The sequence below is a fragment of the Lygodium microphyllum genome, chromosome 7 (genome assembly GCF_053477565.2).
Source record: "Lygodium microphyllum isolate KBCC chromosome 7, Lygodium_microphyllum_v1.1.10, whole genome shotgun sequence".
Taxonomy (NCBI): Eukaryota; Viridiplantae; Streptophyta; class Polypodiopsida; order Schizaeales; family Lygodiaceae; genus Lygodium; species Lygodium microphyllum.
The window spans coordinates 30,360,566-30,937,281 of record NC_141141.1 but is presented as its reverse complement, the minus strand read 5'-3'; the positions used below and the strand labels follow the sequence as shown (position 1 = coordinate 30,937,281).

General features: G+C 42.7%; 3 protein-coding genes, 1 long non-coding RNA gene and 1 pseudogene across 9 annotated transcripts; 1 reads left to right on the top strand and 4 right to left on the bottom strand.

The window, feature by feature from the left end:
* Positions 1-18,907: 18,907 nt before the first annotated feature.
* On the top strand, positions 18,908-22,807 carry LOC148033319 (polyamine oxidase 2-like). 4 transcript variants are annotated; one of them, XM_087681225.1, is made up of 10 exons: positions 18,910-19,278; positions 20,244-20,312; positions 20,509-20,597; positions 20,685-20,798; positions 20,996-21,083; positions 21,205-21,290; positions 21,372-21,474; positions 21,556-21,653; positions 21,743-22,172; positions 22,270-22,807. In XM_087681225.1, the coding sequence occupies exons 3-10, from the start codon at positions 20,584-20,586 to the stop codon at positions 22,579-22,581; spliced, it is 1,245 nt and encodes a 414-aa protein (XP_087537351.1). In that variant the 5' UTR covers positions 18,910-19,278; positions 20,244-20,312; positions 20,509-20,583; the 3' UTR covers positions 22,582-22,807. The 4 variants fall into 4 exon arrangements, with proteins under 4 accessions (XP_087537348.1, XP_087537351.1, XP_087537350.1 ...); XM_087681224.1 differs by having other exon boundaries at positions 18,911-19,278; positions 20,244-20,353; XM_087681223.1 differs by lacking the exon at positions 18,910-19,278 and adding an exon at positions 19,298-20,125 and having other exon boundaries at positions 20,244-20,353.
* Positions 22,808-87,232: 64,425 nt separating this feature from the next.
* Positions 87,233-88,147, bottom strand: LOC148033318 (uncharacterized). The gene is made up of 2 exons (XR_015691458.1): positions 87,867-88,147; positions 87,233-87,711 (listed from the first exon to the last, which is right to left on the bottom strand). It is a non-coding gene; the product is annotated as an uncharacterized LOC148033318 (long non-coding RNA).
* Positions 88,148-228,037: 139,890 nt separating this feature from the next.
* LOC148033315 (phosphatidylinositol-3-phosphatase myotubularin-1-like) lies at positions 228,038-472,084 on the bottom strand. Of its 3 annotated transcripts, none has more exons than XM_087681219.1 (20): positions 471,850-472,084; positions 471,597-471,681; positions 471,441-471,512; positions 471,111-471,158; positions 470,871-470,945; positions 438,274-438,343; positions 438,116-438,165; positions 418,271-418,566; positions 418,056-418,129; positions 417,901-417,964; positions 388,159-388,221; positions 375,709-375,808; positions 375,525-375,638; positions 375,250-375,419; positions 331,914-331,998; positions 310,856-311,083; positions 263,682-263,741; positions 263,537-263,601; positions 230,846-231,158; positions 229,138-230,649 (listed from the first exon to the last, which is right to left on the bottom strand). In XM_087681219.1, the coding sequence occupies exons 2-20, from the start codon at positions 471,645-471,647 to the stop codon at positions 230,062-230,064; spliced, it is 2,586 nt and encodes an 861-aa protein (XP_087537345.1). In that variant the 5' UTR covers positions 471,648-471,681; positions 471,850-472,084; the 3' UTR covers positions 229,138-230,061. The 3 variants fall into 3 exon arrangements, with proteins under 3 accessions (XP_087537347.1, XP_087537345.1, XP_087537344.1); XM_087681218.1 differs by having other exon boundaries at positions 229,139-230,649; positions 471,084-471,158; XM_087681221.1 differs by lacking the exons at positions 229,138-230,649; positions 230,846-231,158 and adding an exon at positions 228,038-228,307 and having other exon boundaries at positions 471,084-471,158.
* On the bottom strand, positions 257,769-261,670 carry LOC148033317 (uncharacterized). The gene is made up of 2 exons (XM_087682257.1): positions 259,362-261,670; positions 257,769-259,255 (listed from the first exon to the last, which is right to left on the bottom strand). Exons 1-2 carry the CDS (start codon positions 259,448-259,450, stop codon positions 258,889-258,891), a joined length of 456 nt encoding a protein of 151 aa, XP_087538383.1. The 5' UTR covers positions 259,451-261,670; the 3' UTR covers positions 257,769-258,888.
* On the bottom strand, positions 278,943-288,930 carry LOC148033316 (uncharacterized; annotated as a pseudogene).
* Positions 472,085-576,716: the final 104,632 nt, after the last annotated feature.

Genomic DNA, 576,716 nt, shown 5'->3' with positions numbered 1-576,716 from the left:
GAATGAAACACATAGACACATTTTTTTCTTCTTACTTATTATATTTTCTATGCTTTGTGTGTGTATGTGTGTGTTTTTAATAATTTTGTATCCATTCTCTCTTCTTTGCTCTCTCTATCTCCATTTTTCTCTCTCATTCATGTTGACGTGTGTATGAGCATGTATGCATGTGTACATACATGTATGCATATTGCACATATGTATACATGTGTACATGCGTATGTATACATGTGTACATGCGTATGTGTGCATGTATTGTTCATGTGTTTTTATAGTCTATGTATGCATGTATACGTGTATGTGTGCATGTTTGTTCATGTGTTTTTATAGTCTGTGTATTTGCATGTGGCTTTAGAGTATGTATACATTGCATGAACATGTTCAATCATTAACATTATTGTCTCTACCCACATGTTCAATTTTTTAAGAAAATCAACTCTTGTTTTATAATATATGTGCATTTTTGGATGTTTAGTTGCATACACTTTCAACTAAAACATCATATCATTTCATATGTCTAATTAAAAAAGAAGTTTGTATATATATCTCTCTAGGAAAGAGAGAGAGAGAGAGAGAGAGAGAGAGAGAGAGAGAGAGAGAGAGACTCCCATATATGATTTTTTTTAAACTCAAATTTTTCCTTTCCATGGTTATGTCATATATTCAATTTAGAGAGAGAGAGAGAGAGAGAGAGAGAGGTGTGTGTGTGTGTGTGTGTGTGTGTGTGAAGAAGTGATCACGGGTGCTCTCTCTGTGCTTCTCTCTCTCTCTCTCTCTCTCTCTCTCTCTCTCTCTCTCTCTCTCTCTCTCTCTCTCTCTCTCTCTCTCTCTCTCTCTCTCTCTCTCTCTCTCTCTCTCTCTCTCTCTCTCTCTCTCTCTCTCTCTCTCTCTCTCTCTCTCTCTCTCATTGACACCAAGCTCACATGTTAACTTTATCAATAATGTAGTGAAAGGAAAATCTCTACCATGTTTATTTAGTTGTGCTCATATATTTACTATGTTTTGGTAGAGCATTTAGTTTTTTAAGTGGACTACTAAAAAAGGTGGTTGATTCATTGTGCAGTTAGCACATATATATCTTTGACCTACATCTCATCACCTCAAGTGTGCTTCTCAACTTGCAAATTTTTTATTTTGTTTATGTGTTTGTAACAACATAATAATATAACTTGATAATTCTTTTGCTTTTGTTTATGGATAAGTTTGCATAGATTTGTTAATGCAAATCCTTATATGAGGATGTTTATATCATCCACAAATGATGTGCATGTCCAGACCATGTTGTCTTCTTAATCATCGTTCTTGCAAAAGTTTTTTTTTAATAAGTGATAATGCTAGAAGTAATCTTTAGAAATAAAATATTTATAAAATGTCATGTTCATGGTTATGCAAATGGTCCATCTTCGCAAAAGTACACTTGAAAGTAAGTGTATTTTTATATGGAAATGCATCAATGAATGGATAAGTGTATGCTCAAGAGACATAACAAATGATGTCAAATAATTCTATCAATCCACATCTAGAAGGTGGAAACGTACATTGATTTTTTGAGGCAACAACCATGAAGGCTTCCATACACATCATATGTTAATAGTGTGAATCACGTTATAGATTCTTGTAGCGTTTATTTTAGTGTTGCATATGTGGATCTCAAAATATCCATCCATAGTTTTTTTTAATCTTCTACACCAAAGGCTAAACCTTACAAAGGATTGTTTAAAAAGTGTATGTGATAAATGTATATCATTTTTTGATTTTATTTTAGTCTTATTTTTTAGAAAATGGTTTAGAAGGCACTTCTCTTTAAGTGTAAAATTAACAAGTTTAGAAGGCTCTTCCCTTGATCATTCCAAGGCCTTCATTCCAATTAGTACCTAAAGTGTGTAGACACGTGTTCAAATTCTCTCTCTCTCTCTCTCTCTCTCTCTGTCAATGTATCCTTTTCTAAGTTATGTATTTAGAAATGTAACTGAAAGTATCATGGTTCCAAATATATGTTTAACACTATTTATCTTGCTTCTTTACTATTGTTCAAATTATGTTTATTCTTTTAAGTAGTTAAATACGCTTAAGTTGTAAAGACTACATGCTCGGCCTCACTTACCCCCAATTCCCAATGTAAGCACAATGTTAATCATTGCAACACATGTTTTTTAAATTTTAGCTATAGCTTTTCATTATTGTGTTTCATTGTCATTAGATTTATTTATATGTTGTGACATTTATTTATCTGGCCATTACATAGAACTCTTTTAGTATATTCCAATCGGCTCTCTCTCTCTCTCTCTCTCTCTCTCTCTCTCTCTCTCTCTCTCTCTCTCTCTCTCTCTCTGTCTCTCTCTCTACATATTTGTTTTAAAGTTATGTTTTGAAAATTTCAATTAAAAGTATCATGGTTATAAATATATGTTTTAACACTACTTATCATGCATCTTTATTATCATAGATGTGTCAACAAAGTCTATTGATACACATCTAAAAAGTGGAAGTATGCATTGATTTGCCAATTTTTAAGGTTTGCAAACTACCATAAATTAGTAGTGTAAAATCATGTCATTGACTATTATGACTCTTTTATTAATATTTACCACATCTATTAGTTTGTTGTGCTCTTCTCCAAAGGCTAAGCCTAACAATGCTTATAGGAGATAATGATTATTTGGATAGTGCATGTGATAAATTGTGTATCCATTTTTTGAACTAAATTAAGTTGACATGTACCTTATTACTTATAGTATATGTTTTGTGTAGCATGGAGCATGGTGAGTTATCTTACGTGTGGGATAATCTAGTATAACTAAAAGAGCCATATTCTTAGGTAAACCCAAATCCTTAATCCCCACACATCCACAAACCTTAGGAACTTCACAAATCCTAAGGCTATACTTTAGTAGGACTAAATTTCTTAAGGTATATAAGCACGTGCATCTATAGCCTTGGGTTAGGTTCTAATCCACCTATATGATACTCTCATGTGTACATTACATCCTTTGACCTAGGCACTCATCTTTGGGCAATGCCTAGGTTGTTTTTTTAACACCCCACTTAGGCCAACACACTTACATCCACTAGGGCACTCAACTCCTAAGATTTCATTGAAAGGACTAGGATTAGGTTTTTTGGGATACAATACACCTTAGGTTTCTAGGCATAGTCATTTACATTCACAAAATAGATATTGATTGAGATTGCTGAGAATGCGGTGCTAAATTGCTCCATCATTCTTGATGAGTGCTTCAAGATTATGGGATAAAGTATTGCCAATTGAGCCAACACTTCCAATAGATATTGGGTATAACCACAAACTAGAACTACCACTTAACTTGACTTGGTACTACCCAAGTCTACTTGCATAAGATTTAGTCAATCCTCTTGCCTGTTCAATCCAACCTGCAATTACCTCATCCCGCAACAATGTAATGCTAGGCTAACTTATCAAGTCCAATTGGCTAAATAAATGTGAAAAATAGTGACCTAAATTATTGCCACAAAGGCATCTTGACCTTAATGATTGTTTCTATATCGCACTTGCATGCAACCCTAGGCACAACAAAAAACCACCATTAATTCATCACTCCTAGAGTTCCAAATGACTGACTTTACATAAAAACACATTCAAAATTTTCCAATTGCACTCATGAGACACATAGAATGTAAAAAGGTCCCCATCATCACACATGTTGCTAACATCTGTAAATGAGTTTTCAGGTCTAGCAAGAGACACAAGAAGATCACCTCACCCAAGCAAACTTTGTCTTGTGTGGAGCACATGGAAACTTTTGCATTGTCATTGTCATCTCATTGATCATCAAGCCACATAGTACATTAAGAGCTCAAGACCATTCAGCCTTGCTCAATAGCACAAGCCTCACAATAGAAGTATTCACTCCGCATTCATCTCTAGTTGTGTTTAATTAGCTCAAGCTATTGTTGACTTGCCATTCATGTGAATACTTGAGCTAAGCAACACATAGAAACCTCCTCTCACTAACTTGCTAGAAAGTGCGCACAACCCTCACAAGGGCCTCTAATTACCAGCCCTACTCTTAATGGACATTCAAAGCTACCTAGAGTTGGGATAAATAGTGACTTTGGCAATAAGAACACATAGAACCTTAGTAGGAACCCTTGGACACAAAGTTGAGTATTCCTCATGCACAACCTAGAAAACTACTCTTGCCACACCCCATAAGGAAGTGGCCACTTAACCCATTGGAGTTATGGTATCCCTTACCTGGAGTTGCAACAAAGGTATCACTCATGTATCTCTAAGGTTGATAAGATAAAATAAACATCTAACTACCAAGGAATGATAGAACTCATGAGAGAACCACCTCCTAAGGAAAAAATTTGACTCGCCTAGCCACCAAGGACCAATAGAACTTCTGTGAGAACCAACTCTCGAGAAAAAATTTGCATTAAGCTTGAAAACTAATGGTGAGGAAGATAATTCTTGAACTTGAGAATCTAGATAAGAAAGCCCTCTTCATAAAAAGAACCTCAATTGACAAGTGAAAACCTTGGACTCAGTTTGAACCTTTATCAACCAATGGGGAACACATCTAACACTCTCATTGGGTAAAAATCCTAGAGAAATGGGAAAACACACACATCATTACATCAATGCATAGTAGGCTCTAACTTAACATCATAGGGATTATGTGTCACAAACCAACAAGACCTTAAGCTATAATTCCAACCTTGTAGGAAAGGCCGGTCACAAAGGCAATCTCATCAAGAGTCTCAAAGATATTGGAGCCCCCTCTTGGAGCAAGCTACTTGCAAGCCATCCTTAGACTCTTTCCATGTTTGAGGAGCTTGATATTTGTGAATTGTGCTAGCAAGAAAACATCCCTTGAATCTTGATTCATAAGTAGAATTTCTAGGCTACTCTTGAGGACCAAAACCATAATGCATCCTGAGAAGTGAAACTATGATGAGGTTTTGAGACCACTCATCCTTGTCTCAAAGAAGTGAGAGCCCCTTCTCTACCTTGAATACCTATTGTTGCTAGAGTCAAACCTTGTGAACACCTTCAACTATTATGAGAATTGGCACTAACCACTATATTGTTGGGATCTTGCGCAAAATAGATCTCAATGGAAACATGTCAAGAGTCTTTTCTAGCTTCATTGGTTAAATAAGCTACCTTAAGGATCCAACAAGCTCTAAAAGGTTATAATCTTAACCCAGTCATGAAAGATGAAGTAAGAGTGGAAGTGCAAGCGAAAGTAAGAGAGAAGCATGAGCTATGGAGGTTCAATCACGAGAGAGCAAGACAGTGTGGGGGAACTCCAACACTCACAATGTGTGACCTGTCTTCCCTTATTCTATTGTCATAAAAGAGTAAAGAATAAAGTGATAGTGATAAGCATCCACCACCTATGTGATATACAAGTGTGCAGGTACATACAAGTAAACGTAAGCACCTATGCGCAAGCAACTTTAATCCTATAAATAACCTCCCACTTAAAGGAAAATGTGCTTGATATGGAGAAAACAAGAAAAAACTGACAAAGTACAATGTGTACATACAAGTACAACAAGATGAGGAATATACATCATCACATCCTATGTCCATCATCTTCCTAAGGAAGGCATAACATTCCATTGGGAGACTTTTAGTGAGCATATCTGCAAGATTCTCATCTATAGAGATCTTGGCAAGCTCTATCTACTTGTCCTCAATCACCTCTCTAATGAAGTGATAATGGACCTCAATGTGGTTGGTCTTTGCATGAAAGATCAAATTATGTGCCAACTAAATAGCACTCATAGAGTTTGAATGCAAAGTAGGATTCATAGTCGTATCAAGATTTGTAACCATACATCCTAACCATAGGGTCTTCTTGCAAGCCTCAATGGCTACAATGTACTGATCCTTAGTACTAGACAAGGCTGTGCATTTCTACACCTTGGACATCTAAGAAACAACACCTCTAGCAAAAGTGAAGACACAATCAAAGGCAGACTTCCTACTATCTGCATATCCTACATAATCAAATTTTGTGTCGCTCACAACTCCAATATCCTAGCCACCATAAATAAATGCACATATCGGCAATATCCTTAAGGCATCTCATGGTACCATTCATGACATCACAATGTCGCTTGCCAAGTGTCACTATATAGCGAGCCACAACTCCCAATGCAAATGTGATGTTGCATCTAGTGGCTATCATGGCTAAGATCAAGCTATCCACTACGAATGCATAGGGGAACTTGGCCATCTCTGCCTTCTCATTATTTGAATGGGAACAATTTGCTTGACTAACCTTCACATGAGAAAGTAGCATGCAACCAATGAGCTTACTACCCTAGATATGAACCACTTAAGGATTTCACAAATGTACTCCTTTTCTGACAAGTAGAGAAGTCACTTAGAGTGATTGTGCATAATGCATATGCCAAGTATGTGAGAGGCATAGCCCATGTCCAACGTAGCACCAAAAATGATAAGGCTACCATCACGGGCCTTCTTCATATAAAGACACAAATCCATATCATTGGCCTTGTGGATGCATAAAAACATCAAACTTATGATACTATTCCCTAGGTTTTTGCTTGAGTCCATAAAGGCTCTTGCTCAAATTGCATACTAGGTGCTTCCTACCCTTTGTCTCAAAGCCCTTGGGCTTGTGATATAGCTATCCTCATGCAAGTTTCCATGTAAGAAGCCATTTTTAACATCCATTTGGTACAAGTCCAAATCCATTTGCGCAACCAAGGACAATACCAGGCGAAGGGTAGTTATCTTGGCCATAGGGGAGAATATATAATCAAAGTCAAATCCCTTTTCCTCTTTCAAACCCTTAGCAACCACATATGCCTTGTATACTAGCTTAGGGCAACTAGGTTGCTCTTCAACTTATACATCCACTTGCATGGTAGTACATGTTTATCATCTTGCAAGGAAACCAAATCGCATATATGATTTTTCTACAATGAGTCAAACTTAGACTGCATGGTCCTCTCCCAAGAGTGACTATCACCTATGTGCATAGCCTCCTCGTAAGTGCGGGGCTCACCAAAATTTGTTACCATGACATAATGCATAGAAGGCTCAAAACAATTAGGAGGACATAAAGCTCTATTAGAGAATCTCAAAATTGACTATGGGGTCTATACTTCATGTCCTCTCTATCTTGTATCATGACCTTGCACAACAAATAGATATCGGGGCCACTACATCATCAATTGTAGGCTAGTTGCACTGTAATAGGAGGTTCTTGAAAGACCACCCTGCATATGTCAGCTACCTACTCTGGTCTGTATCTTTTCCTCATGGAACCCAACATCATGGCTACAAGATTACGGATCCCAAAGGCAATAGGCCATCTCATCTACATCATCATATCCAAGAAAGATACATTTGATAGACTTTGGATCTAACTTATTACTTCGTCCTTGGGAATACAATAGAAAGCCTCACATCCAAAGACTTGTAAGTGTGTATATGATGGAGGTTTACTAGACCATACCATCTCTACAAAGACTTGCAAGCATGCATATGAGAGAGGTTTACCAGACCGTATCTCCTCTCCAAAGACTTGTAAGTGTGCATACGAGGGAGGTTTACTAGACCATACTTCCTCTACAATTCTATTACTAAGAGTAGTGCATGGGGATCTATTGATTGAATGAACTACATAGCCCAAAGGTATTGTGGTAATCTTGCCTAACTAAGCATACTGCAAACCCTTTTCTAAATAATCCTATTCATACAATTTGTAACACCACTAAGGGATGGGGTGTACACGATAGTCAAATGACACATAATACCTTTCTCATCACAAAATTTCTCAAATGCCTTAGAGACATATTCACTCCCATTATTAGATTGTGAGCATTTCAAGCTATGGCCAAACTGGTTCTCAACTATAGCAAGAAAGCATTTGAAACATAAGTAAAACTTTTGACTTCTACTTTATGGGATAGGCCCAAACCTTATGCAAATAATCATCTATGAATATAACAAAATACATTATACTACCTAATGACTAATAAGGGATGGGACCCATAAACATATGAATGCAAAAGAACCAACAACTCACCCACATACATAGAACCAAACTTTTTATGCAAGTTACAAGTTAGCTTGACATCATACATTATCATCATCCAATCTAATTGAACTTGTAACAATACAGTAGGTATAAAACCAATGATGATGTGGGGTAACATAAAAGGAAGCCCCTGAATCAAGAAGGCGACATTAAGAGTAAGCAAATTGAATATCAAGCAACTATGTAGCATCAAGTGAAGAAGCTGCAATGACGTAATTGTCTGAATTGTACTCCAATGTATTTGTCCCTTCTACCTTAACACTGGACTTAGGAGCAATACCGTGATCATAAGAAGACTTGGCATTATCCTACACTTTCCCTTTGCCTTTTTTATGGCTATCATTGCACATCTTATGGCATTGTTGCCTTATGTGACCCTATTTCTTGCAATAATGACAGGTGAGATAGGACTCAGGACCACGGGACTTAGTGTATAATTGCCCATGAGACTTGAACTTGGCCTTGTTGGGCTGTGAGTCTCTACCATGATTATTATTTCCTCTATTATCATGTCTACCTCCAACTCTAAGTGCATGAAAAGTATGGGTTGCATCAATATTCTTCCCATTCACTTCTTCTATAAGCAAAGCACTCTCTACATCGAAGCATGTAAAGCCATCTTTAATAGGATTATTATTTATAGCAGTACATAATGTATCCAAGACTCAGGTAGTATGACAAACAAGAACAAAGACTTTATGTTATGCTCAAACTAAATGCCCTACAAGATAAGCTGGCTAAAAATGGAGTGGAACTCATTCAAATGAGTGGACATGGGAGTGCCCTCCTTCATGTGAAGGTCCACAAGCTTCTTCAACCAAAAAAACTATGAGGCAAGACTCTAGTTGTCATAAAGGTCACATATCTTTTTCCATAAATCATGAGCAACACCTTCAATCACAATGATATTGAAGTACACCTGCATTGACAAAGACAATATAGTGGCGGACCTACATAGCTCATCCCAATACTCTCTATCTCACTTTTATAGATTTAAACCCTTGGTTTTCAATGGCCAATGAACCTATTTCTTTTGCACCAATACCTACAAATTTTGAGTCTTCCAATACTCGAAGTTATTGCTATCCAACTCCTCTATGTTAAATATAGCACTATGATTGGATGCATTTGAAACACTAGCCATTATGTTTGCCAACATTCCCTAAAATGAGCTCAACTTTATGATAAACATAAAAACAAATATGTATGCATGTATGCATATGTGTGTGTGTGTGTGTACATTTATATAATATATAATAGAATCCAATGTTATATTACTAATGGATAATAATATTGAAAGAAATGCCTAATAGAAATAGCCTGATGATGGCATGTTTAAAAATCCCCTTTTTTGGTATTAACCTCTCTCTCTCTCTCTCTGTCTCTCTCTGTCTCTCTCTCCCCAACCCATTGTTTCTAGTAGAATATTCTACTTTCTCTCCAACATAGCCCATTGTTCTTGCAACATAGTTTGTTGGCTTCAATCATCATAGCCACTCTCTCATGAAAGAGTCCATTTATTCATCATAGTCTTTCTCATCCTCATTCTCATCATCCTAGGCATTTTCTTCTTAGTTCTTAGTTCTTGTTTTAAAAATGTTTGTGTGTGCTCATTGATAAGCATTTGAATGAGATGATGGCAAATGTGGACATGGTGAAGAGAGCTTTGAGTGGAGGTTCAATAAGGAACCTCCCCCTTAGCATGATGGCTAATAAGGATGGTCCCTCTCCCTCCCTCTGTTCAGTGGAAAGCATCATTTACGTAGTCATGTTGGCATCCTAAAAATAAAGCTAATAACCAAGCCGTAGAAGGCTTAATGAATAGAGGCCTCCTCAAGATTGTTAGAAATCAAGCTCCACCCGTCAGTTTGTCTTGATGTGTAACCGACATCAGTGACAGCTAGGTGTGTGCTGTCTCCATGTGACTACAGTGAATAAGTCGGGTTTGTGTTAGTAGGTGACCTGACTAGAGTTAGTCAGTCTAGTCAACACTAAGACTAGGTTACTTTACATTGTATTGTGTGCTTTTTCAATTTAGAGTGTGGAATATGAAGAAATGACTTTGAGAGCGTGAAGGCTCATGGATATGGTGTTTTTCCATGTCTCTCTCTCCTCTTTGAACACGGTATCAGAGCATTGCCAGGTTGAGCTCTCTGGAGCAGGAGGGAGTCAAGAAGACTTGAAGAAGCTGAAGAACAAGGTTTTTTGAAAACAAAATAGGCTGCCATTACTTTGTCAAGGTATGCATTTGCTCATTTTGGACTCTATGCTTTATCACAGTGGTTGAGGCCTTTCTGGGAGCCTTGGTGGGCATCTTTGAGCATTTGTAAGTGCTCATTGAGCCTCATGATGAGGAGGACGAGCTGTCAGATCAGATCTGGAAATCAGCGTGAACTGCGCCTATTGAGCTGGATGGACTGCAACCTGTCAAACATCAATGGGGCACTTGGACAAGACTCATAGGGCATGTATGCTCACTCTTGAAGGTATCTGAAGAGTACAAGAGGTAAATGCTTGTGTGGGAGCTCTATTATGAGCTGGAGTAATAGAAAAAGATCTGTAATCAGTTTTGAACTGCTGTAAACATGAATGGACAGCATGCATTCAACCATTATTGACATACAGGAGCCTTGTACTACACTCAGAAGGCATCTTTGAAGCACAAGAATGTGTCAAAGCATGTATACATTGGATCAAATGTCTTGGAGCTGAGATTTCTTGCTCCGAATACTCAGATTTGAAAATCATTGACAGGCTGAAAATTGTCATACACAGTCAATGACAAGCATTGTGTATTACTGAAGCATTACAGGTCATCTTGGGGGCTCTATCATCTATATGAACTGACCTATACATGCTGAATGTATGGAGGATTGAAGCAAGCAATGAGCATCATTGAAAACTGAATTCTGAAGCTGAAGTAAATGCAGTCACATTGTCTTGGTTAATTACAAACAGTTCATGAAGTTTATGCCATTGGTCAATGAAGACAGGTTGTCTATGCCTACTCAGATGCTCATGTATTGAACTTGCCACTACAAAGTAAATGTATGACATGATTGGAAGACATTTTGGAGCTACTTGGAGCTTGTTATGCTGAATTTTGGTTGATTGCAACCTGCAACTAAAGTTGTTGACTTGTATGTGCTGGTTATGCACTGTTCTATGCCTCTATGCTCATGTCTTGACTGCCAAATGTACTAGCAGCTTTCTGGGAGGTTTTGGAACATGTATGACATGATTACCACTCAGTTTTGGACTTGAAATTGCTGATGGTTACTCACAGTTTACAATTTTCAGACTGCATGTATGTACCCTGGCAGTGAGGTTACAGAAGCTTAAGCTGAAGCAAACACATAGCTTATGTATTGACTGTTATACCTACATTTGAGACCACTTGTTTGTGGGTTGTTTTGGGGTGTCAGTGGGCTGAAATACCCTATTTTTTTTCTACAATTTAGTGTAGAAAACTGTCATAAACTGTTACAGACTGAACTTGGTCAGTCATACTTATTGGTCTGCAGGGAGTCAGGCACTTGATAGACAGTCTATTGCATCATGGCTAATGCACATGGAACTGACAATATCACTCAGATAGTTGGAGAGAAGTTGGACAACAAAAACTTTGCACTATGGAAATTCAGAATGAAAAACTTTCTGGTTGGCAGAGGTTATTGGGATCTATGTACAGGAGATGAGGCTGCTCCTGAGTTGCCTGCACAGAATCCAACTAATGAATAGAAAAGAGCTTACAGGCTATGGAATGAAAGAGCATGCAAGGTGGTGCATTGGTTTTCTCTATGTATATCTGATGCTATGGTCATTCAAATCACTGGATGTGAGACTCCGAAGGATGCTTCGGATATAGTGATGAAAAATTATGGAACCATGATACATGCACGGAAGATCCAATTGAAACAACAGTTCAACAACATGTCTAGGAATGGCAGGAGCATACAAGTGTATACCACGGAGATTAAGACCATAGCTGATCAACTTGCTACCATTGGCTCAAGTGTATCTGAAGATGATATGATTGATGTTGCCTTGAATGGCTTAGGCAGAGAGTACAAAGCTTTTGACACTTCCATTTCTGTCAGAGAAGAGCCCCCTAGCTAGGAAGAGCTAGTTGCTTTGTTGCTGCATGAGGAAGTCAAACTTGGTTTGAATACAGGTTCCAGTGCATCTCAGAGTAGAGACACTGTGTTATACTCTAGCCAGCATGGCAGAGGATCTAGAGGTCGTGGTTCATTTCGAGGTCATGGTGACACTCGTAATGTTTATGGACAGCAGCAGCAACAGAGTAATTGGCATGGTGCAAATACACAAGGCCAGCGTGGATCTGGCGGGTTTAGAGGCAGGGGGAGATCACCCCGAGGTAGAGGTGGTGGTTCTGGTTCATGGCAGTCATCTGATCAGTCCAACAGGGACAAGGATTGCCGTTATTGTGGCAAGTATGGGCACATTGCAAAGGAATGCTACAAGAAATAGGGAGATATGAAGGCAAAGGGTAGACAGCATGGGCACTATGCATCTTCCAGTGATGCTCATGATGAGCAAGTTGATAGACTCTTTGCCATGCAGCATGTATCCAGAAATGCATTGAAACATGATAGAGATGATAGATGGTACATTGACTCTGGAGCATCAAACCACATGACACCTCATGGAGAGTGGTTTGATGAGATGGTTGCAGGTACACATGGTCATGTATGTACTAGGGATGACACCCAACATGACATAAAGCATAAAGGGATTGTTCCTCTTATGATGTCTAATGGCAAGAAGAAAGGCCTGCATGATGTATTACATGTATCGACCATAACAAAGAATCTGTTGTATGTGGGTCAAATGGCAGAACAGAATTTGCAAGTGAGGTTTAACAAAGATGGGTGTTTCATTGAGGAGTATGGAAATGGCTGCAAGCTAATTGACAAGGGCAAAAGAGATGGCAGGATGTTTACATTGGATGCGACCATTCTGGGACTTAAGGCAGCCATGTTTGCTCATGATGAGAATGCCATTCAGGATGTAGAGATTTGGCACAAGCGGATTGGACATGTAAATGTACAAAAGCTGAAATCTATGCAGCAGAAGGAAGTAGTACTTAGATTACCTAAATTCAAGTATAATGATTTTGGTCATGTATGCCTTTGCATGTTAGTTTGGGAAGCAAGCACGGTTTCCTTTCATGAGACATGTAAAAAACAGCACTAGGCCTTTACAGTTGGTGCACTCTGATGTCTGGAGTCCTTCACATAATGCTTCTTTTGGCGGTGCACGGTATTATGTCTCATTCATTGATGATTTCAGCAGGTACACTTGGCTTTATATTTTGAAGCATAAGGATGATGTGTTTGATGCATTCAAAGACTTCAAAAAGCATGCTGAAAATGAATTGGGCTGTTACATATCATGCTTGAGATCAGATGGAGGAGGTGAATATGTCTCAAATTACTTTGACAAGTATCTTGCTAAATATGGGATTAGAAGACAGCTCACATGTAGTTATATACCGCAGCAAAACGGTGTTGTAGAGAGGAAAAACAGGGTTTTGATGGAGCCAGCTAGAGCTATGCTGAATGAAAAATGTTTGCCAAATGGTTATTGGGCTGAAGCAGTGATGACTGCTGTCTATGTGCTGAATCGAACCCCTACAGCAGGGATTCATGATGTCACTCCATATGAGTGGTTGTATGGTTAATAAACCTGATATTTCGCACTTGAAGGTATTTGGCAGCATTGCATATGTGCATATACCGGATGAGAAGAGGAAGAAATTGGATCCTAAGGTAGTGAAAAGTGTGTTTATAGGATATGCACAGGAATGGAAAGCTTATAAGTGTTATGTACCTTCTTCGCATGAGACACTCATAAGCAGAGATGTGGTATTTGATGAGTTAGCATCCTGGTATGGGAATCCTGTTGCAGTGCCTACTGATGGCTCACCCAGTATGAGTCATGCTGAAAATACTCCTGCAAAGAGTACTTCCATGAGTGGTCAGATAGGTGATGTATCATCTACAGTGAGTCCTTGGATAGGACGATTGCGAAGTCGCACTACTGCATCCACTGACACGGATATGTCAGTGAGGGGGAGAACAGATAAGGGAAAAGAAAAGGTTTTTGAAGATGTAACAGGTCCACTCACTGAAGGTTATGATTCATCTAGCAGTGACAGCTTAGACAGTGAATTGGGGATTCCATCTATTATGACGCCAGGTGCTAGGCAGAGCCGTTATGTGCTGCCTCATGAGAGGCAAGCTCACAGTGAGCCACAGCTCAGGAGATCAGAGAGAGTCAGACGACCTGTTGACAAGTATACTTATACTGGATATTCAGCCCGTCATTATGCTTATATGACAAAAGTAACAGGTTTTAGAGAACCAAGTAAGTTTAATGAGGCAGTTGCATATGAGAATTGGCGTGCTGTTATGGATGAGGAATATTCAGCTTTGGCTGAAAATGGTACATGGGATTTGGTATAGTTGCCTGAGGGCAAAATACCTATTGGATGCAAGTGGGTGTAAAAGGTGAAATGTAAATCAGATGGATCATTGGAAAGATACAAGGCCAGGCTGGTTGCAAAAGGGTATGCGTAGCAGTATGGTCTTGATTATGAGGAGACTTTCAGCCCTGTAGCAAAGATGGCTACAGTTAGAACTGTGATTGCTTTGGTAGCAGCTCGAGGCTGGAAACTATGGCAGATGGACGTAAAGAATGCCTTTCTGAATGGAGAGTTACAAGAAGAAGTTTACATGGAATAGCCTGAAGGCTATGTGCATCCAGAATTTCCAGCACATGTATGCTGGCTGAAAAAGGCATTATATGGGCTGAAACAGGCACCCAGAGCATGGAATGCTCGCATCAACAGTTATTTGCAGCAACATGGTTTCCGATTGGGAGATGCTGATCATAGTCTGTTTGTGAAGAAGACAGATAGTGGCTATGTTTTTCTAGTTGTCTATGTTGATGACTTCATCATTACAGGAGATGATGAAAATGGGATTGCTGAAATAAAGACATGTTTACAGGCTGAGTTTAAGGTCAAGGACCTTGGAGAGCTGAAATATTTTTTGGGGATTGAGGTTGTCTCTACACCTCAAGGCATATGGCTGCTACAGAAGCAGTATGCTCATGACATGTTGCAGAAATATGGTATGGCTGATTACAAGCCTATGGATATGCCTTTAGAGCAGAATGTCAAGCTGCAGATTGATGTTGGGACAGAGATTGAGAATGTTACTATGTACAGACACATGGTAGGCAGCTTGATCTATCTCACGATCACTAGACCTGACTTGAGTTATGCTGTGGGGCTGATCAGTCAGTTCATGCAGAAGCCTCGCAAACCACACTTGGATGCAGTCAGGAGAATTTTGAGATATGTAAAGAGTACCACAGATCATGGGCTGTTTTATGCATATGGGAAACCCCTTGACTTGATGGGGTACACTGATGTTGATTGGGCTGGTTGCACGTATGACAGGAGGTCAACCAGCGGCTATGCATTTGGATTGGGTAGTAGCAGGATCAGTTGTTGGCAGAGTAAGAAACAGCCTACAGTTGCATTGTCCAGTATGGAAGCAGAGTATCGTGGTGCCGCCTTAGCGGCCTGTGAAGCTAAGTGGTTACAGAAGTTGCTGAATGACTTGGGAGTACACTTGGACAGCAAAGTCAAGTTGTACTATGACAATTTGAGCAGTGTCATGTTAGCAAGCAATCCTATTTATCATGCAAGATCGAAACACATTGAGGTTCACTACCATTTCATTAGGGAAATGGTTTTAGCAGATCAGATTGACTTGGAGCATGTGATGACTAAAGACCAGGTAGCAGACATCTTTACCAAATCACTTGGTAAAGATAAGTTCATTCACTTTAGATAGCTACTTGGAGTGATGCAGATGGTTTGAGTTTTTGGTTTGAGCTTGAGGGGGAGTGTTAGAAATCAAGCTCCACCCGTCAGTTTGTCTTGGTGTGTAACCGACATCAGTGACAGCTAGGTGTGTGCTGTCTCCATGTGACTACAGTGAATAAGTCGGGTTTGTGTTAGTAGGTGACTTGACTAGAGTTAGTCAGTCTAGTCAACACTAAGACTAGGTTACTTTACATTGTATTGTGTGCTTTTTCAGTTTAGAGTGTGGAATATGAAGAAATGACTTTGAGAGCCTGAAGGCTCATGGATATGGTGTTTTTCCTTGTCTCTCTCTCCTCTTTGAACAAAGATGATGCAAGTGTCATGGCACTGTTGCAACCTAAAGGTGTACTTTTTTCTAACAATGCAAAAGCTAGTTAATGCTTTAAGCCTTATTAACAAGATGGGGCCTATCTCTAAGATCATGGATGATTACATGTAGGGAAATATATTAAAGGCTTTAAGTAGAGGGCCATAATAAACAAGCTCTTACCCCTTAGTGGTCAATTAGCATACCCAAAGCATGAAAAGGAGTAAAATTTTTTAAGCTATGCCCTTATAAGGCTTAAGTGGTCAACTCCTCCCATGGCATGCTACATGTAGCCTTATTCACATAGTTTGGAATTTATGTTAAATGACTACAAGCCATAATCCATATCAAGGAGGAAAGTTAGTTCAAATATAGCTCATCTAGAAAACCACGATTTGGACCATAGCCACGACTTTGATACCATTGTTAAGGAAATTGCTCCAAACTTGCCTTGTAAATTTTTGCAAATCCCAAGGCAAAAGAATCGTGAGTGTTCAAGATAATGAATCAAGTGCATAATTTGGAAGTTTACAAAAAAAACCACAAATCAGAATATAGAATTGACTTAAAACAATAATGTAAAATACTCACAAAATTGAGAAAACCATTGTGATGGATGTCAAGAATGATTGTGGGATTTCTCCCATGTATGACTATTATATCTCTACATGTATTTGTGTTGATATGTGCACATCTTTGTATTATGAGGAAGGGAATAAAAAATAGAGACAAATCACTCCCCCTGTGTGATCATGATAATATTGAAAACAAAAGGTAACATTTTCAAGGAATAGAGATGCATGGACAACTTTTGCTACAAATAAGGATTGCATGCACATACTTATAGGCTACAAATAGAGATGCATTGACAATTTTTGCTACAAATAAGGATTGCACATACTTAGAGGTTATTTACACTTGAGGATGCTTAACATTTTAAAAGCTAAAGATAAATACCTAAATTCTAGGCTACAATAGTATTCTAGATCATACCAATACTAACTAATGCAATTCTCTCTAGCAAAACATTCTAAAATAATGCAAGCTCACAATATGCTTGCTTTCACGGCAACTTGGTGTTGGGCTTGGTAGGAAAGATGGTTCCAATTAGACCTTTGTCATTTTAGCATGATTTTAGGTAACATAGAGATCTAATTAGTCTATTCATTGGAGCAAAACCCTCTAAAACCAATCATTTGAAGAACCAAATATTGCACGACAATCAAGAGCCCCATGGAAAGATGCTTGATTAACCATAGCTAATTCGTGATTACATAGCATGGCATTTTCAAATTGTGCAAGTAGTGCATGATATATTGTCATCAACTTTTATATATTTCTAACTCTATCCAAAGCAACACTTGAGCCTAAGTTGAGATTGTCCTAAGCCTATGAAGCTATGCAACACTAGCCTTGAGGCCTAGTTGATTAGCACTTGAACTTGTTAATGGTTAGTTTCTACCTTATGTCATAGATGGGTGCACAGTTCATGCAGGTACAACACTTCAAGCATTTATTGTAGTTGTTTGCTCACTGTTGTGTGTGTGTGTGTGTGTGAGAGAGAGAGAGAGAGAGAGAGAGAGAGAGAGAGAGAGAGAGAGAGAGAGAGAGAGAGAGAGAGAGAGAGAGAGAGAGAATGGATTTTGTGTTGGAGTAGCTTGCATTTCAACAAACCATGTGTGATGTTTTGCTTCCTTGATGTCCTTATGTCCTCCACCTCCTTTTGCAACATTTGGTTCTTAAATATCTCACAAGTTGGCTTGTCTTTGTCTTAGAGTTCCTTGAAAGAGAGAAAGCAAGAGGACTCTTCATGAGAGAGAGAGTTCCTTGAAAGAGAGAAAGCAAGAGGACTCGTCATATGAGAGAGAGAGAGAGAGAGAGAGAGAGAGAGAGAGAGAGAGAGAGAGAGAGAGAGAGAGAGAGAGAGAGAGAGAGAGAGAGAGAGAGAGAGAGAGAGAGAGAACCCATGGTTAAAAGCCACATATAGTAGTCCACCTTCGATAAATGTGCACTTAACTAGATTCATTCTATCACTTTGTTAGCATTGCTAGTAAGGGCATATGCTCTTAAAATATAGTATTGATAGCATGTCTTAATGTAAGTATTATAATTAGTTTTTAAAAGTTTAAATCCATGTGGGTCCAAAACTTAGGATGTAGGATATTCCTTAAGGGATTTTTGGAATCAATTGCACCATACAAAGACTCCCCTTCTTCTTCTTCTTCTTTAATCCATGTGGGGCCACAATGTAGAATGTAGGATACACCTCAAGCAAGTTTGGGAATCAATTGCACCATGCTAAAACTCCCCTTCTTCTTCTTCTTTTTCTAGCTAGCTCTCTATTCCTCTCTCTCTCTCAACTTTTCTCACAACACGTCATGTAGACAAGCCCTTCTGATTACGTCATATTGTTTTTGAGAATGTGCTGGAGTTTAGTTAACAATATATCACCTTGTTTGCTATGTTGTTTGTGCTGAGCCTAATTAACAACAGGTGATGTTGTTTTTGGGAATTAACACGTTTTTTGTTGCTCACTGCTCACTTGCTGAACTTAATTAATTAACGATAGAGGGGATCTTGTTTTAGGGAAAGGAACAAGCGACAAGCATTACCGGCAGGGGTCAAAACGGGCTACTTGTCGTCGTCCAAAGACATGGAGACAAAAGTCCAGTGTTGGGATCCAGAGAGGAGAGCAGAGAGGCAGGAGCAGAAGGCCGGCCATGCCCATCCGCGCGTGCGCGCGTACACACACACACACACACACACACACACACTCTCTCTCTCTCTCTCTCTCTCTCTCTCTCTCTCTCTCTCTCTCGTTGCCCTCTTCTTCTTCTTCTTCTTCTTCTTCGACCCGATCGCCTGCCTCGGTGTCTGCGCAAAATAGCTGCGGAGCGTCTATGGACTTCTTCTTAAGGCGCACATCAACCCAGAGACCCTTTACCCCCACCATTAAAAAAGAATTCGACCGGCCATCGCCTCAGGTACTCTCTGCATTTTCCTACATTTCAATTCCCCATTTTTAAATCTTTCAAAAGTTTGAACCCAATCGCTTCCTGCCTGTAACCCATCACCCATCACTACCTGCCAAGCTTTGCTCTGTTAGACCATGTTGTGCTGCATTCTCTCCTATTAAACCCTCCATTGGAATTAGAACTTTTCCTGAGAGATGCTTGTTATGATTTCACCATCATAGAATTGTTCCCGCATTGCATTACCCCATTGGCCTTACTCTGTTGGACCTATCCCCATTGGCATCAGCCTAAGCTTGTGCTTTGAGCACCCGCACCGCCAAATTTTCCATGCATCCCGAGGGCTGCATATATCAGCAGATTAAATTGATCTAGGGCCTTGCATTCCCCCGTTGAAGCATTTCATTCACTTGCATGCCTTATGATCTTACCTTGACAACCTATTAATCAATCAGTGTTTGTGGTCTTGATTTGTAGACTATATAATGCATTGTGCATTCCATCTTTTCCAGCATCCTCATGTTTTTGTGACACATAAGCAGATTTGGAAGACTGGATTCTCCCCTGTCTAAGGTCAAAATTCCTGGCTTTTGTGGCATTTTAGCACTTCTTTTAGGGCTTTGAGGACATTAACTCTCGTTAGGATTGTGAAACTATCCGTATGCCAAATACACAATTCCTCCCTGCACTTTCCTTAACTGTCCACCCCTGCACGAGCCATCTGACGTGGCAGAAACTTTCGTTCATTGCTTTTCTCAGTTTCAATTTGAAAATCTGCCCGAGAAATCTTTGTGAATACTGTCTGCCTCTCCAGTGATGGCAAAGTCAACAAAGAAGGCACCACTTCTTTTAGAGTCTGGTGAGGAAAAAATGATGTTCAGCAAAAACATTGCATAGCATCAATCCAAAGAAAATCAACAAGGAAACTGTCAATAGAGATGATGAATTTACTTCTAATCAGATGGTGTTTATGGCAGCCTTAGGAAGTATCAGGCAGGAGGAACGTTTCACACCATCTGTGATTATAATTGGCAGTGGGATAGCAGGTTTAGCAGCTGCCCATGCACTTAAAAATGCTTCGTTTGAGGTATATAACTTCAATGTTTTAGTGAAACATCCCTTATTGAAATTAGAAATTAGGATAAATATTAGTGACTGGTGCAAGAGATTCATTAAAGAGTACATCATTGGTGAATTGTTTTGAACTCTTAAAGAAGTTGAAATGGTGAAATTTGTATAAAGGTGGTGGTGCTTGAATCAAGGAACCGAATTGGTGGTCGCATACATACTGATTACACATTTGGGTGTCCTGTTGATATGGGAGCCTCATGGTAATCTCATTGTCTTTCATGTATTCCAGCTGTACTACTGCAAAAGGATCGTCTACTCATTGGTATCTATATCTATTCCTCAAGCAGGTTACATGGAGCAGGTGCTAAGAACCCATTGGCAGCCACCATAGGAAATTTGCAACTTCGTTTATACAAAACTAGTGGTGACAATTCAGTCCTTTTTGACCATGATTTGGAAAGGCAAGCACATTATAGGTTTCCATGAGCTTATCTGAAATGAACATCACATATTAATACTCTCATTTCCTGTTTACATTCTTTGCGTTTGTATGTATGAAGAAAAATGTTAACCGTTCAGGTTAATTTGCACTTACAAATGTCAATTACACTTGGATACTTGGAAATTGTTGGATTGAGGCCTTTGGATTCCTTTTCAGCTATGCATTATTTGATATGAATGGCCATCAAGTGCCATCGGGGCTGGTAGCTGATGTGGACAAAGTATTTGAGGCTCTTCTAGACGAGGTATGTCTGTTTCCAGCATGTGAAGCAGCTTGTTGGTTGAGGATTAGGTAGTAACATGTCAATACAAGAAGACATCTCCTCTTTCCTTTTGCATATCACTTACCTATTATATCATATGCAGACAAGAAAACTAAGGGCAGAACTTAAGGAGGACATATCTGTACGGAAAGCATTTTCGCTTGTCATAGAAAAACGTCCAGATTTGAGGTGAACAGTTGAAACATATAACAGTCGAGTGTCACTTTATTATTAATAGATATATAAATCTAAAGGTTTGCTCATGAGCAGGCTGAGTGGGCTTGCTCAAAAGGTCTTGCAGTGGTATCTCTGCAGGATGGAGGGCTGGTTTGCTGCAGATGCAGACAACATATCTGTGCGATGCTGGGATGAGGTAGAATTTTTTTTAGTAGCAGTTTTTCTCAGGAAACTACCACAATCCAGGAGTTTCAGCATATCTTTTTTCTTCTGGCAGGAAGATCTCCTTGAAGGTGGGCATGGATTGATGATTGAAGGGTATTTACCTGTGATACATGCTCTTTCACATGGAATTGATATTCGATTGAATCACAGGTTTTCCATTTCTTCTATGTGTCTCTTTTATAGAGTGGCATTGCCAGGTATCATACATCCTGACACCAGGTGTTATGTGTTTGCAACAGAGTAACAAAGGTTTCACACCATGCTCATGGAGTTCAGGTAGGAACAGAAGATGGGAGATTTTTCAAGGCTGATGCTGCAATTGTTACTGTGCCGTTGGGTGTCCTCAAGTCAAATTTGATTAGGTTTGAGCCAAAGTTGCCAGAGTGGAAGGTTGCAGCGATAGAGGACATGGGAGTTGGTAATGAAAACAAAATTGCTTTGCACTTTGAAAATGCCTGCTGGCCTAATGTAGAGTTTTTAGGGATTGTAGCCCCCACCTCATATGGCTGCAGTTATTTCCTCAATCTACACAAAGCTACAGGCCATCCAGTACTTGTATACATGCCCTCTGGACGGCTTGCTAACGACATTGAGAAGTTGTCTGATGATGCAGCTGTTGCATATGCAATGTCACAGCTGAGAAAAATGCTGCCAAACATATCCCAGCCTGTAAGTCTACCGTTCGAATTGTGATCACTGATTTTTTCTCAGCGTTCTTTAGCTTAGAACGGGCTTTTTGTACTCAATTCTGTCTGGATGTCTGCAGTTGCAGTGCCTCGTCTCTCGTTGGGGAAAGGATGTGAACTCATTAGGCTGCTACAGTTATGCTGCAGTTGGGAAGTCGCATGATTTGTATGAGCGTATGCAAACTCCAGTAGATAATCTTTTCTTTGCTGGTGAAGCTACGAGTGCAACCTTCCCAGGGATGGTTCATGGAGCCTTTTCAACTGGTTTAATGGCAGCTGAAGGGTGCAGGAAATTCTTCATGGAGCACTACACAGATCTGGCTCTTTTTCAGCCAGTAATGGGAGAAGAAATTCTTAGTGAGGCAGCTCCTCTTAGAATGTCAAGAATGTAGATAGCCTTCATAGCAATGGTTCAGTGCAATTCAATGTATCATAATGTGAAAATAGCTAAAAACATTTTTTGGTTATTACAAAGGTCCAGAGCACAAGCTTTGGACCTTGCTTTACTCGTGAGGTTTCCAGGCACAAGCTTTGTATTCCCTCCGTGTTGTAAATTCTTTTATTATTTATTTTTACACTGCCTCTGAATAAAAAGAAGTCTTAAAAATAGTGAAATTTGCAGTGAATTGCCTCATTCATGACTTTTCTCTTTAGGATGTGTTCAAAACTACAAAAACATAGGAGCAACATAAAGCTTGAACATAGCAGGGTAATAAGAAGAGAGATTTGGGATTTCATAGGGTCCAACTTTTGATGTGAACAACTGGTGACATACATTGAGGGCAAGTTGGAATTGTATTTCTGCTAACAATAAGTGCCTGATTACATTGGGATCCTCCTTGGTGATGCCACTGAAGTGAAGAGAGGACATAGGTCATGCCTAGCTAAGTGATGCACCCAGCAAGTTTTAAACTCAACCTCTTGGATTACAACCTACGTTGTTAACAGTAGGACATTATGGTCGGGAAAATTGCGCTTTCAGTACAATTTGTATGGAAAAGAGGTGTTTTGATAAACTTTCATGTCAACTTTCTTAGAGTTTAACTTTGGTAGTGTGTAGTCCATCAAGACATGCACCCAAAAAACAGTGTCTTCGCTTATGTCATGCAATGTTTAAAATGAATGGACTCCATGTACTTCTCACAATGAAATGCAAATATACTTATAGTGGAATTAGAGGTTTGTCTTTCAAACTGCCACAGGGCATGGTATAAAAGTTGGACTACTATTTTATGTAAACCATATTTTTTTAGGTAGACAACTTTGGATTGCAAGGTCACAACCCAAAGGAGATGATGCTATTGAAACTGAATAATTGGGACCTTTGGGTTTTTGTCTAAGTAATTGCCTTTTCTTACCTCCAAAAACAAGCCTTCATGGAGTAATTGTACAAGTCTAGAGAAGCTTGCAAATCAGTTATACCAAGCCATCTTTGTGAGGTTGGTTCTCAGGACAGAATATTTGAAGGCTTCCTAGCCAAGCACACCAAGGTTGACAATGGCTATGAATTGCTATCCTCCATGTTTTGATTTTAGCATCATATTTGGCTTTAATGGGAGGAGTAAATATAGAAGCCTTTGAGTTAGCTTTGAGATCGTGATTCAGCTATCACTATGCTTGTAGCTGTGGTGTATGACTAACTGGTTGTGAGGTTGAAGCTCTTGTTGTAGTTGGAGCTGCAAATGGTATAGGAAATCAGTGCAAAAGATCTAACATGTTTTCTTGGCATCCATTTGTATCCTAACAATAGTAAGGACAAAGGAAGGGAGAATCAAGAGATGGATCAACGTAAGAAGTAGAATCCAATTGATAAAAGACATGAAGTTAGGGATGATAGACATGATGCGAATACTTTTAGCATAAGCGATGATGCTAGAGATGAGAACTAGAAACATGCCATTGAAGTTGTAGCTTGCATGCCAAGTCACATATATTACTAATAACATGTGCTTTCATATATTATTTAATCCTTAGTTTGTGTCATAGTTTGTGCTACGCTATTGAAAGATCTATTTTCAAGGGAGACTACTTGTGTAGGATGCGCTTGGTTTTAAATTTGTATCTATCATGGTTGAGTTTATATTGGCTATAGTTATGGGACTTGAGTATCCTATTATTTTGGCATCTCTCTCGTTTTCACTATTTCTTGGTGAATATGTGTTGAAGGATTAATGTACTAGTAATTTTTGTTCAAAGCTATAGACCTCTCATATATTTTTGATTTCTCCTTTGAATAATGAGTCTTGGGTGTGTCTTTATAAGAATTTGGTAGTGTTTGAATCCCTTAGAGTCTCACTTTCACATTGTTCCCATTGTGGAAACATTGGGATGGCTTTTGACATTGAACTACCTCTTTGGTGAAGTCCAAACCCTCCACACAGCCTTCACATGTGTGCAAAGAAGTGTGGCTTTTGACATTGAACTACCTCTTTGGTGAAGTCCAAACCCTCCACACAGTCTTCATATGTGTGCAAAGAAGTGTGGTTGAGGGATGGCTTTTGACATTGAACTACCTCTTTGGTGAAGTCCAAACCCTCCACATAGTCTTCATATGTGTGCAAAGAAGTGTGGCTCAAATGATGCCACAAACTTGATTGGTAAGATCCCCACTCTATCCTCAATCTCAAAGGAAATTGTTGGGCTCCATAAACGCTAGAAGTGTCAAAGCATAGATATGGAAAGTCACGAGTCCCACTGTGAGGTGTATATCCATGTGTCTTCAAATATGTGCCAATTGGGCAATTTGTTGTGTTTGATATGAGTTGTGTGTTCATCCATTGATGTATTCTAAGACCCAATGAAAGTTTGAGTTCCATGTATCTTGTACTCAACTTTTCGATCAATATATGAGTTTGCTAGCCTCTACTTCTTTCTATTTTGTATTTCGTTCTCTGCTATTAAGACTTGGAATGGAATGAAGTATAAACGGTTTTGGACCTTGTATTAGGTATGGATGAGTGTGGGTTCTTCTTGATTATAGTTGACAATCATATGATCCACCTTTCCCAAGCGTAGATGAATGCACATGCATTCACAAGGCTTATCGTCCCCTCCAGTCTCTCCAATTCCAATTTATGAGGGTCAATGTAGTCATGATCAATGGTGATCGATTACTCTAAAAGCTTAGGGGTCTACTATCATTGGCCATAACATTGATGATTCCTTCACTAACGAGTCTTGGAGTGCACCTCCTCCTAGGTTTTGGTTCCATTCCACCATGCTTAGATGTTACTCAAGCCGGGTTTGACCAATTGTTGCTAATGGCCCTTTGATTCTCCTTTACTAGCTCTTCCAAGTGAGTGCTCCAACCCGTCCTTTTTTTTTTTGGTCCCGCTTGTTCCCAACGCCTAAGTGGAGGCGACGACAGTGGAGGTGGACGTAGAGGTACACAGGCAAACAATGGAGGAGAGAGATGTGGTCAAGCTAATGTACCATAAGTACCGCAATTGAAATCATGTGCATCTTAATTTTTCAAAAATTTCAAGAAAATCATTAAAAAAACCAGACATCCATGACACATTTAGGCCTATGAGATCAATTATCCTGGTGAAGTAGACTTGTCACACATAGGATGTAGTGTTTGAATCGACATTGCCGGAGGGCCAGGTGTGGTTGGCAGAGTATGAGGTTGCTCATTTTCCCACCTATGACATACTAAAGGCAGCTTTTCTCACCCAAGTTTATAAGATGCTGTGTGCGCCCACAAGCGTGCGAGGACGGAAGACACCTGGCACAACTAGTTGTAGTGTACACCATGGACACAGTAAGTACTTATCACCATTTAAACATGATGTAGTATAAAACTATGCTACTTGATGGTAATGTTTAGCACCATCTTTCCATGTTATGTTTTTAAGAAATTTGAAGCATGGTACAACTGCCATTTCAGGTTGAGAGATTTTTATGTATGATCCATATTTCCCATCACTATGACCCAACCTTGTATGTCTTCCATTTTGCTCTTGACCTAAAACTGACTACCAAATGAAATATTGTCAAAGTTGCACTTGAAACTTGAAAACAATATGTTAAGGTCAATCAAAATGTTTCCGATTTATGTTTAATAGATACAACTACTTCCCTACACACAATTGTAGCTTGAGTAACATCAAAACACGTATTTGCGTGCATAACCTCTCAGAAATAAGTCAAGACACAATAGTAGCTCTTATTTCCAAACACAAGCTTTTATTCACAGTCCAATGATGCTCTTCACCTTCTTATAACCATAGACTTGAAGCTCAGTTCATGCCCTAGAACATTGTATACCCATGTCGCCTTCATCTTCTTACTACCATAAGTCCCTTATCATTATCATCAATTACCAAACATTTTGAATAGGGTAGCTTGCCAAACACTGTGCATGCATTCTTGGCAAGTCAGCAATAGTCTTGTACACATCCACCAACATCTTGTATGATTCTATTACTATACCCCTTTTGAGCATTGTGGGTTGTGCCTTTTTTAAACATCTTAAGGTGCCACAAGCTTGCAAGAAGCAAGAAGATGCTAGAGATCAAAAGGCAGGCCTCAACCTACATTAGTTGGAACCACTTTAGTTTTCTCAATCACCCAATGCAGACCATGAGTTTAAAACATGAAATGTGACAGAATTCAATTATTCTGCCTAGCAATATTTGACTAAGGCAATTTACTGCTTCCATGCACATCCCATGGTCAGTATATGATGCAATCAAAACATTCCAATAGACATATTGCACAACAGCAGCTTACCAAACACATTGTGCCCGTGTAAAAGCAAAGCACGATACTCTGCACACATTACATATCGACCAATGCACGATAAGAACTCATGAACACCAATGCACAATAAGACCTCATGATCTAAAAGCCGAAAATGCATCATCCAAGCTTTCTGTCAGCACTCGTTCTCTGCATGCATCAGAATTAAACGATGCTTGCTCTCTCTTCCAGATAAAGCTACTATCTCGCACTTCATAAGCTATTGGTTGTCATGCTTTGGGATCCTCCAATGGGTGTAGGAGACGACGCTGCCTCTCTCTGTCCTACCATGATCAGGCTGCCAACTTCTTAGACCTTTAAAACTCAGAGCGACTTCACATGGGGTCCTTTTAGCGGACCTACCAGAGATTCAAACTAATCGCTCTCCATGGGAAAAATTGCACCACTGCTCCCTGCATTTCCCTATCCATGGAAGATGGCAGGGCCAGCGAGAGCCAACTGCGCATGACAGCTTCAGCTGCCACTAAGAATGGGCTATTTTAGCCCGCGGCAGGCGGGCATGGCTGGATCATTCCGTGTTGCACTCTTCAATCCCTGCCACACCCATCGCCAGTTTGTTGTGCCCTATATTCTGCCTCCCTGCTGCTCCCATCGCCAATCCCTGCTGCACCCATCGACAGGGAGGACAACGCGAATCCCTGCTACGCTCTTCCATCCCTGCTTATGCCTGCCACATTCGGAAATCAACGGCTGCCTGCAACCCTTCGGAAATCAACACCAACGCCTACCTGGATATCATCGCCTGCTTGGAAAGCAATGCACTGACTGCCTGGAACATTTACCTTCGGAAATCAATGCCAAGCGTGGTCTCCACCCTTCGTCTCTAGCATCGCCCAGAATTTATTTTGTCTACATCTACAATTCATGAAAGCACATTCTTTAAACTAATAACTAATAACTAGGTTGACAGGTGCAGCTCACTCAAAGAGCATGATTAAGTTTTATATGCAGTTCTTGCATGTTTGTTATGTAGCAATTTTATTGATAGTGATTAGACATGCGTTGTGTTTTGAAATGAAGTGTGTTTGTAGATTAGATTGAGCATTGTTTAAATATATAGAGAATGTCGAAAGGAGAATATGTATGCATATGTAGTTTGAGTCAATAATCGTGAGTATGAACGTTTACATTTTTATTTTTGCTATGTTAAATGAGGTTTCTTCTTTTCAAAAAATAATATTTTTTACATCTTGCTGGGTATCCGTATGGGTTATTGTACCTTGTCATGGTTGCATTTTTCTTATAAATGGTGGCTTGCAAAAAAATCCTAGCCTTGTTTATGCTATAAACTATTGCTTCTATGTTGACCTCAAAGTTATCCTCGAACGACTGGAATATTTCTATGTCTTTATTCATTTTCTTGATGGGATTTCTTCGGTGTTGTTGGATTCTTTTCTTGATGTCTGCGTCATTTATCCTACATACTCCTTGCAGTTTTTCTTACGTTTTATGTTGTAAATGAAGTACTTGCTTTTGTGTCTCTACGTTGGCGCTTCTGAACTGGCTCATGGGTCTTGGTTGTGCAAACGGTGTTGGATGATATGGAAGTACTTGAGCTAGTGGTAGGAATTGCACTGGTTGAGGTTGTAAGTTTGGAGCTGGTAGAAGTTTGGTTTCTTCTTGGTTTGCTTTTGTCTGCATTTCTACGAGAGAAGTTGATATTGTTATTTTTATTTTTTATAAAGTTTGAGAAGATGTCATGTTTGAGAACTTGCCTGCTATGTAGTTTATGCTGTTGAATGGATCGGGGTCGGAATAGTATTTCTGGGTATAGACCTCTCTACTCAGTAGGTATGTGACCTTCTTGATTGTTATTGCAGGATTATCACGACCATGATTATATTGGTTATTTCTCATGTAATCTTCTAGTGTGTCATTGCCCTCTTTTTTTGTGACTTCTACCAACTGGTAGACCAAGATGTTAAATCCGTAGCAGTATCTCAATTGGGTATGTTCCAATGTTGTTTTTATTATGTCCAGTAGTGCTTGGACCGTGCTTGTTCGTAGTGGATTGTCAACTATGTTTTCATACTCAAGTTTAAGTCTATTGAGCATGTATTTGAGGAATCCTGTATGTTAAGTGCATATGAGTTAGCATTGTTGTTTATAGTAGAAATTAATGATGTGAAGTTTTAGGAGGTTGTGTACCAATTGCGAGCTAGTCCTATGATGTGAGACACCGTTCGTTGTCGAGAATTTGAGTGCATGTGGTCATTAGTTTTTGGAGATCATTGTATGTTGCAAAGCTGTTGACGTATGTTGATGACTTTTGCCTAGCGACGTTTGTCATTCTCATTTGGTTTGTTGTTATGTACTTGTGATTCTACGTATTTGTAGGATGGTTGTCGATAGGGCGCTGGGTATGTGGTTTTGAATTTATAGCTGGAACATTTGCATGCATAGATGAATGTGGTTAGGTAAAGTAATCTATTAGTTTTAAATACATATTAGGTATCATTTGGTTTGTGTCTATCTCATCTAGAGTTATCTTTGCTAGGTGTTGTGTATTTATAAAGGAGAAAATGAGGAAAGTACATTAGTTTGTTAATAAATCTATTACTTGAAGAAGAGAATTTGGAGAAAACATTGGTCTATTAACAAACAATGTTTGAAAGAAGGTATAGAAGTTTGATTTGTTACTTGCTACAAGAAGTATTATATGAGATTGTTGTGTGATATAATGTGTTGTGTTTAATCTTTTTTTTTTTTTTTTGTTGAGTTGTGTTGTTTCTTTACTTGAGTCATGGTATCAAGAAAGGTGTCAAAGCAAAGACAAATGGATCTAGAAGGCCAACGATATGCAAATTTCTTTTTTCGGTTACATAGGAGAGCATTACACTAGTCTTGGCGCATACACACTTCTAATGTTTAGAAGTGCTTTTTGGTTCAGGGTGGCTCCTTGCAATTTGTGATTGGTGATCGCATATGCAAGGGTCAAAGAGAACATGGATTTATGGTACCACTTGCTATTTAGTGCCTTGCGTTGGTGCTTGCTGCGTTGCAGGGTGAGGTGTTGGTTTGTTGAAAGGATCGTGACCTGGATTCTTGACATCATTTTGTCATTTGTTGTATCGATATGGTTGATATTACACATCGCACCATTTGCTACACCTATGGTGAGGTCAATGTTCTCAATGATCATTGCAGTCTCCCCAACAATTGCTATCTCGTCTATCTCGTGGAAGTTCTGGTCATGTAGCCAGGTCTGCAATGCTGGTTCATCGTTTGCATTTTTCTAAACATTGATGGTTTGGATTTGTTTAGTTGTGTAATATTTGTGTAGAATCTACTTGTTGTACTTGTGAACATCTTCCTTGTGTATGTATATGATTTATTTATTTTTGTCAATGAAAACTAGGATGTCCTTCTCGTCGATCATGCATTGACGCAAGCATTCATGTATCTCTTGCTTTGTTGGACAACGATGCCTGATCACTTGTAGGAACTGTAGGAACGGCAAGTCGCATGCATGTCAAACATAGGTTTGGAGAGTGTGTTGCTTTCCATGTGCCCAGCACGAGGAGGACGTGATGTGACATTGTTCATAGAACTCAGTTTGATGGTTGCAAATAGGTGGTAACTGTGCAAGATTTCCCAATAATATCATGACCTTCTTGCTAAATGGATTGAGCACTAAGCCTTGGCAGTCGCTCACTATTTGACATGCTATTATATCGAACGTTGTCCTTGTTAACATGGATATCTCATCAATGATGATTGCATCAACTTCTCTCATTGCAATATGGCATTCGTCCATCTCTTACAATTGTATCGGATATTGCTATCCACGTATTGGTATCTTGAACTGGTAGTAGATCATGATGGATCGTCTACATAGTCTAGTTGCAGTTGCTCTTGTACTTGCTGTCAACATTACGCTCTTATTCCTCGCAATAAGGTTGTAACTGTAGTAACATATGAGGAAGCTTTTTCCACTGCCTGGTGTGCTGCTAATGATGTGTAGGTCATTTGTCACATCAATGAGGTGGTTGTAGACATCTCGTTGTTCTGTTGCTAGAGTACTTTCAAGAATTGTTCGGAACTCTTTCGTGAGCTATAACATCTTTATTCGTATTGATGCGATGGTACTTTTGCAACCAGAAGTTGTTGGGGGTGCTATGAATGTCGCTAGGTCGTCTTTGATGAAAGAGATATTTTGAATCCTCATATTCATTAGTTAGTGGATTCAATCTATCATGCAAGGATGAGAATAGTGCTTGACAAAGCCATTGTAACTTGTATTTCTTTTGTAGATGGATCATTCTTTTGCAAGTTGACATCATGATGTTGCATGCATTGTGACTATACCACATGATGCATACATTGTTAGTCTTCCAATGATGCTTTCACATTCTATTGCCTAAGATGATTCGAATTTTTCTATGTCATACTAAGTTGTAGCAAGCAGTTTTAATGATGTTTTTCTAGAAGCCATAGTTTTCCTTTTTCTAGAAGTCTTGAAGGATGCCTTGTGACTTTGTTTCTTCATAGCGTCCAGTGATGCTGATGAGAACAATATGTTTTTATCATAAAACTGTAGTGCACTTGTTCATGAAAAAACATGATATACTTCGTAATTTCATTAAAAAAATAGTTTTTGACGTGTAAGGATGATGATTTTTTTCTTATTAGTAGTAATTCAAATTAAAAAATAAATGAAATCCATAAGCAATAACAATACTTTAAAAACTAAAAAATAAATAAAATGAGAAAAAACATGCTATATAGCATGTGAAAGAGTTGCCACAAATCTCTTCGTAATGTTTGTTAAAGTTTTACATTTTCTCTTTTTTTTAGTACGTTCGAAAGTTCATTACGTTTTCATTTTTGTCAAATTTTCAAAAGATTATTTTCTTTCATTTTTGTTTCACTACTATTTAACTATTAACTAACATAAGTCTATCTACTAATACTATAACTATTAATGATATATTAACTATTACAAATACTATTGATATTACAAAAGTGTAACTAATTCACTAATTATGCTAGAGCTATTAAAATTACTAATAGGTCTAACTAATTAAGTACTACTAATATTCCTAATAAGTAATTACTAATAATGAAACTACTATTTAACTATTAACTAATACAAATAATACTAATACTACATAAGTCTATCTAATTAACTATTACTAATACTACATAACTCAAACTAATTAGCTATTAATAGTAGAGTCTCTCTCTCTCATTCTAGTAATTAGAGCAAGCCTTCTCAATTAACCCTAGTGAGTTCCCAGTGCTTTCTACTAGATGTATGGCAATTATCCATGAGATAGCTTAGGTACTTTGACTTGAAATGATACCACTAGTTGCAATTCAAGCAACCTTGTTACTTTGACAACATATCCTAAGGCTGTTCTCCTACTTAATACAAATAATATACTTCTTGCATCATGGGGCTGACCTTCAAGTGGCTTTGTACAGCCTCTTGTAAACTCAAGTGGCCTTATTACTCGGATAGCATATGCTAACGCTTTAAGGTGTCTCATGTTGACAATCATAGCACAAAGACTCAAAGCATTAGCACCTTGGATGAAAAAGTAAAGGCTCAAAGCCTTAGTATCTTTAAGGTGCCTCATATTGACAATCCTACCACAAAGGCTCAAAGCCTTAGTACGTTGGATGAAAAAGTAAAGGCTCAAAGGCTTGCATTGGATGAAAAAATAAAGGGTCAAAGCCTTGCCTTGAATGTAAAATGCAAGGCTCAAAGCATCAACTCGGGATGTCGGTTGTCAACAATCTTAAGGCTTAATGCCTTGGCAATTTAGATAACATGTGCCTTGGCAATTCAAACGGAATTAATCATAAGACATAATGTGTTTGTCAATGGTGAGTCAGATGGGTCATCAACATTATGCTTCATGGGACAACACCAAAGGCTTGATGCCTTAATCTACTCAAACGCAAAGAAGAAGAAGAAGAAGAAGAAGAAGAAGAAGAAGAAGAAGAAGAAGAAGAAGAAGAAAGCTCCTTTTGGCCACACACAAGAATGAGCTTCTCATTCACTTTTCAACTTTATATACAAAACCCTAAATCCCTTTTGGGCGGTCATCCCCTTATCCCCTTTTTTACATGGCCGGCTGTGGCCTAGGCCCTTTTTCCCCTTGTCCTCCTATCTTCCTAGCTTCCTTTCCACTGCCTGTCTACATTTACAAATTGCACAGGTGAGAGCCTGACACTCTTAAAATAAATCATGGTGTGCCTTGCACTTTTTTACAAAAGTATAGACTCGCACTTTTTCTCATGCATCTTTTTCCTTGATTTAGGACTTTTACCTAATACAAATACTACTAATACTACATAAGTCTATCTAATTAACTATTACTAATACTAGATAACTCAAACTAATTAGCTATTAATAGTCAAATCTCTCTCTCTCTCTCTCTCTCTCTCTCTTATTCTGGTAATTAGAGCAAGCCTTTTCAATTAACCCTAGTAAGTTCCCAATGATTTCAACGAGATGTATGGCAATTGAAAGGTGAGAATGATCGAAGCTTGCATGTGAGAGCTATGGCCGGAGAGCAAGAGCAAGAGAGAGAGAGAGAGACTCACAATGCGGGAACTCCAATGTTCACAATGTGTGACTAGGCCTTCCTTTATTCAAACTATCACTAAAAGAATAAAGAATAAAGTGACAGTGATGGGCACTCGTCACCTGCAGTGTGCAGTGACCGGTACTGTCAGTGTAGTAATACATGGGCGGCTAGGTAGAGATGCCTTTACCCCCAGCAACCTTCCACTTAAAGGGAATCTACCCTAGTGAGGAGTGAAAAGAAAAAGAAAAGACAGTACAATGTACACATGTACAACAGGATGAGAAAAAATGTCATCTCATCCAATGCCCATCAATCTCGTGAGGAAGGCAAAGTGCTCAGGTAGTAAGGCTTTTCGTGAGTAGATTTGCACGATTTTCATCAGTGGAGATATTGGCAAGATCAACAGACTTGTCCTCCACGACCCCACGTATGAAGTGATACCTCACCTCAATGTGTTTCATCTTCGCATGGAAGATCGGATTCTTGGCTAGCTAAATAGCACTTATAGAATCCGAATGCAATGTAGATATAGTATCAATCCCAAGGTCATAAACCAAACGGGGCCTCCTTGCAAGCCTTAGTGGCTGCAACATACTTAGCCTCATTGGTAGAGAGAGCCATACACTTCTGAACCCTAGACATCCAAGAGACAGCACCTCCAACATTGGTGAATACATAGCAAGAAGTGGACTTCCTACTATCTGCATGTCCTGCATAATCGGAGTTTGTGTATCCCACAACTCCTATATCTTGGTTGCCATAGAAAATACACATATCTACTGTGCCTTTCAGGTATCTCATGATAACCTTCACGGCATCCCAATGTTTCTTGCCAGGTGTAGCCATATAGTGTGCCACAATACCAACATTGCAAAGGCAATATCTGGTCGAGTGGCTATCATGGTATACATCAAACTGCCTACGACTGATGCATAAGGGATCTTGGCCATCTCAGCCCTCTGCTCATCCGTTTGCAAAAAATTGGCCTGTGAAGCCTTCACATAAGAAGGTAATGGACAGCCAATGGGCTTCACATCTTGCATGCGGAAACACTCAAGGACTTTATAAATGTACTCCCCCTGTGAGAGGTAGAGTAGTCTCTGATGCCTGTCGCGCTTAATGCACATACCAAGAATGTGAGAGGCCTATCCCAAATCCTTCATCTCAAAGCTCTTCTTCAGCTGAGATTTAAGAGCATCCAACTCATCATGAGCTTTCCCTGCTATTAGCATATCATCCACATAAAGTACCGAAATAAGCAATGAGCCATCAAGGGCTGTCTTAATGTAAAGACACGGATCCATAGCACTCTTGCTGTAGCCCTGTGACTGCATAAAGGTATCAAACGTATGATAGCACTCCCTAGGTGCGTGCTTCAAGCCATAAAGACTTTTCTTCAACTTGCACACTAGGTGCTTCCTGCCAGGTTTTGTAAAGCCCTTAGACTGCTCAATGTATATCTCATCATGCAAATCCCCATGCAAGAATGTAGTCTTGACATCCATCTAAGTCAAGCTGCATGATAAGGCTAAAACCAAGCATAGGGTGGTTATCCTGGCCAGAGGAGAAAAGACTTCATCAAAGTCAACTCCATGCTCCTACTTAAAACCCTTAGCAACAAGTCTTGCCTTATAAGCTAGCTTGGGGTGCCCAGGGGTACTTTTCAGCTTGTACACTCATTTGCATGGCAAATTCTTCTTGCCCTTAGGTAATGCAACCAAATCCCAAGTCATATTCTTATGCAAGGAGTCCATCTCAGATTACATAGCCCTCTCCCATGTAAACGCCCCGAACAACATAGTATGCTTAACAATTATGATATTCGCTTGTTTTCGAGATTTAATATAAAAGAGAATGAACACTTAAAGCTGAAAATGAAAATTACTCACAAAATTACAGCCATGAAAATGTAAAAGTAATGGAGACAAGATTGAGGGTTGAAGATGGGCAACCCCCCCCGAAGGAATGTATTTCTGCTCAACCCAAGTCCCTTAGGGAAGAGCTCAGTTACAATCAACCTGAGAGTGAGAAGAAGTAATTCTCACTCTCACAAGATCATGCAAAGATGTACAAACACACATGCATTATGTATTATGCAATGATAAGAATTGATTTCTTTACAGTATGAGAGAAGAAAAAGGGGAATTCAGCCTTTCTCCATCGTTGATCAGCAGTACATGGATAGGGCTTGCTTCTTGTAGGTAAAATGGAAGAAAGAGCTCAAGAAGGAGGTGCTGTAATGAATTTACAGGCTTGTTGTCTTGTAAAACAGCAATGATAGAAGAGGGAATATGGATGAATTTGATAATGGAGAAGTGGGGGATGATGATGGGGATGGATGGGGCCAGTTTTTGGCTATTTGTGGGTGCTGTACATGAGTTTACAGCAAAGAAAAATGATGTTGAATGAAGAAAAACGAGCTCTTATTTATAGGAGAGGGGAGAGCTAGTACAAAAGGGGAAAGTGGAGTAGCACAAGACAAGTGTCCAGCCACATGTCATGAGATGTGACAAGTGGTGGGACACTTGGAAACTTGTGTGACAAGTGTCTTGAATACTGTCAAGAATAGAAACAACCAAATTTAGTAAGCACAGTCAGAGTACAAAACTTACTAATTTTAGAATGACATCCCTATTTTTTAGGACTAGCATTTTTAGGCTAATTCGAGGCTCCTAAATTTTAGGAGGTTCCTAAAATTTAGGGATCTCCTAAAATTTAGGGACCCCCCAATATGGGTGTCATATGAAAGCTTTTTCCGTGTACATCTCAAAAATGGTATCCGAATCTTCATGTGACTTTCCTATGCAAAGAAATGTGCATTTCAAGCTTTCAGCCCACACATACACATTATACAAGCATTTCATGATCATGCCATCTTGTTGATTGTAACTGTTTGTTCTGGTGGATCTAGCTCACACTTCAAGGCATCAATCCTTTCTGTGTGCGAGTCTAACCCTGATATGCGTGAGTTCTAGTCATAGGCGCCCAATCGGGTCATATAGGTGGAAGTGTGAACTATCTTTTCTCTAACCCAAACCTGTGACCACTCATCCGTGGCCAGCTCCAATGCACTTTTCTTTATATCTAATTAGTGCAAAGGAAATAAATTTAATAAATCATTATATAGACAAATTAATGAAAAAGGATACAAATTCTGTTTCTATAGAGTTGTGACATCCCACTAAGAGTGACTATCACCCCTGTGCATAGCCTCATCATAGGTGAGCGGCTCTCTTGCATTTGTAACCAAGACATAATGCATCAAGGGCTTAAATCTATCAGGTGGACGTCTAGCTCTAGTAGACCATCTCATTGTAGGCTTTGTTGCATGTCTAACATCCTGTCCAACACCCTGGCCATGTGTACTAACTATTGTTGCAGGTTGTCCAACTGGCTATGCAGGAGCACATTGCTCCTTCTGGAATATAACCCTGCATATCTCTACCACTTGCTCAGGCTGCCTATGCATCTTGTCTTGATGGAAGACTGCATCATGGCTGCAGATGACTTTCCACACCTACCAATCCCAGAGGCAGTAACTTGTTTCACCTGCATCTCCATAGCCAAGGAAAATGCATTTGACACTCTTGGGATCCAGCTTACTATGCTTGTCCTTGGGTACATGGCAGAATGCCTCACATCCAAAGACATGTAGATGCGCATAAGACAGAGGTTTCCCAGTCCATACCTCCTCTATAACTTGGAAATCCAAACCATTAAAATGTGATCTATTTATGATATGCACAGCTGTACTGATTGCCTCAGGCCAAAAGCTCTATGATGGTAGGCCTACAAGGCTAAGCATACTACGTACACACTCCTGGATGGTTCTATTCATCTGCTCAGCCAAACCATTTTGGGGTGGGATATAAGGGGCGGTCAACTGATGCTCAATACCTCTCTCATCACATAGTTGCTCAAAGGCATGTGACACATATTCTCCCCCATTGTTAGTCCTAAGGCATTTCAACCTATACGATGTACCATCAATGCAACACTTGAAGCCCAATCCATCCGCAAAGAAACAAAGATAAGTAAAAGAAACTTCAAATTTCGTACTTTCAATGGATCATGTGATGAAAAGACTGTACTTGCTTTTATCAGTCAATTTGATGATTACTTCCATAAAGAAACATATGCTGAGAAAGACAAAATTAAATGTGTCACTAACCATTTAGTTGATCGAGTATCCTTATGGTGGACTGTGGTCCGCAAGAGCATTGATTGCCCCACTACTGAACGTTTCTGAAATGCCCTACTGCAACTGCGAATGCTCGAAGATGTACTTGAAGCAACTCATAAACGTAGGTTTATGTCTCGCCTACTTGGACATTTCTATGCTGAAGTCAAAATGTTCAAGCCAACAACCCTTGAAGATGCAATTTCTTTGGCTCATGACATTGAAGACAAGATTCGAGGACGAGACAAGTGACCACAACAATTTTCAACTAATGGTAACTTTGGTTCCAAAAAATTCAATTCAAATTTTCAAAGATTCAATCAAAGTCGTTTTCTTCCATCTTCATTCCGTAAATCTTGGACACGACCACCTACCTTGCCATCAAAAACCAATCTAAACCCTAAGCCATTCCCACAGTCAAATCCCAACATTCCTAAACTTCCTGCCATTACCAATAATGTATCCAAAGCCAAACCCATAGTTTGTTACAAATGCCATCAACTTGGACATCTAGCAGCCAATTGTCAATCCAAAAAGCCACATGTCCATATTAATTATCTGGGAGCAATAGAAGAAGAAGAACGTGAGGAAATATTAGACTTTACGGAAGATGATGACGACATTTGTACTAGTTTGGATACTTTGCCAGGTATGCCAACTCCCCATTCTTTGTTAACAATGAAATGTTTTGTGCATGGTAAAGAAAATACTATTTTATATGATGATGGGAGCACACATGACTTTATTTCTGCAAAATTAGTTAAAGAATTGAATTTACAAACTGTTTCTACACATTATCGCATCAAAGCTGCATTCCTAGATACGAGATATAATGGAATACAAGAGGTGTATAATTTAGAAATTAAAATTGGTGAATATACTGAACGAAGAAATTTCTTAGTTGTACCTTTGCAGTCTAGTGACATTATCTTAGGAATGCCTTGGCGTCATCATTATAATCCTGATATAGATTATTCTACGCATTTAATTAAAATTTATTTTCAAGGAAAATAAATTATATTGCATGGTATGCATGCTTCTAATAATTTTCCATTGCTTACTCATACTCAAGCTAAACGTGCATTACGTAAAAGTAGCAAATCTTATTTAATATGGGTGAATGAAATTCAAGCTATAGAAAAACAAATGCATCCTAGGCATACACAATTCCTTGCTCAATTTCAAGATTGTTTTGCTGCTGATTTACCACCTGGATTACCACCTTCAGGACCTGAAGATCATAAGATAGATTTAATTCCTAGAACACAACCACCATATAAAGCACCATATAGACATAACCAAATTGAACAGAAAGAAATTCAAAATCAAATAGAGAAATTACTTAACAGAGGATTAATTAGACCTAGTAGTTCTCCATTTGGTGCACCTGTCTTATTAGTGAAAAAGAAAAATAATACTTATCGCATGTGCATTGATTATCGTACCCTAAATAAAATTACTGTTAAGAATAGATATCCGATTCCTAGGGTAGATGATCTTATGGATAAGCTACAAGGATATGCCATATTCAGTAAGATAGATCTTAAATCTGGATATCATCAAGTAAGATTTAACAAATATGATATATTCAAAACTACATTTAGAACACAATTTGGACACTATGAATTTCTGGTCATGCCTTTCGGTCTAACTAATGCACCAGTCACATTTAGTCATATGATGAATCGCATATTTTTGAAACATCAGCATTCTGTCATAGTTTTCTTTGATGACATATTAGTATTCAGTAAAAATGAGAATGAGCACTATGAACATTTGTCTTTAGTTCTTAAGTTGTTAAAAGACAATCAATTATATGCTAATCCAGAAAAAAGTGAATTCTTCCAAACAGAAATTGAATATCTAGGACACATTATTTCATCAGAAGGTATTAAAGTCGACCCTAAAAATATAGAAGCAATTTTAAATTGGCCCATACCCAAAAATGTGCATGAATTACATTCTTTTTGAGGTCTTGCTAGCTTTTATAGAAATTTTGTGAGGAATTTCTCATTACTTGCATTACCTTTGACAAAACTTTTAAAGAAGGGTATTGTGTATAACTAATCTGACAATCAACAAAAATCCTTTGATTTATTGAAACATGCTTTAACTCATGCTTTTGTCTTACAACTACCTAACTTCAATAGACCATTCTTCTTAGTAGTTACTGACGCTAGTGGATCTGGAATAGGAGCAGTCCTTATGCAAGATAATCATCCCATAGCCTACTCTAGTTGCAAACTCAAACCATCTGAACTTAAATATTCTACCTACGATAAAGAATTGCTAGCTGTAGTACAAGCCTTACATCAATGGAAACATTATTTAATGGGATCTGAATTTATGATCAAAACTGACCAACAAAGCATTAGACATCTCCTTATTCAACCACAAATATCTGACCAACACATTAAATGGGTCGCTTTTATTCAAAGTTTTCATCCCCTTATACAATATCAACCTGGAAAAGAGAATGTTGTAGTTGATGCTTTGAGTAGAAGACTAACAATTCATAATATTTTTGTGATATCATTTGATTCCCTTATCCCTATGAAAGATACTTATCATCAAGATCCTACTTTTCAAGTTGATTGGAATAAACTAGTTGCAAATAATTGGATTCCTATTGATTCATTGTCTTACAATAATGGATTCATGTTTTATGAAAAAAGATTATGTGTGATTGTTCCATTTCGATCATTTGTTTTGCATGAAATTCATTGTCCTCCATATCAAGGTCATAGAGGAATTATATCTACTTTGCGTACATTGACTGAAGATTTTTATTGGTCACATATGGACACTGATGTATCTAACTTTGTATCTAAATGTTTAATTTGTCAACGAGTTAAAAGACACCATGGTAAACAATATGGTTTACTAATGCCATTATCTATTCCATCACGACCATGGGAACAGATTTCAATGGATTTTATCACTGGTTTACCTAACACTAAAGCTAACCATGATATGATTTGGACTGTTGTAGATAGGTTTAGCAAACAAGCATATTTTATTCCATACAAGAAAACTTTAACTGCATCTCAAGCTGCTCAATTGTTTTTGAAAACTGTGTTTACTAATCATGGTTTACCAAAGTTATTATTTCTGATCGTGATTCTAGATTTTGTGATAATTTTTGGATTACTTTGTTTGCTAACTTGAGAACAAAGATTGATTTTTCATCTGCATTTGATCCTGAAACAAACGGTCAAACAGAAGCTACTAACAGTACTATTTTAGAACTTTTGCGTGCTTACACCATTTCAAAACCATACACATGGGATACACATCTACATTTACTTCAGTTTGCATATAATAACACACCACATATAGCTACAAAGAAAGCACCATTTGAAGTTATTTATGGATATCGATTGCCTACACCTGTTGCATCATTATCAAATAAAATTCAAACTGCTGATGATATTGCTAACATGCATGCCACTGTTTTTGATGAAGTTAATAAAGATATGATTGCCAAAGCGCAACAATCGTATACAAAACAAGAAAACAAGAAAAGATAGGCTATGAATTTTAAAGTTGATGATTATGTTTAGCTACGAATAGAAAAACGAAGATTACAAAGTGTAGATAAACATCTAGTTGTGAAATTAGCACCTAGATTTTATGGACCATTCAAGATAATATATAAAATCAATGACAATGCATTTAAACTAGAATTACCACCACATTGGAAAATCCATAACACCTTTCATATCAGTTTATTACGACCTTTTAGAGGCCAATTACCTATACATCCTGTCTATGAAAACCCTCCTTTGTTAGATGATGAAACTGAAATTCTTGAGCCTAAAACTATTATAGATACTGACTTTATGACCACTAGAACTGGCCGTAGATATTCTAGATATTTGGTCAAGTTTAAAAATCATCCTGTTGAAGAGGCCCAATGGATGCACGCTAGAGACTTAAATGCTTTCCCCACTCTGTTAGCTCCACATTGAGCTAATAGCAATTGAGGACAATTGCTATCCCACCCCGGGGGTATGATGCCATGAGACATATTTCACGGTGGATTTCATGAGGTTTTGCGGTGGATTCCGTAAAATTTTATTGTTATTACCGGGGCTCATACACAAAGTGGATTCTTTGTGCGAGAAGTCGATAGGGACGCCTATCCTTTTCGGGCATTTTATTAATTTTATGTGTACATGGGTAATTCCATAGCGGGTGATTTCACAAAATAGATATTTAAATTAATAAACGTTTATGAGTTTAGAGTGCGCACTTGTAATAAATTAAGGCTAGGATTGATTTCTAACCAATTTATTTATGTAGTTGAAGACTGCTAGGTATTCACTTTTGTTGGTTTAATTGTATTATTTTTCTAACAATTGTGAATGCTTCAGTTGATGTGTAGAGCAAGTAGCGGTGGCATTGGGAAGCATTGGAGGATAGCGTATATTCAAATTATCATTAATTTTTTATGGGTGCGTATCTTAGGCATGGCGCCTATATTTTGTCATGCTTATTTATCAAAGAGTTTGATATTTATTTATTATTTTTGTATGCGCATGGGCGCACGATTTAAATACTTGTATTGGACATTGTATTTGGGTACCGCATGACTTCTTGGGCTCCCATTAGCTTTAATTCTTTAGTGGCACAAAAGCAAACTCAAAAGCTAAAGCATGCTATTTTGTAAATTGGGCTATTATTTGAGCTTGAAGATGAATAATATATTAAATACATGCTCTGTGGAGCGCTCACACAAGGCATGGGGGGAGATTGCACCCAATTGGTCTCTTGTTCATGTCGTGCAAGCTTTCTTCATTGGTTTTTTGTGTAAAAAGTAGAGTTCTTTTGTTCTTGGGGACCTTCTGATGCTCACTACGCACGCATACGGCGTTTGATTTGTGCATCACTTAATGGGGTAAGCCCTGACTTTATGCGAAAAATCGTCTATGAACATTACAAAATACTTTGCACCACCCATAGACTGATAAGGCATGGGCCCACAGACATCCGAATGTACCAATACCAGGGGCTCACTCATGTGTGTCCTACCAGACTTCTTATGCATAGTCCTAGTCTGTTTGCCATAAAGACAATGCTCACATGAATCAAAACATGCATAGTTAAGGGGCGATAAGTACTGCAGAAAACCAGAAAGCATTTTCATTCTCTTCAAGGACATATAGCCTAAACGGGCATGCCAAAGAGATACATGTGGGATGGAACTAACTAATAAAACATGGTCAAACAAAGGACCCATCAACTATGAGAGGATAGAGGTTGCCAGCCTTGGCACCTCTAGTAAGCATAAGTCTGCCACGGGTGATTTCCAGGTAGAATCCCCAAATGAAACATGAAATCCAACATCATCAACCTACCCTACAGACATAAGACTGCGTGTAAGCGCAAGTACATGACGTACATCCTCTAACAGAAAAGTATTGCTAGTATAGAACTGCAGCTGTACATCCCCAATGCCAACAATAGCAAGTGACGTGTCATCACCCAAGCGAACTGAAATAGAGACAGTGCGGTAGGAATGGAACCACTCACGGAAGGGTGTAACATGAAATGAAGCACCAGAATCCAAAAGCTAGCAATGTGCATACATAGAGTAATCCTCTATTAACGGCATAGTATCACAAGAACTAGCTACACAAGTATGTACTCCCCATTGGAGTCATCAGTCTGGATGACATTTATCTTCTCAATTTCACACTAGATTTTGCAAGCATAATGTTGCAATCATAGGACTTTTCTTGTACTTTGTCTTTTCCCTTCTCTTTGCGCTTATCATTGTGCAACTCATGACACTGTGGGCGTATGTGGCCCTTCTTGTTGCAATGATGACATGTTACATTAGCATTTCTTCCACAAGACTTGTTGTATGACTTACCACACGACTTAGACCTAGACTCTAGCGAGTCTCTGCGATGGCCATTCCCATGGTCATTCTTTCCATTACCATCTCTGCCTCTAACAATCAAAGCATGTGACACGTGAGAGACATCCAAGTTCTTACGGTTGATCTCTTCTTGCAAAAGATCCCTCTCTACATCAGGCAAGTTCAGAATAGTAGCATGAGCACATAAGGTAGTTCCGAATACATCCCATGACTCACACAAAGTCCCAAGTAAAAACAATGGAGTAACCTCATCATTGAAGGTAATGCCCTGCGAAGTCAAGTTCTTGAGAATAGCATGGAATTGGTTGAAATGAGCAAACATTGTCATATTCTCCTTCATGTGTAGGTTCATAAGGTGCTTCAGCCAAAACATCAGACTTGCTGGAATTTTCTTGTCATAGAGGTTCTTAATTTTATCCCAAAGCTGCCAAGCACTCTGTGCTTCCTCAACCACATTGTAATGCACTTGTTCAGTGAGAGACAAGATGAGGGTGGACTTGCATAACTTATCATGCTCATCCCATTTGTCATCAGTCATAGTTTCAAGCTGCTCGCCATGCATCCTTAGTGGCTTGATCTGAGATTTTTGCACCAATACCTGTCAAAATTGGCTCTTCCAATATGCATAATTTGTACAAGCTTAGTGATGTTTAAGATAGTACTATCAATGGAAGAAGATGTCATACTGTAGTCCAAAATGGTGTAGACAGTTCAAAACTGCTTGCTGTTTTCTGCTGTAAATAGCCAAAATACCACCAAAACCAAGGCAAAATGACCACGAACTAATAGCTAATGATGTTGCCCACCAAGTACCATCAAAAGTATATAAAATTAGGATGGTTCAGCATGAAAATTCCACGTCAATCCATGCATAATTGCTTGCTGTAATAAATTACAACAAGGTACAATAAGAGCAAATTGTAGGCAAAATAAATGCACCAAGTGTCAAAGCATAACCAGCATCAAGTGGGCATAAATCAGTATGTGGAAGTCATATGGATATCGAAAGCATGTCAAATGAATCCGTTAGTAAGCTGGCACATCCCTTGTGTAATAGGGCAAAGTGTACACAACACTGGCAAGACCTAACACAAAGAGGTGTATGCTCAAGGAGTGCAAATCCATAGACAAACCATAGGCATACTTTCCCATATCTACAGGCACCAACCAGGCATAATCGGGCATCAAATGACTATGTAGCATGAGCATAAAGTGTATTATAGGGGGTAGCCCTATTTTGGGCTGCATGTGGACTATGTAAAACAATCAATGACTAAGTAAATTCAGCCCCAAAAGCATCTCATATCATAGGCATACATTCCCCTAGCATTCGGGACCAACCGAGTAACCAATGTCAATGCCTACTAAGCATAAATATAAAGTGATGATGTAACATTGTTTGTGGCTATTTGTGGATTGTGGAAAACTATCTGCCTGGATTGAGGTAAATCAGTCCACAAATCAATGGCAATGATAACCACCAATGTCGAGTATCAAGGGGGTGTTCCCAAGTGCCAAATGAAGTGTTTTCAAGCTACCAATGAGTGCCAAGGAAGGGCTGAAGTAAAAAACGAATTTTTTGCAGGTCTTCAAATTGGCTCAAAATGATTTGGGGATTGTGGAAGGGTTGAGCAAGGTCAAGGCAAGGTTGGGGGAGTAGTCAAGGACCCCTAGGAGCTCCCTCTTGAAGGGAAAAGTCATCGGTAGAGAGTAGGCATCACAAGAAGCAAGAGGACATGGCTGCTCTGCTTCACAAAACCTGTGGATTGAAGTAAAATAACAAAAGAGAGCTCCAATACCTCTGAAAGAATGCCCTGAGGGTGCCCAAATGGGCTGGGTGGGTGCTCGAGAAGCCGAGGAGTGATCGGAGCTTGAAGGATTTGGATATGGTTGTTGGGAAGGAGACCCAATGAGTGTAGGTAATAAATAGGAAGCTGAAGATGCCATGAACCAAGCTCGAGTAGTCATGAATCCATGCTCTAATACTAGTTGAAAGGTGAGAAGGATCGAAGCTTGCGTGCGAGAGCTATGGCGGGAGAGCAAGAGCAAGAGAGAGAGAGACTCACAATGTGGGAACTCCAACAGTCACAATGTGTGACATGGCCTTCCCCTATTCAAACTATCACTAAAAGAATAACGAATAAAGTGATGGTGATAGGCATTTGCCACCTGTAGTGTGCAATGGCAGGTACTGTCAGTGTAGTAATACATGGGTGGCTAGGAAGAGGCACCTTTACCCCCAACAACAATTATCCATGAGATGGCTTAGGCGCTTTGACATGAAATGGTACCACTAGTTGCAACTCAAGTGGCCTCGTTACTCAGATAGCATATGCTAAGGTTGTTCTCCTACTTAATACAGATAATATACTTCTTGCATTATGGGGGTGATCTTCAAATGGCTTTGTACAGGCTCTTGTCAACTCAAGTGGCCTCATTACTAGGACATCATATGCTAATGCTTTAAGGTGCCTCATATTGACAATCATAGCACAAAGGCTCAAAGCCTTAGCACATTCGATGAAAAAATAAAGGCTCAAAGCCTTAGCACGTTGGATGAAAAAAGTAAAGGCTCAAAGCCTTAGCACCTTGGATGAAATAGTAAAGGCTCAAAGCCTTGCCTTGGATGTAAAATGCAAGGCTCAAAGCGTCAACTTAGGATGTTGCTGGTCAGCAATCTTAAGGCTTAATGCCTTCACACTTCATAAAACATGCACCTTGAAAATTCGAATAGAATTAATTGTAACACTTAGTGCATCTGCCAATGGTTAGTCAAATGGGTCATCAACATTATGCTTTATGGGACATCACCAAAGGCTTGATGCCTTAATCTACTCAAATGGAAACAATGACATAATACATGCCTTAGTTGATGGCTACTAATATTACTAATAAGTAAAATTACTAATAATAGAGCTACTAATTACCTATTAGCTAATACAAATACTACTAATACTGCATAAGTCTATCTAATTAACTATTACTAATACAACATAACTCAAACTAATTAGCTATCAATAGTAGAATCTCTCTCTCTCTCTCTCTCTCTCTCTCTCTCTCTCTCTCTCTCTCTCTCTCTCTCTCTCATTTTGGTAATTAGAGCAAGCCTTTTCAATTAACCCTAGTCAATTCCCAATGCTTTCAACTAGTTGTACGGCAATTATCCATGAGATGGCTTAGGTGCTTTGACTTGAAATCGTACCACTAGTTGCAACTCAACATATGCTAAATCTTTTCTCCTACTTAATATAGATAATGTACTTCTTGCATCATGGGGGTGACCTTGAAGTGGCTTCGTAAAACCTCTTGTCAACTCAAGTGGCATCATTACTCACACAACTTATGCTCATGCTTTAAGGAGCCTCATATTGACAATCATAGCACAAAGGCTCAAAGCATTAGAACCTTGGATGAAAAACTAAAGGCTCAAACGCTTAGCATGTTGGATGAAAAAGTAAAGGCTCAAGGCTTGCATTGGATGAAAAAGTAAAGAGTCAAAGCCTTGCCTTGAATGTAAAATGCAAGGCTCAAAGCATCAACTCAAGGCTTAATGCCTTGGCAATTCGACAACATGAGCGCATCGGCAATTCAAAAAAAATTAATCATAAGGCTTAATGCATTTGTCAATGGTTAGTTGGATGGGTCATCAACATTATGCTTCATGGGAGGAAAACAAGGGCTTCATGCCTTAATCTACTCAAATGGAATCAATGACATAATGCATGCCTTAGTTGATGGTCACTCGGACGCTTTCAATAACTATAACTATTACTAACACTACAAAAGTCAACCTAATTAACTAATATTAGTACAATCTCTCTCTCTCTCTCTCTCTCTCTCTCTCTCTCTCTCTCTCTCTCTCTCTCTCATTTTGGTAATTAGAGCAAGTGTTTTCAATTAACCCTAGTGAGTTCCCATTCCTTTCAGCTAGATGTATGGAAATTATCCACGATGTGTTCTTGACCTAAAATGGTAGCGCTAGTTGCTAAAGTTGATGTAAAACTCTTATTCCACTTGGTAAAGATAATATAATTATTGGATCATTGGGGTGACCTTCAAGTGGCTTTGTACAACCCCTTGTCAACTCAAGCTGCCTTGTTACTCGCACAACATATGCTAAGGCTTTCAGGTGCCTTATATTGACAATTATAGTATAAAGGCTCAAAGCCTTAGCACCTTGGATGAAATAGTAAAGGCTGAAAGCCTTGCCTTGGATGTAAAATTCAAGGCTCAAAGCATCAACTTGGGAAGTTGGTTGTCAGCAATCTTAAGGCTTAATGCCTTCACAATTCATACAATATGCGCATGGGAAATTCAAATGGAATTAATCGTAACTTTTAATGTGTTTGTCAATGGTCAGTTGGATGGGTCATCAACATTATGCTTCATGGGACATCACCCAAGGCTTGATGCCTTAATCTAGTCAAATGGAAACAATGACATAATTCATGCCTTAGTTGATGGCTACTAATATTACTAATAAGTAAAATTACTAAACTAGAACTACTAATTAACTCTATTAAGTAATACAAATACTACTAATACTGCATAAGTCGATCTAATTAACTATTACTAATATAACATAACTCAAACAAATTAGCTATTAATAGTAGAATCTGAATCTCACACACACACACACACACACACACACACACACACACACACACACACACACACACACACACACACACACACACACACACACACACACACACACACACACACACACACACACACACACACACACACACACACACACACACACACACACACACACACACACACACACACACACACACACACACACACACACACACACACACACACACACACACACACACACACACACACACACACACACACACACACACACACACACACACACATACATTCTGGTAATTAGAGCAAGCCTTTTCAGTTAACCCTAGTCAGTTCAATGCTTTCAACTAGATGTATGACAATTATCCATGAGATGGCTTAGGTGCTTTCACCTCAAATGGTACCACTAAATGCAACTCAAGTGGACTCGTTACATGGATAACATATGCTAAGGCTTTTCTCCTACTTAATATAGATAATGCACTTCTTGCATCATGGGGGTGACCTTGAAGTGGCTTCGTAAAACCTCTTGTCAACTCAAGCGGTGTCATTACTCGCACAACATATGCTAATGCTTTAAGGTGCCTCATATAATTTGACAATCGTAGCACAAAGGCTCAAAGCCTTAGCACCTTGGATGGAAAAGTAAAGGCTCAAAGCCTTAGCACCTTTAAGGTGCCTCATATTGACAGTCCTACCACAAAGCTCAAAGGCTTAGCATGTTGGATGAAAAAGTAAAGGCTCAAAGGCTTGCATTGGATGAAAAAGTAAAGAGTCAAAGCCTTGCCTTGAATGTAAAATGCAAGGCTCAAAGCATCAACTCAAGGCTTAATGCCTTGGCAATTCGACAACATGAGCGCATTGGCAATTCAAAAAAAATTAATCATAAGGCTTAATGCATTTGTCAATGGTTAGTTGGATGGGTCATCAACATTATGCTTCATGGGAGGACAACAAGGGCTTCATGCCTTAATCTACTCAAATGGAATCAATGACATAATGCATGCCTTAGTTGATGGTCACTCGGACGCTTTCAATAACTATTACTAACACTACATAAGTCAACCTAATTAACTAATATTAGTACAATCTCTCTCTCTCTCTCTCTCTCTCTCTCTCTCTCTCTCTCTCTCTCATTTTGGTAATTAGAGCAAGTGTTTTCAATTAACCCTAGTGAGTTCCCATTCCTTTTAGCTAGATGTATGGAAATTATCCACGACATGGCTTAGGTGCTTTTGACCTAAAATGGTAGCACTAGTTGCTAAAGTTGATGTAAAACTCTTATTCCACTTGGTAAAGATAATATAATTATTGGATCATTGGGGTGACCTTCAAGTGGCTTTGTACAACCCCTTGTCAACTCAAGCTGCCTCGTTACTCGCACAACATATGCTAAGGCTTTCAGGTGCCTTATATTGACAATTATAGTATAAAGGCTCAAAGCCTTAGCACCTTGGATGAAATAGTAAAGGCTGAAAGCCTTGCCTTGGATGTAAAATTCAAGGCTCAAAGCATCAACTTGGGATGTTGGTTGTCAGCAATCTTAAGGCTTAATGCCTTCACAATTCATACAACATGCGCATGGGAAATTCAAATGGAATTAATCGTAACTTTTAATGTGTTTGTCAATGGTCAGTTGGATGGATCATCAACATTATGCTTCATGGGACATCACCCAAGGCTTGATGCCTTAATCTAATCAAATGGAAACAATGACATAATTCATGCCTTAGTTGATGGCTACTAATATTACTAATAAGTAAAATTACTAAACTAGAACTACTAATTAACTCTATTAAGTAATACAAATACTACTAATACTACATAAGTCTATCTAATTAACTATTACTAATATAACATAACTCAAACAAATTAGCTATTAATAGTAGAATCTGAATCACACACACACACACACACACACACACACACACACACACACACACACACACACACACACACACACACACACACACACACACACACACACACACACACACACACACACACACACACACACACACACACACACACACACACACACACACACACACACACACACACACACACACACACACACACACACACACACACACACACACACACACACACATTTTGGTAATTAGAGCAAGCCTTTTCAGTTAACCCTAGTCAGTTCAATGCTTTCAACTAGATGTATGACAATTATCCATGAGATGGCTTAGGTGCTTTGACCTCAAATGGTACCACTAAATGCAACTTAAGTGGCCTCGTTACTTGGATAACATATGCTAAGGCTTTTCTCCTACTTAATATAGATAATGTACTTCTTGCATCGTGGGGGTGACCTTGAAGTGGCTTCGTACAACCTCTTGTCAACTCAAGCGTTGTCATTACTCGCACAACATATGCTAATGCTTTAACGTGCCTCATATAATTTGACAATCGTAGCACAAATGCTCAAAGCCTTAGCACCTTGGATGCAAAAGTAAAGGCTCAAAGCCTTAGCACCTTTAAGGTGCCTCATATTGATAATCCTACCACAAAGGTTCAAAGGCTTAGCATGTTGGATGAAAAAGTAAAGGCTCAAAGGCTTGCATTGGATGGAAATGTAAAGAGTCAAAGCCTTGCCTTGAATGTAAAATGCAAGGCTCAGAGGATCAACTCAAGGCTTAATGCCTTGGCAATTCGACAACATGAGCGCATTTGCAATTCAAAAAAAATTAATCATAAGGCTTAATGCATTTGTCAATGGTTAGTTGGATGGGTGATCAACATTACGCTTCATGGGAGGACAACAAGGGCTTCATGCCTTAATCTACTCAAATGGAATCAATGACATAATGCATGCCTTAGTTGATGGTCACTCGGACACTTTCAATAACTATTACTAACACTACATAAGTCAACCTAATTAACTAATATTAGTACAATCTCTCTCTCTCTCTCTCTCTCTCTCTCTCTCTCTCTCTCTCTCTCTCTCTCTCTCTCTCATTTTGGTAATTAGAGCAAGTGTTTTCAATTAACCCTAGTGAGTTCCCATTCCTTTTAGCTAGATGTATGGAAATTATCCACGAGATGGCTTAGGTGCTTTTGACATAAAATGGTAGCACTAGTTGCTAAAGTTGATGTAAAACTCTTATTCCACTTGGTAAAGATAATATAATTATTGGATCATGGGGGTGACCTTCAAGTGGCTTTGTACAACCCCTTGTCAACTCAAGCTGCCTCGTTACTCGCACAACATATGCTAAGGCTTTGAGGTGCCTTATATTGACAATTCTAGTATAAAGGCTCAAAGCCTTAGCACCTTGGATGAAATAGTAAAGGCTGAAAGCCTTGCCTTGGATGTAAAATTCAAGGCTCAAAGCATCAACTTGGGATGTTGGTTGTCAGCAATCTTAAGGCTTAATGCCTTCACAATTCATACAACATGCGCATGGGAAATTCAAATGGAATTAATCGTAACTTTTAATGTGTTTGTCAATGGTTAGTTGGATGGGTCATCAACATTATGCTTCATGGGACATCACCCAAGGCTTGATGCCTTAATCTAGTCAAATGGAAACAATGACATAATTCATGCCTTAGCTGATGGCTACGAATATTACTAATAAGTAAAATTACTAAACTAGAACTACTAATTAACTCTATTAAGTAATACAAATACTACTAATACTACATAAGTCTATCTAATTAACTATTGCTAATATAACATAACTCAAACGAATTAGCTATTAATAGTAGAATCTGAATCACGCACACACACACACACACACACACACACACACACACACACACACACACACACACACACACACACACACACACACACACACACACACACACACACACACACACACACACACACACACACACACACACACACACACACACACACACACACACACACACACACACACACACACACACACACACACACACACACACACACACACACACACACACACACACACACACACACACACACATTCTGGTAATTAGAGCAAGCCTTTTCAGTTAACCCTAGTCAGTTCAATGCTTTCAACTAGATGTATGACAATTCTCCATGAGATGGCTTAGGTGCTTTGACCTCAAATGGTACCACTAAATGCAACTCAAGTGGACTCGTTACTTGGATAATATATGCTAAGGCTTTTCTCCTACTTAATATAGATAATGTACTTCTTGCATCATTGGGGTGACCTTGAAGTGGCTTCGTAAAACCTCTTGTCAACTCAAGCGGTGTCATTACTCGCACAGCATATGCTAATGCTTTAAGGTGCCTCATATAATTTGACAATCGTAGCACAAAGGCTCAAAGCCTTAGCACCTTGGATGGAAAAGTAAAGGCTCAAAGCCTTAGCACCTTTAAGGTGCCTCATATTGACAATCCTACCACAAAGGCTCAAAGGCTTAGCATGTTGGATGAAAAAGTAAAGGCTCAAAGGCTTGCATTGGATGAAAAAGTAAAGAGTCAAAGCCTTGCCTTGAATGTAAAATGCAAGGCTCAAAGCATCAACTCAAGGCTTAATGCCTTGGCAATTCGACAACATGAGCGCATCGGCAATTCAGAAAAAATTAATCATAAGGTTTAATGCATTTGTCAATGGTTAGTTGAATGGGTCATCAACATTACGCTTCATGGGAGGACAACAAGGGCTTCATGCCTTAATCTACTCAAATGGAATCAATGACATAATGCATGCCTTAGTTGATGGTCACTCGGACGCTTTCAATAACTATTACTAACACTACATAAGTAAACCTAATTAACTAATGTTAGTACAATCTCTCTCTCTCTCTCTCTCTCTCTCTCTCTCTCTCTCTCTCTCTCTCTCTCTCTCTCTCTCTCTCTCTCTCTCTCTCTCTCTCTCTCTCTCTCTCTCTCTCTCTCATTTTGGTAATTAGAGCAAGTGTTTTCAATTAACCCTAGTGAGTTCCCATTCCTTTCAGCTAGATGTATGGAAATTATCCACGAGATGGCTTAGGTGCTTTTGACATAAAATGGTAGCACTAGTTGCTAAAGTTGATGTAAAACTCTTATTCCACTTGGTAAAGATAATATAATTATTGGATCATTGGGGTGACCTTCAAGTGGCTTTGTACAACCCCTTGTCAACTCAAGCTGCCTCGTTACTCGCACAACATATGCTAAGGCTTTGAGGTGCCTTATATTGACAATTATAGTATAAAGGCTCAAAACCTTAGCACCTTGGATGAAATAGTAAAGGCTGAAAGCCTTGCCTTGGATGTAAAATTCAAGGCTCAAAGCATCAACTTGGGATGTTGGTTGTCAGCAATCTTAAGGCGTAATGCCTTCACAATTCATACAACATGCGCATGGGAAATTCAAATGGAATTAATCGTAACTTTTAATGTGTTTGTCAATGGTCAGTTGGATGGGTCATCAACATTATGCTTCATGGGACATCACCCAAGGCTTGATGCCTGAATCTAATCAAATGGAAACAATGACATAATTCATGCCTTAGTTGATGGCTACTAATATTACTAATAAGTAAAATTACTAAACTAGAACAACTAATTAGTTCTATTAAGTAATACAAATACTACATAAGTCTATCTAATTAACTATTACTAATATAACATAACTCAAACAAATTAGCTATTAATAGTAGAAACACACACGCACACACACACACACACACACACACACACACACACACACACACACACACACACGCACGCACGCACGCACGCACGCACGCACGCACGCAAGCACGCACGCACGCACGCACGCACGTTTTGGTAATTAGAGCAAGCCTTTTCAGTTAACCCTAGTTAGTTCAATGCTCTCAACTAGATGTATGAAAATTATCCATGAGATGGCTTAGGTGCTTTGACCTCAAATGGTACCACTAAATGCAACTCAAGTGGTCTTTTTACTTGGATAACACATGCTAAGGCTTTTCTCCTACTTAATATAGATAATGTACTTCTTGCATCATGGGGGTGACCTTGAAGTGGCTTTGTAAAACCTCTTGTCAACTCAAGCGGTGTCATTACTCGCACAACATAGCACAAAGGCTCAAAGCCTTAGCACCTTGGATGGAAAAGCAAAGGCTCAAAGCCTTAGCACCTTTAAGGTGCCTCATATTGACAATCCTACCACAAAGGCTCAAAGGCTTAGCATCTTGGATGAAAAAGTAAAGGCTCAAAGGCTTGCATTGGATGAAAAAGTAAAGAGTCAAAGCCTTGCCTTGAATGTAAAATGCAAGGCTTAAAGCATCAACTCAAGGCTTAATGCCTTGGCAATGCGACAACATGAGCGCATCGGCAATTCAAAAAAAATTAATCATAAGGCTTAATGCATTTGTCAATGGTTAGTTGGATGGGTTATCAACATTACGCTTCATGGGAGGACAACAAGGGCTTCATGCCTTAATCTACTCAAATGGAATCAATGACATAATGCATGCCTTAGTTGATGGTCACTCGGACGCTTTCAATAACTATTACTAATACTACATAAGTCAACCTAATTAGCTAATATTAGTACGATCTCTCTCTCTCTCTCTCTCTCTCTCATTTTGGTAATTAGAGCAAGTGTTTTCAATTAACCCTAGTGAGTTCCCATTCCTTTCAGCTAGATGTATGGAAATTATCCACAAGATGGCCTTGACCTAAAATGGTAGCACTAGTTGCTAAAGTTGATGTAATACTCTTATTCCACTTGGTAAAGATAATATAATTATTGGATCATTGGGGTGACCTTCAAGTGGCTTTGTACAACCCCTTGTCAACTCAAGCTACGCACAGTCATCCCCTTATCCCCTTTTTTACATGGCCGGTCGTGGCCTATTCCCTTTTTCCCATTGTCCTCCTATCTTCCTAGCTTCCTTCCTACTGCCCATCTACCTTTACAAATTGCACGGGTGAGAGCCCGGCGCTCTTTAAATTAAATCATGATAGGTATTATTATTTTTGGGAATGATATGGTCTTTGTTAGTTGTTCCACATACTTATGTTGAGATTTTGTTCAGATTATGTAGGTGCTACAAAGAGATGTAGAACTATCGCATTCCCTAGTGGTGTGATTACCAATAGAAACTATGAATCAACCCATGCTAGAAACTATGAATCAACCCATGCTCTGCCTTCGCATGTTTTGCTCAAGGATGGTTGTTTTGCCAATGATTTCTTGAAGAAGAGGAAGCTTTGTTCCTCTTAGGCACCTCTAAAGCGACACCTTTTTTATTGGCATCGGCCATTTGTATGTAGTACTTGGAAACATTGGGGCATGTGTGGACAAAAGAAAGGATGACTTGAACTTGGCCTTTGTAGCTTGATAATGGGAAGTGGGATGTCTTATACCTTCCCTTCATGGCATGATCGATAGAAAGAGCCAATGATAATGGCATTGGACTTTGCTTCACCTGTGAATGCCCTGCTTGGAGATGAAAACGATTTGCGCTTAGAGAAAGTCCTTTTGCAGATCTTGGTCTTTATTTCAATTGTGATCCATTTTTCAGTATAACATTTCTATTTCTAAGTATCGTGCAAAGCAAGCAAGTGATTTCTTGCCTTTGTGTAAGGGTGAATGTTATAAGTACAATGCATAGAAGAGATTGTTTGTATTTCTAGCATTCTATGTTGCAAATTTTATTGGCTACTTTTAGTGTTAAGTTTGATGTGAGAGAGAGGGGGGGAGGGAGGGAGGAAGCCATTTCTAAATATTATGTGAAGCAAGCATGTGTTTTCTTATGGTCATGTATCACTACAAGATATAGACCTTATAGCGACGTTTAAAGCGACGAAAATACAAACAACAAAATTTCCCCCTGTCGTCGCAAAAAGCGTCGTTATTGACGACGCCATAGAATCGTCGCTATAACCGTCGCTATATGCGTCGCTATATGCGTCGCAAACGCGACGCATATCGCGACGCATATAGCGACGGTTACAGAGAATTTGCGACGCTGATAGCGACGGCAATAGCGACGCGTGCAGTAAATTTGCGACACAAATAGCGACGGTAACAGAGAAAAAAAAATTTGTGGCAGGGCAGCAAGCTGCCCTGCCACATATAGCACTGTGTGCTGTATGAGAGCCATACAAAATAGTTTCTGCACTGCTTCATACAAAGCGTTTGCAAACAAAAAGAATGTATACTGAAATCATAAAACTGATGGATGAAATAAATACATGATATCGCATAAAATGCGATTGGTACAATCATAAAACAATATCACTAATACATAGAAAATGTCTACATAGATCGGGTGACTAAAAACTAAAGGTATGTGAGCTCTAAGGATCCAAGGGCGAGCTACAAATCATTGTCCCCCAAAAGCTCTTCCCGCTGTAAAGGAGCATCAAATGGATTCTGCAGAAAAAGAAACAACATATCAATCCACCATACAATAATGCATTCAAATATCTCATGGTAACTACGGACAAGAAAGATGAGTGACTTACTGGGCCGCCGCGTCTATACAATCGGTCGATCAATGATCTGAGACCGTGCCTCTCCGCATATCGAGTCTCAAGGCCTTGCGGATAGCGATTTGTAATGGAGTGCTGCAAAGAAAACAAAATGCTAACTGTTAGAAACATGATTGTCAGTACAAAGAATATCTCAAAAAAACAAATAAGCAAAACAAAAGAGAATCTTACAAAGTTCTCCAAATATGTCCTGTGGCCGCCACTCCCAAGATGATGTACCGATCCGGCCTCGATTTGTGCCCTCGCCGCCTCCCGCTGCTGACTCCAACGTCCTGGCGAATTTGTAGCCTCCTCCCTCAGTCGGTGCCAGTCGTCTGCATCTAACCACTCGGGCTTTGGAGCCCCACTCTTGATTGCCTTGCGTGCGTCGGATCGTCTATGTGACATGTATACACGCATGCAATCCATCATCCAGCCCGTAGAGAATCTATCCACTGCGGCTGGCACCGGGAACTCCTCGTGCAAGGATGCTACTATGTACTCCTTGCTCCCCTCCGGTATGTTCCTCCAATGATCCAGGACGTTGTGCCGAAAAACTTGTTGCCACAACTCCCTCATGCGAGCCATCACCCTCCTCCCCTCATCATTCATGATGATGGCTCCTGACCTGCCATCCACTAGGTATCCATAATCCCTAGGAGTGTGCCTTGTATGGGCCCTCTCCCATCTCCGTCCACGCTCCTGGGCATATCCAGGAGACCCCTGAACATCCGGTGTACCGACGGGGGTACCCTCTCCCGGAGTGCCACACAAAGGGGTGCCACCAGAGGGTGTGCCACCAAAAGGAGTGCCACCAGAGGGGGTGCCACCAAAAGGCGTGACATCTACCGACGGCTGCGCAAAAGCCGGAGTAACTGGAGTGGACGTCCCCACAGGTGTGACAAATCCTAGAGGTGACCGAGCTCCAGCTGAACGACGAGACGGAGACACCGCGTCCGTGTCTCCACAGTAGCACCCCCCTGATCCTCCTGCAGTCGCAGTCCCTCCCTCTGGCCCAAGTCGCGAGCGTCGAGATCGTCTACTCGAAGCTGAAGCATCTGATCGCGCCGAAGCTGATCTAGCAGAGCGCCCTGACGAAGAACGAGACAGCTCCTGATCTGCTATCTCTCTGAATCTCGCGAGCTGATCTGGAGACATACGTGCCATCATCTCCTGAAACTCCTCATCGCTCATCCCTCGACTCATCCTGAAAATGTCGATACCTGCACAGATAAAAAATAATGTTAGAATAATCAATTTAAACTATACAAAGCACATTAATAAAATCATTTTTGAAAAATCCCTCTTAAAATGCATATCTTATCTACCTTTATGGAAGATCTAAACAACGAATTGAGTAATACAATTCTCCAAGAATGAAGTATTCTATGGTCCCATGTTAATCTCCTAACACAACTCTGCATACACTGGAAGGTCGATAGACATGTCACCACAAAACAACGAGTCTGTCTCGTTCTCAAAAAATTCTACGACTTCTGTATTTCCATTATTGTTAGCCGATGCAGGCTCCAAGCTTGCGGTGGCCTCCACCCCTTGTAATTTTGATCCCTCTATTTGCATATTTTCTTCATCTATGCGTGGAACATCGCTTTGATCGTATACTCTCGCACCTCGAGGAGTTGAAGGTATAACATACCACCATCGAGGTTGTCGGGGATTTGGATAGAAGATTACCTGTTCACAAACACTTACAAACTGTCTTCAAACCATTGTGACATAAACCATGTCGTATTACAATTAGCAAGAAAATGCCTAGTTGCACCTGTTCACAATGGGCCGGCAACACAAAGGTGTCGCGCAAATCCATCCATTTTTTTTCGGAATCTATTTCGAGAAATCCAGATGGACCTCGTCGAACTGTTGTGCCAGCTCCTCCAAGTACCACTTTGAACCACTGCACGTCGAATATTATCATGGAGAAGCTACGGTAATCCACCGTAATAATACTTTGCAAATTTCCAAAATACTCCATCTCATCCACAACCGTGTTCGGATCCGTTGCTCGTCGCCGGCTCTCTTGCTCAAACCTTGCCATGACACCACAGTCCATTGTGGAGCGCATTTTGTCAATACGCTCCACCCGAAAATGCCGTCCGCGCGACCACGCTGCACTATATATTTTGTACTGCACATTGAAACACTCAAATTAGATGTAGCAAGCAAATTTAGATACGACACATTCTAAACCCCTCATTACCTTTGGACTACATCCCCTCGAGAACTCCCACTCCTCCATTGAGACCTCTGTCCCTTCGCTGGATGCTGCGGTCAAGGCTCCATGCAACCATCATGTTGACATAAACCACGGCATCTCCTCCATGCCTTCGGGATATCGAATCGGTCGGTGACGCGTACTGCGTCGGAATTCAGCTCGTGCTTCCTCTCGATCTTGCCTTGCAATCTGGTACTTGGCGAGCCACGTCTCCATGGAGGCATGGTGCAACATACAAAAGCGATTCACCTTCTCTTCCATTGAGGCATCCATTCTTTTTTCTAACCCATTTCCAACCACCACATCTCCAGTCAGCCTGTCATCGTCCTTCAGCGTCCATAGCATTTCATTGTCTGGTTCCACCGTTGGTAGCCATTGTGAGATATGCACTAACGCCTCTGACACCAACCAACCTTCCGCCATGCTACCTTCCGGACGAGCTCGTTGTCGCACAAAGCCTTTCAGGGTTTTCATGAAGCGCTCCAGGAAGAACATCCATCGCGTATGGACAGGTCCAGCAATCTCCACTTCATCCACAAGATGCACAAGAAGGTGAACTTGTATCGTGAGCATGCTAGTGGGCAGGTATTTCTCAAAGAGACAGACCGTCTCAACTGCTCCCCGCCTTGCGGATTCAATAGAGGACGTCTTAATCTCTTTCTGTGAGATCCATTGCACCAAAGTCGACAGCTTGTAAATGGCCTCGCGAATTTCTGGAGTTAGGCATCCCGCGATCGCGATCGGTAGGACAAACTGCCACAAATGAGAAAGCATTAAGAATAATGGTCACTTTTCAAATTTCAAAATGTCCACGCTAATTAAAATCCATTCTGTTCACAAACCTGACATATCTTATGCCAATCATGGGATTTTAGCCCAGAAATCTGGTCATCTTTAGAAAATGCGGACCTGAGAGAACGCATCATACCCGTCGGAGTGCGGATAGACTTGATTACTTGCTTTAGAATGCGCTCTTCTTTGGTAGACAAAACCCAGGGAGCGCGAGGAAGCTGCACTCCCCCTTCAGCACTCGACTGCGGCCAAAGCGCCTCCATCTTACCTACCTCCTTTAAATCCATTCGTGACCCTATAGTGTCTCTCTTTCCTGTGATATGGTCCCATAGCAAGCTACCCACATTTTTGAAAATATGCATGGGATCCAACAAGTGGTTGACCTATAAGTGGGTCCAATATGGCAACTCGTAGAAAACTGAGAACCGCTGCATTCCATTTGGATGTGAATCTGGGTTTACCATTTTCAGCTCGTACCAGCTTGCAGCGTTCATACGTGCTGGAGGTCATCCAAGAAAACCTTCCTTGAGTTCATGATCCTCCGGCAAGAAAGCGGCATGTCCTTGATATACCATCTTCTTCATGGTTCGTGACCTTCGGGAGTCTAACTGTGGCCCACACAATGGACATGCATGATAACCTGAGGTAACGAGACCTGCAAGGCGATCCACTACCTAGTGAATACTTGATTGAATGAAATAAAATATAGATATTACCGGCGAGAACAAAGGTCTGCTCACCTAAGCACTCTCCCAATCCCGGAAAGTCATGCATCGTCCACATGAGAATGGCTCGAATGTTGGCTGACCGCCGACCATCGCGCCTGCTCATATCTTGCACCGTGACCCCCTCCTCCCACAAAATCTTAAGCTCATCGACTAATGGACGAAGATACACGTCCATATTTTTTACTTTGTAGCGGCCCGGGATGAGCAAGCTAAGGATGAGATGTCCTTTCTTCGTAGAAAGCCATGGAGGAATGTTGTAGTTGACAAGCACTATAGGCCACACACTGTAAGAAGTCGAGCACAGACCGAATGGGTTCACACCATCCATGGCGAGACCGAGCCGAAGATTCCTTGGCTCTCGCGCAAAGCCTGGGAAGGTAGAGTCAATGTGGCTCCATGCGCGCGAATCTGCTGATATTCGTTGCACTCCATCCGTGGACCTATTCTGCACATGCCACGTTGTCAAGCTTGCCATGGCAGACGTACGAAACATGTGGTTTATGCGGGGCATGAGCGGAAAGTGTCTGAGGACTTTTTGAGGGATGGTCTGCCCTTGCAAGTCCTGTCGATACCTATGAGCACCACACTTTGGGCATGTCTCCATAGTCTCGTATTCATCTCGAAACAATATGCAGTCGTTGATACATGCATGGATGTTATTGTAGTCCATGCCAAGCTTCCGTAAAACATGTCGCGCATCATCACGAGACTCAGGCATGGTGTTTGCAGGTGGCAATATATGATATTTCAATAACCTGAAAAAATCATAAAACACCTTGAAAAATCTATCCATGTTTGCAATAATACTGTTTAAAAAAAAAAACAATGAAGTCTGTGTGCAAGGTATCTGAATAACTCAGTCACACTCGTATCGCTCCAACCGTATTTTGCTTGCACACTTAAGAGTGCAAGCAATGTCTTCAACCGAGATACTCGGCACCCATCATATAATGGTATGGATGCTTCCTCTCTAAGCGGGTCAGATGTCTCAACATCCATGGGAATCAATGCATCGATCATTGCCTCCATCTCAGGCTCCAAGATTGTAGGCAAGTCGGGAAGGTTGTCTGTCTCCTCTGGCATTGACGGTATAGATGGGCCTTGCGAGTGGTCGATTGGCTCCTGGAATCCATCCATCGCACGTCCACGAACTCTTCTAATTGGCCGCAAAGGGTGCACTCCCCCTTGGGTCGAGACATCACCCCCCTGGATACAAAATTTACCAACAAGACCCAATCTTATTGTGTATGGTTTTCAATTAGCTTGAGAGTACAATGCATGAAAAATGCTAACTTCAAATTACCGTTTGCTGAAAGTCTGCAATCGCCTAATCAATGATCTCAGATTGAAACTCGCCAAATCGTCGTACGTGTTCTATAGACAATCGGCGTTTTCGTCTAATTGCCAACTTGCATTGAGAGCAAGGACATGGGACACGCTGATTAAGATACGACTCGCGGTCTTGAACAATAGGACCTTCTTCGTTTGCCATCTTATCTACATTACAGCAAACAAGGCTTAAATGGATAGCTTTATGGAGATGTACGTCAAGTTGCAAGTTGACCATAAACCTTGCATTGTATATAGTAGTCGAGAGATTTTCCGATGTTATATCTCGGCCTTGTATCATGCTCAACGATTTGTTTGTCCCGGTAGATAATTTTTTGTTATATCTCGGCTTTGAGTATAAGTAATCCATTTTAAAATTAATGCGCGCCATCTATGAAATTTTATAACTATAGTAATAAAATTTATTTCAATCAATTCTACTCATAGTCATAAGACCTGAGAGAAATTATCCTATACTCAATTTAAGGGTTTCTTCTTCTATAACAATAATTTTGGGTTCATTTTGATGAAGTACGTGGCCGTATGCAAAGCACATTGCATACCATTATCAATACGTATATTATCTTAAATTTCCTTCCCTTCCCTCTCCCTCTCTTTCTCTCCCTCTCCCTCTCTTCCTCTCTTTCTCTCACCCTCACCCTCTCCCTCTCGTTCTCTTTCTCTCCCTCTCTCATTTCCTCCCTCCCCCTCCCTCTCCCTCTCCCTCCCTCTTTCTCCCTCTCCCTCTCCCTCGCTCCCTCTCCCTCCCCCTCCCTCTTTCTCTCCCTCTCTCATTTCCTTCCCCTCCCCCTCCCTCTCCCTCTTCCTCTCCCTCTCCCTCTCCCTCTCTTTTTCTCCCTCTCCCTCTCTATCTCTCTTTCTCTCTCATTTCCTAAACAAGCAAAAAATAAAGTGATTTAAACATCCTCCAAGCAAAAGGGAGAGGGAGAGATACAATGCACTCTCCCTCTCTTTCTCTTTCTATTCCTCTCTCATTTCCTTCCCCTTCCTCTCCCTCTCACTCTCTTTCTCTCTCATTTCCTCTCCTAAACAAGCAAAAAATAAAGTGATTCAAACATTAAACAAGCAAAAGGGAGAGGAAGGGAGAGAGAGAATGCACTCTCCCTCCTTCTCCCTCTCTTTCTCTTTCTCTCCCTCTCCTATTTCCTCCCCCTCCCTCTCCCTCTCCCTCTATTTCTCTTTCTCTTTCTTTCCCTCTCCCTCTCCCTCTCCCTCTCCCTTACTCTCTCGTTTCCTCTCCTAAACAAGCAAAGAAGAAAGTAATTTAAACATTAAACAAGCAAAAGGGAGAGAGAGAGAGAATGCACTCTCCCTCTCTTTCTCTCCCTCTCCCTCTCTTTCTCTCCCTCTCTCTCCCTTTCCCTCTCCTTCTCTTTCATTTCCTCTCCTAAACAAACAAAAGAGAACGATTTAAACCTTCAACAAGTAAAAGAAAGAGAGAGGGAGACTCACCAATGAGATATGGCGAGCGTGGGCGGCTTCTCTTTGCAACGAGGGCTCCTCCTCTCCTTCATGAACAACGACGGTGGCGGTGGCGGCAGCGGCAAGTCTCTTCCTCCTCTTCTCTCACAAAGCCTTGGCTCTCTCCCTCGCTCTCGCTCTCAAAAGGCGAAGAAAACAAAATGAAAACGGCGCTCTGGTTTCGGCCGCGCTTTTTTTCCCTGCGGCGTCGCAATTGGCGTCGCTATATGCGTCGCTATTTGCGTCGCTATTTGCGTCGCAAATAGCGACGCAAATAGCGACGCAAATAGCGACGCATATAGCGACGCCAATTGCGACGCCTATAGCGACGCTGATATCCGCCGTCGCTAATCGGCGTCGCTATTGCCCCATTCCCTTGTAGTGTATAGGTGAGATTGTATGTATATCTGACGTCTTGTGCTGAATATTTTATAGATTTTTTTTTTGGGAGGAGGGGGGAGAGAGAGAGAGAGAGAGAGAGTGTGTGTGTGTGTGTGTGAGGTGTGTGTATGAGAGGGAATAAGGAGATGAGAGAGAATAGAGTAAAACAAAAACGTAGAGGGAGATAGAGAGAGAAAAATAAGATTTATAGAGAGAATTAGAAGGGGAAGAGAGATAGATGGGGAAAATATCTAAACATAGGAAATTTGGGGAGGAGGGGAGGGAGCAAGGACAAAGAGAGGGAGAAATGAAATAGCTTGGAAACAGAGAGGGAAAAAAGGGGAGAGAAAGAGGGGAAATGAATTATTGAGCGAAGCTAGTCTACACAATTGCATTACATTATGAGATAGTGCTCTTTAAAGGTGTAGCAATACACAATTTTTAATTATCTTTTTTGTTTTTGAAAGTTTTAAATTTCACCTGTTATTTTTTTTGCGTTTTAAATCACACCTATAAATAAATGCACCTTTATTTAGCTTTTTTTTTTTAAAATACACAGTGCAGCAACTTTTGTTGAATAGGCGAAGTATGCAACACAGCAACGCAAAGCTTTTGTTGAATAGTCCAAGTCCCGCTCCGATTGGCAACAACACAAAGCTTTTGTCTCCTTTGGTAAAGCGGAATAGAATCTTATAAATTGGCTTTCTGCATGCTTTGTAGCATAAACAGATACATAAGAGAATGAAGAATTGCACTCAAAGCCGCTTAAATGCAAAACATAATGGAGAATTGGATTCAAAGCCCTATATTTCTCTAATGAGAGTATGAGCTTGTACTTCTCCCATTGAAGCTCATCGAGATCACACGCAATGCAACAACAGAGAGCTTTTTTCGAACTGCCAGTCAAATTTTGTAGCAATGCAAATCTTTTGTCGAATTTCCAGAGTCGACGTCCCGCTCCAATTCGCATGCTCCTGCGTCACTCAGGTGGCAGTCAAAGTCCCACTACACGCTCTGATGTCCCATAAGCTTCTCTATCAGCCGTTGATCTCTCTTTATCTCTTTAAAGATTTTTAAACAACGCAAAATTTTTTAGCTTTCTAATCATACATTAAAAACATAACCTTGTTGTTTTGTTTACTGCATTCTCATTCTTTTTCAAAATTCTGCTTCTGCACTTCAGCAGATTCTCCGTTTGGCCCCGTTTGGTAGCTCCGTTCGGCTGTAAAATTACTTGCCGTCATATAAGACTGTCATCCCACCATCAAAGCTTCGATCATCAACACAATGTAATTTCCATACAGCTAGCTGAAAGGAATGGGAACTCACTAGGGTTAATTGAAAACACTTGCTCTAATTACCAAAATGAGAGAGAGAGAGAGAGAGAGAGAGAGAGAGAAAGATTGTACTAATATTAGCTAATTAGGTTGATTTATGTAGTATTAGTAATAGTTATTGAAAGCGTCTGAGTGACCATCAACTAAGGCATGCATTATGTCATTGATTCCATTTCAGTAGATTAAGGCATGAAGCCCTTGTTGTCCTCCCATGAAGCGTAATGTTGATAACCCATCCAACTAACCATTGACAAATGCATTAAACCTTATGATTAATTTTTTTTGAATTGCCGATGCGCTCATGTTGTCGAATTGCTAAGGCATTAAGCCTTGAGTTGATGCTTTGAGCCTTGCATTTTACATTCAAGGCAAGGCTTTGACTCTTTACTTTTTCATCCAATGCAAGCCTTTGAGCCTTTACTTTTTCATCCAACATGCTAAGCCTTTGAGCCTTTGTGGTAGGATTGTCAATATGAGGCACCTTAAAGGTGCTAAGGCTTTGAGCCTTTACTTTTCCATCCAAGGTACTAAGGCTTTGAGCCTTTGTGCTACGATTGTCAAGTTATATGAGGCACCTTAAAGCATTAGCATATGTTGTGCGAGTATTGACACCGTTTGAGTTGACAAGAGGTTGTACGAAGCCACTTCAAGGTCACCCCCATGATGCAAGAAGTACATTATCTATATTAAGTAGGAGAAAAGCCTTAGCATATGTTATCCAAGTAACGAGGCCACTTGAGTTGCATTTAGTGGTACCATTTGAGGTCAAAGCACCTAAGCCATCTCATGGATAATTGTCATACATCTAGTTGAAAGCATTGAGCTGACTAGGGTTAACTGAAAAGGCTTGCTCTAATTACCAAAATGTGTGTGTGTGTGTGTGTGTGTGTGTGTGTGATTGAGATTCTACTATAAATAGCTAATTTGTTTGAGTTATGTTATATTAGTAATAGTTAATTAGATAGACTTATGTAGTATTAGTAGTATTTGTATTACTTAATAGAGTTAATTAGTAGTTCTAGTTTAGTAATTTTACTTATTAGTAATATTAGTAGCCATCAACTAAGGCATGAATTATGTCATTGTTTCCATTTGATTAGATTAAGGCATCAAGCCTTGGGTGATGTCCCATGAAGCATAATGTTGATGATCCATCCAACTGACCATTGACAAACACATTAAAAGTTACGATTAATTCCATTTGAATTTCCCATGCGCATGTTGTATGAATTGTGAAGGCATTAAGCCTTAAGATTGCTGACAACCAACATCCCAAGTTGATGCTTTGAGCCTTCAATTTTACATCCAAGGCAAGGTTTTGAGCCTTTACTATTTCATCCGAGGTGCTAAGGCTTTGAGCATTTATACAAGAATTGTCAATATAAGGCACCTCAAAGCCTTAGCATATGTTGTGCGAGTAACAAGGCAGCTTGAGTTGACAAGGGGTTGTACAAAGCCACTTGAAGGTCACCCCAATGATCCAATAATTATATTATCTTTACCAAGTCGAATAAGAGTTTTACATCAACTTTAGAAACTAGCGCTACCATTTTAGGTCAAGAACACCTCGTGGATAATTTCCATACATCTAGCTGAAAGGAATGGGAACTCACTAGGGTTAATTGAAAACACTTGCTCTAATTACCAAAATGAGAGAGAGAGAGAGAGAGAGAGAGAGAGAGAGAGAGAGAGAGAGAGAGAGAGAGAGAGAGAGAGAGAGAGAGAGAGAGAGAGAGAGAGAGAGAGAGAGAGAGAGAGAGAGAGAGAGAGAGAGAGAGAGAGAGAGAGAGAGAGAGAGAGAAATATTGTACTAATATTAGCTAATTAGGTTGACTTATGTAGTATTAGTAATAGTTATTGAAAGCGTCCGAGTGACCATCAACTAAGGCATGCATTATGTCATTGATTCCATTTCAGTAGATTAAGGCGTGAAGCACTTGTTGTCCTCCCATGAAGCGTAATGTTGATCACCCATCCAACTAACCATTGACAAATGCATTAAACCTTATGATTAATTTTTTTTGAATTGCCGATGCGCTCATGTTGTCGAATTGCCAAGGCATTAAGCCTTGAGTTGATGCTTTGAGCCTTGCATTTTACATTCAAGGCAAGGCTTTGACTCTTTACTTTTTCATCCAATGCAAGCCTTTGAGCCTTTACTTTTTCATCCAACATGCTAAGCCTTTGAGCCTTTGTGGTAGGATTGTCAATATGAGGCACCTTAAAGGTGCTAAGGCTTTGAGCCTTTACTTTTCCATCCAAGGTGCTAAGGCTTTGAGCATTTGTGCTACGATTGTCAAATTATATGAGGCACCTTAAAGCATTAGCATATGCTGTGCGAGTAATGACAACGCTTGATTTGACAAGAGGTTGTACGAAGCCACTTCAAGGTCACCCCCATGATGCAAGAAGTACATTATCTATATTAAGTAGGAGAAAAGCCTTAGCATATGTTTTCCAAGTAACGAGGCCACTTGAGTTGCATTTAGTGGTACCATTTGAGGTCAAAGCACCTAAGCCATCTCATGGAGAATTGTCATACATCTAGTTGAAAGCATTGAACTGACTAGGGTTAACTGAAAAGGCTTGCTCTAATTACCAGAATGTGTGTGTGTGTGTGTGTGTGTGTGTGTGTGTGTGTGTGTGTGTGTGTGTGTGTGTGTGTGTGTGTGTGTGTGTGTGTGTGTGTGTGTGTGTGTGTGTGTGTGTGTGTGTGTGTGTGTGTGTGTGTGTGTGTGTGTGTGTGTGTGTGTGTGTGTGTGTGATTCTACTATTAATAGCTAATTTGTTTGAGTTATGTTATATTAGTAAAAGTAAGTTAGATAGACTTATGTAGTATTAGTAGTATTTGTATTACTTAATAGAGTTAATTAGTAGTTCTAGTTTAGTAATTTTACTTATTAGTAATATTAGTAGCCATCAACTAAGGCATGAATTATGTCATTGTTTCCATTTGATTAGATTAATGCATCAAGCCTTGGGTGAAGTCCCATGAAGCATAATGTTGATGACCCATCCAACTGACCATTGACAAACACATTAAAAGTTACGATTAATTCCATTTGAATTTCCCATGTGCATGTTGTATGAATTGTGAAGGCATTAAGCCTTAAGATTGCTGACAACCAACATCCCAAGTTGATGCTTTGAGCCTTCAATTTTACATCCAAGGCAAGGTTTTGAGCCTTTACTATTTCATCCAAGGTGCTAAGGCTTTGAGCGTTTATACAAGAATTGTCAATATAAGGCACCTCAAAGCCTTAGCATATGTTGTGCGAGTAACGAGGCAGCTTGAGTTGACAAGGGGTTGTACAAAGCCACTTGAAGGTCACCCCCATGATCCAATAATTATATTATCTTTACTAAGTGGAATAAGAGTTTTACATCAACTTTAGCAAGTAGTGCTACCATTTTAGGTCAACACCTCGTGGATAATTTCCATACATGTAACTAAAAGGAATGGGAACTCACTAGGGTTAATTGAAAACACTTGCTCTAATTACCAAAATGAGAGAGAGAGAGAGAGAGAGAGAGAGAGAAAGATTGTACTAATATTAGCTAATTAGGTTGACTTATGTAGTATTAGTAATAGTTATTGAAAGCGTCCGAGTGACCATCAACTAAGGCATGCATTATGTCATTGATTCCATTTGAGTAGATTAAGGCATGAAGCCCTTGTTGTCCTCCCATGAACCATAATGTTGATAACCCATCCAACTAACCATTGACAAATGCATTAAACCTTATGATTAATTTTTTTTGAATTGCCGATGCGCTCATGTTGTCGAATTGCCAAGGCAATAAGCCTTGAGTTGATGCTTTGAGCCTTGCATTTTACATTCAAGCCAAGGCTTTGACTCTTTACTCTTTCATCCAATGCAAGCCTTTGAGCCTTTACTTTTTCATCCAACATGCTAAGCCTTTGAGCCTTTGTGGTAGGATTGTCAATATGAGGCACCTTAAAGGTGCTAAGGCTTTGAGCCTTTACTTTTCCATCCAAGGTGCTAAGGCTTTGAGCCTTTGTGCTACGATTGTCAAGTTATATGAGGCACCTTAAAGCATTAGCATATGCTGTGCGAGTAATGACACCGCTTGAGTTGACAAGAGGTTGTACGAAGCCACTTCAAGGTCACCCCCATGATGCAAAAAGTACATTATCTATATTAAGTAGGAGAAAAGCCTTAGCATATGTTATCCAAGTAACGAGGCCACTTGAGTTGCATTTAGTGGTACCATTTGAGGTCAATACACCTAAGCCATCTCATGGATAATTGTCATACATCTAGTTGAAAGCATTGAACTGACTAGGGTTAACTGAAAAGGCTTGCTCTAATTACCAAAATGAGAGAGAGAGAGAGAGAGAGAGAGAGAGAGAGAGAGAGAGAGAGAGAGAGAGAGAGAGAGAGTGTGTGTGTGTGTGTGTGTGTGTGTGTGATTCTACTATTAATCACTAATTTGTTTGAGTTATGTTATATTAGTAATAGTTAATTAGATAGACTTATGCACTATTAGTAGTATTTGTATTACTTAATAGAGTTAATTAGTAGTTCTAGTTTAGTAATTTTACTTATTCGTAATATTAGTAGCCATCAACTAAGGCATGAATTATGTCATTGTTTCTATTTGATTAGATTAAGGCATCAAGCCTTGGGTGATGTCCCATGAAGCATAATGTTGCTGACCCATCCAACTGACCATTGACAAACACATTAAAAGTTACGATTAATTCCATTTGAATCTCCCATGCGCATGTTATATGAATTGTGAAGGCATTAAGTCTTAAGATTGCTCACAACCAACATCCCAAGTTGATGCTTTGAACCTTGAATTTTACATGCAAGGCAAGGTTTTGAGCCTTTACTATTTCATCCAAGGTGCTAAGGCTTTGTGCCTTTATACTAGAATTGTCAATATAAGGCACCTCAAAGCCTTAGCATATGTTGTGCGAGGAGCGTGGAGCTTGAGGATGGAGCTTGCTTGAAACTTGCACTTGAATCGTGGAGCTTACCTCCATCGCGCGAGAGAGGAGGTAACTCGATCGGGATGGAGGTAAGCTCACTAAACCCGTAGATATGGATGGCGTGTCGGCTATGTGAGAGGTAGCCATTAGTGCTCGACTATGTGAGAGGTAGCCATTAATGCTCGGCTTGGAATGCTTGAAACAATAAGGAGTCCGTGGGTCTTGGCGGTTGAGTGAAAGCTCCCACATTTTGGTTCCATTATCGGGACCAACGGATTCAAGCCTTGAGCGCTTGCGCGTTTCGAATCGAGCATTGAAGTAGGGTTTTCCCTGAACCGGTGCTTGAGGTAGATAGGTAGAAAGCGAGGGAGTTTGAAGAGGTATTCAATCTCCTTAGCAAGTAGGTTTTTGTTGTTTTGGACTTGAGAAAGCATGATGGAGTAGTGTAGGTATTTTCCTTGTAATTTTTTCTTGCATTTAGAAAGGATAGGAGAAAAACGCTAGAGCAAACAATAGGGTTTTCTATTGCTGTATAACAGGTTAAAACAGGGAAAAGAAGGGCAAGAAATGAAAATTTGGGTTAAATGTTACTAAGGGAAGCAAGATTGAGGTGAGTGCAGGCCTGAACAGGGTGATAAGGGGCCAAGAGTGGCAAGAAAGGCCACATTGTGCATTGTAGGGTTTCAAGAGAGCAGGAGAGAGGAAGAAAGCTTCGTTGAGTGGATCCGCTTTGATCTAGCCATTCGAGAATTATTTTCCTAGCCCAAGTAATTCTACACCTTCCCCTACGTAAGTAGGTTGAATCTGGAGCTGCTCGACCAGTGGGAAGGCCTTCAACGCTTGGCGCGGCGAATTTTGTGAAGTCCGACGAAAAACCGCGCCGCGCTCGGCGTGTCCGAGTGACGGAAAATCTGGGTTGAGTCCCAGAATCGGCCCTCGGACCGCTCGAAAATTCGGCCCTCGGTCCTGCTGACTCGGCCCACTACCACTTGGACCACTTGACTCGACCCACGCGACTCGGACACCCACCGCTCGGCCTGTCCGAATTGAGCATTCGAACCAACTTTGAAATACGGCCTCGGCCTACTTGACTTAGCCCTTGGCCCACTCAGCCCTTGGAAAACCAGACTCGGACTCGCCGGATTTGACATTCGGACCAATTACATTTAGCCCTTTCAACTCAGCCCTCGGACGGGCCGAATCGGGCACTCGGACTCTGTAATTTGGACTTGTTGGACCGAATTTAGATTTTTTTTAAAATTTTAACCTTTACACCCTGAAACTGACCGAGAGACCATATAGAACCGAAACCACATCATAGATCTATCACTGGGGTAAAATCTAGAGCAAGTAGTTCAAAACTTGACAAAAACGGTCCTTCAAATTGTACATGGCATTTACTGTAATGGCCCTACGGGCCGAGGGGGGATTGTCCCCCCCGAACCCCCACAGAGGGGGCTTCTTTGCCCCCTCTGCACCTCCCCCAAGTAGGTTGGAGAGAAAATGTGCGTTGCGACAGATCCTCCAAATTGGACCCTAAGCCTCAACATATTGCAATGATTATACTCAGGCAAGTCCAAAAAAAAAAGAAAAAGAGAAAATATAAGAGAAAGAAAGAAAGAAAAAAAAAAGCACAAGAAAAAGAAACAAAAAAGAAAACGAAAAAGGAAAAAAGAAAAGAAAAGAATGAAAAGATATGAAGCACCCACGATCACAGCACAACACCTAGGGGTCCTCAAATTAGGTACATCTAGTGATCTTGGTCGGCTGGCTTCGTCCCTAGTCCCCTAGCCCTTTAGCATCACCCACAATTATTCAGGGCACATCAAGGGCAGGACATAACTAGGTATCTTGTCTTGCCTCTGGTTAGACCTGTCACCCTGACCCATTTTCACGATTCCCTCTTGCACTATGCCTTAATACCATTGCAATCATTAGCATCGCACGGATGGCCATGAAAAGTATACCGTCCTCATCAAGCAAGTCCAATAGCTCCCAGCTACTGAAACTAGCCCACGATCTTCTAACTACGTAATATCTAAGTATGCACGAGCACTCATATAATATCTGCACCGAAATATACACACAGTTTGGGTCCTCAAGTGCAGGATAATAATCTCAGCTTGCTTAGAGTTCGACCCGTCTTCCAAACTAATTGAACTATGTCTTGTGCACGATAGAGAAGATTAGCACTACCCCTAGGGGGAGACCACCTTTGAAAGGTTTTCAATTGCAGGTATTGAAGACTCCAACGAAAGTGTCATTCGCTCTTCATCGACACCCAACTCTGAATTCTTATCCTTTATCATCCTGCAAGCCCGCCAAGAATCGTCATGTGCAGAATCCCCAACAAACCAACACTTGTGCTGGCCATCAATGCAATTCCCAACAAAGAACAACCCTACCACCAACTCCAACAATCCTACTACCAGCCACCTAGGCCACCAACGAGCCCCCAATGACCTTCCTCCACACCACCACCAACGCTTCTCCATGGCAACCACCGATGTCCCTTCCACCCACGTCTTCAGTGCATGCCAAAGCTTGCTACCTACGACGGTGAGCGCCATGGGACTGGCACTAGTCTAGGCGGGGGGTAATATTAACCGGTAGATGAACAAGGTGGAAATTTTGAAAAAGCTAAAGCAGAAGACAAAGGCCAAGGCAAAGTGAAACGAAAGACAAAGGCGCACAAGCAAAAGCGCAAGTCAATACTTTTGTAAAAGAGCGCAAGCGCATTATGATTTAATTTAAGGAGCATTGAGCTCTCACGTGTGCAATTTGTAAAGGTAGATGGGAAGTAGGAAGGAAGCTAAGAAGATAGGAGGACAATGGGAAAAAGGGCCTAAGCCATGGCTGGCCATGTAAAAAAGGGGATAAGGGGATGACCGCCCAAAAGGGATTTAGGGTTTTGTATATAAAGCTGAAAAGTGAATGAGAAGCTCATTCTTGTGTGTGGCCAAAAGTGGGTCTCCTCTTCTTCTTCTTCTTCTTCTTCTTCTTGCTTGCTTGAGCTTGTGCTTGAGAGAGGGAGTGTGAGAGTGTGAGGGAGTGAGTGTGCGAGGGTGAGGGACTGGGGAGGAGAAGCTCTCCATCTTCTCCTCTCTTCTTCTCTTCTCTTCTCTTCTCTTCTCTTGCTCGCGGCTATGGAGCTTGGAGTGTGGAGCTTGAGGATGGAGCTTGCTTGAAGCTTGCACTTGAATCGTGGAGCTACTAGAGTGCGCGGGAGAGGAGGTAACTCAATCAGCATGGAGGTAAGCTCACTACACCCGTAGATATGGATGGCATGTCAGCTATGCGAGAGGTAGCCATTAGTGCTCGGCTTGGAATGCTTGAAACAATAAGCGGTCCGTGGGTCTTGGCGGTTGAGTGAAAGCTCCCACAACATTATCATGTAAATGCCCAACAACTCATGTAAGCGTCCTTCATATGATATCATCTCTCATTACCGCATGCAACATGCATTGTAGCTGCTTTTGATAGTTAGAAGCTGGTAATAGTCCCACTCTAGGATAGACATATGCAAAAGACAAATAAATGTTGAAACATGAAAAATAATCCACTTTCAAAAAAGTACATAGTACCCAAATAGCATGAAGAGCAATTCACATATATGCCAAACTAGTGACCCTACACCGTCAACAATAGCAACAACACACATCACTACACCTTTCGAAGTACATCCTTGTACACAATATTTGTGGTCATGCCCCCATCCTTATCACCCAATAGAACTTTCACACTATGCGAAGATCTCACCCTTGAAAATGCAATGTACAACTAACCATGCATAAATACTAGGGCTTTTAGATAAAGCCCAACAATGGATAGAGTCTGCCCTTTGCGACTTGTTGATTGTCATAGCGAATGCCAATCAGATGGAAAGATGCCTTTGGTTCATAGCAAATAGTAGTTGCACAACATTGGAAACAAGAGTAATCCTAGGAATGAAAACTTGTTCACTCACATTTGCCCCTGTTATTATCTCAGCATCTATCACCTCTCTATTGAAGGCCTTATAGATGAATTGCCTATAATCACACAAACCCCTTCCTAGATTTAGGTTTCTAAGAAGAATAATATATGCATTTACCTTTAGCAACAATAAATGAGGAGGAAATCCACCCCCAAGATCCAACGTGTTTAAGTACTCAATATAATACAAAAATGAGTCCTTTGTCTCTGTAATCAAGTCTGCACTATAATACTGCATAACCTCCCATCGAATCAACTACAAAAATGAGTCATTTGTCTCTGTAATCAAGTCTGCACTATAATCATGCCTAGCCTCCCATAGAATCAACTACAATGCATATTCATTCAAAGTGGAGACCTTTGTATTTCGAGACACAAGTATAACTTGCTCACTGAAATACATTATATAATCATCCACACTAGACACATCACTATAGACACTACTAATCAAGGTCACGATAGAGTGTCCATTTGACACCATGCCATGTGGAATACACAACTTACCATAGTTGTTGGTAATGCCCACCCCATCTCCTATCCCTTGAATCCAACAAATGAACCCATTTTCCACCACATTACCAACTGCCGCCGCTGACACTTGCATATTCGCAAATAGTTGTAACACCCTCACATAATGCCAGAAAGAGTAAGACAGTGTAGCATTAAAAATATTCTTGTGTGTTCCCTTTGCCACAAAAAGCAAGACTTTCCTAAAATCCCCTTTAAAAAAAAAAACAGTCCACTAATGACGTATCACACCTCATAACATCTCTCAGACTTCTATCAAGTGCTTCAAAGGCATATTGATGGGCCATAGGAGCCTCATCCCACAAACTAAGGATCGATTGTCTCAACAATTGAGCAAGGTCACTTTGAACAAGAATGTTACAGGTGGATTAACTATTTAAGTTTTAAATTGTGAGTGAGCTATATGACCGCTGGCAAGAGCAAGGCAACAATGCCACACGACACTATTGCCAATGCTACATGACCATCACTGCGCACCTTGCAAGCAAGCACTTATATAGAAAAGTCTTTTCAAACCCATTGGGGCCATCCAAAAAGAATACATCCCTAGCATTTGTATCCACAACATCTATAATTGTACCAAAGGCAATTCTATAGTGCATCATTCAACATTGCCTCCATAGATTTAGAGACCCTATGCTGCTTAGATGTGTTGTATGCACACTCATCTTGCAAAAGGGGGTTAGCATGCAGCTAAGAGTTTGGCTGATGAGGTTCTGGAAACCCATCAAAATCAAATAGTCTTCACCATGTATGGAGTAAAAGGTCATGGAGATGTAACAAAGCCATGTTAGATGCCTCATACTACAAAACATAGGGAGAGGCATGCATGTGTTATAATTGTAATCTATGTAGGATATCCTCTACCATTGGCACCAAAAATCTTTACTGTAACTAGCCAGACTGAGTTGGCTCATAAAATTTATCAAAATTGCAACAAAAAAAGTATGAAGTTGAGCATTGGTTTGCACAGAGGTAGCTTCTTTCAACCACATAGCATACTCGTCATCACTCTCCAACAACATACCCCTTGTAATATGCAGGCATCCCTAAAAGTGTCATAGACCACATTGTCAATAGTATGTAGATTTTCAAAAGAAGTACACCCCCAACACCCCATTAAAAGCATCTACAAATAGTAAAGCTTACCACATGTAGGCACCACAAAATACATCCAACCACATACATTCTCACACTTCCTCTTTGTCCATATCTTATGCCATGCATTCCACACCCAGAACATTGGGAAGTCTTGATAGCGGATAGTTTTAGCCTTCAGATAAACGCGATTGCTACCATTCAATAAAAGTAGTCTTCTAGAGGTCTTCATTTGCACAATATCTAATATGCTATTTGCATCTTGAAACACCACATAGTTCTCACTAGGCAAGTGCACCTGCAACCACTATATGTTAGGCTTTTGATTGTGGAATAAGTAATCATAGATCTACCAATATGTCTCAAATGAAGAAACATATCGTGCATCCAAATAACTTTGGATCTTTTCCACCTCATGAATATTTCCACCATTTTGCACTGAATCAACACTTGTAGAAAATTTGATGGTTGCATAGTCATGTGCAAGGTAGTCATGTCCCTTGCACACATACTTATAAAAATATTTAACACTCGTGACCACACCTCCACATTGATGTGTGCATTATACTTCTTACTCAAGAAAGGATTATATGGAATAACCCACCGATTACTGATAACATTATCATTTATGATCACCGTGTTTTCATCATTTGGCCTTTGATAGATGGGATAGCCAAAACTATCAATCTTGTCATTCCCACTAACTTTTTAGGGTAGCCTTTAGTACATTTACCCTTGTCCATGCATGGACTCTTGGGGTTCAATTATTTGCAAGGGTCATGAATGTTGCATTTTGAAACTGTCTCAAATAAGGCTGGAAACTTAACTCTATCAACATGCAACTCATCACAAACCATTCTATCATAGTGAGTTGCTTCGGAAAGTTTAAAAGATTGCTCTAAAATTAGCAAAGTATGAGAATGTGGTAGTCCCCTCTTTTGAAATTCAATCACAATAACATAGGCTACAACCTTTCCAGAGAGGTCTCTTCACGACAACATGTGCATCAAATCAACATGTTTTTTGTGAAACACTCAAGCAGTCAAATCCAAACGGTCATAAGCACTCTATCTAGGCAACAAAGCACTAGTTATCTCTAACCACTTTGGATTACATGTCATTGTTATAGAAAGGTCAGGTTTTCCCTTACATCGCACTATAGCCATGGTGTCTTGATACAATTGGTACATGTGTCTTGGCCCACTGGTAAATGACGATGGCAAAACTATCCTCCTAACAATAGAGACACCAATAATTTGCATTGGCCCATTGTCATTTGCCCCCACCATTTTTGCCAAGACTTTATAGGCCTTGGATCACAACATTGACTAATTTTGATGACACCAAGATGGCCTGCACTACTCTATACTACAATAAGCATCAACAATAAATTGTTGCAATAGTCAACCACAACGCAATATGCACACCTCAATATCTTCATGCACTTGAAGTCAAAATACATAAAATTGCATATGGGTGACACAATTTGTATTGGACAATCCATGCATGTTAATAGGAACATCAACATCATTATAGTGAATATTTACATGCCAACCATCATCACCCATTGGGAAAATGAGAACATATAGCATTGGCATATATGCTCTATGCAAGTTTGAAATAGCAATGCATCAATCAACTCAAGTGCAAACATGAATATCACGACGATTAAGAGCATTCTTACTACCCTGCCCGACATGATAGCAACAACCTCAGTTGTTGCCAAAGGTCCTGAGTATTGTTTGTTGGTTCTTTGAACACAAAAAATACTCATCCTTAACCCTCCCACGAGATTATTTTGTAATTGCACACCCATAGACCTAAAAGATTGTGCATATACATAGTGTCGATGCATCATACATTGCAACTTCCCAAGCAAATCTGGTAACAGATCACGCATGACCCCCAATTGATTAAGCAACTTGTGCTCAATATAAAAAACATAGAGCTGTGAAAATCCTGGCCTTTCTCGATGATGCATATCAAGAAGAAGAGGAACTATATGGTGATAGATATAGGGCCATGACTATAGGGACTTGATGGGCATCGATTAGCACCGTAAGGTTGATTAGTGTAACCTCCTCAGTGGTAAGCTAGAAGGATGCCATGGGAGAGAGTAGAAAAGGGTGGAAGAGATAAAGAGGGAAAAAATAAGTGAAGAAGAGATGTGGACAAGTATTGGGCACAAAATGAGGGTGACGGGGAAGAGATTCTTTATTAAGTGATAGTGTGGTTAAGGTGAAAAGATGTTGGCCAATGCATGTGCACTACATCAACAAAACAGACCATAAGCAAACATGATAAGGATGGGTATCTCGAGGTACCAAGGTGTAGTCAGTTACATTTGTTAATGAGTGGGTTTCATAAATGAGCAACACATCAGCACAAGTGGGGACTTCTGAGAGCCATTTGATTTGGAGGCAAACAAACATGTTGAGATGGAAAGCTCAACACATGTGGACATCGATGATGGATTGCCTAGCTAAATGGGTCTTACGCGTCTACACTTACCACGTTGGTGGTCATTATGATACTACTCACATGGCCACTGACTTATCACTTATTATATTTAGTTTGTTACACCTACCTATAATTGGCAAAGATATAGCACCAGTCGATTAGTGCAATCAATTATGCATTTTTTGACTTAATAGGCAACTTTCCTTTATGTTGTGTCTTATCTATACTTTGTGTACATTGTATAGTGTGTAAAAGAAGAAGTAAAAGTTATCAAGAAAACGTTTTGGCCTCTATCTCTCTTCTTGTGTTCTTGAGTGTATTGGGAGTAAAGGCACCTTTGCCTAGCCACCTGTGTATTACTACACTGACAGTACATGCCACTACACACTGCAGGTGGCGGGTGCCTATCACAGTCACTTATTATTTATTCTTTTAGTCACAGTTTAAATAAATGAATGCTCGACCACACATTGTGGTTGTTGGAGTTCCCACTTTTGAGTCTCTCTCTCTCTCTCTCTCTCTCTCTCTCTCTCTCTCTCTCTCTCTCTCTCTCTCTCTCTCTCTCTCTCTCTCTCTCTCTCTCTCTCTCTCTCTCTCTCTCTCTCTCTCTCTTGCTCTTGCTCTTGCTCTCCATCTGCCACCATAACTCTCACCACCAAGCTTCTTCCTCCTGGGCTCTACTTCCCTTTTAACTAGTATCAGAGCAAAGGCATTGGAGCTTGCTCGGCATTCTCTTTAGCCCTGATTTGAAGAGCTTCAACTCGAGCTTCAATGGCAGTCGTGGAACCTTCATTTGCAGGTATGTTTTGATCTCTCGCCTCCTCCCTGATCTTCCGGTCTTCATTTGACACCTTGTAGGGCTGCATTGGAGCCCCCTAATCATTGCCAAGTGCTCAATAGCACTGCTGAAGACCCCCTAGTCCTCGGGAGTAGCCAGTGCAAAATGCAATGCATTTTTAGGGGGCTGGGTTGATCCCCTCCTGGCATTTCTAGTTCCTTCCTCGACTTCCCGGCATTGTTTGCAACCTTCCCGATCATCTTTGGACTCCCCGGCATTGGATCTTGGCTTCTAGCGATCGATACGAGTGCTTCCACCTTTAGCCATTGTTGTATACACAGTCCCATGACTGTCAAAAATAGGGCAACACTTGACATTTAATGTTTGATGCTTCTTGGCATTGCCCGTTTTTTATGCCTATTGATGCCCGGTGATGCTCGGATATTATGGGATGCTATGTCTATACTTTGGGACTGATTTGGAGCAGATTTGGGCATCAATTGAGCTTCATTTGACAATGAATATGCTGCTGTAATATAGTGGGCTGAAGCTCATTTACTTGGTGTATGCATTGGTTCTTGGATACAAGATGCTTACTGGAGATTTGAATGATCATACCGATGTATTTGGAGATTGTCAAATGCTTCTTTTTTGTTCCGGAATTCTTTTGAGCTTGGATTAGGCTTTGAATTGGTCGTCATTCACTAGCATTTGGCTTCAGTTGGCATGCTTTGGATCTGTTTATGTCTATTGTCACTGCTTGACATTTAGGCTTCTTGCATTTATGCTTTGGTAAAATATGGATGCCCCTTGGTTTGCCCATGCTTGATAGTCACTTAGAGCTTCGTCTTTGGATGTATTTGAGCATTTTGGACCTATTGGGCATTACATTTGGTTATCATTTACATGCTATTTGATTGCCTTCAGACTTATGCTTTACGGGTCTGAGATAGCTTGGGATTTATGCTCCAAATGCACCCTACTAGGATTTGGAATGTCTAATGCTATGTACCCGATGTATTTGTGCATTGCTTGCTCTATTTGCATCTGACTTTACTTCTAGTGGGAGCCTCTTGGCATATTCGGATGTACATAGAGTTTTACTTACACTTGAGCTTGAGCTTGTGGGACAGTTACATGCATTTGCTCTCTTGAGAGCTTTATGTCTGCAGTTAGTTTGTAGTGGGCTGATTTGATATGCCTATTGGGGAAGGCACCTATCTCTGTCTCACAGGTTTGTCCATTTTGTATGCATCTTGGATGGTTATGCATTGAGCTTCTTGCTCTATTAGTTATGCTTGTGCTTGGTCTCTTCTCTTACCTTGAGACCCATTACATGCATGACTTCTAGACCTATGAGATGCATCTTGCTTGATAGGTTATTGATTTGATAGTTCTTAGTACCATCTTGCCCCTTGACACTCATTGTTGGATGCATCTTGCTACCTGGCAATTGCAATGACATATGTATCAATGATTGCTTCACTTTGGGATAGTTTTACATACAGCTGTAATTTATTCCAACAAGCTGAAATTTGCAGATTTCGAGCACTTGTATGAGGATAATGCTTATTGTTGGATATTATCTTGGTCATGTTTGGTGGACAGGTGGTTCTCTTGGTGATATTCACTCTTTCAGCCAGTTTTAGCAGTGGTTTTAGTGCATTTTCTGCTAATTACAACAACCTACAATTTTGTATTTTTTGCTTTGATTTGGGACAGTATGGCTGGTCATCTGAAAGGCACAACTCTCTTTAACATTGTCAAGTTGGATGGTACCAACTATGGGTATTGGAAGTCCCAGATATGGCAAGTTTTGTGCAGAAGTTGTAGATTGAACCCTTGCATTTCAAGGATGTTAAACCCAAGGATATGGATGATGATGTTTGGATGGAAGTTGATGAGCTATGCAAGTCTACCATTATCTTGTCACTCTCAGAAGAGGTCCATCATAATGTTGTTGAAGATGAGAATCAGAGTGCATGGGACTTATGGGAGAAGATTCAAGAGCTTTATGCACAGCAGAGTCTTGCACCACATATGTATTGGCTGAAGCAATTAATGAACCTTTGCATGAAGGAGGGGACTTCCCTATCATCTCATTTTAGTTGGTTTCATGCTATCATGAAGAATTTTTGTCATAGGGTATTGAGTTCAAAGACAACTTGTACCTGTTGTTTCTACTTGGCACCTTGCTTGAATCATGGGATGTCTTCCGTACTGCCATATGCATGAACAAGCTTGATGGGCTGAAAATCAAAAGATGTTGAGAGTGCTTTATTGACTGAGGAAATCAATAGGAGAAACAATGATGCTTCTCGCTCTTCACATGCATTGACTCTTAGAGGTGGTAGACATGGCAGGCATGATAATGATCATAAGGGCAAGGACTCTCAAAAGTCCAAGTCCAAGTTACGTGGCCTTAGTAAGTCCTATGGACAGAAGTCTGATCTTACTTGTCATTATTGTGGAAAAGCAGGATATATTAGGCTGTAATGCCATAAGATGTGTGATGATAAGTGCAAGGAAAAGGGAAAAGAGAAAGTGCAAGAAAAGTCTTTTGAGCACAGTATTGTACCTGCAAAGTCTAGTGTGAAGATAGAAGACGTTAATGTCATGCAAGCCACCGATTCAGATGAGGATTACATAGTTGCAGCTTCTTCATGTGATGCCTTACAGGCTTCTGAGACACATTCTATGTATGTGCAGTGCTGGCTTTTGGATTCGGGTGCATTATTTCATGTGACACCCTATAGAGATTGGTTTCATACCTACCGTACTATCTCTAGTTCTGTACGTCTTGGTGATGACACGTTTCTTGACATTATGGGCATTAGAGATGTTAAGCTGCATTTTCCTTCTGGCAGTTCTTTTGTTTTGCATGATGTATGCCATATACCTACATTGACTCGCAACCTTATGTCAGCTATACAACTTGATGATGCATGGTATTTTGTGTCTTTTGGAGACTTTGCATGGAAGTTTACTCATGGCAGGCTTGTGCTTGCAAGAGGTGCCAAGTCTGGCAGCCTCTATCCCTTACTTGCATCTAGAGCTACCTTGAATCATATTTTGTCTATGGGCTCTATCCCCCATGTATCCTTTTGGCATGCTCATTTTGGGACGTAAGTCCCTTAAAGGAATGAAAATACTCAACGCTTTGCAGTATCTTCTGCCTTTTGACTCTTTGCATTTTGATTCTTGTGATTATTGTTTGTATGGCAGGCAAACCAGGAATACGCATAAAAGGTCTGGTAAGAAATGCATGGGTGAGCCCTTGTTTCTTGTGCACTTAGATATATGTGGGCCCATGCCCTGTCAGTCCACTAGGTGGGGCAAAGTATTTTGTTACTTTCATAGATGATTACTCACGTAAGGTTTGGGCTTATCCCATAAAAAGAAAATCCGATGTCTTAGACACATTTCAGCGTTGGCTTGCATTAGCAGAGAACTAGTCTAGGAATAGGTTGAAATGCCTACAGTCAGATAATGGGGGTGAGTATGTATCACGTGCTTTTGAGCAGTTTTGTGATGAGCAGGGTATTAAGCATCACAGCTGACCACTCCTTACACCCCTCCCTAGAATGGTATGGCTGAACGCATGAATTAGGACCTTTTAGGAAAGGGTCCATAGCATGCTTAGCCAAGCTGGCTTGCCGCAACACTTTTGGGTTGAGGCAGTTTCTACTACAGTGCATCTCATTAACAGGTCACCTAGTAGTGGCATTGACTTTCAGGTTGCAAAGGAGGTATGGACATGCAAGCCCCCCTCTTATGATCATTTGCGTGTCTTTGGATATGAGGCATTCTGCCATATGCCCAAGGACAAACACAATAAGCTGGATCCTAAAAGTGTCAAATGCATTTTCATTGGCTATGGAGATGTAGGAGAGATGGGTTACCATCTATGGGATCCGCAAGCGTGGAAACTGATCCACAGCCATGATATCATCTTTTACGAGGACAAAATGCATATGTAGCCTAAGAAAGTGATTGAGGTACGCAGAGTTATCTTTCAAGAGGAGCCACCTGCTCCCCTACAGCCCGCTCCACGGCCAGCTAGACAGCGTGCAGCATCACCTGATGCTCATGACCCAGATGTTAGACATGTTGATGTTTGACATGATGTTGGTCAGGTAGTAGAGCCTGGGTTGAGGTATTCTACTAGAGATAGATGACCTCCTGACCATTTTGCACCCTCTATGGATTATGTACTAGTTACAAATGTAGGAGAGCCTCTCACTTATGATGAGGCTATGCACAAGGGTGATTATCACTCTTGGGAGAGGGCTTTGCAGTCTAAGCTTGACTCATTGCATAAGAATCAGGCTTGGGATTTGGTTTCCTTGCCTTAGGGTAAGAAGGCTTTGCCATGCAAGTGGGTGTACAAGCTAAAAAGTACCCTTAGACACCCCAAGTTGGCATACAAGGCTTGATTGGTTGCTAAGGGCTTCAAGAAGGAGCATGGTGTTGACTTTGATGAAGTCTTTTCTCCTGTAGTCAAGATGACCACCCTACGCTTAGTCTTGGCTTTGGTTGCACAATTTGACCTAGACTTGTACCAGATGGATGTCAAGACAACATTTTTACATGGGGACTTGCATGATGAGATTTACATGGAGCAGCCTAAGGGCTTTGCAGACCCTAGCAGGGAACACCTAGTGTGTAAGCTAAAGAATAGTCTATATGGCTTGAAGCAGGCACCTAGGGAATGGTACCATAAGTTCGATGCATTCATGCAGTCACAGGGCTACAGCCGCAGTTCTATGGATTCGTGCTTGTACACGAAGAAATCCCGTGAGGGTTTTTTACTGATTTTGGTGCTCTATGTGGATGACATGCTTTTAGCAGGGATAGCTCATGAGGAGCTAGATGCTTGTAAGGCTCAGCTCAAGAATAACTTTGAGATGAAAGATCTAGGACATGCCTCTCATATACTTGGAATGTGCATTACGCACAACGGATCTTAGGGACTACTCTATTTATCACAAAGGGAGCATATTCATAAAGTCCTTGAGTGCTTCCGTATGCAGGATGTTAAGCCTATTGGCTGTCCATTACCTTCTCATGTGAAGGTTTCATAGGCCGATTTTCTGCAGACAGTTGAGCAGAGGGCCGAGATGGCTAAGATTCCCTATGCATCAACTGTGGGTAGTTTTATGTATGCCATGATAGCCACCCATCCAAATATTGCTTTTGCAGTTTTGGGGTTGTGGCATGTTATATGGCTACACCTGGCAAGAAACATTGGTATGCCGTGAAGGGTATCATGAGGTACCTGAAGGGCACATCAGATATTTTTATTTGCTATGGCAACCTGGATATAAGAGTTGTGGGGTACACTGACTCTGATTTTGCAGGACATGCAGATAGTAGAAAGCCTACTTCTAGCTATGTGTTCACTTATGCTGGAGGGGCTATCTCTTGGATGTCCAGGGCGCAGAAGTGTATGAATCTTTCTACTACATAGGCCGAGTATATTGCAGCCATAGAGGCTTGCAAGGAGGCTATTTGGTTAGGCCATTTGATTGCAGACCTTGATATGCCTACACTGCATTCAGATTCTATGAGTGCCATTCAGCTGGCCAAGAATCCGGTCTTCCATGCAAAGATGAAACATATTGAGGTGAGGTATCACTTCATTCATGAGGTCATTGAGGACAAGCCTGTTGATCTTGTCAAGATTTCAACTAAGCAGAATCCTGCAAACTTGCTCACGAAGAGCCTCACTATGGAGCGCTTTGCCTTCCTCAGGAGATTGATGGGCATTGGATGAGATGACGTCCTTTTCCTCATCCTACTATACATGTGTACATGTTGTATTGTCTTTTCTTTTCTTTTCTCTCTCACTGGGGAAAATTCGCCTTTAAGTGGGAGGTTGTTGGGGGTAAAGGCGCCTCCACCTAGCCGCCCGTGTATTACTACACTGACAGTACCTACCATTGCACATTGCAGGTGGCACGCGCCCGTCACAATCACTTATTCTTTATTCTTTTAGTGATAGTTTGAATAAAGGAAGGCCCGGCCACACATTGTGGTTGTTGGAGTTTCCACTTTTGAGTCTCTCTCTCTCTCTCTCTCTCTCTCTCTCGCTCTCACTGCCAAGCTTCTTCCTCTTGGGTTCTACTTCCCTTTCAGAGTGAGCTTCCTCTTGTGTATACAGTGTGTGTTTGGCGTACCAACTCAAGCAAGTACCCTCACCACACGATTCTTAACAAAGTAGTAAGCACAAAATTCTAGAATCTGATGGTAAAGAAAAAGCATGCAAATTTGGTGTGATTGGAAATGGGCACTGCAGACTGTCAACATGACAGTGGTGGAGTTGGAATTTGTTGATAGGCTTTGCTAGTAGCTTGCCATGTAAATCTGTCAAATAGAATGAATTAGTGTGCAAGAATCATGAAAGACCTAGAAAGGACCGCTCCATTGGAATTTGAGCTTGTCGGGAAGTTTTCCCATCCGACTCATAAAGACCAATACAAGTTGTCCCTTCTGGAATAATGGTTTCTTGGACAACCCATCTACTTGGTGTTTCTACCATGGACTTGGACCTCGAACAAATATAAATGTTGTGGATCTCGTCTTCTTCTAATTGGGATATAGCTTCCATTCAAAATGGAAGTGACTCTTTTTGAATGAGCCAATCTTTCATCTCAAGTAAAAAACTTGGGACTATAAATCCTAGGGGGATAATGGCTTCTAAGCCCAATGCTAGTTTGTACAAAGTCATGTTGATGGCGACTTTTGAAGGATGCCTCGGAAAGTGCATACTACTGTGGGAAGCTTACTGTCCCAATCTTTTCTATTTTGATCTACCAACTTGATTAAGATCTTACACAATATCTTATTGATGGATTCAACTAAGCCATTGGCTTGCAAGTATTAAGAACAAGATTTCTTATGTATAATAAAAAAGAATAATGTGAGCTCCTTGATGACTGATGAAGTCTAGTCTCCACTTCTAAAAAGGTTCCCACTCGATTGCTCACCTCCTTGCTTCCATTGTTATTCATGTTCTTGAGAGGATTTATCACTATGAATGAGAGGAGATGAAGAGGTGGAAAAGAGCTTCACTTCATGCCTCCTTCATACACTCTTGCTCAAGGACTCAACTCACCACGAATGGATGGATATTATGAGAATAGAATATATAAAGGTTCACTATATCCAAGTCCCTCACTCCACACACACTCTCTTACTCTCTTTCCTAGGACAAGTAAGAATAAGGAGGCCACAAGTTTGCACGCATATGAATAGCTTATTTCATGCATTTTGGGATTCAAGTGAGACTCAACTCCAAACTAAAATAATTACAATTTGTAGTAGGGAGTGATCCCAGACCTCGATTTCACATTGAACATATTAACGTCTTTGAAGAAACAATTATAATTAAGTCTTCTCGAATGAAATTGTAGCACTTATATTGGAAAAACTTATTTGACCCTTACAAGTGCTCCCTTTATTCTTTTGCTTGCTCCATTTGGTCCATAATGGGGTTAAGAATAGTTTTTCTAATAACGTAGTAGAGGTGATTCGTCCTTACACTTGGCAATAAAGATGTTTCCTCTTTTATAGAAAATAGAGTCAGTTATTGATCTAATGGCCTATAGAAGGCACCCTAATGATGAATAAAATTGGTTTTGTGTCCACATTCTCAATGAAGCCTTATTTGTTGTCTATTTGGACCCTCCCTTAGACTTAGATATATATTGCATGGCCTTTTTATTAAAATCACAAGCTTACTTTCTTCCTAGTGGTTACCATACAGACTAAGCAAATGTCCAAGATTTATTCCTAATAGTTACCATATGGAACAACCCAATGCCCAAGCATTCTTTGTTCTCCTTTGTTCTAAGCCTCCTATTTTCATATATATTAAGGAACTTCAATTGGTGTCTTCATTAAAGTGGCCTTTTATACCATACAAGGTTTACTCCCTAGTTATACCCTCCCATATGAGCATGTAGACACAAATTGTATAGTTCTTGTGTAGATCTAAGCATATAAATAATGCATTTATTTGAGAAAGCATTTACTTGGGGGAAAAGAGATGTGATAGGGGAGAGATATAGCTAAAGACCATGAACAACTTAAAATTTATCTAACTTACATGACATATGACTAAACCTATTGTGCAAGTTTGTACAAGATTTAAGATATTGATCAAGGGTATTGAACCATAGGAAGAGCCCCATAATACCCTTTACAACTACAAATTAAAGAAGCACAATGCAAAACATTTCAAAGAGTATTTAGAGAGACCTTATGTTGCCATAGTGCTTTCCTATTTGATCAAGTGCATGAAATTTAAGAGCACTCTTCTTGTCAATGTGATGCTTGCTACAAGACCTACTTCCTTATTATTCAAAGAAATCAATGCACTCTAAAACCATATAGGCTATGTTATGTATCACTAGTCATAAGTTAAAATGATTCTTATAGATCTTTTAAGTGATGGAAGATAATCAAATACCTTATGAGCCTTTTGTAGTTGACCATGTGGAGTATTTTTTAAATCCTTAGCAAGCACTCAACACATTAATGAATCCCAAATTTTATACTTAAAGACTTTTGAAAAGTGTGCCATGAACATGAGTTTATTACTAAAAGAAAAGTTGCATGTCACTTTATTGTGACAAGCAAGTGTCAATCTAACTTTTAACATTATTATTGTGCTTCATAATACTTAGAGGATGATACTCTATCTTGAGTGAATATCAAGTAACAAGAAAGTGGCTTTCATCCTTATTGTTGTCTTTCATGATACTTCTAGGTTGTAGATATTGTCATTAGTGTATACTAGAACTTTATTTTCTAGAATAGTTTGTGAGATGGCACTTCAACAAGCACGATAGCAATAACACTCAGATTTGAGGAAATGAAAATGGCAAGCCCCGGTAGAGACATGCTCTTGGACTTGGCAATGATAAGCACATTTGGTACTGCTTGTACAAGGCCCACTATAAGTCTTGCTTTGGTATCCACAGAGGTTTTCGGGGAGATTAAGATCTTCTCCTATGGCATCCTTAGAAGTTTGAGTTGAGCCACCTGGCAAACAAAGCAAGGAACATAGGTTAGCGAACAATGGCAAGCAATATAGTTGGATGATTATGGTTCATTAGAGGGTAAGGCAATGTGTGAGTGCGCTTGTTATGAAGAGATTAAGGTCTAAGTTGAGCTAGCGAGAGAAAGGGGGGGGGAACCTGCTGGTGTCGAGGAGGCTGATTGGAGGGAAGGAGCCACGAAGAGCAAAACGACACACATGACGAGAAGGAGGCGGGCAGCGGAGGACGCCATCGAAAGAGAGAGAGAGAGAGAGAGATGAGAGAGAGATGAGTGCAGCCTCTCTTGTTGGGGTTCACAGTCGTTATATACCCCCACATAGCCCAGCAGCGAGCTTCGAGAGGCCGCTCTCCTTTTTCACCACCACCTCACACCCCCTTTTTCCCCAGTCGGTGGCTACCACGAGTGGTAAACCACTTGTTTTGACAACCCACAGGTTCAAATCTTGCGATCTTTAATCCTATTGCTAAATGACTGTATGGGTGTACGAATTGAACTCAACAACTTCTAGTCACCATGCTTCCACCCTTCTAATTGTGAACTATAATACCCTCTACACACACGCACATTCTCTCTCTCTCTCTCCTTTCTACCACCTAAAACTTTGTGCATGTGTGTAAATTTGTCTGTCTGTCTCTCTCCACTTAGAAGTAAAATACTAACCCACTACCTCTTGACATTCCTTCCAGCTTGAGTAACATCTCAAGCACTCCTATGTCACATCAATGTGGATGCACATCCTATACATGTCATGCACAAAAACAATATTTTGATTGGATACATGCATAGATAAAGGGATGATCTTAGCATATATCATATATGTATGTAAGCTAGACATGTTATTAGATAACATTATAGGACTTGCTAAAAAGAGAATATAGAGGATTGTGAATCACATGTAGTCCCGGGACTTCCATTATGAGGTGTCTTTACTAGATTGCAACCCAATTTCAAGCTCCAATATGCAAGTTACATGTTTCATATAGCTTTTAGTGTTGCTTTTCAATTTTTAAAGGTTTTTTAAAGGTGTACAAATCAAGACATCTTGATAACATCATGGGAGGAATAATGCATGCAAATTCTAGATAGGACACTAGTGGCCTAATTAAATTAAAGAATTTTTGAAAGTTTCTTATATTCAAAAAAGTTAAAGATCTTTCTTTCTGGATTATGAATCTCAAATAAGGGGATACACTTTTATTAATGCCAAGGTACAAATAGAATAGTTATTAACGATAGATATGTATTACCAAGATTTTCCATATTACATTATGTCTTCATTAACATTTGATATGCATACATGGTCTATGTATGCCTTATGTTAACCACCATACACATCCCATGCAAATTTTAGAGGCAACCAAAAGAAGGAAAAAAACCTCAAAGGCACAAAAAAGAGAGAAAGCAACTATGAGTCAACAATTGCAAAAATAAGTGCCACATGAGTTTTTTTTAAGGCACTTATAATTTTGAAAAATAATATTTTGATGTAACTATGAGAATCTCTCTCACTCCTATGCAATTTGTAAGAATATTTTTATGTTTGAAATAGATCCCTAATAGTCAAAAGGTTAGGGCATGGCATATCCATTCACCATAGGATGAGACACTTTGATTAATCTAGGCCATATGCATAAAAGCAAGAAGCCGAACTTGAGCAAGAAATAGGCGGTGTGCCCAACTTTCAAAGGGAGCGCTCATTTTGAAAAACCCTATGTATAAAAGTGAAAAGTGAATGGATAAGCTCATTCTAGTATGCAAACTAGAGAGAGTGTCATCCTTGCTTCTTACTTCTTGCTTGCTTGTGTGGAGAGAGAGAGAGAGAGAGAGAGAGAGAGAGAGAGAGAGAGAGAGAGAGAGAGAGAGAGAGAGAGAGAGAGAGAGAGAGAGAGAGGGGGGGGGAGGGACGGAGAGAGAGAGAAATTGAGAGAGAGGGAGAGAGTGAGAGACTAGTTGGAGAAGCTCTTCTCCTCTTCTATCTTCTTCTTCTTCCTCCTCCTCCTCCTCTTCTTCTTCTTATTTTTCTTTCCTTTCAACACACAAAGCTTACATGGATCGAGTGAAAGCAATGGAGGAAAGAGAGAATTCTTGAGGATCTGCATTCAAATTTGGAGCCATAGATGTATCTTTAAGCCTTGATTACAAGGAGAAGGATGACTTAGTGAGCTCACTACACTCTTCTTTCATTTTTTTAAATGATTTTGAGTTTAGATATGGAGAAGTAGATTAGCAAGCAAGACCTTGTAATGGTTAGGTGAGAGATATCTATAGATGCATTGGTCAAAGTGCTTGAAAAAATACACAATCTGTGTAATCGAGTCCAAGTTTGGGTAATGGTCACCAAGTGCAATAGGATTGCACTGACTCTGTGAGACTGTAGAGTCCCAAATATACTCAGACTCAACACATAGATATGCTACCAGTGCAGATGCATCACTCACAGCATATCGAGAACCTATCTAAATAGGCAATCATGGACAAAAAAATGACAGTAAACAAAATACTTATATATTCTAGTAGTCCAATTTACATGTCTAGATGAAGCACCATGGTGTCCCTAGGAGACAATTAATAAGAAAACATACAAGGGTTGACTACTCCAAAATACAAGGCATAAGCTAAATCACCATGGTTGCAATAGCAACACAACAATGGAGCTAGCTATCTGTGTGGATGGAATTGTATATGTATGAAACTATTTATATAGGTGAATTGGAATCCTTATCACTTCCTCGTTACTAGCAAAGCAGAGAAAAGCATGACACCACATTGCATCATCCAATCTAGGGTATTCTAAATAGATGATGGGACGTGGTTCCACAAATACTTTGCTTTCACCTCTACATCTGCCAAAAGTTAGTGATAGTCAAAAGCACCTCAACTCACTCCAGGGCGGCACTCTATTGTTTCTCAAGAGCTTCACAATGTTCCTTGAGCAAAATCCACTTAGGGTCCTTAGAGGAACTACTGATTGAGAAGTTAAAGAACTCTTGGGCAAGGGGTCTTTGCAGTGCTTCATCGTCAAGAATGGGCTCCTGTTTCATCATTTCCATCCCTTTACTTGATGATGGTGGCACTGAGGTTGTGCCTTTCTCTACCTTAGCTATTCATTAGGTGTACTCCTCCTCTTGAGTTTGATCTCTGTGAATCAAGATAGGATTTAGGCCCACCCTACCATGAGCTACAACATCTTTGGTAACCCAAATGGGCATTGAGGTTGTTATTGCCTTGCCAAGCTCTACGAGCACATCTTGGGAAACATAGGTTGCGATGGGCTCCTTAGCCTCCCGTTGGAGTTTGATCACTGAGCTTGTTGCAGAAGGAGAGGTGGCAAGGGCTAAAGAAGAGGGAGCACTACCTTGGGAGTAGTGGCTAGCCCAGAACTACATCAGAGGTTGGGATTGTGCATCCACATTCAGATCATCATCATGAGGGGGCAGGCATGATAGTTGAGAACACAAATCTACGAGTGTAGCTCGGAATTTCTGCACCCCTTCACCCCAAGATTTGCGCATCTCTACATCGAAGGATTTTTATAAGATTTTGAGAGACATGGGCACGATCTGTCAGTATTAGTGGCCACTACCACCTATTTGTAGAGGAAGATGGACTTTGTTTGTACCCACCACAGGAGTTGGAATCTGCAAAGTCCAGTTGAGACTCTTGACAAGCCAGAAGGCGTTGCCATTGCTCCCAAAGTTCCACTTGTTGCTCTTGAACTTGGTCCCAAAGGTGCACATTCTCCTATCACACCTACTCCATTTTTGTCCAAAGCATATGCGCCTGTTGTTGAACTTGCTCGTGTGAACAAATTCTTGCTAACACATAGTCGAGGCAACATTGGGAAATTTTGGGGTAGAATTTTGTTGGCATGTGAACATCGAAGTAGGGGTTGTGGTTTGAATTAGAGTTGGGACAATTTGAATAGTAGTCCTAGTAACAATAGCAACAAATTGATTGGATATCTACTACGAAGCTTCCTCTCACTAGATTTTTGGCTACAGGAGGTTCTCATTAGCATCGCGCACAACATGACTTGAAGTCAAGCCTACTATGGTTAGAGTGGGAGGACTCTGCTATAAAGGTGTGCTAAGGGGTGGCTTGAGTTACTTCCAGGACCACATGCTTTTCCTCATTGCCATCATTTTTGAAACATCCAATATACAGAGTTGTATCTGCAAGCTCCTATATTGCGATGGGTTGTTCTTTTGGCTAGGCATGTGCACTATTATGTGGGGAAGAAGGAGTATGGTTGTCAACATCAAAGGTAGTAATAAAGTAGGTAGGATCCATAGTGGTAGCAGGGGAAAGAGGAAGGTGAAATGTTGACCATACATGATCCTCAAGGACTTCACATCTAAGGGATAGGTTGCCACTTGCTTGCACTCCACCCATAGTCTATTAAGAAAAACTCTTGTCCAAGGATTCCTGGGTAAGAAGAACGTAGAGGCAACCCTATGAGAGATGTTGAAGGCCTTCACCTACAAATATAATGCTTCCAAAAAAAAAACTTGAGTACCTCTTGCTTGGGATTGTGGTTACCGGCTATGCCACTAAGGTGATACTTGTTTTTTGTGGCAAGCCCAAAAATAACTTCCATGTCAAGACTAGGGAGTAGAGAAAGGGCCTCTAATGCATCATCCAAGGGATATGTAGCTGCTCCTACATGCGTTGAGGGGTGAGATTGTAGCAATGTCATGCCAATTCAACTTGTGGATTGTGATGTAGCTATTGGAGGATGGATTTAGCCTCAAGGTGGACATGGGTGCTCTCCCAAGGTAGAGCAAGGAAGGTGTCAAGGTGCAAGTGGTGCACCCAAGGCTTGATAGCCTCCTTGTTTGCAATCAAGGAGCATTAGTGTTATCCTATCGAGGTGAAGGTGGAAGGTAAGCATGGCTGTCAATGGGAAGAAGTTACCAATGAAAGAGAAGGGGAAACATACAAAGTGTATCAAGAGCACAAAATGGTGATGATAAAAAAAGAAGACACAACAAGGAGAAACATAATGAGCAAGTTTCTTTTGAAGGGGCCTTGATGCATGAAGGTTCAAGTGTTTGAATGTGGCCAATCAATGTGTGCCACATCAATAATTGTGACCACAAGAAATTATGAGTATTGCATAATTCTTGATACATCATACCATCACTTATAAGAGCGAATGGGCTAGAGTATGATGAAAAACATTTAAAAGGGGGCACATCACCATAAGTGTGGAATCAGGATTAAATTCAATCTACACTCCAAGAATTATCAAAATTTCAAGATAAGACTAGGAATAATCAAAATTCAATGTGGAAGGGGCCACTTTCGAGTCTCAAGGGCACTCCAAAGCAATTAAGAAAGGGCACACCAACCATTTGCTGAGTAATGCCACATTTGGACCATTGAACAAATGTAGAAGGAGATTTCTTTGTAAATCACTAAGGTAAAAAGAATTAGATGGGCTTGCATGAAAAATCCAAAACAAGTCGCTCCATCACATCTTGAGTTTGTTAAGAAGCCTTTCCATCCGCCGAGTCTTGAACACTATCACCACATGTCCTCACTTAAAGAGCCACTTCTTGGAGAGGTGATCCACCTAGTGTTTCTATCAGAACTGGACTCCAAACAATAGATAGGAATTCTGAGTCCAATCTTCATCTAGCTTTGCTAGTCTGTCAATCTAGAATGGGATGGACTCGTATGGAAGAAGGCAATCACAGTAATCCTGAGACTAGGAACAATGAACTCCATAGGCATGATTGCCTCAATGCCAAAAGCAATCTTGTAAAGGATAAGGCCTATTGCAACATTGAAAGATATGTTGTAATCCCATAACACTACTAGGAGCTTTGTATACCAATCTTTTGTGTGTTGCTCCACCTAGCTTGGTAAGGATTTTACATAGGGTCATGTTGGTTGATTTGGTTAGGCCATTTATTTGTAGCTAGTATATAGGATTTCTTATGAATGACCATGCAGAAGGTAGTCATATGCTTAATGAACTTATTGACAAAGTGAATACCATAGTCACTTACCAATTCCATGGGGCAACCATAGCAAGTGAAGATATCCTTGAATAAGCACTTAGACACTACTTGGGCTAAATTATTCGGGAGTGCCCAAGCTTATACCCACTTAATGGAGTAATCCGTTGTTGTAGTGAGGTTTTATTTATTCCTAGTTTAAGATCCCATGGGTTCGTTTATTGGGAGGATTGACAAAACCCAATCCCCATTTTTGAAAGGGTTCTAACAAAAATATCGAATGAAGTGGTAAAATTGATCCTGTTGACCAAGTAGCTAGCAAGAATCACATTGCCGAACAAACTTACGAACATCTCCATGCATGGTAGGCCACCAGAATCTACTTGCGGGGTTTTGTGATAGTGACGTCAACTTCAAATTAACCTCCTGCATTTCCTTGATGAGCTTCCTCCAACACATCTTTCTATGTGGGGAGAATCATGTGCTATAATTCTATAGATAAGGTCCAATGGTAAAGCTAATCGAGGATAGATTCAAAATGCTGATTATGAAGAGCTAGGCATTTGTGTTGGTCCATCAAAATGTGGTTTCCAAAATCTAGAAAGACCAGCATTCCCTTGTACCAAGTCCAAGGAGGGTTATGTGGATCAAGTTCTAGACTATCAGTTGCTATGGAAAAGAGTTGAGTGTCCAAGAAGTCATCATTGACTCCTAAAGAGGATTCTCTGAAATCTAGTCAAGAGACGAAATCCACAATGACATGCTCAGATCCCAGTCTATGCACCACTTTAAAATCAAACTCCTCAAGCAATAGCATCCATCTAGCCAAGCATCATGTGACATTCTATTTCTTGACCAAAACTAGAGCAAAATGATCCATATGAAAAACAAACGAACACTCAATTAGAATCTTGCTAGATGATCACACTACCAGTTGCAATATCCGATGCATCCACAAAGACATTGAATGATTTTATTCGATCCAAAGGGACCAAGACTAGGGCCTTTGAAAGTAACAGTTGCAAGAGATGTTGGAATGCTAGATCTACCACCCCATTCTAGGTGAATGATGATTTAGGAATATGGACCAATTGATTCAGAGGAATAGCCACATGTGCTAAGAGGTGTAGATGTCATCCATGCCAGTGAACCTACCCAAGAAATCACAAGACAGTGGATGGGAAATCTAGAACCAGAGCTTGCATAACAACAACCACCTTGTAGGAGTCCATAGTAATTCTATCTCCTAAAATGACATGGCCCAACAATATACAACCTTTTATGGATGGCAAAAACACACTTCATGGGGTTAAGATGAGGTAGAGATTTCTCCAAGCAAAACCATATCACAATATAGACAAATACTCCCCATGCCACAATGGAAGTAATCTTGGGTTGATCTTCATGAGCAAGTTGGACTTGATTTTATCCCCTAAATCTATCCAAAAAAGAATACATTTTGTAACTAGCTACCCCATCTAAGATGTTGTCGAGGTATGGAATGGAAAATGGGTCTAGGATAGTGGCAACATTCAATTTCTTGTAATCTAGGTAGGTATGTAATTTCTTATTTTTATTTGAGACAATGAAAATTGGGGGAATCCATTTTGGTCAATCTACGAGAGCAATAAATCTGAATCAGAGGAGTTGATCTAGCTCTTCCTTAACCAATTTGGCCATGTGCAAATTCATGCAATACCTTTGCATGTAGACTAGAACAGCATCCGATTAGAGTGGAATCTCATGCTGATAGAACCTAGGATCTAATCCTTTCTTTTTTGAATAATCCCATGCATATACATCCTTCAATTTTGTCAAGAGGGCAATGAGCTACTCTCAAACCTTATCTTCATTGGCTTAGTATCTTCTGGACTAAGATAAACTATGGAAATCACATCCTCCATGACCCTAGTCAACTTTTGCATTTGTGCTCCAAATTTCCTTTCTTGTCTCAATACTTTTGCTACATTCAATTCGCCTATAGTTGCAGATTGAGTCACTTCTGCTCTGAAATCGTGATTTCCATAACCTTACAAACTTGATTTTTTGTTAATACTCGCTCCATGGTAGGATAAGGTGGAGAATGTGGATTGCTAACCGATTTGCACGACATCCACAATACAAAAAGGTTCCAAACATGCATTTTCTTTGCTAGGAAACCAACTTCCTCATCATCATCCAAGCCATCCACCATGTTGACTATCTCAACTACCACTAGTCTAGAAGCTACTGATGGAGGTGGGATTCTATTTAAAAATATCCTAATTTTGTTACGACCTCAAAAATTTGTTCGTTAGACCACAATCCTAGTTATGATTTACCCAAGCTTACTGCAACTAGGGTTGTCTCAGAAAGAGGTGGTAATCCTCACCTGCTTGCTCCATGCTCAATACCACCAAAGAAATAAAAAATGGAATACTTGCTACTTCCATCAAGACTAAACGGTGTCATGCCACTACGCGGGCACATTGTGAAAAACTCTGGAGTGCATCATCATCCGACTTTCTTATTGATGTAGAGAGTCAATGTGATCTGAGTCATTAGTACTAGTGTGAGTGGCATGAATGGTCCAAAAATACTAGATTTTTGGACAATTTTAGCCAATTTTTTATATTGTCTATTGTAACACGTGGCAAATCTAGCAAATCAAACATCTCAACTATTAAATACAAACAACATTATAATACATAAGAGGATTTGAATAACTCAATAGATTGAGAAAGACAAGAGAAAAACGCAAGATTGGGCCCAACCTCCCCCATGGCAAAAGCCATGGTTTGCCATCCTTAATTATATATTATAGTTTTATGTGGATATTTGCATTCATATGTTATATATAATTACAAAGAAAGTACAAATATCAATTGAAATACACAATTCTAAGAGTCAAGAGGTATCCTGTAACATGCTATAGCTGCTGTAGAAAATTTTGTGCTCTGAATCTTGATGTTTTGACATCACTATAATTCCCAAAATGACTTTTGAAGCTCTAAATTCCGATTTTGGATGAGGGACCAACAAAAAAACTCAGTTTTCACCATGTTTTGTTGTTTTGCGTGCGATCCTGTTGCTTTTATAAAGAAAGCTAGAAAAGCCTTCGAAACTTAATCACATTAAGAAAATAGCAAGGTATTCCATAAAGAAAGCTTATTTCAATAAAAGTATATCTTAAATCTCATATTCTAAAATAATCTATATTAAAAACAAATAAATTAATAGTACTAAGAACAATGATCTAATTATTACTAAAGAAGTTTAAACTTATAACTTACAAATAGAGTAATAATTTTAATAATAAAATATCATATAAATACATAATATTAAATATTATACTTAAGATAACTAATTATAATTATGAAATTTATGCTTGGACTTACGCTAACACCCAGTGCTATCCAAAGCCACCGCTACCTGCTCTACACATCAATCGAAGCATTCACAATTATTAAAAAATAATTAAATAAAACCCAACAAAAGTGAATACCTAGTAGTCTTCAGCTACAAAATTAAATAGGTTAGAACTCTATACTGACCTTAATATAATTCGAATGTGCACTCTAAACTCATAAACGTCCATTAATTTGATATGTATTTTGCGGAATCACTTGCTGCTGTGGAATCACCTACATGCACATTAAATTGTCCACAATTGCTATTAGCTGCTCAATGTGCAGATTCAGAGGGGGTGGATGTCATGCCACTACACGGACACGGTGTAAAAAACTTTGGAGTGCATCATCATCCGACTTTATTATTGATCAAGAGAGTTAATGACATCAGAGTCATTAGTGCTAGTGTGAGTGGCATGGATGGTCCAAAAATACTAGATTTTCAGACAATTGTAGTCTATTTTAGATATGTTGGATATTATTTATTGTAAATATTTGTAAAAGCTAGGAAAACTTCTAGATTAGGATAGCATGCAAAAGGCAAGTTACTTTTTTAGCCAGTTATGGGATTTTTCATAAAAAAGAAAAGATGGGCGAAATCACACACGTCACGATTGCAGTTGACAAGCTGAAAACTACATTTTGAACTGGAAAGAAGAAGAAGTGATCTAGAAGATCCCTGACCAGGTGTTCTAGGGTTTACCCCCCCTTTCGGAGCCAACGGAGCCCTCAGATTTGGGTTCCGGGCAGCATAGAGGAAATTCTTGTATTGATGCACTTTTTTAGGTCTATGAGGGAGCTCTAGGAGATCTAATGCTTGGAGAGTGCTTCTGAGTAGTGCTAGACAAGGAATTCCAAGTTCTATCAATACATATTGATTTGATTCATTATGCTTTGTCTTTATCTTGTTTACCTCTTGTCTATTCTTTTTTTTCTCTTCCATCTCCTAACTCTACTTCCTTCTATCTCTGATTCCCGCTGGATACGACCTTTCAACAAAAACCCCTCCGACAACGGATAGTTCCAAGAGGCCGCATATTTGTTGATTTGAGATGTAGGATATTGGTTTCCGATTCATTAGATTGAAATCTTGACAAGTGGCTACTATAATAATGTTGACTCCTGAGACACTATTGAGCAAAACATTGTTAATTACTTGACCCTTGAATCGAAGAGAAATCACTAAAATACAAGGTCTAATAATGGTCCTATTGGAATTGGCTCCTATTTTAGCTTATGAACTTCATCTACCACTGTGGTTGTAGTTAGGGCTGCCACTTTTGGTTTTGGTAGTATATGCCTATTTGGTTGAATCATTTGTAACAAATGGTCCTTGAATGCAAATACCAAATTTAGCGAATCCCCCAAAGAAATAGTGATATAGACCAGTTCCCATGTGGTGTATGTTTCCAAATTAGTTGGAACTTCTTGTGAAGAAGTCTAGGCCTTAGGTTCTAGTGTTGGCCAGTTCCATTCCACCCTTTCGAGTATTGAATCTGGACTAGGAGTTGTGCATCACCACTGGTACTCCTATTTTCCCTTCCACTCTCATAGGTATTGATTTCACACTAGGAGTCAACTGTGGATTCTGCATCACTGCCAATTATCCTATGGTCTCAGGTAGCTCTTTGATTTCCACCATATTGAAAAAAGGAAAGGCATTCTGATCCTAACTTTGCCTTTTTTGGGCATCATAATTTCCTCCTTGATCTCCTCAATTCCTTCCTTGTTCTCTATGACCCATGTCAAGAGATGGATAATCTTGTTTGGTGTAAACAATTGTTAATGCCACTATTGTAGATGTCTTGGGGGTATTCCGACTGGTAGGCTACACTCCTCTTATGCCTTGTTGCCAATTTGCACGTTGCGCTCCTCTTGCACCTTTCCGTGCCCTGGCATTTCCCAATCTGACTCCTAACATTATATTGAAAAACCTTCATATTGTGAATAGCCATCTGGCAAATATTGCACCATCAGTGATTGAGACCAGAATCGGTCTCATTAGATGACCCAAATTGTTATGGCCATACAAAGGCACCATGGTCTCTTTGGGAGATAGCAATAAGAAAGGCCAAGGCTTATATCAATGTATACATACAAGGGTTGACTACTAGCATAAGATAAATAACCATGGCTGCAATAGCAGCATGATAATGGAGCTAACAATGTGAGTGGATGAAATTTTATGTGTGTGAAACTGTACATATGGGGTGTATTGGAACCCTTATTACATCTACTCTACTCGTATATAGCCTTTTTTTCCCACAATTCCTTGAGATCCTTCCGTCACTATCTTTGATAGACCACCACCTTTCATTACTATACTATTGTTGTCATCTTTAATTGTCACTTAATCCACCACCAATCTACGCTACCCTGCACTTGATAGTCTATCAAGTCTTGCATTGGCCACAAAGATTTAGAGATATTGAAAACATTTTGGTTTGGTTTGTCCACAACCAATAAAATCAACCAAGGAGGCATACACTCTCTTCTTTGTGTAGTGGAGTAGGAGCTTACACTCTAAAACAATGCTCAAATTAGTTTACAAAGAGGGGATCGAGAGGGTATCAATCTATTTATATATATATATTTATTTTTCATTATTAATTCAAATTATAATAGGTTTAGCGGGGAGAAACCTTGCAAAAGGTGCAATATTCAAATCTCAAAAAAATTCAACAAAAAAAGGTCTCTAGATGCCACATTGAGAAAATAGGGGAAGATAGAATCTTAATAGAGGGCTTTTGTAGAAGGGATCAAAAGCAAAAAAAGGGAGCATCTTGTTTATTCCTTTTAAGAAAGTAGAACCTTATCTCAACTCATTAGGCATTTGAGAAAAAGGGTAAAGAGGGCCACAATTATCTATCTTATAGGTTGTGGCTCCTCGGGTACCTATCGTCCCTCATCTACAAGTAGTTAGGAACGTTGGCCTTATTAGAGAGCTCAACCATCAATAGGGCCTCAACACACACCTCTTGGCTATTAGCCATGATGGTCACCATTGGCCCTTTAGAGTTGTGTGTGACCTTTCACTCAGACAATGCAACTCCTTCCTTGCACCCTCAACCATAATTCCAGGTTGTCAAAGATGCCCCTCAAACACACCCCTTACTCCCATTAAGCCTATGTCCCTATGCTCAAATGCCACCTCACATGGATCTTCAAACAACTTTCCATATAACTTGGATAGCACATTCTTTTGGCCATTCTTAACCATCTGTGCACTTAGACGGTAGTGCATTCTTGATCAGTTTCCATAATAGGCATGTGTTCACCATAGGTTTCACCAGTCCCTCAATTGCTACACCTCATGCCCACTCAAATGGGTCACCTTAGTTGGCCAACTGACCAACATCACTCTAATCCATCATCTACATGTCGTCATGGACTACCTACATGATAACATGGGCCTATCCACCCCATCATGATTACCCTCTATCATAATTCAACCTTTTGAATGGATGTGTCTCCACCACTTTTTCATGCTTGGACATTGGGCTTAACCAAGCACTCTAGGCTACACTTCGAAATTTTTGTCCATAAAGCAAGGTACCCATAGGCTTAGGCACTCCTAGCCGCCCTTGGCCACCATTGTGACATTGGTTTTGACACCACAAAAGTCTTTGATCCTCATGGTTGTGGCCCTTGGACCTTCATACTTTGACAATAGAAACTTTGCCACCCTTCAAGTATTAAGAAACTCCTTTTTTCGAACCACTAAAGACAACATGAACCCCCTTGATTTTGGCTTGGCCACCCATAGCCAAGCCAATCATACATGATAACAATTCCCACCTTGGTGACATTAGGCATTGATTGCTAGAAACATCGAGAATCTATCACAATTAGTTAGGATCCATATGCATTATTGCAATCACATGTCTCAACACTTACACATAAGTTGTGCCAGTGCTAGCGTACCTTGGAACTAAATGTCAATGCTAAATTGTCTCTCCTCAACTCATGTCTATAACATGTCTACATAACAAATATTGATAAAATGTCTATAACATGTCTACATAACAAATATTGATAGAATGTTTTTAGTGGGCCATCGAGAAGTAATCAAGACTACTACAGCTCAAAACTCATTCAATAATTGGACATTCACAATCTTGAGCTACTTGACTCTGAAAGGGAGCGATGGATCGAAGGTTGGACTCGAGAACTATGGCGAGAGAGCAAGAGCAAGAAAGGGAGAGACTAGAAATGGGAACTCCAACAATCACAATGTGTGATTGGGCCTTCCTTTATTCAAACTGTCACTAAAAGAATAAATAATAAAGTGATGGTGATGGGCGTCCGCCACCTGTAGTGTGCAATGGCGGTGACTGTCAATGTAGTACTACATGGGCGGCTAGGCAGAGGCGCCTTTACCCCCAACAACCTTCCACTTAAAGGTGAATCTGCCCCAATGAGGAGTGAAAAGAAAAATAAAAAAGATAGTACAACATGTACACATGTACAGCAGGATGAGGAAAGATGTCATCTCATCCCATGCCCATCAACCTCCTGAGGAAGGCAAAGTGCTCTCTAGAGAGGCTTTTCGTGAGCAGATCTACAAGATTCTGGTTAGTTGAGATCTTGACAAGATCAACAGACTTGTCCTCAACGACCCCACGTATGAAGTGATACCTCACCTCAATGTGTTTCGTCTTTGCATGGAAGACCGGATTCTTGGCTAACTGAATAGCACTCATAGAATCCGAATGCAGTGTAGGGATAGCATCAATACCAAGGTCAGCAACTAAACGACCTAACCAAATGGCCTCCTTGTAAGCCTCAGTGGTTGCAACATACTCGGCCTTTGTAGTAGAAAGGGCCGTGCATTTCTGCACCCTGAACATCCAAGAAACAACACCTCCAGCATAGATGAAAACATAGCCGGAAGTGGACTTCCCACTACCCTAAATCCATTTTGGGCGGTCATCCCTGCCAGTTGTAAATAGATGTAACAACCTTCCACACAAAGTATAGATAAGATACAACATAAAGGAAAGTGGCCTACTAAGTCAAACAATGCATAACCGACTACACTAGTCGACTGGCACTATAACTATGCCAGTTGTAAATAGGTGTAACAACCTTCCACACAAAGTATAGATAAGATACAACATAAAGGAAAGTAGCCTATTAAGTCAAACAATGCATAACCGACTACACTAGTCGACTGGCGCTATAACTATGCCAGTTGTAAATAGGTGTAACAACCTTCATCAATGTTCGCATGTGTTGAGCTTGTCATCTCAACATTGCCCAGAATCCACCCTTCCACAACAGAGACCTCGAAGTGCCATGGGACTGGCACCCGTCTCGGGGAGGGGGTAATGTTAACCTCTAACCTTAGTTCAAGATAGTAGAAAAATGAAGCAAAATATTGAAAAAGAATAGAAAAATAGCAAAGTTGCAAAGGCGGCCCTTAAAAGCTAAGCTGAGGCAAAAGTGCAATTTTAAATAGAAGGCGCCTCAAAAAACTCGCATAGTTATAGCGCCAGTCGACTAGTGTAGTCGGTTATGCATTGTTTGACTTAGTAGGCCACTTTCCTTTATGTTGTATCTTATCTATACTTTGTGTACATTGTAAAGTGTGTGGAAGAATAAGAAGAAACTAGCAAGAAAACGTTTTGGCCTCCATCTCTCTTCTTGTCTCTTAAGTGAGCTTCTCCTTGTTCATTTTGTGTGTGTTCAGCGCAGCATCTTAAGCAAGTCCTCCCACCACGCGATTCTTGACATGGTATCAGAGCCGCACCACTGAGAGAGGCTAATTTTGAAGGCTGAAGTGAAGGAGAAGAAGCAAGGTTTGAGAAAGCAAGCCACGGGTAAGAAACTCTCCCATCCTTCCACTCTTTCTCTTGGATAGTGCCTGTGGAGGTACCGAAAGCAGGGCAGAGCAAAAATCTCAGATTGCAGTGAGATTTGGTGTGTGCGAAGAGCATTGTGTATTCTACAAATAGGCCCTTTAGGGTTTTTCCCGCAGTTATTTTGGGCACCTGCGGCCGTTTCAAGCCCCGTTTTAGAGCCGCAAGGTTGCGGACAGTAGTTTTAGGGTACACTGTGATTTCTGCTATTTTGACTGAAAGTGGATGCGCAGGTTACAGATTGCAAATCTGTAATTCTTGAGGTGTTTACAGGAAGCAAACATAAGGTTTACCTGCAAACAGGTTGCAGATTGCATGTATTGTTGAGCAGACAGTGAAAAAGACTGTCTGGTGTATTGTTGTGCACTACAGGTCAAGGGTTATAGAAGATTTGCTTGCTGTTTGGTATTAGTTTTGTGATAATGGCAGAGAACAGTGGAAGCCCCATCATTGAGAAGCTCGACAAGAACAACTACCCTTCATGGAAGCTCCATGTCACGAACTTCCTTATTGGAAAAGGCCTCTACGAGTTTGTTTCAGGTGAAGAAAAGGAGTCGGAGGTGAGTGATCCTCCAACTGTAGAAGAGACAAAGGCACGGAAGGAATGGAATGCAAAAGACAAGAAGTTCATGTATTGGCTGTCTGCAGTAATTGACAATAATATGCTGGGACATATTAGAAATGCAGAGAATTCATATGCAGCTTGGACCATACTTGAAAGTATGTTTTCCGTAAATACAAAGGCAAGAAAGATTCAACTTAAGCAAGAGTTGAATACATTGAAGAAAGGGAAGATGTCTATCAATGAGTCTGCACTGAAGGTAAGGAGTATTGCAGATGCATTGGCAGCGATTGATGCAATGCCCGATGATGATGATTTGGTGTCGTCTACCTTGGGTGGACTTAACAATGAAAAGACTTGAAAATCTTTTATAACTTCCGTAATGTCAGAAAGCCATTTCTAGCTTTCGATGAGTTGGTCTCCCTTATGATCATTGAAGAGATCAACATGCAAAGTGAGACATCTGAAAGAAGTGGTGAACAAGTCCAAGCTTTCTACTCCATTTCAGGAAGGGGACGTGGCAGGTTCTCTTCAAGAGGCCATGGTACAGGACGTGGTAGTGGCAACCAACAAAACAGATTAAATCAGGAATTTGGCAATATGCAGGTTTCAGGAGGTTGTGGTAACTTTAGAGGTTTCTTTTTGCCATATTATTGGGAGGGGAAGATTTAGAGGAAGAGGTGGATGGCAAAATAGAGGTTCTAACAACTCTGGTATTGTGTGTCACTACTGTGGCAAAACAGGTCATATTGCAGCCCAATGTTACGCTAAGAATGATGATATTCGCAGTGGTAAGTTGCAGCAAGGAAACTATGCATCGTCTTCACGACAGAATGAAGATAAAAATGAACGTCTGTTTGTTATGCAGCATATGCTGAATGCTGTTATAGGAAAGGAAACACATGATGATGTTTGGTATGTTGATTCAGGTGCATCCAATCATATGACCAGCCATGCAGAATGGTTTGGAGAGATGTAAGATTTGCAAAATACAGGTTATGTGCAGATAGGTGATGGCTCATGCCACCCAATTTCACACATTGGAAAAGTTTCCTTGTCCTTGCATGATGGTAAGACAAAGAGTCTTTCAAATGTATTACATGTGCCATCTATTACAAAGAACTTGGTGTCAGTCAATCAAATGGTAGAGCAAGGGCTGCAAGTCAAATTTAATGCAAAGGGCTGCTTTGTAGAAGACTTCAATGACAAGTGCAGGTTGGTAGCAAAGGGAAGTAGAGTTGGACATATGTTTACTCTGGATGCTGGAACTCCTACTATGAATGCTGCTGTGTATGCTAAAGGAAAAGGTGTTGTTGCAGATATTGAAATTTGGCACAAACGCATTGGATATGCAAATGTACAAAGGTTGAAATTAATGCAGTCCAAAGGGTTGGTTACAGGTTTGCCTACATTTAGAGTTGCAGAATTTCATAAGGTATGCGAAGCATGTCAGTTTGGTAAGCAGGCAAGACAACCCTTTTCACATGAGATGTAAGCAGAAATATCCTTGATGTTGTGCATACAGACATTTGGGAGCCTACACAAAATGTATCTCTTGGAGGCAGTTCATACTTTGTCACATTCATTGATGATTGTTCTAGAAAGCTGTGGGTATATTTTATGAAGGAAAAGAGTGAAGCGTTTGAGCACTTTACAACTTTCAAGGCTGCAGTTGAAAGAGAAACATGCTTGAAAGTAAAGTGCTTGAGGTCAGATGGAGGGGGAGAGTACCTCTCGAATGAGTTCAGTGATTCTTTGAGGTCTCATGGGATAAAGAGACAGTTCACATGTAGATATACCCCACAGCAAAATGGGGTTGCAGAAAGGAAAAACATGCATATTGCAGAAGTTGCACGTGCCTTGATGGCTGAAAAGAATATGCCTAAGCATTTTTGGTCTGAGGCTGTTTATACTGCTGTTTATATTATGAACAAAACTCCCACAGCTACAGTTCATGGGATGACTCCTGAAGAATGCTTTACTGGCAAGAAGCCTGATGTATTGCACTTGAAGGTATTTGGCTATGTTGCATATGTTCATGTTCCAAATGAGCTACGGAAGAAGCTTGATCCAAAGGCAAAAGAATGTGTTTTTATTGGATACTCTTTAGAGCAAAAATGGTATCGTTGTTATAACCCTGTCACATGTAAGTTCAGAGTGAGCAGGAATGTCATCTTTGATGAAATGAGCAGTTGATATGCATCTAGTGGTGATGCATTGGATGATGATGATGATCATGACACTCATATGCAAACTGAAAAGCAAGAATCACGGACTCTTAGTGGACCAGAGACATCATCTGGTAGTCCTTGGTCTGGGAGACTGAGTACCTCTACATCTTCAGGTGCATCTAGTAGCACTACAGGTAAAGACAAAGGAAAGAATAAAGTGTCATATGGCATTGATGCAGTTCTTGATGGAGACTCCAGTGGCTCAGAGAGCTTGGATGATGAGCTTGGTATTCCTTCTGTGAGGACACCAGGTGTACAGAGAGCTCATAGTAATCTAAAAGCTCCATTGAGTGATCCGGTGATATACAGATCTAGTAGGGTCAGATACCCTATTAAAAGATTTGGTTTTGAAGGTTATGCAGCTCACCATTATGCTTATATGGTGAAACTAGTTGAGGATGTTGAGCCCACATGTTTTGAGGAGGCTGTTGGTCATGCTCATTGGGATGCATCAATGGATGAGGAGATGGCTGCATTAGAGGCCAATAAGACTTGGGATCTAGTATCATTGCCGAAGGGCAAGAAAGCTATTAGATGTAAGTGGGTTTATAAGATTAAGCACAATGTAGATGGTTCTATTAGTAGGTACAAAGCTAGGCTAGTTGCAAAAGGCTATGCCCAAACATATGGCATAGATTATGAAGAAACCTTCAGTCCAGTTGCTAGGATGGCAACTGTCAGATGTGTGATTGCTTTGGCAGCAGCCAAAGGTTGGAGGTTGTAGCAAATGGATGTGAAGAATGCCTTCTTGCATGGTGATTTGCAGGAAGAAGTGTATATGGATCAACCAGCAGGTTATGAAGATTTACAGCATCCCATGTATGTGTGCATGTTGAAGAAGGTGCTCTATGGGCTCAAGCAAGCACCTAGAGCATGGTCTGACAAGATCAAAGAGTATCTTGTCAATATTGGCTTTTATGTTTCTGATGCTGATCACTCACTTTATGTAAGAAGGGGAGATGAAGGTTTGGACATCATTGTCATCTATGTGGATGACTTGATTATTACAGGTGATAGTGATAGTGGGATTGCTAAAGTCAAGGATTTTTTAAGAATAAGTTTGAGATGAAGGATTTAGGTGAGCTAAGGTACTTCCTTGGCATTGAGGTGATCAGATGTGATGATGGTATATGGCTATCCCAAAGACAGTATGGCTTGGATATGTTGTCCAAGTATGGTATGACAACATGCAAACCACTTTCAGTCCCGTTGGAGTAGAATGTAAAGTTGAGTGCTGATGTTGGGGATGAGATAGAAGACCCTACTATGTTCAGGAGGATAGTGGGGAGTTTGATCTACATGACCATTATAAGGCCAGACTTGAGCTACGCTGTTGGTCTTGTGAGTCAGTTTATGCAAGTACCTAGAAAGCCACATTTGGATGTAGTCAAACGCATATTGAGATATGTGAAGTCCACATTGCATTATGGACTTTTCTATGAGGCAGGTACAGATGTATAGGTGTTTGGATACACAGATGCAGATTGGGCTGATAGTATGTCTGATAGAAGATCTACCAGTGAATACATGTTCTCTCTTGGTAGTGCAGCAGTTGCTTGGAGCAGCAAAAAGCAATCTACAGTTGCTTTGTCGAGTACAGAGGCTGAGTATAGAGGTGCTGCTGTTGCAGCATGTGAGGTAGTATGGCTACAAAAGTTAATGGATGATTTGGATGTGTAGATGGAAGATCCAGTTGTCATTTATTATGACAATATGAGCACTATACAGTTGGCTAGGAACTCTATGTTCCATGTCAGGAGAAAACATATTGAGGTACACTACCACTTTGTGAGAGAGAAGGTACTAGCAGGTGAGATTGACTTGGTGTATGTCAGCACACAGGATCAGATGGCTGACATCTTCACGAAGGCATTGGGTATAGAGAAGCTTCAAAAGTTTCGAAGCTTACTTGGAGTTGCAGAGATGCAGTTGAGCTTGAGGGGGAGTGTTGAGATGACAACCTCAACACATGCGGACATTGATGATGGACCGCCTGGTTAGATGGGTCCACACGTCTACACTTAGCATGTCAGTGGTCATTATGACTCTCACATAGCCACTGACTCATTACTTATTATATTTAGGTTGTTACACCTATTTACAACTAGCATAGTTATAGCGCCAGTCGACTAGTGTAGTCGGTTATGCATTGTTTGACTTAGTAGGCCACTTTCCTTTATGTTGTATCTTATCTATACTTTGTGTACATTGTAAAGTGTGTGGAAGAAGAAGAAGAAACTAGCAAGAAAACGTTTTGGCCTCCATCTCTCTTCTTGTTTCTTGAGTGAGCTTCTCCTTGTGCATTCTGTGTGTGTTCGGCGTAGCATCTTAAGCAAGTCTCCCCACCACACGATTCTTGACAGGCAAGAGCTAGGGGACTCATTTGATTGGGAAGCTTTGATAATGATTTGGATGGAGAATTAAAGGTGTGTGGAGTGGATGATGGGGGCCTCCAAAGTTGGTGGTTTGCAGCATCTTGTTGTACTTGAAAGGAGAAAGTGGTCGACCTAAGGGGAGTGTCTATCTTGCCATGCAGTGCTCGGTGCTCGTGTTGGTGGAACGGGGAGTTGGGTCTAACCCTAAGTAAGCCTGGGTGATGTCCCACACTTGAGGACCCTGTTCATATACAGGGAGGTGCAGTGTGTGTAGCTTAAGGTGGGAGGTCTAACCATAGGCAAGTGTTATCTCCTTAGGTGTGTCCTACCCTTGGGGTGTCCTAAGCGTGAAGTAGGGAGGCAAAAAGGACTAGGGGGTTAGAAATGGGACCGACTGATCGAGGCCACCGGATGTGCCTTACTTGAGGATCCCTAGGTGCAGTGACTGTGAGCTATGTGCCGCGACTTGCATGTGGATATGTCGCAGACTCCTTGTTTCTTTTTTTTTGGGCCTTGCTGAGGTACAGGGTTCAAGCAGTAGGTAATTGTTAGTCCTCGTCCTCAAAAGGTGCAGTGACTGTGAGCTATGTACCACGACTTGCATGTGGACATGTCGCAGACTCCTTGCTTCTTTTTTTTTGGGCCTTGCTGAGGTACAGGGTTCAGGCAGTAGGTAATTGTTAGTCCTCGTCCTCAAAAGGTGGTGATGAAGGGGATTTAATGGAGTGACTCAAAATTTTTCTTCTCTGCATGAAAGTCTTAAGGTTCAATTGGACTTGGAGAGGAGTGGTGAAGAGGAATGGATGGCTATAGTGGGTGAACTGGCTATCACTCATATCTTCAAGAACAACAAGACAGAAGGAAGGTAGGAGGCTAGCTCGCATCATTAGGTGGGTCATCGCGCAACTATCAATGGCGTTAGGGTCAAAAAAGAGTGGGGGAAGGCCGCGTTTTGCCAGGGTGGGGCCCTGCATAAGTAGGATTTTTAATAGCCTAAGATAGTTGCAAGTGGTAATGAAGGCGCGATCTGGACAAGAGGAGAAGTCAGCAACAAAGCGGGTCATGGTGGCATCTAGGCTGTTAGAGGTGAAGGTGAGGGCTGAAAGGTGAGAAGGATCGAAGCTTGCACTCAAGAGCTATGGCGGGAGAGCAAGAGCAAGAAAGAGAGAGACAAGAAATGGAAACTCCAACAGTCACAATGTGTGACCGGGCCTTCCTTTATTCAAACTGTCACTAAAAGAATTAAGAATAAAGTGACGATGACGGGCGCTCGCCACCTACAGTGTGTAGTGGTTGGCGATGACTGTCAGTGTAGTAATACACGGGTAGCTAGGCGGAGGCGCCTTTACCCCCAAAAACCTCCCACTTAAAGGCAAATCTGCCCTAGTGAGGAGTGAAAAAAAAAAAGAAAAAGACATTGCAACATGTACATATGTACAACAGGATGAGGAAAGATGTCATCTCATCCCATGCCCATCAACCTCCTGAGGAAGGTAAAGCTCTATGTAGAGAGGCTTTTCGTGAGCAGATCTGTAGGTGTTAACCCTCAAATGAACAAAGGTGGAAAATACAGAAAAGCTGAAGCAGAAGACAAGGCCAAGGCAAAAGTGAAACGGAAGACAAAGGCGCGCCAAGAAAAATCTAGAAACACAAGAAGCGCAGAAAAGTCCTAAATAAGGGAAAAAGGTGCACAAGAAAAAGCGCAAGTCAATGATTTTGTAAAAGAGTGCAAGCGCATCATGATTTAATTTAAGGAGCATTGGACTCTCACCCGTGCAATTTGTAAATGTAGATAGGCGGTGGAAAGGAAGCTAGGAAGATAGAAGGACAATTGGGAAAAGGGCCTAGGCTACGGACGGCCATGTAAAAAAGGGGATAAGGGGATGACTGCCCAATAGGGATTTAGGGTTTTGTATATAAAGTTGAAAAGTGAATGAGAAGCTCATTCTTGTGTGTGGCCAAAAGTGACTCTCCTCTTCTTTTTCTCCTTCTTCTTGCTTGCTTGAGCTTGTGCCTAAGAGAGGGAGTGAGTGTGTGAGGATGAGGGACCGGGGAGGAGAAGCTCTCAATCTTCTCCTCTCCTCTTCTCTTCTATTCTCTTCACTTGTCTTGCTCGCAGCTATGGAGCTTGGAGCGTGGAGCTTGAGGATGGAGCTTGCTTGAAGCTTACACTTGGATTGTGGAGCTACCGGAGTGTGCAGGAGAGGAGGTAACTCGATCGGCATTGAGGTAAGCTCACTACACCCATAAGGTAGGCATTGCGCGTCCGCTATGTGAGAGGTAGCCATGGCCGCTCGGCTTGAAACGCTTGATCAATAAGTGGTCCGTAGGTCTCGGGGTAGAGCTCCGTAGCTCCCCTCCATTTTGGTTCCATTGTCGGGACCAACGGATTCAATCCTTGAGCACTGGCGCACTTCGAATCGAGCATTGAAGTAGGGTTTTCCCCGAATCGGTGCTTGAGGCAGATAGGTAGGAAGTGAGGGAGTTTAAAGAGGTATTTGATCTCCATAGCAAGTAGGTTTTTGTTGTTTTGTACTTGGGAAAGTATGATGGAGTAGTATAGGTATTTTTCTTATAATTTTTTCTTGCATTTAGGAAGGATAGGAGCAAAACATTGGAGCAAATAGTAGGATTTTTTGTTGCTATATAACAAGCTGAAACAGGGAAATAGGGGCACAGATTCAGATTTCTGGCTGGAAGAGTATGAGGGATTAATTTATGAGGTTAAAGAAGGCTGGGATGGGGCAACAAGAGGCCCAGGGAACCAAGAAAGACCACATTTGACATTCTGCCTTCTGAGAAGAGAGTGAGCTTGAGAGCCAGGGAGAGGGGGAGAGAGAGAGAGCAATGGGGAGACCCTTGAAGTACCGATCGATTCGAGTGCCACAGTGATTCCATCTGGCATTTCCTTGTATTGCTTTACATCTATTTGGAAGGCATGACACGATTCCGTGGAGTAGGCATTGACCTTGAGGCATCGCGTGCAACCCGCGGGCCGTCATCTGCACCGTCAGACCAGTTCATTCGAGTCCCACGTCCGACTCCAAAAAATAGACCACTTTTTTGATCCGATTCTCGGAATTGGACCAGTCCCAAAATCGGACCACCTTTGCCTGTCTGATCAGACATTCGACCATCCAATTTTGAAAATCAGACACTCAAACCCCGAAAATCGAACACACTGAAAATCGGACACACGAAAATCGGACACAAGGAATTGGACGAGTTCAAAATCGGACGCTTGTCAAAATTGGATGTCGGATTCTAGAAATCGGACATGACCAAAATCGGACCATTAGATCGATTGGACCAACCCGAAATCAGACGTCTGATTCTGATAATCAGACTCTTGAAAATTAGACATCTGAGAATCGGACATGTATCTAGAATACAAATTTTGATGCATCTAAACCCCGAAATTGACCTCAAAGGCTACGTAGAGCTAAAGGCACATCACAAATCCATCACTAGGCAGAAACTTAGAGCAAGTAGTTCAAAATTTGGCTATAAATGGTCCTCCAAATTGTGCATGGTGTTTACCGTAACGGCCCTGCAGGCCGGGGGGGACTGCCCCCCTCCCCCCCCCCCCCCCCCCCCTCGACCCCTACAAATGGGGCTCTGCCCCCTCTGCACCTCCCCCAAGTAGGTTGGAGAGAAAATGTGTGCCGTGACAGGTCCTCTAAATTGGACCCTAGTGTAGTAATGGCTCTACACAAGCATGGATTCTCACTTGCAAAAGAGCAACCAAAAGCCCATACCTGAACAGAGAGAAACTGAGACCCTAGAACATCAATGGGCCAATCTAGCCAACAAGGGCAAAAAGGCCACACTGCAAAAATGCATACGTGTGGCATTTGTAAGGTCACAAAGGACCATTCACAACAAAGCAGTTAAGTCCTAAGCACAGACTTATTTAATGTCTGCATAGTGTGCTACAGCTGGACAACTTAAGTGTCGGGTATGGTCATACCAAAGATAGTAGATTGAGCTTGAAGTCTTAATAGAAAATATCACGATCAATGGGGACAAACTCGCCATAATGCAAGCTGGAAGATTGTAGACAGTTCAAAACTGCTTGTTGTTTATTGCAGAAAATGACAAAAAAATCACCAAAAATCGAGAGAAGATAGCGAGAAAAGTGTAACCAAAGTTGTTGTCCACCAAGTACTAGTGAAAGTACATCATTTTAGAATATTTCAACATGAAAATTCCATATCAGTCCGAAGTTATATACTTACTGTAATAAATGACAGCAGGGTAATGTGAGAGGCAATTGTTGACCAAATCATTGCACCAAGTCAAAAAATGACAGCCAAGATATGACCAGCCATAAACGGGCATAAATCAACACCAAACAGTCATCAAGACCCTGAGCAAACACCCAAATATGTCACCAAAGTATCTGTCAGTAGGTATACCCCCTGGACAATAGGGCAAAGTATACATAACACTGGCAAGACCTGACACCAGTAGGTGTATGCTCACAAGAGTGCAAAGCCCAAGCTCACGTCAAAAGCAACTCTAAGATATCACTGCATGAACCATGCAACATTTGTGTAAGAGATCCCAAAGTCTCAAGTATCTCCAAAATGCTCAAAATAGCATAAACCTCCTACTCAATATCGGTCAAGCATACAAGATGCTCCCACTAGCTCAAAAGGCGGATAAACGAGCTCAATAGCTTAAGCAAACAGAGTCAAAGTACCAAAGACAATGCCTCAACAGTATTCAAGGTCGTAATGGAAAAAGCCAAGTCGTAATAGAAAAATCCAAGTCAATGTCCAACTGCTCAAGGGAATACTCAAATGAATGTCAAGACGAGCTCAAACAACTGCCATCTATAGCCAAAGCATAAAGCATTCAGCAAGACATCATAACCCGTACTGGTTAGCCTAGGCATAAACCATGTCATAGATGAAATGCCAGTTGCAAAGAAGTGACAATCAAAGCCAAATCGAGCTCTAATCTTAGCTCAAAAGCATTTCGGAGCATAAACAAGACATGTGGCATAGTCCAAATACATCATGACATCATACCGAGTAGCCGAGAGCACCCCATGACCAATAGGCATAACCCAACTGTAGCATAAATAGCTTCAGCCATGAAGTTTCTAGCAGCGTATAACCTCTATAAATTGAGAAAATTAGTACTCAATCCAAGCTCAAATCCATAGGCAAACCATAGGCATACATTCTTGTATGTATAGGCACCAATCGGGCATAATCGGGCATCAAATGCCAAGACCTGTAAGCATAAAATTGAAGTAACAGGTGGTCGCCATATTTTGGAAAAATCTAGGATTGTTAAAAACATTCAATGGCTGAGCTAAATCAGCTCCAAATGCATCTCACATAAGAGGCATAACATCCACAAGTGATCTGGTATCAATAGACATCAATAGAAGCATCACATAAGCTATAGGCATACAAATACATGTTATCTCAGACCTGAAATCTGTTGCATAATATTTTGTCTTCAGAATTTGGCAAATCCGACATCACCATCACGTTCGGAGCGTGCCAAAACTCCAACTTAGACTCTTACCTTGCCTGAATCGGGTTCCGAATGCCCGAGATATGACAAAAAGAGTGATTTTTTCGGGCCAGATTTTGATACAAGCGCAAAAAAAAAGTGAGCTGGCTGGGGGGTCTATTGTCCCATGTGTCAACAATGGGGCCCAAATGGGGGCCAAAGAAGTCCTACACCAAGCCTCAGCAAGCCTTGATAGGTTGGAAGCAAGATCCAGATAAAGGAAGCTCCAAGAGATGTGAGCTATGGTTGCCCACAACCTGTGAAAACCCTATTTACCTAGACTTGTGGACTGAGATAAATCTTTGAAATAATGAAGCAATACCTCAATGTCAATGACTTGATGGCACCTCAATAGGCCGGGAAGAAGCTCGGGAAGCCGGGGAGTGACCGGAGCTCAAGAGAATGAGCTATGGCTGCCGGGAAGGAGACCCAATGTGAGTGGAGAGTCAATGGGAAGTTGAGAATACCACGAGCCAAGCTCAAGAGTCGGGAAGCCATGCTCTGATACCAGTTGAAAGGTGAGAAGGATTGAAGCTTGTACTCAAGAGCTATGGTAGGAGAGCAAGAGCAAGAAATGTTGAGATTCAACAATCACACTCACTAAACAGCCTCTTTGTATGGAGCTTCAGGGCTGAGGACATGCCGGCTAACCTATCCCATATGCACAGTGGTGCCTACTGCAGTTTCCTACTTTCCTATAAAGCATTGTACTTGCTTCCTTTTCTTAATGCAATGATAGTACTCTTTTCTTTTCAGTGAAGTGTCAATGTCATTGTCCACATACACAAGATTGTGTTTATGAGTCCAAGTCTCAATCTTGGAACCTAATTCACTTGTGTAACAAACAGTGTCTTTGTCTTCTCCATCATGAGTCCACACTTCTCCTTCCATCCACCATAACTCACTGCCATGCTCTAGATCCCGCATGTTTCTCAACATGGTATCAGAGCCCAGTCGGGCATGGCTCAGCTTGGCTTAGCTCTTTTTTTCCCTCTCTCAGCTCATGTTAATCTCTGGTCAGCTTAGTTCCATCCCATGACTTCATCTCCCAACTCTACCCTCACTTAAGCTTCCATGGCAGCCATAGCCAGCAGCACCTTGTCAGATTGAGTTGCTTATATCTCATTCCACAGGTCAAATCTCTTGGAGCTTCCTTCTGGAAAAGTATTCCCCAACTTACAAAGCTTCCCTGTATCACATCAATCCATGACATTTGGCTATCTGAAGCTCAGCATTGTGAAAATTCCCAGTCATTGCCATAGTCTTCAATTGTGACCTGCAGGACATACCCTCCATGGAGCCTTCATATCTCTCTTTGTAGAGAATATCTCCATGAACTTTCTTCTAGACATAACTTTCTCTACTTAGGGCGCTCCCTCCTGGCACAAGAATCGACCACATTGGTGATCTACAGCCCTGGCATTGTAGACATTCAACATCGCTGCCCAAAACTACGTCGTGCCTATTCGTCCACTCTGCGCGTGCCATACATGCCGCGATCTTGACGAGGAGGATAGGGATTTTGAAGAGCTTGAAGTAAGCTTCATTTCCATAAAAAAAGTTTTGGAAATGATAAACCATAGCTCCTGCAATCTGCAAAAAACCAGGCCCCTATCTAAAACCCTAAACTCTCAACCATAGCGAAAATCTCTCAAGCTTTTTTTTCCTCATTTTTCTCACTCTTGACACTAAACCAAGCTAAAGCCCACTCTAATCCATTGACCCAGCATCAAATCAAGGAGGGGAAGGACCTGAGAAGATTGAAGAACGATCGAACGATCCCGAACAAGAAGAATCAAGCTCAACATCAACACTGACATAGTGTGTTTTCACACTATCATTAACTTTGTCTCTTGACACATTGCAATCTGCTCTTCTACTGATAAAATCTCAGAATTTTGGTGTTGATTTGCTACTGATCTTGCAACCTCAACATGGGAAAAGACTCTCCAAATGCTTGATTCAAAGGAGTCGGGTTCCACACTTGGCAAACCCACATCAAGCTCATTCTGATGAAGAAGGGTCTTTGGGCCATCACAAATGGCAAAGAGAAGAAACCTCGAGATGCGGACCTTGCAGTTACTTGGCAGAAGAATGATGACAAAGCACAAGCCATCATCAAACTGAAATTGGACGACAGCTACATCCATCATGTGGATGCGTGTGACACGTCCCATGACACTTGGGATAAATTGGATACCCTATTTGGTGCACAGTCAAAGTCGTCTAAGTATGGTCTATTAATTGAATTTTTTCGACTTGATATGAAGCCTCATACATCCCTAGCATCCCATCTGAACTACATGGAAAGCTTGCTTACTCAACTTGCAGGAATAAAGCTAAAAATGGATGAAGATGTCTGTATTGGTGTCTTGTTAAAAAGTTTGCCTCCTGCCTATGATAATGTATCAATCACTCTAACCAATATGCCTGATCCTCAACTTGTTGATATTAAAGCCTCTCTGTTAGAAGAAGAAAAGAAACTTAAAAGCAAAGAAGAGCCCAGCACTTCAAAGGATGAACAAATGTTATATGTAAACAATAGATACAAAGGTAAAAAGGAACTGCTCTTCTGTGACTTCTGCAAAAGGACCGGACATACTGAGAAGTTCTGTCATGCTAGGAAGAGGTCCCAAAAGGCCTATCTTGCAACTGTGAAAGAAGAAGAAGACCATGGACCAAAAGATGAAGAAGAAGATGATGATGAAGACCACCAAGATCGAAAGGACAAGACTCATCAGTCCTTCTACTCTCATTACTCTGATAGACTGTTTTAAAAGCCTTGTACTTCCTTGTCCTAATGCTTCCTGCCATAAGCTTTGTAAACTCCTTATGTAACTTGGCATTACAGTCCCTGTACACTTTGTGAGGCCCCTGTTACAGCCTTTGGATGTCCATCATGTTTTGGTGCCCACACTTAGCCTTTTCTGCGACAGCCTCTGGTGTCTACCATGTTTGTGGTGTGCCCACACTTTGCAGGTGGTTCTCATTACAGCCTCTACACACTTTGCGCCTTTCTAGTTGTGATTGAGGAGGGGTGTTGAGATTCAACAATCACACTCACTAAACAGCCTCTTTGTATGGAGCTTCAGGGCTGAGGACATGCAGGCTAACCTATCCCATATGCACAGTGGTGCCTACTGCAGTTTCCTACTTTCCTATAAAGCATTGTACTTGCTTCCTTTTCTTAATGCAATGATAGTACTCTTTTCTTTTCAATGAAGTGTCAATGTCATTGTCCACATACACAAGATTGTGTTTATAAGTCCAAGTCTCAATCTTGGAACCTAATTCACTTGTGTAACAAACAGTGTCTTTGTCTTCTCCATCATGAGTCCACACTTCTCCTTCCATCCACCATAACTCACTACCATGCTCTAGATCCCGCATGTTTCTCAACAAGAAAGAGACGAATAAGAAATGGAAACTCCAATAGTCACAATGTGTGACCGGGCCTTCCTTTATTCAAACTGCCACTAAAAGAATAAAGAATAAAGTGATGGTGTGCAATGGCGGTGACTATCAGTGTAGTAATACACGGGTGGCTAGGCGGAGGCGCCTTTACCCCCAACAAGGGCTTGGGCTAAGGCGGTAGTGCAGGGATTATATATGACGGGGAAGTCATAACGGCCATGGGTGTTTCATAAAAGTCTACTCTTGCTCTACGAGGGTACACCATGTAGGTGGGGTTGTTTCTCTCAGAAGGGAGGATATTACAAAAATCTATCCATGCAAACACGTTGCCGTCACAGATGCATCTCTGCCACAATGGCTGGCACTCATATCTAGGCACGGACCGAGGCACTTCAAAAACTTTATTTTGCTAGTATTCCGCATCCTTGGTGCCCCAAAGGGTGGGATTCTTCTCCCTTTCTTTCAACCATTGTTGGCTTAGCCAGCTTCTGATGTTGATCACCCCGTCCACTATTTTAGGGGAAAGGACTTTATGCAGGGCATTGGGGATGAGGAAGCTAAAGTTGAAGGCCTGCTTCTCTTTTTCTTGTCTCTCCCAGATTATGAGCTCCGCATGGAAACTAGATGGCAGGTCATTTGGGCATGGTGGGAGAGGTACAGACGACTGTGCCATAGGGTTAGCCCTCAATCTTTGTCTGGCTTCTTCTACCATTTTCCTTCTCTTCTTCCTCACAGTGGTTTTTCTTTCCACGGGCTCATTTGCTAGCTGTCCCCTTCAAAATGGGGTGAAGGGGGTTGTGGGATCACTTCTTCTTCAAATCCACCTAGGTCGATTCAGCTTTACTTCTCGGGCACTCTTGTTGTTTTACCTCCTCTACGAAACCCAGAGCATCAATCTCCTGGGGAGTTAGGCCAGCTGATAACAGGTACCTACGTTTTTCATCAAGGCTCAGCCCAACTGCAACGGCTTGGGGGGGCATGTGTAGCCCTGCTCGTAGTGCTCTGCGCACTATGCTCATCTTCTTCTTTACCACCTCCAAGGACTCCCCTTCCTTTGTGTGAGTGGCATCCATCAGGGTATTCAGGAAGATTTGTTGTTGAGTATTGAAAGCCACGTGGGCTGCCTTTGCTCTACCTTTTGCTAGGACTTTCTCTTTTTCGACAAGAGCCACGCAGCACGCCAAGGTCTTCACTCTTCATTCATTTTGGCATGTCCACTCTTCGGCTCTCTTTTTCATTTCCTCCATACCTAGAGCCCCAAGAGGAACACCAAGGAAAAGGGAATTCTCTTGCAAGAAAATCTATCTTGTAACATCAACAAGATTTTTTATTAGGTTTTATATGATCACAATGAAGAAAAGAACACCAAGCACAACAAATCTTCATGCAGCATCATGTAGATCTCCCACGGATTTGATAGAATCAAACATATTCTTCAAGATCTTCACAAAATCCATCAATAGAACAAAGAAAGCAAAGGAATACACCATCTTTGAATGGAAATACATCACATAGTATTCATCTTCAATGTCTTCATAGTCTTCTCTCTCAATCTCTCATATACAATCACTCTGTTTTAGTAGAATTGGCTATCTCTCACTCTCACTCACTCTCTCTCTCTCTCTCTCCATCAATAATACATCATATCCTCACTACAATCTCTCATAATCACTCACAATAATCCTTCTTAGGTCGTGGAAACCCCTCCCAAGAGGTATGTCCGATATGAAGAGTCACCAGAGCCACTATAGTGTCCTTTCATAGCTCACCACTGTCACTTCACTCCAGTCTTTACTTGAGTCTTCAGCAGCTACTTCTTTCACTTCTTTTAACTCTTTTGCACTTGTATTCACCTCTTTCTAAGGCTAGAAAACTTTCCCAAGCTACACTCTCATCCAACAGAACACATACAGAAGCATACAGAAGCTCTACAGAAGCTCATCAGAGAGTTACAGAAGGTCAACAGAAAGCATCAGAACCACATAACTCATACCAAAACCATTCCAAACTATCAAAAAACACTCAATAAGCTTTCAAACAATCTCAAACCCTATCAATCAATACTCCATCCCTCCTTTTAGAGAGAAAACAGAACAAAATAGAACAAAACAGAAGCTCAACAGAACCAATCAGGACCAATCAGAACATTATCAGAACTTCACATCTCTACTAATAAACATCATGAGCTTAATAAAACCATTCCAACCTATGCAAAACACTCTCAAACCACTTCCAAACCAATCAATCATCTCATAAAATCAACCATTCAGCTCCCAAAAACAACAAAAATCAGCCAAAAAATAGGTCATTTCAACACTCAACATATTCCCACACTTAATAAGGAAGCGTCCTCGCAACCCAGGAAAAAGGGAATACAAGTTCATTCAAGAGCTCAACTTTGATCTTCAATAAATCTTCAAAAACAATCCATCCAACCACGACCCCAACTTATAACCTGTATCTGATATAAAAATACAACGAAAGGAAAACCCTTTATACATTAACACTTCTTATCAAACTGGAAATCACTACAAACTTGTAAAGGATATAAGAGGTTTCTTCTTCTTTTGCATCAGCATCTTCAACTATCCAACCAACAATACCATCACCACAATTCTCCAAAATGTAGCTCGTACGAAAGCCAATCGAATAGGCAACCACCACGATCTTATCACATAAATTTACCCACAACACAAACACTACACACAACACAACCATCTGAATGACTCCTCCAAAAAGAGAGTTTTATCATTAAAAATCATCCATCATACATTGGAAAAGGTATCAGTGAAGATGATCCCTCTTGAAAGATTGGTGATTTCGGAAACGATCCATGGATAAGGATTCATCTACAAATGTCTTGGCAGGATTCTGAAAAACTGAAGGCAGCATATCCTTTCCAACAAGACAAGGTATCTGCGAGGCAAACAAAGGGCATGAAAGTACAATACATCCAGTTGCTGGGAATCAATGCTCACATTGACATTCATGCACAACTTTGGAATAGGCTTTAAATCATTATGAGAATGCCTATGCATATATGCCAGGTACCAAGTAGAATGAGCAGTTAAGCGCATAGAAGGATCTGCAGACTGAGAATACTGCTAAGCAAAATGCAGATAATTTTGATAAGCCTGACTAGCACTTATCCATTCTCCTGGGATCAATGGCCAATTGATTTGAGGTCCAGTAAGGGAATCATTTGAACTCTAGCCTCTTCATCGAAGAATCTTCTGATCAAATCCTGGATACCCACTAACCAACTGAGGAGGATTAGGAATAGAAGTAGTAGGAGACGGAAGGGGAACTAATGAAAGAGGATGAAGTGATGGATAGGCAAAATCATAAAAGGAAGAATGGATTAAAAATGGATTGGCTGAAAATTGAGGGGATTCTGTTAAGAAAGGTGTTAAAAGATAAGGAGGAAAAGTTGATAGAATATCAGGGGATGGGGAAGGACAAGGATCAGGAGGTAGAAAGACTCTATGTTCAATAAAAGAACAATGGGTAAAGATAGGAATTTGAGGAGATCCTTGAGGTTGGAAAAGAAGGGGTAAAATGACTTTTGGGTTAGATTGAAAAAGGGAAATATAAGCATCATACCTATGAGCCATTAGACATGGTAAGGATGGACCTAAAGCTGATCTATGATGATAGGCTTCAAAGAAAGAAGTATCAAATGGAGGTTGGTTGGAAAGATAAGCTAAAAGATCCACCCTCAGCTGGTTAGTGTTCTGAGCATGAGCTGAAGCTTTGACCTGACGGTGATTCAAAATGATAGAATCAACCATAGGGTGCCATGAAAACTCAGGACACTCAGCCACCTTTGAGAAATACCCCTAGAACATCTCATCAATCCTCAACTCCAAATGTTGGACATACAAAGAAGCTTGCAACACCACATCTCCAACATACCAAGCCAGATCTTCCTCATTTGGAATCAGTAAATCACCCCTCAAATACATGTAGGACAAAAGCATCGTATCTGGAGTGACAGAGTCTTCAAAAACCATCCTTACAACTTCTATCAGCAAATCTGATGACCAGGCTCCACTCCATCCATCCTCTAGAATAGATAAATCCATTGTGAAAAGCTTGATATAGAAGGCCAACTTCTGTTGTTGATAATGGACAAAAAAGGAATGATCTGGTGGAACATATTCTTGATACTGCTCAAAAGAAGACCATAACAAATCCATACGAGATTGCAATCTTTCCACCTTGGCCTGGAATAAGGGACATAAGGTAGCCTGTCTTTGAAGAGCTGCCAAGTCTGCAGGGGATAAAAGAGAAAGTGGCTGCACAGGGCTCTGTGTATTAGACCGAGACTAAGCCAACTGATCTTTGAGTTGCTGGATTTGAGCATTGCTCTGGTCTAAAATAACTGTGGTGGATTTCAACTTCTCTGCTTAGGCAGCTATCTCCTCCTTCATCTCTTGACCCTCCTTCTGTAACTTATCCCTCTCCTCTGTTACAGCAACCACTTGAGACCTAGCTTCTGCCAATTCAGCTTTCAACTTGGAAATTTCACCTTTCTGAGTATCTACTAGCTTAGTCTGCTGCTCCATTTGCATACAAAGGTCATAGAATTTCTCCTGAGCAGAGGCTAACTCAATAGTGGTCTTATTCAATTCCTCCTTAGACTATTGAACTTCATCATAAAATGAAGAATATAATTGCTGGATACAAGCAGTCATCGAAAGTTCAATAGAACTCTATATATCCTTGCACAGGAACGGAATAGCATCTCCTGTTACCAGGCGATGAACAGAAGGAATATTAAGGTCGAGCATCCCATCTCTATGGGCTCTGAAAAGGTTTGGCGTCTGAAGGAATACAAGCAAGCTGCTGCAAGACTGGGAAGGAATTGTCACTGGAACTGGAGGAACAGGCACTGAATCAGCCACCCGCTTGAGGCGTTTTCTCTGAATGACCAGGGGAGGAGGAGAATCATCATCCTCAATTATCACTTCATCTTCTTCATTATGAGGTAGAGGAGGAACTTATTGAGGATCAACTGGAGGTAAAGGAATTTCCTTTGCAGGGGCAACATGTAGCAAGAAGACATAGAGGAAGGACCCAAATGTAACATTAGTCACATTTCCTCGAGTAGCTCGGATACAATGGTGATCCATCTTGGAGAGGAGGTAGGTACTCCAATCAATGGTTATGCCTTTCAAAATCATTCGGGAAGTTGTAAACAACTCCTTGGAAAGATAATGAGATGGGGATTTTGCAGGCATGAACCTGTCCTGAAGGAATTGGCATATCTATTTCCATAAGGGATTGGAAATCATGGAAACACCCACTCCTGACGTGGTAATGACCTTCTTCGGATCAAGAACATCTTGAGTCTGCTTCTACAACAGCTTCAAAATATCATCATTGGTAAACAACTGTCTGGCAGTAGGGACAGATTCCCCACGATATGGCAGACCAAGAGCCTTGCCTAGACTCTTCGGTGTCAAAAGAACAGAAGTGCCACGGACTGGACCAGACCTCTTGCTGTAAGAGGTTAGAAACTCATCACAAAGGGAAGGATCATTTGGAACCAGGGGGAAAGACAGGCTGACGAACTTGGACAAGCTCGCTTTAGCAACAATGTCTGAATCCAGTAACAAAGAATAATCATGGACAACCAAAGGAACATATTGAATCGGGGGAGGAGTACGAGAGAGCGCCATTCAGATGGTTACACACACACCATAAACACAGACAAACCAAGAGAATGCCTGCAAAGCAACAAACAAAAACCAAGGATAAGATATCAACCAAAGTGGTAAAACGTGACTCGACCAACTATCCCCAAGCAAACCACGGCCTAGAAAAAATTCGACATGACCTCTAGACATATGCGATCGAAAGCTTCATGCTATGCAATATGTAAACACCCAAATTCCCGTATCAGGCAATAAAGAGAAAAAACTACATACCGTACCCTTAACCGTAACAAAGAAACTGAACCAAAATATAACAACAAACCACACATATCAGAACCACAACTTTGATAGTCAGGTTTGACTATGGAGACAACTCCAAAGACTTCGCGTACCCATCCCACGAAACGAGTTCATTAAAAAAGGGAAATAAGTGCGGTGAGGGGGAAATTAATTTAATGAAAGGTTCATTTTAATAAATTATTAAGAAATGGGTGAATTTTTATTAAGTGATAAACCTTATCAAGAAAACGGTGGTTCCTTCTTAAAATTTTAATTACCAATTATTAGGTTGAAGCGGTGCTTTAATCCGAATCCCGGACTTCGATACCCAGACTAGGTCTCTAAATGCAAGTTTATTTATTAAAAATAAAGGTGATGTGGAGCGCTTTTTTGCTAGCGCGTGCTCCTGTGACGGTTGGTTCATTTTAATTAAAAATATTAAAGTACTTCTTAAGCGCACTTAACACATGCTAAGTGAACGGTGGGTTAATTTTTATTATAAAATGGTGTGTTTAGCGCGAACGTGCGTGCCATGGTGGTGTTTAGGGTTCATTTTAAAAATTAACTGTGGATTTTGGGGTAGCGGAAAAAAATAAAAATATAAAAGAAAAAAATACATGGTAGTGGGTGTATGTGAATGCAATGAATGCGCACTTCTCAATCCAAAATATACGTCAGCAATCCAAAAAGAACCAAGGTATCTGGATTTTTTTCGAGATTTTTTAGTGTGTGGTTTGAATGAAAGAGATTTTTGTATGAATTTAGCATTAAATGAAGTATTTTTACAGCTTAGAAAATATGCCAAAAATAAGTAAAAATGTTAATGAAATTTGTAGGAATTTTTTGGCAATTAAATTGGAAATTTTTACCATTTTTAATGATTTTTTTCATTTTGTGGGTATTTTTAAAAGAATTTTTAATTTTAAATGGTCTAATTTTTTTTTTACTGAAATGTTCAGTTCAAAAAAATATGGCAATTTACTGCAGAAATATTGAAATTTTTTTAAGATTTTTATGTAAGTTTTTGTGAATTTTAAGTGTTTTTTAATGATTTTTTTGGGGTAATTTTTCAATGTATTTTGAAGGTTTTCGGGTTTTAGAATTAAAAATCCGGGAATATACCCAGGAATAGATTGCGTGTCAACTGCGTGTGAACAGCCGGTTGCACACCACCTCACGGACCAGCTAACGCGCGTCCCCGCGCGTGAACATTCGTGAACAGTCTCCCGCACACGCACACGAACAACCACAACTAGCCATGTGCGCGTACTCACACCTTTGCGGGTGATCGTGGACTAAAAATGGTAGCTGCGGGTTTCTGCGTGTGTCGGCGGGTAACAAGGGGGCTTATGGGGGGTTTTCTGCGGTTGTCGCGGGTGTCTGCGTTTGTCTCAGGTGTCTGTGGTTGTCTACGGGGGGGAATAGGGGCTTGGAAAGGGGTGGTTTGCTGCTGGTGGGTTTCTACGGGTCTGCGGGTGTGACAGGGGCTTATGGAGGGGGTGAGGTTCTGCTGGTGTGCCTGTGGGGGGGAAGGGGGGCCTGTGTGGGGGTAGGGGGTGTTTGGTGTGTGTTTGGGCCTTGGGGGGGGAAGGGGGGCTTGTGTGGGGGTAGGGTGGATTGTGTGATTGTGGGGGGGAAGGGGGGCTTGGAGGGAGGTTAGGTGTGGGTGGTGTGACTGTGGGGGGGAAGGGGGGCTTGGGTGGAGGTTAGGTGTGTGTGGTGTGCAGGGCACGTGGAGGAGGCCACGACGGGCAGGGCAGATAACGGCAGAGGGCCACGGATGGCGGGCGTTCGGCGGCTACAGCGGGGCCATAGGGCGGCCGGCAGGCTACAACGGGGCCACAGGGCGAAGGACTCGGCGGCGTCGGAGGCACACAGCACACGAGGCGGCGTGGCAGTGGGCATCACGGCGTGAAGAGGGCGGGCGCGGGTGGCATCAGAGCCACGAAGGAGGGGGCGTCGCGGCAGGGAGGCAGAGCGCGGGCGGCCACAAGGCGGGGAGGAGCACCCGGCAGGCGTAGGCAGGGTGCCTGTGGGCACACGGCGTCACGACGGCGTGGGGCGGGCGTCCAGGCAATCGGCGGCCACGGGCGTGAGCGACGAGGGGTCCACGGCGGGAAGAGGGAGGGAGGAGAGAAGGAGGAGGGAAATGAGGAGGAGGAAGAGGGAGGTGGAGATGGAGAGGAGGAGCAGGCAGGACAGGGAGGTGGAGATGAAGAGGGGGAGAGAGCATGCAGGGAGAGGGAGGGAGGTGGTTGGGGGGGAAGGGTCGGGGAGAGAGAAGGGTGGGGGTGGGGGGGATAGGGAAGGGTGCCCGAGGGGGGGGGGGGGGGAGGGGGTTGGGTAGGGGAGCCCATGGGATGGGGGGTGGTAAAAGGCGCCCGGGGTGGGTTGGGGAAAGGGTGGGGGGTGCCCAGGGGTGGGAATGGGCGGGGTGCCCAGGGGTACCCATCATAAGAGAAAGGCATGCCCTCGTCCCGCGCGCGTGCGCGGGGCGAGGTAAAAAATTTTGCCATGACGGGATCGAAATAGCGCCGGGATGGCGGTATGGGGCATGCGGACGCGACCAGGGCACGTGGAGATGTGGGAAATTAAAAACGGGCGCGTTCAGGCGCGGGACGAGTCGTACGAAAACACGAAAAAATAAAGAAAAATTAATATCTCCCAATCCGGTCATCAAAACGAAATGCTATAAAAACAAAAAGTGGGCAAGATGGCAGGGGGAAGACAGAGAAAATGTGCAACGGAGGTTCCGAGGGGAAGACAGGGCATTCACATGCAAAAAATATAAAAAACGGAGTAAAAAACGTAATTAAAAATTAATATAGGAAGTTCCGTGCATCGGAATGAGGGGTAGGAAAAAGGAAAAATGTGCAGAAAGACGTGCCTGACAATCCTATCATGTCAAAACATAGTTCCGACTGAGATAAGACACGGTCACGTGGGAAAAACCCAAAAAACAAACCTGAAAATGAAATCGGAAATTAATATTGGACGAACCGCTTGCCAGAATGACATGTAGTAAAAAGGAAAAATGTCTATAGGAAGGGGGAATACAGGATGGTCATGTCAAAATGCAATTCTAGCGGAAGTAGAAGGGGGTCACATGCAAAAAACACCAAAAATACGATTGAAAACACATTTAAAAATTAATAATTAAAAATACAAAAGGCGAAAGAGAGTGGAGAAAAAAGGAAAAAGGTAGGAGAAGGTGCAGTGGACACGGCTGTCAAATCAAATTGGAATTTTGATGCAAAAAGGATAGGTTCACATGGAAAAATGTCAAAAAGACGCGCTAAAAAGTCTTAAAAAACCGCAAAATTAATATTGGACAAACCGTGCATCGGAATGACACGGATTAAAAAGGAAAAATATCAGGGTTGAAAGTGGGTGTCAGAGCTATGATGTCAGATCACGGTTCTAAAGCAGGAAAAGTGAGTTCACATGGAAAACCGGCTAATGTGCGCAAAATGCTTCAAAAATTAATAACTCGAAAACCGTGCATCGGAACAAGGGTGGATAAAAAGGAAAAATGGTCAGTTCAAAGGGAGGAACAAGGCTATAGTGTTGGATGTGGACTTCGGTGAATGTAGGGTGCGTGCATAAGGCAGAACCGCAAAATCAGGGCATGAAGAAAAACTGCAAGGGAACAGCCCAGAGGGTGGGTGGAAAATGAACGAGTGGGTGGGAAGGGACCCCAGCAGGTAAAAGCAAGGCATGGCATAGAGGCATTAGCAGGTTGAGGCATATGTAGAAGGGTATGCAATGTAGACGCGCAGGGACGCGTCCCCACACTTAAAACCTTAACGGATAGGGTAAACCGAGCAACAGGGACCTAGGACTACACAACAGACCATCCACTAACGTCCCCACACTTAAAACATGAACATCACTGAGAAACAAAAGGTGTAGGGTTAGAAAAACTTGGCCCATATTGTCGAGAATCAAGGTTGATTGTAGATGACACGTCCTGTGTTGTTATCGGCTGCAGTAGGAGGTACCAAGGCATCTTCTCAGTACACATCCGTCATGGCAGGGACCACACGGCAGCACCCAGGGAGGTAGCTGGTTGAAGGAATCGCAGGAAATTTGTCGATGATGAGGAATGTTGCACTCAACTCACAGTCACTCATATGGAATGAAAGAACAATCACTCGCCCCATGACTAATATCACTCGAGGAATAATGATTGAAACCCATATCTCATATCCGGTTTAGAAATCGATAGGGGAATGGTGCAGAGGGAGTATGCCAGGGTGCACAGTTGATGGTGCATTAGTGCGTCCAACCCGGCTGGCATAAGTGCAAGGAGGAAGGCAAGGGAGCCTTACAGTGCAGTGTACAGAACAGGGTGACGTGTCCTGTGTTGATGACAAAGACCCACCCCGTGGGTCCATAGGGAAACGGGAACATACGTAACTCCAAGTGTCGTAACGTCCCTCAATCTCACCTCTTGGTAATTGATTGAAGAAACTCCAGTCACACTCAGCCTACCCTCTATCTCATGCTCTGATGATAGATACAGGAGGGCAGCCCTTTCCTGAAACCCATTAATGTAATCCTCACGATCACTTGTGCAAAGGTTGTATGCCTTGTGCGCATTGGATGGTGCAACTGTACATCCCACCCTGTGCCGGCATACGGTGCGAGAAGGAAGGCCAGGGAGCCTTATAGTGCAGTGCACAAAAACAAATTGTGATTTGTGCATTGAGAGGCCCATCCCATGCGTGCAGCACTTCATTCATACTTCTCACCTCTCATTTGATTTGAAGGGAAAAGACTGGTCACTCGCCCCACCCTCTGTATCACGCTCTGTTGATAGTTACAGAGGGCAACCCATACTCACTTCCCCATCCGGTTAGAATGAAAGCTCACATCACTCGATTGTTTGTCGATGAAGATTGCGTTGTCAGTTGTTGAAGAGGCATACCTAGGGAGGTAGCCATCAAATCGAACGTGGGATTAGATAGGAACATGGCATCTACTTGGAGGACAATTAGACGCTCTACAGAGAGACCTAGGATACAGTGTACCAAGGGAGGCAGCTTCAGAATTGGATCCTGGGGATATCAATTGATGAATCCACTTTCTGGACTACTGGGTGTTGCCACCTTTTCCATAGCCAGCTTCTCGCCCAAGGGTGTTAAACACCTTTTTGTTGGGAACGAGGCCTGCTATGACAGGGAATTGCTTCCTTTTCTCCCATAATAGTTTTTTTTTTTGTTTTCTTGTTCTCTTTGTTTTTTTTCTCTCTCTTGTTTTCTTTTTTCTTTTTTAAAAAAAATTATTTTTTCTCCTACTCCCGAGGGTGTTTCCACCTTTTCTCGAAGAATAGGTCGGCATGACAGGGACCTAAGTCCTTTTCTCCCATGACCGATATATATTTTTTCTTTTTTTTCTCTTTTTTTTTTCATTAGGAAACGAATGGTAGAAAGACCATATATCAGAACCAACCTCGCCACTGTTCCGCTGGTGGAAAATAGAGGATAAGATATCAGGGCTGGAAGGTAGGGTTGAGGGGACAGAGGGTTGTGTCCACTGCATCAGAATTGGCTGGAGAACGGCTATCAGAAGTAGCATCATAAGAGTGACAGTGCCATGTCAACAAGGGAAAGGATCAGGTGATCGTGATTGTCAAGATCCATAAGGAGGGAAGTACTTCTTCAGATGATATCCATTGATCAGAAAGAGATCATCAGAGGCATCAATAGTCTGCACTTGGATAGAGCCATTAGGGTTGACAGCAAGTACCTTATATGGGCCCATCCATCACTGTTGAAGCTTACCAGGAAACTTGCCAAATCGTGAATCATAGGCTAGGACCAAATCACCTTCTTTGAACTCCTTGTGCTTGATGAAGCTGTCATGGTAAGCCTTGCGTCGAGCTTGCGTGGCTTCCATGCATCGTAAAGCCATCCTGTGAGTTTCATCCAAACATTCCAGGTGTAGGAGACGGCGTTGTAGTGAATCATCGTCCCCCAAACACTCTTTAATAGCCACCCTCAAAGAGGGAAATTCCAGTTCAACAAGGAAAACAGTTTCTGCACCATACACCAGCTGGAAGGGTGTCTGTTCTATTGCTGCTTTATGGGAGGTTCTGTACGCCCAGAGGGCCTCTGTAAGTCGATAATCCCAATCATGACGATGTGCGGCAATTGTTCTTGTCAAGAGCGAGTAGAGGATGCGATTGGTGACTTCGACTTGGCCGTTGGCTTTGGGGTAGTAAGGAGTGGACTTGTGATGGCGGATCTTATACAGCTCTATCAACTCTTCCATGACTTTATTAATGAAATGAGTGCCTCTGTCACTTACCAGCTCTAGGAGATTGCCAAAATGGGTGATGATATTCTCGTACATGAATAGGGCCACGTTGTTACCATCGTCCCGCTTGAGGGCTTTAGCTTCACACCACTTTGTGACATAATCCGTACATATGAGGATGTATCGGTTCTTCTTCCTTCTGGTAGGAGGATCGATTGGGCCTGCGAAGTCGATGCCCCACTTCTCGAAAGGCTTTAAAGGAAGGATAGGTTGCAGCGGCATAGCGCTTGTTTTGGTGGGTTTCCCCATTCTCTGACATGTATCACATCTTTTACAGTAATCATAGGCATCCTTATGAATGGTAGGTCACTAGTATCCTGCTAGCAGAGCCTTCCTGGCTATGGCTTCTCCTGCAAAGTGGCCTCCACATGGCTCGTCATGGCAAGCCTTCAGAACAATCCCAATCTCATCTCCTGTAACACATCTTCTGAGCACTTCATCTTTGCCTTTCCTGTACAGTGTGCCGCCTAGCAAGGTGTAGGGGGCTGATTCCAACATAAGCTTCTTCCTTTCCCGACTAGAAATACTAGGAGGGTATTGTTGGGTTGCCAGCAGATTGGCAATGTCTGCATACCAGGGGGTTACAGTTTCTACCAGGAATAGGGAAGCATCAGGGAGGTCTGGATCATCCTGCTCCTCGTTTGTAGTTTGTGGGATATGCAACAGATGATCAGCCAGAACATGGGAACGACCAGGTTTGGTAATTACCTCAAAGTCAAACTCCTGGAATAGAAGGAGCCATCTCATCATTCATCCTTTCACATCCGCTTTGTTCATCAGGAAGGACAGGGCCTCATGATCCACATAAAATTTAAAGTGGGTAGACAGTAGATAGTGGTGGAGCTTCTCAAGGGCAAACACCATTGCCAAGCACTCCAGCTCTGTCACTGTGTAGTTCCATTCCCTATCAGTGACTTTTCGGCTTGCATAATAAATGGGTTGATCCAGCTTCGAGGAGCCCTTCTGGCATAGAACTGCGCCTAAGCCTTCAATGGATGCATCAGTGTGTACATGGAACTCTTTCATCCAATCAGGAGGTTGCAGAATGGGTGCCTCAATCAGACACTGCTTCAGAGTGTTGAAGGCTTTGTCACATTCTTCTGTCCAAACAAACTCTGCATCTTTCCTCAGAAGCTTGTGCAAGGAGGTTGCCTTTGTTGCAAAATGGGCTATGAACCTTCTGTAGTAACCCACATGGCCTAGGAATCCCCTCAACTATTTGAGGTTGGTGGGTGCTGTCAGAGCTGCGATATTTTCGATCTTTGCAGGGTTTGTTGATATCCCTTGTGTAGAGACAACGTGGCCTAACAGAACTTTAGAAGAGACCCCAAAGATGCATTTGTCGGGGTTGAGGGAAATCCCATACTCCCGGCATTGATCAAAACATTGTTCCAGGTGTTCCCAGTGTTCCCGGATCAAACTATAGACACAAGAGTCATCCAAATATACCTCAATGAAGTCGTGTAGATGATTTTGGAATGCGGCCATCATGACTCGCTGGAAGGTAGCAGGGGCATTGCAGAGACCAAATGGCATCACTCGGTAAGCGTAGGTCCCCCATTCTATGGTGAAGGTTGTTTTGGACTGGTCCTCTTCTGTGATTTGGACTTGGTTATACCCGCTAAATCCATCCAGAAGGGAATAAAGCTCATGTCCTACCACTGTGTCCAATAGTTGGTTTGTGAAAGGGATAGGGAAGTGATCCTTCTTCATCTTGGAATTCAACTTGCGGAAATCCACACATATACGAAGCTTGCCATTCTTCTTGGGTACAACCACAATGGGTGAGACCCATTCACTATTTGCCATTGGATAGATGAACTCAGCTTCCAGAAGCTTCAACAGCTTTGCTTTCACCAATGTGGAATCATTCGGGTTCATTCGCCTCTGTCGTTGCCGTACTGGCTTGGCATCACGCTCCAAGTCAATATGATGCTGACATATTGTGGGATCAATCCCCTTTAGGTCTTTGTAGGACCAAGCAAACATGTCCAAATTCTCTTTCAACAAGTTGTACAAGGTTGACAACTCCTCTTCTGGTAGGCTGCTACCCACCTTCAAGTGGCGTTCAGTGCCATCTGCATCCACAAAAGTTAACTGCCTTTCACCTTCTACTTCACGGATGAAGGTCCCATGGACTGCTTCTGGATACAGATCCGACTCCTTCAAGGGAGTGGTGTCCTCATACGATGTCCCACTAGACCCAACTTCTTCTCTTGGTGGAGACTTAGTTTGCTCCTTGAGATGTTGAAATGGGATTAGAGCCATTTTGGGTTTGGTTTCACGATTAGTTACCTCTTGGCTTGAAGACTCATCTTCTGATGACACATCCAGGAACGTCACATAATAGGGGCCCTCTGATGCCTGTTGGAATCGTGAGACTGGTGCTTGTTGGTATGGTGCATCATCATCATCTTTCTTTGGCAAGGATGGGTTAGGATGGCAAGAGCCACTGCTGAAAGACGGCTTGGTCTTCTTTAACCATTTCTTATAAAGATTTTGCATATGAGAAGATCCATTTACCGGACCAAATGGTACCATCGCCATCCTATCCCACAGCATGAGCTCGTCTGCTTTTGATGCTTCTGGCACTTCTTCTTCATATGTATCCTCTTCGGGTGGGATAGATTCTTCTGTCTCGCTTTCATAACCTTCTTCTTCAATATCATCTCCATCCTCTTCTGTCTCTGTCTCTGTCTTTGTCTCTATCTCTGTCTCTGTCTCTGTCTCTGTCTCTGTCTCTGTCTCTGTCTCTAGCTCTGTCTCTGTAGGAGCTCTATAAGAGAAGAACATGTTCTCTGTTTCATCTTCTGCCTCTGCCTCTGCCTCTGTCATGGCCATGTAATAGGGAGAGCAATACATACATGCTTCTATCTCACTGTCAGAAGTGATTTCGGAAATCGTTCTTGGTTCAGGCAGGAAGTATTCACCCATTGATAATGGCTTTGCATCTTTTGGGAGTCGGCTTACAGTATCCACTTTAAGGAACGTGCCACTGTTTTCTTGGGAAGGATTTGTTTGACAGCATCTTCGTCTGCTAATGTTCCATCTGTAGCCTCATTGGGGGAGTCAAAAGATAATTCCAAGGAGGTGGATCCATGTCCTTTTTGAGCACCATATAGCTTCAGCACCACTTTATTAGGTCCTCTACCCAAGGTCAAGGTTCCTTTGAACCAATCTGTCCTTGCTCTGGCTTCAAAAAGCCATGGTCTACCCAGTTAACAGAGGGTAGGATGTACCATAAGAGTTTGTCTTCACCACCAGATAGGTTAGCCAATACTCTTTTCCAGCCACCACTGTAGTCTTCACATATGGGAGAATGCCCAAAGGCTTGATTCTACTCTAATCTTCCAGTCTGATGAGCCATTGGGTTGGTTGCATACCTTGCAGGCCTAGATCCTTCATTGTCACATCCGTCATAATGTTCATTGATGAACCACCATCAATCAATGCATTTGCAATGAAGCAGCCTTCTATCCACACACCAGTCTCTAGGGTATCCGGATCTAGGAAGGCGTTAGCCATGTCCACTTATTTGACAGGCTCTCGAGCTTTGTTGGACTTTGTTGCTGTTGAGGGAGCAATCCTTAAGCCACGTCTTCTTGTCAGTATACTTTTGAACCTTTTTTGGCAACTGGGAGACAACATCAATAATTGTCGGAATGTGAGGTTTGGTTTAAAGGTATCTAGATCTCTGACCAGATCGTATTCCTTAATAGGATCCACTAGCTTCTCTAACCAGTTAGGGAATGGGGCAACACCCATTTTCATTTTCCGTCGTTCTTCCTACAGGGGAATCATGGGGACTTCTTCTGCCACTTGTGGCACTTTCTCCTCTTCTATCTCCTGGACATGTGATCCTGTCTCTAGAACTGTCTCTGTGACTCTCTGTGGCACTGTGGTGCTCTGTACGGCACTGTCAGGCTCTGTTCTGTTCTGTTCTTCTAGTGGAATATTAAACTTCACTATTCTGGCAGGAGGATTATTTTCTTTCTGGATAGGTGGTTCCTTTTTCTTTGCACGCGTGATGGCAGCAACTTCCAATTCCACTTTGGGCCTTGGCCGGACTATCAGTAGCACTATTTTTCACTGGGGCTGGACTTGGACAGTCTTTTGCAGTATGGCCTTCTCCTTTGCATCGACTGCATAAGGGCTTGTAATACACTGACCTTCTGGGATTTGGACAATTTGGTGAAATGTGTCCCTTTTCTCCGCATCTGTAACACTCCACTTCTGATCTTTGACCACCGCCTGTTTTTCTCTGTAGCTTTGGGATGGAAATCTTCTGGGTCCAAAATTAGGACCAAACTCTCTAGGCTTGGGTCCAATATCATATGTTGTCATTTTGGATTCCAGCAAGTTGAATCTTACGTCCTCTTCCTTTCTTCTCCTATCATGCATCTCCTTCAGAGAGCAAATATCCTCTGTATGGTTCTTCCACAAACAGTAGGAATAGAAGGCTCCAGGAATGGTTGGTTTTTGTGTACATTTAGTGGCTAAATGGCCTGCTTGATGACACTTACCACACCAAGTATTTGACCACATCGCATCTCTTCCTGCTCCTGCCACATTAGATATGCTGGCGGTATTCACTTTCAGCGTCTGTAACTGCTCTGTAATCACATCCATCAACTCCTTTTTGATATTTGCAACTGAGTTGGATAAATAATCCTTCAAGCTTTCTCCTCCTGAGGTACTAGTAGTAGGGTTTTGAGGAGTCTCTGTAATCACTGCATAAACAAGTTGGGCTGGCGCAGAGGAGTCTCTGTTCTGATTCTGATTCAGAGCTCATGTTTGAACTGTTGGGGCTGTTGGCTCCAGTTGGTAGGGTTCCACTGTTGCTGCTGATTTGGCATTGGGGAAATTGGTTGGGACCATTGTTGTTGTGGTTGAACCATCATTTGAGGCATGGCTTGTGGCCACTATGGATTTGGTGCACTGTATTGTGATATTGGGGGCATCTGTTGGTAGGGGTAAGGGACTGTCCCTGGGACTACATTTGGTGGGTACATCATTCCTGGCATCAGAGGAGGTAGGACTCCTCTTCCTGGATTCATCGCCAATCTAGATTCCACTTCATCGTACAGTCTTGCACCTTCTGTTGCAGCTTGCAGTGTGGTTGGTCTTTGCAGCTCCACAAACTTACGGACTTCTGGTTGTAATCCTCTGAGAAACACCCCCTTCTGAATGCCATCATCTAGATTATGGTTAGTCCATCTCTTCAGGATGGATTCCATTCGTGAGACATAAGCTTCTACTCTTTCTCCAGAGGATTGACTTAGGTTCATAAATTCCTCTCGCATCCGCTCCTCAAAACCTTCACCCCTGAATTTAGTGAGGAATGCCAACTTCAGGTCGTCCCATGTGCCAAAAGTTCCTGCTGCTTGTCTCTCATACCACTAAAACGTGGCACCCTTGAAAGTGGCGGGAAATATTGCTAACCAATGCTCAGGGGTTCTAGCATTGTTAGCCATGCATGCTACCATAAACTCTGCTACATGAAGATCGGGGTCTTCATTGTACTCTCCCTTAAAAACTGGCAATGGGACTACATTCGCTGGCCTGTCACATCAATATTTCCAGGACGAATGTGGCTTGGAAGTGGACCTCCAGCAGGAGGAGGAAGGGCTTGATGTGCCATTGGGACTTCTATAAAGAGTTCCGCAAGGGTGTCAAAGGCGGCTTCTGCTGCGAGCTCGTTCTCAGCTTTGATTTTTGCTTTCTCTCTTCTCACGTACCTCTGGACTCGTTCTAACGCTTGCCTCTTTATTACGTCATTCATCAGGGGGTTGGCTCCACTCTGTTGTTAGTGCTCCACAGAGGGATAACAGAAGGCTTTAGTCTCTGGAGGACTCTCTTGCCAACATTTCTTCTACTTCTTCCTTTTCAACATCTCTGAATTCTGCTTTCATGCCATTGCACAGAGGAAGGTATTCGGTTCTGAAGGTGTCAAAATGCATACGTCTGAGCATTGTGGTGGTGCCATCATCATAGTAATGCCTGCTTCTGATGGTTTCAACACTGTATGTTGTGAAAAACACTCTGTCTACCAACTTCCAGTGGGTTGCTAATTGAACAAACAGAATATTATCAGAACACCAAGCATCCCACGTATCTTGCTGTTGAGCATCTACGAACAAATTCCAACTCTTTTCCTTCTTGTCTTTGTGAACCTCTACAAACTAAGACTCCTGAAGCTTCTTCACAATCTCCCACTTGATGATGTCTAGAAACTTCTCAATGAATGCCAAATCTTCCATGGATGGTCATTCTCTCTGTTTCTGCTCTTCAGTTTGTTCCCAAATAGTTTGCCACCAAGATGCATGATGGTGATGTGTTTCCGCCATTGTGAGATGAAATTCTTGTGGAAAGTGGCTTTGATTATGAGAAATTCCGACTCTTCAGTGGAAGAAGGAACTTTACAAACATCCATTGAATTCTTCTCTTCTTGGCAATGCCATTTCTTTCATTTTCAACCTCTTCTGGTGCTTGTTGATGGCAAGTTTCCACGGCTGCGCACCAAAAACATGGAGCCCCAAGAGGAACACCAAGGAAAAGGGAATTCTCTTGCAAGAAAATCTATCTTGTAACATCAACAAGCTTTTTTATTAGGTTTTATATGATCACAATGAAGAAAAGAACACCAGGCACAGCAAATCTTCATGCAACATCATGTAGATCTCCCACGGATTTGATAGAATCAACCATATTCTTCAAGATCTTCACAAAATCCATCAATAGAACAAAGAAAGCAAAGGAATAAACCATCTTTGAATGGAAATACATCACATAGTATTCATCTTCAATGTCTTCTCTCTCAATCTCTCATATACAATCACTTTGTTTTAGTAGAATTGGCTATCTCTGACTCTCTCTCTCTCTCTCCATCAATAATACATCATATCCTCACTACAATCTCTCATAATCACTCACAATAATCCTTCTTAGGTCGTGGACACCCCTCCCAAGAGGTATGTCTGATATGAAGAGTCACCAGAGCCACTACAATGTCCTTTCATAGCTCACTACTGTCACTTCACTCCAGTCTTTACTTGAGTCTTCAGCAGCTACTTCTTTCACTTCTTTTAACTCTTTTGCACTTGTATTCACCTCTTTCTAAGGCTAGAAAACTTTCCCAAGCTACACTCTCATCCAACAGAACACATACAGAATCATACAGAAGCTCTACAGAAGCTCATCAGAGAGTTACAGAAGGTCAACAGAAAGCATCAGAACCACATAACTCATACCAAAACCATTCCAAACCATCAAAAATCACTCAATAAGCTTTCAAACAATCTCAAAACCTATCAATCAATACTCAATCCCTCCTTTCAGAGAGAAAACAGAACAAAACAGAAGCTCAACAGAACCAATTAGGACCAATCAGAACGTATCAGAACATCATTAGAACTTCACATCTCTACTAATAAACATCATGAGCTTAATAAAACCATTCCAACCTATCCAAAACACTCTCAAACCACTTCCAAACCAATCAATCATCTCATAAAATCAACCATTCAACTCCCAAAAATAACAAAAATCAGCCAAAAAATAGGTCATTTCAACACTCAACAATACCCTCTCCTTGTCTTTGCACCACAACCATGAGCCTCTGCTCCTAGTCTTCCAATTCCCTGATCATTCTCTCCTGCTCCTCTCTTTCAAGGCTCAGCCTTTCGGTCATGGTTTCCATTTCTCTGTGGTGTTGTTCATCTTCTCGCTTCCTTCCTTCTTCCCATGCGGCAAACTCTTTCATGCCCTATTTGATCTGACCTATTTTTGCTGCAGATCCTCATGTTGCATGATTAGAATCTTATACTCTCTCTGCATTTTCTCTAGCTCTTGATTTTCATCTACGAGCTGTTGCTGCCAGCTTTGCTCCTTTTCTTCTTTAGCTTTTAGTTCTCGTTTCAGGTCAAGGATTTCCTTTTGTTGCATAGCCCATTTTTCTTGCCTCTTTGAGCTGGAAGACTACCACTGCCTCATTTTCGAGCTAGAAGACTACCACCGCCTCCTTTTCCACTTCCAACTCGGCCACCGCTACCTTTCTTTCCTCCCTTTCCTTCTCTAACTAAGAGAGCAATTCATCAACATATTCGTCATGGTTTGCTGATGGCGTCATAGTAGTAGGGATCGGGGTGGTCAAAGCTTCCATCTTTTGGCATTTCGGATCTTGCCTAGACTTGGCATTTGTGGCCAGCCTTTTCTGCCTGATGGCCATAGTCTCCTTGCTCTTTCCTTGTGCTAGCTCCTTATTGATAAAGTATTGTATCCAGGCCACAAAACTGTTCACATCAGTGTTGGCTAGGATACTTGGGGTGACAGTGGTTGCTTCGCTGGCGGGCACCAAGAGGGATGGGATGGGATGGATGGGAGCCTTACCCTTGCCTTCGATGACCATGGACGGCATGATTTTGAGTATACGAGCGCTTGAGCCGAGTGTGTTTTCCCTAGGTGGACTTAAAGCCCCTAGGCCATTGAGTCAGCTTTGTTGCTCTATGGACCATCGGGAGTTGCTTTAGCCATGTCTTTCTCCTGTCTCCTCAAATCCACCTCCTTTTCCATAGCTCTTCTTTCTCTCTCTTCCTCTGTTTTCCTTGATTCTTTTGCCAACTTTTCAGCTTCTTCCTTCTCCTTCTTTTTCCTCTCCGGTGCCTCTCTTAGGGATTCCCTTTTGGCTCTCTCTAGATCTTCTTTTTCCTTTTTCCTGCCCGTATTCTGTTTCTTCTTCTGAGTTGTCTTTCCGGTGGGTTTTTTTTCTTACGGATTGAGCCATTGAGCCTCCTGCTCCTCCTTCTCTGTCTCAGTTTCTGTCCTTTCACTCGATGGCTCTTTCCCTTGGTGTGTCAGTGACCTATCTAGGGTCTCATCCGCTCCTTCATTTCCTTGTTGGGATTCTTTTACAGCCTCCTGGATGATGACCATCAGCACACTTCCATAGCCGATGAAGGAGGCTTTCGAGGAAGGTTTCTTCATCTCCATATTTTTAGAGGCTGGGGATTCTCCGCCTACCTATCTACTGCCCAGGGCTAGTGCTTTGGCTGCTTGGTCTATCGTCTTGCGCACGTAGTCATTCCAGTCCACCTCATCTAGGGTGTGGGCTTAGAAGAGTGAGTGCACCAACTTTGCCTACATATTTTTAGAGGTTGGGGATTCTCCATCTACCTATCTACTACCCAAGGCTAGTGCTTTGGCTGCTTGGTCTATCGTCTTGCACACGTAGTCGTTCCAGTCCACCTCATCCAGGGTGTGGGCTGCCACATTCTCTAGCAGAGGCACACTGTGAGAAAACCGAAGTGGAGGGAGTCTGTGAGGCTAATCAGATGGGAAGTCAAGAGCTCAATGTCTTCTTCTCCTCCATTATTCTCCTCCATTTCTCCAACAGTCCACACACTAAAATGGTATCCTCAAAAGATAGATACCCCAAACTTAAAGACACTTTACATACGGTTGTACTTTAGATACATACAACCATAGGATATGACATATTTATCAACACTCCCCCTCAAGCTCAGAATGAGCTTGCACACATAAGACTCCAAGTGCACTCCTGAAGTACTCAAACTTATCTTTACCTAATGCTTTGGTAAAGATATCAGCAACTTGGTCATTTGTTTTCACATGGACCAAGTCAATCTCTCCATCAATGACTTTTTCTCTAATGAAGTGATAGTGCACTTCTATGTGTTTTGCTCTTGCATGGTAGACTGGGTTCTTTGCCAACATAATGCTACTAACATTGTCACAATACATAATGACTCCACCATCAATCTCTATGCCCATGTCATATAAGATCAATATCAGCCATGTCTGCTCACATGCTGCCAATGCAATGCCTCTATACTCTGCTTTAGTGCTTGATAAAGCAACTGTAGGTTGCTTCTTACTGCTCCAACTTACCATGGCTGATCCAAATGAGAATGCATAGCCACTAGTAGATCTTCTATCCATAGAGCTACCTGCCCAGTCTGCATCTGAGTATCCAAATAATGTAGGCTTGATTCCTTTTTCATAAAACAACCCGAATCCAGCTTCACATATCTAAGAACTCTTCTCACTACATCCAAATGTGATTTGCATGGTTTCTACATAAACGAACTTATCAATCCAACAATGTAACTCAAGTCTAGTCTTGTAATGGTCAAGTAGATAAGACTACCAACCATCTTTCTGAACATAGTAACATCCTCAACATAAAATCCATCATCCATCAACTTAGCATTTTGATCCAATGGTGTATCAACCGGTTTGCATCCTGTCATGCCATATTTTTTCAACATCTCCGATGCATATTTCCTTTGTATCAGCCATATACCATGAGGTGTGTCAATAACCTCAATACCCAAGAAGTATCTCAACAAACCAAGGTCCTTTATATCAAACTCTTTATGTAACCCATGCTTGATTTCAGTAATCTCCTTCTCGAGTGTACTTGTAATAATGAGATCATCAACATAGATGACCACAACAACCATACCATCTTCTGTATGCCTCACATAAAGTGAATAGTTAGCTTTGCTCTACTGAAATCCCATATTGCATAAGAATTTGTTGATTCTATCACACCATGATCTTGGTGCTTGCTTCAGTCCATATAAAGCCTTTTTCAACCTGCATATATAATGTGGGTATTTTGAATCCACATAGCCCTTTGGTTGATCCATGTACACTTCCTCTTCTAAGTTGCCATTCAAAAATGCATTTTTCACATCCATTTGATAAAGCCTCCAACCATAGATAGAAGCCAAACCAATTACCGATCTCACTGTCATCATTTTAGCTATTGGAGTGAATGTTTCTTCATAGTCCAAACCATAAGTTTGTGCATATCCTTTTGCAACTAGCCTTGCTTTATACCTTTCAAGAGAACCATCCGACTTACATTTGACCTTATAAACCCATTTACATCCAATGGACTTCTTGCCATAAGGTAGTTTCACCAAATCCCAAGTCTTGTTTTTCCTTAGTGCATCCATCTCTTCATCCATTTCTTGTCTCCACTCTTTGCTCTCTACTGGTTCTTCAAAGCAAGTAGGCTCCACATGTTGTACATAAGAAACCATGTATGCATAATGCATATTCATGAACCCATTATAAGTCAATCTATCAACTGGATACCTTACCCTTTTTGACCTTCTCAATTGAGGTGCACTACCGTGTGTCTCATTTGATCTAGCATGTGGTGGCACATACTTTCCTGCACTTCTAGTGCTAGGTGTTTTAACATGCGGAATGCCATACTCGTCATCTATAGATTCATCTTCTGAAATTTCAATCATTGGTCTCTTACCTTTTGCAACTTCTGCACTCCTTTGTGCATTTCTCAATCTACCACTCCATGGACTGTAGCTGCCACTGCTTTCCACATTCTCTTGAGGTCTTGAAGGATCTTCCACATGCTGATTTTCAGCCTTGTTGTTTGCTGAATTTTTTCTTCCATAGCCATCATCATCATTGCTTTCATAGGAATCAACATCCACTGCAATTTTGGGTTTGTACCATGATTCATATTCACTGAATCTGACATCCCTACTTATGTATACTTCCTTACTCATCACTGGATCATAGCATTTGTATCCCTTCTTCTCATCAGGATATCCAAGGAAAATGCATTTTACAGCCTTAGGTTCCATCTTCTTTCTCAAACATGCACATAACAGACACATCCAAAGACTCTAAGTTATGCAACATTCTCTCATATGGTGACATATTATGAATCAAGGCTGTAGGTGTTCTATTCATAATGTGAACTGCAGTATGTACTGATTCTGCCCAATATGACAATGGCATGTTCATTTGGTTCATCATTGCCCTTGCAACCTCTGCAATAATCCGATTCTTCCTTTTAGCCACACCATTTTGCTGAGGTGTATACCTGCATGTCAATTGCCTTTTGATACCATGATCTCTCAAGAAGTAACAAAACTCATATGGCATGTACTCTCCACCATTATCTGACCTCAAACATTTTATGTAGCATCCAAACTGCTTTTCAGCCATAGATTTAAATTCCAAGAACTTTTCAAATGCTTCACTTTTATGCTGCATAAAGTACACCCAAGTCATTCTGCTAAAATCATCAATGAAAGTGATATAGAATCTACATTTTCCGCTCATGGAAACATTTTGACATGGGCCCCAAATATCTGCGTGTATTATTTCCAAAGGATAGCTGCTTATTCTCCCCCTCTTTGGAAATGGCAATCTGGACTGCTTGCCAAACTGACAAGGCTCACATACATGATCAAAATTCACATATCCTAAATGCGGTAGACCACGAACTATTTGTTTTGATTGCATTTGCTTCAATCTTTGCAAATTAACATGACCAATCCGTCTATGCCATAATTCCACATCCTTATCTTGCCCATGTCCTCTCTCAACATACATAGAGTTTTGAATTAGTGGAGTAGCTGCATCCAAAGCAAACAATCTCCCTTTCTTTCTACCATGAGCAATCACCCTGCTAGTTCTCCCATTATGGAACTCTTCAATGAAACATCCAAACTTATTGAATCTCACATGCAATCCTTGATCTGTCATTTGACTAATCAATGCTAGGTTCTTAGTTATTGTGGGCACATAAAGTACATCACCAAGCTTGTTCTTAATCCCATCTTTAGTAACAAGTGGCATAGTACCAATATGAGTAATTTTGTGTAAAGTATCAGCACCAGTGGCAACATATTCATCATTTTGCATTTGCTCCTTGCTATCAAACCACTCAGCATGATGAGTCATGTGGTTTGTAGCTCTTGAATCCAAAAACCAGTCATTCTCACGAAGAGGATGAGTCATGCTCCCAAGCACATGCTCCATAGCAAATAGGTGACCTCTAGGTGATCCACCTCTAGGTCCATAACCTGTACCACCATAAGTGCATGCATAGTGGCCATATTGGGTCCTTCACCGACCCCTAGACATGGCATTCTATTTCTGATAACAATCCCTCTCAAAGTGACCAAACTGCCCACAATAATGACAAGTGCCATCACTTTGTGAAGGACTAGACCATCCTCTACCTCTAGGGAAAGATCTCCCCTTGCCTCTATGCATGAAGTCACCACAACCAAAGTTACCTCTTCCACGAGCAAAACTATAATTACTACGACCAAGTGAAGAGCCTCTAGCTCTGAATGAGCTGCCACGACCTCTCTGGTGATAGAAAACACTATCTCCACCTGCATTTTTGCCACTGCTAGATGCATTCAATCCCAACTTGATTTCTTCTGTAAGTAGCAATCCAATCAGCTCCTCAAAGTCAGGCATAGAGCCTCCCCTAATGGAAATAGAGGTATCCAAAGATTTGAAAGCTGGTCCAAGCCCATTTAGTGTCACTGACACTAAATCATCATCATCAATAGGTGCATTAATGGATGCAAGGTCTTTTGAAATTTGCTTGATTTCTACCACATAGTCACTGATACTGCGATTGCCTCTCCATGCACCATATAATCTTTGCTTAAGTTGTATCTTATGAGCCTCTGTACATGTTCCATACATTTTTTCTATGATTTCCCATGCCTCCTTACAAGTACTTGCCTTTTTGATATGAGGAATCAATGTTTCTAAAATACATATGGAGATCCAATGCAAAACCTTCCTGTTCTTCCCAGTCCAATCCTTGTACGCTTTCTTTTGCTCTTCAGTTGGATGTTCGGGAACTTCTGGACATTCATCATCACTTGTTATGATGTCCCATAGACCTCTACCCATCAAAAGATTCTCCATCCTGTAAGACCAAACACTATAGTTGTCTTTGATCAATTTGTCTCCCATGATCTGAGTGATTTGTGCCGTGTCAGACATTATGACTGCTGCAAATTCAGAAGAAAACAACAATACAACCTGTCCAAAAATGGTATTCTACAATATGATTGTCATACATGTGTCCAAAAAATATCATATACATCCATCCATGATGCCAACATGTCATACATTTAGTTCCCAACAAGAAACATCCAAATCGGATCCCACACGATGTCTGTATGACCCAAAATGCATCAAAACATGGGTCTAAAGTTGACCACTTTTCTTGCAATTTTTATGCAATTTTTTTGTGCCAACTTGAAAGTACTTGTCAAGTTGAAGTTGCAGACGATTTCCCAGATTTTTTTGAGCAAAAAACCAGCTTCCAAATAGTCTTCCATAAGTTGCATAGGACCTGACACCATAGCTTAATCATATCTATAAATCATAACACACATGTTCCCACAATCTCTAAAACTAAGAGAATATGACTCTATCCTTGCCTTCATGTCATCTGTCCATCCTCAGACATCTCCTCCTTCTCCCTCACATATCAAAATGCCTTTACAAGTTTACCCCATATCAATTTTTGCCTCAATAATCTTCTACAGCTTCCATGAATGGTGTCCACCTCAACAACCTTGCTCGTCTCTTCCAACCCAATTGCTTCAATGCTTTCAATCCGATCCTGAACACCCTATAGAATTTGCAATATTGACTCTTCTCCAAGTAGATTCTGTGCAATCTCTCTCGTGACCCTGTTGATCATTTCATGTTGTTGCCTGTTTGTCGAGCCCCCACAGTCCACACTTACGCGCACAACTTCACTTGTTGCAGGATAGTCTACAGGCAACGAAAACTCCACTTTCACTAAATACCCACCCAGTTTGAGGTCAAGCTAGCTTCGTCCTGCATCAATGATGGTAGTATGGCTTCCTCCTCTGGATGCATTTGAAACTCTCCTTCTCTTGAATAAATGGAGCGTAGTGCTTCTATCTCTCTCAGTTGACGTTCCAGATTCGATTGTTGTAATGTGTTGTGTTCTATTTTGTCTGCCATTAAAAGCTACAGCTTAAGCAATGATAAGTGCCAACAGAGCTATGGCTGGGTGGATTCGCTCTTTGCAGAAGTCCCTTGCAAGCAGTGACGAGTACATGAAAAACCGAGACTTATGCTAAAATTATCTAGCCTTCACTCGTGTATCTTCACTCACCACATGATGCGGACAAAGAATTGTGGAGTTACTATGGCAATTGTCTGCACACGCATTGCGGGAAGTCCATAAACACAATTTTCCAGCTGATATGGCTGCAAATCCTCTCCTCTGTAGCAGTGCAGTCCCACGTGTACTCCCACACAGTCGCCCCTTTTGAGCTCCTTCTCAATACACAAGCCTTCCAAATCGCCAGCTGAGCATTCGTCTTGCTTCAAATTGGCTAGCTCAGTATTTGTTCCTACGGTTGGTCTGCTTTGGTTTCCTGTGGATTTTGGTTCTTGAGACGTAAAGAGTAGACCTGCTCTTCAGCTTGCCTCTTTGCAGGTTTCTGTGTGGGTATGGCTCTGATACCAAATGAGAAAACCGAAGTGGAGGGAGTCCGTGAGGCTAATCGGATGGGAAGTCAAGAGCTCAATGTCTTCTTCTCCTCCATTATTCTCCTCCATTTCTCCAACAGTCCACACACACTAAAATGGTATCCTCAAAAGATAGATACCCCAAACTTAAAGACACTTTACATACGGTTGTACTTTAGATACATACAACCATAGGATATGACATATTTATCAACACACTGATCTGGTGCATGAGGGAGTTATAGCATTGGCTAGAGAGAGGGAGTTATAGCATTGGTTGGAGAAGAGTGAGTGCACCAACTTTGCCTGCATGCAGATCTCAGCATTGGGGATATCTTATATGATGCTGATGCCGTTGTTTGTCAAAACATCTTCCCTCTTCATCTTTAGCATAGCATACACATCTCTCTTATGTTTTTTCTCCACCTTAGGTTCCAGTCCTAGTGCCTTCTCCACCAAGGCTTGGTTTAATGGCATGCACACCTGTCGAGAATTGTCCCCTCTTCCCATAGTCATTATTTTGCATTCTTGGTCGGGGTTGTATGTTCTCAAAAATTCCACACATGTGGTTAGGTTCTTGCACAAACTTCACTAGGTACTTGGAGAGGTTACACTGTTCCACTACTCTCCTTCTAGCCTGCTCCTTGGCTACCACGTTCTCAAGGTTGTGAATGCTGTGGAATTTCAGCTAACTATAAGCACGGTTTTCAAAGCTAATGCTGTACTGCATTCTCTCCTCCCCCACGAAAGGGAGTCAGTGAGCGCGATCTTGATGCGACATCTTTCGTTCATGTCATGAACCATCATTTCCATTAGTGCTTGCGAAAGAGTTATTTGCTGAAAAGAAAGATTTCGTGTTTGCTGAATGAAAACATTTAAGCTCCAATATAAACTTTCCTTTCAGACTTTTCCACCCTTTAATTCAACATTTTCATGACATTTTTCCTCACTCAGCAAATTAATGCGTTTCTTTTTTTCTTGTGTTTAAATGTCGCCCAAGGTTTTCAGAGCGGTGTGTTTTTCCTTACGTGTTTATGTGGTTGCTTAATTTTGATTGGTTCTGATTTGACTCACCCACCTTACCTTATCCCCTCCCCTTCTAGATTTGGAGAGAATCCTTCTTAGGATTGAAAGTTAGCAGGCCTAAGGCTGTCAGCTTTCGACCGAGTGTTTACTTTCTCATGAGCCAAGCATAGAAGTCTAGATTATACTCCAACTGAGCGTCGCGGTCCAGATCGAAGGGTCAGCTACCTATGCATGTGATGTAAGTAAGGACATCTATCAGGACGTCACCAGAGTCGATGCGACTAGCAATATGTAACTCTTCCTCTGTCAGGTGGGCGGTCAAGGTAAGGGTGTCCTTTGATGTGCTCTTCTAGGGGTCGGTCACGAATAGTTGTTAACACCCTATACGAAGTTGGAGTGACATAAGTTGGGTCATATTCCGATGTCTTAATGGCACATTGCTGCTTAGCGTTGGTCATTATTTGGCATCCCTTGAGTTACCATTGCAATCGAAGAGTGTACCAGCTCCATAAGAATGGGGATTTGTTTTCAACAAGCTTTTTTGACTCTTCAATTCTCGATCAGTGATAGTAGAAGAGGCTCGCTTATTGTATGACATGATGAGCCGTTGTTTGATGGCTTGCTCTATAGATATCTCAGTGCGGAGCAACTCTACAGAGCTGAGTTGGGTGCTTTGACAAATACAAATTCCAATGTGTCCCATGAATAAGGCATTGTACAAATTTCTGTTACAAAGGGTTCTTGCAATAGGTTTAAGTCCAAGCGGTCGTAGCTAAGAGCCAACGACATGAATGTGGCATCTAAGCATCTGAGGCAAGCAATGATGTCATCCCCCATGTCTTTGGCTAGATCCGTGGCTAGTGAAAAGAATGATTTCTGCTCATAGGAGGGTCTAAGACCTACGGGGTGGTTGAGGTTTGACAGAACTAGAGAGTTTGGCAGCAAATCGTTGCGGGCTCTGTTGTTCTTGAGATTGCAGTTGGGTCGCTTGTCCAGTAGGCTCGGATAGCTAGATTGCAAATGGGGCATCAATACTTGTGGATGTGGCCTCCTTAGTCTTGATTGAGTTGCGTGGGACTGGTTTGGGAACAATAGGCTGAGGTTTGGGCCGATTGACTTGGTCAATCTTCATGTGCATAATCAGTTGCAAGTCAACATGCTTGGTGTCTTGAGTTTTCTATGGCGTTAGGCCTTGACACATTATATGGTGGGGTATGGTTATGTGTGAGGGTGGCACTTGCTCAGGGCTCTTGGCTGCTTTAGAATTAGGGATCCATATCCAGGCATTACCCTCATAATAACCTTATGCTTCCAATAGGGTCTTAGGAACCCATTGCGGCTTGACCACCCGTCACTGTTTGTAGCTTAGTTTGGTCTCCTAGGTTTTGAGGTTGTGTTGTTAGCCTTGCGAAGGTGTGGCTGATTGCTTTTCAGCGGTAGGTTCTAACATTTAGGCACCCATCTTAACTGGTGTTTATGGGCATTGACCTTGGTTTTAGCAAGTTGCTGGCATAGAGGCTTGGGAGGGTGTAACAAATCACAAACCTCCTCCTTGGACTTGGTTGAATGCGTGTTTATCGGTGGTGTTGTGGGTCTGGTGGGAGTTGCGTAGCCCTTGTTGAAAGCTACCACTATGCGGACATTGCTAATGGCTAAGTGGATATGCCGTGACTCATAATCGACATTGCAGCGAGCTTGCTTTTTAAAGGTTCGACCTAGTAGCGATTTGATGCCTGCATTTTCATTGTTCGGCAACACATAAAATGTCATTGGTATGCTCGCAAACTCGATAGAAACTGCGGCCCTACATTTCCCTAGGAGTGCATATGATCGACCCCCATATAGGCTGAGTTTGGTGGTAGTGGGTTGTAGTTGTGGTTTGCTAATATGGGTCCAATGATCGTGGGTTAAGACATTGAAGTCTACTCCCTCATCGACTAAGGCATTGACAATGCATGTTTTCTTGGCAGTGATTGTGATGTAGAGGTAGGCAGGTTCTATGATTTCCTCATTTTCATCATCAATCTCAGTGATTGTGGCTACCCATACTTTGACAGGCGGTTTTAACATTGGTGGTTCGTGCAAGGGGTGCATGGGGGGATAATACTTCTTGATGCGATTGCCATTGAAGAAGCCTACGCCCTCGTCTTCCAAAGTCTCAAGTTTGACATTATCGATTCCGATTGACGACACGAACCTTGAAAATCCCTAGGCCTTTAAACTTCATTTTCTGTTTATGCCCCTTGATGGAGTATAGGACCATTAAGTTGCCTTGTTCAAAGTCGTGCTGCTTGACATGCTTGTCAAACTAGCTTTAGTGTCGTACTTTCTCACATATGAGCACATGGGTAGCTAGGAGGCGAGTTTTTGAGAGGCGTTCGAGTTCAACTAGACGTTTCTTCCATGCTTCCTTCCCTTCCTATCTTTTGTGAAGTGTGATCCTCAAGCTAGGAACAAAGAACTCTACAGGTAGAATTGCTTTAGTTCCATAGGTCAACCTAAAAGGTGTCTGGCCTACAGCCATTTTGTAAGCTATGCGGTAAGCCCACAAGGCTGCCATCAGCTTGTTATCCCAGTCACTGCGTGAAGCACAAACCACCTTGGTCAGGACGTTTATTAGAATTTTATTGGTGGAATCCGCCTAGCTGTTTGCCTGAGGATAGTATGGCGAGGATTTTCGACGGATAATTAGAAAGGTGGATAGAATATGCATGATCACTTCATTAATGAAGTGTGTGCCTTGGTCGCTAACTAGTTCGATGGGACAGCCGAATCGTGAGATTACATGCTCCCATAGGAACTTGGCAGTCGTTCTCGTGTCATTCTTTCTCGTAGCCCGTGCTTTTGCCCATTTCATTAGATAGTCTGTGGCTACAATGATATACTTGGCTTGAGAGTATTGTGCCATAGGACTAACAGGTCCTATGAAGTCAATTCTCCACTTCTTGAAGGGTTGTCATGCAATTACTGGGGTTAGCTCCATTTGATCCTTGCAAATCGGGACCTTTGTCCATTGACACTCATCACATTGCTTAACGAACTGTGTCGCATCACGAAAAAGCGTGGGCCACCACAGTTGAGAGGGCAACACCTTGCGGGCTGTTGTTTCTCTACTAAAGTGTCCTCTAGCAATTTTGATGTGTGCTTCTGAGAGCAATTCATGCATCTCATACTCGCATACGTATCTGCACAACAATCCATCTTTCCCTAGCCTATATAGGTGACCTACTATCAACGAATAGGGTTGGATCTTGAGGATGAACTGTCTAAGTCTGGCTTTCTCTATTGGTCATTTAGGCAGTCCATGTTCAAGCACTTGGACTATGTCGTCTACCCAATATGGTGTCAAGTTGGCTCAAAATAATTCTCTCTCGCTAGACAAGCTAAACAAGTGCGCGTCTGGCAAATCATCTACGATGCCTTGCCCAGCGGCCTCTCTTGTGGGGATGTGTGACATGTGGTTAGCCATGTAGTGACATTTCCCTTTTTGTACAACCACGAAGAAGTCGAATTCTAAAAGTAGAAGGAGCCATCGAGCTATGCGGCCTATAGCACAAGGTTTGTTTACTAAATATAGCAAGGCTTGATGATCCACAAAGAAGGTGAAAGGAATGCTAACAAATAATGCTAAGATTTATTCATTGCAAATACCATGGCCAGACCTTCTCTTTCTGTTGTTGAGTAGTTAATCTCGGTCTCAATGAGTTGTCTGCTACCAAAAGCTCACTGGATAGTCAAGATTCTGTTCACCAGGTTGGCACAAAACTGCCCCTATAGCGAATTTTGAAGCATCAATATGCATGTGGAAGGTAATGGCCCAATCTAGGGCTGTAGAATTGGTATTGTGGTCAGAGCTTTTTTTGGTTCCTCATGTGTGTTGGCACTCTTTAGTCCATTCGAATATAATCAATAGCTTGTACAAAGGTTTAGAAATCAATGCATAATTCAGCACAAACCGTCAATAATACCCTGTATAGCCTAAGAAGCATTGCACTCCCTTATAGTTGGTTGGGGATGGAAGATCAACAATGACCCTGACTTTTGAAAAGTCCATGGAAATGCCATTTTTCGACACCACGTGCCCTAGGATACATCTGTGCTTTACCCAAAATCGGCACTTTAAGGGATTCAAAGAGAGGTGATATAGGCGACACCATTCAAAGACCGCTCGGATTTTGTCTAAATGTTCTCTCCAAGTTGAGTGAATACACAAGTCATCTACGAGGACCTCCAACTCTTTCCTAAGCATGCCTTTAAATATAGTGCACATAAGGCATTGAAAGGTGGCTGGAGCGTTCGTCAACCCGAAGGGCATGACTATGTAGGCGAAGACACCCCACTCAGGAGTGAATGCAGTCTTATGCATATCGTCAAGATGCACCTACGCCTAATTGTATCCAGAGAAGCCATCTAAAAAACTGTAGGCCTCTTTGCCTGCCACTCTCATGAACATGTGCTCAGTGTATGGCAATGGGTAATTGTCCCTCTTAGTTGCAGCATTCACCTTCTTGTAATTGACGCACACCCTAATCTTATCATTCTTCTTCATTATAATGACTATGGGTGATACCCAGTCTGTGTGCTCAATTTCATAGATAAATCCTGCTCTCGTCAGCTTATCGATCTCTTCCTTGATCGCATGAGCCTGTTTTTTGGATTCATGGGGTACAATCGCTGCTTGGCCAGCATTGCACCTGGCATCATGGGTATGTTATGAGTCACTGGATCTACCCCCTTTAATTCTTCCAAGGACCAGGCAAATACATCTATATGCTCTCATAAGAGGACAACAAGACATGTCTCCTCCTCCTCCGTCAGGTTATTGGCAATAAAGATAGGTCAGGGTGTCTCCCCTTCATGGGCTAGGTTCACCTCCTTGACCTTGGTGGGTCCCTCAATGGGTTCACTTGTTTGACCTTGATGTTTGGCATCCAGCAGGATCACTACCCTATTGCTCTTTTTGAACCTCGTAAATCTCTTGGGGAGGTCATGTGGTTTTTGTTGTTTGTCCGCTCTTGCGTCCTTAGACTATTCTACCCTTTCTTCTGTCAAGATTGTGGGAGAGAAGGAAGGAGTCTCGCTTGAAGCTTTCTTAATTGCACAATGGGGGAAGACACACAAGGGTGGAGGCTGAAAACAGTTTTCCTCTTCTTAGCTGTGTAAGCCAAAAGAACTCAAGTACAAAGAAATAGAAGAACCCTATATATGGGTCTCAAACCAAACTCAAATAACTAAGGTGGCATACTAACTGAGCCACGAACTAGAGTAGATAAGGATAGCTATCATGTAGCTATTATTCATGGGCGGTGTACCAACCGCGTCTGCAACTGACAAGTCGGTGACATAAATACACAAGGTCACCTTGGCGTATCACGAGTGGAGCTCGATATCTCAACACTCCCCCTCGAGCTCAATCCCAATTCCTGCACACCAAGCAGGTCTCTGAACTTGCACAGCTTCTCTGTGCCCAATGCCTTCGTGAATATGTTAGCTACCTGATCCTCTGTGCTGACATAAACTAGATCAATAAGACCTAGTAAAACCCTCTCTCGCACATAGTGATAATGCACCTCAATGTGCTTTGTTCTAGCATGATAGACTGGGTTATTTGCCAAGTGTATACTACTCATGTTGTCACAATAAATGACAACTGGCCCATCTGTAGACTGATGCATATCATAAAGTAGCTTATGCAACCAAGCTACCTCACATGCAGCCATTGCTGCGCCCCTGTACTCAGTCTCTGTGCTGGATAAGGCAACTGTAGGCTGTTTCTTGCTGCTCCAAGTGACTGCAGCACTCCCAAAAGAGAACACATATCCACTGGTAGATCGTCTATCAGAAATACTACCAGCCCAATCAGCATTAGTGTATCCATGCAACTGTATCTGAACCCCAGTCTCACAAAATAATCCATACTGCAATGTGGACTTCACATACCTGAGTATGCGTCTAGCCGCATCCAAATGTGGTTTCCTTGGAGCCTGCATAAACTGACTTACCAATCCAACAGCATAGCTCAAATCTGGCCTGGTAATAGTCATATAAATCAAACTTCCTACTATGCGTCTGTACATAGTAGGGTCTTCTAGAAGCTCACCTGCATCTGTGCTCAGCTTCACATTCTGCTCCAAAGGAACTGAAATAGGCTTACAGCCTGTCATTCCATATTTGGACAGCATGTCCAATCCATACTGCCTCTGCAAGAGCTGTATCCCACTTGGTGATCTAATCACCTCAATGCCCAAGAAATAACGCAGCTCTCCCAAATCCTTCATCTCAAACTTCTGCTTCAATAGCATCTTCACATGAAGGATATCTTCATCACTGTCACCTGTCATAATCAAATCATCAACATAAATGACAAGTAGCATAATACCTTTCTCTGTTTTTCTCACATAAAGTGAGAAATCTGCCTTGGAAATCTGAAAGCCAATAGTGACAAGATACTGTCCTATCTTGTCAGACCATGCTCTAGGTGCTTGCTTCAAGCCATACAAGGCTTTCTTTAACCTGCAAACAAACTCAGGATGAACAGCATGCACATAACCTGGTGGCTACTCCATATAGACCTCTTCTTGCAAATCACCATGCAAGAAGGCATTCTTTACATCCATCTGATGTAAATACCATCCCTTTGATGCGGCCATAGCAATGACTGCTCTTACAGTTGCCATCCTTGCAACCGGACTGAATGTTTCTTCATAGTCAATGCCATATGTTTGTGCATACCCCTTGACTACTAATCTTGCCTTGTATCTATTCACAGAACCATCTGCATTGTGCTTCACCTTATAAACCCACTTACAGCCAATTGCATTTTTACCTTTAGGCAAAGGTACCAATTCCCATGTAGCATTTGCTTCCAAGGCATCCATTTCTTCATCCATGGCTTTCTCCCATTTTTCTTTTCCCATGGCTTCCTCAAAAGAAGTGGGTTCTGGTTCCTGTATCACTTTAACCATATATGCATAGTGAATGGCTGTAAATCCATCATATTTCAGCCTATCCACAGGATACCTAGCTCTCGTAGACCTGCGCAAAGTGTTAGATATGATCAATGCCCCACCCTCATTAGGTACTACCAATGATCCATGGTGCTCAAAGTTGTAAGGCCCCCATTATGAGGAGAAGCCAAGTGTGAGCCCGGACATTGGTGGAGTCCTGACTTGTATATCAGATGAGGTCTATGTGACCGGATGGCAAAAAGGTGACCATTGTGGGTCTAATCTTTGGGTTAGACGGAGTGGTTAAGCTGGTAGCAACTCGAGGCACATTGCATTGAGTTGCGTGGTAAGGGAGTTAAAAGGGGCCCCTATTGTGGGGTCCGGGGGCCGCGGAAGCGGCCCCTGGCTGGGGGGTCCCAGGGGGGCCAGCGGCCCCCCCTGGCGGGGGTCCGGGGGCAGCGCCCCCGGCCCGATGGTAAAGGGAATATTCCCTGGAATATTCCCTGGCCGACTAGTGGAGGCTCATATGGTAGGTCGGTCAGCAGGCCGACCTAACGACCTTCGCGAGCTATAAAAGCTAAACCCCTTCGCAGCCATCTCACACTCATCTTTCACCCAGTCAGAGTTGTTGTTCCAGCTAGCCTTAAGCTCTTCACCTATCTTCTGTCTAGATCGCCATCTAAGCTTCACACAGTGGAAGCGCACGGGTGGACAGAGCCATCTTTGTATCAGTTGTTTGGAGTTAAAGAATTTTACTGATTCTCCTCTTATCTGTTGTGTACTCTCTATCTCTTTCTCAGATTCTGTTCGCTGCGCCGTGTAATATTTTACATGGTATCAGAGCCCAGGGGGCTCTAGAGATCGGAGAGAGTGCAAGAGGCAAAGGCTTCAACAGCAAAGAGAAACGATGTCGACTCCGGGAAGCAGTTCTGGCGCATCAGGAAGCGGTGCAGGAGGTGGTGCTGCTGTACCGGCTATTCAAACACTGAGGATTCGTCCACCAACCTTCAGCGAAGGCAAGTTAGATGGTACAAACTACACCTTGTGGAAGTTCAAAATTACTACTATCCTTGATTCTTATGAGCTTCTGGAGACTGTGCTGGGGACTGACGCAGAACCACAGCCTACCCCCGACCCATCAAATCCTAGTGTGATGATTCCTCCGAATGCAGATCTCCTACGAGCTTGGAAACGAAGGAATGCAGATGCATTGTGTGCCTTAGTTACAAGCTGTTCTGACAGTGTTTTGACTCTGATTCAGCATACAACCAAAGCGTCAGAGGCTTGGAATGTACTAAGGAGTCAGTATGAAACACGAAACCAAACAAGGATTCAAAACTTGGAGAATCAACTAGCAGCGGAGAAGTTTGCTGAAGGAGAGACGGTTGAAGCATTCATCACTCGGATTAAGAATCTGCGCGACCAGATGGCTGGCGCTGGGATACAAAAGACTAGCGAAGAGCTAGCTCGGAGGTGTCTTCGGATTTGTCCACAAAAGTTTGATGGACTAGTAACTGCCCTTAATACTCAGGTGAGACCTCAAGCTTTGACTTTTGAGGAGTTTTGTGCATTATTAATGGAGGAGGAGTTGAGGCTGAAAGCCCGAGAAGGAAGCAACAATGGAGATGCTGCATTCTCTGCCAATGCAAAAGGCAAAGGTGTTTCCTCCACCAAAAATGATGGTGACAAAAAGAAAAAGGGCGGCAAGAAGAAGTTTCAAGGAGAGTGCTTCTACTGTAAGAAGAAAGGACATGCAATTGCAGATTGTCGTGTCAAGAAGGCAGATGAAAAGAATGGTACCCTTAAAACTAAAGGGAAAGAGACAGCCAATACGGCTGAAGCAGAGTTGGAATTATTCATGGCGACCATTGAGGAAGTGTGCTCCTCGGCGCAAGAAGAATCTACCACTGACTCTTGGGTGTTGGATAGTGGGGCCTCCCGTCACATGACCAACAAGAAAGGTCTATACAGTTCTATGCAGCCTCTACAAGAATCCATCACTGTGACGGTTGGAAATGATGCTAAATGCCCTGCTGCGGGCACAGGTACTATTTCTTTTGTTGCTGCAAATGGTGAAGTCAAAAAGCTTTCAAATGTGTTGTATGTTCCCGAAATCAGAAGAAATCTCTTATCAGTTGCTGCCATAACTGATCTTGGTCATGAAGTAAGGTTCAAGAAGACAGGTGCAGAAATTATTGATAGTGCTGGCACAATTGTTGGCAAAGGAGAAAGGAGGAACAACCTGTATGAGCTAAGTGCTCTTACAGCCACCGCTGGAGTGGGCACAAGTAAGCTTTGGCATGAAAGGTTTGGACACATCGGATTTGCAGTATTGAAGGAGATGCAAAAGCAAGGTATGGTTGCTCACCTACCTACAATAACTGAATTGAAGGAACCATGTGAAGCTTGTATGATGGGCAAGCAACAGAGAAAGGCATTTCCACAAGAAAGCAAGAATAGAGCACATGCTCCTCTAGAGTTGGTGCATGCTGACTTGTGTGGTAAGATGCCTACACAGGCCTTGGGGGGATCTTCTTATTTTATGTTGATTGTCGACGACTACAGTAGGAAGATGTGGGTGTACTTCCTTCGTGATAAGGCTCAAGCTTTTGGTAAGTTTAAAGAATGGCTAATACTTGTTGAGAATGAAACAGGGAAAAGTGTGAAGAAATTTAGAACAGATGGTGGTGGTGAGTTCAACTCAAAGGAGTTTGAAGGCTTTTGCAAGAGCAAAGGGATCAAGCGTCAATTGACGACGCCTCACACACCTCAGCAGAATGGTGTTGTGGAACGCAGGAATCGTACCATTGTGGAGATGGCAAGATGCATGCTAAAGGGCAAGGGATTGCCTAACCATTTTTGGGCTGAAGCTGTTAATACTGCAGTCTACATTCTAAATCGGAGCTACACAAAGGCTCTCAAGGGAAAAACACCTCATGAGGCTTACACTGGTAAGAAACCATCTGTTTCACATTTCAGAATTTTTGGATGTGAATGTTATGCACATGTTCCAGATGAGAAGAGAAACAAGTTACAACCAAAAAGCAGAAAATGTATCTTCTTGGGTTATAGTGATGAGCAAAAGGCTTACAAGTTATATGACCAAGAGGCAAAGAAGATCATCGCGAGCCGTGATGTGGTGTTCAAGGAGGAGCCGCATACAGTGGAGGAGGAGAAGGCAAGGTCTTCCACTTTATCATCAAGCGAAGAAGTAGTCCACTATGAACCTGTCCCGAGAGCTATCCCTATCCTTAAGGAGGAGGAAGCATCATCTTCAGATGATGAGGAAAAAGTTCACCAACCTGACATCACCCCACCGGAAAAGCCATTGCCGCGCTGGGTGAAGCAGCTCTATGACCACAATAATCCTATGCCTGCATCTGTTGAGGAGAAGGCAGACGGACCAAGGAGGTCTCAGAGAATAGAGGAGCAAAGGAGGGCTTCTGCTCACATAGTCAACATGGCCTTGATGGTTGAGATTATGAGAGAAGTAAAGGAGCCAACTGACTTAGAAGAAGCACTTGCAGATCCATCATGGAAGGCTGCTATGCAGGCGGAGTATGACAGCATAATGAAGAATGACACTTGGGAGCTAGTGGATCGGCCAGCAAAGCGGAAGATTATTGGCACCAAGTGGATCTGGAAGGTAAAGTACAAGGCTGATGGTACCTTAGAAAAGTACAAAGCTAGACTGGTTGCCCAAGGATTTTCACAAGTTGAAGGGTTTGATTTTCAAGAGTCATTTGCCCCAACTGCCAGAATGACCACTATTCGCACGGTACTTGCAGTGGCTGCCCACAAGAAGTGGCCAGTGTACCAAATGGATGTTAAGTCAGCGTTCTTAAATGGTGACCTCAAGGAGGAGGTGTACGTGGCTCAGCCACCAGGGTTTGAGGCCCCCCATTCTGAGAACAAAGTGTGTAAACTGAAGAAGGCATTGTATGGGCTGAAACAAGCCCCCAGAGCATGGTACCAGCGGATAGATAGGTTCTTTTTAAACCTAAACTTCAAAAGATGTGCCTCAGATGCTAACTTGTATGTTTACAGGGATGGTAAAAAGTCTGTAGTGATTGTCCTATATGTGGACGACCTTCTTATTACAGGTGACTATGAAGATATGATCAACCAAACTCGAAAGGCTTTGAGTTTTGAGTTTGAAATGACAGACTTGGGCTTGCTGCACTATTGTTTGGGGATTGAAGTCTGGCAAGAGCCAGGAAAGATCTTCATCTCTCAGAAGAAGTATGCATGGGAGATCTTGAAGGCATTTGGTATGACCGAGTGCAAGGAGATAGCTACACCTATGGAGGTGAATGTAAAGTTATCCGTTGAGGATACATCAGCACTAGCAGACATTGGGAGGTATAGGAGGTTGGTCGGCAGTCTAATCTACTTGTGTAACACCAGACCAGATATCAGTTTTGCTGTTGGTGTTTTGAGCAGGTTCTCAAACAAACCTCATGAGAGTCATTGGAAGGCTGGGATGCGGGTGCTCAGATACTTGAAGAAAACTCTTGACTATGGTATCACATACAGTTTCGGAACTTCTCTTGTGGGGAACTGTGACTCAGATTGGGCAGGAGACATTGATTCCAGGAAGTCAGTTTCTGGTTATTGTTTCTCTTTGGGTTCAGGAATTTTCTCTTGGATTAGTAAGAAGCAACCAACAGTGGCATTGTCTTCTACCGAAGCAGAGTACAAGGCAGCTTGTTTTGCTGCATGTGAGGCCGTATGGTTGAGAAGGATTCTTTGGCATATGGGAGTGCAGGATGAAGAACCAACTGTGCTGAGATGTGACAATCAGAGTTGCATCGCCATTGCCAAAAATCCAGTGTTTCATGCACGCACCAAACATATAGAGATCCAGTATCACTATGTGCGTGATTTGATGGAGGATGGGATAGTGGAATTGGTCTACTGTCCAACAGAGGAGAATGGAGCAGATATCTTCACCAAAGCACTTACGAAGGATCTGCTTCAAGTTCATCTTCAGAGACTCGGCATTGGGCCGAGGAGATAGTTCACCTATGGGTGGACATTGAGGGGGGGTGTTAGATATGATCAATGCCCCACCCTCATTAGGTACTACCAATGATCCATGGTGCTCAAAGTTGTAAGGCCCCCATTATGAGGAGAAGCCAAGTGTGAGCCCGGACATTGGTGGAGTCCTGACTTGTATATCAGATGAGGTCTATGTGACCGGATGGCAAAAAGGTGACCATTGTGGGTCTAATCTTTGGGTTAGACGGAGTGGTTAAGCTGGTAGCAACTCGAGGCACATTGCATTGAGTTGCGTGGTAAGGGAGTTAAAAGGGGCCCCTATTGTGGGGTCCGGGGGCCGCGGAAGCGGCCCCTGGCTGGGGGGTCCCAGGGTCGGTCAGCAGGCCGACCTAACGACCTTCGCGAGCTATAAAAGCTAAACCCCTTCGCAGCCATCTCACACTCATCTTTCACCCAGTCAGAGTTGTTGTTCCAGCTAGCCTTAAGCTCTTCACCTATCTTCTGTCTAGATCGCCATCTAAGCTTCACACAGTGGAAGCGCACGGGTGGACAGAGCCATCTTTGTATCAGTTGTTTGGAGTTAAAGAATTTTACTGATTCTCCTCTTATCTGTTGTGTACTCTCTATCTCTTTCTCAGATTCTGTTCGCTGCGCCGTGTAATATTTTACACAAAGTAGGTTCACTCCCAGGTGCTCTCAAAACATCCCTGGTCTTCCTTACTCCAGGTGTAACAATAGAAGGAATACCCAACTCATCATCAATGCTCTGTTCTGAGCCACTGGATTCACCATCCACATAAGAGTGACCTGCATTCACATCAAACATGGGCTGATCAACCTTCTCTTTTCCTTTTCGTGATACCTGCATACCACTATCTGCATTACTTTGAGAAGATTCTCCTGATCTCAATCTGCCTGTCCATGGCGAAGAATGTGAACCACTACTAGAGGACGCTCCAGGTCCACTAATATTTTGTGACTGCTGCTGTGAATTTTGTGCAGCATTACCATTTTGTGCATCTACATCATCAATCACATTTACTGGTTTATACCAGCTACTCATCTCATCAAAAACAACATCTCTGCTCACTGTAAACTTACGAGTAGAAGGGTTATAGCATCTATACCCTTTTTGCTGCAGAGAATAACCAATAAAGATGCACTTCTCAGTTTTTGGATCCAACTTGGATCTCAACTCATCTGGCACATGTACATAGGCAATGCAACCAAAAATTTTCAAATGAGAAATATCTGGTTTCCTACCAGTATACCTCTCCTCTGGAGTCATTCCATGTATTGCTGCAGTGGGAGTCCTGTTCATTATGTAGACTGCTGTAGCAATTGCTTCAGCCCAATAAAAATCTGGCAAGTCTTTTTCATTGAGCATGGCACGAGATACCTCTCCAATATGCCTGTTTTTTCTTTCTGCAATTCCATTTTGTTGTGGGGTATGACTGCATGAATATTGCTGCTTTATGCCATGCTCCTGCAGGAACCTTGCAAACTCGTTTGAGAGGTACTCTCCCCCTCCATCTGACCTTAGGCATTTTATCTGCAGGCCTGTTTCTTTTTCAACCATAGCTTTAAGAGTTTTGAAATGCCCAAAAACTTCACTTTTCTTTTTCATAAAGTACACCCAAACTTTTCTGCTATAGTCATCAATAAAACTGACAAAATAATGACAGCCTCCAAGAGATGCAGCTTTAGTAGTCCACACATCAGAGTGGATTAATTCCAATGGCTTCTCACTCTCTTGAACATGTCTAGGAAATGGTTTCCTTGCCTGTTTTCCAAACTGACAGGCTTCACATACCTTATGCATTTCTGCAACCTTGAATTTCGGCAAACCTGCAACAATATTTTGGGCCTGCATTGATTTAAGTCGCTGTATATTAACATGACCAATGCGTTTATGCCAGATATCAATATCTGCAACTACACCAGTCCCATGTGCAAACATTGCTGCACTCAATTCAGACATGTCTGCATCCAATGTAAACATTCTACCCTTCTTCTTTCCTTTTACTATCAAGCGATCTTTATTTTTCATATCCTCAACAAAGCATCCATGAGGATTAAATCTGACCTGCAAGCCCTGTTCAACCATTTTACCAACAGAAACCAGATTCTTGGTGATATTCGGGACATGAAATACATCGGACAGGTATTTCTTTTTCCCATCTTGCATAGACAAGGGAATTTTTCCAATCTGCACAATAGGATGTGCAGTATCATCACCAGTCTCCACAAATCCTGGTTTTTCCATTTTCCTTGCATCCTCCATCCATTCTGCATGACCTGTCATGTGGTTTGATGCACCTGAGTCAACATACCATACATCATTGCTTTCTTCTACACTTGTCACAGAATTGTTCATGTGCTGCACCATAAACAAGTGCTCATTTCTGTCATCACCCTGTCTACTAGAAAATGCATAATTCCCTTGTTGCAGTTTTCCATTCATGATGTCATTCTGCTTTTTATAGCAGTCTTTAGCCATATGACCCATTTTACCACAGTAGTAGCATTCAACATTACTATTTGCATTTTGGCCTCTTTGCCATCCACCACGACCTCTTTGGCTCCCCCTGCCTCTAGAGTTACCACGTCCTCCTCCATAGGACTGATTTTCTTGAGTTTGCTGCATATTCTGATTTCTACCACGGCCTCCTCTACCTCTGCCTCTACCTCTTCCAGCATTTGAGTAGAAGACAGCTTCTTTTGAAGTTCCTCCTGAAGAAGATGCACCACCATTTCTCTGCTCCTCAGAAATTAGAAGAGCAATCAACTCCTCAAAATCAGGAAATCTTTCACGAACTGAAATGGATGTCCGAAACTGTGCATAATCCTTTCCTAGACCATTCAAGGTCACAGAAACTAAATCATCATCTTCCACTGGCGACCCAATGGAAGCAAGTGCATCTGCAATCTTCTTCACCTTCATGCGGTAGTCATTGATGCTCATATTTTCTCTTTGCACATTATGCAACTCTTGCTTGAGCTGCATTTTCCTGGCTTGTGTATTTGTGCTATACATTTTTGACAGAGTATCCCATACCTCCTTTGGCGTACTTGCATCCTGAATATGCACAATCATAGAGTCTGAAATGCTGATAGACAGCCAATACATAACTTTCCTGGCTCTCTCATGCCATGCTTTGAATGCCTGCATTTGCTGTTGATTGGGAACATCAGGAAGAACTGGTTCTTCTTCATTTCCTGCAACAAATTCCCAATATCCTTTTCCCATAAGGAAATTCGTCATTCTAAACTTCCATGCCTGGAAGTTGTTCTTGTCAAGCTTTTCAGTGACAATCTGTGAAAGAGAATCAGAGGCCATTACAGAATACTGCAAGAAATTCTGTCACTGCAAAAAACACAACTTCACCCTCACAAGGGCAAATCTGCAAAACTGGCGAAAGTGGTATTTGACCACACAGTCACTTCCTAGTGACGATTTTGCATAAACAGGAACCAAGGATGATTCTGAAACTCCCAATGTCTCTGCGCACAAGCATACGATGCAATTTCTACAGTAACTTTTCACCGACCTGTAGAACAGTGGCTGCACAGCATAAAACTGAGCCTTTTCCTGAGTGCGTGCAGAAAACTTCCGTAAAAACAGGCCCCGAAATGGCCTCAAATAAAAAAAACAAGGTCGCCAAGGGCTAAAGCCCTATCCCGCAGCATATACTGCCCTCTTGCTTCACCGCGAAGGGCGTCTCAACCTGAGACAATGCACTCCTGCAATTTCCGGCTGTGCTACGTGTAGAGATCTGCTCCCAAAACAGAAAATGAAAGCAACACTGCTCCTCTTACCAGACCACCGCGAGCTTGGCTTGCTTTCTTGAGCTCCTTACCACGAACAAGGCTCTGATACCATGTCAAGATTGTGGGAGAGAAGGAAGGAGTCTCGCTTGAAGCTTTCTTGCTTGCACAATGGGGGAAGACACACAAGGGTGGAGGCTGAAAACAGTTTTCCTCTTCTTAGTTGTGTAAGCCAAAAGAACTCAAGTACAAAGAAATAGAAGAACCCTATATATGGGTCTCAAACCAAACTCAAATAACTAAGGTGGCATACTAACTGAGCCACGAACTAGAGCAGATAAGGATAGCTATCATGTAGCTATTATTCATGGGCGGTGTACCAACCGCGTCTGCAACTGACAAGTCGGTGACATAAATACACAGCGGTCACCCTGGCGTATCACGAGTGGAGCTCAATATCTCAACATCTTCTTTTAAGCGTATGTGCCTCAGGTGGACGGGTAGGTCCCCCTTGGTACGTCTAGTCTTGGGATGCCTTGGTATTTTCGGGTCACTTTTTGAGCTCACTTCTGACTCAGAATCCAACATTCCGTCTTCCCTAGATGAGGTAGTCTCCCCCGGTGGTCATAGCTCAGAGGGTGACTATGTTCTAAGCAGTGGTGTGTTACCTGGTTAGGTTAGGCCTGCTTGACCCAGATCTATGGCTCTTACACGTTCCAACCAAGCACGGTCACAATCCATGCACATGACTTCTTGCTCTATCCTGAAGGTGTTCTTTCTCTTCGATCTAGAGTTTGCCCATATATGTTCTATCACTCATCCTTCACTGTTGTATTCTATGGTATCTATCTCGTTCTCACTCTCATCACACTGAAGCAGCGGCGGCAGTCCTTGTATTTGTCATTGGAAGCATCTTCGTCTGACCACTCGTCATCTCCTAGGTCTTGGTATGCCATGTGTTTGATCGGGAACCAGGGCCCAATTGTACCTAAGATTTAGGTCATGCATTCTAGCCCATTGCCATCTCAGTTCATTTAAGAGATCTTGGAGTGGCTTGAAGTTTACTGCTAGATTTCCTGCTAGCTTGCCAGTCAAATACTCTAAAACCCCCTGGAGCTCCCTCCAGTTTGTTGGCACTTGGAAGGTGATAGGCTTGGGTCTTCTGCGGAGGTTTCCTGCCATCATGCAGATTGGTACTAAGGGTGCACCGTTGGGATTGCTGATCATCTTAATGGTCTGTTCATACTCCTCCTCATCCGAGAATGGCAAGTCGATAGTAGCAAGGACATGCATCCAGTCTTGCTCATCTTCAGGACATGGGATATGCTTAGTTAGGGGCCCATAGGATTTCTTGATCTAGGTATCACCCTTGAGCATCGCGGAGATGGTGTCGAGGTCAACTAGTGCACTTTTCCAAGAGTCCATTTCCACCCTCACAGCTTTTGTTCTATTGCCTAGAAAGCTGAGCCCATTCCCCCAATCTTTGATCACTCTGGCATTGCGCATCCAAGGTCGCCCAATAGGACATCATAGTCCACTCCCTTCATGACTATAAAGTCAACTAAGAATTGGACTCCAACAATTTTCACCGGCCAATTTTTAGCACCCCAAATGGATTCACTTTCATTCCATTAGCTAATGTGACGTTGAACCTAGCACTCTCGATAGGAGGGTTGCCCCAAGTCAGGAGCACTACATGGCTCAGTACACTGACTCCCACCCCTATGTCTACAATCCCTTTCCTTGTTGTATCGCCTAGGGCTAAGACCAGTAAGACCGCGTGCTTCTCAGTGCCTTCCCAAAAAGCATTGATGTGTAAGGATTTGGACATGGAGTGCAACGTCAAACTCGATATCTGTGTCTCTACATCATGTTCTTGTAGGCCTGTAGTAGCTTGCTCTTGTGACCATTCAACCCACTGCTTCAAGTCATGCCATAGGATTGGATGCTGCCTAAGCAAATCTCCCAGGCTTACCATCACTGCGGTGGTCACTAGAGTGGTGAGGAGGTTGATGGCTACTCGTCTTTCTCCTATTTTGGATAGTCCTGGCTAGCAATCCTGATTGGGTTGCTGGCCCATAGAGTTAAGGCCTTGCCTAAGCGATACTACTTGTGGCACAGCCGCATCTCTCAGTTTTGGTGGAGGGGGTGAGAGTGGCATGCTAATGCTGGAGAGATCCTTGATCTTGTCCTCCAAGATGGGCTCTACATCTTTCAGGTGTTCCTGAGCCTCCTTTACCCACTCCTTCACCTTCTCAATGGCCTCTAGTTGGCGCTTCGGGTCGAGGTACTCCCCCACCTTAGCATTTCCCTTTTCAACAGTCTTTGGGGCTAATGTCTCTGCCTTAGTGCCTTTCTTTCCAGTCGGTAGCATTGTGGCACTCTCAGTTTTCAGCATGATTTTAGCTCCATGTCTCTTCTTCCTTCACCTATGGCTCTTCTTCCCTATCAAGGCTGCGTAAAGATTGCTAGGACTTGGCTATGATATGCCGGCCTGCTTCATTTGTGCACGGGTCATGACATGCAATGGTATAGGTGTAGCCTCTCCATCCAAATTCTCGACACCAAATAGTCTTAATGGGATGAATGGCATGTTAGCTAAGCTCAAGGATGGTTTTCACTTCGGACAGTCAACGAAGAGATGAATGATTCCACATTCATGACACCTTAGGTCAACCTTGTCTCTATTTTTTTGCTCCCTTTCAGGACAACATGATGTGATATGTCCTGGGTGACCGCAAGTCCAACAAATGATTGGCTCTTGGGTTTGCCCTCCTAGGACTCTACCTCATCCCCTACCTAACGCCATCACTGGTACTGGTCGATAGTCCATAAGGATTGCATTGCCCTCATCATCATGCGAGATGTAAGGGTATACGTAAGGTTCTTCCTCATTTGGGTCTTCCACATAGTGGATTGGTGTGTTGCTCAGTGGATGTGTCACATAGGGACCAGGTGGTCTAGGTATTCCAGTAGGATTTATATCCATGCTAGTAACAGTCAACTTAGCATCGTTTGGTGAGGGAAGGGCTAATGTTGCTCCCCTTCCTAAGAATTTTTGCGGCCTATTCGCTAGGTAAGGTTGACCATACGGTTGTGAGTATGGAAATCTTCTAGGCAATCTACAATGTGCACTATCATGACCAAACTTATCGTAATTAGCACAAGGTCATGACTTAAGGTCTTGACACTAAGTCGGAAGTGGTTCCTGCCACAGTACACGCATTGGACATGTGTTTGCATTGGTCATCTTAGCATTTCCTGCATCTTGGCTATTTTCATTTTCATATCAGTCAATTCTTGGTTGGTGTCTGCAGCCTTTTCCTTATCTTGGATACTTGTGCTTGATCGCTCGCCGCTGGATGCTGACGCTCTCTCCAAACTTCTTGAGTTGGTCTCATCTTGGTTTGAGTTCCTAGAGCTCCTCTCCCTCAATTGGTCATCGACTCAAATGGCCTCTTCAAACACCCTTGCTAGTGTGTCTCGTTGCAAGCTCGAGTTGCCCGCCAAGGCTTTATAAAGCTTCTCATTTCGTATTCCACTGATGAATACCATCGACACTACTCTTTCGGTCGGCGTTAGGATTCTCTTGAAGATACTCCTTACATGGGTCACATAGTCACGGATGTCCTCTTTTTCCTTCTGCTTGATGTTCATATGTCGTACTAGCAATTTGTCAGAGTATCCTGGCTCAGAAAACCTCTTAATGAAGAGATTTTTCAGTCCATTGAAGCTCACTTTCTCTGCGGTGTGTCTAGACTTGTGTGCCAAGTCCGACCCTTGTCTCCTAAGCAAAGCCAAATGCTTGAGAGCGTCGATGAGACCGTTGGCCTCACAGACCTACTCAAACTGCTCTATAAAGCTGTATGGATCATCTTGGGGCTGGTACTTATCGAGTTGCTTAGCGACAATTGGTATCTTAGGCTGGCTCTTGGAGCCTTGGTTTACCCCTAACCCCGCTAGTAGTGACGTGACCAATGATGTAGCGCTCTGGTCTACTGTTGTGTTGTCTAGCAATCGCTTCATGAGAAGCTCACTTAGTGTCAAGTCTCCTTCTAGCGCTCTCTCATGGTCAGTTTGATTTCTGCCTGCTAGGTTCAGCACTCGCTATATCTCTCGCATCTCTGTGTTCTACCTCAGGCTCCTTGTCTGTTGGTCTTGGTTGTATTCCACTATGCCTTTCAGTGCTTTGTGGGCTAGTTTCCTTTCCTCCTCTAGGTCAGCTATGATGGCTTCTGTAGCTCTACCGCGGTGCTCATATCGAATGTCAGAGTCGTAGCTACTCACCAACTGCTGGATCACTTCTGGAAAAACTCCTAAGTCAAATTCCTTCTTCTTCCTGCGGCCTGAGCTTTCCTCCGACATGGTTGTGTTCTCTTGCTCCACCAAGCTATCGATAAGGTTAAGGAGGTCGAGTAGATCCACGTCTCTATTGCTATTCGCCTAGTCCTACGATGGGCTCCAATTGTCCGTCTATGTCTTGGGATCTCCTCTTGTTGGTGGGTTCCTTGAAGTTCCTTTATCTGAGTGAGTTCCTTAATTATTGCATACAATCCTCAAGTTACATCCACTCAACGAGTGTGTTCTTTTCCGTGCGCTTGTGCTCAATCAAGCTTTTGGTTGTTCTTAGGTGTACTTCAAGTGCTTGAAGTCAAGGTGAGTGCGAAGAGCGTGTGTCTAAGTGGCTTGTTCACTCTCGTCTTGTCTTAGGCCTGATAGGCTTGTTCGATCAATTTCTCACCATCTTGGTAGGTTTTAGGGTTTCTTGTTGTGCCATCTTACTTGATTTAGGTTTGTTTGGTCTATGTCTACACTAGCTGTTGTTAAGGCATAGACTCTCTCAACAGCCTACTCAAGCTGCTAAATAGCCACGTCTTGCAAATTTTCCTATTCCTTGCACCAAAATTGAGTTATGGGCATCGGGATGGCTCACAAAGGTTGGTGCCGTTGAGATCTAGCTGGGTCTGGTGCAAACTTTCAAAAAATTTACAAAATTCTGACTCGGCCCAACTCATCCAAATTGCAAGGGCTGAGTGATAGACTCGGACGGGCCGAATGGTTGAATAGGGACACCGGCCAAACTTGTAGCTCAGATGGCTGGACAGATGTGACTGAGGGCCAAATGGGCCGAGAGTCGAGTGTTCCGAGGGCCGAGGGCCGAGGGCCGAGGGCCGAGGGACGAGTGCCAAGTTGGGCCAAATATTAAGTTCGTCCGAGTGGTCAATTCAGACGGCCCAAGCAATGGGTGTCCGAGTCAAGTGGTCTGAGTTATCTGAGGGCTGAATGGATTGGGTGATCCAAGGGCTGAATGGCTCGATTTAGGTATATCAAAGCCTTCTTGCTATGTATTTGTTGTGATCTGGAAGTTGGCGTGCCTGGTGATTGCATGGATCGTTGGATTCAACGAGATCATTCTCGGTACGGCCGTCATCGCACGCGACTCGGCCCACCATCTGAGTGGCTTGGTTTATATACAAAACCCTAAATCCCTTTTGGGAGTTCATCCCCTTTTTTACATGGCTGGCTAGGCCCTTTTTCCCATTGTCCTCCTATCTTCCTAGCTTCCTTCCTACCACCCATCTACCTTTACAAATTGCACGGGTGAGATCCCGACACTCTTAAAATAAATCATGGTGTGCCCTGTGCCTTTTTTACAAAAGTATTGACTTGCGCCTTTTCTTGTTGTGCCTTTCTTCTTGATTTAGGAATTTTCTACACTTCTTATGTTTCCAAATTCTTCTTGGTGTGCCTTTGTCTTTTGTTTCACTTTTGCCTTGGCCTCGTCTTCTGCTTTAGATTTTCTGGCTTTTCCACCTTGTTCATTTGAGGGTTAACATTACAATTTTCCTATTTTCCTTTTTTTTCCTCATGCCTTAAGCCTACACTCGTCTATTCCTTTAAAATGGCACAGGAGGGAGCCTAGCGCTCTTTTACAAGAGTTTTTAGAGTTTTTTGAGGCACCTTCTATTTAAATTTGCGCTTTCGCCTCAGTTTAGATTTTAGGGGCCACCTTTGTGCCTTTGGTCTTTTTCTATTCTTTTTTTGCTTTTTTCTTCATGTTTTTGCCATCTTGAACTGAGGTTAGAGGTTAACAAATGGAATCCTCAAAGGGTTTGAGGTGTAATTCCATAGATAGGAGATATGATAAGAGCAAGGTGTTGATGACATGAAATAGAAAGAAGTGCTAGAGGTAGATGAGTAATACTTAAAAATAGGTAAACGCAATGAATGGAATGGCAAGTAGTTTGTGGGATGTGGGAAAGATTCTCTACACTACGAACATGAGCGTGGATCTGTGCACAACCCTAGAGGAAAATGATACCATGTCCCTAATTATCTCTATCTCTAACTCCCTTCACTTTGTTTTAGTTCTCTCTATATATATATATATATATATATATATATATATATATATATATATATATATATATATATATGTATGTATGTATGTATGTATGTATGTATGTATGTATGTGTGTGTGTGTGTGTGTGTGTGTGTGTGTGTGTGTGTGTGTGGATGTACATGTTTGTGTGTATGTATGTATATATGTATGTTCTCTCTCTCTCTCTCTCTCTCTCTCTCTCTACACGTTCTCATAGTTGTGGTTTTTCCCTTTATATAAGTGAGGTTCCCTTTGCATCCTCTTCTCTTAGTTGCTTTTGGTGATTTGTTCTTAAGCTTGAAGGCAATTCTTCTCTAAGTCTAAGGGTTGGAAGCTCAAATCCAATTTCTCTCTAGGTTCAAACTACCACTCGAAGAAGAAGACACATGCTCCTTTCCTAAAGTACATGGATGCCAAGCTCTTTCTCTTTTTGTGACTATGCATATCTCTGACTTCAAGGTGCCTAGATGTTGTTTTTGGATCTTGAGTTATAAAGAGTTTACACGCTTTGTCAATAATTCCATACTCATAGGCATGCAGAAGCACAATTGTTTTAATCAGTGTGTGCATAGGTAGAACACTCTCCTTCTACTATTAGTGTACAGATTTAAAGGTTTGATCACAACATGTGGGTGCCTTTACATTCAAAGTTCTACTTTCCTTCTCCTAGGGTAGCCTCAAGAGGTCAACTAGGAGTTTTATTTCCACTTGAAGTTGGTTGGAGAACTCTATATTACCCTTAGTTGAACTCTATACTATGGTATGGGTTGACTCTATGGATTGCAAAGTTAGATGTTCACTTACTAAAGGAGTATTTATTGCCTTGGTTGAGAAAATTGAGGTATGTCTTTATGATTGGCTCAAAGTGGTGTATGAGTGTCCTTCATATAGGAACTAGGCTACATTATTGGGTCTTAAGGCTTGAAATGTGAGGGTTCTAGGTTCACTAAGAGCTGCCTCAATTCAAGTAATCCACATTGTTATGGATTAACACTTCTTAATGTTGACCAAGTACTCAATTGATCAAAATGGTACGGTGAGTCTCTCTCTCTTGCAACTATAGTAGGGAGTTCTTTACGTTTGTTGCATTTGATTCTAAGGTTTAGTGTTAGTCACTATCAAAATGGTACTATGAGATCATCTATCTTACAACTATGGTGTCTTAGGAAGTTTTTAAGGCCTAGTGTTTGATTCCAAGATTCTATGGACCATCTTCAAGGCTATTCTTCAATCCTAGAGATGATTAAATGATGGATCTATTAGCAATTTGAGGTAAGGGTTATTCTAATTCTAATGGGCCATGTGTATTCCTCCTTATGGGTTTTGGTGAGGCTTGGATTTTAGGTAACTTCATGATATAGCCATTCAGAAATGAGGATTTTATGAGCTTCTTATCTTGAATATTTGCTAAGATACAATGTTGATAAATGGCTTGAGATAATTATTGAAAACTAGTTTTGTGGAAAGTATTTGGGTGAGAGTGCATGATTCAAAGTGGCTCAACAACTTAAGTGTTTGGGAGGATGTATTGCAAGAGGATCTTCATCCTTCCTTGGGGCCCAAGTGTATAGCCTAGTTATGGTTCAAGCATTCCAATAGTGTAACTAAATGACTCTCTTGATATGTTATTACAAGAGTTTACACATATGGAGATCCAAGGAATATCATGGTTGATCGTGGCCCTAATGGCAAGGCTATTTTGAATTGTGACAAGGCTTGTGTTTCACTTTATTGACTGCTTCCATAGTGCAGGGTCGATTGAAGCTAATCAAAATGCCTCTCTTCTTGAATTATTTGATGTGGAGAACGATCATGAAGCATTACTTTTGGTGACAAGGGATGGGAATAGATTCCTCAATCTTGGACCTATAGAATAATGTTGAATCATCCTCTTGACCTATGTGAATGTAATGCTGATTTATTGGCCAATGGTTGATCATAATCCTTGAGGTATGAGGAGCAATAAGCAAGTGCTATTGAAGCCATAGAAGTCTCTAAGAGAGAGAAATCAAGGTTTCCACCATGGAAGATATTGAGAAAAGAGCTTGAAGGGGAAGGGAGAACCCTCCTTGAAAAGTAGAGGATGTTTTAGTTGGCTCCTTCTCCGACTAGTCCACGTTTTGGCCAAGAAGCTCCAATTATGCTTTGGAAGATGGTCGGGACTTGCTAAAATGACAAGAAAACTATCATTTTTGCCAAGATCCCCTTCAAATGTCGTCAAATGTAGTCATGGTTAACTATAAAAGTCTGCCTCGCCCCCCCTCCCCCTCAACAGTCTTGTCACAAAACAATGGAAAATTGTACCGTAATTACTCTACATAGACTGTTGTAGCCATATCTAACCTTGAAATGTCAATAAAATTGCATCTAAACAATTGTTCTGATAGCAACCTAAAAATTGGAAACCTAGACTAGCCTAATTCTAACCAAGGAATTGAAAAGAAATCACTCTAACTACAAGGAAATGGCTAGAAGCCATAGCCCAAACTATACTAACCTATGAAAAAGGACAAGAAACTAGAAATAGAACTAACTTACCAAGTTTGATTGATCAAACGATATAAAGGCCCCTACAATATCACCTTCCCAAGACTAGCTAGTGCAAGTTATTTACAAGGCTAGTGCAAGTTATTTACAATGCTTTTTTCCTCCATTGCATAGCCGATGAGTAGGTAGCTCAATTATGGATGGGGCTCTCCATTGGCACTATCAAATCTGAATGAGCAATGAGACGAATAGCACCTAGGGTAGAGATATAAATCCAACAAGAATGCCAAGACCACATGGGCACATTGTCACCCATCTACAACGTGATGCACTTGTACACTATGTGGAAGAACTACTAGAAGAAGAAACTTAGGTAATCCTTTATGTCACCTATGACAACGAAGGCTAATTGGTCCTAATGGATTTTAGACTAGTTTTGGTGATGGCCTTCAGAAGAGAAAGACATTGATGTATGGGATCAACTCAGCCTCAACAACACCTCTCCTACTAGATTTGAACCACCCAAGCTATATTTCATCAAGATGTTCAAAGAAAGAATAAGTGAAAAAAGATAAGGTTGATTTACGGTGTCCCAAATATGGCATCACATATTTACATGAAATTTCCTTGAGATGAAAATCCTCCACTAGTTTGATGATCATGCCATAAATGTCAGTTGTGGACTATTTAGCATAGAAACTCTTGATGATGATGTGACCCTAATACCATTAAAGGTAATGACTAGATTTAAACCAAAGCAAGTAGGCATTTCAATGCCTAGGCATAGCAACTCGCATGCATCAACAATATGGAAAATTATCAAAAGAAGAGGAAAATGAGGGAAGAAGCAAAGTTCATGCTAAAAACAGATGATGCCATGTAACTATGGGTAGACAAGTCTCTAATGTAGAAGTGAAAACCATTGTGCCAAAAATAAAGAAAAATGGAAGTACTAAAATTAAAGAGTATCCTAACCCAAACTAATAGTTGGAAATAGTGGAAAATGTTAGGAGTTGGGTGAGACAAGCACAAGCATATCTCTAAGATGTTGAAGCTATAGTGGAAAATTAACTCCAAGAACTCATGAGCATGACCTTGCCTTCCTCTCTTACATTGGATGAAAGGGAAAAACAAGAATAAAAAGGTAACACAACTCATCAACATCCAAACAATGAAAAATGGAGGGAGGGTAGTAGAGTACTCAAATATAAAAAGATAGAGGAGAACATGTTAGCCACTCTAACATCTACTCAGATCTCTTTGCCACTCAAACAATTGCTAAAACAAATCCCCCTTTAGGACCTAAATCGGGCCTATCATTGGCTCTATGGCACTACTTGGGCCTCTACTACTCACCTCAAACCACCCCCCACAGCATCGCAGCTAGGAGCGTCTAAGGGGTATACTACCCTAACCTCGAATATAGAACTTTTTGTGTTTGTACAAATTTATAATCCAATGGATATCCTTCCCCACACTCCTTAGAGGGAGTCCCTAAATATATCAGTGTTATACACCACATAAGCACACACAAAGGGAGCGCCCTTGGCTGATTATTACCACAGCTCTATTCAAGGATTGGCCCCAAGATGTGCCGTGAACACATAGAACACATTTGAAACAAGCTCCTCTCTTTTGATAAATCGATCTAGGAGATAATAGATAGTTTTCATTGAGAATCCCCCAAGGAACTGAACCTACGCTTAGGGTACCTCACACTCTCAACATAGGTCATCGCTCATAAAAACAATTGATATGCATCCAAGATGATACCATATGGTGTGTGCAATGTAATTTTGCATGACTACCATGCTCAAACAAGTTTATTCATTAACAATAAACATTGTGAAAGTGCAAAAACAGTTCTTTTCATGCATTTCTTCTCATCCGTGATTGTTGTGGTGTTGCTTAGGGCTAGTACTGAGCATTCTCATGCTAGTAGACCGTTTTAATTTTAGACAATAATGTACCTTTATGCCATGCATCATAAAACATCAAAATTCAACGTACTTTAAGCACTCAACAACTCCTTCTCTCTATCGTTTAAAGTTATGTATTTAGTGGTAGGTTTGAGACATATTTTTCATGTATTTTTCTTTCACGAAAGTAATAAAAACCCACTTTAACATAGAGATAGGGATGAAAAACCTCATGCTTCAACTCTATCATACATTCATTCACAAACATAACTCCTATTTTTTCTTATTTTTAGGATGCAAAAAAACCTTTTTTTCTTTTTTTGGTTATTTACTTATAGATAATTATTGATATTTACTAATTTACTGGTTTAGATTGATTGATCTTTCTAAGAATGATTTTCTTATTATGTTTTAACCCATAAGAACACTAAACTGCAAAGTTGTGGGTTTTGCGTGTTTAGCACAAAATTATTATACAATTGATTTTTCTTGATTATTTCAACATGACTGATAAATCAAAGTATTGGCAACTAATACAATCATTTTCGACCACAATTTATTATAAAACAATGAAATCTACGACTTACTCATGAAATTGTGTAGATATATGTATTTTGTAATTGGAGGCCCATTCACGCTCCCTAACAGCTGGTGATGATCATTCCAACCCTGATTTATGCTCCTTTGTGCTCCACATCATCGCACAATCAAAATCCTTTACCTCAGCCAATCCCCTTCACTCATACATTAACCCTTAGAAACATGCAACAAGAGGAGAGAGGAGAGAGAAATACTAAAATCATATGTCTTGATTCAGTGCATCATTTTTTGATCAGTTTGTCATGATGGATGGTGAGAAAATTGTTCTCCTTGCTGCCTTCTTCATTCTTCTTAACTCCACCAGGTAGAAAATGATAAAAATTTGCCAAATTAAGAGGCACTAAGAAAAATGGCATCCCCCTCGCCCAACCCACATTTCATTTCTTGTGACTTTTGGATTCTCCAAGCTTAAACAAGCTTAAGACTTTAATCCTAAAAAAGAACTGGTTCCTCTTTTCATGTTCACACTTGGCATAAGCGGTTTTTTTCATTTTGGCAGGGCAAATAAGCTCAGTTTCAAGATTCGACTAGTTGGTGTTGAGAAACACGGATCTAGAGCATGGCTATGGTGGTTCAAAGATGGGAAGAAGAATCATGTAGGCATAGACTCAGACACTGATTGTCACACAAGTGAATTAGGTTTCAAGATTGAGGCTTGAACTCATAAACACAATCTTGTGTGTGGACAATGACAATGACACTTTACTGGAAGGAATAGAGTACTATCATTGCATTTAGAAAAGGAAGCAAGTACAATGCTTTATAGAAAAGTAGGAAACTGCAGTAGACACCACTGTGCATATGGGATAGGTAAGCCTGCATGTCCTTGGCCCTGAAGCTCCATACAAAGAGGCTATCAGTGAGTGTGATTGTTGAATCTCAACACCCCTCCTCAATCACAACTAGAAAGACACAAAGTGTGTAGAGGCTGTAATGAGAACCACCTACAAAGTGTGGGTGCACCACAAACATGGTAGACACTAGAGGTGCAGAAAAGGCTAAGTGTGGGCACCAAAACATGATGGACATCCAGAGGCTATAACAGGGGCCTCACAAAGTGTATAGGGACTATAGTGCCAAGTTACATGAGGAGTTTACAAAGCTTATGGCAAGAAGCATTAGGGCTAGGAAATACAAGGCTTTTAAAACAGTCTATCAGAGTAATGAGAGTAGAAGGACTAATGAGGCTTGTCCTTCCGATCCTGGTGGTCTTCATCTTCATCTTTTGGTCCATGGTCTTCTTCTTCTTTCATAGCTGCAAGATAGGCCTTTTGGGACCTCTTCCTAGCATGACAGAACTTCTCAGTGTGTCCGGTCCTTTTGCAGAAGTCACAGAAGAGCGATTCCTTTTTACCTTTGTATCTGTTGTTTACATATAACATTTGTTCATCCTTTGAAGTGCTAGGATCTTCTTTTCTTTTAAGTTTCTTTTCTTCCTCTAGCAGAGAGGCTTTAATATCAACAAGTTGAGGATCAGGCATATTGGTTAGAGTGGATACATTATCATAGGCAGGAGGCAAACTTTTTAACAAGACACCAATACAAACATCTTCATCCATTTTTAGCTTTATCCCTACAAGCTGGGTTAGGAGACTTTCCATGTAATTTAGATGGGATGCCAAGGATGTATGAGGCTTCATATCAAGTCGGAAAAATTCAATCAATAGACCATACTTAGATGACTTTGATTGTGCACCAAACAAGGTATCCAATTTGTCCCAAGTGTCATGGGACGTGTCACAGGCATCCACATGATGGATGTAGCTGTCATCCAATTCTAGCTTAATGATGGCTTGTGCCTTGTCATCATTCTTTTGCCAAGTAACTACAAGGTCCGCATCTCTAGGTTTCTTTTCTTTGCCATTTGTGATGGCCTAGAGACCCTCCTTCATCAGGATGAGCTTGATGCGGGTTTGCCAGGTGTGAAACCCGACTCCCTTGAACCGAGAATTTGGAGAGTCTTTCCCCATGTTGGATGGCTGGAGCAGCAACAAATCAGCTCCAAGATTCTTAGATTTTACAAGTGAAAGAGCAGATTACAATGTGTCAAGAGACACAAGTAATGGTAGTGTGAAAACACACTATGTAGAGACTTGATGTTGAGCTTGAATCTTCCTTGCTCGGGGTCGTAGATCCTTCTTCAATCTTCTCAGGTCCTTCCCCTCCTTGATTTGGTGCTGGGACAGTAGATCAAAGTGGCAGTGGGTTGCTCTAGGTGGTAGGAGAGAGAAAATGATGAGATTTTTGAGCTTTGATGAAACTGGCTATGGCTGACAATTTAGGGTTTCAGACAGGGGCCTCGTTTTTTGCAGATTGCAGGAGCTGTAGTTGATCATTTTGAAAACTTTTTTTATAGAAATGAAGCTTACTTAAAGCTCTTCCAAATCCATATCCTCCTGGTCAAGATCGCAGCATCTACAGTGCACGCAGAGCAGACGAACAGACCAGGTGCATATTTTGTTAGCAAACACGAATTTCGACAATGTCGTGCTGGTTGATCAACAATGTGGACGATTTTTGTGCCAAGAGGGAGCACCCTAAGTAGAGAAAGATGTCTAGAAGAGAGTTCATGAAGATATTCTCTACAGAGAGAGATATGAAGGCTCCATGGAGGGTATGTCCTGTAGGTCACAGTTGAAGACTATGGCAACGACTGAGAATTTTCACAATGTTGAGCTTCAGATAGCCAAATGTCATGGATTGATGTGATAAGGGAAGCTTTGTGAAATGGGAAAGGAAGCTCCAAGAGATTTGACCTATGGAGTGAGATATAAGGGACTCAATCTGACAGGGTGCTACTGGCTATGGCTGCCATGGAAGCTCAAGTGAAGGTAGAGTTGGGAGATGAAGTCATGGGATGAAACTGAGCTAACCAGAGGTTAATATGAGCTGAGAGAGAGCAGAGGAGAGCTAAGTCGAGCTGAGCCATGCCCAACTAGGCTCTGATACCATGTTGAGAAACACGGATCTAGAGCATGGCTATGGTGGTTCAAAGACGGGAAGAAGATTCATGTAGGCATAGACTCAGACATTAACTGTCACACAAGTGAATTAGGTTTCAAGATTGAGACTTGAACTCATAAACACAATCTTGTGTGTGGACAATGACACTGACACTTTACTGGAAGGAAAAGAGTACTATCATTGCATTTAGAAAAGGAAGCAAGTACAATGCTTTATAGGAAAGTAGGAAACTGTAGTAGGCACCACTGTGCATATGGGATAGGTAAGCCTGCATGTCCTTGGCCGTGAAGCTCCATACAAAGAGGCTGTCAATGAGTGTGATTGCTGAATCTCAATAGTTGGATGGCTTTGTGACATTGAAATCTATAAACTTGGTCTCCATCATGCACTTTTGAGCTCATGGATCACATAGCTACTTTATAACACTAAATCTTGCGGGGATTAAATCAGGGGTAACGGACTCCGATCAACAAACCGAAACTTGTGTTGGGTTCCTGACATCATACTTCATCTAGGAAAACTCCAACTCATTGATCCACAACCGTTTCATTTTGCATGAAAATTTGGTCTTTTATGTCTATTGGGCTACTTTTCTGCTTCAAAACGAGCTCTAAAATCTGCTCTCATTGGCCACCATAGGATAGGGCGACTCAGCCTATCGAATCCCATGCACAAACTAGTGAAAAGAATGATCAAAGAGGTCATCCTAGGGGTAATCCCAAACTTACCTACCTAATTAGGAAAATTAGACCGAGAACTCCTACTAAGCAAGGACTCCTATAGCTTGGTCATCATAAATTTTCTTTTAACACACTTGTCTTTTCTCAGCTTCACCATTTGCTTAAGGGTTATATGGGGTAGTTTTATTGTGTTTAATCTTCAAAGCTTCCATCAAGGCTACGATAATCTTATTTAGGAAGTGTTTCCCTCGAGCAGACACTATCTATTTAGCTAGACCAAAACACCAAACAATCTACTCCATAATGAAACTAGCTATCTCCTTAGTGTTATCCTTCATTGTTGCCCGAGCTTCAGACCACTTTGGAAAGTAGTCAATTGCTACAATAATATAATACTTTTGCATAGTTAATGAATGGTATATTGGTTCCACAAAATTGATACCCCATTTTTCAAAGGGTAACGTAACTAAAATGTGGTTTAAGGGTTGCTTACGATTCTCCCTAGAATTGTGTCTTTGGCAAACATCACATTGCTTAACATAATTGAAAGCATCCTGGAAGATTGATGGCCACCAATATCTAGCACAGAGAGTCTTCTGGGTAATAAGCCATCTAGCAAAATGTCTCCCACATGCTGAGTCATGGCATTCCTCAAGAATGAATGGTAGCTCATCATGTACTACTTTCACGTGCCTATCTAACAATTCCATGGTAGCATGTTTCTGTGGTTCATCGAAGAACTATCCTAGACGGCTTCACCCGACACTCGTGAGAATGCACAGGGTCTATCGTCTAGATTTTCTAGAGTCCACCCCATAAACGGAAGGTACCGTCCGTCCCCACAAGGATTAAAATGCAAGCTCAGGGTCCTAATTTGACAACTGATTTCTCTATACATCAACTAGCTCCATCAAAGGTGTCCCACAAGGGCTTCTTGTCCCGATTGGAGTGATTGTAGTTACCCTTGGTTCATGGAGTGCAATGCTTTTTTTGAGTAAACTGGTTAGGATTCAGGGAACCCTAACAAATTTCTGCCACAACCGCCATACATTTTCCCTAATATTTTTTAATCAGGGTTTTCAAACCTGACCCAGGTAAGTCAACGCTCGGCTTTGCCTAATTTTTCCTAACTAACATTTTGTTCTTGAGAGAAGCTCCCAACTTACCAGGACCATCCATCCATAGGACGAATCTGTCAAGGATCTCACCCACCCACTTCCCACAAATGACTTTCTTTATTTTTCTAATTACCTATCACATTAAGTTATGACATATAAAAGCAGCTTCGTCAATTAACCCACTATCATAGGTTCCTTCGCGTAATTTTAGGGCACAACACAAAGAGAGAAAATAGTCTTTTGCCAAAACAAATTTATTTATTATTTTGCAAAGTTATTTACAATGATTTTTTCTCTCTGCCTACGCAGAAGATAAATCTCCGTTCACTAGAAAATCCATTTTGTCTGCATAGAAGAAAAGAAACCTTCAAAGATTTCTATCCTTTCACTAGTACCAGGGACTCCAAGATCCCATCCTGATTCGTGTGAGGGTCAGGAAATTCCTAGGAGCAATTGAGAGATTTACAGCCAGAGTCCCCCTGGCACTCCCGCCTCCGCTTGCCTAACGGATTCACGCATTATAAATGATATTGTCTAAATGGTTTTTCATAAATTATTATAAAAACTGTATCCATATTTTTATCATTAGAAAAATGAAATAGAGATAGTCACTTTTAGAAAAACTTTATAAAATATTTTCTTCCTTAACAACGTCTACCACTTTTTTTGTTCTTATGATCACATGTGTCTTTAATTAAATAACAATAAATATCACGAAATAAACTATAATTAAAATATTTTCTTAATGATTGACATATAATCCTTTTCCAAGTGAAAGACTCTTTTCATTAAATATTTAATTATTATTTTACTTAGGTTATTTTCATAAGTGACAGTTCATATGCATTTTCATTAGAATGCATTTATAATCGTTTAAAGCCAAATAAAGTGATAAGCTTATAAAATACGAGATGTTACCTCTCTTGGGTTTGTTGTGACAAGGGTCTCGCCAATTTCTATCGCATCATTTTGTCCATCGGTCGCATTCCTTGCTTCCCTTGCTTCAAATATGCTTTTTGAATTTCTGCGAGACTTCATGGAGCCATCAGGTGTCACGAAAAATTGACATGGTAGTTCAGGGAGAGTTGATGGTTGTCCAAAAAAAAATTTGCTAGCGTTTTTCTTAGCAATATGGTCGTATGGGACGAAGGCATAACAGGGGGTAGAGAAAATGAAAATGAGGTAGAAGTTTAGCAAGAGGGGATCAAAATGGCCTCTGCCCTTGACGTTTAAGAAGGCTTATCTCTCTCCTCCTAGATTCTCTCACTCTCCAATTTCCACAATGTGATGGCCTATGAATCTGTGTGTGTGTGTGTGTCTCAGTCGACATGAAGGGGGGGGGAGGGTATTTTTCTCTTTCAAGGCTCAAAGCTTCAATGGATAAGAGAAGTAGAGAAATTTTGCTAGCATCAGGAGGTCTTTAAAAGATTCTTACTTTTCTATGAAGGGGAGGGGGTGTATTTATAGGCATGAGGGGGGTATGTTGTCGACTAATTCATTTGAATTAAGAAATGATTTATTTGGCTACTTGTCAAGAGAGCCAATTGAGATTTATTAAATATTCATTTTGATTTCTTACATGTTGGATGGTGGCATGGGGATGATTATTTAATGCTTTCTCTCTCTCCAGGCATCAAAAAAGTCATGTATTTTGGCCGATTTTTTAAAGAATGTTTTTTTCTCTTTAAAATGACTTTTTCTGGTGGTTTTTGGCCTAGTTACTTCATGACTTATCTAGTATATAAAGTCATATCATGCTCTTTGACACTTAACTTACTCAATATCATGCTCATTCTTGCATGTACTTTGTCTACCAATTGAGACTTTTGCGATTGTTTGCGGTTACAAAATCACTCAGGGAAGTTATTATATGTATATCCTCTACATCACATGCGTTCAAGGCCTATTTATAAATATCATTATTTTTTATTTTTTCCTAAATAAAACGTAACCCTTTTCTATTCAATTTGTAAATAACCCCTTTATATTACACCCTTCTGTATGTTAAAAAGTATAAAAATGGTAGTTTGAAAATACCTTATTTTGAACCCACGTGATGCACACATATATTCATGAGTAACTTATCCGAGCGAAATCAATGAGATCCTCAACACATTAAATGGAATCGAGAATGTCAAATCAAATATAACGCAGAAAAAGTTATATGATCAAGCCGTTGTAATATTATTTATGATGCGTCTTTGCTTTTTGTTGGCTGAGAACATTGAGGCGCCTTCTTGTGTTAGATTGCGGAATTGATTTAATGTGAGACTATCAAGGGAATTATGTACAGTCACTTATGTTATAGCTTGAAGAGTAATTTTCAAAATGCCTCCAGTCAAAATTCATTTCTTGATATGAAGCGTTGCAACGAGAATATTACATCCTCTCCTCTTTAGAGGCATCAAGATGTTCTCATCTCCAAAAGAACTAGGGAAACTATTTTTCTAGAGATGTCTCTTCTATCCAAATGGCATCCTCCTCAGGATAGTCTTTCCACTAGATAAAGTACTCTCTAATGGTTGTGTTTCTCAAAGGTTTCTCTTTTACATCTAGAATCTTATCAGGCTGGAGTTCAAGGACTCCTTAACTAGGCATTACAATTTGCTAGTCATCAAGAATATGATCTTGATTTGCCACATAAGCTTTTAGAAGACTAACGTGAAATACATTGTGGACTTTCACATGATCAGGAAGTTGCAGTTTGTAGGCATTAGCTCCTAGGCATTTGAGAACCTTTTATGGTCTACATTACCTTGGACCCAACTTTTAAACTTTCCCAATGATTGACAAAGAACTCTTATTTGGGCGTACACGACGGATGATAACCATGTTTCCCTCTTAGAAGATACATTCTTGATGTCCTAGATCAGCATAAGATTTCTAGCAGTCTTTGGCAGCTTGGATGTCTTGTTTGATAGTTTTGACCTGATCATTCATGTCTTCTAGCATTTTCTTAGAAGCCTCAACCTTTAGGGTCAAATCAGAGAAATTCAATGGCATCAAACAATCTTTCCCATACAATGCTTAAAATGGAGTCATTTGAATACTTTGGTGATATGACGCATTGTAGGAAAATTCTACTAAGGGAAAATATTGTATACACCTTGTCGGTTCTCTGGAATAGTAAGCTCTCAGTATATCTTCAATGTCATGATTAACCTGCTCTATTTGACCATCAATTTGGGGATGGTAGGCTATGCTAAAGCAAAGCTGGGTTCCATTTACTTCAAATAGGCTTCTCCAGAAATGTGACCTAAACAGAGAGTCACAATCACTAACGATCCGTTTAGGCAATCCATGAAGCCTAAAGATTTCTTTCATAAACAGTTATGCACTATCTAAAGCTTTGTAGTTGGTCTTGACTGGGATAAGATGAGTGACCTTTGTCAACATATCCAGGATCACCATGATTGAATTATACCCTCCTTAAATAGAAGGTAAGCCAACTATGAAATCCATACTGATGAACTCCCATTTCATTTGTGGAATGTCAAGTGGTTGGAACTTTGTCTTGTATTTTGACATGCTCAGCTTTCACCTGCTAGCAACTTAGGCATTCAATAATATATTTGAGTACATCATGCTTCAGTCGTAGTAACTTTTCTTGACTACATTAAGAGTCTTTGCATAGCCAGGGTGTCCTGAGAATGGGGAGTCATGGGCTTCCCATATATCTCTTTTTTTATCACTTGATTAGGAGGAATGCATAGCCTTGTCTTGAAATAGACAAGTTCATCATCCATAGTGAAATTTTGGTATTTGACTCTTAGCTTAAGATCAGTGTCCTTAACTAGGATTTCTCTAAGCATTAGTTGATACTTAGGATCCTTGTCTATCTCTTCTTTGGCTAGATTAATGAATGGATTGCTAGGCATCGATAGCATGGTAGCTAAAGTCTCTCCTTTAGATGGCTCTTCCATGATAAGTGCATTCAAAAAATCTTTACGACTTAATGCATGAGCAATAACATTCTCTTTTCCAGGTTTGAACTTGATTTCAAAATCAAATTCTTGCAAGACTTTAATCCACCAATGCTGCCTCATGTTGAGGTCTGGTTGAGTAAAGATCCATTTGAGACTTTTGTGGTTAGTGAACAAAGTAAACTTGCTTCCAAGCAGATAGTGTCACCGCAAATTTAGTTTCCTTGAGGAATATGCTATCGGATGGCCTTGCTACATAGGCACACAAGTGTACGTGCTCGCTTGTTCGCTTGCGGGACATGTCTTAGCAGCCCATCGAGAGGAGGGTCTCTGAAGGCTCCACCTGGCACTTGCAGGGAATGATACAAGGTTTGCGATCTAGGTTTTCCTGAGTTTGCCCTGAGCGAAAGTGTCTAGCCATTCCCACTTGGGATCGACCTGAGGTCAGGGTTCCTTTCCTATTAGCAAAGTCTCTAGGGAGAAGCTAGCGTCGAGCTCCAGTTGTACCACCTTTCGTAGGAACAACAGAGATGAAGCAGTTTCAAGTTGCATTTGGTTCATGGAGAATGGGAAATGAGAGGGATGCGAAGCTCAACCTCTCTGCCATACGGCATAGTCCCATTCCTTTCCCCTAAAATAGAATAAATCGAAAATTCTACATCTACTGACACTAGGTCTTCGTTGTCTTATTATCTCAACATTTGAGAAAAGTTCCCAGCTAACCAGGACCACCCTTCCGTAGGGCGGACCTAAGTCACGTCCACTGCACTTTCCTCTGTTTGCTTTAGTTATCTAATTACCTAACACATTACGTTTGACATGCAAAATCAGCTTCCTTAATTTAACAAATTAATCACGGATTCCTTCACGTAATTTAGGCACTGACACAAAAACAATGCCAAGCAAGTTCCTTTTTCTCCAATAACTGCTCTTTATTTATTAAAAAAAATCCTGGACTACATCCAATATCATTTTCGAAGGCTATCCCAGCAATCTACAGGATTGCTACTCCAAGTTCCGCCTGTTGACTAGTACACGGGCTTCGAGATCCCATCTTGAGTCACAGCGGCCTCTTGTGCGGGATCCGAAGGCAAGGGATTTACAACCAGAGCCTCCCCTAGCACCCAAGCATCCTCCTGATCCAAGTAGCACCCACCACGGAGAGACCTCTCGTGACGGGTTAGGTCCATATACCTGGTGCGGTTAAAAACCCCCTTAGATAAGGCCAGGCAGACAGTCGGAGGTAACTGTTCCTGCCTCTCCCTCCAGGCTTTCAACCTGAAGCATTAAGTGTTTTCCTTGAATTAGTTCATTGAGTAGAGAGATCAAATAATGTACCTAAGTACAAGCACGAACATTTTGGAGGTCGTTTGTACGACTGACTGCTAAGGTGTGACTCCTTTTTTTCCCCAGATGCTCCCAACATCTGATCTTGGATCTTTTCGCGACTTGGCGAGAACCCAATAATTGCAAACAAGATTACGCAAGAAAATGGTCTTGGTAAGTTGACTTATACTTGCCCTTTTTCCCTTGGGTTTTACCTTAGGATATTTTAGTCCCTAACTCAAGCATTAGCTAGTCAGTCAAGGCAACAGACATGCCTTATTCGCAACCCAACCAAGGTTCTTTTAATCTCTAATTTCAATCAAGCTCAGTTAACATACATGGCAACACCTGATTCTTCATTTAGACCTTCAAGATGCAGTCTAGATGCATGCGATCCCTTCCAATTTTCTTAGTGTGGTTCTATGCAAGATATCCCAATCAACCTTAACCATCATGCACATTGTGAGTTTTAGTATAGTTGTACCTCCTAAACGACTTTTATCTTTCTTTATTTCTGGGAGTACTTATTTCCAATGCACCGGATCATACGTGACTTGCATATATGAAGTCTAGGGTTTTGTCTAACATTGCAAGTGCATCTCATGAACAGAAATTAACATTTCATGTGTTTTCTTAACCATGATTGTGAAATGTGAATTCTAAATGACTATTCATGCACTGAACTGGTTAAAAAGCTATCATTTTATGTATCAATGGTTACATAGGTGATATTTATGAACACATCCAAAAAAATTGGTGGCCACGTGTTGGATCTTCGGATGATTAGGAAGAGAAGTTGAAGGACGTTACTAGCAATGCAGGTCGTATAGAGGATGGAGTGTATAAGTCAATTGCCCACAAGAATGAGAGCTTGGTTGCACCGGAGAACATTGCTCTTGATGTACAGCTTACTTCTTTGAAAGTTTATCTTAATAGATTTTTAGCAATGTTAACGCAGATGAATCACCGCATAGGCTCATCACCATAGTTTGCTTAATATGTCCAATCTGTATACGACATTTGAAATGAGTTTGTGATGAAAATCTCCATTTTGAAGCACATTGTCTAACTCTTGCGGATTATAATACTATTTTTAAGCTATTTTGATTGTGCATTTTTCTTTTGTCTCCCTCTTGATTGTTGATGTTGTGACTTGGCCATCTCAAAGTTTCTTCATGCATTGATGCTCCATTGTTCCTTTTAACCAATGTACATTGGGGCTTATGTGGCAATTGTGGGAGCTTTCACTCATTTGTCAAGACCCACGGACAGCTTACTGTTTCAAGCATTCGCTCATCTGCCAAGACCCACGGACTGCTTATTGTTTCAAGCGTTCCAAGTGAGCTCTAATGGCTATCTCTCACCTAGCTGACGCGCCGTCGATCCTACGGGTGTAGTGAGCTTACCTTAGTGCCGATATGAGTTGCCTCCTCTCTTCCACACACCGGTAGCTCCACGATCCTAGATGCTAGCTCAAGCATCCTCAAGCCTCCTCCACCTCCAAGCTCCATCCTCCATAGCCGCGCACGCAAGAAGAGAGAAGGGAAGAGAAGAAGAAGAAGAAGAGGAGATGGTGAAGAGATTTACCCTCTTGATCCCTCACTCTCACACTCACTCACTCCCTCACACTCCCACACTCCCTCTCTCAAGAGCACACACAAGAAAGCAGGTGAGAAGGAGAGAAGAAGAAGAAGACTCATTTTGCCACACACCAAAGAATGATCTCTTATTCACTTTTTGAACTTTATATATACAAACCCTAAAATCCCTTGGGCACCCATCCCTTTTTTACATGACCGGCCATTGTGGCAATGTCCTTTTTCCATTTTCCTCTTTTAGCCCTATGCCTCTAGCCTACACCCATCTAATATTTTACAATGGGCATAGGAGGGAGCTTGTCGCTTTTTTACAAGGATTTTTTGAGTTTTTTGAGGCGCCTTTTCTTTTATGGTTGCACTTTTTTCCTCAGTCCATCTTTAGGGGCCGCTTGTGTGTCTTCGCTCTTTTCTCATTTTCCTTTGCTTTTCCTTCATCTTTCGCCATCTTGACTTGGGGTTAACATTACCCCCCTCCTAGACAGGTGCCAGTCCCATGGCACTTTTGGCGTGGATGTAAGGGTACGAGCCACATGTAGACTAAGGTGTTTGTGGAAGCTCAAGAACGATGATCGTCGGAGCAGCTCAGTGGATTGCATGAGTGGACGAGGGCCTCCGAAGTTGGCGATTGGGCATTTGTGGTGTACCTGAAGAAGAAGGTGCGGTGCACTATCTAGGGGGGTGTTGTCCTCAACGTGTTGGTGCAATGTGCTCGTGCTAGTGAAATGGGGAAGTGGGTCTAACCGCAGGCGGAACCCGGGTGTGCCAAGGGGGTGGTGCCAGTGGCTTAGGGTGACAGGTCGAACCATAGGTGAGTGTTACCTCCCTAGGTGTGCCCTGTCTCATTGATGTGCCCTAAGCGTGACGTGGGGGATTAAAAAGGGCTAGGGGATTAGGAGTAGAGCTAGCCGACCAAGGTCACTAGACATGCCTAACTTAAAGACCCCCAGGTGCAGTGATCATGCATTTTTTTTTTAAATACATTTCGGGATAGTATTACATGAGGTGCAGGACAACCAAGGCTAGCTCGCGTCGTCGGAATGAGGGGGGGGAGGGCGAGCGGATGGATTTGCATAAAAATTGATGGCTTTGCATGTACCCTTTCAGGTTCATGCGGACATGGAGAGAGGTGGTGGATAGGAAGGGGTGATTGCACCTAGTGAATTGGCTATCACTCATATCCTCTAGGAGCGCTAGGCAAAATGAAGGTAGAAGGCTAGCCCGCATCATTAAGTAGGTCATAGTGCAACTATCGATAGTGTTAGGATCAAAAAAGAGGGGAGGCAAGCCGCTTTCTTGCGGTGCCGGATCTTGCTTAAGTAGGAGTTTAAGGAGCCTAAGGTAATTACAGGTGGTTATGAATGCGGGATCTGGGTAGGAGGAGAACTCAGCAAGGAAACGCGTCATGGAGGCGGGCAGGCTTCCTAGATCAAAAAGTAGAGCGTTCTCAAAGGAAGTGGCATTGGCATTGTAGGTGACGGGGAAGTCGTGGCTCCCATGGAGGTTGGCGAAAAAATCCACACCTACCCTATGGGGATACGCCATAAATGTGGGGTCGTTCCGCTCATAGGGTAGGGTGTTACAAAAAGCCATCCAGGCGAGCATGTTGGTATTACGTATTCGCCTCCTCCAGAGGGGTTGGCAATCATAGCCCCTTACTGTGTGTGGCACCTCATATATCTTGTCTTGCCAAAATTCGGCCTCTTCCATGCCCCACAAGGTGGGGGTCCTTGCCCTGTCCTCCAGCCATCTTTGGCCTAGTCGGCTGCCAGCCGCGATCACCTCCTCCATCGCCTTGATCGGCAAGACCCTTCTCAACTATCAGGCATAAGGAAACTGAAGGAGAAAGGGTCATTTTCTAGTTCTTGCCATTCCCAAACCACTAGTTTTGCTCATGGTGAAAAACAATTGGTGCCAGTTGGATAAGAAATGCAAATGCAAGTTCATGAGGCCTTTTTGGTCCCATGGTCATAGTTTCCGTGCTTTTCCCTTGGGCCATTTCCTTGTTGATGAAGTAATGCATCTAGGCCACCAGGTTGGACACTTCCAAGCTGGTGGGGATGCTAGGGGTGGGTGTAGTGGGTTCAGCGGGGGGTGCCATGAGGGTGGGGATGGGATGCAGAGGTGCTTTGCCTTTTCCTTCTGGAATTGCGGGGGACACGGGTTCTAGGGCCTGCATGTTGGAGCTAGGCCTCTCTTCCCTGGGCTGATTCCAAGCTTCTAGGTCATCTGCCCTGCACTGCTGCTCGATGGATCGGCGTGTAGCTTCGGCCAGGTCCTCCTCCTCTTTTCTTCTTAACTCCTCGTCCTCCTCCACGACTCTTCTTTTCCTTTCCTCCTTGGCCTTTTTGCATTCTTCCTCTAGTTTTTATTTTTCCTCCTGCTCTTCTTTTCTTCTCCTTTCAACTTCTCGCTTGGACGCCTTTTTAGCCTGCCTAACTTGTTCCGTTGTCTCTTCTTCTTCCTGCTTCCTCTTCCTTTCTCTCTCCTCTGCCTCCTTGAGGGATTGTCGTTTCGCTTTCTCCAAGTCCTCCCTCTCCTTTCTACGGCATTCATCCTGTTTTTTCTTCTTCTGCGCTACTTTTTTCTTAGTCTCCTTAACCTGCTTTTTGCTCTCTGCTCTTCCCCTTCTTCCTCTGTCTCCGTCGTATCGCTAGACCTGTCCTGGTGTTGATGGGGTGGTGATCGGTCGAGTGTTTCTCCCTCCCCCGCTTCTGCTTCCTTTACGGCCTCCTGGATAAGCATCGTTAAAATGCCACCGTATGCGATGAATGGGGCTTTCGAGGAAGCCCTTTTTCTTTTTGCGGCCTTCGACATTGGTGATTCTCCTCTTGCTGGCAGGCTCCCCAAGGCTAGCGCTCGGGCTGCCTGGTCGATAGTCTTGCGTACGTAGCCGTTCCAGTCGACTTCATGCAAGGTCTGGGCCGCTACATTTTCCAGGATTGGTACACTGATCCGGTGCATCAACGCATTATAGCGCTAGCTAGAGAAGAGTGCATGCACAAGCTTCGCCTGTAGCCTGGTCTCTGCACTAGGGATGTCCTGGATACTGATGCCATCGTTTGTCAGAACATCCTCCTTTCTCATCCCTTGCATGGCATACACGTCCCTCTTTTGCTTCTTTTCCACCCTCGGTTCTAGCCCTAGTGCCTTCTCCACCAAGGTCGGGTTTAGATGAACCAGCACCTACTTAGCATTTTGTCCTCTCCCCACTGTGACAGTGCCGCACTCGCTGTCGGGATTGTAGGTCCTGAGGAATTCCACACAGCTTGTGTGCTCAGGTTCTCGTGCGAAACTTTCCAAGTACTTCTTGAGGTTGCAGCTTTCCATGATGCTCCTGGCCACCTCTTCCTTGGCCACTAATTCTTCCAAATTGTGGATAGTTAGGAATTTCAACTGATTATAGGCGCGGCTCTCTAGGTTGATGTTGTACCGCGTTCTCTCTTCCTCTGTGAAGGGAAGTCGGTGGGGCTCGGTCCTGCTGCAACATTTTTCGTTCCTGTCATGACCATAATTTTTGTTAGTGTTTATGACATAGCAATCGCTAAAATAGAAAAAACTTTATGCTTTTGAATGAATTCATTAAAGTCTAGTGCAGGTTTGCTTTTTAGACTTTGACTTTTTGCCTTTTAATTCAATTTTTTTTTTGTGCCCTCTTTTCTACCCCATCCATTTTTCACAATTTATGTCTACGTACTTCACTGACTTTGATTTGCTTTATTGCTTCTGATCTGATTCCCCTTACCCCCTCCCCTTTCAGTTTGAGAAGAATCCTTCCTAGGATGAGGGTTAGAAGGTGTAGGTCTTTCGGCATGGACGGCTACTTGTGAAGGAGCCAAGTGTAGAAATTGGGGTTATATTCCAAATGGGCTTCGCGATCCAGGTCGGAGGGTTTAAACCCCATTTGGGTGATGTATGTGAGAACATCAGCCAAGAAGTCGCCCGAGTTGACTGGCTAGCAATGTGCAACTCCTCTTCGGTCAACAGGCGGTTGAGGTAGGGGTGTCCCTGGATGTGGTCTTCTATAGGACGGCCTCGCAGCGTGGTTAACACTCGATATGATGTCGGTGCAACGTATGTGGGGTCGTACTCTGCCATTTTGATAGCACGTCACTACTCGGCGTTGGTCATTACTCGGCATCCCTCAACTTCCCACTGCAGTCTAAGATCGTACCAATGCCTTAAGAACTGGGATTTTGTCTCAGCAAGTTTTGACAGCTCTGCCACTTCTTGGTCAATGATGGCAGAGGTGGTCCGCTGATCATACGACGCAATGAGGTGTTGTTTGATTGCTTGCTCTTTTGAGATCTCACCGCTGAGCAACTTAGCAGTGGAGGTAGGGGCTTTTGCAAATGCAAATTCAAACGTTTCCCAAGAATAAGGCATCGTTTGAACTTCGACTGCGAAGGATTCATCCAATAGGCCTAAGTTGAGGCGATCATAGCTCAGAGCTAGTGACACAAAAGTAGCGTCCATTCACTTAATGCAATCCACCACGTCATCCCCTGTTTCCTCAGCTAAATCAGCTGCTAGTGAGACAAAGGACTTCCTCTCGTAAGAGGGCCTAAGGCTTGCAGGTAGTTGGGGTTTGGTAGGACTTGAGACTTTGACGACGGAGAGTTGCTGTGGTAGGACTTCAGGAGCTTGCGATTGGGTCACTGGGATGGAGGCTAGGTTAGTAGCGGCCTCGAGTGATGGTGTATTTCTTCCAGGATGGATTTGGAAAGTCGAATCGTTTCCTCCTTGTGATGATGCTTGAGTTGGCGGTTGTTGATTGGTCACAGCCTTGGGCGATTCGCGTGTGGATGGACTCGATAGTTGCGGTTCGAGGAAGCTCTACGGCTTGTGGTTTCGAGGTCCTACAATTTTTGGGATGATTGAGCTTGAGTTTGGCATACGCGTGGTGCCTCTGGCCACATGGGCCTTAGGTATCCATAGCCAAGCATTGCCCTCATAGTAGCCTTGCGTGCGCAAGAGAGCCTTGGGGACCCATCTTTAATTGATTATACATCTATTCCTGTGACTACGTTTGGGCCTCCTAGGTTTAGAGTTTCTCATCTTCTAAGGGTAGGAGCATCGACTTCTAGGTAGATGTTGCGGTTGTTTAGGCACCCATTAGAGGCGAGGTTGTGGGGGCTTAGCTTTGGCTGGTATGGGTTGCAGGTGATGAGACTCATGGAGTGGCGGCCGCACACTACCCCCTGCTTAGAATTGCCTATAGGAGTTTCTATTGGTGGCTGGGTGGCCCGGGATGAGGTTGCACAGCCCTTGCTGAAAGCTGTAACAATGAGAACGTGGCCTATTACTAGGTGGATGCGCTGCGACACGTAGTCGACATTGCAGTGGGTCTACTTTTTGAAGGTGCGCCCCAACAGTGACTCTGTGCTTGCGTTTTTAGCATTTGGCAGCACATAGAAAAGCATTGGAACAGTCTCAGACTTGATCGAAATGGCTGCCTTGCACTTGCCGAGTAGTGCATAGGAATGAGTCCCATATGGGCTTAACTTTGCAATGGTGGGTTGAAGTTGTGGCTGGCCAAGTTGAGTCCAATGATCGCAGGTTAGGACATTGAAGTTTGCTGCATCATTGATCAAGGCGGTGAAAGCACATGTTTGTTTGGCCATGATCGTGATATGAAGGTATGCGGGTTCCACGGCTTCCTCATCCTCGTCGTCGATTTCAGTGATTGTGGCTATTCGGACCTTGACAGGCGGTTCTAACATTGGTGGTTTGTGCAAAGGATGCAAAGGGGGGTAGTACTTCTTGATACGGCTGCCATTGAAGAAGCCTATTCCTTCACCGTTTAGGGTCTCGAGTTCGACATTGCCTGTTTGGCTGATTGCACGAACCTTGAATGGTCTAAGACCTCTAAATTTCATCTTTTTCTTATGCCCTTTAACTGAGTAGAGGAGCACTAAGTCACCCTATTCGAACTTGCGCTGCTTGACGTGCTTGTCAAACCAGCTCTTGCGTTAGGCTTTCTCACAAATCAATGCATGGGTGGCAAGAAGACGAGTCTCCGAGAGACATTCGAGCTCAACTAGTCATTGCGTCTAGGCCTCCCTCCCTTCCCATCTCTCTTGAAGCTTGATTCTCAGGCTAGGAACGAAGAACTCTAACAGTAGAATCGCTTCAGTTCCATACGTCAGCCTAAAGGGGGTTTAACCAACAACCGTTTTATAAGCAGTTCGATAGGCCCACAGAGCTGCCATCAACTTGTTGTCCCAGTCACTGTGTGAAGTGGAGACGACCTTGGTTAGGACATTAACAAGAATCTTATTTGTTGATTCGGCCTAGCCGTTTGCCTGAGGGTAGTATGACGAGGATTTGCGATGGATGATGAGGAAGGTGGACAGGAGATGCGCGATCACTTTATTGATGAAATGCGTGCCTTGGTCACTGATCAGTTCGATGGGGCAACCGAATCGTGAGATTACTTGCTCCCATAAGAACTTAGCTGTCATTCTAGAGTCATTTTTTCGTGTGGCTCGTGCTTCTTTCCACTTAGTGAGGTAATCCGTGGTCACAATGATGTACTTAGCCTATGAATACTGTGCCGCAGGACTGATGGGCCCAATGAAATCAATTTCCCATTTTTCGAAGGGTTGTCGAGCAATAACCGGGGTTAATTCCATTTGATCTTTGCGAATTGGGACCTTCGTCCGTTGGCACTTGTCACAGTGCTTGACGAATCGTGCTGCGTCACGGAAAAGCATTGGCCACCACAGTTGAGACTGCAACACTTTTCGTGCTGTCATGTCTCCGCTAAAGTGCCCTCCGGCAATGCTATCGTGCACTTCTGAGAGCACATCGTGCACCTCATATTCACACATGCATCAGCGCAACAATCCGTCTTGCCCCAGCCTATAGAGTTGGCCTACAATCAGCTGATAGGTCTAGATCTTAAGGATTAATCGTCGAAGCCGAGCTTTTTCGATTGGTCGATCAGGTAGTCCATGCTCAAGCACTTAGACTATGTCATCTTCCCAATACGGTGTTAGATCTGCCTTAAATAGGTCTCTCTTGCTGGAGAGGTTAAACAGATGGGCGTCGAGCAGTTCATCAATAACACCTTGTCCAGCGGCTTCTCTGGTGGAAATGTGCGACATGTGATCAGCCATGTAATGTTGTTTTCCCTTCCGTACCACTAGGGAGAAGTCGAACTCTAAAAGCAAAAGGAGCCATCGAGCTATGCGTCCTATAGCACAAGGTTTGTTTACTAGATATAGCAAGGCTTGATGGTCCACAAAGAAGGTGAAGGGCGTGGCCAAAAGGTAATGCCAGAATTTCTTTACTGCAAATACCATGGCTAGTCCTTCTCTTTCCATCATTGAGTAATTCTTTCCGTCTCAGTGAGTTGTCTACTAGCAAAGCTCATTGGATAGTCTAAATTGTGCTCGCCAGTTTGGCACAACACTGCCCCCACGGCAAACTTAGAGGCGTCGATATGCACATGGAAGGTGATGGTCCAATCTGGGGCTCGTAGGATTGGTGTTGTGGTTAGAGCCTTCTTCAACTCTTTGTATGCCCTTTGGCATGCTTCAGTCCATTCGAAGACTATAATTTGCTTGTACAATGGTCTGGCACGAATGGACTATAATTTGCTTGTACAATGGTCTGGCGATCAACGCATAATTGAGTACAAACCGCCGATAGTAACCGGTATGGCCTAGGAAGCATTGAACACCTTTATAGTTGCTTGGGGGTGGAAGGTCAACAATGACCCTGACCTTCGAGAAGTCAGTGGCAATGCCGTTCTTTGACACCACGTGCCCTAGAATGCATCCATGCTTCACCCAGAACTGGCACTTTAAGGGGTTCAAGGAGAGGCGGTATAACCGACACCGCTTAAATATTGCTCGGAGTCTGTCTAAGTGCTCGACCCATGTCGAGTGGACACAGAGGTCATCGACAAAGACTTCTAACCCCTTGCAAAGAATGTCCTTAAAGATGGTGCACATGAGGCGTTGGAAAGTGGCAGGGGCATTAGTCAACCCGAAGGGCATGACTATGTAAGCAAAGACACCCCACTCAGTGGCAAAGGCAATTTTATGCATGTCTGCAGGATGCACTTGCACCTAGTTGTACACTGAGAAGCCGTCCAGGAAGCTATAGGCTTCCTTGCCTGCCACTCTCTCAAGCATGTGCTCGGTGTACGGAAATGGATAATTGTCCCTCCTGGTGGCAGTGTTTACCTTCTTGTAATTGATGCACACCCAGATTTTTCCATTCTTCTTCATCACGATGACTATGGGCGATACCCAATCTGTGTGCTCAATTTCATAAATGAATCCTGCTCTCATCAGCTTGTCAATCTCCTCCTTGACAGCATGAGCATGCTTTGGATTCATAGGGCACGGTCGCTGCTTGACCGATATTGCGTCCGCGGCGTCATGGGTATGTTGTGGGTCACGACACTTGGGTCTACCTCCTTAAGCTCTCCTAAGGACTAGGAGAACATGTCTATGTACTCTCATAAGAGAGAGATGAGACTCGTTTCTTCTTCATTAGTCAAGTCATCAGCAATGAAGACTGGTCGAGGTGGTTCCCCCTCTTGGGCTAAGTCCACCTCCTTGACCCTGGCTGGTCCCTCGAATGGTTTGCTTGTCTGTGCTTGATGTTTGGCACCTAGCACCACTACCACCCTATCCCCCTTTTTGAATTTTTGTGAATCGTTTAGGGAGATCCTGTGGTTTTCGTTGTTCTTCCGTTTGAGCATCCCTGGGTTGTTTTGCCTTTTCCTGTCTCAATCGCCTGCACCTCAGGTGGACCGGTAGGTCCCCCTTAGTGCGTTTGGTTGTGGGCGGCCTAGGGATATTTGGATCACTATCCGAGCTAACCTCTGATTTAGAGTCAAATCCCCCGGGGGTCCTTTGCTAGAAGAGGTGGTCTCTCCTGGTGGGTGTAGTTCAGATGGTGATTCAGTTCTAAACACTGACGTCATTCCTGGCTGGGCTAGTCCCACTTGCTCGAGGTCTATGGCTCCTATGTGTTCTAACTAGGCGCGGTCACATTCCACGCTCATAACTCCTCACTCCCTCTGGAAGATACTCTTTCTCTGTGGCTTGGAGTCTGCTCATATTTTCTCTATTTCTTGTCCTTCAGTGTCATATTCCACGGTGTCCACCTCCCCCTCACTTCCATCACTGAAGGACTGGCAGTCTTCGTATTCGTCGTTCGAATTTTCTTCATCAGACTACTCGTCATCTCCTAGGACTTGTTCTATCCCTGGGGCATTAGGGCCCAGTTATACATGAAGTTTAAGTCATGCACTCTGTTCCATTGCCACTTGGATTCATCTAAGAGGTCCTAGAGTGGTTTGAGATTTGCAGATGGATTGCCAGCTAGCTTGTCCGATAGATACTCCAGTACCTCATGGAGTTCCCTTTTGTTGGTTGGGACGTGGCTTGGAGGCTTCCTGCCATCATGCAGACTAGCACGAAGGGTGTGTCGCCAACCTTGTCGATTGTTTTGATGGCTTTCTCATACGCTTTATGATCAGAGAAAGGTAGGTCGATTGTAGCAAGGACATGCATCCAATCCCGCTCATCCTCTGGGCATGGGATATACCTGGTCAAGGGTCCGTAGGACTTCTTGGCCTGAGCATTACCTTTGAGCATAGTAGAGATGACATCTAAGTCAACGGATGAGGTCTTCTAGATGTCCATCTCTACTCTCACGGTATCCGTCCTATTACCAAGGAAGATTTAGCCGTTACCCCAATCTTTGATGTCCCTAGCATTGCGTATTCAGGGCCGGCCTAATAGGATGTCGTAGTCCACTTCCTTCATGACTATGAAGTCAACGGAGAGCTGGACACCTACGATCTTCACTGGCCAATTCTTAAGCACCCCAAATGGCTTGACTCTCATACCATTCGCTAGTGTGACATTAAACCTAGCCGTCTCAATAGGTGGGTTTCCCCAAGTCTGGAGCACTGTGTGGCTAAGCACACTAACCCTGGCCCCCGTGTCTACGATTCCCTTCCTAGTTGTATCGCCTAGGGCTAAGACCGGTAAGACTGCATGCATCTCAGAGCCTTCCCGAAAGGCATTGACTTGCAAGGACTTAGGTGCAGTATGCAGCGTCAAACTCGGTATTTGCATTTCTGCCTCATGGTCATGAGGGTCTATCGTGACCTGCTCTTGTGTCCCTTCAACCCACTGCTTAAGGTCCTGCCATAGGGTGGGGTGCTGCCTAAGCAGATCTCCCAAGCTGAGTGTTACAGGGGTAGTCACTAATGTGGTTGGGAGATCGTTGGGTGTTCGTCTCTCTTCTAACCTGGATTGTCCTGGCCAGTGGCCGTGACTGAACCGCAGCCCTGTAGCAGTGCCAAGGCTTGGCCTTAGCGGTACCGCTTGTGGTGCAGTTGCTTCTCTTGACTTTGGTTGTGGGAGTGAGCTCGGTATACTTATGCTGGAGAGGTCATCGATCCCATCCTCTATGATGGGCTCAGCATCCTTTAAGCGTTCTTGGGCTTCCTTCACCCATTCTCTCACCTTCTCTATGGCCTCTAATTGTCGTTTTGGTTGCGGGTATTCCCCTACCCTAGTGCTTCCCTTTTAGGCCATCTTAGGGGCTGACGTCTCTGCTTCTGTGTCGGAGACCTTCTTTCTAGTGGGCAGAGTTGTAACACTCTCTGTCTTTAGTGCGATTTTAGCTTCCGACTTCCTCTTCCGCTGTCTACAGCTCTTCTTCCTGATTGAGGCTGCATCAAGATTGCTAGGTCCTGACCCGCAAGGGGATAGGCGTGGCCTCCCGTCGTGGTTCTCGACACCGAACAGCCCCAATGGGACCAATGGTTCGTTGGCTGAGCTAGATGATGGTTTTCGCCTTAGGCAGTTGACGAAAAGATGGGTGATTTTGCACTCGACACACCTTTGGTCAGCCTTATCTTTGTTTTGTTGCTTCCTCTCAGGGTAGCGCGATGAGACATGACCTGGGTGGCCACAGGTCCGACCATAGGTCCAACAGGTGATTGGGTCTTGTGCCTGCCCTCCTAGGCCCTTACCTCATCCTCTTCCTAATGCCATCACCGAGACTGGGCAATAATCCATAAGGACAGCGTTGCCCTCGCCATCATGTGACACGTAAGGGCATATGTAAGCTTCCTCCTCGTTTGGTTCTTCCACATAGTGGACAGAAGCATCACTCGGTGGCTGGGTTACGTAAGGACCAGGCGGCCTAGGAATGCCTGTAGGATTGTTAACCCCAACACGAAGAAAGCAAAAGAAAGTGGAAAAGACGCAGGGCAAAGGCGGAAAAAAGGTAGCCTGATTGAAGAAAGAAAAGGAGAAAAGGCCAAAAGCGCAAGGACAACCTTAAAAGTCCAAGGCAAACACAAAAAGGGAAAGGCGCATTTTTTAATAAAAAAGCACACCCTAAAATCTTGTAAAAGAGTGCCGGGCTCTCACCCGTGCAATTTGTAAATGTAGAAGGGCGGTGAAAAGGAAACTAGGAAGATAAAAGGACAATGGAAAACAGGGCCTAGGCTATGACCAGCCATGTAAAAAAGGGAAAAGGGGATGACCGCCCAAAAGGGAAGTAGGGTTTTATATATAAGGTTGAAAAGTGAATGAGGAGCTCATTCTTTGGTGTGTGGCAAAACTAGTCTTCTTCTTCCTCTCTTCTTCTCCCCTTCTTGCTTGTGTGAGCTCTTGAGAGAGGGAGTGTGAGAGTGTGAGGGAGTGAGTGTGGGTGAGAGTGAGGGATAAAGAGGGTGAACCTCTTCACCATCTCCTCTTCTCTACTTCTCTTCTCTTGCGTGCGCGGCTATGGAGGATGGGACTTGGAGATGGAGGAGGCTTGAGGATGCTTGATCTAGCATCTAGAATCATGGAGCTACCGGAGTGCAAGAGAGAGGAGGGTACTCGATCGAGCATCAAGGTAAGCTCACTGCATTTGTAGGATCGACGGCGCGTCGGCTAGGTGAGAGATAGCCATTAGAGCTCGCTTAGAACGCTTGAAACAATAAGCGGTCCGTGGGACTTGGCGGTTGAGCGAAAGCTCCCACATTTTGGTTCCATTGCCAGGACCAACAGATTCAAGCTTGAGCACTTGCACGCCTCATATCAAGCATTGAAGTAGGGTATTCATCCCCGAAACAGAGCTTGAGATAGGTAGGAAGTTGGGTGTTTTTGATCTTTAGAACAGGTAAGTATTTTGGAATATTCTGGTTATTAATGATTGGAAAACATGGAGAAACTAGTTCAGTGTTTTGCCTTCGATTCATGTTGTGTTTAGGATAGACTAGCAGTAGGAAATCACACACGAAGAGGCAGAGGGCTGCTGCTGTGAAACAGGGAGAAAACCATAGGAAACAAAAGGAAGAATGGAGTAAATGCAAAGGTAACTGCATAGGAAATGCCAGGGAAGGAATCTGTAGTGTTCAGGGAAGAACTAGCAGGGTATAAACTCTAGGAGGGCAAGAGAACCCCATTTCCAACCAACGGAGAGCGAGAGAGATAGAGAGAGAGAGTGAGCGAGCTTGGCAACCGTCCGATCGACCAGGGCACGGAGGACATCACATTCGGCGACTCCCAGGTAACCGATCTCCTCCTCACCACTTCAACTCCGTCGTTGGTTAATCGCATGGTCAATAGGATAAAACATCTGGAGAAAATCGAGCAAATCCGTGTGCGCAAGCTCATCGGATCGGCGGACTCAGACGTCCAACCCAGTGTTCGATTCCCAGAATCGGACACTCGGACAATCGTCCGATCGGAACGACCTGTCCGACTACTAGGATCGGACCAACTAGTCCAATCGGACGTGCCACGTGGCACTCGGACCAACCCGTCCGATTTTGAGAATCGGACGCTCGGACCAACCTGTCCGACTTGGACACTCGGACCACTCGAATGCTTTGACTCGGACCCACCCTGTCCGATCGGACGAAGTAATACACGTCACCAATCGGACCACCTGTCCGGTCCGATACCCAGAATTGGACCCATCCATAATCGGACCACTAGGAATCGGACTACCCGGTCTGATCGGACCAATCGGACAAATTGGACCGCCCAGAATCAAACCCCCTTGGCCAATTCTTCGAACACTTTCCTGTCCGATTTTGGAGAATCGGACACGCGGACCTTAAGACTGCCACTCAGCCCTGATATACCTGGTCCGATTCCCACAATCAGACCACTGGTAAATCGGCCCACTGGTGAATTGGATGTCCAATTCCCAGAGTTAAACCAAAAAAAAAACCTAACCCATCCAGGGACACACTGGGGCACCCCCCCGGCGACCCACCCCCACGTGAACAACAGGAAGCAGCATAGGACCCTACGACCTGTAGAACGGCCAGAACTAGAGTAGCAAAGCCTGTCAAGCCCAAAACGAGCAAGAGTGAGTGAGCTCACAGCACTCAGGTTGAATTTCCGCACTTAAAGTACACTTAGGAAAGCCGAAAGCCTGATTGAGCACAAGTGCACGAGGGACAACACACTCACAAGTGACCATAAGTTGAGCACTACATTCAAAAATTAAAAGAACTCACTCAGATAAATCGCCCAAAAAACCCACCAATAGGAGAAGACCCAAGGTGTATGCAAACGCGCGGAGCGTAGGGTAGGATCAAGCAAAGAGCGTCAACGACAAGGATCTGACTTACGACCAAGCGCAAGAATTCAACCATGACAGAGGGAGGCTCAGATCATCGGTTTACAGGGGAGCTAGATGTTAGCGCATTTCCAGACGCCATACAACAAATGGTGAGCAGTTACGATGCGCATGCCAGGTACGAGCACTGTGGCAGGACGGCAGATGCAATCATTGCGGACCTAGAGGAGGAGAGGAGGCTAGCCCGCAAGGCATTGCAGGGCATAGCCGAGTACAATAGGGACCAACAAGCCAGGAGCCTAAGGCAAAGCATGGAGCTGCATGAGGTGAACTTGGCCGGCTGAAACCAGACAGACCAAGAAAGAGCACTAGAGGAAGACCTGACGCTGGGTGAGCTCCTCATGAAACGGCTGCTCGATAACACCGCGGTAGAATAGAATGCCACTGCGCTAACAACCTCGCTACTTGCAGGGCTGGGGGCAAACCAGGGGTCAAAGAGCCAAGCCAAAATACCTATTGTCGCCAAGCAACTCGACAAGTACCAGCCACCGGACGACCCGTACAGCTTTGTCGAGCAGTTTGAGCAAGTCTGCGAAGCCAATGGCCTCAACGACCAGGCCCAACGTTCGCGAGCATTCAGACTTTGCTTAAGTGATAAGGGTAGGACGTGGTATACAAGTCTAGACGCCATAGAATGAGCCAACTTCAATAACCTCAAGGACCTTTTTGTCAAGAGGTTTGCCAAACCCGGATACTCTGACAACCTGCTAGTACGTCTGATGAACGTCAATCAGAAGGAGAAGGAGGGCATCCGCGACTATGTGACCCACGTGAGAAGCCTCCTTAAAAGAATCCCCTTGCGAAAGACCGACTAACAGGGCAGTGTCGACCATATTCATTAGTGGGATTCGGGATGAGGAATTGTACAAGGCACTAGCAGGCAACTCAAGCTTGCAACGAGACGTGGTGGCTAGGGTTTTTGAGCAAGCCATTAGGGTTGATGACCAGCTGAAAGAGCGGAGCTCCAGGAGCTCAAACCTAGAAGAAACCAACCCACGGAGTTTAGAGCGAATGCCAACCTCTAGCGAGCAATCAAACCCATCATCCCAAGATAAGGGAAAGGCCACCGAGATGGGGACCATGGCTTGGCCGAGGTCAAGACGGAGTTGGCCAAAATACAAGACATGTCGAGGCAACCGACGCGTCCGCACGTCCAGTGCGTGTACTGTGGAGGAAACCACCTGCCAGCAGAGTGTCAGGACCCTAGGTCAAGACCCTGCGCTAACTGTGGTAGGTTCGACCACGATGCTGCACACTGTAGACTACCATGAAGACTACCATACACGCAACCCTATGGCCAGCTTTACCCAGCTAACAGGCCACAGCCATTCTTCGGAAGGGGAGCCCCGCTAGCCCTACCGGCGCCTAACGATATGAAACCAGCGGTCCCTAGGCTGGACATAAATCCTACCGGTATTCCAAGACCGCATGGTCTCTATGTGACCCATCCACCGAGCGATGCTCCTGTACACTACGTAGAGGAGCCCAGTGATGAAGAGACCTATATATACCCTTACGTCTCGCATGACGACGAGGGCAATGCAATCCTCATGGATTACCGACCCGTGCCGATGATGGCATTAGGACGAGGACGGGGTAGAGGCCTAGGAGGGCAGCCACATGATCCGGTCACTTGTTGGACTTGTGGACATCCCGGTCACGTCTCATCACGCTGCCCCGAAAGAGAGCAGCAAAGCAGGGACAAAGCTAACCAAAGGTGCGCAGAGTGCGGAATCACCCATCTTTTCATAGATTGCCCAAAACGGAAGTCGCCTTCCGGTTCAGCTAATTTGCCGTCCGTCCTGTTGGGGCTGTTTGGTGTTGAAAACCCTGACGGGGAGGCCACACCTATTCCCTTGTGAGTTATGACCCGAGCACAAACAAAGCAGGCCGGCGTCTCTCTGCCAAGACCTAGCAATCTTGACGCGACCTCAGTAGGAAAGAAGAGCCGTAGGCGGAAAAATAAGAGATCAGAGGCTAAGGTCGCACTAAAAATCGACAGCGTTACGACCTTACCCCAGGGGAAGAAAGTCTCAGACGCAGAGGTAGAGACTTCAGCCCCTAAAACAGCCCAAAAGGGAAGTGCTAAGGTAGGGGAATACCCACACCCCAAGCGGCAATCGGAAGCCATAGAAAAGGTGAAGGAATGGGTGAGGGAGGCTCAACAGCACCTCAAGGATGTTGAACCCATCACGGAGGACGAGATTGATGATCTCTCTAGCATGAGCATGCCACTATCACTGCCCCAACCTAAGTCCTGCCGAGGCTGCTATGCCACAAGTAGTGCAGTCAAGGCCAAGCCTAGACGCAACAGACCCGCAGGTCAGCCGCGGCCATTGGCCCGGACAGTCTGAACTAAGGGAAGGACGAGTGTTTAGCAATCTCCTGACCACACTAGTGACCACCCCTGTAACAGTTTGCCTGGGAGATCTACTTAGGCAGCACTCTGCCCTATGGCATGACCTCAAGCATTGGGTCGAGAGACCGCAAGAGCAAGCTCCGGTAGATACTCAAGACCAGGATGTGGAAACTCACTTGCCAAGTTTGACGCTACACTCTGGGCCTAAATCCTTGCACGTCAACGCCTTTTGGGAGGGCTCAGAGATGCACGCAGTCCTGCCAGTCCTAGCCCTGGGAGACGCAACGAGAAAGGGGATTGTAGACATAGGAGCTGGGGTTAGTGTGCTTAGCCACGCAGTGTTACAGAAGTGGAGAAACCCGCCTGTCGAAGCTGCTCGGTTTAATGTCACGCTAGCAAACGGTATGCGAGTGAAACCATTCGGGGTCTTGAAGAATTAGTCAGTGAAGATTGCAGGAGTCCAGTTCTCTGTCGACTTTATCGTCGTGAAGGGAGTGGACTATGATATCTTATTGGGTCGACCCTGGATGCGCAATGCTAGAGTTATCGAAGACTGGGGTAACAGCCTGATCTTCCTGGGCAACCGAACTAACGCTGTGAGAATAGAGCTGGACACTTGGAAGACCTCGCCAGTCGACCTAGACGCCATCTCTACTCTACTCAAGGGAAACACCCAGGACAAGGAACCCTATGGGTCCTTAACTAAGTATATCCCATTCCCAGAGGACAAGCGGGATTGGATGCACGTTCTCGCTACACTCGACCTGCCGTTCTCAGATCATGAGGCATACGAGCACGCTGTCAAAACAATTGGCAAGCCAAAAGAAACACTTCCTACACCTGTCTACATGATGGTAGCAAGCCTCCATGAAGGGCCTAAGCCTATCGCTTTCCAAGTGCCTACCAACAAGAGGGAACTCTAGGGAATACTGGGGCACTTAACGAACCGACTAGCACGCAACGCAGCCGCCAATCTCAAGCCTCTCCAGGACCTCTTGGAAGAACCCGAGTGGAAGTGGACCAGGGTACATGAACTGAACCTCAGGTTCAACTGGGCGTTGGTTCCCGACCAACAAGACGAGGCAGAGCAGGCCTTGGGGGATGATGAGAAGTCTAGCGATGCAGATTCCTGTGACGAATACGAAGATTGCCAATCCTTTGATGAAGGAAGTGAGGGTGAGGTGGACACCGTAGAATACGACACCGAAGGGTGAGAAATTGAGCAAATCCGGGTAGATGCTAAGCCGCAGACGAGACTGGCCCTTAGAGTGGACCAAGGAGTCATGTGTACGAAATGCGATCGTGCTTGGTTGGAACAGATGGGAGCTATGGATTTTGAGCAAGCTGCCTGGCCCAACTAGGAACGGCAGCAATGCTTAGAACTGAATCGCCATCCGAAGTGCGGCCTCCAGGGGAGACCACCTCCTCTAGTGAAAATGGGAAATTCGACTCTGAATCTGAAGTTACTTCAGATGGTGACCCAGAAATCCCTAGGCCACCCATGACCAGATGCACCAAGGGAGACTTACCTCTCCACCTGAGGCGCAGACGGTTACGGCAGAATGAGGCTAAGCGTCCCAATGATGCGTGATCAAAGGAACAAAGGAAGCCACAAGACCTCCCTAAGCGCTTTTTGAAATTCAAAAGAGGGGACAGGGTAGTGCTTCTGCTAAGTGTCAAGCGCCAAGGGCAAACCCGCGAACCAATCGAAGGGCCAGCCAAGGTCAAGGAGGTAAACCTAGCCCTGGAAGGGGAAGTACCCCGACCAGTGTTCATTGCCGAGGACTTGACCATGGAAGAAGAGTCCAGTCTTGTCACTCTTTTGCGGGAGTACCGGGACGTATTTGCTTGGTCTTTAGATGAGCTACGAGGGGTAGATCCGAGTGTTGTGACTCACAACATACCCATGACAACGGATGCAACGCCGGTCAAGCAGCGACCATACCCCATGAATCCAAAGCACGCTCATGCTATCAAGGAGGAAATTGAAAAGCTCATGAGAGCCAGATTCATTTATGAAATTGAGCACACAGACTGGGTGTCACCCATAATTGTGATGAAGAAAAATGGCAAGATTCGAGTGTGCGTCAATTACAAGAAAGTAAACGCCGCTACAAAGAGAGACAACTACCTCTTACCGTACACCGAGCACATGTTTGAGAGGGTGGCAGGTAAGGAAGTCTACAATTTTCTGGATGGCTTCTCGAGGTACAATCAGGTGCAAGTGCATCCTGCAGATAGGCACAAGACCGCCTTCGCCATTGAGTGGGGTGTCTTTGCATAGTAGTCATGCCTTTCGAGCTAACCAATGCCCCCGCCACCTTTCAATGCCTCATGTGCACCATATTCAAGGACATGCTTCGCAAGGAGTTAGAGGTCTTTGTCGATGACCTGTGTGTCCACTCGGCCTGGACCCAACATCTCGACAAACTCCGCGCAGTCTTTGAACGGTGTCGCTTATACCGTCTCTCCCTCAACCCCCTGAAATGTCAGTTTTGGGTGAAGCACGGATGCATCTTGGGACACGTTGTGTCCAAGAATGGCATTGCCACAGACTTCTCGAAGGTCAAGGTCATCTTGGACCTTCCACCCCCAAGTAATTACAAGGGAGTTCAATGCTTCTTAGGTCACACAGGATACTATGGGCGGTTTGTACTGAACTACGCGCTGATTGCTAGGCCATTGTACAAACTGCTAATTGTCTTCGAGTGGACTGAAGCGTGCCAACGGGCCTACGAGGAACTGAAAAAAGCCCTGACAACGGCACCTATACTACGAGCCCCAGATTGGACTATGACTTTTCACGTACACATCGATGCCTCTAAGTTTTCCATGGGGGCAGTGCTGTGCCAACCTGGTGAGCATAACTTAGATTACCCAGTGAGTTTTGCTAGCAGGCAACTCACTGAGACAGAGATGAATTATTCGAAAAATGGAAAGGGAGGGATTAGCCATGGTATTCGCGGTGAGAAGTTCCGGCATTACCTACTGGCCACCCCCTTCACCTTCTTCGTAGACCATCAAGCCCTGCTCTATTTAGTCAACAAACCTTGTGCTACAGGACGTATAGCTCGATGGCTTCTCCTGCTCCTAGAGTTCGACTTCTCAGTGGTGGTCCGGAAGGGAAAACAACATTACATGGCTGACCATCTGTCCCGTATACCCACAGGAGAAGCTGCTGGACAAGCCATCATGGACGAGTTACTGGACAGCCACTTATTCCATGTGTCCAGCGAAAGAGACCTATTCAGGGCCGATCTGACACCATACTGGGCAGACGACATAGTCCAAGTGCTCGAGCATGGGCTGCCCGAACGACCAATAGAACGGGCACGACTTAGGCGCTTAATCCTGAAAATCCAGCCCTATCAGCTGATTGCAGGCCAGCTTTATAGGCTGGGGCAAGACGGATTGCTACGTAGATGCGTATGTGAGCATGAGATGCATGATGTGCTCTCAGAGGCACACAACGGTATTGTAGGAGGACACTTAAGCGGGGACACTACAGCACGAAAGGTGTTGCAGTCCCAGCTATGGTGGCCCACACTCTTCCGCGATGCCACACAATTTGTCAAGCATTGTGACGAGTGTCAACAGACAAAGGTCCCGGTTCGTAAAGATCAGATGGAGTTAACCCCTGTTATCGCTCGCCAACTCTTCGAAAAATGGGGGATTGACTTCATAGGACGCATCAGCCCCGCGGCACAATATTCGCAAGCCAGGTACATCGTGGTGGCCACAGATTACCTCACCAAATGGGCGGAAGCGAGAGCCACGTGGAGAAACGACGCTAGGACGACTGCCAAGTTTTTATGGGAGCAAGTAATCTCGCGTTTTGGTTGCCCCATCGAATTGGTTAGCGACCAGGGAATGCACTTCATCAATGAAGTGATAGCCCATCTCCTATCCACCTTTCTCATCATCCATCACAAATCCTCACCATACTACCCTCAGGCTAATGGCCAGGCTGAATCAACCAACAAAATTCTCATCACTGTCCTGACCAAAGTAGTTTCAGCCTCACGAAGTGACTGGGATAACAAGTTGATGGCAGCCTTGTGGGCCTACCGAACAGCTTATAAGACGGCCGTCGATCAAACACCTTTTAGGCTAACCTATGGGACTGAAGCTATTCTCCCAGTAGAATTCTTCGCCCCTAGCCTGAGGATAGCACTCCAAGAACAATGGGAAGGGAAGGAAGCATGGATGCAACACTTGGTTGAGCTAGAACGCCGTCTCCTAGCCACCCACGCACTTATCTGTGAGAAAGCCCGACGCAAAAGATGGTTTGACAAACATGTCAAGCAACGAGATTTTGAGCAGGGTGACCTAGTGCTCCTCTACTCAGTTAAAGGACATAAGCAAAAGATGAAATTTAGAGGTCCGCACAATCAGCCGAACTGGTAATGTCGAGCTAGAAACACTGGATGGTGAGGGAATGGGCTTCTTCAATGGCAGCCGAATCAAGAAGTACTATCCGCCCACTCATCGGCTGCATGAACCACCAATGGTAGAACCACCCGTCAAAATACGAGTAGCCACAATTACGAAAATCTGCGAGAATGAGGAGGAGCCTGTAGAACCCGCCTACCTCCGCATCACGGTCACGGCCAAGCAGACATGCTCCTTCAACGCCCTGATTGACGAGGGGGCGGATTTTAACATTTTGACGCATGAGCATTGGACCCAGCTTGGCGCACCAATACTTCAGCCCACAACAGCCAAATTGAATCCATACGGAGCTCAATCTTACATGATCCTCGGCACGTGCAAAGTTGCCATTTCTATCGAGACTGAAACTATTCCCATGCTGTTTTATGTCTTACCCATTGCCATGGATGCAAGCACAGAGTCATTGCTCGGGCAAACTTTTAAAAAGCAGACTCGTTGCAATGTTGATTATGAGTCGCAACACATCCACCTAACGATCGGGAGCGTCACCGCTCACGGGGCCACCGATAGAAACAGCCGCACCTAGGACTAAGGAGGGGGGCCGTGCATATCTACCACACCCAAATCCCCACGCACCGCGGCCCGCCGCACCCAAAGCAAAACCCCAACAGACTCACTTGCAATGGGTACCTAAGAAGCCTTGAGAACTGCCTAGAACTAGACGCGCGTGTCCGCGGAACACCTACAAACCTAAACCTAGGAAACCAAGACACCATCATCGCAAGCGCCACGTGATTAAACAAATATGGGTCCCTAAAGTCCTCCCACATGCACAAGGCTACTATGAGGGATATGCCTCGCTATGGATCCCCAAAATCCCAACTGTCACAAGCCCTAGTTCTACGTCGATCTCAAGGCCTTGTCCCCTGACACCTCAAGACCACGAATCGCAGGGCCCACCCCAGTCATCCAACTCCTCTGCGAGTCAACCCACGGGCGTCACACACACCCAACAACCCAAGCAACGGCCATCACCAGAGGTGGCATTATCCAACCAACCCAACCCGCAGCTCAGTAACCCCGCTGACCGCCGTAGCATAGCCCCTAAGATCAAACCCGACCCATCCGTCCAACCAACGCTAGAATTGCCGACTCAAATGGGCCCCCAGCTGCAGCTCTGTACTCTCAGAACCTCCAGCTCCAGCAAACCCCAACTACCTGCCAGCCTTAAGCCCTCCTATGAACGGAAGTCATTCCTAATGCTGGCCGCCGCTGACCTCGCAGAGGACATGGGGGATGATGTGGTGGACTGCATCAAACAGCTCGATGCCACCTTTGTTGCACTGGCCCTCAGTTATAACCGCCTGGACTTGGGACTATTAGCAGAACCTCTTGCAACTGACGTGCGCAATATGCCTTGCTCTTGGGAGACTTTTGAATTCTCCTTTGCACAAGCTTCTCGCTCTGCCCTGCTGAGTTGCTCGCTCGCGAGGTCTCCAAAGAGCAAGCCATTAAGCAACGCCTCATCACATCATTTGACCCACGCACGACATCCGACATCACTAGCCAAGAGAAAGCAAGGTTGTCCCACCTGGCAGACACGGAATCACTCTTCTTGAAGCAGTGGTACGCTCTTAGATTGAAATGGGAAGTTGATGGATGCCGCATAGTGACCAATGTCGAACAACGTCGAGCCATCAAAACGGCTGAGTATGATCCCACCTACGTCGCACATACCTCGTATCGAGTGTTAACCACTCTTCGAGGTCGGGGACCATGGACGATCATAACTTAGGGCACCCCTATCTCGACCGCATCTTGATAGAAGAAGAGCTCCACATCGCAAGTCGGGTCAACTCCGATGATTTGCTCACAAATGTCCTCACGTACATCACCCATGTAGGCATCCGACCCTGTGACCTGGACTGCGCTGCACACTTGGAATATAACCCCAACTTCTACGATTGACTCCTCCACAAATAAACATGAACGCCTTGGCCCCACAACCTCCAATCCAGGGACGGATTTTTCTTTTCCACGAGGGGGATGGGGCAGTAAACGGGGTTAAAACTAAAAAGTAAACCAAGCATGAAAAGGCTCAAAATTGAAATACCATACAAAAGTAGGTGATAGAAGTTTGAAAGGAAAAGTTAGGATTATGAACAATAAAATCTGTTATGATTGTGGTCGTCCAGCAAATTGGTTGCCAAAAAATACTAAAAAGTTAATTGACTGAATGTACAGGTGGCGACCATGGCAAGTCAAGACAAAGCTGGCAAACTCCCCTTCTCGAAGGAAGAACAGGTGTAGTACGGCCTCACGGTGGAAGCAAGAGCGTTCAATCAGCTGAAATTCTGCCACATATTCAACCTGGAAGACATGATCATTGAGGAACCAGCGGTACGACGAATTATGGAGCAATGCCACTTACAAAGGTACCTAGACGTAGTGGGCCAGAGGATAAACTACACCCTATGCGCCGAGTTCCTGCGCACCTTCAACAGAAACAAGGGCACCGTCATGATGCGGGACAGGGAAGCCACCAGACAAGTGCAGGTCGAACTGACCCCCGAACTGATAGAAAGGGCACTAGGGATTCCAAACAAGGTGGAGAAGAAACCAAAAAGGGATGTCTATGCCATGTTGGGAATGGACAAAGTGAAGGTCCACACCAACGATGGAGTCAGCTTGGCAGACATCCCCGATCAAGAGATTCAACTGCAGGCGAGGATGATGCATACCCTATTTTTGAGTTAGCGGTACAATAGCATCATGTCTAGAATCTATGTACCTCTACTCGAAAGCATCACTGCTCAATCACTGGATGAGGTGAACCTCAACGGGTTCGTAAAAAAGACAATTGAGGCTTCGGCAAAGGCCCTGGCAACAGGAGGAAGGGCTGTAGCAGGAGAATCCCCTTCACCCCGATCAACCCGCAAAGCCTCATCCTCCAAGGCCTCCACCATAGGTTTTGGAGGTGCCCTCACCGCAATCATCCATGAAGCAATAGGGCAGGGACGAGCGGGAGAAGACAAACAGGGAGATGATGAGAAAAGTGGCGAATCGCCATCGCAGTCCCAGCCTCATGCGGAAAAGTAGTCTGAAGAAACAGAAACAGACACCGACGAGGAGGGAGAACCCCAGGCTACACCAAAAAGGAAGGCGGAGCAACGGACTAAAGCCCTGCACGGAAAAAGAGAGGAGGAGCGAAGGAGAAAAGAGAAGGAAGAGCTCGAATGGGCCCAAAGGGAGTCGGTAAAGGAAGAGGAGGAAAGAAGAAAGATGGCTGAGGAGGAGCTGAGAAGGAGGGAAGAAGAAGATTTGGAGCTGGCGACCCGTCGCTCCATCGAGGAACAGCGAAGAAAAGACGTGAAAGGAGCAGGAAGTCCATACCAACCTGAAGCACTCGGTCCCAGCACTGGTGTGCCGGAAACTGTGCACCTGTCTCCTGTAGAAGGGAAAGGAAAAGACCCAGTCAGGCCAGTCTCCCCTCTCCTCGTGCCACCCATGCAAGCCACCCCCCTCATGGTGACACCCCCTACCACCACCACCTAGGGGCACACCCCAAAAATCGATGAAAGCAACGTGGTTACCTGGTTGCAGTTTTTGGTGGAAAGGGAGCGGGGCCACCTCAGTTTCAGGTGCCAAAAGGGAAGCAACAGCCGAGCTGGAGCCAGGGCCGAAAGTAAAAAGACAAAAAGTGGAAGAGATTGCCACCACTACAACCATGTCCCACCCCTACCTCCAACAGGCCACTACGATGACTATAGGAAGGAGTTGCTCGCACAATTGCAAACGGCCAGGCAAAAAAGGAGGATAGTTGTGGAGGAGCTGGCAGTGAAACGCGAATCACAAGCCGCCCTCCAGCTGGACAGAGTGAAGCAGATAACAGAATATCAAAAGGAAATCGCTGCGCTTAAGGAGGAGGCCAGCACTAAGGAGGCAGAAGAGCTAAGAGCCCTGAAGGAGCGCGACGCTACCTGGGAGGGAAGAAGGAAAATCCTAATGGAGCACCTCAACAGGGAGAGGGAAACAACTGCCCACCTTCAATGCAAGAATGACCAGTTATCTGCAACCAACCTGGAAGCGCAAAGTCAGCTTGAGAAAATTAGACAGGAGGCTGCAGAGCTGGATCAGTTAAGGGCAGAACAGGTGCGCAGGATGCAGGTAAAGCTGGACCAACTCAATGCGCAGATCGCAGAGGAATACCAAGAGCAGTCTCGCCTGCACCATGAGCTCAAAGCCCGGCAACAACAACTCATGGCAATGACTCTCCATCAGGGGGAAAGCTTGGAAGATATGGAGAGAAGGGCAAAAGAATGGTCCAATCATAACGATCAGAGAGTACGGGACTTAGCACGCCGGCTAGCCAAGGCCGAAGGAGACAGGGTGCTGGCTGAGAATTAGGCAGAGGCAGCCCAGCTCTCTATGATAGCTCAGCAGCGCACTTTTCTCAATACGCTGCTCCACGCCACCCAACCAGAAGCAGATGAAGCCAATGATTAGCTGCAAAGAAAGCTAACCATTGCACGCAGAGCTCTCACAGCGGGCCTGCACATACCGCTGCAGCTAGGAGGCCCGCCGCAGAGCCTAGAAGAACAGAGAAAATATCTGGCACAAGTAGGCCTGACGGCACAGGAGATGGACGACCTTGGGTTCACTGAGGAGAAAACACAGGAAGACGAGCAAGCAGAAGGGGGTGAACCGAAGCTTGACCTGGGGCCTCAGGAAGAGGAATATGTCCCACCACCCCCTCAACCACAACAAGCCGAAGTGCCACCCCCTGATACATTTGCCGAGCGAAGAGCGGCCCAAACCAACCAAAGAAAGGAGATGGTGGAGAAGGCAAGAAGAAAGCTGAAGGCCAGACCTGTCCAAAAACAGCCTGCCCCTCTTCCACTGCGCACCCAAGACTCCCCTGCTGAATACCGCACCAAAATGATTATCTGGGAACAGCAGGAGTATAGCCGAGACCCCTTCGATCTGCGCTTCTAGTTTCCCACTGCCTTGAATAGGGTGCTGCCCATTCAGTTGGTGGAGGATGTCATTGCCATGGGGGCCAGGCTCAAGGCCAAATGGTTAGCAGAGCGTGAGGCCCACCCAACTGCTTGGGGAGCCGAGGACCGCGAGTTTTGGCAAGACAAAGTCCTCCAGGTACCTCGCATAGTGGAAGGCTATAATTGCCAACCCACCTGGAGGAGGCGCATTTTTTACTCAACCTTTAAGCGTGGATGGCATTTTGCAATGCCCTCCCTTCAGAGAGAAATGACCCCACCTTTACGCCGTATCCTCGAAGGGTTGGAGTGGACTTCAACCCGTCCATCCACGGCCAGTTCGACTTCCCCATCATTTATAATGCCAACACCACTTCCCATAGGAACGCTCTCCTCTTCACCCTTCCTGACTTGTACAGCTCTATAAATAAATTCCTTAACGAATTCACCTCTTGCCCCGACCCAGCATTCATCACCACCTGTAACTATCTTAGGTTAATTAGGATCCTAGTACACCAAGAACCCGCACTCCAAGAATGCCACCTTCCACCCCTCTATTTTGACCCCAACGCCATAGACAGCACCACCATGACTCGCCTCATGATGCGTGCTGCTCTTTTGCCATCCTTCTGTGGTGCACTGCTGGAAGACATGAATGATAGCAAATTCACCCAGTGCAACCACCCCTTTCTCTCTACCACCACCCTCAAAACCCGCCTCCACATTAAGGGCTACTTGCTAAGCTGAAAATTCCTTAACAAGGCCCCCTGCCCCCCACCCACCCTTACCCACTATTTGAATAATGAGGAGTAGAACTCCTGTTATGCCCTATACCGCTGCCTCCATGTACATGCCTCATCATGGCCAAAAAAAAAAAAAAGCAAGAAAAAAAAAGAAAGCAAAGCTTCGACGATAATGGAAAACCCATAACGACGTCTCCAAGCAATCTTCAAAAGTGTACTCCATCTTCTCATTAACACATTTTTTCACCAACATAGCTCCTTGCTCTATAAGGCACCACGCCGACCAGTCTTCTAACTAAGTAATATCTAAGTATGCACAAGCACCGCACTCACATAATGCCTACACTGAACTATATTCACAGTTTGGGTCCTCAAGTGCAGGACAATACTCTCAGCTTGCTTAGAGTCCGACCTGTCTCCCAAACTAATAAAATATGTCTTGTGCACAATACAAAAGACTAGCACTACCCTTAGGGAGAGACCACCTGAGAGGTTTTCAATTGCAGGTGTTGACGACCACAACGAAAGTGGCATTCGTTCTTCATCAACGCCCAACGCTAATTGCCCCCTCAACATCCAACAAGCCTGGAAAGAATCGTCCTAGGCAGCATCCCCAACAAACCCCCACGTGTGTCGGTCACTAGTACACGCCCTAGGCATCCTTGTCCCCCAAGTCTTCGGTGCATGCTACCACCTGCTACCTACGACAATGAGTGCCATGGGACTGGCACTCGTCTAGGAGGGGGGTAATGTTAACCCCAACACGAAGAAAGCAAAAGAAAGTGGAAAAGACGCAGGGCAAAGGCGGAAAAAAGGTAGCCCGACTGAAGAAAGAAAATAAGAAAAGGCCAAAAGCGCAAGGACAACCTTAAAAGTCCAAGGCAAACACAAAAAGGGAAAGACGCATTTTTGAATAAAAAAGCGCATCCTAAAATCTTGTAAATAGTGCCGGGCTCTCACTCGTGCAATTTGTAAATGTAGAAGGGCGGTGAAAAGGAAACTAGGAAGATAAAAGGACAATGGAAAACAGGGCCTAGGCGGCCATGTAAAAAAGGGAAAAGGGGATGACCGCCCAAAAGGGAAGTAGGGTTTTGCATATAAGGTTGAAAAGTGAATGAGGAGCTCATTCTTTGGTGTGTGGCAAAACTAGTCTTCTTCTTCCTCTCTTCTTCTCCCCTTCTTGCTTATGTGAGCTCTTGAGAGAGGGAGTGTGAGAGTGTGAGGGAGTGAGTGTGGGTGAGAGTGAGGGATCAAGAGGGTGAAGCTCTTCACCATCTCCTCTTCTCTACTTCTCTTCTCTTGCGCGCGCGGCTATGGAGGATGGAACTTGGAGATGGAGGAGGCTTGAGGATGCTTGAGCTAGCATCTAGAATCGTGGAGCTACCGGAGTGCAAGAGAGAGCAGGGTACTCGATCGAGCATCAAGCTAAGTTCACTGCATTTGTAGGATCGACGATGCGTCGGCTAGGTGAGAGATAGCCATTAGAGCTCGCTTGGAACGCTTGAAACAATAAGCGGTCCATGGGTCTTGGCGGTTGAGCGAAAGCTCCCACAAGGATTTATTTCCATCCTAGGAACGGCCGGCTTATGGTCGTTGGGTGCGGGGAGGCCCAATGGGACTCCCTTTTCAAAAAATGGCTACAGCCTATTCACTAGGTAAGGCTGGCCATATGGTTGTGAGTATGGAAGTCTCCTTGGCAGTCTACAATGCGTGACATCATGACCGAACCTACCGTAGTTAGCACAAGGTCGTGACCTAGGGTCTTGACACTCGGCCGACAAGTGGTTTTCGCCACAGTACACGCATTGAATGTGTGGGCCCATTGGTTGTCTCAACATATCTTGCAACTTGGCTAGTTCCATTCTAACATCGACCAAGTCTTGATTTGTTTCAGTGGTTTTCCCCTTATCCTGGGATGATGGTGCCGATCGCTCACTCGAGGCTGACGCTCTCTCTGAGCTTCGAGAATTGGTCTCCTCTAGGTTTGCACTCCTGGAGCTCCACTCCTTCACCTGATCGTCAACTCGGATGGCCTCCTCAAAGACCCTGGCTAGGCGTCCCACTACAAGCTCGAGTTGCGTGCCAAAGCCTTGTATAGTTCCTCGTTCTGAATCCTGCTAATGAATACAGTTGGCATTGCTCTTTCAGTCGGTCGCTCTCCAGTAGGGATTCTCTTGAAGAGACTCCGTACATGGGTCACATAATCGCGAATGTCCTCCTTCTCTTTCTACTTGACGTTTATCAAGCGTACTAGTAGATTATCGGAGTATCCAAGCTCGGAAAATCTCTTAATGAAGAGATCCTTGAGGCCATCGAAGTTGGCTCGCTCCGCGTTATCTAAGCTCATATACCACATCCTACCCTTGTCGCCCAAGCAAAGCTTGAACGCTTGCGAGGGTTGGGTCAGGTCGTTGAGGCCATTGGCTTTGCAGACTTGCTCAAACTGCTTGACAAAGCTGTAGGGATCCTGGTACTTATCGAGTTGCTTGGCAACAATAGAGATTTTAGCCTAGCTCTTTGAGCCTTGGTTTGCTCCTAGTCTTGTGAGCAGCGATGTCGCTAGAGCCATGGCACTTTGCTCTGTAGCCGTGTTATCGAGCAGTTGCTTCATAAGAAGCTCACTCAGCGTTAAGTCTCCTTCTAGTGCCCTCTCATGGTCCGTTCGATTCTTGCGAGCTAGTTAGTGCACTTAAACATGCACTTGCCATTTGTACAATGGTGTGGTTTTAGCATTCAACAATGCCATACTGCTACATGTATGAGGTGTTGTCAATCAATGTTGAATCCCTTTGCTCTTGCAAAAGTCTTCATACTCCTTTGAGTTGAACTCACCACTACCATTTATTCTAAACTTCTTCACACTTTGCTGTATTTCATTCTCAATAAGTTTTAGCCATTCTTTAAACTCAACAAAAGCTTGAGCATTATCACAAAGAAGGAAGTACACCCACATCTTCCTACTATAATCATCGATGATCAACATAAAATAAGATGATTCCCCTAAGGCTTGTGTAGGCATTTTACCACACAAGCTAACATGCCCTAACTCTAGAGGAGCCTTTGTTGTGTTCTTGATTTTTTGTGGAAATGCCTTTCTTTTTTGCTTACTCATCATACAAGCTTCACATGGTTCCTTCATTTCAAATACTGCATGTAAGTGAGCAACCATGTCTTAGCTATGTATCTCTTCATACAAATTATTCCTTCTTTCTCCTTTGGTGACAATTTTTCCAACACTATCAAGAATTTCTATACCTATCTTAGTAGATCTCACTTCTGGCCACGATCACTTATAGAAGAAAATGATAATATATTTGTCTCAATCACCTATATATAAAATAGTATCTTTACCCTCAATATGACATTTTTCATCATTCCCAACTGCCATGGTGATGGATGCTTATAGAGGTTACATAGAACTATATAGACTTTTCTTGTTCATGATGTGGCAGGAGGTACCACTATCCAATACCCATGAATTAGTGGTAGATATCCCTTGCATCGAGGAAAACACTTCCTTAATGGTCATCATGAATAACAACAATTTTGCTTTAGTGGTATTGGCTATCTCCTTCCTTTTAGTTTTTAGGGTGCCATTCTTTTCATTTGCCTTCTTGATATGACAATATGCAATTGCATATCCTCTCTTCTTACAGTAGAAGCACTCTCCTTGAAACTTTCTCTTACTTACCTTTTTCTTTTTGTCACCCCTTGGTAGAGGAACCACCTTTGAATTTTGCATTAGCAGAAGATGTAACATCTCCACTATTGCTACCTTCTCAATCTTTAGGCTGCAACTCCTCCTCCATTTGTAATACACAATTTCTCAAACTTCAAAGCTTGTGGTCTCACCTAAGTCTTTAGGGTAGCTATATGTCTATCAAACTTTGGTAGACAAATCTAAAGATGCCTTTGAGATAGCTCCTCACTAGTCTTCTGTATCCTAGCGCAAGCCATCTACTCATGTAAATTCTTGACATGAGTGATAAACACTTACAATGTCTCTCCTTTAGCAATCTTCCTTGCTGCAATTCAATTCTCCAAGTTCTAAATCCTTTTTTGATTTGGCATTTCTACTGACTCCTCAATATGTTCCAAGCCTGTGATACCTTAATTATATGTTGAATCAAGATAAAAGCATTGTCAACACACAACTTGTAACTAAGGTATACAATGCATCTACATTCCTTCATTTCCAAGCCCATAAAAGATTTGCATTTGGAGGAATAATAACACTAGAATTTGATGGGTTGAGGATAGACTGTGGTTTTGGTTTAGTTCTCAAGAGACTATCTCCAAAAGCTCATAAGAATTAAGAATAGTTATAATTTTAAACTTTCACAAAATGTAGTTTGTACCATCTAGCTTTCCTTCATTGAATGTTGGTGGGGGACTCCTCAATGTTTGGATTGTCGATATAATAGGATCACTACCTTATACACTAGACAAACCACTACTTGATGTGCCAAATGACATTGCTCCTCTTTTCCATTAAAGCCCTTGCCTCTCATATACTCTTTACTCCTCAATATTTAGATTGCCGATATTGTAGCTTTGTGTTTTTGTCTACAATCATTTGAAATATCATTCTCTCATATTCTCTTTGTTTCTTAGATCTTACAGAAGATTGTTCTTTACTGTAAATTTTCTTGCCAAAATCACATCTGGTTCTTCCCACCAATCCACTTTGATCTCCTTTCATATCCTTCCACAAACCCTTGAGAAGGTGATCAATAATCAAAAGAGTCCTACCCGAGAGGACTAATGCCACTTACTTGAAGACTTAACTACAGAGATATGGGTCTTCATGGACCTAAAACGAGATCAGCTTGTCAATTTCTAGTAAATTTAAGTGATTCAGGACATCCAAGTCGTATTTTATACCAATCGCTACATTATACACTAGACAAATTGCTAGTAGATGTGCCAAATGACATTGTTCCTCTTCACCATTGAAGCCCTTGCCTCTCGTGTACTCTCCACTCCTTACAGCCCCCTAGGATCTAACACCATATACAAATTATATGGCATAGATAGAATCTCAGGAAGGAGAAGAAAATACACAACAAATATGTGAAGAATAGAAATTGCTTTAATTTCAAACAAATTGATAGAAATATGGATTTGTCCACAAATGCACCTCCATTATGAAGCTTAGATGGTGATCTAGATAGATGATAGGTGAAGAGTTTAAGGCTAGCTAAAAGAACTTTGATTAGTTGAAAGATAGATTAATGATGGATTTGGAGGGGGTCTTCCTTTTATAGCCTAGGAAGATAGTCTAGTCGGCCTATCCGACCATATTATGAACCTTCTCAAGTTGGCTAGGGGATATTTCATTTATCATTGGGATAGGGGTTGTGCCTTAGAATCCCACCAGAGGGGCCTCACTGAGACCCTCCAGTCCCAAGTGATGCTTCTATAGCCTTGAAACCCTAAAATAGGGACTCATGATGACTCCCACACCTCACAACTCGATGCTTTGTACCTCCAATTGATATCAACATAACTACTCTATCTAAGCCAAAGGCTAGATCCAAAAAGGTCACCTTTTTGTCATTCGATCACATAAACGTAATATCATATACAATTTTAGGGCCCAACCTCACACATGGCTTCTCTAGGGCCTTACAACTTACAACACCATGGATCATTGGTGGCACCTTACAAGGGTGGAGCATTGAGCATATCTAATATAAATGTCCTTAGGCAAGACAAAATAATTTTCTAATTTTCTTGTAGTTTCTCAAATTACTAAGAGCCTACTTTTAGTTGGATAGAGTGTTAAGCAAGGACATGCGGTTAGATCCCATCTGAAGGGATTCTTTATAAATGAGTTCAAAGAGAGCAAACTAGTTGCTAGGGAGAGAAGATTGGAAGATTTTCCAAAATAAATGTATTCACACCTCATCAAGAAAACCATTGCAAGAATCCCTCTACCTCAATGGCATAATGACATAGAAGATTGGGACACATGGACAATATAAGCATCGGGCATTTAAAGAGAGGGAAGTGAGTTGGAGGGCTACCTATACTCCAGCTAAATGAAGACAACCATAGATGTTCATTATGCTACTTTGGGAAGCAACAAAGAATAAGGTCAAGAAAAGCATCTATAGATCAAAGAAAATACTTGAAATAATCCATAAAGTTACATGGAGATCGGTCCAAATGACATCTGTATTGTAATTGCTTCATTAGTTTTGTTGATGATATGATAAGGAAGGATAAATTTATACCATCAACCAAAAATCTAAAGTATTTTCTAAGTTTCAAGAGTTCAAGGTAATGGTAGAGAAGGAATGTAATGCATAGATCAAGGTTTTAAGATCGAGGGTGGCTTGAAGGGGGAGGGTGGAGAGGGTTCATCTCAAATGGATTTGAAGAGTTTTGTGGAAAAAATAGCATAAAGGAAAATACACTTGCAAGTATATCCCTTACCAAAATGCAACACTAGAGAGGAAGAATAGAGGTATTCTTGAGCTTGATATATCTATCTTAAATGATGCTAACTTTCCAAACACTTATTGGGTCGAACATGTGAATACTTCGCATCCTAGAGCATTTGGTTGTGTTGCATGTGTGTGTGTGTGTGTGTGTGTGTGTGTGTGTGTGTGTGTGTGTGTGTGTGTGTGTGTGTGTGTGTGTGTGTGTGTGTGTGTGTGTGTGTGTGTGTGTGTGTGTGTGTGTGTGTGTGTGTGTGTGTGTGTGTGTGTGTGTGTGTGTGTGTGTGTGTGTTGAATTGAGAAGGAAGCTTTAACATAAGTCTCAATCTAGCATTTTTTATTATTATTCCATTTAGTCCAAAGGTTATAGATTGTACAAACCTACTTCTAAAAACTTTTTTGTATCATGAGATGTTGCCTTTGATGAAGATGACAAGTGGTATTTAGCACCACCAAGTTTCTATCATTAAGATGACTCACACGGTAGCCAATTTTAAAAAATATAGCCTCCACTTTAGCTCATGCAAATATTGATTGTAGTTTAAAGAGAAAGTAGAGAATGTAGTTGACAATTTAGCACAACAAACCCTTAGAAGCTCTACAAAAGTCACTTTGCTTTGGAGACTTAGCTACATGCCAATCTTGGTACTATACATGTAGCATTTATGTCGGAAAACTCTTCCATCATTGAACCTTAGTCACATAATGAAGCCTGCATAATGGAATTCAGTCATGGATGAAGAATATAAAGCTCTTATGGACAACAATACATGGGAGATTGGTGATCTATTGAAAGTAAGAAGGGCCATTGGATGTAAGTGAGCCTACAAAGTTAAGTTGAATGCTAGTAGAATAATCAGTAGATACAAAGCCACATTATGTCTAGTAGGTTTGCTCAAACATATGGGAAGATTATGATGAAATCATTTCTCCAATCATGCAAAGATGAAAAGTATTAGAGAGCTACTACATCAAGTAGAGGAGTGGGCAATACAAGAGCCCCCTACAAAAATGGGATAGCAAGCTTTGACTTTCCTTGACACCCCTGGAGGAGAATCTATGTCATTGAAATCCAAGGAAAGTCCTAACCAATCGGATCCAGACAAATTCTTGTTTGATATCAATGAGTGGCACCTTAAGATTTGTGAGAGTCGAAAGCTTGAGTAGGATTGGGAGAGAGGTTGCTAGTGCTAATGTATCCTCAATGGATATCTGCACATTGACCTCCATAGGTGTAGCTTTCCTTACACTCAGTCATACCAAATGCTTTTAAGTTCTCTCGTGCATACTTCTTCTGAGAGATGATTTTTTTGATAGGCTTTTGCTAGACCAGTCTCCAAACAATAGTGCAACAAGTCCAAGTATGTCATTTCAAACTTACATCTCAAAGCCTTTCAAGTATGATGGATCATATCTTCATAGTCACTTGTAATAACAAGGTCATCCACATATACGTTAATCACTATGGGATTTTAACCATCCTTGTAAACATACAAATTAGCATCTAATACATATCTTTTGAAATTTCAGCCTAAAAAGAATTTATCTATTTGATGATACCATGCTCTACGGTCTTGTTTCAGTCCACACAATACCTTCTTTAGGTTACAAACTTTATTTTGAGAATCGAGAGCCTCGAACCCCAGTGATTTAACATCCATTTGGTAAACTTGCTACTTCTTTGTGATTGGCCACTACAAGTATTGTGCAAATAGTGTTTGTTCTAACAATTGGAGCAAATGATTTCTTGAAAATCAAATCCTTCAACCTATGAAATAACCGTGCAACTAAATTTTCTTTGTGATTTTCCATGCTACCATCAGTCTTATACTTTACCTTTCAAACCTAGTTTTTGCCAACCAACAATCTTCCTATTTTCGTACCGATCCACTAACTCCCAACTATCATTCTTCATTATAATATCATACTCAACTTGCATAGTTGCTCTTCATGCTAGATTAGAAAGTGCTTCTTCTAAGTTTGTTGGCTCCTTTACTTCTCTCATAATTTGAGCCGTGAAGGACATATTGACTATGTGAGTAGAATCCTTGCTTTGCACCTATATTCTCTCATATCTCCTTGGTCCATCTCCATTGTCCTCAATAGTTGTAGACATAGGATTACTATGATCATAGAGCTGCTTCACCAATGTAACAATAGATTTTCCCTTGCCATGATTATAGGTTGGTAAACTTTCTCCTCATCGCTCGAATATGATGTTTTCTCCTCCTTAAGGGTAGGGACAGTTCATGGGACATGTTCATAGTGGACTACTTCGATGGACAATAAAGTGCAAGAACTTGTATTCTCATCCTCCATTATATGTGCCTACTTGTTGAACACCATATAATGTCTCTCTATGATAAAGTGGAAGGATATGTATTCTCCTCCTCCACTATATGTGCCTAGTTGTTGAGCACCACATAATGACTCTCTATGTTATTCTTTACCTCTTGGTCATACAACTTGTAAGATTTTTGCTTATCATTATAACCCAAGAAGTTACATTTTATGCATTTTGGTTTTGATTTGTTTCTCTTAACCGTTACAACATGTGCATAAGATTCACATCCAAAATTTCTAAAGTGGAAGACAAATGGTTTCTTATTAGTATAGGCATCATGAAGATTTTTTTCCTTAAGAGCATTTGTGTTACTTTGATTGAGAATACAGGATGTAGTATTAGCATCTTCCACCCAAAACTAGTTAGGCAATCCCTTATCCTTAACCATGCACCTTGACATATCCTTAATGGTGTGATTTCAGTATTTAGCAATGTCATGTGCTAAGGTCTATTAGGAATCATTAATTGATGCCTAATCCCTTTGCTCTTGCTCTTAAGAGTCTTCATACTCTTTTGAGTTAAACTCACCACCACCATTTGTTCTAAACTTCTTTATTATTTTCTCTGTTTATTCTCCAAGTTTTAGCCATTCTTTAAACTTAACAAAATCTTGAGCCTTATCACAAAGGAAGTACACCCACATCTTCCTACTATAGTTGTCACTTATCAACATAAAATAAGAAGATCCTTTCAAGGCTTGTGCAGGCATTTTACCGCACAACTTAACATGCCCAACTCTAGAGGAGCCTTTGCTGTGTTCTTGATTTCTTATGAAAATGTATTTCTTTGTTGCTTTCCTATCATATAAGCTTCAAATGGTTCCTTCACTTTAGTTATTATTGCAGATAGGCCATACCTTGGTTATGCATCTCCTTTAACACTGCAAATCCAATGTGACCAAATCTTTCATGCCAAAGTTTACTTGTGCTCACACCAATGATGGCTGTAAGAGCACTTAACTCATACAAGTTATTCCTTCTTTCTCCTTTCCCAAAACTTTGCTAGCACTATTGAGAATTTATACACCCATCTTAGTAAATCTCACCTCATGGCCAAGATCAGTTATGCAACCAACTGATAATAGATTTCTCTTAACCTTTGAGACATATAGTATATTTAAAATCTCTATGAGTTCACCATTTGTAGCAATAAAGGAAATAGTACATGTGCCCTCCGTAGCACATTTTGCATAATTCCCAACCATCATAGTGATGGATTCTTGCAAACGTTCTATAGAACTATATAGACTTCTCTTGTTGGTCATCTGACGAGAAGTGCCACTCTCCAATACCCATGTCAATGGTGGATACTCCTTGTGAAAAGGAACACACTTTTTCAAAGATCACCATGAATAACTTCAACTCAACTTCAGTCATATTGGCTCTCTCTATCCCTTTAGTTTTCAAGGGGCCATTCTTTTCATCCACCTTCTTGACATAGCAATGTGCAATTACATGTCCTTTCTTTTTATAGTAGAAGCACACTCCTTAAAACTTTTTGTCATTACCCTTCTTCTTCTTGTCACCATTGGTAGAGAAGCCACCTTTTCCTTTCACATTGGTGGAAAATGCTGCATCTTCATTATTGTATTTTTGTTACCACCCTTCTTATTTTTTTCACCATTGGTAGAGGAACCACCTTCTCAAGCTTTAAGCCACAACTCCTTCTCCATTACTAGTGCACAAAATTCCTCAAACTTCAAAGCTTGGGATCTCACCTAAGTGTTTAGGGCCAATTACCTATCCATCAAACTTCAATGGTTAAATTTGAAGACACCTTTGAGATAGCTTCTTGCTAGTCTTTTGTATCCAAGCACCAGCCATGTGCTCATGTAGATTGTTTGTTGTCTCTCTCCTCTAAGAAGACTTCTTTGTTGCTAGTTGATTCTTCAAGTTTTGAATCCTTGTTTGATTTAGCATTTAGTATGTTCCAAGCCTCTAATACCTTGACTATATATTGAATCAAGGTCAAAATATTATTAGAACACCTTGTAACTGAGGCATACAATGCATTTGCATTCATTCATTTCCAAGCCCATAAAAGATTTGAATTTGAAGGAATCACAACAATGAAATTTGATGGGTCGAGGATGGGCTGTGGTTTTGGTTTAGTTCCCAATAGCACTATCTTTAGAAGCTCATAAGAATCAAGGATAGTTATAGTTTTAAACTTCCCCAAAATGTAGTTCGTACCATCTAACTTTCCTTTGCCGAAGGTTGGTAAATGAATCCTCAATGTTTGGATTGCTAGTACAATAGCACCACTACCTTATCCACCAAACAAACTGTTATCTGATGTTTCAAATGACATTGCTCCTCTTTGCCATTCAAGCCCTTTCCTCTCATGTACTCTTTACTCCTTAGAGCCCCCAAGGCTCTAATACCATGTAAAAATTGCACAACATAGAAGACAAAATCTGAGGAAGGAGTAGAGAATACACAACAAATATGAGAAGAACAAAAAATGCTTTAATTTCAAACAAATTGAAAGAAAGATGGCTTTGTGCCCACGTGCACTTCCACTATGAAGCTTAGATAGATAGTGATCTACATAGATGATGGAGCAAAGAACTTAAGGCTAGCTTGAAGAACTTTAATTGGGTGAAAGATAGATTGATGATAGCTTTAGAGGGTTCTTCCTTTCATAGACTGGGAAGCTAGTATGATCAACCTATTCAACCATATTATGAACCTTCCCTAATTGGCCAAAATATTTTCCCTTTATAAGTGGGTCACGGGTGCTGCCCTAGAATCCCATTAGGGGGGTTGTTGGCTACATTGAGACCCGCTAGCCATGATGAACTGAGAAGAAAGCTTGAATCTAAGTCTTAAAAATGTATTTTTATTTGTTATTCCATTTAGTCCAAAAGGTTACAAATTGTATGAGCCTACTTCTAAAAACTTTGTTGTCTCACAAGATGTTACCTTTGATGAAGATTATAAGTGGTGTTCAGCCTCACAAAGTTTCTACAATTAAGATGACTCACACGGCAACCAATTTCAAAAAATATAGCTTCTACTTCAGCTCAAGAAAATATTGATTGTAGTTAGAAGAGGAAGTGGAGAATGCAACTATAAATTTAGCACAACCAACCCTTAGAAGATCTATAAGAGTCACTCTACTTCAGAGGCTTACCTTTCGACCAATCTTGGTATTAGACATGTAGCATTTATGTCAAAAGTCTCTTCCATCATTGAACCTCAATCACATAATGAAGCATGCATTAAGGAACAATGGAATTCAGCCATGGATGAATAATATAAAGCTCTTATGGACAATAATACATGGGATATTGGTGATCTACTAGGGTAAGAAGGCCATTGGATGTAAATGAGGCTAAAAAGTTAACTTGAATGCTAATTAAACAATCAATAGATACAAAGCCACATCATTTCTCCAATTGTGTGAAGATGAAGAAAATTAGACTAATGATTTCTCTTGCTACTTAGTATGGATAGCCCATACACAAATGGATGCATAAAATTATTACTTGAATATAGACTTGTAGGAAGAAGTTTACACGAAACAACCAAGTATGTACATGCCAACCATCACATAAGGAAGCATTTACTCCAATGGAAAGTAATTTGAAGCTTGTGAAAGATGATGGATCCAAAGTTGCAAATATCTTTGCAAAGCCCCTTGAACTAGACAAATTAACCATCTTCACAAATAAGCTTGATGTATGCAAGCAAGGGAGGGGGTTGGGGGTGGTGGTTTGAAGAGCTACCTATTACGTAGTATTGGACAAAATGAAACTACATATAACATAGTTTTATAAAGTAGTTTTGGGTAGAAGAAAACGACTTAGAAGGTTGTTTTGGGCACAAGGAAACTAGCTATTTGATATGTCTAGATAGAGGAGTAGTAGCATGATTCTCATCTACTATTTTATGTTGAGCTAGTCTCACTAACCATTGTATGAGGAGAGTAAGGAGGGTGAGGAAGTGTGAGAAGACCCAATTCATCTCTCGTATCATTTTATTACTTATCTACAATCAATACATTATCCCTTTGAGTATGTCCAATCAATACATTATCTCTTTGAGTATGCACAATCACTTCTCCTACCGTCACATTGTTTGGTTCAACTATAGTCTAATTGATTGTCGGTTCATTCCAATCAACTGTTTTTGTAATCTTATTGTCATCCACTTTCAACTAAATTAGTTGAAGTGTTGGAAACCTCATTCTCAAATATTTATGGCATGATAGTGGATTTGGAGGTCCTACAATAGTTTATAAGATGCTAGTAAGGCAAAATCTAGGAAGAGGGATATTGATGCCCCAATTCCCCAGGATTGATTATCTCCTCCTCACAAAGAGCCACTGCAGCAAGTAGAGTTGTTGCTCATGGGAATCCCCCTTAAAAAAAGGGATAGCAAGGTTTGACCTTCCCTAACATCGTTTAGAGGAGAATCTATGCCATTAAAGTTCAAGGAAAGTCCTAGCCAGTTGGATCTAGATGAACACTTGTTTGACATCCATGAGTGGCACCTTAAGATTTGGGAGAGTTGACTCTAGACAAAAGCTTGACTAGGATATAGGAGAGTGTCTCTAGCTGACCATTGTAGTAGCCAAGAAGCCAGAATGCATCTTAGCCTACATAACCAAGATTAGCGAACATGTTTTGATGTAGGCTAATATGGATTGGGAACCCTCACACACTAAGCATTGGGGCAAAGTATAGCATCACAAGGACTCTTGGCCAAACCATCTCGCAACACCTTTGGGATAGTTAGTGGTTGAGGAGAGTGCCTTACGTCTTTTGGCTTCTCGCACACATGGGGGCCTAGCAATTTAGAGTTGGTTTGTCCAGATGTAGTGGGATGGAGTTTGTAAGTGTTTCCCATAGCAACTCTTGGAGACTCTAAAAAAATGATCTTTGACCATGCAAGGCAACATTGCTAGTATAGAGATGATTTTGCCACATAGTCCATCAAGTTGCACCTAGCCTAGGTTGTATTTCTTGGAGGGCCTTGTGTAACCATCTACTATATGAGTAGAGATGCATGACACAAGCTTCATTGGTGCAATTTCTTGTGCTCTAGTGAGCTTGGAGGCATTACCTAGCCACCTCTGCCAAGTATTGGAGCCTACAACATCATGATCATAGGTCTTGGAGATCATTGAGAGCCTCACACTATGGCATATCTGGAAGGCATGCATGATTGCCAAATGATTTTCAATGCCGAGATTTTCTTAACATATAAAACCCTTGTATATATCTAAACATCTATTATCCACTCACTCCATGGCCCTTGGGATCAACTACTATAGGGTGGTCATTGCCATGCCCAATAGGAGCTCCACGATCACCTAGGGTGACCATAGCTTGTTTTTTCATGGTGTAGGCAAGCAAACTAAGGTGGAAATAACCCCCATGCACCCCCTAAGATGGCTTCTATCCACCATTCCCCTAGACCATCTTGCGAGGAGTTCTTATGAGTAATGTAATTAGCCACACTTTTTTTCATTTAAAAAAAAAAGATAATGGAAGAATGTGGATCTTAGAAGTTGATTATTTTGGAACATCCCTAAAAAATTTTGGAGGCATTTTTGGCCCTAAGGATTGTATGTAAATCTTCACTTAATAGGACTTAGCAAAGTACAATTATATCAATGACTAGTTTGAGAATACATTCGAGCTTGCTTTTCCTTTTTAAGTAGCTATTGGCATTTTTCTATCCTTTTTTATTCTTTTGTTTTTTTTTTTGGATGGGGGAGATCCTCCATCTATCTATTGCTTGCATGCATTGACATGTCTTGATGTCTCCAAACAATTAAAAAAATGCTTTGCACTAAACATTCAACATTGCAAACAAAATTATTATTAAGCTTTTAATCATTCTCCAATAAAATATTAGTCCTGACGATATGTCATGGCATCAGACTGACTCCTTTGAGAAATAATACAAATGATAAGAAATAAAAAAGAAAATATTTTACAATAAGGGTACCCTATAAAGACAAAACAGAACTATGAAAAGGGAAAGAGAGGAAAACACTCTTTTTCTTATGTTTAGTGTCCATTTGAGTTTGATCAATTTCCTTAGGAAGCATGAGAACATGTTTCACAAGCTTCCTCTTTCAATAGCTATCAAGGTTATAATTTTTTAGTCATGCGTGAAGAAAGGAGGATAGGAAATTTGGCATCTTGAAGAGCATACTAGACATAGAGCCTAGTTCTTGGGCTAGTTACACATACCAAATAAGGTACACCCACTTTGTCAGTATCAATGTACTTATTTAGGGATTGGGCATCCACAATTGTTTACACACTACAGAGGATATGACCTATTATTTACTTACCAAAAAGCTAAACTCCCTGCCTAGGTTTGGACAACAAGGAGTCTGCTCCACCCCCGCCCAATTTGTAAAGTGATGGACAAGGGTCTATTTTTTTGCATTTTTAGCAAGTAAAAACATTATGTTTATTATTTTCCTTCTTTCATTTTTGCAAAATGTGTCCTTTTCTTGTGTAAAGGTATTGTATTCATGTTGGCGCCTAGTTTCAAATAGTGCATGCCCACACTTTGGGCAAGAGTTAGGCGTCCATCACTTAGTGTTTAAAGTGGAGATCCATGAAAGTTTTAGGAGGTTTGGAGTGTATGAAAACATTACACTTTTCCTTAGTAGAATTTTGTAATGCAAAGATCAAGAATTGAAATTTGAGAAGCCATCCTTTGAGAGCACTGAATCTATGCATGCAAGCTTCATCTAGTGTCAAATAACATAGCATGTTAAAGGGAGGGAGGGAGGGGAGGAGGGACTTCTCTAAAGAACTATTATAGATTGCAAAATGGCGTATATATTGTGCACAAAATTTTACCTTGCAAATTCTACATATAAATACAACAATTAATATTGGACATCCGACTTAGTACACAACTTTGGAAGAATTTAATATATCTAAAAACGAATCCATAATTAAGTAATATTTTTTCTTTAATTTATGTTATCCCAAGCCCTCTAAATACATATGACTTTCTCCACATGGACAAAGGAGTGTAGGAAATTAAATCAAAAGCACCTACACACAATGAACCCTTCATTATTGCTTTTGATATGTAAAAGCTAAGAAATAACATGTAAAAGCTGCAAGCTATAAAAAGTAGACTCATAGAAAACACTTGTGAACTAGGACAATGATCCTCTCTTTTAAACAATCTTTCATATTGTTGCAAGTCTTATGCACATTGGATTATCATATTACACTCTTCCTTCAAATGTTAATATTAAGAATATTTCTACATAATTTAATTATGTGATATACTAATGTGAGCTACAAATGTAAATAATGGATTGGCAGTTTTCTAATGCCTAGCTTGGATGAATTGTAACACCTTACTATTTCAAAGTACATGTGCATGATGTAGGAAGTATAAATTGATTGAATTCATTTATATGCAAAAATAATAAACTACACAAAAATATTAGTAGACAAGTATGCATTCCATACAAGCATAATCATAAATTAACTTCTATCCTCATTTTATTACATTGATTCATATATTAGCTTCCTTTGTGATTACTATTATTGTAATGTTATCTTAAATTATTTTTCATGTAGTTCACTCTCTAATTCTATATTTAGGTGTCCAAGTGATGCCCTGGTTCAAATGTACATAGAATTAAATAATCAACACAACACACTAAGAACCATGCACATGAAATGATGATTTTGACAAGTGCACAATTGAATTTAAGACATGAAGTTACCAATAGTTGAGGATTCAATATAAAACAAATTGAGACATTTTTAGTCGCACTAAGTTATACAACGAATTGATCCACACAAGCACCTAATTTATATGCATGTTTTTGAATTTTCAAACCAATCAATGTTTTGTATGTCAAATTTCATATAAGAATACTATGCACGTTAAAAGTGTGCTCAACAAAATAGTTTGGTTGGAGATGTTTTTTTTTTTGCATGATTCGATAACACATAAATAATAAAAGAATGTCCATCATTTAGTGTCATGTTAGCCTAACAAACATTTGTTTAGAGTGGATGCTAAGATTTGCTCAATCCTTTTCATCCCACCTCGATAAATGAACTCCTTAACCAAAGTAAATAGTTATAGGCTTCCAAATATCATGTCTTCTCTTATGTTCTTGTTCTCTCTTTATATCATTAGTAATAAAGAACTCTTGCCTTCTTTTTTTCCACTACCCAACTCAATTTCCATACTTCTAAACCACAACAAAAAATATATTAAACTATCAAGATCTATAATATTGCACAATCATATAGTAACAAGTAATTACACAATTTAATTGATGGCATGTCATATTGTTATCAATATGCTTTGCTTATTGCTCATTTCCCCTCTCGACTAGGAAACTTTGACTAGAACACACTCATGTTCATATATATTTTCCCAATACACATTCACGTTCATGCCAACATCTTTCCATGTTCAAGTGATACCTATATGTGATTGTCATGTATATTTTTGACATTGTCATTTAAACCCAAATATTTTGTGATTATATGTTGATGCCTAGATTTGAGTCTATCTCATTACAACTAAGAGAAAAATGTTTGTTTTGCAACGTTTGCAATTGGTAAGGTCTAGCCCCTCCTCTAAAAGCTCCTACCACTCAAAAGACTCTCAACACTTCCAAGAATTCAAATAAATGGATACAAATCTCTAATTGCAATCACTAGACAAGTTGTACACCTTACAAAGTTCGAAATTGGAAAGGTTCAATACCCTCACCTAAAAGCCCCTCCCATCAAAAGACAATGACTACCTTGCAATCACTAGACAAGTTGTACACCTTACAAAGTTCGAAATTGGCAAGGTTCTATAACCTCACCTAAAAGCCCCTCCCATCAAAAGGACACTTAGACTACCTTGCAATCACTAGACAAGTTGTACACCTTACAAAGTTCAAAACTGGCAAGGTTCAATACCCTCACCTAAAAGCCCCTCCCATCAAAAGACACTTAGACTACCTTCATTATTCACATTGTCCAAACCACATGTTGGAACCTCGTTTAATGCAACTCTCTGTTCAAGGTTTAAAAAGAGAGGTGGTTAGATATCTGAAGGGTATGTGGAGTTATATTGCTAGATTGTAATCTACATGGAAATAGTGTCCACAAATATATAATTATAAAAATGTTTACTCATATCAAAAGACAACGTAGCTAATCTATGAGGTAAAATTCAATAATAAAAGAGACATCAACAAATTAAAACATGCAAAACACCATACATGATGGATAAATGACAACATGAGAAAAATGAAGAAAAAGAAATATTCCCATTTTTAGGATCTCATACACAAAAACAATACTATATATGAAACAATACACTAACAATCAATCATAGAACGTTCTCAATAATAATATGTAAAGTTCGTTCCCCTAGCAAGAAATGTGGATTCTTAAAGAAATTGTGCACACTTGTTTGCTCGAAGAATCTTTCAATGCTTGCAAGCTTAATTAGGCCAACAAAAGATAGTGCAAACTCTTAGATTCTGCAATGTTAAAATTTCCATAAAATATTTCATTAGCTATTTTGAATAACATGCGAGTCCATGCTTGCTATGAGAGGTACAATTTTTTTTAGAAAACATTTTTTCAAAACACCCCTAAAGTTGAGTGGAAACCCCAAAATACTCCCTAAGTACAAACATTGCCAAAACACCCCCAAAGTACAAACAATTGGCAAAACACCCCCAAGTGGTCAAAATTCCCACCTCCAATCTGAGAAAAATATCCAATGTACTAAACTTCATCATTTTCATTCCTCATGATCACAAAAGATTCCCAATACATCATATTTTGCTGGTTTTTATGACAATAATGATATTCCATTATTATGAGAGGATATAGTGATTTTGTGAAGGTACAATACATGAGATGAAATAGCTCATGATTTTATGGACACAAATGCAATTACTTGTGAGCTGATCTGTAGCAATTTTGGTCAATGATAGAACCTTGGTATTGCTACAAGCCTTGAGGCATTTTGATATTTTCCCTTTACTAATTATGGCCCACAATTATACCAATAACACCACAAACGTATATATATTCAAGAAAGACTCTGATCTGACCATCGAATCCCAAACAATTTTAGACAAAAGAGAAGAAACATGTTTTAAAAGGATATGTGGGATACGGGTCAAACTCAAGCTCAATAGTTAGGACTTAACAGGTGGGTGATGAGCAATCTGATTACAGACACATTTATGAAAGTTACTGTCAGATAAATGTGTGTGACTACAGAAACATTTATGGCTCTCATTGAAGTAACCAATTACAATCGTCTGCTCATCTTAGCTTCATGCAGCATCCATTGTAATTAGCGTTAGACAACATTTAGCCTGCTAGTTTCTCAACATTACTCCCAAGAACCAACTATCAAGAGTCCCCCAAATTCGCGATGATATATGCTTTTGCCTGTGAAATGTTTACAAAAATGGCAAATATGATGAGATCTGTTACACATTGCTGCTTGCAAGCATGAGTGACCTTGGGTTTTCTCTTGTTGCTAATGGGCACTACACTATCAACCGATTGTGAACTAGCATTTAACACAGTGGGATGGTCTTTCCACCCTCATGCTCCTGCGTTAGGAATGAACTAAATGCTGTGGGGGTCAAAGCAATTGGAAAAACTGCACGGATAATATACAGGTCAAAATTTTCAATCCTGCATATACACAGAAGTTGCAGGAAAGACTTGAGAGAGACAGGCATGAGAAGAAAAATTTGTGAACATAACGGGGGAGAGGAGAGATGGGCACAGGGTATCCTAAGTCACATCTGGTGGTTTCTGGTCTGGATCATGCAGACAGGACTTTTCGCTGAGATCTTGTTCAATGTCAAAGTAGTAATCCAGTATGGATAAACGTTCTAGTGCCTCAAAATTGGCCCTCAATCCTATGAATGCACTACCCATGCGAGCACACCCATTTGCAGGCCATCTACAGCCCTCCTCACTGTCCAAATCACAAGAATCACCGCATGTTCTTCTGAACAAATTTGCTGATAAGTCTACATCTGGGGAAATGGAAATAGAGACTGCAAGGTCTTCTGAGTTAGTCCTAGACAAGGCATCCTTCATAGCAGCATGATCATTCTGCTTTCTTGCTGACCCATCATTTCCAGAAGCTTCATTATCATCATCAGAGCTCATGTCAAGTACAGTATCACGATCTGAAAAGCGTACTTTACATCCCATTGCTTTCAAGGCACGCTTCATTGTGACATTTTCCTGGCAGACTCGTCCTGAGGATGCCCTTGCGGATGTTGATGCTTGTTTTTCCACACGCAGTTCTTCACTTACAAGCTTCAACCGTGAAGTCAATTCCTTGACCTTTGCTTCAGCCTTATCCTTTGCCTTTACAATGAGTACAAACTGTCAGTTTTAGAGCAGAGCAAACCTACAAAACCTACATAATAGGAGCCCGACATTTTCCCTTTTCCTAAAAACTTGGACCTTGAAATGTGTTTATACCTAAAAGATACGGGCTAAACTGCATTGTCACTTGGTACACACATAAACCTGTCTCACACAGAAGAGAAGTATAAATTACCTTTCTTATTCCAAAAAATGACTGCGCTAGAACACGACACTGATTCTCCAGCTCATTACCCTGCACCCAACTGCTAGAAAAGTTTCCATCTGAAATAAGCTCAGAAGGACAAGCCCATCGCAGGAAAAAGTTGGGCCAAAGAGTCGGTGCCAGTGCAGCAGCAGGAGGTAGTAATGGTCCATCTTGGTTCTGCCTATCATAGAAGATATTGTAGTGCTCATGATCCCTTCCTTTAGTAGAGCGCTGTTTCTCTAGATACACCCACATGCAACCACATGAATCTCGAATTCCAGCTTGTACCCTTTCCTTTTCACTGGAACACAACATGCTAAGAATGCTTAGAGAAATCATGACTTGCAACTGCTAAATACCCACAAAGATGCATCGGTCAGCATCAAAATAGCACATTATAATTTTTCATGGGGTGAAGAGGAAGAATATAACCATAGCAAGGTTCCAAATGGAGGGGTTGGGTGGGTGGAGACGCATCAAAGAAACAGAAAGCCTAAGCATGTAAGTTGTGTATAGGATAATAGAAAAGCTAGCATGCATTGTTCATGTTTGGGAATGCATTTGGGTGTTGACTGACATCTCAATCCACAAAATACTCAAATCAGGAGCTCACCCACATATGAATAAATCAGGAGCTCACCCACGATATATTCATACATCTGGGCCCAAGCTCTGGCCTTAAAAATGAGCCCACAAAATAATAGAATAGAGAACATGGAAGCTCTAGTACCACAACTGGGCATCTCAAAACAGTGAAACAAATAAGCAAAGGAAGTGGAAGCTTGCGCTAACAAAAATCTGGGTCCTTAGTTCGCTTTCTCTGAAAACAAATGAAAAGAGTAACTTCTGATTGTGTGATAAAGAGGGTGAAAGTTACTCAAGGTGTTATGGATCTTCTCCCAAGTGTGGAGCCGTGGAAGCAGCTATTGCTATGGAGATTGTAAGCCGACAAAGAGCCAAGTTTGAAAGAAATCAGTAACAGCACAGAAAGTGGAACTGAAGGACAGTGTGCCCCTAGCTTGGAAGGAAGAGAACATGGGAACATTTGCTATAGACAAGAGGCCGTTCTACAACCTGTATCTGCTAGAAGCAGTAGCCAAGGAAAGGAAGAAGGCAACCTGGCAAGGAGCTCCCACTCAAACCATTCAAGGTCCCTATCCAGGAGTACAACTAGGGCACTACAGAAGAAGCGAGGCCATCCTACTAGCAAAATGGCTATGGTCCAGTTAACTCTTCTCCACAAGGAAAGGTCCTCCTTTCTGGAATACAAAAAGTATTTTCTTGGTCTTACAAGGATCTCTCACAGGTAAGCATATCCAATGGTCAATACCTCCTTTTAGTTGACAACTACAAACCCCTCTGCAACAGACCCTATAAGCTCAATCCCAAATATATCGAGGCAATCAAGCAAGAGATGAACAAAATGCTAGGCAAATATTATCTGCCCGATACAAAACTCAAAGTGGCTCTCACATATGGTCATCAATCCAAATACTCTTATCAGAATTCTAGGCTCGCCCAAGCAGCCATTTCAATCACCTGAGACTGGTACAAGATTTTTCATGTGCACACGGGTACTACTCAACTCAAAAACGAGAAGATCTAGCAATCATATATGCCTAGCGAAAATTCAGGCACTATCTTTTAGGTACACAATTCAGTTCCCTTTCTTTATCACCAGCCATCATAAGTGCTTGTTGAACAAAGCTTCCAGGGACCAATGGACCTGGCTTTGGCTTTGGCTTTTGCAGAAATTCGACTTCAAGATCTTGATTCACCCTGGCAACATTGTGTCATGGCTTGCCGATTGTCAAGAGTCAAGATTTGGAGAACCAGCTTCAGGTATACATGATGAGCTTCCTAATAATGCTTTATTTCTGGCATCTTTTCCCTTCTACCAAGTGGAACAATATTGCCTTAATATACAAACATTGTCACACTATCGTTTAAAGGAGAAAATTTTCAAGAAATGACTCCTCAAGATAAATGGCAGCTCTTAATCAGAAATTAGCTCTTTCAATGCAGTGGATATTTCTACAACCTAGGTCATAATGAGGTGCTCCTTTGTTATACCTTGTCTCATGCAGTCCAATGTCTCATTACAGCGACCCATGTAGATCCACAAGGTGTTGATTACCTAGGTCAAGGTACAAGCCTCAAGATTCTCCCAGAGGGTCTTATGGTGGTCCTTTGTAAGCCTTCCCTTAAAGCTTGTAGACCATAAGTCTCAAGATTCTCCCAGAGGGTCTTATGTGGTCCACCATTTGTAACGACTGTAAGCCCTTCGTTAAAGCTTGAAGAACATGCCAGACATGAGTCCTAAACCAGCCCAAGTCAATCACAACCCTCTCGCACAGGCTCAAGATGTCACCCTTTGAGAAATAGGATTCGATTTTGTGGATCCACAGTAACCCCACTAGCCTCTCCCTCAAGAACCAAATATCTTGGTGACCACAAACTATGCTACTAAGTGAGCTGAAGCAATGGCATCAACATTACTATATACATTATCTTCAAGCCATTCCTCACTTTTGTCAAGAACAGTTCATACACCTAAAGAAAAAGCCCTCAAGGAACACTTAGATCACCTACAGCCTACCATTGGTCTTTGAAAAGCGTTTACAGACTGCACTCTGGCTCAATCCATTTAAATGTCACTTTGTGGTGGTCCAAGGCTCCCTCTTAGGTCACTTAGTTTCAGCAAAAGAATTCACCCTAGTTCCAAAAAAGATTATCGGCATCCTCATACTACCTACCCCAAACACATTAAAAGGAGTTCAAATTTTTCTTGGACATACTCACTATCACAAACGGTTTCTGGGACTATGTGTTGATGTGTCTTAACACATCATCAATGAGACCATCAGGGCCCTCCTCACCAAATACAAAAGTTTTCATTGGAAGTCTTTGCCTAGTATCCAAAACTTTAATAATGACCAAGTTGAAAGCACGAATAAGATGCTATGTAAATTATTGTGAAAGACTTGTCTAGTTCCTTTGAACTAGGCCATCGTGCCTTACCCCAAACGAGCATTTTGTACTTGTCTCTACTCCTCCACTCCCTTAGCTCAACTTTACTCATACTCAGCACACATTACTAGGGGATGCTCAGCTAAAATATGCATTACATGCTGAATTAGCCTTTTAAACAGCCCCAAAAATGCTTAAATAATGAAAAACCCTAAAATAGGGAGCGGTTCGAGAGAGTTAAGACGGGGAGAGATTCAAGGTTCCAAAACTTTCTATAAATAGGCACGTTGCCCTCTATTCAGTCCAATCTCGTTTTTGCAGGTTTCAGGCCCTCTAGCTCTGCTGCCCACACCCCATTTGTGGAGGACATCTCAGCCGAGGCTGCCTGACATTTTTTAAATCAATCCGGCAGCTATTTCCAGCCTTCATCATGCAGTCTACACCATCTAGTACTGTTATCCAGCCCCAATGACTATTGATGATCACTCAGCCTGCTATCACATTGCAGCAGCTGCTGCATTTACACCTGCTGGCTGCCGCTCTGCCCCTATTGACTGCAAATGTTGCTGCATTGTTCTATGCTGGCTGCCATACAGCCTGCCACGTCATCATCTGCAGCTGCATTGATTGTTCTCTCTCCTCAGTGGGTCCGACACTGATCCAACACATCATTAGTGCGTCCAACACTGATCCAACACATCATCTGCTGTGTTTGCTGCTGTCCGACATCTTGGAGGCTGCATCGCTGCATTTTGGGTTCCATCATCAGGAGCATGACACACTCTCCAACTTATTACCTCTACCTCGGTCCTTGAGACATGAGAGTTTGGGGTACATTTTTCATCCCTTGCATGGGTTGTTTGCTCCATGAGCATCATATTTTATTCATTCATTCATTCAAATCTTCATTGTATTCATTGTCTCTGAGTTACCCTAACCTTGTGTTCTGTTGAGTTTATGCTTTGTCGTACGTTTCACTTATGTTTTAGTGTTAGGGTATTTCTTTACATGGTATCAGAGCAAGGATCTCTCTGAAGAAACCCAGGCCTTTGATCTGAAAGCCCTTCGCAAGAAGTACAGACAATAGAAAGGCAAGATGATTTCAAACACATCTTCACCACATAATAATGCTCCTGAGCCTAGCACATCGAGAAACAACATGGAGTGGGCCTCCCAACTTGCTTGTCTAACTTCCAACATCGCCAAAGAGACTCCGGACTAACACTTTGCGTTTTGCATTTTTGTGTTAGTTTTTCTTCAATACACACACACAACCCAATAAGCATAACAAGTATTATGTATCTTCAATCTGCAAAAATATCACATGGTTTGCTTAAGTAAGAAAAGTTTGAGTTTTGAGTTTTACATTTTAAGTTTTGTGTTTTGTGTTTTTGTGCTTTTATGCTTTTTGAGTTTTGTTGTGTTTTAGAGTTTGAGTTTTGTATTTTTTCTTACCCTACAAGTTCCATTACTTCAATCTTAATCCAATGAATCAGATCCTTCCGATTTTTCCTTCTTGACCTAGCTATCAGTAGTCTTCATATAAAGCTGAGGCGCCTCTTAAATTGATTCATGTTTATCTTTGTAGGGTAGCATCCACGGCAATGCACTATACTTCTTTTTTATTATGGATGATAATTCTAGATACATATCGATGTACTTTTTCAAGTATAAGTCCAATGCCTTTACATATTTCTCACCTTGGGTGTTGTTGGTGCATAACCAGACTAGTCGTCATATAGGATGTACAAGGAGTGACAATGGGGGACTAGTTCACTTCCCACGAGTTTTCCGAGTTTTTACACAAGCATGGCATTTCACGCCAGCTTATCTCTATCAATCCCCTTCATAAAATGGAGTCATAGAGCATAAGAACCAAACCATCATGACCATGGCATGCTCTATGCTATTCACAAGAGAGCTCTTTTAGTGCCTTTGGGTCAAGGCAGTTAACACTTGGATATATATCCTCAACCCGTCCACGACCACGGTTGCCCCTTAACGGACTCCGCATGAGGCATTTTTTGGCTCTCTGCCTGTAGTTTCCCACTTTATAGTCTTTGGAAATCATGCCTACATGCACATCGCTGATGATAAGATAGATAAGCTCACTCCTAGAGCTAATCTATTGATCTTTATAGAATATGTCTTCGAAGTGAAAGCCTATCATCTATCCAATTCTCAAACAAACAAGGTGATCATTACGAGAGATGTAGTGTTTAATGAGAGACATTGTGTAGTTTTCTGCATCAGACTCCGAGCCCTTTCCTCACATTATTCCCTTGAAGATCGTGCCTTCTGAGTTGGGTCTACTGCCCACTCTTGCTCCACTTGCAGATTCTTCCACTCCTAAGCCCCCTCCACAAGACCAGCAACCTCGTTGGTACTAGGAGACCGTGCGGAATTCAAGGATCCTTCTATCAGATTTCACTCTAGAGGGCCCTAGAAGATCTATCCCGGCTTGCACCTCAAGCTTCATATGTGTCACTTCTTATAGCTGATTAGATAGCGCATTCTGAGTTAGATAGTTGAAAGGAGGCCCTTCAATATTCCCAATGGCGAAAGGCCATGGAGAAGGAGCTAGAGAGTATTGACCAAAATAGGACTTAAGTCTTTGGTGGATCGTCTGAGTCACAAGAAAGTCATCGAGATGAAGTGGATAGTTAGGACCAAGATGAAGGCTGATGGGATTTTAGACAAGTACGAGGTCATGCAAGGGTTTCAACAAAAGCAAGGTTTTGATTATGAAGAAACATTTACTCCTACTGTGTGGTTAACATCATTCGGTTTGTTGGTTGCGCTAGCCACTTACGACAATTGGCCAATCTATCAGATGGATGTCAAAAGTACCTTTTTGCACGGTTATCTGAAGGAGGAAGTCTATACGAAGCAGCCATCTGAATTTTCTTCTACTGATCGGAAAGATAAGGTATTTTGGTTGCGGAAAGCTCTTTCTGAGTTGGAGCAAGCACCACGGTCTTGGTTCCAAAGGATGGATGAGTTCCTTTGAACTCACGGATACCATTCTACCCCTTGTGACCTAAACTTATGTGTTTGTATCACTTTCAAAGGGGATTAGCTGTACACGACTTACTCATCACTCGCTCAGGTTTTGCTATCATAGTGGAAATTAAAGCCAAGCTCCATGCTACATTATGGATAACAGACCTCAGTTTATTGTCTTTCTTTTTAGAGATGGAGATAGTCCAATCTAGGGGATGTATTTTTCTGTCATAGCGAAGTACGCTCTTCACTTGGTGAATCAGTTTTGCTAGAATCAAAGACAATTTGTGACCACGTCTCTTAATCTAATTGTCCACTTATCTAAGGATATCCTACATAGGCTTCAACCCTTCGACGAGCACACTTGTAGATCCGTAGTATAAAAATTCCTTTGGCTGATACATACTAGGCCAACTTTAGCATACTTAATTAGTTGTCTCAGTCAATATTTCACTATATCTAGGATGTCACATTGGATTGTATGTCTTTCTGTTTTGAGATATCTGTAGTGTATCTATTCTTATGGATTGACTTATAATTCTGATTTATGTTTGCAAGGGTACATTGATTTTGATTGGGCAAGAGATGCTAATACCCGGTGTTCCTAAGGCAGCTGCCTCTTTACCTTGGGCACAACTCCCATCTCTTAGGCCAGCCATAAGTAGAAGACAATGGTGGCTTCCATGGCTCAAGCTGAGTATAGGACTCTCTTTGATGGCACCACCAAGACCATCTACTTGAGAAGCTTACTAGCGACACTTCAGTTCCCATGTATTACACCAACTATCATCTACTGCGACAGTCAAAAGTACGATTATACTAGCTAGTAACCTGATCATCACACCTCCAATGTGGCATATATTCATGTATGTTTTCACTTCACCAAAGAGAGAGTTGAGCTAGATACTATTCAACTAAAGTGTACACCTTTATCAGAAACTTTGTAGACATATTGACCAAGGCGGTCGATCGACCGATGCTTCAATATTTCTAGATCAGCTCGGGTTCATTCTCCCCTACTTTTTTTGATTGATGGGAAGAGGATGCTTCCCTCAAGCTTTCCCTTCCTCTTTGAGAGGGAGCAATTCTCTTCTCTTGATAGTGACACACATAGTTGCCTCCGTACCACATACGGTACTGTTCATACCGTACGATCCGTATGGCACCGTACAGCACGTTTTCGTACGTTATTTTGCACCCTTTTGGGCCACCTCACCTGCGCGTCCAGTGTCTCGTGTCCCATGTTTCCTACGCCCCCGCCTTTACTCCTATACGTTCCGCCTGCCTGCGTGGTACTTTTTGGGGGGGTGGGAAGCCTTGGATACCTCATCCCACCCATTTTTCCAGCCATGCACTCCCCCCCCCCCCGCAAACCCCCAAAGCCCTCTTTGGATTCCTTCTAGCTTGCAGCCCTCTCTTTGACCGTTGACCCCTATTTCAACTTTGACCCTTCTCTCATCTACAAAAAATGCTCCTCTCCTCCATGCTCCCACACCAATTCAACAAGCACTTACCATTCTCATCTTCCTCTCTTGGATCTTGAATGAACTTGTGATTTGTCATTCTTGAATCTCATCTCCGATCCCCTCTTTCCCGCACCCTATCGAAGCATTTGTCATTCTTAAATCTCATCTCCCATCCCCTCTATCCCGCACCCTATCAAAGCATTTGCCATTCTCAAATCTCATCTCCCATCCCCTCTCTCTCCCTCTTGCTCTTTCAACTTTACCCTAATCCTCGGGCCTCTCAAGTCTCTCTCCCTTTCAACTTTCAAGACTCAAGTTTCAAAAGTTGAGACTCAAGCATCTCTCTCTCTCTCTCTCTCTCTCTCTCTCTCTCTCTCTCTCTCTCTCTCCTCTTTATCCATCATCGGCACCATGACTCGTGAGAAGCACAAGGTCTTCAATTTGCACGTGATCCATGTGGAGAGGGACACAAAGAAGTCCAACTCCCACCATTGGACATGCAAGTATTATGGGAAGTGCTATACAAGTGATACAACTCGGTTTCTCCAACATCTTTCCAAGACGGGAGGGCAAGTTGCTCCATGCAAGGAGATCCCTGAACATATCGTGCAGGAGATTCTCACCAAGATGAGAGGGGAATCCACAAGAGGAGGAAGTGGCTTATCAGCACCAACTCCTATGCCTACTAACGAGGAAGTATAAAACGTGGGCGTATCTTCAACTGATGCGGGAGAGGCCTCTACTATTGGTGGTGGGAGCTCCACATCTGCATCCAGCTCTGGTAAAAGACAAAGAATGGAGGCTGATGCGGTACCGGAGAGACAATCCTCTCTCTCTCTCAAGCTCTCAGTCATGTGCGTGGATCGGTTGCCTTTCTTAGAGAAAGGCAACAACTTGCAGACATTGAAATTACATGCACAGTGATTGAGTGTAATCCTGCATTCAATATCCTAAAGCAAGAGCAATGGAAGAAGATGGTAGAAGCCATTGCCAATGTGGGTCCATGTAAAGGATGGACTGGTGTTGCCTACAACAACGACATGAGGACGAAAAAGATTGATGAAGAGAAGGAGAGGATTGATAGAGTCCTTGATCCTATTCAGGCCGCATGGATAAAATATGGTTGCTTCATTCTCACTGACGGATGGAGTGATCGTAAGAAATGAGGCATCATCAACATACTTGCCACTCGGCACTTACTTTTTGTGGGATGTAGATACTAGCAAGAGGGGGAGGAATACAACGGGCGCATTCATCTACTGCCACATTCGACAAGCTATAATTGAGGTATACATTGCCTTTTAAATTTGTTTAACTTTCTTTCATTATGATAATTGATTTATGCATAACTATCTATCTCCCTATTCTAATTTCTCTCTAGTATCTATCTCGATTCTCTCTTTCCCCAAGGCTGCAAGGCCCCCAACCCCCATCTCTCTTTATTTTTTAATCTTGAAAGTTAAAAGTACAAACTTGAAAGGCTCAACTTTCTTTTTCTCTCTCTAACCTCCAAGTAATGTTAGTATACTTGTAATTTGTAAATTGTGGTTGTAGGTGGGCCCCTTAAATGTGGTGCAAGTTGTTACCAACAATGTATCGAATTGTCTGAACGTGGGCCGTTTGCTTGAGGGTGAGTTTCCCACGATTGTGTGGACTCCATGTGCAAGTCATTGTTTGCACTTGCTCATGGAGGACATTGGGAAGCTTAAGTGGGTGAAGAGTGTGGTCCGCAAAGCTATATCAATTGTCACATTCTTCATGGTAAAGGTAAAGGTGCTTGCGATGTATCGTGAGCATAGCACACTGGAGTTGAGGAAGCCTTCTTCAACACGCTTTGCTTACATGTGGTTATTGTTGGAGTGCTTTTATGAGATGCGGTCTACCTAGACAATGGTGTCTACTCTATGGAATGAGTGGGATAAGCACAAGACAGAGGAGGCCAAAGCCATACAGTGCTTGTGCCTTAATGAGCAGTTTTGGCAAAAAGTTTGTGCCATTGTCATTGTCGTGACTCTCTTTTATAGGGTGTTACGTATGTGTGATTGCGAGGGGTCCACCATGGGCCTTCTCGTTCACTTTTTTAGAGCAGCATTGGTGGAGGCATGTGCTTGTATAGTGGTCATAGAGACACAGCATGCACATGTTTTAGAGATAGCAGAGAGGAGATGGGCTTGGATGCATAAGCCCATCCATGGCTTTGCCGCATTGGTACATCCGGCCTACAAGTCACCGGTAGTCATGGATGATAGAGAGTTCCATTAGAACGAGCTTGCTTATTTGACTCGTGTGATCCTTATGGATGACCACAATGCAGTGCTGGAGGAGCTAGGATGCCATGCAGATCAGAGAGGCATGTGCCTTTTGCTTCTTCCACTTGTTGGAGGAGAGAGTCACTTGTGAAGCCTTTATTTTGGTGGCAAAACTTTGGATACGCATTGGAGACCCTTCAGTCCTTAGCCATGAGGGTCCTGCCCAAGATTGCCCTTCGGGTGCAAGTGAGAGAAACTAGAGTGCCTATTCTTTCATTTATACAAAGATTCGCAATTGGCTTAGCACACGACAATTAGAGCAGCTAGTCTATTGCCACACTAACTTACATATGATGAGGACTGTAAAGAGCATGGGTAGTCCGAAGAAGGTAAAGTTTAAACACTTAATCATAACATTTAAAATTTATTGTTTTAAACTTTGAACTTTGAAGTTTATACTATACTATTTAGACATTCAATGATCAATCTTACATGCATTGCTGCATTGTGTAGGTGAATGTTGATACATTCAAGTTGACGGGTGACACTTTTCGGAGTATACATTAGGAGGTGGAAGAGAAGGAGATGATTTTTGCAGAGCTCTATAGAGAGCTTATAGTAGCAGATACTCGTGACACTCACAGTCAGCGTGCTCATGGGCGAGGAGTTCGAGTAGGTGGTAGCAAGGGCATGGTCATTTAACCACCTTCATTATCAAGGAGGGGTGGTTCGAGTGGCTTGTAGACATATGTAAGGCGGGGCTCTAGTAGCTCACATTCTGTGCCTCATGATGACATCCCCCCCTTGCCTACACAGCTGCCACCTAGGCAGCCATCATTTGATAATGATAGTAACCTCATCAGTGAGGACGAGTATGAGTGTGTCTCATTATCCGATGCTGAGGAGTCATCTTCAGACTCTCTTGATGAGCAGTCAGATGGTTCTGATGATGATGATGATGATGATAATGATGATAGTAATGTCTCATCATAGATTCATAGGTCTCTCTCTTTTTTGTATCAGATATACTAGATTGTACTTGTATTGCATGTTTTGCGCAGTCCATGTGACCGCAATGGTCACCCTTATGTATTCATCTTATTCTGTAATGAAATGGCTATTTTCACTTTCAACATGTATTCTATGATCTATCATTTAATGATTTATGGTTTTTATTATTTAAAAAATCATATTTTTTTTCATACTAATATCATACCATACCTTATAAAATTATAAGGTACCATTTAGTACCATATTGTATCGTACTGTACCGTATCGTACCTTTCCTATCTAACAACTATGGTGACAAGGTATTGTTTACTACTATTGATTTAAATATTATGTATATTATACATTGTATTTTCATCTATCTCATTACAATGACCACCATTGTAAAAGGATGCTTGGACAAGTGAATAATTTCCTTGCAAGGACATTCTTCAAGTGGCACCGTTACATTACATTTTACATGAGCATAATCACACTTGCATTGCCTCTTGCGTAACTCCAATGCATTTGCTTTCTATTCCTATAAACATGCATTTGTGTGCAATCATCCCTTTTTAGTCTTTGAAGAAGCCGACTTTGGATCCACCATGTTCATGGAATTACACATAGCAATCTCCGAGGGAGTCTCTATTGCTTGCTTTCCACACTTCTTTTTTGCCTCTATATATCCCTCATATTTTGCTTCATTCACACTTAGTCTATTTTCTTCATCACTGACACCCGGTAGTGATTGGGATAGATTTGCTTGTTTTGTGAAGGTTAGGAGACTAACCATCCCTATCTTCCCTTGGGACATTGTTACTCAATTGACCAAATACTTCTTGACAACCCTCACTTAATACTGAATCTTTTTAAAAACACAACAAAATTCCTCCAAAAAAAAAAAGATAGTTCATTATGTTTTCACCCTTTGTGGGACTTAGTAGGCCATTGAGTAACCAACGAGCACCCTTTATCCAATGATATGTTCTCTTTGGGGTGAACACTTGAGCTCCCTTGGTAAGATAATCATTGCCTCTGTAGTCTTGGTAGGTCATTGGGCAACCAACGTGCACCCTTTGCCGAATGCCCTAGCTGCTTTGGGATGGGACGCCTTGTAAAAAGAAAAGAAAACAAGCTTGGGCTTGTTTGTAGTCCCTTTCTGGTTCTAGTTTTGGATGAGAAAGGGGGTGTTGAGCTAAATTATTATAGCCTTAATTAAACAGCCCCAAAACTCAAGTTAATAAAGAAATTTAACCATTTCTTTAAACGGGAGTGGTTCAAGGGAGTTTCAATGTCCCACGTGTAAACCCTAATTTGGGAGGCTCTACACTTTCTATAAATAGAAAGTTTTCCCTCCCACTCAATCCAATCTCATTCTTGCAGGTTTCAGGTACTAAAGCTTTATTGCCCACACCTCGTTCACAAAGGACACCTTAGCTGAAGCTGCTCCACATTGTCTACACCTATCTGGCACCTGTTTCCAACCTTCTAGCGCTGGCTACATTCTAGTAACAGGGGACGCTCGTCCCAGGCCCCTAGGATGCTGGAATGCCGTCTCGAGACGAGACGCCTGTGCGGGACGAGGAGGTGGAACGGGGGACGTCCCCGTTCAGGAGCGTCACAAGGGGATGTCCGTTCCTCCGTCCCGGGGATGTGTTGCCTGTTGGGGAGAGATTGACCGTCCTCCGCTTTTGGGTTGTCTTGCCTCTTGTGCAACTCCTGCTAGGCCGCCTCGCGCATCTCTCGCCTGACTCGCGACTCCTCCGACACTTGCTCCAACTGCCAACTCCCACTCCCCCCCACAGCCCGCCTTATTGCGCGCCCTGTAGCCCGCCCTAGAGTCCGCCTTACTGCCCACCTTACTACCCGCCTTGCAGCCCCACAGCCCTTCTGCTTCTTCTTCTTCTTCTTTTTCTTCTTCTTGTCCCCTTCTCCTCCTCCTCTTCTTAACTATCATCATCATCATCTTCTCTTTCTTCTTGCTCCTTGCAGCTTGGACTACTAGCCTCCCTACATCAGGCACCTGGGTCCCGCAATGAGAAACTGAGGAACCAGTATGGCTTCTTCACGACCGGTTCGTCGGGTCAGAGGGAGAGGCAGATGCTGTTAGCAGTCATGTTTGTCATGCCTTGTCATCTCCTGCCTGTGAGCCTCAGTCTGAATCAGACGAGGACTTTAGGAGCTCTGACTTGTCTATCACTTGTTTTGACGGAGGAGGTAGCTCATTCTAGAGCACTCAGTTTATTGCATTTCAGTGCATTTTCTCCTCCAGTCAGGATTTTATGTGCATTTTCCGGGGCAGTTTCTGCATTCTTCAACCTGCCTCACTTGCCGGACATTGTCCACCCTTTCCGGGATTTTTCTGAGCATTCCTGGCATTTTTACCAACATTAAATGCTGGTCAAATCAGCATTAAATGCTGGTCGGACATATTTATGGCCTCAAATTTCAGGTCGGCCAGTTTTTGGATTTTTTGGCTATTTATAGCCATTTCCCACTTGGCAGTCAGTTGTATTATCATCTTCCCTCCTTCTTTGGTAGGTGCACACTCCGACTCCATCATCTTCCTCCGTCTTTGGTGCTGCTGTCATCATCAGCCTGATCTGTGCCCTCACTGACGCTTCGGGCTGCGTGCAGGGACTGATCAGTCCACAGTTTTGTATTCAGCATTCATTACAATCAGTGCAGATTTTCTTCCTTCATTTTTTGCTTTCTCTCTCTCTCTCTCTCTCCCTCTGTGTTCGTGTTTCTTCTTCCGCTGCGCACTCTCACATGGTATCAGAGCCTAACTGAGAGCACAGAGGAGAGCTTCCATTGCAGAGGAGGACACCATCAAGTGTAGCCTTTCTTCCCTCCTTTCCAGCCCTTGGCGCTGCTGTCCAGGCTGAAACGCAGCCTTCCATACCTGCGTTTTGTTGTTTTGCAGTATCAGGAGGAGTAGGCGACAGTTTTCTAGGTGTTTGCAGCCTGCGTTTGCATCAAACGCAGCCAACAGGAGGTGGTCAACATCAGCAGAGGAGAAGGTGTCATCATTTGGAGGATAGACAACAGTTTTTTTCTCCAGGCGGCAACATTTTCTCTCTCCTCTTGCAGGCGACAGCATCTTCTGGGTCTTTTCTGACATAGGCGGCTCCATCTTGACTATCTGTTGCTTGTAGATTGTTTGGTGATTGCAGATGTCTTATCACCTCTATACGAAGATGTCTTATCACCAGTTCTTTGCTCATTCAGAGGATGAGGTCTCTATTCCTTCCTCTGAGAGATGGAGAGACTTTCGTGCGGAGGTCACCTAGCCCATTTGACCGAGATCCCTCTATTCCCTGTTCTCTCCATGTTTCACAGAAGGCTCGTTCTGCTGGCCTTCATATGCCCTCCATGGCACCCTCTATACAGGTGCCCGTACTCCCTTCTTTGCCCAAAGAAGACCGACTTGATGGTTCCAACTACTCGCTTTGGTCGTGTAAGGTGGAGTGTATCCTTGATACCTTCGATCTTTGGGAGTTTGTTACACACCCTATTTCCCGTCCAGTGGAGATCCCACTGTTATATTTATAAGGTAAATTAAGGGAAACATGCACGAGGCATGACCGTGCGGGGCCTTGGGCGCCCGAACGGGGTTTAGGGGAGCCTAGAATTAAAGAGGGTCCAAGAATAGTAAAACTCACCAAGATTTGACGGCTGGCAATCGCATCACGATGAGAGTTGCCAGCAATTAACTAGGCAAGGCTGGGAGGAGAAACGGATCTCGTGCCAATTGAGTGTCGGACTGAATTCCTCTAGTCTTCAAACTTCATCATCTTCTGAGTCGCCTGACATTGGTATCCACTCAGCAGAATGCCCATCATTAATGAATTGAGTTTTACTCAGTTCACTTCCAACTTGCTTGAATCTTTAAAAGGGAAATGCCAGGTTGATCCGGCATATTCCAACATATGGGAAGCAATAAAAAATGGGGATCCAAATGAAAGTGCTTCTACTGAGGAAGGAATATCTGAGGATGTTCAGCAAAGAGGTCGAGCATTAGGGGTTTCTCAAACCGGATTCAAGTGGAAGAATTTTACAATTGATAATGATTATTTACTCTACAAGGGTAGGGTATGTGTCCCGAAAGATACAGAAATAAGGCGCCAGATACTCTTTGAGTGTCATGATACCCCTAGCGCGGGACATCTAGGAGTTAATAAGACTTATAGTCTTATTAAAAGGCAGTTCTATTGGCCTGGAATGAATAAGGACGTCCTTGACTATGTGGTTAAATGTAATAAATGCCAGGTTAATAAAGCTGATAGATTGAAAATGGGAGGACTTCTCCATCCACTAGAGATTCCTTCGAGAAAATGGGAGAGTATCTCCATGGATTTTATTGTTGCTTTACCCAGAACACAAAGGGGGCACGACTCTGTGTGGGTGATTGTGGATAGGTTAACCAAAATGGCTAGGTTCATTCCAACTTCAACTGATGTTAAAACACCAGAATTGGCTAGATTGTTCGTAGAGAACATATACCGATTGTACGGCCTTCCGGCAAATATAGTTTCTGATCGTGATAGAAAATTTGATAGTCAATTTTGGCGTGCGGTATTTAGGAAGTTGGATACTAAACTTAGCATGAGTACGGCGGATCACCCGCAAACTGATGGGAAAACTGAAAGGGTTAACCAAATCCTTGAAGATATGCTTAGGGCATATGTAAGTAAAAGGCAAACTAATTGGGAAGAGTATCTACCGATAGCAGAGTTTGCATATAATAGTGCCAAGCACTCTTCCACTGGATATAGTCCATTTGTGTTAATGTATGGGTTTCAGCCTAGAGCTCCTGCATATATAAGGAAAAGGTTCAGGCAGCTAAGGATTTTTTGGAGGATATGAATAGTATGTTAAAATTTGCTCAAGAAAATATTAAAAAAGCTCAAAATCAAGCTAGAGCATATGCAGATCCTCACCGAAGAGACATCTCCTTTGAAGAAGGAAAATTGGTCTATCTTAAGGTGCTTGAACAAACTAAAACCATGAAAACCGGACAATGTCCAAAGCTTTCACCTAGGTATTGTGGTCCTTTCACAATACTTAAAAAGGTGGGAGAACTGGCTTACAAGCTCCAACTACCTACTGGTAGTAAAATACATCCAGTTTTTCATGTAAGTTAAGGAAGAAGCTGGGTGATTTGGATAATTTAATTTTAAATGATAATATTGAGGAGCTATTAAATGACCAATCTAATCTACATGAACCAGAAAGAATATTAAATGTTTGTAATAGACGAACAAGGAATACTATTTATCAAGAATGTTTGGTTAAGTGGAAAGATTGTTCAGAGGAAAGCTCAACATGGGAGCGAGTAAGTATCTTAAAGAAAAGGTTTCCCAATTTACAATTAGACCTTCCAAGTATCGTTTTCGAGGACGAAATCGATTCTTAAGGGGAAGGAAATGTTATATTTATAAGGTAAATTAAGGGAAACATGCACGAGGCATGACCGTCCGGGGCCTTGGGCACCCGAACGGGGTTTAGGGGAGCCTAGAATTAAAGAGGGTCCAAGAATAGTAGGACTCACCAAGATTTGACGGCTGGCAATCGGATCACGATGAGAGTTGCCAGCAATTAACTAGGCAAGGCTGGGAGGAGAAACGGATCTCGTGCCAATTGAGTGTCGGACTAAATTCCTCTAGTCTTCAGACTTCTTCATCTTCTGAGTCGCCTGACACCCACCGTTGGATCATCGATGGATCGTGCGGCCTTATGGGATCGGCTCAACTCACGAGCTCAATCTTTCCTCTTTATGAGCTTACAGGATTCTGTCCTAGTGCATGTGCACAGGTTGCGGAAAGCAGTGGAAGTGTGGATAAAGCTTGCTTCTTTGTAGCATCAGAAGACTTTTGCCCATCGGATTACTCTCGAGAAGAAATTACGAATGCTCATTGTTGATGATTCTTCTTCCATGAAGGATCATATCAACAGGTTGGAGGACATGAGGGATGAGCTTGCGTCCCTTGACACGATGATCTCTTCCGAGGATATGGCCATGATTCTTTTGACTCAGCTGCCATCTCCCTGTTTTGATGTCTTCTACACCAGCCTTCTTACATCGAGGAACCATGAGAAGCTTCTATGGGAGGAGCTTGCCCCGCTTGTTTAGGAGCATGACGAGCGCGCCAAAGAGGTAGCCAGTGGATCCACCTCCATCAAAGCTTTTGTTGCAGGTTCGAGAGAGGGGACACAAAAGAAAGGGAAGTCACAGGCTAAAAGACAGGAGAGTTCTTCAGGTTCTGACTCTGACTCGGAGAAGCCTAAATGCCCATACTGTGGGAAGGGGACACATCCAGAGGAGAAATGTTGGAAGAAGTACCCTCACCTTCGTCCAGGAGCGAAGGATGGAGCTAAAACATCTGAGCCTTCTACCTCTACTCCAGCGGTTACCCATGAGTCAGTGTTCCTTCATATTGTTGACTTGGAGGAGCCTTCTTCAGTGGTTGCCTTATCTTCTGAGAGACCTTGGCTGGTTGATAGTGGAGCTTCTAGTCATACGACTCCGCGAGGTGATTTGTTGCAGGATCTATGCCCTTCTGAGGGTTCAGTCACTGTTGGTGGCATTGTTTCGGTGCCTATTTGTGGTGTTGGCACTTTGCCTTTATTTCCCGACCGCGCGTCGAGCTCCCTTTCCCACGCTCTTTATGTTCCTGACTTGGGCTTTCCACTCCTCTCAATCTATGGCCTTACTAGGCTTGGTACCTGGGTTGTCTTCACCGAGCAGGCCATTTGTATTGAGGATCGCGAGGAATTTCTTCATCTGCAATCTTCATCGACGGACTTCATCGACCTTGGCATTCCTCTTGCCACCCCAGGATCCATTTCTCCCTTGGCCTTCCACCACATTCAGGATCTGAGGGGGTGTTAGTAGTCATGTTTGTTATGCCTTGTCATCTCCTGCCTGTGAGCCTCAGTCTAAATCAGACGAGGACTTTAGGAGCTCTGACTTGTCTATCACTTGTTTTGACGGAGAAGGTAGCTCATTCTAGAGCACTCAGTTTATTGCATTTCAGTGCATTTTCTCCTCCAGTTGGGATTTTATGTGCATTTCCCGGGGCAGTTTCTTCATTCTTCAGCCTGCCTCACCTGCCAGACATTGTCCACCCTTTCTGGGATTTTTCTGAGCATTCCTAGCATTTTTACCAGCATTAAATGCTGGTCGGACATATTTATGGCCTCAAATTTCAGGTCGGCCAGTTTTTGAGTTTTTTGGCTATTTATAGCCATTTCCCACTTGGCAGTCAGTTCTATTATCATCTTCCCTCCTCCTTTGGCAAGTGCACACTCCGACTCCATCATCTTCCTCCGTCTTCGGTGCTGCCATCATCATTAGCCGGATCTGGTGCCCTCACTGACGTTTCGGGCTGCATGCAGGGACTGATCAGTCCACAGTTTTGTATTCAGCATTCATTACAGTCAGTTCAGATTTTCTTCCTTCATTTTTTGCTTTCTCTCTCTCTCTCTTCCTCTATGTTCATGTTTCTTCTTCCGTTGCGCACTCTCACAGATGCACCGACACATGGTCGTGGTGGGATGAGGTAAATGCTGAACGCCCATCAAGTAAAGGTGGATCACGCCCTTGGTCATGCAAGCTGTGTCCATATCGACGTACAAGTGGCGCAAATAAAATAAGGACCCATTTATTGCATGAGCCAAGATTGGAAGTGCAATTTTGTCCTAATGTTACGCCGAAGAAGAGAAGGGAGTTTCTAGATTGTATGGCTGTACAAGAGGCTCTATTTGCATCGATGCGTGTACGAGTGGCAGTCGATCCAGCTACACTTGCGGCAACGGCAACAACAACAACAACTGATAGGCCTAGAGCTTCATCTACAGTAGCGAGTGTGGCATTCACACCACATGGAGTCATTGGATTGAGTCCATATTCACCATCAGTGCCTTCGTCCTCGACCATTAGACGCCAGACTACTCTCGAGGGAAGTTGGGACCCAATCAGAAAAGAGGAGATAGATTGAGCAGTGGCTCGTTTCTTCTACCACGACCATATTGCATTTCATATAGCTAGGTTTTGAGTCGTGACAAATTGATATGCTCAAATCTTTAGTATTTACATTTTTTTCCCTTAAATAGTATAATTTTTAAATTTATGACTTGGTTATAACTTATATAATATAAACTTATAACTTATTCTAAAATCATGTCTCCATGATAATTATTGTGTTTATTATTTTATGTCCCTAGGTCAAAATACTTTAGAGCCATGTTGAAGAAGGTTGGAGAGTATGGACCTAACTATGTGCCTCCCTCTTCTGAGACTTTACGTACTACTTGCTCGATAAGGAAAAGCGTGTTGTGGAGCAAGCTGCAGCAAACATAAAGAGAGATTGGGAGAAAATTTGCATCACACTTATTGCTAATGGGTGGAGTGACATTGTAGCTTATTCTCAAGGGGAGATGTATTTTATGTCATCCCATGATGCTTCAGAGACTCGGAAGTCTATAGATCAGCTTGCAGCAGAGTGGACCTTTGCCATTGAGATTGTTGGGCCACATTTGGTGGTTGGTTTTGTGGCTGATGGTGAGCCCACAAATAGGGCAGCAGATGCCGTTGTTCAAGGAGTATATAAGCATATCACATTTTCTTATTGCATGGCACATTGCTTGAATAACCTTTTGAAGAATATTGGTGAGTTATCATGGGTCCATCCTGTGATACATGATGCAAATCAAATGGTTACTTTTATTTTAAATCACCAATATCTTCACTATGAGTTTACAAAAAGGTTAAAAAAGATGAAGTATTCAAACACACGGTTTGCCTACAACTTTTTGTTAGATATGCTCAATGCCCCACCCTCATAAGGTGCCACCAATGATCCATGGTGCTCAAAGTTGTAAGGCCCCCATTATGAGGAGAAGCCATATGTGAGCACGGACACTGGTTGAGTCCTGACTTGTATGTCAGATGAGGTCTATGTGACCGAATAGCAAAAAGATGACCGTTGTGGGTCTAATCTTGGGGTTAGATAGAGTAGTTAAGCTGGTAGCAACTCGAGGCACATTGCATGGAGTTGCGGGGTAAGAAAGTTATCAGGGGCCCTAGCCAATGGTAAAGGGAATATTTCCTAGAATATTCCTTGGCCAACAAGTGGAGGTGCACATGGAATGTCAACATCATGACCCCCTTCACAGACACAGGTGCATATGGAAGGTCATCCATCATGACCCCCTTCACAAGCTATAAAAGCTAAAACCCTTCACAACCATCTATTATCTATCTTTCACACCGTCGGAGTTGTTCTAGCTAGCCTTAAGCTCTTCACCTATCTTCTGTCTAGATCGCTATCTAAGCTTCACAGTGGAAGTGCATGGGTGGATAGAGCCATCTTTGTATCAGTTGTTTGGAGAGAAAGAAATTTTGTTATTCTTCTCTTATTTGTTGTGTAATTTTGTTATTCTTCTCTTATCTGTTGTGTACTCTCTATCTCTTTCTTAGATGGCAAAATTGTTATTAAAGAAAACAGGTGCATAAATTCTTGACACAGTGCTGGCAAAATTGTTAGCAAAGGAGACAGAAAGAAGAACATGTATGAGCTAAGTGGTCTTACAGCCACCGCTGGAGTGGACACAAGTAAGCTTTGGCATGAAAGGTTTGGACACATCAGATTTGTAGTGTTAAAGGAGATGCAAAAGCAAGGTATAGTTGCTCACCTATCTACAATGACTGAATTGAAGCAACCATGTGAAGCTTGTATGATGGGCAAGCAACAGAGAAAGGCATTTCCACAAGAAAGCAAGAATAGAGCACAAGCTCCTCTAGAGTTGGTGCATGCTGACTTGTGCGGTAAGATGCCTACACAGGCCTTGGGGGGATCTTCTTATTTTATGTTGACTGTCGACGACCCCAGTAGGAAGATGTGGATGTACTTCCTTCGTGATAAGCCTCAAGCTTTTGGTAAGTTTAAAGAATGGCTAAAACTTGTTGAGAATGAAACAGGGAAAAGTGTGAAGAAATTTAGAACAAATGATGGTGGTGAGTTCAACTCAAAGGAGTTTGAAGACTTTTGCAAGAGCAAAGGGATCAAGCGTCAATTGACGATGCCTCACACACCTCAGTAGAACGATGTTGTGAAACATAGAAATCGCACCATTGTGGAGATGGCAAGATGCATGCTAAAGGGCAAGGGATTGCCTAACCATTTTTGGGTTGAAGTTGTTAATACTGCAGTCTACATTCTAAATCAAAGCTACACAAAGACTCTCAAGGAAAAAACACCTCATGAGGCTTACACTGGTAAGAAACCATCTGTCTCACATTTCAGAATTTTTGGATGTGAATGTTATGCACATGTACCAGATGAGAAGAGAAACAAGTTAAAACCAAAAAGTACAAAATGTATCTTCTTGGGTTATAGTGATGAGCAGAAGGCTTACAAATTATATGACCAAGAGGCAAAGAAGATCATCACGAGCCGTGATGTGGTGTTCAAGAAGGAGCCGCATATAGTGGAGGAGGAGAAAGCAAGTTCTTCCACTTTATCATCAAGCGAAGAAGTAGTCCACTATGAACCTCTCCCAAGAGCTGTCCCTATCCTTAAGGAGGAGGAAGCATCATCTTCAAATGATGAGAAAAAAATTCATCAACCTCACATCATCTCACCGGAAAAGCCATTGCTGCGTTGGGTGAAGCAACTCTATGACCACAATAAGCCTATACCTGTATCTGTTGAGGAGAAGGCAGACAGACCAAGGAGGTCTCAGAGAATAGAGAAGCAAAGGAGGGCTTCTGCTCCCATAGTCAATATGGCCTTGATGGCTGAGATTACAAGAGAAGTAAAGGAGCCAACTAACTTGAAAGAAGCACTTGTAGATCCAGCATGGAAGGCAGCTATGCAAGCCGAGTATGATAACATAATGAAGAATGACACTTGGGAGCTAGTGGATCGGCCAGCAAAGTGAAAGGTTATTGGCACCAAGTGGATCTGGAAGGTAAAGTACAAGGCTGATGGTACCTTAGAAAAGTACAAAGCCAGACTAGTTGCCCAAGGATTTTCACAGGTTGAAGGGTTTGATTTTCAAGAGTCATTTGCCCCAACTGCTAGAATAACCACTATTCGCATAGTACTTGCAGTGACTGCCCACAAGTAATGGCCAGTTTACCAAATGGTTGTTAAATCAGCGTTCTTAAATGGTGACCTCAAGGAGGACGCGTACGTGGCTCAGCCACCAGGGTTTGAGGCCCCCCATTCTGAGAACAAAGTGTGTAAGCTGAAGAAGGCATTGTATGGGCTAAAACAAGTCTCCCAGAGCATGGTACTAGCAGATAGATAAGTTATTTTTAAGCTTAAACTTCAAAAGATGTGCCTCAAATGCTAACTTGTATGTTTACAAGGATGGTAAAAAGTCTGTAGTGATTGTCATATATGTGGATGACTTTCTTATTATAAGTGACTATAAAGATATGATCAACCAAACTCGAAAGGCTTTGAGATCTGAGTTTGAAATGACAGACTTAGGCTTGCTGCACTATTGTTTGGGCATTGAAGTCTGGCAAGAGCCACGAAGGATCTTCATCTCTCAGAAGAAGTATGCAATGGGAGATCTTGAAGGCGTTTAGCATGACTGAGTGCAAGGAAATAGCTACACCTATGGAGGTGAATGCAAAGTTATCCATTGAGGATACATCAGCACTAGTAGACATTGGGAGGTACAGGAGGTTGGTCGGCAGTCTGATCTACTTGTGTAACACCAAACCAGATATGAGTTTTGTTGGTGTTTTGAGCAGGTTCTCAAACAAACCTCATGAGAGTCATTGGAAAGCTGGGATGCGGGTGCTCAGATACTTGAAGGAAACTCTTGACTATGGTATCACATACAGTTCTGGAACTTCACTTGTGGGGAATTGTGACTCGGATTGGGCAGGAGACTGTGATTCCAAGAAGTCTGTTTCTGGTTATTGTTTCTCTTTAGGTTCATGAATTTTCTCTTGGATTAGTTAGAAGCAGCCAATAGTGGCATTGTCTTCTACCGAAGCAGAGTACAAGGCAGCTTATTTTGCTGCATGTGAAGCACTATGGTTGAGAAGGATCCTATGGCATATGGGAGTGCAGGATGAAGAACAACTGTGCTGAGATGTGACAATCAGAGTTGCATCACCATTGCCAAAAATCCAGTGTTTCATGTGCGCACCAAACATATAGAGATCCAGTATCACTATGTGCGTGATTTGATCGATGATGGGATGGTGGAACTAGTCTACTATCCAACAGAGGAGAATGGGGCGGATATCTTCACCAAAGCACTTACGATGGATTTGCTTCAAGTTCATCTTCAGAGACTTGGCATTGGACCGAGGATATAATTCACCTGCGGGTGGACATTGAGGGGGAGTGTTAGATATGCTCAATGCCCCACCCTCATAAGGTGCCACCAATGATCCATGGTGCTCAAAGTTGTAAGGCCCCCATTATGAGGAGAAGCCATATGTGGGCCCGAACATCGGTTGAGTCCTGACTTGTGTATCAGATGAGGTCTATGTGACCAGATGGCAAAAAGGTGACCGTTGTGGGTCTAATCTTTGGATTAGACAGAGTAGTTAAGCTGGTAGCAACTCGAGGCACATTGCATCGAGTTGCGGGGTAAGAGAGTTATCAGGGGCCCTAGCCAATGATAAAGGTATTCCCTAGCCAACTAGTGGAGGTGCACATGGAAGGTCAATAGACACATGTGCATATGGAAGGTCAACAGACACATGGGCACATGGAAAGTCAACAGACACAGGTGCATATGGAAGGTCATCCATCATGACCCCCTTCACAAGCTATAAAAGCTAAACCCCTTCACAGTGATCTATTATCTATCTTTCACCCAGTCAAAGTTGTTCCAGCTAGCCTTAAGCTCTTCACCTATCTTTTGTCTAGATCGCCATCTAAGCTTCATAGTGGAAGCGTATGGGTGGATAGAGCCATCTTTGTATCGATTGTTTGGAGATAAAGAAATTTTGTTATTCTCCTTTTGTCTGTTGTGTACTCTCTATCTCTTTCTTAGATTATGTTCACTGCGCCGTGTAATTTTTACACTTTTTGATGTTGGGACACCTCAAAGAATGCATGGGTGCAGTGAGACAGTTGTTTGTTAGTGATGAGTTTAGTACTTCCTCATTGACAGTCACTCCTATGGGCATGGCATGCAGAGAAAATGCAGAGAGCAATGAATTTTGGGATAATGTAAAAAATTTTGATGCAATGGTTGTGCCTATTGTACAGTTGTTGAGACTCGTTGATGGTATGCAGCCATGTATTGGCAAAGTGTACGAGGCAATGGATAGGATGATTGAAAAGTTAAAAGACTTAGTGCCTGATGCTAAGCAATATGAGGAGATACATGATTTGTGTATTGAGAGGTGGAATGTCTATAGCTCACCTCTGCATTCAGCTGCATTTGTTTTGGGCCTTGAGTTTCAGGGTAAGGATCAAGAAAATGATGCTGAGGTCAATCTCTATTGAAGGCAAATTCTTGAGCGCATGGTGCCTGATGTTGACACTAGGAGCAAAATTAGAGATCAACTTGCTCTCTCTAGGAGAGCAAAAAACTCGTATGGTTGTGCGGATGCTCTACATGACCGATGCAGGGTGGGGCACCTTTATGGTGGGACGATTTTGGATCAGATGGGCCAGAGTACAAAAGTTGGCTGTTTGTATCTTAAGTCAAGCAGTGAGCTCCTCTTGCTTGGAGCAATTATGAAGCAATTATGGGCCAGAGTTGCAAAAGTTGGTTGTTCGTATCTTAAGTCAAGTAGTGAGCTCCTCTTGCTTGGAGCAATTATGGAGCACTTACAGTCATATTGCTTCAAAGAAGAGGAATCGCCTTGGAGTAGAAAAAGCAAATGATTTGGTCTTTGTTAGTGCCAACTTGAGAATGCTTTGTAGAAGTGTTACATCATAGGCCAATACATTTACCTAGTGGGAGATGGAGCAAGAGGAGGAGCATACTCATTTTATGGAGACTATGCATGGAACCCATGATCATGAGGCTAGCACTTCAAGAGCAACAAATGCCCATTTTGCTGGAGATGATGATGATTCCCTTTAGATTTCGTCTTATTCCTTGCTAGAGTTTATTTTGTATGTTGGTTCTAGGTTTATGGCTGGTTATAGCTTGGTATCCAGTTGCCAATTGTCTATAAGATGTCATGACCTATTGCCACATGGCACAGCCTGTAGATGCTCATTTTGTTGCAGATGATGATAATTATTGATTTCCTTTAGATTTGGACTAATTCAATGCTAAAGTTCATTTTGTATATTGCTTAATGGCTGATTACAACCTAGCAGCTAGCTGGCTGCTGCCTACACCCTAGGGCCTACATGATGTCATGAATGATAAAGCTACTTTAGTCTTTCATCTTTTACTACTCAATGTTGACTCTTTTTCTCCTTGAACATTTGTTTTTAGTTCCTATCTTTGAAGTTTGAAGTTTGAACTCTTAAGCTTTCATGTCACATTAACAATGACAGGTCATAGTGGAGTTTGGACACATGCTCTTTTGTAATACATTGATTGTTAAAGTTTATCCATATGGTTTGTATTTGCCATTTGCTCATCTCATGTTCCTTATGCAATATGCTGATAAATTTCAATGAAAAATGATGTTTTTAAAGCTCAAACTATGCTTATATTTCATTGCACTAGAGTCCAATGTGATGAGCTGAAAACTATTTTATATGTGAAAATGCATTTTTTTAATATGTTGTTACCCCTCCTGTGCCCGTTCCCTGGTTTTGGCCGAACCCCGTACCCAACCCCGTCCCCCATCCCTTTTTTCTATGGGCTACACCCTTTTGTTGTTGCGACCACCACTCAAGGAGGTTGTGTTTCAGCCTGATGGCTTGATTTCACACTGCGTTTGCAACTGCAGCATCTTGATGATTAGCTTCCTACTGTGTTTGGGATTCTCTGATGCCACTTGACCCTTCTTCATCACCTATTGGCTGCATTTTGATCCATCTGATGCCACTCAACCTATCGCCCATCATCAAAGGCTGCATTTGCAGATTTTCTCTCTCCTCTACATGTCTTTTGACCGGTATCTAAACTGCTGTTTTTGCTGCTCTCAGATGTCTTCGGAAGCTGCCTTACTGCATTTCGAGATCCATTGGAGTACGACACACTCTCTAGCTCATTATCTTTGCCTCGGTCCTTGAGACACAAATTCGAGGTACACTATTCATTCATTGCATAGTGTGTGTGCTGCTCAGACTCATTCATTAACAATTATTCATGTTGTTCATTATCTTTGTGTTATCCTAACCCTAACTGTGTTTTATTATCATTTTGTGCTTTGTCGTACGATTGTTTTTCTGCACCAGGGCATTTCTCTACCCGCCACAATGGCATATATGAGTTTTGCACCTAAGATCCAAGAATCAAGAGCTTCACTTGAAAATGATCAAACATGTGCTTTAAGAGTTCAATAGCTTGTTAGATATGCTCAATGCCCCACCCTCGTAAAGTACCACCAATGATCCATTGTGCTCTAAGTTGTAAGGCCCCATTATCAGAAGAAGCCATCTGTGAGAACGGACATTGGGATCCATTCGAGTACGACACACTCTCTAGCTCATTATCTTTGCCTCGGTCCTTGAGACACAAATTCGAGGTACACTATTCATTCATTGCATAGTGTATCTACTACTCAGATTCATTCATTCACAATTATTCATGTTGTTCATTGTCTCTGAGTTATCCTAACCCTAACTGTGTTTTATTATCATTTTGTGCTTTGTCATACAATTGTATTTGTATTTCTGCATTAGGGCATTTCTCTACCCGCCACAATGGCATATATGAGTTTTGCACCTAAGATCCAAGAATCGAGAGCTTCACTTGAAAATGATCAAACATGTGCTTTAAGAGTTCAATAGCTTGTTAGATATGCTCAATGCCCCACCCTCAAAAGGTACCACCAAAGATCCATTGTGCTCTAAGTTGTAAGGCCCATAGTACGGGGGAGTTTCGGAAACGGGGAAAACAGAAACGGGAAAAACCGGAGTTTCGGAGTTTCTGCCAAATTTGCAAACAGAGAAACGGTGTTTCAGATTGTACACTTTAAAAAACACAGTAATATGTGGGTATGTAAATATATCAATGCCTACAACCACATACATCCAAATTTCATACAAAACTTTGAGTCTTTATGTCATATGATTGAAATCATGATTCATTACACATTTCACGAGTCACGAGTTACGACTCACAAGTGAAGATTGAGGAGTCAAGACTGAGGACTCAATGGTTGAAACTTGAAACTTAAGATAGCTTAACAGAATTAAGACTCAATTTTCAAAACTTAAGGCAACAAAATGAATTAGAATTTATGACTCATGAATAATCTATGATCTAAAGAGCAATGAAAACTGAAGTCTGACATCTGGAACAATGGAACAAGAATCAAGATGCATAATAAATCGGATCAAGATATAATGATAGTAACTATGTCATGTGAATAATCTGTCAAGGCTCCAAATTCCAATGAGGCTATAAGTAATATCAATGAACAATTGGCAATTCTAGTCTGGACTTCTATATATCACGAGTCATGACTTAAGACTCATGACTCATCTCGACTCTAAGGATCTGTGCACCATCTCTTCGTCCGACTTCGAGGACCCTCATGGAGAAGTTGATGAAACAACCTCTGCCTCATCCTCGTCCTCAGACTCTGGCTCTAACTCTGCTTGTAATGCATGACCACATGTAGCCCTCACTCTAACCCTCCTCTGTGTACAAGTCTCATGCACCGGTGCCGATAGCTCCTCATAGAGCATTGAGTAGACATCCCGCTCCTCCTATGGTATTTGCAGAATGTCACGCACCTTCTCTATATCAATCTTGTTAACATTCACCTATAAAGGTGAACGAGACGAAGATATGTCATATGAGAGGAGATTCAATATGTTCAATGTTCATACATATCACAATTTATAATCCAACTTCCAAGCAAATTGGCAATGTCAAGTGTCAAGGACTCAAGTTTAAAAAGTTAATTATACATAATACTAATCATTACCAATTTACTTGTGAAGGCTTAGGGGACAAAGCGGTCCTCTCAAGAAATTGGAGATTGCAATGGCAAAAACACTAAATGCTCTAGTTGGGCAGTTGTGTGCTTATTTCTCTTTTTGGTGTGAAAGAGGGCCCATGTGCTCCAATTCCTCTCAGCAGGCCTTGAACTACAATCTTGCGAAAGAACCCGAATAGCAATGCGTTTCTATTCAAATTTAAGAGATTGAAGTACTTGGCAATTGCTAATATGCATGCCGCAAAATCAACATTTGAGTGGGCAATAGATTACAAAACTTGTTACTTAGGTTGTATAATGTATTAGATAATCAAGATTTAAAATATAAAAGTCACCAGTCACATACCAAAGTAGGACCACAATTTCCGTATTTCTTCCACCAAGAGACGGGCTGAAGCTGTGTGTCTCGAAGCCTCCGCCAAAATGAAGAGAATGATTGCGGAATGCCAACAAATCATCCTCTACTCTTCTCATCATATCTATATCATCCCCTGTGAGGCACCTCATGTACTCCATGAAGCCCTCCTCTAACTTCTTGCTAGTGTACTGCTCCTCGCTACACCAAAGGGGATGCAAGATATGTGAGACAGCATGGATTGGTTTATGGAACCAATCCCATCGTACATTCGACACTGTATGAATCTCATCAACCCTATAGATAAAATAAGTTAAAAACTTAGAAATTAGAATAATGATCAATCATCAAGAAGTTGTTAATACCAAATAATTACATGTCTAAAAGTTAGACAAAAACTTACTTGGCTTGGGGTAAAAAGCTGTTGCGAAACAAGGCCTCGCCAATTTTATCCATATACTCATATAGAAGCCCCAAAGTACTCCTCTCCATATCAGTGATGCGCAATACAGTGTAAATAGGAGCGAGACTTTTCACCAATGCCTCTACCTCAACCCACCAACTCTCATTTAAAATATTACGTCTAAAAGCACGAACCTTTGGAGAGTCTCTATCACTCCATGTGAGCCATTCCTGACATGCAATGGTCCGTATCAAATTTGGACAGACTTATATCAACCTCTCCAATACAATAAACATATAAGCAAATCTAGTAGTGGAGGGCTTCAATAGCTCAAGTGTGCTATTGGCTCGAAACATGCTTGTGATGGATGGCCTCTTCTTCACAAATCTTACCACGCTTGTTACCGTCTTGAAAATGTCATCCACCCAAGATATTTTCCCAACATCTTCCATAAGCAAGTCAAGGCAATGGGATGCACATGGAGTCCATACTATGCTAGAAAACTCCTCCTCAAGCATACGTCCCATTGACACACAATTGTTTCCATTATCTGTCACCACCTACACCGCATTTTGGACTCCTATGTCCATGATGACATGTCGCATGTGCTCCCAAATGAAAGCTCTTGTGATGGTAAGACCTGAGGCAGAGGTATCGATGGCCTTAATGAACATGAAGCCTTTACATGAAGACACCAAAATACTGTAAACATTCCTTCAGCGCATATTTGACAATCCATCACATAATATTGTGTATCCGTATTTCACCCATGTCTCCTTCAAGGACTCCAGTTGGGCCTCTATGAATGCTTTCTCCTTTTGAAGCTCCCGTGTGCGAATGCATCTGTGGATGGACTTTCCCACTCACACCCTATGTAGCTTATTGCCCTGATTGTCTTCTTTCATTGATGTGTAGTGGCCACATTGAAAGGGATAGCACACCAAATAAATAAGCGTGTGAGTTCCCTAGTTGCCTCCACAATTGCCTGTCTTTGAAGTCCTACATGAACACTTGCACCATGCAATGAGCTCTTTTGCCCACCACCACTAGAAGATGGCGACGGAGTCCTTTTTGCACTTAGCCCCGATACGGATATGGAAGCATTTCATTTTTATGGGCCACTAGCACCTCCAATTAGGCTAGCGCTACTAGGCCCACTAGCCTCTCTTTGCCCCACTTCTGTTTCATTAGCCCAATGTGATGTTGATTCATCATCTTTTAGCTCAATATCCATATGCTTTCGGCACCAAAGATGGAGACTTCCTATTACTTCTGTCAGCACATTTGCACAAGGCCCGATGTCTTTGTTGGAAACGCAAGCCAAGTGGTCTTTCACGCACGTTACACTCTCCGATTTCTCCAATCCACAATAGTTGCACCGCCACTTCTTTGATCCGCCGAAGCCCTCGTATCCCTTGATTGGAGTGACGTGCTTCCAATATGGGTCCAGCACCATGATATGATTAGCCTTTAGAAGTCAGGACCTAGGTAATGGATTAAAGGAGGAGATTCAAGAAGAAGAAGAAGAATGAGAAGAAGAAAGAAGAATAAGAATAAGAAAGAAAAAGAAAAAGAAGAAGAAGGAGAAGGAGAAGGAGAAGAAGAAGGAGGAAGAAGAAAGAAGAAGAAGAAGAAGGAGAAGAAGAAGGAAGAAGAAAGAAGAAGAAGAAGGAAAAGAAGGAGAAGTCTGAAGGAGAAGGAGAAGAAGAAGAGCTTAGAGGAAGAGGAAGAGGAAGAGGAAGAAAAAGGGAAAGAGAAAAAGGAAGAGCAGGCGAGAGCTACAGGTCCGAGGAGGAGGCGAGAGCTGCTAGTGTGCCGCGCGTGCAAGTCCGAAGTCGGGAAGGAGAACAAGTTTCGTCGCGCTGGATAACCACCCGAAACAGGCCGTAGGACCGCTGAAACAGTGGTCTCCCATTTTCGTCCCGGTCCGAAATGGCCGGTCCGTTTCGGACCTACCGAAACACCATTTCGAGGTACACTAGTACTATTCCACGAGGCGGGGAGCAGTGGAGACAGTCTGTCTCTTTGAGAAATACCTGGCTACCAGCATGCTCACGATACAAATCCACCTTCTTGTTTGTAGATGAAGTGGAGATTGCTGGACCTATCCATACGCGATGCATGTTCTTCTTGGAGCACTTCATGAAAACCCCGAAAGGCTTTGTGCAACAACGAGCTCAGCTAGAAGGTAGCATGGCTGAAGGTGGGTTGGTGTTTGAGGCACTATTGCATATTTCACAATGGCTACCAACGATGGATCCATACAAAAAATGCATGGTCGCTGAAGGACGATGATAGACTGACCAAAGATGTGGTGGTTGGAAATGGGGTAGAAAAAATAATGGATGTTGCAATGGAGGAGAAGGTGAATCGCTTTTGTATGTTGCACCATGCCTCTATGGAGACGTGGCTCGCTAGGTACCAGCAAGCTAGCCAAGATCGAGAGGAAGCACAATATGAATTTCAGCATAGTACACGCCATCGACTGTATCCCAAGGGCATGGAGGAGATGCCGCAATTCATGTCAACGCTATTATGAGGAGAAGCCATCCGTGAGCATGGACATTGGGTGGGTCCTGACTTGTATGTCAGATGAGGTCTTTGTGACCAGATGACAAAAAGGTGACCATTGTGGATCTAGCCTTTGGATTAGATAGAGTACTTATGCAGGTAGCAAGTCAAGACACAATGCATCAAGTTGCGAGGTATGGGCGTTATCACAAGCCCCTGTTTTGGGGTCTGTGAGCTGTGGAAATGGCCCCTAGCTTGGGGGGGGGGGGGGGGGGGGCAAGGGAGCCAACGGTCCCCTTGACGGGGAGACCCGCGACGATAAAGGGAATATTCCTAACTACTTTTCCGTGCTATAAAAGGAAGACCCCTCTAAATCCATCATCAATCAGTCCTTCACTCAGTCAGAGTTCTTCTAGCTAGCCTTAAGCTCTTGCCTATCATCTATCTGGATCGCCATCTAAGCTTCACAGTGGAAGCACATGGGTGGACAGAGCCATCTTTGTATCAATTCGTTTGAAATTAAAGTAGTTTCTTTTCTTCTCATATTTACTATGTGTTCTCTACTCCTTGCATGGATTCTATACATTGTGCCATGTAATTTCTACATAGCCGAGTGAATAAATAAATCAGAAAGCATCATGACCCAATTCAGTTATCCTAGAGCATTGGATCTCTGCTCTATTGCTCAAAGAGGAGCTCAAAACTTGCAAAATAAACATGATGTTTTCTACTCCAAAAGACCACCACCCAAGCACAAATGTCATAAAGTCACTGTAGAAGAACAAAACATGAAGCAATCCTTCCTATAAAAACAAGCCCAAGTGTATGAACCACAACAACTACATTGATAAATCAAGGAGCATCATGACCCAATTGAATGGGATAAATACTGGAATTTCAGGAACAAAAGCACTTATCCTAGAAAATTGCATCTCTTCTCTATTGTTCAAAGAGGAGCTCAAAATTTGCAAAATAAACCAAGTATATGAACTAGAAAAACTACATTGATGAATTAAAAGTACTTTGAATCCTCCCCCCCCCCCCCACAAAAAAGAAAAAAAAGAAGGTTTAATGGCATTTGTGTCATATTTGTGCCTACTTGCATGGGCTTTGAGTGTGATTCTCCATGGAGAATATGCATGTATAGCATGATTTAATAGATGACATAAAAGAGTTGCTCAGATTACTAAAAGGACCATGCATATACTTAACCTCACGATTTAAAAATGATAAAAGCTTTCCAAATCAGCATTTATCTTAGTACGTACTTAGATTGCAACTATCAAGCTTAGGTAGGTGTTGTTTACTTAAACCACAACAACACATCTCACATCTCCAAGACGATAGTAAACTATTTCACATTTGAAATCATTATTAAGAGTTTCTAAATTTTATTAAAAGGACCTTTGTTATTAATATATTTCTTTGAAGCATGTTTTCTTTAAAAGCACCAGGAAAAATCTCAAGATTTAAGCATGATATAAGCATTTCAGATCAACACTTCTCTTGGAAAGCATCATAATCTTGAAGATTGCCCTATTTGTAGCAGTATAATACTTCACAACTGAACTTGGTCCCTGCACACCCCCCCCCCCCCCCCCCCCCAAAAAACCCAAAAAAAAAAAAAAAAACCAAAGAAGTTCCACCTTAACTTGTTAATATACCTGTTGCATAGAAAGTTACCAAATCTGCATGAAAACACACAATCGATCATCTCCACTAGGAATGCCTGCAGTAACAGCATGCTGAAATTATATATAGGGTAGGAAACTGAAATTAAATCTGGCCGAAAGAGCTATTAGTCCTTACCGAAGAGAATTCAAATGCACGGGGGTAAAGCCGCAAAAGTTGAGCCACACAATCCACCCACTGCAAAGGAAGAAAACAGCACATCCAGGTATCTGTAAAACTGGAACATACAAATAATGTACATTTTCTCTCCTACAGTCCATCAAATAGATTGTTAAGATATGATTTGAAAAAAGATATTGGCTAAGCTCTAGTTTCATAAATGATATAGCCACGCTCTACTCTATCAGACATTCTATTTGTCCAGGCTCCACTGCCAAAATCATCAGCAACCTAATAAATATCTACATCCACACACACACACACACACACACATCTATATATATGTATATGTACACAAGTGCACACGCATGTCTATATATGTGTACGTGTACACACAGACACCTCTCTCTCTCTCTCTCTTTCTCTCTGTCTCTCTCCCCCCCCAAAAGAAGTACAACAGCTCCACTACACCAAGATCCCATCCAAAGGCAGCATACAGATTTCTTTGTGAGAGAGACCCAGGAAGTTTCAGCACAGCCACAGCTTCAGTTATCTACACATACATAGGGGGTATTGATTGATCAAACTGTCCAGCTAGGGGATCGAGACATCCCAGACCTCGAAGCAAGCGTTGATTACATTTCCATTGACAGATACAGGAGATTATTCCTCAAAGTCAGCCCTCTATATCCCCATGAGATCATATCAGCTAGGAGTCTTTAATTTTCCAGCTAGAGTTTCCCTTATAGCTTTTAGTCTTCTTGTAGTGTTTATTACATTTCCATTTACTGTTTTCCAGACAGTTCACACTTGTATCATCATACAAATGACTGTAACCCATGGTCGCATAGGTCATTTTTGCCTTTTTGCAGACGTTAATATATCATTTCATTTCATCTCTCTCTCTCTCTCTCTTTCTCTCTCTCTCTTTTTTTTCGTAAAAGGTAATTGTATTAATTACGAAAAAAAATACAAGATTACTTGATTACAGGATACATGACGACAATCCAAGCCATCATGTGAAGAGGTGCTAAGTACTACAAGTTACAATGTCATGGCAAGGATGCGGAGGAAATTGCCATATGCCAAGGACGGAAGTCCTCCGTAGAGAGCAAATCAGAACGATGGAGAAGAGCTAACTGCCAATACAAGAGGCCCTTAAGCCTCACAATATGCCGCTGAACATTATGGGTGGAGTCAAACAGAAAAGCATTCCGAATGGTCCAGTTATGCCAACAGCCCCAGTATCGAAGAAAGTGATACATGAGCTTCATATGTGGCTGTGCGGGAGTAGGGTATTTGGGCCGGCCAAAAACCCAATGAGAGGGGCGCAGTGTGATACCAACCACCCCTCGCCAAACAGACGACAAAAAAAACCAGACTTTCGTAGCGACGGGGCAAGAAATAAATCGGTGGCGGGCGGATTCCATAGTAGTGGTGCAAAAGAAACAGGTGCCATTGGAGATTCGTCGCTTGGAAAGAGCCGAAGCAAGCGGAAGACCCCCAATCATCACTCTCCAAAGAAAGACTTTGTATTTAAAGGGTGTCTTGTTAACCCAGCCCTCCATCATAGTTGCCCTCCACCATGACCGGGATTTACGCAATCCCCATAAAGCATTTGCTTTGGTAACTAGCCATTGATTATCTTTAATCAGAAGATGATACACTTGGTTAGCAGAAGCTTTGCTCAAATGCAGCCGGCCTTGTAGGTCCCAATCCTGCCAGGGATGATCCGAAGCAATAGCAGGAAAGGGTTGTCTGCTCTGGAGCACCGTCAAAAGCTGTTCCCATAAAGGCCTATATCCACGAGGGATCCTGAAAAGCCTCCTAGCAGTACAAAACGATATAAGCACATTGCGACTGGCAAGGGTGGCATCCGCAACTGAAGACAAGCCCAAACGTGCCATCCGGTCGAATTGTGGTCTAAGCTCATGTTTACCTTCCCACGAAAGTAAACGCGAGACTGCCAGTAATTCCAATTGAAAAGAGTTAGTAGCCAAGCGATTCTCCGTTGGGTGCCACTGAGCCTTTTGAAGGACGTGTTTCCAGGAACACACCAAATGAGTAAGCAGCGATGAAGAAGAACTGGAAAACCGCGAATCAGCATTAAGAACGTGCCACCAAGAACTCCGGAGTTGGGTATTCCCATGCCGAAGCCCATGGCCCTCAAGGAAATAACGGGCGATAGTGACCCACGGATGATGATGATCCGAGCACATGGCGCGGAAAAGGGACCAACGAAGTGCCTGGATGTGAGTTTGGGCATCTAAAATAGCTCCACCACCCATGCATTTGGGGGTGCACGCATGCGACCACGAGATCCAGGAAATACCTGCATGCAATGAGTCCTTCTTCCATAGCATGAAGCGAATAGACTGAGTAAGAGCATTCAGAGTCGTAGGAGTCCAGGGCAACAATGGCAAGAAATATGTGAGCATGGGCAATATAATTATCTGGGCTACTTTGAGGCGAACATGAAAGGGCCAGGCCTGAGACTTCCAATACATAAACTTGGCCACCATTTTCTGAGAAATCCACTATAGAAGCTGTTTTGGGGGAACATCAACACCCAAAGGGTATCCAAGATGCCTGACAATGGAACCTCGAGGAACAACCAGACCCTGCCAGTCCAAGGACTGCAAATCCGACTCCGTGCAGCTTAGAATGGCTGATTTGAGCGCATTGATACGAAGGCCTGACGCCTAACCAAAGAGACCCCAAACATCCAATGCTTTTCGAAGGTTATCCTTGTCCGCACGCAAAATCATAAAGGTATCATCCACCAGGGATTGGCTAATGAAGTGTTGTCCTGTAGGAAGCGACAGTCCGGCCAACTAGGAACAGGCGGCCATATGTGATAACATGGAAAGAACTGGATGTGTCGCAAGGGCAAAGAATAAAGGGCTCAAAGGGCACCCCTGTCTGACAGAACGGGCAAGGACAAATGGCTCAGTAACACCTCCGTTCAGCATGACTCGCGAAGACGCCGCAGCACTAATGGTGTAGATCAGACGAGACATCCGAGCACCAAAGCCCATAGCAGACATAAGGTCAGCAAAACGAAAGACCAATCCAGATAGTCAAAAGCCTTTTCCAGGTCCAGTTGAATCAGTACTACCTCCTAGTTAGAATGCCGGGCATAATCAATGGCCAATTGGGCATTCAAAACATTGTGTAGAATATTTCGGCCCTTAATGAAACCATACTGGAGAGGGTGCACAAGGGCAGGGAGATGCTTATGGAGCCGATTCGCCATTACTTTGGAAAAGATTTTGTACATTGAACCCATCAAAGAAATTGGGCGCCACTGTGTCAACTTAGATGGCGAAGGAACTTTTGGAAGCAGTTTAATAAGTCCTTGTTTCCATGAGGAAGGCATGATCCCCATTTCCCACACCTGCTGAAACAAAGCCTGCAATGGTTTCGCCAGTTGGGTAGCGAAAGCTTCAAAGAACTCATTGGTGAGACCATCCCAACCCGGACTTTTATCTTTGGGTAAGTGTAACAAGACGTCCATAACCTCTGCTTCACCAATATCTGACTCCAGAGTAGCTTGCATGTCCTGCGGAAGCTGATTGCGGACCAGGTCATAAAAAACCGAACGGGCCTGAGTAATTTGGACTGAAGGTGGAGAAGCGGAACCGAGAAGGTCACGGAAATAATTCGTGCACATATGCACAATAGTCTGTGGATCCAGGATAAGGTGGCCTTGTGCATCCTCGAGTCTGGTCATATTCTCTCGAGCAGGAGAGGCATGGAGAGCTCGAAAGAACTTATAGGTCTGACATGCACTATCTTGCAAAGTCTCTGTCAGATGTTGCAATTTGGCCTGCTGATACGATTTTAACTGGAATTCTTTAATAAGATCGGCCACCCGCATGGCCAGTGCAAGCAGAAATGCATCATCCGGAGTGTCCACCAGCAGGGAGCGAACCAAAACCAGCAGGTCCTCCGCTGCCTGTCGACGGCGCCGACAAAGAGAGGCATGATAGATCCCATATTGCCGAGCAACCCGCTGCACATTAGAGAGCAATCTTTCAAATGACGCAGTGCCCTGAGAGGAAAAGTCCAAGAAGAATCTGTCAAGCAATTGCTGCATATAGCCCTGAAAGATTGTATGCTTTAAGTAGGACGAGTTGAAACGCAAAGGGAGTCTCTCCAGAAATTGCTTGAAAGGGGCAATGGGTTGTGCAAGCAACTCGAATTGCAGAGGGAAGGTCCCACAAGGCATATTGCTGCAACACTTTTATTTCGAGCATCTCAGGCAGAAAATCATCATTCTGCAAGATATATATACCGTCCAACCGCGACCATGTTGTGGCATCCTGGGCCGAATGGAAAGTAAAGCCTAGAGAAGACGAGTGTAGCCAGGACCAAAGATCTTGCTTAAGAACAGCAAGAGCCAACTCTTGCCACATACGACTTTCCGGCGCATCCATGACCGAGTGCTCCGATGTAGACTGGGAAGAATCAACACACATATTGAAATCCCCCATGAAGAAGCCCCGTCTACCAAGTGACAAGGAAGTCTGCAAAGTCTACCAAAGCTCCCGGCGAGATAACGAATCATTTGGAGCATAGAGGCCAAGTAACCATAGGATTTCCCCTTCGAATAAGATTTCAACCACCAAAAAGCGGCCATGAACATCATTTTTAATAAGAACAGGCTGATATTTGGCATGTACAATCATGAGCACACCCGAATAATGCATGGCCTGTGTTCCTCCATAGAACAAACGAAAGCCATGGCAATCCACAACTTTTCCGGCGTCACCGTGACTCTTGTGCTCAACAGCGCACAGGACATTCCACTGATTCTCATACAATGCAGTCCACATGGCATGTTCCTTATGGCGAGAACAAATTCCTCGCACATTCCATGTGGCTATTTTCATGTGTATACAAAACACAATCAGGTACGAGGCACAGCTTGCCTCGATTTGACTTTGTCGGCGAGAATGTCCAAGACTCCCTCATCCAAGAAATCCGCCAACACCGCAAAAGAGTTCTGAGGACCAGATTTGGAAGTAGACGGCATATCTACTTGCTTGGGGTTGGAACGTGGGTAACGACGGTTCCACGGAGTAATGACGTTGCCTCTGGTATCAAAGGCCAACTGTGCAGGTGGACCCTTTAGACGATCCGAATATATTTTCCTGGCGGGAAGATGACGGGGGGCTGAGGAAACCATAGCAGGAGCAGAGCGCTCGGAAGACATCATTTCCTTCCTCCGCATATATGTACGCATGGAGTCTTGTGAGGTAGTAGGCACAGTACTCTCCATGCCAGCACCAATCCTATTGCCTTTTTTGGCACGTACTTCAACCCAATCAGTGGCACGGGAATCCAGACCCGAAACCTGTTGTTTACCTTTGGCCAAAACTTGGGGCGGGTGGATAGTATCCAGCGACAGAGCATCACACACCATATCTTCCATGGGCGGAGCAATATGACCCGCATCTGAAACGTGTTGTTGCTCTGGGCATTCAACCATAAAGTGCCCCAACTGTCCACAGGAAAAGCAATGGCTTGCAAAATTGCCCCATTTCAAACGAAAGTGTAATGGATGCATGCCAGAGCAATTGAGGCCTAACCAAGCAAGCCGTTTACTTGCAGTATCCCATAACATGCACAAGCGGTTGCAATTCACAGCCCTCAGACTGGGAGGGACCAGAACCGTGCCCACAGCGGCCATAGCATCCTTCAATAGCGGCCAATAAACAGCCGGACAATTTTCCACTTCTACCCACACAGGGCATTCACGTTGCAGGAGGCGCTGAAAATCTGCCATCAGGCGCCATGGAACCACATGAACCAACCGACAATCAAAAAACAAAGGCAATTTAGACAGGAGAGCAGCACGGTGCGTCTCTGTTTTCAACAGGACCTCAAAAAATCCTCGGGATCCAACAAAAATCTCTTCAACACATTCCCCTTGTAGCAGACTCTGTAGCCATTGGCGAATACGGGAAAGCAGCGAGATGCGAACAGTGAAGAAGAGTATCACCGCGCGATCATAAAATACCGAAAAGCAGCGTAGGACAGTTTTTGGGTCGACGGTAGCTTCCAGAACATCGTCTGGAGCAGAGTCAAAGAAGGCTTCCTGATTATGTTGAACATATTCGCCAAGCAGAGTGTTGGCAAATTCCAACAGATGCTCCCAGTCCACCTCCTGAGAGTCCACAGAATCCGAAGCAACCTGCGCATAGGAACGATCCTGAGTATCACCTATCTCTTCCGGGGTATGCTTGGTACGTTTACCCGCAGGCTGGATGTCAGGACCCGGGGGCAATTCTTCAATGCACAGAACCATATCCTCCGGTTCCTCAGCATCAGAATCCGGGCCAAGTGCTGCCACCGTTTGGTCTATGAAATCCAGATCCAAACCAGCCATCGTGTGTGACGAGCTGATCTCGAAGAAGAACTGACGCACAGTGCAGATCAGTGTCGGCTGAGTTAGAAATCTGCGCCCCTATAAGCTGGTTGCGCACATGGCGGAGGACGACCCTCAGGACGTCACACGGACAGGTTGCAGGCGTTAAAAGTCTGGGGCGACCACCACGGTGGCTGACGGGCAAGGGCAGCGTCTCTCTCTCTCTCGCTCTCTCTCTCTCGCCTTCTCAGGCAAAACAGGATATGCACTAGAGAAGCGGCTTTAGTCGTAGCCTGTCCCAATATCGCGAGTGACAGGGCACAACCCTGACAGTGCACGTGCAAGAGGGCGAACCACAGGGGAGGCAGAGGACGACAGGGCTGGACAGGTGACGAACCAAGGCAGGGGAGGCGACGTTCAACAGGGCCCAGGTCCGACTGCAGGAGGGGCGAGGCAGCAACGGCGCAGGGAAGGGATCGGGCGCGGGCAGAAACCCTGATGCGCAGGGCGGACAGGCGCAAACCAGGCACGGAGCCCGCAGGGTAAGCGGACGACAGCGGAACAGGTCCGACTGCTGACGAGAGCAGGCGCCCGCGTCTCTCTCTCTCTCTCTCTCTCTCTCTCTCTCTCTCTCTCTCTCTCTCTCTCTCTCTCTCTCTCTCTCTCTCTCTCTCTCTCTCTCTCTCTCTCTCTCTCTCTCGTTTTTGTAATAGCTAATTATATTAATTATGAAAAAAAGTCCATGATAATGATATTACAAAGTCAATGTGGCTTTAGACCATCATGTATAAACCAAGGACAATGGATTCAGTAACTGCAAGAAGATGAGAGTGCAACAGACACCCTGGAACTAGACCAACACGAATAAAGAGATTTATCAAGATTTTGTCCTGTGAGCTTGTGCCTTTACCACCAATGTCTCAAATACACCATCCTCAAAGAAGTCCCACAACACCACAAAGGTGTTGGGCCTCCGATGTTCTGCCCGTGAGAATGAAGGCACATCTATAGTGTGGGAGGTGGAATTAAGATACTTGCAATCCCATGGAGTGATGACTCCACCAAAAGCATCAAAGGCCATAAGCAAGCTGTGGTTGATGTCGCCCTTCAGGGGGACTGCAGATCCTTTGTCTTTATACCACCGACACACGGTGGCTAGCTAAAGTGTTGTTATTGTAGTTGTTTGAAGGCAAGGGTAGAAACTCGAGCCGTGGCTCGTGGATGCATCAAAGGATTTGTCTCGGCAATACAAGTGTGGAGGGGTCTTGTGAGGAAGAAGGGTCACTAGGTGTTGGGGGCATTGAAGTCTCCTTCGCTTTTCCCTTGTTGCGACAAGCGTCCATCCCTAGCCCTGTTTTTCCAAAACTAAGGAAGGAGCCAATTGCTTGCCTTTGGACTAACTGCGCTATATAGTTTGCTGCTAATTAGAAGGTGAGAGCGTGTTCTAGTCTTTGTCCATGCGCTGATCCACCAAGGTACTCTTTCTATCTAGACATTTGACCATGAAGTGACCCAAGTGGCCACAGGAGAAACAATGGCCAACAAAAGTACCCCAGTTAAGCCAAAACCAAAGAGGCCACATACCGCAGAGAGAGGGAGATTGAGGGCAGTAGCATAGGCTGGACTCAAACAGGGATTCTCGTTTTTGTAATAGCTAATTATATTAATTATGAAAAAAAGTCCATGATAATGATATTACAAAGTCAATGTGGCTTTAGACCATCATGTATAAACCAAGGACAATGGATTCAGTAACTGCAAGAAGATGAGAGTGCAACAGACACCCTGGAACTAGACCAACACGAATAAAGAGTTTTATCAGGATTTTGTCCTGTGAGCTTGTGCCTTTACCACCAATGTCTCAAATACACCATCCTCAAAGAAGTCCCACAACACCACAAAGGTGTTGGGCCTCCGATGTTCTGCCCGTGAGAATGAAGGCACATCTATAGTGTGGGAGGTGGAATCAAGATACTTGCAATCCCATGGAGTGATGACTCCACCAAAAGTATCAAAGGCCACAAGCAAGCTGTGGTTGATGTCGCTCTTCAGGGGGACTGCAGATCCTTTGTCTTTATACCACTGACACATGGTGGCTAGCTAAAGTGTTGCTATTGTAGTTGTTTGAAGGCAAGGGTAGAAACTCGAGCCGTGGCCCGTGGATGCATCAAAGGATTGGTCTCGGCAATACAAGTGTGGAGGGTTCTTGTGAGGAAGAAGGGTCACTAGGTGTTGGGGGCATTGAAGTCTCCTTCACTTTTCCCTTGTTGCGACAAGCGTCCATCCCTAGCCCTGTTTTTCCAAAACTAAGGAAGGAGCCAATTGCTTGCCTTTGGACTAACTGCACTATATAGTTTGCTGCTAATTAGAAGGTGAGAGCGTGTTCTAGTCTTTGTCCATGCGCTGATCCACCAAGGTACTCTTTCTATCTAGACATTTGACCATGAAGTGACCCAAGTGGCCACAGGAGAAACAATGGCCAACAAAAGTACCCCAGTTAAGCCAAAACCAAAGAGGCCACATACCGCAGAGAGAGGGAGATTGAGGGCAGTAGCATAGGCTGGACTCAAACAGGGATTCTCTACACGACCACATCTCCACCTTGAGGGGCATGATTAAGCAGGCTAAAGTTAGGAAGAACAGACTCTACTGCTGCTTTCTAGATTCTAGCCTTCGATACAGTTCCATGAGATAGACTACCACAGAGGCTGCAGAGACTCAGTATCCCATTGGACATGATTTCAGGCATCTACACACTATACAAGATGGTGTTAGGTAGCATGAGATACCTAGGAGGACTTCTAGACATCGTCTCTAGCACCATTGGTGTGAAGCATAGATGTCATCTCCCTCCTATACCCTTTGGACTCGAAATTGACCAGATAGAAGACCACACACTGACGTGAATCTGTTATGCAGTAATGCAGTGACTGTGGCTGCAACTTGTATTTTGCAACGACTGTAAACAGTGTGAAGGAATTTGGGGTTGTGAAAGAATACTGAGCCTGCAAAATTTTGTAAGGGGTTTAGGGAAAACTTGAAAATTTGCAGGAATCGCAGACATTTCTCTGATTTGACGGGTGTAAAGTAAAAGCTGAGTGGAGCTGCACAGTGTGTGAGGAATGGATAATGCAGACAAATTTAAGCATCAAACCGTGGCAAATGAATTTTCGGGAGACGAATCTGATCAAAAACTAACAAAACCATCCATGGAAGCAATGTCTAACACCCCTTCTAAGAACATATGGTACAAGACGTATGACTGTAGGATTCATCATTAGACCATCTCCCCAACAGCTAACAAGCATCGAAAGACCTCACGTACCATGAATGAAAGGAAATATGAAGAAATTCATCTCATGATTCGCTTTGAGTTACGAATTATGAGACGAGAGTTGGAACAATTACAAGAGCAGGTTAAGACCGAAGTAATAGTAAATCAAAAGGCAAAAATGTTGGGAATAAAGGGCTATTGTGCCTTTTATATGTGCACGGGTCATGGAGGAGGATTCGGGTGGTGGGTCTTCAGGGGAAGACTTGGCGACTGGACCCCTATGTTTTCTGGATGGAGGTCAAGGAGTGGCGCCTTTGGATCTAGGAGGGTAGACCACTTGATGAGCTGGAGTGGGATCCAGGAGAGTGGCTATGGCCGGCCTCTGCGGTTGCCAAAAATTGGCCCAAGTTCCTAGAGTATACTGCCAGGATTGGCAGACGTGTACTGATGCAAAAGGATATGGACTGGGCGCCGTCACGTAGCACGCACTAGGCAGAGCACAGCATCACGAAGGCCTTCCGACAGACCTTCTGGTGCCATCTATGGGATAGCTGGAGGCCGAGGAGGGTGTCGTATTTTTCATGGCTGGTGACACATGGAGGTTTGGCGGTGGGAAGCTGGCTTGCCCAGATGCAGAAGGAGGGAGGTTGTAAGCGCTGCACACAGCAGCCTCTAGAAACCCCAAAGCACTGCCTTTGGTCTTGTGAGGAGGTGCAGCTTGTGTGGAGAGGAGCATGCCATATCCTTCGACGTATAGCCCCCAACCGTGGGTGTATTTCATGGGGATCTTTCTGTTAGCATGCAGTTACCTAGGGCCGTCACCTTTTGTATGAGGCCGGGATGTAGGACACGATATTCATGATCGAGGCAAGGTCATGCGCAGTGGTTGGTCTGGAGGCTTTACCCATCCGCCAAGTACTGGAGCCCACAGCAGACCGCTGTGAGGTATGGGAGATCATAGGGAGCCTTACTAGATGGCATATCTGGAAGGCGCGATGCCAGGTGGCTTTCGGCGGAGAGAGACTTTCAGCACTTGCGACCTTAGCAAAGCTATGGACCTCCATCATTCACTCCCTCCGCGGCCGATGGGATTAGGCGCAAGGCGAGTCCAGGGCTCCTTGGGAGCTCCGTGGTCACTTCATGCGTACTTGGGGTGGCCAGGGCCTATTCTTTGTGATACAGGCAAGTAGTCCCGTCTGGCGATGTACCCCCCCCCCCCCCCATGGCTTCTTGCCCCCATCCCCCCTAGACCGCCTTGAGAGGCTTGTATACATGATGTAGTGGTGACTTTGCATCAGCTCCAGTTAATCTGTTGAGCATGAGCATTCTGTTGTAATCAGTTGTTTTGACTAATATAATCAGCCACATTTTACTTGCAAAAAGAAAAAAAGTGCACGGGTGTGAACACACCCTTAGCACATTTGTACTTTCAAATATATCTATCTAAAACCTAAAGAGGTACACACAACAAATTGTACCCAATAACATTGTGCATCTCTCTCTCTGACTCTCACTCTCTACTCTTGCTCACGTTTTGCTCTCTACCTGACATTTTCATCACAGGACATTGAATTGCCATTGCACATCACTCACTTCAAACTGGTATCAGAGCATACAGGCTGTGTACGCTTCCTTAAGACAATGATGCGAGTTAGGCGAGCAAGAAGTGCAAGCAAGCAGGAGCTTCAAGTCCCAGATGTGGAACGGCAGTTGGCAGGTCGCAAGTACTAGGAAATGTGTTTGAGAAGACCAAGCTCAAGCCACACGCTAAAGACAAAACACTGTAGACGACACGCGGCATGCGACTTGCAACTGGACGAACAACAACCTGCATGCAACCAACTAGGCGACATGGAAGGTTTACTAGGCTAAACGGTAGTACGCGACCAGCCCTGCAACACGCAACCAGGTTCAAGCTGCAAATGAGACAGCAGCCATGCTAACGCGGACTGGCGAGCAAGACTAGTTGCCACAAACGTGGCACGCAAGGCCAGGAGAAAATGGGCAGAGGTCAACATCCTCTTTTTTTCTTCTTCATCAGGTGTTCACATGCAAAGGCACAAAGCCAAATTTTCCCCAAGAAAATTCGGGCTTTTCTTGGATTTGGGAACTTTATTGCAGAAGTGGACAATCTGACTCGGAAATTGCAAAATCAATGCACATTTGCCCGTGAAATTTTGGGGCTTTTCACATTTAAGTGAAATTTCTTCAATTTCAATGAAATTTGTGCACACCAGACCCATGCAATTTGGGGCTTTTGCTGTTTGGGCGAAATTTGTGCGCCATTTGGACACCTAGCACTTGGAAAATTTTAGGAGTTTTGCTGAAATTGCTCTATTTTGGCAAAACTTGCCTATTATATGCATGTCAGAGACAGTGGAGATGTATGGTTGATGCTTTGAGCACAAAATTTTGGGGCTTTTGACAATGTGTGTCAAATTTTCTGCCTGTGGGTGCATGTACAACAGTAATTGCAGCTAAAATTTGGGACTTCTCATGTAATTTTATGTATTTGTCTTGGAACAGCTGTAATCAGTTGTGGAGTGCTCTAGCACAAGGTTTAGTGCTTCTAAAAATTTATTTGCAGATTTGAAATTTCTGCTTTTACGTGGTTATTTATTGTTGGTTGGTACTTGTTTGTACCTCGATCACTTGTGTGACAAGTTGGGCTTGCATTTGCTGAATTTTTTTGTCACATTTGGTCTGAAAATCATGGCCGGAAACAGTGACAACAATCATCTCATGCACATTAAGAAGCTTGAAAGAGCAAATAACTTTGTAGTTTGGCAAAAACAGTGCTATAACATCCTGTTGCAGAAGAAGCAGGCAAGACCGATTAAGACCAAAGGGGCAAAGCCCGCAGATATGGAACATGAAGACTGTGATGAGTTAAATGAGCTTGCACCCTAAACCATGAAGGTATCAATTTCTAATGCCTTGCTATTCAACATTGAAGGTTTAGATTTTGCCTATGCTATTTGGACTTGACCGGAAGAATTGTATGCCCAAAAGAGTGCCGCAAGCAAAGTTTACTGCCTAAAAAATCTTTTGGATTTGCGTATGAAAGAGGATACAGCAATGTCTACTCAGTTGAGTGAGTTTAACTCCATTTTCAGCCAGGAGGTTGCCTCGAAATTGGGATACATTCAGGACTGCTATGAACAATTCTAATGCGATGCTTTTGTATGCTGATGTAGAGAGTGCTCTACTCATGGAAGAAATGAATTGGAAAAACAATGCATCCAGTAAGTTTTCCAGTGCTTTGCATACTAGGGGCAGATCACAGTAGAAAGGAACATCTTATAGCAAGGGACGCAGTAAATCACGTGGTAAGGATGTTGAATGCCATCATTGTCGCAAGAAGGGTCACTTTAAACGTGACTGCTACAAATGGAAGAAAGGAAAGGGCAAGAAGACAGATGACAGCAAGAGAAGAAAGAGAGTCAGTCTAAGAAGAGCAGTGTCAAAATTGAAGAAGTCAGTGCAGTCACTCATGACACTGACAATGGCAATGGCATACTCTTTATCTCTTCACACTTTAGTACACATGTTTTACTTGCAGATATGGATGATGACATGCACACTTGAATTCTAGATTCCAGTGCTTCCTTTGATGTTATCCCTCATCGTGAATGGTTTTCTAACTATACAGGGGGTCGACATGGTGTTATCCATCTTGAGGACAACTATGCATGTGACATTGCAAGTATTGGTAGTGTGCAGTTGCAGTTTCAACACGGCTCTGTCTTCACACTTCAGTATGTATGGCGTGTACCTCAGCTCAAGAAGAGCTTGATTAGCAAAGGGCAGCTAGATGACGATGGATTCCATACCACCTTTGGTGATGGGAAATGGAAGATCTGTAAGGAATCTAGAGTGATTGCCAGAGGTTGTAAAAGTGATACCTTGTATCCTCTCCATGTATCTAGTGTGTGTGACCATGTTGCCATGGCCGAGTAGCCAAGTGTTTCTTTGTGGCATGGCCGGTTGGCACACATGAGTCAAATTGGAATGCAAGTGCATTCTCGTTTAGGTTACTTGCCTTATCTTCATTATGCTAATTTTGAGCATTGTGAACATGCACAGACGTCTCGTAAGAAGTCTCTTTCGCTGAAATCTTCTCCTCTAGAGTTAATACATTCCGATGTATGTCAGATACCAAGGTTATCTTTAGGGGGATAGAAATACTTTAACTTTGTCGATGATGCTACACGGAAGGTATGGATTTACCCTATTCGTAGCAAGGACGAAGTGCTTGATAAGTTTCAAAAATTCTTCGCATTGGTTGAAAATCAGACTGATAAGACACTTAAGTGTCTTCGCTCTAACAATGGTGGGGAATATGTGTCCAAGATCTTTCAAGCATTTTGTGACAGAAAGGGGATAAAGAGGGAGCTCACTACCCCTTATAATCCACCCCAAATGAAGTTGCAGAGCATCTGAAACGGACCATACAGGATAAAATCCGTATTATGCTGTCTCATGCTGCATTAACCCCTAGCTTTTGGGCAGAGGCTGTTATGACAGCTATTCACGTGATTAATCGGTCACCAAACAAGGTCTTTGGGGGCGAAATCCCTCAGGAAGTATGGTTGGGCAAGCCATCTTCATACCATGGTTGTCACATCCGATGACGTTCGATTAGTACAGCCCGATGCTAGTACGATACTAATTGGACTAATAAATCTTGGACTTATGTCTAATGTTACGTCCGATGAAAGAAAAAATACATATAATATTAAGTCTATGCTTAATGTTTAGACTTACAAATTAAAACATAAACTTAGAGATTCAAGTCAAAAGTGTAAAAGAGAGTTGAAATAAGACTCGAGAGTGTACTATGTAGCATGAATAATGAAGTCAACAACTTTATTATGAGCGAGATGTGCAATCTCATACAAAAAGTGTACAAAAATGGATTGAGATAAAAGCCATCATCCATGGCTCAATCCGAATCAAGATACATGATTACTTTAGATGCTCATATCACTCTCGACATCGAAGGTGAAAGCATCCTTGTCATTGCTTCAGGAGCCATCACCCTCAACAAAATCACCCTCACTAATGACATTGCCCTGGCAATCATACTTGAGCTCTCTAAGCTCTAGGTGAGAGGCAGTGATAGGTATGCCCTCTTGGGCCGAACTAGGAGTACTTCTCGAGCCACTCCCACGTCTCGTGTAGCATCTAAGGGCCCCACAAGCATCATGGGCAGCCGATGTGGATGCCGATGCGGAAGTTTCATTGCTATCAGCGCGAGACCCACCGTGCACGAGTCCGAGAGATCCACCGTGCACGAGTCACACTTTTAAGTGTACTAGCAGAGAGCTTGAGTGAATCCACATTTATCTATACATTTAAAGAATGAAGAACTTAGATTAAACAAATGAAACTTCTTTAAATATATTTCATAATCTATGAATAAAGTTATGAACTAAGAAGTATAAAAATTAGATATACAATACTTGTCTTGCCATAGACATCTCATGCATGTTGCATAGCATGCGTAAATTGGAGCAACAATAAATTAGTCGCTCCAATTGTCCTGTGCTAAGCTTGTTACAAATTTTGGTGTGCACGAGAGAATAGGCGGACAAATTTCATCGGATAGGATAGAGCATCCATACTTCGCCTAGCCGGCACGCATGGGCTCAAGAGACTTATCAATCCTCTCTCTCTCCTCATCGAGTTTCTTGGTACGCATGTCATTATACGTGACACCGTACCATCCCTCACAAGGACCAACAGCGGCAATGGCTTTCACCATCCGCTTCCATTAATCCACTTTGAGAATATGGAAAGAGAGATTGCACTCAATTATGGTGCGTGCAATATCTATTTCCACTTGCCTTTGCCTCTCCTTGAGAAAGGAGAGAAGACCGGAAACTTGCCCCATTGCTTGGACAAGAGTGGCTTGTCTCTTGGGCATAGGTGCACCACTCGAATGGCTTTTTCTAGATGGAATAGAAGAGGCCCCTCCAACGGAGGAAATCGAGAGAGGTGGAGAGGAATCGTCTTCCGCATCCGAGACCTTATGATCAAGAGAGATCACCTCCTCACTTGCCCTTGAAAGGCCTTTGCGTCGCTTCAATGGCAAGTATTTCGGACAACAATCTTCATAGACATCGTCGGAAATACGGAGGCATGGTGTGGCTTCCCCTCCTAATTTGCAAAGGTGGATGAGAAGGCGAGTGACGGATGAGATTTGGACCTTTGGGCAATATTTGCATTGCCACTTACAAGTGTTGGATTTCTCCTTCACTAGTTCGAAGTAGGCACAATGCAAGCGAAAAGCCTCATGGAGAGGGGGTGCAATTGATGATGTATAGAGAGAGCCTAGAGGGTCACGGCCCACGGGATAGGGTGAGATGATTGAAGAAAGGAGTGGAAAGAGTAGAGAGCTTGAGGGAGTAGAGAGAGACTATAGCTTGATGGAGGTCCGAGGAGGAGGTTGGAAGGGTTGAGAGGTTAAGGGAGGACTTAAGGAGAGAGCTTGAGAGAGTAGGAAGGATGGAGAGCTTGAGAGGAGTAGGAGGTGTGGAGAACTTGAAAGGATGAATGAGATGGTGGGGGAGGGGAGATTTTGTAGAAAGAGAGAGAGCTTTGGGGTTTAGGGTTGGCCTTTTGGGGGGGGGGGGCGTGAGGGAGAGTTTTTAAACTTGTTAGTTTAAAACTTTAATCTTTAATCTTTAATCTTTTCTCTTGAGTCTTTGTGAGAAAGAAATAAAAAAAGAATAGAGAAGATTCAAGAAAGAAAAGAAGAAAAAGAAAGGTGAGAAAGAGAAGAAGAAAAGAAATGTAAGAAAAAAAGTAAAGAAAGAAAAAGGAAAAAAAGGTAAGAATGATGAGAAAAACGGTCCAAAAAGTGACCATTTACAACTTTATTGGCCGCAAGGCCCAGGCGTACAGGAGTCAGGACTCGCGTGCGGGCTGCAGTGTAACGTTCAAGGCGGGTTGCAGACAGTGAACCGGACGGATCACGGCACGGTGCAAACGGACGGGTCCGGACGGAACAGGACAGGTCCCGACAGAATAGGACAGGTCGGACAGTCTATCGGACGTGGACAACCTTGCTTCATACACTCACTTGAAAGTGTTTGGCTGCGACACTTTTGTGCACATTCGTAAAGAAGAACACAACAAACTTGAGCCAAAGTCCTATAAATGCATTTCCCTAGGATATGGTGACGAGGGTGAAATGGGTTATAGATTATGAGATCTCGAGAAGAGGAAAATAGTACGTAGCAACGATGTTTTCTTCCAGGAAGATCGCATGCATAAATAGCCCAAAAAGGCTGAGGACATCTGTAGGGTTGTATTCCAGGAAGAAATACCTTTTGGACAGCAAAATGTGCCACAATAAAGTAGTAAATACCTGCTACAAATAAACTTGCAAATGTAGAAAAAAATGCTGGAAATGATCAGCCAGCCATTGCCCATAATGATGAGCCACTGGATGTGCAGGAACAGCCTAGACAACAAGCTGTTAATGCTGATCTACAAGCTGAAATGCCACGACATGGGCTGAAAATGGAAAATTGCAAGCTCAACAGCCGGCAAACAATGATCGTTGGGTTAGGAGATCATCTAGGGCTACTAGACCACCTGATAGATTCGTTCCTGATGCAAACAATGTGGTTGATTATGTTGTGTTGACAAACTGTTGTGATCCGTCTTGCTTCAAAGAAGCAATGGACAGATAGGACAACAAGAAATGGTATAAAGCCATGTTGTCATAGATGAAATATCTTGAGAAAAATGGCACTTGGGAATTGGTGCAGTTGCCTAAAGGGCAGAAAACCATTCCATGCAAATGGGTTTACAAGATGAGGTCACTTCTAGTTCCTCGCCAAAGTACAAAGCAAGATTGGTTGCGAAGGGGTACAAGAATAAAAGATCTTCTCACTAAGGGTCTTTTAGCAGAAGGATTTGCTCATTGCCGATAGATGATGGGAGTTGGATAGGTATATGTATTTCAGCTTTGATGGGAGTTGGATAGGTATATGTATTTCAGCTTTGTACATACGTAGACTTAGCTGATTCTTTTATCCTCTTAAGGCACATTGCCTTTAGGTGGGAGGTTGTTGGGAATAAAGGGCTATCGTGCCTTTTATATGTGCACGGGTGTGAACACACCCTTAGCACATTTGTACTTTCATATATATCTATCTAAAACCTAAAGAGGTACAAACAACAAATTGTACCCAAGAACATCGTGCATCTCTCTCTCTGACTCTCACTCTCTACTCTTGCTCATGTTTTGCTCTCTACCTAACATTTTCATCGCAGGACATTGCATCACCACTGCGCATTGCTCACTTCAAGAAATGCAAGACATGTAGATAAAGATTAAGAACGAATTGCGGACGCAAATGCTGTTCAAACTGTACACGCTGAAAAATGAAATGCAGAAGTGGTAGATGCATGCAAATCTGAAATCTTAGAATTGAGGGAAGAAATGAATACATTTAAGAGAAGAAATAAATGTGCAAAAATAACTACAAAAAGAGAATGAGGCATTGAAGGCATGTGGAAGGGAGGTTCACTTATAGGCAAAAGTGGCAAAAGACAACACAAAAGCAGATAGAAGAGGCCAGCCCATGGATTGAGGTAGTAAAAAAGAATAAGGGAACATCAATGAACAAGACTCAAGTAATGAATGCTACTTTGGAAGAAGAGACTAGGAGATGGGCTAGGGTTTTGCATGTACAGGTAGTAGGATGGGAGGAGAGGCACAGCCCATAGGAAGATGCTAAGACACTTGCCAACAAAATTGGGGCTTCTAATATACATATAGTTAGTGCTTGGAGAGTGGGAAAAGAGGACTCTTAAGTCCCACGCTCTAATTCTTCGCTTTGGGGACATAGAGAAAAAGAGACCTTCCTCTCTGAGAGGAGAGCCCTCAAAGGTGAGAAGATTTCTTTGGATGAGGACCTTACCCTAGCACAAATAGCACGTCACAAAGAACACATGCCCAAAGTATTGGATGCTCGCAAAGAGGAAAAATGGGCTGTTTACAAGGATGGACAAGTCATCATCACTGACATAAGGATTGCATGATGGTAGGTGGCATACGAGAAACTTTGGATGTCGTTATGGCATTGTAATGGAGCCCTATGCTTGGATGCTCGTTACTTTGAAGATAGCTTCCAAAACATAGATATAGCCATGTGCACAGAAACATAACAATGTAAAGGTAGCCAACTACCAAACATGCGGGGATACAAGTAGAAAAGTGCATTTCGTCCAACAACTAGAAAACCAAGAAGTACTAGGGGTTCTCGAGGTGTGGTCATACTATACCACGAAGACCTCAAAGGGATAGTTCATGCAATGTAGAGAGAGAATGATGCACAATATCTATGGATTAGGATCCATGCAAGAAGACTATGGAATATATTCATTGCAATATGCTACTTTCCTCTTGCAAACTCGACCTATGCCGCACGAGATGGATCTTCCTTTGATGTACTTTACAAGGATATCATGAGATATGCTAGCATTGGGGACATATTATTAGTGGGAGATTTCAATACACACAGTGTAGACCGACAAAGTGAATTTTATATGCATGATAATGACATGTTCAAAGAGATTCACATAAATAAAATAGGCCTACGCATGAGAGCCTAGGATAAAGAAGTGAATACCTATGGGACACATCTATTGGCTTTGGAAAGTGCACATAGACTAGCCACTTTTAATGGTCTACCACAATGGCTAGGATCTGAGAATGAAATGTTGGAATCACAAGAGGGGACAAGTATTGTGGACTACTTGATAGGTTCACCACTGTTGATACCAAACATCCAAAACTTTAAGGTATCTAAGAGACCGATTGGCATAGCATCAAATCATGTTATTTTAACTTTCATACTCTCTTGTGGACATATGAAACATAGAACACCATGCCTCCCTAAACATCCCAAATACTACTTTGTAGAACTTTCATGCTCTCTTGGGGACATATGAAACATGGAACACCATACCTCCCTAAACATCCCAAATACTACTTTGTAGAAGACACCTCACACATCTACATTGGTTCTCTAGAAACTAGTTTACATACATTGGACTTGAGCAAATCATTGGAGAAATGCACAAGGGACTTAGTAGAGGCCATACATAGATCAGCCATATATGCATTCCCACACACCTTGCCCCAATGTAGAATAGGCACTCAAACACATCGTCAAGTACAGACGTTCTTCAAAGGCCTTGTGTGGAAGAAACAAGACTACGTACCAAAAGTAGAAGCAGAGATATATCAGCTATTTTTGGAATGGGATAGCAAGAGTGCATGGAAGATGTTTCATGAAAGACAGCCCCCCATACAGATTACATCACCAGATGCTTGGCTTGACCATGGTAGATAATTATATGGCCTACCAAGGCAACCACCAACGCAGCCCCTACAGGCCTATAGGCCAATAGAGCGGTCTTTCTTCACCTAGAAAATGGTTAGGAATGCAATTTATAGATTACAAAATGGGAGGGCATAGGATGAGGATGGGCTAGTGGCAGAACATTTCTCACATGCTTGCGACACGCTAGCACCCATAATAGCACATATGTTCAATAGAGTAGTATGTGAAGGCTTTTCTATAAGCTAGCGAGACAATATTATAACTCCACTCTTTAAGACTGGTGATCCTTTGATCCCTAGCAACTACAGGACTATCATGATCAGCCATACTTTGGCCAAGATATATGGATCTATACTAGAGCATGAACTCATTGAGTGGGCTAAGATGCAAGGCAAGAGAGCACAAGGATAGGCAGATTTCAAACACGAATATACCACGCTAAACCATATCCTCATACTTAGAGCCATTATCAAGGAGGGTCGAGCTCGAGACAAGATATTGGAGTATTAAAGGGTATACAATAGGGTATGTATGCATTAAATGAGACAATGATAGCACTTGGGAGGCTATCAAAGAGGATTGACACTACCATAGGAGTGAAACAAGGATGCTGGCTTTCACCCACATTGTTTGGTTTATATATAGATCAAGTGTCTAATTACATTGACAAAGGAGGAGGATCCGAACCCAGCCCAACAAGGGTGTTGATACCAATATTATTGTATACATATGATATTGTTCTCACTTTAAATTCACTGGAGGGACTACAATGCCATCTAGATGCTTTGTGCATCTTTTGAAGAGAAAGAGACCTCATAGTGAACCTAGTGAAGACCAAAACCATGGTCTTCAATGCTTCACCAACATGGGTGACTAGATCTATGTACCAATTCACATTTGGGGGAGACATAATGGAGCATGTGTGGAAATATGTCTATCTAGGAGTCACCTTGTGAGGGAACCCTAATTTAGGGTAGTAAAGTCATGGGCAAGCACGAGAGCCTTCCGATTCACCACCCAGCCTTGCTCAAGAAGATGCAAGAAGAAGCGAGCGTCGAATCATGCCAGACGTCAATTTCTCAAGAGTTATACTAATTTATAATTCACTTACTTAAGGCCTTGTTTCCACTTACTTCCTAAGGCCCCCGATCCCCGTTCGGGCGCCCAAGGCCCCCGGACGGTCATCTCTTGTGATGTTTCCGCATAAGTTACATTCATTAATGTAACATTTCCTCCCCCTTAAGAATTGGTTTCATCCTCGAAAATGACACTCGAAAGGTCTAACTGTAAATTGGGAAACCTTTTTCTTAAAGTGCTTACTCCTCCCATGTTCAGCTTACCAGACATTCTTGATAAATAGTATGCCTTGTTCGTCTATTACGAACATTTAAAATTCTTTCTGGTTCATGAGGAATACATTGGTCACTGAATAGCTCCTTAATCTTATCATTTAAGACTAGATTATCCATATCACCCAGCTTCGTTCTTAGCTTGCTTACATGGAAAACTGGATGTGTTTTACTACCAGCAGGTAGTTGGAGCTTGTAAGCCTGTTCCCCCACCTTCTTAAGTATTGTGAAAGAACCACAATACATGGGTGAAAGCTTTGGACATCATCCCGTTTTCATGGTTTCAGTTTGTCCAAGCATTTTAAGATAGACCAATTCCCCTTCTTCAAAGGACATGTCTCTTCGGTGAGGATCTACATAAGCTCTAGCTCGATCTTAAGTTTTCTTAATATTTTCTTGAGCAAATTTTAATATACTATTCATATCCTCCAAAAAATATTTTGTTGCCTGAACCTTTTCCTTATGCAGTCCTACTCCATGAGGAGCATAGTTGCCTCCGTACGTGATACGAAACTGTCCGTATGGTACGATCCTTAGCTTGTAATAGGTTGTTCTAAGAGCCTGCTCACAGTCCGTACGGTACAATTCATCCTTCTATTGTATCCCTACATGGGTACTATTTTGTCTTGTACATCACCTTAGCTTCTTTCCACACTATAGCACTAACCATCTTTTAGCACGCCAGACTTGAATGTCTAGTGATGATGAGCATTATACATGGTTTTGTCTAATAGGCCACTTTTGGCCTCAGAAGACTCTCTCTCTCTCTCTCTCTCTCTCTCTCTCTCTCTCTCTCTCTCTCTCAAGACTTCTTTGCAAAGGAGACTCAGAAGACTTCAATACACTTACAACCACTGTCCACACAAGAGCCTCTCCCACCGCCACAGTCCACACAGAGACAAGGAGTATTGATTGATTGAGCCATTCAGCTTAGCCGATCCAGACATCCTAGGCCTCGACATAGACACAAACGACACCTTCATAGGCGGATACAGGGGATTATTGCTCGGGCTAGAGCTAGGCCCTCCATACCCACATGAGATTGTAGCATTTGGATCTTATTGCTACTAGACATAGCTCTATGTTTACACATAGCCATAGTTAGTTTCCTTTCTTACTTTGCTTTGTGCTACATATTTTGCCCAAACAGTTGTACCATCATACACATAATTGTAACTCATGGTCTCATAGGTCATTTTGGCCTTTTGTAGACGTTAATATATCATTTCATTTCATTTCTCAATAGATAATTGTATTAATCACGAAAAAGATACAAGAAAACAAGATTACAAGTTGCAGGATGGCTCTAGGCCATTGATCATAAAGCAAATACAGCAGACTCAATAGATACTCTTGGAGACATTACAATCAAAGTACAAAGGAAGTCGACGGGGACTAGAGTGGGATAGAAGAAACTGCAACATGGCAAGAAAGCAAATCGTGTCTAGGGAGAATATCCACCAACTCAATCAAGGCTGCCAATGAAGAAGTCCTTTCAAGAACACTATATGACTTTGCACTCCTCATGAGCTCAAAGACGAATGCATTCCTCATAGTCAACATATGCCAACCACCCCAGAAATGTAAGAAATGAAAGAGCACTTCCATATCGACTTGCACAGGGTCCACAAACTTGGGATGTCCAAAGACCCAGTCTTTTGGAAACATTGCCCAACCACTCACAACCAAATGGTCGATAGCAGTGACCAAACCTCCGTACCACCAAGCAAGGAACCTCTCTCTCTCTCTCTCTCTCTCTCTCTCTCTCTCTCTCTCTCTCTCTCTCTCTCTCTCTCTCTCTCTCTCTCTTCATGAAGATAATTGAATTAAGCAGTAAATATTTACATGAGACCATCAGGTCAACATTCTCACTGTATCTCTTACATGCTACTACATCAGACTAACAGGTAAGCAATTCTAATAAATCAAACAGAAAGAACAGCAGGAGTAGAGTGAACAATCGCCAGCCAGGGAGCGGCATGTCCAAAAGGATCAAGTCTGTTGACATCATAGGAGTGATTTGCCATAAGACCAATCCACGCACACTGGCCACATGCCCATGGATGCCCGATGCCGAATCAAAAATAAAGGCATTGCGAGTACACCATATGTGCCACAGGGCTGTCCATCTAAGAAAATGGAATAGGCAGGAACAATCTAAAGACAAAGAGGGCATAGAGGACATATTTCCCATAATCCACGAACGAGCTAGTATGCGGTGTTGAGTCACCAAAACCACACACGGGAAATGAAATTCCAGATCTGTCTCGCAACAAGGCTCATCGCATATAGTACAGAAAACACAATGGCCTGCAGAGATCTTTCGGGCACGGAGCACTTCTCCCCTTGGAAGACCCCCAAGGAGCAACCTACACATGAATACTTTACCCTGATACAAAACCTTAGACTTCCAAAGCAAGATAAATCTGTCCCGCCACTTCTTTTTGCTATCCCAGAGATGCCAGACCTTATTAACCTTCCCCATGACCCATCTTTTAGCTTTCACCATCTAATGATATATCTGATTCGCTGACCTTTTCTGAAACTCGTTAGGAAGCACAAACTTCCAGTCACGCCATGGATGCAATGGCTGTAACGCAAGCAAAGAAGAGAACCTCTAAAGACAGTCTTGTATTGACGACCAAATGTCCTTGTATCCATGAGGCACCCTAAAGTACTAACGAATACGCCTAAAAGAATAAAGGCAGGCTGCCTAGGAATAACCCGATCACAGACTATCTTCAACCCTAACCTAGCCATCTGATTAAACTTATCTCGCTGCAAATTTTTGTGTGGCCAATCCAACCACCTTGAGGAAGCCAGTATTTCTCCTTGCATCGAATTTTCCTCCTTACGAATATCCGGAGGATGCCAGACAGCAAAAAGAAGCATCTCCTGCCAGGAAGCAATTAAATGAGAAAGAAGAAAAGACTAGAAGACTTTTATGGGCCTCGTAGAATTAAGGGCATGCCACTAGGAAGCATGAATAACAGTGCTTCCATGAGAGATGCCAGTCTTTTCTATGAAGAATTTGGCAATATCTGACCAAGGATGACACTGAATACATAGACTCTGCAAAAGGGACAGCCTCAAAGCAGCCATATGCAAATTAACATCCAACAAAGCTGCACCCCCATCCTTTTCGGAGTGGTCACATGCTGCCAGGAGATCCCATACCTACCCCAAACGATTGCCTTTCTTTTTCCACAGCATAAATCTGATAGGCTGGACCAATTTCAAAAGGGACTTCTTAGTCCAAGGCAGTAATGGTAGAAAGAACAAAATTATACTGATCATGATGCATTGAGCCATTTTTAGCCTAACATGAAGAGGCCAACTTTGAGATTTCCAGTACATGAACCTGTCATGGATTCGAGATGCCATCCAATCCAACAAAGCACGGGAAGCAACCTCCACACCAATAGGATATCCCTGGTTTCTAGTTATATTGCCCCTCAGGATCACAATTCCATTCCATCCCAAGGCCTGCCCATCCCAAGGCCTACAGATCATTCTCCGTACAAGAGAGAAGGGTAGCTTTCCAAGTATTAATGTGAAGACCCGATGCCAAAGCAAAAAGGTTCCAGGCCACCATTGCCCGATTGACATTAATAGGATCCGCCTTGCGGAACATAAAAGAATCATCTGCCAAAGATTGGTCCACCAGCTGATCACCGCCAGGAAGAGATAAGCCAATTATCTCACCTTGAGCTGCCAACTTATCCAATAATGAGAGCATCAGGTGAGTTACCAAAGCAAACAGCAAGCGGCTGAGTGGACAGCCTTGCCGAAGAGACTGAGATAAGGCGATTTCCTCCGTAATCCCTCCATTAAGAGCAATATGGGCCACAACACCCTGACTAATGGTATCAACTAGAGAAATCATACGGGGGCCAAAACCCATTGTAGACATTAATTGCTCTAAAAATGACCAACTGGCATAATCAAATGCCTTCTCGATATCGAGTTGAAGCATAGCAAACTGCTGGCTAGAAGCTTTGGCATAATCAATTCCTAGCTAGACATTCAAAATGTTGTGCATTATATTCCGAACTTTAATGAAACCGTATTGACGTGGATGAATGAGCTGCAGAAATACTTTTTGCAATCTGTCGGCAATGATATTGGAGAGGATTTTATATAACAATCCCATAACTAAAATGGGTCTCCATTGTTTCAAAAAGGATGGAAAGGGAAATTTGGGCAACAACTTGATGACTGCAATCTTCCAATCTGAAGGCATCATACCCGAGTTCCACACCTATTGACACAATCGAGTTAATGTGTCCTTAAGCAATTGCACATTGGCTGAAAACAGCTCATTAGGAAGCCCATCCCATCCTAGACTTTTCCTTTGAAGCAAGTGAGAACACTTTTTTTTTTCAAGAAAATAGAATTTTATTAATAACACCTCAAAGAAAGTCCCCCTAAAGGAAAATACAAAGTGCAAGAAACTCTGTGAAGAGTAACTAAGTACATCTTTTTTTTTTGCAAATAAGGTGTGGCTAATTATATTACTTCAGAAAAAACCGGAATACAAAGAAGTGCTCATGCTCAACAAACCAAGCTAGAGCTGGTGAAAGTCACAGCTACATCATATATACAAGCCTCTTAAGGCGGTCTGGGGGGGATAGGGGCAAGAAGCCATGGAGGGGGGAGGGGGGGGGGGGGGGGGGGGGGGGGGGGGTGGTATATATCGCCATTTGGGGCTGTCTGCCTGCATCACGAAGAACAGGTCCTGGCCACCCCAAGTGTGCATGAAATGACCTCAGAGCTCCTGACTCGCCCTACACCTAATCTTATCGGCCTCGAAGGGAGTGGATGATGGAGGTCCAAAGCTCCGCTACGGTCACCTGTACTGAAAGTCTCTCTCCGCCGAAAGCCACCTTACACCCCGCCTTCCAAATATGCCAACCAGTAAGACTCCCTATGATTTCCCATACCTCAGAGCGGTTTGCTGTGGGCTCCAGTACCTGGCGGATGGATAGAGCCTCTAAACCCACAACTGCGCACAACCCTGCCTCGATCATGAAAATCGTATCCTACATCCCGGCCTCATATAGAAGGTGACAGCCCTGGCTGACCGCCTGCCAACAAAAAGCACCCCAAGAGATACATCCAACACTGGGTGCTGTGCGGCGCAAGATGCGGCATACTCTTCTCCACACGAGCTGTGCTGCCTCACAAGACCAAAGGCAGTGCTTTGGGGTTTCTATCAACTGCTATGTGCAGCACTTACAAACCCCCTCCTGCATCTGGGCAAGCCAGCTTCCCACCGCCAAGCCTCCATGTCCCACCAGCCATAAAAAATACGATACCCTCCTCCGCCTCCGGCTGTCACATAGGCGGCGCCAGAAGGTCCATCGGAACAGCTCCGTGATGCTGTGCTCCGCCCAGTGTCTGCTACGTAATGGCGCCTAATCCATGTCCTCCTACATTAGTACGTGTCTGCCAATCCTGGCGGTGTACTCCAAGAACCTCAGTGGCTTCTTGGCGACCGCAATGGCAAGCCAAAGCCACTCTCCCGTCCAGCTCCTCAAGTGGCCTTCATTCCCAGATCCAGGGCGCCACTCCTTGAGCTCCTGCCAAAAGACCAACGGGTCGAGCCGCCATGTCTTCCCCTGAAGGCCAACCACCCGGATCCTCTTCTATAAAAGGACAGCTAACCTCTCATCCTGGTGCCCTCCGTCAAGAGCCAGACGCCCCCCTCCTGCACTGTGAAAAAGGTTCGAGGTGGAGCGCCACCCACTCTTCCTGCCACCTATAGGGAGGTGCATACTAGTGAAAACCTAGCGGCCCATACCTCCCCCGCCTCTATCGGCTCTCGAATCGGGGGAGCAAGCCACTCCTGAGGTACTGGTACGTCTATCTTCCTTCTCCTCAGCTCCACTCCTCGCTGCCAGCCTGATGCTTGCTTCAGCACCTCCTCATCCGCCATCCTGTACACCTCCCATCATGTCCTGATATTATGAGCCGGGCCAGCCTCCCAACTAGCCCACTGGATGTAGGGGCACTCACCAATCTGTGCCCCTTCCCAATCCCTAACCTCGGAGTTCCAAATCACCGGCCAACGGTCAATCTCCTCCTGTCAGCCTGGGGGGCTCTGGACAAGGGCCTTACGGAGGCCTTGCCACACACGGAGCAAGCTGTGTAGGAAGGATGATCTAGGGAGGGGTGATCTCGGCTGATATGAAGATCCATCTCAGGGACGGCCTCCACTCATCGCCAAGCCTCGGTCTACAGTCCTAAAGACCCTCCTGCAATAGGACCTTCCAGATCTGCCCTCCCGGTGTGAGGCCTCGGACAACTAGCTTGCCCAGGAGGGCCATACTCTAATAATCTGGGTCTATGATCCCAAGCCCTCCCTCTGACCGATGTCGTATAATCGTCACCCACGCCACCTTGGCTCTGCAGTCCCTAGAGCCGTCTGACCCGCACCCAAGGAAATTCCGCACTAGGCAGCGAAGCTGCATTACGCAAGAGGAGGAGAAGCACCAACACAAGGCGATGTACCAGGCTGTCGCTAGGAGGACCTGGTAAACTACCAGAGCTCGGCCGGCTAGTGAGAGACGAGCCGTGCTCCAGTAGGTCAGCTTCCTCCGAACAGAATCGAGGACTGGAAGAAACTGCTCGGTGGGAGTGATGTCGAGTCCCACCTGGACACCCCACTCCGTGCTAGAATCCCAGGTGGACGCCCCACTCCATGCTAGAATCCGGGCATGTGAGGAAACCAACCGACTTTCGCTAGTTGATTTTCGCTCCCGTTGCAGAACGGAATACCTCAAGAGCCAACCTCACTCTTTCAAGCATCAACTCGTCGTCCTCTATGTAAAGCATTGTATCATATGCATACTCTAAGTCTAACAACTCGGTCTCCTCTCTTATTGGAAGTCGGAGGCCATGTAAACCGCTCACACGTGACCTGAGGAAGTGAGACATCGCCTCTACAAAGAGAAGGAACAGGTACGGGGCCAGGGGGCAGCCCTGTCGGACCGATCTCTCCAGCCGAAACTCCTCCCCTCGCCTCCCTCCTATGAGAACCCTACTAGTGGCCAATCTATAAAGTGCGGAGACCCCGGAAATCCAAGCCTGCGGGAAACCCAACCTCACCATAGTGCCCTCTAGGAAATCCTTGTCCACCCTGTCATACGCTTTCTCAAAATCCAAGAGTAGTACGGCCAGTCTCTGCCCACTATGTTGGGCCCACTCTGTCACCTCAAAGAAGGTGAATACGTTGTCCAAGATGCTCCTATATTGGACAAAGCCTGTCTGTGTATCATGGATGATGTCAGGAAGCAAGGGGCGTAGTCGCTTACCAATCATCTTTGTCAGTGCCTTATAGGCCACTCACACTAAGGTGATCAGTCTATACTGGGAAAGCTCCAACTAGTCTCCCCCTTTGGAGAGGAGACTGATAACACCTGCCGATAGACTCCCTCGCATCTGTCCTAAAGCGAAAATCTCCTAAAAGGCCAATAGTAGGGGGTCCTTCACCACTTCCCAGAAGGTAGTGAAGAAAGGCTTCGAGAGGCCATCCTCTACCGGGCATTTCTGACGTCCTGTGTATGGAAAGCCTCCTCTAGTTCCTTCTCTGTAAAGGGGGCTAGGAGGGAGCGTCCCATCTCCTCTGTGACAAGGGACGGGATATTATCCCAGACCTGTTGTCTACATCGTTGTCCTCTAGCTGAGGCTGTCTCCTGCTCAAAGAGGCAACTATAGTAGTCGGGGCAATCTCCATCTCCTCGTCTGGGCAAGAACAGATCCTCCCATACTAATCTCGAAGGCTGCATCTCTGCTCTCCTAAGGTGCGAGGTTGATGCACCTGAAAAAACTCCATGTACATCATGTCCCCTTTCCATGCCCAGAAATCTGCTGAGCTGCAGAAAGAGAACTCAAAGCGCCTGTCCTCTAGGCCAGCAATGGCTGCTCGCGTACGCACCTCCTGTTTGTGGAGAGTGGAATCCCCTGGTGCCACCTATAATAATCTATGCGTGGCTACAAGGTCCCGCCGGAGTGCTCTTCTCCTCCCGGCTCTACTGCCTGGCTTGTATGGCTGCCTCTTGGCAGATTCTGCTCGACCCAGCTAAGGCCTCTACAACCTCCTCTGCAATCTGGCCCCTCCTACCCCTCTCTCTGGTCCAAATCTGCTCTATCTGTCTCGTCGCCTCCTCCCTCCTGTAGATTGAGTCAGGGATCCAACAAGATCGTGAATCTAGGGCAGATGCTAGTGGATCTAGTGTCAAGAGAATCGGGCAATGATCGGACAACGTGGTGCCCGCCAACTGCCCAATCTGTCCTCCCCGAGAGCCTCCCCACTCTCCCACATAAAACCTCTCCAACCACTCTAGCAGGGCTCCACCTAGCTGTCTGTATCCCCAAGAGAAGTCCAGCAACCTCTGCCTCCTGTGGAAGGCAAGGTCTCTCCAAGCATCATGTGCTCCTACTGCCAGTAGAAACACCTCCCATGCCTCCCACTCCTCCTCGGCCATGCCCTGGTAGTTTCTCCCTCTGCCCTACTAGTCCTCCAAAGCCTCCACGTTGTTGAAGTCTCCTCCAACAATCCAGGAGTCCACCTCTGGGAGTCCTTCCGTCATCTCCACCCAGAACTTGTTGCGTGCCCTAACCTCCATAGGGGCATAGATATTAAGGACTCCAAGGCATGAGTCCCCAATATCCAATCTGATCCATAGCACCCTCCCTGCCACTATCATCCCGTAGTCTCGAACACAAGCAGTAAGACTCAAACCAATAGAGGTGCACACGCCTCCACTCCTACCGTGGGCACCTATGGCGTGCTCCCAGTAAGTGTGCGAGCTGCCTGGAAATACCTTCCCTACCCGCTGGGCCTAGGTGAGGGTGAGTTTGTGCTCCTGTAGAAGTAAGATGTCGATCCGTCCGGCCTCGGCAGGCTGCAGCTCCTGTCGAACAATCAATTTCTTGGAACCACGTGCCCCGCTGTAATGGAGGCTATTCACATTCCAGGATGCAAGGTGTAAGCTCATAGGGAAACCTGTGACTGCCCAAACAAGCATCTATTCGGTGTGGAGGCTACTGATGACGAGGAGGAGCTATGAGGCATGCAAGTGCACTTTGTCGCAGGTCTGGACTACAAGCTCCATTCCCCCATGGTGGCCCTCGGCCGAACCATAGGAGTGATAAAGTTCCAAGTGGTACTATCAATGCATCTATCAGCCATGCGGAGAGTCGAGACTCTGCGCACTGGTAGAAACGGGCCGCCTGTGCCACGGGCCACTCAATCACAACCCTCTAAGCCCTCCACTGTGGAGGGGCTCGAAAGATAATGCTCAGGTGAGGGACCTCGACACCAGCCCACCAGTTAATGCCCATCATGCAACTAGGCCACTGTTGTGCAAGCAATGCTAGTCCTTCTCCTCCCATCCACTGGGAGGTGTGGTCCACCACCTGACTCTTCAACTCTTTCTTTATCTATGTCGTCGTCTACTCCCGTGAGTGAGAGGGCTGAAGAAAAAAAGCGTAGTTTGGTCCATCCGATGGTGCTAGAAGATGGACCTTGCCCCTCCTTGACTTACGAACCACGAAGATCCCCACCTCTAGAGATAATGGGAACTCACCACGCTCCACAACTCTCAAGTACGACCATGGGCCACTGCGGAAGAACTCCTGTGGCAACAGGTGTGCCTGTCTCGGGAAAGTGTGACGGGCGACAGGGATGGATGAGCTGGTGGCTATATGGGAGAGGGAGGACTGCTGGTGTGAAGAGGATGTAGGCGTGTGTGGCTCATCACCTCTTGTGGGTGGAGGGGGGGTGGGTCTGGGGGGGAACGTTTGAACCAAGTGCGGATCAGAAGGAAGGCTTGGTACGGGGGGGGGGTTGCGGGTGGGGCTGGTGGTCCTGGAAGTGGGGGGTTGTGGGCCAGGGTCAGTTTGGAGGGCCGGGGGGGTGGTGGATGTGGGGAGCTGCGGTCTTGCCGGGTGGGGTGGATAAGGGGGGCTGTGGAGTGCTCTGCCAAGGGGGCGTCACGCCCTCCTACTCCTTGCCGAGGCTGGGTCTGAGACGCTGGCTGCGCCCCCCCTTACAGTCTCCCTCTCTATCGTCTCTGGACTCATGTAAAGCCATCAACATCCACCTGCAGGCCTGTCAGCAGAGTCACCTTGGCTTCGAAACACGTGCAACCTGCTGCCTGATGCCCAAAGTCATGGCAGCGTAGGCATTGCCCTGGCTGCCCTGTCATTATGACCTGCTGCCTAAAGGAGTGTCTGCCTACCTCAATCTCTAGGAACTGTGGGATATTCTTGACCTCTTTCACTACCACCCGTACTTTTGGGACTCCTGCCCTGTCACTGTATCTGCGAAGGACGCAGAAAAGATAGTGCCGAAGAGCCGACTAAAGTCTTCCACCAACTCGCGATGCTCTATTGCCAGGCCCGGGAAAAAAAGGGTGACTTTGTGCAGGAGAAGCCTATTGTGGAGTGCAAACACCTCCACAAAAAAGCCACTGTACCAGGGAACCATGTATATGACCCCCTTCGTGGATGCATACGGTGAACTGGCAAGTAACTCGCGAGCTCTGTCTGTCAAACTGAGCTAGACCATGAAAATCCCTTGGCCCAATAGGACCGCCTCTACGGTTTGCGTTGTGCCAATGCACAACGTGGAGTGAAGCCAGTCCCGAAGCTGGGCCCTAGCTGGAGAATGTCCTACTACTTGACCATAAATTGTTGTTTCCTTTAGCTCAAGCTCCTTAGCTCGGACGGCTAAGAGCTGCTCCTCAGAGAGGACGACGCGCAAGGTGTTTGACTGGGGGGCACTCGCTGAGTGCGCCGGTGTCTAACCAGAGGTTTCTATTGCGCACCCCTTCTGCGGGAACAACCAATCATGTCACGGTGCTACCTGGTTTTGGCCGCATGTGTGTGTGTGTGGGGCGGGGCGATCAATCAGACGGCGGGCGATCAGTTGGACGGGCATGCGTAGTCGGGGCGGGGGGGCAGCAACGCGACGTGACGGGCATCAGCCTACCTTTTTGACACATGTAGATATCACAGCTGCGATTGTGATTCAGCAATCAACGCAGAGTCCCTAACTAAGTACATCATAGATACAATGATTGTGTAAACAACCAATCTGGTGGGCTAAAGTGCCAGACCATCTAAGGGGTAGTATGAAAGAAGGTGTCTGAATCCCAAATCCTCAGGAAAGCCTCTCTTTTCTTCCTCATCCTCTCAGAGCTGCCCTGCAACCTCTCCCAACTCCCATGGAGAGTATGGACTATCTCTATCCAAATCCTCGATAAAGACTCCCCAGTGGGTATATCCTGAAGATCAATGATCCAGCTACATCTCGCACTCCATATGTACCAAGCTATAATGCTGGAAATCAGCTCCCATCTGTGACAATGTCCCCGAGACCACTGTGCCTGTGAGTAGTCTGGGGTAGGGATTCTGCTTAGATACTGTCCAATGATGAGAAAAGAAATACTCCCCTAAGTGTCCTCATAGCCGCATGCTGGACCTCTGTCTGTGATCCAAGCTGTAGCCCCCCATGTCGCCACCATAGACTCTGCTGTACCATGGAATACTATCCTAAGAGCTCTTCTCCAAATCTCTTGGGCTCTAGGATAGTCCTTGAAAGATGACTCCGACAAAGATAGAAAACGATGAAGCCAGAAGAGAAAATTTTTTACATTCCCAATCGGTGAGCACGAGTGATTCTTCTCCTCCCAACCATGCCTAGATAAGTGCTGGCACCCCTCTCTCCGTTTCCTCTGCCAGCCGTCCACTTTTGGTGAGTCCTACTATTCTTCGACTCTCTTACTCTCTACGCTCCCCTTAACCCCGTTCGGGCGCCCAAGAGCCCGGACGGTCATTCTCGTGCATGTTCCCCTAGATTTACCTTAATGTCACATTAAATGTCACTTTAATGTCACATTGAATATTTATGACCTTAACGTTACATTAAATATTACTTTTAATGTCACATTAATGTCACATTTCCTTCCCCTTAAGAATCGGTTTCATCCTCGAAAACGATACTTGGAAGGTTTAACTGTAAATCGGGAAACCTTTTCTTTAAAGTACTTACTCGCTCCCATGTTGAACTTTCTTCTGAACAATCTTTCCACTTAACCAAACATTCTTGATAAATAGTATTCCTTGTTCGTCTATTATGAACATTTAATATTTTTTCTGATTCATGTGGATTAGATTGGTCATTGAATAGCTGCTCAATATCATCATTGAAGATTAGATTATCCAAATCACCCAGCTTCTTCCTTAATTTACTTACATGAAAAACTGGATGTAATTTACTACCAGCAGCTAGTCGGAGCTTGTAAGCCAATTCTCCCACCTTTTTAAGTATTATGAAAGGACCACAATACCTTGGTGAAAGCTTTGGATATTGTCCCTTTTTCATAGTTTTAGTTTGTTCAGCCACCTTAAGATAGACCAATTCTCCTTCTTCAAAGGAGATGTCTCTTCGGTGAGAATCTGCATATGCTCTAGCTGGATTTTAAGCTTTTTTAATATTTTCTTGAGCAAATTTTAACATACTATTGATATCCTCCAAAAAATCTTTAAATGCCTGAACCTTTTCCTTATGCAGTCCTACTGCAAAAGGAGCTCTGGGCTGAAACCCATACATTAACATAAATGGACTATATCCAGTGGAAGAGTGCTTGGCACTGTTATATGCAAACTCTGCTATCGGTAAATACTCTTCCCAATTAGTTTGCCTTTTACTTACATATGCCCTAAGCATATCTTCAAGAATTTGGTTAACCCTTTCAGTTTGCCCATCTGTTTGCGGATGATCCGCCGTACTCATGCTAAGTTTAGTATCCAATTTCGTAAATACCACACGCCAAAAATGGCTATCAAATTTTCTATCCCAATCAGAAACTATATTTGCCGGAAGGCCATACAATCGATATATGTTCTCTACAAACAATCTAGCCAATTCTGGTGTTTTAACATCAGTTGAAGTTGGAATGAACCTAGCCATTTTGGTTAACCTGTCTACAATCACCCACACAGAGTCGTGCCCCCTCTGTGTTCTGGGTAAAGCAACAATAAAGTCCATGGAGATACTCTCCCATTTTCCCGAAGGAATTTCTAATGGATAGAGAAGTCCTCCCATTTTTAATCTTTCAGCTTTATTAACCTGGCATTTATTACATTTGACCACATAGTCAAGGACGTCGTTATTCATTCCAGGCCAATAGAACTGCCTTTTAATAAGACTATAAGTCTTATTAACTCCTGGATGTCCCGCACTAGGGGTATCATGACACTCAAAGAGTATCTGGCGCCTTATTTTTGTATCTTTCGGAACACATACCCTACCCTTGTAGAGTAAATAACCATTATCAATGGTAAAATTCTTCCACTTGAATCCAGTTTGAGCAACCCCTGATGCTCCATTTCCTTGTTGAACATCCTCAGATATTCCTTCCTCAGTAGAAGCACTTTCATTTGGATCCCCATGTTTTATTGCTTCCCATATATTGGAATATGCCGGATCAACCTGGCATTTCCCTTTTAAATATTCAAGCAAGTTGGAAGTGAACTGAGTAAAACTCAATTCATTAATGATAGGCATTCTGCTGAGTGCATCAGCTACTATATTATACTTTCCTTTTCTATATCTTATCTCATAGTCGAACTCTTGGAGGAGTTCGGCCGATCTGGCTTTACGCCCGTGTAAATCCGGTTGATCATTAAGCCACTTAATGCTTTCATGATCCGATAAAATCAAAAGTTTGGCACCATATAAATAGTGCCTCCATTTCTTCATTGCATGTACTATTGCATACAACTCCCTCTCATAAACAGAATAATTCTGTTTTGCACGATCTAATTTCTTGCTTTCAAAAGCAACTGGTCGACCTTCTTGTAATAAGACCGCGCATATTGCCTTATCATTGGCATCAGCTTCAACCACAAATGGTTTATTGGGATCCACTATTAATAATACTGGAGCTGTAGCAATAGCTACCTTAAGTTTTTGAAAACTTTCAATTTGGTCTGTTCCCCAATTAAAACTTTTCCCTTTCCCTTTAAGTTGGTCTATCATTGGAACAGCTATTTTGGCATAATCTCGAATGAATCTACGATAAAATCCAGATAAACCTAGGAAGATCTGCAGCTCTTTCAGGTTCCTTGGAGGTGGCCATTCAATAATTGCCCTTACTTTTTCTGGATCCATGTTGATTCCCTCTTTCGAGATAATATGCCCCAAATATTTGACCTCTTGTGCAAAGAATTCACACTTAGTTTTCTTTGCATAAAGGAAATACGTTCTTAACAGTTGGAATACTAATTGTAAGTGTTCCAAATGTTCTTCTCTTGATTTACTAAAGATCAAGATATCATCCAAGAAGACTACTACAAAATGTCCTAGATAGGGCCGTAAAACACTATTCATCAGCTTCATAAAGGTAGCTGGTGCATTAGTGAGGCCAAAAGGCATCACCAAAAAATCATAATGCCCGTATCTAGTACGAAATGCTGTCTTGGGAACATCTTGTGCCTTAATTCTTACTTGGTGATAACCTGATCTTAAATCTATCTTTGTGAAGAATTTTGCCCCTTGTAATTTATCAAAAAGATCTTCCATTCAGGGCATAGGAAATTTATTCTTCACCGTTATTTTATTAAGTGCTCTATAGTCAACACAAAGTCGCATAGAACCGTCTTTTTTCTTTACCAATAAAATTGGTGAAGCCCAAGGTGAATTATTGGGTTGAATAAACCCTTTATTCAGGTAATCCTTAATTTGTCTTTCAACTTCTTGATGTTGTGTTTCGCTTAACCTATACGGTGGTTTAGAAATAGGATGTATATCCTTATTTATATCAATTGGGTGATTTATATCACCTCTATCTGGTGGAAGGCCACTTGGTAAATCAGAAGGAAACACATCTTTAAAATCATCTAACAAACTACTTAATTCATTATTAACATTCAACTCACAAACATAAAAAAATTGTTGCTTTATATTACAGAAAGTAAAAGTGTTCTGTACAGGAACAGACCATAACATATATACCTCACAAACTTCCTTCTTTATCAGCTTCTGAACTTCGGTAAAACACAGCAAAGGATTATCAGATACTTCATGTTCACCTTGAATGACAAAAGTCTTACCATCCCTTTCAAATTCCAGTGTATTATGGTGATAACTACGTTTTAAGGATGGTTTCAATCCCCATAGCCACTCCCTCCCTAGAGCAATATCAGCTCTTTCCATGTTCATTATTTGGAAATCAAGTTTATCTTTATATCCTTGAATTTCAATTTCCAAATTGGATATCATTGTATCCCATATTTTATTGTCTTCGCCTTGCATCATACGAACAACATATTGATGCCCACTCTTTTGTTGGGGAAGTTTCAATTTTTTGACAAGTGCATAATTTATAAAATTATGTGTGGCAGAGTCATCAATCATGACTCTCACCCTCTTTCCAGCTATCAATCCATGTACTCTAAGTAAATCATGTGGCCCAAAGGTAGGCTGCCACATAGAAGTTGACATACAACACTTATGTTGTATATCCATGTGCAAGACCTCTAAAGATTTGTACTTCTCATGCCCCTTTAATTCTAAGGTCTGCACTACATGGATTTGTTTTTCTTTTCCCTTGCCCTTGTCCTTATCCTTTCCTTTGTCTTCCCCCTTTTTCTTTTGAGGGCAATTCCAAGCAGCATGGTTAGGGGATAGCCAATTGAAACACAACTTTTCTTTTTTGGCCTTATCAAAGTCATCAGGACATAACTTTGGCCTCATATATGGTTTCTTTTCAAAGGGTTGTTTTTTACCCTTTAAAAATGGCATTTTCCTTTTAAATTTGCCCACAAATTTTGAGGTTTCCAATTCCTTAGACTTGGGCTCCGTATCAGTGAGACTAGTGAGTGTACCTAGACGTATACTATCTTCATGAATTAATGTAAATTTAACTGCCTCTTCCAACGTCTTAGGTAAACTCCGTTTTACTTCCTTTTTACAGGCTTTATCTAGTCCCCTAATGAATCCTCTTGTTTTCTGGAATTCATCTATTCCTTCCAATTTGAGGATTATCTCACGATATTCCTCCAGATATGTCAACAGGGGTCGTCCCTTTTGTCTGACATAATCCCAATCTTCCCAATTTCTTTCCATTTCATTTTCAGGAAGAAATTCTTTCAAAAAGACGGATTCAAATTGAGCCCAAGTTTCAGGTATTTTATTCGCTTCCTTTAAAGTTCGCCACCACTTATATGCTTTGGGCCCCAAAGTTAAACTAGCCTCCAATGCTTGGAGATGTGGTGGGGTATTTTTTAGTTTATGTAAATCTTCCCATTTTTCGAGGAAATTAAAGATTGTGTCTTTATTTTTATCTTTTTCCTCCCCGTAAAATTGAGGTGGTTTCATATCCTTTAGAACTGGATTATCCCTCAATTTAGAATAAGGTTGGGGTTCCTTAGGATCTCGCATAGTCACATCTAAATCTTTCTATGAAGATGGGACATCCGAGGTTTCTATCTTATTTGTATCTCTTTCCAACAATAAAGTTAATTGAGATTTTATTTCAGTGAGTGTTTGAGTTAAAATTTCCATTTGAACCCCCTGAGCTTGCACACGAGCAGTAAGATCATCAAATTGCTCTCGTGTAGCAAAAAATTCTTCCCACTGTTCTTCTTGCATTTCTGGTTCCTGGGGATCTACCATAGGGTGGTCCCCAGAACTAGAACCTTCCATTACTTTCTCTTTCCCTCTTTCTGCCATTAATACACTGGAATTGGAAAGCAAAGATAAGAAATTTGCATACAAAGTAAAGTACTTCCCTGATTTTAATGGCAAGCAGTGGTTGCTGGTTTGGAAAGAAACCCGAAGAGTAAGGAACAGATTTTATCTTCCCGGACTAGAGCAGTGAAGCAATCATGCTGGAAAATTCAATTTCCTGACTTCAGTCGTGTATGACATTTTTCCATCCGTTCCATGACGTTTTTCTGTCCGTCTCACAGCAGTCACCTCACGGACAGCGATCCTGACAACAGTCGTGTCACGTTTCACGTTTTGCCTCCGTTGATCACGATCGGATCACGTTTTGCCTCACAATCACACGCCTGGTCGTTTCGCTTCAACCTTTCTTCTGCCCGTAACGTGTCACATTTACGTGACGTGGCACGTCTCACTTTTTCTTTCCCTCACGGCCCGTCACGCTTTTACGGCGTCTCTTTTCGGCGAGTATTCATTTATCACGGGTGACACGCAACCTTGCAAAGGACTGACAACCTGGCGGACGACGAATCTAGCCGTTGAACCATAGGCTCTGATACCAATGAAAGATGACTTCGGCAAAGACAGAAAACGATGAAGCCAGAAGAGAAAATTTTTTACAGTCCCAATCGGTGAGCACGAGTGATTCTTCTCCTCCCAACCACGCCTAGATAAGTGCTGGCACCCCTCTCCGTTTCCTCTGCCAGCCGTCCACTTTTGGTGAGTCCTACTATTCTTGGACTCTCTTACTCTCTAGGCTCTCCTTAACCCCGTTCGGGCGCCCAAGAGCCCGGACGGTCATTCTCGTGCATGTTCCCCTAGATTTACCTTAATGTCACATTAAATGTCACTTTAATGTCACATTCAATATTTGTGACCTTAACGTTACATTAAATGTCACTTTTAATGTCACAGTCCTATAGGCAATGTCTCTGAGTCTCCTCTGGCTAACCACATCGCGCGCAAGCCATTGGGTCACTGCCATATCCAAGTGCCAACTACTAAACTCCTATGGGCTAGAAGCCATAGAAAGAGAGATATCTTCCTGGGCCTAAAGCTGTCATGTAGCTGCCTCCAAAAGTCGTATACGAATTCATCTGAGACTCCCTCTCTATGCCAATGAGGGATGGCTGCAGGCTGTGCTCTAATCTTACTCATCTGTATTCTCCGTCCCAATCTAGTAGTGTAGCCAAAGAAGGGGATGTCAGATGGCCTATCAAGGAAGGGATCCCTCCACACCCACTCTCCTAGATCCCACTGAAGACTCTGTAGAAGCCTCCTCTGGTATGCCCAATATCTCCATCCATCTATAAGACAAGTGGTTGGGTCTGGGCCTATATGCCATTTTCTTTGAGAGTGTGCCACTACTCTAATTCTCTGCCTGGAGCAGCCACTGACTGCTGTAAGGTCAAGGTCCTCTCGCTGGAGGCGGACATCCTCCTCAACTGTGAAAGTGAGTATCCTGTCTCTGCTAGATGTAATGACTTCTAGAAGGATATCCCCTCTGGAGAAAAGACCAATCCAAGTCTGAGAGGAAGCTGTTTCAATTTGCCAATCTGGTGGAACCCCTTCCATCACGGCCTCAATCATAGCCCTGGCTCCCCTAAGACCATGTAATCTCTGCCTTTGGGTCTCATGTGGTAACTCCTGAAATGCAAAGCACTCCCCCACTGATGTAGCGACCTATAAAGAGAATCTCCCCCATGAGAAGTGTGTCCGCTGCCCAATGGTGTGGCCGGACTCTCATCTCAAATAATGATTAAAGAGAAGAGGTTGTCTCCTCTTCTCTTCAATAGTAGTCGGGGGGAGCTAGTGGAGCCCTGGAGATACAGATCTCCAAGCTCTAATAATGGCAGCTGCAAATCTGACCTAGAAGCTCCTCCCTAAATCTCTCGTGCTAATCTCCTGAAATATCTAGTGAATGCTGGGCTGCCATGGTCCTCCATGTATAGGTGTCAAGTCCTCTAACCTCCCCATCAGAAGTTTCTTCCAGGACTCCTCACCTGGAAGCAGACCCCTAGCAATGAGCTTGACCAATAAGGCTTTGCTCTGACTATCTGCGTCTATGATCCCCAATCCTCCTCTGGATCTAGGCTGTATGATGGCATCCCAAGCCACCTTTGCTCTGGCAGGACTCCCATCTCCTCCTGACCAAATGAAGTTCCTGATGAGGTGTTTCACTTGGTCAATACAGGACCTAGAGAATGCCCAACAAGAAGTAATGTACCATATGGTCGCAAGAAGAACTTGGTTGGCAACCACTACTCTTCTTGCCAACGAGAATCTCACCGAGCTCCAATACAAAAGCTTTTGTTTGATGCTCAAAAGGAGGGGTGCCAGCTGCTGCTCTGAGGTAATGTCAATCCCCACATGGCACCCGAGATATCTCACAGCGGTCCCGCAGGGAACCCATGTGAAATCCTCCTGTGGTCGCCACTCTGGCTGTCTAGTATCACATATCCAAAATCCAAAGGATTTGAGCCAATTAATTAGTGCTCCTGATGCTCTACAAAATATCTCCATGGCTGTTACAAAGGCTCTAAATTTGCCGTCGTTCCCATCCAAGTAAACTGCTGTATCATCAGCAAACTCCACATCAAGAAGCTCCTCAAATTTGGGGATGGGTAGCCTGATGCCTCTAATACCTGTAGATCTGTCTCTCAAGAAGGAACTCATGGCCTCTACTACAAATAGAAACAAGAATGGAGCAAGTGGACATCCCTCTCTAACTGATCTATGGATGTTGAATCTATCTCCTCTTGCCCCTCCAGTCATGACCTGGCTATGAGTGACACGCCACTTCTTCCACTTCCTCTTTAAAAATATCGGCCTCCATTAGATTCACCCATTCTAGTTTGACCTGATTACTAACCAGGCCACAAATGTATGTTCGAGCACAGAGAACAGCATCTATAAGGATCTCTTGCGAACCTAACAAGGCCATATAAAAGTCAACAATCATCCGAATAATGGAGGCAGGATCAGTCACCATATCACCTTGCCCACCCTTTAAGCGCACAATATTTTCCCGGGCATATTTCTCATGCAGACGAGCAAAAAATTGATGAGTTTGACTGTTGTTATCATGTAAAGCTTCGGCTTTGGCTAACAGTTTGTATTTTGCATACTCCTCTTCTTGAAGAGATTGGACCATGCCTTTCACCCATTCAATGCAAGTGAGCAAGTCATCGTCGAAATCCCCAGTCTGACACAAAGCCAAGGAATGGGCTAATAAAGCTTGAGCATATTGCAATTCAGCTCGAAACAAGGAAGCATGCTAAATACCATATTGTCTGGATAAGGCTCGCGCATTATCCCTAAAAACTGCCCATGCTTCCATTCCTGTAGATAGAACCTTCAAGCTAAAAGAAGCTATCGGTGTTGAACATCTACCAAAAACTGAATTTGATGCAAAAAAGATTGATTAAACTGAAGAGGCAAATGGGCAAGCAGGGCCTTGAATGCATAAACAAGTCTGTGGCTCATTTCCAAGACCAAAGGGTAATGATCTGACAGAACATGTTGTCTTTCCTGTTAGCAGAGTATTTGTCAGCTCATGTGTGAGTCTGAGCTTGATCTGGGCTAGGCATTTTTATTAGGTATTTTAGGTTTTTTCTGGTGTGGCATTTTATGCCATTGGGGCATTTTTATGCACCAGTCGGCCAGCATTAATGCTATCTGACCAGCATTATTGCTCCCCACTTTTTCAGTCTATATATACTCAATGGCTCCTCCTCAGTCATCATCATCATCTTCACCATCTGCAAACTCTGTGGAGAGAGGAGCCAGTGCCAGTGCCCACGCAGCCAGTGACTCACTGTTGTATGCGATTGTCTCGTGTTCAGATATATGGATTCCATTTCCCGTGCATACATCTGAGTTCTCATCTGTATCGTGTTCTTTTCTTTTCTCTTTTTGTCTTGTGTTTCAGCAGTTTATTTCAGCACATGTTTATGCTTCCATCGCTGCTCCACTTCTGACATGGTATCAGTTTTCAGGATGTGTGTTTCTGTTGTGTTTTATTGCTGATTTCAGGACTGTTTTGTACCCCTGCTGATCAGGCGACTGCTGTAGCAGCCAGGCGACCTATTTTGGGGCTGTTTTCAGCCTGCGTTTATTGCAGTTTTGCCATCGCCTGCTGCCTTGTACCCTCTGCTGCCTGCATTTTCATCTGCAGCTGCTGGCGACAGTTTTCTACCTGTTTTTCTCCAGTTTACAGCCTGCGTTTTGCTGATTCAGCGTCTCTCGTGGCTGGGTGACTGTTACTTCAGGCCGTTTTGGCTGTTTTTGGCAGTTTTTGACTGATTTTATAACTTTCTGCTGCAGATTTTGTCTTCTATTGATCAGATTTTGGGTTATATTGCATGTGAACTCTCATTTTCTGTAGTCTGTGCTTGTGTTTTGGCTATGTTTCCTTATCCTCTCCATATGGCTCCTCCGTGCACTTCCACTGATGATAAGTTACATGGACCTGATTATCTCACATGGAGTGCTGTCATGAAAGCTTGGTTTGTGCAGAAGCAGTTATGGTACATCATCTGCGGAGCTATTGCTCGACCTCTCCGTCCTTCTCCTCTTCCTGAAGACTTTGATGAGGACAACCATGAGGAAGCGGTGCTCACATGGGACTCAGACGATGCCCGTGCTTACTCGGCATTGCTTCGATGTATTTCTAAAGCAGTCTTACCAGCGGTTACCTCCTGTAGGACCTCTCCTGACGTATGGCAAAAGTTGCAGCAGATGTACGAGGCACCTTCCACCATGTGGGCCGTCACACTTTATGGCCAGCTCCAACAAATGAAGTTTGAGCCGAAAGATACTATTCAGTCCTTTCTTCTTCGTGTTACGCAGGTACAGGACTAGCTTCGGCACACGCAATCTGCTCTTCCCGAGGTGCATCTTGTCGGGACGGTCCTCTACAAGCTCCCCCCGGAGTTTGATGGAGTGGCCAATGCTTTGCGGGCGCAGACATCATCGACTCCTGTCAATTTTACACATATATCCTCCATGCTTCTTGAGCATGAGGCATCCTTGAGATTACAGGGGCGGCTTCCGGCACATTATGGAGGTGAGGCTTATGTAGCTTCAGAGAGGGGTGACGGGAAGAAGAAGTCAAAGGCCCAGTGTTACCACTGTGGCAAGAAGGGACATTTGCGGAAGGACTGCAAGAAGTTAGCGGCTTCCAGGAAAAAGGAGCAGAAGACAACGCGGGATGCTGACTCTACCGATGAGTCCTCTCCTTCATCAGACTCCGACTCCGATCCTCCGACCAAGGTGAAGTCCAAGGCGCGGAAGGGATCCTCTTCTTCAGATCGCGGGAAGGGCTTGGTGGCCCCTTCCTCGGCTGCTTTCTAGTGGTGGTGATGAGGTCATCCCTCACGACTCTCGTGCCAGAGAGAGAGTGTGAGCGGGTGTTTAGATGAGGCAGCCGCGCCTCATCTATACTTTTATACAGGTGCACAGGTTCCAGAGAGGGACGTCCTTGACGCATCGACTTCAGTCTGGCGGAATCAAATCCTGGAGCTGGGATTGATATCCAGGTTCATGATGAGTTGGTTATCTAACAGAGAGCGGGAGGCTTTCATCTGGAGCTCACATGAGGGGACACTTTGGCGGTCTGGCCAAAGGCGGGGACTCCATGGTCACCTATGTTCAGAGGCATTTTTGACAGGATGGTCTTGTATGCTACTGCAAGACATTGGTGATGGACACAATGACATGCTATGATCTTCTCTATTTTCAGGTGTTTTGTACGATCGACATCGACATCAGGTTCTCTCCGAGGCACCTTGGTGGTGGCTTGATCACCCACTGCTTGGGTATCCATGGTTCTACTTGGTGGTTCTATGTTGCATAGTTTCTGATCCCTTTTCATTGTACTATTGTATTGTATCAGATCACTCATGATCTGAGAGAGGGTGTTAGCAGAGTATTTCTCAGCTCATGTGTGAGTCTGAGCTTGATCTGGGCTAGGCATTTTTATTAGGTATTTTAGGTTTTTTCTGGTGTGGCATTTTATGCCATTGGGGCATTTTTATGCACCAGTCGGCCAGCATTAATGCTATCTGACCAGCATTATTGCTCCCCACTTTTTCAGTCTATATATACTCAGTGGCTCCTCCTCAGTCATCATCATCATCTTCACCATCTGCAGACTCTGTGGAGAGAGGAGCCAGTGCCAGTGCCCACGCAGCCAGTGACTCACTGTTGTATGCGACTGTCTCGTGTTCAGATATATGGATTCCATTTCCCGTGCATACATCTGAGTTCTCATCTGTATCGTGTTCTTTTCTTTTCTCTTTTTGTCTTGTGTTTCAGCAGTTTATTTCAGCACATGTTTATGCTTCCATCGCTGCTCCACTTCTGACATTTCCACCCGCATATCAATGACTATAGGAAGAAAGGGGTCACTTTGGTAGATGTAAATTCTGTCCAGTCTGGCCCATGTATTTGGATGTTGAAAAGAGCAATAAGTATATCCAGCTTGTGATGGATACACCCAGGACCACATGTCCTGTTTCAAAGATGCCATTGCAAGAGTATCCCAAGCCTGCCGCTCAGGGCTATCCATAACCGAATGCGGAGAGATCACCTACTCTACAGAAACACAGGCATCAAAGTCACCCATAACAAAGCCTTGATGAGCCAAGGCAAGGTAGTGCAGGTTATCCCAAAGCTGACGACGATCCCTTGCATTAGAAGCAACATACGCACCTACAATCCACAAAACCTCCCCCTCATAACATATTTCCAATATCAGAAATCAGCCGCGGGTATCTTGAGAAACCAATGCTCGTTGCAGGGAGGATTTGGCAGTCAACATAACTCTGATTTGTATGGAGCGCGACCACTAAAAAAGACCGCATAATCCTTATACACATAAGAAGATCCAGCCAAAGAATGTTTTTTGTGCTCCACAGCACAAAAAACATCTCAATTTCCGGCAAGCACAACTTCCCACAACTAATACTGCTTGCTACCCGAAGAAATACCTTTTGCATTCCATAAAGCAAGTTTCATGATCAATCAGAAAATAAGAAAACTACTAAACCATCGCTTTCCCTTTTCCTTTTACATCTATAGCCTTGGCAGCCTGGAATCTCTCCATTTCACTACGTGTGACATCTACAAGATCTGCTCGCTGCAGACCCGCAATCGAAGCTCGGAAAGGAAACTGCAGTTGCTAGGAGCGGAAAACGTCCCGAGGAAGCACAAGCCTTCCCCGAGCATCGAATCGCAAGGCTAAATCAGAAGTCCTATCTTCCACTGTTGGGGTGTGCAAAGATTCACGTTTCATATAAAAACCCCTAACTTTGCGATGGAAGGTCTGAGTGATTGGCGGCGGCGAAGGATGGGCGGGATTCAATTAAGAATCTTGCCTAGCATTACGTCGAACCACAGTGACCCAAAAATCCTCCCAGAGAGACAAATTCCACCCTTCCATAGTCAAAGGACGCTTCGCACCCTCGTGAGGGTCATTCTTCTTGCCTTCCTCACGACCTTGTTAGGAAAGGTGCTCTGGATCAAGTATTGTTTGCTGAAACATGTGCTAAGGGTGGTGGTCTTGCATTTCCATATCTTGATCCATAGGGCCATGTAGTACCTCTGTATTTTTGTCGCATTCCGAAACGAAATGGCCCAACTGACCACATCTAAAACAATGTCCTACAAAAATACCCCATTTCAACTCATACACCAACATTTGCAAGCCTGGAACTTCAAAACGAATTTTTGTCAGACGAGGTTTGCCTGTATCCCCAATATACACGCCTTGTTCCTATTACAGGAAGCCAACCGAGGTTCCACCAAAACCTCACCAAGGGTTCTCAGTACCATAGGGAGAGGTCTCCAAAGATGCACAGGAAAATCCACCACCTCTACCCAAATTGGGCAAGCCTATCTTAGCATGTCCTGAAATTCAGCCATGGGCCTCCAAGGGACCACATGAACTAGCTGCCAATCCATAAACAAAGGAATGCATTGCATAACAAGAGCCCATACTTCTGCACAACAAAACAGAACCTCAAAGAACCCCTTTGGGCCATCATAAATCTCTTCAACCAGGGGAACCTGCATACGCTTTGAAGCATCATCTGGGCACTATTCAGAACTGACAAGCATAGACTGCAGCCAAGCATGAATTCTAGTGATCAAAGGAGTCCTTCCAGTAAAATACAATATGGCTGCCCTCTCATGGAAAGCAGCTATCTGTTGTAGGACCAGGTCGGCTCCCATGACTGCTACTACTTGATCCCCTTCCGGTAAATTGTTAGCTTTATCCTCATTACTGTGGACATAATCCGACATAAGATGATTGGCAGTGGTCAGCACGAACTGTAAAGACCCATTAGGTTGTGGACAAGAAACATGAACCTCATGCTAAGGCAAATTTGGGCCAAAGGCCAGTTCTTCAACCGACATCCTACGAAGTTTGCCCATCTCTTCACTATCCATCAATAGCCTAGGTTCATCGAATCACCATCTGAGTCAGTCAAGTCTTTGTCATTCCTTTGCCCGATCTGCTGATCGACAAAGGCCATATCGATACCATTAGATTCCTGCAGGTTTGCCATAGCAAAAGCAGATTCCGATCCCAAAATGCTTCCCGTCTCTCTCTTACTCTGTGCAAAGCCCTCAGAATGTGCTGCAGGCTCTCTGCACAGTTCCAAACTGACAGTTCGCTATTAAGCTGGCTGTCTGAAGTGGCCTTCACGCTCTTTCTCTCTCTCTCTCTCTTACACTGTCACAAAGTAGGGCAGAGCAGGGAAGAAGGGCACGCAGCGCAGGGCGATGGCTGATCGCAGGAAGGGCAGGCACGAGCAGATGCAAACGAGCCAAACAGGCACACAGAAGAAGGGACCCGCAGTGCCTTGGTCCTCTCTCTCTCTCTCTCTCTCTCTCTCTCTCTCTCTCTCTCTCTATATATATATATATATATATATATATCTATATATATATATATATATGATGTGTGTGTGTGTGTGTGTGTGTGTGTGTGTAGAGAGAGAGAAAGGGAAAGGGAGAGAGAGAATGCAAAGGATCTCACACTAACCAAATCACTTCATTAACAGCCTCAAAGACATTATACCTGCAAAAATATAGGTGAGTAGTTGTTTGAAGCTGCACCAGGAGACTGAGTAGCTAATGTTGTGAATGAAGAACCTGGTGGTACTCGCACTGGTGAAGATCCACTAATATTTCCTGAACTTTGTCGTAAATTCTCCGAGGAGGGGAGAGAAGTGATGCTGTAAGTCGGCATGCCTAACCGATCTGCAAAGGGGTGCCCGAAAGCTAGCCAATCTTTCTCAATAAGAGCCTACAACACATTAAAAGAGCCTACAACACATTAAAACAGTTCATGATTCATGTATTCTAGCATAAAAGGACTGACTTTGCTGTAGAAAAGAGCAAGCATTCTCATTTCATAAACTGCACAAGAACAATGTCAATTTCGAAAGATTGGACAGCGCTGCACCAACAACAATCTTCAGTCACCCAAGTTCTTACTGTAAATACAACATCAGTGACTGTGTTTTACTGAACACAAATAAATTAAATATTTTGGAGTTGCCACAATAGGCAACAGGAATAATGGTAGTGGGGCCAGGAAGGTGCAACCATGTGAATAAAAAGCTGTCATAGTGATCACTCTTGCAAGTACAATGTTTATGGTTGGAGCATGTAAGTAGGCTTCTAAGTGTGGTAACCAGGCAAATAAGTTAGATGACCAAGCCAGCTACCTAGACCCGAGTTTTGGCAAAGACCAAAAGTAGGCTCAATGCTATGAGATGCTATATCGAATTTCAGAAGATTCATCTTAATAATCATCATCTAGCAAACCTTGCTAATTCTCCTATGAGCTCTAAATAGCTACCTAAAAACGAACGGTTGATATATATACACAACTAAGCAACAAGAAATGGACCTTGGCCACAAACTTATCAGAGTTTTCATTGTTCCCCTATCCCTGACACCGCACCCACATATCCCATTGATTTACGGCATGTAGCTCATGGCATACCTCCACAGATACCCCCAACAAGACCAAAAAAAAAAAAAGCGCACACACACCTTCCACCTCCCTGACTGATCTCCACCATCATCCAAGCCCTACAGCACGGCCACCTTGCATAGTATAAGGACAGAAAAAAGGAAAACATCATCCCTAACAAGAGTACTGAAACCTCTTGTGTCAATCATGAGCAGGAGGCCCCAATCATATCATTCTGACTAGCTCAACAAGGAGTATGACTTGTGTGGAATGCAATGTCGATGCTAAGGGATGACACCAAGTATGGGATTTGAAGGAAGAAGGTTTGGCTGCTAATTTTTGCTAGAAATTAAGGAAGTAAATGCAAGGTCTATGCTAGTTGAAGTGTAAAGGGGTACAATCGACCCAAATAACCAAAGTACCTACTTTGATCATGGGGTCCGATGTTGGATGAATCTGCCAAGGCAATCATCGCATTCCAAGGCAAGTGTTTTTAAAAATGATGAACTGGAAACAACATCAAAGCCAAGAACTGAATTCTCAGTCCCAATCAGAAACTGCAAAATAGGAACAGAATATTTATACCAAATCTCGGCTGATTCTTGAATATCTAAAAATGATGCATTTACTCACGAATTAGAGGGAATATCACGATGAAATAAACAACACATTGCACAAATTCAAAATCACAAATCCATCGTCATTCTTGTTCAGCAAAGAACATTTCAACTTTCTAAAATAATTAGTTCCAAAACTTAACCGTTGCAGCAATGGAAGAAGATGCTAGATGCAAACATCTTGACAAGGTTGAAGAAAGGTGACAAAGAACCAAGTGTCCATGATAGAAGGAAAAAGTAAGGGCAGAATGGGCAGCAGCAAGTGAAGAAGAAGAGAGAGAGTAGCAAATGTGAGGAGAGAAATGTGACGTGTGCAGCCACTACAATCGGAGGAACCTACCACCCAAACATGATACGTCACTTTAGAGAAGTTAGATAGTCCTACTACAGGTCCAAATCATGTCTTTTGCCATCTAGTGGTCATGGAGAGTTGGAGCAAAAGATTGGGTGCATATCCTATAATACATGTCATATGGTAACAAATGCATGCCTAATGCCTTGCCAAAGTGCCAAACTTCATTGAAACGAAACACTCCAATGAACACATTTAATTTGCTTGGCACCTCTCCTAGGGAAATGTAAAACCAGCCTTCCTTCCATGGATGGGTGGTAATTCCCTAATTAGAACTTAGCTATGGCAGCAACATTAATTACAAAACTGAGAAATGCAAATCAACTCACAATCTTGGACAATGGACTCCCTGTTGGCCCCAAAACTAGCGCCCCTTTCGGTACTTCTTTATCTTAATTGAAGAAGAAGTTGATGTACAATGGGATTTTTCAAATTCCTTTCGGTATCCAAACTCTCTTTACTGTCCAAAATAACCAGCAAGTCTTCAATCTAATTTGCCCCTTGATTCGGCAATCAATTGACCTTCACCCACTTTGATGGAGATAAAAAATGCCCCAAATTCATTGATTTCCTGGTCCCTCCACTTGAAATTGACTGAAAATAGCTTTAGCCCTATTGAATACAAGTCTTGGAGCTTCCAATTTCTGACATGCTTTCCAAGGCTGCTGCTAAACCCTAATTTATGTTGCTGTCGATTAGGGTTTACAACAAAGAAATCTGAAATTTCTCAGCCTCTCATGATCTCAATGTTGTAATCTTTCAAGCAAGGATGTAGAAAGGCTAGGAGATGAGAGAGAATATTGAGGAGAGAAAATTGAGAGTTTCTTCGCCAAGAATGGAAGAAAATCAATCATTTACTATTGCTATCCTATCTCAACAACCTATAGATGCTGTCACTTGTAGTTTGGGGGTCTCCAAGAGATGTTGCATGCAGCCAACCTGCTCTTTCTGCTAGAAAATGGAGAAAAAACAGTCCCAATCAGCTCCAACAACTCCCCACAATTCACAACAGCAGAATGGTCACGTTTTTCCTCTTTTTCAACCTCCCACTAACCTTCATGGGCAAGTTTGCCAAATGGCAGCAATTCCAAATGGTTTTTACAACATTAACCTAAATAGACCAAGCCTATGCTAATCGAATCACACATACATGTCTGCAACCCATGCAACACTTGTGAGTGTGACAAATACAACTACGACTAATAGATACAATCTACACGGGAGTCAGCCCATCTCTCACAAAGTAGCACATTCATGAGAATATGATGATGTCCATAAGCACAATAATAATAATAACTGAAGTTCCAAAAATACTAATCCATCAAAAAAGAGAATCTGCACTTGCACTTCTAGTTTGCCTTCTCCAATTACAGCATTATCCATAATTAAATATTAATTTTCAGTAATCTAATAATTATTTGGGTGCCCAGAAAAATAATCTCGTTGGCCAATAATTAAATTGGCTAGTTAACTTACATTCCTAAGTGTCTTTGCGCCATCTTTGACCATCATATTAGCATTACGTACCATTAAACATCACTTCTCTAGTGTCCCCAAATACTGACACTTATGGCCAAATGAATGACCTATGCCAACAACTGGCACCAAATACCACCAAGGACCTATGCAGCATAACTTATAGCAACTTTTGCCTTTGACATCCCATGATTTCCTCGGGTCGTGAGCTCATAAATTTACTCTAAACCCAGTTACATCTCACATATGCAACATTTATAATTAATCCACATGTTAAGTGAGGTTTTAATAATACATGTCCTCATGACAACCCTTCTTAAAATCCATGCAATCAAGCCAGATGCATTAAAAGAAAAATAGTGAATTGGAATTTCCACAAGGCATCATAGTTTACACAACATTACGCATTGTTGCTCTCAACCATTCCATATACCCAACACATGCTGAAAATTACCAACCAATATAACATAATATAACATAAGACTCACAAAGAATCTCAAAGACATTGCCACATTATCATGTGACATATCTATTTCTTATGAGCTCAACTCATCTTGCAAAACCAAACCTTAGTTTAGCATAAACCATGGCTAAAACATCAATGGCATCATAACATATGCTGTTGTCCACAAACCAGCTCAATACCACTGAATATTAATGATCATACACTGAAAACCAGCATTTGTTAATGAGTCCCCAATAATCATTAATCAATACAAATGTACAGTTTTAGAGCTGCAGTGAAAACCATACCCATCTACATACCAAACATAGTGACTAGTACACTAAATAGTGATCTCCTAGCAAACGTATTGTCAGCTCCAGTACCCTGAATATATGCTGAATACATCCGATATCCACTACATCTAGAGTTGTCCATCACTGAGGAGTAAAGGTGCTAGCTTCCTCACGAGCATCATGTAATACTTTGGACCCCTGTCTGCTGAACCTGATTGAGCCCGAACTAAAGTCAACTCTAACTGGACAGCATCAAGGTAAAGCTGCAACAACTGAGGATGATCTACCAAGTCCTCCTCCTGTTGAGCTAAAAATGCATTAGCTTTACTTAAACACCCCCAAAACTTGATTAATTAATGAAGAAACCTAGTTTATTTAAAAGAAACGCGATCCTAGAGAGTTTATGTATCCCATAAGCACAAACCCACTTGGGAGGGCCCAAACTTTCTATAAATACATATGTTGCCCTCCATTCAGTAAATAATCCCATTTTTGCAGATTTCAGGTGTTTCAACTTGCTGCCCACACCCCGTTCGCAGAGAACATCTCAACCAAAGCTGTCCATTGCTGTCTACATCAATTGACCTCTTGATTTCCAGCCCTCTTTACGTAGTTTGGAGCTGATACCAAAACCAGCCGACTGATGTTCTTGCACAGACCTACTGCCGTACAACCTACCATGTCATCACAGCCCTATGTTTGCCTCTTGCAACCTGTCGCCCAGTTGTCTTACCTACGTTTTTAGTCTGTGTCTCTCCTGCAGGCTGTCCTGCCTGCGTTTTTAGTTTTTCTCTCCTGCAGTCAACGTTTTTAGTCTTTCTCTCTCCTACAAGATGTCTTGACTACGTTTTTAGTCTTTTTCTCTCCTCATTGTCGTCTACATCAGATCCATCTTCTCACTGCTGTGTTTGCTAGTGTTCGACATCTGGAGGCTGCCTTGCTACGATTTGGGATCCGTTCAAAGTAGGACACACTCTCCAACTCATTACCCCTGCCCTGCCAACTGTGGTCCCCAAGAAGCCACAGAGGTTCCTGGGCTACACCGCCAAGATTGGCAGACACGTACTGATGCACACGGATATGGATTGGGCAACGTCACGTACCAGGCACTGGGCGGAACACAGCATCACAGAGCCGTTCCGATGGACCTTTTGGCGCCGCCTGTGGGACAACTAGAGGCCGAGAAGGATATCGTATTTTTTATGGTTGGTGGCACATGGAGGCTTGGCAGTGGAAAGCTGGCTTGCCCAGATGCAAAAGAAGGAGGTTTGTAAGTGCTGCACACAGCACTCTATGGATACCCCAAAGCACTCCCTTTGGTCATGTGAGGCAGCACAGCTTGTGTGGAGAGAAATATGCCGCAACCTTCGCCACATAGCACCCAACCTTGGATACACCTCTTGGGGTGCTTTCTGCTGGCAGGCGGTCAGCCAGGGCCGTCACCTTCTGTATGAGGCCGGGATACAATATACGATATTCATTATCGAGACAAGGTCGTGCGCAGTGATGGTTTTAGAGGCTCTACCCATACGCCAGGTACTGGAGCCTACAACAGACCGCTCTGAGGTATGAGAAATCATAGGGAGTCTTACCGGTTGGCATATTTGGAAGTCGCGATGTCAGGTGACTTTCCGTGGAGAGAGACTTTCAGTACAGGCGACCTTAGCAGAGCTCTGGACCTCCATCATTCACTCCCTTCAAGACCGATGGAATCAAATGCAGGGCGAGTCCAGGGCGAGTCAGGAGCTCCGAGGTCATTTCATGCGCACTTGGGGTGGCCAAGACCTGTTCTTCGTGATGCAGGCAGGCAGCCCCAGATGGCGATACACCCCCCCTCCATGGCTTCTTGCCCCTATCTCCCCCAGACCGCCTTGAGAGGCTTGTATATATGATGTATATATGACTTTCACCAGCTCCATTTTGGTCTGTTGAGCATGAGCACTTCTTGTATTCAGGGTTTTTTTCTAAAGTAATATAATTAGCCACACTTTATTTGCCAAAAGAAAATTTTACCCTTGCCCTGATCCTTAAGATACACAAGTTTGAGGTTAAGTATTCATTCACTACATGATGTGTTTGCTGCATGAGCATTATATATTCAGTAGTTATATCACTTCAGTTATTTTCTATGTTCATTGTCTCTAAGTTACCCTAACCCTAATTGTGTTCTTTTATTAGTCTGTGCTTTGTTGTACGATTGTTATTTGTGTTTCTGTGTCTCAGTATTTCTTTACACCTCCTCCATCCAGTTGGTATCCATTGGTGAATAATTGTGAAACTTCACAGAGTACCTTCTAGAAACCTTACGCTTGGTCTTCTGCTCTGTGTACCAAAATCTGCTCTAGTACTGAAGGGCAAAACCCTACAAAAGAGCTAAGAATTTGCAAGCATAGAGGTTAGTAGTGAGATGCTCCAAAGCAAAACATAACAGAAAGAAAAAGCTAACTAAAAGTACAATGCAATGAATGTGTATATGTGTAACTAAATGCACCGGAAGACATAAGAATGGAAAAGCTAAGGATAATGAATCCTATGGGCCCTAGAGACATGCTAGTCTAAGAGTGTTGTCACCATCACGTACGCCCATTAGCAGATCTCTGCCAATGAGACATCTGACGAGATGGAGAGGGAGGTGAGATGGATACATGAAGTGCAATGGGATCGAAACCTACAAACCAATTAGATAATCCCTCACAAGTAGTGAACGAGATTGTCTTCTGAGGTTGTCCATGTGCTATATGTCCAGCAGCCATAACCAGGGCTAAGGGAGTAGATGAAGCAGAAGTAGGAGGCGTAGCCCCACTTGACAGTGCAATCGCAGTGATCTGCTAAGGCTTTTTAGATGGGAGACCTTGGGCTTTGGAGCGACACTCCTTGTTTCCATGGCCAAATCACTGGCAATGTATGCAAAACCTATTTTTCTTAGGGACTTGCTACCAGATAGGTCTTGATTCCTTGGTTTCATCCCATGGCCAAATCACTGGCAATGTGTGCAAAACCTATTTTTCTTAGGGACTTGCTACCAGATAGGTCTTGATTCCTTGGTTTCATCCGAGGAAGAGGTGTCTGGATTGGCTTGCCTTCGCACCTTGCGAGTTCTTGCCACTATTGGTTTTCCCTTCCTAAGAAGAGGCAACCAACCACCTCTGCTAAGGTTATGATGAGGATTTCTTTTGGACTTGATCGTGCAACCTAACGTAATGCAAGAACTGACACTCAAACTCGTAGAAGGTCAGTACCTTAGGCTGCAAGATGATATATTGGATCAAATTGAAGTATTTTTTTACAACTTATTCAAGAAGAATGTAACTTGATCGTCCTTTGACTTCAGAGAGCTAATAGTAGCGAACTTGGTGAGTGACCACCTATATTCAATCAACTTGACTTTGAAATCATCCCCTTCCTTAATAGAGAACTCTTAAAGCTCAAAGTCGAGATTTATGTGCCGAATACGATCTCTAGCTGCATAGTGGTCGAGAAGGTGACTCCAACGCTTTGACGTGAGCGGGAAGTTTTATAACTCAGAGTGAAACTCAGGAAGCAATCCTTGCATCAGCTCAACATTGCCTCTAACATTGCGGACTCTCCATTGACAAATGTAGTCAACCCATGAGACTCAAGCACTTATAGCATGAAATTTAACCAAGTGGTAAAATTCAACCCGTTAAAAAGTCTTGTCCGTGAAGGCATTTTTTGCCATTGCAATATAAGTGGTAGTACTAGGTGATGGAAAATGGGGAAGAGTGTAATGTGGGTAGGATGGGGAAGTGGAGTACACTTGGGAATGAAACCTAGAGTGCACACCAAGCATATGGTGAGTGTGCAAGGTGGATCCATAGGTAGGGATGGGCTAACTAGGCATGGGCATGGGAGCCGCATGAAAAACCTAAGGAGGTGGAATGGGAACACGTGGAGCAAAAGAGAGAAACCCTTGTGTAGATGTAACCCAAGGAGAGTGTGAAGACGCACCATAAGCTAGATATGAAAACCCCTTTCTCTGAGTAGTCATGTGAGATGTGAATCTGATGGTAGTGAGAGGGATGCCCATCATGGTCCTCCAAGGTGCTATGGGTGTGCTCATTTGCGGAAAGGTGAGAGACACAATGTTAAAGGGTGTCATTTACACTAACAAAGTACCAAGGTGCAAAGAGGTAGAGAATGGCGTAGAAAATAAGAGTGCTAGGAGCGGAGATGGAAGATCCAAACCCTAGTGTGTGTGATGTGGATGTGGAGTGTAATCCAAGGTTTTGGAAAGATGATGAGAGGTGATCAAGATGTGATGTAGAAGAGGGTGGGATAGGAGAGAATCGAGAAGTGTGTGTTACATGCTCAGATGAAATAGAATCTATAGATGTACCTGAATTACAACTGCTTCAAGAGCCGTCTCTATTAAAGTTCACATACGCAAAGCCATCCGGATCCTATACCTCAAAAGAAAAAACACGTGAGGGCTTTTATGCAACTCAAAAGGATTGTACGAACTTGACACTAGACCTGGCTGAGAAGATGAAGATGGATTGCCACACGTTCCGAATGTCATATATCCTCCATGATTGGAGAGGTGGCTAACCTCACCAACCAGTCCGAATGTGGTAGTAAAACTGGTAGGAGGGGTGTAAACATCACTGTACTTGTTGCGATACTACTCCTCCAAGTCCTCTGTTATGTGGGTGAAATTTTGGATAGGAATAGAAAAAGAAGGTGACGGTGAACGTGGAGTGTTGTCCTCCTCACTGAGTCCATAATGCTATCTCAGGGCCTCCAGTGATGGAGAAGCTTCTTGGAACATCATAGAAACTGGAGAAGAAGATGTCTGTGACATTGTGATTCGGTTACGAGTCGTATTGTGTGCCTCGTGCAAAATCAAGCTCTCCACAATATCTATAGGATACTCTTTGCAAGAGTACCGACTCTAATACCATGTGAAAAAAATTGCCAGGGTTTGTACTAAGGAAACACAGAGTCTATGAACATGACAGAAACACAAAGAGACAGACATAGACACAGAAAACAAAACTCAAACCCTAAATGCAAAACTCAAAACTCAAACTTAGAAACTCAAACACAAACAAAAGAACGAAGAATAGAACACAACTCTGAAGTGAATGAATACTGTAAATGAATATAAGAGTGTACAAATACTCAAGGGAAGAGCAAAGTGTCAGAGCGTGGCGTCCATCGCAGATGGATCCCAAGTTTGTGACCGCCAGTAGGAGTGTAGGATGGAGAGGATGCAACAAACGTAGAAGTCAGGAGGACATGGAGCAACAAACGCAAGTTGGACAGGTCTGGAAGAGGGCTGGCAGCTCTCGCTTCATGGAGGAAGCTGTCGCCTAGAGAGAAGACACCAAACGCAAGCTGTAGATGCAATCCCCACACCTGCCGTTAGGTGATGAAGAGGTCTAAACGCAGCAACAGGTTACCTAATAAGGGAGATTGGCTGCCAGTTGTCGCCTACACACTGGAGGTGCAAATGCAACAGAGGGAAGGTGTGGCAACATTCACTGGGACTGGAGAGCCACGTGTGTCTGGACTGATGGCTGAAATCTGCACTCAAGGGTGAGAAACCTACACAAACCAGATTAGGCTGAATGGGGGCAGCTTATCTATTTATAGATATTGAAAGGTGTCCCAAAGAATTAGGGTTTTTGGGGAACCACTGAAACTCTCTCGTACCACTTCCCTTTTTTTAGGGTTTTTCATTAATTGTGTTTTCGGGCTATTTAAGAATACTAATCAGCTGAAAAGTGTGTTTTAGCCTAAACACCAATATTTCATCGAGCTCTTCAACCTCAGGCTGAATTTCAACAGACACATCCTCTAGCACATCACCATGAAAAGGCCTAAGCAAGCTCACATAAAAAGCAGTGTGTATCCGCCATTGTGGAGGCAATTTCAGCCTATAGCATGCATCATTAATCCTCTCCAACACTTGAAATGATCCAGGGTATCTCATAGACAGGTTTGGATACAATCACTCTTTGCCCTCCATCTTTTTCAACCAAATGCCTTTTCAAAACGCAACAATACATAATCGCCCTTTGCAAAGTGAAAGCACACCTATGATGATCAACTGCCCTGATTTTCAGATTTACCCTTTTTCTCAACCTTGGCCTCAATGACATGTGGCTTGGCATCACTATCTTGGAATCCCATGTCCTTTCCACGCAACAATGTGTCGGTTGTCGCAGTAGTTTCTATAAGCCAAGACATGCTAGAAATAGTGGACTTAATGCTAAAATCCTAAATACCCTTTGGCAAACCACAAATATACTTCTTCACTTGCTCATGGACGGATACTGTGCGATAAGAAGTAACTAGCAGCAATGCATCCTAAAACGTCTTATTATACTGATCCAAGTTTTTGCAATCTTTGGAATTCAACTGATTCCGAGTTGTCATAATGTCTATTTCAATGATACCTCTCAACCAATTTGAAGCAAACATTTGCTTAAACTAGATCCAAGTGGTAGGTGACTTCCCTTGAATAAGTAGTGTAGACCACCACTGCAATGCATTTCCCTTCAAAAATGTGGCTCCCTTTCATATCTTAGATGCCTCTGTGAAGTTGCCTCCACAATAGGCTGCATCAAACTGCTGAATAAAAACAAGTGCTTTTGGCCTATCTTGTGTACCACTGAAAGACTCAAACTTCACACTTCTGCCACCTTCATCATAGTCCTTTGGTGGACCTATGGAAGTCAGGTTATCATAAATAGGCTACTGCAAAAAGGGTATATTTGCTATATTTACATGATAACCTACACTTTCAAATGCTTCTACATAACTAGCACCAAATCCTTGTGCTCCAATAGTCCTTCCAGGTGTAGATACATATCCATACGGCCCGCTTTGTGCCCCAAGCATCATGCCTATGCTGCCATACATAGAATTAGGCATTCCACTCGCATAACCCGGATACATTGGATGTTGTGAGCCATGCATTGGCTGCAGCATACTATAGGGCTTTGAGCCATACATTCGTATGCGGTGCCTATCAAACAAAAGCATGAAAAATGGTACCACCACCAAAGTATCCTTGCTATCCCAAGCTTGCATGTGCATAATTACCTTATTGCCCATGTTCTCATGGATTGGGACTCAAAGTTAATATTTAAAGACTCAAAGTTAATATTTAATTATGGATAATGCTAGAAAAAACCATTTGGGAAGGTTACCATTTGGCAAATAGTCCCAATCAGCTCCGGCAACTCCCCACAATTCACAACAACAAAATGGTCACGTTTTTCCTCTTCTTCATTCTCCCACCAGCCTTCATGGGCAAGTTTGCCAAATGGTAACCTTCCCAAATGGTTTTTTCCAGCATTATCCATAATTAAATATTAACTTTGAGTCTTTAAATACTGAAAATTAATCTAATAATTATTTCAATGCCCAAAAAAATAATCTCACTGGCCAATAATAAAATTGGCTAGGCAACTTCCATTACCGAGTGTCTTTGCGCCATCTCTGACCATTAGATTGGCATTCGGCACCATTAAACGCCACTTCTCTAGTGTCACCAACTGACATTTATGGCCAAATGAATAACCTAGGCCAATAATTGGCACCACATACCACCAAGTATCTATGGAGCATAACTTATAGCAACTTTTGCCTTTGATATCTTGTGATTTCCTCAGGTTTCATGCATGTAAATTTACTCTAACCTCGGTTACACCTCACATGTGCAACATTTACTTAACCATGTGATTGAAAATTAAACCACATGTTAAGTGAGGCTTCAAAAATACATGCCCTCATGATATAACTGAGTGAGAACAAAGCTTAACTTTGATAGATCCCGTAATGTATATAGACAACCACACTTTTACCAATGTGCAAGTTAAAAGGGTCCAAATGTGTTCAAGGCAAATAACTGTTGAGCTTTTGGCGGCAGCAATAGATGACACCATATACTCCTCTTGTAGTTTCTCCTCTCATGCAATTTTCTCTAGCTACTAGCCATTCTTTTCTACCAACCTGTGAACTATCGTGAAACATCCACTTATCATCCAACCTGCATATGAGTCACAACATAAGTCATACACACAAAAATAACCACAAGGAAAACAACCTTAGGCTCACCTCCCAACCATAGAGCTAAATTGGTTCACCTCTAAGCCCTAGAACCATCATAACACGCCACACTCACGTAACAATGGTGATGTCACATAATACTAGCCCACATCATCCCAATACATGGACATGATGGCTATTCGTCCTAGTGTCCAACTGTAATGATCATACCCACTGTGGAAAACTTAAGCCATTAGGTCTTTTTATAGGACTCCTTAATTGTCCTATCCAAGGGTGCATTTGTACCTAGTCCCTAAATAATCCAAGACTATAAACAACATTTTGGGCATCCATGCGAGATGTGCAAGGATGTAGCATTGTCTTGTTACTCAATTGAGCATCCAAGTCACGCGTCTATGGCACAATGGGCCATACTCACGTGATAAGGATTGAAGCCCCATACCACTAGCCCATACCATCCCAAGATATGGATGTGATGATGATTGCACCTAGACTTCAATTGAAGGAACCGCAATTATGGCACAAAATGAGCCATTTAACTCTTTGTATGAGATACCTTAACTGCCCCACCTAAGCGCACAATCACTAAATGACCCAAGGTAGTGACCAATTTTGTGGTTGTCATCCAAGCTATTCAAGGATGTGACATCCCACCTCTATGTCCCTCCCTACCACTAGATTTTGCAACGATGCTTGCACTTTTGCATCCTGCCCATAGCTGCGTGCTGTCACTAGTTGCTTGTTATAATCCTATCAATGCTCTTGCAGGTAGCATTATAGTTTCCCTACCAAATCTAGCTCCCCTCTTCCTCATGATCATCAAGCTCACCAAGAACAACTTTGAGATTTGCAAAAGACTCATCAAAATTGTCATAAAGACACATTCAAATCTAAAGATGATCAAAGGCAAGGTCTTCATACCTGTGGTGCATGATCACAACGGTACTTGCAAGTGGATTGTTGCTGAACAGCAGCTTTTGGCTGCTCTACTTCACTCATTGTGGAGGAGATATCTATTTCAGTAGGTAATCACAAAACTGCTTAATCTCTTTGGAAGTACTTGCAAGGTAAAAATGCTAAACGGAAAGTTTGTCAATAGTAAGCATTCATTGAAGGAGACCGCTTAAGAAAGCCACTAGGACCATTACTTGAGGATTATGTGATGCAAGAGCATCCAAATTCCTTTCATGCTCTTGAGACCACCACCAATTCTCATAATTGCCTTAACCAGAGGCAACAGAGAGGTGGTCATGTGTGTGTTCCTGGAGGACCACGACAATGTGGGAAACTACACGGTTGCTTTTGCTTTTGGGTTTCTTTGCTTTTTTTTGAGGTGGTGGTGTGTTGGGAAAAAAGTGGGAAAAAAAGGGGGGACCGGCCGGGGGGGGGGAAGGGGGGAAATTGGGGACGGGATTCGCACGTCTATACTTAGCACACCAATAATCATTATGATCCTCACATGACCACTAAATTATCACTCAATATATTTAGTTTTTTGCATCTACATACACCTGGCATAGTTATAGTGCCTGTCGATTAGTATAGTCAATTATGCACTAGATGACCTAGTAGGACACTTTTCTTTATGTTGTATCTTATCTATACTTTGTGTATATTCTATTGTGTGTGAAAGAAGAAGAATAAGAAACCAGTAAGAAAACGCTTAAAATAACGATTATAAGCCATATTGCCTCTCTTCTTGTGTTTTTGAGTGAGCTTCCTCTAGTGTGTATGTTGTGTTTAGAGAGTAGCTCAAGCAAGTCCCCTACCACACCATTCTTGACATCGTATGAAAGTGACATTACTAAGTAAGGCTCCTTTTGAAGACTGAAGTGAAGGAGAAGAAGCAAGGATTAAGCAAGTTTTTTAGCCATCTGAGGCCATTTCAGGCCTCGTTTTGGACAGCACAAGGTTATGGACAATAGTTTCAAGGCATACTGCAATTTCGGCTGTCTGCCAAAAGTGGATGCACAAGTTATAAATTTCAAATCTATAATTTTTTAGGTATTTGCTAGGAAACAACATAACTTTTATTTGCAAACAAGTCACAGATTACATGTAGTGTTGAGCAGCCGATGAAAAAGACTACTTGGTGTATTGTTGTGCGCTTGTTGTGAAGGGTTGCAAAAGACTTCCTCGCTATTTTGTATCATTTTTGTCATAATGACAAACAAGTATAGAAATCCCATCATTAAGAAGTTGGACAAGAACAACTACCCACCATGGAAGCTCCATGTGACGAACTTCCTTATCAGAAAAGGCCTTTATGAGTTCATTTCAAGTGAAGAAAAGGAGCCGGAGCGGAGTAACCCTGCGAATGTGAATGAATTAAAAGCGTGGAAAGAATGGAATGCAAAGGACAAAAAGGTGATATATTGGCTATCTATAGTCATTAATAATACTATACTGGAACATATCAGCAATGCAAAAACTTCACCTGCAACTTCGATAAATTTTTAAAACATGTTTCTAGTACATACAAAGGCATGGAAGATTTAACTCAAGCAAGAGTTGAATACTTCGAAGAAATAAAAAATGTATGTTAATGAGTATGTTTTGAAGGTGAGGAGTATTGCAAATGCTTTAGTAACAATTGATGCAATACCTAATGATCATGATTTGGTTTCATCTACTTTGGGTGGCCTTAATAATGAGAAGGCTTGAAATTCATTTGTCACTTCTATACATGTACGGAAGCCATTTCCAGATTTTAATGAGTTGGTCTCTCTCATGATTACTGCAGAGATCAAAATACAAGGTAACTCATCTGAAAGAAAATGGTAAACAAGTCTTAGCAATTCGGTGAAATGAAGGTTTCAAGAGGCCGTGGAAACTTTAGAGACAAGGGGAGCTCTAAAGAAAGAGATGAATGGCAAGATAGAGATTTTGGAAATTTTGCTATTATTTGCCATTATTGTGACAAAACAGGTCATATTGCAACCCATTGTTATGGTAACAAGAATGATATGCGCAATAGTAAATGTAGGGACCGATCAGGCATGGAGATCAAGGTAGACAATCGTTACGGCCAGTGATAGACAGAGAGAGTGCGAGAGAGCAAAGTAAAGAGTAAGCACGTTTTCAAGTACAATGACGAGAGTACCTTTACGTTTTTTTAGATAGATATATATATGTAAGTACAAGTGCTAAGGGTGTGTTCACACCCGAGCACATTTAAAAGACACAAGGCCTTTATTCCCAACAACCTCCCACCTAAAGGCAATGTGCCTTAAGAGGATAAAAGAATCAGCTAAGTCTAGGTATGTACAAAGTGGAAATATATATATCTATCCAACTCCCATCATCTGTCGGCAATGAGCAAACCACTCTGTTAAAAGACCCTTCGTAAGAAAGTCTGCAGGGTTATCATCTCTATGCACTTTGACAAGCTCAATGCTCTTCCTGTCAAGGACATCTCTAATGAAGTGGTACTTCACCTGTATGTGCTTTATCTTTGCATGAAAGACAAGATTCCATGCTAGCATTTCAGCACTCTGACTATCACAATAGAGAATAGGTAACTCTGAGATGCCAAGCTCTGCCACCAGACGTGAAAGTCATAAAGCCTCCTTGCATGCCTCAGTGGCAGCCTTATACTCTGCCTCTGTAGTAGACAATGCAATACACTGTTGTAGCCTAGAGATCCAAGAGACTGCTCCTCCTGTGAAAGTAAATGCATACCCAGAAGTGGACTTCCTGCAGTCCGCATGACCAGCATAGTCTCCATCCGTAAAGCCAACAACAGATGCCTTCTGCTTTCCAAAGCAGATGCACAACTCCTTTGTGCCTTTTAGGTATCTCATAATACCTTTCATTGCATCCCAATGCTTCTTGCCAAGGGTTGCGATGTATCTGCTAACCACTCCCACTGCAAAGGCAATGTCAGGACGTGTACCAACCATAGCATACATCAAACTGCCAACAGCTGAAGCATATGGTATCTTGGCCATTTCAGCCTTATCATCACATGTAGGGCTGTCCTCTGTACTAAGTTTCGTATATGGAGGCAATGGAACCCCAATTGTTTTCCCCCCCTCCATATTGAAACGCTGCAAAACTTTGCAGATATAGTCCGGCTGAGATAGATAGAGTAAGCCTTTCGATCTATCTTTGAGTATTCGCATGCCAAGAATGTGATTTGCATCACCAGGATCCTTCATCTCAAAGCTGCCATGAAGACTTTGCTTCAATGAATCCAAAGCATGAGTATCTCTGCCAGCAATCAACATGTCATCAACATACAAAACCAAGACAATCAGGATGTCATCTGTTGCCTTCTTGGTATATAAGCAGTGATCCACTTGACTTCAATGAAAGCCTTGGGACTACATGAATGTATCAAACTTATGATACCATTCTCTTGGTGCTTGTTTCAGCCCATACAAACTCCTTTTAAGTTTACATACCGTTTTTTCTTTCCCTTGTTGAGAAAACCCTTCAGGCTGCTGCATAGATATGTTTTCATGCAGATCACCATGTAAAAACGGAGTCTTTACATCCATCTGTATGAGCTCCATATCCTCAACTGCAACCAAGCCGAAAATGGTTCTCAATGTAGTCAATTACATGCTCGTGCCTGTACCCCTTTGCAACCAATCTTGACTACAGGAGAGAAAATCTCATCAAAGTCACTACTGCGTACCACTTTCCTTTTCTCGGGATCCCACAATCTATACCCCATTTCACCTCATCACCATATCCTAGGAAAATGCATTTACAAGGCTTTGGCTCAAGTTTGCTGCGTTTTTTTTTTTTTACAAATGTGCACAAAAGCCTCGCAACCAAACACTTTCAAATGAGCATATGAAGGTGGCTTGCCCGACTACACTTCTTGGGGAACTCCCCCCTCCCAAAGACCTGTTTGGTGACCGATTAATTAAGTGAACAGTTGTCATAATAGCCTTTGTCCAAAAACCATGGGGTAAAGCAACATGAGACAGCATTGTACGGATCTTATCCTGCATGGTCCGATTCATACGCTCTACAACTCCATTTTGGGGCGGAATATGAGGAGTAGTGAGCTCCCTCTTTATCCCTTTCCTGTCACAAAATGCATGAAAGGCCTTAGACACATATTCCCCATCATTGTCAGAGCAAAGACACTAAAGTGTCCCATCTGTCTGATTTTCAGTCAATGCCAAGAATTTTTTAGACTTGTCAAGCACTTCATCCTTGCTACGAATAGGGTAAACCCATACTTTCCGTATAACATCATCAACAAAGGTGACAAATATTTCTTTCCCCCTACAGATAATTCTGGCATTTGACATACATCCAAATGTACTAACTCTAGAGGAGAAGATTTCAAAGAAAGAGACTTTTTGGGAGACGTCTGTGCATGTTTGCCACAAATATAATGATCACAATGCTCCAAATCAGCATAACGAAGACAAGGCAAGGAACCCAAACGAGAAAGCACTTTCATTCATGTTTGACTCATGTGTCCCAACCGGCCATGCCACAAAGAAACGCTTGGCTGCTCGGTCACGGCAACAACATGGTCAGGCACACTAGATACATGAAGTGGATACAAAGTATCACTGTTGCAACCTCTAGCAATAACCCTAAATCCCTTACAGATCTTCCATTTTCCATCACCAAAGGTGGTATGAAAACCATCATCATCTATCTGCCTTGTGCTAATCAAGCTCTTCTTGAGCTGAGGTACATGCCGTACATGCTGAAGTGTAAAGATAGAGTCATGCTGAAACTGTAACTGCACACTGTCAATACCTGCAATCTCACATGCATAGTTATCCCCAAGATGGACAACACCATGTGGACCCCCTGCATAGGCAGAAAACCACTCACAATGAGGAGTGACATGAAAGGAAGCACCTGATTCGAGAATCCAGGTATGCATGTCATCATCTATATCTGCAAGTAAAGCATGTGCACCAAAGTGTGAAGAGACAAAGAGTACATCACTCCCACTGTCACTGTCATGAGTGACTAGATTCACCTCTTCAATTTTTACACTGCTCTTCTTAGGCTGATTGTCCTTTTTCTCTTCCATATTGTCATCTGTCTTCTTGCCTTTTCCTTTCTCTTTCTTCCATTTGTAGCAGTCACGTTTAAAGTGGCACTTCTTTCCACAATGATGGCATTCAACATCTTTGCCACGTATTTTACTGCGTCTCTTGCCATCATATTTGTCATTTTCCTGTAATCTATCCCTAGTATGCAAAGCACTGGAAGACTTGCTAGATGCATTGTTCTGTCAATTCATCTCTTCCATAAGTAGAGCATTCTCTACATCAGCATACGACAGGATTACATTAGAATTCCTCATAGCAGTCCTAAATGTATCCCAACTCTCTAGTAGAGTGCAAAGCAAAAAAGTAGCCTTAAATTCCTCATCAATCATGAACTTCAAGGCAACCAGCTGGCTGAAAATGAAGATAAACTCACTCAAGTGAGTAGACATTGCTGTAGCTTTTTCCGCCAATACACTTTGCTTGCAGCACTCTTCTGTATATACAGTTCTTTCAGTCTAGTCCATATAGCATATGCAGAATCCAAATCTTCAATGTTGAACAGCAAGGCATCAGAAATCAATAGCTCTAGGGTTAAGCATGCAAGCTCATTCAACTCATCCCAATAGTCCTGTTTTTTTCAAATTTCTACAATTCTTTGATACCAAACCTTAGTTTTTCTAAACAAATGGAGGCTCGGAAGAAGCACATATACAAAGATATTACTAGCATATCAATGATAAGATCTTTGGGCATCAAAGGGGATCCTATCATGGACAATGAGCTTCTGGAGCACGAGCTTATGAACAAGAATATAGTTATCCAGTCTCGTCAAATATAACTTTGAACTATGCTTTCTTTCAAAAAGCTAAGGCAAAATCTAAGAGTGATATCCATCCACGGAGACAACTTGTCACACCCAGTCTTTTGAAAGGTACTACATTTCAAGAGACAATTAAATACTTAACATTGGTTCTATCCACCATGTTGACAAGCACTGTGTTTGGTTCTTGATCACATTACTTCATATAGAATGTCTCATGGATACGTGAAATTTTAAGATGCTTTAATCTTCTTGATCACATTTGATTAAGTTATTAACTAAATATGCAAGGTTATTAGCACATGCGATGCACATGACAGTTATTTCATGGTAGCAGGCCAAGGACCTCGTGGATGCAAAGGGTATCAAAGGTAAAAGTTGTAATAAGTTATATCTGACAAGTCCGAGGTGATACTTGGAGTCAAATTTGGGCCTAGACCAATTTGTTGGCCACTAATCTCACTAGGTGGTAATAGAGACTAGGCATTAATTAATTAATTAATGCTAGTCCCAAGATCAATAACTACTCAAGAAAATTTGGAGAACAAATTGGCCTAGCCTGTTTAATTATTGGCTGGTAAAATCAATTTTTCGAGCGCTAGAATAATTATTAAATTCATTTTTAAAATTAATATTCTGAAAATTAATTAATAAGATGGATAATGCTGAAAAATGGACGTAGACACTTGCCACTTCACAAAAATTACCCATGCAAGTGCAAAAAACGTTGTTAAGGGCTAGTGGAGTCTATTCCAGCCATTATGAGAAAAAGAAGGCTCTTAGAGAGCAAGGAGAGGCTGTTGATGTGATTTGCAGCTACCAAGGATCAGTCCTACAACATGTGACAGCAACTTCGACCCCTCCATAAGCAGGTGATAACAGTCCAACGTCCTTCTAGTGTAGGAAGATGCTAGTGGAGTCTATTGCAACCATTGCGAGAGAAAGGAGACTCGGAGACCTCCATCAGCATGTGACAACAACCCAAGATTCTTCTAGTGCAAATGACAGCAAATATGAGGGGGCAACAATCTTTCTGGTGGTCTTAAGCTATAGGTGACAGCTTCCATGACTGTTTGAGCAAGGCAACAACAATTTTTCAGCATTTCTCACAATGATACTCTGAAATTTCTCTCTCTGCAGCATTCTCTCTCGTCCCCCAGCCATCTCTCAAGTTATCTCAAGATTTTCCAGCAGTTCCAACCATCAAAGAAAGAGATTTCAGTCAATCTCTATTGTAAACCCTAATTTCTGTCGGAAATTAGGGCTAGGTTTAACAACCTCCTCAGGACGCATGCTCAAAATTGAGGGCCTAGGACTCGAATTCCAACAATTGAAATTGAGGAATTTCAGGGAGATTCAAATGACCGGTAAACCAATATCAAATTTGGGGCTGAACTTGTCTTTCAAGGAGCAAACTGAAGGCCAATCCCCAAGTAAACCAAGGGGCAAATTGGTTTGGAGACTTGCTAGTCAGTTTTGATAATAAGAGGCACTTGGAATAGCAGAGGAGACCAAAGGATCTCAGTTATACTCCTTTCATTTGCAATATAAGATGAAGAAATACTGCAAGGGCGCCAATTTTGGGGCCAACAAGGTATCCAATGTCCAAGATTAAAGTGGTAAAGTCTGCATTTTTAGTTTACGTAAATTTTATGCTTGTTGTAATTCAGGTTATTTACCTCCCTATCCGAGGAGGAAGGCCGGTTTCAATATGATCATGTGGTAGTGGGATGCCCTGCACACTGATTAGTTAGAAAGGGAATCATTCTTGTTGACCGATCTATTTGAACTTCTGCATAGAACACAATATAGGCATCTAAAATCTGTAATGGTGAAGGTTTGCTGCACCTCAGTGTTGAACTTACGACATGCTGCTCATTTGGCACAATCAAAAGTTCACAAGATTTTTAAAAGGTCTCAAATTCTATTGTGTTAGAATGTCAGCAACCTCATGCAGAAACTGAAGACCACATGTAATGGTTGTTAGAAATATACCACAATTAGGTAAAAGAAGGATCGGTATACCTGACAAAGATTAGAAAACTGATTGATGTATCTAACAAAAAAAAAACAAAACTTAATCTTGATAGGTGCTTCATGCAACGATAAAACATAAGGCGTTGAAATGACAAACCTGGAAACCACGAAAGGTACGATAGTAAGGATCAAGCATAAGCTCAGCCAATGCAACAATCTGGGTGGTTCTATCCCATCCATCGCTGAAATCAGGTGGAGCATTGATCAGACAATATTTAGACATCATGGAACTCTTAGAACCAGGAGAACAACCAACAGAAAATTCAACAAATTACCAAGGGAGAATGCATAGATATCAACATCTTTCATTTGTAAAACCTTTAAGCCATCTCTTGAATATGCTTAAGATAATACTGTAACTTGATGCAAGCTTGCAAAAAATGAACAGAGGCAGGCTACCATAAAACTATAGGCCTTGATAAAGCAAAACAGAATGCAACACCATGAAGCTACAAATCAGTATTTTTTTTAAAATCAAACTCAGGATCAGAGTAATAGGGCATGATCTGTCTGATCCATCCAGTCTGTGGACTTAGTACCTTACCAACCATACACAAAAAATGTTGGATAAAATCTGGTGTTTCATATGATCATTAAATATATCAGAAATGAAGGCTCAGTCTAGAAAATACTAGTTGTTTCGACATGAGAGTGGCTACCCATGAAATAGTGTCACAAGGCATTACCTATTCAATACTATTACAAACTTTGACTTTGTTGCTTCAAGTAGCTTAAGCAAATCTATTTTGAATTGAAAGCACCCACTTTTAGTTCTGTCAGTTGGATCCACAAAGGACCCCTTCTTCACTCTTCTTTGTTACAATTGTTCAGAATCACACAGAAGTTGTCCTAGACAAATTTAGAGGTCGAAGGTGTGCATATGCAGGCAGTGCAACATTCATTAGAGAATAGATCAGAGAATAGATCAGCGTTACATCAATTCGTATGGTAGAGCTCACATTCCTGTGTTGCTAGTTAAGGTTATGGGGAGGATTTGTATTGCATTTGGGATTAGACCTAGAGTTAAGACACTAAAAATAGGAAAGGAAATAGGAGATGCCAGGACATTTGAAACTGCAGCTATCAGAACTCAAGAAACAGAAAAGGATTGGAAACTACAAATGAGAACTGGTAATGTATTATCCCAACATGGATATTTCAGCAGTCGAAAAGCCTCGGTCCCCCTTCTAAAGGTAACAGATGTCTAACCAGCATATCAATTTTCTAACTGTTTCATAGGGCACTCATATCTGTTTCCCATTCAAACCTGTGGACTACCAGGTTTTTGTATGACACCTATTTTGTCCCTCTTCTCACTAGATATCAACCATTGTTGGTAGCCACTTTGGTCTTAGTCTCACAAAGTGCTACGGATAAAAATCAGTCAATGCCTGTGGACTACCAGGTTTTTGTATGATACCTATTTTGTCCCTCTTCTCCCTAGATATCAACCATTGTTGGTAGCCACTTTGGTCTTAGTGTCACAAAGTGCTACAGATAAACATTAGTCAATACCTCACCCTGTCAGCTACTACTTGTCCTCTACATCTTCTTCACCTCCAGTGCCACCCCAGTCAGCTCTGAGCTGCCTTCCCCTTCCACAGCACAGGACCTCCCAATTCCCTGCCCAAATCATCACGAGACAACTTGCACACAATACATAACACAAGCTATATCCACAAACGAAAGGACTGGACATCACACTGACCTCCCAGCCATAAAGACAAACCGGCTCAACCTTGAGCCTAGGGACTAGAAGCGTTCCATGTCACCGCCACGTCCCAAGCACTAGTGTCCCATATTACAATCCAATGTATAGACACATCAGCCTGCAGACCAAGAGTCCAAGGGTGATAATCACACCATGATGTGCACAATAGGGCCTTGAGTCCTACAAATAGAACTCGTCTGCCCTAACCCTGAAGTGTTCTTAGGGATTTCGCACTAAGTCACTTCATGACCACTATGGCCAATGCTACTACTGCCGATCCAGATGTCCAAGGATGTAACAATCACCCTCCTTGCATATGCATTACCATATCCTCAATCCAACTCAGCCACAATTATCCACTTCACCTTGTTTAGTACCTGCCATCCCACACTACACCTCAGAGACCTTAGTCTTGTTTGTTTAGTATACTTGCACTAGGAAGGTCTAGGTTTGAGATATGGAACACATTCCAAAACACCTCACATAGAAAAAGTTCATCATAAGTATGGGGTAGTTTGACAACCAACTAAAAGGCTCACCACAAGGCAGCTGAATGTTTCCATCTTACATGCAAGGTCACAAGCATGAAAATTCATAGTCTTAAAAGAAAAGTGTGTCTAACTCCAAAGGGCCCACCTTCTTCCCTCCCCCTCTACCTGACTAAATCTGAAATTGTCAATACATAGGCCTGCTACAGTAACACATAAGCCAATTCCTTGCACTGAGGATAGTCTTTATATGGCAATAGCTGCTCGTTTGTGTCGACTTTCATGAATTTGAAATAGTATCTGTAAAACAGTGTGAATCACAAGATGGATTACTGTAACCTTTCAACTTAGGCATTCCATGTTCAGTTCTGATAGGCAACTACTATCATGGCATATGTACAAACATTTGGAGATTCGTCTTAAAAGTTCTACAGCTATTTTTAAGAGATCTGAAGGAGGGATGGAGGGCTGCACTTTCTCCACAAGGTTGACACCAGATTGCCAGCAATTACTAAAGCATATCACTAGTCACCTAGATGTTCAAACAGGCATAACTCTTTTGGAACCAAAACCCTTGATGGGAACCAATATTACCCTCAACCTTTGGCACTTTGTATTGACAAAGCACACTTCTTAACACTGATTGGGAGAAGTGTTTCACATTCAGGAAAATGAGCTTTCTTTTTCACAAGATGGAGATTGGGCTTTTGAATGCATCATAAACTCAATTGGAGAACATCTTCCACCTGCATGATGACATCATGGATGTTCTATCTTCACTTGCTCTTTTGGGAATTCCTCCCACACACACATCATATTTTTGTTGTTGCAGAACTCAAGTCCAGGATGTATCATACAAGGAAACCTCTTCCCAAACAGATTAAGGGTTTCACTATGCCCTTTGTACTAGATTATAGATATTTGGGTTCCCCTTCAATTCTACAATGCTTTGTCCTCTTTCATTTGTTCAGTTCTGATTATGGTCCAACTTATTTGACAATTAGCTAAAGTATTCAACCAACCAGCACAAGTCTCTTAACATTCTTTTAATGTCTCAGTTTTATTCAAATTACAAAACATATCATTGAATCTTTCTTCTGAAGGGATAGTAAAATGTGTTGGGTTTTACTCACGCCTACGCTCACAGAGGAGTGTCGGTGATCTCCAATCGGACACTTGGGCACTTTTTACTCTCCGTAAGAGAGTTTTTTTCCCAGATTTATTCCCTTTATTTTATGTGCCTATGTTACACAGTTTCGGGCACTTATCATGTTTCACACACTTCCGGTGTGAACACCCTCTTACAACCCTAAGGTTTCAAGGTTGTACTTTGTACTTGCATCTTACACTTCAGTCTATCGCGTTGGGTGTCATGCTTTCACTCTCCCCACTATCTACTTCACTCTCAGCTGAGATTTCATCCACTCCTGTTCTCACAGTTGGTATCAGAGCTTAGTTCAGCTCACTCTTCTCTCCCTGTGCTCTGCAACCAGCAGCAGGGTCCAGCACTGCTGCTCTAGCCTCAACCTTCAGGAGTCCCCGTCAGTTGCCTCGCACTGTACCCTGGTACCAGTCACCTACAGTCTGCAACAAGTGCCCCACCTGCAGCAGAAATGCTGCCCCAGCCAGTGTTTGTGCTAGCATCAGCATTCTGCAGCTGAGCCCTGCGTCAGCTGCCCCGCCTCATCTTGTTCTTGCGCCCACCTATCCCTCTGCCATGCACCAACTGTGTCCGCCCGTTAGCAAGTCCAGGCCTGCCCGTAAGCCACCAGCGCTGCCTGATAAGGGCTGCCCCAACCAGCGCCACCTGACAAGCACTGCCTCAGTCAGCGCCCCCCTGCGATCTGGACGCCACCTTGCACTCCTGCGACCTGCGACAGTGCGCTCTACCTAGCAACTGCGCCCACCCTGCACTCCTATCTTTGGTGCACTCCTGTGACCTCGATGCCGCCCCCTGCGCCTGTCTGCCCTCAGCTAATGTGGCTGCGACCTGCCTGTCAAAACCTCTATCCTCGGCGTAGGCCTCCAGCACGCCACAAGCCTCCACATTCACCTCCAGTTGTTGCTGAGAATCGAAGGTACAAGTTTTTTTATTATTTTTTATTTCAGATTCATTTCTGGGGAAGGGGCTTTTGCCCGGGCAAGCACAATCAGTCTCAATACGTATCTACAGTCTAGGACACGATTATTGCAGAAATTCCTTGGCAAATAAGTCTGGAAATTTTGGGGCTTTTGGGTTTTGTGAAGACATTGGTACATGCAATACAGTTTCAGTCTGAAATAGACTGTTTTTGAGCATTTTGGGGCAAGAAGTTTTGGGGCTTTTACTTCGACAGTGTTGCTGAGCATTTATTGCACCTTGGACTGCGTGCATTACAGACAGTTTTGACAGAGTGTGCTTCAGTTCGCTAATTACAGCAAATTACTTGCTGTAATTTCTGGAAATTTTGAGATTTCCACGATGGTCCAACTTGGGACATTGCTCTTTTGCTCTCTGAACAGCCTTGTTTATCATGGCAAATCAGGGAGGTGATGTATTTCCTTATGTATTCAAGGAGGATAGGTTGCATGGTAACAACTATTCACTTTGGTCCTTCATGATGAAGAATGCGGTGACTGCGAAGAATCTTTGAGAATATGTCACCGGTGAAGAAGTTAGGCCCGGAGTTGTGTCTCTTACTACTCCTCCAAGAGGACGTGGACAACGGGCAACTCAGCCAGTTCAGCCTGCTCCAGCTCAGCCACTTCCCCAAAGATCAGCAACACAGAAGGCATGTGATGCACGGGATGCACAGGCCTTGTCGCTGATTGCATTCGCAGTTCAACGGTCTATCATCCCTCACATTCAATCTACAGCTTCTTCACGAGTAGCTTGACGATAGCTTGGCTGACCTTGGAGCAAATGTTTGCTGGTAAGAATGAGACCCGCATCTTTTTCTTAAAGAAAGAGCTTGAGACAGTAAAGACGGATGAGGGTGATTCTATGCAGGATCACCTAAATAAAATTTAGGACTTGCGTGAGCAGCTTATGAATGTTGATGAGTATTACTCAAATGCACAAATGATATCTACTACATTGAATTCATTGCCGCCCTCATACTTGGCCTTTCATACGGCCTTGAACCTCACCATGAGGATAGCCCCACAACGACTTACTTTCCTTCAACTGGTCAATTGGCTCTTAGAGGAGGAGCAGACAAGAAGAAACACTGGTGTGGATGTTGTAGCCTCTGAGCAGGCTATTATGGCACAACAGAAGGGCAAGAGCAGCCAAGCAAAGAATGCTCCGCAGAGCTCTGGGACTTCACGCACTTCACAGGGCAATAAGAAACAAGGGGGCACACAAGCCAAGAAGGGCAAATGCCATTATTGCAAGAAGCCAGGCCACTAGATCACTGAGTGTAGAAAACGCATAGCCAAGGAGAAGGAGTCAAGGATGTCTATTTCTGATGCACCTTCCATTGCTACTGAGTCAGCCTCATTTGTTGTAGACAGGGACTATTGTTTTTATACATGCAGTTATAACTCTTCTTGGGCTGATAGAGCATTTAGCTCTATTGAGGATGCAGGCATATGATTTTCTGACAGTGGTGCATCTAGGCACATCACATCTCACAGAGATTTGTTTGCTTCTTGTTATGACAGAGAGCGCGAGGATCGAGACACAAAATGCTTTTCTCGCAGCACACACACACACACACACACACAGAAAGAATGAAAGCAAGAAAGTTATATTAACGTCTACGAAAGGCCAAAGTGGCCTATGACACCAAAACGTTACATACAAAATGTCTAGGAAACTTTCCATGTCCCAGTCGGCTGGGTACAATTCATATGTGTTCCAAGTATGGTGTGGAACTGCTCATGGATCTTGGTCATCCTAAAATGTCCCGCCTGGGTCTATCTAACATCGAGAGGCTAAATCAGCGGGACAGGGCCCTCCGGTGGCAGCATAGTATCCCTTGTATCCTCGACATGAGCCTCCTACCGGGGCAGGGGCCGGTTGGGAGTGGACGTTGGGCTTTGCTTCTTGTCATGGCTAGGGCTAGCATGATCCCCCGCGTCCAGGAGGTCACTAGGGCTCGTGGGGGCTCAGGGGTGGGGATGGTAGTTGGCTCTCGGTAGAATTCTGTGAGCAGGTGTTGAGCGGCTCCCTGCTTTTCTCCGAGGTCCGGAGGAGATGGTCTTTATGGCGGCGTATTTCTAGTAGGAAGAGCCCAAGGCATCTCTGGTCCTTGAAATCCATCACTCTGGAGAGTGGCCCAAATCCTTCTCTGAACAGGCAGTGGAGGCATCCCCGGATCTCGTAGTACGCTAGGCACCTGCATATGTAGTGTTCTTCTGTCTCCGACTCGAGCTAGCAGATTTAGTAGATCCGATCTTCTAGGGGAAGAGGGTAGCCCCCGAATCTACATATCTCGACCCATAGCTGGTGTGAAGATATACGAAACTGTCCAATGGCGCTTTTGACTCCATGGAACAAGTGTGCGTCCATGTAGCTTGGGAGGGTAATGAAGCCGTCCGGAAATATGTGCAAGTCTTCTTTGTCCCTAGTTCTTCTATAGGGGTCACCCATGCCTTGGCCATGTAGCTGAATAATCTCCATTCTAATCATACGGTTCACCTCTTCTATAGAAGAGAGTGAGTCAGTGAGTCAGTGAGTGAGTATGCAGTATGGAGTGAGAATCAAAGATAAAGATGCGGAATATTCTTCGATACAATGACTAGTGTACCTCTTTAGGTTTTAGATAGATATATATGAAAGTACAAATGTACTAAGGGTGTGTTCACACCCACGCACATATAAAAGGCACGATGCCCCTTTATTCCCAACAAGCTCCCACCTAAAGGCAATGTGCCTTAAGAGGAGAAAAGAATCAAGTAAGTCTAGGTATGTATAAAGCTGAAATACATATACCTATCCAACTCCCATCATCTGTACGCAATGAGCAAACCGCTCTACTTGAAGACCCTTCCTAAGAAGATCTGCAAGATTATCATTTGGATGCACTTTGACAAGCTCAACGCTCTTGCTGTTAAGTACATCTCTAATGAAGTGATACTTCACATGTATGTGCTTTGTCTCTGCATGAAAGACGGGATTCCGTGCTAGCATAATAGCACTCTGACTATCACGATGGATAACAGGTAACTCTGTAATGCCAAGCTCTCCCACCAGACGTGAAAGCCGTAAAGCCTCCTTGCATGCCTCAGTGGCAGCAACATACTCTGCATCTGTAGTAGACAATGCAATACACTTTTGTAGCCTGGAGATCCAACAGACTACTCCTCCTGTGAAGGTAAACACATACCCAGAAGTGGACTTTTTGTAATCCGCATGACCAGCATAATCTACATCCGTAAAGCCAATGACAAATGTCTTCTACTTTCAAAGCAGATGCACAAATCCTTTCTACCTTTCGGGTATCTCATAATACCTTTCACTGCTTCCCAATGCTTTTTACCAAGGTTCTCCATGTATCTGCTAACTATTCCCACTACAAAGGCAATGTCAGGACGTGTAGCAACAATAGTATACATCAAACTGCCAATAGCTCAAGCATATGGTAACTTGGCCATTTCAGCCTTCTCATCACAGATATAGAGCTGTCCTTTGTACTAAGTTTCACATATGGAGGCAATGGAACCACAATTGTTTTCTTTTTTTTTCCAACGAAGATGTGGCTCATTATATTACTCAAAAAAACTCATTACAACATAGACTAGCTGGAGCTGATGCAAAGTCACAAATACATCATGTATACAAGCCTCTCAAGGCAATCTAGGGGGGATGGGAGCAAGAAGCCATTGAGCGGAGGGGGGAGGGGGCAGGCAACGGGGGAGGGGGGGGTGTAAGGGCTTTGTAGCTATACCATGCCGTTGCTACCGAATGCACCTATGTAGGGAGTAATAGTGACTCAAAGCCCTGCCTTGTTTCCACTCTACGTGTAATTCCCTATACCTAGTGGTGAAGCCTCTAATGTTTGGCGTCACGAGGGTGTAGTCCTGGGATGTGTCTATGTTGTCCCGCTTTTGGATTGAATAATACAAGAGTATACCTTGAGCTCATATATCGTGTTACCTTTCTGTGCCGTGTTGAGTGCGTAACGAGAGCAGGTTTATCACACTTGGTATCAGAGCCACTCTTGCTCAGAGTGAAGGAGTACTCACGGAAGCAGGAGGAAAGATCTAGTGCCCCGAAGAGATCAAAGTCGTAACGAACCATAGCGCGACGCCCCGCGTCATGTCGCCCCACGTCGCATCACCCCACGTCGCATCGTCCCACGTCGCGACGCCCCCCGATGCGTCACCCGACGTGACGCCCCAACATCAACATCCCATCGTCTGAAGACGTGACGCGGCCTCCACACGGCATGACCCACACCATCACAGGCGAAACGCGGCTTCCCCGCGTCGACAGCACCACCAACCACACGGAGGACGAAAGAAAGAAAGTCACCCTCCCAACAATGGAGGAGAGGAAGAAGAGTAGAGGGCAAGAATGGAGAGTGGCCCGAGAGGAGAAGGTGGCCGGACTAAAAAGACAATTAGATAGTATGTCAGGCATGTTGGAGTCAATATGGAGGAACATGCAGATGAAGGAAGAGGAGCAAGAAAGGAGGAAAAAACTAGAAGTTGAGCAGGGCTATAGAGAATGGGTGATATAACAACAAGAAGAGGAGAAAAGACACAGAATGCAAGAGGAGATGGATAGAATGGATAGAGAGGAGACATCTAGGAGGGCGCAAGATACAAGGAAGGAGAAGGCGAAAGTAGTAGAATTAGGAAGCAAAAAGAAAGACAAGAGAAGGAGAAACAGCACCATCCGTAAAGAGAAGGAAGATAGTGATAGTTCAGAAGATGATAATGGAAAATTCAAGATGCCCCAACCAGCCAAGTACAAGGGAGAGAGAGATAGGTTGGTTCTGAAGAAATGGATCACAGAGGTAGACAGGTACTTGAATTATTCACGAATAACCGAAGACAGGAAGGCGGAGGTGGCAGTCATTTACTTGGAGGAGGACACTGCCAGTTGGTACCTGCTGGAACAAGAGCAGGGCCACACCATCTTTTCGTGGGAAGAACTCGAGGAAGAATTGAAGGACTACTTCATTTCAAAGATGGAAAAATTCAAAGTGAGAGATGAATGGAGGAACCTCAAGCAAACACAGGGAAAGATGAAAGAATATGTCAGCAACTATAGGCAGATCATGCTGCAGCTACCAAACATGGATACAGACACTAAGCTACATGGATTTTTGTTTGGGATGCAAGAATGGGCTAGAAGAGATGTGGAGAGACAGGAGCCAACAAGCTTAGCAGAAGCCATGAGAATGGCCGAAAGACTAGTGGACCTGGAAGGCAAAAGAACAGCACAAGGAAATCAAAACAGGTTCAACAACAATTTCAACACCACCTTCAGCAACAACTCATGGAATCAAAGGCCCAGTGCTCCTAGAGGGGCATTCACAGACACAAGGAGCCTAAACACAACCACCACCACAGCTGTGCCACAAACCGCTTTAGTACCAAGAGGAGCAGCAGGAAGATGGGGAAACAATCACTACAGGCCAACCCCTAGCACATCGTATGGGCACGCAGGATCAAATACATCATGGTGGAGACCCCCAGGCCCATCCGTCGGAATCAGATGCTTCAAATGCGAGGGTCCACACTACCAAAACAGATGCCCAATAGAAGATACAGCTTCATCAAGTGGATCAAGGTGAATGCAACTAGTGCATATGGAGAAGAAGATCCACAACCACCGCATATCCAGGAAATCCCAAATGGCAGTGAGGAAAGCATGGACCACCCAAGGGTAGGGTCAGTTAGCGCCCAACCCCAATGCATGGCAGCCAGAGTAGCGGCAGTCCACCATCTATACATTAAAGGCCGAGTGGGCGAAGGAAACCAACCTATCATGGTGGACACAGGAGCAACACACAACTTCATGACACCAGGGTGTGCAGCAAAATATGGATTAAAACTATCGAAGGCCCCAGAAGGATTAACAGTAGCATTCGCACAAGGACAAGCAAAGGAAGTAAAACAAGTCTTTGCAGTCCAAGTGGAAGCCGAAAGGTGGAAAGCAAAACTCAACTTCTTAGTAATCCCCATGGATGATTTTGAAGTGATATTGGGCTTGGAATTCTATGACAAGTATGTCATTGCAATGTTTGGTAAAGGTGTGAATGAAATGATGCTAGATATGCAAGGAGAAGACGTCAGAGTACCATGTAAAAGAATGCAACTGCCTGCCAGGACCCCAATCAAAGTGCAAATGAAGGAGAATAAGCCAAGAGTATCATACCAAACAGTGAAACCAACTACAACCCAAGGGGCCAGACCCAAAATGCACCGGTCCAAGGGACCGTTATCAGGCCACGCATCATGACATGCAGTGCCAAGCAGGTCGAAAAATCAATCAAACAAGGAGATATGGTCTATCTGTGTATGATCCGACCAATTGAAGAACAAGAAAATGGCAAGAAACCCAAACAAGAGAATAGGAACACAGAGGTGACAGAAATACTTGAAGAATTCAAAGATGTAATGCCAGCCGAGCTACCCAAGGGTCTACCACCCAGGCGAGATGTGGATCACAAAATTGAGCTGATCCCAGGGTCTACTCCACCGGCCCGAGCTCCCTATCGCATTAACCACACTGAATTCATGGAATTGAAGAAGCAACTACACGAACTAAAAGAACAAGGATTCATTCGCCCTAGCAAATCCCCCTTTGGTGCCCCAGTGTTATTTGTAAAGAAGAAGGATGGGGAACTTAGACTTTATGTAGATTATAGGGCCCTTAACAAAATCACCATTAAAAACAAATATCCCATGCCCCTAGTGGAACGCCTCTTAGATAGACTGCACGGGGCCAAGTACTTCCGCCGTATTGATCTTAGTTCAGGATACCACCAAATCCGCATAGCCGAAGAAGATATCCCAAAAATAGCCTTCCGTACCCAATATGGTAGTTTTGAGTGGTTAGTATTAGGATTCGGCCTAAGCAATGGGCCAGGCACATTTTGTGGCCTCATGGATGAAATCTTTAGACCGGAGATAGATATCTTTGTCATTATCTACATAGATGACCTCCTAGTCTACAGCAAGACCCTAGAAGAGCACAAGCAGCACTTACGCCGAGTTTTTGAGAAACTGCGGTAGCATCAGTTATATGCCAAGCCGGAAAAATGTGAGTTCGCACTGAAAGAGTTGCAGTTCTTAGGCTTTATTGTAGGAGCAAATGGAATCAAAGTGGACCCTAAGAAAGTGGAAGCTGTCCAAAGACGGCCTGTACTGGAAACTATAAGAGAAGTGCGGGAGTTCCTCGGCTTCACAGTATTTTGTCAGAGGTTCATCAAAGATTACAGCCTCATCACTGCCCCCCTCTCCCACCTCACCAAAGAAGATCACTCTTTTACATGGGGGAATGCGCAACACGAAGCCTTTGAGCAAATGAAGAAGTGCATGAGCCAAATTCCCGTCCTAAGGGTGCGGAATTTCACCAAACCCTTTGAAATCTCTACAGATACATCTGACTACGACATAGGAGGTGTACCGGTACAAGAAGGTCACCCCATTGCTTATGACTCAAAGAAATTTACCGATGTTGAAACAAGGTGGAGCACACATGAGAAGGAAATGTTGGCAGTCATCCACTGCCTTAGAAAATGAAAAAACTATATTCAAGACAAGCATACAATAGTCTTCGCAGACGATATCTCTCTCAAATACTTCCAATCTCAACCCAAGTTATCGGCAAAGCAAGCCCGCTGGCTAGACTTCCTAGCCAAGTTCGACCTGGAGATTAAGCACAAGCCCGGCTTCACTAACAAGATAACAGATGCCTTGAGCCGGAAAGCTGAACTGAAAGCTGTCAATGTGGTCAGCAGCAACTTCATAGAACTCGTCAAAGAGGCCCTAGATCAAGACCAAGAAATGCACAAGATAATCAAAGATGTGGAAGTAGAGAAGACCCCACATGGAATGTACACCTTAGAGGAGGGTATCCTATTTTTAGGCAAGAGATTGTATATCCCCAACAATGTGGAGTTGAAGAAACTCATCCTGCATGAGATACATGATGGCAAGATTGGAGGCCACAAAGGGCAAAGCAAAACCTTGAAGGCCCTTAGGAAGCAGTTTTGGCCGAATATGAAGGAGGAAGTGATGGATTACATCAAAACTTGCCCCACTTGCCAAATGCTCAAAGCACCACGATCAAGACCAGCAGGTCTACTACAACCATTACCGGTACCCAACCGCCCATGGGACGTCATCAGCATGGACTTCATTGTGGAACTACCCGAGTCCCATGGATACACAATCATCTTTGTAGTGGTGGACTATTTTTCCAAACAGGCTCACTTCATCCCAGCCAAACCACCACTGAATGCCAAGGAAGTAGCACGCCTCTTCTTCACACATGTATTCAAACTTCATGGCTTACCACTGGCCATTGTATCAGATAGAGATGGAAGATTCATGAGCGACATGTGGAAGGAACTTTTCAAGACCCTGGAAACACAACTGAGATTCATCATCCTTCCACCCAGAGACAGATGGACAGACAGAACGAGTCAACCAAGGCATCGAAGATTATCTCCAGAGCTATGCCCGAGTGGACCAAAAAGATTGGGCCTTGTACCTTGATGTCTTGGAATTCCACTATAATAGCTCCATCCACTCGGCAACGGGGTACACCCCCTTCGAGTTAGCCACAGGAAAAGAAGTCATTAACCCACTGGCCTTAGCATCCGGAGCAGCCAAAGCGGAAGATCAAGATGCAGAAGAATTCTTGAAGAAATGGAGAGACCGCAATGCAGCAGCTAAGCAAAGCCTCGAGCAGAGCAAGATCACCATGACAGAGCAAGCAAACAAGAAGAGAAAGGCTATACTATTCGCCAAAGGAGACATGGTCCTAGTTAGCTCCAAGAACATGTCACTTCCCAAAAACATGACCCCCAAGTTCAATCACCGATACTATGGATCCTACCAAATCACTCAAGTGCTGAACAAAGTCACCTACAAACTGGACCTGCCAGACAGTGTTTGTGTTCATAATGCATTTCATGCTCGTCTTCTGCGCATGTTCTATCCAGACAACCAATGGGGACGGCGCGTACCAATGCTCCATTTCAATGGTCCCTTCGAAGTAGAAGCATTTCTCCAACGGCGGGAACAAAGAGGCTTCCCCGAATACCTCACCAAGTGGCGCGGGCGTCCACTCAAGGAGGCCACTTGGATCTCAAAAGCGGAGGCCCGCGAACGAGGAAAGGATGCCTTGGCCCTTTGGCTCAAGGAGAACCCCCCTGCCCCTTCCAACAACCCTTGAGCCTCTCCAAAAAAACAAAAATAAGGCGGTTCTCAATCATAGACCCCAAACATGCCTCCACTCCTCAAATGTAATCGAGTCGAGGGTGGACCCGCATGGTAACAATCATCAATAACTCCAAAAAACAAAACCCCAACTTTCCAGTTTAGATAGGTAGACACTAACTAGCTTGCTAGAAAAGGCTGTGTTAAGACCCCCAAGTCCTAGTGTGGCAGACATTGACCAGTCTAATAGTATAGACTGTGTTAAGACCCCGCGGTCCCCTTAGACCGGCAGACACTGACCAGCTTGCTAGGAAAAGCTGTGTTAAGACCCCGGATGAGTCAAATAACAAACGCTACCCTTAGATTGCTGAGGACAGCAATCCAGCAAGCGGGGGTGAGTGTAAGGGCTTTGTAGCTATACCATGTCATTGCTACCGGATGCACCTATATAGGGAGTAGCAGTGACTCAAAGCCCTGCCTTGTTTTCACTCTACATGTGATTCCCTATACCCAATGGTGAAACCTCATATATCGTGTTACCTTTCTATGCCGTGTTGAGTGCGTAAGGAGTGCAGGTTTATCACGGAGGGGGCGGGGGGGGGGGGGGCCGGGGGGCCGGGGGGGGAGGGGGGAAGGGGGGGGGAAGCGGTGTTGCAAGCTTGGGCTGCCTGCGTGCATCACGAAAAACACGTCCTGGCCGCCCCAAGTACGCATGAAGTGACAATGGAGCTCCTGACCAGCCCTGGACTCGCCCTATACCTAGTCCCATTGGCCGTGGAGGGAGTAGATGATGGAGGTCCAGAGCTCTGCTAAGGTCGCCTGTACTGAAAGTCTCTCTCTGCCAAAAGCCTCCTGACACCATGCCTTCCAGATATGCCAACAAGTAAGAATCCCTATGATCTCCCATACCTCCGAGCAGTCTGCTGTGAGCTCGAGTACCTAGCAGATGGGTAGAGCCTCGAAACCGACCAGTGTGCACAACCATGCCTCGATGATGAATATCGTGCCCTGCATCCCAACCTCATACAGAAGGTGACGGTCCTAGGTAACTGCCTCCCAACAGAAAGCTCCTCATGAGATACATCCAAGGCTAGGTGCTATACGGCAAAGGATGCGGCATGCTCCTCTCCACACAAGCTGTGCCTCCTCACATGGCCCAAGGCAATGCTTTGGGGTTTCACGAGGCTGCTGTGTGCAGCGCTTACAACCTCCCTCCTGCATCTAAGCAAGCCAACTTCCCACCGCCAAGCCTCCATGTGTCACCGGCAATAAGAAATACGACACCCTCCTCGACCTCCAGCTATCCCATAGGCGGCGCCAGAAGGTCCTTCGGAAAAGCTTCGTGATGTTGTGCTCCGCCTAGTGCCTACTACGTGACAGTGCCCAATCCATATCCTCCTATATCAGTACGTGTCTGCCAATCCTGCCAATGTACTCCAAGAAATTGGGTGGTTTCTTAGCAACCACAATGGCCGGCCATAGCCACTCTCCTGGATCCCACTCCAACTCATCAAGTGGTCTGCCCTCCCAGATCCAAAGGCACCACTCCTTGAGCTCCTTCCAGAAAACATAGGGGTCCAGTCACCATGTCTTCCCCTAAAGGCCCAATGAAAGGGCGGCTATCCCCTCATCCTGCTGCCCTCTGTCAAGGGCCAGATACCCCCCCCCCCTTGAACGGCGAAGAAAGTCCCCTGCGGGGCGCCACTCACTCTACCTGCCACCTATAGGGGGATACCTACTAGTGAAAACCTAGCTGCCCAAATCTCCCCGGGCTCTATCAGCTCTCGTATCGGGGGAGCAAGCCACTCCAGAGGTATTACTGCATCAATCTCTCTTCTCCTCAACTCCACTCCTCTCTAGCAGTCTGATACTCGCTGCAGCACCTCCTCATCTACCAACTTGTACATCTCTCGCCATTTCCTGATGATAAGAGTCGGGCCGGCCTCCCAACGAGTTCACTGGATGTGGTGGCGCTCGCGAATCTGTGCCCCTACCCGATCTTTGTCCTGGGGTTTCCAGATCACCAGCTGACGGTCTATCTCCACCTGGCAGCCTCGAGGGCTCTAGATTAGGGCCTTACAGAGGCCCTGCCACACACAGAGTAAGCTGCATAGGAAAGGTGATCTGGGGGGGGGGATGTGATCAGGGTGACGTGAAGATCCATCTCACGAACAGTCTCAACTCATCGCCAAGCCTCGGTCTACAGTTCTCCCTCTTGCAATAAGACCTTCCCTATGAAGCCGCGGACAATTAGCTTACCCAAGAGGGCTATACTCTAATACTCTACGTCAATGATCCCAAGCCCTCCCTCTAACCGATGCCGTATGATGGTCGTCCATGCCACCTTGGCCTTGGAATCCATCTGACCCTGACCAAAGGAAGTTCCGCACTAGGCGGCGAAGCTGCACTACACACGATGAGAAGCACCAACACGAGGCGTGTACCAAGTTGTTGCTAGTAGGACCTGGTTAACCATCAGGGCTCGGCCGGCTAGTGAGAGGCAAGCCATGCTCCAGTACGTCAGTTTCCTCCGAATAGAATCAAGGGCAGAAAGAAACTGCTGGTGGACACAGGAGTGATGTTGAGTCTCACCTGGAACCCTAGGTACCATAGGTTTACCCTCTGCTCACCCATCTAAATCCGAGGTGGACGCCCCACTCCGTGCTAGAGTCCGGATCTGTGAGGAAACCAACCAACTTTCACCAATTGACTTTCACTCCCGCTGCAGAACAGAACACGTCAAGAGCCAACCTCACTCTCTCCAACATCAACTCATCGTCCTCTATATAGAGTGTTGTATCATCTGCGTACTCTAAGTCTAACAACTCGGTCTCCTCTCTCACTGGAAACTGGAGACCATGTAATCCCCTCACACGTGGCCTGAGGAAGTGAGACATTGCCTCTGCAAAGAGTAGAAATAGGTGTGGTGCCAGGGGGCAGCCCTCTCAAACTGATCTCTCCAGCCAAACCTCCTCCCCTCGCCTTCCACCTATGAGAACCCTGTTGGTGGCCGATCTGTAAAAAGCGGAGACCCCACGAATCCAAACTTGGGGGAATCCCAACCTCACCATGGTGCCCTCTAGGAAATCCTAGTCCACCCTATCATAAGCTTTCTCAAAATCCAAGAGGACTACGGCCAGTCTCTGCCAACTGTGCTGAGCCCACTTTGTTGCCTCAAAGAAGGTAAATACATTGTCTAGGATGCCTCACCATGCCCTCTAGGAAATCCTAGCCCACCCTATCATAAGCTTTCTCGAAATCCAAGAGTAGTACGGCCAGTCTCTACCCACTATGCTAAGACCACTTTGTTGCCTCAAAGAAGGTAAATACATTGTCTAGGATGCTCCTATTCTAGACAAAGCCTATCTGTGTGTCATGGATCATGTCTGGAAGCATGGGGCGTAGTCGCCTACCAATCATCTTTGCCAGTGCCTTATAGGCCACTGACAATAAGGTGATCAGTCTCCCCTGGGAAAGCTCCAACCGGTCTCCCCCCTTTGGGGAGAAGACTGATAAGGCTTGCCGAAAGTCTACCTGGCATCTGTCCTGAAGTGACAATCTCCTAGAAGGCCATCAATAGAGGGTCCTTCACCAATTCCCAATAGGTAGTGAAGAAGGCCTTAGACAAACCATCCTCTCTCGAGCATTTCTGCCCATCCTGTGTATGGAAAGCCTCCTCTAGTTTCTTCTCTGTGAAGGGGGCTAGGAGGGAGTGTCCCATCTCCTCTGTGACAAGGGACGGAATGTGATCCCAGACCTACTGTCTACATCTTTGTCCTCTAGCTGAAGCCGTCTCCTGCTGGAAAAGGCGCATGTAATAGTCAGTGGCAATCTCCATCACCTCGTCTAGGCTAGAACGAGTCCTTCCATACTGATCCCAAAGGCTACGTATCTGCTCTCTTGCAGTGTGAGGCTGGTACACCTGGAAGAACTCCTTGCACATCGTGTCCCCCTTCCGCACCCAAAAGGCTACTGACGTTCGGAAAGAGAACTCCGAGCACAAATCCTCTAGGCCAGCAATGGCTACTCGCACGCGCACCTCCTATGCATGGAAGGTGGGATCCCCTGGTGCCTCCTGTAGTAATCTCTGCGTGGCTGCAAGGTCCCGCCGGAGTGCTCTCTTCTCCTCCCAGCTCTGTTTCCTAGCCTGTATAGCTGCCTCTTGGCAAATTCTACTCAAATCAGCTAGAACCTCCACAACCTCCTCTACAATCCGATCCCTCCTGTCTCACTCTTTGGTCCAAATCTTCTCTATCTGTCTCATCACCTCCTCCCTCCAATAGATCGAGTCAGGGATCCGATAGGATCATGTGTCTAGGGCAGATGCTGGGGGATCAAGTGTCAGCACAACCGGGCATTGGTTGTGATGCCGTCCAACTTCTCAATCTAGCCTCCATGAGAGGCTCGCCACTCTCCCACATAAAACCTGTCCAACCGCTCCAGCAAGGCTCCACCTAGCCACCTGTATCCCCAAGAAAAGTCCAACAACCTCTCCCTCCTGTGGAAGGCAGGGTCTCTGCAGGCATCGCGTGCTCCTACTGCCAACAGAAAGACCTCCCATGCCTCCTGCTCCTCCCCAGCCATCCCTGGTAGTTTCTGCCTCCGCCCTGCTGGTCCTCCAAAGCCTCCAAGTTGTTGAAGTCTCCTCCAACGATCGAGGAGTCCACCTCTGGGGGTCCATCCGCGATCTCCACCCAGGACCTGTTGCGTGCCCTAGCCTCCATAGGGGCATAGACATTGAGGACTCCAAGGCATGAGTCCAAGGGTCAATTAATGCATGGGACCACTTTGGGTTGCAAATGGCCTAGCCAATTAATTTTTGGATGGGCAAGGTTAATTTTATGGGCATGGATTAAGGGCTAAATTAATTTTTAGAATTAATTAATTTTGAAAATTAATTAAATGGCTGAAAATTGCAGAAAATGGATTAAGAAAGCTGCCACTTGGTAAAACTTTCTATCACGAGGACGTGAACATTCGATGCTTTGCTTATGTTTAATTGACATTTGATTAAAGGATTAATCAAATGTGCAATTAAAAGATGCACATGTATTGCACATGTGAGGTGCAAGCTACTTTTTTACAGTTGAAGGTCCAAGAACCCTGTGAAAAAGATGGGTGTCAAAGGCAAAAGTTATAACAAGTTACACTTGTTAGATTCTAGGTGAATTTTGGTGTCAGTTTGCCCCTAGGACCATTAATTGGCCATTAAGTGTCAGTGGTGACACTAGGGACTAGGCATTAATTAATGGATTAATGCTTCTCCAAGGGTCAATTAATACATGGGACCACTTTTGGGTTGCAAATGGCCTAAACGATTAATTTTTGGATGGGCAAGGTCAATTTTCTAGGCATGGATTAAGGGCTGAATTAATTTTCAGAATTAAAATTAATTAAATGGCTAGAAATTGCTGCAAATGGATTAAGAAAGCTGCCACTTGGCAAAACTTTCACATGCAAGTGGGGGAAAGGCTAAATAGGGCTGAAGGGAGAGGGAAATCTCGTTTTTTCATTTTGGAGCAGTTGGAAAGAGAGAAAATTCTGAGATTTGACGCGAACTGATCAAAATCAGCTGATGCCCTATTGTACCAGCCCCAAACGCATGCACCAACAACAATAGCATCAGAAATTAAACATGCCCATCTATAATGAATTTGGGGTAGCATTTGACCAGTTGGGATTCCATTAGAGCAAGTCCTGGGTGAAAATCAAGGGGCAATTTGCCCGAATGCTTTGCTGATTATTGGAACAACAAGGGGCTTTTGAATCAGCCAAGGAGATCCTGAAATCTCGGCTTGTAATTTATCCATCAGCAATTGAAATTAAAGAAATACCGAAAGGGGCGCCAGTTTTGGGGCCAACAGGGTGTCCACTGTCCAAAATTATGAAGATAAAGTGAGCATTTCAGTTTATGTTCATTTGCTGATTGTTGTAATTAAGTGCTTAATCAGGTTAAACCACCCTATCCGAGAAGGAAGGCTAGTTTCATGGTTCTGTTGTCGGGACACATCAAATCTCTTGATTTGGTGGGCCCGAGGCACCTGATTGCAAGCCAAAGCTTTGTGCTAGTGTTAATCTTTGTGCTCAGCTGAGAAATTACAGCAAGATGTCTTCATACAGTGGGATGCAATCAAGCAGTAATGATGCCTCTCATGATGCACATTCACATGGAGAAGAAGGAAATGCAATACCTGATCTTGAACAAGGCATGAATCATGGACAGCATGCCGAAAATAAGGTTAAAGGCCAAGATGTTGGACCCTCGATGCAAAAAGAGGATGATAATCAACAAGGGGAAATGGAATTCGATGATGCATTCAAGAATCGAATGAGGGCAGTAGTCAATATCTTTACTGAATTGGCAAAAGATCCTCAGTTTACTCGGTTTTTGAACACTCCTACGAAGGACAACAAGGGCAAGAAGAGAAAATCCTCTTCTAGAACTTCGGGACAGCAAGATGTACCGAAGAACAAGCCAAAGCCTTCTCAAGATGCTCCTAAACATACTCATGGTGAAAAGCAATTGGTGCCAGTTGGATAAGAAATGCAAATGCAAGTTCATGACGTAAATGCTAATCCTAAGGTTTTTGGACAGCAAGGTTTCCATGAAAATTTGGGGCAGCTAGCTTACTTTGGTGGTAGCACAATTTTTCATGCTATGGTGGGTGAGCGACCGAATGTGGGAATGTATGGCACACCTCCCCGTAAATTTCAGCAACCAATGCATGTCTTGCATAACCCAATGTACTCGGGTATGGCTCATGGAATGCATAATCCGATGTATGGCGGCATCAGTATGATGCCTGGTGTGCAAAATCACGCATATAGGCAAGCATCAGTACCTCGTCGTGCTTTTGGGGCTCAAGGAATAAGTGCTGGTCATGCAAATGCTCCGTTTAATGCTGGCTATCATGAAATTGCCTCTACACTAGCGAATACACTATGCCTTTCATGTGAGCTTGTTGAGGCCTTTTTATGGTGATGTGCCTAAGGATGTATCTGCTGAAATTCAGTCCAATGAAGAGGAGCTGAATAAGATATTGGTATCTGAGCAGATTTTGGCACATAAAGAGGAAAGGTCAAAGGTAAAGCTTCCATAAGCTATTGGGTGAAGTTTCACAACTGTTCACCAATAGATGCTAGGTGGATGGAAGAGGATGACTTGGCAGACCATCCTCAATTGTTGGAGCTTTACCTTGATGCCTTTCAGTTGGAGCCGACTTTGGATTAGGCTCTTTCAGGTTCAGTAGGGCAAGGATCCAGAGTACCACCTAATACTCAAGGGGGAGATAGCACTTCCACTCCTCCAGGAAAGGACTGCTCTCGTGTATAGTGGATCTCGGATGTATTCAGCATGCATCCAAGGTACTGTGCTGACAGTATGTCTGCCATGAGGTCACTATTCAGTGTACTAGTCACTGTGGTATGTATGCAGATGGGTATGGTTTTCACTGCAGCTCTAGAACTGTACATTTGCATCAGGTTATGATCATGAGAGACTGATTACCGAGTGCTGGTTTTCAGTGTATGATCATTAGTTTCAATGGCATTCAGCTGGTTCTATGGACAGCAGCATGTGTACTGAATGGCATTAACAATTCAGCCATGGTTTCGGCTCGGTTTATGCTTTACTATGGTTCTGTAGTCAGCACTGTTAAGAAACAAGAGTTTGGGATGCATCCGATGAGTTTCTAGCAACAATTCTGAACTATAGTTGAGCTTTATGTTATGTTTATGCTGGCTGAAAATTTTCAGCAAATGGTGGGCATATGAGATAGTTAGCCAACAGTGGCCAATGTTGTGTTGACTATGATACCTTGTGGAAATTCCAGTGCAGTATTGTTTACTTTGACACATTACAGTGCAATCAAGGACGATTGCAAGGATTTCAAGGGGGTGGTCTATCACAAGGATGTGAAAATTTGATGCTTTGCTTATGTTTAATTGACATTTGATTAAAGGATTAATCAAATGTGCAATTAAAAGATGCACATGTGTTGCACATGTGAGGTGCAAGCTACTTTTTCACAGTTGAAGGCCGAAGAACCTTGTAAAAAAGATGGGTGTCAAAGGCAAAAGTTATAACAAGTTACACTTGTTAGATTCTAGGTGAATTTTGGTGTCAGTTTGCCCCTAGGACCATTAATTGGCCATTAAGTGTCAGTGGTGATACTAGGGACTAGGCATTAATTAATGGATTGATGCTTGTCCAAGGGTCAATTAATGCATGGGACCACTTTGGGTTGCAAATGGCCTAGCCAATTAATTTTTGGATGGGCAAGGTCAATTTTCGGGGCTGAATTAATTAATTTTGAAAATTAATTAAATGGCTAGAAATTGCTGAAAATGGATTAAGAAAGCTACCACTTGGCAAAACTTTCCCATGCAAGTGGGGGAAAGGCTAAATAGGGCTGAAAGGAGAGGGAAATCTCGTTTTTTCATTTTGGAGCTGTTGGAAAGAGGTGTTGGACTGTTGCTGCCAGCTTTTGGGGCCATTTTCCAGCCATTGGAGACCATTTTGGTGATGGAGATTGCATATTCTTGTTGACCTTGGGAAGCTGGCAATTGCTGCTGATGCACTTTCTCTTGAAGATCACAGTCTGTAATGCTCCTATTGTCGCTCGTGCATCCGTTTGGGGCTGGTACAGCAGGGCACCAGCTGATTTTGATCAGTTCTTCGAGACAAATCTCAGAATTTTCTCTCTCTACAGCATTCTCTCATCTCCTTCAGCCTATGCTCAATCATTCTCAGCAATTGTTAGCCATTTGGAAGAGATTTCAGCCATTTTTGGTGGGTTGATCTGTAATTTCTGCAGTAAACCCTAATTTACAGAAGAAATTAGGGTTTACCAGCCACCTTGGGATCCGTGCCAAAGATTGAAGGCTCAAGGAATTGAAATCAGCAGCTGATAATTGAAGATTATCAAGGGATTTCAAGAGCCAGTCCATCCCGAGTTGATTTGGGGCAGCATTTGGCCAATCAAGGGTCAAATTGGAGAAAAAGTCCTGGGTGAATCAAGAGGCAAATGACCCAAAAGGCTTGCTGGTCATTTATGACAGCAAGAGCAATTGGTTAGCAGGAGGAGATAGAAGAATCTCAAGTTGTACTCCTTCCAATTGAAAGGGATTTAATTGTAGGTTCATTTTACAAATTAATTATCAAAGGATAAATTATTATTATTATTAAGTGATAAATCTTAATTAAAAAATGACAGTTTATTTTATCCATTAAAATTTTATTAAGTTGGTGGTGCTTATTAATGTGCTTGGACTATGTCCTGACTTTGAGTCTCTAAATACAAGTTCATTTTTACAAATTAATGTGTGTGGAGCACTTTTTGTTTAGTGCGTGCACTTATGATAGTGGTTTATTTTATTACAAATTAATAACTGTGTTTGGCGCATGAAGCGTGTGCTTCATGAATGGCTGGTTCTTTTTAAGTGCATTTATTTATTGCTGTAATTAACTCTTAAATGTAGGCATGTGTGGCTCATCACCTCCTGTGGGAGGAGGGAAGGTGGGTCCAAAGGGGATCACCTGAATCGGGTGTGGATCAGGGGGGGTGCTCGGTAGGGGAGGTGGTCGGGGGGAGGAGGATTGAACAATGGTGGGATGGATGGAGATGCATGGCGGGTGTTTTGGGGGGGAAAGGGGGATGGAGGGGTGCGTGGTGGTGGGGGGTGGGTGTGGGGAATGTGGTAACTCGATTCAGGTAGTCTGTGGCAGGTGGTGGATATGGAGGGCTACGGTCCTACCAAGTGGGGCGGGCGGAAGGGGCTGTGAAGTGCTCTGCCGAGGGGGCATCGCTCGCCCACCTGCTCCCTGCTGTCAAGGCTGGGTCTGAGGAGATGGCTGTCCCCCCGCTACGGTTTCCCTCTCTGTCGTCTCTGGACCCATATAAAGACGTTAGCGTCCACCTACGGGCCTGTCGGCGGATCCGCCTTGGCTCCGAAACACGTACACACTACTACCTGATGCTCAAAGTCGTGGCAGCACAGGCATTGCGCTGGCTGTCCTGTCACAATAACCTGCTACCTAAAGGAGTGCCCGCCTGCCTCAATCTCTAGGAACTGTGGGATATTCTTGACCTCTTTCACTGCCACCTGTACCTTTGGGACTCTTACTACTGTCACTACATCCATGAAAGACGCAGAAAGAACAGTGCCAAAGAGCCATCCAAAGTCTTCCAACAACTGGCGATACTCTATTGTCGAGCCGGGGAAAAGAAGGATGACCGGGTACCAAAGAAACCTATTGTGGAGTACAAATGCCTCCACACTAAAGCCATTGTTCCAAGGGACCATGTATATGACCCCCTTCGTGAACGCATATGGTGAACTAGCAAGTAACTCGCAAGCTGCGTCTGCAGAACTGAGCCTGACTATCAAGATCCCTTGGCCCATTACGACCGCCTCCAGGATCTGCGCTGTGTTGATGCGCAACGTGTAGTGAAGTCAGTCCCGAAGCTGGGCCCTAGCTGGGGAATGTGCTACTACCTAACCATAAATCGTTGTTTCCTTTAGCTCCACCTCCTTAGCTCGGACAGCTAAGAGCTACTCCTCAGAGAGAACGACACGCAAGGTGTTTCACTGAGGGGCACTCGCTAAATGCGCTGGCGTCTGACCATAGGTTTCCATTGCACGACCCTTCTGAGAAAACTACCAGACACGTCGTGGTGCTACCTGAGGAGGGAAAGTTGCTACAAGAGAGGGAGCAACTAGAGGGTGGGAGGGAACAATGGCGAGGGGGAGAAAACTGTTGTTTTTTGCAATTTGGGAGGGGGGGGGGGGGGGGGGGGGGGCTGGTGGAGGGAGAAGCTGAGGTAACGGGCGCTCACGATGTCGCAATAGATTTGGGCGGAGGCGAACAAACGTGACGAGGGGACAGCTTGCGACGTGACGGGCATGAGCCCTTGTTCCAAATTGTAATTGTTCTCCCCAATTGTTTTCTTAGGCTGCCTTCTTGGTATACAAGCAGTGATCCACTTGACGTCTATGAAAACCTTGAGACTGCATAAATATATCAAACTTATGATACCATTCTCTTGCTCCTTGTTTCAGTCCACACAAACTCCTTTTGATTTTACATACCATCTTCTCTTTCCCTTTTGCCACAAACACTTCAGGCTGTTGCTTATATATGTCTTCATGCAAATCATTATGTAAGAATACAGTCTTTACATCCATCTGTATGAGCTTCATATCTTCAGCTGCAACCAAGCCCAAAATGATTCTCAATGTAGTCATCTTGACTATAGGAGAGAATATCTCATCAAAGTCAACTCCATGTTCTTGCTTGTCCCCTTTCGCAACCAATCTTACAAGGGGGGAAAATGGGTGGGGGAGTGTTGGTGTGGGCCAAGACGGGGGAGAACTGTCGAGGCGGGAGGGAAGGACGGATAGGCGATGCCGGCTATCACGAGCCGTCAGGGCAAGCTGTCGTGAGCCGATGGGACCGGTGAGGAGGGGGGAGCTGACGTAACGGGCACTCACGATTGCGCAATAGATCTGGGTGGGGGCGAACAAACGTGACGAGGGGATAGCTTGCGACGTGACGGGCATGAGCCCTTGTTCCAAATTGTAATTGTTCTCCCCAATTGTTTTCTTAGGCTGCCATCTGCTGCCTTCTTGGTGTACAAGCAATGATCCACTTGACTTCTATGAAAACCTTGAGACTGCATAAATATATCAAACTTATGATACCATTCTCTTGCTCCTTGTTTCAGCCCACACAAACTCCTTTTGATTTTACATACCATCTTCTCTTTCCCTTTTGCCACAAACCCTTCAGGCTGCTGCATATATATGTCTTCATGCAAATCATTATGTAAGAATACATTCTTTACATCCATCTGTATAAGCTTCATATCTTCAGCTGCAACCAAGCCCAAAATGATTCTCAATGTAGTCATCTTGACTACAGGAGAGAAGATCTCATCAAAGTCAACTCCATGTTCTTGCTTGTCCCCTTTCGCAACCAATCTTGATTTCTCCTTTGGCGAGGAACCAAAAGTGACCTTCATCTTGTAAACCCATTTGCATGGAAGGGTTTTCTACCCTTAAAGCAATTGCACCAAGTCCCAAGTGCCAATTTTTTCTAGAGATTCCATCTCTGACAACATAGCTTTATACCATTTCTTGCTGTCCTATCTGTCCATTGCTTCCTTGAAGAAAGACAGTTCACCACAGTCTGTCAACATGACATAATCAGTCACATTGTTTGCATCAGGAACGAATCTATCAGGTTGTCTAGTAGCCCTAGATGATCTCCTGACGGAATGATCATTGTTAGCTGGCTATAGAGCCTGTAAATTTCCATTTTCAGCTTGCTGTCCTGGCATTTCAGCCTGCAAATCTGTCTTAACAGCTTGTTGTCCTAGTTGTTCCTACACTTCTAGTGGCTCATCATTATGAGCAATGTTTGGCTGATCATTTCCAACAATATTTTCTGCATTTGAAGTTCATTTACAGCAGGTATTTTCTACATTTGCAGGTTCATTTACAGCAGGTATTTTCTGCATTTGAAGTTCATTTACAGCAGGTATTTTCTGCATTTGCAGGTTCATTTACAACAGGTATTTACTACTGTACAACGGCCACATTTTGATGTCCAAAAGGTATTTCTTCCTGGAATACAACCCTATGGACCTCCTCTGTCTTTTCAGATTGTTTATGCATGCGATCTTCCCGGAAGAAAACATCATCGATGCATACTATTTTCCTATTCTCCGGATCCCATAATCTATACCCTATTTCACCCTCATCACCATATCCTAGTAAAATGCATTTATAGGACTTTGACTCAAGTTTGTTACCATCTTCTTTACGAATGTGCACAAAAGCCTCACAGCCGAACACTTCCAGGTGAGCATATGAAGGTGGCTTGCAACCACGCTTCCTGAGAGATTCCCCCGCCCAAAAGACCTATTCGGTGACCGATCAATCAACTGAACAGCTGTCACAACAGCCTTTGCCCAAAAGCCATGGGGTAAAGCAGCATGAGACAGCATCGTACGGACCTTATCCTGTATGGTCCGATTTATACGCTCTCCAACTCCATTTGGGGTGGATTATGAGGGGCACTGATCAGTCTCATTCTCAACCAATGCCAAGAATGTTTGAAACTTGTCAAGCACTTCGTCCTTGATACGAATAGGGTAAACCCATATCTTCCGTGTAGCATCATCGACAAAGGTGACAAAGTATTTATTTCCCCCTAAAGATAACCTTGACATCTGACATATATCGGAGTGTACTAACTCTAGAGGAGAAGATTTCAGTGAAAGAGACTTCTTATGAGACGTCTGTGCATGTTTACCATAAACACAATGATCACAATGCTCAAAATCAGCACAACAAAGACAACGCAAGTAACCCAAACGAGAAAGTACTTTCATTCCAATTTCACTCATCTGTCCCAACCGGCCATGCCACAAAGAAACACTTGGTTGCTCGGTCACGGCAACAACATGGTCATGCAAACTAGATACATGGATAGGAGGACAATAGATACATGAAAAGAATGCAAGGTATCACTTTTACAACCTCTTGCAAGGCTGACTGCAAACTGGCAGTTCCACCCAACCAATTGGCGGCGCTAGCTGCAGACTGGCGGTTCTGCCCAGCCAGCTGATGGTTCCTCCCTATCTCGTTGCATTTGCACACACTGCTGCTGGTGGCCCAGCCAGTCAGCTAGCAGCACAACCAGCACTGTTGTTTCTCAGCTGGCGGCTTTTCCCCACAACCGGCGGCTGCACCTTAATTGCTGGTGGTTCTTCCTGACCACTAGTGGTTCAGCCCATTTCCAGCCCTTCCGCTGCCCTCCCACCCCTTGAACGGCGGACATTGTGGCTTGTGGTTCGTGACTAACCCCTCCCTTCTCCAGTTTGCCACACCGGCACCATGGCGTCTCCCCCGACAAATTGCCCTTCTACTGGGTGTTCCTACTGCGGCACGAACAATCATCCCACCAAAGGCTATCGACTTCAACCTTTACTCCACACAATTTCCCCACGAGTGACACTGTCCAAGTGGCACCTGCTGCATGAGCATTCTTCAGCATGTAGCATTGCATCTCCACCTCACTCTTCTCTTGTTCCCCTTTTTGGGCCTGAGAGGGGGTGTTGCGAAACCCTTCACCCGCAGTTTGCATATTTGCATTTCTGTGTTTTGCGTTTAGGGTTTGCAGCCCCAAAGAGGGGCGCCATCCTAGACTGACAGTGCCTATTTATAAGCCACTCTTTCATTCATTCCTCACGGCTGATTCATTCACTCCGTCACCTCTTCTCTCCAACCTCTCCACTACCCTCACACCCCTTTAGGAGGACAATACAGTTCGTGGTTCGTGGCTGTTTTCATCATCTTCCTTGTGCTACGGCACCCTTGGTCCCTTGTATCGCATTCACTCCATGATTCGGAACTTCATCATTCCATTCATCAGAGTTTCTTCTCTCTTCTCTTCTCTTCTTCATGTTTGCCGAGTTCACTCCGTACTCCTTCCCGCAAACCCTACTGTCTCGCTAGTACATCATCTTTTGACAGAGGAGAGGGGTGCAATCATTGTAACTTGTCTGAAGGGGGGTTGGGGGGATCTACTATATAGGGGCAGGGGAAACTTTGTTATCTTCACTTACTCATTTTATGAGAATAGAAGTGGATCGAAGCTCAGCTGAGAGTGAAGTAGACAGTGTGGAGAGTGAAAGCACAACACCCAATGCGATAGATTGAAGTGTAAGATGCAAGTACAAAGTACAACCCTTAAACCTTAGGATTGTAAGAGAGTGTTCACACCCGAAGTGTGTGATGATGAAAGTGAGAGAACGGTTGGAGCCAACACTGCAGAGCAGAGAGCTCACACACATTTCTTCATTATCCATAACACATAACTAAAGAGAGTACTTACAACCTAAGGTCACAACAAGACCATTCACACCAAAGACAGCTAAGCTAAACACCGACTTATTCAATGTCAACATATGTACAGCTGGACATGCTAAGTGTCGGGTACAGTCATACCAAAGATAGAGAAGTTGAGCTTGAAGTCTAACACTCCCCCTCAAGCTCAAGATAGCATCTCTACACCAAGCAGCTGTCTGAAAACACTGAACTTATCTTTACCCAAAGACTTGGTAAAGATAACTGCAACATGTTGATCAGCCTTAACATGCATGACATCGACTCTCCCTGCAAGAACCATCTCTCTGATGAAGTGATAGTGTACCTCAATGTGTTTAGTCCTGGCATGGTATATTGAATTCATAGCCAGGAGTACACTACTAAGATTGTCACATAGCAAAGTCACTGGAGAATCCTCATGTATGTCCAAATCAGCCATAAGCTTGAGCAGCCATGCAATCTCACATGTTGCCAATGCAACATCCCTGTACTCAGCCTTAGTACTCGACAAAGCAACTATAGGTTGTTTCTTACTGCTCTAACTCATCATTCCGCTTTCCAAGCCAAAAGCATAGCCACTTGTAGATCTACGGTCATATGAGCATCCTACCCAATCTGCATCCGTGTATCCAACCAGTTTGAAGGGCTTATCTCTCACATAGAACAACCTATAATCTATAGTGGACTTACCATATCTCATAATATGCCTAACAGCATCCAAATGTGGCTTTTTGGGCTTTTGCATGAACTGTCTTATGAGCCCAACAGCATAGCTCAAGTAATGCCTAGTGATGGTCAAGTAGATCAGATTTTCGACCATCTGCCTATACATAGTCACATCCTCAATTTCAGCTCCAGTGTTCATGTCTAGCTTGACATTCTACTTAAGAGGTGTATCCACTGGTTTGCATTCAACCATGCCATACTTCTTTAGTATTTTTATGGCATAGTACTTCTGTATCAGCCATAAATCATTTTCAACTTTGACCACCTCAATGCCCAAGAAATACTTCAAATCACCTAAGTCTTTCATGTCAAATTCTGATTTCAACATTTCCAAAACATGTTGTATGCTCAAGTCATCATCCCCAATAATTATCAAATCATCAACATAAAATGAATAGCACTACCAAGCCACTGTCAGTCTTTTTCGTAAATAGACTGTGATCAGCCCTGCCAATAGTAAATCCCATGCTCTGCAAGTAGTTACTGATCCTTGCATGCCAGGCTCTCGGATCCTACTTCAGTCCATACAATGCTTTTTCAGCTTGCACACATAATGCTGAAAATCAGGGTGAACATACCCTTCGGGCTGATCCATGTAGACATCCTCTACCAAGTCACCGTTAAGAAAGGCATTCTTAATATCCATCTGCTGCAATTTCCAGCCTTTAGCAGTAACCAATGCAATCACTGTGTGTATGGTTGCCATCTTGGCATTAGGAATGAATGTTTCCTCATTTCCGTAGTATTGAGCATACCCCTTAGCAACCAACCTCGCTTTGTACCTTTCAACACTACCATCTGACTTGCATTTGATCTTGTAGACCCATTTGCAGCCAATGGTCTTTTTTCCTGTATGCAGTGGCACAAGATTCCATGTTGCATTTTCAGCCAAGGCATCAATTTCCTCATCCATAGCTGTGCACCAATGCTCAGTATATGTACTTGGTTCTTTAATCTCCATCACCTTTGTCATATAAGCATAGTGCTTCGCAGAGTAACCACTGTAAGTCAACCTGTCAACAAGGTACCTAACTCTCTGCGAGCGTCTAAGCTGTTGTGCATTGCTCAATTCCCCCCTCTCATGAGGTGGAATGTACCTGCTATGTCTCGTGCCAGGTATATAGACAGTCAGAATGCCAAGCTCACTATCTAAACTGCCAGCAAAGTCATAGCCTAAAGTCATGATACTAGGTTTCATCAAACCAGATGCATCCATAAAGGCTTTTTCCTTCCCTTTGTTGTCCAATACATCATGTCTCCCCCTCACTGACATCATGCCGTCTGTGGATGGCATTACAATCCTCCTCAATCTACCTGTCCAAGGAGACATAGGAGAAGAAACATCTGTCACTGTAGGACCTGACAATGCAATACTCTGCTGCAAATCAACTGTAAACACCTATATAGAAGGCATATCAGATGGCACTACAATAGGTGATGCATATCAAGAGGCCATCTCATCAAAAATCACATCCTTGCTCACAAATGTCTCATGTGTAGAGGAATCATAGCATTTGTATGCCTTCTCCTCCTACGAATATCCAAGAAAGACACACTTATGTGCTTTAGGATCCAGTTTTTCTCCTCTTCTCATCAGGGATATGCACAAGCTATGCAACCGAATATCTTCATGTGACTTACATCCGGCTTGTAGCCATACAGCCTTTGAAAAGGCGTCACACCATGAATACATGTAGTGGGAGTCCTGTTAAGAATGTACATAACTGTCATAACAGCCTCTGCCCAATAATACAATGGCATACTCTTCTCATTCATCATCGCACAAGAAGCTTCCATCAACACCTTCTTCTTACGTTCAGCCACTCCATTCTGCTTTGGAGTATAGCTGCAGGTAAGCTACCTGCATATGCCATTTTCAGCCAAAAAATGTCAAAAGCATTTGACATATACTCACCACCGTTGTCTGATCTCAAGCAAGAGATATGGCAATCAAACTCTTTCTCTACTTGCTTCTTAAATTGTTGAAAAAGAACCAACACTTCATCTTTGTCCTTCAATATATACACCCAAGTATAGCGACTGTAATCATCAATAAATATCACATAGTACCTGGAGCCTCCCATAGATGCATTATGGCCTGGCCCCCAGACATCAAAGTGCACTAACTGCAACGGACGTGTGCTCTGCCTTACATGCTCGACAAATGGCAACCTAGACTATTTACCAAACTGCCAAGGACCAATGTCAGAATATGTAAACTTGGGTAAACCTGTAACAAGCTATTTTTTCTGCATCATTTGCAACCTCTGCAAGGCCCTGTCTTTTACATAGTGCATGGCAAACAGTCTATCTCCTGAAGCATCATGTGTCTGACTGGAGGAAGCAAAGTGTCCATGTTGTTTGCCCTTCTGATTGCCCTGCTTCTTCCAGCAATCCTTTGCAATATGACAATACTTTCCGCAGTAATAACAATCCTTATCCTTATTTCCTTATTCGAATTGTCAGATGGGCGCTGCTGCTGCCAAGAGTCTCTACTACAAGAGCTAGATCTCCCTATGCCTTTGAAGTTTCCACCTCCTCTTGCATTTGATCCCTGCTGGTTATTATTGCCATAGGATGAATTTTGCTAGCCTCCTCTGCCAGAACCATAGCCTCTACCACGGCTGCCACGGTCGCGTTGATTGAAATAAAAGACTGCATCCTTGCTTTTTGTACTGCTAGAGCCTGTATCCAAGCCAAGTTTAACTTCCTCATGGATACGCAATGCAACCAGCTCATTGAAATCCGGCATTTCAGCCTGCACAGACACAGAAGTATCAAAAGACTTATACTCTAGTCCCAAGCCATTCAAAGTCACAGCAACCATGTCTTCATCTTCAACCTGAGTACCAACAAATGCCAGCTGATCCACAATGGTATTGATCTGTATCACGTAGTGCTGTATGGACCTGCCCTTTCTCTCCATGTTGTTAAATTTTTGCTTTAATTGTATCTTCCTGGCACTTGTAGTGGTGCCATAGTACCTGATCAAAATGTCCCACGCATCCTTAGGAGAGCTGCAATTCATTATCTGCATTACCATGGCATTTGATATACATAGAGACAACCAGTGCAAAACCTTGCGTGCTCTCTCCATCCATGCTCGATGAGCTCGCAACTAGTCTTGTGCCAGATGCCTATCACCTGTAGGCAGCTTGGAGTCAGTCTTAGCTCCAGTCACTAGCTCCCAGTAGCCTTTCCCTATCAAGAAGTTCTCCATGCGAAACTTCCATATGGCATAATTGTTGGCGTCGAGCTTTTCCCCCACAATCTGGGTAATATTGCTTGTCTTCTCAGCATTTGCCATAGTGTAAACCTTGTCTGGCTACCTGCCAACCAAATCTTTTTGACAATTCAGTTTCAGCCTGCAACTGTTTATGACAGTTTCCAGCACACCCTCTGTTCAGACAAGAAGCATTTCAATCCAAAAACAATGGTACATTCACCTCCTGTCTGTTGGCAATCACTTAGGTATTGCAGCCTGTATATATAGACTGCATTCACTGCATAACCTGCATGTAATCAAGTATATTGTTCATGTACAGACAAGCAGTCTGTAAGCATCAAATGACAGTGACCAGCAGCTTCTCTTCCAACCAAACAATAGAGTGTATGTGCCTCAAACAGCCCCAAGACATCTCAGACAGTTGCTGTTACATGCATGTATCCATACGTGTCCAATTGGGCACACTACAGTGCATGTACATCATGTATGGAAGCTAAATATCCTTCCAACTAATAAAAACAGTCAATACCCTACTATAACCAGCAGTACATCAGTTCAAACTTTGGGCATTTAATGCTCACAGTATCCCACAACACACCTATAGCTCTAATGGCATGACTTAAGCCTTACAGGTACAAGTGAATGTCAAAACGCTTTAACCTTCAAGTGATAACTGTTATACATTCAATTTCAAATTTTAGCCTGTAATTTTCAGATCTGTAAATACATTCCAGAACTGAAGTTTTAATCCCTTTTGGTCATGTCCAGGTGTACATGGGTGTTGCACAGACATTAAGCATTCTTGATGATCATATGCATCATTCCAAAGGCATTTGTGGACGAAACAATGCCCTGTAGTAGTGCTGGAAACTTCTGGACAGATTTCAGCCTGTTATTCCCTTCAAAATCTGAGCATTCGACACTCCAAACCCAGGCTCAAAAGCATGAGAGATAACACTTGTACCTTGCAAAGTATGCCTATGCTTCAAAAGAGTTCATTGTACATGTCAGATAGCTTCCAAACTTCAAGAGTATGTTTCCTTCAAAGTTTAGCAACAGGTCTGTCCCTGTTTTCAGATCTGTACATAACCATGTAGCTCAGAAATGAGCTCAAGACAAAGCATCAATACCATGGGTTCTTGCATACCCCTTGACAAGTGATTCATCAAGTAGTAGAGCACTATCCACGCTTCCTATGCCTTGGGTTAGACCAACAGAGTGTAGGTAGCAGCCAGACTCAAATACGTGATCTATCTGAAGATATTTTTACCTCAGACCTGCTGGTTGTGAAGATTAGCATCCACTTTACCATGCTCAAACAAGCTTCCCCAAGCTTTACATAGCATTGCTCCTCCTTCATGAGCAATAGAGTGCACCACTGGATGACTTAAGCTATCCAATCCTTCCCATAAAAAAACAAGCGCAAAAATTCCAGCTCCACATCTGTATTCAACTGCTCGTGCTGAGCATGGATGACATCATACATAGGCTCTAATACATGTTTTCGATCCCTTGAGCAACCCCCAACAAGCTCTGACAGTTCCAGAGACTGAAATGCATACCTTTCACATGAGATCAATGGCAGCCTGCTTCTTCAAGAGACATACTTTCTCTTCAAGCTTCAGGGTCTGCTCCACCAATGCCATTCTCCAAAGAGCCCATTCATGGCTCAAATACCATGATGAAAGTGAGAGAAGGGTTGGAGCCAACTGTGCAGAGCAGAGAGCTCACACACATTTCTTCATTATCCATAACACATAACTAAAGAGAGTACTTACAACCTAAGGTCACAACAGGACCATTCACACCAAAGACAGCTAAGCTAAACACCAACTTATTCAATGTTAGCATGTGTACAGCTGAACATGCTAAGTGTCAAGTATAGTCATACCAAAGATAGAGAAGTCAAGCTTGACGTCTAACATGTGAAACACAATAAGTGCCTAAAACTCTGTAACATAGGCACATAAAATAAAGGGAAAAAATCTGGGGGAAAAAATCTCTCGTACAAAGAGTAAAAAGTGCCCCAATGTTCTATTGGAGATCATCCACACTCCTCTATGCCCATAGGTGTGAGTAAAATCCAACAAACCCCCTTGGAGTGAAGAGTGATCAAAATACAAGGGTGTCAAAAGATGATGAACTAGCGAGACAGTAGGGTTGGCGGGGACGTCATCTTTTGACATGGGTGTGTCCGGTGATGCCACAGTAGGAGCACCCAGTAGTCTAGTCATATATTGGTAAAGAAGCCATGAAGACCGGTGTGCCTTGCTGAAGAAGGAAGAGGTCAGCCACCATGAACCACAAACCGCAATGTCCGCCTCAAGGGGTGTGAGGGCAATGTGAGACACGAACCGCAATGTCTGCCTCAAGGGGTGGAAGGGCAGTGAAAGGACTGGAAGTGAGCTGCCTGTGGGAGGAGGATGCGACCAGCAGTAAGAGATTGCAACCAGTTAAAAAACGCAGGTGAGGAGAGAGAAAGACTAAAAACGCAGGCAAGACAGCCTGCACGAGAGAGAAAGACTAAAAATGCAGGCAGCAGGACTGTGATGACATGGCAGGCTATATGGCAGCAAGTCTGTACAAAAACAGCAGTCGCCTAGCTGAAATCAGCTCCAAACTGCCTGAAGAGGGCTGGAAATCAGGCATCAACTAATGGAGACAGCAATGGACAGCTTCAGCTGAGATGTCCTCCGCGAACGGGGTGTGGGCAAGAAGCTAAAACACCTGAGATCTGCCAAAACGAGATTGTTTTCTGAATGGAGAGTGATCAGCAACAGTCGCTTTGCTGTAAACAACTGCAAATTGCGGGAGGAAGGTTGGAAACAGGCGCCAGACTGCAGATGACAGGAAGGGACACCTGAGACTGCGATGTCCTCCGCGAAAGGGGTGTGGGCAGTAAGCTGAAAACACCTAAAACCCGCAAAAACGAGATGTTGACACAGCGGAAGAAGAAGAGAAGTGCATGTCGAACCCGCCACCGGTCTTTAATTTCACTGGAAGGGAGAATCTTCACTGCTAGGTGAGCACATCCAGCTTTGATACCATGTCAAAGGATGACATACCAACCAGACAGTAGGGTTTGCGGAGAGGAACACGGAGTGAACTCGACAAACATGGAGAAGAGAAGAGAAGAGAGAAGAAACTCTAATGAATGGAATGATGAAGAGAGAAGAAACTCTAATGAATGGAATGACGAAGTTCCGAATCATGGAGTGAATGTGATACAAGGGACCAAGGGTGTCGTAGCACAAGGAAGATGATAAAGACAACCACGAACCACGAACCACAATGTCCTCCTGAAGGGGTGTGAGGGTAGTGGAGAGACTAGAGAGAAGAGGTGACGGACTGAATGAATCAGCCGTGAGGAATGAATGAAAGAGTGGCCTATAAATAGGCACATTCAGTCTAGGATGGCCCCCCTTTTTGGGGCTGCAAACCCTAAACACAAAACACAAAAACGCAAAAACGCAAACTGCGGGTGAAGGGTTTCTCAACACCTTCCATAACCATTATCCCTCTCCCCAACCCCTACATAGTACATCCCCCCAACCCCCTTCAGACAAATTACAATGATTGCACCCCCCTCCTCCCTCGCATAAGCTTTATCCCTCTCCCCTATTTATGCCCATATCTCCCCCAAAAGAAAGAATGCATGATGTCTATGCATCTCACAAAGAGAGAGAGAGAGAGAGAGAGAGAGAGAGAGAGAGAGAGTGTGTGTGGTCAACGCGATGGAGATGGGGTCGTCGCCTGTGCATCGTGCCCTGCTGCCGCCGTGTTGACCTATCGCCAAGGGCCCCTAACGTTGCTCCGTCCTGCTCGACCTGTTGGGTCTGTCCTTCGTCGGCTGCGCTTCCGTCGCATTTCCACCACGCGGCCCTGCGCCTCGGTCGTCTCGCCCCTGCGCGCGGCTCTGCTTCATCGAGCCTTCCGTCCCACCCTGTCGGCTGCATATCGTGCCACAAACTCTCCGCCTGCATCTGGCAACCCGCCCGCGTGTCGTCTGCCACAGGCTCGCCTGTACCCGCCCGTGTGACGTCTGCCACAGGCTCGCCTGTACCCGCCCGTGTGACGTCTGCCACAGGCTTGCCGCCTGCATCGTGACCCGTCCGCTGCGCCTCCAGCCCTGCTCTCGCCCGTGTGCACTGCGGGCTCTGCGCCTGATTCACGCCCGCGTTCGCCTTGTGCGCCAGGGCTTCTGCCCACGCCTGCTGTCCGCCCTCGCCTGTCGGTCGCCCCCCTCGCCTGTCGGACACTGCCCTCGCCAGTCAGTCACCATGGTAGTCGCCCCCGACTTTTAATGCCTGCAACCTGATCGTGTGACGTCCTGACGGTCATCCTCTACCGTGTGCGAAACAGGCTTACCGAGGTGCCGTTTTCTAACTCAGCCGACAGTCATCTGCCCTGTGCGTCAGCCCTCCTTCGCGATCAGCTCGTCATACAAGATGGCTGGTTTGGATCTGGATTTCATAGACCAAACGGTGGCAGCACTTGGCCCGGATTCTGATGCCGTGCACTGAAGAGATCCCCCCGGGTCCTGACCTCCAGCCTGCGGGTAAACGTACCAAGCATACCTCATAAGAAATAGGTGTTATTCAGGATCGTTCCTATGCGCAGGTTGCTTCGGATTCTGTAGACTCTCAGGAGATGGACTGGGAGTATCTGCTGGAATTTGCCAACACTCTGCTTAGCGAATATGTTCAACACAATCAAGAAGCCTTTTCTGACTCCGCACCTAACGATGTTCTGGAAGCTACCGTCGACCCAAAAACTGTCCTGCGCTCCTTTTCCGTGTTCTACGATCGCGCGGTGATACTCTTCTTCACTGGTCGAATCCCACTGCTTTCCCGTATTCGCCAATGGCTGCAGAGTCTGCTACAAGGAGAATGTGTTGAAGAGATTTTTGTTGGGTCCCGAGGTTTTTTTGAGGTCCTCTTGAAAACTGAGACGCACCGTGCTGCTCTCCTGTCTAAACTGCCTTTGTTCTTTGATCGTCGGTTGGTTCATGTGGTTCCATGGCGTCCGATGGCAGATTTTCAGCGCCTCCTGCAACGTGAATGCCCTGTGTGGGTAGAAGTGGAAAATTGTCCGGCTGTTTATTGGCCGCTATTGAAGGATGCTATGGCCGCTGTGGGCACGGTTCTGGTCCCTCCCAGTCTCCGAGCTGTGAATCGCAACCGCTTGTGCATGTTATGGGATACTGCACGGAAACGGCCTGCTTGGTTACGCCTCAATTGCTCTGGCATGCATCCGTTACACTTTCGTCTGAAATGGGGCAATTTTGCAGGCCATTGCTTTTCCTGTGGACAGTTGGGGCACTTTATGGCCGAATGCCCAGAGCAGCAACACATTTTAGATGCGGGCCATGTTGCTCCACCCATGGAAGATATGGTGTGTGATGCTCCGTCGCTGGATACTATCCACCCGCCCCAAGTTTTGGTCAAAGGTAAACAACAGGTTTCGGGTCCGGATTCCCGTGCCACTGATTGGGTTGAAGTACGTGCAAAACAAGGCAGCAGGATTGTTGCTGGCATGGACAGTACTGTGCCTACTACCTCACAAGATTCCATGCGTACATATATGCGCCGGAAGGAAATGTTATCTTCCGAGCGCTCTGCTCCTGCTATGGTTTCCTCAGCCCCCCGTCCTCAGCCCGCCAGGAAAATGTATTTGGATCGTCTAAAGGGTCCACCTGCAAAGCTGGCTTTTGATACCAGAGGCAACGTCATTACCCCGTGGGACCGTCGTTATCCACGCTCCAACCCCAAGCAAGCAGATAGGCCGTCTACTTCCAAATCTGGTCCTCAGAACTCTTTTGCAGTGTTGGCAGATTTCTTGGATGAGGGAGTCCTGGACATTCTCGCCGACAAAGTCAAGTCGAGGCAAGCTGTGCCTCGTACCTAATTATGTTTTGCCTACACATGAAAATAGCCACGTGGAATGTGCGAGGAATTTTTTCTCGACACAAACAACATGCCATGTGGACTGCATTGTATGAGAATCAATGGGATGTCCTCTACGCTGTTGAGCACAAGAGTCACGCTGAAGCCGGAAAAGTTGTGGATTGCCATGGCTTTCGTTTGTTCTATGCAGGAACACAGGCCATGCATTATTCAGGTGTGCTCATGATTGTACATGCCAAATATCAGCCTGTTCTCATTAAAAATGATGTTCATGGCCGCTTTTTGGTGATTGAAATTTTATTCGAAGGGGAAATCTTATGGTTACTTGGCCTCTATGCTCCGAATGATTCGTTATCTCGCCAGGAGCTTTGGCAGACTTTGCAGACCTCCTTGTCACTTGGCAGACGAGGCTTCTTCATGGGGGATTTCAATATGTGTGTTGATTCCTCCCAGTCCACATCGGAGCACTCGGTAATGGATGCGCCGGAAAGTCGTATGTGGCATGAGTTGGCTCTTGCTATTCTTAAGCAAGATCTCTGGTCTTGGCTACACTCGTCTTCTCCCGGGTTTACTTTCCATTCGGCCCAGTATGCAACAACATGGTCGCGGTTGGACCGTATATATATCATGCAGAATGATGATTTTCTGCCTGAGATGCTCGAAATAAAAGTGTTGCAGCAATATGTCTTGTCGGACCATTTCCCTCCGCAGTTCGAGTTGCTTGCACAACCCATTGCACCTTTCAAGCAATTTCTGGAGAGACTCCCTTTGCGTTTCAACTCGTCCTACTTGAAGCATGCAATTTTTCAGGGCTATATGCAGCAATTGCTTGACAGATTCTTCTTGGACTGTTCCTCTCAGGGCACTGCGTCTTTTGAAAGATTGCTCTCTAATGTGCAGCAGGTTGCTCGGCAATATGGGATTTATCATGCCTCTCTTTGTCGGCGCCGTCGACAGGCAGCGGAGGACCTGCTGGTTTTGGTTCGCTCCCTGCTGGTGGACACTCCGGATGATGCATTTCTGCTTGCCCTAGCAATACGGGTGGCCGATCTTATTAAAGAATTCCAGTTAAAATCGTATCAACAGGCCAAATTGCAACATCTAACAGAGACTTTGCAAGATAGTGCCTGTCAGACCCATAAGTTCTTTCGGGCTCTCCACGCCTCTCCTGCTCGAGAGAATATGACAAGACTCGAGGATGCGGAAGGCCACCTTATCCTGGATCCACAGACTATTGTGCATATGTGCAGGAATTATTTCCGTGACCTTCTCGGTTCTGCTTCTCCACCTTCAGCCCAAACTACTCAGGCCCGTTCGGTTTTTTATGACCTGGTCCGCAATCAGCTTTTGCAGGAGATACAAGCTACTATGGAGTCAGATATTGGTGAGGCAGAGGTCATGGACGTCTTGTTACACTTGCCCAAAGATAAAAGTCCGGGTTCGGATGGTCTCACCAATGAGTTCTTTGAAGCTTTCGCTACCCAACTGGCAAAACCATTGCAGGCGTTGTTTAAGCAGGTGTGGGAAACGGGAATCATGCCTCCCTCATGGAAACAAGGACTTATTAAACTGCTTCCCAAAGTGCCATCTAAGTTGACGCAGTGGCGCCCAATTTCTTTGATGGGTTCAATGTACAAAATCTTTTCCAAAGTAATGGCGAATCGGCTCCATAAGCATCTCCCGGCCCTTGTGCACCCTCTCCAGTATGGTTTCATTAAGGGCCGAAATATTCTACACAATGTTTTGAATGCCCAATTGGCCATTGATTATGCCAGGCATTCTAATCAGGAGGTAGTACTGATTCAACTGGACCTGGAAAAGGCTTTTGACTATCTGGACTGGTCTTTCGTTGCTGAACTTATGTCTGCTATGGGCTTTGGTGCTCGGATGTCTCGCCTAATCTACACCAATAGTGCTGAGGCGTCGTCGCGAGTCATGCTCAACGGAGGTGTTACTGAGCCCTTTCTCCTCGCCCGTTCTGTCAGACAGGGGTGCCGTTTGAGCCCTTTATTCTTTGCCCTTGTGACACATCCAGTTCTTTCCATGTTATCACATATGGCCGCCTCTTCTCAGTTGGCTGGACTGTCGCTTCCCACTAGACAGCACTTCATTAGCCAATCCCTGGCGGATGATACCTTTATGATTTTGCGTGCGGACAAGGATAACCTTCGAAAAGCATTGGATGTTTGGGGTCTCTTTGGTCAGGCGTCAGGCCTTCGTATCAATGCGCTCAAATCAGCCATTCTAAGCTGCACGGAGTCGGATTTGCAGTCCTTGGACTGGCAGGGTCTGGTCGTTCCCCGTGGCTCCATTGTCCGGCATCTTGGATACCCTTTGGGTGTTGATGTTCCCCCAAAACAGCTTCTGCAGTGGATTTCTCAGAAAATGGTGGCTAAGTTTATGTATTGGAAGTCTCAGGCCTGGCCCTTCCATGTTCGCCTCAAAGTAGCCCAGATAATTATGTTGCCCATGCTCACATATTTCTTGCCATTGTTGCCCTGGACTACTACGACTCTAAACGCTCTTACTCAGTCTATTCGCTTCATGCTATGGAAGAAGGACTCATTGCATGCAGGTATTTCCTGGATCTCGTGGTCGCATGTGTGCACCCCCAAACGCATGGGTGGCGGAGCTATTTTAGATGCCCAAACTCACATGCAGGCACTTCGTTGGTCTCTTTTCCACGCCATGTGCTCGGATCATCATCCGTGGGTCACTATAGCCCGTTATTTCCTTGAGGGCCATGGGCTTCTGCATGGCAATACCCAAATCCGGAGTTCTTGGTGGAATGTTCTTAACGCTGATTCGCGGTTCTCCAGTTCTTCTTCATCGTTGCTTACTCATTTGGTATGTTCCTGGAAACACGTCCTTCAAAAGGCTCAGTGGCATCCAACGGAGGATCGCGTGGCTACTAACTCTTTTCAATTGGAATTATTGGCAGTCTCGCGTTTACTTTCGTGGGAAGATAAACATGAGCTTAGACCACAATTCAACCGGATGGCACGTTTGGGCTTGTCGTCGGTTGCGGATGCCACCCTTGCCAGTCGCAATGTGCTTATATCGTTTCGTACAGCTAGGAGGCTTTTCAGGATCCCTCGTGGATATAGGCCTTTATGGGAACAGCTTTTGACGGTGCTCCAGAGCAGACAACCCTTTCCTGCTCTTGCTTCGGATCATCCCTGGCAGGATTGGGACCTACAAGGCCGGCTGAATTTGAGCAAAGCTTGTCCTAACCAAGTGTATCATCTTCTGATTAAAGATCATCAATGGCTACTTCCTAAAGCGAATGCTTTATGGGGACTGCGTAAATCCCGGTCATGGTGAAGGGCAACTGTGATGGAGGGCTGGTTGAATAAGACACCCTTTAAATATAAAGTCTTTCTTTGGAGAGTGATGATTGGGGATCTTCCGCTTGCTTCGGCTCTTTCCAAGCGACGAATCTCCAATGGCACCTGTTTCTTTTGCACCACTACTATGGAATCCGCCCGCCACCGATTTATTTCTTGCCCCGTCGCTAAGAAAATCTGGTTAATTTTGTCGGCTGTTTGGCGAGGGGTGGTTGGTATCACCCTGCGCCCCTTTGATTGGGTTTTTGGGCAGCCCAAATACTCTACTCCCGCACAGCCACATATGAAGCTTATGTATCACTTTCTTCGATACTGGGGCTGTTGGCATAACTGGACCATTCGGAATGCTTTTTTGTTTGACTCCGCCTATAATGTTCAGCGGCATATTGTGAGGCTTAAGGGCCTGTTGTATTGGCAGTTAGCTCTTCTCCATCGTTCTGATTTGCTTTCTACGGAGGACTTCCATCCCTGGCATATGGCAATTTTCTCCGCATCCTTGCCATGATATTGTAACTTGTAGTACTTAGAACCTCTTCACATGATGGCTTGGATTGTCGTCATGTATCTTGTAATCAAGTAATCTTGTATTTTTTTCGTAATTAATAAAATTACCTTTTACGAAAAAGAGAGAGAGAGAGAGAGAGAGATCTTCATCCACATCCATCTCCTCATCTACAAACTCAATGTATTCAGCCTCATCGTCACTGCTAGTGCCACTCCAAAAAGACGCACTGACCATGTACTTTCTAGCCAGCCAGACAACTTAGTTCTGAATTTTCAATTCAGGCGTTTTGTATCTTTATGAAACATGCAAATGTCTCATATGCTTCCTAGAGATGGAAAACATGTTTCTTGGCAACTATATATGATGTTGCATTATTATTTTCACCACCTCTAAGCCAGTAAATCCATCCTATGGCTAGGGAAGCATGCAACCACAAATGTGCCAAACCGAATAATTTGGGGGTGGTAGGCCTGAATTCTAAAAAGAGAACCCAACAACCACAACAAAGACCTTGGCTCAGTAAAGATCCAAAACTCAGTAAAGAGCTTGTACATGGACTTAAGAAATAAAAGAGCTGTTTTTACCTTGTTTGATTTTTCTTTTTGTCATGTCAGAACATTCAATGAACTGCGTAAAGGTTTCATAAAGGAATGTATTTTCACATGTCACAAAATGTGGTAGTATAAGATCCTTAAAAAAGGTAAAATATACAGCTGTGTTGGATGGAAAGTGGGAGCTCATGACAACAGCAATCACTTTATCATGATGGGTGGACCTGATAAGCCAAGTAGCTTTCCAATGATTAAGATGACGAGTAAATCTAGTTGTTTAGAGTTAGAGATCTAGCACCTGAACTAATTCTACTGTGGTGAACTGCAGTGGTGGTTTTGCCTCAGTTGACAAGGAAAACGACATCGTCCTATTTGAACAAAGAGGAAATTTTGATTAATTCATCTCTCCTCTTTCCTTCCTCATCAATCATGGAGTCCTCGTGAATGGTAGTTTGTGGGATTCCATAATTGGCTACTTTTAACCACCTTTAGTCCTACCTGTGCCTAAGAAATGTTCAGCCAAGGCAATATTGATCATGCAATAAAGAAAGGCCTACAATACTTGTACAGGATTAAGAGAGCTATGTGCAGTTTCAAGTTGAGAGAAAAGCATGCATGTTTGGGAATAAATAGGCAACCAAGTCACCGTGCTGCAATTATCCACACAACATAAATGGATTTAACATCCAAATTCTGCCCACTCCAACTTTGCACATGACAATTTCTACAAATCAAATTCTTATCTCAAACCTGCAGTGAACTAGGACAGATGCTCCTTCGAGAGCAATGCGAGCAGCAACCCATGCTGCACCAGCGAGCACATTATGTACATGCATTAACCATCCACTTTCTCCAAGGGCTGAAACGGCCACTGACATATTGCTAACATTCCCACCACCCCATGCAAGTCCCCCACTTCTCTGCAAACATAGTATCATTTCAGAACCAGAAAATACCATGGATTAAAATTCAACAAAAGTTAAGGACCTGGGTACTGCTATTTAAAAAAAGATAAAAATGCTTACCAGTAAAGATGATGATCCATCTGATGAAGCAGCACCATATGTATCCAAGTAATCCCTCAGACGTGAGAGACTCTCGCGCATAGCATGAATATTATCAATTCCTAAGAATACAACCTGCATTTGATTTTGGTCAATATTACTGGTAGCCACTCACTAACCCACTCACATCAAAGCTTAATCTTACCTCAGACTGGAAATAATTGGAAGAAGACTCAGACCCACCACCCATGGCCCCATTAGCTAATGCATTTTTCCTTGGCCTGGCATCCGCAATGTACAATTTCCTGCATCCATACAAAACTATTACTTTCCTACAGATTTTCTCTGTGATTGTGAAAACCAGCACTACCTAATTCAGCATAAGCAACAAGATAGAGACTAATACCAGGGATGTGTGAAAATAGATTTCAATTATTAACTGCCAGGATTGTGACATGATGGTTATTGTTAGATGGTTGTCAACTGCATATGCTTACTTATGAATGCACAAATTTCTACTATGAAATCATTGCATTAGTGATATCTTGGCTGGGTTTGCATTTATGAAACCTTGGCTGGGTTTGCATTTAAGAAATCACACAGTATGGTGCTACATTAGGAGAACTACCCAGAATAACATCCATATGATGTTGTCAATTGTGTTGGGATGAGTGTGCAGTGGGAATGCGAGTCAAAAATGGAGCAAGAGCAGTGTTGATTGTGTGAGAGAGAGAATCCCAAGAAGAGTGTACCACCTCGTCACGGTACACAAAGAATAAAGTATATTTATATGTTAGGATACGAATAAGGGTGTGTTCACACCCGTATAAGTAAGTTTATACACACGGAGATTAAGGGACTTTGCACCCAACAACCTCCCACTTAAAGGCCCGAAGTGGTACCTTTAAGCTAGCCAACTCCCACTAATTGGATGCAATACTCATGTTGAGCCTTGCAAGACTCTTAGTGAAAACATCTATAGGGTTATCTTGGGTTTTGACCTTAGTCAGTGTGACAAGACCATCATCCAAGACCTGTCGAATGAAGTGGTAATGAACATCTATGTGTTTGGTACGTGCATGAAATATGGCATTCTTAGCCAAACATACGGCACTCTGGCTATCACAACCAAGCACTAGAGTATGTGAAGAGAGACCAAAATCCTTGACCAAACAGCCAAGTCAAATGGCTTCCTTTGAAGCTTCTGTGGCTGAAATATATTCAGTCTATATAATACTCAGTGCCACAATTTTCTGCAACCTTGAACACCAACAAATAGCCCCACTAACTAAAGTAAAGACATACCCACTAGTAGATTTTCTAGTGCCAAGATCTCCTACCATGTCCGGATCACAGAAACCCTGCAACTCTAGTGTATCCCTTCCATAGCATATACACTTCTCTTGTGTACCCTTTAAGTATCTGAAAATACATTTCACTGCTTCCCAATGTGGCTTGCAGGGTTAGACATGAATCTACTAACTCCTCCCACTGCATGAACAATGTCACGGCAAGTCACAACCATAGCATACATTAAAGATCCACAAGTTGATGCATAAGGTATACCTTTCATAGCACTAGTAGCTGCATCATCCTTTGGGCAATTAGCTTTGCTAAGCTTTATATGTGGCAGTAAAGGCACACCAAGGAGCTTAGCATCAACTATATTAAACATGTCAAGTACTTTGCTAATGTACTTGTCTTTGTGAGAGAAACAACAAGTGTTGGCCTCTATCTCTTTTAACACACATGCCCAAAATGTGTTCAGCTACACCCATATCTTTCATAGAGAATGCTAATCCTAGTTGCCTTTTAAGACCATTTAAAGTACTCTTATGCTTTCTTGCAATTAGCATGTTATCCACATATAAGACCAGCCTTTTTAGTGTATAAGCAGTGATCTGCATAACTACGTTTAAAACCATGGCTGAGCATGAAGATATCAAACATTTTGTACCATTGTCTAGGTGCTTGTTTTAGCCCATATAAGCTGTGTTTCGGCTTACAAACCAAATGCTCTTTCCCTGGAATGGTAAAACCTTCGGGTTGTTTCATGTATAGCTCTTCATCCAGGTCACCATGAAGAAAAGAAGTCTTCACATCCATCTAATCCAACTCCAAATCCAAGGATACAGTGAGAACAAACAAAACACAAAGCGTAGTCATCTTCACCGCTGGTGAAAAAACCTCCTAGAAGTCTATGCCTTCCTTCTGTGTATAGCCCTTAGCAGTCAAATGTGCCTTGTACTTGGGCTTCCCATCAATACATTTCACTTTGTAAACCCATTTGTTAGGGATAGCTTTCCTATCATTAGGCAAAGATACAAGCTCCCATGTATTATTTGCATACAGAGGCTTCATCTCTTCCCGCATAGCAAGCTCCCACTTTCTCTTGTTTCCACATGACTGTGTCTCTCTAAATGTCAAAGGCTCATCTTTATCAATCAATAAAATGCAATCCAAAGATGGCTGAAACCTCTGTGGCTGCCATGATCCGTATTGTAAGGCAATGAGCCTACTTTCTCGGGTATATGCACACCATCACCAGGTGGCTGATTTTCAGCATTTTCTTGCTGCTGTAACCTGTTTTCAGCATATTCTTCTTATTGTTCTATTTCATCCTGTGCATCTATTTGCTGTCCATTATCTTCTAGCTGTAGCACAAAAGGTTGCTGCTCATTTTCAGCATTAAAAGGAACAATATATTCAGCTAATGGCTGCTGAATGGCTGGCTGTTCATACTGAAATTCGACCTTCTTTTTATCAAGGTCACCGTGTATAACATGTTTCACCAACTTTGCCTCATTAAATACTACGTCTCTCACAAAGTGTGATTATATCTTTCAGCCACGCCATTTGATGCAAGATTGTGAGGGGTTGTCAACTCCCTCTTAATGCCATGCATCTCACAAAACTTTTTGAACTCAATAGAGACATACTCGCCCCCATTATCCGTTTTTATAGCTTTTAACTTAAGCCCTTTCTGTGTAGTAACAAAAGCATCAAACCTTTTCAAGGCATCCAACACTTCCTTTTTGCTCTTTAACGCATATACCCATGACTTTCCACTAAAATCATCAATAAAAGTGACAAAGTACCGTGCACCCCCATGTGAATTAACAGGTAAAGTGCACATATGAGAGTGTACTAAATCAAGAGCATTGGACTTCTTAATGATACCAAATAATAATGAGACTTCACACGTTTTCCATATATGCAATCATTACAAAATTCGAGATGAGCCTTTTATATCAAATCTCCATAAAGAGGAGAGAATCTGAAGGTCCTTTTGGCTCATATGGCCAAGTATTTTGTGCCAAAGTTCCATCTGTGAATGAACTTTAACCATAGCCAAGAACTTGCCAAGTAATGCTTTATAATGCAAATAGTACAAAGTACCCTTTTTGTTGCCTTTAACATTCAGCATAGAGCCCTTGTGGACCTTCCAAGATCCACCACCAAGGGTAGTAAAATATCCTTGTGCATTAAGCTACCCAATTGACAATAGACTTTTCTTTATGCCAAGTACATATCTAACATCCTGTAAAATCAGCTCTTGGCCATTTTCAAGGGCCAAGTGAATGGTGCCTACACCCTCTATCTCACATGCATAGTTATTGCCCAAGTAAACCTTGCTTAGGCAACCTGCAACATATTCTGAAAAAGACTCCAAAGAGGGAGCAACAAGAAAAGAGGCACCGCTGTCCACTATGCATGATTGGGACAGCCCATCATCAGCTGGAACTAAAGCATCAATTACCTCTTTTTTTGGTGATATGCATATCACTTGTTGCTGCCATAATATCTATATCATTGCATGGTGCTATAACAAGTATCTCTTCAATGTCAGGAAGCTCTTTCACTACCACACTAGATGCAACATTAACCTTTGCAACTTCTTTTGAGGGAGAACTATCATCATCTTTCTTGTCAATCTTCTTTTCCTTTCCTTCACATTTCTTTCTTTCTTGCTCTTTCTTGTAGTACCAATAACAATCAACCTTTTTACGCTATTTATGCCCACACTAATAGCAAGTAACATCCTATTGTTTGCCCTTGTTTTTACTCCTACTTTTGCCTTTATTTCCTGCATTACCCATCTTCTCTGACTTGCCTTTTAGATGATAGATTGAACCACAGCTCAACTGAGAGTGCAGTAGACACTGTGTAGAGTGAAGCACGACACCCAATGCAATAGATTGAAACAGTGTAAGCTGAAGTACAAAGTACAACCCTTAAACCTTAGGATTTAGGGGGTGTTCACACCCGAACATGATAAGTGTCCATAAGTGTATAACATAGGCACATACGAAAGAAGAGAATAAGTCTGGGGGGAAAAACTTCTCGTACCGAGAGTAAAAAGTGCCCCAGTGTCTTACTGATCACCGACACTCCTCTATGAGCGTAAGCATGAGTGAAACCCAACAAACCCCCCCTGGAGTGAAGAGTGATCAAAAGTACAAGGATCATCCGCCACCAAAGGAGATTAAATTTAAAGCATTGTGAAATGCTTCAAATTTGTCACGAGGAAAAGCTTTGGTGAAGATGTCTGCCACATTACTGATGGTAGGACAATAGACAAGGCTGATATCACCTGCATGTAGCCTCTCTCTAACAAAGTGATAATGTATCTCAATGTGTTTCGTGCGTGCATGAAACACTGGGTTCCGTGCCACTGCAATGGCACTCTAACTGTCACTGAGCAAAGGAATAAGCTCCATAACAGATACATAACCTAGCAAGCGTCTAATCCATACGCATTCAACTGTGGTAGTGAAAGTTGCCTTGTATTTAGCTTCACATGACAATGTGGCAATAGTGGATTGTTTCTTGCTAAGCCAAGATATGCAAGATGAGCCAAGAAAGAAACAATTGCCACTAGTGAAGTGACATGAATCATAATCACCAGCCCAATCAGAAACACTGTAAGCATGTAACTGCAATGCCCTCCCCCCCCCCCCCCCTTTGCATAGAGCAATCCAAGAGATCTAGTACCCTGCAGGTAACGGAACCCTTTTTCAATTTCCACAAACCACCACCAAACAGTGTAGTGTAACTATGCAAGTCAAGTTAACCAATAGATAGTAAACTCTTCTTGATGCCAAGCACATATCTGACATCTTTCAATACAAGATCTTGCCCATTATCCAAAGACAAGTGTACAGTGCCTATCCCATCAATGTTGCAAGCATGGTTATTTCCAAGATATACTTTTTCATAACTGCCTCATTGAACATAGCAAAACACTCCAAACAAGGAGTTACATGGAAAGAGACACCAGAGTCTACAATCCAAGTCTGAGTGACACCATCATCAACTGACAAAAGTGCATCAATCACATCAGCCTTGGTAATCTGCATATCCCGCATGTGACATACAAGGGCATCATAATCTACTACACATAATACATCAATCTCTGCATCCGACTCCTCTATAACTACACTGGAGCCCACATTTTTTCATCATTCAAGATTGAACCCCTCACACCATCATATGAGAGATTGGGGTTATTGCTGAGAGAAACTGATGCCAGGAGGCATATTCCACGGTGGATTCAATGAGGTTTTGCAGTGGATTCCGTAAAATTTTATTATTACCGAGGCTCATACACAAAGTGGATTCTTTGTGCGAAAAGTCGATGGGAATGCCTATCCTTTTCGGGCGTTTTGTTAATTTTATGTGTACATGGGTGATTCCATAGCGGGTGATTCCGCAAAATACATATTTAAATTAATAAACGTTTATGAGTTTAGAGTGCGCACTTTTAAATAAATTAAGGTTATGATTGATTTCTAACTAATTTATTTTTGTAGCTGAAGACTGCTAGATATTCACTTTTATCGGTTTAATTATATTATTTTTCTAACAATTGTGAATGCTTCAGTTGATGTGTAGAGCAAGCAGCGGTGGCATTGGAAAACATTGGAGGATAGTGTATATTCAAATTATCATCAAAATTTGATGGGCGCGTATCTTAGGCATGGCACCTATATTTTGTCGCGTTTATTTATTAAAGCGCTTGATATTTATTTATTATTTTTGTATACGCATGGGCGCACGATTTAAATATTTGTATTGGACATTGTATTTGGGTACCGCTTGACTTCTTGGGCGCCCAATAGCTTTAATTCTTTAGTTACACAAAAGCAAACTCAAAAGCAAAAGCGTGCTATTTTGTAAATTGGGCTATTTCTTGAGCTTGAAGATGAATAATATATTAAATACATACTTTGTGGAGTGCTCACACAAGGCATGGGGGGAGATTGCACCCAATTGGTCTCTTGTTCATGTCGTGCAAGCTTTCTTCATTGGTTTTTGTGTAAAAAGTAGAGTTTTTTTGTTCTTGGGGACCTTCTGACGCTCACTGCACGCATACGGCGTCCGATATGTGCACCAGTGGTATTAGAGCGAAGCTGAGATCGAGAGCTTCCAATCGCTTACCATCTCGCGCGAAGGCGGAGCTCCTAGAACAATCGAGCTCTACAATCAGTCTCGTGGCGAACGGTCGATACCAGCGTGTTCCTGGCAGTCAAGAACCCCCTTTTGTACCCTCTGATCGCGAAGGACCTCTCTCAATAGGCGAAGGACCGATGGCAAAGCTTCTTCATCAAGTCGTGGAATAACAGATAAGAAATCCTCCATAGCTTCAAAGCTTTCAAAGCTTTAAGAATAAGCTTATTAAGCTTTACAATAAGCTTATTAAAAGCTTAATAAAATGAATTTCTACACCTGCGGCGGCAGTATGAACTGCCCACCGTCGACGCTGGCGAACAAGTCCTCTTGTCCACGAAAATCAAGCTTAGTTATTTAAGCTTTAAACTCTAAATCCTCCAAGTTCCCTAAGTCACAAAGGTCATTAAAGTCTTCTTCAACAACTACCTTAGCGGCAATTCGTACTCAGAAAGCACACGGATCACTTTACTACTCCCTGGAAGTCCCTGTTCACACTTGCAGTCTTACTGAACCAGTTTCAGCAAAAGCAGAAGTTCACACGCAGACTATACGCAGTCAATACGCAGTCTATACGCACAACTATTTTCTTGAAAGACGGTTGTGACATCGAAATTCGCAATCGAGAAATACTACAAAAGCCAAACAAAAAAATATACAAGCCTTGTAAACCCGCCTTTGAGCTACGCTCATCCCGCTAACAAGATTTCGAGTATGTGAGGTCTTTTGGAATTTTGCAGGATGATTGAACAAAACATGGATGATCTTATAGCTGAAGGTGATCTACCCGAACCAACAATGGAGCAAAAGTTGGATTTGATTATGATGCAGCTTCAAGAGGAACGAAAAGCCCGACAAGCTTTACAAGTTCAATTGGCCAATCTGCAACGATCTACCACCGACCAAGATGGATCGCAACCTGAAGATCTTATACGACGTACCATCGATGCAACACTTTAAGCCCAATCCATTCGCAAAGAAACAAAGATAAGTAAAAGAAACTTCAAATTTCATACTTTCAATGGATTACGCGATGGAAAGACTATACTTGCTTTTATCAATCAATTTGATGATTATTTCCATGAAGAAACATATACTGAGAAAGACAAATTTAAATGTGTCACTAACCATTTAGTTGCCCGAGCATCCTTATGGTGGACTGTGGTCCGCAAGAGCGTTGATTGTTCCACTACTTGGGAGACTTTCCAAAAGAAATTTTTGCAGAATTTCCTTCCTCCTCAATTTCACAAAAAAGCCATGGGGGGAGATTGCTCACACAAGGCATGGGGGGAGATTGCACCCAATTGGTCTCTTATTCATGTCGTGCAAGCTTTCTTCATTGGTTTTTGTGTAAAAAGTAGAGTTCTTTTGTTCTTGGGGACCTTCTGACGCTCACTACGCGTGCATACAGCGTCCGATCTGTGCACCAGAGAAACTACCAAGGTTTCCCAAGAATCAAGCACTATCATGATCAAAAAAATCACCCTCAACTTATCATCAAAATCCAAATTAGCATCCTTAAGCTTATTTAAAATACCATTAAATGCACTTAAGTGCTCATCTGCAGACTTGGATTCATCCAGTCACATATTCACCAACTGCGCATTAAATGAACCTGATTAACAGGTGTAGTGATCTCATAGGTAGTTTTCAACTTCTCCCATATTGCATGACCAGTATCTAATCCCTTAATGTCTGTCAAAATGTCATCAGTGACACCCATCTTTATATAAGCCACAGCTTTTTTGTTGACTCTGGCCCAATCTACATTAGACATTTATACAAGTTTATCTTCCTGCAAAGCATCCTCTCAATCCTTTAAGAGCAATATGCCCTGCATACGGTCTTTCCAAAGGTCAAAACCCTGACCAACAAACCAATTGATTTCCATCACACTCTTAATGTCAGATCTAGAAGAAGTTGCAGCCATTTTTATCACAAACACAAGTGTAAATGCACTGAACTGCACAAGCACAAGCTAAACCAGTAAATACATTGTTGTTCTTGCCCAATCAGCAATAAACCTCTACTGTTTTTACATAAACCAGCCACCACATGGGCAAATGCTGCAGAAATTTACCAAAATCTGCACAAAATCCCAAATTTCCAAGTTCAACAATGCATAAATGTTAGCCAATCTGACCGAGCTGAGCAAAATTTCATCAATACATGAAATCCCCAATTTTTCCAAGTCCAATGTCAAGAAATTTTACTCGGATGAGAAAAATTCCAACAAATTTGGCAAAATCCCCAATTTAACTGAGGTCCACATGCACAATGTCTGCAATGTCTAACACAAATGTCACTGTCAAGCATAAACCGCATCAAATCTGGGAAAAGTCCCAATTTTTTCAAAGCAGATTTGCACAGATTTGAAAACTGTGCATCCACGAGCGAACCCCTGTCAAAGCAAGGGCATAAGAGATTGAAAGAATTTTTGTTTTTTTTCTTTTTAAATTTGCCAGGCGGGGGGGGCGCGCCTGCACGCTGCCCGTCACGGTGCGATGTCTCACCTGTGCGTACAGTCGGCCCGTGCAGCCTGCGTCAGCTCGCCGCCTGTCCACCACATGCGCCTCCCCGCTGGACCCCGTCATCCGCTAGAATGGAGCCCATGTCGCTCACTGGACTGCCTGCTCGTCACACGCGCCTCCTAAGCTTCCACATGCTCACGCTCCCATTTCCTTTTGTCTTGGACCTGCCACCCAGTCGTGAGCACCCGCGCAGGTCTTCTTCACGACCTATTCGTTGGTTGCCTGCACAGGAATTATTCCTACAACTATAGCCTGGTCGACAACTTCTTGCCTGTCGAGCTTGCAGCTGGCGACTAATGCCTATGGCTTGCACGAACCATTGTGGCTCTAATACCAATTGTTGTTGTGAGTGTGGCTATCGAGAAGCGTGAAGATTTGCAACAGGGGAAGTGTGGAGGTGAGTAAGAGTGACAGAGAGAGTACAATATGATTTGGGTGTACCAACAATGTGTTGGTACACAAAGAATAAAATGTATTTATACTTAGGGTACGTAAGGGTGCATTCACATGTACAACATAATAATACACGTGTACGATACACAGAGGCGAATAAAGGACCTTTACATCCCAACATAAACTACATGTACAATGCCGTCTTGGACTTTCTTGAATTGAAAATGAAATAGAATATGGAAGAAATGATAAGAAAATGGATCAAAGACCAATGCTTTGATACCACTTGTAAGAGGCTAAGCTAGAGGGGAGAGAAAAAAGAACTAGAACAAGAGAGAGAAAGAGAGAAACAAAGAGAAACCATGAAAGTTAGGCAAGAAGCTTGAAGAAGATGAGGAGACTGATTTGTATTATGTTCTAGTTGTAAATGAAAATAGTCTATTACATCTTCGTATGGGTGAGCCAGTCCAACACCAAGTATTTGAGGAAACATTTATAAAGATGTAGGAGACTATTTTAATTTCTCACCACAGCATAAAACAAATCAGTCTCTTCATCTCCTTCAAGCTTCTTCTTGCCAAAATCTCATGGCTTCTCCTTTCTCTCTTTTATTCTAGTCTTTCTCTCTTTTCTTTTTATCTCATGCATTTTATTTCTTTCTCTTCTCAAGCTCAACCTCTTACAAAGAAGAGAATTAGACATGTACTTTTGAGAGAGAGAGAGAATTAGACATGTATTTTTTAGAAATATTTCTCAAAAAGACATGTTTAATTCTCTTCATTACAAAAGCAAGATCAAGGTTTAAGTATTATGAGACCAATTCTTTGGGACTCGTGGAGGGGATCAGTAACAAGGTGTCAAAATACTCACATAAGCATATGCATCCTTAGCCCAAGGATATCAAGAGGTCGGACAGCCAGCCACAAATTATTGTGCCTCCTTACTAGGCACCACAACTACACCGAAACACATTATATGGGATTGGCATGAGGCTCAAGAGGTATGGAGGAGAGCCCTTAAACAGTATTTCATGGCATAGCAACATCTGTGATTGTGAATTAGGGGATGGTTGCTTGGGCCACGGACAAACACCCAGCCAGTGGATATGAGGATGTACAAGGGAGTCATGCCTATCTCATCTCAAGTCACCTCTTGAGGAGGATCAACATGAGATTTTCGCAATTAGTGTTACCTCAAGGGCAACCATGACTCACAAATGCGAGCTTATAGCTGGCATCATCATTTTGTATGTTTGGAGTTCAGGCTGCCATGATGTAGTTATGGTATAGATTTATTGGACACATCCACTAAAAAGACTCTCCATGACAATTTTTTCATATGTCACTCAAACACCAAATGCAAACAAGTATGGAAGTACAATTGGATTATGGTTCAAACCCTTGAGCTTAATCATACATGACCCTAAATCTTTAACTTATATTAACATATTTATGAGAAAAGACAAACAATTAAATATAGGCATTTAACTGACAAGCATCTCCAAAACAACCGTCATTACATGTGCCAAACAAAAGAGAATACGGAAAGAACAAGACCACATAATGTATAATATTGAAGCCTAAGTCAATATAAAAGTAACTAATATCAAGCCAAAGGGTCAAACCTACTAGAGAGACTGAAAGCTGAAAATTTTCCCTTCCACATCAAGAGGCAGCGACCTTCTCTTGAGGGCGACAAGATTTTGATTCATTATTGCTTCACAGACATTTATTTGTGCATTATCTCATTATCTATATCCTCTAACTGACTATGACAGTGAAAGGGCACTTGGGCAAGTGAACAATTCCCCTACAAGGACATTGTCCAAGTGCACCATTGCATAGCATTATTCATGATCATGATGGTCTCCATTGCCCCATGTATAACCCCATACATTGGCATTTTGTTCTTGTAGACATGCCTTGTGCATATTTATCCCTTTTCGGTCTTTTCAAGTGGTCAACTCTCGATCCACCATATTCGCGGCAGCTCACATGACGATCTCCCTTTGCTACCACCTTTTTATTTTTGCTTCATTCTCCATAGATTTCTTTATCACCAATACCCAGTGGCAGTTGGGAAAGCTTGTCTATTCTGTGACAGTCTTAGGTCTAATTCAAGCTACACAATCATATGGATTCCTTGAGAAGCAGCCTAGAAAGATGACCAACCAGCAACACTAGCCAAGAAGATCTCATAACCTTCTTCAGATTGCCACCCAACCCCTTGTCCCATCCAAAGGGAGTGATTCTATTTCAAGCTTGGAGATACTGCACAGCAGGCTTCCTCATTCGTGAGGGGTTCTACCATGGTAGCCCGCCATCAGGGCCAAGTACCACACCACCTCAACCCAATATCTTGCTCTCTATATTATGACCCCAATAATGGACATCATATAGTGACAACTAGAGAGGCTCCCCCTCCTTCACTATAACCGTAGAAACTAGTTTGTCTTTCACTTTCATTTTCCACTCAAATTCATTTTATACAACACAATGAGAATGTTCATAGGCATGACATATATGCTATTTTGGATCTCATAGATCATTTCTCCTTTTGAAGTTGTTAATAAATCTTGATTTCTTTCTTTCTTTTTCCTCTTTTTTTCTTTCTAGTACGAATGATGATACTAAACCTAAGCAGAAAATCTTGATCAATCCATTATTGAATGCTTGAATCTCTCAAGTCCAGAAAGGTATTAGCCATAACTTTTTGGCATGCTTTATTTGAAGTAAATTTCCCCAATCTCCAGCACAGACATGATTGTACCTTTGAAAGTACAAAAGTTGAAAAGGCTCAGAAATAAGTGTCCATATTACTGAGATGTACAAGAAGTACATTGAAAAAGAAGTGCCAAAAAGTTATTTGTGATAGTCATAACTTTTTTGGCACGCCTTAATTGAAGTGCAAATCCCAGATCTTATGATTTCTTTTTCCCTGAGAAAAGAAAATTCTGTTAACCACACCTCCAAAGAGACCAACCACCTTCCCCCTGGGTCTGGGAGGTAAAATATTAAGTATAGACATGAATGGACCTCTGAAAATACAAAAGTTTAGGATGCTGAGAAAGGGTGTCTGTATTATAGAGATGTACTAGTACTTGAAGAGGAAAACGCAGATATTACTAAAGAACACCAAAAAAATGTGTTATAACATATACTAAAGAACATCAAAACAATGTCATAGCATATAGTACTGCCAGAAACCACCATCACCTACCACCCTTGATTTCACATCTTTGAAATGGGAAAGCATAGTTTTCAGTAGTATAGTGGACTTACCTGCGTTCATCATGACTTGCTGAAGGAACACACAAGGCTTCCACAAGTTTTTCATCTGCATTACTACATCCACCAACATTCGCAGCATGAGAAATGACCAGAAAGTAATAGAATTGCAAAACCTTGAAAAGCACCCATAGCACATGAACACAAACTTCCAAATTAGGTATAGCCTGACAACAGGAACTAAAAGTTTTTTGAAAATATCAACACATTATAGATTTGCAGCTGAGGACCAAACTACTGCCTTTAAAACTAGATTCCCAAAACATGAGATTGTAAGTTGACGGGCATTCCTTGCTCTGATTCAACTCTGAATCAACCGTGTAATTACTATGATATATACATCTCAAAAGAAGATAGAAATATTTCATGCAAACTGCAAGTCAAGAAAAGTAAAGATTAAATTTATCATTCTGAGCCTGTCAGAAACCAACCAAGCATTTGGTGAACTTTCTGCTCGTCACTAAATCTTCACTCGTATTCGGATTGATTGGCTTGTCACAATTTTATCAAAAGCATTGAAATTCATAGAGGACACAAATGCGAGCATTGTCACTAGAACTAGTGGGTCAATGTGGAGCCAAATGTGTGGTATATATGCATGTAGTACAAAGACAGTTTTCATTGGGCAAGAGGGGGCCCAACAATTTGTGCAACTTGGAAGGCACCTCATTGCAGCGCAACACTAGGGTCTCTTGACAAGAGCTTTGGACTCCCCAAGTGTCCCATTACAGATGTGGGAGTGAATTCTTTCAAAATTCTCTTGAGCAAACATTCCAAAATTGTTGAGCTGTTACATCATGCAACAAATCCTAGTGCAGCACAATTTCTCACGGACAACAAGAAGATCTACCAACTCGATCCCCCTAGACCCGATAAGTCGGGTAACTTTCCAACACTAGATAGAGCTTATTAGATCGTGAACCCCCCAAATGTCAATAGGACTAGTTCAAAGTCTAACACCATTTTAGGGGGGCGGAACTGAGATTTTACCTTACGGGTAGGGGGATCGAGTTACTCTCTCCCCCATCTCTCACTCTCTTTGGACCAAGTGCGGTGTTAACCTTGCTCTTGCCTCTAATTGATTACAAAGTGATCTTTCTTAGGTGAGCGTTAAATTTCTGTTAGGGGTGGTAACTTGTCCATGCTTCCCCTATGTAGTAGAACTCAGATTTCCATGTTCAACTAAGCCTGACGTTTCCTATAAGGAGATTGGGCAGCATTGTGCATGGACACAAATTTCGGTCAACTACTAAAGGACTCCTCCGGGCCTAATGGAGGAGGCACCTCACACATTCATCCTAGCCTTTGACTCCTAGTACTCAAGCCTAAGTCTGTTTTAAGCAACTTATGCAATGGCAGCCTCTCCTTCCACCTTGGCACCATTCTTGCATGTTCACTCCTAAACCTCCATCTGCCCTTCCATTATCCCTTCGCCTCAAGCATCAAAACCCACCTTGCGAGGCAGTTTGAACTTGCACCCTATTGAAGATACTTCAGCCTAGCAAACTGAAGGATCAAGTGAGACTACAGGATAGCAACCATCCCTCACCTTCACCAAAGACTTCAATGCAGCCCACTATGCTCCCTCCACCAATGATTTCCTACCAATCCACTTTGTTCACCCTTAGAAACAAAGTAATTGCCCTCAAGACGTCATCTTTGGCCTATCAATTGTTTGGAAGTCATTCTTGTCTCCACACTTTCAAGGACTCTATTCAAGAAACTCCCATCAACACTCCAATTGAAGATACTTAGCCTAGCAAATAGAATGAGCGAGTGAGACTACAAGATTTCAATGCAGCCTCCTATGCACCCTCAGTCAATGCCTTCCTGCTAATCCATTTTGCTCACCCTTAGGACAAAGAAGCTTCCCTTTAGGCATCATCTTTGATCTATCAATTAATTGGGAGTTATTCTCATCTCCACACTTTCGAGCACTCCATCCATGCAACTCTCATCAATACTCTAGCTAAGGTTGCATGAGTCGTACTCTAGAAAGAGGGAGCTTCAAGCTCTAGTTCAACCCACCCGAGCAACTAGGAGTAGCACTTCCCACCAGCCTGCTCATTGTTACATTGTCAATTGTGTACTTCAACAAAAGTAAGGAGGGTAGAAACTTATCTATACTCCAGTAATAACTCTAATGTCACCATCACTTCCAATGCCTCAACAAGTGTTTTACCCCTTTCCTATCCAAGATTAGCAATGTTTTTTGCCACATTACTCAAAGAGACGAGCTTTGCTGATGCGACCTCGAACGGTTCCCGCCAATACCCATTTGTTAGTGTCCTTGTTCCTAGTGACTTTATTGATGCCCTTCCTTAGACCATGATGATTTCATCTATTCATAGAGGGTTTTTCATACACTTGATCTTCTACCAAGGCCTTCCTAGGTGGTGTTTTACCTACACCATGATTGATCATCTTGCAACTCACTACCCTAGGACACAACAGTGACATCTCTCCAAGTGGAGTGTAAACACCCCATGTTGGGAATAAAGGACCATTGTGCCTTTTATATGTGCACGGGTGTTAATACACCCTTAGCACATTTGTACTTTCATATATATCTATCTAAAACCTAAAGAGGTACGCTAGCATTTTGTACCAAACATCAAAGGTGTCGTGCTCTCTCTCTCCTTTCTACTGCTCTCTACTCTCTGTGTGTGTTATCCGTCGCATTCACTCTCAGCTCCGTCAGGCTCCATCAAACTGGTATCAGAGCACGGGTTACAGGCGTGAGGTAACTAGCGTGAGGTGACATGCCTGAGGTGATAGGTGACAGCTAAGGCATGCGACAGTTACGGCGAGTTGAGGAGGAGACACCAGGTTGAAGGCGGGCATGACAAGCAAGCGTACAGACAGGTCAAAAAGGGACGGACATAGGCACGTCGGCAAGCAGCAGACGGTTGGAGCCTGTCCGACGATAGTTCGCAGGCTAGGCAGCAGACTTGACGGGTCTTGGTCAATGCCAAGGCAGGCTCGTCACATTTACACGCTCATCACGCCTTTTTTTTTCTCTTCAAAATATTCTCCTTAATTTCTACCATTATTTTTCCAAGCATTCACACACACAGGCACAATGTGAAATTTTGCCCAAGAAAATTGGGGCTTTTCTCCGATTTGGAAATTTCGGTGAAGTTCAGGATAATCCGACTCAAAAATTACACATTTTGTGCACATTTGCCAGAGAAAATTTGGGGCTTCTCACATTTTAGTGGAATTTCTTCAATTTCACTGAAATTTGTGCACACGGACCAGAGAAATTTGGGGATTTGTCCAGATTTGGTGCGAGCAAGACATAACAGTGATATTAATGACAAGATACCAATGTAAATTCAAGAGTATAGGCTCCTATAAATGATCATAGAATAGCCACAAAACTCAACCAAATCAAAGCGAAAAATAAGAGGGATGATCAAAATAAAGAGTTGTCTACTAATTGCAGTAACACACTATCAAATCCAAGTATTTCCTCTCATAAAGAATGCTAGAAACTATAATTACAGCACTGCTATAATAAATGCAGCACAATGGCAAGAACCAAATGTGGGTAATTGATCACGACAAGCCAAGCTCCCATTGTTAGGAATATCTAGCAACAACCGGGATATTTAAAAGCAATCAACAACATTTTTCACAACCTCAATGTGTCAGTAAACTATACATCCAATAGACATAGACACCATGCATGTAGTAGATCTCAAGCGTAACAAAAGAGAGCTGCCAAATCCATAACGAACTAAGCAAAGAGTAATGAAGCTCAATACATGACCGATATACATGTATACATCATAGACATCACACTGACATAGATAAGTACCATGTCCAAAGCATGTAATCAAATCAGCCCACTAGTAGAGAAATTGCATCCAATGAGCATCAAGAGAGCATGTACATCTGAACTAAAGCTTTGTCATGAGCTAAAGTGGATGATGGAGAATCTCCTTGAATGGTTGGCTAGGTCCCCTTTGCCAAATGTTCTTTGGTGCATAAGCTTATGGAACCAAGCCTTTTGATGGGCCTTCTCAACACTTTGTGTGTGAATGGCTAAAAGCCTAGTTTCCATGAGATGCTCACACTCGATCCAAGCTTTCAGTCCTTCCCACCACTCCTAAGATGGTATATATATACTTCAAAAATTGCAAGAATTTGTGACATTTTGCCTCCGACATTTGGGGCTTTTCATGTACATGCAAGAATTGGGCTGAAATTTACCCAATTTCTCGACATAGATGCACATTGGACCCCGTGAAATTTGGGGCTTTTGCTCTTTGGGCGAAATTTGTGCGCCATTTGGTCATTTTATGTGCATATGGGTTTAATTCCATGCAATTTGGAAATCTAGCATTTGGAAAAATTTGGGGGTTTTGCTGAAATTGCTCTGTTTTGGCGAAATTGGCCTAATCTATGCATGTTAGAGACAGTGCAGATGTATAGTTGATGCACAAAAATTTTGGGGCTTTTGACCGTGCGTGTCAAATTTTGTGTCGTAGGTGCATGTACAACATAAATTGCAGCTAAAATTTGGGACTTCTCATGTAATGTGATGTATTTGTCCTTGGAACAGCTGTAATCAGTTGTGGAGTGCTGTAGCACAAGGTTTAGTGCTTTTAAAGATTTATTTGCAAATCTGAAATTTCTGCTTTTACGTGGTTATTTATTGCTGGTTGGTACTTGTTTGTACCTTTGTCACTTGTGCAACAGTTTGGACCTGCATTTGCTGAATTTGTTGGTCACATTTGGGCTGAAAATCATGCTTAGCAGCAATGACAGCAGTCATCTCATGCACATTAAGAAGCTTGAAGGAGCACAAAATTTTGCAATCTGGCAAAAACAGTGCTATAATATCCTGTTGCAGAAGAAGCAGGCAAGGCCGATTAAGACCAAAGGGGCAAAGCCCCCAGATATAGTACAGGAAGACTCCGATGAGTTAAATGAGCTTGCACCCTCAACCATCGAGCTATCAATTTCTAATGCCTTGTTGTTTAACATTGAATGTTTGGATTCTTCCTATGCTATTTGGACTCGATTGGAAGAACTGTATGCCCAGAAGAGTGCCACAAGCAAAGTTTACTAGCTGAAAAAGCTTATGGATTTGCGTATGAACGAAGGCACAACAATGTCTGCTCACTTGAGTGAGTTTAAATCCATTTTCAGCCAGTTGGTTGCCTTGGAGTTCAAGATTGATCAACAATTTAAGGCTATGTTCTTGCTTTGCACTCTACCAGAGAGTTGGGATACATTCAGGACTGCTATGAGCAATTCTAATGCGATGCTTTTGTAAGCTGATGTAGAGAGTGCTCTACTCATGGAAGAAATGAGTCGGTAGAACAATGTATCCAGTAAGTCTTCCAGTGCTTTGCATACTAGTGCCAAATCACAGCAGCAAGGGACGGAACAATAAATCACGTGGTAAGGATGTTGAATGCCATTATTGTGGCAAGAAGGGTCACTTTAAACGTGACTTCTACAAATGGAAGAAAGAGAAAGGAAAGGGCAAGAAGACAAATGATAGCAAGGAAGAGAAGAAAAAGAGTAGTCTAATAACAGCAAAGTCAAAATTGACGAGATGAATCTAGTCACTCATGACAGTGACAGTGGGAAGAACGTACTCTTTGTCTCTTCATATTTTAGTACATATGCTTTACTTGCAGATTCAGATGATGACATGCACACTTGGATTCTAGATTCAAGTGCTTCCTTTCATGTCACCCCTCATCGTGAGTGGTTTTTTGACTATACAGGGGATCGATATGATGTTGTCCATCTTGGGGACAACTATGCATGTGACATTGCAGGCATTGGCAGTGTGCGATTGAAGTTGCACTTGCAGTTTCAGCACGGTTCTATCTTCACACTTCAACATGTACTGCATGTACCTCAGCTCAAGAAGAGCTTAATTAATACAGGGTAGCTAGATGACGATGGATTTCATACCACCTTTGGTGATGGGAAATGGAAGATCTGTAAGGGATCTAGAGTGATTGCCAGAGGTTGTAAAATTGATACCTTGTATCCTCTCCATGTTGTTGCCGTGACCAAGCAGCCAAGTGTTTCTTTGTAGCATAGCCGGTTGGGACACATGAGTCAAACTGGAATGAAAGTGCTTTCTCGTTTGGGTTACTTGCCTTGTCTTCATTATGCTGATTTTGAGCATTGTGATCATTGTGGCTATGGTAAACATGGACAGACGTCTCATAACAAGTCTCTTTCGCTGAAATCTTTTCCTCCAGAGTTAGTACATTCTGATATATGTCAAATGCCAATGTTATCTTTAGGGGGAAAGAAATACTTTGTCACCTTTATCGATGATGCTACACGGAAGGTATGGGTTTACCCTATTCGTAGCAAGGACGAAGTGCTTGACAAGTTTCAAAAATTCTTGGCATTGGTTGAAAATCAAACTAATAAGACACTTAAGTGTCTTTGCTTTGACAATGGTGGGGAATATGTGTCCAAGGCCTTTCAGGCATTTTATGACAGCAAAGGGATAAAGAGGGAGCTCACTGCCCCTCATAATCCACCCCAAAATGGAGTTGCAGAGTGTATGAATCGGACCATACAAGATAAGGTCTGTACGATACTGTCTCGCGCTGCTTTAACTCAAGGATATTGGATATAGGCTTTAACTCATGGATTTTGCATATAGACTGTTAAGAGAGCCATACACTTGATTAATCGGTCACCAAACAGGTCTCTTGGAGGCGCGCGCACGGGAGGGGGGGCGGATTTGGGTTTTCCCCAAGAAGCGTGGTCGAGCAAGCCACCTTTGTATGCACACTTGAAAGTGTTTGGCTACGAAGCATTTGTGCACATACGTAAGGAAGAACGCAGCAAAATTGAGCCAAAGTCCTATAAATCTATTTACCTAGGATATGGTGATGAAGGTGAAATGGGATATAGATTATTGGAACCCGAGAAAAGAAAAGTAGTACGCAGCAATGATGTTTTCTTCTGGGAAGATCGCATGCATAAACAGCCCAAAAGAACAGAGGATGTCCATAGGGTTGTATTCCGAGAAAAATACCTTTAGGACAGCAAAATGTGCATGTTGTACAGCAGCAAATACCTGTTGTAAATGAACCTGCAAATGCAGAAAATAATGCTGGAAATGATCAGCCAATCATTACCCATAATGATGAGCCACTAGATATTCATTAACAGTGCTGATTTGCAGGCTAAAATGCCAGGACAACAAGCTGAAAATGGAAATTTGCAAGCTCAACAGCCAGCAAACAATGATCATTGGGTTAGGAGATCGTGTAGGGCCACTAGACAACTTGATAGATTTGTTCCTGATGCAAACAATGTTGCTGATTATGTCATGTTGACAGACTATGGTGAACCGTCTTGCTTCAAGGAAGCAATAAACCGACAGGACAACAAGAAATGGTATAAAGCCATGTTGTCAACGATGGAATCTCTTGAGAAAAATGGCACTTGGGACTTGGTGCAATTGCCTAAAGGGCAGAAAACCCTTCCATGCAAATGGGTTTACAAGATGAAGGTCACTTCTAGTTCCTCGCCAAAATAAAAAGCAAGATTGGTTGCGAAGGGGTACAAGCAAGATTCTTACATGGAGTTGACTTTGATGAGATCTTCTCTCCTGTAGTCAAGATGACTACATTGAGAACCATTTTGGGCTTGGTTGCAATTGAAGATATGGAGCTCATACAGATGGTGTTGAGCTAAAATATGCATTGCTTGCTAATTAGCCTCTTAAACAGCCCCAAACACACTAAAAATAGTCTTTTAGAGTAAAACCCTAAAACAGGGAGCGGTTCGAGAGAGTTCAATGGAAACCCTAAAATGGGGAACGGTTCGAGAGAGTTTAGTGGAAACCCTAATTTTTGGGGTGCCCTTCCACATCTATAAATAGACAAGCTGCCCCCATTCAGCCATCATCCTTGTTTGCACGTTACACCAGCCCACACACCCTCTGCTACTATTGGTGCCTAGTTTCCAACCTACAGCCCGCCTCAATCTGTTGTCCAGCCATCATCGACTGCAGCCACATTATCTTCCGCCTGTCCATTGCTGTAAGCGACAGCTCTCAGCTGCTGGCGACTACTCCAGACTATCCCAGACTGCTGTTCAACCTGTTGTCCATCATCTCCAAGGTCAGGCAGCCTGCATTTTCAGCATTGCAGGCCCTGACACACTCAGACACTATTTCAGCCTGCTGTTTACAGCAGACTATGCACAGTTTCCAACCTCCGATCGGTAGTACACTACTGCGTTTACTAGTTTCCAGCCTCCAAACTGCTATGTTTTGGTGACCAGCCTACTGCCATTCACTATTCAGCACTCCTATACTCTGACTCGTGGTCACAGACTTGGGATCCGTCTTCGGTGGACGTCACACTCCGACATTGCTCTGCCCTTGAGCACACTGTACACTCTTACATTCATTTACAGCATTCATTCACTTCAGAGTTGTGTTCTCTCTCTCCCTTCTTCTGTTTGTGTTTGAGTTTCTATGTTTACGTTTTGAGTTTTTTGAGTTTTGCGTTTAGGGTTTGAGTTTTTCCCTCTGTGTCTGTATCTATCTCTTTGTGTTTCTGTCATGGTCGTACACTCTCTGTGTCCTCAGTGCAAACCCTAGCAATTTCCTTCACATGGTATCAGAGCCGGTGCTCTTGTAAAGAGTATACTGCGGATATTGTGGAGAGCTAGTCTTTGTGTGAGGCACACACTAGGACTCGTAACCGAATCACAATGTCCCAGACACCTTCTCCAATTCCTATGATGTCTTATCAGGCTTCTCCATCATTGGAGGCCTTGAGACAACATTATGGACTCGGTGAGGAGGACGACACTCCACCTTCACCAAATTTCACTAACATGACAAAGGAGGACTTTGAGGAGTACTATCACAACAAGTATGGTGATGTTTACACCCCTCCTACCAGTTTTGCTACCACATCCGGACCGGTTGGTGAGGCTGGCCACCTCTCCGATCATGGAGGATATACGGCATTCGCAACGTCTGACGATCCATCTTCATCATCTCAGCCGGGTCCAATGTCAGGTTTGTACAATTCTTTTGTTTTGCGTGAATCAAAACCCTCGCACGTTTCTTCTTTTGAGGTACAGGATTCGGATGGCTTTGCGTATGTGAACTTCAATAGAGGGGGCTTACGAAACAGACGAAATTTAGGTATATCTACAGCACTTGTTTCATTTGAGCATATCACACACACATCTCACTTCTCTCCCATCCCACCCTCTTCTATATCACACCTCTCATCATCTTTCCAAAACCTTGGATTACACTCCACATTTGCATCACACACCCTAGGCGTTGGATCTTCTATCTCCGCTCCTAGAACATTTTCCTTCTCTACCCCATTCTCTACCTCTTTGCACCATGGTACTTCGTTAGGGGGAATGCCACCCTTTAACACAGTGCCTCTCACCTTTCAGCACATGAGCACACCCATAACTCCTGGGACGACTGTGATGGGCATCCCCCTCACTATCCCCAGCTTCACATTTCCCATGACTACTCATACGCAGGGGTTTCCATCCTCAGCTTATGGTGCGCCTTCACACTCTCCTTGGGTTACACCTACGCAGGGATTCCCATCTTCTGCTCACCGTGCTCCCGTCCCACCTCCTTAGATTCCTCATGTGGCTACCATGCCCATGCCTAGTCAACCCATCCCTACCTATGGATCCACCTTGCACACTACACGCATGCCAGATGGGCACTCTAGGGCCCATTCCCAAGTGTATTACACTCCCCCATCCTACCCACCCTACACTTTTTCACACTATCCATCTCCAAGCACTACCACTCATGTTGCAATGGCCAAGAATGCCTTCACGGATAAGACACATTTTAACGGGTCAAGTTTCACCCCTTGGTCTAATTTCATGCAACAAGTGCTTGAGTCTCAGGGTCTTTGGAACCTTGTCATTAGTCTAGAGCCTATGCTGGACCCTCGACTAGCTCACCCTGATTACATCCGTCAATGGAGAGTCCGCAATGCCACAGCCAATGTTGAGCTACTGTCAACATTGCTTCCTGAGTTTCACTCTCAGTTGCAGCACTTCCCACTCGCATCAGAGCATTTGAGTCAAATTCTCGATCGCTATGCGGCTCGTGATCGTACTCGGCGCATCAATCTCGACTTTGAGCTTCAAGAGTTCTCTATTAAGGTAGGGGATGATCTGAAAGTCAAGCTGGCTGAATATAGGTGCTAAGTTCCCCACTATTGGCTCTCCAAAGTCAAATGACGATCAGGTTGCATTCTTCTTGAATAAGTTGTCTGCCAAGTACTTCAATTTCCTTCAACACATCATCTCCCAACCTAGATTGCCAACCTTCAACAAGTTTGAGTGCCAGTTTTTGCGTTACGCGAGGCTGTATGCTCAAGTCCATAAAAAATCCTCATCACAGTCTTATTCAGAGCAAACGAGGTTGGTTGCCTCTTCTTCGGGAGGAACAACCACTAGTCGCAGGAATTCGCTAGATGCGAAGGAAAGCCAATCAAAGGGTGACTCCTCTTCCTCAGATGATGCAACCAAAGAATCTAGACCTATCTAGCAGCAACTCCCTAAGAAAAACCAGTTTGGCACACATTGCCAATGAGCAGGCCATGTGGACGAGGAGTGTTGCTCCAAGGCCCAAGGTCTTCCACCTAAAAAGCCTCAATAAACCGCTACGACCGCACAATCCAATGGGGCTGCACCCTCCGCTCCTGCTTCATCTGCTCCTTCAGCACCCGTTGTTATTGATGTTGGACATGTGGCTCGAGAACAGCCTCAACGGCCCATCTCTTTCACTACCCCTATACTGGCTGATTGGTCTGCAAGTTCCAATCCCGTTGCACTTCATGCATCCATCTCACCTTCCTCTCCACCTCATCAGGCATTCCCTTGGCATAGCCATGCTACTAGAAATACACGATGGTGGCCACCTTCTTCAGCTCGTATGTTTTCTAGGTCCTTTCGATACCCTAGGTCAGTCTAGTATTCATTTTTCGCACTCTTAGAGTCGGGCTCATAGGATTCATTATCCTTAGTTTTTCCATTTTTTTGTCTTCCATTGCATTTACTCACACACATTTCTTTCTATTCTGTTTTGCTTTGGAGCATCTCACCACTAACCTCTGTGTTTGCAGATTCTCATCTCTTTTGCAGGGTTTTGTCTTTCAGTGTAGGACTAACTTGATATTGCTTTGGTCCTCCCTTAGCTAGAGATGTGGGAATGCACACCGTTTCTTTCATGGTGTCATCATCCTAGGAGTGCTTGCTCTTCTTCCAGCATAGTGGTTTTCCCTCCCGAGGCCGATCGTGCAGCATCTCTCTCGATGCTATCATGGCGGTGACTTCTACCTTGCTCTTTTGGCGGGGTGCTTCATCCACTTCATCTTCTTTCATTCCTTATGGTTCTCGACACCATATAAAGACCGGCATCAAGCTCCTCTTGTTTCTTCGGCATCTACATCCAGGTTGAGAGGAGGCTCCTACCCTTCTTGGTATTCTACAAGCTTCAGCACCTTGTCTTCAACATCAGCTTCTTCCCTCTGTTGTACCTTACCCTTTGCATTGCATGATTACATCATCCTTGTACTAGGGCGCTTGGGCAAGTGAAGAATTTCCCCACGAGGGACATTGTCCAAGTGGCACTTGCTGCATGAGCATTCTTCAGCATGTAGCACACTTTGCATCTCATTGTGCAGAGCACCACTTGCACAGATCCTAAGTTATTTCCACCGGCAGCTATTGTTACCACTCCACCATCCTTCTTTATCACATGGATACCTCATCACCTATTTTTCCTCGTCATCGACACCTTGCGTGGATAGGTTAGCTTTTACCATTTTGTGATGTATTGGGTGTACCCTCCCTACTCCCGTCTTCTGGGTCACTTTTACTTAATCGGCCGCATCCCATCAAATTTACTTCACTTATTCAAAAAGAAAAAAAAAATCCATGTAGTTTCATCCATCTTTGTAGAGCTTGGTAGAGTACTGGGCAGCCGACGTGCACCATTTGTCCGATGCCCTGTCCTCTCTAGGGTGACTACTTGGATTCCCTTGGTGAGATAACCATCGCCTCTGTAGTCTTGGTAGGCCACTGGGCAGCAAACGTGCACCCTTTGTCCGATACCTTGGCTACTTTGGGGTGGGACGCCTTGGGGTACATAAACATCACAATGGCTGGTCTAACCTTTCAACTCAGTTTTGGGCCTGAGAGGGGGTGTTAAGCTAAAATATGCATTACTTGTTGATTAGCCTCTTAAACAACCCCAAAACACACTAAAATTTCTCTTTTAGAGTAAAACCCTAAAACAGGGAGTGGTTCGAGAGAGTTCAGTGGAAACCCTAAAATGGGGAGTGGTTCGAGAGAGTTCAGTGGAAACCCTAATTTTTGGAGCGCCCTTCCTAATCTATAAATAGACAGGCTGCCCCCATTCACCCATCATCCTTGTTTGCAGGTTACACCAGCCCACACACCCTCTACTGCTGTTGGCGCCCAGTTTCCAGCCTGCAGCCCGCCTCCATCTGCTGTCCAACCATCATCAACTGCAGCCACATTATCTTCAGCCTGTCCATTGTTATAGGCGACAGCTCTTAGCTGCTGGCGACTGCTCCAGACTGTCCCAGACTACTATTCAGCCTGTTGTCCATCATCTCCATGGTCAGCCATCCTGTGTTTTCAGCATTGCAAGCCCTGATACTGTTTCAGCCTGCTGTTTACAGCAGATGGTGCACAGTTTCCAGCCTCTAGACTGCTGCGTTTTGGTGACCAGCCTGCTGCCATTCACTATTCAGCACTCCTACAGTCCGACTGGTGGTCACAGACTTGGAATCCGTCTTCGGTGGATGTCACACTCCGACATTGCTCTGCCCTTGAGCACACTGTACACTCTTACATTTATTTACAGCATTCATTCACTTCAAAGTTGTGTTCTCTCTCTCCCTTCTTCTGTTTGTGTTTGAGTTTCTGTGTTTGAGTTTTGAGTTTTGCGTTTAGGGTTTGAGTTTTGCCCTCTGTGTCTGTGTCTGTCTCGTTGTGTTTCTGTCATGGTCATACACTCTATGTGTCCTCAGTTGAAACCCTAGCAGTTTCCTTCACAAATGGATGTAAAGACTCCATTCTTATATGGTGATCTACATGAAGACATATATATGCAACAACCTGAAGGGTTTGTGGCAAAAGGGAAAGAAAAGATGGTATGTAAACTCAAAAGGAGTTCGTATGGGCTGAAACAAGCACCAAGAGAATGGTATCATAAGTTTGATACATTTATGCAGTCTCAAGGTTTTCATAGAAGTCAAGTGGATCACTGCTTGTACACCAAGAAGGCAGCAGATGGCAGCCTGATTATCTTGGTTTTGTATGTTGATGATATGTTGATTGCTAAAAGGGATACTCATGCCTTGGACTCACTGAAGCAAAGTCTTTATGGCAGCTTTGACATAAAGGATCTTCGTGATGTAAATCACATTCTTGGTATGCGAATACTCAGAGATAGGTCAAAAGGATTACTCTATCTATCTCAACAGGAGTATATCTCCAAGGTTTTGCAATGTTTCAATATGGAGGGGGAAAAAACAATTGGGGTTCCATTGCCTCCATATGTGAAACTCAATGCAGAGGACAGCCCTACGTCTGATGATGAGACGGCTGAAATGGCCAAGATACCATATGCTTCGGCTATTGGCAGTTTGATGTATGCTATGGTTGCTACACGTCCTGACACTGCCTTTGCAATGGCAGTGGTTAGCAGATACATTGCAAACCCTGGTAAAAAGCATTGGGATGCAGTGAAAGGTATTATGAGATACCTCAAAGGCACAAAGAATTTGTGCATCCGCTTTGGAAAGCAGAAGGCATCCGTCATTGGCTTTACGGATGCAGACTATGCTAATCATGCGGACTGCAAAAAGTCCACTTCTGGGTATGTGTTTACCTTTACAAGAGGAGCAGTCTCTTGGATCTCCACGCTATAAAAGTGTCGCATTGTCTACTACAGAGGCAGAGTATGTGGCTACCACTAAGACATGCAAGGAGACTTTATGGCTTTCATGTCTGGTGGAAGAGCTTGGCATTACAGAGTTACTTGTTCTCCATTGTGATAGTCAAAGTGCTATCATGCTAGCAATCCCGTCTTTCATGCAAAGACGAAGCAGATACAGGTGAAGTATCACTTCATTAGAGGTGTACTTGACAGCAAAAGCATTGATCTTGTCAAATGCATTCAGATGATAATCCTACAAATCTTCTCACGAAGGGTCTTCCAACAGAGCAGTTTGCTCATTGCCGGCAGATGATGGGAGTTGGATAGGTATATGTATTTCGGCTTTGTACATACCTAGACTTAGCTGATTCTTTTCTCGTTTTAAGGCACATTGCCGTTAGATGGGAGGTTGTTGGGAATAAAGGGGCATCGTGCCTTTTATATGTACACGGGTGTGAACACACGCTTAGCACATTTATACTTTCATATGTATCTATTTAAAACCTTAAGAGGTATACTAGCCTTTTGTACCGAACATCAAAGGTGTCGTGCTCTCTCTCTCCTTTCTACTACTCTCTACTCTCTGTGTGTGTTATCCGTCATGTTCACTCTCAGCTCCGTCAGGCTCCATCACCCAAAACAATGTAGTATGCTCAAGAATTATAATATTTGTTCGTTTTTGAGACTTAAGATTTCAAGAAATGGAGAAAACAAATACTTAAAGCTGAAAATGACAATTATTTACAAAAGCACAGCCATGGAAACATAAAAGTAATGGAGACAAGATTGAGGATCCAAAGCATAGCATGATGCTCAAGAGGGAGGCAGCACTTCCACTCCCCTAATCATGGACAGCTCTAATGTATAGTGGATCTCAAATGTATTCAGCATGCATCCGAGATACTGTTACTAACAGTATATTTGCTATGGGATCACTATTCAATGTACTAGTCACTACAATTGTTATGCATATGGAAATAGCTGTCAACGCAGCTCTGAGACTATACAATCACATCAACTTTCAGTGGTATTCAGCTGGTTCATGTGGACAGTAGTGTGTTATATGATGCCATCGATAGTTCGGCCATGGTTCATCACACATGCTAGGTTGATGCTTCACTACTTGCCATGCAATCATAGTAGTTCAATTTGTGTGAATTAGTCAACTTTGCAAGTGAGGACCACCTAGAAGGGGCTCTACTTGATGCATGTGGAAATCCATTCAAGCAACTACTTAGCCAAGACATTTACCCCCAAAGGATAGCACAAATGTTTGCAGACCACGCGTTTTGAAACCACCTCACCTTGCCAACCCAAGGCTTGAATATCACTTTCTTTGCAGCTAATAAGAGCTGATTTGGAGGCATTAATGCCAATTCCTGAAGCAAGAGCAAACAAGTCTTTTTGTTGCTCTCCACCTATTATCACAGACAGCCTCCACAAACATAAAGATGTCATCAACCAAACCTTGGCCAACCAGCTGTTTCGCTAAAGGAGGAGAGAGACCAACCACCTCACCATTAGCCGCCAAGCAAGACAACATTATCAACATGGGATGAGTGGCCAAAGCAAAGAACAAAGGAATCAAAGGACAGCCTTGGCTAACAAATTGACAAAGAGAAAAAGGTTTAGTAACTCCACTATTAAACAAAACTCTGGAAGAAGAATCCAAACTGATAGTATAAAATGGTCCAAACATTTGAGGTCCAAATCCTATCCACTACATTAGCTGAGCTAGATAGCTGAGCCAAAAGAACCATTCCACATAGTTAAAAGCTTTTTCTAGATTCAATTGAACCATCGCCAATTCTTGCTTTGTGCAATGTGCATAGTCTATCCCCATTTGGACATTCAGGATGTTATGTAGAATATTCTTCCTTTGATAAATCCATATTGTGTCAAATGCACTATGTTAGGAAGGTACTCATGCAATCTACTAGCCAAGAATCTCTCTCTCTCTCTCTCTCTCTCTCTCTCTCTCTCTCTCTCTCTCTCATGATGGACTAGTACCAGAGCACCTATCACATGCCAAAGACATCCTAGCACCCCTTCTGGTCCACCTATTTGTAGGGCCCTCTGTGAAGGCTTCCCTACTAGTTGGCCAGCTAATATTGTAGTACCAATACTAAAAGCTCGAGACCCCATGGTTCTTGCGAACTATAGGGCGGTCATGGTTGGCCACGTGCTAGCCAAGCTTTATGGATCGATACTAGAGCATGAGCTGAGCAAATGGGTAGATATTAAAATATTGAGAATGCATGCTATGGAGGATCATTGATGAGCAAATACACAATCATAATGAGGCAGAAGCATTGACAAGGAAGAACAACTAATATTATCCAAGCATAATGCAAGTACAACTGATTGATAATGACTGATTGAATGAGTGTGGGGATCAGTGCCTTTTATAGGCTTACAATAGGTGGTATTGGTACGTGGAGATAGGTGGAAAGGGACTATGGTATTCAACAACCGTGGTTTTAATAAACCGTGCATACATGACCTAGTCTAAGGCTTTATTGGCAGTTTGTTTCTTTGCCTTGTTTGTCCCATACAAAGAGGCTATGGTGGATGTGATTGCACATTTCTCAACACCCCTCCTCAATCACAACCATAAAAGACACTGAGCATACAGAGGCTGTTGTGAGTAGAACCTTGCTAAGTGTAGACATGGAAAAGACAAAAACAACCATACAAAGCTAGAGGCTATTACAAGGCCTCACTAAGTGTGTAGAGGCTGTAGTGTACAGAGGCTACATGAGGAGTTTAGGAGCTTATGGTGGGAACATAAGGCAAGTCCACATGTTGAACTTTAAAACAGTCTATCATTAGAAAATGAGCTACAAAAGAGGGATTGGTGAGTCTTATCCTTTTGATCTTGGATTTCTTCTTCTCCTCCTTCTTCAATGTTGTCTTCATCTTCTTTGACTATAGCAAGATATGCTCTTTGAGACTTTTTCTTAGCATAGCAAAATTTCTCAATATGCCCAAGTTTCTTACAAAAGTCACAAACTACGCTCTTCTTCCCTTCCACATAGAGGAGTTGTTGGTCTCCTCTTGGGATGCTTGTTTCTCCTTTGTTCTTGACCTTATTTTCCTCTTCCAGAAGAGAGGCTTTGATGTCCACAAGCTTCGGCTTTGGCATGTTGATTAATGTGGTAGACACATTATCAAATTCAGGTGGAAGACTTTTGAGAGGCACTCCAATGCAAATGTCTTCATCCATCTTCAAGTTGATTCCTGCAAGTTGTGTCAACAAGCTCCCATATAATTCAAATGAGTTGCAAGTGCGGTATTACTTTGAATGTCAAGCCTAAAAAATTCAATTAGTAAACCGTATTTTGAGGATTTGGAATGAGCTCCAAATAAGGTTTCTAATCGATCCCATGTCGCGTAAGAGGTTTCACAATTATCAACATCATGAATGTAGATATCATCAAGTTCGGGCTTGATAATAGCTTGAGCCTTATCATCATTTTTATCCCATACAACTGAAAGTGCACCTTCCCTTGGTTTCTTCTCTTGACCACTTGTGATTGACCACAAGCCTTTCTTCATTAGGATCAATTTGATCCTAGTTTGCCATGTATGGAATCCAATGCCATTGAATCGGGATGTCGGTGAATCCTTGCCCATTCTGAGATTTGCAAGATCAATAGCAAATTAGCTCCAAACAATTCCAATTTCAGTTGAGCACAAGTGCTAAGAATCACTAGGTGATTAGTATCAAGAGATACTAGGCAATTTAGTGACTATGATGCCCTTGAAGTTGGAATCTTCAAGCAAAGCTGATTGTGTTAACTAACATTAGTGCTAAAAGCACTAGATGAGTGTCAATGGACACTGTTTCTTGAAATGCTTGAGAATCTTGTTAAGATCTTCTTTCCTTGCTGGTAAATAACTTGAATGCTTGCTGAAGACTGAGTGCTGGAGCAGATTAGAGAGTCAGTGACTTGATTTGAGCCACAGGAGTGAGAGAAGGAAGTAAAACAAGATCTTGAAGCTTAATAGCTATGGAGCCTGCATTGGGGTTTCCGGGGGCAGCCTGGTTTTTCACCTCCTGTGAGCTGAATACTTGATCATTTCCAAAACTTTTTTGAAAGAAATGAAGCTTAGGAAGTAGGCTATCAAAGCCCTATGATGCTCGTCAACATCGCGACGTGTATAGGCAGAATTCGACGTACGAACAGCAGAAGGTGCAATCTAGAGAGCATGTTGTTGCAGGCACAATGCTGGAGCAGAGAGGCAGCAATGTTGGGCTTTGAAGTGATAGGGAGGAGCTCCTAGAGCAAAGGAAGAGTTCTCCAAAAGAAAGTACGAGCTGAAATGGCCCAATTTGAGAGATTCAAGCCCTCCACTGAAGATGGGTAGCTATGGAGGTAGGTGAGAGTTTCATGGAAAAGTGGAGGGAGCCAGAAATTCAAACTTGAATGACTCAATTTGTGGGCTGATGACTCACTAACTTAAAACCCGCTCTGATATCATGTTAAAATACTGAGAATTCATGTGATGGAGGATCACTGATGAGCAAATAGACAATCATAATGAGGCAGAAGCATTGATAAGGAAGAACAACTAATATTATCCAAGCATGATGCAAGTACAACTGATTGATAATGACTGATTGAATGAGTGTGGGGATGAGTGCCTTTTATAGGCTTACAATAGGTGGTATTGGTAGGTGGAGACAGGTGGAAAGAAACCATGGTATTCAACAACCGTGGTTTTAATAAACCGTGCATACATGACCTAGTCTAAGGCTTTATTTGCAGTTTCTTTCTTTGCCTTATTTGTCCCATACAAAGAGGCTATGGTGGATGTGATTGCACATTTCTCAACAGTAGCGAAGCTTCAACATCACACATGTGGATAGGCAAGGTTCATGAGAGGCTACTCCACTCTTGATCATATCCTCACACTCCAAGCCATCATCAAGGAGAGCAGGGCACAAGGAAGGCGAGTATAGTACTACTTTGTGGATTTTTGTAAGGCCTTTGAAACAATACCATGTGCTAGACTCATGCAGAGACTACAAAATCTAGATGTCCCAATGGAGGGATATTAGTATTGTACATGTCTGTTATAGGATGAGTATGAGCACCAAGACGGCTATCGAAGTAGATCACCAACACTATTGGGGTGAAACAAGGATGCTCACTCTCACCTACTCTATTTGACCTTTATATTGGTGAGATATCAGACTACATTGATGGACTTGGAGGGGAAGGAGCTAGCCTAGGGGGGGCATTGATACCCATATTACTATATGCCAATAACATAGTCCTCATCTCCAATACACCAAAGGGATTGCAATGCCACCAAGATGCACTACAAAACTCCTATCAAGACACGAATCTCACAATGAAACTTGGGAAAACCAAGGTTATGGTATTTAACACTTCCTCCCAATGGATTCACCGATCACTACCCCATTTCAAATATGAAAAGGAGATAGTGCACGTGGGCTAGAGACATGTTTACTTGGGGATTACATTTTCAGGGCCAAGACTCACTTTGAGGAGAGCAACAAAGGATAGATTGATACAAGGCTATGCGGCTTTGGGGGCAATGGAGAGCCAGTGTACATGCATAAAATTTTAAGAGCCTTGGACGAAGCTCTGGCTCTTTGACACTTTGGTCACACCAGCACTTCTGTATGGGACCCCCCATATGGGGATCAAGCCTCTACCACATGAGGAGAGTCCTCTTACCAGAACGCCACGAACTTGGTTTGCTTTCTTGAGCTCCTTACCACGAACCAGGCTTTGACACCATGTCAAGATTGTGGGAGAGAAGGAAGGAGTCTCACTTGTAGCTTTCTCACTTATACAATAGAGGAATACACACAAAGGTGGAGGCTGAAAACAGTTTTCCTCTTCTTAGTTGTGTAAGCCAAAAGAACTCTAGTACAGAGAAATAGAAGAACCCTATATATGGGTCTCAAACCAAACTCAACTAACTAAGGTGGCATACTAACTGAGCCACGAACTAGAGTAGATAAGGATAGCTGTCATCTAGCTATTATTCATGGGCGGTGTACCAACTGCATCTGCAGCTAACAAGTCGGTGACATAAATACACAATGGTCACCCTGGCATATCACGAGTGGAGCTCGATATCTCAACAGACTCATCATCCAAACCAAATACTCGCAATACTGAAACGTCGTGTCTAAAACGGAAATGGAAACGGCCTGAGATGTTTCTTGTCCGAAATGCGTTTCAGGACAAGGGCTTCGGAACAAGAAAGGGAAACTCCAATTTTTTGTCATTTCACCCCCTACACACAATTTCTGCTTGTTTTACTCTACTCTCCACCCTCTTTCACTGTTAGTCACTCTCCTTAGTTGTTTTTTGCTTCCCCTATCTACGACCCCTAAACCCTAGATTCATCATCCTTCAACTGTCTAATCCTTTTCCTTTCCTACCCACAATATTTGTAGCTATTTCCTCACAAATTTGCAATTGTTTTTCATCGTTTCAAGCAAGCAATCCCTCTCCTCTCTTTGTCCTTCACTTTCCACACTCATTAGAGTTGGTACTGCTAGTTTTCTCTAGTTCCAACAAGATACCTCCATGGTGAAGGACACATTTGGAGCCACATGTGCATTGTCAATAACTATGGAGGTAGCTATGGCTCAAGGTAGTGGAAATGCAACTATTGCCATGTCATACGCATGGGGAGCTTTACACAAGTGAAGAGTCATCTTGCTCATGTTAGTAGTAAGGATGTTGATAATTGTCCTAAATGCCCAATGATGTATTTACTAGTTTAGAGCACGGGAAGCTGCAATGCCTTGTAATCAGTGTGGCAAATAAGGATGATACTCCGTAGCAAAATGCGTGTCCTATGGTTCCACCTCCTACTATAGGTGGTAGTGTCCCAAAGGGGGATAGACTCTGCATAGATGTTAGTATTTCTAGTAGTGTCGGCACCTCTATGGATATGGTTGTAGAGGCAACTTAGGCAAGAAAGTGCATCTGTGGAGGGTCTAGTTGCTTCAAAGATACCTTTGTCACATCCTACGGGTGGGCATGGTAGTAGTAGCTCATTAGCAGATGTCCATACCAGTAGGATACAAGGGGATTATTGGAAAGGGAAAATATTACAACAGCCCTTCAAAAACAAGCAAAGGTAGAGGCTACTCATGAGATCACAAGGTTCTTTATACAGTTCGCCATTTTTTTCCATGTTGCACACACAAAGGGCTGGAAGAGGACAATCAAGGCCATCAATCAAATTGGATATGAGCAGAAGGACCCCACCTATGAGGCTTTGCACACACATAGGCTTGTTAGAGATAAACAAGCTATAGAGGTGGACATGCAGCATCTAAAGACAACTTGGCAGAACTATGGCTACACTATCTTACGTGATGAATGGACAAATGAAAGGAGGAATGTGTATGAAATCTTAGTGTCCTCCTACAAGGGGATCATGTTCTTGCATGTCATAGATGCATTAATCAAATAAGAATAGTGATTACATCTATAGGCACATCAAGGCTTCCATTTTGGAGATGAGTGCAAAAAATGCAGTGCAGGTTATCACTACGTGTAGACTCCATGTGCAGCATATAGCTTGGATCTACTCATGGAGAATCTCGAAAAGATTGTATGGATATGATGCCTCCGTTTCCTCTACTATTAGTACTCATGTTGTTGGTAACAACCCTGAGGAGAATGAGATAGAGAAGATGGCTTTGACTGATGTAAAGTAACTCTCTTTAGATCATAGACGATAATATATACATCTTGATTCATACTAGATAGATCTAAGAATTGAGATCATTATCAGTTTGGCAATGCATTCTACATTGTACTATGTAGATTTCTTGATCACATTCATGGATTATTAGCATTTGGATAATGTTGCATGTATTTATTTTGTTGAGATGTTTGCAATCCCACCTACTTCAATCTCTTTGGAAGGAGCAAGGAGGGCTCAAGACTAGAATCCCATATGCACACTAGGAGAAGTGCTGCCATCCAATTTCCTGTAAAGCATTGTACTTGCTCTCTTTTCTAATGCAATGTCATAGTACTTTTGTCCTTCAGTAAAGTCTCTGTGTCATTGTCAGTCGATACACAAGATTGTGTTTATGAGTCCAAGCTTCCATCTTGGAACCTAATTCACTTGTGTAACAATCAGTCATGTCAGTATCTTCATGAACTCACTCTTTCTCTTCCAACCTCCATAGCTTCTGCATCTGCCATGCTCTAGATCCCGCATATTTTACATGGTATCAGAACCTAGTTGGGCATGGCGCAGTCCTTCTTTGCTCTCTCAGTCCCTCTCCAGCTCAAGTTGAGTATCTAACTTCATCTCCTCACTTGAATTACACTCTCTCTACCTGGCAGCCATAGCCAGCCTGCACCCACCTGTCTTGGAGCTTCTTGATCTCCTTCTACATGCTATATTTCCTCATGCTTTCTTCTACAAAAATCTTCCCTACCTCAGGGCGCCTGTGCCTATTACCATAGGCCCCAACATTGGTGCGCCTTGAGCCTGGCATTGCATAAATCGTTAGTCGCTATGCAGATCTGTGTTTGTTTCGGTTGTACAGCGGGCAGCTCCTGTGTGCAGCGCAATCATGACAACTTGCATAGGGCATTTGGAGCCCATGGAGTAAGCTTACTCCTCACAAAGAATCTCCCTGAAATGTTTCGTGTACATGCTGGAGGAACTAAAAAACCAATCAGGCCTGTCAACCCTAATCACAGACAACCATAGCTAAACTTCCTATAAGCTTCATCCTTCACCTTATTCTCTCACTGGAGTTCTTGCCACTCTGATTCACTAGCCTACTTATTCTCCAGTAACATCTAATCAGCAAAGAGAGGAAGTTCTAGAAGTTTTTTGAAGTCTTGAGAATCTCAAGCATCAACACCATAGCCATTAACATTTAAGCTTCATTTCCTGTAGCTCAATCTTGCTTTGCCTCACATCAGGTCTGAGATTTTTTGGATTACTCCAGCATCAAATCAAGGAGGGGAATACAAGATTTGAAGATTTGAAGATGATTTGAAGATCACTTGAAGACTCATAGAAGATTTGAAGATCTCTCAAGCATCTAGCTCCAGAAGTATCTCTTGATACTAGTCACTTAGTGTTTTTTTGGGCACTTGTGCTTGTTAGCACACTCAATATCATTTCTTCTTCTGAGAATTTTGGAGCTGATTTGCTACTGTCCCTGCAAATCCAACATGGGAAAAGACTCTCCGACAGCTCGCTTCAAAGGGGTCGGGTTTCACACCGACATACCCGCATCAAGCTCATCCTAATGAAGAAGGATCTTTGGGCCATCACCAGTGGCAAAGAGAAAAAGCCTCGTGATGCTGACCTTGCAGTCACTTGGCAAAAGAATGATGATAAGGCTCATGCCATTATCAAATTGGAGCTAGATGACAGCTATATCCGCCATGTGGATAACTGTGATACTTCACAGGATACTTGGAAGAGACTTGACAATCTGTTTGGTGCACGGTCTAAGTCATCAAAGTATGGTCTCTTGATTGAATTTTTCAGGCTTGAAATGAAGTCCAACACATCACTTGCTACACATCTAAATTACATGGAAGAACTTCTAATCCAGCTTGCAAGAATCAACATTAAAATGGAAGATGTTTGCATCAGTATTCTGCTTAAAAGTTTGCCTCCTGAATATAATAATGTATCAACAACTCTAATTAATATGCCAAACCCTGAGCTTGTTGATATCTAGGCATCACTGTTAGAGGAGGAAAAGAAGCTAAAAACTAAGGAAGAACCAAGCACCTCTAGAGATGAACAAGCATTATATGTTGGCAACAGGTACAAAGGCAAGAAGGATCAGCTTTTTTGTGACTTCTGCAAAAGGACCGGATACATCGAGAAGTTTTGCCACACCAAAAAGAGGTCCCAAAAGGCCTATCTAATTGTTGTTAAAGAAGAAGAAGAATATGGAGCAAAAGAAAAAGAAGAAAAAAAAGACCACCAGGAGAAGGACAAACCTCATCAATTCTTCTATTCGAATAGACTCTTTTAGCCTTGTATTGCCTAGCCCTAATGCTTCAGACATAAACTTTTAAACTCTCCATGTAGCCTTGTACTAAAGCCTTTGTACACTTTGTGAGGCCCCTGTTACAGCCTCTGAATGTCCACCATGTTTGTGGTACCCACACTTGGCCTTTTTTGCAACAGCCTTTGGTATATTACCATGTATATGGTGTGCCCACACTTTGCAGGTGTTGCTTTTACTAAAGCTTCTATACGCTTTGTACTTCTGGTTGTGATTGAGGAGGGGTGTTGAGATGTTTGCAATCCCACCTACTTCAATCTCTTTGGAAGGAGCAATGAGGGCTCAGGACTAGAATCCCATATGCATACTAGGAGAAGTGCTACCATCCAATTTCCTATAAAGCATTGTACTTGCTCTCTTTTCTAATGCAATGTCATAGTACTTTTGTCCTTTAGTAAAGTCTGTGTCATTGTCAGTCGATACACAAGATTGTGTTTATGAGTCCAAGCTTCCATCTTGGAATCTAATTCACTTGTGTAACAATCAGTCATGTAAGTGTCTTCATGAACTCACTCCTTCTCTTCCAACCTCCATCGCTTCCGCATCTGCCATGCTCTAGATCCCGCATATTTTACATATTTTACATGTCATTGTTTACTAAGTACTCTCTTTTTTTAAGCTTATATGACATAAATGATAATATGAATCTATGATTATTCACGATTGACACCATCATTCATGCCATACTACAATCTTTTATATTGAAATTTAAATCCTAATCTTGAAGGTTTTTGAAACTCATGGATTGTGATTTTACAATCTCTGGAAGAATCGTGTATACTCATCAAATCTTTTCTAAGTTCTAATGTTACATGTATACTCTATATTGTTGAGGAATTTAAGTGATTTGGTGTAGAGGTTTAAGTTACAAATGGTATTACCCCTTCATATATGTCTAATACTAAAGTATTCACATAGAAACTATAACCATTTCGCCATTTCAGCCTCGGGCCAAAACTCCATTTCACAACTCCGAAATGCGTTTCTATTTCTCAGTTTTCCAAACTCCAAGTAACTATGCCCCTCTCAAGTGTTGACCATTTGGTACCGCAATTTGCCAACACGGCTATACCTAGTGGACCTTCAAGTTATGTTTCAATACCACAACCCACAATTGGATAAGGATATTGTGTTGTAGTGTCTCCTTCTTCGACACCTCATAGAAACTCTATACCTATTCCTACCTTCTCACCTTATCCCCTTCTCCTCTTACATGACACCTCAAAGTTTTTAATTCTCATCCACATCTATCAAGAATACATTCACCAATGAGACTCATTTCAACAAATCTTATCACACTACTTGGTCCAATTTCATGATGCATGTACTTGATTCTCAAAAATTGTTGGCCTTAGTGCAAGGATTGATACCCCTAACTAGACCCTCACTTTGCTCCTCCAGAGGAGATCCGCTCTTGGAAAGCCTGAAATGCTTCAGCCATAGTGATTTAATGCAAGGCCTTCTCCCAAAAATTCACTCATAGCTACAACAATTTGACCTTGCATCTGAATGGTGAGAACACTTAACTAACTACCATGTAGTTCAGAATAGGACCCATCGTATCAAGCTCGATCATGAGGTCCAACAATTCAAGATCACAAACCAAGATGACCTCAACGTCAAGTTACCGAAATACTAGTGTTTATTCCTTGAATTTGCCACTATGAGACTTCCTAAGTCCCCTAATGACCAGGTCACACTGTTCCTCAACAAGCTTCCACAAGAGTACTTCAACTTTTTTCAACAAGTGATCACACGATCAACAATGCTTACATTTTATGAATTTGAGTGTAAGCTACTACGTTATGCTTGGCTGTTCAATCAAATTTCATTAAATTGTCTCTCTCTCACCCATAGAAAAAGCCGTGTTTCCACTTCTCAAAAGGGGAGGAAGAAAGGGAAAGCCAAGAATGGTCAAACTCAAAATCAGATATCTAGTAAGTCACAAGGAAACACCCGATCACTAGGATAGCAAAATGTACTCGATCAAAACAAGTATTGCCAACACTATCAAAAGCTAATCATTTTTATGAGGAACATCGCTCAAAGCCTAAAGGCTCATAACACAGGAAAAACACCCCCACACATATCCTCACCCTATAGTCACAATGTAAATCCCCATACTAGAGACAAGGTGGTGGCAACCAGCAAAATCAAAGGCGACAAAGATCTATGAATCGCACTACCACTAGTCAACCATCACAATCAACAACATTCTCAACTTCAAAGGGCATGTCAAACTGGCCTGCATGACCTTTAATGGACTTTTGTCCTCACGCCCACCTTGTCTATATAGAGATATTGGAGATCAAGAGCTTGGTTAAAATTCGCAAGTTGCCACTGATAAGGTGACTACAAAGATCCACCCTACACGACTTGTGGGTCTACAATTTCTTGGATTGTAGACAACAGACCTACTCATCATATGAACCCGATTGATGACCCATTCATCTTCCAAGCCCCTACAACCAAAAATGTCAATTGCGAGAATAACTCCTCAATCAAGATCCAAGGTCTTAGTCACGTCAAGCTTGATATTGATAGAGGCCCTAATCTCGCTTGGTTGGACGGTATATACTATATCCCCCACCTTGGGGTGAAGCTTTTATCTATCCAATACCTTTTCCATTTGGGGAGGGCATTCTTCTTTACAGCGACCACAATTGAGCTACTTGATGTCAAGACTAGTTTAGTGATTACTCATGGTAAGGTACAAACTAATGGCCTCTATATGATGACACGCTTTCTCTCTCAACTAATCTCTAAGGGCTATAAGTTCCATCGACTCAAGGCTCTAGCTACTGCTAGTGGAGAGCCTACAAATGATAAGTGTCTCTGGCATTTTTACTTAGGACACCTTGGGTATGACTCTCTTTACGAGTTGTCATGTCACCAATGGTTGAAGGCCTTCCTCACTTGAGATTAGCCAAGGACGTATGTAAAGCTTGTCAGTTGGAGAAACAACACAATACCCCATACCATTAGCAAGCTACATATAGAGATAGGGGGCCTCTTAGGTTGATTCATGTTCATCTTTGTGGACCAGCATCCACAACAGTCATTAATGGTACACTATACTTCTTCCTACTTGTGGATGACCATTCAAGATATATGTGGGTCTATTCCTTAAAAGCATAAAACAAACACATTTGTATATTTCTCCACATTGGTACACCTTGTGCAAAATAAGATGGATATGCATATAGAGACAATGAGAACTAATAGTAGTGGCAAGTTTGTCTTCTACCAGTTTCCTGAGTTTTTACATGAGCAAGGCATTCAACACCACCTCTCCTCTACCAACTCCCCTTCTTAGAAGGGAGTCACAAAGCATAAAAACCAAGCTTTGATGAACATGGCATGCTAAGCAAAGCTCCCTAAGCACCCATGAACTGGGGCTGTAAACACTTCATTGTACATCCTCATCAATGCCCCGCTCGAGTAGTTTCTCATAAGTTCCCCTTCAAAGCATTCTTTGACACTCCACGTCTCATTTCTCATATCACAATCTTTGAAAGTCATGCTTACATACATGCTCCTTATGACAAGATAAAAAAGCTTGGGCCTCAAGCAAAGCCCCTGATCTTCGTAGAACACTCTTCTAAAGCTAAAGCTTACCAGTTATTTGATTCTAAAATAAACCGTGTAATTACTAGAAAAGATGTTGTCTTTGACGAGATGGATGTTATGTAACCCCTTGCATCGACCTTCCGAGCCTGTTCTTCAACCTGTATTACCTGAGAGAGTGTCCTTTGAGCTTCGCCTACTTCCCACTCCAAACCCACCTGTAGAGACTTCTCCTCGGCCCCCTTGCAAGCATAGTTGATTGGAGTTTCCAAGATGGGAAAACAAAAAATGCATTTCGGAGTCGCAAAATAAAGTTTCAATTGGAGGCCAAAACAATGAAATTGAGAAATAGATTTTATATCCATATCTAGGAATATTTTAATATTAGACATATACGAAGGGGTAATCCATTTGTAACTTGAACTTATTTGCCAAAATCCTTAAATTCCACAACAATATAAAGTAGACATGTAAGTTGTAAGTTGTAACATTAGAAGAGATTTGATGAAAAATCATATCAATGAGTTTCAAAAACTTTCAAGATCAAGATTCAAAACTCAATATAAAAGCCCGCAATAAGCCAAGAACGATGATGTTAATAGTGAACAGTCACGGACTCATATTATCATTTATGTCATGTAGACTGAAAAAGGAGAATACTCAATAAATGGTGATACAAAGAATAAATACATGCAACCTCATCTAAATGTCATGATCAACAAGTCTACAAAGTACAGTGTAGAATGTATTGCCAAAATGATTATAGTCTATCTAGTATTAATCACAATGTATCTACTATCATCTATGATCTAAAGAGAGTCACTCTACATCATCCAAAGTTAGTCAAGTTTTGATGGCTGAACCTCAACCTTCCAAGGGTATGCAGATTGGACAATCACAATTTTAGTCATGGAGAGTGCAAGCAGCAATGCCATGCTGACACAGCAGACTCTAGCACAATGGGTGCTGATGTCCCAGTTATATAGCAGCTGCCAGCAAGCCAGACAGGCTGACATGAGGATATGGCAGCCAGACTGCAAAATGACAGATTGGACTTAAACAAAGCTGGCTTTCACAGCAGGCATGTCAGCTTGGACCTGGCCTACAGACAGCTGCCTGACTTTACTACCTCCTTGGTTTATGTCCAGCCTCTAGGCTATCAACTTCGGATGATTGAATCCAACCCTTGTCCTATGAATTACCAGATTTGGAATTACATTTCAGCAGATCTGCTGCTGCTTACAGTAGACTCTGCTGAGTGCCTTTGTGCATTGGATTCATCCATTCCTTGGCAGCCAGACGTGCACAGGCTCTCAAGTAATAATAGCACTGAGTGCTATAGTTCACTTAATTCCCTTGGATGTAAGAAAATCATTCCTCTAGGCAGTCTAGCAAATGTCAAAAATCTGCTAAAATGCTCTCCATACAAGGGAAGCATCCCAGGTGTCACTCTCGAGCATGTGGGACATGTCAAAAACCTGCTGAACTGCTCTCTGGGAAAGGGGAACAGCAACATCCCAAAACCCTGAAGACAAGTTTTGGATAGACCATTCCTTCTTGGTCTTGGCATATGGGCAAACTATTGACAGCATACTCAATCACACACATCATCATTGTTGATGTTTTGTTTTATTTAAGGGATGTTAGACAATGCAATGGACTAACTCACCAACACAATGAGCTTTTGTAAGTCTTGCCATTAATCTAGTAGGGAAGGAGCTACACCTAAGTTCAAACTAATTTGCAATCTGTGTTTCTTTTGTCTAACTGTAGTCATGTTTCATTGAGGCAGGTTTAACAGGCTCAAAGAGAAATTACAACACCTTACTGATTTGATAGACAAATGCAAAGCAAGGTAGGCTGGTATATCAAACTCAAATATCAAAACTAAGACTTTCATATGGATTTTCAAGCTGACATTGCAGTTGCAAGCATCTTCAAAAAAACTGATGCCAAGAAGTATCGCAACCAAGCAGGTTCACTCAGGGTACACGATAGCCATGTTTGGAGGGTCTAAATATCACATTATTGTCACAAGCACCTCGAGATACAAAAATATACTGACTTGTTATACAACAATATTGTTTTGAATAGAAAAGCAAGATACTAACAGACTTTGACTTGAAAATACCTTCGATTGTTCAACATGAGTCCAATCAGAGGCTGAGAAGACCTTGCCAGCACAGCTCCATTGTCTGCGATGAAACGGAAGTGAGAGACTCGTAGGAACTCATAGCCAGCAAGAACTGTCAAAAACACTTAACAGAAAGGAGAAAGTCAACAAACCAGGGTGCTGCCAGCTCATAACTGGAAGCCTGCCCCGTGCTCGAAATGCTGCAGCCTGTTGCACTTCCTCGTCACTACAAATAGCAGATATGGTTATTTGCAACAGGCTCAATAGGAAAAACCAAAAAGAAATGTAACAAAAGGACAATTTTGAAAGTAAGACAAAAGTTCGAAGATCATTAACATATCCATCAAAAGGATAAATGTTTTCTCACCTTATTGAAGATGGAATGATGAACAAAGGAGGATATGTTGGACATAATGCGAAGTTTGAGTTGGCTTCAGTTATACGCCAGCAATGACTTGAACCCATTGTTTTCATTCCTAGACGGAACGAACCTCCAAATGACTTTGCACCAGAGGTCAGATTAAGGAGGCGTATGTATTCTGCATGAAGTCGTACTTGGAAATCTGTGTTCCTGAATTTGGCAGAACTATTTGAAAAGGCATAGAGATCCCACAACCGGGCAGACTTTATCATTCTCAGTAAACCATCGCAAACAACCCTCCTCTGCCATTGGTAAACAATGAGTTTCTTATTAATATATCCTCCACTTTAACTTGCATGCATGTGTATATGCAAACATACTCAAATACATAAATGCATTCATGCATCCACACATACCAATATATGTACACATACTTTTTTTGTGTGGATAAGCCCTCCCTCCCTCCATCCCTCCCTACCCCCCCCCCCCCCCCCAATCTTTCTCTCTTTTCATGAAGAATTTTGAATCACCGAATTGAAATAGTTACAAAGAGCCTTCTAACCAACCAAGCACACTGAGAGACAAACATAGAGAGCTGAAAGCCTACTAAAACCACAACGCTACAAGAATAGAAGAAGGGAATCATGAAGCAAGCACAACCGGGGTGATGTGGATGATATCCATCCGTGGAGCAGCCTCTCTCTCTCTCTCTCTCTCTCTCTCTCTCTCTCTCTCTCTCTCTAACCATAGTGACCCTTTGATTTCGAGCAATTACAAAACCGTCATGATCGTCCATACATTGGCCAAAATATATGGATTTATATTGGAGCATGAACTCAATGAGCTGAGATGTAGGGCAAGAGAGCACAAGGATAGGCAAGTTTCAAATATGGATAAACTGCAAGAGAGCCATTACTAAGGAGGGTCAAGACGAGAGAGAGAGAGAGATAGAGAGAGAGAGAATTATATTAACATTTGTTACACTTATTTATCCCCATGTGTGAACACACATTTTTGTGCGTTTAGGTGTGAACATCTTTTACACCACTTAGCATTAAATAAGGGTCAAAGGTATAGGTTGATACCTTAGCCTATATATTCAGGCCCTATCACTTGTACTTACATCTCAAATATCTCACTATCAATCTATCTCTCAGTTTGTGTATACTTGCAAGAGAGCTCTCTCTCTCTCTCTCTCTCTCTCTCTCTCTCTCAGTTTGTGAGAAGATTTATTTGGATGAGGACCTTACCCCAACACAAATAGCACATCGCAAAGAACACATGCCCAAGGTATTGGAGGCTCGCAAAGAGGGAAAGTGGGTTGTTTATAGGGACGAGTCATCATCACTGACAAAAGGGCTTCATGACGGTATGAGGCCTATGAGACACTTTGGATGTCAATATGAAATTGTAATGGAGCCCTACGCTTGGATGCTGGTTACTTTGAAGATAGCTTCCAAAACATAGATATAGCAATATACACAGAAACACACCAATGTAAAGGCAGCCAACTACCAGACGTACGAGGATACAGGTGGGAAAGTGTATTTCGTCCAACAGCTAGAAAACGAGGAAGCACTAGGGGTTCTGGAGATGTGGCCATACTATACCAGGAAAACCTCAAAGGCATAGTGCAAGTAATGAAAAGAGATGATGATGCACAATATTTATGGATTAGGATACATGCAGGAAGACCACGGGATATATTCATCGCAATATACTACTTTCCTCCTGCAAATTCTACCTATGCCACACAAAATAGATCAGCCTTTGATGTACTTTATGAGGATATCATGAGATATGCTAGCACTGGGGACATATTATTAGTAGGAGATTTCAATGCACGCACCAGAGATAGACTGTAACCGGTCTATTCACTGGAAAGGGCGGTAGTGTACAACCAAAATACATAAATGCTTTCACCCAATTTACAGTCGTCCACTTTACCTAAACTTAAAGACATAGAATCAAAAAGAAATACAGGAAGCTAGAATGCTCCTGTTGCAACACATACACCCTGTTGGCCCCTAAGTTAGGCGCCCCTTGTGGTATTTTTTTATTTTTAAAAAGAGAAAGTACAATGGGCTGTCTTTCACCTATTCTGGGTGAAATTTGACAACATAACAGTACAATTACTGACCTAAATCAAGTTTACCAAGAGGGGAAACTCTGCCCAAGTCTGAATCTTTTGGTTGGAGTGCAGAATTGACCATTTCAACCTGCTGTATTTACTGGTTCAGACCTGTTTTGAGACCTGTTTACAACTCATACTATTCCCTGTACTGTTCAGCCCACTGTAATTACTGGTTCAGACCTGTTCTGACACCTGTTCTCAGTTCATATTGTTCCCTGCACTGTCCTGCATCATCTGGGCCAAGTGCCCCTTGATTCTGACATCAATTGGGCTCTGAAATAACCTCTGAACAGTCCAGAATCAGTTCTGGTTTAGTGGTGTTTCAGACACCTGCTTGGTGAGATTACCACCCTCACCTGTCCCTACTGGGACAGCATACAACTGCTCCTGTTCCTGGAGAAAGGAGGCTCTTGCCTCACGCAAAAACAGCATATTCCACACAGCTGTACTTGAATCAGAAGAAAGGCCCTTGATTTTGCAGCATAACCATACTGTCAGGGTGAGAGAGAGTGAGTAGGAAGCAAGCTCAGCCCTCTGTGCAACATAGACAAGGTAGACCAGCTCTCAAGAGCTCTCCATCTGCAGCAATTCATCTTCCTTTCACAAAAATGAGCCCCCCAATGACCAAAAAACTGCACGCCAGCCCTCTTTAAAGAGGAAAGTGCACAAATTTGTGCCAAATGGCAGCACTGGAAGGTGTTTCCAGTTCTAGCCTTCCAGTCTAAAATTCTCCATCCTTTGTTCAAAATTTGACCGCGGCACAGACCAGAGGATTAATCCCCATGCAAAAACGAAGATAATGACGCGAACAAATTCTGAGGTCCAAAAATAGTAACTCCCTAAATTTTAGGAGTTGCTTCCATTGCATCCCACTAGTCTTCTGACCATCTTTGCAGACTAAGGCTACATCCAAATTTGTAATGTAGCTCAACTGAAAGTGAATTTCCACTGATGACCCCACATGGACTAATCTCTTGAAGATTTGTCCATCTTCACTTTGAACTAGTCTCTTCCAAGCTAGTTCTTCAACACACTTGTCCATATACACTTTCACAAGTCTCTTCCAAGCTTGTCAATCTACAGTGGCATCAGTCTCTTCCAGACTTGTACTAGACCTTGACTGTCCAATCTTGACTCACTAGACATTCCTGTCCGATTCACATACTGGCCATGCAACTCAAGCGTTTAGATTTCAAGAGGGATCCTTCCAAAAAGAAAAACCAAATAAAATATGTAATAAAGAAATCAACAAAAAGGTAATAGTTGTCACAGTCTTGTGACATACCTCCCTCTTGAAATCGCAAACGTCCTCGTTTGCATGAATATTATACATGCTTGCAGCTAACCCAGTGAACTTACACCTGGCAGCACAAGTACAACACATACATACTATCAGTCAACATTGTGTACTGAACACACTGTTAACACATGTATGTTCTAACTGTGAAACATGGCAGACTATCATCATGTGACTCCACATCACTGTTTCCAGATATAGTGGCCGGTACACCACAATGATATCCCCATAGTGGCAGATTCTCATTTTATGACTCCACATCACCCTGACTAGAGATCTAGTGGCCAGTACATCAAAATGATATCCCCACTGAGTCAATTCACAAAATACATGCCCGATCGAGTAACCATTGTTACAACATGTATTGAATCCAATAGAGGTAAAAACTGTATTCTTACAAGCAATACTTACTTCTTTAGCACTGAGAAAACCATATGGACACAATAAGTGTTAACCTGTACAAAATCTGTTTCTGTACATATTTTCTTTCTTGAGCAATTGTCACTTTGACAATCTATTTCAGCTTAGAGATACAAGGAGTCAAGGTTGGTTGCAAGCGAAATGCTTCAAGGTAAAGTTCCAACACATAAGGTGACTCTGCAAGTTCACCTTCGTCCATCCACTTAGCATCTATAGCTGGATAGTTCTTGAACTTAACCAAATACCTTCTAGCAACTTTGTCTTTCACTTTCCTTTCTTTGTGTGCCAATACCTGTTCTGGAACAAGAATCTCATCAAGTTCCTCGACTTCGGGCTGTTCCTCAGCTGGCATATCTTCTCGCACATCACCCACATAAGGTCTAAGAAGACTTACATGGAAAGCATTATGAATCTTCCAATTGTCAGGCAATTTCAGCCTATAACTGACATCACTAATCTTCTCTATTACTTGAAAAGGCCCATAGTATCGCATACTAAGCTTAGTGAAAAGACTTTCCTTGCCTTTCTGCTTCTTTAAGCATGCCTTTTCAAACCACAACAGTACCCAACCACCAAGTGAAAATATCAATTCACGACAATGATGATCAGCAACTTTCTTTTGCTTTGCCTGAGTCCTTTCAAGGGCATGCTTAACTTTCTAATACATTTCCCCCATACTCTGCACATACTGATCTGCCTGAAAGATCTTATCCTTTATATGCAAAATGGGAGGAACCTTTTTACCACCTTCAACAATTTCAAAAGGGGCTTTGCCTGTTGACGAATGCACAATATTATTGTATGCATACTTGACCAAAGGCAAATATTGCTCCCACTTTGACTTGTGCTCTGACACATAGCACTTAAGCAGATCCAAGACGGTAGAATTTGCCTCTTCTGACTATCCATCAGTCTGTGGATGAAATGACGATGAGAACTTAAGCGTTGTGCCCCTGTTCTCAAATATGCCTCTCCAGAATAGGCTTGTCATCCGTGGATCACGGTCACTAACAATAGACTGTGGAATACCATGATACTTGAAGACATTGTACATAAACAAACGTGCCATCTGATCTGGTTTTATCTTCTTCCTGACAGGAATAAAATGAGCCTGTTTGCTAAACCTGCAAATAATAGTCCATATCCCATCATTTCCTGTCTGTGTCCTTGGAAGATCAAAGATAAAATCCATAGCTATGCTTTCCCATGGTTTATCCAGAATAGCCCTGGTGCTTTTTGCCTGTCAAACTTGACCTTCCGACAAACCAAACACTGCCGCACAAAAGCATCCACATCTCTTCTCAAAGTAGGCCAATAAAAGAATGTCTCTACTGCTTTGACTGTTGCATCAATACCACGATGCCTTGCATACAGTGGAGAGTTACTCTCTATCATAACTTTCCGTCTCAACGACATAGTTACACATAGTCTACCATGCATCAACATGAAACCATCCTTGAGAAGATAATGCTCATGATGTTGTCCATTGACAAGCTGATTAAAGATCCTTGCAAAATTTTCATCATCAGCATACTGTTCCTTCATATCATCAAGCTCATGATGATAAGGAATTGACACAGCTGAAATTTGTGGCTTCCTTGACAAAGCATCAGCCACAACATTCTTTTTGCCTTCCACATACACAATCTAAAAATGGAACATTGACAAAAAGTTTGCCCAACACATATGCTTTTCTGACAGCTTAGTCTGAGTTAAGAAATAACGTAATGTCTGATGATCTGTCTGGACAACAAAATCTGCCCCAAGTAGGTAGTGTTTCCAACAAGAAAGTGCATGAATCACAGCCAGCAATTCTTTCTCATAGACCTGCATAGTCTTCTCTAGCCCTTGCAAGATTCTGCTTTCATAAGCCACTACCCGGCCATCTTGCATTAACACTGCACCAATGCTATTGCCACAGGCATCACACTGGACAACAAATGACTTCCTAAGATCTAGCAGAATGATCACTGGACTAGAAGTCATCTTTTCTTTAAGAATATGAAAAGCTGAAATCTCTTTCTGTGTCCATTGGAAAGAGACTCCTTTCTTTTGTAAAGCATGTAAAGGTGAAGCAATCTCTGCAAAATTGCAAATGAACCTCTTGTAGTAAGAACACAAACCCAAGAAGCTTCTAACATCATGGACAGTCTTCAAATCTGGTCATGTTCTAATTGCTTCAACCTTAGCAGGATCCATTCGGACACCATCCTTTGACACTATGTGCCCCAGGAACTGGATTTCTTCCAAGAAGAACTCACTCTTCTTGCCATTGATAAGCAACCTATTACTGCAAAGCTCATCAAAGACTGCTTTCAAGTGTTCTCTATACTCCTGTTCATTCTTTGAAAAGACAATCATGTCATCAAAGAATGTACCAACAAACTGCCTGTATGGACGAAAAATCCTGTCCATCATTCGATTAAACGTAGCAGGAGCATTAGTAAGTCCAAATGGCATTACCAAGAACTCATAGAGACCAAAAGTGGTCCTAAATGCAGTCTTATACACATTCTCTTGCTTAATCCTGATCTGATGGTATCCACTCTTCAAATCTATCCTGCTGAAAATTGACGCTCCTTCCAAACGGTCAAGGATATCGTCAATTCTTGGAATGGGGAACCTGTTCTTAATGGTACTCTTGTTCAACGCTCGATAATCTATGCACATGCGCCAAGAGCCATCCTTCTTTTGCACTAGGAGCAATGTGAGCAAAAGGGAGATGAACTTGGCTGAATCAGCCCTTTTTCTAAGAGCTCATTCACCTGGCTCAATATCTCTTTCTGTTGGGCTGCACTAACCCTATACGGAGGTCTATTTGGTGGGCTACTGCCTGGCACCAAATCTATTGCATGATCCTCAAACCTCTCTGGTGGCAACTGTGATGGTAATGAGTTAGAAAAACAATCACTGAACTGAGACAAGAAAGCAGACCTGTCTCTATTTAACATAGAGAAATTTGACTCATCATTATCCTTGACATCACGTGCAAAAATCAAGTACGCAGAAAGATGATTCTTTATTACAAATGTAATGGCAGAAGCCGATACAACAGGTACAGACTCTCCTTTAAGCTTCACATCAAGCACATGAGTCTTTTCCCTATGTTCCAAAGTCAGTGTCTTGTTAAAGGCATCCAACACACCATGCTTTCTGAACATCCATGGCATTCCCAATAAGACATCACAGCCTTCAAGTGGCATGATATAAAATTCTTCTGCATCAACATAAGACTGTACATGAAGACGCAGGTTTCCAAGAATGGGTGTCACAGACTCTGAGTGGCCACGACATGCCAACCCTGCCTCTGTTGTGTAGCCCATCTCATCTGCTCTGATGCCCAAAGTAGAAACCAACTTTGGTGAGATAAAGTTTGCCTTAGCTCCAGGATCAAAGAAAATAAGTACATGTTGATCCCTAACTTTACCCCAAGCTCTGCAAAGCTCATTAGCATCCGAGTGTGGCTTGTCTCCTAGCATATCTAACACTAAACCTGTTGAAGGTTTGGGCTTCTTTCCTTTCCTGTCCTCTTTATCATCATCAACTGATCTCTTATTCTTGTCCAGACAATTAGACGCAATATGACCAGTCTGCTCACAGATAAAGCACTTCCTCTCAACCATGAAAGCCTTTCTCTCTTCAAGAGACTTGCGTACAAAAGGTTTCTTCTGGTCCTTTGACTGCTGTCCAAAGGACTTGGCTGGTTTCTTCTTGAACTGCCAAGGTTTACCTCTGCTTTGAGAATTCTGATAAACCTGTTTACCAAATGGATTCTTTGCTGAAAATTTTTCAGATTTGTCCTGTTTAATGCTGCCCCCAAAACCACTTGACTGTCCCAACAATAATGCATATCCTGTGGTGACATTCTCAATTAACTGAGTCAAAGTGGTGACCTTTGTCTTTGTACAATAATTCCAGAGTTCCTTGGGCAGCCCACAGCAATATTTCTCTATCTGCTCGGTCAATGGCACAACCCTGTAAGAAGTGACTGGAAGTAAAGCCTCCCAAAACTTCTTGTTATAGTCTTCCAAATCCTTGCATTTAGATGCATCCAAATTGTGCCAAGCTGACATAACATCAATCTCAAATTCATTGGTCAACCAAGCAGAAGCATATACTTGCTTAAAGTAAGTCCAAGTGGCAGGAGCCTGTCCTTGCATCAACAATGTACTCCACCACTGACTAGCATTGTCCTTAAGAAAAGTGGCAGCTTTCCGGACCTTAGAAGGCTCTGTAAAGTTCTCTCCTGCAAATGCGGCATCAAACTGCTGTAAGAAGGAGAGAGCCTTAGTCCTATCTTCAAATCCTCGAAAGATGTCAAACTGTACAACTGCACCACCTTCCTTGTATGGCTTTGGCTTCTCATGAGCCATCAAAGGGTCCGTAGGATATGCCTGTAACATAGGAACACTAACAGGTGGCATAGGAGTTCCCTGACCACTGACTACAGGGCTTGTAGACACAATACTTACTTGCTGATTTTGATAACCAGCCATACCAAAAGTGCCCTGTGGCATGCCAAAACTGCCCTAAACTCCCTGAAATCCAGGCCGCATGCCTATATTACCATACATGGGGTTTGGCATAAAACCCTGTGTACCCCCAAACACTCTTCCTGGTACATAAATCTAGTTTCCAGGTGCATAACCAGCCATACTCTGAAATACAGATCCACCTTCAAAATATCCAGGATGTACAGAGGTCGGCGGGAAAACCTGTGGTAAAGCCTGAAAATTGTTTCCCTATCCCTTTAAACCAACATTTAGCTACTGTAAAGTGGCGAACTGAACTAGCAATGCCTGTGTAGCTAGCGTTTCCACCACCTGTTCCTGAACAGTCGGAACCAATCTTGGAGTCTCCATTGACTCCGCAAGCTGCCTTGGTGTTTCCACTGAATCTGCAGCATGCTTACCCTTATCCTGGACCTCTACTGGATCCGAAATCTTTACAGATTGCCCCACTTGCTGTAAAGGAAGGGAGGGCTGCAAAAATGCCAAAAACCTCGGATTCTGCATCACTTGAGTAAACATACTCACAACAGCAACTAACTGAGTCTTGAAAATGTCTTCATCCATAGAAGAAGCTGTAATAACTTGTGGCTCAACCATAACAGGAGGAGTAACAAACTGTGGAGGTCTAGAAGACTCTCCCACCTCATGAACAACAGGGATCTCTTATGATGCAGACGCTTCCTCTTTGGTGTCATCCTTTCTATCAGCCATAATGCACAATTCTGTATCTTACACCCAAACAAACCCTCGCTCACTCTTAAGGGAAAAAGTGATTCGATCCTGGCGATGGAACCATGTAACCGGCCTGTTCACTGGAGAGGGCGGTAGTCTACAACCAAAATACATAAATGCTTTCACCCGATTTACAATCGTCCACTTTACCTGAACTTAAAGACACAAAATCAAAAAGAAATACAGGAAGCTAGAATGCTCCTGTTGCAACACATACACCCTGTTGGCCCCTAAGTTAGGCGCCCCTTGTGGTATTTCTTTATTTTTAAAAAGAAAAAGTACAATGGGCTGTCTTTCACCTATTCTTGGTGAAATTTGACAGCATACCAGTACAATTACTGACCCAATTCAAGTTGACCAGGAGGGGAAACTCTGCCCAAGTCTGAATCTTCTGGTTGGAGTGCAGAATTGACCATTTCAACCTGCTGTATTTACTGGTTCAGACCTGTTCTGAGACCTGTTTACAACTCATACTATTCCCTGTACTGTTCAGCCCACTGTAATTACTGGTTCAGACCTGTTCTAACACCTGTTCTCAGCTCATATTGTTCCCTGCACTATCCTCCATCATCTGGGCCAAGTGTCCCTTGATTCTGACATCAATTGGGCTCTGAAATAACCTCTGAACAGTCCAGAATCAGTTCTGGTTTAGTGGTGTTTCAGACACCTGCTTGGTGAGATTACCACCCTCACCTGTCCCTACTGGGACAGCATACAACTGCTCCTGTTCCTGGAGAAAGGAGGCTCTTGCCTCACGCAAAAACAGCATATTCCACACAGCTGTACCTGAATCAGAAGAAAGGCCCTTGATTTTGCAGCATAACCATACTGTCAGGGTGAGAGAGAGAGAGTAGGAAGCAAGCTCAGCCCTCTGTGCAACATAGACAAGGTAGACCAGCTCTCAAGAGCTCTCCATCTGCGGCAATCCATCTTCCTTTCACAAAAATGAGCCCCCCAATGACCAAAAAACTGCATGCCAGCCCTCTTTAAAGAGGTAAGTGCACAAATTTGTGCCAAATGGCAGCACTGGAAGGTGTTTCCCATTCTAGCCTTCCGGTCTAAAATTCTCCATCTTTTGTTCAAAATTTGACCTCAGCACAGACCAGAGGATTAATCCCCGTGCAAAAACGATGATACTGACGCGAACAGATTCTGAGGTCCAAAAATAGTAACTCCCTAAATTTTAGGAGTTGCTTCCATTGCATCCCACTAGTCTTCTGACCATCTTTGCAGACTAAGGCTACATCCAAATTTGTAATGTAGCTCAACTAAAAGTGAATTTCCACTAATGACCCCACATGGACTAGTCTCTTGAAGATTTGTCCATCTTCACTTTGAACTAGTCTCTTCCAGGCTAGTTCTTCAACACACTTGTCCATATACACTTTCACAAGTCTCTTCCACACTTGTCAATCTACAGTGCCATCAGTCTCTTCCAAACTTGTACTGGACCTTAATTGTCCAGCCTTGACTCACTAGACATTCCTGTCCGATTCACATACTGGCCATGCAACTCAGGCATTCAGATTTCAAGAGGGATCCTTCCAAAAAGAAAAACCAAATAAAATATGTAATAAAGAAATCAACAAAAAGATAATAGTTGTCACAGTCTTGTGACATAGACAGAGTGACTTTTATATGCATGATAATGCCATGTTCAATTGGCATAGCAGCGGATCATGCTATTTTGACACTCATACTCTCTTGTGTGCATATGAAACATGAAACACCATGCCTCCCTAAACATCCCAAGTACTACTTTACAAAAGACACCTCACACATCTCCAGTGGTTCTCTGCAGACCAATTTACATGCATTGGACTTGAGTAGATCGTTGGAAGAATGTACAAGGGATTTAGCAGAGGCCATACATGGATCAGCCATGTATGCATTCCCACACACCTTGCCCTGATGTAGACCCACACGATCTACTGCTCCCCAAAATAGCTAGTATGATGATGAGTGTAGAGTTACACAAGCTTGCCTACAGAGTAAAGTGGAGCTAGGCACTCAGACACATCGCGAAGCAAAGGCATTTTTCAAACGCCTTGTGCAGAAGAAGAAAGAGACTACTTAGCGAAAGCAAAAGCAGAGATATATCAGCTATTTTTGAGGCGGGATAGCAAAAGCACATGGAAGATGTTCCATGAAAGACAACCCCCCATACAGATTACATCACCAAATGCGTGGCTTGACTATGGGAGACAGCTGTATAACCTGCCAGGACAGCCACCTATGCAGCCCCCACAAGCTTGTAGGCCAACACAATGGTCATTCTTCACATGGAAAATGGTTAGGGATGTGATTTATAGATTACAAAATGGGAGGGCACATGATGAAGATGGACTAGTAGCAGAACATTTCTCACATGCTTGTGACATATTAGTACATATGTTCAATAGAGCAGTATGTGAACGTTTCCCTATGAGTTGGTCAAACAATACTATAATCCCACTATTAAAAAATGATGATCCCCTAATTCCTAGCAACTACAGGACTATTATGATCGGTCATACTTTGGCCAAGATATATGGATCTATACTAGAGCATGAACTCAGTGAGTGGGCTGAAATGCAAGGCAAGAGAGCACAAGGACAGGCAGGTTTCAGACGAGGATATACCACACTGGACCATATTCACACACTTAGAGCCATTATTGAAGAGGGTCGAACCCGAGACAAGAGGATTTATTGTTGCTTTGTAGACTTTCGCAAAGCTTTTGATACAGTGCCTCGTACACGCATCATGCACAGATTGCAGGTCATTAGCGTACCAGAGGGTATACGATGGGGTGTCTATGCATTATATGAGGCAGTGACAAGTTATGTACGAGCACCTGGGAGGCTATCAGAGAGGATTGACTGTACCATAGGAGTGAAACAAGGATGCCCACTTTCACCCACATTGTTTGGTCTATACATAGATGAAGTGTTTGATTACATAGACCGAGGAGGAGGAGCTGGAGCCAGCCTAGCAGGGGTGCTGATACCGATATTACTTTATACAGATGATATTGTTCTCATTTCAGATTCACCGGAGGGATTGCAGTGCCATCTAGATGCTTTGCATATCTTCTGTAGAGATAAAGACATCACAGTGAACCTTGGGAAGACCAAAACCATGGTTTTCAATACTTCAACAGTATGGATGACTAGATCTATGTACCAGTTCACATTTGGGGGAGACATACTGGAGCATGTGAGGGAATATGTCTATTTGGGAGTCACCTTCTCTGGCCCACGTTTTTTGTTGAGAGGGGCATCAAAGGCACGTCTGGCACGTGGATATGCAGCACTAGGGACACTCGAGAGTCAATGTGCTCACATACACTTCCAAGAGCCCCGCACCAAACTCTGGTTGTTTGACACCCTAGTCACACCTACATTACTATATGGAGCAAAGGTATGGGGTTGCAACTTGTACCACAAGCGTCTTAGCCCACTCACTGATCAAATTGGAATAGAGAGGGATTATTATGATGGTTGGGATAGTGTGGAAAGGCCATTGATCATGATGATAGCACGCATGATTAGGAGTAAGCCCTCCACTCCACATCCCATTGTCAAAGTAGAGCTAGGGGCAACACCTATAGTTACAGAGGCACTCTTCAAGGCAATGACCTTTTGGCACAGACTATGGAAACTTCCACGCCATAGATACTCTAGATTGGCACTAACCTCATCTAGACAACTAGTAGCTGGAGGCGAGAAAAACTATTGGTTTTCACAGATGACTATTTGTATAAGCCTACATGGTTTGGATATTGACTGTCTTCCACCTTTGGATTATAGCCTTGACTGCCCTACACTTTCTCTCAACCGATCAGAGTTGAACCAGGTGATCAGAGCTGATATCTTGAGGATTGAGACAGCAAGGACATGGATCCATCCACCACTCCCTCTAGGATCAAGGATGGAGTTTTACAGGAGTCATTTCTTGTGTCTCTCTGATGATGGTTTCACTATTCGGCCAGCATATATGGACACTTATCTCTCCCATAGCGTATGGGTTGCTATCGGACACACCTCCTCACATAGGCTTCAGATGGAGACAGGCAGATGGACAAATACCCTAGCAGAGGATAGGACTTGCCAGCTCTGTGGTCGAGAGCCTGAGACGGAGAAGCACTACATATGCAGATGCACAGTATACTATGACATACGAGGACCGTACCACTGCCTTTTTCATGATGGATTTGGACCCCTTCGTCACGTCATGGAGTACGAGGACCAAAGATGCCTAGGTCTTTTCCTCCTGGAGCTCAAGAGACGCCGAACTGCACTACTACGAGACAGGAGGCCAGCTCACCCAGAAGGACACACACAGAGAGCAGTGACAGACTTCTTCTACAAAGCCGACCCTACTGACACTACCAACCTAGCAGAGACAGAGCCACCCCGCCAGACACCTTACAGGCAACACTGTGGTGTCACATTGGATAGAGCCACTTCCCTTCGTCGAGCACAATGACCTCGTCTACCACGACCACGTCCGAGGAGGCCACACCACAATCGGATTAGAGCCATTTTCACGAGATACCGTAGACTCACCACCAGGCATATCAGTGAAGCAGCTAGGGACGGCATCATAGCTGAGATCATGTGCAGATCCTGAGATCACCTACAGCCCATAGTCCCCACCACACTTTTGTCCATGGTTCTATCAGATCTGGTTCTCCTTTCCTTTCCTTTTCTTTTCTATTGATGGAATAACACTACACATGGTTCAACCCTAGTATAGTCCCATCATATAGTTATTTTCAGTATTGTTTCATAGGCCACCCACTTATTTGTAATGTTATGTTTACCTTAGTGATGAGATGACATTAGACATGGATGTACTCTAGATTTTGTCTCATAGGCCACATTGGCCTTATGTAGACGTTAATATATATTTCTTTCTTTCTTCTTTCTCTCTCTCTCTCTCTCTCTCTCTCTCTCTCTCTCTCTCTCTCTCTCTCTCATGAAGTTCCATCCGCCATAGCCTGCTAGTCACGCACGTGAGCTCCATACCCAAGAGTGGTATCAGAGCAAGGTTTGATGTTGACCCCTCAGACACTCGTGCTGCCTTGATAGTGCTGCCCCTTCTACCCTCAACAGTGAAGTGCTGTCCTTCCTGTCTGCCCACCTGCCGTGCGTGCCAGTCTGCCCCGACCTTCCTGTTTACTCGCGTACCATTCGCCCTGGTCCCTGCATGCTAGCCTGCCCCACCAACTAACGTCTGCACTGAACATGTCTGTCTGACCACATCTATCTTGATTGCCCTGACAACATTGCCATGTTGACTCAGATCGTCAGCCATGCACCGCCTGCTAACACCAGTTGACCTGTCACACAGTAGGCACATCTAAGGAGGCGACCTTCATTCTCTTCGCACGTACCACATTCCACGTTGTCGACACCAATCTGTCCAATCTACCACATCCCATCAGCCTTCAACATCTACAATCCCAGGGATAAGGTTTAATTAAAACTTAAAACCTCATTAAGATGTTAAAACTCTCTCATAATTTAGCAGTTGTCCACATGAATTTGGGAATTTCGATTTTTGATCGAAATTTCTCACCATTTACACAACAAAATTTGGGGCTTTTTCAATCTGAGCCCAAATTCTCAAAATTTCTTCTCTGAACTTTGCGGCTTTTCACATTGGCACCTATCTACATCAAATTGAGATCTTCAATGACACATCTAAGACCGCCCAAGTGCTCCCACCTTCAACATCAAATGACTTGTATTTCTTTCCTTCTAATTCACAAAGGAGTTATATTTCAAGGGGGTTCTAACCACTTTGTCCATGACCTCTAAGTCGATCCCGAAAGCTATACTTATGTATTTGGCCTCTGGTCATGTGTTCAGTGCCTCTAAGCCACGTTGGCTTTTGATCAACCTTTGAGCCATGCACGCGTACCTCTAAACCATGTCTTACATTAGGTCCCTGAGCTTGTCAATAAACTATGTCATAACCCTCGTGTTGTATCCCTCTTACTTATATATCCCCTTTTCCAAAATCATTGTACGCGACTAAACATTGCCTCTTTGAGGTAAGACCTTCCCTTTTCCTTTTTCATATGTTTTGTGTCATGGGTTTAATCACCATGACCTGAAGGGGAGTTTGTTAGATTTATTTATCTCCGTGTGTGAACACATTATTGCGTGTAAAAATGCGTGTTTTAGGTGTGAATACCTTTTACACCACTTAGCATTAAATATGGGTCAAAGGTATAGGTGGATACCTTAGCCTATATATTCAAGCCCTATCACTCATACTTTCATCTCACATATCTCACTATCAATCTATCTTTCAATTTGTGTATACTTGCAAGAGTTCTCTCTCTCTCTCTCTCTCTCCCTCTCTCTCTCTCTCTCTCTCTCTCTCTCATGGAGTTCCATCCACCATAGCCTGCTGGTCACGCATGCAAGCTCTATGCCCAACGTCTACAAAAGGCCAAACCAGCCTATAAGAGTAAAATGTTACATAATACATTTGAAAAGTCAAAGGAATTTTCAAGTCCCAAAATAGCTGTCATCTAATGCTATGACTAACTAAATGGAAAGTAAACAATAGCTTTGTGGATTTCCACAAAGCATTTGATACAATGCCTCAAGCATGCATCATGCAAAGAAATCAGATTCCTCTTCCTCCTTCAACCTGGACATCCATGGTTGAAACTAGAGAGATGGATGTCACTTGAGAGGGGGTTTCTACTCTTTCTTAGAATTCTACAAGTTTCGCAACTTTGTCTTTCGACATCAACCTCCCTTTTCTATTTTACCTACCCTTAGCATTGCATGATCATACTCATCATTGAAAAAGAGTACTTGAAGTGAACAATTTTCCTACAAGGAACACTATCCAAGTGGCATTTGCTACATAAACACTCTCATCATGTACACACCTATATGCTTCTTCACCCTTTTCTTCATCATCGACACCCACGAGTGGTCAGGATAGCTTGTTTGTTTTGTGATATGTTGGATCTAACCATCCCTTCTCATTCTCCCTCGAGAGCACAATTAGTTGATAGGCCACAAATCGTACCTTAAAAACAAATTTAAAAAATGAAAAAATTTCAATGCAGCTCCATCTGCCTTTGCAAGTCCTTGTAGGCCATTAGGCAACCAATGAGCACCCTCTGTCCAATGCCTTGGCCCCTCTAGGGACATAATCACTTGGGCTTCCTTGGTAAGATAACCATCACGTCAATAGTCTTAGTAGACCACTAGACAGCCGACATGCACCCTTTGTCTGATGCCCTAGTTACTTTAGGGTGAGACACCTTGGGGTAAAATGGGCTTAATATTTTCTTAGTAGGCTATTGGGTAGCCGACATGCACCCTTTGTCTGATGCATTGGCTGCTTTGGGGTGAGATACCTTAGGTAAAATGGGCTTGAGCTTTTCTTACAATCCCTTTTTGGTTCCAATGTTGAGCCTACGAGGAGGTGTTGAGCTAAAAATGCATTATAAACTAATTACCTCTTTAAAATAGCCCCAAAGCATATAAATTACCAAAAGTTTCATTAACTAGTGTGCAATGTCCCATAAGCAACCCTAATTTTAGAGGATCCTTCTAAATCTATAAATAGACAAACTGCCCACCACCATTTTTTGCACGTTACATCAATCCACACACACCTCCACTACTATTGGCGCCCTGAGTCCAACCTTGGGCCCTCACCCATCAACCATCATCGACTACAGCCACAATTGTTTCAGCCCCCAATGCATGTTTTTCAATTGTCGCCCTATTATTAGGAAATGCCAAACTGCTGTGTTTGCTGCCAGCTCATTACCACCAATAGCTAACATTAGTTCCTCTCTAGTTCAGCCTGCATTTTTTCTGCTATGCACCATGCCTTGCATCATTACACCTTCAACATGCTGCCACCTGCTATTTACAGCCTTGGTGATCAGGTTTTCAACCTTTGGTGGGTGATACGTTGCTACTTTGCCAAATTCACTCTCCAAACTGCTGCATTTTGGTGACCACCCTGCTACCCTTCCATATTCAACACTCTTTCAACTCTGACTGGTGGTTACAACACTTGGGATCCGTCTCTAGTGGACATCACACTCCGACTACATTCACTACTCTAGCTTCTTCCATCATTTACAGCACTGATTCATTCACTTCACAGTTCTCTTTCTTCCTCTATTTGTGTTTATGTTTTTGCATTTTGTGTTAAGGGTTTTTGTGTTTATTGTGTTGTTGTCTGAGTTATTGTGTTTTAGGCGCGTTCGTACATTTTGTGTTTTCTTTTTGCAAACCCTAGCATATCTTCACGGCATCTAAGCCCTCTACAAGCTCAAAACTCAATTGAAAAACAACCTACTACATACAGTCAAGAAATTGCTCATGTTGGAGGAAAGAGGCTTTCCTCAACATGACACACCACAACCAACATCCATAACCAAGGCTTATTTTTCTATCAATTCCAATGGTAAATACCTAAGATATTGAACTCCCCATGCATTTCTTGCAAATATATTTTACCATAGCTACCAAGAACGGAAAACAAGAACCAAGAATGGCTCAGGAACCTGAAGCCAGCCTATATTAACATCTACTAAGGCTGAAAATGGTCAATGAGAAAAAACATATGTGATATACAATGCAAAGTGAAGTGCAAAGTGATGTAAAAAAAAATGTCGATGTAGGGATAAAAGGCATGGGTGATGATGTGCTATATATGGGTCAAGGATGGAGCAATAGAGTATATAATGCATCCCTGATGAGATGATGTACGAATAGCATCTAAATTCATATCTCAGCAATACGAGATGTTGCTTGTGCCACTAACGGATCTCCATCCCCTCTCTTTGTTGTAATCTCTGCATGTCTAATATTCCTGCAATCTCGGTCAGCCAGTGGCTCTAATCTCCTTAGCTCCTTGGAGTGTCACCCCTCTATATGTGGGGGCAGTGTGTGGAATCACTATCTGAAAAACACTCAATAAGTTGTCACTATCTCCCTCCCTCCCCCTTGTTGGTGCCTCCACTCGAGTAATGATGTGCATAACCTCTACATCTAAAGGAGGACCTGACCCAAGCATCACCAATCTTGGGACTCCATGACAAGTTTGAGGGAGGTGTCCCCTTTAAATAGTGTAGGATATAAGTAGTGGTCCTCACCCTCCACCCCCTCCTAGCACACTCTACAAATCCTCTCAACTCTAGGGGTGTGGGTTGTTGTCCCCATCTCAAGAGAAGAGAACCCGAGCGAGTCGATGGCTACTCGCATCTCATGGGTCACCCCACTCATGTATATATCTAGATACCCATGTCACTCAATAAAACCATCTATTTTGGTCCTTAGAAAGTGGTTCATGTAGTATGGCATCTTCACAGCAAGGGGATGTCATGGTGAAATCCATGCATGCTATATGTGTGGCTGATAGAGATCATGTCAAATAACAAGGTTCCTCTCATTATGAGAAGGGTGTATGGAGGGGAAGGGAGGGAGGCCATCGTCCTGCCTATGCCGATTGTCTAGAAGCCTCGAAGATTCTCCTAGGCAATATGTCTAGATACATAACTCGTACTTTGTGTTTAACGCTGATGGCCTAAAAAAGGGCCTCCATAATCATAGGAGGTGTTGCAAATTTTGCTCTGATAATCTTGTGGTATTGATGGTTTGCTATGGATAATCCGTGAGAGCATGATAATCTGTTGTCTCTCGATCTGCATCCATAGGTATGTAGCCAAACCAAGGGTTCCAAATAGGTACTCCATACATCACCACCATCTCAAACAACCACATCCATGTGCAAGGCTCATGAAAGTGCGGTTGATGGCGCTCTCTCTCCAACATGGCTAATGCTGCATATACTCATGTGAGCCGATCTCTAGCTGCCTCTGTGTGCGCATGCGCGTGTGTGGGTGTGTGGGTGTGTGCATGCGTGCACATGCAAACACTAAGGAAAGAAGAATGGAACGTGACAATGCAACAGCAGAAAACAAGGCAACAGAAATTGTTCTAAAAAAACAAATCCAACATTGTCAAAAGAAATTATGTCTAGCTTTCCTGTTCCTTGATGGTTGTTCCCTACAAGGGGAATCAGATAGGAACATTCCTAACAAGCAATGCCTGTTAGGAACAGTGGTAGGAATATTCCACCAAATAGGAATGCATCTCTTGTTCCTACCCATTTCAACATGGCATTCCCCCTATCCTAGCTGCCGTTTCCCCAATTCTATGTTGCTATGGATTGTACCAACAGTCAACAGTCACATACCAATTTTATGCACTTTGGTTTTCCCAAAGATTTCCACTGCCAGCAACAAGAAAATATGAATGTCTTACCAAACAATGAGAAGGAGTAAGGACTGAATATCAGTCATGGTTAAATGTTGATCAGGCATATCCAAAGCCAAACATATGATGGGCAGGCTGGAAATTTCCAGTAATGCACGCATATAGATGCTGTATATACGACAGTTCTAATCTGTATAAGCCATTAATGGCATATCATTAGAAGAAAATAGCTACAAACAAGTACAATTCAGTCCTTTACCAATCTGAAAACCACAGCTTTTATTTTGGCATAAAGGTTCAAAGAATGCAAGAATTGTTTAGTGAAAAGTCGCAGATAATTGCATCTAATTACATTTGTCATGCAGGAACCTTTTAGTGAAAAGCTGCAAATAATTGCATCTAATTACATTTTTCCTATTCAATGCACGAAATAAAAGAGATTCTCATGACTCACTGGACAGTACTGCCAGAAAGGCAGAGCTAGAAAAGGTGGGACTATACCTGCTTGGTTCGGGGACGAAATCCATAAATGATAACGCGCATATCTTTTCCTGGATTTAATTTACATCGACATAGTGTGTTCACTTATGTTCAAATGTCAAAATTTGTAACAAACTTGCTGAAAGTATTATTATAGCAGCACTATTTCCAATACTTACCTATTACTTGAAGGAGACGCTGTGTTGCAGTCTTATCCCGGGAGCGAGGAGCTTGGGGAGCACGTACAGGCTGCACTTTCAGTTCAATAATAGAAGAGAGGACATTTAGTAAACCTCAAGCTCCCACTATAGACTTCACCAAGCTCCAAAGAGATATAAGCAAAAGACATCCACAAAAACAAGAGGCAAGGATACTAAAAGCACAATTAATCTCTCAAAACTTCAAGATTGCTATTTAGTAATTCCTTCAAGTCACAGGAATGAGAACATTGATTGTGAAACAAATACTCAAATGTTCCCAAAAGCAACCCAAAAATAAGTCAACCAATCCCAAAAGACATCAAATTGAAGCTTATGTAATGAGGTACAGCAATCCTTAGCAGAGGCGGCAAGCAGACAAAATTGTATGCCTGAAATGACCACCTTTGAAACTGTTTTCAACCTAGAAGTAAAGCCTTCGTGAGCACATAAAAGTCATGATGACTGTAAAGAATGTACTGGGCAGCAGGCTGCACAGCTAAGAGGAACAGTAGCGAAGCACAGAGGTTAGCTATGACAGTGAAAACTGTTGGTTTGAAACGCACCAGATTTGTGCCAACAAAGCCTGCATGGGTGGGGGGTGGGTTGGGGGGGGGTGCGTGGGTGTGTGTGTGTGTGTGTGTGTGTGTGTGTGTGTTTTCTTTGGTTTTGTGTGGTGCAAACTTGGTTCCACATCACTGCTTACTGCAAACAATCTGTAATTCATGCGAATCTCAATTCCAAACTGACATGATTTGGTGTCTGAAGCCTCAGCCTTGCATTAGGTTCTTCTATGCATTTCCCTAGCTTTCCTGTGCATTCCCATGATAGAAGAGCTACAAAACGTCTCTTTCTTCACAATGAACCCATCCAAAGATGTTTCAATGATGGAACAATGAAGAAGAGGGGAGGAATCCAATAATTGATTGTTCACAATGGCCAATCCACAATGCTACTCTTTTTATACAGCAACCACATGCCGAATTGCAGCCATACAAACTGACCAATGACATCAATCAATTATTATCTACCTCCATCTGTGAATATGCATTATTGTGTGAACACCTTTTACACGACTTAGCATTGAATAAGGGTTAAAAGGTTAGGTTCACAACTTAGCCTATATATTCAGGCCTTATCAGTTGTACTTTCATATAAATTAATTAATCATTTTCATTCTGCTTCAGCTTGTGTACTTACATGTGCTCTCTTTTTTTTTTTTCATGAAGATAATTGAATTAAGTAGTAAATATTTTACATCAGACCATCAGGTCGGCTTAGAAATAACGGAAAATAACAGTCCTAAAAGAAAGTCTACACAGACTCTAACACAGAAATATCACACTGAAAGCACAGCTGGTGTGGAGCGAACAGTGTCCAGCCAAGGAGTAGCAATATCAGGAAGAACCAGGTCAGCAGACACCATAGAGGTGATTTGCCACAACACTAAACCCCGGATTCGGGCCACATGACCATGAATCCCAAATACTAAATCAAAAATGAAGGCATTCCAAGTACGCCAAATATGCGACAAGGCTGTCCATCTAAGGAAATGGAAAAGGCAGGAATAATCTGAACTCAAAGAGGTAATGGAGGTCATCTTCCCCAAAATCCACGAACGAGCTGAAATCCGGTATGGAGTCAACAAGGACCGAACACGGAAAACAAAATTCCAAATCTGTCTTGCAACAGGGCAAGGGCAAGAGACAAAAAAGATGAAGCACTGTCTCATCACATGTAGTACAAAATATGCATCGCCCTGCAGAGATCTTACGAGCACGCATCCACAGTCCCACTAGGAAGAGCCCCAATAAGTAGCCTCCACATAAACACTTTTCCCTGATACGGAACCTTAGATTTCCAGAGCTAGATGAATTTGTCCTGCCACTTCTTTTTGCTTTCCCGAATGTGCCATACTTTATTTGCCTTTTCCGTGACCCATCTCTTGGCCTCTACCATCTGATGATATATCTGATTGGCCGACCTTTTCTCAAAATTGTCAAGAATCACAAGCATCCAATCGCTCCAGGGAGACGAGAGCTGTAATGTAGGCTAAGGATAGTAGCTCGTAATTCTATCATGTATGGCCGTCCAAATAACATGATACCCTCTAGGCACCCGAAAGTGCTGGCGAATATGCCGAAATGAATAAAGACGGGCGTGTCCAGGAATGATACCATCCTGGACTGACTGCAACCCCAACCAGCCAGGCAGTTAAACTTGTCTCTTTGCATATCTTTGTCAGGCTAGTCCAACAACCTGGAGGAGGTCAGTACTTCGCCTAAGAGAGAATTCTCCTCCTTGCGAAATTCGGGGGTGCCAAACCGAAAAACGTAACATCGCCTACCAAGATGCAATCCTATGGGAAAGGAGAAAAGACTGAGAGACCTTAACAAATCTTGTGGAGTTAAGCACATGCCACCAAGAAGCATGAATAACCGTGCTACCATGAGAAATGCCAGTCTTTTCTATAAAACGTTTTGCTATATCTGTCCAGGGATGAGTCTGTATACAAAGAGCCTACAGAAGAGCTAACCTCAAAGCAGCCATATGAAAATTAGCATCCAAAAGAGCTGCTCCCCCCATCCTTTTAGGAGTAGTCACGTGCTGCCATGAAATCCACACTTGACCCAAACGATTTCCTTTCTTCTTCCATAACATGAATCGAATAGGTTGGACCAATTCCAATAGGGACTTGTGAAACCGGCCTGTTCACTGGAAAGGGCGGTAGTGTACAACCAAAATATTTAAAGGCTTTCACCCAATTCACAGTCGCCCACTTTACTTGAACTTAAAGACATACAATCAAGAAGACATACAATAAGCTAGAATGCTCTTGTTGTGACATAGACACCTTGTTGGCCCCTAAGTCAGGCGCCCCTTGCAGTATTTCTTTATTTTTAAAAGAGAGAAAGTACAATGGGCTGTTTTTCACCTATTCTGGGTGAAATTTGGTAACCTAACAGTACAATTACTGACCCAAAACAAGTTGGCCAAGAGGGGAAACTCTGCCCAGGTCTGAAACTTCTGGTTGGAGTGCAGAATTGACCATTTCAGCCTGCTGTAATTACTGGTTCAGACCTGTTTTGAAACCTATTTTCAACTCATATTGTTCCCTGTACTGTTCAGCCCACTGTAATTACTGGTTCAGACCTGTTCTGAAACCTGTTTTCAGCTCATATTGTTCTTTGCACTGTTCTGCATCATCTGTGCCAAGTGCCCCTTGATTCTGACATCAATTGGGCTCTGAAACAACCTCTGAACAGTCCAGAATCAGTACTGATTTAGTGCGGTTTCAGACACTTGCTTGGTGAGGTTACCACCCTCACCTGTTCCTGCTGAGGGCAGCAAACAATTGCACCTGTTCCTGCTGGGAAAGGAGGCTCTTGCCTCATGCAAAGACAGCATATTCCCACACAACAGTACATGAATCAGCAGAAAGCCCTTGGTTCTGAAGCATAACCATACTATCAGGGAGAGAGAAAGAGAAAGTAGGGAGCAAGCTCAGCCCTCTGTGCATCATAGACAAGATAGGCAACCTCTCCAATCTTCTCCATCAGCAATTGTTCCTCCTCCCTTTCACAAATGAGCCCCCTAGCCTCAAAAAACTGCACACCAGCCCTCTTTAAAAAGGTAAGTGCACCAATTTGTGCCAAATGGCAGCAATGAAAGATATTTCCCGTTCTAGCCTTCCGGTCTAAAAATCTCCATCTTCTATTCAAAATTTGACCTCGGCACAGACCAGAGGATTAATCCTCGTGCAAAAACGAAGATAATGATACGAACAGATTCTGGGGTCCAAAATTAGTAACTCCCTAAATTTTAGGAGTTGCTTCCATTGCATCCCCACTAGTCTTCTAACCATCTTTGCAGACTATGGCTACATCCAAATTTGTAATGTAGCTCAACTGAAAGTGAATTTCCACTGATGACCCCACATGGACTAATCTCTTGGAGATTTGTCCATCTTCACTTTGAACTAGTCTCTTCCAGGCTAGTTCTTCAACACACTTGTCCATATACACATTCACAAGTCTCTTCCAGGCTTGTCAATCTACAGTGCCATCAGTCTCTTCCAGACTTGTACTGGACCTTAACTGTCCAGTCTTGACTCACTAGACATTCCTGTCTGTTTCACATACTGGCCATGCAACTCAGGCGTTAACCAAATAAAATATGTAATAAAGAAATCAACAAAAAGGTAATAGTTGTCACAGTCTTGTGACAACTTGTTAGTCCAAGGAAGCAAAGGCAAGAAAAACGAAATCATGCTGATCATAATGCATTGTGCAACTTGAAGTCTCACATGGAGAGGCCAGCCTTGTGACTTCCAGTACATAAACCGATCATGAATACGAGATGCCATCCAATCCAACAAGCCACGAGATGTTAAGAAGACTGCTAGGGTTTGCACTGAGGACACACAGAGTGTACGACCACAACAGAAACACAAAGACACAGACACAGACACAAAGGACAAAACTCAAACCCTAAATGCAAAACTCAAAAAACCTAAACGTAAAACTTAAAACTCAAACACAAACAGAAGAAGGGAGAGAGAGAACACAACTCTGAAGTGAATGAATGTTGTAAATGAATGTAAGAGTGTACGATGTGCTCAAGGGCAGAACAATGTCAGAGTGTGACGTCCACCGAAGACGGATCCCAAGCTTGTGACCACCAGTCGGAGTGTAGGAGTGCTAAATAGTGAATGGCAGCAGGCTGATCACCAAAACCAGCAGTCTGGAGGCTGGAAACTCGTAAACGCAGCAGCGTACCACCGATCGGGGGCAGGAAACTGTGCACAGTCTATTGTAAACAGCAAGTTGAAACAGTGTCTTAGAGTGTCAAGACCTACAATGCTGAAAACGCAGGCTAGCTGACCCTGGAGATGATGAATAGCAGGCTGAACAACAGTCTGGGACAGTTTGGAGCAGTCGCCAGCAGCTGAGAGCTTTCGCCTACAGCAATGGGCACGCTGAAGATGATGTGGCCGCAGTCAATAATGGCAGGACAGCAGATGGAGGCGGGCTGCAAGCTAGAAACTGGGCGCCAACAGCAACAGAGGGTGTGTGGGCTGGTGTAACCTGCTAACAAGGATGATTGCTGAATGGGGGCAGCCTATCTATTTATAGATGTGGAAGGGCACCCCAAAAATTAGGGTTTTCACTAAACTCTCTTGAACCGCTCCCCGTTCTAGGGTTTCCACTGAATTCTCTCGAACCGCTACCCGTTTTAGGGTTTTACTCTAAAAGAGCATTTTTAGTGTGTTTTGGGGTTGTTTAAAAGGCTAATCAGCAAGTAATGCATATTTTAGCTCAACACCCCCTCTCAGGCCCAAAACTGAGCTGAAAGGTTAGGCCAACCATGGTGATGTTTATGTATCCCAAGGCGTCCCACCCCAAAGCAGCCAAGGCATCGGACAAAGGGTGCACGTCGGCTGCCCAATGGCCTACCAAGACTACAGAGGCGATGGTTATCTTACCGAGGGAATCCAAGTAGTAACCCTAGAGAGGACAGGGCATCAGACAAAGGATGCACGTCGGCTGCCCAGTGGCCTACCAAGCCCTACAAAGGCGGATGAAACTACATGGAACTTTTTTTTTTGAATAAGTGTGGTAAATTTTATGAGATACGGCTGATTAAGTGAGTGACCCAGAAGACGAGAGTAGGAAGGGTACACCCAACACATCACAAAACAGTACAAGCTAACCCATCCACTCAGGGTGTCGATGATGAGGAAAAGTAGATAATGAGGTATCCATGTGATGAAGAAGGATGGTGGTGTGGTAACAACAGCGGCTGGTGGAAACAGCTGAGGATCCGCTCAAGTAGTGCTCTGCACAATGAGATGCAAAGTATGCTACATGCTGAAGAATGCTCATGCAGCAGGATCATAATCTGCCTCGACATTGATGCCACTTGCATTCTGAACATCTTGGAAGACGGCAAGAGCGGGGAAGAAGAGAATAAGACTACCATTGCGAGTGAGAAGGGGAGATTAAGCAAGGAGGAGATCGAGAAGATGGTGCAGGATGCAGAGAAGTGCAAGTTGGAGGACGAGGAGCACAAGAAGAAGGAATGGAACAATACCTCTTCCACTTCATCTTCTGAAATATCCGCCTCCATTAAGGCTACCCATTCTGGCTAAACCTGATTACTAACCAGATCACAAATGTATCTGCGAACAGAGTGAACAGCGTTTGATAGAATCTCTAGAGGGCCCAACAATGATTTGTAAAAATCTACACACATCTGAATTATGGATGCAGGTTCTGTCACCATAACACCTTGTTCATTCTTCAGACGCACAATATTTACCCGGGCATATTTCTAATGTAATCGAGCAAAGAACTGGTGAGATTGACAATTGTTATCATGCAAAGCCTCTTGTAAACGCCCCGAACAACGTAGTATGCTTAACAATTATGATATTTGCTTGTTTTCGAGATTTAATATAAAAGAGAATGAACACTTAAAGCTGAAAATGAAAATTACTCACAAAATTACAGCCATGAAAATGTAAAAGTAATGGAGACAAGATTGAGGGTTGAAGATGGGCAACCCCCCCCCGAAGGAATGTATTTCTGCTCAACCCAAGTCCCTTAGGGAAGAGCTCAGTTACAATCAACCTGAGAGTGAGAAGAAGTAATTCTCACTCTCACAAGATCATGCAAAGATGTACAAACACACATGCATTATCTATTATGCAATGATAAGAACTGATTTCTTTACAGTATGAGAGAAGAAAAAGGGGAATTCAGCCTTTCTCCATCGTTGATCAACACTACATGGATAGAGCTTGCTTCTTGTAGCTAAAATGGAAGAAAGAGCTCAAGAAGGAGGTGCTATAATGAATTTACAGGCTTGCTGTCTTGTAAAACAACAGTGATAGAAGAGGGAATATGGAGGAATTTGATAATGGAGAAGTGGGGGATGATGATGGGGATGGATGGGGCCAGTTTCTGGCTATCTGTGGGTGCTGTACATGAGTTTACAGCAAAGAAAAATGATGTTCAATGAAGAAAAACGAGCTCTTATTTATAGGAGAGGGGAGAGCTAGTACAAAAGGGGAAACTGGAGTAGCACAAGACAAGTGTCCAGCCACATGTCATGAGATGTGACAAGTGGTGGGACACTTGGAAACTTGTGTGACAAGTGTCTTGACACTTGTCTCTTCTTTATGGCCTTCCTTTTTGGGTTGAATACTGTCAAGAATAGAAACAACCAAATTTAGTAAGCACAGTCAGAGTACAGAACTTACTATTTTTAGAATGACATCCCTATTTTTTAGGACTAGAATTTTTAGGCTAATTCGAGGCTCCTAAAATTTAGGGACCTCCTAAAATTTAGGGATCTCCTAGAATTTAGGGACCCCCCCAATATGGGTATCATATGAAAGCTTTTTCCGTGTACATCGCAAAAATGGTATCCGAATCTTCATGTGACTTTCCTATGCAAAGAAATGTGCATTTCAAGCTTTCAGCCCACACATGCACATTATACAAGCATTTCATGATCATGCCATCTTGTTGATTGTAACTGTCTGTTCTGGTGGATCTAGCCCACACTTCAAGGCATCAATCCTTTCTGAGTGCGAGTCTAACCCTGATATGCGTGAGTTCTAGTCACAGGCGCCCAATCAGGTCATATAGGTGGAAGTGTGAACTATCTTTTCTCTAACCCACCGTGTGGGTCCACCATAACCTGTGACCACTCATCAGTGGCCAGCTCCAATGCACTTTTCTTTATATCTAATTAGTGCAAAGGAAATAAATTTAATAAATCATTATATAGATAAATTAATGAAAAAGGATACAAATTCTGTTTCTATAGAGTTGTGACACCTCTACTCTAGACAGCCATTTAAATTTAGCATATTTCTATTCCTGTAAAGATTAAACTTGGTCTTTCAACCATTCAATGCCAAATAGCGAGTCATCTGTAGTATCTCCCAACTGGCATAAAGACAACGAACAGCCCAACAAAGATTGTGCATGCAACAATTCAGTGCGTAAAATGGAAGCATGCTGAATACCAAACTGTCTGGATAACAAATGCACATTATCCCTAAAAATAGGCCATGCTTCCAATCCTTCTGATAGGACCCTGGAACAAAAGGAGTCAATTATTCGCTGAATACATTCCAGAAACTGATTTTGCAAGAGAAAAGATTGATTGAAACGAAGAGCCAAGTGAGCCAGGAGAGCCTTATAGGCATGAACAGGTCAATGTGTCATTTCCAAGATCAAAGGATGGTGATCACACAAGACATGCTTTCGCTCTATCCACATATCAAGGACTGCAGGGAGAAAAGAAACACTTTGACAAACATAGATCCTATCCAGTCTGGCCCATGTGTTAGGATGTTGAAGAGAACGATAAGTATATCCTGAGTGTGAGGGATGCAACCAAGACTACATGTCCTGTTTCAAAGACTCAGCTACAAAAGCATCCCAAGCCTGACACTCAGGACCATCCATAACCGAGTGTTGAGAAGTCATTTGATCCATAGATGTACAGGCATTGAAATCATCCATTACAAAGCCTTGACGGGCCATAGCAAGGCAATACAAGTCATCCCAAAGTTGACGACGTTCACGAGAAGTAGGAGCATACACACCCACCAACCATAAAACTTCTCCCTCATATTGGATTTCCAAAATCATGAATCTGCCTCGATGAATCTGAGAAATCAAAGATGGTTGCAATGAAGATCCGACGGCCAACATTACTCCAAATTTATGTGGAACACACCCACTATACAAAACAGAGTAATCCTTATATACATAAGATGATCCTGCCAAAGCATGTTGTTTATGCTCCACAGCACATAGAACATCCCAATTACCGACTAACACAACTTTCCACAACCGATACTGCTTACAGCCCGAAGAGATACCTTTAACGTTCCATAACGCAATTCTCATGATGGAATACAGAAAAGAAAACTATTGAATCCCCACCTTCCCTTTCCCTTTAATATCAACTACTTTGGCTGCCTGAAATCTTTCAATCTCACTTCGAATCACATCAACTAGATCTGCCCTTTGCAAACTAGGAATCGAAGTATGAGAAGGAAACTATTGTTGTTGGGCACGGAAAACATCCCGAGAAGGCACCATTCTCCCTCGTGAATCAAAGTGCAAAGCAGTATCAGAGACTCGTTTTTCATTACCACCAACTGCAGATCGAGGATTCATATCGAATCCCCTTCCGCGGCGTTGAAATGTCTAGGTAATAGTCTGGGGAGCTGGGTGAACAAGAGTAGACCGAGGCTCCTGTCTAGCATTACGGCGAACCACCGTGACCCAAGAGTTATCCTGAGGAGACAAGTTCTAACCCCCAGAGGGCGAAGCACGCTGATTTCCAACTTGATAAGCAGCCTTCTTTCCATCTAGTTGTTCCTGCTGGACAATCTGCTCAGAAGCGGGTTCAGGCTGCTAAGCTACCTGCTGAGGAAGATGGTCATGCATATCCAAATCACGATCCAAAGACGGCTGCATTACCTCCTGGCTTCTATCACATTCTGAAATGAAATGTCCCAATTGTCCACACCTGAAACAGTGCCCAGCAAATGTGCCCCATTTGAGCTCATAGACCAAAGTTTGCAACCTCAGAACCTGAAAATGAACTTTAATCGGGCGAGCTTTCCCTGTATCCCAAAGCATGCATGCCCTATTCCTGTTACGGGAGGCCAAGCGAGGCTCCACCAAAATCTCTCCAAGAGATCTCAACACGAAGTGAAGAAGTCGCCAAAGATGGGCAGGAAAATCAACCACCTCAACCCAAATTGGGCATGCATGCCTCAGTATCTCCTGAAATTCAGCCATAGGTCTCCAAGGAACCATATGGACTAGCTGGCCATCCACGAACAACGGGATACGTTGCATAATATGAGCCCGCACTTTCGGGGAACGGAAAAGGACCTCAAAAAACCCCTCGGGCCAACATAGATCTCTTCCACAAGGGATGCCTAATCTTGCCTTAAAACATCATCCTGACACATTTCCACCTTGGCAAGCAGGGATAGCAACCATGCCCAGATGCTGGAGATCAATGGGGTCCTTCCCGTAAAGTAAAAGATGGAAAGCCCTCTCATGGAAGGCAGCAATCTGTTGTAGAACCAGATCAGCACCCATAACAGCAACCACATGTTCCCCTTGTGGTAAAGAACTCGCTTTACCCTCATTAGCTTGAGCATATTCCGACATCAGATGATTGGTAGAGGTCAGCATAAACTGAAAAGACTCATTAGTCTGAGGGCACGAGGCCTGAACATTTTGCTGAGGCAAATTCAGGGCACACAAGTCCGGTTCTTCGACCGACATCTTGCAACGTTTACCTATCTCGTCCCCTTCCATTAGCTGCCCAGAATCCTCAACTAACGAATCGCCATCTGATTCCGCCAAGTCTTTGTCTTCTCCATTTCCAATATGCTGGTCTAGAAAAGCCATGTCAATACCATTAGATTCCTGCAAGTTCGCCATTCCCAAGGTTTATGCTGATTACGCAAATTCTCCAACTCTGGCTGTCTTTCAACAGAACAGGACAGAACCTGTCTCCTTCAGTAGGCCATTGTACCCCAAGACCTCAGGACCACAGCCCCAATCGATACACTGTTGTTCAGTGAAAACAAGCCTTTTACAATCTGTCACTCACAGTCTGACTTACCCGGATTAGGGCAGGTCATCACACCCTCGCTGTCAAGCGCAGAACAGAGGATGTCAGATTAGGTCAAGTCGATGCTGATTACCAGGAGCTGGGACAAAAGTCGCTCGTGCAGGCCAAAGACAGGCGTCTGGACGTCAGGGGCAGGGGACAAAGTGACGAGACGAGCAAGACGAAACAAGACCCCGTTGTGGAAGGAACAGGCAGGACGAAATGAGACGAAGTGACGGAACGGGACGAAGTGACGGGATGGGCAGGACGAAACAAGACAAAGTGATGGGAAAACGGCAGCGCGAGGGGTAGGAACAGAAGGACAAAGGAGTCACGTCCGTCTGCTGATAGGAAGGCACAACCCTCTCACTCTCACGTTTGCCATCCCACCCATCTCTCTCTCTCTCTCTCTCTCTCTCTCTCTCTCTCTCTCTCTCTCTCGTGTCCATGGAGTTCCATCCACCATAGCTTGTGGTCTCACTTGCACAGCTCCATACCCAACAATGATATCAAAACAGGTTGATTGGTCTATGCCAAAACCACTCAGTCTCCATAGCTAACAGCCACCTGGCTGCTGTTCTAACAGTCCCCAACACACAACAGGCTGCCACTGAAGAAGAAGAAGAAGAAGAAGAAGAAGAAGAAGAAGAAGAAGGTTATTTATCTGGGAGCCTGTTCAACTGCTAGCCAATAGACTTGTCTCGCCAACTTTCAGCCAATGCAGCAGTTGCCACGTACCAGTATTCGCCTGGTTTCAACGCATGCAGCCATCACCACATCCAGCGTGTTGACAGGTACTACTATCTGCTTGACATCTCCTGTCGTCTCATGCACTACTCACATGGCTCCACATGCTGCCTACCTGCAAACTTCCCTATGCCATGCCATCTTCTTCCTGCTGGTGAGCTGGTGTGCTGGTGTCGTCATCGTCTCACATGCCACATGCCGGGTCATCATCAACACTCATTTCTTCCTCAATCAGTTCTTTCTTGATTACAACCAAAGAGGATAAGGTTTTTTTAAAACCTCAATAATTAAAAACCTTTTTTTCGTAACTCAGAGAAGTTTACATGGCCCATGCTTTTTGAGCATTTCTTTCAATTTTCAGCCTGAAATCTTTAGAATTTCTTCTCTATAATTTGGGGCATTTCAATATCTCCAAATTTCTTCACCAAAATTTGGGGCTTCTCACACTAGCACCTTCTTCCATCAAATCAGAGCTTCTATCAACATATTGAAGGCCACCTACACACTTGCCTTTGACATAGAGCGAAAAATGACCCGCTGAGCATCCAGTGCTTGCGACGCCATTGCAAGGTCCCAACATCAACTGCACTTTTCTTGGTATCAACATCGAGGCGGGATTTTAACCCAACTAAACAGTTAGAATTAGACACTAGACATGCTCACGCCTGTGCTAAGACCTTTCATCACATAAATTTTAAATAATTGTGTGGGGTCCTCTACTCAAAATTTAATACAAAACAAGTTGTCTTTCCTTTTATTTCCTTTCCTTCCAATTCACAAAGGGTTATGTTGTAGGGGGTATTGTAATCACTTTCCCCATGACCTCTAAGTTGAACTTGAAAGCTTTACTTGGGTATTCCGCCTTTGGTCATGTTTCCAATACCTTTGAGCCATGTTGCCTTTTGATCAGTCTCTCAACCATGCACACATTCCTTTGAACCATGTCCTACTTGGAGTCCCTAAGCTTCTCAATAGATCATGTCATGAATTAGCTCATATCGCATCTCTCCAAAATCATCGCATGGGATTAGGCACTGCCTCTTCTCAGTAAGACCTTCCCGTAATCTTTCTATTATGTTTCCTATCACAAGTTCAATTACCCAAGAACCAAAGGGACGGAATGTCAATTATTATCTACCTCCTATGTGAACACACCTTATTGTGTGTAAAAGTGTGTTTCTAACCCCGTATGTGAACACAAATTATTGTGTGTAAAAGTATGTGTTTAGGTGTGAACACCTTTTACACCACTTACAATTAAATAAGGATCAAAAGGTCAAGTTCACACCTTACCCTATATATTCAATCCCTATTAGTTATACTTTCATATCAATCAATTAATCATTTTCATTTTGCTTCAGCTTGTGTACACATGTTGGATGCTCAGGCTGTGAAAACTCCTTAGAATCCACCATCAAGTCATCAAGAGTGTGTTTGTTGCGTTCAATTGGTGGCTATACATCCAAACATGGCTGAACCTCAAAGAATGGTACCGTCATCTCTGTACAAGGAACCATTTCTTCCCCCTCATCTACCTCCGAGTCAAGCCCCAAAGCCTCCACCATGTGATCAATGAAATTAGTGTTTAGTTCTGTCATGATGCAAGCAATTTTTTTTGCACAAAGCTATTATATCTAGGACATATCATCTCGATTGATGGCATCCACATTACATCAGAAAAGGTTCGAGTAGTGCTTGATTGACCTATTCTAGAATCCATAACATAAGTAAAATCTTTTTTTTTTTTTTACTAGGTTTTTTAAGAAATTCATAATGAACTATCCTCATATTGATGAACCCTTAGCATGTTTACTTAAGGCTCTCCGAAGCAAGAAAAAGCATGTTAGTCCACCAGTGGTTTGAACTAGTGAGCTCGATCAATGTTTTCAAACATTGAAACAATTGGTTACTATTGCACCAATGTTACAAATTATCAATCTGAATAAACCTTTTGAGATTTATACAGATGCAAGTGATTAGTGTCATTCTTTATTAGGATGGCTGATCTATCGCATTTGAGAGTCGTAAGCTCGCCGATGCCCAAACGCGTTACACCACCCAAGAGAAGGAACCGTTGGCGATCATCCATATGCTTAAAATATGGTATCATTATTTATACGGCACCTAGTTTTGGATATTAGCAAGAAAATTTTGCATAAGTATCATGATACACCGAGCATTAGACACCTTAGTATACACCGAACTTTGGCCTTGGTTACTCGCTACTTTAATTGGCTACACATTAAGACTGATTGAGTCTTATGTGTGTGAGTGCCCGTAGTGTCAACTAAGTAAAGTTGAATGGCACAGATAGAAGGGGACTTTACATCCTTTACAAATTCCCAATAGAAAGTGGAGTAGCATTTCTACGGATTTTATAGTTGGATTACCCCATACGAATCGAGGTCATGACACAATCTGGGTTATGGCTGATCAACTAATGAAAATGACTCGATCCATTCTTACAAAGACAACCGTGAAAAGCCACGAGTTAACTAGTCTCTTTGTTGAACATCTTTACAAACCTTATGATTTGAACTTTGCTCTCAAAAGACAATCTGATTGGGAGCATTATCTTCTCTAGATTGAGTTTACTTATAACAATGCTAAGTATTCAACTACTAGTTATAGCCCATTTATGCTTATGTATGGTTATGAGCCAAAACCAATGATTGCCATCGAGCTCAAGGGGGTGAAAATGTAGTCCATGATCAACTTTCTACACAATATGCAGGAGATGTTGACGATTGCTATAGGGAAAGCATTAAACAGCCCACAATCATGCCACATTTTATGCCAAACGACACCGTACTCCTCGAGAGCTCCAAGGTTGCATGTGAGTTTACCTAAGTCCCAAAGGACTCTAATTTGACGACTATTGAAAAATGCTATAAGTTATCTTCAAGGTATTGTGGTCCTTTTTAAATTACGAAGAATATAAATAGTGTATCCTATGAGCTTGTGGTCCTTTCTAGATTACCAAGAAGATAAATAGCATATCCTATGAGCTAGATTTACCTTCAAAAATCCAAGTTCACCCTATATTCCATGTTAGTCATTTGAAAGAACAATATATTACCTCCATATCCTTGATTTGCATCAAGACAAAGCTCATACCTTCTCTTTTGAGATCGAGTCTCAAGCATATTTTTCACTTATCATGGCATCCGTCTTTCTTTTCTCTCAGCTAAGATGTTTTATCATTTGATATCATTTACTACATTACCAATTTATTTATTTCTATTGCAAGTGGACTACTATCTATTGAGCTAAAAATGCATTAGCTTTATCAAAACAGCCCCAAAACTTAATTAGTGGATTAGACCTTTTATTTTTTTTAAATGTGTTCCTAGAGAGTGTCTATTCCCATAAGAATAAACCCTAATTAGGAGGACCCAAACTTTCTATAAATAGGCATGCTACCCTCCATGTACCCTCACTCGCCTTTTTGCAGCTTGCAAGTGCCACACCTTTGTTGTCCACACCCCGTATGCGAAGGATATCCCAGCCGAAGCTGTCCACCATTGTCTATCACCATCTTGTGCTTGCTGTCCAGCTTCTCCTGCAAATTTCTTCAGTCATCCAGCCACTATTCAGTTGCTGTCCACCAAGCATTGCTGCTGTCCACTCTTTTCTCCTGTCATCTGCATCCAGCCAACCCAAAAGGCTGCATTACTGCAGTTCGTCACCTTCTATAGAGCCTATGAGGACCAGCAAGGAGCTCTCTATCACCTTCTGCTGGTGGCTACAAAACAGGCTTCATTTTGACAAGCTTGCTGCCGTCCAGCCATAAACATCATCCTCAAGGCTGCATTTTGATCATCGGCTACTGCCTTACCTCTCCGGTGCTGTGTTTTGCTGCCACATCATCATCATCATCATCTGCATTTGCTGATTTTACCTTGTCTACTACTTGTCTCACACTGATCCAACACATCACTATTGTGTTTGCTGCTGCCAAACACCATTGGAGGCTGCCTTGCTGCATTTCGGGATCTCTTAGAGACTAGAGTACAGCACACTCTCCAGCTCATACTCTCTACCCTAGTCCTCAAGAGTCAAGATGAGTTTGGAGGTCAGTATTCTTCACTGCATAGTGTGTTTTCTCCATTGAGCATTGTATTCTATTCAGTATTCATTCTTCATTATTCACTATGTTCTTTGTCTCTATGTTACCCTAACCCTAACTGTGTTCTGTATCAGTTTGTGCATTTGTTGTACAACTATTTTTTGTGTTTTGTGGTAGAGCGTTCTTCACATGGTATCAAAGCTAGATACTCACTGAAGAAACCTAGGCCCTCAATCAAAAAGCTCACCTCAAAAGTAGGAATAACAAAAGGGAAGATAACTTTGAACACTCTCACAACTACTCACTCCCCAAACGAGCTTATGCTAAGAACTAAGTAAAAGTGGCATCCACTACCAACTCTACAAGGTTCAAACATGGTTGGATATCCTTCTTACTACATTGAAGCCACACATCATATCCCATTACAAATGAGGAGCTCCAGCTGATGTTGGCTCATAGAGCCAAGAAGTACAAAGAACTACATCAGCAAGCCTTTAAACAAAAGCTACATAAAGAAGATATACTTGATTCTTTCTCATCAAATGTTGTGCACAAATCTGATGACGTTGCAAGGCCGTCATGACCTCCATTAGGGATGCACCCCCCTCTTGGAGAGAGAGATCCGGAGTCCCTTCTTTATTTTCAATCTCTCTCTTCTATTTCGGTGCAAGATACATAACTTTCCACCACATCCAAGGGTTCTTCAAACATAGGCACAGGCTGCAAGGCATCTATACCTTTAGTTCTAGGTGGTGCTCATGCACCTTTAAGGGAGACTCAACCTCCATCCTACGCACCTTTGGGTTACACCGCACTTATGGTCTCTACCCCTACTTATCCAAGTATTGACCAAGTGCTACCACAGTTTGCCTTCATAGCAATTCCCAATAGGCTTTCTGGTTGTGCTATTGTGTCTCAACCAACGGTTCCACAAAGTTTAAAAGTTATTGAGACTGCTCCACAAGTACTTGTGGGTCCCTCTCCACCGTTTTCTGCCTACCCACGCTAGCCCCCTCCTTATCCTTACTATAGTCTATACAACACCTCATAGTTCTTCCTTTTCATCTGCCAAGTATGCTTTTACTAACAAGACTAAATTTAATGGATCTAACTATACAACTTGGTCAAATCTGATCATATATGTTTTGAGCTCACAAAACTTGTTCGATCTTGTCCAGGCTAGAACCCTAGCTAGACCTGCGACTTTTTCCACATGAGGTTGTTTGCTCATGGAAGGCTAGAAAACCCTATGTTATCATCAAGCTAATGCAAGATGTTTTACCAAATTCCACTCATAGCTACAACACTTTTGACCTAGCATCAAAGCGGTGGGAACACTTGATGTAGTTCAACCATGAGCTCCAAATTTTCAAAATCATTGACCGGGATGACCTTAAGGTCAAGTTGCCTAAGGATCAACAACTTCTTGCTAAATTCTCTACTCTAGGGGCTCCTAAGTCCCCTAATAACCAGGTCACATTGTTTCTAAACAAGCTACCTAGATAATACTTTCATCTTGTGCAGTAGGCGACCTCACAACCTACCATGCCTACGTTCTATGAATTTGAGTATTAGCTACTACATTATGCTTGACTACTCAATCAATTTCATAGTACTTCCTTCACAAAGTGGGCTCTTGTTGTTTCCTCTCATAGGAGGCAACAAGGACAAGGTAAGAAAAATCAAAATCAAAACTTGAACCAAGCTAGTGAGACCTAAGGGAACTCCCAGTTATTCTTGAAACCCAAGTAGCAGAATGTTCCAAAGAAAAGCAATATTGCAAACATTATTAGAAGACAGGTCTTTTTCACAAGGAGTGTCAATCAAAGGCTAGAGGTACACAACCTGAAAAGACTCAAACCCCCACCCCTCAGCAGGGTAACCCCCAGCAAGGAGGCAGGTTGGTGTAACCAAATTCAGGGACAGTAGTGAGGGTAGACCCACTCTACACCCGACAGCATAGTCACCAGAAACGTTTTGTCATGTTTCGTGTTTTAAGATCTCGAGATTTCATTTCATGTTTCGTTTCACTCTTCACCTCGAGGTTTCAACGTTTCAAAAAATATTAAGTATAATGAGTCATAATATTTATAATTATATATAAAAATTAGTAATACCTATAACCTAGGTTTTAGATTGAAGATCCTAGACTGTAGAGTTAAAATTTCAAAGCCTAGAATATAAATATTCATTTCATCTAGATTCTAGATTTATGATTCTACTCATTTAGAAATCACATATTAGCATTCATGATTCACAAATCACAAATTACAATGTGCATACTATACCACGATTTGTGAATCATTATAGGCTATAACACATGTATAAAGCATTTAACTATTAATATAATGCAAATTTCAAAGTAAAACTCAAAAGATTAAACTAATGTTAGTGACTATGATAACATTAGCATACTTTGAACTTTCACATAGATGATAAACATTAGCATACTTTGAACTTTCGCATAGATGATCAACTAATGTTAGTGACTTATAATGACATTAGCATACTTTGAACTTTCACTTTGAACTTTCGCATAGATAATAAACTAAAGTTAGTGACTTATGATAACATTAGCATACTTTGAACTTTCGCATACATGATAAACACATCAATCAAGATTCATAAATAAGTATGTAGTTAGTAACTACTACTCACTTCCAAAAGAGCCACTGCCACTGCCACTAGTAGATGAACTAGCTCAATCCATCTCATCTGAAGACTCTGATGATGGTAACATCTCCTACTGTATGTATGAAGTGGTATGACCACCATGACCATGGCCACAGCCACGACAGCGTCAAGGAACAGTCAATTCAATTTGAATATAAGTCATTAGAGCATTCAAGTGAATGGTCCTTAGACTCTAAGTTAACTAGACGTAAGCTAGTAGCTCCTACTGCAACTACAACAACCAATGCATTATAGAGCTTAATATAAGTTGGCGCTTGAGCAATGTTGAATGCAAGGTTGCATTTGTAGAAGAACCTATGCTCAGCCAATTGAGCCTCTTGCTTTAGCCTTGGAGCAAAGTGTGCTTGCAAGGTGCTTTGGTTGCCTTCTCTAACCCTTTTTCTTGATTGGCTTACCAAGCCTTATGAGGGCCTAGTATGTACACACACACCCTCACATACAAGAGAAGAACTAGTATCAGCAAGTGCACATCTTATCTCATGATCAACTGCAATGGAATTAGCTAGTGAAGCCACACCAATCGTGCCATTAGATAGTCATGATACTTATGTACTTGTTGGCATATTGGAAGCGCTTGGAGTGTCTTCCTCATCATTCCGTATAGCTTGACTTGAGTTTCCACCTCCACTCAAGTGATTTCTCTTTGCTTCTTCCCATTCTTCTTCAATTTGTTGCAAGGCCAATGGCCTTCTTAAGAGTGACTGCACCTCTGCCAATTTTTCTTATGTGCCGCAATGTGCTAAGAAAATACCCTCAGGTACTCTCTTGCAGCCATGTCCACCCTTGCTCATGGTCCATGTGAAATGAACTCTTGTCCAAGTGAAACTCCCCGCAATATGTACCCACAATTTTGGTTTCGGATGTCTCATAACAATGGACAAACGAGATGAAGAAGAAGTAGAAAGCGATAAAAAGAAAGGAGATAGAGATGGAGGAGGAGGCAGCTGAAGGAGAAATAAGAAATGAAATAGTGGAAGAAGTGATGAGTGGAAGGAGCGATGGAGGAGGCAGCGGCAAAAGAAGAAGAGAGCGATCGAGGAGGTTGCGAGTGATGGGGACACAAACGAGTCAACAACAGGTGGAGAGTTGAGACAAAACGGGAGTTCGTGAACTTCGAAGAAAAACTCTTTAGATAGAGCTATAGGATCATTTAGGACAAAATGTGCCCCAAAAACTTTTTTTAAAATTAAAATACTCACTAGAAGTTTTGTGTCACAACACCTCTTCGCAAAATAAAACGAAACATTTCGTTGGTTTCGGGGTTTAGCATTTCGCCAAGATGAAACATGTTTTTTGGTTCCTATGCCGGTCAACCATTACAATCAATATTATTCAACTCTAGAGGACACATCTAACTAGTCTACTGGACATGAGGCTCACCTCATCTCTGTGGAGACATTAGAGGTTTCGAGTTTTGTCCACATTTATAAGTTACCTCCCGACAAGGTAACCATAGAGGTCCAATCCACCCGATCAAGCATATCATCTCCTATTTGCATTCTCGATAGTGAAGCCACCCATCACAGGATCCCCATCTAGGGAATTTTTCTCTCCCAAGCCCCTGTAGCCAAGTATGTCCATTGTGGGAAGAACTCTTCAGTCAAGATCTATGATCTAGGTCACGTCAAGTTCGATGCTAATGAGGGCAAGGATCTCACTTCGCTAGACAATGTATATTATGTCCCCCAGCTTGGCATAGACTTGTTGTCTGTTCAACACCTTTGCCGATTGGGGTGAGCAATCATCTTTACAACCACCACAATTAAGGTCATAGACTCTCAAAATAGTTTAGTGATTGCTCACGGCAAGGCACAACCTGATGGCCTCTACAAGATTACTCAATTTCTTTCCGACGCGATAACCACAAACTTATAGCTATGTTGCTTCCAAGTGTTAGCCACCACATGCAAGCGTATGAACAATGAGAATCTTTGGCACTATTGTTTCAGACACCTTGGATATGACTCGCTCTATGAGATGTCACGCCATTGGATGGTTAAGGGCTTTCCACGCCTAAAGCTTTCCAAGGATGTCTATCATCTTGTCAGCTTGGAAAGCAACACCACACACCCTTTTCTCAACAGACCACACATAGACCTAAGGCGTCTCTTAGATTGATCCATGTAGATCTTCGTGAGCCCACATCCATTGCCATCCTTAATGACGCATTGTACTTTTTTTTTATAGTCAATGATTTCTCTAGATACATGTGGATGAATTTCCTTAAGCATAAATCTAACGCATTCACCTACTTTTCTTCATGGGTGCTAGTTGTACATGATCAAACTGGTCATCAAGTAGGATGTATAAGGCGTGATTCTAGTGGTGAATTTATCTCCCACGAGTTTACCGAGCTCTTATAGGAGCATGGCATCTCATGTTGCTCACCTCTACCAACTCCCCCTCTCAAAATGAAGTCGCAGAGCATAGGAATCAGACTATCATAAACATGGCACGCTCTACACTATTCATAGCAACAAAGCTTCCTAAGTATCTTGGGTCGAGGATCTTAACACATGCATTTGTGCACATTTATCCCTTTTCAATCTTTTGGAGTGGTCGACTCTGGATCCACCATATTTGCAGCAACTCGCATGGCAGACTCCCTTTCTTGGTTTGCTCGCTCAACTTGTCTAGCTTCCTTCCATCTATCTTTATAGCTTCCACCGCATACCCTCCATATATTTCTTCATCACACTAACACCTAGTGGTGGTTGGATTAGCTTATCTGTTTTATGAAGTCCTTTTCCAAAAGGGCACGAATTACTTAATAAGACAAAAACCAATGGAAAACCCTCACTTAAGGTTAAATCTATTCAAAACAATCAAAAGCTCTTTTTATGTTATTTTATTGTTAAACAAAGTCCACTATGGTTCCATCCACCTTTGCAAGTCTTCATAGGCGATTAGGTAGCCAATAAGCATCCTTTGTCTAATGCCTTGGCCTCTCTAGGGTGATCACTTGGCTCCCCTAGTAACATTATCATCACCTTTAAGTCTTGGTAGGTCACTCAACAGCCGACATGTATCCTTGGTCCGATGCCCTAATTGCTTTAAGGTGGGACACCTTGGGATAAAAGAATAGCAAACTTTGGGCTTGGGCCAATACAATCCCTTTCTAGTTCTAGTTTTGGGCCTAAGAAGGGATCTTGAGCTAAAAATACGTTTGCTTTATTAAAGAACTTCAAAACTTAATTAATTAATTAATTAATTAAACCTTTTGTTTTTTTTTAAATGCATTCCCTCAGCATTTGATCCACTTATTTTCCAGTACGCAACACACTGATAACCTTTTGTATGTTCAATTAGCAATCCACTGAAAGTTGGTGAATCATGTCTTCTAAGTACTTCACAAGATACACTATTGTAACCCTTCAAAGCTAGTATTATGAAAACGATGGCACCATGACTATCCTTAGATGGATGAGCTTTGAGACCTTCAGAACTTAAATCCTCCCCCTCTACAGTGGCATGAAGGCTTAATTTAAAGATTGTGAAAAAGAAGTGAGAGAAATGCTAGCCAGAGAGTCTTCCACAGACTAAAGTAAGCAAGAGAGCCTCTACTCCCTTCTATGAACCACTGAAAAACTCAATGGAGCCAACTCTGAGTCAAATATTATAGACCCATGCATTTCAAAAATTGAAAGAAACGAAGTTTCAAAGTTTTCACCACTTGAAATTTTTGTGAAAACGGCATTTTGAAAAATACCAATAAACTATTATATAAATAATAAGATATGTGTTTATGCATATAAATAAACATATATATACATACTAAGCATGCTAAAGACTAGAGTTACTAAATAATCTTGACTTTTAACACAAGAATCCAAGATCCATGATTTGCATTGCACAATTTCACGTCGATATCAATTTTACAAGTTGCAACCCAAAATAACTTATGTTTTTTTTAAAATAAAATAGTCCACATGTGGCATATGATCATATCACATAAAACTTGAATCAAAAGTGCAACATCAGAAACATTTGCTATCTAAGAATCACGACTCAACTCAAAAGTCAAGTTCATGGGTCTCATGACAATGTGAGTAGTAATAGATCATAGTAGATACATTTTAAAAATGCAATCTAAAGACTCAATGGTCAAGACTAAATGTCACCCTATACTGCATTTGGATTCTATGAGTGCTCTCCAATTAGCCAAGAATCCGATCTTCCGTACAAACACAAAACACATTGAGATGTGTTACCACTTCATCACAGAGGTCGTTGAGGATGGGTTTATTGACCTTGTCAAGATCTCAACTAACTAAAATCTTGTGGATCTGCTCATGAAAAGTTTCTTAGCAGAGCGTTTTACCTTCCTTAGAAAGTTGATGGGCATTGGATGAGATGACGTCTTTCCTCATACTGTTGTACTTATGTACATTTGTACTTTGTCACTTTTTTCTCGTTAGGGACCACTAGCCAACTATTGGAAAAAAACATGAGCAAAGTAAAACCAAGCATTTGCACAAGCATCATCTACACCGATAGAGGTGTTATCATCATGATCCTCCTCCAGCTCATCACTATCTGCATCAATTAATGAGCTAGAAGTATTAGAAGTCTCTAAATTTCCTGAAACAACTAAAGTGTTAACTTCATCGATGGCTCTCTAACATTGTGAAGCAATCCTGCTGTGCAATATTTAGCTCGGGACTATCATCTCCTCATAGAGCATAGTGTATATGGTATACTCCTTTGGTATGATATTTGGAATAAGCTTCCCCTTCGCTATATCTATCTTGTCAATATTTTCTTTTTTTTTAATATAGAGAAATAATAATATATCATCTTTAGAATTGGCATTCGAGCGTTAAACATAAGCTATTAAGAAATTATAAATATCATCACCTATGCTGGCTCAATATGAATAGTGTTTCTCTAAAACAGTTGGAGGTTGCAATGGCAAAAGATCAACCTCTCTAACTGACCAGTGGTAAGCTTATTCCTTTTCTTTATGTGAAAAAAGACCCAAGTACTCCAATTTCTCCCACAAGAACCTGAGCTACAATCTTGTGAAAGCACTTATATAGCAATGCATTTCTATAAATCATCATTCAAATAGAAACACAAATGGAACCATAAGAATCAAACTATATAATGATAATAAAATATATAGATAACATTATGCATAAAGAATGCTTGGGTTGCAAATTATCAATGTGGGTGCACAATTTCCATACTTTCCCACCATGAGGTAGGCTAAAGCTAAGTCTCTCTTAGCTTCGTAGTCTCTCTACCAAAATGTAAGCTCTCATTACAGAATGTTAAGAGATCATCCTCAATCCTTTGAAATATGGACACATAAACACATGTCACCTTTGTCATATATCCTCCTCTAGATCCTCACTCTCACACTGCTCATCATCTCACCAAAGAGAATGCAAGACATGGGCCATTGCATGAATTGGTCTATAAAACCAATTCCATCTCTTCTCCCACAACTATATTTGAGCAATCCTAAAGAATCAAGATGTCAACATTGAACAAACATATAAAATGTCAATTCAAGAATGGTTATTCAAATATAATATCAATTTGCAAAATAAAGAGTTACTTGCTTGTCCAGAGCAAAAAGGGTTCTTTTTTAGAGCCTCTCCTATCTTATCTATATACTCATAAAAGACCCATGGCGCTACCCTTCATATCGATGATGCATAGCACTATGTAGATAGGATTGAGAGTTCTCATTATAGCCTCCACCTCTTTTCACCAAGTATCATTCATGACATTGCACCCAAATGCCATGGTCTTGAATTATCATACTCATCCCACTGCATAAACTCTTCAAACCATATAGTGCGCACCAACTCCTTGTGAGCACGCACCAATCTCTCAAGCACAATGAAGATGTAGATAAATCTGATGACAGAGGGTTTTAAGAGCTCAAGGTGCCTAAATAAGCAAAAGATGGTAAGGACTTTGGGTCTCTTTCTCACAAAATTGACTATATTTGTGACACTACTGAAAATTGTCTCAACCCATTGAATTTTGCATATATCCTCAACCAAAAGATCAATAGAATAAGAAGCACGTGGCATCTATACAATGGCTGGAAACTCCTCCTGTAACATGCTGCCCATGGAGAGACAATTGCTTCCATTATCTGTCACAACTTGCACAACATATTCAGCCCCAATTTGCAAGATGACATCCTGCAAGAGTTGCCATATAAAGGCGCCTATTATAGTAAGGCCTAGTAAAGAGGCATCAATGGCCTTCACAAACATATTGCCCTTATAGCATGAGACCATGACATTATACGCATTCCTCCTACAGACATCAGACAATCCATCACACAATATGGTCCACCCATACTTCTTCCATGCATCTTTTAATGGCTCCAAACTGAACCTCAATGCATACCTTTTACTTCTTGAGCCATGTGCATAGTGTCTTTAGGATGAACCTTCCCATTCACATCCAATATGGCCAATGGCTCTTATGGTTCGCTTCCATTGCTTTGTTTTAGCCAGATGGAAGGAAATGACACGCCTAATGAATAATCTCATCAACTCTCAAGTTGTCTCAACTATGACTTGCTTTTGTATACCAGCCTACATGCTAACCCTCTGTAATGAATCTCTAGAAGCACCTGAAACATCAGGTTAAGGCAAAAGAGTCCTTGTTGCACGTGAGTCAAAGACCGAATCTAAAACTAAGACACTTGTAGCAAGAGTTTATGCAACCCTACTTCTCTTTGATGGCCCAATTGCACTTGTGCTACCCTCGTACTGAGGTATGGATAAGTCTTGATCTTGTTCTGCATCAACCATCGGAAGACCAAGCCGTTGCCTCCTCCATAGATTTAAGAGAAAGCTTCATATCTCTTGGCACATTTGCACATGGAGCTATATCCCTTCTCGGCACATGAGCAAGATGATTTTTGACCCTAGTGACACTCCTGTTTTCATGTGCAAATGGCTGGCAAGATTAAAAATTTATTATATTTTAGTTGAAAATTGCAGAAATTCAGGTCTAAAATCTATAGCAAAACAGGCTGAATGATCACAAACAAACGGTACACAAGTCTGAAATAGTGTGCACACGACTGACAAGACAAAAAATTTCACATAACCTAGCTGAAATTTGAGAAATTCAGATCTGAAATCTGCAGGAAAACAAGTTGAATGTTCACAATTGTAGCTTACCTTTCGAGAAGAGAGCTTTCAGCATTGCCGAGGTGACCATAGGCTGGTGTGCAGCAATTGAGGGGCTGGGGTAGATTTGTAGCAGTTTGTGCAGGTGCAGCAAGCGAAAACATTTAGGGAGGAGGCAAAATGTGCAGGCGAAAATGAAATGCAACCTAAGAAGGGGGTTTTGCCCAGCCCATCCCTAGACCTGCTAGAAACGGTGTTTCCAAGAAACGGAAATGGCTAGAAACAGCCATCCCATTTTGGCAGCCCCCAAAACCCTATTTCCAAAAACTATGGAGTCAATAAATAGTTTTTTTTTGTGGGTGGGATTGTCTTTTTTTTTTCCAGGAAAGCGGGGGGGTAACACGGCACAGAAAGGTAACACGATACATGAGCTCAAGGTATACTCTTGTATTATTCAATCCAAAAAGCGGGACAACATAGACACATCCCAAGACTACACCCTCGTGATGCCGCACATATGAGGATTCACCACTGGGTGTAGGGAATCACACGTAGTGTGGAAATAAGGCAGGGCTTTGAGTCACTACTACTCCCTATATAGGTGCATTCGGTAGCAACGGCATGGTATAGCTACAAAGCCCTTACACTCACCCCCGCTTACTGGATTGCTGTCCTCAGCAATCTAAGGGTAGTGTTTGTTATTTGACTCATCCGGGGTCTTAACACAGCTTTTCCTAGCAAGCTGGTCAGTGTCTGCCTGTCTAAGGGGACCGCGGGGTCTTAACACAGTCTATACTATCAGACTAGTTAGTGTCTGCCGCACTAGGACTTGGGGGTCTTAACACAGCCTTTCTAGCAAGCTGGTCAGTGTCTGCCCATCTAGACTGGACTATTGGGGCTTTGTTTTTGGAGTTATTAATGATTGTTACCATGCAGGTCCACCCTCGTCTCAATTACATTTGAGGAGTGGAGGCTCGTTAGGGTCTATGATTGAGAACCGCGTTGTTTTGGTTTTCTGGAGAGGCTCAAGGGTCGTTGAAAGGAGCAGGGGGGTTCTCCTCGAGCCAAAGGGCGAAGGCATCTTTTCCGCGTTCGCGAGCCTTCGCTTTTGAGATCCAAGTGGCCTCCTTGAGCAGACGCCCGTGCCACTTGGTGAGGTATTCGAGGAAGCCTCTTTGTTCCCGGCGTCGGAGGAATGCTTCTACTTCGAAGCGACCGTTGGAATGGACCATTGGTACGCGCCATCCCCATTGGTTGTTTGGATAGAAGCTGCGCAAAAGACGAGCATGAAACGCATTATGAACACAAACACTGTCTGGCAAGTCCAGTTTGTAGGTGACTTCGTTCAGCACTTGAGTGATTCGGTAGGGTCCATAGTAGCGGTGATTGAACTTGGGAGTCATGTTTTTGGGAAGTGACATATTCTTAGAGCTGACTAGGACCATGTCTCCTTTGGCGAATAGTACAGCCTTTCTCTTCTTGTTGGCTTGCTCGGTCATGGTGATCTTGCTCTGCTCGAGGCTTTGCTTAGCTGCTGCTGCATTTCGGTCTCTCCATTTCTTCAGAAACTCTTCTGCGTCTTGATCTTCCACTTTGGCTACTCCGGATGCTAAGGCTACTCGGGTGATGACTTGTTTTCCTGTGGCTAACTCAAAGGGGGTGTACCCCGTTGCCGAGTGGATTGAGCTATTATAGTGGAATTCCAAGACATCAAGGTACAAGGCCCAATCTTTCTGGTCCACTCGAGCATAGCTCCGGAGATAGTCTTCGATGCCTTGGTTGACTCGTTCTGTCTATCCATCTGTCTCCAAGTGGAAGAATGATGAGAATCTCAACTATGTTTCTAGGGTCTTGAAAAGTTCCTTCCACATGTCGCTCATGAATCTTCCATCTCTATTTAATACTATGGCCAATGGTAAGCCATGAAATTTGAATACATGTGTGAAGAAGAGGAGTGCTACCTCCTTGGCATTTAGTGGTGGTTTGGCCAGGATGAAGTGGGCCTGTTTGGAAAAATAGTCCACCACTACAAAGATGATTGTGTACCCATGGGACTCGGGTAGTTCCACAATGAAATCCATGCTGATGACATCCCATGGGCGGTTGGGTACTTGTAATGGTTGTAGTAGTCATGTTGGTCTTGATCGTGGTGCTTTGACCAGTTGGCAAGTGGGGCAAGTTTTGATGTAGTCTATTACTTCTTCCTCCTTCATATTCGGCCAAAAGAACTGCTTCCTAAGGGCCTCCAAGGTTTTGATCTGCCCTTTGTGGCCTCCAATTTTGCCATCATGTATCTCATGTAGGATTAGTTTCTTCAACTCCAAATTGTTGGGGATATACAATCTCTTGCCTAAAAATAGGATACCCTCCTCTAAGGTATACATTCCATGTGGGGTCTTCTCTGCTTTCACATCTCTGATTATCTTGTGCATTTCTTGGTCTTGCTCTAGGGCCTCTTTGACTAGTTCTATAAAGTTGTTGCTGACCACACTGACAGCTTTCAAGTCAGCTTTCCGGCTCAAGGCATCTGCTATCTTGTTAGTGGAGCCAAGCTTGTGCTTAATCTCCAGATCGAATTCTGCTAGGAAGTCTAGCCAAACAGGCTTGCTTTGCCAATAACTTGGGTTGAGATTGGAAGTATGTGAGGGATATATTGTCAGTGAAGACTATTGTATGCTTGTCTTGAACATAGTGCTTCCATTTTATGAGACACTGGATGGCTGCCAACATTTCCTTCTCATGTGTGCTCCACCTTGTCTCAGCATCGGTAAATTTCTTGTACTCATAAGCAATGGGGTGACCTTCCTGTACCAGTACACCTACTATGCCATAGTCGGATGCATCTATAGAAATTTCAAAGGGTTTGGTAAAATTCGACACCCTTAGGACGGGAGTTTGGCTCATGCACTTATTCATCTACTCAAAGGCTTCCTGTTGCACGTTCCCCCATGTAAAAGAGTGATCTTCTTTGGTGAGGTGGGAGAGGGGGGCAGTGATGAGGCTGTAATCTTTGATGAATCTCCGGCAAAATACTGTGAAGCCGAGGAACTCCCGCACTTCTCTTACAGTTTTCAGTACAGGCCATCTTTGGACAGCTTCCACTTTCTTAGGATCCACTTTGATTCCATCTGCTCCTACAATGAAGCCTAAGAATTCCAACTCTTTCATTGCGAACTCACATTTTTCAAGCTTGGCATATAACTGATGCTGCCGCAGTTTCTGAAAAACTCGGCGTAAGTGTTGCTTATGCTCTTCTAAGGTTTTGTTGTAGACTAGTAGGTCATCTATGTAGATAATGACAAAGATATCTATCTTCGGTCTAAAGACTCCATCCATGAGGCCACAAAATGTGCCTGGCCCATTGCTTAGACCGAATCCTAATACTAACCACTCAAAACTACCATATCAGGTGTGGAAGGCTGTTTTTGGGATATCTTCTTCGGCTATGCGGATTTGGTGGTATCCTGATCTAAGATCAATACAACTAAAGTACTTGGCCCCGTGCAATCTATCTAAGAGGTCTTCCACTAGGGGCATGGGGTATTTGTTTTTATGGTGATTTTGTTAAGGGCTCTATAATCTATACAGAGTCTAAGTCCCCCATCCTTCTTCTTTACAAATAACACTGGGGCACCAAAAGGAGATTTGCTAGGGCGAATGAACCCTTGTTCTTCTAGTTCATGTAGTTGTTTCTTCAATTCCATGAGCTCGGTGTGGTTCATGCGATAGGGAGCTCGGGCCCGTGGGGCAGACCCTAGGATCAACTCAATCTTGTGATCCACATCTCGCCTGGGTGGTAGACCCTTGGGCAGCTCGGCTGGCATTACATCTTTGAATTCTTCAAGTATTCCTACCACTTCTGTGTTCCTGCTTTGTTGTCTGAGTCTCTTGCCATCTTCTTCTTCTTCAATTGGTCGGATCATACACAGGTAGACCATATCTCCTTGTTTGACTAATTTTTCAACATGCTTGGCACTGCATGTCATGATACGTAGCCTGATAACGGTCCCTTGGACCGGTGCATTTTGGGTCTGGTTCTTTGGTTGGGTTGTAGTTCGCTTCACTGTTTGGCATGATACTCCTGGCTTATTCTCCTTCATTTGCACCTTGATTGGGGTCCTGCCAGGCAGTTGCATTCTTTCACATGGTACTCTGACGCCTTCTCCTTGCATATCTAGCATCATTTCATTCACACCTTTACCAAACATTGCAATGACATACTTGTCATAGAATTCCAAGCCCAATATCACTTCAAAATCATCCATGGGGATTACTAAAAAGTTGAGTTTTGTTTTCCACTTGTTGGCTTCTACTTGGACTGCAAAGACTTGTTTCACTTCCTTGGCTTCTCCTTGTGTGAATGTTACTGTTAATCCTTCTGGGGCCTTCAATAATTTTAATCCATGTTTTGCTGCACACCCTAGTGTCATGAAGTTGTGTGTTGCCCATGTGTCCACCATGATGGATTGGTTTCCTTCGCCCACTCGGCCTTTAATGTATAGATGGTGAACTGCCGCTACTCTAGCTGCCATGCATTGGGGTCGGGCACTAACTGTCCCTACCCTTGGGTGGTCCATGTTCTCCTCACTTCCATTTGGGATTTCCTGGATGCGCGGTGGTTGTGGTTCTTCTCCTCCATATGCGCTAGTCGCATTCACCCTTGATCCACTTGATGAAGCTATATCTTCTATCGGGCATCTGTTTTGGTAGTGTGGGCCCCTGCATCTGAAGCATCTAATCCCGACAGACGGGCATAGGGATCTCCACCATGATGTATTTGATCCTGCGGCCCCATACGATGTGCTAGGGGTTGGCCTGTAGTGATTGTTTCCCCATCTTCCTGCTGCTCCTCTTGGTACTAAAGCAGTTTGTGACACGGCCGTGGTGATGGTGGTGTTTTGGCTCCTTGTATCTGTGAATGCCCCTCTAGGGGCATTGGGCCTTTGGTTCCATGAGTTGTTGTTGAAGTTGTTGTTGAAGTAGTTGTTGAACCTGCTTTGGTTTCCCTGTGCTGTTCTTCTGCCTTCCAGGTCCACTAGTTTTTCGGCCATTCTCATGGCTTCTGCTAAGCTTGTTGGCTCCTGTCTCTCCACATCTCTTCTAGCCCATTCTTGCATCCCAAACAAAAATCCATGTAATTTAGTGTCTGTATCCATGTTTGGTAGCTGCAGCATAATCTGCCTATATTTACTGACGTATTCTTTCATCTTTCCTTGTGTTTGCTTGAGGTTCCTCCATTCATCTCTCACTTTGAATTTTTCCATCTTTGGAATGAAGTAGTCCTTCAACTCTTCCTGGAGTTCTTCCCACGAAAAGATGGTGTGGCCCTGCTCTTACTCCAGCAGGTATCAACTGGCAGCGTCTTCCTCCAAGTAAATGGCTACCACCTCCGCCTTCCTGTCTTCAGTTATTTGTGAATACTTCAAGTACCTGTCCACCTCTGCGATCAATTTCTTCAGAACCAGCCCATCTCTCTCTCCCTTATACTTGGCTGGTTGGGGCATCTTGAATTTCCATAGTCGTCTTTTGAACTGTCACTGTCTTCCTCCTCTTTATGGTGGTGCTTCTTCTCCTTCTTCTTGTCTTTCTTTTTACTTCCTGTTTCTACTACTTTTTCCTTCTCTTTCCTTGTATCTTGCGCCCTCCTAGATGTCTCCTCTCTACCCATTCTATCCATCTCCTCTTGCATTCTGTGTCTTTTTTCCTCTTCTTGCTGTTGTATCACCCATTCTCTATAGCCCTACTCCACTTCTAGTTTTTTCTTCCTTTCCTCCTCTTCCTTCATCTGCATGTTCCTCCATATTGACTCCAGCATGCCTGACATGCGATCTAATTGCCTTTCCAATCCGGCCACCTTCTCCTCTTGGGCCACTCTCCATTCTTGCCCTCTACTCTTCTTCCTTTCCTCCATTGTTGGGAGGGTGACATTCTCCCTTTCATCCTCCATGTGGTTGGTGGTTATGTCGGCGCGCGAGGAAGCCGCGTTTCACCTGTGGTGGTATGGGTCGTACCGTGGGGAAGCCGCGTCATGTCTTCAGACGGTGGGGTGTCGGGGTTGGGGCGTCACGCCGGGGGCCGACGCGTCGGGGGGCGTCGCAATGTGGGCCGACGCGACGTGGGCCGTCGTGCTGTGGGTCGTTACGACTTCGATCTCTTCGGGCACTGGATCTTCTCTCCTGCTTCCGTGAGCACTCCACTCCGAGCAAGAGTCGCTCTGATACCAGGTGTGATAAACTTGCACTCGTTACGTACTCAACACGGCACAGAAAGGTAACACGATATATGAGCTCAAAGTATACTCTTGTATTATTCAATCCAAAAAGCGGGACAACATAGATACATCCCAGGACTACACCCTCGTGACGCCGCACATATGAGGGTTCACCACCACTGGGTATAGGGAATCACACGTAGTGTGGAAACAAGGCAGGCCTTTGAGTCACTACTACTCCCTATAAAGGTGCATTCGGTAGCAACGGCATGGTATAGCTATAAAGCCCTTACGGGGGGGGGAGGGGGGTGTTTATATGGTGGGAACAAGGGTTTAGTGAGGGGTGGGGAGGGGAGGAGGTTGTGGGAGAAGAAGGTGGAGAAGGAAGGAAAGGAGGAGGGGTCAACAACGAGGGAGGTAGTGGAGACCACAAGGGCAATGCACAATAATGACAAGCAAGAAAAGTCTTCGGACAGCGGTAAATCCCGACCGTACCCATGAGATCTACACTTATACCAATTCTACTATTGTGAATCTCTACTACTGCAGTCATAATTGCATCTAGTATCATTCCTACCTCTAATAGTAAGAGCATGAGAGGCATGGGACGCATCAACATTCTTCCTATTCACTTCCTAAGTAAACAAGGCTCCCTCTGCATCTGAGCATTTAAAACCATCCTCGAGATCATTAGTGCTAATAGTAGTATGGAATGTATCCCAGGAGGCATGATGTCCTCCATCCAACCTCAATCTCATTTTTGCAACTTGCAAGACTACTAGAGCTTTGTTATCCACACCCCATATGCGAAGGATATCTCAACCGAAGCTATCCACCATTGTCTACCATCATCAAGCTTTCCTGCGACCCCCCCCTGCCCCTCACCGTGCCCCCGCCAAAAAATAAAAAATAAATCCCAACTCAATTTCAAAAATTAGGAATGCAAATGACTAAACATTGAGCTTATTTCAAACTCTTTCTAGTTACTAGCCCACTCTTGCTAATGGAACTTAATTTGTCATCGATAAGAATTGTATCAAATAACATTGAATGTTAACTTATATCAAGAGAAGGCCAGATCAACATGTACCTGTACTTTACTGAATTTCTCAATGGTAGCCAAGGGAACGGTACCAAGAATCACCACCTTCCTTTGCCCTTCACTCTATTTTACATCACCAACATCTTTGTGAATTTCCTTTTTAAGTCACAGTATTGGGCAATACAGTTCCAGTTAAGACTAAAACTGACCACTCAAGTCACTTTTTCAAGCAGTATAGTTCAAGTGGAGAGTAAAACTGACCACAAAAACAAGCCGAAAATTTGTTACCAATAATGTGCCAGCTATATCCATGTTGACAAGGACAACGCCCCTTCCCTGTTAAGCAGAACAAACAAAGTATACGAGTGACAAAGCACCATTTGACTCTAGTAAAATATGGAGCTGTTCCTGCTCCCTTCATGGCATTTATGACAAATCCGAACAGCTGGAACAATAGCACTGCAGTAACCTATAAATTAGGCTATTGGTTCAGTTCACATCATATCCTTGTGCGTATTCAAATTGAAGTTTTTTTTTTTTTAATCTCAGAGAAAAGAACATATTCTTTTCTTTTTTGTGAGCTGTAATTGCGAGACTCCCTATTGTATACGAGAATACCTCTGCCATGATCTGTTCGTCAGGCAAAAGAAGATCTTCCATGCCGTGTGAAAAGGACGAACTAGACATTGGCTGCAATGCAGTTCAATTCGAAACTTATAATCCATAAATAAGGAACCGTTCCATGATCCTCTTTGAAATTAGAAAAGCGCATACCTCCACAGAGGTCCAGTCCAAGCCACCAAGCCATGTTTCTGATCCATCCATGGTGCCAATAGTAAATGATCAAGAGAGCATCTACCTGTGAGGCCATATCATACACCTTAAAACAAATTCAGGCAAATTTTGAAGAGGCGCATGTAGCGCAACGCAAAAATTGCCAAAATGAAGGAGATTATGAACTTCGGAAATTCTCGAATCCAGAGGTAAGAAATAGGTGTCTGGCAAGGCTGAAATCAGAAGAACGTACAGTTGCGGCGGTATGTAAGTTAATGGCAGTTCGTTTAAGGCAAAGTCTGAGTGGATGCTGCTGCTCCTCCTCTTCCCTGTGTCGAGGGGGATAGGCTGAAGGAGGAGAGAGAGGAGAAGCCGAAAGGAAGAGGAGACTGCTGGAGAAGGTGATTCGTGTAGCTTCCTTGTGTTTTTGTCAAATTATAGTTTTTCTTTCGTCGGCCTATTTAATCGGTTTCCCCACCTACTGTCACTCTCTTTTGACGTTCGATACAAGTGAAACGAAAACGCCTAATTTTATACCGATCGTGAGTGGTATGTTCATAAAGAAGCATTCAATTCTTACCCTAGCAGCGTTTAGAGTAGCCAATAAGGCATCTACTTTGTGTGTTGTGTGCAAAGCCACGTTCAATTCCCCGGTGCTTGATAAACTAGTGGATTTTGGCTCCACCCGCATGGGGCATTGCGTGAGAAGTCAAGTCTGATTCCCCGATGCTTGACTAATTGGTGGATTTTGGTTGTATCAGCAAGGGACATTGTGAGGCTACCAAATAAACTACCAACAACAATTTCCCATTAAAAAATATCCGATTTGTTTATATTTAAAAAATGCATTTCCCTTTTAGATATCCAATTCATGGATATAAAAAAGGTACATCAGCCAAAGGGAGAGGGAGCTCTCTCTTTGAGATTCTTAAAGAATCCTTAGAAACCATGGCTCCTTTTTTAAATTAAGTTTGGAGCATCGTAAATCATTGCTCCTTCAATCACTACATGCACTACTGAAATAATGCCAATAGCTATAGATAATGCTTGTATAAATGGGTGGAACCATGTGTTTCACTTTTTTTTTCTTTGCCATATGAATGAGAAATAACATAGTAAACATTGATAAAACATGTACTCGTCCAAAATACCCTGCATAAATCCAATAATACGTGGCTTCAAAGCATACCAAATTCCATTTGAAACTCATACAAAGTCGTAAGGCAAAATAAGTATTGAAGTTAGTACATATCCCAATCTCTTGGTATTTATGAGAATGAGAGTACTTGGCCATTTATTTACAATCAAACAATGAGACACAAAAGTGTTGAGTTTATCCTCAATATCTAGTGTATTTTATAATAAATGATACATATCTATATGTTTTCATCATATAATAAAAGCTCTAGAAACCTTGTAAGGTATTGAAATGTCAATCTCTACATGAGTTAGCATCCACTACGTACCAGCCTTAGTGATGTGGCACGATATTATTCACTGGCATGTTAGGTGATTGGTGGGAGGATACGCTAATGACTCTACAACTGGACTATACCCATGTAGTCCATCCTTGGTTATGGAACATTCATTATGCCACCTCTTCTTTTCTTAATGGGTTCACACTTAATCACATGTATATATATACATTGTGTTGTAGACTTAGTTCTTTTGTGTGGAAGAAGAAGAAGAAAAAGAAGAAGATTTCAACCCTATCTCTGCGTGTGTTTAAGTCTCCATTGCTTTTGTGTGTGTGTGTGCTCTTGGTCTCTTCACCTCTCCCCCCTCTTGTCTGTTGTCATCGTATTAGAGCCATCGTGCATCTACACAAAGCTCGATTGAAGGCTAAGATGAAGGCGTTGGAGCACAAAAGTAAGCTAGCAAGCAACAAGTAAGAAGCTCTTCCACCTTGCTCGATTTGCCTTAGGTTATAGCCGCAAGAGGCTCCTGAGGCTCACATGGTTGCACTCTCCGATTGTAGTAAAACTTGATGGGTAGGAAGAACGGTGTATATAGTACAGATTAGGTCCTAAAGGTTTTCTATTTTGCAAGGTTTTTTATTTTGTCAAAATATTTGACAACTTCAACTAGATTGTCAATGAGAAGCTTGCTGAGGACAATTATCTTGCATGGAAGTTCAAGATGACAAATTTCTTGAAGGGCAAAGGTGTTTGGAATTACATTGAAGGAGACATGGCAATAGCACCTAAAGTTCCTACATGAAGTGCTACTACAAAATAGTTAAAGGCTAAGAAAGATTGGGAGTAGACATAGAGTAAAGTCGTCTATTGACTATCTATCACTGTCACGTATAACATGATGGGCTATTTGCAAGAATTTAAAACCCCTGCTATTACACGAAAGAATTTGGCAAGACTATTCGAAGTAAATACAACGATCAGAAAGTTGCACCTCAAGTTAGAGTTGAACTAAGTGAAAAGAGGGAGCTTGTCCATTAATGATGATCCCTCGAAGATCAAGAGTATTGGAAGTTCTTGGATCTATCAGTGTGGTAGTTGATGATGATGATGTTCTGCGTACATGCTTAGATGGACTTGGAGATGAATACAAGAATTTCAGGCCATGATATCCCTAATTTTGCAAACTTGATTTCTATGTTGGTCCTTGAGGAGGAGAAAAACCTTGGCTTGGATTCCTCTTCACCTCAAAGCAAAAACAAGCCTAAACATGTGTTTTACTCTACTAGCAGAGGTAGATGTCATGCCAGAGACCAAGGTGGTGGTTGTGGTCAATGTTATGATGCACAACAAAGTAGAGGAGGATAGTCTCAAGGAAGGGGTGGTCAAAGACCACAAGTTGCAAATTCTAATAGGCTACAAAATTCTATTGATGGTAGTGAATGCTAACATTGTAGTAAAAAGGGTCATATTTCTAAAGACTACTTCAAAATGAAGGTTGAAATTAGAAATGGAAAAAAGCAGCAAGGTAACTATGCATCCAATAAACAGAAACAATGATGACAGAAGTGAACAATTGTTTGTTATGTAGCACTTCATGAATACTATGATTGCTGATGGTTCATCAAAGAATGATGTATGGTATGTAGATATGGAGGTAGCTTGGTTACACAAACTACTTGGTGATTCGGGGATGCATATAGATAAGAAGGTTGTCAGCTATTGTGATAACCTTAGTAGTATTCAATTGGCTAGGAACCCACTGTATCATACATGGACCAAACACATAGAGGTCCATTATCATTTCATTCGAGAGTGGGTTGTAGGAGGTGATATTTACTTAGTTTATGTTAGCATAGAGGTATAAGCTACTGACATTTTCACCAAGGCGGCCTTGGGAACTGAGAAGCTTAGATACTTCAAGACTATGCTTGGAGTTCATGAGCTCATGCTAAGTTCAAGGGGGAGAGTTGAGATGTCGTGCTATACATGAGTTGGCATCCACTAGGTGCATTGGTTATGTGGCACAATATTATTCACTGGCATGTTTGGTGACTAGCGGGAGGATATGCTAGTGACTGTACAACTTGACTATACCCATGTAGTCCATCCTTGGTTATGGCACATTCATTGTGCCACATCTTCTTTTCTTAGTGGGTTCACACTTAGTGACTGCATATACATATGTCATGTACTTTCATATTAGCATTTTATCATGTTGTAGACTTAGTGCTTTTGTGTGGAAGAAGAAACTATCTTTATGTGTGCTCAAGTCTCCATTGCTTTTCTGTGTGTGTGCTCTTGGTCTCTTCACCTCTCTCCTCTCTTGTCTATTGTCATAAGGGTCCTTTAAATAATATCACTTTTAACGGTAGCATAGAAAATGCTTTTATTAGTTCTCTAGAATTTTGAAGCATGATAATAGTAAAAAGAATAAATAGAATCTATCAAAATGGAAAAGATTTAACTAATAAACTTGTATAGTTATGGAAAAAATGGAAAAAATGCATACACAAACTTATGATACTGATCTGAATCCATTGGGATTTTACTATAAATTTATTTTTATATTTAACTAAATGAGAACTATTTTTAAACCTCTAAAAAATGTTTTGAAATTTGATTTATTTTATTACTATGAAAATAAGATCTTATTTATTTATTTATTTAGTGATCTTTCGTTTTAATGAGGAGGAATATCCAATCTAAATGCATAATCCTTAATATTATGTACAACATGGAATAGCCCATCATATCTCGAGGCTAATCTTATTTTAGGATGTTGTTTAATGGAATTTTAGCTTCCTCTTTTCAATACAAAGCCAATATAAATCATTTTCTTTGAATGGCATAGCCTTGTACTTCTTATTGGCTTGAGCTACATATCTTGATTGAAATTATTTGATCTTATCAATAACCTCTTCTAGAATTTTCATACAGTCATTAGCTAGAGCATCACTGATTAAAACATCAGTAGCTATAGTAATCATAGAAATGATGATTTCTTTCTATCTACTATCTCAAAAGGTGCTCAACTAGTAGTTAAATGTGAAATATTATTGTAGGCAAACTATAGGATGAATAAATATTGCCTCAATCATTTGGCTAATATATGGTAAAAGAGGTAAGAAGGTCAAGGATAGTGCTATGGGCTGCTTTAGTTTGGGCATTGCTTTTTGTGTTGGGGTAAAAGGACCTTGGGCCTGCCCATGTACAATGACCACCCATATTCTTTATTGATATATATATGAAAGTGCAATAAGGATGTCATAACATAGTTGACAACACCTACATTGTGTATGCTCTTCTCTCCTGCGTCTCCTGCATCCCTTTCAACTAGTATCAGAGCCACTCCTTTGTGAGCTCTTCCCGGCATCTACACGAGGTATGAGAGCTTGCTTCTCACTCAGTTCTCAGCCATTCTTTGACATGAACAACATGGTTTGTGTATACCTATTGCTTGGACTTGTCCTAGGCTTGTGTATGCCTATTGTAGGCCTTCATTGGGCTCTTGCTTATCCCCTACCCACCCTGATTTGGCCCCTCAAGTACAGCAGCATGCTCACATTTTATTTGCGCATGTTTGCAAAAATAGCTCAAAAATCACTCTTTTTGTCATATCTCGGGCATTTAGAACCCGATTCAGGTAAGGTAAGAGTCTAAGTTTGGGTTTTGACACGCTCCGGATGCGATGGTGATGTCAAATTTGCCAAATTTTGATGTCTGCAACAAATTTCAGGTCCGAGAGAGCATGTATTTGTATGCCTATGGCTTATGTGATGCTTCTACTTATGTCTATTGATACCGGATTACCTATGGATGTTATGCCTCTTATGTGAGATGCATTTGGAGATGATTTAGCTCAGCCATTGACTATTTTGAACAGTCCGAGATCTATCCAAAACAAGGCAGCCACCTGTAACTTCAATTTTATGCTTACAGGTATTGGCATTTGATGCCCAATTATGCCCGATTGGTGCCTATACATATGGGAATGTATGCCTATGGTTTACCTATGGATTTGAGCTTGGATTGAGCACTAATTTTCTCAGTTTACAAAGGTTATATGCTGCTGGAAACTTCAGGGCTGAAGCTATTTAATGATTTGCCAGGTTATGCCTATTGGTCAGGGGGTGCTCCCAGCTACTCGATATGATGTCATGATGTATTTGGACTATGCCACATGTCTTGTTTATGCTCCGGAATGCTTTTGAGCTGAGATTAGAGCTCGATTTGGGTTTTACTCTCACTTCTTTATAGCTTGCATTTCATTTGTGACATGGTTTATGCCTAGGCTACCTAGTACGGGCTATGATGACTTGGTGAATGCTTTATGGTTTGGTTGTGGATGGCAGTTGTTTGAGCTTGTCTCGACATTCATTTGAGTATTCTCTTGAGTAGTTGGACATTGACTTGACTTTTTCCATTATGACCTTGGATGCTATATGGGATTTGATGCTCTGATTATGGATCTTGGCTATTACTTGGATGCACTTACAGGTATTGAGTAGTGATTGCTCCCTTGTTTTGGCAGTTGCCTATTGAGCTGTGATTGCTCGTTTGCATTTGATATGCGGGATACTTACTAATCAGTGGACTTGGATAGTGCTTGGGATTTACAATTATGGCCGTCCTGCTTCTTTGTTGTATGGCATCTATGCTATTTGGGCTGCTATTGCCAGTGTATGTTAGGGAGTAGTTGATCTTTATGGCCACCCATGTATGCACATGGTCTGTTGCTATGTATTTTATAGATCCTCTTACCTGGATGCTTTTACACAGATATTTGGAATTTTATTGGAGCTTGACTATTGCAGGTTTATTTGGCACCTGCCGTTCTTGGCTGGACATGTATGTCAATACATGGTATGAGACACTACAAAGTTATGTATACTCCTATGTTTTGGGGATGCTTATGCATTTATGGCTTCGAGGCATGCTTATGCTTTTATGGCTGCGAGCTACAGTGGTTGGATATGTCATGCTTTTGTCTACTAGGCTGGTCCGTGTGGGAGCTTTTGCATCCGTGGTTAATGCCTTTGTGTTCTCCCCTTCTAGTTTGGATGAGTCCCCTTTTTGCAGTATGCTATGACGACTTCCAACTCTTCTAGTCATGCAGACAGTCCTCTTCATGAGCCTATTCTCTTTGATGAGAGTTTCCCTGATTCTTTGAGCTCCTTGGATGTATTGGACATCCCTACTTATGCTATTACAGAGTAGTTGTCCTCTTCTACAGGTTTTACAGGTTATGTTTGCTTTCATTGTGGAAAGACAGGGCATGTAAAGCGTAAATGCTTCAAGTGGATTAGAGAGCAGAAAAGATTGCGCTGCACTAGACATGAGAGCAGAGTTAGTGATATAGTAGGTGAGACCACTGTTGATAGTGGTATGGTGCATATAGTTGCACATGATGATGTAGCTGAGCCTAGACTCCTGGCATTATGTTACCCTGCAGATTGCTTGCTCGGTGATACGGCCTACACCTTTGATTGGCTTTTAGACAGTATGGCATCTTGTCATGTTACTCTACATAGAGCTTGGTTCTCTTCTTACAAGGAGGTTGACGGATGTATTTCTTTGGGCGTTGAGCAAGATGGTCATGTTATTGGTATAGGGGATATACACTTGGCTTTGCCAAATGAGTCTTCTCTTATGCTCCATGATGTCTTGCATATACTTACGCTCAGTAAGAGCCTGATCTCTGTCAGTCAGTTGCATGGTGCAAGATATTATGTCTCTCTTGGGGATACTTCATGGAAAATCCATCGTGGTTGCTTGGTATTTGCTAGAGGTGCTAGATATGGCAGTGATTATGTTGTGCATGTCTCTCATGTGAGAGATTCTATGGTTGCAGTTACAGAGATACTACATGCATTGTTATGGCATTGTCGCCTAGGCCATGTGCACTGAGATGGATGCTTTATGTGATATGGGCTTATTGCGTGCTCTTCCCCATGCTACTTGGCCTCATTGTACTCATGGTCCATGCAGAGTCTCTTTGGCTTATGGCGATTGTGTGAGGCATGCTCCTCTAGATCTAGTCCATGTTGCAATATATGGACCTATGACTTCCCAGTCACTTGGTGGAGCGTCGTATTTTGTGACCTTCATGGATCATGCTACCCACCGTTTTTGGGCTTACCCTTTGGTACGGATTGAGGATGTTGTTACTATGCTTGAAAGGTTTATGGATTCTGCTGGTAGCAGGCCTAGATGCTTGCAGATGGATTATGAGAGTCATGCTATATCTCCTAGCTTACTACGGATCTCTTGTTAGCAATATGGCATTGATTTCTTATGCCCACGGTATTATGGGATTGCTCATGGCATGTGCCTTACTTTACAGGCAAAGGTTGCTTCTATGCTTACCACAGTTAGGTTGTCTTATGGCTTTTGGACTGAGGCCCTTATGACGGTAGTCTACTTGGTTAATCAGATGTTGTGTTTCTCTTTGGATGTTATTATCCTCATGAGGCATGGAGTGGCATGAGACCCTCTTATGATCACTTGAGGATGTTTGGCTGCCAGGCATGTGTCAGTATGCCACACGAGCCTATGTCATGCAAATGCATACTTCTTGGTTATGAAGATGGTGACTTTACGGCTTATAGGTTTTGGGATTTAGATGCCTAATAGCTTCTATGCAGCCATCATGCTATCTTTTATGAGACGCAGACACCTCTCATGCCTCTTGATGTGTGTTCAGTGCGCTTTATGGCTAATTCTACAGCCATATGTTAGTCTTCCGCTTTACTGAGGCCGCATACTGTCTTGAGATCCCGTTTGACTTGTGTCCAGGATGCTGGCTCTCTTTCGATGATTGACCTTGGAGTGTTTGTATGCTCTTTGTTGTCTTTTATGCGCTGCGCTGATGCTATGTGCCACTCTAATGCTTTACAATTGTGCACTTATGAGTTGTGTTGCTTGCTTCATGGGAAGCAGTCATGGATTGCTCTATTGTCTAGAGCTATGGGATCACTTATCTCCTGGATGTCATGGACTCAGGGATGCTTGACTCTTCTTGTGAGGAGGTTCCCGCCACTTATTGCACAGCTCATTTTTTGATTGGGCGTTGGGTGAGATGCCATGATTCCTCACCATGTCTCTTTTCTTTTGTTTTGTTTTTTCACTCCCTGGCCCATTGGCCTTTTAGTGGGAGGTTGTTGGGGTAGAAGGCCCTTGGGCCTGCCCGTGTATAGTGACTGCCCATATTCTTTATTCATATATATATATATATATATGAAAGTGCAAAAAGGCTGTCATAACATTGTTGATAGCACCTACATTGTGTGTGCTCTTCTCTCCTGCGTCTCCTGTATCCCTTTCAATGGTAGAAAGCTAAAGTGAAACATATCTTGAAACCTAAATTCTTGAATAATGCTACCCAAAAATGGTTACAAAACCTATCATCACAATAAGAAAGAATGACTTTCGAAAACCATTATGGGAAATGATAGTCTTAATGAACTAGTGAGCATCTCACAGTGCAATTAAGGTCTTCTGTGTAGGGAATAAAATAAGCTTATTTATTGCTCCATCTACAATCATCCAAATCATATAATTATGAGTGGGCATCTTAGGTAAACTAATTATAAAGACCATAGAAGTTTGTTATCACTACCATGACACTTAATTCTCTAACAAACGATACACTTAAAAAAAAACAAGGCATGATTATGCTTAACTCACTAAGAAATAATACACTTAGAAACAAACTTGGCAATGTCATGCTTCATATCATGCCAATAAAAATACTCTTTGCATGCAACCACAATTGACTGAATGCCATTGTACCCCATATATGCAAGTGCATGCATTTGATTGATGAACAATACTCTCAAAAACAAACTTAGCAATGCCATGCTTTGTATGAAGCCAATAAAAATACTCTTTGCATGCAACTATAGTTGATTGAATGCCTCAGTGCCCCATATATGCAAATGCATGCATTTTATTAATTGTGCTACTTCTAAATAATATTGTAACATACAAATTTTTTTGATAGCACAAAAGTCCATTTACATGTTTGTAGTGGTAAAAACAATGGTGTTTTGTTATGTAATTTCTTCCATGCAATAGAGAAATCATGATCTGATGTATAAGTGTGTATAATGGATTCAAACGTTTAAAATTCAATAATTATTATGTGATTCACATGTTTAATTATATCAAAGCTAAGTAAATGATGCAATGAAGCAAGTTCTACAACTAAGTATAATAGCAACTACATTAGCAAGACCAAGTTGATATTGAATCATGGGGTGCAAATTTTTAATAAAAGGTGTCATTTAGTGTACCGATAAAAAATTAAGTGATTAGATTAGTAAATGTTCAATAGCTTGTTGATCACTTTTGATTAAGACTTGACAACCCATCAGATAGTATTTCCAAATGTATTGTGCACGAAGTACATCCAAATGTTCTTTATTATATGTGCTATGATTCTACTTGAAAGGTTTTGCTTTTTTGCTTTTATAAGTGATGGGATGATTGTTTTGCATTAGGACAACACCTATGCAAGGCCCACCACATCTGTGGGGTTCTAAGGAAAAGGGTTGGAAAACTAGGCAATTGTAGCATTGGTGCATGAATCAAGATATTTAATACCTACACATGTGGTAAGTTTTATTATTCCTCTCGACTAGTAGTGCAAGTGCATCAAATGATCATGAGTTGGGATGGATTAGGCTTTTTCTGATAGTTTAGTGACTTGCCTTTGGATTTTCATTTGATGCAAGGGGGTGTATCTAAGGAAGATTTGTGGGAAGGAAGAGTTTTGTTTTATGATCAAGATCTCCTCGAGATGGTGGTAACTTTGGTGGATAATATTCAAAAAAGCAACATATGTTTGGGCGCTAGTAAGTATAGAGGATTGAGAGGATACTACCTCAAAAACATACATCATGCATGCCTTCTATCACTTTCTAAGAGATCTTTTAGCTTCAGTGTGACTGATTAGAGGAAGCAACTTGACAATCTATTGTTTTTGAAAATTGAAAGTGATGATGTGTGTGTTGTAGTCAACATCTAGATTATATTGGTGACTAAAAGGCATCCCCAAAATGATCTTAGATGATTGTAGAGGTGCAACTAGGAAGTCTCTCTTTTCTTTAAACATACCCATGGTGATGTCTAACCCTTGATTTCTCTTGTGCCATTGTACCTAACACCTTATAATACATCGTTAACTCGACATAGCAAAGGTCTAGTTTCTAGTTTCCACCTTTTAATCAACTTTTCCTAAATAGAATTATGAAAATCATCATCATGTAGTGTAATAGATTTGAACCCATAACAAATCCTTTCATTCAAAGTAAAGTATGCAAACAAATAGGCGAAGCTAACTTTCCTTTGTTATATAGCTCTTGTTGTATAGAATTGTTGGTCCAATTTAGTGTGTAGTCTAGTCCTTCTTAGAGTGTAGTTTGGCAGTGGTATTGTTGTTGCATGGTAGCTTCACACAATAGTTGACTCAAAGATATCCATGTTTACCACACCATTAGGAAGTACATTTAGGTCTCTTGCATTGGTGTTGAGGTTACTGGTTTGTGGTGTGTCTTTGGTTTCCTGGAATTAATTTTAGCTCCATTTTTAGGTTGGAAATCGGATGATGGTGATAGTAAAAGAGGGTTAGGGTGGAAGAATTGAAGGATCTTTTAGATTTGTGGTTGTTGATAACATAGGAGTGTTGCAAATATTAATCTAGTTGTTGATTATGACTGAGCCATGCAATACCTTGAAACTTCATTTCTATATGATGGCTATAAGCGATAACATCTTGAAGAGAAGAAGATTTCAAAGTGGAGAGCTTTTCTTGGGTGCCACCTTGAAGAACATCTTCATATTTTAACATTGTACTCTCAAGAACTTCCATGAGCATGGGCGGTTGTTGCATCAATCTTTTGGTGCAAATAGCCACAATGTCTGCTTCTTTCCAAGATAGATTTGCCCAATTCTTCCTAGATGAAATCTGAAATTGAGGAGAAAGGAATGATTCTTTATGGTTGGAACTATGGCGAAGAGCGTGCCAATAGAGCAAAGCTTTTTCTATTAAATAATCAGTGGCACACTTGATTTTATCTTGTGTGGGAAAAAATTATCAATTGAAATCGTCATCACATTGCCTCAACCAAGACAAGAAAAAATTCCTATCCTTTTTGCTATCAAATTTAGAAAATTAAAATGGCTTAGAATTAAGTTTTTTTGTTATAAGCTTTGTACTAAGACCTAAAGGTAATAATAATATTTTTATAACATTAGACTTCATAGATAGGCTTTAGAAAATCATTGGCTAAAAGCATATTGTTCATGCAACGAAAGCAAAAAGACCAAAAGGATGCTTTTCATGATTTTTGAGCACAAAACCTAAGAAATTCAAATCCATAGATACATGCACGAGAGAGGTGCTCACTCCTACATGGAGTAGATAGTACCCATTCTCTTATAGTCTAATCTTGTCTATATTTCTCTCTTCCTCAACATGTGTTCTATCAAATGTCAATTCATAATTGGTTAATGCAGAGCGAAGGGAACAATACCCAACAAATTCAAGGTGTAAAGTCTAAAGCTCATCTAGTGTTGTATATACTTATGTGTTTCAACACTGTATCTCAAAGGATAGTCTTGTCTTGATTGAGTGAGTGTTGAAAAATGTATTTGAATCCTAAGTGAAACTTTTATTGGAACCAAAATATACATATCATATTACTTTGAGTGTCTTGTGAACAATGCCCGTAGTGATAACAAGTAACTCTTTCATTCTCATTGAACAAAACTTTTACATCGCATAAGGAGTCAGCACTTAAACATGCAAATGTAACTCTTTTAGATAAGAACACACAAAAGAGAAAGAATTGCAACAATTATGACACTTTCATATCATAGCAAACACCAAAGATTAGTTGATTTGTCTTTGCTTTATGGAGAATGTCTATTTATTGAAGATCGATTGAATTGCCTATGCCCCATCATGTAGAATAGAAATTTTTTGAATAGCAATTGAATTGTCTTTGCTCCATGTAGAATGGAAAGTACAATGAGTAGGCAATTGATTTGTCTTTGCTTTATGGAGAATGTCTATTTACTGAAGATCGATTGAATTGCCTATGCCCCATCATGTAGAATAGAAATTTGTTGAATAGCAATTGAATTGTCTTTGCTCCATGTAGAATGGAAAGTACAATGAGTAGGCATGAAAGTGACTTTTGTAACAAAAATTACTTCACTTATATTTGCTCATGTTATTGACTTTGCATCTTTGACATTCTAGTTTAATGCTTTACAAACCAACCCTGCACGATTATAGTTTATAGTTCAAGTTTTCAAGAAAAATAATTGGATCATTTTTCTTTAGCAACAATTAATAAGGAGGAAATCCCCCTCTTAGATGAAGTGATTTCAAGTACTCTATAAAGTACCAAAAGAAGTTATTGTCATCTTTAGAATAAAATCTTCACTATAATATTGTTTATCATCTCTTGGATTTAATTGCAAGGCAATATTCTTTAAGATCACCACCTCTATTCTATGATGTAAGTATGGCAAGCTCATTACATCATATAATCATCTATACTAGATAATAATGATTGAACAACACCACCCCAAATGGGATATGTAGCTGATTTTTACAAGCTTCTAGCATACACTTTCCATTGAATCTAGCCAATGAAACCATTCTTTTTAAGACTCCCACGAGCATTTTTTGAGACTTGACAATATCTTAGCACCATCTAGATGAACCTCTTTGATTCGTGTAAGGCTTAGTGCTCTCTATGATAGTAGCTTGTTTATATTGGATTGTGCTCTCATCTATTGCATCATGGTTAGTGGATCAAATGACAATGCTATCTATAACATTGAGAAGTTGGATGGCATAAGTTATAGCTATTGGAATGCACAAATCTTGTAAGTTTTAGTTCATAAATTGTAGATTTAGCCATGAGGGTGTAAAGCCCGAACGCTTTGGTGCAAAGGATTGGGCTGAATTGGATGAGTTATATAAATCTATAATCATTTTGTTACTATCTAAGTAGGTCTACTATAATGTTGTCTCTGATGGGTAGACCGCTTGACACTTATGGGATAAGATTTGCAATGTCTATGATAAACAAAGCCTTGCCTCTCAAATGTATTGGTTGAAGCAACTCATGGACATTTGTATGAAGGAGAGGACCTCTATGTCCACCCACTTGAATGCGTTTCATTCTATTTTTAGCCACTTGTCTTTGCAATGAATTAAATTTAAGGACAATGTTCCTCCCTTGTTCTTGCTGGTTATATTACCAGAGTCATGGGACACATTTCGTACTGCTATGTGTGCAAATATGCCTGCTAATGGGTTGAAACTGTAGGATATAGAGGGTGCTCTCTTGAATGAAGAGGTTAATATAAAGAATGTAGGTGCTTCCTACACCTCCTATGCTTTGATAGTTAGATGAAATAATGGTAGAAGTGGTAATAATCACTGTGGGAGAGACTCTCAAAAGTCTTCTGGCCATAAGTTCACATTGACTTGTCACTATTGTGGGAAGTAGGGTTATATTCAATCATAGTGCCATAAAATATGTGATAACAAGTGCAAGGAAAAGGAAAATGATAAAGTACAAGAAAAGAACAATGATTGCAGCATTGTCCCTTGCAAGTCCAGTGTTAAGATTGAAGAGATTAATGTTATGCATATTGATTCTGATACTGAGTACATACTTGCAACTTCTTCACTTGATGTTTCGCAATTGACTAATGCCTCATCTACCTATACTCAATGTTGGTTTCTTGATTCAAGGGCTTCGTTCATATCACTCCTTATCAAGAGTGGTTCCACTCCTATCACAACATAACAAGATCTGTCAAATTGGGTAATATTCTAGCTTTGACTAAAAGCCTACTTTCAACTAGACAATAGGATGATATAGGTTATGTCATCATACCTTTTGGTGATTCCTCATAAAAGCTTACTTGTGGGAATCTTGTTCTAGCATGAGGTGAAAAGTTTGGCACCCTTTACCCCTTACTTGTATCTAGGTCTATTGACCATGTTTTGGCTATGGCTGCATTACCATACGTATCATTATGGCATTGTCTCCTTGGGCACATGTCATTAAAGGGAATGAAAATGTGTACTTGCTTGCAATATCTTTTGCCCCTTGACGATAAGTATTTTGATTCTTGTGATCATTGTCTTTATGGTAGGTAGACTCATAATTCACATAATAAGACTAGCACTATATGCATGGGTGAGACTTTGGCTCTTGTTCATTCTAATGTTTGTGGACCTATGTCTTGTAATTCTTTAGGTGGCGCAAATTACTTGTTATTTTCATTGATGATTACACGCATAAGGTCTAGGCATACCCCATAAAGCAAGATTTGGAAGTGTGGGTATAGGTTCAAATGCCCAGATTCTGACAATGGGGGAGAATACGTCTCTAAAGCCTTTGAGTAGTTTTGTGATGAGAGGGTTTTTAACCATTAATTGTCCGCCCCGTATACCGCATTTAAATGGTATGGTTGAACACATGAATAGGATGATTCAGGAGCCAGTTCATAGTATGCTTAGCTAGGCAGGCTTACTGCAATACTTTTGGACTGAGACAATTAGTATTGTCATAGATATTATTAATAAGTTCCCATGCAGTGCTCTTGACTATCAGATTATAAAGGAGGTATGGTCTAGAAAATCTCTATCATATGCTCATTTGCATATCTTTGCTTATGAGACTTTCTACCATGTTTCCAAAGACAAGTATAATAAGTTGGATCCTAAGTCCATGAAATATATATTTCTTAGTTATGGGGATATAGGTGACATGGGCTATTGCCTATGGGATCTACATGCTTGAAAGTTCATTTACATCCATGATGCCATTTTTCATGAAGAGAAAATGCATAAGCAGTCTAGGGCGGTTGTTGAGGTACATAAGGTGATATTTAAGGAGAGGAACCTCCTATTACTATACATCTAGCTAGACAACTTGCAATAGTTGATGCTCGAGTAGCCCACAACCGTGGTATTAGACAAGATGTATAGGCCCCATAGCCTGTTTTGTGGTGGTCTACCAGAGATAGACATTAGCCTTATTGGTTTGTGCCCTCTATGGATTATGTTATGGTGATAGATGCTGATGAGCCTCTTATCTAAAATGAGGCCCTGCATAGAGGTCTGCCTAGTGAAAAATGTGCTTTACCATGCAAGTGGGTGTACAAGTCAAAGAATACTCCTGGATGTCCAAAGCTGATAACCCCAAGTCGAAATGGCAGAAAATGGCGGAAAATGAAGGAAAAAGCGGAAAAAGCATGGAAGAAGAGCAAAGACACGCAGGCGACCTCTAAGAGCTAAGCCGAGACCAAAGGTGCAATTTTAAATGGAAGGCGCCTCAAAAAACTTGGAAAACTCTTGTAAAAGAGCGCCAGGCTCCCTCTTGTGCCAATTGTAAAATATTAGATGGGCATATGCTAGAGGCGTAAGGCTAGAAGAGGGAAATGGAAAAAAGACCTTGCCACAATGGCCGGTCATGTAAAAAAGGGGATGGGTGCCCATGGGATTTTAGGGTTTGTATATAAAGTTCAAAAAGTGAATGGAAGCTCATTCTTTGGTGTGTGGCTAACAAGAGCTCTCTTCTTCTTGCTTGGGTGTGCTCTGGAGAGAGGGAGTGTGAGAGTGTGAGGGACTGAGTGTGTGGGAGTGAGGGATCAAGAGGATGAAGCTCTTCACCATCTCCTCTTCTCTTATTCTCTTCTCTTTTCTCGCGCACGCGGCTATGGAGGATGGAGCTTGGAGATGGAAGAGGCTTGAGGATGGTTGAGCTAGCATCAAGAATCGTGGAGCTACCGAGTTGTGCGAGGGAGGAGGCTACTCACATCGACATCAAGGTAAGCTCACTACACATGTAGGATTGACAGCGCATCGGCTAGGTGAGAGAAAGCCATTAGAGCTCCCTTGAAACGCTTGAAGCAATAAGCAGTCCGTGGGTCTTAGCGGTTGAGCGTGAGCTCCCACAACATTTTGGTTACGTTGTTGCCGGGACCAACGGATTCAAGCTTGAGCACTTGCACGTCTCATATCAAGCATCGAAGTAGGGGATTCATCCCCGAAACGGAGCTTGAGATAGGTAGGAAGTTTGGGTATTTTTGATCTTCAAAACAAGTAAGTATTCTGGGATATTTTAGTTGTTTGATGGTTGGAAAACATGGAGAATCTATTTCAGTTTTTTACCTTCGATTTTTGTTGCATTTAGCGTAGGTTAGAATTAAGAAATCGAACTAGAGAAGGGTAGGGTTTACTGTTTCAAAATAGGGCAAAAATCATACAAAAATTGGTGAAACGCTCTCTAGTGATGCCTAAGATCGGCAAGTGAGTGATTGGGGGCATCAACACCACACTCGGGAAGGGGTATAAGAGCCAGGAGGCCAAGGGAGAGCTCATTTGTGCCATTTTAGAGAGAGAGAGAGAGAGAGAGAGAGAGAGAGAGAGAGAGAGAGAGAGAGAGAGAGAGAGAGAGCTCCAGCCCACATCGATTCAATCGCATCACCGACGTGCTTACCGACCCGTTCAGGTATATGAATCTCTCCCTCTACTCCCCTAGATAGGATCTGGAAGTGCATGGCCATTATGCTTGCTTACATCTTGTGAATCAATCAAATTTGTGTTCGCGCGGTTTACGCGCGTCGCACTCGGCCCGTCCGAGTGGCCTTTCCTGGGCTAAGTCTGAGAATCGGCCCTCGGCCCCTGTCACTTGGTCCAAATCCTAGTCAGATCGGTCCAAGGCAAACCGTCTGAGTCCACCCATTCGGCTCGTCTGAGCCAAACTTTCGGCCATGTGGCACATTCGGCCTCGGCCCGTCTGAACGACGCGTCCAAGCCTCAAATTCGGCCCTCGGCCACTTTCCACATTCGGCCCTTGGCCCAAGTGCCTCGGCCCGTCCAAATCATCTTGTCCGAATTTTCCATTCGACCCGTTCGAATCAAAACCGTGTGAGTCAAACCCTGAAATTCGGCCCTCGGCCCATTCGAGTGACCTACTCGGCCCTGCAATTCGGACCAGTTGGTCCGAGTGCAACTTTTTATCAAATTTTTCAGAAATTTGACCTGACCCGGCAAATACACAGCAGCGCAAACTGTCGAAACCCTTCGGGCGCTCAGAACTTGATTCTGGCACACTGAATAGGAAAAAATCGTAGCGCGCAACCGCTTAGCAGGAAGTGGGCAGTTGCGAGACCCAAGGACTTAGACGCGAGCCGTTGAGCTGTAAAACCCGGTTGATTGAAAACAAGCAAGGCGACATACGAGAAAAACCCTAAACCCTGACAAAACGGCCAGAAAATTGATCTACAAGCCTAGCAGGCCCGAATCAAGCGAGAGTGCGTAAGATGCTAAGGAATTGCTTGCTGCACTCACATTGAATTTCCGCACTTGAAGTACACTTAAGAAAGCTGAAAGCCTGATTGAGCATAAGTGCACGAGAAACGACACACACACTGAGTGATCATAAATTGAGGTTTGTATTCAATAACTAAAGGAACTCACTCAGATAAACCACTCAAGGAATCCACCAATAGGAGAGGACCCAAGACATAGACAAACCATCAAAGCGCAGATTAGGACCAAGCAAGGAGTGCCAACGATGTGGATTTAGCAAGTCTACTAAACCTGATCGACAGCTTGGTGGAACAAGACAACTCGACAATGGCAAAGGAAAGCTCAGACCGCTGGTCTAATGAGGAACTTGATTTGAATGTCTTCCCAGATGCTATTCAGCAGCAGCTGGTAAGCAGTTACGACGCACACACCCGGTGTGAGCACCGCGGTAGGACAATAGACGCTATCATTGCAGATCTAGAGGAGGAGAGAAAGCTAGCCCACAAAGCATTGCAAGGCATAGCCGAATACAATAGGGATCAACAGGCTAGAAGGCAAAGGCAAAGTACGGAGTTGTGTGAGGTGCAGCGAGTGTTGAACTTAGCAAGTAGGAACCGAACGGATCATGAGAGAGCCCTAGAGGGAGACTTGATGTTGAGCGAGCTTCTCATGAAGCGAATGCTAGATAACATGGCTGTAGAACAAAGTGCCGCAGCTTTAGCGACATCGTTGCTCGCAGGACTAGGGGCGAACCAAGGCTCAAAGAGCCAGTTCAAAATACCGATCGTTGCCAAGCAACTCAACAAGTACCAACCCCATGACGACCCATACAGCTTTGTTGAGCAGTTTGAGCAAGTCTGCTAAGCCAACGACCTCAATGACCTAACTCAACACTCGCAAGTGTTCGGGCTTTGCCTAGGCGGCAAGGGTAGGACGTGGTATACGAGCCTAGATGCTGTAGAGCGAGCCGACTTCAATGACCTCAAGGATCTCTTCATCAAGAGATTTGCCAAGCCCGAATACTCTAATAACCTACTAGTATGCTTGATGAACGTCAAGCAGAAAGAGAAGGAGGACATCCGTGACTATGTAACCCATGTGAGGAGTCTCTGGGTGAGTGACCGACGGAACGAGCAGTTTCGAGTGTATTCATCAGCGGAATTCGAGACGAGGAGTTATATAAGGCTTTGGCAGGCAATTCAAGCTTGCAGCGAGACGTGATAGCTAGAGTGTTTGAGGAAGCCATCAGAGTCGATGATCAGCTAAAAGAGCGGAGCTCCAGGAGCTCAAACGTAGAGCAAACCAATTCGCGAGGTTCAGAGAGAGCGTTAGCCTCTAGTGAGCGATCAATCCCATCATCCCAAGATAAGGGGAAGGCCACTGAGACAAACCAAGGCTTGGCTGATGTTAAGATGGAATTAGCCAAGTTGCAAGACATGTTGAGACAACCAATGCGCCCGCATGTCCAATGTGTGTAATGTGGCGGAAACCACTTGCCGGCCAAGTGTCAAGACCCTAGGTCAAGACCTTATGCTAACTACTGTAGGTTTGGCCATGACGTCGCACATTATAGATTATCAAGAAGACTTCCGTGCTCGCAACCCTACGACCAGCCTTACCTGGCGAACATGCCGCAGCCATTCTTTGGAAGGGGAGCCCCATTGGCCCTTCCGTGCCTAACGATATGAAGCCAACTGTTCCTAGGATGGAAATAAATCCTATGGGCATCCCTAGACCGCCTAGTCCTTACATGACCCATCCACCGAGCGATGCTCTGGTCCACTACGTGGAAGAGCCAAGTGAGGAAGAAGCTTACATATACCCTTACGTCTCACATGACGACGAGGGCAACGCTATCCTCATGGACTATCGACCCGTGTCGGTGGTGGTGCTAGGAAGAGGACGAGGTAGAGGCCTAGGAGAGCAGACGTAGGATCCAGTCATCTGTTGGACTTGTGGTCACCCCGGTCATGTCTCATTACGCTGCCCTGAAAGAGAGCAAAAAAATAGAGACAAGGCTGACCAAAGGTGTGCAAAGTGCAGAATCACCCATCTCTTCGTAGACTGCCCAAAGCGAAAGCCATCTTCTAGCTCAGCCAACGTATCGTCTGTCCCATCGGGGCTATTTGGTGTCAAGAATCTCGATGGGGAGGCCACACCTATCCCATTATGGGTCATGACCCGAGGCCAAATGAAGCAGATCGACAGTTCTCTGCCAGGACCTAGAAATCTTGACGCAGCCTCGATAGGGAAGAAAAGCTGCAGGCGGAAAAAGAAGAGATCGGAAGCTAAAGTCGTACTAAAAACCGAGAGTGCTATGACTTTGCCTACTGGAAAGAAGGTTTCAGACGCAGAGGTAAAGATTTCAGCCCCCTAAGTCGGCCGAAAAGGGAAGCGCTAAGGTAGGGGAATACCCGCATCCGAAGCGACAGTTAGAGGCCATAGAAAAGGTGAAGGAATGGGTGAAGGAGGCTCAAGAGCATCTCAAGGACGCTGAGCCCATCATGGAGGATGAGATTGATGATCTCTCCAGTGTAAGCACGCCAATATCACCGCCTCAACCTAAGTTGGCAGAAGCAACTGCACCACAAGCAGTGCTGCTAAGACCAAGCCTTGAGGCTACAGAGCGGCAAATCAGTCACGGCCATTGGGCAGGACAATCCAGGTTAAGGGAGAGACGAGTATCCATAGATCTCCTGACCACGCTAGTGACTACCCCTATAATACTTGACCTGGGAGATCTTCTTAGGCAGCATCCTACCCTATGGTAAGATCTTAAGCAGTGGGTCGAAGGGTCACGAGAGCAGGTCACGGCAGACCCTCAAGACCATGACGTAGAAACACAAATACTGAGTTTGACGCTGCACTCTGTGCCTAAATCCTTGCACATCAATGCCTTCTGGGAAGGTTCTGAGATGCATGCAGTCTTACCGGTCCTAGCCCTAGGTGACACAACAAGAAAGGGAATCGTAGACACGGGAGCTAGGGTTAGTGTGCTTAGCCACGGAGTGCTTCAGACTTGGGGAAACCCTCCTGTCGAAACTGCCAGGTTTAATGTCACACTAGCAAACGGTATGAGAGTAAAGCCATTCGGGGTATTTAAGAATTAGCCAGTGGGATTGCATGCATCCAGTTCTCTGTTGACTTTATAGTCATGGAGGGAGTGGACTACGATATCCTACTAGGCCGACCCTAGATGCGCAACGCTAGAGTCATTGAAGATTGGGGTAACGGCTTGATCTTCCTTGGCAACAGAACGGATTCCGTAAGGATAGAGATGGATACTTGGAAGACCTCATCGATCGACCTAGACGCCATCTCTGCTATGCTCAAGGGTAACACTTAGGTCAAGGAGTCCTATGGGCCCTTGACCAAGTATATCCCATGCCCAGAGGATGAGCAGGATTGGATGCACGTTCTTGCTACAATCAACCTGCCATTCTCAGACCATGAGGCGTATGAGCAAACCATGAAAACGATTGGCAAGCCTAGCGACACACTCTCCATACCAGTCTGCATGATGGCAGGAACCCTTCGGGGAAAGCCTAAGCCTGTCGACTTCCAAGTCCCAAATAACAAAAGGGAACTCCTGGAGATGTTGGAATACTTGACAGACAAGCTAGCTGGCAATTCAGTTGCAAACTTCAAACCACTACAGGATCTCTTAGATGAATCCAAGTGGCAATGGACCGGAGTGCATGACTTAAACCTCATGTATAACTGGGCCCTACTCCCTGACCAACGACAAGAGGTGTAGCAAGCCCTAGGAGAGGATGAGCAGTCTGATGAAGGGGATTCTAACGACAAATACGAAGACTACCAATCCTTCAGTGATGGAACTGAGGGTGAAGCAGATACCATAGAATACGACACTGAACGACAAGAAATAGAGCAAATACGAGCAGACTCCAAGCCGCAGAAAAGAAATATCTTTAGGATAGAGCGAGGGGTCATGCGCAGGGAATGTGACCGCGCCTAGTTGGAACACGTAGGAGCCATAGACCTTGAACAAGCAGGCTTAGCCCAGCCAGGGATGACACCAGTCCTTAGGACAGAATCACCATCTGAACTACGACCACCAGGGGAGACTACCTCTTCTAGCAAAGACGGGGAGTTTGACTCTGAGTCAGAGGTTAGTTCCGGAGGTTAGTTCAGACAGTGATCCAAAAATCCCTAGGCCACCCACGGTTAGACGCACGAAGGGGGACCTACCCGTCCACTTGAGGCGTAGACGGATAAGGCAGGAAAATGTAAAACAACCCAGGGGTATGCGAATGAAAGAACAACGAAAACCGCAGGACCTCCCTAAGCGCTTCACAAAATTCAAAAAAGGGGATAGGGTAGTGGTTATGTTAGGTGCCAAACGTCAAGGACAAACCAACGAACCAATTGAGGGACCAGCCAAGGTCAAGGAGGTGAATTTGGCCTAGGAAGGGGAAACACCCCGACCAGTCTTCATTGCCGACGACTTGACTGAGGAAGAAGAAACTAGTCTTGTCGCTCTCTTGCAGAAGTACATAGTCGTATTCGCCTGGTCCTTGGAAGAGCTTAAGGGGGTAGACTCGAATGTCGTGACTCACAACATACCCATGACGCCAGACGCAACGCCGGTCAAGCAGCAACCGTACCCTATGAATCCAAAACACGCTCATGCTGTCAAAGAGGAAATTAACAAGCTGATGAGAGCGGGATTCATTTACGAAATTGAGCACAGAGACTGGGTATCACCCATAGTCATCGTGATGAAAAAGAATGGAAAAATCCGAATGTGTGTCAATTACAAGAAGGTGAACACTGCTACGAAGAGGGACAACTATCCATTGCCGTACACCGAGCACATGCTTGAGAGGGTGGCAGGCAAGGAGCCTACAATGTTCTGGACGGCTTCTCAGGGTACAACCAGGTGCAAGTGCATCCTGCGGATAGGCACAAGACCGCCTTCGCCACTGAATGGGGCGTCTTTGCTTACATAGTCATGCCCTTCGGGTTGACTAACGCCCATGCCACTTTCCAACACCTCATGTGCACCATCTTTAAGGACATGCTTCGTAAGGAGTTAGAAGTCTTTGTCGACGACCTGTATGTCCATTCGACCTGGATCAAACACTTAGACAAAATCCGCGTAGTATTTGAACGGTGTCGCTTATATCGTCTCTCCTTGAACCCCTTAAAGTGCTAGTTTTGGGTAAACCACAGATGCATCTTAGGGCACGTGGTGTCGAAGAACGGCATTGCCACAGACTTCTCGAAAGTCAAGGTTATTGTTGACCTTTCACCCCCAATTAATTACAAGGGAGTTCAATGCTTCTTAGGCCATACAGGGTACTATCGGCAGTTTGTACTAAATTATGCGTTGATCGTTAAACCATTGTACAAGCTGTTGATTGTCTTGGAGTGGACCGAGGCATGCCAACGAGCATACCAAGAGTTGAAAAAGGCTTTAACCACAGCACCAATTCTACGAGCCCCATATTGGACCATTACCTTCCATGTGCACGTCGATGCTTCTAAGTTTGCCATGGGAGTAGTGTTGTGCCAACCTGGTGAGCACAACTTAGATTATCCGGTGAACTTTGCTAGCAGACACTCACTGAGACGAAAATGAACTACTCAACAACAGAAAGAGAGGGATTAGCCATGGTGTTCGTTGTGAAGAAGTTCCGGCATTACCTATTGGCCACACCCTTCATATTTTTTGTGGACCATCAAGCCTTGCTCTATCTAGTAAACAAAGCTTGTGCTACAGGACGCATAGCTCGATGGCTCCTTCTGCTCTTGGAATTTGATTTCTCCGTGATTGTGTGGAAAGGAAAACAACACTACATGGCTGACCATATGTCGCGCATTCCCACGGGAGAAGCCCCTGGACAAGGCATCATTGATGAATTACCCGACGCCCATCTATTCCACCTATCTAGCGAGAGAGATTTGTTTAAGGCTGATCTAACGCCATATTGGGCGGATGACATAGTCCAAGTGCTTGAGCACGGATTACCTGAGCGACCAATAGAAAAAGCCCGACTTAAGTGCTTGATCCTTAAGATCCAGCCCTACCAGCTGATTGCAGGTCAACTCTATAGGTTGGGGCAAGATGGATTGCTGTGTAGATGCGTATGTGAGCATGAGATGCACGATGTGCTCTCGGAGGCACACAGTGGCATTGTAGGAGGACACTTTAGCGGAGACACGACAACACGGAAGGTGCTGCAGTCTCAACTATGGTGGCCCATGCTTTTCCACGATGCCATGCGATTCGTCAAGCATTGTGACGAGTGCCAGCGGACAAAAGTCCCGATTCGCAAGGATTAGATGGAGTTGACCCCAATTATTGCTCGACAACCCTTCAAAAAATGGAGAATCGACTTCATAGGGCCCATCAGTCCTGCGGCGCAGTACTCGCAAGCCAAGTACAGCATTGTGGCCATGGATTACCTCACGAAATGGGCAGAGGCAAGAGCCACACGTAAAAACGACTCTAGGACGACTGCCAAGTTCTTATGGGAGCAAGTGATCTCGCGATTCGACTGCCCCATCGAACTAGTTAGTGACCAAGGCACGCACTTCATCAATGAAGTGATAGCGCATCTCCTGTCCACCTTTGTCATTATCCATCGCAAATCATCACCATACTACCATCAGGCGAACGGTCAGGCAGAATCCACGAATAAGATTCTCGTCAATGTCCTAACCAAAGTAGTCTCAGCCTCATGTAGCGACTGGGACAACAAGCTTATGGCAGCTTTGTGGGCTTACCGTACGGCTTATAAAATGGCTGTTGGTCAAACCCCGTTCAGGCTGACCTATAGAACAGAAGCAATCCTACCCTTAGAATTCTTTGTTCCTAGCCTGAGAATAGCCCTTCAAGAATGATGGGAAGGGAAGGAGACATGGACACAACGCCTGGTCGAGCTCGAACGCCTATCAGAGACCTGTCTTCTAGCCACCCATGCACTTATATGTGAGAAGGCCCGTCGCAAGAGTTGGTTTGACAAGCATGTCAAGTAGCGCGACTTTGAACAAGGTGACTTAGTGCTCCTCTACTCCGTTAAGGGACATAAACAGAAAATGAAATTTCGAGGCCTTGGACCCTTCAAAGTTCGTGTGATCAGCCGCACAGACAATGTCGAACTCGAAACCTTAGACGGTGAGGGAATAGGCTTCTTCAATGGCAGTCGTGTCAAGAAGTGCTACCCTCCCACCCATCCTTTGCACGAGCCCCCGATGTTAGGACCACCTGTCAAGGTACGAGTGGCCACAATCACTGAGATTGATGACGAGGATGAGGAAGTCGTAGAGCCCGCATACCTCCATATAATGGTCACTGCAAAACAAACCTGCGCTTTCAATGCTCTGATCGATGAGGGAGCAGAATTCAATGTCCTATCTCATGATCATTGGACCAAACTTGGCAGACCACCACTTTAGTCCACGAATGGTAGATTAAGCCCCTATGGGGCCCATTTCTATGCACTCCTTGACAAGTGTAAAGTAGTCGTTTCTATCGAGTCTGAGACTGTTGCAATGATTTTTTACGTGTTGCCAAATGCTAAAGATGTAGGCACGGAGTCGCTGCTAGGGCGCACTTTCAAAAAACAGACTCATTGCAATGTTGATTATGAGTCGCAGCGCATCCACCTCGCAATAGGCAACATTCACATTGTCACAGCTTTCAGCAAGGGCTGCATGACTTCATCACCCTCCGCAAAGCCCCCGATAGAATTCTCCATAACCAAATCTAAGGAGGGGGGTAGTGTACGGCCGCCACCTCCCAGAATTCAGGACTCACAGCCCACAGTAGTAAAACATAAAGCTCAACAGCCTAGATTTCAATGGAAGCCTAACTAGCCGCAATTGCCGCCTAGGAGTCGACGCCCCTATCCTCATACGACCAAAAACTCTAAACCTAAGGGGCCAAGACGCAGTCACAGAAAGCACTGCATGATCAAGCAAAGATGGGTCCCGAAAGCCCTCTTACGTACGCAAGGCTACTACGAGGGAAATACCTGGCTGTGGATCCCTAAGGCCCACACGACCAAGGGCATCATTCATACACCGCCCTCAAGCTTGATCAAACTGCGTTCCATTAACCCTCAAAACCACAAGCCGTAGTGCTCTCCTGAACCACAACCATCCGCCTCATCCACGCCTAGGCCCAAGAGAGTCCCACAAACCTATCGGCCCAAACCGCAAGCTCCGTCACAAGAGTCATCACCCGCCGAAGTCAATCCGCCTCCCCAACTCCAACCTGAATGCAATAGCCCGTCCGTCGTGGCTGCTCCTAATCCACTCAACTCCAACCTGAATGCAGTAGCCCGTCCGTTGTGGCTGCTCCTAATCCACTCAACATCCAAGTGGCCCAACCATAAACTCACGAACCCTCCTAACCGCCCATCTTCATTGTCAAAAGCTCTTGTTCTGTCAAACCTCAACCACCTGTTGGCCTTACGGCCTCCTATGAATGAAAATCCTTTTTAGTGCTAGCCGTTGACCTCGCTGAGGACACCGGGGATGATGTGGTGGATTGTATTAAAGAACTAGATGACACTTTCGTGTCACTCGTGCTAAGCTACGATCGCTTGGACTTAGGTCTATTAGAAGAACCCTTTGCAACTGAAGTGCAAAATATGCCTTGCTCTTGGGAAACCTTTGAATTCGCGTTTGCAAAAGCTTCTCGCTTCGCTGGTGAGTTGATTAACAGCGAAATCTCCAAGGAGCAAGCCATCAAACAGTGCCTTATCACATCATACGATCCAAAGAACCACTTCTGCTACTATCACTGACCAAGAAATCACGGAGTTATCACAACTCGCTGATACTGGATCACCCTTCTTGAGGCAGTGGTACGCTCTTAGGTTGCAATGGGAAGTTGACGGATGTCGCATAATGACCAATGCTGAGCAACGCCGCGCCATCAAAACAGCAGAGTATGATCCCACTTATGTCGCGCCCACCTCGTATAGAGTGTTAGCCACTCTTCGGGGCCGACCCATGGAAGAACACCTCAAAAGACACCCCTACCTCGATGGTTTGTTGACCGAGGAAGAGCTACACATTGCTAGCTGTGTTGACTTTCGTGACTTCCTCACAGATGTTCTCACATACATCACGCACGTGGGAATTCGACCCTTTGATTTGGACCACGCAGCTCAATTGGAATACAATCCAAATTTCTATACTTGGCTCCTTCACAAGTAACTCCTACCTCAACATGCTGAAAGCCCTTGACCTTTTGACCCTCAATCCTAGGAAGGATTCTTCTCAAGATGGAACGGGAGGGGGTAAGGGGTAAGGTGAAATGAATCAGATGAGAAATGAATCAAAGGGGGTAAATCAAAGCAAAATCAGTGAAAAACATAAACATATATTATGAAAAAATGGATGGGTTAGGAAAATGGGCATGAAAAATTTGAAGTAAAGGGCAAAAAGTCCAAGTCTAAAAAGGAAAATCTACATTGCAGTTCTCATAGGAGCCGGACCACCTGCAGTGCGTGGAGTTCCTCAGAACATACAACCCAGATCAAGAATGTGGCACTGTGACGGTGGGCAGAGGAGAAAATGCAAAGCAAGTACAGGTCCGTGTAGACCCAGCCTTGGTGGAGAAGGCTTTGGGGTTGGTGCCAAAGACGGAGAGGAAACAGAAAAGGGATGTTTATGCCATACCTAAAATGAAGAAGGAAGATGTGCTCACAAATGACAGCATAAGCATCCAAGATATCCCCGACGCGGAAGCTAGGATGCAAGCCAAGCTGATACATGTGCTCTTCTCCAGCCAGCGCTACAATTCATTGATGCATCGAATTAGCGTACCTCTGCTGGAGAATGTAGTAGCCCATACCCTGGACGAAGTGGACTGGAACGGGTACGTGAGAAAAATGATCGACCAGGCAGCCAAAGCATTGGCCCTAGGAAGTGTGCCAGCAGGAGGAGAATCTCCAGCCTCTAAAGCTACAAAAAGAAAGAAAGCCTCCTCCAAAGCCTCCTTCATCAGGTATGGAGGTGTCTTGACTGCACTCATCCAGGAGGCAGTCAAGGAAGCACAGGATGTAGAAGAAGGAGAAGGAGAAATGCCAGAGAGGTCGCCTCCTCACCAGGACAAGGATAGGTCCACCGATAGAGCTGAGACAAACGAAGAAGGGGAAGGACAGACAAGCAAAAAGACAACCAAGAAGCCCAAGAAGAAGACAATGCAGAGAAAGAAGAAGGATGACGAAGGCAGAAAGAAGGAGAGAGAAGACTTGGAAAGGGCAAAGAAAGAGTCCCTAAAAGAGGCCAAGGAGAGAGAGAGAGGAAGAAGAGACTGGAGGAAGAGAAGGAAAAAGAAGAATTACAGAAAGCAAAGAAGGCATCGAAATAGGAAGTAGAGGAGAAGAAAAGAAAGGAAAAAGAATAAAAAGAGAAAAAGAAGGAAGAGCAGAGAAAAGCGGAGGAGGAAAAGAGAAGAAAGGCGGATGAGGAAGAGGAAGAACTAAGAAGGAAGGAGGAAGAGGACCTGGCTGAAGCCACACACCGGTCCATCGAGCAACAAAGCCGAGCCGATGAATTGGGGAATTGGAGCCCACATAGAGAAGAAAGGCCAGGGTCTAGCACTCAGGTGCCGGAGATCGTGCCACCTACAGTCCACTGAGGGCAAGGGCAAGGCCCCAATTCATCCAATTCCTACCCTCTTGGTGCCTTCCACTGAACCCACCACCATCACCCCTAGCATGCCCACCAGTGCCGACGTATCAAATATCGTGGCATGGATGCAATACTTCATCAACAAAGAGATGGCCCAGGGACACAGCACAGGAACCACGGCCATAGGACAAAAGAGGCTAGCTACTGATGCGGAATCCGGCAAGATCCTAAAAGGCAGAAGGTAAAAGCCTCAACCTCACCCATCCACACAACGATGACGCCAACAGCTAACTATGACGAGTACGTCACCGAGCTGCTCTCCCAATTGGAGAAAGCTAAGGAGGAACGCAAGATAGCCGTGGTTGAGTTGGCAGCTGAGAAGGAATCAGTAGCCACCTTCCAGCTGGATAAAACGAGGATGATAGCCATGCAGCAAAGGGAGATTGCAGATCTTGAGCAAGAAATGAAGGCTAAGGATGACAGGGAGGAGCACTAGAGACAGCAGCTTGAAAACGAAACATAGGAGCTAGTGAAGATGCAAAGAGAGCACAAGCTCCTGATAGTGCAATACCAGGAGCTCGTTACGAAATCTGCTCAGGTTGATGCGCTTGCGGTCCAGTTGAATGCCAGAGATGAGGAGAGAAAACAAGACATAGAGGAGCAGCAAGAGGAGATTGAGCGCCTGACAGATCAACTAAAATTTGAAAAAGAAGAGCAAGAGAGGTTGGTCAGGGAGTTGGAGAACCAAGAGCAGAAACTTATGACACTAACCCTAAAGAAAGGAGAGAGCTTGGAAGAAATGAAGAAAAGAGCAGAGGAGTGGGCACACAATGAAAAGAGGGTGAAGACACTTGCACGGCGCCTTGCTCTGGTAGAGAAGGAGAAAATCATTGCAGAGAGCAAGACAGAAGCCGCCCAAGTGGCCTTCGATGCCCAACAAAAAGCCTTCCTCGACACCATCCTAGACACCACCCGCTCAGCGCAAGGAGAGTCGTTGGAGGTGATGCAAAGAAAGCTCAGCATCGCACGTAGAGCCTTACATGCTGGATTGTAGATGCCATCCCTACCTGTGGAGGTTAGGCTGAGCTTGGGGACGAGCAACGAAAATACCTATTGCCGGCCGGCCTAATCCCCCAGGAAATCGACGCCCTCGGATTCGAAGAGGAAGCACCACAGGGAGAACGGCAGGGGGAGGAAGCAGAACTTGAGATCGACATGAACCGATTCAGGGAGGATGTAGTCCCACAACCCCCCTTGCCGCAGTCTCAAGAGCCACCACAAGAGGACCCATGTGTGGAAAGACAAGCCGCATCTAGGAAAAGACGCAGAAAGCTAGTAGAGGAAGCTAGGAAATAGTTGAGAGTCAAACCAACCGTGCTGCCATCCGCACCCCTCCCACCTTGCCCTGATGATATCCCCACGGGATTCCACGCAGAACTGGTGCTGTGGGAGATACAAGAACAAGGAAAGGATCCATTCAACTTTAGTTTTCTCCTATCCAACAATCTGCAGAGGGTCTTGCCGCTCAAGGTAATGGATGAGGTGATCGATTGGTGGGCCGACCAAGGCAAAGATGGCTAGAAGAGCAAGAAAAAACCCCGACCTCTTGGGGCACAGAAGTGGCTGATTCTGGCAGAACAAAGTTTTTGAAGGTCCACACAGTGTATAGGGCTATAAAATCCAACCCCTATGGAGGAGGCGAGTATGCGACATCAGTATGCTCGCCTGGATGAAGTTTTGTAACACCCTGCCATTCGAGCAGAACAACCCTACCTACATGGCATACCCTCGAAGGGTAGGGGTCGATTCTGATGCCACCCTCTACGGGCGGTACGACTTCCCTATTATTTATAACTCTAATGTAGTATCCTTCGAGCATGCCCTTCTCTTTACCTCTGAAAGCCTAGATGATTCTATGACACACTTTCTTGCGGATTTCTCCTTATGCCCTGACCCCGCCTTTGTAACAACCTGTAATTATCTTAGGTTACTTAAGCTACTCCTTAAGTAGGACCCGACTCCACAAGAGTGTGGCCTACCTCCCCTCTTCTTTGACCCTAACGCTATTGATAGCTGCACACCGAGGGCTAGTCTCCTCCCCTCTTTTTGCCTAGTCCTCTTAGAAGATATGAATGACAGCCAATTCACTAGGTGCAATCACCCTTTCCTCTCCACCACTTCTCTTCATGTCCGCATGAATTTGAAAGATTACATGCAAAATCACCAGTTTTTGAGCAAATCCATCCGGCCCCCTTCCCCTCCTCATTCAGATGAAGACAATTAGGCATGGTTGTCATTCCACAACTGCAAAAAGAAAAAAGAAAAAAAAAAGAAAGAAAAAGCACACAAGCACTCACTTGCAGAAGCACTTAAACACCACATAGAGCACTATCACTGCGCCTAGGGATTCTCAAGTTAGGCGTGCTCGGTGGCTTCGGTTGGTCGGCTCCACTCCTAACCCCCTAGCCCTTTTTGCTTCCCCCCTTCATGCTTAGGGCACATCAAGGGCAGGACATACCTAGGGAGCTAACACTCGCCTATGGTTAGACCTGTCACACTAAGCCACTTGCACTGCACCTCCCTTAACACAAATGGGGTCCTCAAGTGTGGGACATCACCCAGGCTTGCCTACGGTTAGACCCACCTCCCCATTCCACTAGCACGAGCACACTACACTAACACAGTAAGGTAGACACTCCCCTTAGGAAGAGCACCGCACCTTCTCCTTTCAGGCAATTACACAAGTGGCAAACCACCAACCTCGGAGGCCCCCGTCAACCACTCGCTATCCATCTGGCTTCCTCGACAAACATCAGCTTCCACACGCACCTGAATCTACATGTAGCCCTTCCCTTTACACCATCATTGCCCAAGTGCCTGCCACCCTAGAACAACACAGAAGTGCCATGGGATTGGTACCCGTCTCGGAGGGGGGTAATGTTAACCCCAAGTAGAAATGGCAGAAAATGGCGAAAAATGAAGGAAAAAGCGAAAAAAGCATGGAAGAAGAGCAAAGACACGCAGGCGACCTCTAAAAGCTAAGCCGAGACCAAAGGCACAATTTTAAATGGAAGGCGCCTCAAAAAACTTCGAAAACTCTTGTAAAAGAGCGCCAAGCTCCCTCCTATGCTAATTGTAAAATATTAGATGGGCATAGGCTAGAGGCGTAAGGCTAGAAGAGGGAAATGGAAAAAAGACCTTGCCACAATGGCCGCTCATGTAAAAAAGGGGATGGGTGCCCATGGGATTTTAGGGTTTTTATGTAAAGTTCAAAAAGTGAATGGAAGCTCATTCTTTGGTGTGTTGCTAACAAGAGCTCTCTTGTTCTTCTCTTCTTCTCTTCTTCTTGCTTGGGTGTGCTCTGGAGAGAGGGAGTGTGAGAGAGTGAGTGTATGGGAGTGAGGGATTAAGAGGGTGAAGCTCTTCACCATCTCCTCTTCTCTTCTTCTCTTCTCTTCTCTTCTCTTTTCTCGCGTATGCGGCTATGGAGGATGGAGGAGGCTTGAGGATGCTTGAGCTAGCATCAAGAATCGTGGAGCTACCGAGGTGTGCGAGGGAGAAGGCTACTCACATCGGCATCAAGGTAAGCTCACTATACACGTAGGATTGACAGTGCGTCGGCTAGGTGAGAGATAGCCATTAGAGCTCCTTGAAACGCTTGAAGCAATGAGCGGTCCGTAGGTCTTGGCGGTTGAGCGTGAGCTCCCACAACAAAAGTCATAGCCTATAAGGCCAAATTGGTTGCTAAGGGTTTTAAGAAGGACCATGGTGTCGACTTTGATGAAGTCTTCTATTCTATCATTAAGATGACAACCCTATGCTTGGTATTAGCTTTGGTTATACAACTAGATCTAGACCTCTATTAGATCAATGTCAATATGACTTTCTTACATGGAGACTTGCATGATGAGATTTATATGCAATAACCTAAGGGCTTTGAGAAAAAAGGCAAGGAACATCTATTGTGCAAGTTGAAAAAGAGCCTTTATGGCCTTATGCATGCACCTCGGGAATGGTACCACAAGTTCGATGCTTTCATACATTCCTAGGGATATACCCATAGTAATATGGATCCATGTTTATGCATGAAGAAGGCTTGCGATAGTAGCCTTATGACTTTGGTAGTATGTGTTGATGGATATGTTGATTTCTAGGACTGCTCATGATGATGAGCTAAATGCATTGAAAGGACATGGGATATGCCTCACATATTCTTGGGATGTGCATCACACACGATTGCCTAGGGGGCTTCTTTACTTGTCATAGAAGGAGTACATCCAAAAGGTCCTTGAGCAATTTCATATGCAAGATATCAAGGCTATTGGCTATCCTTTACCTTCTAATGTGAAGGTTACTTAGGTCGATTGTTCGTAGTTTGATGAGTAGAAGTTTGAGATGCCCAAGTTTCCTTATACATCCATAGTGGGTAGTTTGATGTATGCCATAATAGCCACTCATTTTGACATAGCATTTGCAGTGGGAGTTGTGGCACGCTATATGGCTACACTTGGCAGGTGGAATTGGGATGTTGTAAAGGGTATCATGAGGTACCTTAAGGGCATTGCATATATGTATATATTTTATGGTGGCCAAGATACAAGAGTCGTGGGATACACTAATTTGGATTATGCAAGACATGTAGGCTACTGGAAGTCCACCTCTGGCTATGTATTCAACTTTACTAGGGATGATGTTTCTTAAATGTCCAAGGTGCAAAAATACATATCCCTTTTCACTCCATAGGTAGAGTATATTGCAGCTAATGAGGCTTGTAACAAGGAGGCTCTCTGGTTAGGCCATTTGGTCATAGACCTTGGTATTACTGATGTGGTCTCTACATTGCATTCAAATTCTATGAATGCCATTCAGTTGGCCAAGAATCTAGTCTCTCATGCGAAGACAAAACACATTGAGGTGTTATATTACTTCATTAGAAAGGTGGTAGAGGACTATTCTGTGGAGCTTTTCAAAATCTTGTTGGAGGTAAATGCGTATTACCTAGCCACTCGTATATTACTAGACTGATTGTACCCACACACATGTAGATTGTAGGTAACAGGGATGCCTATCACTGTCACTTCATTCTTTATTCTTTTAGTAAAATTTGAATAAAGGGAAGGTTGGTCACATGTTGTGACTATTGGAGTTCCCACATCTTCTCTCTCTCTCTCTCTGTCTCTGTCTCTTGCTCTTGCTCCTTCCATCATAGCTCTTGCTTTCACTCACGTGCTTCCACTCCGGGCTCACTCCCTTCAATTGGTATCCCATGTCTTTCATCTCAAAGCTCTTCTTAAGCTAAGTTTTCAAGGCATCCAACTTATCATGAGCTCTACCAACAATAAGCATATCGTCCACATAGAGTACCAAAATGATAAGGCTATAATCCCGAGCCTTCTTCGTGTATAAACACATATCCATAGCACTATGGCTATATCCTTATGAATGTATAAAATCATTAAACTTGTAATACTATTCCCTAGTGTTTGCTTAAGGGCATAAAGGATATTTCTAAATTTGCACACTAGGTGTTCCCTGCCTTTTTCTTCAAAGCCTTTAGGTTTCTGCATATAGATCTCATCATGCAAGTCTCCATGTAGAAAAACTGTCTCTATATCCATTTGATAAAGGTATAGAGAGCAACCAATACTAGTATCAAGTCATTTTGATAAAGGTATAGAGAGCAACCAATACTAGTATCGAAGTCAATACCATATTTTTGCTTGAAACCCTTAGCTACCAATCTGGCCTTGTAAGTGGGCTTGGGGCATATAAGGATGCTTTTCAACTTGTATATCCACTTGCATGGCAGTGCCTTCTTACCACTAGGCAAAGGAACCAAATCCCACATATGGTTAGTCTATAAGGAGTCAAAATCCAACTGCATAGCCTTGTCCCATGAGTGATTATCATCTCTATGTATGGTCTCATCATAAGAGAGAGCTCACCATCATCATAACATAATTTTTAGAGGGCATAAAGTAATCATGTGGATGTTTAGCTCTAGTAGAGCATCTCAAAGTAGATTGATCTTGTACAACAGATGGAGCTTAGACCATTAGAGCATCAACTGCTGTAGGTTGTCTAGCTGGTTGTATGGGAGCAAGAGGCTTCTCTTGAAGATCACCCTATGTATCTCAACCACCTGCTCAAGCTACTTATGCATCTTTTTCTCATGGAAAACAACATCATGGTTGCGAATAATCTTGTAAGCCTGTGGATCCCATAGATGATAGCCCATCTCACATGCATCCCCATAACTATGAAAGATATATTTCACAGGCTTAGGATCTAGCTTATTGTGCTTGTCCTTGGGAACATGGTAGAATGCCTCACAACCAAAGATGTGCAAATGAGCATAGGATGGAGGTTTTATAGTCCACACCTCCTTTGCAACCTAGCAATCAATAGCATTGCAAGGGAACTAGTTAATCAAGTGTACGACAGTAGTAATTGCCTTAGCCCAAAAGTGTTGTGCTAAGCTTGCCTGACTAACCATAATGTAGACTTTCTCTTGAATCATCGTGTTCATGCATTCAACATGCCATTTTGGAGAGGGGTGTAAGAAGAATTCAATTGATGCTTAATACCTCACTCATTGCAAAATTGTTCAAAAGCTTTTGAGATATACTCACCCCCATTATCAAATCTTAGGCATTTTAGCCTATACCTAGATTGGTTCTCAAAAAGAGCAAGCCAATGCAAAAGGTAGACAAGACATCTGATTTCTGCTTAATAGGGTAAGCCTTGACCTTATATAAGGTATCATCAATAAATGTGACAAAGTACTGCACACCACACCCAGTCTCTTAGAGCATGGGACCACATACATGTGAATGAACAAGAGCCAAAGGCTCACCCATGTACTTTATGTCAGAATTTTTATGTGTACTACATGTCTATCTATCATATAAACAATGATCACAAGACTCAAAACACTTATAGTGTAGGGATGAAATATATTGCAAATGGGTAAGCATTTTCATTCCTTTCAAAGACATGTGCCTAAGGCGATGATGCCAAAGAGATACAAGTGGAATTGTAGCCATGGCCAAAACATTATTAACTAACCCAGATATAAGTAAAGGATAGAGGGTACTAGACTTAGCACCACGTGCAACAACAAGATTCCCATGGAAATATTCCATGAGGAGTCACCAAAAGAGACAACATAACCAGTATCATCCAAGGTGCCAATAGAGAGTGGGTACATGACATACATTATGAAGAGTGAATATGTTGCCTGAATCAAAATGCAATTGGACATCACCAATACCAACTCTCTCTAATTCGAGGTCATTATCCAAACAAATGGATCTAAAACCACTCTCTATGAGGGGTCACATGAAGGGAAGCCCCTGAATCTATCAAAACCAATAATGAGTATATCTTGACAAAAGCATCAGTAAGTTGTGAAGAATTCAAAGAAGAATACATCATTTTACATCACATTAATCTCCTCAATCTTGACACTAGACTTACTAGGCACAATGTTGTGATCATCATTCTTGTCCTGCACTTTACTCTTTCTCCTTTTCTTACACTTTTCTTCGTGCATTTTATGGCACTCTAGCCAAATATGACCTATTTTTCCACAATAATGACAAGTGAGAATGGACTTACAGTCATTGGACTTATTGCAAGACTATCCATGTATCATAGATTGAGACCTATTAGAGTCTCTACCACGGCAATTTCCATCTTACCAATCTCTCACAATCAATGCATGTAACGTACACCACACATTTAGAAGTCGTGTGACCATTCTCGCCTCCAATTGGAGGGCATGCAACCCTCATTATCGCCATAGGAAGCCTTGACAAATATCTCTGATGGTGTAGATGGGGCACCGTCCCTTTCTATACACCTTTTTCCTTTTTTCGGTCTATCCTTCCAGGGATGAGCCCTGCTCCACTCCATGACAAGCACTCTGTGAAACTTAGCATAAGCCAAGATCTGCTACTGGCTGGAGGCAAAACGAACATCATCATGGGGGCCATCCCTCTACAACAAACACTGCATGCCTCACCTCTCCCCTCCTCATCATATGCACTTGATAACCCACTTATAATCCCTTCCATGAGAATAGTTTTATCCTGTCTCAAGGCCTAATCCTTGGTTCACATTTTGCAGGTCCCCCTACTGTAGCTGACATGGAGTATCCAGTGCAGTTGGCTTGCAAGGACGCTATCCCCGCTGTTGAAGGGAGCATGCAGCACAAGCTCCTCCGCTGGAACGCTACGTACCTACCCTTAAAAGGTATGCAAAGAAAGGAGGCTGTAAATGACACCGCCCAAGACACAGGCCGAAAACCCCCCAAGCCAAGAGGACGAGAGCTCAAGGGAGCACACAGGACGTGGCAACACCGGTTGTGCGGGCAACAGATACTCGTGCACCAGGTGCTTGAAAGAGGAGAGGGCAGCTCGAGACAAGCAGGAATTTGACGCATTGTTTAAAAGCATTCTGGAAACAGTTGCGGCCAGGGACTACACCATCCGGGTCCCAGCCAACATCTTTCCTGCCCAACCTCACAGGAGCCTCTCACCAGCATAGCCTCTGTCCGCTCGACCACCCAAACTTGCCCCGCCTCATACAAATAGAGTAGCCCCATGTTGAATAAAAGGCTTATCAAATGCTACCTGGCCATGACTTTTTGTCTTTAAATGGTTAAGTGTTGACATGTTTTCCAATTGTACAAACTTTTCATATATGCATTTAATATATTTCATGTCTTTAGCAAAAGAAAAAGCTAATCAAGTGCAGGTGATAAGTATCTAAGTCAACACCATGGAATTCAGATAAGTGATATCTCCTTGCGTTGCACTGGTTTATTATAGTTGCGGCATATACAGTGCATGTATTCTCATGAAGTGACAAGTGGATGTAGGATGATACAGGTCTTTGTGCGAAAGTGTTCAATGCCTAAGTCACCACATGACCACCGACCCCACAAAGAGCCGCGACAAAGCCACGCTACCAAAAGCGAAAATCACCCTTGCCGACCGGCCACATCGCATGGCCCAAAGCATAGTCATGGGCTACGCTCTCTTTCTGGGTCAAGCTCTACAGTTGGCTCATGGCAATTGTTACGTGAATTGTACCGACATCGCGTGTCTCAAAGAGGTTTGCAATATCTCAAGTATATCTCCCCATCTCAACAACTGCTTCTCTAACAATGAGGTTAGGGTACAATCATCACTGTAATATCCATTTCTTGAGCCTTCGAAGCTTGACATTTCCCAACCCATTGAAAGGCTGATAGCCTCAACATATTGCAATGGTTGTACTCAGGCAAGTCCAAAAAAAAAAGGAGAAAAGAGAAGAGAAAGAAAGAAAGAAAGAAAAAAGCACAAGAAAAAGAAACAAAAAAGAAAAAAGAAAAGGAAAAAAGAGAAGAAAAGAACGAAAAGATAAGAAGCACCCACCATCACAGCACATTACCTAGGGGTTCTCAAATTAGGTACGTCCAGTGATCTTGGTCGGTTGGCTCCATCCCTAGTCCCCTAGCCCCCTAGCATCACCCACAATTGTTTAGGGCACATCAAGGGCAGGACATACCTAGGGAGCTTGTCTCGCCTATGGTTAGACCTGTCACCCTAACCCATTCGCACGATTCCCTCTTGCACTCTGCCTTAATACCATTGCAATCAATTGTGGTAGGTACCGTACGAATGGCCATGAAAAGTACACTGTGGTCATCACGCAGATCCAATAGCTACTAGTTACTGACAGTGCAGTGTCCATGTGTTCAATTATATTACGTCGTGCAGTCACAATGCAAAGGATGTCGCATACACCTTCACATGTACTTCTTCTCAACATGGACAACTTTGCTTCATCCACACATCGTTATGAGAAACTAGCATGCGGCCTTCTAACTACATAATATCTAAGTATGCACGTGCACTCACATAATATGTGCATCGAAATATATACACAGTTTGGGTCCTCAAGTGTAGGACAATACTCTCAGCTTGCTTAGAGTTTGACCTGTCTCCCAAACTAATTGAACTATGTCTTGTGCACAATAGAGAAGACTAGCACTACCCCTAGGGAGAGACCACCTATGAGAGGTTTTCAATTGCAGGTATTGAAGACTCCAATGAAAGTGTCGTTCGCTCATCATCGACACCCAACTCTGAACTCTTATCCTTTATCATCTTACAAGCCCACCACGAATCCTCATGTGCAGAATCCCCAACAAACCAACACTTGTGCTGGCCATCAGTGCAATCCCCAACAAAGAACAACCCTACCACCAACTCCAACAACGGAGAAGCTCTCCATCTTCTCCTCTCTTCTTGTCTTGTCTTGTCTTGTCTTGTCTTGCTCACGACGATGGAGCTTGGAGCGTGGAGCTTGAGGATGGAGCTTGCTTGAAGCTTGCACTTGGATCGTGGAGCTACCGGAGTGCACGAGAGAGGAGGTAACTTGATCAGCATGGAGGCAGGCTCACTACACCCGTAGATATGGATGGCGCGTCGGCTATGTGAGAGGTAGCCATTAGTGCTCGGCTTGAAACTCTTGAAACAATAAGCAGTCCATGGGTCTTGGCGGTTGAGCGAAAGCTCCCACAGTTGCCCCCGTCACCAAATGGCCCTACAGGATGTCAATTCCTAAAGCCATTGAGTTAAAAGAACAACTCAAGTAGCTATTAGATCAGGGATATATCCACCGGCCAAGTAATTCACCATGGGGAGCCCCGATACTATTTTAGAAAAAGAAAGAAAGAACACTTCATCTTTGTATCGATTATCGTGGATTAAACTAGTGACAATGAAAAACAAATATCTGATTCCCTAGTTTCATTCAAGATGAGGACATCTTGATTCCTCTAAGGGGAAGAGGATGTGATATCCTGACTTTACTTTCAATCTTCGTGAGATCTTGCAAATTGGACTTGAGGAATACTAAGCTATTAAATAGAGGAAGTCTCAAGCAAAATAGTAAGAGGATTGTAACTCGAATTGATAGGGATTATAGCCATTCGTCACGGAAGCTACCACACGTGAACGTGAGTCATGGGCCATAAGTCAAAATTGATCAAATGCATTTAGAACTTGGCAAAGCAAGACAAGTCTCGAGCAAAATAGTTAGAGGATCCTAACTTGGATTGATAGGGATTGTAGCCATCCATCGGAAGCTACCACACGAACGCGAGTCATGGGCCATAAGTCGAAATTGATCAAATGCATTTAAAACTTGGCAAAGCGAATACCATTAACTAAGCACCCGTCAAGGATCCCTAGGTACTATATTTTAATAAAATAAAGACAGCTAGTAGGCCATCATCCCATGAATTGGCGACAAAAGCTGTATTCATAAAATAGGATTTTTTTCCATCTTTTAAAGGAATTCTTAACCGCAAATTCCAAGGGGTAACTTGGGTTGTACAAGATGAACCTAAGCAAGTGCAAGGAAGGTATTGGATCCCTAAGAGACTTAATATTTTTAATTGATCTATTGAAACCTCTGATGGATAATCACGGATGCTAATCCTCGGTATATGAGAGACCGTGAGATGAAATTGTCAAAGAATATTGTTCGTAATTAAACTAACCCGATTTTGTTTTATTGCAGGCAAGGACCCACAAAACTCCAAGGGAGTTATTCTCAAGAATAACATTTTTATTTAGTCCAAACTAGATCTCGAGGAAGGGAAAATCTGAGAAGACTATTGGAAGGTATTGCCACTTAAGCTAAGTTTTGCCTTGATGTTATTATTTTTGGAAAGAAAAGTTTTTTCTTGAAAATAAATTTGTTAAAAGATTATGTATAATGCATTTGAAATAACATGTTTGTAATTATAAGTTAGGTACTAATCTTTTCTAAAATCATTAGGCTAAAAGATGGATGACTGAGTATAGATCGTTGACTTAGGCAGTATTCTGGTGAGCACAGAACACCAATGGAGGTAGTGTTCTTGATGGCACTAGACCTCCCCAAAGCATGAATAAAACATACTCCAAGGGGTTTTCTCTTTTTGTATTGCATTAGTGAGTATAGACCAACCATGATGCAAAAGGTCTTGTCATAGGGAACTCTAGTCGGCAAGAGGAGGTGAGGATACTAGGGGGCTTTGGTCATAAACTCCTTAGGCTCTTACGAGTTGCCAACTACCCTTCGATTTCCAAACAGTGTCCTGGAAGTTTCAATACTAGTTGAGGAATGAAACTTGGAAACAATAATACGTTCGAATAAAAAACATTGTAAAAAGCCATTTTTTTGAAAGGAACTATTGAGAAGGAATTGCTTTACTCTGTTTTTGTATTGTGAATTAAAGCCATGCAACGAATTTGTATTAGGAGATAATTCAAAGAAGCTGTTTTTATATGTTGAACCTAAAGTGGTAGGTAATTAGGTAATTAAAAATACTCTCTTGAGGGAAGCGGGAGGATAGACTCCCGCTGGATCTAAACGTATGGTTGGGTGGTCTTCTTGGATCTTAGCACTCTAGAGACTAGCAGCTTGATAGAAGGCTATTTCATTTGCAAGTCCATTGATAGATGGAGGCTCATCAATGAATATCATGATGGATGTGACGATGAAAGATCTAGGCCTACAATGTATACAACCCACCCGGTGGCTCATCAGGCTAATAGACCAGAGTTGAATTAAGCCCTTAGGCATCCTCCCATACATCAAGGCCACAATTTTTGGTAGAGATTATTGGATGATATACTAGCTAATGAAGCCAAAATCTTATGGTACATCTTACCCTTTCTTAATCGAAAGACTGTGGCTATTTGAGGCAAGAGCAAGAATAGATTGGTTCAAAGGAACCTTAACCTTAGGTAGAGGACCAAATAAAGTGGTGTTGAAATTGTATGGTACTCAAAAGAAACATGGGTCGACCTCTATAGAAGTCTTCTCTGACTCTCCTCATAAAGTAGAGGATGGAACATTAGGCGAAGATGATGCTGTCAAATAAAATTTCCCAGAGAAACCAGAAGCATAGTCCCTAACAGTGGCCACTGAAAGCCAACTCTCGAAAGATGCAAAGTCATTGTTGATAGGTGAATACCTCCTTTATGAACCAAGAATGACTTCAAAAATTACCTCTGATAATGAAATAGACATATGGATGTATTGCTCTTCGTGTTACATGGCCACATCAAAGCAAAAGTAGAAGATGCAATAGAGAGCCTACTCTTCTCTTATAGAGCCCTTACAGAGGCATAGATAGAGTTCGAAGAGGATGATGATAAAAGTCAAGATACAAATAATGAAAGCGATAAGGAAGAAGCTATCCAACAAGAAGAGAATACTAATGAGGAGGACAGAAGTAGAAGTAGAAGATGCAATAGAGAGCCTGTTCTTCTCTTTGCAGAGCCCCTATAGAGCCATAGATAGAGTCTAAAGAGAATGATGATAAAAGTCAAGATGCAGATAATGAAAGTGATGTGGAAGAAGCTATCCAACCAAAAGAGGATACTAACACAGAGGATGACCTAGAGGCCACAAAAGCTAAAGATCCCATGTTGTCAAACAGAATGACTATAATACCCTTTAGATTGGTAAATGAATCTCATCATAGGAAAAAGATTTATAAGAAGTAGATTAAGCAAAATCAGCCTTTCTTTAGCAATGGCTCTTGTCGCCCTAAACTACTCTTCTTGAAAAAGGATGATGATGATTGACCTTGCCAATAAGCACCAATCCTACAACCCAAACAAACATTAGATGGTCGTTGTTATGTGACATTCATGGATGCATTCTTAGAAGATGAGTTCTATATTCAAGAAGTAATTAACTCTCTAACAAAATTTGAAACATCCTTGATACCATTTCAGCATCTCGAAGAGCTAGATGATTCCCTTTGAAGGTCAAAGCTAGACCTAATGGAGCATTAGATGAGGACACACTCCCTTGAAGGAGTCGGATCTATATTCAGAAGCAATCAGGGGGACCTTTATTTGGGAAGTGGAAGGTGAAAAGTAGTTGAATTTTATTGACATAGATGTTATAGAAAGACATCTCAAAGCTGGTAGCAACCTTTTAGAAGAGGAGTTGTTGACCCTTCATAACCTTTGAAGGAGAACCTCAATGTTTTTGCTTAGAATTATAAAGATATGAAGGGGATCAATCCCACTGTATGTCAACATCACATTGACCTAGAGCCTAATGCTAAGCCTATAGTATGGTAATGGACAGAGGCACATGAATCCAAATTACTCCACCTTGGTGAAAGTAGAGTTATTAAAGCTCCTAGAAGCTGAGTTTATCTATCTAGTGAAAAATAGTTAATGGGTTTCATCCATTATGGTTATACCTTAGAAGAATGGAAAGTTACAAATTTGTGTGGACTTTCAAAAGTTGAATTCCAAAACAAAGAAAGATAATCTCCCCATCCCCTTCATTGACCAATTGTTAGACATAGTGCAAGCAGGTGTCATGAATTCCATTTCTTTACTGAATAGTTTTAGTGGATATAATTAGATGTAGATTGTAGAAGAAGACTAGTCCAAGATAACCTTCATAATAGAATGGTATACCTATGCCTACAGAGTAGTGCCGTTTCAGCTCTATAATACCCATGCTACCTTTCTGTGAGTCATGATGGCTAAATTCCAAAATCACTCGCACGATTTTATTGAGGTATATCTAGATGATTTCTGTGTCTTCAGACCACTGTGTAAGCATTGGGATACATGGAGTAGTGCTTTGATCAATTCTAGGAGTATGGAATCTCCCTCAATCCCAAAAAATGCATCTTTGGAGTCTCTTCAAGCATTCTGTTAGGCTACATTGTCTCTGCACAAGGAATAGTCTCACAAATCCTACCAAAATTGAGAAGATTGCGACCCTAATTGCATCGATCGATCTAAAGCAATTGAAAGGGTTTCTTGGCCATGTTGGCTACTATGGGAGGTTCATCGCATATTTTGCAACAAAGGTAGCCTCCTTGCATAAGCTCTTGATGAGGAAATATGTAGAGTTTATTTGGATAGATGATTGTGAAGAAACCTTTAATACCCTAAAGCTATTGGGGATAAAGGCGCTTGTGCCTAGCTGCCCGTGTATTAGTTACACTAATAGTAGTGCAATCCTTTACATTACAAGTAGTAAGTGACCATCACTATCATTTCATAATTTATTCTTTCAATGACATTTGAATAAAGAAAAAATAGGTCACATATTGTGACTATTGGAGTTTCCACATCATGTGTGTTGCTCTCTCTTGCTCTTGCTCCTTCTACTATAGCTCTTATTTCTGCTTATTGCTTCCACTTCAAGGCTCACTCCCTTCAACTAGTATTAGAGCCATTGCATCGGCATTAAGGAGCTCAACTTGACGTTGTTTTGGCTTATGGAGAAAAGCCTTAGCTCACAGTTTCAATGGTAGCAATGGATTCTTCACCTTGAGCGACGCATTGAGCTCCCCATCTTCTTCTCGGCTTCTTCCCCCTCTTGAGGCTTGATCTAGGACCTTGCTAGAGGTCATTCATCTTGTTGTAAGCCCCAATACCATTAGTAAAGGTAGTAGCAATAGTAGTAACATTAGTGTGATTTACACATGTTTGCTTCCCTCTCATCCCTAATTAGTTTGCCCCCTCCTCCAACTCTTGGCACTCCTCCGTGGCACTTGGCAATCTTTGGAATCTTCCCTAATATCTTTGGCATGAGTTTGGGCATCAGTTGGAGCTCTTGGGATCAATCTTGATTCATAGCTTGTGACAGTTTACTGTCATATAGTTCAGAATAGCACTTCATTCATTATTTGGAGATCACTTATGCTTCTCAGGATGTCTATTTGATGTCGAATCATTTGGGGATGTTATACCAATGTATTGGAATGCTATGGGACTGAATTGAGTACTCTTTTTCTTAATTTTATAGAGGTTTTTTTTACTACTATAACAACCAGGGTTGAAGCTCATTTAATTAGTGAAATACATGCCTATTGCTCTCGGGTGCTTACTAACTACTTGGGTTGATGTGCCGATGCTTATGGTTCATGTTACATGCTTGGTTATGCTCTTGGATTGCTCTTGATTTGAGATTGGAGCTTGAATCTTGACATTGTTTGTCATTAACTATTATGTCTGGCTATTTGATGCTCTAGCAAGAGCTTTGCAAGATACTTGGGTCGTCGGATGCTCTCGGATGTACGCTACTTGGAACTTGGATGTATGGATGTCTTTCCACATGATGTTTTGAGCCTTGTTTACTCATCTAGTATTTGATTTTTGTTCCAATGGGAGCCACTTCTTAAGATTTGGAGATTATGTTGAGCGTTTGATTATGCAGTTGAGCTTGAGGGTGCTATAGTGAGACCGTTTGTAGTAATTATAGCAATCTACTTTGATAATTCGTACACTTGTTTAGCTCAAATGATAGTGGTATCTTTAATATTAACAAGCTGGATGACACCAAGTACAGCTATTGGAAGGCCCAAATCTGGGAAGTTTTAGTGCAAAAAATATAGGTTAGGCCTTTGAAACATAAGGGTGTTAAAGCATGAACTTATTGATGTAGATGATTGGGATGAATTAGATTTGTAATGTTTATGAAAAATAGAGCCTTGGTTCTCAGATGTATTGGTTAAAGCAACTCATGGATCTTCGCATGGAGGGAACTGCTATTCCTGCTCACTTAAATGAGTTTCATTCCATTATTAGTCATTTTTCTTTGTAGGGGATTGAATTCAAGGACACTCTTATTTCCTTGTTCCTCTTAGTTACACTGCTTGAATCATGGGATACCTTTCGTACTACTATGTGTGCCAACATACCTACTGATAGATTATAGTTGCAGGATGTAGAGGGCGTACTCTTGATTGAAGAGGTTAACAAAAAGAATGTTGATGCTTCCCACACCTCTCATTCTTTGATAACTAGAGACAATAATGGTAGGATCAGTAATGACTATAGTGGGAGAGACTCTCAACAGTCTCACCCACAATCACGTGGATAGTCTCATAGTAAGTCTCATGGTTGTTAGTTCTCATTGACTTGCCATTACTATGGGAAGGCAAGTCATATTTAGCCACAATGACATAAAATGCACAAGGACAAGCACAAAGAAAAGCTCAAGAGTAAAGCATTTGACAAAAATTATGATTGTAGCATTGTCCCTAGCAAGTCCAATGTTCAGATTAAAGAGATTAATGTTGTGCAGAGATTGATTTTGATCATGATTTCATACTTGCAGCTTCATTTCTTGATACTTCACAATTGACTGATGCTTTGTGAGGATATACTCAATCTTTGTTGATAGATTCAGGGGCTTCTTTTCATGTGACCCCTCATAGAGAGTGGTTTCACTCCAATCACAGTATGATTGGATCTGTCCATTTGGATAATTACCTGGCCTTGGAGATGGTTGGTATTAGTGATGTCCAGTTGCAATTTGGTTCAGGTTGCATGTTTACTCTTCATGATATACATCATGTACTGGCTCTCACAAAGAGCCTTATCTTTGCTAGCACTTTGGATGATGTAGGTTATGTAGTTTCTTTTGGTGATTCCTCATGGTAGATTACCAGTGGAAATCTTGTCATTGCATATGGTGTTAAGTCCAGCACTCTCTATCCCTTGCTTGTATCTGGGTTAATTGACCATAATTTGGCAATGGATGGTATCTCTTTGGCATCATTGCCTTGGGCATACGTCCTTGAAGAGAATGAAAATGCTTACTCATTTGTGATATCTTTCACCCCTTGACTATAAATGCTTTGAGTCTTATGATAATTGTTTATATGCCATGTAATATGCATAAAATGTTTGGTATGACACGCATGGGTGAGCCAATGGCTCTTGTTCATTCAGATGTATGTGGTTCCATGACTTGTAGGTTGCTAGGTGGCATGAAGTACTTTTTTACTTTCGTTGATGATTATACACACAAAGTCTTAGGCATCCTATCAAGTTGAAATCGAAAGTATTGGCTACATTTGAACGTTGGATTGCTTTGGTTGAGAACTAGTCAAGATATAGGATGAAATGCCTAAGATTAGATAATGGGGGTGTGTATGTTTCTAAGGCCTTTGAGTAGTTTTGTGACGAGAGGGATATTAAGCATCAGTTGACTACCTCGTGCATCCCACCCTAGAATGGCATGGTAGAGCACATGAACACACTAATTTAGGAGCAAGTTTGTAGTATGCTTAATCAGGCAGGCTTACCATAATATTTTTAGACAAATGCAATTACTATGTTGTACACTTGATAAATCAGTCCCCATGTACAACTCTTGACTATTAGGTTACAAAGGAGGTATGGTCTAAAAAACCTCCCTTATATGCTCATTTGCGTATCTTTGGTTGTGAGGCTTTCTACCATGTATCCAATGACAAGCATAATAAGTTGGATCCTAAGTCTAAGAAATTTATATTCCTTGGTTATCAGGATGTAGGTGAGATGGGCTATCATCTATGGGATTTTCACACTCAAAAGGTTATCCACCATAGCCATGATGTTAGAAAATGCATAAGTAGTCTGAGCATGTCATTGAGGTATGCAAGCTGATATTTCAAGAGGAGCCCCTTGCTATTGTATAACCAACTAGATAGCCTGCAAGCAACAACAACAAGTTGATACCACAATGGCTCAAATCCTTAATGCTCCATAGGATGTACATGCCCCACAACTAGCTTTGAGGTAGTCTACTAGAGATAAACAATAATAGCCTACATGGTTTGAGCCCTCTAAGGATTATGTCATGGTGAAATATGCTAGCGAGCCTCTTACTTATGATGAGACCATGCACAAAGGTGAGTCACTCTTGCAAGAGGGCCATGCAGTCACAGTATGACTCACTACATAAAAATCATATGTGGGATTTGGTTCCTTGCCTAGCTGCAAGCGTGCTTTACCATGCAAGTGGGTTTATAAGTTGAAAAGCACCCGTGGATATCCCAAGTTGAGATATAAGGCAATATTACTTGCTAAGGGTTTTAAGTAGGAACATTGTGTGGACTTTGATGAAGTCTTTTCTACTGTTATGAAGATGACTATCCTACGCTTGGTACTAGCTTTGGTTGCTTAGCTTGACTTGGATATTTATTAGATGGATGTCAAGATGGATTTTCTTCATGCGTGCTTGCATGATGATATTTACATGGAGCAACCTAAGGGATTTGCAGAACATGGCAGGGAATATCTAGTGTGTAGATTGAGGAAGAGCTATTATGGCCTTAAGCAGGCACCTAGGGAATGGTATCACAAGTTTGATGCCTTTATTCATTCACATGGGTATTTCGATAGTGATATGGATCCATATTTATACACAAAGAAGGATCATGATTGCAGCCTTATGATTTTGATCCTCTATGTGGATGATATGTTGATTGTTGGGAGTGCTCATGATGAGCTGGATGCCTGGAAAGGTTAGCTCAAGAAGAGCTTTGAGATGATGGACATGGGATATACCTCACATATTCTTTGGATGCGCATTACGTGCAATCACTCTAAGAGGCTCCTCTACTTGTCATAGAAGGAGTACATCCAAAAGGTTCTTGAGCAGTTTCATCTATAGGATGTTAAGCCTCACATATTCTTTGGATGTGCATTACGTGCAATCACTCTAAGAGGCTCCTCTACTTGTCATAGAGGGAGTACATCCAAAAGGTTCTTGAGTAGTTTCATCTATAGGATGTTAAGCCTATGGGCTATCCTTTACATTCTCATGTGAACGTTAGTCAAGCTATTTGTATGAAGTTTGATGAGAAGAAGGTCGAATGGCCAATATTCCTCATGCATCCATGGTGGGAAATTTGATGTATGCCATGATAGCCACTCATCCTAACATAGCATTTACAGTGGGAGTTGTAGCATGCTATATGGTTACACTTGGCAGATGGCATTGGGATGCCATCAAGGGTATCATGAGGTATATGAAGGGCACAACAATTATGTGCATCTATTATGGTGGCCAAGATACATGAGTCTTGGGATACACTGACTCTGATTATACAGGACATGTAGATAGTAGGAAGTCCACCTTTGGCTATGTGTTCATCTTTACCGGAGATGTTGTTTCTTGGATGTTTAGGATGCAAAAATGCATGGCCCTATTTAGTATATAGATCGAGTATGTTGTAGCCACTGACGCTCACAAGAAGGTTCGCTAGTTAGGCCATTTGATTATAGACCTTGGTATTACTGATATGGTCGCTACATTGCATTTGGATTCTATGAGTGCTATTCAGCTGGGCAAGAATCAGGTATTCCATGTGAAGACAAATCACATTGAGGTGTGTTAATACTTTATTCAAGAGCTCATTGAGGACATCCATGACAACAACATCTGTTTGAATGCATAACTTATCCTCTTGATCAACTAACATATCATTTTCCTTATTAACAACTTCAATTCTTTTTCCATCTTGAGTAAAGCTGATTGGATATTGATTATGATGCTTTACAAGATACCAAAATTTAAAAAATAGCATCAAGTTTTGGATGCAAGATATGGTGTCCTACTCTCGTATTGTAAGCTCCTTTGTTGGGTTTGGGATACTTGAGGATCCTTGGCTTCTTTGGCCCTTGTCCTCTTTCGATCCCTTTACCTTGAGCTTTGACAGAACCATAACTTGGACTTGAATCGGAATATAAATCCAAAACGTATCTTCCCTTGAGCTTTTCAACTGCTATAAGCAATCTCCCAACATGCTTAATACTTGAACAAGACATGAATTTCTTGCCTTCATGATCATTATGCCATTCATAAATATCCACAAAAGAAATCAACTTATTCCATGCTTTATCCATCTTGGAACTTGAATCCTTCTTTGATACTATTAAAAACTTCTTGTGGATACCATTGAAATCCTTACATAAATCAACAATGTAGAAGTACTTGCATGATTTCCCTTCTTCACAAGGCTCATAAACATAATGATAACATTTCAAGTTATGTCCATGCTCAAAGCAAACTTTTCATCTTTTTGTCTTCTTGGATTTTTCCATTGTATTATACTCAATGATTACAGACCTCAATGCTTTTTAGGTTTTGCAAAATAAAATTACTGCCATATGCACTCTTCCCAAAACATATTGATGAGTGTGGTTGCATGAAAAACCATCCATAGAAATCATGATCATAAATAAAACTGTTAACCACGGCAAGCAGTAAGCAATGTGCAACGTGCAAGCAAGCATAAAGAAGGAGCTCAATTTTTCATATTATTAGCCACAACATAGTGTGCATGAAGCACTTGAATATTTGAATTACCAAAGATTGCAAAATTTGTATTAATTTATCATGTAAATATACAAGCTAGGATGATCTTGTGCAAGTTATAATGATAGAATAGACTTCTGAGGAAAAATTGCAAAGGTTCTAGATCGTTCTCACCATACGAAAAGCATGTAGTAAGAGAGGACCAATCTTTTGGCCCAAAAATGGGCTGGATGCCCAAGAGATATGGGAAAACCCTAACCCTAAAAAAGTGTATAAAAAGGATAAGAATGAATAGAACAAGCTATTCATGTGTGTGCAAACTTTGTGCACTTTCTTTCTTGATTTCTTTGTGTGAGAGAGAGTGAGAGATTGAGAGTAAGATAGTGAGAGAGTGAGAGTGAGGGACCAACAAGGTGAAGCTCTTCTATTCTTCTCCCCAAGCAGTCTCTCTTGCCATGTCCATGCTCACTCTTGCATGTGGAGGTCATAGAGGGTTGAGGGACGAAGGATGTAATAAAGCATAAATGCCTTAGTCTAGGGTAAGTATAAAAGGTGGAGGTGTAACATGTGTAGCATCTTTTTGCCATTTTACAAACATTACTTGTTTGAGGTCTCAACCTCCCACCAACTAAGAGGGTGAATACTCTTGGCCACCATAGCTTGGGGTGCATACCTTGCTGTAGCCTCTCATCATTTGATTCTCAACCAATATTAGTAATACCATTTCTTGCCAAGCCACCTTAGCTATGACTTTATGGGATTTTATGCCTATTTCTTCTTGTATTTTTAGGTTTAAAGCTTGCTGTGGAATTTAGATTTATTACATTGGTATCAAAGCATGGAATTTGATCCACGGGAAATGTCATTTTCTTGGAGAATTTAGTCATTGGGATAGGAACCAGTTCAATGGAGCACCAAGATTTGGTCACAAGGTTTGGTACAGTTCAAACCGTGACTAGTTAGAGTTCTCTGCAACAAGTTGGGACTAATTTTGAAGGCTTCTTGAAGAAGATCTTGAGGAAGGTAGAGGTTCTTGCCCAAAATAGCGGGAGATGGTCAAATGGAGGTCCATTTTAAAGGCTTTTGATCCTAACTGAAGTCTAAGTGTGGTTACAGTGGTTAAATTGATATTACTTTTTGGGGACTATTTCTCTCTCTTCTTCCTTTCAAGCTTCTCTACAAGAATCCATGGAGTCACTTCGTGAAATCTTCTTTCAAGATCTATTTTCTCCTGAAAAGACATCATAGCCTGATTCTTTGTGCCAAGAGCTCTAGATTGAGTAGCATTGTACTCACCTTTAATGAGTGTGATAAGCTAGGACAACAGGCTGAATCAACGCATTTTGCGTTGAATTTCCTACTCATCTTCTCCCTGCTCCCAGTAGTCAAAGGCATCACCTATGGCTTGAGCAATTAGTAATCATCAATCTTTGAGTCTCCATTCTAGTATACTCAGTTGAAGGCCATTCTCTTGAGCATTCTTGAGCTCTCAAACCCTAGCTATGGTAGATTTCAGTACAGCCGCGATTTTCTTGGAATTTTTCAAAGAATCAAAGGGCTTTTACTCTAACAAGTATCTTGGAGCTTCCTCAACACTCAAGGGATCAACATTGAATCCTTCTTGGATGTGAAGCTTCAAAATATGGTGGCTATGGAGTCGAAACAGGGCAGCAAGCTTTAAGAATCCAATTCTTGGATTATCTTCTTCAATTTCATGGGGCTTTTGTTGTCTATAACCCTGTGAAGATTCAATTGAAGGTATTCTTCAATGATTTGGTTTAGATTGAAGGAATTCTTAAAGTTTGAAAGCATTTTTAGCCCTTGCACATGGCAATGTTTGAAAATTCATGGAATCCATGAATTTAATGAGAAATTACACGTATCAAAGCTCAAAGGATCTACTCCAACAAGCTATTGTGGATTCCTATCAAGTCATTGACTTCTTTTGATTGCATTGGAGCAATCTTATTGATCGAGAGCTGAAGATTACTTGGGAGCGATCATATTGGACAAATCCTTCTTGAAGATTGGTCTTATTGATTTAAATCTTGGTTTATTGATGGGATCTTATGCTGAAGGTTAATTGATTGGATTCATCCACTACTTTCCATCAGCATTAAAGAGGTAATTCTAGTACTTTTAGCTTAATCTCTCTTTTATCCAATTGTTGAACCAATCCTATTGTTCATAAGAGAGATTAAGTGTAGTAGAACCTCTTAATTCCTATTGAAGGCATGTACAATTCAACCTAGGATTGATTATGATTGTTTGATGAGTTTTTTTCTGCCCATTCAAATGTTGAAGCTCAATTGATTGTATAAGTGTTACTCATTGTCTACTTGACTTGGATTCTTGTTGGATGGTTGAGCATTGATGCTATAGGACTGAAATAATGATGAAAATGGTAAGTGGGAACATTGTAAAAGCAGTGAGTCACTGCAAAAGTGTAATGCCCTATCCATAGCCTTTTCAATTCAGTAATTTCCCAATATCCACTTGCATTTCATTAAAAGTTCAAAGGCTTTTTCAGTCAATGCATAGGATCCTTGTTTGATTAGCCATTAGAATGTACTTGCCATGTTGGTTCCCGCGAGGAAAAGTGGATGCCAGGCGAGTCGGGAAGACAAAATAGAGGTGACCCTCCCTTCCCGATTAAGATCCTGAAGGGGTGCACAACCCGGCTTGAGGTGGAACTTTGCACACCCCTCTTGTCTCGGAGCCCATGCTATTTTCAAATTTAGGTGCAGGTACATTTCCATTATCACAGATTTTGGCCCAAGTACAACATTGATCAACAATTAATCAGGGTTCCATAAGTGGTTGGTGAACCATTGGAAGAGGGGCAGAGCATTTTCTATTTTTAGGAAATCTACAGGTGTTTGACAGATAAAACAATAGGTATATACCCATTTACAGGTTGTTCTTGAGCCCTAAAGGTGCCCCATAACCCTCTCATGGTTGCTACAATGGTTTACAAGGGTTTCCTTCACTCAGGGTATTCCTACAGGGTCAAACAGGGTTTCCACAAGGTGTTAACATGTTGCAGGAATTCGCTGAATAAGTACACAATTCCTATTACAGAAAATTTTATCGTGATCTGATTTAGGATCTTAATAGCCTAATTTGAAGAGGAATCTAATCTCTGATTTGAATGAAAAATTTTGTAAATCCAACATCGGGAGCAAAAGTTATGGCCAATTTACTGATAGGAGGTCTAGTGGATTGCACCTAAACAGGATGTCTAGAATACACTGTTTGAGTTCAATCTACCAATATACCTTATTGCAAGTTGAGATATTACTAAATATGGTATATTCCCATATAATAAGATTTCCATAGAGATATTAAGCATTGGGATTGGTGCCATATTCAGAGAGAAACAAAGGGTTTAGTGACAAACTGTCTACTATTACAACACTGTTTCCTAATGGCCAAGAATAAGAAGAAAGACCCTATTACTGATGCATTGAATGATGGTATCAGAGACTTCCAAGAGGATCAAAATTACACAATTGAAGCCCATAATGTTGATCAAGTAGATGAAGAATTAAGCATTGGGATTGCTCATAGCACACATCAAGGACAACAAGACATACATGAAGAGCATGTAGGGAATGCTGTCAAAAGAGCTGGGACATGTCAACGAAGGCCTTTCTAAGGATTTGAAGGATTTGAATGAAGGTTTAACACATATGAATCAAGGTTTGTTGCAAGGGATGGCACAGGTAAACCAAGGAATATTTTAATTGCAATAAAGTAATAAATTCTTATTCCAAGAGCTCATCTTAGCCATAAAGGAAATCAGAAGCAAACCACAAAGTGAACCTCAAAATATTAAAGACTCCCATGTGATTCCCTTTGTTGGTAATCCTTCCCATCCAAACAAAGAAAAGTCTCATCCAATAATGCACACCTTTGAAAGGGGAGAGCCATCTAGAGTCAGGGGCAACCATTATCCTTCACAAATTCATGGTATTCATACCCCAAGGCCTTAGTTTAGCAGTCCAAAGGATAATCATAGACATGAAGGGGAACATGACAACACTCGATGGGACAGTGATTATCATGGATGTGACCCCTTCTACAAGAATTTTTATCATCATCCCTCAAATGCACAAAAAGGAAATGCAGTCAACAATCAAGTTCATGAAGGTGGAAGGCATGATGAGGGAAGATCAGCTCATGACATCCCAAACTAAGAGCTGTTTCAAATGGACAACCCTCGTCTCATAGTTTTGGGCTACCTACTTTTAGACAAAATTCATATAATAAAGATTCATGGAAACAACAATATCATGGGCAACAATCTTACAATGAAAAAGAATATAAAGAGAAGATCAATATCACTAATTTCAAAGGAGATAATGCATCACCTTCAGAATGGGAGGAGTGGATCAATAAGCTTGAATTGTACTTCACCCTTTACCCTAAAAGTGAAGAGGCCAAAATTTATTTCGCGGCCCTTCATCTTGAAGGTTATGCCTATACTTGGTGGCGTTACATGCAAAATATTGGGCAAAGTTTTGACTCTTGGGAGGAGTTTAAGCAAGCAATGATTGATGTCTTTATGTCTCCTTTGGAAAAAGAAAGGCTTCAAAGAAGATGGTATGCATGCGCTCAAAGGGGAATGTCTGTTAGAGACTATTCCAATGCCTACTTGAATCTTTCCATGTATGTTAAAGGTATTTTAGATTTTGCTAAGTTGAATAAATACATTTTTGGTCTTGACCCTGCCCTATCATCAGAGGTAGGAGCTCAACAACCAAAAACATTACATGAGGCCATACAATTGGTTGAAAGATACTCTTTGAAGTACAAAAGGGATGCATGAAATTTTCAGCAAAGAAGTATGGGTAATAATGTTTCCAATCAACCTACAAAGTATGGCCAAGTTTTCAGCCAATCAAGAGACTCTTTTAGACAAGAAAACAAAGGTTATAATAGTCCAAACAGTTATAACAACAAAGTGCCAACATTTTCCACTGTTTATACCTCTAAACAGAGTGGAAATTTTGTACCAAAACAGGGCAAACTTTCAAAAATGTGGCTGAGCCAAGAAGTACTTTTTCAAGAGTTGAAAATGCTCCTAAACTGCCCCAAAACAATTCTAACAGCAACTTCCTTCCTCACGACAAACTTCGAAAAATGCATAGAAAAGGATTATGCTTCAAGTGTGGGAGAAGTGGTCACAAGATCATAAGCTGAAGCGTAAAGCTAAGAACTCAAAAATCAACATGGCGATCTCTCAGGAAGTGGAAGTTGAAGAAGAAGAAGATCAAGAGGGAAATTTACTGCATGTTGATGCATACCCAATGGTTGAAGAGATTCATGAAGAGGAGTTTGCCACCAACGAAGAATTCTATGATCCCATGGATGGATTTCCTTTTGATCTAGGTGGCAATCATGATTCTTATGTTTCCTTGTATACCATCTCATATGATGCATGGACCGGTTGCAAATGGGAAAATACACTTAGACTCAAAGGTTCCATTAATGGCAAGGTTGCACATATTCTAGTGGATACGGGCATCACTCATAGCTTTGTCAACACCAAATCTTTGAATGGCTGAAGGTTCTACCCATTGATATGGATTCTTCCTTGTGGATACAAGTTGCCAATGGTGCATATGAGTCTAGTAAAGAAGTGTGTCCATGTACCTCAATTGAGTTATCACCCTCTTGCACAATAAAAGTGGATTTGATCACTTTGGATATGGGGCCTATTGACATTGTCATTGGTTTTAATTGGCTGAAAACACTTGAAAAATTTACCTTGGACTTGGAGCAGATACTAATGGCAAGGATAGCACAATAAAAGTGGATTTGATCACTTTGGATATGGGGCCTATTGACATTGTCATTGGTTGTAATTGGCTGAAACCACTTGGAAAATTTACCTTGGACTTGGAGAAAATGCTAATGGAATTTAATTGGCAAGGATAGCACATAGAGTTGAAAGGCATAGACCACAAACAAATAGAACTCATCTCCATGAAGAAATTGTGAAAAGAAATCAATGCAAAGTCATGCATTTTCACTCTTTTGCTTGTGAAAGTAGATGAAGGACAATCAACAAATCAGCCATCTTCTTTTTCAAAGGAAAGGGATCCAAGATTACAAGAGCTATTGGAGGAGTACAAGGATTTAATTTCAGCCACCATCATCTTTACCTCCAAAATGAGAGGTTGACCATCCTATTGACTTGTTGCCCAATACAAAACCCATCAACAAACCTCCCTATCACTTGTCCAAGTTTGGAAGGGAAGAAGTAGAGCATCAAGTCAAGGAATTGCTGCAAATGGGTTTAATTCAGCAAAGTCAATCACCGTTTGCCTCTCTCGTGCTCTTAGTAAAAAAGAAGGATGGATCATTTTGCATGTGTATTGATTATCGGGATTTGAACAAGTCAACGGTCAAGAATAAGTATCCTATTCCCCAAAGTGATGATCTTTTGGATGAGCTTAAAGATGCAAAGGTCTTCACCAAAATAGATATTCGATCAGCAAACTCGAATGAAGGAAGGAGATGAGTTCAAAATAGGCTTTAGAATTGAAAGAGGGTTATACCACTTCTTGGTTATACCATTTGGACTTTCCAATGCACCCGCTACTTTTCAAGCCCTCATGAATAAAGTATTGTAGCCCTTCTTGTTCAAAACAATTCTTGTTTTCTTTGATGATATCCTAATTTATAGTAAATCCAAGGATGAGCATTTGAAACATATGAGAGAGGTCTATGACACTTTACAAAGACACGCACTCTTTGCCAAGATGACGAAGTGTTCTTTCATGGAAGATGAAGTTGAATACTTAGGTCATGTTGTGGGAGAACAAGGGATTAGAGTGGACCCAATAAGGTAAAATGTGTCAAAGAAATGGCCTACTCCTATGAATGCAACTTTTTTGAGAGGATTCATTGGGTTGTCATTCTTCTATAGAAGGTTCATCAAGAATTATGCTCTTGTGGTGGCTCCATTGATGGATAGGCTAAAAAAGGAAGCTTTCTTTTGGGACTCCATCGCTGATCAAAGTTTCAATGAGCTAAAATCTCTTCTAGATTCAGCACCCATCCTTGTATGTCCGGATTTCTCTAAGGAGTTTATCATATGTGCGGATGCTAGTGGAAGAGGAATAGGGAGTGTTTTATGTTAAGATCATGGAATCATAGCTTATAAGAGCCGAAAGCGTGATGACAAGGAGTGTCAATTACATGTTTATGAGCAAGAGATGTTAGCAATATTGCATGCTATCAAAAAGTGGGATCATTACATTTATGACAGCCATTTGTGTGCTGAAATATTTTCTTTCACAACCAAATTCATCTCCCAAGCAACAAAGATGGTTAGCTACTCTTCAAGGATATGACTTTGAAATATCTTATATGGCTAGAAAATATAATGTGGTGACGGATGCCTTATTAAGAATGTGGGCGTGTTCCATTTCTACCATTTCAACCGTGCATAAGGATTGGATCCATGATATTCAAGAGGAGTATTTGCTTGATGAGCAAGCATCAAAGATGATGAAGGAATTTCAGCAGGGCAAAGGAGAAGGGTATCCAAATTTCAAATGGCACAACAGTCTTTTATGGTATCATGGTAGAGTATTTTTGACACCACAATCTTCTTTCAAAGACTGTATCTTGCATGAGATGCACTCTTCACCCTTAGTGGGACACCATCGGTTGTTCAAAATATTTGACAATATCCACAAGAGTTTCTATTGGAAGGGTATTTGGAGGGATGCTAAGGATTATGTTATGCAATGTCTTCCGTGTCAACAAAATAAAGATTCCTCTCTTCTACCCGATGGTTTACTTCGGCCACTTCTTATTCCTCAAGGCAAGTGGACTGATATTACAATGGATTTTATTGTGGGCTTATCTACAACAAAGCATGGGTGGAATATCATTTATGTGGTGGTGGATCGGTTGACTAAATCAGCTCATTTTATCCCTACCAAGTCTCAATTTATAGCAAATAAAGTGGCTGAACAGTTCATGGAATGTTTTTTAAGCTTCATGGTATGCCATTGAAGATAGTATCCGATCACCATACTAAGTTCATGAGAAACTTTTGGAGGATTTTATTCAATTCTATGGGAACAATTTTGACTCCTAGCATGGCATATCATCCCCAAACCGATTGCCAAACAGAGCATGTCAATAAATGATTGGAAGTCTATCTTCATCATTTTTGCCATGACACTCAAGCTTTGTGGGATTATTGGTTACATCTTGATGAATTCTCTTTTAACAATACTCATCATATGAGCATTGACATGTCACTATTTGAAGCGCTTTATGGATACAGAGTGCAAATACCTTCAGCCATCAAATCCTCAAAATAGTTGGTGAGCTTGCATACAAGCTCGATTTTCCTTCTTCAACAAGGATTCATTCAACCTTCCATGTTTCCCAACTTAAGTAATATGTGGGTTCATCCATAAAGGTTTTAGAAGAGTTACCTCCCATGGATGAAGATGGTCTTATCATTTATGACCCTGAAAAGGTTATTGGCAAAAGAGAAAAGGTTTTAAAAAACCATTTGCTGCTAGAGTACCTTGTTAAATGGAGAGCTTTGCCCATGGAGGAGTCTACTTGGAAACCATCATCATACCTTGATTCTTTTCCATGGCTTTTGCAGGAAACAAAGTAATATCTGAACATGACAGTTTGCTAAATTAAATTTCTATCATAAAAATAATTGCTCTATGGTTCTCAAAACTGGATTTTTATGGCATGTTGGATACTAGGGATTGTTCTCTACATTTCTATAGCTCATCCATGATGATTGGACGTTTCTTCTTCAAGTTATGGTCATTCTTGTGCAGCAGTCTGTTTTGGACAGTTTCCAGCGCAGTATATTCAAATTTCATACCTATACTTCATTGATATATGAGATCTTCTTCAGCTTGGAGTTTCATTTAGCATGGATTCATCACTTACAAGCTATTTTTGTAATCTTTCTTCATCAATTGTCTCAATTCAAGCTTTGAGGACAAAGCTCTTTTAGGTCGGGATGGCTTGTAAGTGATGAATGTTTTGGATAGTTTCCAGTGTAGTATATTCAAATTTCATACCTATACTTCATTGATATATGAGATCTTCTTCAGCTTGGAGTTTCATTTAGCATGGATTCATCACTTACAAGCTATTCTTGTAATATCAAGGCCGTTGCAAAATATTGCCATGTTCATGCCCTTCCCCTCTTCCACCATACCTACCACACTAGGGTCGTTGGAGTCAAGTGCGTCCCCTTAGGACTATCTCCCACGAGGTCTTTATGACCTTGGGGAGATGGGATCAATGGTGGATGATGCACTTGAAAAAAGGAATCCAATCTCAGCCGTTGATTCCTTGCAAAAGTATACCCGCCTTCAAATGAAAACCCAATGCTAAAATTTAAGCTTGGGTGCCCGAAAACACACCCGCAAGGTGACAGACATTCACGGACCCCACTCCGCTGCCAACCTGGATGTGCCTTAAGTAGTAATGATTGGCCATCAAGCGCTTTGTTAAACTCGATGCCATGACATGATGAACTGTGAGTGGGAGTTGGAGTTGAGATTCTCCTCCTTTTCACTCAATCATCTCCTCTCAGGCCTGCACACCTTGCTCGACTCGCTCACATCCCAACGCATCTTAGGCGCACCAGCTTCACCTCTCGCACATCCTCTCTTGGCTACTTCACACCCTGTCGTGCCCTCATCTCTGCCCCCTGCTCGCAGGACTGCTGTTGGGCCCAGTTAGCAGTGCAGCCCTCTCGTCCTGCTCTCCTATTGCTATTGGTGCAGCCTTCTAGTCCAACTACCAACACCTGCTCCTTTGGGCCTCTCTACCATGTAGTAACCCCTCAAACCCACACCAAGGAGACCCACCAGCTGTGCAACCCTCTAGTCCTCCTCTTTGTCTTGGCTAGCGCTCGACTGCTTTGGGCCTCTCTGCCACCACGATGTAACCTCCTGGACCTGTGCAAAGGAAATTTTCCAACTCAGCAACCCTCTTGTCCTCTTCTCTCTCGGTTGGGCGGCTCAGGTTGGTGCATGTTTCCTATTTTCACCTTTAATGCCGGGTTTACTTTTGGTTGCTGTTGGGTGAGTTCTGCGGGTCATCATGCCGGGTCTACTTCTAGTCGCCACTCGATGATTGGATTCATGCAGGGTTTACTTTTGGATGCAATTCGGTGAGAATGCTGGCTCACTTTATAATGCATTCGGCCTTATTGAATCAATATTGTTCAATATGTTTGCAAACTTTGTTTATTTTTTGGTTCTTTGGTTGAAATCTCCATGTATACTTGTGCGAGGGGCTACATGCCGAGTTTACTTTTGGTCGCTATTCGGTCATAATGCTGGGTTTACTTTTGGTCTCTATTCGATGACTAAGTTCATGCTGGGTTTACTTTAGGTTGCAATTTGGTGATAATGCCGGGTTTACCTTGTAATGCATTTGGCCTTATTGAATCTATATTGTCCAATATGTTTGCAAACTTCGTTAATTTTTTGGTACTTTGGTTGAAATCTCCATGTATACTCGTGCTTTGTTTATGGAAAGGGTTGCATGACGGTTGTTAGGTCTAACTCCACGAGTAACTTGAGAAATCATCTTAGCTTTGAAAGTATCTCTACCCAAACTAAGTTTAGGATCGCTTTAACCTAAGGAATTTTCATTCATGTCTTCATGCATTGTCATCCCTTGCATCATTGCAATTGATAAAAAACGACATTTGGTTATAATGATATGCGAATACACTGTGGAAAATAAGAATGACGGCTCTAATATGTTGAGGATTGTAATTTTTTGGACATGTAAGGAAGCCCACACATGTTGAAAATTTATTTTCCTGGGACCTAGAAGTAAACCCAGAACTGAAAGTATGACTTCTATGGATGGTAAAGTAGCTGAACATATGATGCCAGGAGGCATATTTCACGGTGGATTTTGTGCCACGGTGGATTCCGTGAGGTTTTATGGTGGATTTCGTAAACTTTGTTGACCCGGTCTCATACACAAAGTGGATTCTTTGTGCGAGAAGTTGATGGGTATGCCTATCCTTTTTGGGCGTTTCATTAATTTACTGTATACATGGGTGATTCCGCAAAATACATATTAAATTAATAAACATTTATGAGTTTAGAGTGCACACTCGTGATAAATTAAGGTTAGGATTGATTTCTAACCAGTTGATTTATTTATGTAGCTGAAGACTGCTAGGTATTCACTTTTGTCAGTTTAATTGTATTATTTTACTAGCGATTGTGAATGCTTTAGTTGATGTGTAGAGAAAGCAGCAGTGGTGGAGGAAAGCATTGGAGGAAAGCGTGTATTCGAGTTATCACTTATATTTTGATGGGCGCATACCTTAGGCATGGTGCCTATATTTTATCGTGCCTATTTATTAAGGCGTTGGATATTTATTTATTATTTTGTATGCGCATGGACGCACTATTATGATATTTGTATTTGGACAGTGTATTGGGTATGCCTGACTCTTTGGGCATCCGTCCATTAGCTTTATTTCTATTTTGTGCTAAAGCAAACTCAAAAGCCAAAAGCGTACTATTTTGTAATTTGGGCTATTATTTGAGCTTGAAGATGATTAATACATAAAATACATGCTTTGTGGAGCGCTCACACAAGGCATGGGGGGAGATTCCACCCAATTGGTCTCTTGTTCATGTCGTGCATGCTTTCTACCTTGAGTTTTGTGCAAAAAGTAGAGTTCTTTTGTTCTTGGGGACCTTTCGGTGTTCACTACGCGAGCATACAGCATTCGATCTGTGCACCAATGGTATCAAAGTGAAGCTGAGATCGAGAGCTTCCAATTGCTATCCGTCTTGCGCGAATGCGGAGCTCCTGAAACAATCGAGCTCTACAGTCAGTTTCATCACGAACGGTTGATACGAGTGGATTCTTGGCAGTCAAGAACCTCTGTTTACAACCTCTGATCGCGAAGGACCGGCCTGGGGAAGCGGAGGACCACAAGGAAAGCTCCTTCTACAAGTTGTTTACTTCTCAAGAGTTTGACAGTAACTCCATAGCCCAAAAGCTTAAAAGCTTATTTGATAGTATAAAAGGCTTAATAGTAAGCTTAAAAAGCTTACTCAATCCATTTTTTTTTCAAATCGGCGCATCAAGATGTTCTCAGCATGAATTTCGTGGCTGAAAAACACCCCCCCTAAAATTCGTCGTTTGTATAACAGACTAAGCTACAAGCTTAGTTAACCAAGTCTCAAGTCACACAAATCTTCAAGTTGGACAAGTTCAATAAGTTCTGCAACTCTGCAAGTTCTGCAAGTCAGCAGAGGTCAAAACTGACTTATGCCAAAAACTCCCATAAGGATTGTTCTTGCGTAGAAGCACTGAAGTGCAAAGTTGTTCCCTGGAAGACTCTGTTCGCATACGCAGACTTGTTGAACCAGTTTTAGCACACGCAGAAGGTCATATGCAGATTTTACAAAGACTTTAAATCCCATAACCGCAAAAGTCGAAGACCGTGAAAGCCAAACAAAAATCCATAAGCCTTGTACACCCGACTTTGAGCTACGCTCATTACGCTAATTGGATTTTGAGAGTGTGAGGTCTTTTGAATTTTTACAGGATGATGGAACAAAAAATGGATGATTTAATGGGTGAAGGCGATCTTCCTGAACCTACGATGGAACAAAAATTGGATTTAATTATGATGCAGTTGGATGAAGAACGAAGAGCCCAGCAAGCCTTGCAAGTTCAATTGGCCAATTTACAACGATCGACTACCGACAAAGATGGACCACAACCCGAAAAGGATAGGCATCCCCATCAACTTCTCGCACAAAGAATCCACTTTGTGTATTGAGCCCCGGTCAACAAAGTTTATGGAATCCACTATAAAACCTCACGGAATCCACCGTGAAATATGCCTCCTGGCATTAACATGAGTGTGTCATGGATTATGATTCTTGTTTACGATAGTGGTTTATTGGGATCTAGCATTGCTTTCTCTCTTCTTTTGTGCTTAGTCTTTGGTTTTGTTGGGGTTTTAGAGTTGATCGTTCACTAATTTTGTGTAACATGAATCATGACGTTTGTTTTTGTCATTGGTTGATAGGCACTTGGTTATGGCACCATGCACGAGGAGTCAGTCCTCGCAAGATTGAATGGGACCCTCCACGCACACAATCAAAGAGGACTGCAAGTTTCATTTACCTTTGGTTTCTAATTTCAATGGATTGTATTGATTTGTAATGATTTCATGAGGGGTGCTTCTAATTGTTTGTTATAGGTGACATTATCTTCTCAACCTAGCTGTGAAAGCCACGACGAGCGTGTTGCACCCTCGTTACATGATGATGGTGCCAACTTTGAGAATCACTCATCAATAAGAGATTTGCAATACCATGCATTGTGTTGGATGACATTATGGTGCTCTCTAAGATTTTGGCATTGTGATGTGGTGGCCACTCACTACGCATGTGCTTGGTTAGGGTCAAGCACTATATGTGGAGATCACTCTCCTTGATGGCTCTCAAGCCTAGCAATGCCATGCTAACATCCTTTGCCCAAAGAGACATGTGAACATGAAGAGGAGGGTCAGCATGGTTGTCCACTTGAAGGATGAGCATGGTATCCACATAGATATTCCTCGATGAAAGATTGGTTGCCCTGTTGGTACCACATACACTTGTGTCATTGTTGATGCATGGCTTCGCCAAGTCGAGACTCGGTTTGGAAACTTGGATAGAAAATTAGAGCTAGCTCGCAAGAAGTATGAGAGAGGGCAATATGCAAGAGCAAGACACACATGAGATGTGCTAGAGGAGGAGGAGCATACCATGACACAAGAGGAGTTCGTAGCCGCTTTTGTGAGAAGGGTCATGGGCCACTACAATTCAAATAAAGAGTATCACATCCGATGCACACAAAAGTGTATTTTTGAGGGATATGATAAGCATGTGAGTATCTAATCTTTATTCTCTTATGAGCAATGTAATATTTTGAATTAATTATCTCACATTTAGTTTAATACATGTTTAAAAATAACTTGAGTGTGGCTTAGAGACGGCCCCACATTAGAGAGCTTGAGGGATTGACGGATGGTGATGTTGATGGGGCCGCTTGTGGTGAGGATGATGCCATTGACCATCATCGTGAGTCAAAAGTGAAGGATCACAACTTCCAAATGGAGCTAGATGGCTTGTTGTAGTGTGGTCTTGCCACTAGTGGTGAGGACATGGCTCCCCAGGTTAGTGTTTATTGTTGATGCTTGTGGAGAATTTTGAGAAATATGTGGCTTGTGAGACTTGGATTGTGGATTACTATGACTTATGTTGCCCCTAAACATTGGGATTGCAGGTTGATAGGATGAAGCTATTCACCTCTCTTCTTCTCTCACCCAAATCATCTGCAGCCACCCCCATCACCATCTCCTCCCCTCTTGGGATTGTTAGCCCCGTATCATATTGTCTGTATACAATTGGCAGTAGCATGATTGATGTTATGAAGAATGGGTCTCCTGTCAAGACGAGGGGGAAAAAAAATGCCGCGTCAAGGTACTTGCATATCACTTGGTATGCTTGTCATTGCGTATGTTGGTTCTATGTGAAAGCATAATAGAGGATTTTCATTTCAGGTTGGAGTGTTGTGTGCACACTAAGTTTGTGGCATCATGGTTGAGGTTGCATATTGATGTTGACAAGGCCTTGATTGATGCCTTGCTTCACCTCGAAGAGACATCAACATGCACCATGAATCTATTTGCCATGTGAGTAGTACATTGTGCAATATGTGATGTTGAGGGTATAGGGTAGTATCATAGTCCACATTACTAATGATAGTTTTAGTTCTAGATGAATGGAGCATGTGCTTTCGAGACAGCGCACACATGACGTGTGCTTTGTTGATATTTTGTGGTATCAATACTTGTCCATGATTAAGGAGCATGACATCGTGGCATTGAAGAATTACTTTGACGGCACCAATCCCACAAGAGCAATGTTTATTTTCTTCCCAATGGTTTTGAGGTTTGTATGGAATGTGACCAAATTGTTATTTGCAAGGGACATCCACTTGATCTTGATGGCATGACATGTATTCTTACTTTGTTGTAGGTCACATTGGAGACTATTTGTTGTCTACAACCGTAGACTCAAAAGGGTTGAGAAATTTCATGATGATTGAGGCACCATCTTATACCTCGATTCATTGGGGTGCACTGATCCCATGGAATGCTTGCCCCTTGTATACAGGTATAGTGAACCCGTCTAACCCCATATGCACATGTGGATTGTGATGTCATTCCATGTATTATTTTTTGATCACTCATGTATATGTATTACAGGCATGTGTATGCATTGTCTAGGCGTTGCACAGATGCGGAATGGGCCAACATGTAGTCAAAAGTGGATCAAATAAAGCTTGTGCACATAAAGGTTGTACTTTATGAACGTCACATAAGGGTCGCTCATGGTTTAGGGATTAGGGTTAAGGGCCCATCTAACCTTCTTGTTGCATTTTGCTATAAGTAGGCCCCTCAACAAACAAATGCAGTGGACTGTAGGTTCTACATGATGGCTTATATGAGAAGCATCATTGAGGGTGGGGTGATTGGAAAGCCACCAAAGTATTGGGTAATAAATTTTCAAGTTAAGAAAAAATGGGTTTTGGTTTTTTGGGCATTTCTAAGTATTGCATGTTGCCTCTTGCAGTTGAGAAGAAGATGGTTTGATGCCGAGTATGTGCAATTGACCAAGGAAGGCCTTCACAAGTGGGCTATTACTGTGTTGGAGTGTTTAGCCATAATGCATATGGGAGACTTTGATTTTAAGCTCAATGTGGACTTTGGTTTTATGTCCATTGAGGACCTATGTAACTTTGGTCTTATGATCATTTTTGGTTGAAAAGATAGTCTTTAATTGTAGTCATGTTTTGCGAACTCAGTGATCACATTCTATTTGTGCAAGCTTGCTTGGGTATGTGCCTTGAAGTGATAGAATATTAGTTTAGAAAATCTAAAGTAATGAAAACTTTAAATTAATTCTAAAATGAATATGCATGTCTTAGGATGAGATTTGTTTTAAATGTTCCCTCCAAGTGTGCCCTATCCTTCCAATAGCACTTTGTGACACATGGTCGAGAGGCATCGCTTGTATTGCAACACTAGTAACTCATGTATCTAGTGCAATGGATTTGTGCAATAAACATACAAAAAATAAACAACAAAAAAGCAAAAAAAGGTCAATTCTTACAACAAACACACAAAGAACAAAAAATCTTGCAACTCAACACCAATCTATCGACCCATCCCCATAAACCTCATGTAACTTATGTGACTCATGTAGGTCATGTAACTTATATAACTCATGTAATCATGTAGTATGTAACTCATATAATCATGTAATTTATATAATCTCCCTAACTTATATAATCATGCAAGTTATATAACCACGTAACTCATATAACCATGTAACTTATATAACTCAATCAATCATATGGTGTGTACTTGATCCATGTAATGTTAGTATCTAGTATCATGAATTGTTGCTACCAACTATGTATACTCATTTAACTTGTATATCATGTAACTCATGGATCTAGTGACATGAATTCTTTCCACCAATCAATGAATGATAGAACTTGGCAACAAACAAAGCAATCCATACAATCAAGAGTCATGAATTCACCCTAAACCCCAAATAAGCAATGATCAAATATACAATAGCAAACATGTGATCAAGAGAGCTTTTGACACACTGTAGTTGCCGCAAGCAAGGCTCTCTCTATGATGAGATATATGAAGGAATCTTGTTCTCAATCCTCTTGAGAAGCCTTCTTAGGTCCTCTATAAGACACATGGTGTGTAGATCGGATGCTGAATGCGCGCGTAGCGAGCGCCGGAAGGTCCTCAAGAACAAAAGAACTCTACTTTTGCACAAAAAACAAGCGAGAAAGCTTACACGACATGAAGCAAAATACCAATTGGGTACAATCTCCTCCCATGCCTTGTGTGAGCGCTCCACAAAGCATGTATTTGATATATTATTCATCTCCAAGCTCAAAAAATAGCCCAATTTACAATTAGCATGCTTTAGCTTTTGTGTTTACTTTTGTTCCACTAAAGAATTAAAGCTATTGGGCGCCCAAGGAGTCGAGCAATTCTCAAATACAATGTCCAATACAAATATTTAAATCATGAACACATGCGCATACAAAAATAATAAATAAATATCAAGCGCTTCAATAAATAAGCGCATCAAAATAAATATTGGCACCACATCTAAGATGTACGCCCATCAAAAATTGATAAATTTTTCTAAATAACTTGAATACATGCTATCACCCAGTGCTTCCCAACGCCACTGCTGCCTGCTCTACACATCAACTGAAGCATTCACAATTTTTAGAAAATAATAAAATTAAACTGACAAAAGTGAATATCTAGGAGTCTTCAACTACAAAATAAATAAATTGGTTAGAACTCAGTCCTAACCTTAATTTATTACGAGTGCGCACTCTAAACTCATAAACATCTATTAATTTAAATATGTATTTTGCGGAATCACCCGCTATGGAAAAACCCACTTGCACATTAAATTAACAAGATGCCCGAAAAGGATAGGCGTCCCCATCAACTTTTTGCACAAGGAATCCACCTTGTGTATGAGCCCCGGCAACAAATATAATTGTACGGAATCCACTCCAAAACCTCACGGAATCCACTGTGGAATATGCCTCCTGGCATTATACCCCAGGTGTAGGATAGTAATTGTCCTCAATTGCTATTAGCTCAATGTGGATCCATCAGTGAGGGCTAAGCACTTAAGTCTCGAGCGTGCATCCATTGGGCCTCTTCAACATGATGATTTTTAAACTTAACCAAATATCTAGAATATCTATGGCCAGTTCTAGTGGCCATAAAGTCAATATTTAGAATAGTTTCAGGTTCAAGGATTTCGGTTTCTTCTTCTAGCAAAGGAGGGTTTTCATAAACAGGGTGTATAGGTAATTGGCCTCTAAATGGTCGTAATAAAATGATATGAAAAGTGTTATGGATTTTCCAGTGTTGTGGTAATTCTAGTTTAAATGCATTGTCATTGATTTTGTGAATGATCTTGAAAGGTCCATAAAATCTAGGAGCTAACTTTACAACAAGGTGTTTGTCAACAGTTTGTAATTGTCGCTTTTCAATTCGTAACCAAACATAATCATCAACTTTGAAACCCATAGCTTTTCTTTTCTTATTGGCTTGTTTTGTGTATAATTGCTAGGCTTTGGCAATCATATCTTTAACTTCGTAAAAAATAGTAGCATGTATGTTAGCAATATCATCAATAGCTTGAACTTTGTTTGACAATGATGTAACAGGTGTAGGTAATCTATATCCATAAATAATTTCAAATGGTGCTTTCTGTGTAGCTATACGTGGTATGTTATTGTATGAAAACTGAAGTAAATGTAAATGTGTATCCCATGTTTGTGGTTTTGAAATTGTGTATGCATGTATAAGATCTAAAATGGTACTGTTAGTAGCTTCTGTTTGCCCATTTGTTTCAGGATGAAATGCAAATAAAAAATCAATCTTTGTTTCTAAATTAGCAAACAAGGTAATCCAAAAATTATTGCAGAATCTAGAATCACGGTCGGAAAAAATAACTTTTGGCAAACCATGATTAGTGAAAATAGTTTTCAAGAACAATTGAGTAGCTTGAGATGCAGTTAATGTTTTCTTGCATGGAATGAAATATGCTTGTTTGCTAAACCTATCAACAATAGTCAAAATCATGTCATGATTAGCTTTAGTGTTAGGCAAACCAGTGATAAAATCCATTGAGATCTGTTCCCATGGTCGTTTTGGAATTGGTAAAGGCATTAATAAACCATATTGTTTACCATGGTGTCTTTTAACTCTTTAACAAATTAAGCATTCAGATACAAAGTTAGATACATCAGATTCTATGTGTGTCCAATAAAAATCTTCAATTAGTGTATGCAAAGTAAAAATAATTCCTCTATAGCCTTGGTATGGGGAACAATGAATTTCATGCAAAACAAATGATTGAAATGGAACAGTTACACATAATCTTTTTTCATAAAACATAAATCCATCAGTGTAAGACAATGAATCAATGGGAATCCAATTATTTGCAGCTAATTTATTCCAATCAGCTTGAAAAGTAGGGTCTTGGTCATAAGTATCTTTCATAGGGAGAAGAGAGCTAAAAGATATCACAGAAATATTATGAATAGTCGGTCTTCTACTTAAAGCATTGGCAACAACATTCTTTTTTCTGGGTTAATATTGTATGAGTGGATGAAAACTCTCAATAAAAGCAGCCCATTTAACGTGTCGATTAGATATTTGTGGTTGACTAAGGAGATGTTTAATGCTTTGTTGGTCAGTTTTGATCATGAATTCAGATCCCATTAAATAGTGTTTCCAATGACGTAAAGCTTGTACTACAGCTAGCAATTCCTTATCATAGGTAGAATACTTAAGTTCAGAGGGTTTAAGTTTGCAACTAGAGTAGGCTATGGGATGAGAATCTTGCATAATGACTGCTCCTATTCCAAATCCACTAGCATCAATGATTACTAAGAAAAATGGTCTATTGAGGTCAGGTAATTGCAATACAGGAGCATGAGTTAAAGCATGTTTCAGTAAATCAAAGGATTTTTGTCGATTGTCGGACCAATGATACACAATGCATTTCTTTAATAATTTTTTCAAAGGTAATGCAAGCAATGAAAAATTTCTCACAAATTTTCTATAAAAGCTAGCCAGGCCTAAGAAAGAACGTAATTCGTGCACATTTTTAGGTATGGGCCAATTCAAAATTGCTTCTATCTTTTTAAGATCAACTTTAATACCTTCAGATGAAACAATATGTCCTAGGTATTCAATTTTTGTTTGAAAAAATCCACTCTTTTTTGGATTAGCATATAATTGATTCTCTTTCAATAATTTGAAAACCAAAGATAAATGTTCATAATGCTCGTTCTCATTTTTACTGAAAACCAATATGTTGTCAAAGAAAACAATGACACAATGCTGATGCTTCAAAAATATGCGATTCATCATACGACTAAATGTGGTTGGTACATTAGTTAAACCAAAAGGCATAACAAGGAATTCATAGTGTCCAAATTGTGTTCTAAATGCAGTTTTGAATATATAAGATGTGTCCAATCTTACTTGATAGTATCCAGATTTAAGATCTATCTTGCTAAATATTGCAGATCCTTGTAGCTTATCCATAAGATCATCTACCCTAGGAATTGGATATCTATTCTTAACAGTAATTTTATTTAGGACACGATAATCAATGCACATGCGATATGTATTATTTTTCTTCTTCACTAATAGGACAGGTGCACCAAATGGAGAACTACTAGGTCTAATGAGTCCTCGGGTTAACAATTCTTCAATTTGGGTTTGAATTTTGTTTTGTTCAATTTGGTTATGTCTATATGGTGCTTTACATGGTGGTTATGATCCAAGAATTAGGTCTATTTTGTGATCTTTGGGACGTATAGGTGGTAATCCAGGTGGTAAGTCAGCAGCAAAACAATCTTGAAATTGTGAAAGAAATTGTGTATGCTTAGGATGCATTTGATTTTCTTTAGCCTTGATTCCATTCACCCATATTAAATAGGATTTGCTACCTTTCCGTAATGCACGTTTAGCATGAGTATGACTAAGCAATGGAAAATTATCGAAAGTGTGCATACCATGCAATGTGGTTTGTTTCCCATTAGAATGAATCTTCATTGAATGTGTGGAATAGTCTATATTAGGATTGTATTGATGACGCCAAGGCATTCCTAAGATAATGTCAATAGATTGCAAAGGCAAACTAAGAAATTTCTACATTCAACATAATCACCAATTTAATTTCTAAGTCATGCACTTCTTGTGTTCCATTGTATCTAGTGTCTAAGAATGCAGCCTTAATGCGATAATGTGTAGAAACAATATGTAAATTTAATTCTTTTACCAATTTTACAGAAATAAAGTCGTGTGTGCTCCCATCATCATGTAAAACAGTCTTTTCTTTACCGTGCACAAGACATTTCATCGTTAATAAAGAATGGGGATTTGACATACCTGGTAAAGTATCTGAAGTAGTACCAATGTCGTCATCGTCTTTCGTGAAATTTGGCATTTCTTCATGGTCTTCATCTTTTGTCACTCCCAAATAATTGATGTGTATAGTTGGCTTTTTGGTTTGACAATTCACCGCTAGATGTCGAGGTTGATGACATTTGTAACATACTATGGGTTTGGCTTTAGATACATTATTGGCAATAGCAGGAAGTTTAGGAATGTTGGGATTTGGCTGGAGAGATGGCTTAGGGTTTGGATTTGTGTTTGATGGTAAAGCAGGTGGTCATGTCCAAGATTTACGGAATGAAGATGGAAGGAAACGACTTTGATTGAATATTCAAAAATTTGAGTTGAATTATTTTGAACCAAAGTTACCACTAGTTTGAAATTGTTGTGGTCGCTTCTCTCATCCTTGAATTTTGTCTTCAGTGTCATGGGCCAAGGAAATTGCATCTTTGAGAGTCATTGGCTTGAACATCTTGACTTTCGCATAAAAATGTCCAAGTAAGCCAGACATAAACTTGCGTTTATGGGTTGCCTCAGGTACATCTTAAAGCATTCGTAGTTGCAATAGAGCATTCCAAAAACGCTCGATATATTGTGAAATAGGTTCATGATCCCTTTGTTGCAGAAGATCCCATTGTTTGATTGCTTTTTTGTGGAATTGGGATGGAAGGAAATTCTGCAAAAATATCTTTTGGAAAGTCTCCCAAGTAGTAGGACAATCAATGCTCTTGTGGACAATAGCCCAGCATAGGGATGCTCGGTCAACTAGATGATTAGTGACACACTTAATTTTGTCTTTCTCAGCATACTGTTCTTCATGGAAATAATTATCAAATTAAGTGATAAAAGCAAGCACAGTCTTTCCATTGCGTGACCCATTGAAAGTACGAAATTTGAAATTTCTTTTACTTATCTTTGTTTCTTTCTGAATAGATTGTGCTTCAAGTGTTGCATCGATCATACATCGTATAAGATCTTCAGATTGCAGTCCATCTTGGTCGGCAGTAGATCGTTGCAGATTGGCCAATTGAGCTTGCAAAGTTTGACGTGCTCTTCGTTCCTCTTGAAGCTGCATCATAATCAAATCCAGTTTTTGCTCCATCGTTGGTTCGGGTAGGTCACCTTCAGCCATAAAATCTTCCATGGTTTGATTAGACATCCTGAAAAATTCCAAAAGACCTCACACACTCGAAATCTTGTTAGCGGGATGAGCATAGTTCAAAGTCGGGTTTATAAGGCTTATTTTTCTTTTTTTAAAAATGGCTTTTTGTAGTATTTTTCCTTTTTTGCGGATGTGGAATTTGATATCACGGTCGTCTTCCAAGAAGATAATCTTGCATGTAGACTGTGTGTTGCAAACTGTTTGCTGGAATCTGGCTCTATCAGTCCACAGGTGTGAACAAGGGCTTTAAGAGAGTTGAAAATAGGTTCGTGTTTAAGTTGGTGAGAACTGCCGCTATGGAAGAGAGTTGGAATTGACCTTTGTGACTTAGTAAGGTTGAAACTTAAGAAGCTTAAAGGTTAAAGCTTTAAACTTAATCGTTTTTTTTTTTTGAATTAGGACGTTGATATGTCCTGAACGATGTCGACGTCCTTCACAACATCCTTCTGCCACGATTTAACAAATCGTTTAAGCTCAAGTAAAGCTTAAGCTTTTCTTTAAGCTCAAAGCTAATATTAATGAAGTTTCTTACTGTTCTTCTCTGAGAGAAAAAACGTCTTGATGAAGGAGCTTCCCGCATGGTCCTCCGCTCTTGCAGAGGCCGGTCCTTCGCGATCTAAGTGCGTAGTAGGGGGTTCTTGACTGCCAGGAACACGATGGTATTGATGGATTGCCACGAGATGGATGACTGTAGAGCTCAATCGTTCCAAGAGCTCAGCCTTCACGCGAGATGATAAGCGATTGGAAGCTCTAGATCTCAGCTTCGCTCTGATACCACTGGTGTACAGATCGGATGCTGTATGCGCGCGTAGTGAGCATCGGAAGGTCCTCAAGAACAAAAGAACTCTACTTTTGCACAAAAACAAGAGAGAAAGCTTGTAGGAGGACATGAAGGAAAAGACCAATTGGGTATAATCTCCCCCCATGCCTTGTGTGAGCGCTCCACAAAGCATGTATTTGATATATTATTCATTTCCAAGCTCAAAAAATAGTCCAATTTACAAGTAGCATGCTTTAGCTTTTGTGTTTGCTTTTGTCCCACTAAAGAATTAAAGCTATTGGATGCCCAAGAAGTCGAGCGGTGCCCAAATACAATGTCCAATACAAATATTTAAATCGTGCATCCATGCGCATACAAAAATAATAAATAAATATCAAGCGCTTCAATAAATAAGCACGTCAAAATAAATATTGGCACCACGCCTAAGATGCGCGCCCATCAAAAATTGATAATTTCTTCTAAATAACTTGAATACATGCTATCGCCCAATGCTTCCCAATGCCACTGCTGCCTGCTTTACACATCAACTGAAGCATTCACAATTGTTAGAAAATAATAAAATTAAATCGACAAAAGTGAATATCTAGCAGTCTTTAGCTGCAAAATAAATAAATTGGTTAGAACTCAATCCTAACCTTAATTTATTACGAGTGCGCACTCTAAACTCATAAACGTCTATTAATTTAAATATATATTTTACGAAATCACCCGCTATGGAATCACCCACTTGCACATTAAATTAACAAGACGCCCGAAAAGGACATGCGTCCCCATCGACTTTTTGCAAGAGGAATCCACCTTGTGTATGAGCCCCGATAACAAATATAATTTTACAGAATCCAATGCAAAACCTCACGGAATCCATTGTGGAATATGCCTCCTGGCATCAACACAAGATTCTCCTCATGCACCCCCTCCTATGAAGAAAGCTCCTCTAAATCAAGGCCTTCGAATGTAGGTACAGTAGCTGGTGCATCACAATTGCACGCAAGTTATCGATAATGGGCAAAACTTGGTGAAGGTGTGAAAAGTGCCTCTCCAAGATCAGCCTCAAGACATATAAGTGTTTGCAGTCAGTGACCCAATCATCACAATTACAGTAATTTGACTACAGACTCACATGGTACCATTTCTCTTGTTGTGTTGTACTAGCCATCTTGAAGAGCATCGTTCCCTCATTCATGACTTGAAGAGAGGACTGATCCCTCTCATACCGTTGGAGTATCCTCTCCCTCGTAGCTAGCCTAGCAGTGTGACTCTTACTTGATCCATAGACGACGAAGCACTTGGAGTCACCTTCTTTGCCAAATGCAAGCATGCCCACACCATTCATTGGTCACATATCGCATCATGTTTGGGAGAGAGGAATAACAATGCACCACCTGCTCAAACAATTCGTCAAATCGTAGCTCCGTTGGGCAGTTCATTAGATTGCATAGGGATGCATAAACATGGTCATGCTTATCCACAAGAACCTTCATTCATGGCCACATAAGTATGAACCTCGAAGTATAGTCTCTTAAATATAAACGCCAAGCTAATCAACCTACATCAAATGAAGCTAATGCATACTTGTGGAAGGAGATTCTCAAGCCATGCCTTCTTTGTGTGAAACCAACAAAGTATTATGTGGCACGCAACCTGACATCTACCACCATTAAGGTTGCTTGTATACTAACAAAAAGGATAATCCAAAAAAATGCTAGAGAGGTCCTCTAGTTCTTGCTGGGACTTGTCAATGACAAGAGTAGCTGGGTGAATATCACCCATCCTGAAGAGAACTACATGCATTGTAATTTGCAATACCATGATCTCCTGGTTGGAACTGTTGTTGCTCGTGCATAATATGAACCAAATGGGAATACCCATTCCATGTTGGTTTGGTAGAACGGTAGCATAAAGTGGTAGACCAAACACATTGGTCTTCAAGGTACTGTCAATCGCCCATGCATTGTTCATTGAGAACCTCTTACTCATCTCCAACATTCATTCGTCTTGGATAATCAGTATGAATGGTTTATCCTTGTTCTCTTTTGCATGGGGATTGTAAGGCTGACAGTACAACACCTACATGATCCAAAGTTTCTTCATAGCATAGGCACAATGATTGTTGTAATATACAAATGTGAAAAGGGATATGTACAATACATTTTTCAAGTCTCGTAGATGAACCACTTCCATGTACATAACCATCCAATTGTTCTTAGAAAGTTTGCCTACAATACCCCATATCCAATTGGTGCTGATAATAATTGATTGGCATAGAGCTGAAGTTTCAATAAACGCAACATACCTTTGAGGCACAGTTGGTATGACAAAGTTTGCACTTCTTTTGGGATCATAAAGAACTTGAAGGTGGCCCGATCATGTGGAGAAGCATTTTGCAAGTGAAATTATTCCTTTGAAAGACTCATCTTGGCAACATGGCGGCACATCCCAACATCAAACAAGTCCTCCTTGCAGCAATCAATGATGTAAGGATGCATTGGTGTGATAAAAATTTGCATGAAAACTAGGAAGATGCCCTCGTGCAGGGCATGGACCCTTATAGTGACTTCTTGGGCACCATCTTTATACTCCACTTGCACCTTGAATGGGAAATCACACTTCTTCGATGTTCTTAGCCTATGAACTTGGGAGCCCTTGCAAGTGGCACTACCACCATGATGGCACGCAAACTCCACAATCACCTTGGATGGACTGTGCTTTTTGGTCGACCAAAGCTTGCACAACCTAACCTTGTGCTCAACCATTATTTTGTGCAACTTGCACTCCACAAGTGATCTATCTAACACAAGCTCTGTGATAGGTGCTTTCCTTTTTGCTGCATGAAATGGATACAAGGAAACTCCATCATATTGATGGGACTTTGTGATAGCCTTGCAAGCACACAAATTGATAAGCTCCTTGACATAGGGGAGAGGAATGCCATAGCTCCGCACATTAGTGCACCACCTTGATTTGATAGACTCGATTGTCACACTGAAACCTTCATGACCACCTATAACCTTGCTTATATGATTTGCAATGGATATGCTCTCCCAATCCTCCAAGTATGCAATGTGGAGTGAAGGCTTCGATCTCAAGGCGAGCACAACCTGGCCTGGATCATCTTTGATAGTACAAAGATTTTCCTTGATCCTTTTCCATCTCTTCAAGTCTAGCAACTCCCTCTTATTGATATGTAGAAGCACATCTAGTGAGATAGCTCTCTCCGTGTTCAAGTCACTTACCATCAATGTGAAGCTCTTTCGGTCAAATGAGATGTACTTTGGCGAGGTAAAATTTAGTGGATTCGGCCCAAAGATACCACTTTCTTGTGGTGTTGTATCATTCTCTTCAACATAAGTATCATGCATCTCATCCTCCTCACCTGATGTTTCATCCGATGTTTCCTCATTGGTATCTTCTTCACCAATCTCAACATCACTCTCTAGAATCCATTGCCATTGACTAAACAAGCACACATTACCAATATGTTATCACAATGTCACAAGACATATATTATGAGCATGAGCGAAAGAGATAGAAGGAAATGCATCTTGATGCGGAGGCCATCGTTGGAGAAATGCAGAGATTTCCACTTCTCAAGCAAATGTGTTGTTGCAGTACGGGTCTTGTATCTTAACATGAGTTGTTCCCTCAGCACACCTTGCTTGTAGGGTATTTTTATTAGTTATATCAAGAGCAAAAAGGGCGCCCACAGTCCTCGATTGAATTCACACACTTCACAAGCAAGGTTTATTTTGTTTTTTGGGTTTACTACAAAATTTGGGTTTACTTTTGGTCAAGGTTTGAATCCACAATTTTGAGAGGGACACCCCAGCTGCCAACACCATTCAATGGCAATATGTGCTAGGGGTAAAGGTGCCTTTGCCTAGCCGCCTGTGTATTACTACACTGATAGTACATGCCACTGTACATTGCAGGTGGTGGGCACCCATGACTGTCACTTTATTCTTTATTCTTTTAGTGATAGTTTGAATAAAGGAAGGCCCAATCACACATTGTGATTGTTGGAGTTTCCATTTTTTTTGTCTCTCTTTCTTGCTCTTGCTCTCTCGTCATAGCTCTTCCAAGAAAGCTTTGATCCTTCTCACCTTTCAACTATTATCAGAGCATGGTTGCTCGAGCATTCTGACTTGGTTCATGATTCCTTTAGCTTCCTATTGATTACCTACACTCATTGGGTCTCCTTCTCGATAGCTATAGCCAACGCTCTCAAGCTCCCATCACTCCCTGGCTTCCCGAGCACCTACTCGGCCCATTTGGGCACCTTCAGGGCATTCCAACAAAGGTATTCATTCACTTTCTTCAAGGTTTCATTGAAGTTTACAAGTACAACAAGGTTTGCAAGATCAGGGGTAGCCATAGCTCCCACCATTGGGGCTTATTCACATCATATCCTGCCTGAAGCCTTTGTAGGCTATCTTGGGCTTGCACTAGGCCTTCATTGGCTCAAAATTGAGCCTCTTTTCACCTTGTATAGTGATGGGACCTAAAATGGGCTAGTAGTAGCTATGGCACTAGCTAGACCTCATGCAAACACCAGAGAACCCCACCACATGGCCTTGCGGCCAAGAGCATCTAAGACTCACTCTACACTAAAGGCTAATGTCGATTTTGTGTTTGTATTAGGTCATAGTCCAACGTTTACCTTCCTTTCTCTTTAGAGGGAGATCCCATAACATATAGCCATAATACCTCGTAGCACATATATAGGGAAGCACCTCTCGGCTGACTATAGTGGCTCCATTGCAACTCTCCTACACCTCGAGGATTGGCCCCAAGATGCGTCGCTCCAACATAAAGTACACATGATATAATCTCCACTCTTTCATTTTGAACGTATTCCAGGAGATACCATGTGTCCTTACCAAAAAATTCCCCAAGAAAACAATCGACTAGCCTATAGCTTAGGTCGTCTCACACACTCCACGTATAAGTCATGTCCTAGGAAGACAATTGCTATGCAGTCCAAGAGGTTATACCATGTGGCGTGCAAAATGCATAGTGCATATGATCCTAGTGCATAAACAATATTTATCAAATCAGCATTTTGTGATGTACAAAAATAGTCCTTCCATGATCTTCACTGAACGTATGCTTTGATGTATGGAGACTAGCACCGATTTCTCGTGCTACTAGCCTCTTAAACTGAAATATTGTGATTCTAAATGTAATGCATAGTCAAATATTCCAAATATTCCAAATATTTACATCCTCTCAGCCCTCTTAGTCTCTTAACATCACCCTTTTCCTCTAACGTTTAGGTTGTGTTGCGTTGCATAGGTGTAGGGTTTTGTTTTTTGTCATTTTCGATATAAAAAGTAATAAAAACACACTAGAACTCACAAACAAGGGTGAGCTGAGGCTTAACCTCATGCCTCAACCTTGATAAACATGCACGAACATTAATCATATTTTTTGTTAATTTTTAAGGTGAAAAAACCTAAGTTTTTCATTTTTAGTTATTTTTACTATTTATTGATCAAGAAAATAGAGCATTTACTTTTTTTTTTGTTTTTTTGATTATGACAATTGAGAATTACTCATTTTTCACATTCCATCCCTCATGTATCATTTTTATCTAACCCAAAATGACAAAAAACTCCATTTTCTTCGTAAAATACGTGTTTTTCGGGTTTTAAGTAATTATTTATGACCATAAATTATTACGGGTTCTGCATTTTTCCATGTGTAGCCCTCAAACATGATGCAAGCAAGCCTCAAACAAATTTCTAGCCCACGTGCATACTTTTTCCCACTCGAAACATGCGAAATCTCATTTTTCCTTTGTAAAATGCGATTTTTGGGGTTCAGAAAATTCTTTTCAGTATTATGGCATTATGTATTTTGATTTTCCTAACATAGAATCATCAAACATACAACAAACAACATTCCCACCAATTTCCATCCAATATGAACATCATTTGGCCAACCAAACCTAAAAAATAAGCATTTTTTCCTTTATAAAATATAATTATCAGGTTTTTTATGGTTGCGGGTTTCTAAAAACTAGAAATGGGATAGCAAAAAAATCCACCATTAATGCTCAGTCCATCTCCAATCATCCATCTCCAGCCCCAAGTCGATTTGGAAGCAATCCGAAACCACGCAGGACAAGCATTCATCAACCGGTCTTCATTCTTCTTCATGTGCAGGAAGTGCCCCTAGGAGGAGAGAGAGGGAGGAGAGAGAAATACTAAAAAAATGATATTTTTAAATCCTCCATTAAAACGGGTAAGCTTGTAGCCATCTTGTTTCTCTCTCTACCTTGATCAAGAATCTCCCCCCCTCTCTCCAAACACGTTTGAATTGGAGAGGCATCAAGCAAAAATGAGGAGGTGCATTGACACTTCCCTCTGTTTGATAATTTTTGCATTAGTTTCAAGGCTTTTATTAAGCCTAAGGTTTAAAACATTAAAATAACTGGTTCATCTTTCTGTGTTCACATCGTCCCGCAAGTGGATTTTTCGGTTTTGAGGGGGCAAACGAACTCCGATTTGCAATTTGACTGGAGAGGCGGCTTCGTGGCGTCGAACTCCGTCAACTTGGCATCTCCCACACACTTTACCACTTTGTGATTCGGTAGCTACTTTATAACGTCGAACTTTGCGGGGATTAAATGGGGGGGTTAAATGACCTCCGATTGACAAACCGAGACTTGTGTTGGGTTCCTGACATCAAAATGCATCTAGTAAAACTCTAGCTCTCCACCCCCACCATTTGATTTTTCATGAAAATTGGCTCTTTAACGCCTCTCTGGCACTTTTTGGCTCCAAAACGGGCTCTAGCGCTCCAAGAACATGTCCAAATCGGGTCCTAAAATCTAGCTCTCATTGGCGACCGTGGGATAGGGTGACTTAACCCGATCATCAAATCCCATGAACAGATCTGCACATGCATAATCATAAAGAGCATCAAGCTGATACAAAATAGATACACAACAAGACACATCACAACTCTCACCTTGTCCCTTGTCAAAACCAATGCATGAAATCCACGAGAAGTAGGCCTAGCATAATCTAACAGAAATCCCAAAGCTAGTCACTAACCAACTGCTCCAACACGGCCAAGCAAGGACTGTCAAAGAGGTCATCCTAAGTGGTGGTTTGAACTACCTACTTAACTAAGGACAACTCAACCAGGAGCTCCTCCTAAGCAAGGACTCCTATAGCCTGATCAAGAAAGATAGTCTTTTAGCATATTTTCCTTTTAGCCTTTATTTTCCATACTCGGGCGTGTAAAAAGGAGAGAGTTGAGCGTAGTGACCCAAGGAGAACAGGGCATCGGCCTCAAGTCTTGTCTCGGTACTCAAGAACCTACCAAGCCCTTGCAAGGTGACACTTAATCCTTTTTTAATACTCACTTTTATTTTCACTCCAACCTTATCTTATTCTTATTTTCACCTAGGTGCCACCCCTAGGAAGACAAGGTATCAGCCTCGGGTCTAGCCTCGTCTTGTCTCGTCCCCAAGAACTTACCAGGCCTTCGCAAGGTGATGAACAAGTGCTCAAGGATTTTTCTTTTTCTTTTCTTTTTTTATATTTTTATAGGGGTTAGAACCCCTTTTTACATACCTCCACATATATATTTTTTTCTTTCTTTTAGATATTAAATCTTTTACATCTTTTGGTTATTTTTAGCAAGCTTCTCTAATTGCCTCACAACTAAAGAAACTCCTAGGACAGTTGCCTAGTAGGTTAGTAGAACATGGTCATTAGAACTCCCTTCTAAAATAGGTTTTTCAGTGCCTGGCAATTCCTTTGTAGGAGGCAATGACTATTCAAACCTCCCCCAAACATACATAACCTAAACCTGGGACTTCATGCCTTAATTTCCGGTCCCCAACAAACAAAAGAAAGTACACATATATCATTAATTTCTTAAGGGAAAAGACTCAGGAAGGGGATGAAACCACCTGGAATGGCCACAAGAAGCCCCTCTGCAGCAAAGGCTCCCTCTAGTGACTCCATCAACCTATGTGATGCACTCACTAAAACAGAAAACCATTAAGCATACATGCACCAAATAGATAGATGGCCCTCTTGGCCTAAAAAAATAGCACATTTTACTACAAACTAACTAGCCCTCTTGGCCTCACGAAAATAGATCATTTGGTTACATCTAATGGATGATCTTTTTGGCATATATACTTCATCTTAAGGATAGCATACAATAGGAGGACTAGCCCTACGCTACTCATGCGAGTCAGCTAAAAGCTTGATCTGGGCCCTTTGTAGATCCACTAGCCGAAGCCTTTCTACTGATATCTCAGTAATAATGGCCATCTCTTCTTGGGTACTATGAGCTGAATGAATGACATCATTAGGGTGATATAACTCATCTTCTTGGTCATCTTGCAAACGGATCTCTTGTCCCAACTTTCCAGTAGCTCCTCCTATAGGGAGAATCATGGATTTATGATCATTCAACCCTTCCCTATTTGGATCATTACATGTATCAATGGTACAACCCAAACTAGGTAGAGCTTCAAACCTAGGCACGTCACATAGATGCATCTCAGGGCTGTCCTTGTTGTCAGATGTAGCATAATGGATTTTAGTTGCATCCTCTTGGGAATCCATCAAAGCATGTCCACATGCAATTTCTGGCTCTTCATCTGACACACCAATAGTATTTTTAGGGGTTTTGGGTCTCCAAACCCATCTTACATTTCTCATTATATGCTTATACATTCTCGATTTGCCACATTGGTCTAATGGACTCAATGTGGACTTATTGCTATAGCCAGATGGCCTCACATCCTTAGTACTTCTACTTAGCATAGGTGGACCTTGGGCATGGTACACCTTCTTTGTATGAGATGTCTTTACTTGCCTTTGTCCAATTTGCAACTGCTTATTCATAGGAACCATGCTTTTACTAAAAGGAATAGTATCTACTCGAAAGCATGATTCATCCATAAATTGAAAAGGCTTTCCACGAGCCTTACTAGCAGCACAACTAGGACCACTCATAGCATGCTTTATCCATACTCATAGGCCTGATGGTCCTATCAATGCCGCCATCGCGATTACCTCTCGTGGAACTGTTGCAAGCCTTGATGGGACTTGCTAGGTGTGGAATCTTTTTATCCCCACGATGCATATTATCACTACTCATCGAATTGCCATTTCCTACTTGCGGATTTTGGCTACCAAGATCCCGTGTCAAGGTTGTCTTAGTATTGGCGAAAGGATTTTCTCTTTGCAAAATTGGCTAGATATTTGGATGCACTTGCAATGAGAAGGGGAAACTCCAAAAGTTTTCCCAACATCTTCAAATATACTACTCATAGTCAATTGCATGCCCCTTGGCCTCATTTAATGACTTAGGATCTCACATCCTCACTTGGATTTGCATATTAATCTCTAAGCCACTCATAAAGAGCACACATAGCACATCACTTGGCAATATAGTAGCTCTTCTTGGCTAAAAGCCTAAGAATATCGTCAAAGACTCTAGCATATTCTTTAGCAGAAGGGTAAGACTCTTGTCTTATTTGCATAAGCTGCCCTAAGACTTGGGTCATAGGCACCTTCTTTTTGTATCTATCTAAAAATTTATCGTACAGCTCCTCGAATGATTTAATTGACCCTCTTGGGAGGCTCCAATACCATTTCCTAGCTTCTCCCTTCAGGGTGCTAGAAAATACAAGCATCCGATGAATATCATTGAACCCACTTGTAAGGAAAGTTAGGCCATATTCTTTTAAGTGCAACATTAGTTCCTCATTTACCAACCCATGAAATATTGGGAGATCCCTATAAGAAGGAGGGCATTTAGTCCTCTCCTTTGGGATTAGCACTAGGCCATTAAAATCTTCATATTCATGACCTAACTCTAGTGTCTTAAGGTCTCCAACCTCTTCCATTTCCACCTTTACTGGTGTAGGGAGGTTAATATTATCCTTGCCATCCCTTTCTGCCAACTCACAGAGTGGTCTAGGGAGTCTTATAGCTCTTAGCATGTCATTCCGATCCTTTCTTAGAGGATCTTCCATATCTTGCCCCTTCCTAGACAATTCCATGATGGCTTTATCTAGGAGCTTTTGCCTCTCATCAAAAGCAAACTTATCCTTAGCACTTAGGACCTGAGGACCGTGGCTTGTAAGCAATATTTTCCCTTTACAGCTAGGGCTTCTAGCATCCTTTGTCAAGATTGTGGGAGAGAAGGAAGGAGTCTCACTTGTAGCTTTCTTGCTTGCACAATGGGGGAATACACACAAGGGTGGAGGCTGAAAACAGTTTTCCTCTTCTTAGTTGTGTAAGCCAAAAAGAACTCTAGTACATAGAAATAGAAGAACCCTATATATGGGTCTCAAACCAAACTCAACTAACTAAGGTGTCATACTAACTGAGCCACGAACTAGAGTAGATAAGGATAGCTGTCATCTAGCTATTATTCATGGGCGGTGTACCAACCGCATCTGCAACTGACAAGTCGGTGACATAAATGCACAACGGTCACCCTGGCATATCACGAGTGGAGCTCGATATCTCAACACTCCCCCTCAAGCTCAATCCCAAGTCCTGCACACCAAGCAGGTCTCTGAACTTGCGCAGCTTCTCTGCGCCCAATGCCTTTGTGAATATGTCAGCTACATGATCCTCTGTGCTGACATAAACTAGATCAATAAGACCTAGTAAAACCCTCTCCCGCACATAGCGATAATGCACCTCAATGTGCTTTGTTCTAGCATGATAGACTGGGTTATTTGCCAAGTGTATACTACTCATGTTGTCACAATAGATGACAACTGGCCCATTTGTAGGCTGATGCATATCATAAAGTAGCTTATGCAACCAAGCTACCTCACATGCAGCCATTGCTGCATCCCTGTACTCAGCCTCTGTGCTCGACAATGCAACTATAGGTTGTTTCTTGCTGCTCCAAGTGACTGCAGCACTCCCAAAAGAGAACACATATCCACTGGTAGATCGTCTATCAGAAGTACTACCAACCCAATCAGCATCAGTGTATCCATGCAACTGTATCTAAACCCCAGTCTCATAAAATAGTCCATACTGCAATGTGGACTTCACATACCTGAGTATGCGTCTAGCCGCATCTAAATGCGGTTTTCTTGGAGCCTGCATAAATTGACTTACCAATCCAACAACATAGCTCAAATCAGGCCTGGTAATAGTCATATAAATCAAACTTCCTACTATGCGTCTATACATAGTAGGGTCTTCCAGAAGCTCACCTGCATCTGCGCTCAGCTTCACATTCTGCTCCAAAGGAACTGAAATAGGCTTACAGCCCGTCATCCCATATTTGGACAGCATGTCCAATCCATACTGCCTCTGCAAGAGCCGTATCCCACTTGGTGATCTAATCACCTCAATGCCCAAGAAATAACGCAGCTCTCCCAAATCCTTCATCTCAAACTTTTGCTTTAATAGCATTTTCACATGAAGGATATCTTCATCAATGTCATCTGTCATAATCAAATCATCAACATAAATGACAAGTAGCATAATACCTTTCTCTGTTTTTCTCACATAAAGTGAGAAATCTACCTTGGAAATATGAAAGCCAATAGTGACAAGATACTGTCCTATCTTGTCAGACCATGCTCTAGGTGCTTGCTTCAAGCCATACAAGGCTTTCTTCAACCTGCAAACAAACTCAAGATGAACAGCATACACATAACCTGGTGGCTGCTCCATATAGACCTCTTCTTGCAAATCACCATGCAAGAAGGCATTCTTTACATCCATCTGATGTAAAGACCATCCCTTTGATGCAGCCATAGCAATGACTGCTCTTACGATTGCCATCCTTGCAACCGGACTGAATGTTTCTTCATAATCAATGCCATATGCTTGTGCATACCCCTTGACTACTAATCTTGCCTTGTATCTATTCACAGAGCCATCGCCATTGTGTTTCACCTTATAAACCCACTTACAACCAATTGCATGCTTAACTTTAGGCAAAGGTACCAATTTCCATGTAGCATTTGCTTCCAAGGCATCCATTTCTTCATCCATGGCTTTCTCCCATTTTTCTTTTCCCATGGCTTCCTCAAAAGAAGTGGGTTCTGGTTCTTGTATCACTTTGACCATATATGCATAGTGAATGGCTGTAAATCCATCATATTTCAACCTATCCACAGGATACCTAGCTCTGGTAGACCTGCGCAAAGTAGGTTCACTCCTAGGTGCTCTCAAAACATCCCTGGTCTTCCTTACTCCAGGTGTAACAATAGAAGGAATACCCAACTCATCATCAATGCTCTGTTCTAAGCCACTGGATTCACCATCCACATAGGAGTGACCTGCATTCACATCAAACATGGGCTGATCTACCTTCTCTTTTCCTTTTCGTGATACCTGCATACTACTATCTGCATTGCTTTGAGAAGATTCTCCTGATCTCAATCTGCATGTCCATGGCAAAGAATGTGAACCACTACTAGAGGACGCTCTAGGTCCACTAATATCTTGTGACTGCTGCTGTGAATTCTGTGCAGCATTACCGTTTTGTGCATCTACATTATCAATCACATTTACTGATTTATACTAGCAACTCATCTCATAAAAAACAACATCTTTGCTCACTGTAAACTTACGAGTAGAAGAGTTATAGCATCTATACCCTTTCTGTTGCACAGAGTAACCAATAAAGATGCACTTCTCAGCTTTTGGATCCAACTTGGATCTCAACTCATCTGGCACATGAACATAGGCAATGCAACCAAAAATTTTCAAATGAGAAATATCTGGTTTCCTACCAGTATACCTCTCCTGTGGAGTCATCCCACGTATTGCTGCAGTGGGAGTCCTGTTCATTATGTAGACTGCTGTAGCAACTGACTCAGCCCAATAAAAATCTGGCAGGTCTTTTTCATTGAGCATGGCACGAGATACCTCTCCAATATGACTATTTTTCCTTTCTGCAATTCCATTTTGTTGTGGGGTATGACTGCATGAATATTGCTGCTTTATGCCATGCTCCTGCAGGAACTTTGCAAACTCATTTGAGAGGTACTCTCCCCCTTCATCTGACCTTAGGCATTTTATTTGTAGGCATGTTTCTTTTTCAACCATAGCTTTAAGAGTTTTGAAATGCCCAAAAACTTCACTTTTCTTTTTAATAAAATACACCCAAACTTCTCTGCTATAGTCATCGATAAAAGTAACAAAATAATGACAGCCTCCAAGAGATGCAGTTTTAGTAGTCCACACATCAGAGTGGATTAATTCCAATGGCTTCTTACTCTCTTGAACATGTCTAGGAAATGGTTTCCTTGCCTGTTTTCCAAACTGATAGGCTTCACATACCTTATGCATTTCTGCAATTTTGAATTTAGGCAATCCTGCAACAATATTTTGGGCTTGTATTGATTTAAGTCGCTGTACATTAACATGACCAATGCATTTATGCCAGATATCAATATCTGCAACTACACTGGTCCCATGTGCAAACATTACTGCACTCAATTTAGGCATGTCTGCATCCAATGTAAACATTCTGCCCTTCTTCTTTTCTTTTGCTATCAAGCGACCTTTATTTTTCATATCCTCAATAAAGCATCCATGATTATTAAATTTGACTTGCAAGCCCTGCTCAACCATTTGACCAACAGAAACTAGGTTCTTGGTGATATTCGGGACATGAAATACATCCGACATGTATTTTTTTTTCCCATCTTGCATAAACAAAGGAATTTTTCCAATCTGCACAATAGGATGTGCAGTATCATCACCAGTCTCCACAAATCCTGGTTTTTCCATTTTCCTTGCATCTTGCATCCATTCTGCATGACCTGTCATGTGGTTTGATGCACCTGAGTCAACATACCACACATCGCTGCTTTCTTCTGCACTTGTCACAGAATTGGTCATGTGCTGAACCATAAACAAATGCTCATTTCTGTCATCACCATGTCTACTAGAAGATGCATAATTTCCTTGTTGCAATTTCCCATTCATGATGTCATTCTGCTTTTTATAGCAATCTTTAGCCATATGACCCATTTTACCACAGTAGTAGCATTCAACATTGCTGTTTGCATTTTGGTCTCTTTGCCATCCACCACGACCTCTTTGGCTCCCCCTGCCTCTAGAGTTACCACGTCCTCCTCCATAGGACTGGTTTTCTTGAGTTTGCTGCATATTCTGATTTCTACCACGGCCTCCAGATCGGCGTCCTCTACCTCTACCTCTACCTCTTCCAGCATTTGAGTAGAACACAGCTTCTTTTGAAGTTCCTCCTGAAGAAGATGCACCACCATTTCTCTGTTCCTCAGAAATTAGAAGAGCAATCAACTCCTCAAAATCAGGAAATCTTTCACGGACGGAAATGGACATTCGAAACTGTGCATAATTCTTTCCTAGACCATTCAAGGTCACAGAAACTAAATCATCATCTTCCACTGGTGACCCAATGGAAGCAAGTGCATCTGCAATCTTCTTCACCTTCATGTGGTAGTCATTGATGCTCATACTTTCTCTTTGCACATTGTGCAACTCTTGCTTGAGCTGCATTTTCTTGGCTTGCATATTTGTGCTATACATTTTTGACAAAGTATCCCATGCCTCCTTTGGCATACTTGCATCTTGAAAATGCACAATCATAGAGTCTGAAATGTTGATAGACAGCCAGTACATAACTTTCGTGGCTCTCTCATGCCATGCTTTAAATGCCTGCATTTGCTGTTGATTGGGAACATCAGGAAGAATTGGTTCTTCTTCATTTCCTGCAACAAATTCCAAATATCATTTTCCCATAAGGAAATTTTTCATTCTGAACTTCCATGCTTGGAAGTTGTTCTTGTCAAGCTTTTCAGTGACAATCTGTGAAAGAGAATCAGACGCCATTACAAAACACTGCAAAAGATTCTGTCACTGCAAAGAACACAGCTTCAGCCTCACAATGGCAAATCTGCAAAACTGACAAAAGTGGTATTTGACCACACAGTCACTTCCTAGTGACGATTTTGCATCAACAAGCAACAAGGATGATTCTGTAACTCCCAATGTCTCTGCGCACAGGTATACGATGCAATTTCTACAGTAACTTTTCACCGACCTGTAGAACAGTGGTCGCACAGCACAAAACATGGCCTTTTTTTGAGTGCGTGCAGAAAACTTCCGCCTCCAAAACAAGCCCTGAAATGGTCTCAAATAAAAAAAATAGAGCAACCAAGGGCTAAAGTCCTCTCTCGCAGCATATACTGCCCTCTTGCGACACCGTGAAGGGCGTCTCAATCTGAGACAATGCACTCTTGCACTTTCCGGCTGTGCTACCTGTAGAGACTTGCTCCCAAAACAGAAAAATGAAAGCAACACTGGTCCTCTTACCAGAACACCTCGAACTTGGTTTGCTTTCTTGAGCTTCTTACCACGAACAAGGCTCTGATACCATGTCAAGATTGTGGGAGAGAAGGAAGGAGTCTCACTTGTAGCTTTCTTGCTTGCACAATGGGGGAATACACACAAGGGTGGAGGCTGAAAACAGTTTTCCTCTTCTTAGTTGTGTAAGCCAAAAAGAACTCTAGTACATAGAAATAGAAGAACCCTATATATGGGTCTCAAACCAAACTCAACTAACTAAGGTGTCATACTAACTGAGCCACGAACTAGAGTAGATAAGGATAGCTATCATCTAGCTATTATTCATGGGCAGTGTACCAACCGCATCTGCAACTGACAAGTCGGTGACATAAATGCACAACGGTCACCCTGGCATATCACGAGTGGAGCTCGATATCTCAACATCCTTGTGATACCTAAAATTTTGGTAGGATGCCCCATCATATGGGATGTTTTAGCCATAGGTGCACTCCACTATATGTTGAGTTTTTCCCATGGCACTATGACTTTAGCATAATCACTTGTTGATGCCATGACCGCCATAGCTTTCAACATACTTGTTCCATGCCCTCTAGGTTGATGGATGGTTATACATGATTTCTCTTGGGTAGAGACTACACTACACCAAGGCATACCTCAGCCCATGCCATCGCATTAGAGGATTGGGTAATCACTAACTGGTTACTCTTCTCATCACCTAAATTATCTTCTGTAGAGGACTCATGCTCTACATAACTAACTAAATCCGTTAATAAGTTTTGTATAGGGAAAGCCAAGGTTTTCCATCCTTGAACGAACCCCATTTTATGGGCAGCTTAGCACACTACTAATAGAAATTATAAACTTAGGTCCTTTTACAACTGAGATTCGAAAATCACCACTTATAGGCATCTCTCGGAAAACGCACCACTGATGGGATGTAAAATGGGCCAACAGTGGCTATGGCACTAGCCGGACCTCATGCACACACTAGACAACCATACCACACGGCCTCACGGCCAGGAGTATCTAAGACTCACTCTACACTAAAGGCTAATGTCGATTTTGTGTTTGTATTATGTCATAGTCCAACGTTTACCTTCCCTTCTATTTAGAGGGAGATCCCATAACATATAGCCATAATACCTCGTAGCACATACATAGGGAAGCACCTCTCAGCTGACTATAGTGACTCCATTGTAACTCTCCTATACCTCGAGGATTGGCCCCAAGATGCGTCGCTCCAACATAAAGTACACACGATATAAGCTCCACTCTTTCATTTTGAACGCATTCCAGGAGATACCACGTGTCCTTACCAACCAAGAAAACAATCGACTAGCCTACAACTTAGGTCGTCTCACACACTCCACATATAAGTCATGTCCTAGGAAGACAATCGCTATGTAGTCCAAGAGATTATACCATGTGGCATGCAAAATGCATAGTGCATATGATCCTAATGCATAAACAATATTTATCAAATTAGCATTTTGTGATGTGCAAAAGCAGTCCTTCCATGATCTTCACTAAACGTATGCTTCCATGTATGGAGACTAACACCGATTTCTCGTGCTACTAGCCTCTTAAACTAAAATACTGCAATTCTAAATGTAATGCACAATTAAATGTTTCAGAGATTCACACCCTCTCAGCCCTCTTAGTCTCTTAACATCACCCTTTCCCTCTAACGTTTAGGTTGTGCTGCATTGCATAGGTGTAGGGTTTTGTTTTTTGTCATTTTCGATATAAAAAGCAATAAAAACACACTAGAATACACAAACAAGGGTGAGCTAAGGCTTAACCTCATGCCTCAACCTTGACAAACATGCACGAATATTAATCATATTTTTTTAATTTTTAAAGCAAAAAAACCCAAGTTTTTCCATTTTTATCTATTTTTTACTATTTATTTATCAAGAAAATAGAGCATTTACTGGGGTTTTTCATTTTTTCTAATTGTGACAATTGAGAATTACTCATTTTCCACACTCCATCCCTCATGCATCATTTTTATCTAACCCAAAATGACAAAAAACCCCATTTTCTTTATAAAATGAGTGTTTTTTGGGTTTTAAGTAATTAGTTATGACTATAAATTATTATGGGTTCTGTATTTTTCCATGTGCAGCCCTCAAACGTGATGTAAGCAAGGCTAAAACAAATTTCCAACCCATGTGCACACTTTTTCCCACTTGAAACATGTGAAATCTCATTTTTCCTTTGTAAAATGCGGTTTTTGGGGTTTAGAAAATTATTTTTGGTATTATGGCATTATGTATTCTATTTTTCCTGACATAGAATCATCAAACATACAACAAACAACATTCCCACCAATTTCCATCCAATATGAACATCATTTGGCCAACCAAACCTAAAAAATAAGCATTTTTTTCTTTATAAAATAGAACTACTAGGTTTTTTATGGTTGCGGGTTTCTAAAACTGGATTCGGGACAACGGAACAGTCCACCATTAATGTTCAGTCCATCTCCAATCATCCATCTCCAGTCCCAAGTCAATTGGAAAGCAATCCATGCCGGACAAGCATTCATCAACTAGTCTTCATTCTTCTTAATGTGCAAGAACTGCCCCTTGGAGGAGAGAGAGGGAGGAGAGAGAAATACTAAAAATGATATTTTTAAATCCTCCATTGGAACGGGCAAGATTACAGCCGTCTTGTTCCTTTCTCTCCCTGATCGAAAATCTCCCTCTCTCTCTCCAAACGGGTTTGAATCGAAGAGGCATTGAGCAAAAATGAGGAGGCGCATTGATGCTTCCCTCTATTCGACAATTTTTGCATTAGTTTCAAGGCTTTTATTAAGGCTACGGTTTAAAACATTAAAATAAGCGGTTCATCTTTTTGTGTTTACATTGTCACACAAGTGGATTTCTCGGTTTTGAGGGGGCAAACGAACTCTGATTTGCAATCCAACTGGACATGCGGCTTCGTCGCGTCAAACTCCATCAACCTGGCCTCTCCCATGCACTTTACAACTTTTCGATCTGGTAGCTGCTTTGTAATGCCGAACCTTCCGAGGATTAAATGGGGGGTCAAACGACCTTCGATTGTCAAACTGAGACGCGCTGGGTTCTTGACGTCGAAATGCATCTAGGAAACTCTAGCTCGGCTATCCGCCACCATTTGATTTTTCATGAAAATTGGCTCTTTAACGTCTCTTGGGCACTTTTTGGCTCCAAAATAAGGGGCTCCAATGCTCCAAGAACATGTTCGAATTGGGTCCTAAAATCCAGTTCTCATATAGCCCCAATAGGAGCAGTAGAAGCCATCTATAGATCAGTGTGAATTTGCGCCTATTCCCTGCAGCCCCTGGATAGCTCCTTTGCTCTTGGTGATGATCATGCTTGGACTCTTGGGCATTGTGGCACTACTTGGATTCATCCTTGGCATGCTTTGAGCTTGTAGAGGCTTTGAGACAATGATATTTAGCTCTAGTTTGACTGTGTATACAACATACTTGCTGTTTATGTCTATCACACACCTTTACATGAAGATTGGAGCTCATCTACACTTCACTTGATACATGTATGCTATGCCATTGATGCCTATTGGTTGGTGGATGTAATGCTAGTGCTTTGCCATGACTTTGAACTAATTTAATAGTTGTAAATACTCAATTCTAAGCAATAAATCACTGTTGTACATAGGCGGTGGGTTGAAGCTCATTTACTTATGTTTGGATATGCCTATTGGATTCCGGCTATGTCTTGGATGTATACATTGATGTAGTGACACTCAGGGATCGATATAGAGCTTGGATATTGCTTCAAATCATTGGTTGAGCTTGAGCTCTACTTTGTAGCACTTGAATCTCCATCTTTGGATGTACTTTGGCATGTACCTCACTTATGTTTGACTGGTCTTGACATGCTTGGCTTATGCCACTTATACATGCTAGTTACATTGTCTTGGAGTTGATTGCTACTCCGGCTTACTTGGGCTTGATCGTCTGGAGCTTACTTTGGCTATTTCTTGGCTTTCCAGAGTTACAGGTTGGATGTACTTGATGTCTATGGATGTTATGTATGGATACTATGGAGCCTATATGCTCGGGATGTCTCATTGATGCTTGATCTTGGACACTTGTCACTGGTACATGCTTTGTTCGAGCTTTCTTGCTTGACATTTACGGCTTTTATGCCAGTGGGAGTGTCTTTGGATACTTGATAGACATTGAGAAGGTGGTTTATGCTACTTGAGCATTCAAATACTTGAGATTGGGATCTTCACCTGGATGTTGTATGGTTGATGTGCCGTGGTCCTCATAGATGTACTTGGACTGATTTGGGCTTTGCACTTCCTAAGGATACACCTATTTGTGTTAGGTCTTGCCAGTGTTGTGCACACTTTGCCCTATTACATAGGGGGTGTGTCGGCTTACTGATGGATTCATTTGACATGCTTGGGTGTTTGCTCGATGTCCGTATGACTTTCACTTGCTGATTTATGCCCGCTTGATGCCGGTTATGCTTTGACAGTCAGTGGATTGACTTGGTGCATTCATTTTGCCTACAGTTTGCTCTCATTGTACCTTGTCGTAATTTATTATAGCAAGCAATTATGCATGGACCGACATGGAATTTTCATGTTGAATCATCTTGATTTTGTATACTTTTGATGGAACTTGGTGGACAGCATCATTAGCTATCAGTTCGTTGTCATTTTGCCTTGGTTTTGGTGGTATTTTGGCTGTTTACAATAGAAAACAGCAAGCAGTTTTGAACTATCTGCATTGTTTCAGCTTGTAGTATGGCATCTTCTTCCACTAATGATGCTTTCTTCAACATCATAGGCTTGATGGTACAAATTATGCCTATTGGAAGAGCCAAGTTTGGTAGTTATTGGTGCAAAAATCTCAGGTAAAACCACTAAGGTTGCATGGAGAACAGCTTGAAACCATGATTGATGACGAATGGATGGAGCTTGATGAGTTATACAAGTCCACCCTCATCTTGTCTCTCATTGAACATGTGCATTACAATGTGGTTGAGGAAGCACAGAGTGCTTGGAAGCTTTGGGATAAGATCAAGAACCTCTATGACAATAAAAGCCCAGCAAGTCAGATGTATTGGCTGATGCAACTTATGAATCTGTGCATGAAGGAGAATATGACGATGTCTGCTCATTTGAGCTAGTTCCATACTATCCTCAAGAACTTGACTTCGCAAGGAAATACTTTCAATGATGAGTTTACACCATTATTTTTGCTTTGGACTCTGAGTGAGTCATGGGATGTATTTCCATTGCCTTATGTGCTCCTGATGTTAACCCCAACGCGAAGAAAGCAAAAGAAAGCGGGAAAGACGCAGGGCAAAGGCGAAAAAAACAAAAAGAAGTAGCCCGACTGAAGGAGGAGTAGGAGAAAAGGCCAAAAGCACAAGGGCAACCTTAAAGGTCCAAGGCAAATACAAAAGGGGAAAGGCGCATTTTAAAATATAAAGGCGCACCCTGAAATCTTGTAAAAGAGCGCCGGGCTCTCACGTGCAATTTGTAAATGTAGACGGGCAGTGGAAATGAATCTAGGAAGATAGAGGGACAATGGGAAAAAGGGCCTAGGCTAATGGCCGGCCATGTAAAAAAGGGGGACAACCACCCATGGAAATTTAGGGCATGTATATAAAGTTAAAAGGTAAATGAGAAGAGTATGCTCGTGTGTGGCAAACAACGCCTTCTTCTTCTCCTCCTGTTTCTCACCTTCGTGCCTCCTTGCTTGTGCTTGTGAGAGGGACTGAGAGCGTGAGAGTGTGTGAGGAAGTGATCGTGGGAGGGCAAGGGAACTTGGAGAGGAAGCTCCCCATTTTCTCTCTTCATCTTCTCCTCCCCTCTTCTCTCCTCTGGTCTTGAACGTGGCTATGGAGGATGAAGCTCATGGGAGAGGGATTGAGGTTGTTTGAGCTTGCCTCAAGGATCGTGGAGCTGCAAGGGTGCAAGAAAGAGGAAGGTACTCGATCGAGCATCAAGGTAAGCTCACTACACCCACAAGGTAGGCGTAGCGCGGTGGCTATGTGAGAGGTAGCCATGGTTGCTCAGTTCAAAACACTTGAGTAATAAGTGGTCTGTAGGTCTCATGGTAGAGCTCGAAGAGCTCCCACATTTTGGTTCCGTTGCCAGGACAAACGGATTTGAGCTTTGAGCGCCGCCTGCAGCAAATCGAGCTTGGAAGTAGGGTTTGCAACTTGAACCAGTGCTCGGGATAACTAGGAGACTTAGGAGGTTTTAATCTGAGGAACAGGTAAGTATTTGGGTTTGTTGGAAGCATTAGATTAGGACTACTGTTCTGCATTTCTGTTTTTCATATTGGCTGCACTAGATGGAGGTTAGATTAGGGTAAAACCAGATAAAACAAAGGTTCTGGCTGCATGGAGTAGTTCAAGCAAGTATGTGAGGCAAACGGTCTTACTGACCTTGCGTAGAGAGCCCAAGCCTTCGGCCTGTGTTTAGGCGACAAGGGGAGGACCTGGTACTCTAGTCTGGATGATGCAGAACGTACAAACTTCGCTCGCCTTAAGGGCCTCTTTATCAAAAGGTTCTTAGAGACAGGGTATTCGGACAACCTCATTGTTAGATTAATGAATATTAGTCAAAGGGAGAAGGAGGACGTTAGGGATTACGTTACTCAGGTGCGTAGCCTCTACAAGAGAATCCCTGCCAACGAGAGCGACCTACCGAAAGGGCAGTGTCTACAGTGTTCATGAACGGGATTCGGAGTGAGGAGCTCTACAAGGCTCTGGCTAGTAACTCAACCTTACAACGGGACATGCTAGCTCGAGTCTTCGAGGAGGCAATACATGTAGATGATCAACTTAGAGAACGAAGCATGAGGGCTACCAACCGGGATAATGCAAACCAGAGGGACCCTGAGAGATCAACCCCCTTAGGGGAAAAAGCAATTGCTAGCGTGCAGGACAAGGGAAAGAGTGCAGACCATGGCCAAGGGATGGCAGAGATGAGGATGGAGATTGCGCGGTTACAAGAGCTCGTTAGAAAGCCGGTGAGATCGCATGTACAATGTGTGTACTGCGGTGGCAATCACCTCCCAGTGGAGTGCCAAGATCCTAGATCTCGGCCATGCTCAAATTGCGGTAGATTCGGACATGATGCAGCGCATTGTAGAATGCCGAGGAGACTCCCATATGTGCAGCAGTACAACCCTCCATACTTAGGCAGTAGGCCACCTAATTTCTTGAGCAGGGGAACCCAGCTAGCTCTTCCAGCACCAACTGACCCAAGACCTGTCGTGCCTAGGCTAGAGATGAACCCGACTGGCATACCTAGGCCACCAGGGCCTTTTGTGACTCACCCACCTAGTGATGCTCCTGTCCACTTTGTGGAGGAGCTCAATGAGGAAGAGGCATATGTCAATCCTTATGTATCCTACGACGAGGAGGGCAACCCAGTACTGATGGACTACCGGCCAGTACCGGTGATGGCCTTAGGAAGAGGACGAGGCAGAGGCTTTGGAGGGCCAACCAGTCACATGCTGGACTTGTGACCACCCAAGCCACATTTCATCATGCTGCCTAGAGCGAGAAGAAGCTAACAAGGACAAAGTGGATCTCCGATGTGCAGAGTGTGGAATCACACACTTGTTTCCTGACTGTCCTAGGCGGAAGCCATTAACGGGCGCTGCCAACATGCCACCGGTGCCCTTGGGGCTCTTCGGAGTTGAAACTTTCGGTAGTGAGGATATGCCCATCCCATTACATGCTATGATGCGAGCTCAAACAAAACAAGCAGGCATCTCCTTACCAGGGGCAAGCAACCATGATGCAACCTCAATAGGGAAGAAAAGCCGGAGGAGATGGAAAAAGAGTACTGATGCGAAGATAACCCTTAAAACTGAGGAAACGACTACGCTGGTGATGGGAAAGAGGGTCACAGACGTAGAGGCAGAGACCTCAGCTCATAAGACAGCAGAGCTAGGGAGTGCCAAGGTAGGAGAATATCCCCATTCCAAACGACAACTTGAAGCTATAGCCAAGGTCAAGGAGTGGGTCAAGGACGCCCAAAAGCACCTTGAAGATGCTAAACCCATATTGGAAGACCCTATGGACAACTTCTCCAGTGTTAACACACCAGTCTCACCCTCAAAACCATCGGTTGGGAACATGCATGCACCCCTAAAGGCGGCTCAACAGCAGCAAGGCCGGGGGGAAACTTACCAGGGCAGACAAGATGCATGGCCTAGAACTGCCAGCCTCAGAGGAAGACAAGGGTCCAATAGTCTCCTCACAACTTTGCTGTCCGCCCCAGTAACTCTAAGCCTGGAGGATCTGCTTAGGAAAATTCACTCCTTGTGGCAGGAGTTAAAAGACTCGATCAAGGGACATGCGGAACTGGTGGGCACTAATCCGCAAGATCACGATGCAGTTACACAGATCCCAAGTCTAACTCTACACACAGATCCTAAGTCTTTGCACATCAATGCTTTTTGGGAGGGCACTGAAATGCACGTAGTTTTGCCCGTCCTAGCCTTAGGGGACATGACTCGGAAGGGAATTGTAGACACAGGTGCCAGTGTTAGTGTGCTAAACCATGTGGTCCTAGAGGCATGGGGAAACCCTCCCGTAGAGACCGCTAGATTCAACGTCACGCTAGCAAACGGCATGAAGGTAAGACCATTTGGGGTCTTAAAGAATTGGCCGGTAAAGATTGCCGGTGTGCAATTCTCGGTAAACTTTATTGTCATGAAGGGAGTGGATTACGACATACTATTAGGCCGACCTTGGATGAGGAATGCACGAGTCATAGAGGATTGGAGCAATGGATTGATTTTCCTAGGGAACAGAACTAGTGCAGTGAGGGTAGAGATGGACACTTGGATGACGACGTCTATTGACCTGGCTACCATCTCAGCCATGCTAAAAGGCAATACTCAACTGACCAAGCCCTATGGATCGCTAGCTAGATATATTCCCTGCCCTGAGGATGAGAGGGATTGGATGCATGTGCTGGCAACCATTGACCTACCATTCTCGAACGAGGAAGGACCACCTCAGCAGGGTGCTAAAACCGCCACAGTACCAACTGAAGAGCCAGTTGTGCCGCTTTGCATGATGGTAGGAAGCTCGCTCAACCTAGGCAAACCGGCCTCGTCTCGCACCCCCAACAACAAACTAGAGCTTCAGGAGATCGTAGAGTATCTGTTCGATAAATTGAACGGAAATTTGGCCGCTAACTTAAAGCCTCTACGTGACCTTCTAGCTAAACCAGAATGGAAATGGAACAAAGTCCATGACTTGAACTTGTTATACAGCTGGGCTTTAGTTACTGATGACAAGGAGTGTGAATAGGGAAGCTTAGGGGATGATGAGCAGTCAGAAGAATAGGACCTAGACGATGAGGAGTATGAGGATTGTTGCTCTACGGGAGAAGAGAGTGAAGAAGAGGTAGACACGATAGAGTACGACATGAAGGGAAAAGCGATAGAGCAAATCAGGGCAGACTTAAGGCCTAGGAAGGAAGGGCTCAGTCGAAACGAAAAAGGAGTCATACTAATGGAGTGTGACAGATCCTGACTGGAACAAATAGAAGCCGTAGATTACGGGCAAGCTGGAGTGGCACAACGGTGGGTAATCCTAGTGCTCAAGACAGATTCCCCTACCGAACTAAGACCCCTTGGGGAAACACCTTTCTCAAGTGAAGGATGCGAGTTCAACTCAGAGTCGGAAGTCAGTACTGAGAGTGATCCCGAGATACCGCAACCATCTGAGGTCAAACACACCAAGGGAGACTCGCCAGTCCACCTGAGACGCAGGAGGCTAAAAGAGGAGGCCAGGAAGCAAGCAATGGGCTCAGAAGCAGAAAGGCAGAGGAAACCACAGGATCTCCCAAACGGTTTACAAAATTTAATAAGGGTGACAGAGTGGTGGTCCTGCTAGGTGCAAAGAGAGAAGGTCAGACTAGTGAACCGATAGAGGAACCCGCCAAAGTCAAGGAGGTTAACTTGGCTGGAAAAGGCGAAAAACCAAGACCGGTATTCGTCACAGATGACTTGGCGGAAGAGGAAGAGACCAAATTTGTTGCGCTCCTGCAAGAGTACATCGACATGTTTGCCTGGACACTGGAACTTAAGGGAGCCAGCCCTAGGGTTGTGACCCATAACATCCCAATGATTCCAGATGCAGTGCCAACCAAACAACGACCTTACCCCATGAATCCTAAACACGCCCATGCAGTGAAGGAGGAGATTGACAAACTCATGAGGGTAGATTTCATATATGAGATCGAGCACACGGACTGGGTGTCACCTATCGTGATTGTCATGAAGAAAAATGGAAAAATCCGAGTGTGCGTCAACTACAAGAAAGTGAATGCCGCTACGAAAAGGGATAATTATCCTTTACCTTATACCGAGCACATGCTGGAGAGGGTAGCAAGGAAGGAAGCCTACAGTTTTCTGGATGGCTTCTTGGGCTACAATCAGGTACAAGTGCACCCTGACGACAGGCACAAGACTGCCTTTGCCACGGAATGGGGCATATTTGCCTACATTGTCATGCCTTTTGGGCTAATGAATGCACCTGCAACTTTCCAGCGCCTAATGTGCACCATCTTTAAGGACATACTTAGGCGCGAACTGGAAGTGTTCGTAGATGACCTATGTTTACACTCTAGTTGGGACGAACACTTGAAGAAATTGCGAGCTGTCTTTGAAAGGTGTAGGTTGTACCACCTCTCGCTAAACCCCTTAAAGTGCCAATTCTGAGTAAAACACAGATGCATCTTGGGGCATGTAGTGTCAAGGAACGGATTGCCACTGACTTTTCCAAAGTCAGAGTCATTGTTGACCTACCGCCACCCGACAACTACAAGGGAGTTCAGTGCTTCTTGGGACACACTGGATATTATCGACGATTTGTGCTAAATTATGCATTAATAGCTAGACCTTTGTACAAGCTATTGATAGTGTTTGAGTGGACAGAGGACTGCCAGCTCGCATATGAAGAATTGAAAAAGGCTCTTATGACTGCACCAATCTTGCGAGCCCCAGACTGGAACGTAATGTTCCATGTGCAGATAGACGCCTCTAAGTTCTCTATTGGAGCCGTGCTATGCCAGCATGGTGAGCATAATTTGGATTACCCGGTGAGTTTTGCTAGCAGGCAGCTCACAGAAATCGAGATGAACTATTCCACGACAGAAAGGGAGGGGTTGGCCATGGTATTTGCGGTAAAGAAATTTAGGCATTACCTGTTGGCCACTCCCTTTGTCTTCTTCGTTGACCATCAAGCCCTACTGTATCTTGTGAACAAGCCTTGCGCTACGGGGCGCATAGCTAGATGGTTACTCCTTTTACTGGAGTTTGACTTCTCTGTGGTTGTACGCAAAGGAAAGCAGCACTACATGGCCGACCACATGTCCCGCATACCCACAGGAGAAGCCACTGGACAAGGCGTACTAGATGATTTACCGGATGGCCATCTTTTTAACTTGTCTAGTGAACGAGAATTGTTTAGAGCTGATCTGACGCCTTATTGGGCCGATGACATAGTGCAAGTGCTAGAAAATGGACTACTGGAGCAACCCATTGAGAAGGCCAGGCTGAAGAGACTTATCCTAAAAATTCAGCCCTATTAGCTGATAGCTGGCCAACTCTACAGGTTGGGACAAGATGGTTTATTGCGCAAATGCGTGTGTGAGCACGAGATGCACGACGCATTAAACGAAGCACATGGCGGAATCGCTGGAGGACACTTTAGTGGGGACACAACAGCCCGAAAGGTGCTACAATCCCAGCTATGGTGGCCCACCCTATTCCGCGATGCAGCTAAATTTGTAAAGCACTGCGATGAGTGCCAAAGGACCAGAGTGCCTGTGTGGAAGGACAAGATGGAGCTGAGCCCTGTCATAGCCCGACAACCCTTTGAAAAATGGGGCATCGATTTTATTGGGCCTGTCAGTCCTGCAGCACAATATTTCCAAGCTCGATACATCATTGTGGCAACCGACTATTTAACGAAATGGGCAGAGGCACGGACCAGGAGGAAGAATGATGCTCGGACCACTGCTAAGTTCTTGTGGGAGCAGGTCATTTCACGGTTCGGTTGTCCAATCGAACTTGTAAGCGACCAAGGCACACACTTCATTAATGAAGTAATTGCCCACTTGCTCTCTACCTTCCTAATAATTCACCGGAAGTCCTCTCCCTATTACCCTCAGGCTAATGGCCAAGCCGAATCCACAAACAAAATTCTAGTCAATGTGCTTACAAAGGTCGTGTCTACTTCGAGAAGTGACTGGGATAACAAGCTAATGGCGGCTTTGTGGGCCTATCGCACTGCTTATAAAACGGCTATAGGATAGACACCCTTTAGGCTGTCTATCCTATAGGACAGACACCCTTTAGGCTGACTTACGGAACTGAAGCCATTCTGCCCATAGAATTCTTCATCCCTAGTTTGAGGTTAGTAGTCGAGGAACGTTGGGAGGGCAGAGAGGCTTGGACCAACCGCTTAATAGAACTTGAGCGCTTAACGGAGACCTGACTCCTCACCACTCACTCTCTGATTTGCGAAAAGGCTCGACGAAAGATGTGGTTTGACAAGCATGTCATGCAGAGATACTTCAAACAAGGGGACCTTGTTCTGCTGTACTTGGTAAAAGGACATAAACAGAAGATGAAGTTTCGAGGGCTAGGGCCTTTCAGGGTACGCATAATCAGTAGGACCGGAAATGTCGAGTTGGAGACACTTGACGGTGAGGGAATAGGCCTTTTTAATGGCAGCCGCATTAAGAAGTACTATCCTCCTTCACATCCATTACATAAGCCGCCCATGTTAGAACCCCCACTGAACGTCCGCATGGCTACTGTAACTGACCTGGCAGATTAGGATGAAGAAGTAGTGGCACCGGCATACCTGCGGATTACAGTTGCAGCAGGAGCGGTGTATTCTTTTGATGCCTTGATTGATGAAGGTGCTGACTACAACATCCTAACACATGACCATTGGACACGCATTGGTCAACCGCAACTACAGCCCACTAACGCTCAACTCACCCCGTTTGGGGGCACCGCTTACCCACTCCTAGGGAAATGCAAGGTGGTCGTTTCCATCAAGTCTGAAAGTTTACCGGCCTTCTTCCATGTGTTGCCTAGCACCAAGGACGCTGGTAATGTATCGCTGTTAGGTCGCACTTTCAAGAAACAAACCAATTGCAATGTGGATTACAACCTAAATCACATACATCTTGCCATTGGCAATGTGCGCATAGTGACGACTTTCAGCAAGGGCTGCCCTAACTCCCCCACTTTTATGAAGCCGCCGATAGAAACCCCCACGACCAAGCTTCAACCCAGGTCTAAACAAATGGAAACCACGGCCTCATGCCGAGTTCTCAACCCCAGACCCATGGCCACCAGGAGCGCTCACAAGGCCAAAGAGTCCAAGTTTCTATGGGTGCCAAAACGACAAAAACCACATCAAGGTAAACCACCCGTGTGTGACCCTAAACGTCCAAAGTATCAACCGTCCCGACCCAAGAGGCAGTCTAGGCACTACTGCTGTAGACGCACAACCACGCCGCTCTGGATTCCCAAAGACCTCTTGCAGGCACAAGGATACTACGAGGGCAATCCCTGGATTTGAGTGCCTAAAAATGGCCAGCTAAGAAGCTCATCTACAATCAATCTATTCCTAACAAGAGAGGGTTACACCAGTGGCGCCCAAAACACAATTAACAGGCCAGGGCCAGCGGTGGCTAACAAGCCTCAGCTCATCTATCTACCAAAGCAAATGCCCCAAGTCCTAAACCTACCTAATCCTGAGAACTTACAGACAACGATTACTGCTAACTCAGAACCAAGTACAACCCCCGTGCCTCTAGAGCTTCCTACAGCATCTCAAAGGGCTTCCTAGTGCGAGGCCCGACCCGTGACACCGATGAGGAAGTCACAATTATCTAGTCCACTTGCACCAGCCCCACCAGAGGGTCTTAAACCTTCATACGCAATATGACCTTTCCTCTCTTTGGCTAAGGACCTTGCTGCAACTTCTGGGGACGATCTAATAGCCTACATTAAAATGTTAGATGAAACTTTCACTACATTTGCTAGAAGCTATGAGAGGCTAGACCTAGGTCTTCTTGACGAAACACTTGCTTCGGCGGTTCATGCACTACCATGCACTTGGGAGGAATACGAACTTATGACCACTAAAGTTCCCAAAATTGCTGCCGAACTGATAGCAAATGATGAAATCTCGACGGATCAGGCTGCACTCAGATGGCTCATTACCTCTTATCGCAAGCCTCCGCGTTCTGCTCCTGAACAGGAGCTGCAAGAGCTCACGCAGATTGCAAGCTCACCTTCCACATTCTTGCAGCAGTGGTTTACGCTAAGGATCCAATGGGAGAAAAAAGGTCGTCGCATAATGACCAATGCTGAGCAACGCAGGGCAATCAAAACTATCGAATATGACCCCACGTATGTGGCACCTATCTCGTTTAGGGTCTTGGCCATCACCCGTAATCAGCATTTGGATGACCATGTGCTTGCCCACCCCTACATTGACCAATTCCTCACCCAAGAAGAATTACATGTTGCTAGTCGCCTCAGTACCGGAGATCTCTTCCACGATGTTTTAACCTACATTTCCCAAGTCTCCATCCAACAATCCACTCTGGATTGTCATGCCCAACTCGAATACAATCCAAACTTCTACGATTGGCTATTAGCTAGGTAAGTCAACCCACGCGAACAAGTGCTTCCCTCGTCCTTCCTGTGCTAATACTAGGAAGAATTCTTTGCAAGATTCCTGACGGAGGGGGGAGCACGACCAAGAGCAAAGCAAGGATGAAAAGTTATGTTATCTAGCTAGCAGATTGTTAATTAAGAAAGTTTCTATGGAGGAATGTTGCAGAATAAGACAATAGCAATGGTCAAACCTCTAAGCAAGTGCGCCCACTTTAAGCCCATCTATTCTTCTCTTAAACTTAGTTCTAATTAGAAATGCGTCGATTGCTAGGCATTAAATGTTGGCATGGTGTGTTGACAGGTCACTGCCATGGCAGGACAAGACAAAGGAGGCAAACTACCATTCTCAGAAGAGGAAATGACCAAATTCGGCATCGCCATTGAGACGCGCAGATTCAGTCACTTCACTTTCAAGCACACACTGAATCTGGACGAAGCCATCATGGAGGAACCCGCTATCAAGGACTTAGTGGATAGATGCCATCTCCACAATTATGTGGAGAAGGTGGGACAGGCGGTGGACTACAGCATGTGCACGGATTTCCTGAGGAATTTCGACAAAAGCAGGGACTGTGGCACCGTCACAATAAGGACAGGGCAGCAAGAAAGGAGAATCGAAGTGCCCCTCAATGCAATGATTGTAGAAAAGGCCCTGGGGCTTGTGCCAAAGAAAGAGAGAAGGCCGAGGCGAGATGTTTACACCATGCTGGGAGTTAAGAAAGAAGCGGTGCATACTGTGGATGGAATCAGCTTGGCTGACATCCCGGACCCAGTGGTGAAACTACAAGCAAAAATGATCCATACCCTCTTCTTGGGCCAGCGTTACAATGCGCTGATGAACAGGATCGGGGTCCCACTGTTGGAAAGCATAGCAGCAGGAACCCCTGAAGAAATAGACTAGATTGGATTCGTATAGAAGACCATTCAAAGTTCAGCTGCCCTCCTCACTCCGACGGAAGCACTAGCAGAAGGAGAGTCCCTTGCCTCAACAGCGCGTTCCGCAAGGAAGAAACCGGCGTCGAAAGTGGCTACAATCAGATATGGGGGAATCGTGATAGCCATCATAGACGAAGCAATAAAGAATGAGGGCGTCATGGAGGAGGAAGCAGCTCATCAAAGCTCAGCTCACCATGGCAGAGGGAGATCGAGCGAGAGAATAGTGAGCGACGAGGGAGAGCAGGAAGTGCCACCTCCACGAGCAACCAAACCCGCAAAACAAAGCAAAAGTGATAGGAAACAGAAGGAGAAAAAAGAGAAATTAAGGAAGAACGGGTTGATATCAAACAGGCTAAGAAAGAGTCTCAAAGGGCTGAGGAAGAAAGAGGAGGAGGAGTTCTCCAGAATAGGAGAGGAGTCAAAGAAGGCGGAAGCGGACAGGAAAAGGAGGGCAGAGGAAGAGGCTGAGAAGCAGCGACTCCAGGAACTGGCCGGAACTGGCAGAAGCCACCCGAAGGTCGGTGAAAGAGACCCATGGGGACGGAGAACTCGAACCCGTAAGCCCCAGCCATAAAACCGAAGCCAGTGCAAGTGTGGAGGCAGCACCAGTGGTCGTAGGCAAGGGCAAGTCCCTCCTACATCCACTCCCTCCCTCCTTTGTGCCAACAACATCTGAAATCACGACCACCGTCGTTGCACACCCCACGCCTCCTCTCGATGCGGCACAACTCATGACCATGATGCAGATACTTGTAAGCAGGGTGGCCGAAATTGCCCTTGAAACTCGATTGAAAAGGCCCGCCGCCGCGGATGCAGAGTCTCGGCAAGATCCCAAATGACAGAGGCTAGAGGCATCGACCACCACACCCAATACTCCCATACCTGCCGCAGACTATGATGCATATGTGGCCGAGTTACTAATGCAACTGGACAAGGCAAAAGAAGAAAAGAAGGTGGCACTACTGGAACTAGAGAAAGAAAAGGAGACGTCAGCAGCCCTCAGGCTAGAGGTCTCAAGGCAGGAAGCTGACAGACGGAGAGAGATGAAGGCCCTACGAGACTAGCTAGAAGAGAAAACGAAGCAAGCCCAAACCAATGAAAGCTGCCTTAGGCAAAGGCTGGAGGATGAGGAGTAGAGCTTGGTAGCGGAATAAAGGAACATAAAACTTCTGATGCAGCAATACAATGATCTCTAGCAAAGGGTGGCCCAAGTGGAACAGCTCTATCGGGAGGTTCAGGAAGGTAAAGCCACTGTTCCACAAGAATATGCAGCGGAGCCCCAGTCATGGCACAAGCAAGAGGAACAGGACAGACTAATCAGGGAAATCGAATTCCTAAAAAAATGAAGGGCCGGGGTCTCAGCAGCTGAAGCCAAACGACTACAGGATGAAGTGCAGAGACTGCAAGATGCGCTGGAGACCTCCTAGGAGGACGTGGAAGCCCTCATGGCCATGATATTTAATCAGAAGAGGCTGCTCCGCGCTGAAATCCAGAGCCTAGAACAGTTGGTCCAAGAGAAATTAGAAATCCTGACCGAAGCGCACCACAGACTCAGTATTGTTGATCAAGCAAGAGGGATCGCTGAAGAGCAACGCGCTCAGAAACTAAACGAAAGAA

Coding starts and splice junctions, on each gene's coding strand:
- LOC148033317 (XM_087682257.1), bottom strand. CDS start 259,450: ATGGAGAGGAGTACTTTGGGGCTTCTATATGAGTATATGGATAAAATT. Junction 259,256..259,361: donor AGCTTTTTACCCCAAGCCAA/GTAAGTTTTTGT, acceptor TTTTATCTATAG/GGTTGATGAGATTCATACAG.
- LOC148033315 (XM_087681218.1), bottom strand. CDS start 471,647: ATGGATGGATCAGAAACATGGCTTGGTGGCTTGGACTGGACCTCTGTG. Junction 388,222..417,900: donor CTCATGTTGAACAATCGAAG/GTATTTTCAAGT, acceptor TGGTGGATGTAG/TAATGCAGATGAAAAACTTG. Junction 375,639..375,708: donor CCAATTATTTCCAGTCTGAG/GTAAGATTAAGC, acceptor AATCAAATGCAG/GTTGTATTCTTAGGAATTGA.
- LOC148033319 (XM_087681222.1), top strand. CDS start 19,015: ATGCCCATCCGCGCGTGCGCGCGTACACACACACACACACACACACAC. Junction 21,654..21,742: donor GATATTCGATTGAATCACAG/GTTTTCCATTTC, acceptor TGTTTGCAACAG/AGTAACAAAGGTTTCACACC. Junction 22,173..22,269: donor TGCCAAACATATCCCAGCCT/GTAAGTCTACCG, acceptor GGATGTCTGCAG/TTGCAGTGCCTCGTCTCTCG.